The following is a 576,716-nucleotide window of genomic DNA, read 5'->3' as shown; positions in this document are numbered from 1 at the left end:
ACGTGGGTAGGGCCCAATACCAATTGAGACAGGCCCATGGTTGCCATGGAGGCCATGAAATCCTGAGCAGCACCCACTAGGGGGGCCTCAGTGTGGACATTGAAATCCCCCAAAACAAGAAGCCTGGGGGAACCCAAGGCCACCTCTGAGACCACCCCTGCCAGCTCAGGTAGGGAGACTGAAGTGCAGCGGGGTGGTCGGTACACCAACAGAATCCCCAGCCTATCTCGGAGGCCCACCCTCAAGGACAAACACTCAAAATTCTGAGATTGCCTGACCGTGCACCTGGAAACAGGGAGAGTCTCTCGAAAGATGACTGCAACGCCTCCTCCCCGACCCTCAAGGCAGGGCTGTTGCACGATCTGGAAACCTGGAGGGCAGAGCTGAGAGAGACCAGCCCCGCCCAACGCATCCAACCAGGTCTCTGTCACACATACCAGGTCAGCACGCTCATCCACAATCAAATCTGGATGAGAGAAGTTTTTGCATTAACTGACCTGGCATTCAGCAGCAGCGCCCTAATCCTTGAGGGAGTGCCCCCAGAGCTCCCTGGGGTCAGAGGGTTGGGAGAAGGGCCAGAAAAAGGAACAGGCCTCAATTGCCTGGACCAGTTTCCCCTGTAACGGCCTGCCTAACTCCCACCACCATACCTCCCTCTGCCTGCTACCCGTGATATTACTGCCTCCACTCCATACCCACTTTTTCGCTCTCCCAGACACATCTCCCCAGACTAACCCACCACAGCTTCTTGGCTTAATAAAAACCAGAACCAGACTTGTGCAACTCTTGCTGGCTTCTTGATTGCAGGAAGAAGGATCTTCAGGGCAGAAGGAGAAAGATCTTGTAGGCCCCAGGCAGCTCACCCCATGGCTGAGAGCCACAAGGACTAGAGCCATTGGGCCAGCCTTCCCTATATAGCAGCAGAAAAGCCACAGCCACAGCAACAGCCCAAGGAGATCTTACACACCTGAGGAAAGGTGGGGCAGAGACAAAGACAGCACAGTCAGTCAGTGCCCCACCCAAGCTGTCCCTTCTGTCTTCTTCCCCCAGGCTCTTGGGCCAGCCTGCCCTATATAGCAGCAGAAAAGCCCCAGCAAAAGCCCAAGGAGATCTTACACACCTGAGGAAAGGTGGGACAGAGGCAAAGACAGCACAGTCAGTCAGTGTCCCAGCCAAGCTGTTCCCTCTGTCTTCTTCCCCCAGGCCCTTGGGCCAGCCTGCCCTATATAGCAGCAGAAAAGCCCCAGACACAGCAACAGCCCAAAGAGATCTTACACACCTGAGGAAAGGTGGGGCAGAGGCAAAGACAGCACAGTCAGTCAGTGCCCCACCCAAGCAGAAGCAGATTTGCCACCGGAAATAAGACCTTCTCCAACATTCCATTTGGGGAGAACATCTGATGTTATGATGAGGAAGCAACCAGAATGGCAAGGCTCTATGTGGGGCCTGAGCATGGGGCCAATCTCAACATAACTAACAGCTGCCAGGAATGTATGGCCTGAGGGCCTCCAATGTCTTCTCTGCAGCGGCCCTCAGTTCCAGTACCATCACCTTTTCCTTGAGCATATTTACCCTTCAGCTGTTGAAATCCTCGCTGTGTGAGAGAGAGGCAGCCAGAGTAACTATATGGATTGCAATTTGCAATGTAAATACAGCATAATCTGTATTTCAGTCTTCAGGAAAATTATCCCATGTCCTATTGTTTTATACATACATAAAAGCAAAACGTTGGTGGTCTTTTTAAAATCTTTAATCACAATGGTTCCCAAGAGAAAAATAATTCTGATTCAAACTGTGAATAAAAGCAATCTAAGGACATAGCGCCAAACTCTTTCTGCGTATAAAACTCCATTAGTGTCAATGGAATTTTACAATCAAAATGAATTTGTCCCACTGGCCCTCTGGTTCCTTTGTATATTTCTGCAGCAGAAAATAGAAAGGAAGAAGCTTAGCACAGACTAGTGGACTAAAAGAACAGGCATATCATGCAAACACAGTCATGATGGAGATATTGTGTAACATTTTAGTATTAAAAAATTAATGTCTCTTGCTGATTTGGCAACTGGTACACATGCTGGGCATGGAGATGGTGCTCCTTACTCAGGAGCTTTCTCACAATTGCCTTGGTCATAAAGCTGCTTGGAAAGCAGATTTTTGGCCTGTGCAATCAAATCCTTCCTGACAGTGATTAGATACTCAAGGTAGCTCTTGCTTTGGCACCACGTATCCTGAAGCTTTGCACTTATCCTTACTGTAATGTTTAGGAGTCCACTTCAATTGTCTTGCACCTATGTTTTGGAGCAAGTTAAATGTATGAGAATTGGAGTACTTCCAGCCCAGAGTTTATTGGTACATTTCTCTACCAGGAGCCCCTGGTGGCGCAGTGGTAAAACTGCCGCCCTGTAACCAGAAGGCTACAAGTTTGATCCTGACCAGGGGCTCAAGGTTGACTCAGCCTTCCATCCCTCTGCGGTCGGTAAAATGAGTACCCAGAATGTTGGGGGCAATATGCTAAAAATCATTGTAAACCACTTAGAGAGCTCCGGCTATAGAGCGGTATATAAATGTAAGTGTATTGCTATTGCTATTGCTACCTTCTCACAGCTGGACCTGGCCATGTAGCCATGAAATATTTTTCTGATAGGTCTAAGTCTACATTTCTATTTGCATTAGAGTTCTTTAAATAATAATCAAACAGACTTTATTTTCTTGACACACTCATTTACATCTTGTGCTCATGAATGCTAGAGCGACCCCCTTGATCTATTCTTATGGTCCAACCACACCATTTCTTTTGGCATATAAAAGAATTATAGCAGTCCTATAATGAGTAATGAATGGTTGATTAATTCCTCATCATTCTAGGCTCAATCATTGGGTAAGCATTTTTCAACCTGACCGAGCCATTTGGCCACCTTCAGGGAGATTGGCAAGTGTGTGTTATGGTTGCTAAGCAGAGTATGTGCACATCTGTAGATGGGCTTTCCCAGAACAAATTCTCCATATGCCCAATAAACTGAACAGCTCATTAAAACGTAGTCTTGGGAATGTGAATATATACAGAATGGGCAATAACCAATAGTAACACTGTTCAGACACTGCCATTCTGAACTTCTTTCATTGGCTATGGAAAACATGGGTGCTGTACTCAGGCACACTGTCCACAAGAGTGTGCCAGCACACCCTGCCCCTACACTGATGTGCTCTCTGTGCCACTGTTCCCAATAATAGGGAAGATTGCCCTTGCTGTTGCTTGATGGAGATGTGGCTCTCTAATAAGAACAGAGTTCTGTTCAGCCTACTCCACTTCTGCAGCTGATTCTATAATAGCTATTGTATTACAAACACACCCATCTTCAAAAGTCCTGGAGAAGAAACTGCTTGCCTGACATATAGTTCTATAGACTACAGTTGGGAATAGGATGGAATATAATTTGCCTAGCAACCCTTCTAACTGAGCAAGAGACACCTTTTAAAGTGGTGGCTTTCTTAATAGGCGGAGAGCAACCGTCCCTGTTCATCTGAGCATAGTGTCTATTTGGTGCCTCTTTTATGGTGACATCATAAAGTGTCTCTTGCTGGTGTCCTTTATGGTGTCTCCTCTTTAAAACATTGTGACCCTTTTGGGACAGAAATCAATTTTTAAAAAACACTGTTGTTGAAAAGTGGAATAATAACAATACAGCTATTGACACATCATGTTCAGTAGAACACTCCCTAGTAAAGGCCCCTGCATTTCAAGGGACCTGTACCCTTGTAAAATGAACGCATGTACCATCATTCACACAAAACCATGTACATGGGCGAAGAAACCTATACACACCTGCATTGTAATGTATGGGTAGGTCTGATGTGAAGGACTGGTCTGTGATGATTCATCTGTGATGGTCTCGTTTTCAACATGCAAGACATCCAGGGGAATTGCACTAATCAACCAATAAAACTAAGAGGCTCTTCTCAAAAGCAGCCAAGCCAAGGCTTAAGCAGCCATGCCTGGGCTTGGTTGCCTGTGAGAACCGCAGGGATCCACACAGTTCCTGGCGGTGTTGCACTGCCAAACCCAGTGCTGCAGTCCGGCTCTTTCCCGAGGTTAAGGGCGCAAATGCATCCTTAACCCAGGCTCCAGGATCATGTGTTAGCGCAAGCTGCTTGCACAGAGATGGGCATCTAGAGCACCTATCCCCTGGAAGAATCCCCCAGTGTACTGTGCTCGGCAGGGGCAGTGCACTGTGGGATTCATGGAGGCTGGGACAATGGGTCCTGGCCTCTGTTTACCAGGGCAGCTGGGAGCAGCACAGAGAGCCATCCGCACCGCTCCCGGCAGCACTGGTTATGTGGGCATGCAGCTTGCATGCTGCCCAGGCTGCAGAGAGTCATCAGAGGGAAGGTAGGTTGAACCCTGCCTTCCCACCCGACTCTGCATGTGCGCAGTCATGTGAACAGCCCCTAAATGTTTCAACAACTTCAAAAAAGATTTCAGTCAGTTTGGAATGCATAGAGAGGTCCCAAATGAAAGCAAAACAATTGATGGGGTCCCTTTCGTTAGGTGTTCTGGAATCAATCATCTGTCAAGCAGACTACATTCTGTTGAATCATCTTCCTCTCCGAGACTGACGAAGGCTGGAAGTTGGTGCAATAGCTTTGAGCTGCAGAAGTAATGTAGGTTTAACCTAAATGCTTTCTTACTGGATCCGACGATGACGACTATAATATTTATATACCACTCATCAACCAAAGAAAAATGAATACATTAAGAAGATGGTCCCCCGTTCACAATCTAAAAGGGCTCACAATCTAAAAAGAAACATAAGGCAGATACCAGCAACAGCCACTGGAGGGATGCTGTGCAGGGGTTGGATAGGGCCAGTTGCTCTCCCCCCACCACTGCTACATATAAGAGAATCACCACTTTTGAAAGATGCCCATATCTCTATTAACCAACAACCCTTTATGAGTTAAGTTTGAGATCAAACCTTAGAACAAAGCTTGAGATTAGACCTGAGATCAAACTAAACTTTTTATAAAGCAAATTACTGGGGCTTATCTGGTTTTTATTCAATAAATAGCAACTGGATTGAGCTACATGGATTGGAACCATGACCTGAGAGGGAGGAAGTTGTAATTCTTTGTGCATGCCATAGCCCCAGTCAGGATTGGGTATCCAGTAGCTGCCATTTGCCCTAGGATGGGGTTACCAGCAGAAATCCCCTTCATCACAAATAGCAGCACTGGGGGAGGAGAATTCACATCTGGACCGTGACGTGGGGCAGATGGTTAAACCCCCTTTCTCACCCACCACCCACCCCATCATGGTCCTGATCAATAGGTGGCCCAGCCAGTTCAGCTCTATTGACTGGATAACAGCATAATCATATGCTTAAAGTAATATCTAGTTTGACCCTAATTGTCCTTAATTAAAGATGCGTAAGTAAGCTCTGCAGAGTTAGGCAAGAGAAATACTGACACAAGATATGTGGACCAGTAAATGGCAATGCACTTTCTTCTGATCCTCCGAGCATCAGTAAACCAACAGCTTGACTCCCTGAAGGGATTCTTTGCTGAAACATTGAGCTTCATCGGAGTGATTCAGAATAATATTGTCAGTAGCAGTGGTTAAAACAAATCCTGGAGCAGGATGCAAATGACAAGTGAAACATATGGGGCCGAGTAGCAGAATCCATCACAGGCTGTTCTGGGTTTGGTGGTATGGTTATGGAAGCAGATGGGAATGCTGCAGTAAAGTCTTCATTTTAACAGAAAACCAACTGCTGTGCTGACATTTCAGCGGGATTTCTTCCTATTTTTCTGGAATAAGCACAACTGCAGTTGCGAGCTCAGTGTCACTGTGTGGTATTGATTCCATTTCTTTGAAATGACCCAATTGATATCCAAGACTTGATGGATCACCGTATTTGGCACAATGAAAGCATTTCCCTCCTAGCTTGCCTGGCAATGGATCATGGAGTGGTTCCCTTGCAGCATGTGACATGGTATACTCTCTAGAGTTGTTACCACGTAATAGGGGTATTGCTAGGTACTTAAACGATTTGGGGCCTGGGCCCACAACCTGCCTTTTGATAAACTCAATCATATCCCCTCAAGAAGAATTATGTATACTTTTTTAGGTCTCTAATATTTTAACAAAAGAAAAGAAAGCCCTATATGGATTCAGCAATATGTCAACGCATCAAGAGGGAATCCAAATATTGTGTGCAGCATCTATGATGGTGGAAGCAGCAGAGAGCTACAGTAGGTGATGCTAGGAGCTCTCTTCCATGCTCTGTGGAGGTGCTTCCACTGTTGCACTTCCTGTCTAGAAGAGGTCATAGAGGTGGATGATACAAGGCTAGCATGGCATATTTTTCCTTAGCATGTCAGATTTTCTTACCCTATGCAATTGACTATGCTCAACTGAAGTGGAACATAATGAGTATGATTAAAGGAAGTGGCTTTCTTTTTTCCCCTGCCCCAAATTCCTGCCAGATTTTATTATCTTCTTCAAAATGGGAACAAAACAAATCCAAATTCTACAGAAAAGCATCATATTTTGTTCCTTGTGTTATTTGGCATATGAATAACTCTGAAATACAAAGAGGGAAAGACTACAATGGTGTTTCAGGCAAATTTGAGGTGCTGTGAAATGCCTTGAGAGCTAGCAATAAAAGAGCATACTCAGTCTCTCTATTTGTAGCCAGTGCCCTTATCCTGACAGAGCAATGAAAAATTATGGTCTAGTGCATCAGAAAACATTACTGGAAAATACTGGAATTTACAAAGTAATGATAAATTATGTTCCAGTCCATCAGAAAACACCATCATCAAAAAAGCTTAACCCAGTATTGAAATCTGATGGGGTAATGCAAAGTTATGGTCTAGTCCATTAAAAAAAAAAAAAAAAACCATCAGAAAAGCTTATCTCCATACTGGAATCTGGCAGAGTAATGAAAATTTACGATAGAGTATATCCTAAAGCATAACCATCAGAAAAGCTTACCTCAGTAATGAAATTTGAATGTAATGAAAAATTTCAGTCTTGTCCATCACAAAACATTACATAAAAGTATTATGGTATTAAAATGTGAATGGGTATTGGAAAAACCTCAAATATGACAGTATAATTAAAAATTAAGATCCAGTCTATCAGAAAATCTTACTGAAAAATACTGAAATCTAATAGGGTAATGAGAAATTATAGTCCAGTACCTCAGAAAACATTACCCATAAGAAAAGCTTACTCCAATATTGAAATGTGCATGGGTACATTTCAACCGATGCTGAAATTTTTTTAATCTAGTCCACAGTGGTGTAGGGAGGGCATAGGTGGCCCATGTTATCATGGGCAGCCCCACCCCCCACCACAGTGGTGGCGTACTCCCTACCCTGGTGATGATTGGAGGTGGTAGCCTCCCCTCAACAACAGTGTGCTCCTACCAGCCATACATTGTGCCACAGGGGATGAGCAAGAAGCAGTACTGGGAATTTTGTGGAAGTGGTGGTGGGCTGCAGGAGTATATATAATATTATATAATCTATAATTTATAGGGTTGTATTTATTTGGGCTGTATACTTTTTCAAGTACAATTACAAAATGAATGGGTCTGCTAAAGTTTTTTTCTTCTTCCTTCTGCTGTTGTTTGGACAGCCCATTAGAATGTAGTCCAATACACATTTTCAAGGTCAGATTAGCAATTTTTAGGTCTTGGTTTCTGAGGTCAAGACACTATACTATGCCTAGCTCCTTGACTTGGAGACGGAGATTGATTTACAGTCGTCAGGAATTGTTGTTTTTTAGAAGTAGAAGGAAGAACTGTGGGAGCTGTGTTGTGTGGGAGCGTCTGCGGGCTTGTAAGATTCCAGAAATCATAAATTACCGGAGTTGGAGGAGGAGGAGGAGGAGGAGGAGGAGACGGAGAGAGCGAAAGCAGAAAAGAGGCTGCAGAGGACGGGGTCCAATGAGAGTGAGGACAAAGTTAAGGAAACAACGACATAAATTATTACTCCCAAGTATCTTTTACTCTAACATGATGTCCTTAGTAAACAAATTGGACGAGTGGAGGCTGCGTGTTGGAGTTGAAGGTGATATCCAAGACTGCTGTTTGTTGCTGCTCACAGAGACATGGCTTCACTCATATATTCCGAATACAGCTATTGAATTACATGGCTACACGGTATACCGGTGCAATAGAACAGAGAATTCCAACAAGAAACAAGGTGGGTGGGTGTGTATCTATGTAAATCACAAATGGTGCACAAACTCTGTTAGGTTGGATAGCCACTGCTCCCCGGATGTGGAGTTTTTAATGATTAAATGTAGACCTTTTTATCTCCCCCGGGAATTTACAGCAGTTGTATTGACAGTGGTGTATGTGGCACCAACTGCAAACGCACATGAGGCCATGAGTATTTTGTATGAGAACATTAATAGTAAGCTGAGCAAATACCCAGAGGTGGTGCAGATTATTGTGGGGGATTTCAACCACACAGATTTGAAGGCAGTATTCCCGAAATTTCATCAGCACATCAAGTGTGCAACGAGGGAGGGAAATACGCTTGACAAGGTGTATACGAACATTAAACAGGCATTTGAGGTTAAGCCCTTGGCTCACCTTGGCAGGTCAGATCATGTGTCCCTGCTTTTGACACCAGCGTACATACCTCTCAGAAAGCAAGCCCCGATATCAACAAGTACTGTTATAGTGTGGCCTGAGGGAGCCTCTCAACAGCTGCAGGACTGTTTTCAGGAGACTGATTGGAATGTGTTTGACCATCATGATCCGGAGATCCACACATCAACGGTCCTGGATTATATTAAATTTTGTACAGCCAATGTCACCAGGGAAAAGTATGTGAAGATGTATCCAAATAGGAAGCCCTGGATGACGGGGGAAGTTCGGAGGCTGTTGAAGGCCAGAAACTTTGCTTTTAGAACTGGAGATCGAGCATTGTATAGCATAGAAAGGGCGAATTTGAAGAGGGGTATTAAGAAGGCAAAAGCTGAGTATAAAGGGAAAATTGAGAATTATATGAGCAGCCATGACACTAGACAAATGTGGCAGGGGGTTCAGCAACTTATTGGCTATAAATCTAACAATCCATCAACTTTAGAGAGTAGTGCCTCCCTGGTGGGGGAGCCGAATAACTTTTTTGCCCGGTTTGAGGCGACACCGGCAGTGGTTCCAGGAGTGCTGCCGGAGACACTGTTCTTACTCCCCGAGGAAAATGTTGTTAGAGTGGAAAATGCTGTTAAAGTGGAAGAGGGGGAAGTGAGGCGGGTACTAAAGGAAATAAATGTGAGGAAGGCTATGGGCCCTGATGGAGTGGCTGGTAGGGTGCTGAGAGATTGCTCGGAACAACTGGCAGAAGTTTTTACGAAGATTTTCAATCGATCTCTGGCCCAAGCCACTGTTCCATCTTGTCTGAAATCCTCTACTATCGTACCTCTGCCAAAAAAATCTAATATAGAAAGCCTGAATGACTTTCGACCTGTGGCGCTTACACCCATCATAATGAAATGCTTTGAGAAATTGGTGCGGAATCGTATTATGGCTTGTTTGCCAGATGGATTTGATTCTTATCAATTTGCATATAAGAAGAAGAGATCCACGGAGGATGCTGTGGCTATGGCCTTACACACTGTCCTGACCCATTTGGAGAAACAAGGGAATTATGCAAGACTGCTTTTTGTAGACTTTAGCTCTGCATTTAATACTATTCTCCCACATAGATTGGTGCCAAAATATTGGACCTGGGGCTTCCACCGTGCTTATGCAGGTGGATACTGAATTTTCTATCAGATCGTTCTCAACGGGTCAGGATGGGCTCTCATGTCTCGACGGATCTCAGTATAAATACAGGGACGCCACAGGGGTGCGTGTTGAGTCCACTTTTGTACACGCTTTACACATACAATTGTGTTCCCAATTACCTCAGCAATAGGATTATTAAGTTTGCAGACGACACAACTGTGGTTGGTCTGATTACTGCTGGAGAAGGGGAGTCGGCCTATAGGAAGGAGGTGGAGAGGCTGACAGAGTGGTGTAGGGAGAATAACTTATTCCTCAATTTAAAGAAAACAAAGGAGATCATTGTGGATTTCAGGAAATGCAAATTGGATTTCCAGCCACTCATTATTGGAGGGATTTGTGTGGAACGGGTTTCGGTGTTTAGATTTCTGGGAATAGAGCTGAGAGATGACCTGACATGGGGAGCAAACACCAAAGATCTGGTGAAGAGAGCACAGCAGAGATTATACTTCTTGAGAGTTCTCCGGAGGACTAATCTCTCAAGTAATCTATTGTTGGTGTTTTATCTCTGTGCTATAGAGAGTGTGTTGACTTATGGGATCTGTGTGTGGTTTGGGAGTTGTACAGCCAGAGAAATAACACTGCTGTCCAAGGTTGTTAAGACTGCGGAGAAAATAATTGGGTGTACTCTTCCTACCTTAGATCAAATCTATGCCATTAGGTGTTATAATAAAGCTGTAGAGATAGCGCAGGATCCCACGCACCCTGGAAATGATCTCTTTCAGCTTCTGCCTTCGAAAAGGAGGTATAGGGTCTTAAAGACCAGGACCAGCCGCTTGAGAAGTAGCTTCTACCCAAAAGCGGTCTCAGCTTTAAACGGAGCAAAACACAGCTTCTGAGGGTTTTTTTGTATTTAGTTTTTAGAGTTTTTTTAGTGGGTTTTTAGTGGGTTGATGGGAGGGGGGCGTATGGGTATATGTTTAGATTATTCTTGTTAGGTCCTGTAGTAGTGGTTGTAGATTCTTTTCAATCTCGTTGTTCTGCACAGGACAATGACAATAAAGATTTATCTATCTAGACAATGCATATCTTTTGGAAAGAAATTGGCTGGCACACTGCACAAGAGTATGTCCACCTAGTAAAATGTGTTTTCACAATTTGCATAGGTTGTGAAAACACAAAATTTGCACAGTGTTACACAAGAGTAAGCCCATGATCATTTCCAGTATATTACTCTTCTATAGGTGTATATTGTATACCCTAACACAGTATGTCAGCCATCATTTTCAAGTCCTTTAAAATCTGGTCTGCATCTATATGCATTTAAAATAGAAATGTCTCACTAGATTTATTACATGGTACATACAACTATTAATTCTCAGGACCCAGTGTGGTCAGACATAAGCATCAATGCTTAGGTCCAGAATTTGACCAATGTCTGCTGGGGAACTTGGTGGACTGATTGCCAGTCTGAGAAGAAGCCAGGGACAAGTAGCATGGCCCTGGAAAGTCTTGGATCAAGGTACAGAAACAGCAGGGAAGGGGCCAGAGGCAGGGAAAAGAGGCCAAGACAGGCAAGAGGTCACATTTTAAAGGTAGCAACTGCAGTTGCAAAAGGCCAGAGGTAGATGACATAGGTCATTGCAAGCAGGTGACCAGGTTCCGAAAGGCAGCAGTATTAGCAAAATGAGGCTTCAGGTGTCTGTGGAGCAGCTTCTCTGCTGGACAAGTGTCTTGGGCAAAAACGATATAGGAAGATGCTGAAAGGCATCATCTCATACTACACGGGAGGACCCCTCCTGGATTCTACCAAAGACAACCACAGGGCTCTGTGGTCGCCAGGAGTCGACACCGACTTGATGGCACACTTTACCTTTAATCCTGTCTTTGATCTAGAATTAGGCAGGATTACTACAGGTATAAATGATTAAATTAAATACACTAAATATATATCTGGTGCCATCAATGACAGACGATAAATGGAATACGTTAGTGTCTAAAAATTTCAGTCAAGCTTTGAAGCATAAACAAGACTAGTTTAAGGATAAAAACTGAGGTGTCCATCTCTGTCTGTAACCGACCAATTACATTATGCTGAGGTGTCTTCAGATCCCTATAATATAAATCCTACCATATGATAAAGTACTTTTAAAATTGTTTTGTCAATATGCTATGAAATAATATTTTATCTCTTCTTTTTTGCCACATTCAGGAAACATCGGCTTTACCTGTCTTCTCTTTTGCGAGTGTTCGTATTCAGAGACAATGTTTGCAAATTTAACATCTGACTTTATATCTCTCTCCAAGCAGCTATCAGTGGTAAAACTCCAACTAGGGCTTTTAAAGAGCTGGAAAAATATGCTCCTAAACAGCTCTTGTGTGCCATTAGATGAGTGACTATGCAAATGGCCAGACAAATTTAGCATTGACAAAGTGTGATATGCTTGAGACAGATTGTGTAAATGTCAGTATATCATTAGTGCAATTTACTGGAGAGCTTTGCTAAATATAGAAATGATGCAGTAGGGCATTCTTCTCCCTCACCTGGGTTGTAGCATTAAATAATCAAAAAAGAAGGCCAACTCTTCAGCTAGCGAGAATCAGCCAGGCTTCATTGTGGACAGAATCTTTAATAGACTTCTTATCTTTTAGCTATTAAAGATAATAGGTTTTTATCATATGTTTAATAATTAAATTCCCTAAAGAGTTTCTTCTTGTTTTGTAATTCCACCAGCGGATTAGAGCTCAGTTTTTACTGACAGTTAGTTTTAACTATATTAACTGCTGACAGACTTCATGTTGACTTAGACAGATGACATTTATCCCAGATTCATATGTAATGAACATTACTGCCCCAAAACATCTCTCTCTCTCTCTCTCTCTCTCTCTCTCTCTCTCTCTCTCTCCCTCCACACACACATGTGTGTGTATCAAATTTAATGAAGAATAACGGAACTGGAATATACTGGAAGATTTGTTTTAGCTAGAGTGATCAGAAGCAAACAAAGACTAACACTGCTCACCCAGTGCATGCTGGATGCAGTGATGTTGTCCCACTCAGTCTTTGAGAAAGCACAAGACTAGTGGAGTTACTTAATTGGTGGAGAGTTTTGGTGGGTGGAGCCAGAGAGCCAACTGAGCTTTCTCTCCTGTTCAAACCAAAAGTCAGCATTTGAGAGGCATCGCTCCCTTGCTTTCTGGAGAACAGTTAGGGTCTGGGCTGATCATCCTTTTTGGATCCAGGTAGGAATCAAATTGGCCAAAGATGGTGGTGGAGAAATGTTTTTTGCCTCCCTCATATTGTTCTCCAGAATCAGCTAGGATCATTGGTATTGGCAGATGTATCTCCACAATGGCAGATACAGAAACTGTTCTGATGATCACTTGAAACCGGGCTAGAAGAGCCCAGCCCAGTTTTTGGTGATCGTCAGAACCACCGGGCTCACTGGCGAGCCAGGTGGTTCCATGGAGGCTAGCTGCCTAACAACCCCTCCTCTTAAATGAGGTTAACGGAGATAGTGCTCTATTAACCTTGTTTTTCTGCTCGTGTGTCAGCCGTGGCTGCTTGTAGCCGTGGCTGGCACACTCAGGGTGGTGGGGGAGAGGCCTGGGGGGACCCTAGGAAGGCACTGCGCACTTGTGCGGCACCTTCCTGGGGTTCAAGGGGCCTGGGGGCCATGCGGCAGCACTCCCCTTCCCCTGATCCCCCGGAGCTCCCAATGGAACTGCGCCCGACTGGAGCAGCTGCTCGTCTGGGCGGCCAATCCAGCCACCCAGCAACTGCTACTCTCCTGGTGCTTCACACTAATTCTGTGAAGTGCCTCACAGTGTGAGTTGGAAGGTGATTAGGTGCAGCTTATTAATGAGCACCTGAGGCACATGGTTTTGCATGAACGGGAGTTCCAGCTATTCTCTAGAAGCTTTATGGCTCATGGTAATTGGCTTGAGGCTTCTCTTGGCACTGAGGCATCATCAACCTTACAGGCTGCTTGTTGACACCTTGACCTTACATGGGTTGGCTAAGAAGAGCAGTGCTCAGCCTTAGGGCCATGAGGCTGCTTTGAGCCAAACCATAATCACCCACAAGAAGCAATTAGTGCCCACACCGTAGGAGGGTGGAGAGTCCATTCCCACAGCAGTACTGATTGGATTTTAATTAATATTTGTGGCCCTTATCTCTAAGAAATCTTGCCTTCTGCCTTTATTGGTGTGGAGGCAAAATGTTGTAGCTGTAATCCTTGTGTACAAGGGAATTTTGGCAGGTGCAAATAATTTTTCAGGAAAGAGGAAACAGCACCTTCTGAATTTTTTTAAAATCGCAACATAATGTTGCCCTCCTTCAAGCATGCCTCATACCCATATCTTCCATCATGCTCTAGCAGATCCAATGTCAACGTATAGATCTAACTGTGGTTCTGTGCGACATCAGTATTAGGTCTTATTACAATGAAATATTGAGACGTACCCCGCCACCTCTATTTACAGATATAGGCAAAGCAGGGAAACCCTGGCAATAGGAAAGTTATCTGAGCTCTCAGGATTTGAGAGGTGAGCTTGGCCATAATGATAGTTTTACACATTTACCTGTCTTCAGTGGGAAGGTGAAACTGAGGTCTACCATTTGCTGGTCCCTACAATTTCCTTATCTGAGTTGGTGGAACTAGGCCTGTGCTTCGCTTTGAACTCTAGCTGCTACAAAGCACATGCTATTTCTTGGGATTTCTTGGGACTATTTCTTACTCCTGGGATGAAAGAGAGTTTAGCCAAGATGTCTTAGTCCAGTCAGGAATTGTTTCAAGTCACTTCAGCTTCTGCTTCATCTATTCATCTCTGCACATTTCAACAAGTCAGAGGTTGAAGTTTGCTGACCAGAGATGTATTATTGTCCAGTTATACCCACTTGTGTGTGTACAGCAGCAAGCAGACTGGCCTGGGGAAAAGAGGGGGCCCGAGTTCATCTCTGGTGGCCCCCCCAGAGTGATGGAGATAATGAAGAAAATAGGGAGGGGTGGAGCTGGAGGGCCCTCAGGAGCTGGGGGCCTGTGTTCTTTGAACCCTTTCGCTCAGTTATAGCTATGCCCCTGTAATGTACAGCATTTCATGGGCGGTTTTCACAGTACCCACACTGCTGCAGGCATTCAAGACAACATCAGTGTGGTTGCACAAGAGTGCTCCTGTGCAAATGCAGTTGAGCGACACTAGTGCCATTATTTACAATGCACAAATGCTGCATGGTATATGCGTCAATATGTCTAAATCATGCATACATGCAGGAGCGGCCAGTGTGGGTGCTGCTGGGGGGGGGGCAGCAGGAGGCACCTTTAAGCACAAATTAATAGGTCCTTAATCTCCACTCCGGTGGCAGCTGCAAACTACTCCAAGCAGCAGCGGGCTGCCTGGCACTCCCTGCACCGGTGGATCGGCTCCACTATTCACCTGGCCACTGTTGGGGGATAGGCTCCACGGAAGCCAGGTAAGGGATGGAGCCAATCCATGGTGCAGGGAGTGCCGGGCAGCCTGCTGCTGCTCAGAGTAGTTTGTAGCTGCAGCCAGAGCAGAGGTTAAGGACATATTAATTTGTGCTTATAAGTGCCTCTCACTAGCCCACCCCTGACGGTGCCCGCACCAGCCACACCTGCATACACACTGTGTCCCAGCACGCCCACCAGTGGTGCGGTTGATCTAACAGTTGCTTGAAACTCTCTATTTTTGCAGTTCTAGCTTATCAAGCCTTTGATAGGCCTCCATATATGACTGATGGGTGACGTTTATCTTGGGAGACCACAAGTTGTATAGTCTGTGTGAAATCCATGTAAAATTTGCTCCTTTAAAGAGATGTATCACCAAGTTCTTGGCAGGGTTGGGGGGAGAGAATGCCATATTCAAAACTTAGAAATCTGGCAGAATGAATATATGCACACATATTAGACTCAAGACCCATCTTTCACATGTGGAGCTACTTTGTACAATATGAATAGCAGCAATTGGTCTCCCAAGAGCACAAATAGTGCCATAAAACAAAACATCTGGGGTGTACAGTTGAAAGCTTTGTCAAGGCATCAGACAGAGCAATTCCTCTTTCCCTGGTTTGCTCTTTAACATCCTGCTGACCTGCTCAGTGGAATACATTAGTCAGATTCATCCATTTGTTCTCTGTAAAGACCATTGAGTCCTGTGGTTGTCTTTGGTAGAATACAGAAGGGGTTTACCATTGCCTTTCAGCATCCTCCTATATCACTGCTGCACGATATAGGTGTTTCCCATAGTCTGGGAAACATACCAGCAGGGATTCGAACTGGCAACCTCTGGCTTTCTAGTCAAGCCATTTCCCCACTGCGCCATTCTCTGTAGCATTGTCATTATTCTAGGAACAGTACCATTTAAGAAGAAATTCATTCTTATTTACCTTACCAGAAATGGTAGAATTTAGCATATCATCAAAAACTATTTTAAAGAAAGTTTATTTTAACACTGGCATCCACACAAATTCAAACAGCTGTTATATAGCCAAGAATGAATGAAGTGGCATTTCCCCAAATTCTATCATTGAAAGGAAAATGTATCGACACACACTCATTGCTCTCTCTCAGTCTGCAATAGATGCTGTTCCAGATGTTAAAATAACATGACTTGAAGGGAGAAGATGTGTTGCTGTTCTCCTGAGCCCAATTGTGACATGCATGTCTTGCAGCTAAGCATCAAAAAGACCCAAAGGCAAAGCGTGAAGGCTTGCATCCAGCTGTTCTCGATTATTTCCCATGATTTCTCATACGTCCACATGAATTCTCTAAGGTAGGGAAGGCTGCTTCTAGCTCAATCTTCTCTTGATTGGTCACAGATGGGTTTTTCCCCTATATGGCCGGGAATCAAAAGGTTTTGTTAACTGTTAGGAACAAATCTATGTTTAGCACAGAATTGAAGGCTTGTCTCAAAATGCTACTGTAGCTTTGACTGGACTGGAAAGAAGCTTCAGGTAGTTATAGCTGATTTTCTACCTAGATTTGTGTTATATAGTCTTTGACATTAGTTATCAAGTGTTATCTAATGCTTCAATACATGGTTTCAATACTAGTATACAAGAGCTGCTATTGCATAAATTAGGGATGTGCACGGAACAGATTTTATGTTCGTTTTGAGCTCAAAATGAAATGCAAAATGGCCGGAATGTTTTGTCAAAACAGCAGTCCAATGGGCTGTTTTGACAAAACAACTCAAAATGTATTGAATGTTTCAGCCATAAGGAACAATGGGGTAACTTGCAACAGCCTATTGTTCCATGGGTAGCTCCTAGGAACACCAAAGTGGGTTGTATTACCATACAACATGGGCATGATGTGTGCTACCTACCACTCAATCCACAAAATAAATGGGCAAGTGGATAATTTTTAACACATTTTCAAACTTTAAAAACTTAACGTTAAAAATTGCCCACTTTCCCATTTCTTTTGTGGGTTGGGTGGTAGCACCCATCATGCCCTACCGCACAACCCACTTTGGTGTCCTGAAAAACTATCCATGGGGAACAATGGGGTGTTGCAAGATACCCCACTCTTCCCTATGGCCAGAACAAGTATACTCACAGAGTTCCCACAAGTTTTGCATTGCAATTTGCAATGCATTTTGCAACTCTATTTGAAAAACACCACAGAAACACACAGTAAAAGGGAATCTGTCCTCCCAATACAGAACATACATTTCAAACACACTCCAAAAATGAATCACCTACCAAAATCCACTGCCAGCCACAGTGCCTGCACTGCAGTAACATAATTAGCACAAGTTGCTTTCACACACAATCATGACTCCTTATGTTCTTAGTATTGCAACAGCTGCCACAGCAACACCCTTAGCAGCAAGAATAGCCATAAGCTCAACAAAGCAACTTCAGCCATTTTTTGAGTGACTACAGCTTGCAACACAGATTGCAGAGCAGACCAGAGCAGTGAATGAAGTGCAAGTTAGTCTCAAAGCCAGACATGGAGCTCATCACAGCAATCACCAAGAAATATTACACACGTGCAGAGAGAGCTGCTACTGTCTATTTTTCACCACAACACTATTTCACAAACAAAACAACCCACAGCTCAAGGAAGGAAGGCACCCAAGTTCTGTCTTTGTCAATCTGAGATCCAGCAAAACAAGATAGTTATAGCAGCAATCACACAGTATATTATACTCAGTGCTGAGAAAAGAAAACCACAAAATCAAAACTACCTTCCTTCTCTTCTGATATATCCTCTTCAAGAGAGGCATAAGGGCTCCCTCTGCCTCCCAGTCCCTTTGAATACATTTTGAAATTCCTTCCTTTTGTGTTCCCTCCAGAGGCGTAACTATAGGGGGGGCAGGGGGGCACGTGCCCCGGGCGCCATCTTTTCTGGTCACATGGGGGGCGCCACCATGACAAAAAAAATTTCTAAAATTTTTTTTAAAAAATTTTTTGTTAATACAAATGTTTCCTGCTCAGTGCAGCAGCGCTGCAGCAGTCAAAGGAGCACGTCAGCGCCCCCTCCCCCACGAGCAGTCCCTTCCGCGCCGTCCACGCCCCTCCCCATTGCTTTGCTGGCGCCTGGCGGCCAGTCAGTGGCCTGGCATGGCGGCGGCAGCGGGCGCTTGTGAGGAAAAACCTAAGTATAATGTAGTATGTTGGGGGCGCGGGGGGGCGCCATTTCAGTGCTTGCCCCGGGCGCCGTTTTCCTTAGTTACACCTCTGGTTCCCTCCTCCAGCCAATGGGGGCACAGTTGCCTAAGACAAGACTTGATTTCTATGATAACAAACCAACCAAGAAGTAAGGAGATTGCATATATCTGGATAAATTCACTTGTAAACAGTTTTGTATGAACAAATCTGTACAAGAGGCGTGGAGAGCCAGTCTTGTGGTAATGAACATGAGTTGTCCCCTTTGTTAAGCAGAGTGTACCTTGGTTTGCTTTTGGATAGGTGACTACATGTTACCCCAGTTTGCTTCAAGATATTTTCCTTAGGGGATGGGATCAAAGCTCACTTGTAGAGCATCTGCTTTGCTTGCAGGTCCCAGTTCCTATTCCTGGCATCTCCAGGTAAGGCTGGGAAAGACTCCTGCCTGAAATCTTGGAGAGCCACTACTAGTCAGTGTAGACAATACTGAGCTAGATGGACCAATGGCCTGACTCACTAGAAGGCAGCATCCTATGTTCCTATTAATTTGACAGCATGCGGAGATAAGAGGGCTTGAGTACAGCTCCCTTCACCTGCATACACTTTTTGATTTTAAAACTAGACCCTACTTTCAGGCCTGTTGGCACTTGCAGTACTGATAAATTATGTTGGTTAATGGTAGGGCACCACATGATCATACACTACTCTTTTGTTGGTAGTTCACCAAGCACAATTATGAAATACTGAGGAGATTCACACAAGCAGCAGAAACTGGGCTAAGGGAGCCCAGCTCAGTTTCTGCTGCTTGTGTGCCACAACAGGAGCTGTGTACCTCCCAGCGGCAAGCCTGCCTAAATGCTCCCCCTTAAATGAGGTTAGTGGAGCGAGCGCTCTGCTAACCCCATTTTTTTGGTCGTGTATCTGCTGCAGCTGCTTGTAGCTGCAGCGGACACATTCAGAGGGTGTGAGAGGGGAGGAGGGACCCCAGGAATGCACTGCCACTTGGGGCTCCGGGGGACAGGGCACCAGACCGTGGTGCTTCCCCACGCTCAACACCAGAGCTGTCAGAGGAGCAAAGCCGTCGCTCATCTGGGTGGGCAATCTGCCCACCCAGGGAGTTACATCTGCTCATCTGCAGAGAGGCAAGCACTTTCGGGCTTCCTACTTGATTGTGGGAAGAGCTTCACTAAGTCATGTTTTATCCATGGGTGAAGATGTTGCGTAAATCTGGTTCCCTTAGCTCTCCAAGAATGAAAACGGCTCTCTACTATTGATATGTGAGCAAGTCAGACAAATGAGCAACAAATATGGCCTTGAATCATCACAAGTGTTCACATCTAGTATGAGCCTTGCTTTTTGTGCATGCTTGGAGTTGGCAAGAAGACTGACTACCTATCTAGTCCACATTATATAGTCCCCCATGGGACTGATCAGCACTTCTGCATATCACTGGGTCAATTCTGTTTTTCATAGCCAATTTGGTTCACTGTGATCCATACTTCAAAAACCATAAGACCCAGGCACAACCTAACCTATTCTGAAGGCAGAAAATTCAATTTATGTAAATATTGTTCAAAGTTATTATGACCTATCTCTCAGAGGGGTTTCCAAAGATACAAAGAGCATCCTGTTCCATGGTAATTAAAAATAGAGCACACTAAATAATGGACAGCTTCCTCCTTTCAATGATATTACAAAAGCTGCTGTCTGCCCCTGATCCAAGCATATGCACACTTATACTTCAAAATAAATCTTACTGAACTCAGCAGGACTTACATCCATGCATTGGCATCAGTGTACTATCCTGGATCCATTCCCTTTCTTTTTATTCTGTCTGTCTCCAGCTCTTTGAGAGATACAGGCAATCAGTTGAGTTGTCAAAATATATTAATTATACCTTTTGGAGCAAGTAGGTGTTCATCAATTATCCTCCTGATTTAGGGAGGCCTGCCGTGGGATAAGTTGTTAATTCCTGCATTAGGCATTAATACTTGTACTCAGGAGCATGGGGACAATGGAGCAGAAGGGATGAGTGTTCCAGAGTCTGGGGGAGCTGCCAAGGCATCCCTTCACCCAGGCATCCCCCTGCTCCCAACCTTCCCACATCCAGCTGACAAGTTTACCGGTTGCGAGTGCGAGGCATGCCCCTCTCCTTCCCAGCCTGCATTTCATTGAAATGCTGGCCGGCTTGGGGCTTTCCCCACCTGCCTCACTCCCAGTGATGCAGAGGGGGAGGATTGAGCTAGCCATCATTTCAATGAAACACTTGCTGGGAAGGATCCCTAGTGGTTACTCCCCCTGCATCCACACTGAATGCAGGGGGCATGGTCAGTGCCTGGATGGACCCATTCAGCCCCACTGCTGAGTCTCTGCACCCCAGTCAGTGGTTCATTGAATTGCCGACTGAGGAGAGGAAACTGTAGGGATGTGCAAAACATGTTGACCTCAAAACATTTCAGCTCAAAAGAAACTCAAAAAAGATCCCCTTTTACTGTGTGCTTCTGTGGGTTTTTTCAAGGTAGCATTGCAAAATGCATTGCAAACTGCAGTGCAAAACTTGTGTACACTCTGTGAGGGCAGCTTGCTCAGGCCAAAGGGAACAATGAGGGCTTGGGAGAAAAGGTTAAAAAATTGATTAAAATTGCCTGCCTGACCATTTCTTTTGTGGGTTGGGTAGTAGGTAGCACTCATCATACCCTACCACCCAACCCACTTTAGTGTCCCAAGGAGCTACCCATGGGGCAGAGGAGGCTCCTCATTTGGTGCAGAGGGGGCATTGCCCTTCTCCTTGCCAACTCCAGATTCTTGCCAGGCCCCCATTATCTCACCAAACATGCCATCTCTTCCCCTCTGTCTTTGTCTCTGTGTGTCTATCTCTTACTTGAATGTTGCATTTTCATTTTCATTGTCTGCCAATAGATGACACTGGCCTTTTTTTCTAAAAAATTTTGTAAAGCCATTTCCTCCCTCTTAGGGTATTCAGTGGAATCTGTTGCCCCCAAATGATGTAATTAACATACTCAGTCTACACAAATTGCATATTTAGTGCCTCCGCACCAATCAGGATGTGCCTTTCTTTTGTCCTCCCCCCACCCGCCCTCCACAAGGATAGGCAGGGGCTACCTCAGCCGCTAACCAATCAGAATAGCTTACTAGCACCTATTCTGACCAATAGCCAGCAAACAAGGCCAGCCTAATCATCTTATTTCCCTTCTAGGTAGGCTGAGCCGAGACTCTGTGGAGATCCGTATACAAAATGGGAGCACTCAGTCTGCAAGCAAATGGAGTTCAGAACAGATAGGAGGCCTTGCTATCTTTCTCCAGCCTCCCCTTCTCCAGAGGGAAGCCAGCTGGTTTCTCTTCACTCAGCACCCTGACCAAGCCCTCAGGAGCCATTGGATTTCTCCAGCTTTTGCTGGTAGCTCTTTACTTTTCCTTTCCTTTAAAAAAAATTCCACTAGCAAATCTTGGCAAAATTCAGAGATCTTTCTAGAGAAGGAGCAGGAAAGTGGGGGATATGGTGGACTGGCACTTCCTCTGGGTAGCTCTTTTACTAACAAACAAGCAAGCAAGCAGCCATCTGCCTTCCCTCTCCTTCTGGGACTTTAAGCAAAGTCTCGTGCCAGTTGCCTTCTCTTACTCTCTCACCTCTTTTGAGGGTGAAAGGGGGGGGGTTATACCTTCCAAATAAAAGAAGGCATTTTAACGGAAATTATTAATTAGATAACTTCAGATTTATCCTCTTTGAAAAGTGTGTGTCTTTAACGTAGAAATAGGTTTTATTTTTTAAGAATTCTGAGATTATTGGCTTCTTTCCATGGGCAACCTAACAGGCACAGCTTGGAAATGAGGCCAGTCCAACATAGTCAAGTAGCTGGTGTGACCTGCCTACTATGAGCTCCGCCTATTATTACCCTGCCTCCATTCCTTCCATCTGCCCCACAGCCCCAAGAAGCAGCCACTGCCACTGCCGTGGTGTTTTGAATTCCCCCATTGTTCCCTATGCCCCAAACACATGAAATGTTTTGAATTTGTTTTGTCGAAAACAAATTTGTTTTTGTCGTGGTCAACCACTGTTTCAATGAAATGTTTCAGTTGTCTGCATTTTGTTTTGAGCTTGAAACAAAAGGCAAAATCCATTTTGTGCACATCCCTAGGAAACTTTGCAATGGGGCTGAATAGCCCCATCCTGGCACAGACCACGCCCCCTGAATTTGACATGGACTAGACACCGAGAGTGTGGCTCGGGCGCACATGCTAACATGTACACAGAAATCAGTGAAGAAGGGAGCCACCGGCAGGCCCTGGTCCCACAGCTGCTGGTGAGCTCCCTATGCACCTGACTGGACTGTATTGATATTCCAGGACTGGTTCAATTGGAACTAACTTTTCTGGGTTGAAAAGAAAGGGATAGGGACAGGTACAAAGGGAGAATCAGGGCTTTGATATAAGAAAGGAATGTGAACATCATGGACATATATATTATAAGCAGATGACCTTGTAGAATCTGGTTCCAGAAAAAATATTTCTGTTATGATGTGTTAAAGAACATCAAGTAAGTTTAGGTTCCTTCAGTTTAAATTGATTTCTGGGAACTCTTGAAGAAATAGCCTTGGAAAGGGAAATGTTTCTGGTGGAACTGTTACTTCAATCTGTCTGAGACCAATTCAATATCTTCATCCAATAAACCAAGCCCACAATAGGAGGTTAATCTAACTCAAAATTCTCTGATCAAATAATTTATAATTCAAACATAACAGCATAATAGGCAGCAAAAGTGGCATGAATTATATACTAGAAAATAAAGCAGAGCAATACTAGAATAGTATTATAGCACTGTGTTAACAAATTGCCATATTCAACATTTCTAAAAGTCTACTACATTTCTTCCAGCTTTCCAGTTTTGTTTGGTTTGATTGCTGTGTTTTCATTCAGCGTGATCCAGTCAAAGTTACGCATTTTACAGTCGTATTGGTTTCACTTGAAGAGAACTTCTTTCATTGAAATAAAAATAACTTTAAAATGTTTCACTTTGGCTGGGTTGTGCCTAATTACTTAACCTGCAGAACAATAGCTGATGCTGTGAAAATTATTAGATGAACATTGCAGTAACAGTTTAAGAGTTAAGTTGTGCTAATTATTTTATCGAGTATCCAACAACATGTTTCATGCTTGATGAATCATGAAGAATATGTTTCATGGTTGATAAGACTGTTACAAAATATTATATGGCCATCTCTAAGGGTGAAAGACACAGAGTCCTTTCTCACAAGCAGTGCAAAAGGGCTACCAGGTTTGCCGGGAGGGAGCCCTAAAGAGCTTACCTCCCCACAAACAAGCATTCTGCTGTCCCTGGGTGGACAGATCACCCACCCACACAAGCACCGGCTGCTACCGGCAGCTCCAAGGGTTGGGGTGTCGGGATGCATCACCTCACCCCGGGAGCTCCAATAATGCACCGCATGAGTGCACAGTGCATTATGGGGTCCCCCCTCCCCGAGTCTGCTAGTCATGGCTGCTTGCAGCCTCAGCTGAGAGACAAAAAAATTCTCTTAGCCTAGTTTTCAAGGGTGGCTACATAGGTTGGTTTGCTGCCGTGGTGCTGCCAGGATCAGACCCAATCCTAGTGGTTCACAACACACATGCAAAACCAGACTGGACTCCCTTAGTCCGGTTTTGCACTCGAGTGTGAATAGCCTCACATGCTATTGAAAACAATGTCCAATTCTCTTCTCAATTTTACTAAATATGGCTTTCACCCTAAATTAAGATTCTGTTTGTGCTTTTGCTTGCAGTAAATTTTCAGTGTAGTATGAGGAAGGAAGGAAAGACAGGAGGGAGGGAGGGATGGAGGAAACTAGGAGTGTCATTACATGTTTAGAATATTGCTAATCTAAGTGAATAAAATCCATCAGCTCTAGTGAGAAATCATCTTAATGATAACATTTTATCATGGAATTGTGTATATTCATGTCACCAATGAAATCAACCCTCATGTCACCAATGAAATCATGATATCAATTATGTACAATGTATAGAGCAAATCTGCACATTTTGTGTCCTGCCAAGACAAACGTGGCATGCCAGCTATATATTGTTGTCTGCCAAGTGCTTGAAATCCCAGCCTGTTTTTGCAGTCCCAGGCAGAGAAATAAAGTCATTATATAAAAAAAGATATCATTGTGATGATTCTGCCATGTGGTTAACAGCATACTTTTGGATTAATCTTTCTAGCAAAAAATATAGACTTGAGACTGCCCATTGAAACAACCAAATGTATTGATTTATTTTATCATAAAATCTTCATCCAAGATTTTAAGATACTGTATTTTATGATATCCATCCAAGATTTAAGATATCCATCCAAGATATTCATCCACTGTTCACCCAAGATTTTACAGTGGTTCACAAATCAATATTGTGTTGAACAAAATGAAGAATAAAATAAAATAGTGCAACCAATTTAAACCAAACAAGCAAATAACTGAAGTAGCAGCAATCTCCAGATTGCCAATAATATAACAGTGAACAGCAGTAGTCAGTCAAACATATCTCAGTCAATGACCTCCAAAGGCTTTCTATTTAAAAATGAGTTATTTGGAAAAAGGAGGGTGTAGTGACCAGTCTTCCCTCCCCCTAAAGAGTTAACCAGAAGTGAACCCTGTCTTGACTGATAGGTTGGTGAACGCTCGGGCTCATCCAATCAACACTCCAGGTGGGATCTGTTGAGATCTGTTGCCAGGAAGGGAAGTCTTTGTTAGAAGAAGCTAGGCTGGAGGTGCAGAGGAGGACATGTAGCCATGGAGGTTCGCTGCAGGAAAATAACTCTGCAGATCCTTGAAAGACAGGAGGTCAGGAAGCTTGAAGTCTTATCAGGAGTTTGGTGAGTTCAAGGAAAAGTGAAGTTTAGTCTAGGGTAGGTCTGTTTAGTCAGACTTTGCGTTAGAGAAGTTATATTTCTTTGGGGTGTGTGCTCTGCATATTCTGCATACTGTTCTATTATAGTTTACCTGTAATGCAATTAAAATAAGAAACACTAGCCTACACCCATTCTAACTACAGTGTTGCAAAAGACACTATAAACATTTAAGCATGCATTAAGACAAACTATTTTTGTAATCCTACTAAGTATTCTTAACTGTATCTAAAAAAGCTGAGAAAGCCTCATATGGAAGCAGTCTGTGGTAATTGAATAAAACTGTTTTTAAGTTCTTTTCTTTTTACAAGCCTCTCCGAGTTGTTTTTTAACTCAGGAAAAAGGAGCAGGGGCGAAGGGGGATTTCTCTGGTGCAAATTCGTCCTCAAACATTCAGCAGCTATCAGTCTTCTCACCACATGTAGGCTTGCACGTGGAAGATTTTTGTACTTGTCCAAGAGCCAAATTAAGAGAGTTTTTTTCTGGGTTATCCCACCCCAAGCCCAGAGAGTTTCAGTAACAAAGGGGGTGGTGGTGGCAGCATTCTGAACCTACCAATAATACAGAATAGTTTTAGGAGAAGCCAAGCCTGGCAGCTCAGCAGGGATGATTCAGCATTTCTTTCCCTCATGCAAGCTTGTTCTGAGACAAAGACTTTAATCCACTACAGAGACTATATGGATCTCTCCCAAAACAGAGTTCCAGAGTTGCTAAAGAGAAAGTCCTGCCTCTTTTGGTGTTAATTGAAGCCCTCTTCAGACATTATAGAGTGTAGCAGTGTTCATAGTTACAGCTGAGAAAGTGAGGAGGAAGTTCTGCCCAAAGGTGTCACTCATCCCCTCCTGCCTAGTACTCATGGTTATGGTTATGTTTGACTGAAGGGGAAGGTGTTGTTACAGTGATTGCTGGCTCTTCCATGAGCAGTAATCTTGGGTGATCCAGGTAGCTGCTCATGGAGGCACTCACACTTAAGGAGCTTCCCCCTTCAGACAAAGGGGGCCATGACTGTGAGTACCCAGCAGAAGGGAGGAAGTGACAGCTCTAGGCAGGATCTCCTCCCTGTTTTCCCAGCTATAACTGTGAGCACTGCTGTACTCTAATGTCTGAAGTGAGCTTGTGCCTTCATATAATATGGATTCTGGAGCAGTACATCATCAGAACAGCTCATGTTAGGGATAGAAGGGCATTGTCTTCTGTACTAGTTGAAGTTTCTGAACCCTTTTCAAAGCCAGCCCTGCACACAGTGCTTTACACTAGTTTAATTTAGAAGACAGTAACGCATGAATGACCGTGATGACAGGGTTTTCTGCCTTCCAGCAGTGGCATAACAGTTGATAACAGCTTCAACAAAGAGCAAAGCGGGCTCCAGCAGCAGCAGCCTCAACTTGCGAAACTGATCCTTACAGAGGAGGTGGGTAACCCCATCCTCAGCAGGCATACCAGCCAATTGGGCCAATTAGTCCCCCACTATAATCAGCTCTGTCATTTGGATTTACTTCATGTTTATGCATTCTTAGCCAGTCCATCACTGATTACAGATATGAATTCAAGGCCTCACTTAGATTTAATGGACAAGAGAAATAGAACTGGGTGTCATCAATATACACACTGACCACTGCTGCAGAGGTTTCATGCAGATGTTAAATAGCATGGGATACAATATTTCAGCTGAAGAACCTCATAGGTTACTTCCATGAAAAGAAACAATAATCTTCCCATTTGAAACTACCCTTCTAGGAGGAGCAGAAGCACAACACAGCAGCAGTACCAATGACCACCAATCCCACAGAGCAGCCCAGAAGGATGCATGGTCATGATATTGAAACCTTCTGAGCTGTCCAGGGAAATCACTCCTTCTGTCTTTATCTGCTGAAGGACATCAACCAGAGTGACCAAAGCAGCCTCAGTCCCAAAGGAGGGCCTTAAACCCGAATGAAATGGATCCAGATGCTACGTACTTCAAAGTTGCTGACTTCTCAAGTGTCGGGATGCCATGTTACCTGGTTGCTTGGGTGGCCCTGTGGAGGCTGGAGAAGGGTGTGGCATTCCTCCTCTGAGGCTTTTGTTCCCTTTAGGGGGCAGTGGAGATGAGAAGGGCCCAGGCTGGTTGGATCCCAGTGGGGTTGAGAGGTCAAGGCAGGGAGAGCTGCAGGAAACAGCTCTAGGGAGACAGCTAGGTTGGGTGTGGCAGGAAACAGGAAGCAATGTCGGGAAGGGGGCGGGGCTGGAAGTAGGCTTGAAGCCCTGTCAGCGCTGCACTGGGGTATTTAAAGACAAGGCAGCTAATGATGAGGGGCTGCTTTCAATTATAGGAGCCAGGAGTTCTCCGGGAGAGGGACCTGGCTGAATGCCAGGAGGAGGACTCAGGTGACAAGCTAAACTCACCCCCTGGCTGTTCTTGAGGCTGACCTTTTTGGGGTTGCTCCAGTCATTCTGGGGTTCAAGAAGGGCTAGGAGCCCACCTCGTCCCCAGGGATCCTGACATCAAACATTTTGGCAATAGAAAAAAGGCAGTTTATTTTATGAATTTATTAAAAGATGAGGAAGTAGCCAGTAATTTCCCAAGGCAGAAGGTGTTTAAAGAGAGATCTAGGACTGCCTTCTTTAAGGCAGCCAGGTATACATCTCCATGAACATGCATTAACTACCATGCTGACAAGGCTGACCAGTGAGTTCTGACTGATGAAGGCCGGACAGAATAGGCAAAAATCAACAGGCCACATTGTGGCATGGACCTTCCCAAGTACTTCATCTGCATCTTCAGGTGAAACTAATCTAAGAAAACTCATCCAAAAGAGAGCTCATATCAATCTTGCAAAACATGTAGTGCACAAAAAAGCTCCCTAGTAAGAAGGAAGTACCTTTGCGGACATGGTGGGAGAAAGGGTCTGATGGTAGTGTACTCAAGTCTTCTGTGGGCTACTGCTTAATCTCCAGATTATTAGCATGTGGTGGTTGATACACTATAACAGTTACTCAATTGATGAAAGTTGAGTAAGGTGTCAGAAATATTTTGATTCGTGGAGGCAAGCAGCTAATAATGAGCTAATAATGAACCCACATGTTCTAGAATCTAGGTCAGCCATCTTTATCCAGATCAAATTCATGATTAAGGAATGGTGACACTCAGAGCCAAAGAGTGGGAGAAGATTCAGCTAGACTGGGCTTGCAGCAACAATTCCAGGAGTAAAGTTTGGAAATTGTGCAGGCAACAGAAACTATTTCTGAGAGGTGGACAGCATTCAAGTCTTTGCCTTTGAAACCTAGTGACATAGTAAATCATGTTCCTGTTAAATTCTCTTCCCTTGCTCCTTCACACCTACAGTTCAGTTCCAATGGAAACCAACGTGCTACATATTGCAACCTTCTAGACAACTGATGAAAAAATTAGAATTCAAGGAGACATTTTTAAATTACGCAGCTAATTCTATAAGTTTCTATGTTCTATATTGTTTGGTCTCCATGCTATAAAAATGCCTCTAGGATGTTGAACAACAACAACAAAAATCTATCTTTACTTACTTTTGCTTTAGCAAATTTTTAGCTGGTTCAGCTAGAACTCCTCTGGAATATCTGTTGAGTTTAATATGATTTCAAAGACTGAGAGCTGCATAAAGTGCACAAGGCAGAGATAGTCAACTTCTTCAGCTGGCCATATTTTAGCACCCGGTTCAGGGGCTGGTTCACTATAAGCAATACTGAAGTATTTCTTATTGTATCAGATGAACATTAGCAATGGATGTGACTTAAAAAAAAGTGATAAAAGCATTGTCAACACCTTGATTAATGCCACTAATAAATTAAAAATTGAAATTAAAAATCAAGAAAAGAACAGCTTGGGCCCAGGATATTTAAAAGAGTGCCTTCTTCTTCACAAACCCTGCTGCCTATTTAGATCATCAGGAGAGTTCTGCTTATGGTTGCCACTGGCTCACTTGGTGGCAGCCCAAAACCAGGCCTTCCCGAGGCTCTGGAACACATTCCCAAATGAAATCAGAATCTTCCCACCTCTGGTTGTTTTAAAATGACTTCTGAAAACACACCTGTTTCATAAAGCTTTTAGTTTATGATGTTTTAAAGTTTTATTTATTTTAATCTGTTTATATGATTTTTAAATTTTGGTGTGACTGGATTGTAAACTGCCCTGATATTTTATATAGGGCAGTATATAAATGTGAAAAATAAAATAAAATAAAATAAAATAAAATAAAATAAAATAAAATAAAATAAATCATGCATCCTGTTTAGGTAGGTTCATGTAAATATATTGTGGGCTGGATGCTGCCCACATACTGTATTTACTTGAATCCTAGACTAGGTTTTTTCCATTTTTTTTTAATATTAGAAATCAGGAGGTCATCTTAAATTCAAAGTCCTGTTTCTTTTGAGTAAATGAAGTTATAAGTGTATTTAATTTCTACTTTTTAAGGAGGTCATCTTAAATTCAGATTCATCTTCTATTCAGGTAAATATGGTATTATCAGTTCATTCGAAACACTTTCTCCCATTAAATGGTATGTATTAGTACAATGCTCTCAGAACTGGGATACTTTTGCTGTATATGTTGGCTACTCGATGCCTGCTCCTAGTGAGCAAATGTCCATCATACAAATTATATTTTTGTCAATAGTCTCTGCTTAAATATCAAGTACTGCTCATACATGGTGACTGGACAATTATTTCACCCACAGACTGGATTACTTGCTCACTCTGCAGAATAAAGGATGAGCCAAACTGATGAAAGTGGCTATAATACATCTGATGAAACCTTCGCTTATTATATTGCTAAGTAGTAGAGTGAACCCCAAATCAAAAACTCATATCTGAACTTTATAGATTTCCATATCTTTCCATATTATTCCAGTGTAAATCAGAAACAGTTACACTGACGTAAATGCAGCACACACATTATATAAAATCAAGATTTCATTTTTTCTTCATAAGTTATGGAGTCATTTTGATTTATTTTTAAAAGCACTTATTCCCAGCTCTAAGTTCTTATACAAAATAAAATACACAGCACTAAAACTCAATATTGTATTAAATAAACTTATTCTACTTTCATCCTCCTACTAAATCACCTATAAAATCTACTAGCGATTAGGGGCATAGGCTTCTCAATTTCCCAGAAGAGGCATGGGGCAGATGGGAGGAGAGGTCTTGTGGTAGGAAGCATGAATCGTTCCCTTTGCTAAGCAAAGTCCATCCTGGTTTGCATTTGAATTGGAGACTACATGTGAGGACTGTAAGATATTCCCCTTAGGGGGCACTGCCTGGGCAGATTACCTACATACATAGAGCACCGTTAGCTTTTCTCCTTGTTATACTACTTCTAATAAGAGAATCATACAGTGAAAGAGCCTGGAGAGGCAGCCGTGCCTCCTAAGAACCTGCTGAGCTGCTACAAAGATAACACAGGACTGACTGTGTTGTTCAACTGACTGATGGGCCAGAGCATGGGAGCTTGCTGATGCTACCTGGCAGCTGGGGGGAGGGGACTGCCTCCCCTAGGAAATCCAGAGGAGGGCTTGAGCCCCACCGCCCCCACCTGGCAGCCCTGAAGGGGCATTATTCCCTCTGGGAAATTCCAGAGGGGACCTGAGTCCCGCTGCCCCCATGAAGTTTAGTCCTCTGCCAACTCTAAAAATAATCTCCTGGAATCCATCATTCTATCGGGGGTGTACCCTCAACAAGGAATTTGTTCTCTGTACTGTCCAAATCCAGGCTGTGACATAGAGCTTTTCAGTGGGCTATATTCCCAAATAAGGACAGAAAGGGATGTAGCTTGGTCATAATTTATACATTAAGTGGTGTGGGTAGAAGGAATGCACAAGAGAGAAGTGCTGAACACACACACCCTCATGCACCTTACCTCCTCTTAGTCTGTTGCTTTAGGTACTTTTCTCCATTCCCAGCTTATTTCTGGTACTGTGGAGCTCAGATGGAGGAAAAATGCCTGAAGCAAGGGATTGCAGAGAGGTGGAAGGAGAGAAGGTTCAGCACTCTTTCGCTGTACACTCCTTTTACGGTAAATACTTCCTCCCACTGGTCATTTTGCATTTGGAAAGAAACATATCTCTGCCACCAATGGTGCATCTGCTGGAGGAAAGGCTTTGGAGAACATGGCTTATAATTCAAGGCCAAGAAGATTCTGCTACCCAAATGCATGGAATATCTCTATATTTATTTCTCCGAGGTGTACCCGTCGCTAATCCCAAGTGTGGCAGCTCTCGCAAGAGTTCACAAGCAGTTGCCGATTAGCAACGGGACGGGGAGAAAATAGAGATGCTGGCCAGTGGGAGCAGGCTCAGACTGGCATACAGGGCAACAGGGCATATTGCCAGTGCGCCTCACCTGCAGGGTGCCCTGCGCCCTGCCGCACTCGGCAGCAGTGAATACTCCCACCCTTAAGTACCCATTCTGCTCAAAACCTGGTGCCCTCCCCACATACATCCCACCGCCCTCTCAGTGCCCCCAGTCCGGCCCTGGGCGGCAGCAGGTGGCTACAGGCTGGCCCGACCGCCAGGAATTGGCTAGCGGGAGGGTGGGAGGGAGGAGGTGGCAGGCTGGCTTTCCAGACAGCCCGCCAGCCTGAAAGCGCGGGTGGAATGAACCGGGCTCTTCCCACCAGTGGGTGGCTGGCAGGAGCAGGCGGCGGGCCTGCCCAACTGCCGGGAGCAGCAGGTGGCAGCGGCGGGCTGGGCCGGCCACCAGGAATTGGCGGGTGGGCGGGAGGTGGTGGAACCAGAAAGCGAGTGAGCCAGAAACTGTGGGCATGGGGGAGAAGCGGGCCAGGGGGCGAGAAGCGGGCCGGCAGAGGTGCAGATGCTCTGCGCCTGGCCCAGCTAGTAACTGTTATTCCCCTTGCCTGCCTGCCTGTTCTGGTTGTCTTCTTTCTAATCTCCCACCCAAGCCGTGCAAGCAGATAACTAGTGCAACCACTGCCTCTCTTCTCTTGGAGCCAGAAGCACATAGTTATTTATTACATTTTAAAGTTTTGGATCCCACCTTACAGCACATATGTCCATGGAAGCACTGACAACTAACTTTCAATTAAAACAAACAAACAAAAAATTAGAAAATCACAACACAAGAAAACAGCAGCAAAATACAAGAAAAGAAACTGCAAAAATAAAATCAATCATCCATGAAAGCTCAAGAGAATGAAATCCTCTTCACTTGGAACCAGAAACTAATAAAGCAGTCACAGCTGAGTGCCTCTAGGGAGATACAGCCAAGATGCCACTATCCAAAAGACCCTCTCTTGCGTTACTGCCTCATCTCTGAAGTGGGGACAAGTGGGCCTCTGACACAGATCTTCAAGAGTGAGCCGGTTCATATGGCAACAACCAACAAGTAACTTCACATGTTATTCTAGGCCAGTCTGGGCAATATGTCCAAGGTGACCCTAACCAGCTTGGAATGACCATTCGGACTTTATTGTAGTCAAATACAGCATCTCAAATGGGACTGGAAGTCTTACCCCGTCCTCGTCACTCGCCTCCTTAGTCTGCCGGTCATGATTATAGAGGTGTTTGTCTGAAGAGGGAGGGGTGTCTGGGGAGCCACAATCGTGGAAGTGGCACAGAGGTGTAACTAGGGAAAACGGCGCCTAGGGCAAGCACTGAAATTGCGCCCGCCCCCCAACAAAAGAGATCACACACACACACCTATTGTTTGTCCTCCTTGCTATGCTTGGGATGGTGCTCTCTCCCCTCTCTCCATCCTCCCTGGCAAAGAGTTTTATGTAACTCAAAAGCCTGCATGCCCGCTCCTACGCCCACAGCAGTTGGCCTTATTGAGGGCACATCTGGGGATCAGCCCCGAAAGAGCTGTCCATGAATGCACCCAACTTCGAATACATCCAAAGAAAGAGAGAGGTGGGTGAGAAGGCGCCCCATTTCGAACAGGGAGGGGGGCACAGCAGAGGCACACAGGCCGCATGTACAGCGGCACCCCTGGATGGCTGGCTGGGGAAAAGAGGGGTGTGGCGGGGGGACAGCTTTGCGCGGCCTCCCGGCTCCTCTCCCCCGCCCCGGCTCCATTGACACACTGCAGTGAAGCTCCGCGCAAGCCTCCCCCCAGTAGCAACAACCGCAGCAGCTGAGGCTGCAGTGGCGCCCACTTCCTCCTGCTGCCGCCGCCAGGGTCTCTCTCCCGCCTCCCTTCCTCCCCTCGGCCGGCCGCAGGTGCTGCTGAAGCCGCCTGGGTGATGCAGCCCAACCCAAACCTGCATGGAGGGGAGGGGGCGTGGGGGGGGGGCAAAGGCGCGGGGGGGAGGGACCATGGCTGCCCCTTACCGGGCAAGTTTGAAGCCTTTCATCAGAACAGTCACGAGAAGCTGGTGCCGGTGTCCTTGGCTGCCCACTGGCGACTCTGGAGTGGCGGCGGCGGCTCCCAGGACATATTGGAAGAGGCCAGGCAGGTGGCGGAGGCTGGCGGGCAGGCGCACGGTCCCACCATGGAAGGTGGCCGACAGGCAGTGGCGGGCGGGCAGCGCTGCTTGGGCCCAGGGGGCCCCCTCGCCGCCATTGCCGATCTGGCCGCCACGGCTCTTGCTGCTGCTCCTCCGGAGGTAAGGGGCAGGCTCTGCTGTGGAGGAGCGCGGGCAGCCCAGGCATGTCAGCGAGGCGGAGATCATGCCATGGCCTACGTGCACCCGCCCGCCTGCCTGCCTGCCTGCCTCCCCAGCCTGCCTCCCCGGCCCTGGCAGCTGCTACTTTTGCTGCAGCGCCCCAGATGCTGGGGTGGCGGCGGCGGGTGGCCAAGCCCCGCCGGTGGGCTCCGGGCGGCTCCTCCAGCTAATCCTCCCCACCCTCCAGCCTTTGCATCGACGCGGCGGCAACCCCGGAGCAACGCACCTCGCCTGCCAGACACACATGCGCAGCGTGTCCTCCTCCTGACATGCATGTGGTGGCGGGGCGGAGCAGCAGGGCAGGGAGTGAGCATCAGCGGACTCTCGGAGTGATGTGACGGGAGAGAGAGTCCATTGCCGATGCCGAAGCTGCAAGCAGGCACTGTCTGCAAACTTTAGGCGCCCGCGCCGCAGCGCCCAGTGCCGGAGCTGAGCAAGGGGGGGGGCCTCCGGGACCGGGGGAGGGGACTGCTCTTTGGCGGACTGCTGCGAGTGCGCACACAAAAAAATCACAAATAAATTTTTTTCATCAAAGGCAGGGGATCGGCGGGGGCACTTTTTGGCGCCCCCTACCAAGTGGCGCCCAGGGCACGTGCCCTGCCTGCCCCCCCTATCGTTATGCCCCTGAAGTGGCATTTGCCTCTTCAGACAAATACTTCTATAATCATGAATGGCTGAGGGGGTAATTACTGAGGAGGTAAGTGGCGAGGACAGGGCAGGAGCAGAACTTCTGGTCCCATTTGAGACCCTGCAGTACTGTTTCTCTTCAAGAAATGTATGAATCGGGCTTTTGTCTCATTCACCCTCCTGGTGTGCCATTCTAGTTTTAATAACCATCTGGGGAATGGCTCATTTGAACACCTCCTGTTCACGTGTGACTTAAATACTATGTTAATGTTTTAGCACTCCCCAAGCAATGAGTAAAACCAGAATGAAGAGATGTGTTCATTCATGTGCCTAATTGCATGTGGACAGGACTCGTTCGGGCATATATTCTGAACCAGCCTATTATCTGATATGGAGTTGGCTAAAGGATTAGGAAGACCTTCCTAACTGGGCCATAAGTAGTTAAAAACATGAAGTGCAGAAGCAGCATATCCTAGCAGGATTAGAATTGAGAAGGCCCTTAAGAAGAAATGTATCACAGAGGAGTAGATCTGGAGGCAGAGTTTGCCAAAGGTCATGGTCCAAGCTAAGGAGCCCTTCAAAGAACAGGGATGCAACAGAATAGCAAGCAGAAATTCTAGCAGTAGAAAATGCTGTTAGACTTGGAGAAAACAAGCAGGCATGCGAGGATACCTCGAGCAGTGCTTGAGAACAATACATACAAGACAATTACTGTTGCCTGGCCTGACCTGGATATGTAGCCAAGCCAATTCAGGAAGGCCCAATGGACTCCCTGAGAACTAGAGCCACAATAGAGTGTGAAGGGACAATGTTCCCCCTTTTTCTTCCACATATGAGTAGCAGCAGGGATTGGGCAAATCAAGCACCAGTTGGAGGGTCCATAGCCAGCCTCTGAAGCCCCAAGGCCCATAAGTGTGCAGGCTTCTGAAGGATGCCGCATCTTGCCTCTGGAGAATATTTTTGTTTGTGCATGGGGAGGAGACAGTATGGGATACTTACAACACTGCTGCCTTCTCCCCTTCAGCAAATGGACTTCCTTCCAGAGCTTCCTGCAATGAAGCAGGGATCTCTGGGAGGGAAACCTATTCACTGAGGGAAATGGGAGGAGGAGAAGCCATAGCCACGGGACTCAGCAGCTCCTACCCCTTCCACCCTGTTGCTCAGCAAACAGGAGTGGGATGGTTGCAGTGGAAGCTCTTCCTCCATTCCCATCTCTGAGAGTGAAAAGAAGAAAGAGGTGCTCTGCCGCCACCAAAGCTCCCCAATTGCCAATGCACTTGGTGGGGTGCATTGGGGGATAGGAACAGGACACCTCAAAGCACCTTGGCAGACTTCATGCAGGGCTTTGTCTGCTCAGGACCCCTGACAGTCTAACATGGGTGCTGCTTCCACATGTGAGCAGTAAAAAATACAGTTTCAAAATCAAATCCTTGCTTAGCCATAAAACTCACTGGGTTTCCCCCCCAGATTATGAGATTTGCACCACTTAAAGCGTTGCAAAGTGCAGCGGTATTAGGCAGCAGCTGGAAACTGCAAGCACAGAGTTTTTCGATGTATCGTGACAGGGCCGTGGCCGTTCAAATTGCCCACCACTGCAGTGGGTTTTTCGGGCAGAGGCTGTCTATATTTCACCGGAATAACATCCACTGCCTGCCCCTCCTCTATTTCAGGCCAATGGGGTCTCAGAGTAGGAATGACATGAGGAAGGTTTTTTTAAGATTCTCTGGACACTTGTGCACAAAACTGCCACTAGGGGGAGCATCATGGCGCAAACTGCAATCCCTTGTTTGCCTCTATATTAAGGAAACACAAAGGGATTGTGCATTTGCACAAGAACCCGAGCAAAAAATAAACAAAATCATATATGGAGAGGGGCTTTAGATATTAACAAATCCTTGAATTGCGGAATGAGACCTCCACACCACATGGCACTGAAAACAGTTTGCAGGCTTGCTGGTGAATGATTCACACTGGGCTTCCTTGCAGGAAACAAGGGGTGGGGGGGAGTCCGTTGCCTTGCAGTCAACAAATGGGATTGAACAGAAGTAAATGGTTCAGTTCAATGGGCTTCCTCTTCAGTAAGTGGCCAGATTCATGCTTGCCCCAAAAGCAGAACACAAAAGGAAGCAACAGTGGAAGAAGAGGCACCGCCGCTGCACCATGCAAAAGCCCGGCTGGGACGGGTTGGGAGAGAGTGAGCGAGCAGGGATCAGCCGGCCGGAAGCTCACCCTACTTTTGGAGGGTGTGCACGGGGCCCCTGTCTTGTTCTTCTTTGCCATAAGCTCCAGTGCAAAAGCCCTAGTGCATGCACACACACGCACACACACGCACACACACACACACACACACACACACACCGCCACCAAGCCCATCTAAGAGACCTCTAAGAAGAGAGGTTGGTTTTCTGGCCCCCTCTCTGAATGTGTGGGTTGGGGAAGAGGAAGGCAGGCATGGAGGAAGCTGGGCTTTTTCCAGAGGCTGAGCATACACACCCACATTCTGTGGCTCCCCTCTGCCCCAAGCTTGTCCCCCTCCCTCCTTCCTTCTGTCTCTGCCCACCCACCCGCTTGCTCCACTGTCCACACTACACTACATTGCAATGCATCAACTACGGAACAAGCCTTCTAAAAATGGGGAAATACAGCTACTTCCCTGCAACACATTTACCATGTCATAGGGCTGAAAGGCATCAATAAAATTTGAAACAATGCATCAGGAATACGGACAGCACCCTGCTGACAGTACAGCGACTGTGATGTCGAAACACGGGCAATTTGGAAGGAGCATTGCGAACCTGTTGCAGGGAGTAATCTGAAAACCACCTGCGTGAGTTTGGGTTGGTCAGTCTCAGTCTAAACTACCTCACAAAATTGTTGTAAGGATAAAAAGGCATCGGACAAAGAATAATGAATGCCATCCTGAACTCTTTGGTGGGGGCAGCAGGATAGAAATGTAGTAAATAAAATAAGTCTCTGTTCAGTTCAAAGATTTGCAATGCTTATCCATGAAGCCCCTTAACAGAAAGATAAAATGAAGAAGAAAATGGATATTCAATTTTGTTTTGGTTATGGAAATAGCTCCTCTCCATAACACAAGCCTAATGCACATTCCACTGTATGTATTTCAAATGCAACATCCATCTGGCTGTTCCCTGAAGCAAGATAGCAATACCCCTGAAAAACTCTCATATATTCAATGTAAGCACACTGAGCTCCATTTTTGCAGATTTGTTTTTTATTTGCTTTTTAAAAAATCTGTCTAGTGGGCCTAAAGTCCTAGGACCAGATGCTCAGCTTGTGGCAATAAACAAAACCATCTGAGGAAGTGACCATCAGCTTTTCAAAATAATCATTTAAAAAAAAAAGATTTTCCTCCTCTTTGGCATAATACAATTTCACATTTGCTCCAGGGTTAACATTATCCATGATCAAATTGCTGCTGAACCAGACATCTAGTATGACACCATATTTTAATACTAATACAGGAAAGGCATCATGAAACATATTTCAAGAGGAGATATTTCAATCTTTGCTGTATTACTAGTGATAACACAGTAGGGTAAATTGCCATAGATCATAATCTCTATGCAAGCTGACCAGCATGCAAATAATGCACATCCAAAATGCTAACTGTCTGGCTTAACAGTAAACTACACACACTGATGGCAATTCCATTATTAGCTCATCAGGTGGTGACTCTGAATCACAGCACATATTGTACCATATGCAAAAGTATTGGCTGTTCCAAGTCCCCTTCTGTACATATGAATTCATCAAGGATACAGCAGCAAATCTAACAAAATGTATTTTGTTACATGCAAATGCATGTTAATGAAAAGCAGCTTCATGAGGCTGTGATTTTGAGTGGAGGAGCAGTGGGAGGAAAAGGGTGCCTTAATGTTTCCTCGCTGATCATTATACTGTTCAGAACGGCCACCCAGTGTTTATCCCTGCAGGTTAAGGAGTCATGACTGAGGGGGCACTAGTTTGGTCAGCAGATTGGGCTTCCCCAATTTTAAGGATAACTCTAGATGAGGGTGGGGATTCCGTTCGGGTCCATAGCACTGAGGGAGAGTTTCCCCCAGAAGCTGAATTGCCCTGCTGGCAGCCCTGCTATTTCTGTTCACAGGACAAATAGCAACTGCCGGGGAGGATTCATATTGGGAAAATAGCACAGAAAGAAAGAGTTTTTAAAATATCCTCCTGGGGCACAAATACAGTTGAACAAGGAGGGACCAATCTCCCTGGACCTCTGAGGGAGGAGAGGGGGCGAATGGCTGGGAAACGGGTTGCTCCTTGTACATCTCTGAAGAAGAAGGCGGGTAGGCAGGGGCTCAATCTTATCCCAAGGCACACACCAACCTGGCTGTATCCTTGTCTTCTCCCCTAACACTGCAGCCTCAATCCAAGCCAGGGGTCTCACAGCTATACTAGAGCCTCAGTGTCAGGAGGCTCAGTGTCAGTATGTATACATACATACATACATACATACATACATACATACATACAATAAATACGATATAAATAAATAAATACATTATAAACAAACAAACATACTACTATGAATGTTTATATATTTCTATATCACTTTTCCAACAAAAGTTCTCTAAGTGGTTTACATAGAAAAATACATACATACACATGTGAGCTAGATTTACTTTTGTAAATTTTGTGGAGATTAATCATAGATCTCCCACCATCTTGTCTGGCTTGGCCGTGAGTCATCCTTTCACCAGTTGATAGACCACAAAGGGAAAGAGGAAGCTAATGTAGTCAGCTTTCATAACTAAGTAGAGATGCTTTAATTGTTCATTGCCTTGCTCCAGAAAGTCTGTGCAATTCAGTGAAGGAAAAGGAAAGATGGTGCCGTCGAGTCGGTGTTGACTCCTGGCAACCACAGAGCCCTGTGGTTTTCTTGGTAGAATACAGGAGTGGTTTACCATTGCCATCTCCCGCGCAGTGTGAGGTGATGCTGCACAGTGCAAGGTGATGTCACTGAAGTGAGCATCCGCCTCCAGCACCTTCCTATACCGCTGCTGCCCGATATAAGTGACCTACAAATATATGTTTCCTAGGCACAATCTGGGAAGCACACTGGCGGGGATTGCAACAGCCTCTTGCTCCCTAGGCAAGCTGCTTCCAAGGGAAGTTTAAGCACCATCTACATTTACTTTTGTAAACCGTTAATAGCGATATTAAATGAGAGATCCTTTACAAAAGTCCCTATGATGACCCACATATTGCTCTGTGAAATGTATGTGGTTGAGCACTCACTTACACTGCTGCATGTGTGTAACCACCACCAGTTGTGTTGCAGAACAGGGCATTTCCCCTCCAACATAAAGTTGCACAAATGCAGTTGGGTCACACACACACACACACACACACACCACAGTCAGACTGCTTTCTTCCCACCTTCCACCTTTTTCATCTCAAAAGGACACACAATGTAGTCATTTTGTATCACGTGTCAACTCAGTTATTGTATTTTAAAATCACCCTCATCTGAGGACACGGCATCTATTTCCTTGTAATGTAGTGAGAAGATAGCAATTGCCTTTGGAGAACAGAAGGATGTATGGCAACCTACTGCAGTATTAGCTAGAGTTTCACTGACTGCATAACAGCACGAGAAAAACCTTCACCATGTGGTCAGCATGATGTTAAAATCATTATTATCCAGCCCATATATTTTCAGGGTCTACACATCAGCATGACATCTGACTGGGCCAAAGATTACTTGAGTATCAAATATCTGCATGTATACACTTTTAGAACATTTAAAGAATGTAAATATTATGCCAGCTGTGTGGCAATCTCACATGGCCAAGGAATCTTTGGTGGCCAATCAGCCCTAAAGGCAAGGGTATATATTACACTAGAGAACCGTAATTTCCTACTTCCATCATTCACAGGCATTTCACTACATTAAATTACTGCTGGCTGCAATAACTTAACATGCTTCTGTGCTCCTTACTTCAACCTTTTTGCTAAGAGTACAAAAGGATTGTGTTATTTAGTCCAAAGTTAGCTGGGCAAGGACATAGTTTCCCCCCACTCATAAAGCACAAATACGGACCATGGTTGAACTTCATGAGTTATTATGGAATATGGAGATTATAAACAGAGGCTTTGATACAGCAGGTCCCTAGGGGTTAAGCATATTGTCTCTAGGCACCTGGGACTTCGTAATTTTCACTCCAACTCCACACATAACATTCCCCAACGGAACCCAAAATCATGTTTTCCAGATGAATGGCTCCAGTTCATGCATTTAGGGCGTAGGGAAGTCCTAGAAAATTGATCTCATTCTCTATTAAAAAATACAAAACAGCTGCCTAGAGACAAAATTATGAGTTGAAAGGCTTTAGTTTGATGAACATTAAAACAGCTGATTCAACTCTTCAAATCTAGGATTTATAGAATATGTAACACTGTCATTTTCTTGCAAAATCTGATATACATTTAGCATAATTAGGATGTATCTGTTTTCATAACTAGAGACCAGCTGTGATTCTACTCAAGTTGATAAGAGAAGCATTTAAGAGCAATCACATGCACCAGTCACTATAGTATTTCAACTTGTTTTGCTATGCTCATGCCTATAAACATGGTAATACCACATTTGCTTAAAATGGAGGCAACCACAGTTATTTTCAATGCTCTAAGTGGGATGGGATAGACCTAAAACCATCCCACCTCTTTTCCATGGCTAATTTTATGTGAAACCACCCCATTTCTTTTTTGCCTCTCCTACTTCAACCACTGATTAATTATTATATAATATAGCAGGATGAGCAATTCCCATAATTTCATTACCGTTCAGTCCCATTCACTTCAGCTCTCAAGGGTTATGTTTATAGTTCAGGGATACCAAGTTTATTCCCAAGGTTGTTGATTTGGGATCATTTTCATGAATCAACAACTCTTATTTAAACAGGTAAGAAATGTCAAGGTTTATTCTCTTACTAGTTTGCCATGCTGAGCCACCATCAGATTGCTATAGGCTTGCAATAAATCTATGTACCTGAAATGATTGCAGTATCATTGTTTACCCAGTTACTTATTCCAAGATATAATAGAGGTGACTGAAGAGGCCAATTATCCAGGGACTTATTTCTCAACAAAGTTAAACATTTGATCATATATACAAATCAGAGTCTGACACGAATTAATGAATTGTTATCTCAGGATAATTAACCATGTCAATAAACCAGGAGGCCATGGGTTAAATAGGATTAAAGTAAAATAATCCTTAATTGGTTTGTAGATTACAACCTTAGTCCTATAGCCAAAGTTGAAAACACAGATCTATATCATGGTTAGCTTTTTCTTTAGTGTATATATTAAAAAAAATAAGTAAACTGTACAGCCTGCAGGGGCGGAATGGTTGTGGGGTCGAGAGGAGGCAGCACAGTTAGGTTGCCTCACGAGAGGCAGTGGAACGTCATCTAGCAGCATGAGAGGTCAGGTGAGAAGCAGGAAACGGGGGTTATAACTTCACAGCTTCACAGACGGGGAACTTTTGTAAGGTACCCAAGAAGGTTATATCACTATCCAGTAACGGGCAGGGCAGCATTGCAGGGCTGTCCTGGGATGGAGAGATGGAGGTATCACTCAGCAGAGATGGCCGGCTCCTGTGGCAGGGGCGTACCAAGGTTGGAGTGAGCCCAGAGATGAGATTTTAAAATGAGCCCCATACTGACTTGGTGTGTGGGGGCCAAGGTCAATCTTTAGGGTGCTGATTATTAAAGTAACACTTAAATAAATATTAATTAATTAAATCAAATTAAAAAGGGGATGATTCAGGCTTGAGGGGGGAGGGAATGAGAGAAAGAAAGAGTGAGGAAAAAGTTTTTAAAAAGAGATGGGAAGAGGATGGGTAGATTTGGCTAGAGGTGGGGCAGGCGCAGCAAACACACGCTGGCTGCATGTGGAGAGCCTCTGTGAGCCCTGATGAGGAAGAAGGAGCCTAGGAGGCAAAAAAGAGATGGGGAAAGGAGGGAGGGAGGGAGAGGGAGAGAGAGAAGGAATACTGGAGGGAACTTGGAAGGAATATCGAAGGAAGCCCGGGCAGTGGGCTGCAATCGGGCGGGCGCTGGGGAGTCGGGATGGATCATGTGACTTGCCTTGGGGAGGGGGCACTTTGAGGCAGCGAGCCAGGAGAAAACTGTCTCCCCTTGCCTAATGGACGGTACACCCATGTCCTATGGTGTATCTGCTATTTCTCAACTCACTGGTAAAACATTAGGATTTTATATGGGTGGTTCAGTTTTGGGTCAAAGTTGCCTCTAGGAACACTTATGGCTTGACAGTCAAGCCAGTTTCCCTAGGCTAGGTTAAGTTAGAGTACAGTCTCTGTTCTACAGTGGACCTTTGTTCTTTGTATTATTTATTTATTACATTTATATCCCACTCTTCCTCCGAAGAGCTCAGAGTGATATACATGGTTATTTTTATTCTCACAACAGCCCTGAGAGGTAGGTTAGGCTGAGATACATGACTGGCCCAGAGTAACCCAGTGAGTTTCATGGTTGAATGGGGATTTGAACTTGGGTCTTCCTGGTCCTAGTCCAACACTTCAACCACTATGCTATGCTGGCTCATTATTAACTGTATATAGTCACAGCCTACTTAATGTGTCCATCTCCCTATTCCTCTGCAACTTGGAGTTATCAAGCAGAGTTTGCCACACTTATGGTCCTTTCATGTACTAAAATCTTGAGCCATTTCAAACTGGCTTTCGGGCTGGCTATGGGGTGGAGACTGCCTTGGTCGGCCTGATGGATGATCTCCAATTGGCAATTGACAGAGGAAGTGTGACTCTGTTGGTCCTTCTGGACCTCTCAGCGGCTTTCGATACTATCGACCATAGTATCCTTCTGGAGCGTCTGAAGGGGTTGGGAGTTGGAGGCACTGCTTTGCAGTGGTTCCGCACCTACCTCTCGGGCAGGTTCCAGATGGTGTCCCTTGGAGACTGCTGTTCTTCAAAATCTGAACTTTTGTATGGTGTTCCCCAGGGCTCCATATTGTCTCCAACGTTGTTTAATATCTACATGAAACCACTGGGAGAGATCATCAGGAGATTTGGTCCAGGGTGCTACCAGTATGCTGATGACCCCCAAATCTATTTCTCCATGTCAGCATCATTGGTAGAGGGCATAACCTCCCTAAATGCCTGCCCGGAGTCGGTGATGGGCTTGATGAGGGATAACAAACTGAGACTGAATCCGGCTAAGATGGAGGTACTCATTGTCCGGGGTCGGAACTCGAGAGATTATTTTGATCTGCCTGTTCTGGATGGGGTCACACTTCCTCAGAAGGAAGAGGTACACAGTCTAGGGGTGCTTCTGGATCCAAGCCTCTCCCTAGTATCCCAGGTTGAGGCGGTGGCCAGAAGTGCCTTCTATCAGCTTCGGCTGATACTCCAGCTGCGTCCGTTTCTTGAGGTGAATGACCTCAAAACAGTGGTACATCTGCTGGTAACTTCCAGACTGGATTACTGTGATGCGCTCTATGTGGGGCTGCCCTTGTACGTAGTCCAGAAATTTCAGCTGGTCCAGAATGCGGCAGCCAGGCTGGTCTCTGGGTCATCTCCAAGAGACCATATTACTCCTGTATTGAAGGAGCTACACTGGCTGCTGATATGTTTCCAGGAAAAATACAAGGTGCTGGTTATAACCTATAAAGCCCTAAACAGTTTGGGCCCTGGGTATTTAAGGGAATGCCTTCTTCTGCATGAACCCCACCGCCCACTGAGATCTGCTGGAGAGGTCCGTCTGCAGCTGCCACTGGCTTGTCTGGTGGCCACTCAGGGACGGGCCTTCTCCGCTGCTGCCCCAAGGCTTTGGAATGCATTTCCTAGTGAAATAAGAGCCTTCCCATCTCTGACAGCTTTTAAAAAGTCTTTAAAGACACTTCTTCACCCAGGCTTTTAATTAATGTTGTTTTAATGGTTTTAATGCTGTTTTAAAATATTATTTTAAAATTTTTAAATTGTTGTAACGTGCGTGCTCTCCCCCCCCCCCATTTTGTCTTTATGAATGTTTTACTTTGTTTTTATTCTGTTGTAAACCACCCAGAGACGTAAGTTTTGGGCAATATAAAAATGTTTTAATACATACATACATACATACATACATAAATTAGCTCCCAGACTGCTGCTATTTTGTCTCATGAGTGCACCACAGCATTAAAAACAAGTTATAATAAGAACTAATCTGCCTACTTTCCCTACACTATCCCTAAATTTGGTCCAGATCAGATAGGCAGTTCACAAGTTAGCCCACTTGCGCCTCAAAAGTTCATGCATCTGTCATCTTGAATTTGGGTGGATGACATCATCACAAATTATGTGTTTGAGGTGTCCCTATGTCAATCAATCAATCAATCTTTATTACGGTCATAGACCAGCACAGGTGTCCCTATGTGTTCCTACTACTGTATCAAATTTGGTTCAAATTGGTTCCCACTTGCACCTCAAATGTTCAAGTGTCCACTATCTTGGATCGGGGTGGAAGATATCATTACAAAGTATATCATTGAGATGGCCTCATGTGGCACTCACTACAACTGTATCAAATTGGGTTCAAATCGATTATATGGTCGCCCACTTGCACCTCAAATGTTCAAGTGTCTGCCATCTTGAATTGAGGTGGATGATATCATCACAAACTACACCATTGAGGTGACCCTACAGCTGTACCTGATTTGGTTCATATTGTTCCAGACATTGTGAAGTTGATTGGGACACACACATGCACATGTGCGCACACACGGAATGCCACACACGGAATGGCAGGTGATTTCATAAACTTACTGGAAAGTAGACTAAAATTGGTTGGTCTTTCCTGTTCTTCCTTCAGCCCCAATAGACTCATGGACAGGTTCATTAGACTTTTACCATTCTTCACATTTCTAGACTGTCAAATGAACCTGCCATATTTACAAGTCTTCTAATAAATATAGAACTAAGTCTAACTTCATAGCGGTTAGAGCTGGGAAGCTCTGGTATGAAATGGTGGTATGAAATATTGAGGTTGGAGAACAGCCTCAATATTACTGGAATGAGGGAGGGAAGCCTGTAACAACCACCAGGGCTAATTGGATAATGCCATTGGAATGCCACAAGGTGATTTACCATCCCTTTACTGAGAAGAAGCCAGTAGGCTGCAGTAGCGTCTTGTGCATGATGTCAAGTTATTAATTAAACCCTAAGAACCATTAGAAAATCTGGCACAGCTGTTCCTATAATGCATGTTTTGTTTTAATTATTTGGTAGATCTCAAAAGAGTTAAGAGGGATTAAGAATATGCACCCTAATTAAGGAGTTTGTTAAAATTTGACCACACATTAGCCTTCTCTCCTAAGTAGTCTTCATCTGCTTTAATCTTCACCATGCTCCTAAGTGCCTGCCATTTCATTCTTAGCCTCAGACACCTTAGATTTTAATAATTTTAGCCAGGGAATATATCACATGTCTTTAGACCAGGGATTCTCAATGTTGGGTCCCCAGATATTAATGGACTTCACCTCCCATGATCCCAAAAGCAAAGGCCACTAGGGCTGGGAATTATGGGAGTTGACGTCCAATAACATCTGGGGACCCAACGCTGAGAATCTCTGTTTTAGACCATGCCTTAGAATGCTGGGAGCTAACTGCATGGAATTGTTGGGCACACAGAGAGGCTATTCACATGACTGTAGAAAATTGGGCTAGCCTCCGCTAGCCTGATTTTCTACAGTTGTGAGAACCACCGGGCTTGGCTGCGAGCCCAGTGGTTCTTGAGCGGGTAACCCGCTCAAGTAGCCTGCCCCTTAAACCAGGTTTGCGGAGCAAGAGCTCCGCAAGCCCGGTTTTTAAAATAATGAGTAGCCATGGTGCGGCTCCGTGCAGTGGTTATTCATGAGTAGACCCCTGGCAGGAGGCTGAAAATCAACCTCCCAGCTCAGGGGTCTCCCCAGTATGCCCTGCATGCTCACACAGGGCATACTGGAGCTTCCAGGGGCCGTGCGGCCCCCGAACTCCCCAGCCCCTGCTGGCTCCGACATGGAGCTGGCAGTCGTGTGGGTGGCCAATCTGGCCACCCAGGGCTACCGCCCTGCTCATGTGCGGGGAGAGCGGGCTTAGCCCGCTCTCCCTGCTGAGCATCCCAAACCGGGTCTCACTGATCGTGAGACCCAGCTCACAGTTTTGAGGATACTCCCTGATATTTGTAAGGAAAGCCAGATATAAGGAAAGCTAGACAATATAATATTTTGCTCTCTCATCCTAAATATATACTGTTGTCATATATATTTAAATTTTGATATAGGATATGCAACGTATTATTGCATAGCCTATATCATTGGTAAATATGGGCTTTTACAACCAGTAAACCAGTGACCAAGTATGGGTCAACTTTTACATCGGCCTCCTTAACGCCTGTGCTTAGAAGGCTGTGTTTCACACCCTTGTGGGAGGAAGTCGGGGGCGGAGCTTTGGGGATTTTATCAAGGGCCATCTCCCTTTCCCCCACCATTCAGGCACAACAATAAACATTAGAAAGAAACCCTATTGGTACATTATGTTCAACACACTGAGGCTATTCACACGCATGTGCAAAGCCGGGCTAAGGGAGCCCTGCCTGGTTTTGCACATTCGTATGAACTGCCGAGATTGTGCCTGATCCCTGTGGCACCATGGCAGCGAACCCACCTAAGTAGCCTCCCCTCAAAATGGGGTTAGGAGAGTAAGCACTCTCCTAACCCCGTTTTGCTGTTCATCTGTCAGCCACAGCAAGCCTTGGGAGGGGGGGACCCCCTTGATGAACTACTCACTCCCCATGATGCATCGTGTGTTATGGTATTTCCGGGAGCCGGGACAACACATCCCAGCCCCCAACCCTCCCTGCTGCCTGGGCACTTGGGAATCATCTGGGCACACAGGGAGCATGCCCAGCACAGGAGGAGCGGTCATCTGCGGGGAAGGTAAGTATAACCCGCCTTCCTCACAGACCACTCTGGAGCCCTTCTCACTGGTACAGTTCTTCACATGTTATGTTGAAAGCAGTACACTTCCTATCTGTACCATGCATTTGAGGGCCCTGTACCCAGGTTCACTTTTAAAATGAATGCAGGCACAGTCATTCACACAAAAACACATGTGAGTGGACAGATATCTGTGCACTCACATGACATAATGAGGTGATTCACACAATCAAAAATTGTGTTCATCTTGGGTTTGGGAGCTGTGTGTGCTCCCAATTTTCAGTTGTGTGGAAGCAAGGTCGGAGAAAAATCTAGATAGAAGTGATTGTGTGGAAGCAACATAGGAGAGAAACCTGGGTAGCTTTTCTTCCTACGTTGCTTCCACACAATCAATTCTACCCAGGTTTTCCTCTGACCTTGCTTTCATACAACCGAAAATTGGGAGCACACACCATTTCCAAATCTGGGTTGAACACAGTTTTTGATTGTGTGAATGACCTCATTGTCTGGATAGGACTAGTCTGAAGCTTTGATATAATAAAACTAGATGAGAGAGTTTGGTTTTTGTCCCCCAGTAATCAAAAGCCTCAGGCATCATCTATTGGGAATGCACCACCATTGCAGTTTTGTTTCATGCCAATGGTACTTGCAAGGAGACCCCTGCTAACTTGGCAAAGAGGCACCTTTTAACGTGGTGATTCTCTTTATTTAGCAGGGGGAGAGTAATTGGCCCTATCCACCCCCAGCAAACTACCTCCAGTGACTGTTGCTGGTGTCTATCTTATGGTTCTTTTTAGAGTGTGAGCCCTTTGGGGACAGGGATACATCTTCTTATTTATTTATTATTTCTCTGTTTAAACCACCCTGAGCCATTTTTGGAAGGGTGGTATAGAAATCAAATGAATTAATGAATTAATGAACTTTCCAGGAGACTCTGCCTTTTCCTTTTATTTAGTGAAAAGGTTCTATGGAAAGAGACAAAACAATTCCCTTGGATAGCAGACAAACTTTAGCAAAAAATATTGTATATGCCATATGTTAAAAAGTAAGATTAAAGATGCCTAGGGCCAGGCACAAGGACACACAAAAACATTAAATAAAGTAAAAAATGAATTATAGGGACACAATCTGTCATTTCTCTAGAACACTCTTGAGAGCAAACACAGATTATACACAGATTATATTTTCACATTGCAGCATCAGCCCAGTAACTCTTAGCATCAAATGACAAGATACAGATCATGTAGAACATCTCTACAATCCAGCTATTTCTTTAAAAGAGCGATCTTGTGTAAATACTGTGCCATTGTAAATTTAACAGTTATTGAGACAGCGCCAGATGTAGATTTATCCTAGAGGATTTTATGTGTTTTGCAGTAGCACATCTCATAAAAACGGCAATAAATATGCTAATTTTAATGTCTTTATAGTTTAGTTTCATATTTTATCAACTTATAAAACAAAGATTAAATGTATATAGATATTGTACTCCTGGATATTGCTTGCAAAAGTGATATGATAAGCGGACTATCAAGATTAATATTTCAATAAAGGGGGCACAACTATTTTTCATTTGGAATTTGGCATGCATGAATCTTGGCCTCTAGATGCTATTATCAAGAGCCATTAATGAAATTGGCCTGATATGAGGTTTTCACCTTCACTTTCATTTTTTGGCATCATTTGGTCTACTTCTTTGGGGGGGTAGGTTTGTGCCCAGGCATTTGATACTTGTGTTAATTTTTAAAAATTTTAAAGAAGAAAAGAATTAAGATGTGGTGTCACATTTAATCAGAAGGAAGGAAGGAAGGAAGGAAGGAAGATGGGTAGTCAAATCATTAGGCTGAGTATGTTAAAGAGTGAGGTTCCTATTGGGGTGCTACATGTATATTATATGCGTGAAGGTTAGTTAGGCTTCCTGCCTTTGCACAGGCTTCTTTGAAATTCCTCATAAATCACTATTCATCTAGCAGGAAGAAGGTGGTGGTAGGGCAACACAGATTATGTATGACTTTGAAAATACTGGTTGACTAGAAAGCATGGTGCCATGGGGGAGAAGAGAGAGAGATAATTTTTAAAGCTGCAAACAAAACAGTGCAAATGACCAGGATGTTTAACACTGGTGAATGCACACTGAGGCTATTCACACGTGCATGCAAAAATGGGCTAAGGGAGCCCAGCCAGGTTTTGCACATGCATGTGAATCGCCAGGATTGGGCCAATCCCGGCAGCTACACAGCAGCAAACCCACCTATTTAGCCACCCTTCTAAATAAAGTTAAGGGAGCGAGCAGAGTTCTGCAGCTCTGGGGTTTGGGGTGCTGGGATGCACCACCCCACCTCACCCCTCTGGAGCTCCAATAATGCAAAGGCAGGAGGCCTAACTAACCTTCACATATATACTGTACATATAGCAGCCCAACAGGAACCTCACTCTTTAACATACTCAGCCTAATGATTGGACCATCCATCTTCCTTCCTTCCATATTTTTGATTAATGTGACACCACATCTTAATTCTGTGCCAATGTGTCATTTTCGTGCTCATGTGTGCAACCGCGGGTGGCACTCTTGGGATGGGGAGGGGGGGAATTCCCATTATTTATTTATTTAACATATTTCTATCCCACTGAAGACTTTCAACACCCGCTTGACTCCAGTATAGTATCCCAATGGTCCCTAGGAAAAACATGCTCTGGATATAATGGGGCCTTTCCACAAAAACCAATCCACAAAACAAAGATTTATAGTATTTCTTATCTACTATTCCACGTGGCCAGAAGTTTCATTTGCTGACCACATTACTGCAAACAAGTTGAGCCAGTTGGATCATGGCAGCAGTTTCTGAGAGAGAGAAAGGCTGTTCACATGAGCAGCCCTTCCCAGGCTTGGGCAGCCTTGCTCGTGCTTGGGTAGGGCTGCTCATGTGAAGTGCTGGGATAGAGACCAATCCCAGCACAGTCTCTTATCACAGGCACAGAAGTCCGAGTTTTTCAACCTGGGATTTTACCTGATTTTGATGCAAGTGTGCCCTTTACCCCAGGTCTGGGGTCATGTGAATGCTTGGACTGCTAGGGGATTCCCTCAGTGCCCCATGCTGCTCTCATGTGGTGCATTCCTGGAGGCTGAGACTCATTTTCCAAGCCTTCTGAGATCTGCGCTGCACAGAGCCTCATGGATCGTGTGGGTGCACGAGTTGTGCACCCAATGGCAATCAAAAGATCATCACTGCCTGCCCTCCCCTCCCCAATAATTGTTGTGAGAATGATCTTAAGGTCTTCCTAAAGAATCCATGACTGACAACAGGACACAGCTTACCTCCTTTGAAATGGAGCAATATTTGCATAACCATGGGATACAAGGCTATTTCCTTGTATCATCCTTGAGGAAATGGCTTAGTGGAAAGAATCAACAGGGTAGTGAAAGGAAGTTTACAACTGTCTACTATGCAACAACTACCCTGGAAGGAGGCAATCCGTGAAACTCTAATTGCTTATAGAACTACTCCTCATTCTTCTACCAGGAAATCACCTTTTGAGCTACTGAGAGCTACCACCAAACGTAACCAATGGCAACAACTGATAGGGCTCTCCATGCCATCTCACCCCTAGGATTCAGAAATTTGTGACTGAGTAAGGAAGGAGGAGCAACAAAAATACAAATTTTAGGTGGATCAGAAATGGGGTGCAAAACAACAAATGTTTCAGGTGGGGAACTTTGTTCGAGTATGGCTGCCTCATAAAGTGAGAAAAGGATGCTCCCGATAATCTGGACCAAAACAAATAATCAAACTCTGAGAAGATTCTGTCCTTTGGATGATGAAAAGAAATGGAACAGTTCAAGACTTTCAAGCATGCATGCTATGAAGAAAGAGGGAAAGGAGTCTGATCTCAGGAGAGGAACTTTAGAGGAATCTGATCTTGCCTCCAGCTTTGACCTCACAATGAGGCTGATGAAAGTGATGGACAATCCTCTGAAGCATAAAACATATCACTAACAGATTCTGTGCCACAGACCCCAAGAATTAGAAGTGTGGGTGACAGGCAACCACCTCAAAGACTTCAAGACTTTGTAACCAAATTTTAAATGAATTCAATTCTGGTTGTTATAAAGAGGAGGGGTGTGTTGTATTCTTTCTAGTAATCTTTTATGTTTTGTTGTTGAGAAGTTTGTCCCAGTGGAGATCCTGTATAGAGCGTGGAGGATGAAGTCAAAACAGGAAGGGAAGAAGAAGAAGTTTCTGAATAAAGCTTAGATAAATGAACATATGATTGTTTTGTGTTTATGAGGGAAACAGCTACAAAACACTGCATAAAAACAAATTATCTTGAAATTTGCCCCAAAGCATGCAACTGAACTGGGAGTTCTGAGATCAAGACATTCTAACCACCACACCAAAGTGGCTTTTGGACCTAGATCAGTGACTTATAGCCGATTCCTTTGCAACCTGTATTCCTTGACCAACACTTAGTGACAGATATCCTATTTATATATACCTTTCACTTTGTGTGTGGCTGCTCTTCAAATTTCTGATTTGGCTTTTAAAAACAGATGTTGGGAACTGGTGAGAAAAATGGCCACAGACACCTTTGTAATGTGTAAAACGGATGTTGGGAACTGGTGAGAAAAATGGCCACAGACACCTTTGTAATGTTCAAGGCATGACACAAGAATAAGATTCAAATAAAGCCCTTCCATAGAATTGCTAGACTTGTGTCTGCTGCTTTCTTCCACTCCTTATGACTTCTAAAACATTCATCTTTAGCTATTTTCTAGCAGCTATATTGCATGTATTTGTAAAATATGAGTCAGGAAAATGTACATTGGATGCAACCCTGTGGATCACAGTTACCATATTCATGGGAGTGCTATACTTAGAAAGGATGGCACAGACTGGGCTTCTGCATGAACGGACACTATAAGTGGAGTTCCCATTTCCCACTAGGAGCTATCTGCATGGTGGAGGGGAGGGCTTGCACCACACCTCCACTACACGATTTCAGCAACTCCCCCAGAGGAGCAGACTAACTAGGGCAAACGATTTGATTCTGGCTGCCAAACAGAAGAGATGCAAGCATTATGATTTGCTACAGAGGAATCATTATATGTCCAGGTACCTCTAAGTAATCACTGAATTCCACTTAAAAGGAAACAGCAATGTATGAACAGAAACTTGACATGCTGTGAAGTGCTTCACATTGATTATGATAGAACCCTTTGATAGAACAGAATCTAAATGCAGATGAGAGCTCTGGCAGGGATTTAAAGGGTACTTCGACTTGGGAATGGCATCATAGGGCCCCTTGTTATTTTCTCTCAGCAGTACCAAGTATTTCCCCCCCTTTTCGTGTTAAACTCTAAAGATGCTGCCCTTCCTAGCTACTTGGTATGCCAGCTCAAATCTGTGGTTATAAAGGGGGTGCATTTTTCAGGTTGTTTGCTGTGCTCCGCCCGGCATCCGGTGCAGCCACGGCGTGACCCTAGCCTCGGCACATGCGTGGAGCCTCTGCACACATGCAGAAACCAGGGGCATGCCACGGCCACAGTGGATGCCGGGCAGAGTGCAGCTGCCCCAAGCAGGATTGCAAGTGGAGAGCGGCAGCTTGCAGATACTGCTTGCACTCTGGTAAGCACATGCTTAGTATTCCGTAAAGGTGCCTCTTGCCACCCCACCCACCCCTGGCACTGCCCTCACTGGCCACTCCTGGTCTAATTGCTGAAAAGTGTGACACATTTAAAAATGTTGTATACAAAAGTCAGTGCCATTACATGCAGCCATGCTTACAGTGGCGCTTAACAGAACCCCAGGCCTTGTTTAATGGAAAACCAGCTTGGAAGAGGCCATTTTGTTCCAGAGAGGCAGTGGTATGAAGTGCTTATCCTTTTGCTTATCCCACTGCTTTCTTTGCTCTCAAATAAAATGTTGAACTCCTTGCGGGGGAAAGCAGCTTAGTAGGCTATTTGGATGTGGAGAAGCAGGGGACAGGGAAGGGTTAAGCACAATCTGTAACCGAGCCACTTAGCTCCAAATTGCTGACCTTCTGAAGCTACTTTTCATTCTAAAAATGGATTCAGAGATTCTGTTATATCTGTTTTCATGAAATAATACAGTTAGAACCTCAGTGCTTAGGTAGCTTGGGGCAGGGGCATAGCAAGATTGGAGTGGTCTCAGAGACAAGATTTTAAAATGCCCCCCCCCCGCCGAAGCTCAGCTCATGAAGTAAAGAAATCTTAAATGAGGCTGAATAGTGGTAACAAAAAGCATAGTAAAATTTGTATGTGTGTATGTGTATACACACACACACACACCCCTATGTGCCACAATAGAACATCATCCTAAATTATTTAAAAGTTTTTGTAAATTGTGGACGATGCAAGTCATTTAATGGTCCCAGAGAAAGACATGCTGTTCTGGTAGCGCCAGGTCTTAACACTCACATCAGTTTCGGAGGATGAATACAACTGAAGGAAGCCCAGGTGGGTGCGCAGCTGGGGGAGTCAGTCATGTGACTTGCCTCTGGGGGGCCCCCCAAGGTAGTGGTTCCCCAGACAACTGTCTCCCCTTGCCCTATTATAGTTACGCTGCTGGTTTGGGGGAAGGGACAGGCACAAACCTGTTTTGAAATTTAGGATTTAGAGCCAACTGGGTGGATCTATGGTATATTCATTTCCTTTGACAAGGAAGTTATATCTCTTGTGTGTCGGTGGGCTATCCATTTATCTTGTCTCTCCACATCCACATGAAGCAGCTCCAGCAACAACAAAAAAGCTTTATTCATGGCAGACACTGCCATGCAAGCATATTTGGCTTGTTATGTTAAACATTTATCTGGATGCCAGTGACAATGTTCACGTACTTAGTACACTGGTACCTCAGTAATTTATTTCCTTCCATTTTTTTAAATTCACTTTGTCACTACCTATGGCATTCTGTTAGGGTTGTTGTAGGAGTTTTAACAAAAGCTTTGGTAGAATAATAGGAACATGGGCAGCTGCCTTATACCGAGTCAGATCACTGGTCCACATAGCTCAGTATTACCTACACTGATTGGCAGCAGCTCTCCAAGGTTTTAGGCAGGAGTCTCTCCTGCCCTACCTGGAGATGCCAAAGTGAGCCTGGGACCTTATTCATGTAAGCAGATATTCTGCCACTGAGCTGTGGACCCAGCCCCTAAAGGGAACATCTTACATGTTGTCACCCATCCACATGCAAACTAGGGTGGACACTGCTTAGCAAATGGGACAGTACATGCTCACTACCACAAGACCCAGCTCTCCTCCCTTTTCAAGTATTTAAAGAATCAAGTACTTGCGTATAGCAGGCCTTAATTAGCAGAATTTTAAAACAATCGCTACCTTTTAATGTTGGCACCATATCTTGATATCTACCTAGGAACTCTTCTGCAACAGCTTGATAGCATTTTGAAAACTAGCTTTTCCCTCTTAATATTCATATTTATTGTGAACTCATGTGGTGAAATTTTGTATCCGTTCTTCTAGAGTTTCTTCAGTGATTTCCCAACATTTGATTTCTACTGCTGACTGCTCCAGTATACCAAGGTAGCTTGGTTTTACATTCTGGAGGGAATGTGTGTGGTGCATTAAAACCTGGAGATGCAGTAATGAAATGACAGTGTGAAAAGATGCTAGGGAATGTATCTAGCTTTAAATTCTGATGACTTTCTTTTTGAGTGGTTTCCCCCCCTTTAAAAAATCTAGTCTGGATATATAATCAGAAAGCATTTTGCTGTCATAGTTACAGACTGTGGGCGAGTACTCACACTGAATTTTAAAGACACAGATGTACTCTTGAGAATCACTCTCATGTCACAAAATACATGCAAATGCAACACAAGAATGACAATATGCAAACTAACCCAGAGAAAAGGCCCAAGAGGTGTCGCTCAGCAGTTCACATCTCTTCTCTTACAGCACTGTCAGAAATGACGCCAAAATTCCTTTGAGTCCAGAGTGTACCATTTGTGAATATTGTAAATGCAGGGTATAAAGCAAAAGAAACAAAACAATTGTACATTGAATGTTTTTTCTAGCCAGTTTATTGTTGTTATTCAAATTGTAATGTGGGAAATATAAAGTATAAAGCTTATTGGGGAAAAACAGCTTTAGCCAATTGCTTGTGCATTTGTCTATGCATTACAATTGCATAGACTTTCAAAACACGAGAGTGACTACTTGAGATTACTATGACTAAAATTTTTTGTTTTGAATGAAATGTCTACTTTTGACACATCTTGCTCATCAATAAGTTTCTGGCAAAAGTTTTCAATTTTCCCTGCATTGAACTGCCTAAATGGGAGGGTAAATAACCAAGCCATCTTTCAAAAACAACAGCAAAATTTTATATGCCGCTTTTCAACAAAAGTATACAAAGCATTTTACACAGAGAAATAATAAATAAATAAGATGGATCTCTGTCCCCAAAGGGCTCACAGTCTAAAAAGAAACCATAAGATAGACACCAGCAACAGTCACTGGAGGGGTACTGTGCTGGGGGTGGATAGGGCCAGTTACTCTCCCCCTGCTAAATAAAGAGAATCGCCACTTTTAAAATTGCCACTTCTTTGCCCAGTTAGCAGGGGTTAACTTTCAAGCCTCTTAGCTTTTATTCAACATATCGAAAACATATTCTTATTTTCTATAAAGTAGGGCTACATCTCGGCAACAGCTTCCCATGCCTGACTGATGCGGCATCCAATCAGAAGTACATGAATTGTCTCCAGTACAGAGCTAAATGTTATATGATAGAGTTACATCACAGGGATGCCTGTCAGAACTGCAATTCCATGTTATGTTCTCCTCCTCTCCACCCTCTCTCTCTCTTTCTCTTCACAATGTATAGAAATGGTTAACAATTTGGTGACAACATTATTTGGTGCATTTCCTTGCCACTGTCAGTGAAAGCCCATAGTGGCGCTTGGTCAGAGGAAATGCACAATGTCATTAAGACAATACACAGAGATAAGTATTCCTACATGCTTTTTAGGAACTGGGGGGAAGAATTCAACCCAGGGGCATAGGAAGCTGCCATATCCTGAGGCGCTTCACACGATTGCTGTGAAGTGCCTCAATGAGGTCTGCGAGGGGTCTACTCGTGTATCGCTGTGCATCGCAGTGACACATGAGCAAAGAAATGAGGTTAACGGAGCATTTGGTCTGTTAACCTTATCTAGGGGGAGGGTATTTTAGGTGAGCTAGCTGGCTTGGGAGCACCGAGCTCACCCGGTGCTCCCTTAACCCGCTTTCCAGTGATCGTGGGAATAGCCTCACTTAGTCAGACCATTGGTCTATCTAGTTCAGTTTTGTCTACCCAGACTGGCAGTGGCTTCTCCAAGGTTGCAGGCAGGAATCTCTCTCAGCCATATCTTGGAGATGCTGCCAGGAAGGAACTTGGAACCTAGATGCTCTTCCCAGAGAGGCTCCATCCCCTGAGGAGAATATCTTACAGTGCTCACTCACTTCTAGTTTCACTTTCAAATACAACCAGGGTAGACCCTGCTTAGCTAAGGGGACAAGTCATGCTTGCTACCACAAGACCAGCTCTCCCGATCATTTTGGGCTGCATCCTTGTGTCGTGCATCCTTGTGTTGTGTTCATCTGCAACACCTTGTAATCCAGGGCACTCAGCTGCTCATTTCAGAAAGCTAGCTGTAGACATGGTGCAAGGCTGCAGTTTTCCCCTGTTGCTCCTTGTCAGCCACATGAACCATTAGGATGAAACACTGGCCCGTTTGTACTTTCAGAGTTCTGCAGCATCGAACGGGCCTTCTAATCTCAGAAATGACAATTGTACGGATATGCCATAAATTATACATAAAACACTGCTGTAGATTACAGTGCTGAACATTATATTGCTACAGAGCACAGTCCAACATATATGATCTTGAAACAGTTCCCATCCCCATGTGTATCCCCCATTTATTTCAGTGGGTCTGGCATGGGAAAACTTCCCATTGGATTGTACCCATGATTTGGGCATGTTTGGCCTCATCAAAGGTTAGCCAAACACATATAAGGATTATATAAAGGATGTTTATTTCAAATAGCATTGTTGAGAAAGTGATTGAATTGAGAGCTTGATAAGCATTTTCCAGCAACTAATTAAAAAGCAGCTCCCAACTACAATAACACAAAATCAGTTTGCATTCATATTTCTATTAAAGGCTAATGAATACACAATTAAACTAATTTGGTTAATTGTTGCCTTCCTGTCCTTCTATGGAACTGTTAGTTTTAGCTTGTAGCCCAAAGTCATTTGTAATATTGTATTTACACACCACCACTGTCAGGCCCTAATGAAAAGCTCCACATTTATCATGTTGTGAAGCCTGTTAACTGATATTGTTTCATCCACAGGGATTCAATTATCACTCCATTTAAAACATATGATGTTAGGGGTACTTGGCCTCTGTTGCCTAGAAGCAGAATGGGTTCTAAAAGTTAATCTGCTAATAAGACTATTAAGGCAAATTTTAGAAAAACTGGAGAAGGGGGAAAAATCTCATTACAGTATTTTTGAGGTGTGTGCTTTAAAAAAAAAAACCTCATGAAAATATGAACTGTAATCATATAGAGATGTGAGCTGTGAAACAATATGCAAGATTTCCACTGCCCCCCTTTGGATAACTGACATCTGTTCTTGTTAGAATTAATAACCCCTAGTGATGTGCCTGTTACTTTGACAAACCACATTGAGGGAAATGAGAGAGTAAGACCTTGCCCAGATCATCACTGCAGGAAAAGTGGCAGGAAGGCCCTCCCCATGATCGGCTATTGCTGTTGAAGCAAACGGCAGGGACACGCTGGGACCCACTTTTCACTTTGTCAGGTGCTCAAGTTTAGCGGTGAACAAATAGATTTTTGGGCAAATAGATAGGCAGCAGATGGCAGGCAGACACAAGTCAAGCATGCAGCAGGCAAGATAAAGCCCAGCCGTCTGATGACACAATGTCTGATGGCACACCTGATGGCCTCTGTCAGTGACACGTTGCCCAGACATAGCACAGGCAGCAAATCTGGAAAGTTTAGTAGCACAGGATTGGCCCTCCGCTGTCACCTGACTTTGTGAGTCAAGAAGATTCTAATCTGTTGTACAAGTCTGTGCCTGAAGTTCGCTCCCCTGACAAGTAGCCTCAGTAGCAAAGTGGATACTTGTCAGCTAGTGCCTTACTCACAGAACCCTGCAGGGCCTGAACCCAATTGTTCTATGAAAGCAGCTTGGCAGGGGCCTTTTTGAGGAAAAGGAGGCAAGATCCAATTCACCTTCCGCCACAATGGGACAGATGAGTGACAAACAGTCGTCTCACATGTAGGTCTCACTCCCTCATTTGCAAAGAAAAAGCTGTCACCACACTTGTCAAACCTGTGGAAACAAACTCTGGCAGCACAATCCTATGCATATTTACTCAACTATGTTCATTGGGGCTTACTTCCAAGAAAGTATAGATAGATCGTGGGAACCGCCAGATGGGGTTGAGTGCGGAGAGTGGGCTTAGCCCGCTTTCCCTGCAGATGAGCACCTGCAGAGCCCTGGGTGGCTGGATTGGCTGCCCACATGAGTGCCAGCTCTGTCACGGAGCCGGCAGGGGATGTAGGGATTGGGGGCCAGACAGCCCCCCGAAGTTCCAGCATGCCCTGCATGAGCACACAGGGCATTCTGGAGAGACGAGGCTGCTTTTTAGCCTCCCAGTCAGGGGTCTGTTCGTGAGTTGCCATGGCGTGAAGCCGTGCTGCAGCAACACACGATCCGAAAGCCCGGGTTAGCGGAGCACTCACTCCGCTAACCTGGGCTTAGGGGAGGGTAACTTTAGAGAGTTACCAGCTTTGGTGAGACTGTGCTTGGCTGCGAGCCCAGTGGTTCTCACACGTGGGAGAAATCGGGCTAGGCTCCCTTAGCCCGATTTCGTCCGATCATGAGAATCGCCTCATATAGAATTGGAGACTAAATCTTGTTTATGTTGACAAGCCCCAAGCTTTGCACTACCATGAACATCTCATGCATGCATGCATTGTTGCACTGAGCAGCCCATGCCTAAAGCTGACAGAAAGCTACCTTGATTGGAGGCCTGAGCAAAAAATTCCATGTGTGAGTCCTATTGAAGCTGACAGAACTTCCATTGTCAGCAACTGTGTGAAAGATTGCAGACACTGGCTGACATCCAGATGAAGTTTCTCAGTAATACAACCCAGGAGTTCTTCTCAAAGATTACTAAATTTCAATATGACTTCCTTTTGTAAATGTGGTCAGAATGTCAGTGATAGTTGACATTCTTCTGGCAAAAATGATTCCTTTTGTTAGGCCGTTAGGTCATTCACACGACCAGCTATACTCAGGCTTGGACAGCCCTACCTGGGTCATGCAGAGTGCTGGTATCAGTCCCTCAATCCCAACACTCTGCACTGGGGTAGTCCGGACTTTGTATCCAGGCCAATAGTGAGGTAGAAAGGCGTGAACATGCCCTTCTACACCACTCCCTGTCCCTGGCCGTATGGATGCTCGGGCTGCATGCAACCTGAGTGTCCATAGAGCCAGGTGGCAAGAGCAACCAGCAGCGGGGAAATCACCCAATGCACCACACTTCTCACACAGTGCATTGTGGGATGCCAGAGGACTTCCTCCTCTGGATCCCTGCTCTGCCATTCATTGCCCCGGTGCTTATGTGGGTGTGAGACTGGCAGAAAACAGACAAGCCTCTTGCTTGTGTGAGGGGAGTCAGGTAGGGCCCTGCCTCCCTAACTGCTCTCCCCAGGCCCGGGGCCTGTGAACAACCTTCTAGTTTGTTTTCTAGGGCACCTAGCTGTGTGTGGAGGGGGTGCCACTGTGCCCACCTGTCACTTGCCACATGGTCATCTTTGTCTCCAGCTTTCTGCCCTCTCACTCACCTACTTGCTGTGTCTACCTCATTGGTGCTGCCAGCCTGGGCTTTTGCTAAGTGCCACAGCATGTTGGAATGATATCGCTGAGCATCATGAAGGGCTGCAATGCATTGTAAGGATGTGCCACAGTGGCATCATTATAACGCGTTGTGGCACTTTGAAACCCAGCAAAGGGTGGGTGAGCAGGGAGGAGGCAAGTGCCAGTGACAGAGGCCACAGGCAGGCAAGTGAGTGGGTGTGCAGTGGGGATGGACATCTCCTTGTCTTCTGCCTCCCCAGGGGGCAAGTGTGGCAGGCACCAAAGCCAGGCCTTGCCTTTGGTGCAAAAGATCCTTGGGCTCATCCTGGCATAAACCAATGGCCGAGTTGTTGTAATAACTCTGCTAGTTAATTTAGGGTAGACCATACTGAGCGTATGTTATTCATACCATTGGTTACGTTTGCACATCCTCAGTTAATGTTGCTATGAGGTGGTTCAAATAGTGTTAACAGGGGCTTTGGCAGTGCAGATGTACTCAGCCATCTCTAATTTCTACGACTGAGTTCTGTGTGACTAGACTCAGTAGGCAGAGATTAGATTTAAGCATTGTAATCACAATAATATCAGGTGGAAATGTTTCTTCTGGCAATGGTAGCTTGCACTTTGGACCCATAATTTGTTTAGCCCAGGGTAATTTGTGTTCGGGAAACAAAACACGAGTAATTAACATATCAACATGATTTCCCAAGAGGAGGTTTCCAAAATAATGTGTCGAGAGGAGTCGCTGCTCTTTGCTTCCTTGGAGTGAGGACAATTTGATTGTACAATACAAAATGCAAAAGCAAAAAATCCTCAAAGCACAGTGAAATTGGAAGGCATACTGCAGCTGAAGAGGAGTAAAAGCCTATAAGGCTGTGAGCCTGAGGTATGTGAGAAGAAAGCAGCTATTTTCTTAATTGACATTTTCCCTGGTAGTGGAATCTCTCCTGTTACCACTCAAAGTGGCATATGGCACTATAGCATGTGTGCCCCAGATGAACCATCAATAACGCAGATGTACAGCACATAGGTGTTAGAGTTTGTCTTTGCTAGCTAGTCAGTAGACAGACTAGGATGGGAAGACACCCCACACATTTAATCTCCATTAAAAGCTCAGCATTTCCTTCATTCTGTGCAAGCTATCCCTTCTGGAAACCCTAAAACTTATTTCTTTATTGAAGAGACTGAAGAGGCTGCATTCTTTGACATGTTGAAATGCACTTCCAGCTTCTTTATAAATGGCTGCTCATCATTTCATTTGTGTGTGTGAGAGAGAGAGAGAGAGTGAAAGATATTGGTCTTGATTATTGAACAGTTTGTTTCAATTCAGAACATGGTTTGTTTGTATTTGCTTCAATTCAGAACATGGAAAAATAGGAGTTCTTCATTTACCCCCCTGATCTGTTTGGTAATGTGTGTGTCATTTTTACAGAAGAAGATACACAGAATAGATGACATTTATCACATTTTCATATCCCACCCTTTCCTCTAATGAACGACACAAACAGGAGAGAGAGAGAGAGAGAGAGAGAGAGAGAGAGAGAGAGAGAGAGAGACTTATCCAAGGTGACCCACTGAGTTTCATGGCTAAGCAGAGGTCTCCCACTCTAAATCTAACATTTTTTTGCACTACAGCCTGGTTCAAGCTTCAAAGAGAACAACGTCAAACACACTTACAGGGCTAGAAACAGGTCAGCAAGCCCCAATGCCTGTTACCAGAAGCAGGGCTTCCACACTTTCCCCCAGTCCTGACAGTGAGGAAAATTCTGGATGTGCTGCTTCTGGCACCGCCCATTCAGAGCCGTGTCAGTGCTTGCGCTGAATTCCACAGCAGCCTTGGGGCACAGCAGCTGACATACTGCGCAAGAGGACAAGGGCAGCTTAAGCACTGCCTGCACTGCATGCATGTAAGTAGTTGCAATGGGGCTGTGCCGTAGGAATGAACACCTTTTTGGAATGAAAACATTACATTCATGGATTTCCCACTCTTGTCCTAAAAAACAATAGCCAATGAAATGCAGTAGAAGCAGATAATATTGAGCACACCGATGTCATCACACACATTTGCTTAACTAAAAATTACCAAGAGATCCAGGGGAAGATGTATGGTGCCAGCAGTCACATATTTTAGGAGATGTGTGGTTGGCATGGTTAATATGACTTTAGGTATGACAGCTAATGAGCAAGTATACAATTTACAGGATATGATCTGACAGAGGCCCGAGGCCCATTTAGTCCAGTATCCTGTTTCACACAGTGGCCCACCAGGTGCTGCTGGAAGCCACAGGCAGGAGTAGAGGGCATGCCCTCTCTCCTGCTTTTACTCCCGCAACTGGTACTCAGAGGCATCCTGCCTTGAGGACACAAATATCAACTGAACTCACAAGAACATAAGAATATAACAGGTATATTTATGCAAATATATATTAACAGAAACATTTCAACACGCAACTTAACATATTCCCATCCCTCATATTTCTTTCCCCACTCCCTGTTCTCCCTCTGGGTGCAGCAGAGGTGACAATCACACTCGGCTGCCCAGCACAGTGCCAGCCAGCAGCAACCGCACCACCCAGGATAGACTAAAGAGGATTTGGGGGCCCCGAGGGGGTGTGGAGGCCCTAGACTTTGGTCCCGAATTCCAGGGGTAAAAGCACCACTGCATGTGATTAGATCATCATTTGGATTGCTGATTGGTGTTTCCCCTACCTAACTGCCGAGTTCAAATTGTAAAAGCAACAGAGCCCAGATAGAATCTTTCATTCAACCCACATTGGAATGTTGGTCTGAATTTACTTTCCAAGTAGGTATAAAAAAACCACAGCTATACTAATTTTCTTTTTAAAAAAACATTTTATATCCCGCTCTTCCTCCAAGGAGCCCAGAGCGGTGTACTACATACTTAAGTTTCTCCTCACAACAACCCTGTGAAGTAGGTTAGGCTGAGAGGAAGTGACTGGCCCAGAGTCACCCAGCAAGTCTCGTGGCTGAATCGGGATTTGAACTCGGGTCTCCCCGGTCCTAGTCCAGCACTCTAACCACTACACCACGCTGGCTCTTAAATGCACTAATCAAGCATTTAAAAGTATCATCTGAACTGGCCACTTATATGTTCTGAATTGTTTGGAAGTTGCACTTCTTCATGAAATGTATGTTTTAAAAAATGATCACATTGGAAAACTAGGTACTTCCAAAAGGCTGCAACTCCATATATTTAATATACTTGTCATCTATGGAGAGAATTAGGTTCCATAAGCAATATCAATGAAGCACATTTAATACAAAATGGGATTTTTTTATATATCAGGGAAGGAAGTTATGCTTTGCTACAAATCTCCTGATCCAATGTTGGCCTTTCCATTTTCACAGTCTCATGCATTTATAACTTATGTTCCAGTTGATCTTCATTTCCAAGGGATCTTGCCCAATGCCTTCCAGGCCTGCAGCAATGGATCTAACTGCCCTATTGTTATATTATTATTATTATTATTATTATTAATTCGATTTCTATAACGCCCTTCCAAAAATGGCTCAGGGCGGTTTACAAAGAGAAATAAAACAAATAAGATGGCTCCCTGTCCCCATTATTCATTAAAATTGAATCATGTTTGCACCAGAGTAAAACCCCTTTTCCTGAGTTAAAAATCCACTCAGAGACAGGTAAAACACAAAGAACAAAAAGAGAAAAACTTTATTCAAAATATTACAGGCTGCTTCAGTCTGAGGCTTTCTCAGCTTTGAGTTACAGGTAAAAAGAAACACTCAGTACTTGCAAGAAAACTTTCAAAGAACACTCCAGCTGGTATTTGGAGTGGCACACTTTAAAAATTGGGGTTACCCAGTTGGAAAGATAATTCAAAGAGCACCCCCACTTGCAAGGAACCTTTAAAAGCACCTTTACAGGGTACAAAGTCTTCTACAGAGCCCTGGTTGGATAAAAAGGGCTCAGGCTCAGTTTATCTTAGTTATGTTACAGATAAAAACACTATAGACCAATTGTAAGAATTTGCAAAAGCAGAAAATCAAAAGAAATCTAACACAGGCTACCTAACACACGGTTCCCTGGTTAAACTTTTCCCCGAAGCCAAAGCCCTTGGCTTCCTTTTCCCTTGAACTCATCCCAAACTCCAGGAGATAATTCAAGTTTCCTGCAATCCTGTCTCTCAAGGATCTGCAGATGTCCTTCCATGAGAGAAGTCTCCTGGCTGGCTGTTGGCCATGAGACAGCTAAACTTCATGGCTGGTGCTCACGAAGCCTGCTCCCCAACTTCTTTCATCACCCTCCTGGCTCTTTCTGAGAACAAAGACCCCCTTCACTTCCTGATGCCAGACCCTCTAGGTCCTGGTCACTGTGTGCTGAGTGGCTGATCCCAAGAGGTCACTCCCTGACAGATAGGAGAGGGTTCACTTCCGGTTAACTCTTAAGGGGAGGGGAGGGCTGATCACCACAAGAGCATTATAGCACTAATTTAAATGTGGAGCATTACATCTAATCTAAATATTCAACAAAAAGATAACATGATATCATCTGAATGGGCAAAGAAACACCCAGAGGCGCTCTTACCCCTGGACTTCGGGGCCAAAGTCCAGGGCCCCCAAATATCCTGGGGGGCCCTAAATTCTCTTTAGGCTGTCCTGGATGGTGTGGTTTGTGCCCTCAAGAACCAACATGTTAAAAAATGATGTTTAACTTGCATCGGGGTGTGGGGGCTGCAAAGGCCTTTAGGTCCAGGCTCCAAAATTACCTAGGTGCACCTCTGGGAACATCCATAAGATATGGGTTATTAGATAAGTGGACAAAGTGATTGGTTACCTAAAATTCTACTGCATGAAAGGGAGAGGGTGCTGGACAAAACATGTTATATTTGGATAACCTGGAATTTTTTGACTACTAAGATATGGATGGGGCAGATAATGTAGCTTCCATTGCATTAAAAATGAAGCAATTAAATACCAGGAACATTTTTATAACAACATCACTTAACATTGATGCAGTGCTTTTTAATCTTCAAAGTGCTCCATTAACATTAACTAATTAATGAAGCCTTTTATAAAAGCTTTGATAAAGTCTCCCACATAAAGCTATTAAAGGAATTTAGTAAGTGCCCAACGAAATGCACACCATGTTTCTTGATTGAAGATTAATTCCCAGACAAAAAACAAAGGTTAGTTGAACAGCGCAGTGCAAGAGCTTAGCACAAAAAGATTTCACTTCTAACTACTAGCTGCATATTGCAAGTAGAAGGTTTTTTGTTTGTTTTTGGTTTTGGTTTTTACAAAAACCTTTTCAAATGGATGTCTGTAAATCATCCAGAAGACACATTCTCAAAAAGCCTGGGTAAAAGTCTGCTCAAAAAGCAGCTAAATCCCACTGATGTTGATGGGATTACTCATGGGTCAATTAGCATGGTTGAATCTTTATGGTAAAAAGCCCATCAATCTGGAGATAGTTGTCAACTTTCTGCAAACTATCTGCAAACTTCCACAAAAACCTTGCTGCACTGGCATTGCACCAAGAAACATTCGCTTCAGAGCTTGAAGCAGCTTGGTGAGAAGCAACTGGTCCTATCCAACCCCAGCACAGCATCCCTCCAGTGGCTGTTGCTGGTATCTGCCTTATGTTTCTTATTAGATTGTGAGCTTTGGGGACCATCTTCTTGATGTATTGTTTATTTTTCTATGTAAACCGCTTTGAGAACTTAAATATTGTAGTAGTTGTAGTAGTAGTAGTAGTAGTATTTTCACCAGTACTATAGCACTAGGGAAAGGAACTGACACTAGTTGTCCCCCAACTAGTTATGCTATGTAACATAAATGCTATGTTAATTTAAACAAAGGTGGGAAGAGCAAGAATGCAGTTAGTATCACCATGTGTTAGTATGGCTACTCCTAGTAGCTGTTTGATGGCAGTAGTGATGCATATGAATGAGAGTGTGTGTGTGTGTGTAAAGAGGAAGAAAGATAAACTATATTTTTGGTCCGCCATTGAGTACCGTGCTGAGCCTGTAGGCTTTTATTCTGAGTCCATTCCAGTCTACAGATGTTCACTAGGGGATACATTATTTATTGTTTATTATTATTTATTTAAAATATTTATACCCCACCCCTCCAGTGCACTACACTGGGCAGCTCACAACAATAAGATGGACACAAGATAGAGTGAAAGTAATAAAATTAACTAAATTAAACAAAGTTGTCAGATTAAAAACCACTGTCATTATTAGGTTCAAATTAAAACCAAAAATTATAAAAAGCTACAGAACTTACCAGATATAACAAACAAACAAAAAAGGAGCATTAAAAAGCCTCCTTAAAAAGTTGCGTTTTCAGATGTTTTTAAAAAAACACTGAGGGAGGGAGCATGGTGAAGCCCTTCAGGGAGGGTGTTCCAAAGCCGAGGGGCCACAACTAAAAAGGCCCTGTCTCGAGTCCCCGCCAACCGGATCTCTGTACATTACGTAGCACTGCAGAAGGAACAATTGTTATTACTGGCCTATGTGAGACCAGATCAGATACTTGATTTTTAGTAAGACTCTCCCTAATAGGTATGTGTACAAACCACAGCTCGTGCATTCATTCAAATATGAACTGGTTCGTGGTTTGGAGAACTGGTTCATCCCAGTCTGGCAGTTCAAGTGGGGCACCAGGGGGAGGGTGGGTCAAGTAGGGCACCGAGGTGTGTGGAAAGCTGCAGCTTTAAAAGTGAGTCGCACAGATCCTTACTTGCATTTCCACCACTCCATGCAGCTTCCTGCTGCAGCAGCACTCCCCACAGCAACCCACGCAGGGGATCCTCCCCCCCGCCTGCAGGGGGAGTGCCACAGCAGAAGGGAACTTCATGGAATGGTGGAAATGCAGGTAAGGACCTGCGCTACTCACTTTTAAAGGTGCTGCTTGCCACCACCACCACCCTCCTCAAACCACCACTGCCCTACTCAAACCACCACCACCCTCCTCAAACCACTACCATCCTACTCAAACCACTGAACCAGTTTGTGGGTCAGCCAAACCGGAACAAACTGTTTTACTGAATCATGAACTGGTTCATATTCGAACCAGGGCAGGAACCGCGGTTTGTGCACATACCTACTTCCTAAATAGTAGGTCATTAAATACTCAGAATGGATTCAGTTCCAAGCCAGGCACCACCCACACTAAGTTTTCCACTGCTGTCAGTCAAAATTAGCATTTTCACAAACACAAAATTTGCCAAGGTGGGGGAGGGGGATCTTGTTTTGTATGTGTTATGAAAACAAAACCCTCACTTTGTGTGTCCTTTTCAGATGTTATAATGGCTTCTAAGAACATTTCCATGTCTTGCCCACTGCGCAATGCTGATATCTGTATTTTCCTTTTTTAATCCAGAACCCACTTCCAAACTTCTTCTCAGCAAAGATGGGTAATGCCATTTTGCAGCAACAATTCTGAAATCCAATCACCATTTCGCACAAATGTTTGGTAAAAACATCTAGTATGAGTTATGCAGATGCCCTTGTGATAGTCTCCTGTATTCTACCAAAGACAACCACAGGGCTCTGTGGTCACCAGGAGTCGACACCGACTCAATGGCACAACTTTACTTACAGCATCAAAATAATTGGAACACTTTGTGAAAAAAAGTTTTCTGGTTTGTGGCCAAAGTTTGATATTAATTTGGGGGGAAAAAATCTTTTTTTAATGGTGGTCAACAAAACAAATGGCAAATCTAAACAAAACAAAACCGGAATCCAAGTACTTAGGTTCTGACCCAACCCTAAAAACAGAACTGCACTGAGCAGCATGAGTGGAACATCAGAAAAAATATGAACTGACAACTCTTTCTTATGTCAGACTATTGGTCCATTGAAATTAGTATGTCAGCACTTACTGGCTGCAACTCTCCAGGGTATCTGAGACAGGAGTGTTTTCCAGCCCTAACTGGAGATGTCAGGGATTAAACTTGCAAAGCACATGATCTCCCTCCCAGCTATGGCCACATCCGCAAGCTTCCTCTGCCATTGAGGTCCCATTCCCAGATGTATGTGTGCATCTGTGTGTATCCCAAACTGCTCAAGGAACAGCACATAGGATGGGACCCAAACACATATTCTGCTCTAAAATATGGCCCCATCTTCAAACATGTGTTGAAGATAATTCTGCTGGTGGTAATTGTGTCAGTGATGTGTTGAAGATAAATGTGTTGGTGATAATCTGACCTGTTTGATGAGTGTGTGGTCCAAAAGATGGAGCTTCTGAAAGTCAGTAACTATATGTACATGGGTCATTTGCCTATGTTGCTGCATATGTCGGGCAGCAAGGCAACACAAACAGAGTTCTGAACGCATAGGCATATTTAGGTGGTGTTTATGTGTTTTGATCAACAGTGCTGGGATAAATGGAAAACTATGTAAATAGAAATAATGCAAATGTATGTTTAGTATGTATTATTTGAGAACAAAATAACAGCATTAATTCAGACAGGAAATGTAATGAGCATTAAGAGAAGTCTATTGAAATGTGACTATGAAAATTAGAAAATGAAGAAGTTTGAGATATTTTTTCACTGTTTGTAGTTCTGTTTAATGTGTCAAAAGCCTTCCTTCTTGAAAACAGTTCATTTTCCAGATAGTTTTATATCCATTCATTAACTGTTTCTACTTTTGGAAAATAATCTATTTTACAACATAGCATTATTATGGTGCAATGCAATAAAAATCTAATGTAGATTGAACTGGTAATTTTTTCCTGTAATGTTACAGAGTGTAAAATAATAATTATTGTTGTTCTTGGTAATTACAAATGGTAATTATATTTGAAGTCACAGTAAAAGCTTGAAACTTATAAATCAAAAAGAAAGTCACAAAGCTACTAGCCTGCCACTAAAATAGTTTCCTTACACTGCCAGCCAATTTGAAATCCTTTAACAAGCTTCATATAGACAATATACAATACTTGCCAATGCACAAATGAGATTACATAGCACTCTTTTTATTACACTCAGGAAAAAATTACTCAAGTTTGATGTGCACGTCAATTTTACTGTACCATTTCTGTTCCCCTATGCATTTCAAATGCAATAGAACTAAATCTTGATAAATTAACCCTAAATTAATGTAAAGCTAAATGCTTTCACTGTATACGCAACATATTTATAGATTTAATTTTGGTGATGCTAAAGTTAAAAAAGAAATGGGGTGCTGCATGTTTGAGGCATAATTAAGGGCTCTTTCTCATATCATATAGATAGAAACAGATCCTTGTTTAATAAAGAGGTACAAGATGATGACTAGCCTAAATTATTGGAAGAAAATGTCAGATACAACTATTGGTCATCTACAGACAGTAATGAGCAAGTTGTTCTGGTAAGAATAATCTGCTTACTTTCCTTTCACTATAATCTTAACTGATAATTACCATCCTCACAAGTAAGCCAGGAACATAGGAAACTGCCATATACTGAGTCAGACCATTGGTCTATCTGCTCTTCCAAGAGCAGCTTCATCCACTGAGGGGAATATATTGCAGTGCTCACACATCAAGTCTCCCATTCATATGCAACCAGGGCAGATCCTGCTTAGCTATGGGGACAAGTCATGCTTGCTACCACAAGACCAGCTCTCCTCCCACTTAAGCTTTAAACGTTCACATGTCCACCACCTTGAACTGGGGTGGATGACATTATCACAAACTTTGCCGTTGAAGTGTCCCTACATGTCACTCATTAAAACTGTACCAAATTTGATTCAAATTGGTTAGCTGGTCCACAAGTTAGCCCACTTGCACCTCAAACATTCATGCTTTAACCATCTTGAATGGGCTGGATGACATAATGAGGCAATCAGTGAGATCTCACGATCAGTGAGATCCACTTTTGCCAGGTTTGTGGGGAAAGCGGGCTAAGCCCGCTCTCCCCACACACGAGCAAGGCGGGAGCCCTGGGTGGCCGGATCGGCTGCCCACATGACTGCCGGCTCTGTGACGGAGCCGGTGGGGGCTGGGTGGATCGGGGGCTGTGCAGCCCCTGGAAGCTCCAGTATGCCCTGCGCAAGTGCGCAGGGCATACTGGAGAGACCCCTGGAGCCGGGAGGCAGCTTTTCACCTCCCCTCTGGGGGTCTACTCATGAGTAGCCATGGCGCAAAGCCGCAGCTCAGCTACTCACAATTTTAAAAACCAGGTTTGCAGAGTGCTCGCTCCGCAAACCCAGTTTAAGGAGAGGGGTTGTTTGGCAGGTTAACCACCAGGAGGCAACCGGGCTCGCCTGTGAGCCCGGTGGCTCCCACGATCAGCCGAAATTGGGCTAGGCTCCCCTAGTCCAATTTCGTCTCATTGTGGGAATAGCCTCAATGTCTCTATATATCCCTCCTCTTTTTTAAAGACTGGAAGTCAACAATATCCCTGAAAGGCCAGGCCAAACAGATGGGTTTTAAGTTGGAAACATTGAAAATTAGATGCATCCCTTAGTAATTATTTATGTGCTTGGCAATCCTAGTATCATTTATTAAAAACATATTCTATTTTTTGAAAAACATTTTAGTGGCTGACAGATATATATAGTGCATTATATATATATAATACCACCTTAAGTGGCGCAGAGGGAAAATGCTTGACTAACAAGCAGAGGGTTGCCGGTTCGAATCCCTGCTGTGGGAAACACCTATATCCCAGACTATGGGAAACACCTATATCTGGCAGCAGCGATATAGGAAGATGCTGAAAGACATCATCTCAGACAGTGTGGGAGGAGGCAATGGTAAACCCCTCCTGTATTCTACCAAAAGAAAACCACAGGACTCTGGGCACCAGAAGATGAATTTGACTTGGCAGCACACTTTACCTTTTATATATAATGGCTTCATTATCATGCAACTCCAGTTGCAAAATTTTATGCTTGTGCCACAGCATGCTTTCAAAACTGTGCAAATGTTAAATTCCACCACATGCATAAAATTGCACAGTATGTCACTATCTCTAAGTGATGGGTATTTCATCTATAAGCAATATCTAAGGGTGGTAGCAGATGTGGTAAAGCCTTAAACCACATTTCCTATATAGAAAGCACTTGTGTGAAATATCATGTAAACTACACAGCACATGCATCTATTTTCCTGCAAGAATACATGCTAGCTTCTTTGATCAACTGCTGCCACAGAGTGCAAAACAGATATGTGGATAAATGTGGTTTATCATTGCATAAAACAACCACATTACAGTTTGCTTTATGGAAGCAGTTCTAAGAGTAGACTATCTATAATTTTTAATCATTTTCCTTGCAGTAATGTTTGGAAAGCTCAATTACGTCTCCTAACTTGGATGTTCTAGGCAACAGTTTTCATTTACAGCTACCTCGAGTTATGTGAAGAGGAAGCTCTATCATTGTGAAAGGGTTGAGTAACTTTGACAGACAAGTTAACAAAAGAAAGGCAAATAAAATTGTATTGTAGGTGAAAGATTGATAAGAGTGATTAAGGAAAGCTCTTGTCAGCCTAATGTATTGGTTGAGATAACAAGAACCCATTTCATTACATAATTTGTGTTTAGAAATGAATGTGACCCATTTGGACAATGCCATTCCAGCAAACTCTTTGTGGATGCTAAAGTGTAGTTGCTTATTAATTGTTTACTAGTGATTTATTGTTTTGTACCAAATCTTCTCTTGCTTGTTTGTTTATCATATTTGTACACTGCTCCAACCTTCCGTCTCTGGGCAGTTTACAACAACATAAAACAAGTTAAAACAGAAATAAAAACCTTAAAACACATTTAAAATCATAGTCTAGTTTAAAAGTTTGGATGGAAAATGTGTCTTTAAAGACTTTTAAAATGTTGTCAGAGATGGGGAGGCTCTTATTTTGGCTGAGAGCACATTTCAGAGTTTTGGGACAACAAAAGAGAAGGACCGTCCATGGGTATCTACCAGATGGGCTGGTGACAACTGCAGATGAAATTCTCTGGATCATCTTAATGGGGACGATGGGGCTCATAGTGAAGAAGATGTTCTCTTAAATACTCAGGGCCTTAGCTGTTTAGGGTTTTAAAGGCTATAACTAGTACCCTGTATTTTACCTGGAAACTTATTAGAAGTGAGTGTAGCTCTTTTAATATAGTAGTAATATGGTCTCTTTGAGATGACCCAGAAACCAACCTGGTTGTTGCATTCTGTACCACCTGCAATTTCCAATCTACACTGTATGTACAAAGTCAGCCCACATAGAGCACATTGCAGTAGTCAAGTCTGGAGTTCTGAGGTCATTTATCTCAAGAAATGGACGCAGCTGGCATATCAGATGAAGCTGACTGAAAGCACCTCTGGCCACTGCTTCAACCTGAGATACCAGGGAGAGACTTGGATCCAGAAGCACTCCCAAACTGTATACCTGTTCCTTTTGGGGAAGTGTGACTCCATCCAGAACTGGCAGATCAAAACAGTCTCCTGAGTTCTGACCCAACAGAAGAAGTATCTCTGTCTTATCTGGATTCAGGCTGTTGGGTATCCCTCATCCAGCCCATTACTGCCTCCAGGCAGGCATTTAGGGAGGTTATGACTTCTCCTGATGATGTTGACATTGAGAAATAGATTTGGGTGTCATCAGCATACTGATAACACTCTGCACCAAATCTCCTGATTGTCTCTCCCAGCAGTTTTATTTATGTTAAGAAGCACTGGAGATAGTATAGAGATCCCCGTGGGATGTCATAAAAGTTCATGTTTTGAAGAACAACAGTCTCCAAGTCACACCATTTGGAATCTGCCCGAGAGGTAGGAGCAGAGCCACTGCAAAGCAGTGCCTCCCACTCCCAACCACCTCAGATAGTCCAGAAGGATATTATGGTTGATAGTATCAAAAGCTGCTGAGAGATCCAGAAGGACCAGAGTCACACTCGCCCTTTCAATTGCAAATCATCCATCATCCATCAGGCTTTCCCCCCACCCCAACAGCCTGCCTGAAAGCCAGTTCAAAATGGTCTAGATAATCAGTTCCCTTCAAGACTTTCTGGAGCTGGGAGGCCACCACCCTCTCAATTACTTTGTCCAACCATGGAGGTTTGGAGACAGGCCTATAGTTGCTTAGCTCTGAGGGATCCAATGCAGGCTTCTTCAGGAGTGGTGTAATGATTTCCCCCTTAAAACAAGAAGACATCCTGCCCTTCATCAAAGAAGCATTTATAATATCTACAACAACCCTCCTGTCGGATAGTATAAGAGATGTCAAAGAAGGGTCAAGAGAACAGGTCGTAGGCTGCAGCATTCCAAGCAGCTTGTACACATCCTCAGGAGTCACAAACTGAAACTGATCCAGCATAACCACATGAGAGGAGTTGTTGAACACCTCTGCATTAGACTCTGCAATAATTGTGGGGTCTGACTGTTGGCCAGAATGCAACAGATTTTATTCACAAAAAACTCATTAAACACATCACAGCGGGAAATTGATAGTTCCAGATTCTGATTCAAGAGAGGAGGGGCATGTACAAGCCCCCTCACAACCCTAAACAACTCAGCAGGATGTGAGCTTGTGGATGCAATATGGGCAGAAAAGAATTGCTTTGCTGCATGTACTGCCTGAGCCTAGATCTTCAAATGCACTCTATGATGCAATCTGTCAGATTCAAGTCTTTCTCCACTTACATTCCAGTTGTCTAGCTTGCTGCTTCAGTTGCCATAGTTCTTCTGTATACCAAGGAGCCAATTTCGAAGCAGGTCAGAGAAGATGCTTAGAAGTGGTCATGTCTCTGGCCCTGGTGAGTTTGCTATTCCTGTCCACCAGGATCACCAGCAGAGCCAACAATAAATCCAAGAAGGATCCCAAAAAGCCTTGGAAGGATTCAACCAATAACCTTCTCATGATTTAACCAATAACCTTCTCAGGAGGACAATAACCTTTCTCATCCTAATAGTCCCCTCACCCCTACGTTGATTGTGAGTCCAACCTTTACCAGATAGAGTTCCATCCATGACAATGGGAAATCACAGATGTCCCCACCTATGGAACACCACCCTGACCAGAATAAAACATACATTTGATATGGTCAGATACTTTGACAGGGATCCTGGTAAGTGAGATGTTATTCTTATAGACCACAGCCACTCCACCTCCCTGCCCATGTCCCCTCACCTGCTCCTCAGCAGAGTACCTTGGATAGAGAAGCTGGCACCAAACTGGGCCACCAGCCTCCCCCAACTAAGTCTATGTGATATATACTAGGTTGACCCCTTCATCCATAATGAGATCATGGATGATTTCTGATTTATTCTGGACTGGACTGGCAATGTGGGTAGTTCGCACTCCTCACCAAGGTCAAAGAGATGGCAGGACAGCCAGAAGGAGAAACAGCTATTCTATTTATTTGTTTGTTTGTTTGTTTGTGTGTTTGATTTGATTTGATTTGATTTGATTTGATTTGATTTGTATCAAATAACCCTTCCAAAATGGCTCAGGGCAGTTTACAATTAAAACACACCACTAAAACAGTAAAGAGCTAAAACAAATTAAAAAACAATATAAAAATTAACAATTTAAAAACATTTTAAAACAACAATTAAACAATGACAGTGATTAAAACCCCCGAAATCAGGTTTTGAATTTTAAAATAAACCAGAAATTAAAACCCCCACAATTTAGGAAGCTGAGAAAGCTTGGGTGAAAAGAAGGGTTTTCAGGTGTTTTTTGAAAATTGCCAAAGATGGAGAGGATCGTATCTCAGCAGGGAGCGCATTCCACAATCTCGGGGCAGCGACCCAGAAGGCCCGTCTCTGTGTAGCCACCAAACGAATAGGCGGTAACTGGAGATGGACCTCCTCAGATGACCTCAGTGGGCGGTGGGGCTCATAACAAAGAAGACGCTCTCTTAGGTACCTAGGGCCTAAGCCATTTAGCGCTTTATAAGTTATAACTAGCACTTTGTATTTTGTCCGGAAACCCATTGGCAGCCAGCGTAACTCCCTCAGTAAAGGAGTAATGTGGTCTCTCCGAGATAACCCAGAGACCAACCTGGCTGCCACGTTCTGAACCAACTGAAGTTTCCGGACTACGTACAAAGGCAGCCCCACGTAGAGCACATTACAAAAGTCAAGTCTGGAGGTTACCAGCAGAAGTACCATAGTTTTGAGGTCATTGATCTCGAGAAATGGGCGCAGCTGGCGTATCAGCCGGAGCTGATAGAAAGCACCCCTGGCCACCACCTCAACCTGAGAAACCAGGGAGAGGTGTGAATCCAGAAGTATGGATGGAGTCACACTTCCCCAGAAGGAACAGGTACGCAGTCTGGGGGTGCTTCTGGGTCCAAGTCTCTCTGGTTTCCCAGGTTGTCAGTGGCCAGGGGTGCTTTCTATCAGCTTCAGCTGATACGCCAGCTGCGTCTGTTTCTTGAGATAGACGACCTCAAAACAGTGGTACATCTGCTGGTAACCTCCAGACTGGATTACTGCAACATGCTCTATGTGGGACTGCCCTTGTATGTAATCAGGAAACTACAGTTTGTCCTGAATGCAGCAGCTAGGTTGGTCTCTGGATCATCTAAGAGAGACCATATAACTCCTGTATTGAAGGAGTTACACTGGCTGCCAATATGTTTTCAGGCAAAGTACAAGGTATTGGTCATATCCTATAAAGCTCTAAACAGTTTGGGTCCTGGGTATTTAAGAAAATGTCTTCTTCGTCATGAACCCCACCGCCCACTGAGATCATCAGGAGAGGTCCATCTCAATTTGCCACCAGCTCGTCTGGTGGCTACTCAGGGACGGGCCTTCGGTGTTGCTGCCCTGAGCCTTTGGAATGCACTCCCTAGTAAAATAAGAGCCTCCCCATCTCTGACAACTTTTAAAGATGCACCTGTTCACCCAGGCTTTTAACTGATATTGTTTTGATTGTTTTAATGTTGTTTTTAGAATTTTGTTTAAAAAATTTTTAATTGTTGTGTTTTATATTTCTTGTTTTTGTTTTTAACTAATGTTTTACTTTTGTTTTTATCTTGTTGTAAACCTCCCAGAGATGTGATTTTTGGGCGGTATAAAAATATGTTAAATGGATGAATGAATAAATAAATAAGATGGAGATTTATTAGTAGAATGTGTGCAAAGGGAACAATTGGATAAACTCCTACAGTTGTCCTCTTTAGGGAAGATTAAGATTTCTAGTCAAATTCCCCGCTTCCTGGTGTCAAAGAAAGGAATTATTACAGGGGTCCCTTTATGTATGTCAGACAGAGATATGAGAAACATCTGGGGGAAGATCTGGTATCTGGAGTTAAACTATTATCTTCCAGAAGAAATGGAAAGTTGTTTCTGTCCTTTACTGTAAGTGCTTTGTTTAATGGACAGGGGCTCCCTGAACAAGTAGTTATTGGGTATCAAGCTTTTCAGTGTCATTGTTTTATTCCACTTCCATAAGTGTCAGCTGTTTGGACATGTTGCTGCAGTATGTTGGGGTCGGAATCTTTGTGGAAAATATGGGGGTGCTCATCTCTTTGGTCAATGTGATAGTACTCAATCTCCAAAATGTTGTAATTGTAATTGTAGTTATATTCCGGGGCATGGGACTGTTTAGTGGCAAAACAGGCCTGGGATATACAAGCTATGCAAGTGGAACTCTCATATTTGATGGCAGCAAAAAGACCTGAGAGGGGAAGAAGGGAGGAGGGAGTGTTGGAGGGATGGCCCCTTGCCCCTCTTCCTCTCAAGATACTGTGGCGAGGGAAAGGGATGGGCCTTTATCTGACCTCGCCAGGATCCCTAAGAAGAGATTTCTCGCTTTTGTGGTGGAGGTGATAAATTGTACTGCTCATGCGCTGTTATGAAAAACTAGCCATAATTTTGAAAGCAGCAGAAAAATATTTGAGGATGAGTTTGGTAACAGCTGAACAAATCTGTGAAATCTTAAGTCTTTCTGAGGCCCAATAAAAAGGTCTCCGTTGTTCTCAGTTAGAATGCTTACAGTTTGATCATGCATGTCCAGGAGCTAAAGAATATTTTATCTAAGGCCCCAAATCTGCCTGCCATCATCTGTATTCAAGAGACTTGGTTGACCATTGACTTAGTATTTAGGTTGCCAGGATATATTTTATTGTGGAAGGGTAAGAAGGGAGAGGTGGAGGGGTTGCTATTTTTATTTTGGAAGGTTTGAATTTTGTAGAAGTTGATTTCATAATTGAGGATATTGAGGTTTTGGGGATGGTTTGAATTGTTCACATATATAATCTGTGTTGCCCCTTGATTAAGAGAAAACTGGATTCATTAATTGGGGGTTTTCTGAGTCTGGTTATTGTTTGTTGGAGATTTTGACATTCATAACCCTATTTGAGGGAATTCCAGGCTTGATATAAATGGGAAAATCTTGGAAACCTTTTGTGACAATCATAATTTGTTGCTATTAAATGATGACCTTCTGACTTGAGTTGATACTTACACTGGGTCAATGTCTTTGTTTCAGGATTTATTGCGAGTAAATGTGAATGAGAGGTTTTATCAGATTTGAATATGGGGAGTGATCACTTTCTGACTCTTCTTTCCTTCGGGGAGAGGGGGTGTTTTGAGTTGGGATGGATTTATTCAAAAGTGAATTGGGATTTGTTCCAGTTTGACTGTGGGAGGACATTGAGTTTTGCTCAGGAACTAGAACTGGTTGAAGAGTTTTCTGATAAGTTAACACAGGGGATCTGGAAGGCGCTACTTTAGCAATCCTGAAATCTAAAATGTGGAAAAGATCAAGGTATTCTGTGGTCAGAACCATGTAGTATGATATCAAGGCGAGGAACTGGGTCTTCAGGAGATGGGAAGTACTTTATCTGTGGTAAACCTAATGGCATACAAACGTTGCAGGGCTGTGTTGCAAAAATTACTATTAGGAAGGCCAAGAGAGAAATCTGGAGGACTTACTGCAGGAAGTTGTCTGCTGATACTCCAGTTGTCTTAGTTTTTAAACCAATAAAGAAGATGAATGGAATGCAAATAAAGCATAGAGGTATCCCTGCCTTGGTATCCGGAAATGGACCTGTTGCGATCCCAAATGAGGAGAAAGTGGAGAAATTGCCAAGAGCCTTTCAACAAGTTAGTAATACGGACAATTGGTCTGCAGATTTTTTGAAAATATCGGGAGGATTTTATAGATTTGAATGGGGAGGTTTATATAAAAGCAGATCCTAGATTGGTGGATGACCTTAATGTGTTTTTTTTCTTGTTGAGAGGTACAGCAATCTTGGGCAAATAAGTTTTCACCTGGTGAAGATGAGCCTAGCTATGAGATTCGGAGGCATTTATCTGAGGAATATTTGGAGGTTTTGGTTAGATTTTACAACCTGATATGAGAGAAGGATATTCTACCTAGTTCTTGGAAAGGTTCTGTTGTTATCCCAGTTGGTAAACCAGGGAAGAATTTATCTGACCCTACATCATACCGGCTGATAGCTTTGACTTATTGCTTGTGTAAAGTTATGGAAAGGATGCTTAATGAACACTTGATGGCCTTTCTTGAGAAACATCCATTAATTACTAATTTGTTAAGTGGTTTCTGGAGGGGATGTAGTATGTTAGATCAATTCGGTTAGAAACAGATGTAATTCGATTAGAAATGGATTTTTGGAAAACTTTCTCTATGAGGGTTTTTTTAGTTGTGGTATTTCTGGTATTTGGAAATAGTGTATGATATGGTTTGGAGGGAGGGCTTACTATATAAATTGTAGCAACTTATATTGCTACACGGAATCCAAGGAAGGTTTTTATGGTGGCATTTAGTGTTTTTTAGTGGAAGATGGATTATGTTTAGGGTTCAGAATTCAGTTTCTAATCCACAAAGTTTGGTGAATGTAATGGTAAATGACCTGCCTTCAGTCCTGCTGAGTGGGGTGAATTGCAGTATGTATGTGGATGATTGTGTGATTTGGGTTAGGAGCAGGAATCTGGGATGGGCTGAAGATAAACTTAAAGAAATTTAAAGAAGTGGGGAAATAAGTGGGACTTTCGGTTTTCTTCTTCCAAATCTATGGGTATGTTTTTTTCTCACCTGAGAATTTTGGTTACCTCTAGGTTATCTTTGTATGATTCTCCAATTGTTTTTGTGCCCTAGTTGAAGTTCTTAGGTGTTGTTTTTGATTGCAGACATAATTGGATGCTCATATTAGATATGTTGAGGAATAATGTAAGCCACAACTTAATTTGATGCGAAATTCTAGAAATCAGTGAGAGGCAGATCAGGAATCTCTTCTGTTGTTGTTTCAAGCTCTGATTAGGCCCTTACTAGAATATGGATGTCAAACATTTTTGTCAGCTTCTAAATCAGTTCTGTGAAAGCTTGATGTGATTCCAGCTAAAGCTCTTCAAATGCAGAGCATTTATAACTGCTCCTCATAATGTCCTTTGTGGGTGTCTGGGGAATTGCTAGGTGAGCTATGGTGTCAGCTTCTTGATGTTCTACATTGGAAAAGGTTGAGAAATGTGTCTTTTGGAACTTGGGGTTAGATCTGTGAAGCTTGTTGGGAGTTTAGAGATTATAGGAGATTTCCCAATCAATGGCGCACCCATGTAGTTAAGAATTGCTTCTTGTCTAAGATTGATAACCTTAGGGAACTAGTGACTGCAGGACCCAATATGTCCTTTTACTCAGCATGGTTTTGTCATCTTCCTGTGGTTTTATTGGAGGGTCCTGGGGAAAAATCTCCTCTGCGAAATGAGTTTATGATAAAATCTATGGCCCTTGTTATGTTGCTACTTGGTTTAGAATCTTGTAAGGTTTTTACTGATGGGTCAAAAATACTCACAATTATAAGGCTTCTGCAGCATGTGTAGTGCCTAGCCTGGGGATTGAGAGGGATTTTAGGCTAACGGAAACAGCATTATGTCAGCAGAGTTGTTAGCCATGTATTTGGCTTTCAAGTGCATACAGGACACGTGTCCTAGGAAATTTCTGATTTTATCTGATTCTTTAGCAGGTCTATAGACTATTCAAGTTGGTGGTTTTGAGGGAAGAACACCAGTGGTAAATGAGATTTGGAAACTAAATAGCATTCTACATTTTGGGGGTCATAGTATTAAATTTCGATGGATCCCAGCTCATGTGGGGATTTTTGGGAAATTTGTACCTGGCTTGCCTGTTTTGAAAATTCCTTTTGTATCTGACAATTTTGTTTGACAATGTCAGATAACATTACATAAATATGACATTAAGACCAATGTGGTGGTTCAGACAGCTAAGATGTTGAAACAACAACTGGTGAGGTTATACGATAGGAGATGTGATAAGACAGATTGCCCAGTATGTGAAATGGGGAAGGGAGTTGTTGATTAAAAGGAACAGTGTACAGAATAACTTGTAAAGAGTGTGGGGAGTTTTATACTGGAAAAACAGAAGAGAGTTAATCACTAGATATAAAGAAAACTTGGCAGATACAATGTACGTTAAGAGGGAGAGAGGCCATGGTCAGTACATATGACTAAATATCATGAGGGAATAACAATGCCTATTATGGTGGATGTATTGGAGGTGGAGCATTGCTTAGTACGAAGCAAGATTAGAGAGGCATTATATAGAGATAAAGTCAAACCCAGTGTAAATGGCAAGGAAGAGTTAAAGGAGACCTTGAAGTATATTAGCTACTAAGGAGTGTGTAATGCAGGAACACAGACACACAGCTGTATGACCTTGGTTCCCTTTATCTCTTGTCTTCTCCCCCGCCACACCTTTTTACCTCATTTGTTGACTGAAATTACTGCCAGAATGTGTGTAATTAAAGTTGTGAACAATATAAGCAGGTGATCCACAGAAGATGGAAGAACAACATTGAGGCAGGAATTTGACGCCAAAACATTTGTTTTTACTATGCATTTAACAACGTTTTAAACAACATTTTTACAAGGTATTGTCATCTGTTTTTAATGTAATAAATCTGAAGGTCGTAAAGGAGTACTTAGTGGTTACAGTTGCCAAATAGGCACTGGATCATGTGACTGTGGATTGAGAGGTGTCTTTTAACAATAATGAAGTTCAGTGTTGGATTAAGCATGAAATGAAGACTAAATGGCAAGAAGAATGGGACAATGGTCTTACCAGTCAAAGGGTATATTCCCTTTGCTGAAGGAAGAAGATTTTGGCTTCTGGCAGGACATGTCAAGTTGCACTTCTAAGGACATTAACGGGCCACTGACCTCTTAGGGAAAAACTTCACCTTATTGGGAAATCAGAAAATAATGTGTCCTACTTGTGAAGGTCCTGGAATGGATAGATCACATTGTCTGGGACTGTGTCCAGTACCATAATGGAGTTTTGTTCATCTATCTATCTGTTTTATTGGTCCCTCTATTTTGTCAGTGAAGGAACTGTTTAAGGACTCTGACCTATGGACTATGGTAGGGATGTGTGAACTGGCTCGACCTCGAGCCGGTCTGATATCGAACCAGCACGGATTGAGGGCTCACCCTCAAGCTGCACAAGGTCTGGTGTGACTTAAGATTGAGTCAAACTTACCACCTCGGTGATCCCAGGGAGTGCTTCTGCAGCTGTGTGAGGGCTCCGGTGGCTTCCCCTCCCACACTGGCCTCTACCCTGATCTCTGAAGGACTGGCTCAACCTGTTTGGGAGCCGTTTTGGGCCTCTCTGAGCTTGTGACAGCCATTCTGGAGTCTGCTGAGCATACGCCCTGGCCATTTGCGTGGCCAGGCCATGACCCAGCCACACAAATGATCAGGATGCATGCACAGTGGCCTCCATAATGTCTGCCATGTACACTCAAAGGGCCCAAACAGCCCTGAAAATGGGCTGAACCAGGCCTTCTGAGATTGAGGGGAGGCTGGTCAGGGAAGGGGAAGCTGCCAGAGACCCCCCATGGCATCAGAAGCACCCTCCAGGGTCACTGAGGCAGTAAGTAAAATAGATTTCAAACCACCTCACTCCCACCCCACCCCCGCTGCCCTTGAGCCAGGCCCAAACTGGTTCGGACTCGAGCCAGACCGGGGCCTGACAATTAAATATTACAGTAAGGGCAGATAATAGTAGCAAACAAAAGAAGATTCAATACTCCAAAAGCCTTGGGTTTAAGGTGAGAGTTAAGATGCTTTACATTTTCACTCATGTTCTAAATGGAAGGGGAATTGCAAGTTAAGGTGCCCATCTTAACCTCCGCATCATAGAAGCTGTAAAGACTTTTTACAGTCTGGTATATGATGATGGCTTTAGAAATGAGGCTCCATGCACTCACACTTTGCCTTGGTCTTTCATTTGGACATTGGGCTGGGGAAGGATGTATCCAGGCAGACATTTCAGCTTCTCTAATCATTTCCAAGAGATGCCTCTGATGAATTTCTGCCTGATGCATCTCTGACCAAGGCAAAGTGTGGGTGCATGGAGCCCCATTTCTAAAGCCATCACCAGACTGTACAAACATACCAGACTGTACAAATTCTTTACAGCTTATATGATATGGAAGTTAAGATGAGCACCTTAACTTGCAATTTCCATTCCTTTTAGAGCATGTGCATGTGCAGAGGTCCAAACAGGGCTGCAGCCAGCCTGGACTATCAGTTGGGAGGGGGGGCAGGGCAGTTGGAGGAGCACTCGCTGCCACCTTCTCCTGACTCCTGAGCAACCGCCGCTGCAGCATCCCCCCCACCCCATCCCTATCCCCAGCGGGGCTTCATTCCAAGCTAACATCTAGCTTACACATCCCTGCTATTGAGTCTATGTTGATGCAAAGTTGGCAACAGTTTACCTACATGACACATGAACCAAAAGTCCTTGGTTAGCGAAGGACAAAATGTGAATGAAAATGAATGAAAATATTTCAGTGCACATCAATGAAAAGACATAGCTGTCAACATTTTGCTATTCTTCAAGAATGGACATTATTAACATTCTCTAGTAGTTGTGAGGCTGTGTGACATATTCCAAAATACAACCATAATAGCAGCATAGATGATACAGCGGATGCATACACGATACTGGGGAGAAAGAGTTTACAAAAAAGATTATGATGAGATCTCAGCTTCAAGCCAAATTGTTTTCAAAACAAAAAGCAACTTGACTTGAAACAAAAAGCAACAGGAAGTATGGCAGACAAAAAAAATCAAGACAAATGGGTTTTTCCACATATGTAACAAATACAGAATTATACCTGGCCACCATTCATACCATTTCTAATGGCATTGGAATTTGGACAATTGACTGCTCTTTCTGTTTGCATATGTTTTTGACACATTTTCTCTACTTTCAGAAATCTTAGTCTTATGGTTTCAAGGTATACGCAGCATTTCTTTTGGGCTTTAGTATGATTATATGCAGTTTTATTTTAACCATTATATATTCTCAGGATGAGAATAGGGTTCTGGGTTTTCTGTCCTATTTGAATGCTGGTTAACCTCAGTGATTTAACTGGGATAGCCTGGTTCTTACAACACACTTTGTGGGAGAGTGCTGGGATCATTGATTGTGGTTATCTCTTCTAAACATGATCATTCTCATCATGAGAATTTTGCCTACTTATGACAAATGGGAGGCACTTCTTTTCTCCCTCCCCCAATCTCTTCAGAAATAAAAGATGATTGCTCCAATTAGTTTGGGTCTTTTAAAAAGCTACTTAAGCTGGGTAGTAGGTCACCAGTTTCTGAGTGACATCAGTGCTCCACTTCTCTCTCCAGCCACATAAGATTACTCAGAAAGAATCTGATTCAGTAATCTGAATTAGTGGCTATCAGTGACAGACAGTATTTGCTCAACCTCATTTAGAGGCACTTTGAGCTTTAGTACTGCTATTTTTCCAATAGTAATCCAAAGCATTGTTGCATAAGAAATAAAACATTAATATAATACAAAGTTCAGTCAGTAGTAAGTACAGATGTACAATCATGTTGCCATAGAAAATAAATATAAAAATGTCACTACTACACTAATCCTGCTTAAATACAACATTAAGTAAATAAAATCTTCTTATGTTTTACTTCCATTTGCTCCTTTGTTGCAAGCTTGTCCCTATGTCTCCAGTCTTGCATGATACAGGTGGTAATTCCCTATGTTTCCGGGCTTGCATGATATTTCCTCTTTTAAAATTAGTCTACCTCCAGTCTTTCAGTGACTTCTGCCTCTTGCACCTAGATACATAAATTCTTCATAATGAATACATATAGCAGTGCAGACAAAGCAGTCCTTCTCATCACACATCTGTAATATAGGAGGACCAAACATGGAGGGCAAATGTCAAATCTATAGAATTCCTTCTTTATATAATTTTAAATTGCTTCCATTTCCTCCTAACTTGTGAACTCCATATTCACCATCACTGTATTTTTTATTTGATCTGCCAGCTTCTATGAATACACATTCTCTCAATTGTGAAACATGGTTTCAGCTCTGGCCTTCATTACTGACTTCCTTTTATCTTGTGTCCAGATCATTCATATGACCTCAGGCTTATCTTCCTCAGCACATTTTTTCTCCCTAACAGACATGCATTATATTGCTAGTGGATCAACTGTAATAGAAATTTTAATTATAAAGTGACCCTTAGTTAAGTCCTTGAGAAATCTGACATAATAAAAAATAATTGAAATACAGTAAAAAAAAAAACCAAAAAGAAAAAAACTATAATGCAATTTGAAAACTTGTTGATGTTTCATCTTAAAACATCCTTTTAGCACCTTATGAATCATGCCAATCATATATAATGCATTTTAAATTATGCCTCACTTGACAGTCTTCAAATCAGTGCCTGTTCATGTTTCTCTGTGTTGATGGTACACTCTGTTAGAAACCTAGAAATCTGTGCTGTTTAGTTCAGCATTATATATTTTACACTATACACAGATCCCCACCACAATAAGTAAAAGTAATCATATTTACCAGAGGCATACGTTTGGGCGGGGTATAAATTTAATAAATAAATAAATAAAATGTTTTGAGCAAAACATCAGAAATGTCAGCAGACATCAGAGAATGTATGGAGAATTAGCTTTCAGTTTTGTTCAGATCATAAATGATAAGAGCTTTTCTTCTTCTGTTGCCTTTTACAACATGCCATATGTTTATTCCATCCCATGGATTGTCAAGGTTTAGAGAACGTGGGCAGAATTTGAGGATGCAATGAACTAGTCATTGGATTATTTCACCACACATTCTAAATTCCATATTTCCAGATTGGGCATGCCACACACAGACAATAATATGTCATCCCACATATCAGTCTTTTTTAGAGTCACGTGATTCAGACCTTGACCCCAGTTTCACTATTATTTCTGCATTGCACCTAGTTCCTATTGTGGCATAGTGTGGTCTGTGTCACAAGATGGCAGCCAAAATAACGGGAAGAGAAGATATTCAATCAGCAGATAAGAAAAGAGAAGAGATGATTTGGTTTCACTGGCAGCTCTTTTACTTGCACTCACTCCCTTTCATCATCTCTCATTTGTTGTCAGAATTCTCTTCTCTTCTCTTCCCTTCTCTTCTCTTCTCTTCTCTTCTCTTCTCTTCTCTTCTCTTCTCTTCTCTTCTCGACTCCCATTGCTCATACAATGGACTTTTACAATGAATAATAATAATAATAATAATAATAATAATAATAATAATATAATAATATACATCAGGTATTGTTGATTGAACATAAGTAGAATTGGATGCGCTGGATCAGAAAACCAGGAAAATAATGACCATCAATCATGCCCTGCACCCAAGAAATGATGTTGATAGGCTGTAAGTAAAGTGTGCCATCAGGTTTGTGTTGACTCCTGGCGACCACAGAGCCCTGTGGTTGTCTTTGGTAGAGTACAGGAGGGATTTACCATTGCTTCCTCCCACACAGTATGAGATGATGCCTTTCAGCATTTTCCTATATCACTGCTGCCCGATATAGGTGTTTCTCATAGTCTGGGAAACATACCCACGGAGACTCGAACCAGTAACCTTTGGCTTGTACCTGCCAAGAAATGCAGGTGGATGTGGAATGTTGCAAGTCAGACAGTCTGTTGAAGAAGAAAAAATGAGCATTGGCAGAATACATCAAAGAAAGCCAAGAAAAAATGCTATAGGAAGTGAGTAAGACAGGACTGTTGAAAATAAAGGAATCAAAGGATGAATACAAAAAACAGCAGATAATGAATCGATGAGAAAAATAGCACAACAAACCATTGCATGATCAGTTCTTTAAAGACATACAACTGAAATTCAACAATAACACAAGATGGCAGTGGTTAAAGAAGGGGACATTGAAGAAAGAAATGGAAGGTCTCATTTTTGCAGCCCAGGAACAATCACTATGAACAAATGTTATAAATGCAAAAATTAATAAGACGCAGAAAGACAGTAAGTATAGATTATGCAAGGAAGTGGATGAGATGGTTAAGCACCTTGTATGTTGTTTTAAGAAAATTGTGCAGACTGATTATAAGGAAAGACACAACAATGTTGCTGCAATGATCCTCTGGAACTTTTGCAAGAATTACAAATTGCCTGCAAGCAACAATTGGGGGGACCATCCAATTGTAGTGGTGTGCATGGAACTGCACCTCCATGGTCTGGCACTGGGGAGGGGGGCTATTTAAGGGCGGGAGAGGGTGTACTTACCCCCCCCCCACCGCCACTTTTCCCCTTCCAGTTATTGAAAGCATTTGGGGAGGCAGGGTACCTCCCCACTGCCCCTTCCCCCGTTCCTCATCAAAAGGCTTCAAAAGCCTGACTGCGTGTGTACACGTTGCGCACATCACATCTGTGCCTCATATTGAGTCAACATTTTCAACAAGCTGTCCACTAGGGATGAGCAAACTGGTTTGAGGGTTATAGGAGTTTGGTTCAGGGATTTGGGGTTGAATCAAACCCCCTTCGGTTCCATCTGGACCGGAACCAAACTCTCACACCATTCCGTGAATTTTTTTAATTTAAAATTTTTTTAGTACCTCCTAGCCCCTTTGGGGGGCTTCCTAAAGGCTGCAGGGGGGTGGTTCATGAAGGTTCCCCCTCACCCCGCTGGCCTCATTTATCACCGCCATGGCCCATAAAATAATCCTTTTGGACCCATTCGGGCCTCTGTTATTTGGCGCAGTGGCCATTTTGCCTGCCGCTGCACATGCTCAAATGACCTCCGCAAGGCCTGGCATGGCCCAGAGCCTCGCAGAGGTCATTTGAGCATGTGCAGCGGCAGGCAAAATGGCCACTGTGTCAAATAACAGAGGCCCGAATGGGTCCAAAAGGATTATTTTATGGGCCATGGCGGTGATAAACGTTAAGAGAATGTCTTCTTCACCATGAGCCCCGCCACCTGTTAAAATCATCTGGAGAGGTTCGTCTGCGGTTGCTGCCAACTCGTTTGGTGGCTACTCGGTGACAGGCCTTCTCCGTTGCTGCCCCTGGACTCTGGAATGCTCTCCCTGTTGAAATAAGAGCCTCCCCATCTCTGGCTACTTTTATAATGGCATTGAAGACACATTTATTCACCCAGTCTTTTAATTAGATTTATGCTTTTAATTTTTAATGTTGGTTTTAAATAGTTTTAATGTTAATGATTTTAATGTTTAAAACCACCCAGAGATGCAAGTTTTGGGCAGTGTAAAATATGTTAAATAAATAAATAAATACTTTATCACATAATTAACCTATGGGATTCTCTGCCACAAGATGTGGTGACTGCCACTAGCTTGGGTGGCTTTAAAAGGGGCTTCGACAAATTCATGGAGAACAAGCCTATCAATGGCTACTAGTCTGGTGACTGTAGGCCATCTCTAGCCTGAGGCAAGAATGCCTTTAAATACCAGTTCCAAGGGAGCAACAGCAGGAAACAGGGCGTGCCCTCAGCTTTTGCCTGAGGGTTTCCCAGAAGCATCTGGTGGTCCACCATGTGTAATAGGATGCTGGACTAGATAGGCCTTGGATCCAGCAGGGCTGTTCTTATGTTCTTATTCTCCATTTCTTAGCATAAATATATGAACTATTAAATAAACAGTCAATTCTTACATATGTAAACTCAATATATACACAATACTGAAATAATCATCCAATGATCTCTAAAGGTTTTATGACTCAATAAATAATTTACTTATTATTTATATAGTATCTTTAGTATTCCCTCCACTTTTTTTCTGAGGTTCCTCTCCACATATATTATATCCAATACACTAACATAAGGACATGTTACTGTAAGATCTGTCAAGAGACTTGGGCTTATGTGTCCCATAGTGTTACATGGCTGGTGCCAGAACCGCCTATAGGGTTTCTTAACCTTGGGCCCCCAGATGTTGTTGGACTATAATCATCCCCAGACATGGCCTTTGTGGCTGAGGATGATGGGAGTTGTAGTCCAACAATATCTGGGGGCCCAAAGTTAAGAAACCCTGGCCTATACCACTGGGCACGGGGCTCTAAAACATGCAGTGACACAGCTGCACAAGAAAGCAATACCAGGATTGCTGGTGTTGCGCACAACTTCCATTAGGAATAATGGAAATTGTGTGCATTCACACAAGCTTCAGCAGCAGTTCTGTTACTGCCTTCTTGTGAAAAAGTGTCACTGCATGGTTTAAAGCTGCGAAGGCAGGGCTGGTACCATCTGCATTAAAGTGCAGCACATGTAAGCCACCATGTTCTTGTCCCCTCATTGTAGTTTCGTTTTTGTGCTAGTCTAGAATACTGTTAATTTGCATCTCACTTAAACAGCAACTGCTAAGTGAATCTGAGAATATCAATTAATTACATTTGAAGGGCAGATTTTAACTCCAGAAAGACTATATTGCTATCAAATATAAAGAAACACTCAATACTGTAATTAGACGTGATAGGCTTCTGTCACAACTACAGCATGAAATAAAGTTCTGAAGTGACTGACATATTAACATTTTGTTCAAGCAAGATACCATATGAGCTGAAATGCCAACATTTCAAGCATTTGCCCCCCCCAAACAATTACTTTTATTTAAATTTATATACTTTTTTGACATTTGCCCCAAAGTTCCCAACATAATAAAACCCAATAAAATACAGAGAAAAGTTTGGGTTTAAAAGCATTGCTGTATTACAGCCCAAGGGAGGCAAACAAGGTCTGATTTTCAGGTTGAAGTCTAGGCAGTGCTTGGGATTCATTCATTCATTCATTTTCTATACTGCCCTTCCAAAAATGGCTTAGAGCGATTTACACAGAAAAATAACAAATAAATAAGATGGATCCCTGTCCCCAAAGGGCTCACAGTCTAAAAGAAACATCAGATAGACACCAGCAACAGTCACTGGAGGTGACTGGATAGGGCCAGTTACTCTCCCCCTGCTAAATAAAGAGAGTCATGTGATTCCTAATTAATTGGGTCAGGACTGCACACATATTGTTGATCAGAAGGAGAAAGTGAGGTCTGGATGTGGGGTTCCTCTCACCCCAGAGGCGTAACTAGGGAAAACGGCGCCCGGGGCAAGCACTGAAATGGCGCCCCCCCCCCACCGCCCCCCACCGCCATACTACATTATACTTAGGTTTTTCCTCACAAGCGCCCGCTGCCGCTGCCAAGCCAGGCCACTGACTGGCCGCCAGGCGCCAGCAAAGCAATGCGGGGGGGGGCGCAGGCGGCGCGGAAGGGACCGCTCGTGGGGAAGGGGGCACCGACGCGCTCCCTTGACTGCTGCAGCACTGCTGCACTGAGCAGGAAACATTTGTATTAACAAAAAATTTAAAAAATAATAATAAAAATTTGGTCATGACGGCGCCCCCCATGTGACCAGAAAAGATGGCGCCCGGGGCACGTGCCCCCCCTGCCCCCCCTATAGTTACGCCTCTGTCTCACCCCAAACAGGACCGAGCTGATAACTCCTACCAACAGTTAAGTTGCCACGTAATGTACAGAAACATGCCCTGATCTTTGGATCAGGGCCAAATATATTTAAATATGTTGATAATGATACCATTTCTCAATTTCTACTTTTCATTTTAGCTCTTCAAACACAGTAATTCGGAGATTAACTGAATCACCTGCTATTTTGTGCATGCTTGCAAAAAAATCTTGTTCAGATATGACAAACCCTGATTACATATTAGAAGTTCCAAAGAGACTGACATGGATTGAGTTTTTCTTCCTATTTATGCCATTTTGGGAGGGTGGTATAGAAACGGAATGAATGATGCTAAGATTCCAAGCAACAATTCATTATCTTTCTTCCTCTCCATAGTAGATTCAACAGAGAATTATCTGAGTGCACCTGCTCCAAATCATACCATATTTGATTACTAAGAGGATCAGATCAGCCTAACCAAGTTTTAAATGGTTGCTACATCATGCAATGTTAGATTAGACTCTGGAATGCTCTCCCAGTGGCTATTCGCTCCTTGGTCTCCATCACAGCTTTTAGAAAAAGTGTAAAATCTTGGCTTTTTGCCCAGGCATTTATTTGATTCTCTGCTGCTGCTCTTTATAGTCTGTATTGCTTTTCTGCTTTTGTTTTTAAATTTTTAAATCAGATTTGTTTAATGTTTTTTCCACCTAATATTTTAATTGTGTCTTTTTTTACCATCTTGTGTTTAAAAATTTTTTTATTTTATTTTAATTTTTTTTTGCTGTAAACCACCTTGAGATTGCTTTAATGAAAGGCGGTATATAAATTTAACAATGAAATAAATAATTAAATAAAATTAGGAAGTGCCATTCCATCTGTACCTTGCAGTCAGGCAAATTTTACCCTGGATCTTTTGATTTTACAAAGAACTTTGATACCATTAGGGACTTTCTATGGAAATTAATCAAATAGAACTAAAATGAGGCAATATATGTAAGAAAAAGGAAATATGACTTGTAAGATGATGCCTGCTAGATCCCCACCCCCAAGTATTTTGCCTGAATGCAAATTTGTGGATATTTAATTGGTTAATTAATGGATAAATTGACAAGAACTCACACATGTTGTAATCATGTGACAGCCCTAACATATACGTGTTTTCCCCCCATTTATTGATCTATCATCTATTCTATCGGGAATACAGATATATTAGGGTTGTCACATGATTAAAACTCACCTTCATTTTTGTCAAATAAGAGCAGTTAAATTTAGCAACAAAAAAATTAAATACCTGATTATGATTGATGACTGGAATGTGAGTAAGACTGAAATTGACTATAGGCAAGCCTCGTGATCGGCAGGTTATTATTTATGAAGCTGATAGATGAGGGGCACTATGTCATTTATTTAATCCAGCCTCCTCTTCTCATACAAATTCACCTCCTTGGGATACTTCTTTATGGAACTCCATGCCCAGAAGGCCTTGTACAGTGCTTCCCCTACAAAAACAACAAACAAACCAAAAAAACCTCACTTTCCATTTGACCTGATGCTGGTTTGTGAGGACCTTCGGCCAAGAGCTTTGTCAGTTCCCCTTAGAAGCACTACATCTCTGGATGCAATGGAGGAGGAACTGTATTATCAGAAATGAAATATGCTGGCCACCAGTTCAGCTATCAGAGGACTCCAGGCCACTACCACTGCTAAGATAAGCTTCCACAAGGGAGTCTTACCCTGCAGCAAAAGCAGCTTGGAGCATTTCTATTTTGACAGTCCGATACAAACCACAACACTTGGAAGCGGGTCCTGGAGGTCCCTGATGGAAGATCAAAATTTTTGCCATATTTGTTCAAGGTGGCAGTCACAGTATAGAAAACATATTTTTGGAACCCAGGTACTGACAATTCCATGCAAACCAAATTCACAGCATATGGGAGGTAAAAGTCACCATGTTCGAAGTGGAAAGTAGCAAGTGGCTTCTTTAATTCTTCCTAGAAATACGTGCTTTTGTTTTTTGTTTTTGAGATTGTAAGCCTTTTTGGGACTGGGACATTTTCTTAAGTCATTAGCTATGTAAATCACGTTTTGCTGAAAAGCAATACAGTATAACACAACACAACAAAACAAAACAAAACCCACAACAACAACAATAATAATGAGTGCTATATGAGGCTGTTCTCTATGTCAGTTTGAAACCTTAAGTTGGTATCCATGCAGAATGAACCCAAGGCCAGATCATTTGGAGTATATTATTACATCAGTGTTTTAATGTTTGTAGTGATTTTCTTGTGGTGGATTTATTTATTATTATTTTATTTATTTAACATATTTTTATACCACCCAAAACTTATGTCTCTGGGCAGTTTACAACAAAGCAAAATGAATGACAACAGAAAAAGTTAGAACATTACAACAATTTTAAAAATTTTAAACTATGTTAAAACTATTAAAACTATCTTTATATATATTTCTCCTAAGCGTCCCCATCGCTAATCCCATGCGTGGCAGCTCTTGAGAGATTTCAGAATAGCGACAGGACAGCCGGGAGGGGGGAAATGGTGGTGAGCGGCGGCAGTAGCTGGCCGATTGACTGGTGGGGAAACAAAACGCCAGCAAGCAACAGCACGGCCGGTAGGTGGGGGGAAGAGGCCGGCCAGCTGGGAAGGAAACGGTGGCAATAGTGGTGGGCAGGCAGGCAAAGCAGGGGGGAAGAGTGGTGGAGGCTGGCAGGGAAGAAGATGGTGGCGGCGGCAAACTAGAGGCCAGGCTGGCTGGCTGCCGGGAGGGGAGGAGAAGCGTGGCTGCCGAGGGAGAACGAACTGGCGGGGGGGGGGAGTGAACTGGGGCTGAAAGCGGGGAAAGACATGGAGAACTAGGGGGACAGATGCTCTGCGCCAAGTCAGCTAGTATTTAATTAAAAGCCTGGGTGAACAGATGCATCTTTAAATACTTTTAAAAGGTTGTCAGAGATGGAGAGGCTCTTATTTCAGCAGGGAGTGCGTTCCAAAGCTCTGGGGCAGCAGTGGAGAAAGCTCATCCCTGAGTAGCCATCAGATGAGCCAGTGGCAACTGCAGGCAGACCTCTCCTGATGATCTCAATGGGAGGTGGGGTTCATGACGAAGAAGACATTCTCTTAAATACACTTAAATATTTAATACTGTTTATGCCATTTGAGATTATAGATGACTTGTGCATGTGTACAACGGCTTTAGAGACTACATCCTCCTCTATATAATCTCAATATTTAAGATTCACCGAGAGTCATGTATTAAGTTTACCATCTATGTACTGGGCTATAACTGCATGGGCATATAGCAAAGCAATTTCACTGTCTGTTTTTCTGTTTGTGACATTCCCGCCTTTTGCCAAAGCCCCAAAATAAGAACTTGTGCAAGCTTTTATTTGGGGTAGATTTTAGAAGCTAGGAAAAGAGTATCACACTTTAGTATTCTTACAGCCCTAGTCCAGCATCCACCATGCACCTTCTTTCAATATGAGATTGGTCTGCTACAATCAATCAATTAGTCAGTCAGTCAATCAATAAAATAGATGTGGGGGGGTGGTGGAGAGATAAACGTAGTGAAGATTTCACAATGTTTTCAGACATTGGTTCAGACCTGGAGCCGAACTGCAGTATGCAAGGAATCTACATTAGCAATTCTTTTCAAAAAGAGGTTTAAAAAGTAATGAGTCATTCTATATATCTGGATGCAAAATTATCCTTTTGCTATAAAAATGCTAAATCAATAAAACTACTAACCCATCAAATAAAGTGTGCATTCGCCAACGGTGCCTGACGCTAATCCATACAATGGCGCCATAATGCACAAACCTAAGGCATGATTCAGTCAACATTTAGCCCTTTAAAGCTGATTGATTGCAGTGAGAGAGATCTGAGCATGTAGAAAAAATTGCCATAGAATTCAGAGGAATTTTCCAGTGCTTCACTATAGCTAGATAAAAGGCTTGGTGTCCGTCCGTGGACGGACACCAAGCGTGTGTCCGTGCCTCCGATGGTCGCTCTGGGCATGCGCGAAGCAGGGAGGGCAGGGAGACACAACCGCCGGCACCCGGCGGCCATGTTGGGCGGCCAAGCGGCCGCCCAGAAGAAGCCGGGAAGGTGCGGCGGAGAAAATTGGCCGAGGCAGCGGCAGAGCCGCCGCCACGGCCAGAAGAGACAGAGACTGGGCCGGCGGGGGGCCGGAGCGGAGGCCGGCGGTAGCGGGCAGCCCTGGCCCGGCCGGGGAGACCGGCGGTGGCACGGAGGCCAAAAGCGAAGGGCCCGCGCTGGCCAAAAACTCCAAAGACGGCGGCGCCTGGCCCCGGGGTCCTTGCCGGGGCATGGAGGCAGGCGGGGGCGGGAGGGAGAATGGTGGCGGCGGGCCCGGAGCCCAGAGGGAAACTGGACGGGGGAAAAAAAATAGAAGGGGCAAGGGAGAGGAAAGAGGCAAGGGGGGGGAAGGGGGGGAGGGAAGGGAAGGCTAGCGCCCGTTATTATAACGGGCTAAAAAATACTAGTAGCTAGATAATGCTGATACATTGTTGAAATATGCTGAATTTAAAATGTTTGTTGTTGGTGCTGCAAATGAAATTTTAGGGCAGAAGGACCCATTGAAGTAGACTGAAACAAAAATATTAGAACTGTAAGCCACCAGTATCATTCTAAACTATTACTATTCAGCTCTGTCTAGGAAATTCGTGATTAAAAAATTGACCCTCTTGTTGTGAAGGCGGTGAGGGGGAAGTTTGCAGGGAGTCAATGGAGGACCAGTTTGGTTATTGAGGAGGGAGGGACTTGTCCTAGTGAGATTTTGCAAGAAGCTGGACAATAGGGAAGGTATAAATAGGGTTTTATGCATGTGTGCACTCCTTCTGTGTGGAACGGGTGCATGCACCTTCCTGCCCCACCCTCAATTCTGATTGTCCCATTTGCAGAGCCATGGGGGAATTTTACCCCCTGTTCTGACTGGCCATTGGATAGGGGGTTGCCCTCATCAGAAATAGCTTTCATTCAGCTGATTCACTAGTGCGGACAGTGGGAGCCGGAAGGCAGATCAGTTGTGCTGTTTTAAGCATAACAAAATCGGCCCCATTCAGCAGATCCTTATAGTGGGTAGCCTTCCCCTATTGGATTGCTATTAGAGCTGAATAAAAAGTGGGCTAAATTTTCTCCGCTTTTGGTAAATGGCAGAACAAGGGCAACTAGCAGGCACAGGTGGTGTAGTGCCTTGTCCCAGTCCTAGCTTCAGCTGATATGTAGCTACTCTCTTTCTGCAGTGCACTGAGTTGCCTTTCAGCTGCCCATTTCTCTTCTCTGATGCCTATGCTGTTATCATTCAATTCTGTTATTTAATAAAGCTTGGCTAGGCAGATTGCCTGTGCCCATTTACCCACATGAGCTAGTCTGACATCGTCATTGTTCTCAGAGCAAAGGAACCAAAGGAATACATTTCATTTTTTATTTGAAACTCTGGATTTATGAGCTATACATGTGTCTCATCTCCTCTGCAAGCTATCAGAGTTATACTTATATAAGATATCAAGGCACTTTAATTATTCTTTATTCTACTATTAAAGTTCAAGGTTAAGGATTCATTTTGATCTTCCCACTTGCAAGTTTCCCATAAATAAGTGTATTACTTAATAAGGAGAGAGAGAAACCTCCTTCCAGTGTTATAATTATATCTTCTGTGGTTTCAAGTCATTTGGTTTTAAGATGAGGAGGAATACATAACAAATACATTACTGGAAGAAGATCTTTTCATTTTTAGAGCAAATGGTGATCATCTACTTTGGTCCATTTGAAACGGGACAGCTTTCACACCGGCCCTTTGTCTTGTCTTGAAATGATCACTATCCATTTCTGGAAGCTGCCCCAACTCTTGCAAAGGAAGGTGGCCTATCAGGAGGGAACGACATACAATAAAAGAGCAGTTAGAGCAATTATAGTGTGCTGTTTATTTATTTATAATCATATTTCTATACTGCCTGTTATAGACATCTCTAGGCAACTGTTGCCTCATCCTTTTAGCAAATCAACCCCATGATCATCATCCAGAGAATTAAGGCTACCTTCCAAATGACATCCAGTTCAGTACCACAATCCAATTAATCTGTCAGATATGAAAGCTTTTATTTTATTATATTTGTTTGTCTGTATATTAGACTTTTATGCCGCCTCACTCATATGGCCCAGGGCAGTTCACACATATAAAAACAGATTTATTTATTTTTTAAAAAATGACTCATTAAAACAAAAAAAATCATGTCAGTACTCATTGAAGGCTAAAAAGAAGTCAATATTATTATTATTATTATTATTTTATATTTATATCCCGCTCTTCCTCCAAGGAGCCCAGAGCGGTGTACTACATACTTGAGTTTCTCTTTCACAACAACCCTGTGAAGTAGGTTAGGCTGAGAGAGAAGTGACTGGCCCAGAGTCACCCAGCTAGTTTCATGGCTGAATGGGGATTTGAACTCTGGTCTCCCCGGTCCTAGTCCAGCACTCTAACCACTACACCACGCTGGCTCTATGTGCTTTATTGACTACAGAAAAGCCTTTGATTGGGTTAACCATGTAAGTTGTGGAATATCCTTAGGAAAATGGGTGTCCCAGAACACCGCATTGTTCTCATAAGAAACCTAGACACAGGGCAGGAAGCCACAGTCCAGACAAAACATGGTGAAACAGACTGGTTCCAGATCGGCAAAGGAGTAAGACAAGGCTGTATACTTTCTCCATATTTATTCAATTTATATGCTGAACATATACCGAGAGAAGCTGGATTGGAAGAAGGTGAGTGTGGTTTTAAAGCTGGAGGAAGAAACATCAATAAGGCTGATGACACCACTCAGCTGAGAATGTGGATGATCTGCAAGCTCTAGTAATGAAAGTCAAGGAACACAGTGAAAAAATGGGACTACAACTAAATGTAAAGAAAACTAAAGTAATGGCAATGGGTACAGCAACCAGCCTCAGAATTGACAAGACACTGAAGTGGTGGATAGCTTCTGCCTTTTAGGATCGACCATCAACAGTAAAGGATCCAGCAGTCAAGAAATATGCCACAGACTAGCACTTGGTAGGGTTGCGATGAAGGCCTTGGAAAGGATATTTAGATGCTGTGACATATCTACACCTACAACTATTAGAATCATTCGGACACTGGTTTTCCCCGTGGCACTCTATGGATGCGAAAGCTGGACTTTGAAGAAGCAAGATAGAAAAAGCATTGATGCTTTTGAACTTTGGTGCTGGAGAAGCCTTTTGAGGATACCATGGACAGCCAGGAAAACAAAAAGATGGATCATAGAACAAATCAATCCAGAATTTTCACTCAAGGCAAAAATGACCAGGCTCAAACTATCATACTCCGGACACATTATGCGAAGATCCAGCTCCTTTGAGGAGTCCATAATGCAGGGAAAAGTTGAAGGAGAGAGAAGAAGAAGATGACCAGCAGCAAGGTGGATGGACTCAATTATGACAGCAATGAATGCACCACTGAGAGACCTTAGAGGCCAAGTTGAGGACAGATCATCCTGGAGACAATCTATCTATGTGGTTGCTAAGAGTCGACACCAACTTGATGGCACTTAATCAATCAATCAATCAGGAGAGGAGAGCTGGTCTTGTGGTAGCAAGCATGACTTGTCCCCATAGCTAAGCAGGGTCTGCCCTAGTTGCATATGAATGGGAGACTTGATGTGTGAGCACTGCAAGATATTCCCCTCAGGGGATGAAGCTGCTCTGGGAAGAGCAGAAGGTTTCAAGTTCCCTCCCTGGCTTCTCCAAGATAGGCCTGAGAGAGATTCCTGCCTGCAACCTTGGAGAAGCCGCTGCCAGTCTGTGAAGACAATACTGAGCTAGATAGACCAATGGTCTAACTCCGTATATGGTAGTTTCCTATGTTTCTATGTTCCTAATCAATCAATCAATCATTCAAAAAGATATGTTTTTAGGGCTTTTTAAAAGGCTGCTAAAGCTCTTGAGCCTCTAATACCCATATGAGCACATTCCAGAGCCCAGGAGCAGCTACAGAGAAGGCCCAATCCCAAGTTGCCGCCAGGCGCCTTTTAATATTATGGCAAATAGTGATGGGGGCAAACATTCTCATTTCAATAACCTTTCAGAGGAACCACTGGATATTCACCCCAGCTTCCATTCATGTTGATTTATCAGTTCCAACAGGAATGGCCAGTGAGGGCAGCACCAGGGGTGGGCGGCAGGAAGCATCTCTAAGGAGTAATAAACAAGTGCCTACCAGTGCATAAGCAGCACCTGCAAGCTGCCACACTCCGCCCGCAATCCTGTGAGGGGCGGCAGCACTCTACCAGGCATCCAGAGGGGCTGCGGTGTGGCCCTAGCCTCTGAGCAAGTGTGGAGCTTCCATGCACACACAGAGACCAGGGCCACACTGCGGCCCTTCTGGGCAGAGCATGGCAGCTTGCAGGTGCTGCTTACATGCTGGTAAGCACCTGCTTATTACTTCTCCTGCTGCTGCCCCCAGCGCTGCCCTCACCAGCCACTCCTGAGTCAATATAAGAACCAAACTACACATGCTTGGAAACATGTGCTCTGGAGAGAAGTGTTTCTTTTATGTCAAACAGAGCTGAACTCTCAGAATGTGGAGACTTGGCCAACAGGAAGAATGCTCTTGGTGATTGCTGGGTAGATCTCACCCGAGCAGACCTTGGATAATTCTGGCTGGGGATGATGGGAGTTGTATTTACTTACTTACTTACTTATTTGATTTTTATACCACCCATCCAAAATGGTTCAGGGCGGTTTACAATTAAAACAAAACCATTAAAATCAATTAATAATTAAAACAAAAATTATAAAACTGTATAGAACAATTGACAATTAAAACATCATAAAACAGTAATTAAACAATCATAACAATTAAAAAACCCTGAAAAACAGCTTACAACATTAAAACCAATTGCAACTATTTAAAAACCCTGGAAGACCAGGCCACACAGATAGATTTTAAGAGCAACATCTGAAGACCCAAACTGGAAACCCCTGCTCTAGAGCTGATTTTTGTGTGCATGTGTCATTTGGCCCTAAGGCAACTTTACATGAGAAACAAATCACACTTCTGCTTCACTGTAATCTGTGAATCAACTTCAGCAGACATATCAATAATTGTAGGGCTGGTGCTATAATGATATTCAATATGCAATAAGGGTTGCCATATCTGATCAGACCGAGAATCTATCTTATTCAACACTGTCTCTAACAGTTGTCAGTCATTAGCCCTTGCAAAGATGGACGTTTATTTTAGATATTATAGCTAATAATGGGCCAATGCTCTATGAGGCTGCTTGATTTTTCTTATAAATGTCATGATAATGTCCTTTGGCATTTCACACACACACACACACCCCTAATTATTAGTGTTGTATGAAGGTTGGAGAACAAATACACGAAGAGCCTGATACTGAATGAAAGATGCTGAGAACATTAAACACTATACACTTTGGAATAATACTGTTATCTATACATTCCATGCATCATCATTCAGGGGCATAGTGAAGGGAGAGTGGGCTCACATATTGAACATGGGCAGCCTCCCCCACTCACTTTCCCCCATGTTCACATCCCCCCTTTCAGCCAGCTGGTCAGCCGCCTGGGTGTTGCCCCCACCATCACAGATGCTACTGTTGCCTCCACTTCCTGCCGCCCGACTCCCAGGTTGGCATTCCTTGCATCAGCCCATCAGGAGTGCATGCTCGCCCTCCTTCCATTGGCCAGGATGGAAGGAGCCTGGCCAATAGAAGGAGCAAAGGCCTGGGAGCTGGGCAAGCAGCCAAAAGAGGCAACTGATGGCAGTGGCAGCAGCAGGTGGTTGGCAGTGACAGCCCTAGCCAGGGGGAGTGAGGAGCTTCCAGTTTGGCCATATGCTCAGCAGTTACTGGATATAAGGTGCCTTGGGATCTTTGAACCCATCCGCCCTATTTTAGCTCTGCCCTGTCATCATTTGTCCTACTCAGACAGAAACATTACATCTTTATTTCTACAATTCTTTCAGATTTCTGTAAGTCAAAAAAACCCCTCTCCATTCTGAGTCAAGAATAAATATTTGGAGAGGCAGCGGTGGGGGTGGAACCTGTAGATCAGTGTTTCTCAAACTTTTTGGAGTCAAGGACCGCTAAATTCTTCGTGCAGAGTTTCAAGGACCGCTACATTCTTCATGCGCAGTTTCCTGGACCAGCAGTTAGTAAAGGGGTTTCAAGTCTGTCTATCTATCTATCTATCTATCTATCTATCTATCTATCTATCTATCTATCAGACTTCTATACTGCCCAAAACTTGCATCTCTGGGCAGTTTAGAATGAAAATAATATAAGCATTGAAATAATTAAATTTGGAATCTTTTGCAAACATGGAATATTAGGGGTTCTTAACCTTGGGTCCCTCAGTTAAACTCCCATAACCCCCAACAACAATGGCATTTGGCCATTATGGCTGGGGATTATGGGAGTAGAAGTCCACCAACGTCTGGGTACCCAAGGTTGAGAACCCCTGAATTTAAAAGCCTGGGTGAACAAATTTGTCTCCAGTATGTCTGGAGTGGAGGTGCTTGTGATTACTCAATGGAGAGGGGATGTTGGGCCATTAGAAAAATTCAAAAGCTACATGGGGCCAATGAAAACAACATACAAGCAAGCCCCACTGATGCAAGAGGGAAACAGCGTTCCCTCTCAAGGCGCCTCAACCACAACAGGCAGCTGGGTTTCAATCAACCAACCTTTGGCTGCAAACAATGAGCATGCAAGAACCAGTAGCCCTTGAAGTGGCGCCCACTGCCATACTTTTTCCTCCATGCCCCCGCACCGCATACAGTTTGAAGCTGTAAAGATAGGGAATAAGATAGCTGTAGGAAGATCTCAGCAGCACGTGGAGGCAAGGCACAAGAAGGGTCCCATGCCTCTGTGATACTCTTCCTCTTCCATGCCATGTGCAAAATTGAGGAAGTGAGTGCCTTGATTTCAGTTGGGGGGGGTTGACTCCCAGTCAGGGACCGGCACTCAACCCTTCGGGGACCGGCAGCGGTCCAGGGACCGGTGGTTGAGAAACACTGCTGTAGATCATTCCTGCCAATGTAGACTCACTTGCACTTACCACTTCGCTACACTCAGTGATCAACAGCAGCATACTTGTTCCTGGAACTTTGCTGTCAGACTGTATTTTCACTTATGGAACAAGCATTTTCCAGAACCATTCAAATTTGGCTCTCTGCTGTCTTACAGAGCTTATGATTAACAAACTTTGGCGGAAGTTTCCCATTAAATGTAAATGCCAGCAACACAGCAGCAATAAAATTATCTCAACCTCTTTTCTCTCTAGGCTAAGTAAATATAATCAAAAATAGATAGATTTCATCCTTACTGTAGTGGCAGGTGAAAGTCCTGCACAGCAAGAGAACAATGTTTATCACAGAACTCAGTTACATGGATGGCTGATTTAAGATGGCCTTATTATTTAAAGTTTTATAAGCGGCTGTGTTGATGTTCTTAACATCATTAGGCAACCAAAGATGATGGTGACTTAGCTGGCCAGGGAAGAAAAGGAGAAATCTAATGTTGGGGTTTATGTAAGCAGAAGTTTATGTACCCAAGCGCAATACACAGATTCCCAAAGAGTTGAAAATGTAATAATTGAGCATCAGCTTCCAGTTTGGCCAATTCAGTTTGAAGCTGGACTGGATTCAAACCGACCTAGCCAGGTCTGGCTGCGGTCTCAGCTGAACTGGGTCCGGTCCAGTTTGGTCATCAAACCGGGCCAAACTGGTTCACGGGCCAGTTTGGGGACAGGGCCATTTCAACCCTATATCCTGGGGCGGGGGGGCAGTCTGGTTGAACCTCAGGCCAGCCAAACCGAGCCAATTCAATTTGAACAACTGTTCTAATTGAGTCAGCTTGCACACCCCTACTTCCAGTATTTCATTTCTAAGATTTTGGGTCTCAAATTTGCTTGACAGGCATACTCCATGACTTTCACCTACAATTGTGTGTAGGAAGATTGGCTTGTGTTGATTACTCGGATATTCTCAAAGGCATTCTCATATTTGTTATTACTTCATATGAGTAGGGGATGACCCTGTCTGCCCTGGTTAAAGTGGTGCTTCAGCCAAAGTGTCAGCATGCAATAATTCTATCTAGCTTACAATTCCAATTTGCAGCAATGCTAATTGTCTTCCTTTCCCAGCAGTAGAAGAAACTCCTGATGGATATCCAGTGCAGTGGATAGGTTTAAATATGTGAAGACTCAGAATTAAACATTCCTGCTTAACCATGAGGTTCCTAGAGAGTCTTCAGCACTTGAAAGAGAGGAGACTGGCAGGAGAGCTGGTCTTGTGGTGGGAAGCATCAATTGTCCCCTTTGCTAAGCAGGGTCCACCCTGGTTGCATTTGAATGGGACACATGTGAGCACTCTTATCACATCTCACCCTACCCTATTTCATGAGGTTGCTGTGAGCATAAATGACCTTCGAACAGAAAAGCATGCTGTCTATGAAAAACCTATATTTAGCAGGGGTGTAGCTGGTGTCCCTGTTCACAGCATTCCTTCCAGTGGCTGTTGCTGGTGTCTCCTTTGTGTTTCTTTTCATGAGCCCCTTGAGACATGGAATCATCTTCTCTCCGTCCTTCTGAAGAGAGGCAGAGGGGGAGAGCAAAGAACAAGTTGTCACCAAGCTGTCAGGCCTCCCTCCTTCAGGGGCCCAGGGACATTTGTGTCCCCTCCCCACCTTATTCAATTGTAGCACTAGCTACATCCCTGCTTGCATTGAGCAGTCTATTTAAGTGGCCTACATCCAGCCTAAATTTGCACTTTCAGAATAACATTTTGTGTATGCCATGGGGGGAGGGGTGATTTTTGCCAATCCCCCACTTCCCCTACAGTCACTTGTGGCTCCTGAATATATGGCCCTGAGGGAGGCACAGAGGACTACAGTGGTGTGGTAAATTAGTGACAATGACCATGCCCTGTTGTACACACAAAATGTCACTCTACATGTGCAACGTCTATCTAGCTATCATATTTATATACCACCTGATTTCTCTCTCTCTCGATCTCTCTCATTAGTCTGAATGTCAACCAATAATAACATTATTTATTTAGTCTGAATGTCAGCCAATAATAAAATATTGATTAGACACTATCAGTCAAAGCTCAGCAGTTGTATATCATATCAGATTAACAAAGAAAGACTCAAACAAGTGTCTTATTTTCCCATTGGAATCAGTGGGTATGTGTTTAATTTTGGCTGGATTATGTCCTATATGTATAGACAAGGACTAATCCTTTTTTCACACTCTTTCAGAAATAATTGAAATGGTATTGGAAAAAGGTTTGCTATCCAGACGGTTAGGGCAGGTGCACCTGTAGTAGTCACTGCCAACCAGAGGTAATATAGCGCTTGTAATGGAAACAAGGCACACATGGACCATCACAAAAATAGCATCTTTTTTAAAAAAAAGTTCATTTCAAACCAGCAAAAATTGTTTTTTGAAGAGCTATAGAGCCCTATTGTGTTGTAAATGTGATTAAACACTGCCAGCTCATGCGAATCAGCCGTTAATGGGGTTATTGTCCGTTTTGCAAAGTACTGTAGAGCAATACAGGCAGTTATCCCAAGCATCATCAAAGCTATTTACAAACCCATTCATCAGCATTAACTCCTATTGTGGAAATACATGGTTTCCTGGTTTTTAGAAGCAGTAGTTAAAGCTACATACAAAAGGCAGGAATTGCAAGCTCTGATCAGTTCAGATGTTTGCTGTATACCCTCTTGCCATGACTGTATTGTTTGCTCTGGAATTAAACAGCCATAATGGCTTGAAAGTGGCACAAGGCTATAATGATAGTGCAACTGAAATGGAGGGCTTTCTAGAGGGCTAGACTAATGGTACCGTAAAGCAAAAAGTTGTAGCAGTCTCACACAAGGTGGCCACTTGAAATATTTGCATAACAGCAGAGGCCAAAGCCAAGGCTATCCTACTTGAGTTTGCACAATGGCTGTCATGGAGAGACCAGAAAATGCTGGGCAGGGAGAGCCTCTTGTGACTGTGTCTCATTGTTAGCAAGGAGATGGGTTCAATGGGCTGCCACGGTTTGTGGCTAGAGCTAAAATATTTGCTGAAATCTGCCTACAACTTGATTTGAACAGCATTGCAAATGCCAGCTTCTGTACCTATTCTGAATAATTCTTACTAATCACTGAAATATGCTTTTTGGAACATTTTATTCCAAGAAGGTAAAAAGTCCATCATCTCTATACCTAGGCTTAGGCAATACCGAAAAACATTATCACATATTTAGTATCCAGTCCACTGTATACTCATGGCTCTAATTAAATTCCTTTCCATGTCAGTTATGAACTTGGGGTATATATAACACAGAATTACAAGTGTAATTTTAGAATTAGGATTAAGAATTTCCTTTTTGCTCCAGTAAACCACCTGGCTGGGTGATACTAGGGAGATATCAGCACTCCTTAGTCCCAATGAAATCAACAAGGCTGAAGCATTTAACCAGGCACATCTTTTGTTTGATTTATTTGAACTGGATTTCAGCAGATCGAGTTTTAATTGCACCCAGAGACTCTCCATAAACTATGTCACACCTTGTCAGCATTTTTAAAACCCCATACCTTTTTCATTTTAACTCACTTTAAAGCAATACTAAGTCCCTCTTTTGCCACAACATTGCTATTCCTAACCCCACCCTACCCCCACTGATGCATGGCACATGAACACTACTTCCTTCTTTGTAGTGGCTGAGTATTAACATTATCTAGCATTCAGATGAAATGTGCTGCATGCATATTTGCTTATTCTGCATTTATGACACCTTCACAGACAAAATAGACTAACAGGATCCCAGAAGCCATCCAAGAAGCCACTATACTTCATTGAGCCAGTAAATAGCCTTCTAAGTAGACTGTGATTCAAGGAAAAATACAAAAGCAATGATTGCATTTTTACTTCTTCAGCTTTTTGATACCTCACTATGTTCTCTATCCAGCTCATGATTATTTCTGTATGTATTTGTGTCCAGTTATCTGGCCTTGGTGCTAGTACTGACATCTTGCTGCCTGAAGCAAAGCACCAAACAGCACTCATTCCCTTGCTCCTTTCCCCCTATTAAAATCAGACATTCCAATTCTGTTCTTTTCAAATATCTCCTTTTCATCCTTTTTTTGTTATGAAGGGAGAAAGCACCATTACACTTTCCTTCCTCCACAAGCCTTCTATGGAATTGACTGCCATGCTGCCTCTGAAAACTGGCCCACCATCTCATAGCTGGACCACTTCACCCTGCTGTGTGCAGGCCAGCCCTGGTGGCAACTGGATGGGGATCCACATTAAAAGACTTATTCAACCAGTTAAGAGAGCCTGATGAACTGTGTTATATACACATGTTGTATGCATATACAATATACAACAAAGATAGTTTCTCTGTATGGAACATACAGTTATTCACACACCATGTTCAACATGTATAGAGAAGTACGCTATATCAGTCCCTGGACTCAGTTATGAAGTGAACCTATTCATTTATCATGAATATATCATTTATCATTAATCATACACACATTTATTTATTTATTTATTTATTTATTTATTTATTTATTTATTTATTTAACATATTTTTATACTGCACAAAACTCCCGTCTCTGGGCGGTTTACAACAAAGCAAACAGACAGACAGAAGAAGTTAAAACATTAGTTAAAACAAATGACAACAGAAAACTTAAAACATTAGTTAAAACAAAATAAATGATACAGTAAAAGTTACAACATTACAACAATTTAACTTTTAAAATATTGTAAAACGATGTTAAAACTGTTAAAACAATATTTAATTAAAAAGCCTGGGTGAATAGATACGTCTTTAAAGACTTTTAAAAAGTTGTCAGAGATGGGGAGGCTCTTATTTCAGCAGGGCTTTGGGGCAGCAGCAGAGAAGGCCCATCCCCGAGTAGCTACTAGACAGGCCGGTGGCAAATGCAGACGGACCTCTCTGGATGATCTCAGTGGGTGGTGGGGTTCATGATGAAGAATACATTTTCTTAAATACCCAGGGCCCAAGCCTTATTTGGCCCTGGGTATGCATTTACAGACAGCTGTACACACATACAGCATAACTTACTACTAATAGTAACCATATTGTGATGTCATATAGCCATATTGTGGCACACACATTAGCTGCATATGCATTAGCTCCATGTTACGACATGTGTTTGGAGGGAAATGTATCTACGGAATCTTTTGAACAAAATAAAAACCTAGGCATGCATAGTGAAGTGATACTACAAAGGGAGGCAAAACAGACTAACAAATAGTGCATTTTATTAATGAATATTTTTATTGGTTCACAGGAAGCAAAAAATGCTGATAATGCATTGAAATTCCTGTCAACTAATATAGAAATACGGTAAAAGTGTAGAGGGAGAAATTCTAGAGCAGTATGAAATGGCAGCTGGATCTGCTAGGGAAGAAAGGAGATGGGGGCAGGGGAATCTTAAACTAGGCTAAGAGAAGGTTGGGAGGAAAATGAGGTAGGACCATTTAGAACTAAACTGGGCTAGCAGGAGGGAACTTGGCAAACAGCATAAGATTGTAGTTAGCTGGGATGGGTCACTTGAGCTATAGAGAAATGGATGGGGTTTAGAAGCAGGAGAGAAAGGAGTGGAGAGGGGAAGGGAGACTGAAGAAAAGCTTTTCCCCTATTCCCATGGGAAGGTCCAGAGACCTTTGATTAAACTGCTCAAGGGATAGCTGCCAAACCAGTTTTTCCTTGTCCATGGATGTGAGCCTTGGCTGGAGGGTTGTGAGCCTCCTGGGATAATTAATTTAAATCAATCAACACCAACATCCCAAACACAAGCATACCTAATAGTCTAGTCAAGCTGCAGAAATCAAGGATGCTCAGAGTTATGGCAAAAAATAACAAGTTCTTCTAGTAAGAACTAATTTGCCTACTTTCCTTTCACTAGCCCTACAACTAGACTAAATTTGGTCCAAATCAGTTAGGCAGTTTACAAGTTAGCCCACTTGTACCTCAAATGTTAATGTGTCCACCATCTTGAATTGGGGTAGATGACATCATCACAAATTATGCATTCGAGGTGTCCCTATACGTCCCTACAACTGTACCAAATTTGGTCTAAATTAATTCCCACTTTCACCTCAAATATTCATATGTCTGCCATTTTGAATCAGGGTGGATGACATTATTACATATGCCACTGAAGTGTCCCTATATGTCCCTAAAGCTGTAGAAAATTTGGTTCAATTGGTTAAGTGGTTCACAGGTTAGCCCACTTGTGCCTCAAACATTTACACATCCACCATCTTGAATCAGGGTGGATGACATCATCACAAACTATGCTGTTGAGGTGTGTTCCTGTGTGTCACTCACTACAACTGTACAACTGTATCCTTCGGGGAGGATGGACATACTATTAATGGAACTGCTCTGGGGTGATTGGCAAGGATACTCCTAAATGTGTTTGGGCTTGTGTGAGGGAATTAGCAAGCTAGAATGGTACAATCCCACATCAGAATAAATTTGTACAAGGTTCTGGTCTCGGAGAAATGAACTGACAGATAGTAAGTTGAGGTTCATGAATACAATCAGTTTATTGAAGGATTAGGGGTACAGCAGAGGAAAGAGTTGATCAAGGCAATATTATTACTAAAATACCTTACAAAGATTAACTAGGTAATCTTCAAAGAAGCAATTTGAGCTTGGTATCTGAATTAAATGAACTCCAGGCTGGCTAGAGGAAGAATGCTTCAGACAAACAGGTTTGTGGATTTAAGAAAAAGCAGAGATAGGGAGAAGCCCAGAGGGGTGCAGTGATTATTATACTACCTCACTCCTTATGGCTCCGATGCAACCTAAGGACCTCTTTCCTCTAGAATGGACCAGGAGTTGGGAGGCAGCAGCAGGGAACCAAACACCGTTCCGGGGGTTAGACAGCAAGAATAAATCCAAAAGCGATCTGGTCTCATTTAGCCAACTTCTCGTAGCAGCAAAGCATGCTGGGCAGATCAAGCCAGTGAGGAAGGCTGATCTGGAGGCTGAGAGCAGGAATGGTGCAATGGGCAAGACACAACCAGATGCTGTGGTGGGTGTCAGGTCAATTGCTCAAACAGCAGGTGACTCCAAGGTGTAGAGACCAAATGAAGCACACTGGTTCATGAAACCAGGGCCAATTATAGCCCAAAATGTATCCTGAGGCAAAATGCTGATTCCTCCTTCCTGAGGTGGGGAATTCCTGTGGATCGCAAAAGAATCCATTGTCTTTGTTAGGTGTGCAAGAGTAAGCACAATTGGTGTAGAAAAGTCAAGAACCACCTGTATGTAAATTGACTGAATGGGAGTGCAAGGACTTATCTGTCAGGTGGGAAGGACCTAGTAAACCAATCCGTGTTTTTAATGAGTGCATCTCTTGAGTTTCTATGGCCCATCGGCCTCTTTTCTTGGGGAGAGTAACATTCACAGTGCCTTATCTGCTTTCCTGCTGAGATGATTACTTTCTCTCCTTTGAGGCAACCAAGGAGGGATGGTAAAGGGACCAGTCTCTGGACAGAGAAACCTTGACATTAACTCAGAAGTTAACTCGGGTCTGCTTAGAAATTCCCAATAGAGGGAAAGGCATGTGGCTAATCCCCTTTCACTTCACTTGATAGCTGGTGAACCTGGGGGTGATTGTCCCACTGCCTGCTAAGTGACCTGTCCCCATATAACAACAAGCAGTGAGCCCATGATCCCGTGAGGCTCTGAGCATGTTAAGAGTAGGAACTACAAGCCTGTAGTCCTGTCAGAGGCATAGCAAGGTTGGAGTGGGCCCAGAGACAATATTTTAAAATGCCCCCCCCCACTGAAGTTCAGCTCATGAAGTAAAGAAACTTTAAATGAGGCTGAATAGTGGTAACAAAAAGTGTGTGTGTGTGTGTGTGTGTGTGTGTGTGTGTGTGTGTGTGTACACCTATGTGCCACAATAGAATATCATCCTAAATTATTTTTTAAAAGGTTTTGTAAATTGTGGACGATGCAAGTCATTTAATGGTACTAGAGAAAGACATGTTGTTCTGGTAGCTCCAGGTCTTAACACTCACATCAATTTCGGAGGATGAATACAACTGTAGGAAGTCCGAGGGGGTGCACGACTGGGGGAGTCAGTCATGTGACTTGCCTCGGGGGGGGCAAGGCAGTGGGCCTCCAGACAACTGTCTCCCCTTGCCCTATTATAGTTGCACCCCTGAGTCCCAGACATGCGTAGAGAGGCTTCTGGGAGCCCGTGGAATGGCAGTGCTGGCAACAATACAGACATACGGATGTATGGAAACCCAGACCTTATTCATTATTTCCCATTAAATGCTGAAGTACTACTAACTGGAGATTGCTTAATTATTCCAAAGGTTTTCCCCACAATGGCATTGTCCATATCTGTAGATCACATTATGTTTTTTCAAATGGACATCTTCAGCTTAGATCTTTATTACAGCCTCCATTTCTTCTGTCACTGAAGTACTTTTGCTTCCCACTGTCTTTTCAAGCTGCATTTTGAATTTAATGCCCAACAGCTTTAATGATGGCATTCCTTAAAATAACCTTTCATCACAGCTTGACATTTCAAAGTTATGAGGAGGAAACCCTAATGAACAAATCTGTAGTCCAGCCTGTACGACTGGTACAGATAAAACCAAAGCTTTTGGTTATCAAAAACTAAAGTAACAAGCTCATGACACTTAAGAGAATTGCACTGAAATGTGCAGGCCGTGTGCTTTAAGGCAAAAGCTAAAATAGGGATGGGCAGTTTCAATTTTCATTTAGTTATTTACAAGGAACTGATGGAACGAGCCATGTAGAAAATTGAATTGATCTTAGATATAAACTTGGTAGCTATTAGATATGAACTTGGAAGACTCCCTCACCAGAGTTAAACTGATTATCCTAGCCTATAACAGAAGAAACTTGTTCCATTAGGTAATCAAGGAAATTGCAACATATTCACAGTTTAATCAGCTCAGAACATAAGGTAGTTCTGGTGACCAGAAAATTATCACCTATTAGAATATATGTAATTAGAATTTGAAAAGAATTTGAATTAGCATTTGAAAATAATTGACATATGGCTTATTGTGGGACAATGTTGTGTGATTTATATATTATTATTATTTATTCGATTTCTATACTGCCCTTCCAAAAATGGCTCAGGGCAGTTTACACAGAGAAGCAATAAATAAATAAGATGGAACGCTGTCCCCAAAGGGCTCACAATCTAAAAAGAAACATGATAGACACCAGCAACAGTCACTGGAGGTACTGTGCTGGGGTGGATAGGGCCAGTTACTCTCCCCCTGCTAAGTAAAGAGAATCACCACATTAAAAGGTGCTTCTTTACCAAGTTAGCAGGGGCATGATATATAGGCATGATCCAAATAACTGCACAACTAGCAAAGTAAGCCCAAGCCAATGGAAAGGGCTCCTCAGAATTTAAGAGGGACCAGACCACTACAGAAAATCTGCAAGAGGAACCACAAATACAGCTCCCAGAAGCTCTGGACAACAGGGTCACAGCATGGGGAAGGTATGCCTGAAGACCTACAGGGAAGAAACTGAAAACGAAGAGTTAATATGGTTGCATTGCAATGTGTATTATCATGTTCCGGTTGCTAGGAAGGTTGTTACTAAGGGGGCATGGCTATACACTGGATAGGTTGCTGTGAAGAGAGAAAGCAGTTTGCAGTCAGCAGTTGGAAATGACAGTTGGAGAGGATCTTGTGAGAGGATAGGAAAAAAGAAGTAGTTAAGAGACCAAGCTGAGTAAGAAAAGAAAAGAAGCTGAAGGGCTAGGCAAATTAAAATGAAGACAGAACTATTCTCAGGTGGAAAGTAGGATGGAAGGAAGTAACTTCCAGTGAGTGATACAATTACTTCAGAGGACCTGAGCTTGCTTCAAGATTGCACAACAATATAGCACTAAGTAACTAACTTTTTCATAAGGAGCCTGTTTAACAGCCAAGCCTACAACTGAAAGTGGAGAAAGAATTCCACAAGTGAAAAGTCTATTGCCCTATTCAGATATTATGTTGTATACATGTACATATTTATACATATAGGTGTTTGTACACATGTACATATTTTTTGTCAATTATTGTATTGTGTAATTTTAAAAGTGACCCTGGGTACATATCCCTCAAATGCACAGTACAGATAAGAAATGTACTATTGCATGTGTGCTGCAATAGTATATGTGTATATAGATCTGTATGTATATTCACTGTACACAAATTGTACACGCATTGAACGTAACATGTCAATAGGGCTATGTTTAAAGTCGAAGAAGGGAAGTAACTAAGTTCAGAGTACTAGCCACTAGCCATAACTGACATGAGAATAACAATAAGTCATCTAAATAGATATGTTGATTTTGGGTCTATAAACAAATGTTTGTTTTTACAATTAAACTTGTGAACGTCTTTTCTCATGATTTGGTTCATCTTTATACCTAATGCCTTAACTAGCTACTGAGTGAGAATGGGGAAAAGAAAGATGCAGTTGGTTAAAAGGCAAAAAGAAACTTGTATAACTGTAACCAAATGAGGATTATCCACAGTGTCCTACAACCATACTCACAATTTTCCCAATGGCAGTTCCATTTCTTCATTCCATTCACATGGGCAGAAAGGGAAAGTGGAGTGTGAGGAATGAGGGTGGGGCAAGCCTTCTCCATGTAGAGGGATGATTCTGATGAACACCCCACACAAGCAATTAAAGGGTGTGCTGAGAATGCATCAGCAAATCCTTTATTGACACTGGGGTAGGCATGTTCTTGCAGCCCCGGCATTATCCCATTTAGAGGGCTATGTTCATCTGAACTGGCCCACTTTGTTCCTTCTGCTCTGAAACACATTGTTACCTCTCTAAACTGAGAGAGCCAACCCCCAATCTCCCTTCCTCTGTCTATTATATGTGGCTTTTCATCCACACCCACTTCCTGTCTCCCTTGCCATCCTCATGAGCAGGCAATTTATCCAAAGAAGGCTATTGTTTGTGATTAAGTGTCTCTCTTGCCAAAGCGAGTGATTCACCTAGGGAATACTGCTGCTTCCCACATGTCTATTTTGCTCCCCACCTTATCCTTGCCTCTTAATCTGCTACTGTTGTCAGGTACCCTGTTCCCATAAATGGGCTTTGTGATGTCTTCTGAACTGCTACAGGCTGCAAATAGAAAAAAACAGAAGGACTATAATTAATTTGTCCAAATACAAGAAGTTCCCAGCTATAGAGGCAACAGCATTTTAATGTGGGAATGCAGTACAGTTGGAGTAGGCCCGGTAAACTTACTCCAGTTCTGCACCCACATGGGGGCATTGGATTTATGTTTCTCAAACAATACTTGCCACATTTTTTGAAACTGGGGTGACTTTCAAAAGTGATTTGTGATATCATCTACTATTTTAAAAAGTAAATAATTCCACTGGACATTCCTCCCACCACAAGCTCCTAACTTAGTTCACGATTATTGTTGATGTTCAGCCATGAATCCAATAAATGCTGAACCCAGACACCCAAGTGACAGGAAAGGATGAGCACATGTGGCATTTATTTATTTACAATATTTATAGCCCACCCCTCCAGTACACTACTACTCAGGACGGTTCACAACCTTAATAAAACAGATACAACTAGCTGGCCCGCAGAGCATCTGCACTCTAGTTCTACCTGTCTTCCCCCACCCCCACCAATCCAGCTCCTTGTGCTGCCTTCCACCCGCCCCAGCCACCGGGATGGCAGCACAGGTGGCAAAACCTCCTTCCTGGCCCCCCGCCGGCCGATTTGGCCCCCTGCCCTGCCTCCCCCCTGCCTTAATCTGCCCCATGGTGGCAGAGAGGATGGTTGACAACGGGGTACTGGTGGCAGAGATGGCGGTGAAAACTCCTTCCGTGGTGCTGCTGCCCAAATAACAGGTTGGGCAGTTTATGGCCCATTTTGGGGCTTACAGCCTATTTCAGAGAGCCCCGAAATGCAGGCCCACAGAAGGAACTTCCGCAGTCCCCACCACCACCAATGCCGCGCCCTGCCGTCTCCGTCTCCACTGCCATTCTCACTGCCATTCTCACCTTCAAGATGAAGGTTGTATGTGCAAGCCCCGCCCCCGCATTTTCATTGAACACAGTTGTGGCAGGGGCAGGGCTTGCTACATACGACCTTAGTGTAATTGAGAGAGAGAGAGAGAGAGAGAGAGAGAGAGAGAGAGAGAGAGAGATGAAAAATAAGAGATTACTAAAGTGAAGCAAGTTAAAAGACCAGGCTAAAACCACATTTAAAATTACAATTTTTTAAATGTTCAAGTTAAAAATTATTAATAAAAAGCTAAAAAATGAGGAGTATAATATTGCACATGGTTTGCATGTACAGGATTCAAAGGCTAATCCCATGTATCTCCAGTTATCAGGATATCAGCGAGTAGGACAGGAAAAGACCATTGGGATTAATTTTCTCAAAAAAGGGTGTTGTCAGAAACAGTACTGAGAGCCAAATAATTTCATATGTTGAAACATATTAATAGCTTCTCAATGAAAAAAATTATTCTCAACATTTGTGTGATGTATGGATTATGGTGAAAGACAAAAATCCCCAAGAAAATCCTTGGCTCTGAAATAATGTATGATTAAATAGTGCTGACATCTAGACTAACACTGCAGTAGTGCAACAAACAAAGATGCACACAGGCAAGAAAGTCTCATAGCTGAACAAATGCTCAAAGTTGCTCAATCTCAAGGACAATGGATAGCTTTGCATCATTCCCTGCAACATACATGGACTGAGGAAGAGTTTTATAGCTGGAGGTAAATGCACAGCCTGTTGCACCACCACAACACTAGTCTGGAATGCAAAGTCCCGGCTTAATAGAACCAGCTAGAGCAACATGTTTGCATTAGTGCACTGTTAGTCTGGATGTCTCCCACTGAGATTATAAAATCTTAAAAATATGAGGGAACATGCAAAACTCTGCCTATGACAAATACTGAGATAGCTCTGTCCCATCAACCAATACATGAAATAAATATTCCTTTTCAAAGCCTATACTGTTCTAGATTTTTTCATATAGTATCTCCAGAATATTCCTCCTCTCTGTTAGAAATACTGCACAGAAAATATGAAACAGCAACAGCCCTGAAAGAAGAGCATTCACTCCAGACCTGTTGGGCTATTTTGATAGTTGGATCCTTTATTACAGAATTGTTGTTAGGATGCTTTATACTGGACAGAGCATGCTCTCAGTTTTATGTAAGGTGTGCCAACTTCTTCGCAATTCCCAAAAATATTGTCTTGTTTTGTTTATCAAATTTGTATACTGCCCCAAACTACTGTCTCTGGGCAGTTTACAACAACATAAAACAAGTTAAAACACAAAAGTAAAAACTTGAAACAGTTTAAAGCCACAGCTAAATTAAAAGCTTTGGGTGAAAAGATAAGTCTTTAGGGATGTAAAGGTTGTCAGAGATGAAGAGGCTCTTATCTCAACAGTGAGTACATTCCAGAATCTCGGGGCAGCAACAGAGAAGGCCCATCCCTACGTGGCCACCAGACGAGCTGGTGGCAGCTGTAGACAGCTGCCACCAGCCATCTGACTGATCTCAATGGGCGATGGGGCTCATGGCGAAGAAGACATTTTCTTAAATACTCAGGGTCTAAGCCATTTAGGGCTTTATAGGTTATAACCAGCACCTTGTATTTTGCACAGAAACGAATTGGTAGCCAATGTAGCTTTTTTAGTATAGGAATAATATGGTCTTTTCAAAATGACCCAGAGAGCAACCTGGCTGCTGCATTCTGTACTAACTTCAGTTTCCAGACTATGCACAAAGGCAGCCCCACATAGAGCACATTATGGTAGTCATAGGAACATAGGGAGCTGCCATATACTGAGTCAGTCAGACCATTGGTCTATCTAGCTCAGTATTGTCTACACAGACTGGCAGAGGCTTCTCCAAGGTTGCAGGCAGGAATCTCTCTCAGCCCTATCTTGGAGAAGCCAGGGAGGGAACTTGGAACCTTCTGCTCTTCCCAGAGCAGCTCCATCCCCTGAGGGGGATATCTTACAGTGCTCATACATGTAGTCTCCCATTCATATGCAACCAGGGTGGACCTTACTTAGCTAAGGAGACAGGTCACGCTTAATACCACAAGACCAGCTCTCCTCTCTGCTATTGTTACCCTAACTCTTTCTTCTGTACATAAATGACTGCAATTTTACCCTAATCTTTTGTGGGGTAGGGATAAAGAAGGAGTGAGGACACAGAGAAAGCTACAAGTGCAACAATACTGTCGCCTCCCCTCCATATCCGGGGGGAATACATAGACCAAGGATTCTCAACGTTGGGTCCCCAGATGTTATTGGGCTTCAACTCCCATGATCCCCAACTAAAGGCCACTGGGGCTGGGGATTGTGGGAGTTGAAGTCCAATAACATCTGGGGACCCAACGTTGAGAATCCCTGACATAGACAATGCCAAAAATCACAATGAGCATCCATTCTCTGAGATAGCACTGATGGCCAAGATCTGTGGGCCTGGCTCATAGACTAAGATGTTGTTGGACTACAACTCTGTCTGGAGGTTACCAGCATATGTACCACTGTTCTGAGAACATTTAGCTCAAGAAACAGATGCAGCTAGTGTATAAGCCGAAGCTGATAGAAAGCACCTCTGGTCATTGGCTCAACCTGGTATACCAGGGAGAGGTGTGGATCCAGAAGCATGCCTGTTCCTTCTAGAGAAGTGTGACCCCATCCAGAACTGGTAGATCAGAATCATCTCCCAGGTTCCAACCCCACACAATATGTACCTCCATCTTATCTGCATTTAGTCTCAGTTTGTTATCCCTCATCCAGCACATTACCACCTCCAGGCAGGCATTTCGGGAGGTTCATCCTTCTCCTGATGATGTTGACATGGAGAAATAGATTTGGGTGTCATCAGGATACTAATAACACCCTGCAGAGAATCTCCTGATGATCTCTCCCAGCAGTTTCATGTAGATGTTAAAAAGTATTGAATAAATGAATGTTAAATAATGTTAAATAAAATAACATTAATCAAAATATTAATTTTAGATTGAAATCTTTACCTGTCTGTTATATTAGGGGTTGATTAAAATGGTGGTGCAAACATTTAACAAAACATAACATGCAAAACGTTACAGAGAGTCAAATGAGGGCCAGTGGATGCCTCACCAGACTTAGATTTGGAAGACTTGCGTTCAGATCTTATGCAGGCATGCTTTTCCTGGTTGCAAGCATGTCTCTCAGCTTCATTTCTCTACCTATGGAATGTGAACCAGTGAATGATCTAACCAGGAGTATAAATACAAGGAAACAGTAAACATGTATTTTATATTCATGCAATGTTCAAGCACATCCAAATTCATTTACATATGATTTTAGGTTAAATATGTGTGGGGAACAAAAACAAAAGAAGTTTCTAGACTTCATACTGTATTCAGGGCAATATAATAAATTCACCACGAAATCTGGGCATAAATCAAGAAGAACCTACAAAGCTGCATTCCAAATTTGGCTTCATATCATTACCATAACTCTCACTGATAGACACACATGAATATGATAACCTACTTCTAAAAATACAAAAATATGAACCAGAAAAATCTCGGAGACCTTAAACGACATGTCAACCTATTTATCGTAGTCAAGAGATTGAAAGCTTGCAGATAATATTTCACTTAATCAAAAAAATGACTAAACCTAGGAATCCATAGCACAGATCTATTAGTTTTACATGGGCAGGGAAGGAGGAGGGCTATTTTAATAAGGGACTTGGCAGAACACCTGCAGAAGCCAATTTCAATTAAGGGCAGCTCACACGAATTCTGGGAATGGATACCCATGCTTACCTAGAATGTCAGAGTTCTTTGAAGAAGTCCCTGCTATGTGAGATAAGAGAGTTCAGTAGATGTAATATACTCTGATTTTTCTAAAGAAGCTTGGCGAGGATCCACCACAACAGGGACATATGGTTTGGCTAAAGGACAATGGAATAGGGGGTGAAATGGGATTCTTAGCATGAGATAAATGGTTTAAGAGTTAGAAAAGGAATGCTGCAGAAGAAACATTTATAAGCTTAGAAGGGACTGGGAATCTGTCCTATTCGCTTGTAGTAGTTTTCGTTGCTCAAGTTGTAGAATCATATAGCATCCCAACCCTAAGGGAGAGCTGTTTGACTTTGCATCTTGCTTAGAATGCACCTCCACTCCCCAGCTTTTCTAAAGCAGGGTGCCACTCTAACCCTCCTAGCACTCCTCATTTATTTTCTCTGAAACATTCCTACTTCAGATGTGTTTAGCCCCAAAATGAGTGGTTTGGATACTCTTGTCACAGACAATCAGTCCAGCATTTGAATAAAAATTACTGTGCTTTCTCTCCTATAAATCAGCATCTGTCAGAAGATGCTGCAATTAGATGCAGCTGATGATGCATGTGCCAGGCGACACAAAGTCCAACTCATTTTCTGTCACTTCACTGGGTAATGAAACAGCTTCAATTCACAGATTCACTAAGATCAATATGCCCAGTAATGATGTGGCATTTCTGCTTACTCTGGATCATAATTTTGATTCTCAAATATTGACACTGAATTTTCATCAACATTTTGAAAGTCAGATAATACAAAATTCCACAGGATTGCAGTGTTGATACCCAATCAGTTCTAGAGAGTCAAGCTTGAATCCGTTTAATTGGTGAACTAATCAGCTGCATCAGAATCATCAGAGGTCAAATGTAATCAGTGAGATTTTGCATAAGAGCACACTTGTTCATTTTTCAAGGCTATTTTGAGTCTGGTATGTTACTGTAATAGGAAAATTTAAAAAAAAACGCTAAAATGGCCTTTCCTTCTAAAAACAAATAGTAGCCTTTGTTTATTAAATTGTGAGTACTCACAGGTCCTAGGGGTCTCCGTCATGAAAGTTGCTGTATGGTACTGATAAAGAGAAGGTGCATAAGCCAGGAAGTCCAGTTCAAATCCAACCTCAGCCACTAACACACTCCTTTGCAATAGACAACTTAGTATCTCTCACCCTGATCATTGGTAATATGGGGGTTAATTCTAGCCTTCTGAGTTTGTGATAATATAGAGGTTTGTGCACCTCTAAGATATTGTGTGTAAAGCACTTTGCACATTTAGGAAAGGTGTCATATAAATATTGACTACCATGATGTGCAGTGTTACAGAGACGTGATACTGAGCCCTGGGGCTGTTGTGGAGTTTGAAAGCAGCCCCGATGCTGTTGAGAATGGGCAAACGCATGTGAAGGATTCTGTTTTCCCCACTGTTGCAAATAGGGAATCCTGTGGAAACATTGCTAGAATAACTGCCTATTCAGAACAGTGTCAGGATTGCCTTCAGACTTGGGGCACAGTTCTCAGTAACCTCACTGTGTGTTGATATTTATTTATTAGATTTAGAAGCTGTTTTCTCACTCTAAGTGCCAAAGTTTAAAAAGACACAGAACAATGGGCTGGATCCAGATTCTGAGTGAGGAGAAGGAATCTCACATAAGGAAGCATTTCTGCCAGCCTTTCCACAGCACTGCCCAGTAATCCCTTGTAGACATCAGGTGAAGACCTTCCTGTTCACCTAGGCCTTTTAAAAGAGGGTTTTTTAAAATATAAAATAAAAATGTTGTATATATTGTTATAATTCTTTTGTTTTGTTTTATGTGTTTTAATTGTATTTTTTACTCAATTGTTGTTTTACTTTGTGAGCTGCCCAGAGAACAATTCATTTGGGACAGCCAAGGAATGAAGTTGTTGTTGTTCCGCGAGAAGCTGCTCCTGAAGGCCAGAGAAGTTCCCATACACACATTCTACACAATTCTGGAAGGTCACTGACCTTCAGGAATGACTTTTGTGCAGGGTGTGCAGGAAGATGGGGTAGGAAATTTCCTTGCATAAGCTTCCTTCCACTCACACATGGTCTGGATTCAAGCCAAAAAACACAATATAATTTGACTACAAATATAAAACAGCAAACTAAAGATTCTCAATGAAAAAAGAAGCATGATCAAAATATTAAAATGGGCACCTTAATCACAAATGAAATATAACAAGTTGGTACTTGCACAGAGGACTTCATGTTGTGCACACTCACAGTGTATCCTCTGCCTAATAATCTGAAGTTTTGTCCAAACCAGCCTCATGTTAGTCTCATGTTACAGCAAACACAAAAAAGTCTTGTGCCATCTAAGAGTTATCTTAATAGTAACAACAACAAACAATCATTTTAAACAATTGACTTTAAACAATATAAAATAAATTTAAAAACAGTTAAAAACCATTTAAGACCAGTTTAAAACATTTTAAAACAAGAACCTGGGAAGGCCAGACCAAACAAATATGTTTTTAGGGCTGTCTTGATGGCCAACAATGAGCATAAGCTACGGATTTCTGCTGGGAGTGTTTTTCACAGCCCAGGAGCAACTACAGAGAAGGCCTGGTCACGAGTCACCACCAGACATACCGGTGGTAACGGGAAATTGGCCTCTCCAAACAACCTCAACATGCGGTGGGGATCATACAGAAGAAGATGTTCTCTAAGGTAACATGGACATAAGCCATTCAGGGCTTTAAAAGTTTTTAAAATTATTACTTTGTATTTCGTCCAAAAACGTATTGGCAGCCAGTGCAACTCTTTAAGGACAGGCATAAGAACAGCCCTGCTGGATCAGGCACAAGGGCCATCTAGTCCAGCATCCTGTTTCACACACTGGCCCACCAGATGCCTCTGGGGAGCCCACAGGCAAGAGGTATGTGCATGCCCTCTCTCTTGCTGTTGCTCCCCTGCAACTGGTATTGAGAGGCATCATGCCTCTGAGGCTGGAGATGGCCCACAGCCACCAGACTAGTAGTCATTGACAGACCTGTCCACCATGAATCTGTCTAGGCCCCTTTTAAAGCCATCCAAGCTGGTGGCCATCACCACATCCCATGGCAAGGAATTCCATAGATTAATTATGTGCTGTGTGAAAAAGTTCTTCCTCTTGTCGGTCCTAAATTTCCTGACCTTCAGTTTCATGGGGTGTCTCGTGGTTCTAGTGTTGTGAGGGACAGAGAAAAATTTCTCTCTGTCTACCCTCTCCATCCCTTGCATAATTTTATACACATCGATCATGTCTCACCTTAGTCACCTCTTTTCCAATGTAAAGAGCCCCAGATCTGTAGACTAGCCTCATAAGGAAGGTGGTCCAGGCCCCTGATCATTTTGGTTGCCCTCTTCTGCAGCTTTTCAATTTCTACAATATCCTTCTTAGGATATGGTGGCCAAAGCTGTACGCAGTACTCCAGATGTGGCCGTACCATAGATTTGTATAAGGGCATTATAATATTAGCATTTTTATTTACATATTTACTGATAACACCCTTCACCAAATCTCCTGATGACTTCACCCAGGGTTATATTATAGAACCCATATTAAAAAGCATTGGTGACAGAATGGAGCCCTGAAGGGCTCCATATAATAGCTCCCATTTTGAAGAGCAACCTTCACCAAGCTCCACCATCTGAAATCTACCTGAGAGATAGGAGTGGAACCACTGTAAAGCAGTGCCTCCTATCCCCAACTCCTCCAGGCGATCCAGAAGGATATCATGGTCAATGGTATTAAATGCTGCTGAAAGATCCAAAAGATCCAACAGAGTCACACTGCCTCTCTCAATTCACTGAAAAAGATCATCCACCAGGCCGACCAAGACTGTCTTAACCCCATAGCCTGCTCTAAAGCCAGTTTGAAATGGGTCTAGATAATCAGTTTCCTCCAAAACTGCCTGGAACTGGATAGCCACCACTATCTCAATCACTTTGCCCAGCCATGAGAGATTGGAGACTGGCCATCACTGAGGGATCAAGGGAAGGCTTCTGAAAAAGTGATCTAATCATTGCTTCCTTCAAACAAGGAGGCATCCTACCCTATCTCAGCGATGTGTTAATGATATTAACAGTTTCCTGCTAGATAGAAGCAGCCAAGTTGGGCAAGGATCCAGAAAACAAGTGGTAGGCCACACCATCCCAAGTAGCTGATCCAACCTAATACTGCAAGGGGGATTGCCGGACACCCCCTTCAAAGACCCTGCAGAAATAGTGGAGTCCAAGTCAGCCTGAATACAGGATATTTTATCTGCACAGAACCCATTACAAGCATTACAACAGAACATAGTCTCCGGGGGTTGATTCAAAACAAAACAAGCTTGAACTAAACGCCTCATGACTTGTAATAACTCTGCTGAACACAGCGGCCACTATCCCTCTGCCATGGCCTCACAGAGGGCATTTGTGCATGCGTGGCAGCCAAAATGGCGGCCACTCGCTTTTACCGAGGCCTGAAAGGGCCCAAAAAGGCTATGGTTTCCCGGCTGCAGCGATGATGACCAAGGCCGGTGGGGGGGGAGAGGGAACCTGCACAGACACACACACACCTGCGGCTACAGCAAGCCACCCGAAGGGGCTACAGGTACTTGATTTTTATATTTTAAATTTTTTTTAAAAAAAAAGTTTGCGGACCGGTCCGCGGACCAGACCGGGGGTTCGAGGGGGCTGGACCGAACTGGCCCGGTTCCGTTCGAGGCCACTCCGGCCTCGAACCGAACCGGGCCAGATGATTCTGTGCACACCCCTACCTGCATTACCCTTCCTAAGAGAGCCCAAATATATATCAGCAAAAGGCCTGGCACAATCCAATAAAAAGGAGGACCAACAAACTCTAACCCAGACCTCCAGTCCCACCCTAATATAACCTTCCTCACCAGACCTCAGTCCCACACTGAAGGCCAGGTACCAAAGGCTGACCCCCTTTGGCAGCCGCCTAGAGGTATTCTGCCAACTATGCCTTCCTCCTTTTATGCCCCCCCCCACTAATCTCCAGAGCCTCTCCTCTCATGAGAGATTTCTGGGCCTAGGGAAAGGTGGAAGCTAATGTAGCAAGCAGGAAGAAGGCACAGGTGGAACAAGCAAAAAACAAGCAGCAAGCAGGCTGCTCTTCAGAAGGTTTGGAGCTGCAGAACATCTCCCTCATCCGGCAGGGAAACAGCTGGAATGTCCAAAGAAAGGAAAAGTAAGGTCTGGGGAGATGGCAATGTCCAAGCCTCCTTATCTCACCCCCCCTACATCCTCCCTAAACAGAGGTGTGTGAGCAGGCTCAATATGAAGCATGGTTCGAATTGAACTGGCCTGGATCAGCCAGTCTGAGTTCAAACTGGACCAACCCCTCAAAGGGGGTGCTGGTCTGATTTCAAAGCAGACAGGCCGCAGTTCAAATCAGACCAGTTTGGGGGTCTACTGGTAAAGGGGATTTCAGTGAGAATTTCAGTAAAGGGGCAGGGGGGATTCCCTAAGCCTAGGGAGGGGGTGGGATGGCAGTCAGGGGTAATTAACTCAATTTTTAGTGGCAGTATGGCAGTGGTGGAGCTGGCTCCACCCCACCCCTGCCAGCCTCCCCCAGAGTAACCTGGGCCACACGGCTTGATTCAGGCCTTCTCTGGCCCATTCTAGTAACTAGAATGGGCCAGAGAAGGCCCAGAATGGGCTGGAGAAGGCCAGAACTGGACCACTGCTGGCCCGGGCCACTCGGTGGGAGGCCGGAGGGAGTAGGGGGAGCTGCTGTCTCCCCCTCTGCCCCCACTGAAAATTGAGTTAAATACCCCTGACTCCCCTCCTACACCCTCTGCCACTTTACCTGTAGCCCCCAGCTACTTTGACAGTAGATCCCTGAACCAGTTCACAAACTGGTTTGAACTGGTCCAGCAGTTGAACCAGACTGGGTCCGGTTCGACTGGGACAGGGCCGGTCCAAATTTGGTTTGGATTCAAACCAAACAGGCAAAATTGGTTCTGTGCACACCCTATAGGTAAGCAATTTTTTTTGCAGTCAGAGGGCTCATTGTAATAACTACACAGCTAGTGGTATAACTTCTAGGATACCTGGTAGGAGCTGAGATAGAACCTGAGGTGATATTTTTTAGCCCCTGCTCTCTTCATAGGTTGGCACAACATTTTATTCTCAGTCTCTTTTGGGGTCAGGTCATCTCAGTTGCAACTATTATACTAGCAACAGCTGTGATGATATCAGTCTCAAAATGGCCACAGCAGTAGCTGACATAATTTCTGCAAAGAACAGGAACTGTGTGACTGTTGAAAAGCTGAACTATTGTGGATCATTCTGGGTTCACTTTCAAGTTTCTTTGGTAATTCGGTCACATATATTTCATAACTAAAATTGTCAAGAAAACATACTCCTTTTCTTTTCCATGCCATCAATTAAGCCTTCTAATGAGGCTAAATTGAGAACATTTGTAACCCAAGCTATAAAAGCTAGAGGGTTTGACAGGCTTCCAGTATTCCGTGACATTCCTCTTGGTTGCCAATAAAGCCAGATGTATAAATTTCCTGAAGTGTGTGTGTGTTGAGTGCGAGTTAATTTACATGCTGAAAGAGACAGATGCCAGGGGAAGGAGATGATGGTAGAACTCCTAATCTTACTGACAGCATGGCTACACTGTTCCAACATCTCAATATGAGCCTTATTCTGCTTCTATTAAAGTCAATATAAATTTGGCTCTTGATTGTAATAGGAACACAGGAACAGAGTATGGATAAAGCCAGACCACACCTTGCTGAGAGACAAGCACCATTTTATATCTTGAACCCTTGAGGGGAACTCTTCAGTGTGAAAAGCTGTTTTCCATAGGTTATAGCTGATAATAGGTAAATTTATTTCAGCCACCATGCTGAATGTGGATAGACATAAGCATATTCCGGCACTAAGTACATTAACGCGGGCCTAGAAGCCATGTTCTCCCCCACTCCCCTGCTTGGTACAGGTGCCAGTGCCATAAGATTCTTACACCCAAGAGAAGTCAGAAAAGTATTTAAAATAAGGCATGATTTTATTGAGACAACTTGGTCTGGCGATCCAATAACCCTAAATCTACCCTTACCCACTCCTTGTCCTTACAGCACATGACACTCATCAATCTTCTCCCAAGTTTCTGTTGGAGATGAACTTCCAATGCATCGACCTTTTGCACCAACTGTCCTAATGACCACTGGGGCATTGGGAGTAGAGACAGTGAGTCAGGGTCTCCCTGTCTGTCCCTACTCTATGACCCCTGAAATGACTCTGCAGCACTTCCTGTGCTGAGTCACAATCCTTCCTTTCCTCCTAGAGAGCAGATGGAAACATCTCTCTCTCTCCTTACCTATCCATTATGTAGTCCTTTAGAATGGATATAGGTCTTTCCTATCTAAGTGTATTTAACCAATAAATATGTAGTGTTTAGTCATACAAGGATCTCCGTGTGTTTTCTCTAAATAGCTGCAATATCCAAACCATCCTCTGCTACCTACTCTGTAACTGGAGTGTGTGCTCATTCCTTAGCGCTCTGCTGTTTTACCTATTGTGGGTAAAAATCAACAACCTCTAACAGTTTCCCAAATACCCATTGTGGCACGCACCCATCTTCCTCCACCCTCACTCAATCTGCCTCCCTAGAAAATCCCATTGCTGATTCTCTCCAATAACACGTTGGAAAAACATTGTTCAGTAGAAACCAGCTGCAATTAATGAGGATTTCAAAATTTCAAAATGAGGATTTCAAAATTCCATGATAAGATGTACTTTACTAAGATTTATATATCATCACATCCAACCCTGGGGTGTGGATTTCATATAGCAATTATTCAGTAGGATGGTCTTAGTGAGGGTGAAAAGGGGCAGGCATTTTACCTTTGCAGCAGAAAATAGTGCCACTACCTACAGCATTTTAATATGAAAGGTGGCAATATTAGGCAACCTCAGTGGAGTATTTCTTTGCCAGGCATATCAGCAGCCCATTTTGACTATGCTTCCCCTTTTCTACAGTGATCTGAGATCAGCCCCTTCAATTGCATTGCAGTCACTCTATTTCACAATGTAACACCGCATGATGTAATGGAGCTTAAACAATTCTAGTCTGTGCTGGCATACAAAGAAGTTCTATGGTCATTTTCAAAGTGCGACTGTATTTCTTCCCACAGATCCTATCTATCTTGGTTTTGTTTCTTTCTTTCTAAATGCCATCTATCTGAGAGATCTACTCCCTATCTCCAGAAGGGGAGGACAAGACCCTCTTCTCCTGATCTAACCAGCTGTAGTGGCAGGGAGAAATGATAACTAGTTTTCCACCGGACTGAATTATTTAGTCATCCGTATCTAAACAAAGAGTTTTTACAGAGATACACAATATGTGGGCTGAATGACCAAGTGCTATTTACTGAATGCATTTTTAAAATTGTTTTTCCTAAACCTAAGAGAAAAAAAGATTGGATTTTGTTTGTTTGTTTAAAAAAAACATTCCTGGAATAAGAAAAGCAAAGATAACATAGCTTTCTAAACAACTATCTATAATAAAAATGAAATGTTAGAACACATAATTATTTAATTTGCTGGATTCAAATTAAGCTCTCATGGAAATGGACAAAATAAAATCTCTGATGGTTTATACTGTATCACAACCTCTGAATTTGGCCTACTGTTTCCACTATGCCATTGGAGTTAGAATTAAGAATGTCATCATTGTGCTGAATGTAAATGTGTGGAGAGTATTTTGGATGAAACAACCCACGGGAGTCAATAGACTTATTCAGAGTATACAGTAATCAATCATGTCTGACTGACGCAACTTGAATGTCCAGTGTGGTTACCACTTGAGAGTCAGTGAGAGGTAATATGAATATGCAACTCTTATTTCCAGGAACTGATTCTTTCCTCTCTCACTCTCTCCCCCACTTTCTTTAAAAAATCTTAATCTTTTCCCTGTGTGTTCAAACCTTAACTGTGAAACCTTAATAGCTGCATGACACCTTAGAGCCATTACACAAGTTCTTTGCTGCTTCAAATACACTCTAGAATTTTATACCATTACTTTTTCTCCTTGGAGCTGAGGCAGTGCAGTTGTTGGTTAGCTCTGCCTCAGCCTACATACAGCGCACTTCAAATTCATAGACGTGACACAGGAACAATTTCATGTTAAAGAAAAAGGGTTCCTTGGAGAATGGAAATGTGTGAAACCCACATAAATTAGAAGGGTTTTTAAAAGTATGTGGTGCCCAAAGTGATTTGTGAATCAAATCCCACTTCATCAAGTCTCCGTGGTAGTCCTGTTAAAGCAGAATTAATGGTTGACCGGTTTAAGCAGCTAATTTTTAAAATATGTATTGCAGAGTCTGTACTCTTCCTTATGCTGACATTGGCTGTTTCTGTACTATATGCCATTGTTAATTTTTATTTGGCTACACTGCAAGTGTTTTACTTTTAATAGCCCAGTTTTAGCATTCAATTTCACATTAGTGGAATGCTAAAAAAAAATGTAATGGAACTTAGCAAAACACTCTTGTAATCCTTTGAATTAAGCCTTGATCACTCCACTTAAAAATCAAGAAAAACCGTTGATGTAAACTTGAAGTGGTTAATTTAAAATCCAAGCATTTTATATCCCATTTTATAGGAGTAACAATATTTATGTATGAAATGTTTTACATGAGGAGAGACTATTCAAACACACGTGCATAAAAATGTTTGCATAAAGCCAGAGCCTAAAAAATGAATAATAAAATACAGCATTCTTAATTCCAGAGCAAAATAACTGGATTCTGTATGCACGTGCTCTCTCTCTTTCACTGATAAGGAAAGCTCAGCTGTCCTACCTCAAGGTCTGATGAAATAGCAGCTCATCCATATTCTCCCAGCAGCCTTTGGTGAAGATGCCAAAAGTCACTATGGGCATGGGTTTCTTGCCACATCCCAACAGTGAGATCTGGTATGAGTAGCTGCTTGTCTGCATGTTTCCTAGCAGTTTCTGCTGGAAATCATTGTGAGCTTCTTGCCATCCTGTGCTGGGTGTTTTTTGTTGGGTTTTTGTTGTTGTTGTTGGGGGTGTATTTTACAGTTTCATTTGACTATTGTAAGCCATTTTTTGATCTTTCAGACAACACAGCTAAAATGAGTTATAACCTAGGAAAATCCCAGGGTGTGGTCTGAGGGTATAGAGAGCCAGTGTGATGTAGTGGTTAGAGTGCTGGATTAGGACCGGGGAGACACGAGTTCAAATCCCCATTCAACCATGATACTTGCTGGGTGACTCTGGGCCAGTCACTTCTCTCTCGGCCTAACCTACTTCACAGAGTTGTTGTGAGGAGAAACCTAAGTATGTAGTACACTGCTCTGGGCTCCTTGGAGGAAGAGCAGGATATAAAATGTAATTTTAAAAAATTAAAAATATGCTATGACAATCTATCTGAAGGTTGTTTAGGTGTGTAAGTTTAGGTAAACTCAATACGTAGATGGGTTCCCATGTGAGAACCCCATCTAGGCTACCTTGATCTCCATGACAGAAAAAATTGGGATATAAATATAATAAAAATAAATCAGATGGGAGATTATTTTACTCATATGGAATAGATTCTTCCGGATGAAAGACATAATATTGAAGTATGATTGGTGTATGTGTGGGATATTTTGTTTGTTTGTTCCCCTTTTAAGATTGATTGTGGCATTTTAACCTTGATATTTTACACGATATACTTTAGGGTACAATCCAAAGAAAAGCATCATGCATAAATCCCATTGATATCATTTGGACAGAACTTCTCTGAACTGCACCCTTAGAACTTGTGCTTTATATATAGAATATTGTAACCCACCCTGAATTGAGACACCAGCTTTATAGTCCTGAGGGAGTTCAGAGGCATCACTTTGATAGCTCTACACTCAGTGCTGTGCAGCTGAATGTATGGACAGCTGCCATTACACAGCTTGCATGAATATTCAGTCTGTGCAGTTGGGTCTGTGATGTTCAAGTCCCCTGTGATGTTGCAGCCATTGTATACTATGCATGTGTGCCATCCAAATACTGCAAGCATTCATTATATAAGACATAAACGAATAGATTATCTAATTATTTGCAGGGTCCTTATCAGTTTTCAAGGGTATGTTGAACAATAAAAGATGCCTGTGTGGAATAAATATTAACTAAATGCTCACAGTATCATTTGTCTGTCTCTCATGAAAAACGCTGTATTTTGATTACAAATACTCCATCCTTCCTAAGGGAGACCTGATGTCTTATGGACACCTGAATCATTTGTATCTATGATGTCCAATCAATGCTTAATGGTTTGTTTGTTCCTCATTTTTCATCATGCTTTTGCGTATGGCAGTTCTGTCTAACCTTGAAGTCATATCCAGTGAATCATATTCCCCCAATATGACTAACAAGGGCGGCATTAGTAATTTATCTCCTTAAACAGGTGAACCACTAATCATTTGGTATTTCATGTATCTCAGGCTACCTTGAAGAATAAAATCAACACCTATTTTAATATAACATGAAAACCTGCTTGGTCAATTTAACCAGCCTGTTGCATGTGTGGAGGGATATGGCTGTGTGTCTGGAATGTAATCTCTGACCTTGAATAAAGGAGCTTTCCACAACAACACTGTCAAGCAAATTATTTTCAGATGAGGCAAAGTCTTTTAAGAATTTTAAAATATAGCAAATTGCCACTGGAAATTATATATTCTAAACAACTCAGTCACCAAAGAGAGGAGAGCAAACTGGACTAGGATTTCAAAATTATACATACCTGTATATAAATCCAGAAGAAACAGCATTCCCCTGTATCATCCAGAGTGCCATACATTCAACTCTTCCAGTGTGTGTGTGTGTGTGTGTGTGTGTGTGTGTGTGTGTGTGTGTATCGATATCGAAATCGATAAAAATCTCACAGCACAGTGGCTGTCCAACTAATGGAGCAGCTAGGGAGCCTCTAGTCAAGGCATATGTCAGAGTCCAGCTGTGGCCATAGCTGAATCTAGATGTCAGTGGTTTGTTCACTGATTCACGGTCCTTCCAACCAATTACTCAAGCAGGAAATACTGGAGACTGAAGGACAGCAGTCAGAAAATATTACTCTGTTGGCTAAGCAAGGACACAAGGCCTGGCTCCTAATATTTATATTCGGAATGGTCAGGCCAATACCAAAGCTTCACACTCCTTCCAGTCACAGGGGCTAATGCTACATGCTCCTAGGAGCCTGCATAACCTCTGGTAGTAGATGGGAGTCCCATTTACATGTTATGTTCAGTGCATGTACAATCTGTGTACAAGGTATGCATGTACATTGTTAACATATTTTATTGAAGGTAAGTACAGCAGTACACTTCCTATCTGTACTATGCATTTAAGGGACCGGTACCCAGGTTCATTTTAACAATTAATGCATGTACAGTCATTCAAACAAAAACATGTACATGTTTACAGGAACTTGTATATACAATGTAATGCCTGAATAGGGCTTAGGGCATAGCTCAGACCATGAAGTTCCACTTTCAAAAGCTGGAGTCTTTAATAACATGAATGCAGTACATTGTGTTGAATCACGTTCAGGTTCTATCTCTTACTTAAGAAGGTGTGTGTGTGGTGGGGGGGTTGTTTTTGTTTTTTAGATGGAATGAAAAGCCAAGAATATAAAATCTTAAGGCCAGAGTACCTTGAGTTTTAATCATGGTTTTCTAAGCTATTAACTTGACTTCTGGTCAGAAACCTATAATCTATGGTGAAGTAGTCATCAAGTTCTTGAGTTCATACAAGATATATTTTCTTTGAAACGGGCAAAAAAAAAAAGATACAAACCTTATTGCATTTCCCAAGTGCTCACCTGCAACAATTACAGAAAAAGAATATCAACATTTTATAGCTGGCTGTATCAGCCAGAAGATTTGAAAATATATTTTCCAGACAATGGCTGACATCCTGACTAAGTTTGCTCAAGGAAATCTCTTTGAAATTAAAAGAGCAAGATAGGCATTCAGAATAAGAAAAGCTGAATGTATGTCATGTCAAGTGATTTGAGAGTCCTGGATGGAATCTTCTGCCGATCGTGGGTCAGGAGTTCAAAAGCTGGTCTTTTTGAGAGAGGAGGCCCACTCAGACTTTACAGCTTAGCATTCCAGATCCGAACATCGGGCTACTGGGATGGGCCAATGTTCAGTGATAGGCACATTCTTTGCCTGCACAGGTTCAATCCCTGCCATCTCCAGTTGAAGCTGATCATCTGGCATAGTGTTCTTTATTGCAAGGCTTGTGAGCCAGTGGCAGCTCCCAGCAAGTGTAAGTGTGCCTTCCTGTCATTAATTGTTTATGAGACATGTGTGAAGCTTCTGCTGAAGCCAAAGCACAGTCCCACTTACACCATACAGAGTTGACTATTCGTACCACGCACTGCTGTGCTTTAACCAGCACCAGTGATATGGCTGCTTTATGGGGAATAGAGCGGCCCTCTCAGTCCCCATCTTACTTGTCAATCCTCTCCCCACAGAGCTCAATAGGGAAAGCACTGAGAAGGACTAAATTTCCCAGGACTCTATGCACACCTTCCCAGACGTTGCTGGGACTCAACAGGGCTCCCTTTCATTTAAAGCCCTCTCCTCCCATGCTTGGAAAAGCACAGCACTGCTTGGAAGTCAGAGAGATGGAAAATGCCATTCACAATGACCATTCTTTTTCCTTAAAGTGGCCCTCTTTAAAAAATAGTGAAGATTACTGTGCTAGCAGATGACTGAAAAGATATCTATCTAAGCTGCTGCCAGTCAGAATAGACAATACTAAGATGGACCTATTATTTGACTCAGTAAAAAGAAGCTATATATGAGGCTGTTCTCACATGCAGCCTAACCCATAAGAACTGCCGGGATCAGACCCGGTCCTGGTGGGGCAGTGCCACCTAGCCCGGCTTTTTAATCTGGCCATTAGCTGAGGTTAAGGGAGAGAGTGGTCCCTTAAACCAGGCTTGCTGCTCGTGTGCGAGCTCGGGCTGCTTCCAGCACAGCCTCACACAGAGAAGGGCACCTACAGTGCCCATCTCCTGGAGAAATCCTCCAATGCACTGTGCTCAGTGCACGGTTCATTGTTGGATTCCTGGAGATGCGGGCACATCGTTCCAGCTCTCTGGACGTGGAGCATGTGGGAGCGCGGACAGCGCTCGCACCAACATTCTGAACATCATCGGGGAGGGGGGAAGAATTGAATGAAGCCTTTCCCCCAACCACCTCAGTTAACAGAAAAGGTTGCGTATGTATGAAGTTCTTTAACATTAGGGACACTGATGTATTGGGCGATGATCAAATTCATTTTATAATTCAAATTACCATAATGATTTCCACAATTAGATTACAAAACTCAGATACTAGAAAATTAGAAAATGCTTCATTAATGTGACATGCAGATTTAATTCAGTCCTACATCTACCTATAGTTCCTCTGTATTTCCTCTGAGGAGGTAAAGTTCATAGTGTAAGGGCATATATCTCTGTAACATTTCCCTTTTTTTTTTGTCGTCCAAACAAGGCACTGAATTATTAACATTCTCCTGGGCTTTATTACAGTATTTACCATTGCAGCACATGAGTACTTCATACACATTATACATTTATCTTTCAAGTGCCTATGTGAGTTGAGGGATCTAGAGTACATTAATTAAGGCTAAAAGTGTAATTTTGGGTACTTTACTTGAAATGCCTGGGGCCAGGCATATTTCCCGTAGTATATTTCATTTTTGTTGCATGCAGTAGGTTCAGATATGGGTCTCATTACAAATATTTACAACTCTAGAAAGGTCAGCACAGGTTCAGGATACTGACATATCTAAAAGTGACAAGTCTGATCTTAGGGACTTTGCTCGCATCATATTGTGATTGAAATGGCAACAAGGAAAGCTCTCAGGAGCAAGACCAAGTTGCAGAAACCATGAATAAAACAGGCCAGAACCTCTGTTGTTATCAAAAGCTAACAGTGGAGGTTCTGGCCTGTTCTATTTATGGCCTTGTCTTATCTTACCTTATCTTATCTTATCTTTTTCTATCTATTTATTCATTTAACATATTTATACATTGCCCAAACCACACGTCTCTTGGCAGTTTACAATAAAACACACATATACGGAGATGCATCTATGCCATAAAATGTATTCCTGACGCCAAGACCATAACAAAGGAAAAATTGGACTTATTTACTAACATTCTAGTACTAAAAGGAGGCATTGGGCAGAAAGTAACTGTCTTCTGTTGTTGTCTTTTATGTGCACATCTTTGATAAAATATTGTAGTCTCATTTAGAAAGGCATCTTAATTAGTTTCTCCTGTAACAAAAGTCCCATTAAATGTGTATACAATGAAAAACAACTCATTAGGTATATTTGAATTTCAAATATATCAAAACTATACAATTACTCATTGCACTACTTGGATTCTTAACACAACGTTTCAGATAAGAATAGAGGTTCTTGCATCTTTTATTCATGCAAACGGAGACCCTGTATTAAGAATCCAAGTGCTTTTTGGAAGCACTAGTATTTGTCTTCCAGCCTAGAAATACCAACATGCAGCTTAGCATTGCCCTTTTATTAAGCCCATTCCCTGTGTGCAGGAAACATTCTAGATCAGCTCAAGGAAGAATTAATAAGATAACAGGTCTAATGTACTGCATGGGAGCTAGCTAGATAACTGGTGCACGGATCCTTTAATAAAATCAGTTATGACCCAGGAAGCTGTTTCCTAGTGAGCTGGTCTGGTCAACTCATGCAGCATGATGCAGCATGTAGAATCCAGAGGAAAGAGCTGTGGTATGCAAGGACAAGACAATAGAGTTGAATCAGGAATATTAATAGTTTCAATGAGACAGATATTATTTACAGAGAGGCAAGTGCAGTCTACCTTTAGTGCTCTTGATGCTGAGGGCTGTTTGTTAGCCCCGCCTCTACTCGATGACTGGAATGAAAGTAACTAAAGCATCATTCAAAAGCTGGCCTGGATCAATCAATGGATTAACCAAGGACATCACACAGCAGAATGTAATAAAATCCAGAAATCCAGATGGAGGATACTTCCTCACATAAAAACTTCCTACAAGTTTAAAACTTAAAAAGAAACCCATAGCATATCAAGAAGAAAAGTTATATTTCAGCCAGATGCATGCTGTGCTGTTTTCTTGTTTTCATGGAGGGCTTATTTCATTTCATTTTATTTTACCTAGGAAGAACACTGAAATTGGATCCCTTACCTGTAGGCTGAAGGGCCATAATTTTATTGTGGACTATTGCTCTTAGAATATAAAGCAGCAGCAGCAGCAGCAGCAACAACAACGAGCTTAACCCACGCAGAGCACTGCAGGCTAGTACTTGATTGCTCCCTTCATTCCCTGCCACTGCTCCCTCACCTTAGAGATCTCTCCGCCCCGACCTGAGCTGAGCTCCTGCTCCTCCTCCTCGATTCCATTGCTTCCATCACCCTCAGCCCTCTTGGTCATGGCTGTGGCTTTGCCGGTGCCTATTGGCCAGGCCACAGCTCCCTATCCCCAGAGACCTCCCCACCCACACCTAAGCCCGACTCCTGCTCCCCCCTGCAGGAGCAGCAGCAGCGGCAGCAGTTGACTGGCTCCTTCCTTGCTGCCACCGCCGCCATGGCTACTCATTGCCCTCAAGACACTGACAGGCCCAGGCCCATCCCTCGTCTGCTTGCCTGCCTCTATCAATGGCCTTGGTAACCCCAAGCAGCAGCAGCGGTTGCTGACCGGACCCTTCCTCGCTGCCATCGCCATGGCCACTCTTTCCCCTCAGGCTGCTGACAGGCCTGGGCCTGTCCCACGCCCTCCCTTCTTTCTCTCTTCCCTTCCCTTCTTTTTCTCTCTTTCTCTCTCCTCCACTTGCTCTTCTCCTCTGTCTTTCTTCCCCTCCCTCTCCCTTCCTGAGTTAACAGATCTTTTTCATCTTGTTTCCTCATCTAATCTGCACAGTGGCAGCCTCCTTCTCCTGAAGGGACTCTTTTCTCCCTCACTTCGCAGACCCCTGCCCACTATCCTTTTATAGAAATAAAAGGATATATATATCCCAAAATAAATACTAAAGTCCTCCACCCCCAACAACCTGGGTGACTCCATTGCCAACTCAGCAACCAGGTCCGTCAACTCAGTTAGGGGCTTCACTGGGCAGCAGGGTGATCGGTACACCAGCAGAAGTTCCAGTCTATCCCTGGTCCCTAGGCTTAGGTACACACATTCAGTTTCGGCCAAATCCCTGATAGAGATTCTGGAGATAGATAGATAGATAGATAGATAGATAGATAGATAGATAGATAGATCACCTGATTCGATCACCCCGCTGCCCAGTGAAGTCCCTAATTGAGCTGACAGACCTGGTTGCTGAGTTGGCAATGGAGTCACCCAGGTTGTTGGGGGTGGGGAACTTTAGTGTTTATTTTGGGACCAGGTTGTCTAGTTCATAGCGAACATGATGACTGTGGACCTATCCCAATTGGTCTCTGATCTGATACATGATGCTGGACACATGCTCGGTTTGGTCTTTTACTCTGATCAGGGAGGTGTTCCATGGGTGGGGATTCCTGTCATCTCCCCATTGCCATGGATGGATCACCATCTGGTTACGGTAGAACTTACAGCCATGACCCACCTTTGTAGGGGTAAAGGACCTATTAGTTTGGCCCGAAGAGGTTATTGGATCTAATAGGATTCCAAGAAGCCTGAGGGAAGGGTTAGGGTTGGCTCTGCTGTGGTACAAAGGTGGAATAATGAACCTACCAGAGTAGTAGATACAATCGCTCCTAAGCAACCTCTCTGACTTGCTTTAAAGACAGCCGCATGGTATTCAGATGAGTTACAGGAGCTGAAACGGCAAGGTAGACAATTAGAGTGCAAGTGGAAGAAGACTCGGTGTGAGTCTGATTGGGCACAACATAGAGCACATTTGAAGACCGATGCCCTGGCAGTATGGGTGGCAAAAAAGCAGTTCTTTTCTGCCTGCATTGCTTCCATCCATTCAAGTCCAGCTGAGTTGTCTAGGGTTGTGAAGGGGCTTGTATGTACCCCCTCCCCCTTGAATTTAAATTTGGAACCATTTGTCACTCGCTGTGACATCTAACTCTTTTTTGTGGATAAAAACTCTCAGATTCATGCTGAGCTGAAATCCACAGATACTGCAGAGTCTACTGTGAAGGTGTCCAGCAACTCATCTTATGGGATTAGACTGGATCATTTTCAGTTTGTGACTCCTGAGGAAGTGGACAAACTGCTTTGGACTGTGCATCCTACAACCTGTTCTCTCGAACCTTGCCCAACTTGGCTTATTTATTTATTTCTTACACTTACACCTATACCACCCCAACTTGTGTCTCTGGGCGGTTCACAATGATAAAACAGTTTAAAAGACATATAAAAACACATAAAAACAATTAAAAACTAACAATTTAAAAGTCAATAACAGAATTAAAAGCCTATTAAAAAGCTGAAAAAGCCTGAGTAAAAAGATGGGTTTTTAAGTATTTTTTTAAAATGGTCAGAGATGGGGAGGATCGTATCTCAATAGGAGCACATTCCATAGTCCCGGGGCAGCAACCAAGAAGGCCCGTCTCCGTGTGGCCACTAGACGAACTGGCGGCAACTGGAGACGGACCTCCACGGACGACTGCAATGGACGGTGGGGCTCATAATGAAGAAGACATTCTCTCAAATACCCAGGGCCTATGCCGTTTAGGGCTTTATAACTAGCACTTTGTATTTTGCCTGGAAACCTATAGGCAGCCAGTGTAACTCCATCAGCAGAGGTGTAACGTGGTCTATCCGAGATGACCCGGAGACCAACCTGGCTGCCGCATTCTGAACCAACTGAAGTTTCCAGACTACGTACAAAGGCAGCCCCACGTAGAGCGCATTACAGAAGTTAAGTCTGGAGGTTACCAACAAATGTACCACTGTTTTGAGGTCGTTCATCTCAAGAAACAGGCGCAACTGGCATATCAGCTGAAGCTGATAGAAAGCACCCCTGGCCACCGCCTCAACCTGAGAAACCAGGGAGAGGTGTGAATCCAGAAGTACTCCCAGACTGCGAACCTGTTCCTTTTGGGGAAGTGTGACCCCCATCTAGAACAGGTAGATCAAAATTGTCTCTGGAGTTCTGACCCCGCACAATAAGTACCTCCATCTTATCTGGATTCAGCTTCAGTTTATTCTCCCTCATACAGCCCATTACTGCTTCCAAGTAATGGGATGGACATCTGATAATCATATTATCAGAGACATCTGATAATCATATTATCAGACATCTGATAATCATTATGACATCTGATAATCATATTATCAGAGAGGGTCTGGTTAATATTATAAATGCTTCTTGGAGCGCAGGATGCCTCTTTGTCTTATGGAGGCTATTATTAGACCACTTTTGAAGAAAACTATGCTGGATCCCTCAGAGTTAGCTAATTACTGAGCTGTTTCTAATCTTCCATGGTTGGGCAAGGTGGTTGAGCGGGTGGTGGCCTCTCAGATCCAGGCAGTTTTGGATTATGCTAATTATCTAGACCCATTTCCAACTGGCTTTCATGTGGGCTATGAGGTTGAGACTGCCTTGGTTGGCCTGATAGATGATCTCCAACTGGCTATTGGCAGAGGGAGTGTGACTCTGCTGATCTTTTTGGATCTCTCTGCAGATTTCAATACCATCAACCATGGTATCCTTCTGGACTGCCTGAAGGAGGTGGGATTGGATGGCACTGTTTTACATTGGTGCTGTTCCTACCTCTTTGGCAGATTCCAGATGGTGTCTCTTGGAGACTGTTGTTCCGCTAAGTGAGAACTGAAGTGTGGAGTCCCACAAGGCTCCATACTGTCTTCAATGCTTTTTAACATCTACATGAAACCGCTGGGAGGATCATCACGAGGTTTGGTGCTGGGTGTTATCAATATACTGATGACACCCAGATTTTCTTCTCCATGCCAACCTCATCGGCAAATGGCATATCTTCCCTAAATGCCTGCCTGGAGGCAGTAATGGGCTGGATGAGGGATGACAAACTGTAATGGGCTGGATGAGGGATGACAAACTGAAGTTGAATCCAAATAAGATGGAGGTACTGACAGGGGGAGCAGGACCCAAGAGATGTTTTTAAATGTTTTAAACTGGTCTTAAAAGGTTTTAAACTGTTTTACAATTGGTTTTATATTGTTTTAAGTCAATTGTTTTAAATGGTTGCTTGTTTTTGTTACTCTTAAGATAACTCTTAGATAGCACAATAATTTTTTGTTTGCTGTAACAGACTAACATGAGGCTGGTTTGTACAATACTTCAGATTATTAGGAAGGGTATGCACCGCATGTGTGTGCAACATGAAGTTCTCTGTGCAAGGCCCAACTAGAGATGTGAAGGCCCAGAAAAAAACCGGAAAATTTCAGGGGGTGGGGGCGCACAGTTTTTTCTAACAAATTGTAGTTGATTCTAAATAAGACAGAGGTACTAACTGTGGCCGGGGGGCAGGGGGGCAGGACCCAATATATGGTTTAGATCTGCCTGTCCTGGATGAGGTTACACTCACCATGAAAGAGCAGGTACGTAGCTTGGGAGTGCTCCTGGACCCAAAGCTTTCCCTGGTTTCTCAGGTTGAGGCAGTGGCCAGGAGCACTTTTTATCAGCTTCGGTTGATATGTCAGCTATGTCCATTTCTAGAGGTGAATGACCTTAAAACAGTGGTAAATATGCTGGTAACCTCCAGGTTTGACTTCTGTAATACACTCTATCTATGTGGGACTGCCTTTGTACATAGTCTGGAAACTACAATTGGTACAGAATGTGGCAGCCAGATTGGTCTCTGGGACAACACAAAGGGGCCACATAACACTGGTTCTAAAAGGACTGCACTGGCTGCTGCTGTTTCCAGGTGAAACACAAAGTGCTGGTTATTACCTATAAAGCCCTTAATGGCTTAGCTCCAGGCTATTTGAGAGAGCGCCTCCTTTGTCATAATCCCTGCCGCCTGTTACGCCTGTTACAATCTTCTGGAAAGGTCCTGTTACAGTTACCACCGGCTCATTTGGAGATGACCCAGGACCAGGCTTTCTCTGTGGCTGCCCCAGGGCTTGGGAATAAGCTTCCTGCAGAAATAAAAGCATCGCCTTCTCTGTTTGTTTTCAGGAAGAAGCTCAATACCCTCCTGTTATCTCAGGCTTTTAACTGGAACTAATTTTAATAATTTAAAAAACTGGTTTTAATAATTTTATTCTATTGTTTTTATTGTCATGTATTTTAATTTGTGACTCTTAAATATTTTAAATTTTGTACACTGCCTAGAGATATACATATCAGGCAGTATAAAAATATGATAAATAAATAATAAATATATAGATTCTTCTCTTCTCTACAATCAAGCACATCTTCTGATTAGTAACAGTTGCATTCCTACTGACCTTAACAATCACAGGCTTCTCCTCCCTGTCTGCTTATGGAATCCCCACTGCCCAATCACCATGGTGCTTCTGTTATGTTGCCTCCGATTGGTAAAGCACTGTGTGGGTGGGACATGCCATGTACAGCCATAGCTATATGTGTGTGTATGCTTAACCAGCACAGAGCATCTGCGCACTAGTACTTGATTGCTTCCCTCACCCCCTGACACAGCCCCCCTCACCTCAGAGATCTCTCCCCCCTTACCTGAGCTATGTTCCTGCTCCTCCTCTTCTTCCTCCTCCTCCATTCCGTTGCTTCCATCCCCTCCAACCCTCTTGGTCACTCCTCCATCCCTGTACTCCATCCCCCTCACCCCTCTTGGTTGTGGCTATAGCGTTGCTGGCACCTATTGGCCAAGCTGCAGCCCCCTATCTCCAGAGACCTCCCCACCCTCGCCCAAGCCCCACTCCTGCTCTTCCCCATAGGAGCAGCAGCAGCAGCAGTTGACTGGGCCCTTCCTCACTGCCGCCACTGCCATGATGATTGCTCAGTCCCCTCAGGCTGCTGACAGGCCCGGGCCTGTCCCTTGCTTGCTTGCCTCCCTCTGTCAAGGTAGCCCAAACAGCAGCAGTGGTTGACTGAGCCCTTCCTTGCTGCCTCTACCACCATGGAACACCCTTTAAATAAAGGGCCTGTTTCAAGCTCAGAGTGGAACAACCTCATTTTGATCAAAATGTTTTAACATTCCAAGTGCCATTTTGGATTTCTGCTTTCCTATTGCTGATTGGTTTTCTGGTACTGGCTTCTGATTGGCTTACAAACTCCTTGCTTCTCAGCTGGCTTGTTATACAAATCAAGTGTTGTCATGGACAACTGTGTTTCTATTGGCTGGGGGGAAGGGGGAACACAAATTGAGGGGATTTCAAAATGTATTCAAAGGGACTGGGAGGCAGAGAAAGCTCTTATCATCTCTTTCTTGAAGAGGATATATCAGGAGAGGAGGAAGGAATCTAGGAAGGTTTGATTTTATGGTTTTCTTTTCTCAGCACTGAGTATAATATGCTGTGCTATTGCTGCTATAACTATATGGTTTTGCTGGATCTCAGATTGACAAAGGCAGAACTTGGGTGCCTGCTTTCCTTGTGTTGTGGTTTGTTTTGTTTGTCAAATAGTGATGTGGTGAGAAATGGACAGTGGCAGTTGTGTGTGTATGTTTGTGTGTATGCAATATTGTTGTGATAGTTCCATGTCTGGCCTTGAGACTAACTTGCACTTCATTCACTGCTGTGATCTACTCTGCAATCTGCATTCAAGATATACTCAGTCATAGAGCCAGGTCTCACGATCAGTGAGACCTAGTTTTGGAGAGTGAGTGGGGAGAGCAGGCTAAGCCTGCTCTCCCCGCACATGAGCAGGGTAGGAGCCCTGGGTGGCTGGATCGGCCACCCACACGATTTCCGGCTCCGTGACAGAGCTGGCAGGGGCTGGGGGGAGCACGCAGGGCATGCTGGTGAGACCCCCGGAGCCAGGAGGCGGATTTTCACCTTCCCTCCATGGGGGGTCTCCTCGTGAGTACCCACGGTGTGGAGCCACACTGCGGCTACTCACGATAAAAAAGGCTGGGTTTGCGGAGCGCTCGTTCCACAAACCCGGTTTTAGGGGAGGGGTACTTAGGCGGGTTAACCGCCTGGGAGCCACCAGGCTCACCTGCAAGCCCAGTGGCTCCCACGATACGGCAAAATCGAGCTAGGCTCCCCTAGCCCGATTTTGCCTGATCATGGGAATAGCCCCAAAATGTGGCTGAAGCTGCTCTAGTTGAGCTCATGGCTATGCTATTTGCTGCTAAGGGTGCTGCTGTGGCAGGTGCTGCAATGCTTGGAACATAATTGTCTGTGAGAGAGCAACTTGTGCCAATGAAGTTACTACAGCTCAGGCACTCTGGCTGTCAGTGGATTCTGGGTCAGTGATTCATTTTTGGCCATTTTTGGAGTCTGTTTGAAATGTGTGTTCTGTGTTGGAGGGTCAGATTCCCTTTTATTGTGTGCTTCTGCAGTGTTTTTCAAGGCTTTTCTGCAGTGTTTTCTGCAGTGTTTTTCAAGTTGCAGAATGCATTGCACTCTGTGAGTGCAACTTGTTCCGGCCTTAGGGTACAATGGGGAAAATCAAAACACCCCATTGTTCCCCCATGGGTCTCTCCTAGGGACACCAAAGTGGGCTGGGTGGTAGGGCATGAAGGGTGCAACCTACCACCCAACCCACAAAAGAAATGGGCAAGCGGGTGATTTTTAACCAATTGTTAACCTTTCCCCCAAACCCCCATGGGATACTGGAAAGGTTTAAAGTGAGTTTAAAATTGCCTGCTTTCCCTTTGGTGGGGGGAGGGTTGGGTGGTAACACTCATCATTCCCTACCATCCAGCCCATTTTGGTGTCCCTAGGGGAACAATGGGGTGTATCGAGTTTCCCCCATTGTTTCCTATGGCCAAAACACTCAAAACATTCCAGATGTTTTGACAGAATGTTTTGGCCATTTGTGTTTTGTTTCGAGCTCAAACCACAATGCAAAATCCATTTTGTGCACATGCCTAATCCCCAGCCTGATGATCTTGGCAATAAGCAGGTGTTGATACTCCAAGGAAGGTTGTAACTAAAGGCTGTGTTGCCTAAGAAAGGGGAGAAGTTTACAATGGTGTCAATATGTCCATATGGCATAAATCTATGCATATGTCTTTCCAAATCCAGTCTGGATTTGAACTGAACCCAAGAGCTGAACCCAAAGGCCAACATTTTGTTACCTAACCTCAACCTCATCAAAGGCCAACATTTGTTACCTTAGGAAGTGGCTTCAATTATCTTTTGATAGAAAATGTATTAAATGTCTTCTCAGAGGGGTAGTGTGATGAGCACTTTAAGGAAAATGTCACTTTCCCTGAAAAGATACAAAGAGTGGGAAACTGCCAAGCGCAAAAATTATTTAATGCCAAGCTGATTCCTAATGTGCAATATACTAGTCTGTTCTCAAGAGAAACTGTTCGGCAGTTAAATAGATATGAAAGTAGCATTCTGCTTACGTCTGCTGTTCATAAAGAGCTGCTATCTAAGCTTGGCTAAGGCTAGCTGCAAGTAAATTCCCTTTAGTGAAGCTCTAAGGATGCTACGTCTTGTGTTTAGCTACATGAATATCAGTTCTGAGAAGAATTATTTCTGTGACCCAGAAGGTAAATGGAATATATGATGGTGGGGGTGGGCTGCTGAACATCCCTACAGCAGCAAAGAGTGAAAAGATATGAAAATTATGATAAGAAACATGTTTTTCCTTTTACCAAGAAGGATCAGAAGGAATTCCTAAGTGACTCAATCAATATATCTCAGAATGTAAATGAAGGCCCTACTGAGACCAATGGGACCTTCTGTCTAATCTTAACAGTAATCGCTTCTAGAAGAATAGGGATCTGTTCAACAAGTTGGCATTATAAGTATAATACCGATAAAACCATTGATAATTCAACTAAACTAATAACCATTTGTGGATAATGGTCAGTTATTTAAAAGGAACATTTAACAGGAAGTAAATATCCTTCTCAAAGCTGTGAATTATGCACATTTTCACTAGTTAAATAAACCTAATGAAAATTAATTCTTCCCATGTTAAGACATCAATTATTTTACCTCCAGTCATGTTACCTTTTCTATATGGTCTTTAATTAAAAGGTAGGTGTATGCAAAGGAAATAAGAAAAATGTCAATTGAGCTGTCTTGAGTATTTTTGTGTATTAAAGGGCAAAGTGTATCTCCTCTTCTGGGTTGGCTCAAGGCAACAAGCAGCTCACAGCACTAACGCGTCGTCTGGTATCTGCTGCTGCATCATATTTATTCATAGGATGTTGAAATATTCTGAATAATTTCACACATAGTGGTGTCCATAATTGTGACAGGCAGCCCAATAGCACATGCTTCATTAGCTGGTGCTAATTCCAGTATTTTTGTCAACAGATCCACAGCAAACAATAGCAACCACTGTTGATTCACATTCTGCTTTCCTGTCCACTTACTTCCATGTGGGACAGAGGGGGGGAAACATCCATTTCAAACCATCTCACACACACAGAAACACAGATGCGCATGCGCGCGCACACACACACACACACATCACCCCATAAGCAGCTTGCTTTCATTTGCACAATCCCCCTGAATTACCCTTCAAATCCACAGACTCATCCTCCATGCCATATTTCCCATATCTAGACACACACTGCAAAATAGCCTCCAACTTGTCCTCTTAGAAATACATATACCATTTGACAGCCTGTTTGAGTATCTCATACAGTTGTCCCTTTGATTAGAATAGGGTATCACTTCTGTTCTCACATCTAACAACTCTGTTAATACCTTCTGAGGTGTGAAATAATGAAAATAATACTATTTGGGATGGGAACTATTGTTATGGCATACTGAGGAAGAGTAGACAGATTTGTCATATTTAAATGCACCAGATGACTGACTGGGTTAGTAGTAGCAGTAGTAGTAGTAGTAATAATAATAATAATAATAATATTTACATTTGCATTTAGAGAAGCTGCTTTTTTTAAATGGTCAATGTAAATACTCGGATCCCTGCCATCCTGCTTTTTGAAAAGACAGAGCAGGAGGGAGAGGAAGAGAAGTAGCAGCAGCTGCTGTCACCCCCATTGCTACATGCCCTCCACTCCAGCAAGAAAAGAGAGATGGTGGGAAGATAAGGTGGTGGTGTGGAAATTGGGGGAAAATCAGTGGAGGCTTGAGGGGGAAATTGAGGGAAATTGACAGAGCATAAAGTGGGAGATTGGCTAGAGAATGATTTCCTCAACACATGATGGGGGCAGAGATTGGCTGGAATTGTGGAGATTGGGGGTGAGTGGGGATTAGGCGGAAATTGGTGCATTGAATGTTGTGGAGGTGGAGGTGGAGTGGCAGCTCACCATGCCACCACAGGTGGAGTGGCTTTGACCAGGCATGGTAATGAAGATAAGCCAGCTCTTAGGAATACATTGGCAACATGCTATTCACATCCTTATCTGTAAACATGGGGGCCATTCACAAGACCTATTGGGCGGGCGGGTGAGGGGAAGGCTTCCCAAACCTTACCTCCCCCCCCCCCCGATGATCGTTTGGTCCTCAGTGGGAGTGTGGAGAGTGCTCCCACACAATCAGCCCAGCTCCGTGCAGCATGGAGCAGGGCGGATTGATCTGAGGCCAGGACTTGTTGTCCCGGCCTCTGTGAAGCCCAACATGCACCGTGCTATATGCATGAGGCACTGGGGGATTCCCCCAGGAGATGGGCACTCTAGGCGCCTGTCTCTGAGTCTTTGGGGGCTAAGCATAGCCCCAGTGAACACATGAGCAGTTAGCTCAGGTTAAGGGAGTGCTCGCTCCCTTAACCTTGGCTAACAGCTGAGTTTGAAAATGGAGCTAAGCCATGCTGCCCTCCTGGGATTGGGCCTGATCCTGTTGGTTCTCACACGCAGCCTAACCCAGGCTGGGCATCCCTATCCCAGGTTAGGCTGTGCACGGTGTCTACTTACAAAGGAGAGCAAGGCTCCTGTTTCGTTATGATTTGTGTAGAAATTTAGCACACATATTTTTCTTCACTCTGGCAAGCTTCACCTGCCCAAATTATTTTGTTAACAAAGCTATGAAAGGTAAAGGAACCTTGTTCTCTATTATAACGCATATAGAGTTGTCATGTCTTGACTAAAAGTTATTTATGGGGCTTGGGGTGGAGTCCAGTAGTTTGGAGTATGACCAGACAATACTGTCTATTATAACATTTAAAAAGGAAAGCTGGAACCATGTCCTTTGCTTTTCTGGTAACTGGCCTAAAAACAAAACCATCTAGATCTTTTTGCTGGTCAGATTGCAACTTTCTATCCACATGCTTTAGGATATCTGCTAAAATGAAATGTGTGTCCTAACCTATAGGCTAAGAAGCTATAGGCCACCCCCAGCCTCAGAAGTGGGATGCCTCTAAATACCAGTTGCAGCGGAATAACACAAAAGAGAGGGCATTGCCTCACCTCTTGCCTGTGGGCTTCTCAGAGGCATCTGGTGGGCCATTGCGTGACACAGGATGCTGGACTAGATAGGTCTTGGGCCTGATGCAGCAGGGCTGTTCTTATGTATCTAAGCAGAATTCTTCTCCAATCTCAAGTTACTGAAACGTGAAGGCCTAATGTGTATGCAAAGGGATTGGGGCTGCTAGCTATATATTGCATAAATGTGGAGATTTAAAACCATATAATTTTAGTGCACATGCATCAGCAAGAACAAGTTATTAAATGAATCATTGTTTGCCATGTGAAGTACTGATAAATTGTTATTAGTTTTAGCTCGGTGCCTATAGCTTATGGTGGGAAATCTTAGTTAAGCAGAAACCATTTTCCTAACCGTAAATACCACTGGTGTGCCATAAATGTTTCCATAATTGTTTCAAATCATTTAAAAATCTTTAAGGAGATGATGAGTAGAGTGTAATTACATTTTATCCCAAGCATTTTTCTCCAAAAGAAAAAAAAAACTAACCCTTGAGCTGTTTCTTTATTGAAAGGTGTGCCCACTCAGAGAGGCGTCAAGCATAAACTTCATCGGTATTACATCATTTATATAATGAATTGGTAACGGTTAATATTCCAAACCACAAGCATCTTTCTAGTTCAGTGGAAGTCAACAATTTTGTGATAATTTTCTTCTAACCAGTAGCCCCTTTGAAATCCCTGAGTAAAGTTGTGCACTCCACTGTCAGGAATGCATAGGCCTTTTGAGGTATTGCTCCTTTATTCACACGAATCTGACCATGTATGTCCATCTATTCCATCATTGTTCCATCTGACCAGCAGCACTTCTCCCAAGCAGGGGTCCTTCCCTGCCCTGCTGCCAACTGGAGATGTTGGGGATTGAACCAGAGTGCAGAGCATGTCCTTTACCATTGAGGAGTGAACCTACCAAAGATGCCTTCTTGACTCCCCAGGCAGAGGGTGCATCAGGATTCAAACTGGCAACCGCAGCACTAGAGAGTAGCAAGCGATTGTCCAAGCACCACTCAGGATGCTCTTTTTCTTCCACTATTTTCTGTTTGCAAGGATTCTACACGGTTTGTGGATATACAGCCTCCCTTATCATCCCAGGCAGAGGATGCAGAAGGATTCTGATTCATGATTAGGTTGCTGATCACAGCACTAGGAAGCTATTGCTCAATGACTCACCAAGCTGTTTTCCCCCACCCTTCTACTTGATTGTCTGTCTTGAATACTCCATCTCTGTAAAAGGAAGAACTTTACTTCCTGAAGAAACATTTCACTGTCTGTCACCTCTTTGAACCATGTTTGTCCCTGTGGGACAAACATGCACCATCAGAAAGCTGATGGAGAGATGGGAAAATAACAGGCCATGGCTGTCATCCAGATGAACAAAGTATTGGTGCTTCTGAAGAGTTTAATTAACTCCACTGCTCATGCAGTGGGGGAGAGGGTCAACAACCTCCCCTTCTCCCAGAAGCACTCTGTGCCACCCAAAAATATGACCCTGGAAGTTGTGCAGCCCTCAGGTACATATTTTCAAGTCTCACAGAGTACTTCTGGGAGATTGTCAAAATTCTCTTCTCACATAAGCACCAATGCCGTGGAAATCAGGAACTGATGCTATGCCAGTGCTTCTCCTGTAGCAGTGGTGCATCATTAGTCTGGATGTCAACTTATCTTTACTACATTCTGCAACATTCCCTCAGGAAAGAACACCCCCAGATGCCAGAGGGAGAGTGAGTATATGGTGACTCCTGCTGCTGCTCCTGCCATGCTGCTATGGCCAAAGGAGCATATGATGGATTAAAGGGATTTCTCCCAGTTGTGAGCATCCAGATGGAGAAGAGAACAACTTCTTCCTCTGAGTGTCCACCCATTGGGAAAATGAGATTGTCAGTGGACCTTGCATCATTGGGAACTTCCATTTTCCTATGGAAGGAGCATCTGGTAATATGACAGAGCAAAGGAGAACAGAAGGAGCAAAGCACAACTCTTCTGACACATTGGGAAATGGAAGATCAGCCCAGAGTTTCTGTCTGGAAGTGGCTCCCTGCCAGTCTGTGGGCCTCTGCAGATGCCTGACCATGCCGATATGAAGACACCAGGCCTGTGTTTGTGCATGTTTGTGTGTGAATGAATTGTTATGCCTTTTGGGCAATTTGCCCACCCCCCCTTTAGAACAAGGGTGTGCAAGTTTATTTATGCCACATCAGGCCACAATGTAATTGAAGTACATGGCTTTCATTCAAAGCAAAGTAGAAAAGTCTGCTTTCTTATTGAAAGAGTTTTCATTTCTAACATAAAACACATACTGTGGGTTTGAAATAAACTATATTCAAGTGTTGCAATATATCTGTTTTATGTTTGTGCACAGACAGTATGCATTTCATGGATCTGAACAAAAGGACATTTTTTAATCGTACCTGTTCTAAAGAAATCCATGTTCAGATTATGGCATGCCACAATAAATATACCCCATCAATAGAAGGAAGCAAAGCAGATAAGGGACACACAAAATGTGTGTATTTTATTATTGCCTTAACACAATAATTTAGCACTGATATCAAGATGGTCAGACTGAGGATGCTTCCCCACCCCATAGAGCATTTGTACTTTGACAGCTGCATCTTTGCAGGAATTCAGCAGCTGAACCATTTCCTGGAGATGCAGTGATTGGAATTCATGCCCATCTTGTGGCCAAGAACAGCACAGATATTTACCAAGAGAGAAAAAAAGGGGGGGGCCTTAGGGTTATCAATATATTTTGACGTGGTTCCTGTATGTTTAATACAATAATAATAAATGATAATTATAATAATATAATATAGATAGATAGACAACTTGTGGAAAATGTCTTCATCCAGTTTCTGGGAATTTACCCTTCCTCTGCAGTTGCTCATGCTACATCCTATTGTGTTTCTGAAGGACACTCAGTCCTTGAAATGGTTTTTTTTTTTTTTTTTTTTTGACAACTCTGGGGACTGCAGTGAAAAAAAGGGCCAAGGGGGCAGGGCAAATGACTTGTGCTCTTACATTGGAGATGCTAATCACAACAAGGTGGTCTGATTTTGTAGAGGAGACCTTTGAAACTCAGAAATGCAACAGTAATATTGAAAATATTGAAGTAATGGTGAGGTTAGCACTACATGCAGCAGGGCCAGGCAAAATAAGCTAGTAATCCCACACACCCCCTGTGATCCTGAAAACATGTAACTAAGAGCAGTTAGTTTTCTGCTTCTTTTTCAGCAGAACAAATTCTTGCTTGACACATAGCAAGCTACCTTTGAAACATAGAGCTTCTGGCAAAGAGAGAGAAAGGAAATGCAATTTAGCCGCATGGCATGCACACAGTCTTTTGCATGCACATAAGTGAACATTATGAATGTCAGACATCAGCTAACTTGATTTTCTACACTTCTGAAAGTTTGACTTTTAAACTATAGCAGCTTTATGGCTGGTGTGTAAGCTGTGAAGTTATCTGATCCAATCTTGCCATCCCTCCCAAAATCATTAGCTGGCCCTAGGCAAGTCACAGATCTACTGTACCTGGTTAGGATTTGCCCAAAATGTTCACTATTTTGTGTCCTTTTTGTAGGTTCTAATAAAAGTATTATGTTATTGTTGGGCCCCCAATAAACTAACAGCCCAGGTATCCAACTGAGGCCGGGGGCAGTCCTATTAGAGGACCCACAAACAACCCTTGAAGCATGCCTATCCAGTGCCCACAGTTTCAGTGGTGGTACAACTCTGCTGCCATCTCCCACCTTTCCCAGCCACAAATGAGCTTCCTCCAGAGGCCGCTGTGGTTATGCAGAGGGCTCTCAAAGAAACCTGTTCATGGATGGGGGTGCAGACAGGAGATGACAGCAAAGTAACTTGCTTACACATTGCTCTGTCATCACCTAATGGCATGCTGCTCCACCCATGAGCAGCATGGCTAAAGGAGAAGCATCTGCTACTGCCCTCCAGTGCTTGGTAAGAGTTGGCATGGCTGCACTCGGGATACGTTCTGGGCTGGACATCATCATGGTGGTGGTGGGCCAGGCCCAATTGGTTTGCTCAGGCATCCTCCAGAAGCTGGCACGTCCTGTAGACCAACTTGGTGCCTGAGTTTCTGTCTGAAGTTATGTACACGAAGCATTTTGAAATGGTGAACTGCCACATAAACTGTCTGGAGACTGATATTTGGATGGTATAGAGCTGTAATACCTACATATATACATGTGCACTTGAAACACATGACATACACTACTCAGATGCCATGAAATTCAGTGGGTGTCATTGGGCAGCAATCACGATCTCGCAGTCTCATCAACCTCCCAGTGTTGCTATTAGGGTAAAATCAGGCTGACCCAAACTCCTTGCAAGAAAGCCAGAATAAAAATAAAATGCATAACACACAGTTCAAGATTCATAGTTGATAACAAATTATTATTATTTATAAAGCACCATCTGTGTGCATGGTGTTTTACAAAGAATGATAAATTACTTTGTAATTAGTGCATTGTGCTAATTTTATATAATAAAAACTGAAAAAACAAACCTTTAGAAAAATAAATCAAACAGCTTCAACATCTTTCATCTAAAAGTAAAATTTTAATTATTACGAATCTGAAAACTTTAAAACGTCCAGATTCTAAGCACATAAATACATGAATAGGTTAAATGACATTGGTTTATTTCAACAGATAACTTGCTATTGAATGTTAGAAATGCAAACATTGAATAATCCTCTTTGTGACTGATGCTTATGTTTGTTAGAGTCCTCTGGTTTGAAATTCAGTGATATCAGCATCTCATAGTTCCTCTTTTAGCTTGCATTAGATTCTCCTCAGGCTATAGTCCTACTGCAGGCATATGTCACAGAGGCAACACAAGTTAGTGGTACCTGGGCTGGTTCTCATACTGGATCTCCCTGCTGTGCAAGTTTTGAAAATCTTAACACACAATATAAATGTCAGCTCAGTACAGAAACAGTGGAGGTAAGCAACATAGTTCCTACAAAAATACACTCTGCAGAGAAGCCATCAGTACACAGTTGGCAGGATTGTACCTTCATGTTTGACAAAATCCTCATATGATTTTAAAGGATATGGATTGCACTCTTAAGACATTTTCCTGCATGAGTTTTGCCTGTATTAGCAGCTTGTCCACATGAAGACCAGGCAAAAGATAAAGGGATCAAAGCAGGCCCGGTCCCTGACATCCACAGATTCATTAGTTCTCCTGGACAGAGCCTGTGCTTGTGTCTCCTAGGCTCCCTCTGTATGATCAGTAACCCTGCAAAGAACAGGGTGCCTGCTTACATAGAGAGAGCCTATGAATGTACAACTCTTATATAGCTCTGTGCAGAACAGCCTATGAACATGTGAAGGTTTGAGTAAAAGTGTGTAGTGTTCAGTGGTCCCTCTAATTTTTTTCATCTCTGTGCGGAATGAGTATTGTTCTGGGCGCAGTACCAAGGCACTGTGTGCACACATGCATTCAGAGTGGGGCCTTCCTAATTCAACCTGAACAGGATCTAAACTTGTGAGCGTGTACACGACTTAGAGGGGACAGTGGTGGTGTTCCCTTCCTCCACCCATTCATGTGTTCTGTAATCATGTACAGTGTACATTATTACAATGCCAACTAGAAAGCCGTGCCACCATTGGGACATACTTTATAGCCAACCACAGCCCCTACCCCCACCTGCTGACTGTGAGTACAGCACATGCCAAGAGATGAATGCTATAACCAGGGAGAGATCCTCCCTGGGATCTAGAATGGTGGTCATCCCAGGATTCCCAATCATTTGTGGATCTTCAATATAAAATATACATTGGCCAGGATGTTATTTAAATTACTAATGCCTCACATCTGTTTTCTAATCCATATTAGAGAAATCAAGCATTCCCATAAAGACTGACAGAAATATCCAAAGAAAGATTTAAGTCCCTTATGTGAAAACACCCTGTCTGACTTCTTAAGTGTGTCTTCACACTTTGTTAAGCAGTTGTACTTGTGTCAGCTGTAGTAGCATTCCCTCAGTAAAAAGTGAGGGGCAGAGGCATGCCCTGAAACATATGGGATCACATTCCAGGGAGTATTGATTGTCTACAGCTCCCAAGTGCAACTCCCCTTCACATTATAGCCATTTTCTGCCCTTCATGCATTTTATGTTTTCTCAGGGGAACAGCCAATGTAACGCTGTCTAGCCATAGCAAACATGATTGCCACCTAAAGTGAAAAGTTTAGGGAAAGCTTTAAGGACTGTTGCTATCTAAACAGACTTCAGTAAATATATTTCAAAGAAACATGTATGTTTCAAACAGAAGAGCGTGATCGGTAACCACATGATCTGGGAACCACCACCCCTAGCTTCTCAAAATACTCTGCATCTGTGATTATTTCCATTAAAATGTCAAATTAAGCATATGTTGTAAATTCTAGGTATTAAATGAGGGTGGGGGAGGCCAGGTTAAATTGAGTAGAACCAGTCAAGCATTCTCCACCTGTAACCAACAGGTGACAAAAGTGATGTGGATTCATGCTAAATACACTTATTTCTGATATGATAATAGCAATCATCACAGTGTTTCCACTGTGATTGGGTTATCTTGGCAGATGTCCACTAACACAGGGTCTGAATTAAGACTAGCATGAAACCGGAGGTTGGCGAACCTGCAGTTTCAATTCTAAACTGTAAACCACACTGCAGACATTTGCCCAACGCCTGTCCCACTGTGACCTAGGATGGAGTTGCAAGGGATCACCCCATGAAATCAGTCCATGCAGACCAAACTCAACTCTTGTTCTGCTAACAGCTTGCTGCCAGTGGGCTCACCCTCTCATGAAAGGGCCAGTCTACTGGGGAGAACCAAGGGGTGTGAGCCCTAGGTCTACCATTGGATTGCACACTCATAAGTTGAGCTAACTCAACAAAGGGGCTCCACTTGTGTGGGGGCCCCCCAACTCTCCATGGCAAAAAAATAGAACAGAATCACTGCAAACCACCACCACCCTTCCCTATGAAGCCTTGCATGCACCCCAAGGAGATTTTGACGCTCCATGTGTCAGAGCCTGGTTGCATGCATGGATGGGGGGGTAAGAACATGGAGTGTGTGGATGGATCTTTAAACCCATTCAAAATTCCCGGGTTCAGTCCAGCATTGCGCCATATGCAGACCTGCCAGTGTGGGGAATCATGGGAGAGGGGAGCCCCAACTTCCAGTGACCCCAGGAGAGCTGTGTCATCATTTTGGCGCACAAGCAAGGGTGCACATGTCCACATGGGCAGGTAGCCTGGGTGTGCACACTTTGACAACTATTTGGTGGCAGTTGCCAGGACAGGGAGAGCAGTTGGCAGGGTACCCATCCCTGCAGCTTTCTACCATAGAGCTACCTGGCTTTAAATAGAGCCCCAATGGCGTGGCACTCTTGTGAGAGAGCAATGCGGATGTTTTGTTGTCACACATTATTAGAGATTTTGCATAGCAATTATCTCCCCTCCCCTCTGATGGCTCTTCTCATGAGTTGTGAGGGGAGGTCCCCATAGCCTGGCACTCTCTCGAGCTAGTGCGGTCTGCCTTGGGTCAGCATCTGTTGTCACACATGTCGAATCACTGCTTTGACTGGAGCAATGCTGACCCTGGTGACCGGCTCATCTCATGAGGAAGCCTAGAGATCCCAAACCCCCAAAGGGGAAGGGGCTGGGCCCCTCTCCCCCAACTTTTCTGTGCAAAAGTAGAACTTGGCTGCTCGAGAATCCCTGGTTGGGGCTGCCTTTTAAAGCCGACCCCAGATATCCCCCCCCCCCGAGTCATTTGTTCCCCCAACATCCCCCTATGGTGAGGGTTCCCTGCTTATGTTGTCATGTGGAGTATTTGTGCTTGCGAACATACATCATTGCCACTTCCTTCTCAAGGAGCAAAGCAATTAGTGCTCCTCCTGTCATCGCATCCCCTTTCCCTCCTGCTTGCCAGGTGGGGGGAACAAGGGACAGAGTGGGAAGAGGGAAGCCTCTGTGTGACTGTGCCACTTGAGAGGCTGACAAGTCTGGGGTGGGACGCGGCGGCATCCCAGTTGCCGGGCAACTCCATAGCTGGATAGCTGACAGGAGTGGCAGGGCGGGGCTACTGCTCAGAGAAGCAGCCAGCAAGAATTGCCACAGCCATGGAGTGCTCACAATCCCAGGTGCATCTGTGCTGCCGCCTCTATGACTGTGGATTGATAATCAGTATGAAACTGCAGTTATGGAGGTGTCTGGGATCGGATATAATGCTTCGGTGTCAAATTAGAGTTCTTGGTGGCGAACCTTTATGCAAACCAAAGCTTCAATTTGGAGTTTGGCGAGGCAAATTGCAGGTCAGTTTTGCGAATTGGGACATACTGGAGTTCCAACCTCTGCCATGTTTAACTCCAGCTTCATGCTGCATCTGAATTCGGCCAGGGGGGTTGAAACTTGGGTCCCCAGATGTTGTTGGTCTAGAATTCCCATTATCCCCACCCACAGTGTTCAAAACCAAAGGTCATTGTGACTGGAAATGATGGGAGGTGTAGTCCAACAACATCTGAGGACCCAAGTTTCAGAACCCATGTAGCACTAACAGCACATAAAACAAGCATGTCCAAAAATACAATAGTCTTGTGTTTTGTGAAAACAAAGCTCTGCAGTTTAATGCTGAGAATCTGACTATAAGTAATGTTGAAATGAAAAGTGATACATGCAAGGACCCTGTTCCTAAACATATGTAAACTGGGGTAAGCCCCATTAACTTCAGTAGGATGCAAAGGGTTAGAAAAAAGACCCATGCTTTCATGAAAATAGACATGAGTGCACACTCCACTGAACTTTCTGCATACATAATTTCAGACTCTTGCAGATAAACAAAAAGTGTTGCATGAAGACCACTTTTACTGCACTCTCTACTACCTTATTATAGTTATGTTGGTTCAAACAAAGGAAGAATGCCATATGACTAAAATAATGACTCATGCATTAATGAAACAATGGATTACATTGTGAACACAACTTGCATGCAAGCTAATATTGGGATTCTGTGCCCACTGAACACTCAAAGAATCACAACTTCCAAACAAATCAGTCCTAGTCAAAATGTTCTATAAACAGAAAACAAGGTCATATTATTCAAATAAAATACTTGTTATAAACTGTGTGTACCTCAGTAATTATTTTGGTCTTTAAAACCATAACATGGAAATCCTCTCCTGTGGAGGGAGAAAGGTTCTGTGCTCACTAATTCCTGTGGATAGGCTAGTAAGTAGACATCTATATGAATGATAAGTGGGATACAATCTCAAGTAAGTGAACATGAGTTTCCACAAAAGCAACAGGCTAAGGTGAACAAACATTCTGAACCATGTTTTCCAGTGCTCCTGGCACCTGGCTTGCAGCCATAGCTGTAAACCAAGTGCCAGCAATGGCGAAAGAGAGACATCCCTTCTTTCTTCTTTTCTATTGCTACAACTGGAGCAGCAAGAAAGGTGCTCCAGAGGTTGCAATAGAAAGAGGGTCATAGGAATATAGGAAGCTGCCATATACTGAGTCAGACCATAGGTCCATCTAGCTCAGTATTGTCTACACAGACTGGCAGTGGCTTTTCCAAGGTTGCAGGCAGGAATCTCTCTCAGCCCTATCTTGGAGAAGCCAGGGAGGGAACTCAAAACCTTCAGCTCTTCCCAGAGTGGCTCCATCCCCTGAGGGGAATATCTTATAGTGCTCACACATCAAGTCTCCCATTCATCTGCAATCAGGGTGGACCCTGCTTAGCTAAGGGGACAAGTCATGCTTGCTACCGCAAGACCAGCTCTCCTCTCTGGGAGGGAGAGAGGCATGGAGAGGGGTCTTGACATTTTCTTTGATTAAAATGTATGGGAATGTAACACTCAACTTGTATTTGAGGTGAGCATTATGAGCTGCTGAGATAATATTTTAGATCCAGGAAGTAACAAAACTGGTTGTAAGATAAATGATGAGTAAATAAGTGATGAGTAAAGTAAGATAAGTGATGAGTATTTTTTTAATTTTTTTATAAATGGTAAATGGTGACTAAAGCTTCATTTGCTTAAATTCAGGCTGCTCTTAAAGGCAGAGATGCAGATCCAGTACCAAGAGGCGGGGGGGGGGGGCATTCCAATTCAAATTTAATTAGGCTTGTGCATTTCAATTCAGGTACAAAACATTTTGTGCCCGAAAATGGCAATTTCGGAGGTTTTGTAACCAAAACAAAATCAAGAATTAAAAAACAGAGATTTTTGTTTCCAAATCAAAATGACTGTGTTTCTGACAGAATGCTTTGTTCTTCGGGAAAGCATTGCAATTCAAATTGACTTCTTTGACTCTCTCCACTCCAGCTGAGGCACTGAGTGATTAGCAGAAGATAAGATATGCAAAAAGCTGTTGAATGGTTTAGTTAAGTATGTGTTGTATTCAGTGTGATTGAAATGCAAACTGACCTTGCAAAGGGATTCGGAAGACAGTGTTTTGAGACAGAAATACCCAAATATCTTTGGGAGCTCAATGCAATTCCAAAGCTCTTGCTAAAAGCCATGGTATAAATTGTGTGGAGAAGCTTTTCGAGAAGCTGGTTAGGAAGTTCTGAAATTACACAGATTTTTCTTTCCAAAGGTTTAGAGAGAATCTCTTGACTTGTTCAGGGGTCTTTTGAAGAGCTATTTTGTTTTTCTTCTGATTTTTATGAGTTATAGTAGTGTCTAAGTTTTGTTGCCCAAGTTGAGCAGTCTAATGTAATTTAGGCCACAATGTAATTTGGTTGGACATGGTGTCTAAGCCAGTGGTTCACAACCTTTGCCATTGCAGGGACATGTCATCCACATGGGACTACAGGAGACAAAAGGAGGGGGTGGGGAATACCCCTGTCAATCTGTTGACATCCCCAAGAATCTTAGTTGCTTCTCTCTTTCTTGTAACCATGATCCATGGTTTTGCACTTTCTTAAATGCATGATGATAAATCTCAACAATTCTGAACAGTAGGCTGATTTCTTTGGGCTACAGTTCACTCCACTTCAGTTAAATGAACATTTGAAGCTGTTCCATAGTACCAAGGCAGTTCATTGGTCTATCTTGCTATCTCAAATGACCTGTGGTCACTGTTCCATGGGGAGGGAGTGTTTTTATTCAAAGATTGCTTAAATCCACAAATGGGTTGTGCTGCTGTGCTAGTGCCACAGGGACAGGCTCACAACCGCTGCAAAATTCCCAAATAACTGTGCCAAAAAATTACGTGCCATTGTTGTTCATCATTTTCTTCACTCTTTCAACTTGTTTATGTGGAGCTTCAGGGGCAAAACAGTGGGTTGGGTGGCAGTGCCCCAAGGGTGGTGCACCCAGATTCCAAATAGGGCAAAGGGCTGGTTTCTTTGGAATTTTTGAGGTTTATGCGTCTTTAAGATTTTTCCCAATAGGGAATAATGGAGGTTTCAGCAGCCCCATAACTCCACCTGGGGGGCACTGGAATGGCCTGAAGTGAGTGGTGTTGTAGTGCACAGAGGGTGCCAACCACACCCCTGGATTGCTAACCTATTGGGGTATGGGGCTTTGTTGTTTCTGAGGTGTCGAGTTTAGATTCTCTGGTAGCAAATGAGATTTTTAATGACAAACCATGAATCCACTCTCATATGCTACAAGAGAATCTACTCTCGGAACACCTCTAGAATAACGAAACCCTGTACTTCATGGGTTGGCAACCCATGTGGGTGGTTGGCATCCTATGTGCACTATACCACCACTTGCTCTGGGCCACCCCAGTGCCCTTCAAGTGGAGTTATGGGACTGCAGAAACCTCCATTATACCCTACGAGGAAAATCTGAAAGACACGTAACTTCATTAATTCTTTAAAAATCAGCCCTTTGCCAAATTCCTCTGAAGAAATTGTGGTAGGTTCCTTGTACCAACTGGGCACTACCACCAACCACACTTCACTCTGCCCCCACCCCCCACGTGAAGCTATACTTTTCCTGAAATCTCCATCATACCCTGTGGGGAAAATCTGAAAGATGTGCAAACTTCAAAAATTCACCAGAAATCAGCAGTTTGCCCAATTCTTTTGAAATTTTTGTGGTAGCTTCCACTCATTGGGCACTATAATCCCAACCCACTCTTTTGACCATGTGACCCATTTTTAAATCTGAATTAATTCAGATTCAGATTCGGATTAATTCGGATACAAAACAAAACTGGGATGATTTGGAAGGCTTAATTTCGGACAAAATACAAAATGAGGTTGATTCGGATTTGATACAAATAAAAACAGAAAAAATAGAAAATGCACAACCCTAAATTTAATTAATAATTATAATCTAGTTTTTCTAGGGTGCCAAGGCAAAGAGAGGGAATAAAATTCTCTAAAACAATGTCACACAAATGCTCTATTGTGGACATACTTTTACTTTGGTATCCCTAGTATTATGTGTGAAAGACCCAAGCATTTTTGCATATATTTTTATACTAAATGCAAAAACAAAACAAAAACAAAACAAAAAAACAAAAAAACAAAAACCAACCATGTCACGTTTTCTCTAGGGTACCAAACTGTCTAAGGACAGTCAGAGAGAGAGAGAGATTTTAAAGAGTGACAAGTGAAAAAAAATTCCACTTAAATGGAAGTTGTGCTTGACTTATTAAACTGAGTTGTGCTTGACATATTCATAGTGGGGCTTAGTTGTTTTGCTAATGTTCAAGTTTGGCAAGGTTCACGGGAGGAATTACTGTGAGATTGCCTGGTGAGGTGCAAGAGCACTGATAAGAGCAAGAATCAAGATAGGCCATTTCCGACACCATGGTGCCTTTGAGTTTATTTGGGCTGCGTAAGAAGCAACAAGCGATACACTTGAGATAAGGGAGACTGGCACTATCTCCAGTGCATGTAAGTGAAGTGGAGCAGGACACAGGAGGCAAGGCTAATGACTGCAACTTCTGCAAGCTATTATTGTGGTGAGAATTGCTTGGCTAAGCTCTGTCATTTATATGATGGTTTGGCTTTAGTCCTTCCTCAGAAGAAGAAAAAGAGAGGGTGTGTGTGTGCACTGCTTGTAACACAGAAGAAAAGAGATCCCAACTGCTATTCAGGCAACAAAGCAGCCACATCAAGCAACGGAAAATCTAAGTAAACCAGCATTACTACATCTCCTGTGAAGATGCCTAGAAACCCATACATTTCTAAGCTACAGTTGAATTTAAAGGAAAGAATGAGTGGGAAGCGCTAGTTAGATGCCCTATAACGATATAGATTTTTAAATTCACTGGTGCAGATGTTGTGCACTCTGATGTGGGTGATAGTGATCCAGCTGCACTGCTGAAGGCTTCCAGTGAGGTGCTGGCAGTGTTTGGCATTTGCACAAGAGGGCAAATATTACAAGTAGACTATGCTCCGGAAAAGCCACCTAATGGCACAGCATGGACATAACTTGCCTAGGGAGCAAGAGGTTGCTGGATTGAATCCCTGCTGGTATGTTTGCCAGATTATGGGAAACATTGGGCAGCAGCGATATAGGAAGGTGCTGAAAGGCATCTGAAAGGGAGATGGCAATGGTAACCCCCTCCTGTATTCTACCAAAGACAACCACAGGGCTCGGTGGTCGACAGGAGTCAACACTGACCCAACGGCACAACCTTATGTTCCAGAAGCTCTAGTTCATTTGGAAACATGCCAAGTGATATGGATCATCACTGTCTGTGTTAGACTGCACAGCATGTGGGCCAGTATCACTTATCACATGGTCCCCGCCCATCATTGCTTATAATGAGGTCAGTGGGTCTCCGTTTGGATTAGTTGTTGCTCAATGAGTCAGGAGGGGTATTCACAAGCTTCTGTAAAGGGAAGCAGTTTATTAGGTCAGTTGTGACAATGTCAATCACTTGTTCGGGAAAGGGATAGGGAAATTTATTCCAGTCCTCCCCCCACCAGCAGGCTCACAGGCCAGGTCAGTTCTCAGCTGGGATTCAAAGAGAAGTTATTACATGTGCCTTTTTTTCTCCTGACAACAGCTCCTGGTGCGCTGCATTGGAAGATGTTTGTGAAACTGCTTCAGGAGGTGCTTTGTTAGGTCACAAGAAGACAGTGAATAGAAGAAGGGAAAACAGGAGAACCTCTGGAGGCAAAGTCCTGGGCAAACAGTTAAACAAACAACTTTTTTTGTTAGCCACCCCATAACAAGTTGTACTCTGGGCAGCTTGCTATTCAACATTAAAACATGAGATAAAAACACACATTAAATCATAACAGACCAAAAAAAGGGTGTGAATGAAAATACAAAATAGAATACAGAACAATTTAAAAAACATCTATATATTTATTTCTCCTAGGCGTACCCATCACTAATCCCATGTGTGGCCGCTCTCGCGAGAGCAAGTGTCTGGGGGATAGCGACGGGGATGGGGAGACAATGGTGGTGGCGGGCCGGGCTGGGTCAGCTGCCAGAAACAGGAGGTGGTGGTGGTCCAGGCAGCGCTGGGAGCACGAGGTGGAGGTGGGCCGGCTGCTGAGAGCAGGTGGTGGCGGCGGGCTGTGGTGCCGCTGGTGGGCAAGGAGGAGATGGTAGGCTGGCCTTCCAGCCAGCCCGCCAGCCAGAAAGCACCGGGCAGGGGTGGGGAGAAGAAGCGGGCTGCTCCCGCCAGTGGGTGGCCAGCCGGCCGGTGGGAGCAGGTGGTGGGGCCCGGCTGCCAGGAATTTGTGGGTGGGTGGGAGGAGGTGGCGGGCTAGCCTGCTGGCCTGCCAGCCAAAAAGCACTGGGTGGCGGGGGGAGAAGTGGGGGGGGGGAGCAGCCAGAGGAGGCACAGATGCTCTGTGCCCGGCCCAGCTAGTTTTTTAAAAAAATCAGTTACAATCAGATTGAAAACAAGTAAATTTAAATTTTAAATTTAAAAGGCCTGAGTGAACAAAAAGGTCTTTACCTTGTGTCTAAAAGAACAAAGTGATGAAGCCAGGTGAACCTCACTGGGGAGGCTATTCCATAAATGGGAATAGATGTCAGTCCTTGCACACAGGTCTTTGCAAGGAACTTTTGAGGCTAAATGAATTAAACTTGAGATCTTAAGTACACAGCAGCTCTATACAGGGCATGTCCCTTTAGGAATTAATGTGAAACCACGTGTTTCATAATGTATGAAAACTGTGCTCACAAGTTGTTATTGTTTTGCTTCTGGCACATGTGCCTGTTAGCTGAACTGGTCACTGATCTGGTGATGTGCGTATTGTACATGCATCCTAAGCAATTGTGTGATGTTTTAATAATAACTAGCTTAACCCGCGCAGAGCATCTGTGTGCTTGTACTTGATTGCTCCCCTCGCCCCCTGCCACAGCCACCCTCACCTCAGAGATCTCTCCGCCCTCACCTGAGCTGCACTCCTGCTCCTCCTCCTCCATCCAGTTGCTTCCATCCCCCTCAACCCTCTTGGTCATTTATCCATCCCTTTACTGCATCCCCCCCACCCCTCTTGGTCACAGCAGCAACATTGCTGGTGTTTATTGGCCACGCTGCAGCCCCCTATCCCCAAAGATCTCCCCACCCTCACTTGGGCCCAGGCTCCTGCTCCTCCCTACAGGAGCAGCAGCAGTTGACCGGGCCTTTCCTTGCCGCCGCCACAACCATGGCTGCTCATTCCTCTCAGGCTGCTGAGAGGCCCAGGCCCTTCCCTTGCCTGCCTGCCTCCCTCCGCCAATGGCCTCAGTAGCCCCAAACAGCAGCAGTGGTTGACTGGGCTTTTCCTTGCTGCCGATAGGCACCGCCATGGCTTCTTCTTCCCCTCAGGTCACTGAAAGGTTAGGGCCCATCCCTCGCCCTCTCTTCCCCTCCCTTCTTTTTCTTTCTTTCTCTCTCCTCTGCTCACTCTTCCCCTCTGTCTTTCTTCCCCTCCTTCCTTCCTTCCTTCCTTCCTTCCTTTCTTTCTTTCTTTCTTTCTTTCTTTCTTTCTTTCTGAGTTAACAGATCTTGTTCATATTGTTTCCTCATCTAATTCACACAATAAGAACATAAGAACATAAGAACAGCCCTGCTGGATCAGGCCCAAGGCCCATCTAGTCCAGCATCCTGTTTCGCACAGTGGCCCACCAGATGCTGCTGGAAGCCACAGACAGGAGTTGAGGGTGTGCCCTCTCTCCTGCCATTTACTCCCCCGCAACTGGTACTCAGAGGCACCCTGCCTTTGAGGCTGGAGGTGGCCCACAGCCCTCTGACTAGTAGCCATTGATAGACCTCTCCTCCATGAAGTCATCCAAACCCCTCTTAAAGCCATCCAGGTTGTTGGCTGTCACCACATCCTGTGGCAGAGAGTTCCACAAGTGGATCACGCGTTGTGTGAAAAAGTACTTCCATTTGTTGGTCCTAGACCTGCTGACAATCAATTTCATGACCCCTGGTTCTAGTGTTGTGTGAGAGGGTAAAGAATCTCTCTCTCCACTTTCTCCACACCATGCATGATTTTATAGACCTCTATCATGTCTCCCCGCAGTCGTCTTTTTTCTAAACTAAAAAGCCCCAGGTGTTGTAGTCTTGCCTCATAAGAAAGGTGCTCTAGGCCCCTGATCATCTTGGTTGCCCTCTTCTGTACCTTCTCCAGTTCTACAATGTCCTTTTTAAGATGTGGTGACCAGAATTGTATGCAGTACTCCAAGTGTGGTCGCACCATAGTTTTGTATAAGGGCATTATAATGTTAGCCGTTTTATTTTCAATCCCCTTTCTAATGATCCCTAGCATGGATCTCCCTCTACATTCAAGAATATCTTCTGACCAGTAATAATTGCATTCCAACTGTTCTTAACCATCATAGGCTCCTTCTCCCTATCTGTATATGCAATCCCTACTGCCCAATCACCACAGCACCACAGGCTCCTCCCATCTATCTGCATATGGAATCCCACTGCCCAATCACCATGGTGCTTCTGGTCTCACAGGCTCCTCCCTATCTGCATATGGAATTGCCACTTTCCAATATTCTGCTTGCAGACTCTCGCAAGAGCTGCCACACACAAAAGTAGTCATGGGTATGCCTTAGGGAATTATATATATAGATACTTAATGGCCAACATTCTGCTTTGTGGAATGCCAGCATTAGTGACCCACCGGAGCTGATGCACATGTGAAAGGCAGCCCCAGGGAATATTGCAGAGACGGGAATTTGCATAATGGCTTAAAACAACACATGGGCTCTTCTGCAGAGCTACTTCCCTTGGAAACAATGGAAGTAGAATAGTACAAGTGCTTGCACACTGTTTTAGGTCATTGTGCAATTTCCTGCCTCCACAACACCTCCATGCTGCCTTTCATATGCACAGCAGCTCAGGAGAGTCCCCTCCCTAACAGTGGTGTTCCCTGGTGTAGAGTATCAACCTACATTTTTATAGCACTTTTCATATTCTATCTCAGTAATTTCTTCCACCCCCCTCATAAAGTCTGTATTATTTCTATAATTTAGCTAGGAATCAGAGGGCTGAGGGAAAAGAGTGGCTTGCCTAATGCTTCCTAGTGAGTTTGCGATGCCAACAATAACTTCCTTTTACACAGCTCAGTCTCTTAACGGCTATTTATTTCTGTAAGCTTAGATCAAGAGGGGGGACTTCAATTATTCCCTTGTCAATGCAAGCTCACCATCCTGCTTAAGCAGTACAATCAGCATCGCTGGGGCACCATCTCTGCTATTAAAAAGTCTCTAGCTCAGCTATTGGCTTTTGAGGAGGAAACAGTGGATCTAAAGGCTTTTAAGAAGCAGTCTTCAGGAGACCCATATGTTCTGAGACTGCTGTTAATTTTTTAACATAAACTTCACTGCTTAGAATGAGGCGCCTTTTGAGCAGGTGGAGTATTTATCCTAAGAGGGTCTTCTCTGGTTACTCAGCTGAATCTCCGGCGGATAGATATCTGCAACAGATTAAGAGGGGCATGAGTCTCTGGAGGGCTAAGTCTATGAAATCTCCCCCATGCAGTGGCTGTTGCCCTTATTCTTCTATCAAAGATGAGTCTCTTGGTGAGGAGGTTGGAAGTCTCTTGCAGCGCCAGATACCCTGGACCGATTCTACCTGGGTCACTCGGTCACTGGCTGAGTGTTCGCAGGCGAGTGTGATACTCTCTTCTACAGGGCGGAGGGTCGAACCTGATCATGGAGAAAGTTCTTCTCGATTTAGCTTAGATTCCAGCTTGTTGTGCAGAGGAGGGGCTACGGTCTGCCAACCCCTTGGGGACTCAGGGCAGTCACCTGCGATGTCAGAGGACCCCCTGTGGATCACTCGATCCTACGTTGAGTGTGCCTCAGTGTGTTCAGTGGTCTCGGATGATGCTGGGATGCACACTCGCTCTCCTGCCTCTACTTGCTTCCCGGGAATCCCTTGCTCAGTGGTCTCAGATGATGCTGGGATTTAAAATATTTATATCCCACTCCTCCAGCACACTACTCTGCTTGGGGTAGCTTGCAATAAAAGAATAAAAACATAAAATTCACAATACATACAACAAAATGAGGCTGTTCACACGACAAGAACTGCTTGGGGTCAGCCAGGCAGCTCGTGTAATCTGGAGCCCTCTGGTCCTGGCTGCTCCAGATCTCGGGAGCCCAGCTCCCATCGCTAAATCCTAGTGGTGGCGGAACGAAGCTACCATTTGTTCTACCTCGGCAAGTGATTGTGTGCACGATCGCCCTGGGTAGCTGGGCTCCCAAATGGCCCGTTGCCATTTTACACAGCGACTGCACAGAGTGGAGTGGCTGCTATACTGAGAGCAATCACTCTGCAGCTTTTGCACTTCATTCTGGGTCCATGGAGAACTCAGACAGAGCTTTCTTTCCCCCTCATGCTGGTGCTCTGCCACTGCCACCTGGTGCTTGTATAGGCACATAAATGGTGGAGTTTTAAGGAGTCTGCTGCTCGCCTGCAGGGATGCAGGCAGGAGCCTGCCTCCCTGCCAAGCCCTCCTGATACTCAGGTAGACTGGTCATGTGAACGACCTTATTAAATCGTGATAGAACACAATAAATCATGTAGCTGTGGTGCATTAATGCTCAGACTGAGCCTTGCTCTGTGAGTGAACACAAAACCTTCAGATAATGAGAATGACATACTACCTGCATGCTAAGAAGTCTCCACCTGCATGCTAAGAAATCTCCTGATCTCAGGGTTTTTACAAACATTATACCCTCTTCACAGAGCCAGGCCAGCATCCCTGTGGAACAATATCTCCTGGAAACATTTCACACTAGCATTCTCTACAAGATCCAGAAGAAATATAGCAGAGCTCACCATGTAGGCAGGAATGGTAGAATGAAGAAACCACAAACTTTTGTTACATGGTGTTGTGTTACATGCTGGCTGGGTCACTCCAAAGGGTAAGTGCCACCGTGTAAGTCAACCTTTGGAATTTTGCAAAGCTACAATCACCTGATGGCACAGCAGGGAAATGACTTGATTAGCAAGCCAGAGGTTGCTGGTTCAAATGCCCGCTGGTATGTTTCCCATATCGGGCAGCAGCGATATAGGAAGATGCTGAAAGGCATCATCTCATACTATGTGGGAGATGGCAATGGTAAACCCCTCCTATATGCTACCAAAGACAACCACGAGGCTCTGTGGTTGCCAGGAGTCGAAACCAACTTTACTTTACCTTTACAATCAAACTATAAAAGAGATTTCTAGCCATCTCTCATTCACCTTGTACCTTTCTACAAGGTACATTCTACATTCACCTTTGTACCTTTCATGTACCTTTCTACAACTCATATTAAAATAAAGAATACAAGCTACAGAAGCAAACTTGACTTGGAAATGTTTTGCCGTAGTGGATAAACAATACCCTTTTGGTTTTTTAAGAGAGAGACAGTGTATTTAGCTCCAAGAACCCACAGATCACTTAGATTCTTCCTGTCATTTTCAGAAGAGGCATTAAAAGCCATGGGAACAAGATCACTGGGAAGAATGACAGCTGATTCTGAATGACAGCCACTCAGTTTGGCGCACTGCTGTTGTTGCCATGAACAGTGTGATAGCTTCATAATCATGGGCAATAGAGATGTTGGATATTTTCTGAGGAAGTTGCATTGTCCCTACATAATAACACTGATTTAGGATTCTTCTCACAATTTCCGTAACAGTAGCATCTGCAGAGAGGAGTTTTGTTTCAATTGCTTGATACTCTCGTCACAACAGAGAGCACTTGGAGATCAACGACAAGTCAAGTATGTCTGTCAGGTTTGGCCAAAACATTTCAAAAAGGGAATAAAATGGTTGAACAGGGACGGAATAAATTAGCTGGTCCCTCTCAAAAGGGGGGAAACATGTTTAAATATTAAAAAAAATATTTTCACTTTAGTTATGAAAGGTATTTACGTTAAACATGCAACAGGCATTACTTTTTTATTCCATGCATTACAGAAGTGTGTGTGTGTGTGTGTGTGTGTGTGTGTGTGAGAGAGAGAGAGAGAGAGAGAGAGAGAGAGAGAGAGAGAGAGAGAGAGAGAGAATGTGTGTGTGTGTCCTTGGAAACTTATTGTGCAAGCCAAAGGAGCATTCTGCCTACACAAAAGAAGTGAGTCAGACCATTGGTCCATCTAGCTCATTATGGTCTCATACAGTCTTGCAGTGCCCCTCCAGGAATTCAAAGGAGTCTTCTCCAACCTGGAGTTGCCAGGGACTGAATCTGGGACCTTATACATACAGAGTATGTGTTCCAGCACTGAGCTACAGAGACATCTCTGTGACACAACTGTCAATATGTAACTCAAAGGTCTTGGTGCTAAAGAGATTTCAGGAGCCAAGTTAATACCAAGCTCTGTCCATTGCTGGGCTGCAGCACAGGGCTCCATGACTGCAAGGCGCCAGGGTGGTCCCCTCCTTGCATCCCCTTCATCCCGCCCTGCTCTCAGGTATATATTGATCAATATTATTATTATTATTATTATTATTATTATTATTATTATTACATTTGTATCCCGCTCTTCCTCCAAGGAGCCCAGAGTGGTGTACTACATACTTGAGTTTCTCTTTCACAACAACCCTGTGAAGTAGGTTAGGCTGAGAGAGAAGTGACTGGCCCAGAGTCACCCAGCTAGTTTCATGGCTGAATAGGGATTTGAACACGGGTCTCCCTGGACCTAGTCCAGCACTCTAACCACTACACCACGCTGGCTCATATCATAGCATAACAGTCTTATTGCTTTTTGTGCAGATGTTTTCGGAGAAGCAGTCTCTGCATTGTTCTAGGCATTGTTTGTGGCTATGGTCTGTTCTTCCTCTCCAATAATAGGGCTCTCTCACTTTATCCCTTCCCTTTCTACAGGGCATTGCCTTTTATCAGTTTTTTTTAAAATTGTTTAAATCACAACCATGGGCTGGGAATCAGGATCAGTGTTCTCTCTAACAGGGATTCCTAGATGTTCTTGTAGGGAAAGAAAGGCAGTTCAGTCTCCAAATAGCAAAGCAAAACCAGTTGGGTGAGAAAGCAGCAAAGTAAGAAGTCTTGAGAAGAACTACAAGGATTTATTTAAAGAAAAGGTTACAAACAAATATGAAAAAGCCTGCAGCTTAATTTCAGCTGTAGCTCATGGCTAAAGAGAGAGGCCAAAACAAACAGTCATCTCTGGAGAGACAAAATGGAGACTAACACCAGAACAAATTGGGGAGGAGTCCAGCACTTTTATGACCCTAACCTGCTGCCCCCACCACCACCCAGTGGTCACTATGAGACATTGCAGCTGAGAGCTGATGCTGCCAGGTTCCTAGCTCCAACAGTTGTTGACTACAACTTCCAGAATCCCCAGCTGCAATGCCATTTGCTTGGAGATTATGGGATTTGTAGTTAACAACATTTGGGAATCCCTGTTAGAAGGAACACTGATCAGGATTCAGGAGTGGAGGTGTGGTGAGGAGGGAGGAGGAGGAGGACAGAATGTTTAGCCTTTACAAAGAGTGGTCTCAACAATTGCCTTCTCACACACATTTGGGGCAGGGAAAGAGGGAAATAGCATATCCAGCTGCGTGTGGAAGCAGAGTTGTGATTCCACTTGCAGCTTACAGCAGAAAAGCAAAGACTGAGTGCATTAAAATGGCCAAGTCCAGAAGTGGTAATGTACAAACTTCAGTCACTTAAGAAGACATGGGCTTACTCAGAGGCATATCTAGGGAAAATAGTGCCTAGGGCAAGCACTGAAATTGCGCCCCCTGTCCAAACATCTGACACCCATCTTTCAGATAACTTTACCATAATATCAGCTCAAAAATACAAGTCAAGCTCGTTAATGTTGTTTTCATATTTTAAAAACTATTTAGCAATGGAAGTAGCCAGACCAAAAAATGCTGGAAAACTACAAATTTCAGTATGCTGGGGCTCATGAAATACCCAAATACTATGTGGAGGTGTACTTGGAAAACTAAACAGAAGTGCCTATCTAATTCTCTACTATGCATTGTAGCATCACTATTCTGTAAGTTTTAAAAATAAATGGAAATTTTGGCTTTTCGCAGCTACTCTGAAAATAATTAAAGGATATGCAGAGTAAATTGTGTCACTGCTTGGAATATATTCTAGTATTTCAGAAAGACAGTTAAAATGAGAGAAAGAGAGCAAGAAACTCCCAGTGGGCCTTAATACTAAGGATTTCACACTGATTCAAAGACAAACTCACCATTAATAGCCATATAATTAAGACATCAAATTTAACTCACTTATCACAAGAAGCAAAGTAAGAACAAATGAATACAATCCTAGCTCATAAGCTTCAGCTCAGTATTCACAAGCCCTGATTCTCTGTACATAGTTCCAAACTAAATATGTGTACAGAGTCTTACATTATATTTTTATTTTTTACCTGTAGCCGCTTCGGGGTGCTTCCTAAAGGCTGTGGAGGGGGTCTGCCAAGGTTCCCCCTCCCTGCGCTGGCCTCACAGGGACCATTTGAGCATGTGTCGTGGCCATTGTTTAAAATATTTTTTTTAAAATGGCTGCTAAAAACAGAGGCCATTTGAGCATGTGCAGTGGCCATTTTGTTTTCAGTGACCATTTTAATTTTTTTTTTAATTTTAGAGAATGGCGCCCCCCTTCAAGTGGCGCCCGGGGCACGTGCCCTGCCTGCCCTACCCTAGATACGCCCCTGGGCTTACTTCTGAGTAAACAAGCATAGGATTAGGCTGCTATTCTTTTTTCACCCTACCAGCAGTCACTTAACAAACCCATCCCTATAACCTATGGGAGTTTCAAAAGCCATTTCTGATGCAGCAGAAAGCCCTGCTGTTAGAGGAAACAAACCAAGAAACCAAGTCCTGATGCACATGGGCAAGCCCTTTGGACGTGTATGAAGAGGCTCTTGGCACAGTGCCACAGAGTAGTTCTTTAATATGATGAGCCTGCATAGTAATCAAACGTTCAGACTAGAAAGTCTTAAAAGACAGTCGCAATTTTAATGAGAGCAGGATTATTTTGGGTGCTGTTAAATAATTAATTGAAGCTCCTAATATTGTTTGAGTAGTGAAAGGGAAACATTTTCAGAAAATTGCTGAAAAGCCTCATTACACCAAATAATAGCTTACAAAATTTTCCTAGTAAATTGCTTTTGGTAGCGGTCATTAAGGTTTCTATTAGACCTTTTTTAAAGCAAACTTTTTTTTATTGGAGTGGAATACCCTTTCAAGCTTGTCCAATACCCCAAATTCCCAATTTCAACCTACTTGATATTTAAACTACTGTATGTGCTAATTGTAAAAGCTAGTAAAAATATGCTGATACTCTCACAGCTGATTGTCTGCAAAAGATTGTTACATACTGTAGCAAAAGAAAGTTGATATCAGATTGGCTTGTGCCCCCACCCCCAAAAAGGTAGATGGATATTCACTTTAAGTAGCCACAACACTTATATTATGCTTATCTTTCATTTGACACCAAGGCATCAGTAAATTTTTAAGCTTTCATATCAAATTCGACATGTAGGAACCACTTGTCCAGGTATGATGAAAATGTGCACCATTGCCACCTGTAAACCACCAGAAAGCAACCCTATGAATAAAGTTAGAAGCTTTAATTGTTTCTCAGGCCTTTGTCTACAATGCTGTGCACATTTGTTTGTTTTACATTTAAAAATATATACTTTAATAGTTACTCTCTAACTTAGAGGGGATTTCACATTAGTCAATAACCTCAGAAATTAACCAAATTATTAATATTTTTTAAGAACAGGTTGCTTTAAACTGCAAATGACTGCATTTTAGTATCAACAAAAAACCTAGAAGGCGTATCCATGCGGTGCAATATGTGAATTTTCCACGTGAGGGCAGTTCCAAATGTGTAATCTGCATATGGAAACATGTTTCAAAACATCTGAAAACCCATCTTTTCAACCAGAGACTAAAGTTTGGGTGGTATATACATTTGATAAATAAATAAATAATAAATAACATGCATTTCCCTTGCTGGATTGGGTCACTAACCAGGGATGGAAGTTACATTGGAATTAACCCATGGTAGGGCCACCATGGCACTGGTCTGTATCCCATCTGTTACGAAGAATTGTTTGGTGGAGACTTAAAGTAGGCTTCTTCTTTTTTTTGCTGGTGGTGCTACCAATAGAAGAAAAGGTCCACCATGTGACATAACCCTGAAATGATTTACACAGCCCTATTCCACTGAATTCTAGATCCTGCTGCCCACTGCCACTTTCTAGGTCCAGCTGCTGACCTGGCTGGAGGGCAGGGCTGGAGTCCAGACATGCCTCTGCCACCACTGGGGGCGGGGGGTGCATTGGGGAAACAAAGCAGTCAGTGAGGGGGCAGCGGGGGGGAGCAAAGCAACATGTGAAGGGCAGCAGGGTACTCCAGAGTTTGCAATCAGGCTGCCTTCAACCTTACTATGCCACTGTAAGAAAGAAATTCTGCTTCTCTTGGGCATATTTTTTGTGAATTACTGAGATTTATTTTTTTAAACAACCCTGTTGAGAACCATACCAGTTAAAATGAGATTATCTCCAGCATTTCTGCTAAAACAAACAAAACCAAAATTATTTAAACTTTCACTGAGTATATATTGCAATGTGAACAATAGTGCATTCAGCTAATTTCAGTGGCAGGATTGTGTATGCAAAATTTGGAATCTGTAGGTCATCGAAAAGTATGACTTAATTTGCACAAACAGTGCCAACAACAAAGAAGATCTTCATTAGATAATAGATTAAGGACTGGAAAACATTAATTTAGAGTTGTGACAGACTAGAAGATGAGAGGGTTTATTTCCCTGGGCTCTGCCCCACGTAAATATATTTCTCTGATCCCACTTTAAGAGCAAGTCTCTCATTCAGGGTAGGCTGTTATCAGGATCATTTTCAGACAGCAGGCTTTACTGCAGGTTTACTGCAAGGGTTTACTGCAAGTTCAAATTTGCCAAAAAAAACCCAATACAAAAAAATGGAATTTTTTTTACCCCAGATATAAATCGGGCAATGCTCTAACATGCAATGAAAAGCCTGAATTGTCTGCAGTGCTCCCCAATAGCTTGCAGGGACTTCAGGGTAAATCTGGCCAATATGTGAATGCACACCCTCCATTCTGGAGGAGAATCAAGCTAAAAGCACTGTCTGGAAATGATCCAGTTGAAGAATGATCTAGACTGAAGCCACTGACCAGGCTCAGACACAACTTCAACAAACCTAGAACTGTCTGCCTTGGAATTTATTGGAACTTTCTTGGAACTTACTGCACAGCCAGAGTCCATAGAACCCAACTCTAGACAAACAGATATTATTCACTCATCCAAAACACTTTTGCTTATGATGAGAGTTTAAGATTGCATTCCATTTATACTTGTGCTTAAAAAGCATGGAAATTGCAAGTTAGGGTATCCACCTTATAGGTGCCTATCTAAAAAGCATGGAAATGGAAAGCTAAGGTGCCCATCTTCAGCACCATTTAAGCTGTAAAGACTTTGTACAGTCTCCTATATTATGCTGCTTTCGAAATGAAGCTCCATGGACTCACATAGCTAAAGCTGAGTCTGGTTTGGGCTGGTTTTCCTATGGTGAGAAAGAGGCAAATATTGTACTCATTCAACAACAAAAGTGAGGAATGTTCCCCCATTCATAGACCACAGTTGGGAGTGGAAATCTTAGACACTTTTGAGCTAAGAGGGAAATATGGATTTCATCACAAGAGTGTATGAATTATAACGTAATACTGGTATACCTATTAATATATTCATTTTTGTTGTCTTCTTCAACAATTAACTATGTTAAGTGAAATATATTTTTAATAAAAGTTTTTAAAAAGAAACACTTTGTGGAGAGACAATGTACAAACCATGAACATAAGTGTAAAGTAATAATATGCCATGCCTAGAAGCCTGATGGCACAGTGGGGAAGCAACTTGCCTAGCGAGCAAGAGGTTGCCAGTTTGAATCCCCACTGGTATGTTTCCCAGACTATGGGAAACACCTATATCGGGCAGCAGCGATAAAGGAAGATGCTGAAAGGCATCATTTCATACTGCACGGAAGATGGCAATGGAAAACTCCTCCTGTATTCTACCAAAGAAAACCACATGGCTCTGTGGTCACCAAGAGTCAACACTGAATCAATGGCACAACTTTAACTTTAGAACAAAATAGTTTCTTTTTCTTGTCCCATAACTGCCAAGGTTTTATTTGCATTTTTACAAAAATTTCCCCACCCACCATCAAACAGGTTTATATTTCTTGTAGAATGGCACAAAAAGGAGACTGAACCTCCCCCTCCACCCCGGCCCGGTCTTCTTCTTCTACAATAGAGAGGAATCATGCTAGCATCTAGCTCAAAATATCCTTACAAGCTTATTGCCAAGAATACAGGCAGGCTGCCCAGAAGGAGTGGGCAGCAGCTGGTGGATTGCTTTCCAGTTTGCACACACTGAAGTGTTTAAAGGAAAGCTGTACTTCCTTTTATGACAAAGAAGGGTGAATCAGTGCTAATTTTAAATTGTCTTATACATAATACAGAATAATGAAAAGGGAAATTGCCATTTTGCTAGTCAGATGGAGGCATTGCATGGAGAAGTTGCTGCTGTTGGTTTTATAAGTGCTGTCCTCAACATTTACACTTTGGTACTAAACGCACCTAATTAGGAGTCCACTGGTTTTCTATGAAACTTACGTTCAAGTATATGGGCTTAGCCACCTTAAGTGGCACAGCAGGGAAATGCTTGACTAACAAGCAGAAGGTTGCCTGTCTGAATCCCTGCTGGTACTATACAGGGTAGAAACCCTGCTTCTGTGATTGTCTGCCAGCCATGGCTTCTTGCAGCCATGGCTGGCAGACTGAGGAGATCCTGGGCAGCTTGGGGGAGGGGGGGATCCTCATAATGTGCTTCACACTCACAGTCTACAATACGAGGACTGAAAGGAAATGTCTTACTAGGGATGTGCTATCACCCTCCAGATCAAACTGCTGCGAATGACCTGGAGTTAGAGAAGCAAATCAGAAAAAAGAGGAACAGAGCAGTAATAATGGACATAGGAAGCTGCCATATACTGAGTCAGACCATTGGTCTGTCTAGCTCAGTATTGTCTTTACAGACTGGCAGCGGCTTCTCCAAGGTTGCAAGCAAGTGAAGTGCGAGCAAGTGCTCACTGCGGCTGCGGTGGAGGCAGGAGTCAACAGAGCCCACTTCTCAGCATGCTCTTCCCCATGCACCAAGTAGAGAGAACAGAAGGGGCAGTTGGAAGCTGGGTGTGTGGGGCCCTCGAAAATGTGGGGCCCGTAGCAATTGCTACATTTGCTACTACATTAATCCACCATAGCTTATAAGTAAAATCCCACATAGCTCCAGTATAATTAGGGATATATTTGTATGTTGGCATCAGTCTCTTCTGGCCCCTGGTGGCTGGTAATAACAGTCCAGATTCTGAAATCTTCTCTCTGGTGGGAAGGGGCAGATGAAACTTTAGATAGACTCAGGCTGGTTGATGGTAATGTTGCCAACCCACAGAAGCAAGTCCTTTAACGGATATGCAGAGCCTTCTGTCAGGAAGGAACAGAAGTACTTAATTCTCCTGTTGAAATAACTTAAGTGCTTCCCCGTGGCTGGATTGTATCTTTTAATAAATGTGGCTAGCAGTGAAAAGAGGTTTCAAGAAATGCCTGGCTAGAGCATTGGGCAATATGATAGTGCTGTTTTCAGATCCCTACGTATCTAACCCCAAACACTGTTCTTGTCACATTATGAAAACTGCCCATATCTGAAGTTAGTTTTTCATAATATTAATTTATTCTGGTACTTTGTCATTTTCCTTAAAACCTGAAAGTGCAAAAAGAAAGTTAACTTCTAACAATTCAGAGCAGGTGGCAGCTTCCTTATACCACTAACACCCCATTTCTAACACACAACTGAAATTTTAGCTTTGCAAACAGATATGCTTCTACAAATGTTTAGGGTCAGAATACAAAAAAGCTCTATAGGAAGATACTAAAGTCATTTGAAATGTGGATTTCTGTGGTCTAAATCCAAAGGAGATTTTTACCATTTCAGAAATATGGCATGTATTTTAGAATCAAATAGGTATTGAAAAATGCATATTGTTCATTCATATATTAACCCATATCCTCTGGGGGATTAACAGAGTAGCAAATGTAGCATTTGCTATGCCCCCCCATGTTTTCGAGGGCCCCACCTGCCTGGCTTCCAACTGCCCCTTCATAAAATTTCCAGTCACATTGTTAGTTTTGGCCAAGCGAGTTGTAGCTGGGAGGATGAACAGAGAGTCTTGCAAAGCTCATACCAGACCTTGCTGGTTACTTTTCTACACAAGTCCCCCAGTCCTAGAATTTAGCACTCTAATCACTACACGGTTCCACACTGGTTCTCAACTATGTGGGTATTAATTGCAGGATAAAAATCTGATGCAGGAGAAAAAACTTCTGACTGTAATGGCTTTAGTTTTGCTTGATAAGCTGCTAGTCTTGTAATAGCAGTCATGCATTGTCCCTACCCTTTTGCAAAGCAAATGAAGTGCTTCTGCATTTGAAGCACTGTATGTAATGTATTTCCCTTGGGGCATAGCTGAAAGATTCCTGTAAACAGTAGACTTTCAGGGTGTGTGGGGCAGGGAGAAACTTCTGGCCTCCTGAGTCCTGTATGGTATGTGGCACTTTTAAGGTTCAGGTGCATAGGTTTCCAGCTATACTATTTCTAAATGCTAGATTGTAGGTTTAAATGATAGCAGAACTAACAGATTATATGGTTTATGCCTTTTTCCAATCTTGCCCTTCACTTTTCTTTGGCATGTTTGTTTTCATTCCTATATCAGCAACTCTGAGAATTAAAGTTAAAACTTTACCTGTTTTATTTGGTCAATTAATTAAAAAATATCCCTTTTCTGCTAAATGTACCTTTTAAGAGAAGGCCCAGCACAGCATCTGTCCAGTGGCTGTTGCTGGTGCCTACCACATTTTTCTTTTTAGAAGTGTGAGCCCTTTGGAGACAGAGAATCCTCTATCCATTCTTTATTTTTCTATGTAAACCACTTTGAGAATTTTGATTGAAAAATTGTATATAAATGTTCACTGTTGTTGTAGTAAGTGTGAGTTTGTGGCTTGGTCACCCACACTCCAAAATATAGCAAATGAAAAAATTGAATTACTTTACTAAGCAAGTAAATAATTTATATTTTAATATTTATGTGCATGGTTTTAAATTTAGGGCCCCTTTATAACATATGCTACAGGACCCACACTAGCTTAATCCGGCCCTGCTTATAAGCCAGTTCAGTAACCTCTCTTGCCTCAAAAGCAGTATATAAATTTAAATAAATCTGTCTGGATTATGCCTAGCATTAATTCTGCCTAGCATAAACACATTTGCTACAAAATAAAGACAAAACCATAGGGAAAAATAAGAGAGAGAGATGAAAATTAAATTTTATTATTATTATTTATTTACACAGTCAGACAGGTGTTATTGACTGGTTGTTTTATCCAGACATCGAGTCCTTCCCAAGGACCTCGGATGGCTGAATTTTATTGTCAGTTGTTATAGATATCTTCGCAGAATATAGGCTGTTCCCAGTAAAGCTGCTTTTTGTAATTGGCTGATGGTGATTTCTGTGGCCCCTATGGTGTTGAGGTGCTCTTCAAGGTCTTTTGGGACTGCACCCAAGGCGCCAATTACCACTGGGATTATTTTGGTCTTTTTCTGCCACAGCCTTTCAATTTCAATTTGTAGATCTTTGTATTTGGTGATTTTTTTCTGTTTCTTTTTCTTCTATTCTGCTATCCCCTGGTATTGCTATGTTGATTATTTTCACTTGTTTTTCTTTCTTCTCGACTACAGTGATATCTGGTATATTGTGAGGCAGATGTTTGTCTGTTTGCAGTTGGAAGTCCCATAATATTTTTACATCTTCATTTTCTTCAACTTTTTCAATTTTATGGTCCCACCAATTTTTGGCTACAGGTAGCTTGTATTTTTTGCAGATGTTCCAGTGTATCATCCCTGCTACCTTGTCATGCCTTTGTTTGTAGTCAGTCTATGTGATCTTTTTACAGCAGCTGATTAGGTGGTCCACAGTTTCATCTGCTTCTTTACAAAGGCGGCAGGGGCGTAACTACCATTAGGCAAGGAGCGGCAGTCGTCTTGGGGCCTCACTGCCTTGAGGGGCCACCCAGAGACACCTCACATGACTCCTCATTGCCCCCTGCCCAGCGCCAAGGCCCCTAAGCCACTTGCGCTGTTTGCCCTCTCTCCTGCTTGTCGTCCTGGCCGGCAATCAAAGCAGCAGGCAAGCTGCTTTTCTCCCCGCCTCTCAGCTGATCGGCGGGTGGGCGGGGCTTCCAGGGAGGCCTCCATGTAGGCCTCAGTGAAGCCTGAACTCGAGTAGGCCGGCAAGCCCCAGGAAGGAGGATGGCAGTCAGAGTGGCCACTGGCCACCACAGTTCTCTGCAGCAGACCCTCTGCCCCGGCCAGACAGCTCAGCCTTTGCCAGGTAGAATGTGAATTCCTTTTTGTGGTTACACCCCACCCCCACCCCCTGTATAGGGATCTGTTTGCCATAGGGCTTAGATGGGGGGGGGAGAGACTGAGAAGTCTCTGAATATTTAATTTAAAACTGATTGGAAAATTTGCTGGCTTAAAAAAAACTATCTAAAAAGTCCTATAAGTGGCTTGTTTCATGGCAGAAAATTACAAAAACTTCTGGAACAAATTTATTTATGTATTCATTCATTCATAAATACACTTATGTTCAAGTTGTTTTGCAACCCAGAAGGTCTGAATGAGAACTGTGACATGAGTGAGAACTGTGATGCATGTGTTGTGCTTTTATTCCCCCCCCCCCGCCTTAGGGTAAATCTGGCCAACATGTGAATGCAGCACCTCCATTCCAGAGGAGATGTGTGTTAAAGGTCTTTAAAAGCCTTGTGTGAAAAACCTCCTGGAATCACACTTTACTGAATTTGTTCAGAATTCTGAGAAGACATACATAGGCTCACACTGCATGGTTGAAAGTCTCCTTTGCTAATCTGCAGCGAGGGGCCCATTTTAATAGTGTTTCTAGTGTGTTCTAGGCATTAAAAGTAGCACAAACATATAGTATTCAATGTATATCACTATATATTGTGAAGTGTGTGTGTGTATTCAGTTAAATGTATTTCCAGGCAACATACTTATTTTGAAATATCAGACTTAAATCCTTGGGAGCCTGGGGTGTGTGGAGGCCCTGGACTTGGGGGGGGGCATTTTAAAATCTCATCTCTGGGCCCACTCCAACCTTGCTACGTCCCTGAAAGGTGGCACTTGCTGTTTGTTGTTGACTTTTCTACTTTTGCTCTTATTGCATTTGTTCTTAGTGCCTGTTCTTGTGCAGCCAGTATTAAACCCTCTGTTTCTTTCTTCAGGTTGCCATTCTTAAGCAATTGCCAGGTCTTGGTGATGTCTGATTTTCCACTTATATTGTGCAAATATTGACCATGCAGTGGCTTATTTTTCCATTTTTCTGCTCGGTTCTTGACTTGTTCTTTCTTGTAGGCCTGCTTTGTTTCATTGGTGTTGAATAGTTTCTCGTTATTGACCATTTTAAGTGCATATTCTTTACTGTCCTTGATATATTCTTCAAGGCCTCTTTTCTCCTCCTCTACTGTTTGATGGACTTGCAGCATTCCTCTTCCACCTGAGCTGCGAGGGAGGTATAGCCTATCTACATCACTGCGGGGGTGCAGAGCATGATTGATGGTCATTATTTTCCTGGTCTTACGAACTAGCGTCTCTAGCTCTGCCTGGGTCCAGTCTATTATTCCTGCAGTGTATCTGATAACAGGTATAGCCCAGGTGTTTATGGCTTGTATGGTGTTCCTGCCATTGAGTTTGGACTTGAGGATTTTTCTAACTCACCTGATGTACTCACTTCCAATTTTTCTTTTAACTTCAGTGTGTGCAATGTTATCCGCCTGGAGAATATCCAAGTATTTGTAATGTTCTTTCTCTTCCAGGTTCTTGATCTTGCTTCCATTGGGCAGTTCTATTCCTTCTGTTTTTGTTATTTTTCCTCTGTTCATTATTAATGCAGCACACTTGTCTAGTCCAAACTCCATTGCTATATCGCCACTGAATGTACGGACAGTGTTTATCAGTGATTTGATTTCTGACTGGGACTTTCCATACAACTTCAGATCGTCCATGTACAGTAGATGGTTTATTTTACTGGATGTTTTTAGATGTTGTCCGAGGCCTGTTTTGTTTAGTATTTGTGAAAGTGGGGTCATGGCGATTACAAACAACAGAGGATTACAAACAACAACAGAGGATTACAACAGAGATTACAAACAACAAACAACAGATATTATAACAACAGATATTTTATTATTTCTTGTTTACACAGTCAGACAGGTGTTATTGACTGGTTTGTTTTATCCAGACATCGAGTCCTTCCCAAGGACCTGGGATGCCAGAATTTTATTGTCAATGGTTATAGATATTGTCGCAGAATATAGGCTGTTCCCAGTAAAGCTGCTTTTTGTAATTGGCTGATGGTGATTTCTGTGGCCCCTATGGTGTTGAGGTGCTCTTCAAGGTCTTTTGGAATTGCACCTAGGGCGGCAATTACCACTGGGATTATTTTGGTTTTCTTCTGCCATAGCCTTTCAATTTCAATTGGTAGATCTTTGTATTTTGTGATTTTTTTCTATTTCTTTTTCTTCTATTCTGCTATCCCCTGGTATTGCTATGTCGATTATTTTAACTTGTTTTTCTTTCTTCTTGATTACAGTTATATCTGGTGTATTATTATTATTATCATCATCATCATCATCATCATCATCATCAAACAGGTAATAATCAAACAGGTATTCAGACATATAGTTTCTGGATTCATTGCCCATATGAACATGCCAAGGTCCTCTGCTCAGCATCTTAGGCCCTGCTCATGGCCCTGCCACTAACAGATATCTGGTTGGCAAGGACTAGACAGGACCTTTTTTGCTTTGGAATACCGTCCCTGAAGAGCTTTGCCATGCTCCCTCCCTCACTGTTTTTAGAAACCAATTGAAAGCACATCTTTTAGATTTTATTAGATTTGTTTTTATTTTATTAAAAATAGATTTAGATTTTAATAAAATCTATTAAAAACAAATGAAAGCACATCTTTTAAAATAGGCTTTTAAACAGTGGCGGCCCGTGAACACGCCGCTGGGGGGCAGGAGCAGGAAGCACCTTTAAGAGTAAATTAATTTGGTGCTTACCTCTGCTCCTGCCGTGCCTGAATCCTGTTTGGTGAAGCAGCGTGTCACCCAGAAGCCCCTGTGGTGGGGAATCGCCTCCGCCACTCACCTGGCCACTGGCGGGGGCTCAGCTCCATGGAAGCCAGGTGAGTGGCAGAGGCGATCCCCCCGCCACAGGGGCTGCTGGGTTCAGGTGCGGTGGAAGCGGAGGTAAGCACCAAATTCATTTACGCTTAAAGGTGCCTCCAGCCACGGCCCCTCCCCCCCCAGTGGCACGTTCACGGGCTGCCACTGCTTTTAAATATTTCATCTCTGTTTATATTGGGTAGGTTCTTTAGTTTTTATAGTTCTCCGTTTTTAGCTTTTAAAAATAACTTTTAATTTGAAACTTTTTAAAAATAATTTAATTTTGAATGTGCTTTTAGCTTGGTCTTTTAACTTGTTTAACTTAAATTTGTTTAACTTGATTAGTCTTATTTTACATTGTATCTTTTTATTATGTTGTGAGCTGCTCCAAGCAGTAGTGCACTGGAGGGGTGTGGTATAAATAAATAAATAAATAAATAAATAAATAAATTCTTTCATTGTGATCAACATAACAGAAGTATAGATGATGTAAAACAATTGTATTGGCTTCTGCCATCCCCAGTTGCTCTGATAAGAATGGGGAGTACTGGGCTTAACTGACAGCTTTAGAATAGAGGATAGAATGTATATGCTGTGGCTAGGTGATATCAAGTATTATCCCCCAGGTTTAAGTTAGAATAGCTTAACCCATGCAGAGCATCTGCGTGCTAGTACTTGATTGCTCCCATCACCCCCTGCCACAGCCCCCCTCACCTCAGAGATCTCTCCACCCTCACCTGAGCTATGTTCCTGTTGCTGCTGCTCCTCCTCCATCCAGTTGCTTCCATCCCCTTACCCCTCTTGGTCACTCCTCCATCCCTGTACTCCATCCCCCTCACTGTGCTTGGTCGTGGCTGCAGTGTTGCTGGCACCTATTGGCCAAGCTGCAGCCCCTATCCCCAGAGACCTCTCCACCCTCACCCAAGCCCCGCTCCTGCTCCTCTCCACAGAAGCAGCAGCAGTGGTTGACCAGGCCCTTCCTCGCTGCCACCACCACCATGGTCGTTTGTTCCCTTCTGGCTGCTGACAGGTCCGGGCCCATGCCTTGACTGCCTCCCTCCCTCTGCCAATGGCCTTGGTAGCTCCAAACAGCAGCAGTGGTTGACTGGGCCCTTCCTTGCTGCCAATAGGTGCTGCCATGGCTAGTTCCCTTCACGCTGCTGACAGGCTCGGGCCCGTCCCTCACCCTTTCTCCTTTTTCTCCACCCCTTCTTTTTCTCCCCCCCTTCTTTTTCTCTCTTTCTCTCTCCTCCACTCACTCTTCCCCTCTGTCTTTCTTCCCTTCTTCTCCCCCTACCCGGAGTTAACAGATCTTGTTCATCTTGTTTCCTCATCTAATTCACACAACAACAGCCTCCTTCTCCCAAAGGGGGTCTTTCCTCCCTCACAACCCTTCTCTTCGCAGACCCCTGCCATATATATATATATATATATATATATATATTCTCCTCTCCTCTACAGTCAAGAACATCTTCCGAGCAGTAACAGTTGCATTCCAGCTGACCTTAACCAACACAGGTTCCTACCTGCATATGGATCACCCACTTCCCAATCACCATGGTGCCTCAGGATCCTCCCCTCTATCTGCATATGGAATCCCCACTGCCCAATCACCATGGTTCATCTGCTCTCACAGGCTCCTCTCCATATCTACATATGGAATCCCCACTGCCCAATCACCACGGTGCCACAGACTCCTCCTCCCTATCTGCATATGGCATCCCCACTGCCCAATTACTATGGTGCTTCTACTCGCAAACTCTTGTGGGAGCTGCCACACACAGGATTAGCCATGGGTATGCCTTAGAGAATTATCTACATAGATGGTGTTTATGTATCATGTGCACATATCCAGTTTTTCCTCTCATTTCAAGTTCTTTTTATTTAGATGGCATTTCTAGGGCAATTATGGTTCAATCAGAAGGTCGGGACTATCAGAATTAAAACATTCTGCAACTGATTATTCTAATTTTTGTGTCAACGTAAAAGAATGGAAAACATTAAGAAATTCTAGAATACTTGATCTGGCGGGATTTGACAGAAGGTGCGAATGGCCAGGGGCGTATCTATCGGGGGGGCAGGGGGGGCACGTGCCCCGGGCGCCACTTGAAGGGGGGGCGCAATTTCTTAAAATTAAATAATTTTTAAAAATGGCCACCAAAAACAAAATGGCCACTGGGCATGCTCAAATGGCCTCTGTGAGGCCCTAGGGCATGCCACGCCTCACAGAGGCCATTTGAGCATGCACAGTGGCCATTTTGTTTTCAGCAGCCATTTAAAAAAAATTTTTTTTTTAAATGACCACCGCACATGCTCAAATGGTGCCTGTGAGGCCCTAGAGGCCAGTGGGAGGGGGGGAAACTTTGCAGACCCCCCACAGCTTTTAAGATGTCCCCCGAAGGGGCTACAGGTAATTTTTTTTAAAAAAAAATTAATATAATATGTCACTGTACACATATTCAGATTGGCACTATGTACAGAGAATAAGGGCTTGTGAATACTGAGCTGAAGTTTATGAGCTAAGATTGTATCCATTTGCTCTTACTTTGCTTCTTGTGATAAGTGAGTTAAATGTGATGTCTTAATAATATGGCTATTAATGGTGAGTTTGTCTTTGAATCAATGTGAAATCCTTAGTATTAAGGCCCACTGGGAGTTTCTTGCTCTTTCTCTCATTTTTACTGTCTTTCTGAAATACTAGAATATATTCCAAGCAGTGACACAATTTACTCTGCATATCATTTAATTATTTTCAGAGTATCTGGGAAAAGTCAAATTCTCCATTTATTTTTAAAACTTATGTAATCGTGATGCTACAATGCATAGCAGAGAATTAGACAGGCACTTCTTTTAGTTTTTCCAAGTACAATTCCGCATAATATTTGGGGATTTCATGAGCCCCAGCATACTGAAATTTGTCGTTTTCCAGCATTTTAACCTGAGCTATCCAAACAAATTAATGATAGCCCCACAATTTGGATAGTTTTAAAAAATAAATCTGAAGTGGTAGATAGGAGCTTGACCACATGTATGATATTGGTAATTTATGTAATTTTTTAAATTTTTAAAATAAAAGTTTTCTGAAACATATGTGTCAGTCAGATGTATGTGGGTGGGGGTGGGGGGGTGGCGCGGTGGGGGGGGGCAATTTCAGTGATTGCCCTGGGCGCTGTTTTCCCTAGTTACACCACTGCGAACGGCACTCTTATTTGTGGTATGACAAAAGCAAAGTACATAAAGATTTTCTTAACCACTATATAAGAAGGAGTTTAATGAGAGTTTGGGTAAAATATAAAAAATGGTTGGAACCTAAAACTCCGTTATGGTTATCCCCGATTGAAGCTCTAGTACGTAAAGAGGTAAATGTGCAATTGCAATGGGGTACCTATAGGGATTTGTTATGTTTTCAAGAAAAGGACTGTAAGTTAAAAAGTTTAATTGAAGTACAAAATTTGGTTAGTAATTGGTTTCAGTACCATCAGTTAAATGAAGTGTATAAGAAGGATCTTAAAGTTGGATTTGAGGATCAGATGTCGAGATTTGAGAAGGAGATGTGTGAAAATGATGAAAAATTAGTTTCTAAAATGTATAAGCTCTTGCTTTTGGAGGAGACAAGAGATGAAGTGGTTAAAACGACTATGGTAAAATGGGCTCAAGATGTGGGGTATAATATAGAAATGGCAGCCTGGGAAAAATTATGGAAAACTGATTTAAAGATCACTGCATGTTATGTTTTAAACGAAAATTATTATAAAATGATGTATAGGTGGTATTTGACACCTAAAAAACTGGCATTAATGTATAAAAATGTTTCAAACAAATGTTGGAAATGTGGACACTCTGAAGGAAATTTTTTTCATATGTGGTGGTCTTGTAGGAGGGCTAAGGCCTTTTGGAACATGATATATAATTAGTTAAAGAAAATTTTCAAAATGACATTTCCTAAGAAGCCAGAATCCTTCCTGCTGGGAATAACGCAAGGAGTGTTTTCTACAACCAACTTAACATTCTTTATGTACGCTACCACGGCGGCCAGAATAATATATGCGCAGAAATGGAAGAGTAATGAGCTGCCCTCAAAAGAAGATTGGCTGATAAAAATTTTGGAATATGCGGAGATGGCAAAACGTACAGTACTGATAAGAGAACAAAATTTGGAATGCTTTAAAGAAGATTGGAAACCATTCTTATTATACTTAAAGAACTATTTTCCTAATATTGATTTTACAACAGGGTTTGAAATTTAGTAATATTAGCAGGTTGGGTAGATCAAAATCGAGTTTGTAAGGTTTAAGATATATGTTTTGAATTATTATTATAGCAATGGTTAATTCTATAGTTGGTGATTCACGAGGAGGTGTGAGCGGGAAGTCAATATTTGTTTAATGTGATGTGAATGTTAAGATATTGTTAAAATCAATAAAAATTTAAACAAACAAACAAAAAAATTTTGTGTCAACGTTGCAGATTTGTGGTTTCTAAAGCAAGGTCAGTGGTAGTTTTGCCCACATATTGGATAAGACATTCTGGGCATTCACGTTCTGCCGCATGATGTTGGAAATAGTAAATAAAGGAGATGTTAAACGATAATGATGATGACTATGATAAAAACAACTTTATTTGTTAGCCACCCCATAATAAATTGTTCTCTGGGTGGCTCACAACACAGCATTAAAACATCAAGTACAAATACATAAATTCACAACATCCCCTCCCCCTCAAAAATACAAAATACAGTACAAAACAATTTAGATAAAAAATTCAAGTCAGATTTATAAATCGTATTTAAAAATCAAATTTGAAAAGTCTGAATGAACAGAAAGATTTTTACCTGGCATCTAAAAAAATATATAAAGTGATGATGCCAGTCAAACCTCACAGGGAAGGGTGTTCTATAAATGGGGTGCAACCACAGAAACCACTACTCTCCCTAGTAGCCACCTGCCTTACCTCGTTTGGCAGGGCCACTTGGAGCAGGGCCTCTGAAGATTTTAAGGTCCAAGTCAGGACATATGGAGCAAGGTGCTCTCTCAGGTAAACTGGTCCCAAGCCATTTAGGGCTTTATAAGTTGAAACCAGCACTTTAGCAATAGCAATAGCAATAGCACTTACATTTATATACCGCTCTATAGCCGGAGCTCTCTAAGCGGTTTACAATGATTTAGCATATTGCCCCCAACATTCTGGGTACTCATTTTACCGACCTCGGAAGGATGGAAGGCTGAGCCAACCTTGAGCCCCTGGTCAGGATCGAACTTGTAACCTTCTGGTTACAGGGCGGCAGTTTTACCACTGCGCCACCAGGGGCTCTTTGAATTGCGCCCGGAAATGGACTGGGAGCCAGTGAAGCTGACAAACACAAGCCACTGTGAGGGCTCTTCTTGTCTGAGACAGAAATGATTTTGATGTGTCTAAGGTACTTTGTACTTCTATTAGATAGGTACAAAATAACCGAAGAAATGTACCACCAGAGGTTCCGGAGTTTATGTTTTAAGTGAGGAGATTGACCCTGGATGTTGATAGCAGAATGGAAGGAAGCAGCCTTGAAGTGGCTAAAACCTCAGATGGAAGGAGAAACTAAGCTATAAAATAATGTGGTTTTGGAGCAGGTTCTTTATATTATCCCTGCAAATGCTTGGGCATGGGTGTCCCAAAATAAACTCTCCACCCTAAAAGGAACTACCCAGATGACGTACAATATTTTTGCGGTGGAGGCTTCTGAAGTATAGAGAGAAAAGGGGTGTGGGGATCATGGTGGCATGGGAGAAAGTTCCAATACATTACTGTCCCCAGTATGGAAGGGGAGCTTTCCCCAAGGGTCCCGTCCTGGAACAGGTTCCTTGGATGGGGGAGGCCATGTGCACTCTGGTTTTGAGGGCATGGTATTTGGGCCACACACCTATCATACTGATAGAGGAAGATGGAGACCATGTTGGGAATGTGGTTGGGACACGCCTACACAAAGAGGTTGGTCCTAAAACCGCTGTGGGGCAAGCAGTGTCTGGGATTCAAGGACAAAGAGCCCTTGCTATACATGTGGCAAGATGGGACATTTTCAGAGAGAATGTCCCCATATATAGTGTGATTGGCAGGAGTAGACTGCACTGGTGAATGTGGAGGACAATGTGGATAAAGAACCACTATGGTAACAATAAAAGTGGGACACGTTCAGACACAAGCTCTGTTAGATTCAGGGAGTTCTGTGTCCATGATACGAGCTGAGATGGTATCCCCGGAAGTTCCTCAGAAAAGGACTGGAAAAGTGGTGTATTTACATCTACATAAAAGGCATTTACAAGTAATGCAGATGCCAGTGACAGTAGCAGGTAAAGAGTATGTTGTGGAATTGATGGTGGTGCCGGATCTTTGTTGTGTGCTGTTATTAGGCTGAGATATACCTGGCTCCTTATTACATGCTGCCATGGTGCCCCGGGTTCAGGTGAACTTGGAACTGGATCAAACAAATTATAATCGGGATGTTGGGAATCAGATAGGACCCACACCTGTTACAGAAGGTGCTCTGGTAGTCATATCCCCCAGACTTTTTAGGTGATCTTTCATTTAGAGTTGAACAAGAATGAGATCCCACTCTGCAAAACCTGCAGATTCGGGTGGCAGTGATTGACCGCCAAATGCAAGATTGGTAGTTGGCTGACTGTCTGCTCAGGACTGAACAGAAACAACAGCTTTGGTGGAGAATAACAAGAAGAGTAAAACAAGGACAGGAGGAGATGCAGTTGTTGGTTCCTTTGAAGTACCAGCTGCAATTTTTGCCTTATGGCCATGATTCCCCATGGGGTGGACATCAAAGTCTGTGGGCACCTTGGCTCAAGTTTTACAACATTTCTTTTGGCCTTCAGTTTGTGAGGAAATTCAGGGCTATTGTCAGACCTGTCCAGATTATCAAAGGGTGACTAATAAACCCCCTACCATGGGCCCCCTTCAACCATTACCAGTGGGGGAGATACCATTTGAAAAACTTGCCATGGATTTTATCGGATCTTTGCCCTGAACCTCTCATGGTTTTCACTGAAGCTCTTCTCACAATCTGTGAAAAGAGCTTCCGGCAGGTCTACGGGGAGAGTGGGTTTACTTATCCCTCCCCACAGACTATTGCCAAGCTGTCCCGGGGCAGCTGATCGGCTGCCCACACTATTAGCGGTATGGTAATCTGCGGCTGGGTAAAAAAGCAGTTCGGCCCTTGAAACTGTGCGCGCGGCCATTTTGGCCGCTGCCGTGCATGCGCAAATGACCTCTGTGAGGCCATGGGCCATTTACGCATGCGTGGGGGCAGCCAAAATGGCCACTGCGTGCAGCTATGAGGCCTGAACTGGCCAAAAAGAGGCCTTTTTACCTGGCCACAGTGGTGATTTCAGAGGCCAGCGCGGGAAGGGGGAACCTTCGTGGACCCTCCTGTGGCCTACAGGGAGCCCTCCGAAGGGGCTACAGGTATTTTAATTTTAATTTTAATTTTTTTAAAAAAACAACTGTGGACTTTTCTGGAGGTTCGGTTTTGGTCCGGACGGAACTGGGGGTGTGTGTCGGTTTGATCCTGAACCCCTGAACCTCTGGACTGGTCCGCACATCCCTACCACAGAGGCAGTGACAGGTGACATTACTGTGAGTACCAAGAACAGATTCACAACCCTGGTGATGGAAACCCCCTTCACCCAAATCCAAGCTGGCACCCCAGAAGGCAGAAATGAAACAAAACACCCTGAAGCAGCCTCGCTGGAGGGCAGAGCAGGGGAATTCCCTGAAAAGGGGGGAATGGAAGTTTTATAGCACCTGACCAAATGCCTCACTATAAATGTTCTATAAATCTTGTCACCCAGCAATTAAGTGACATCTGCCTTAGCGCTGCTGAGAACCTGCTATATACAGGTGAAACTCGGAAAATTAGAATATCGTGCAAAAGTCCATTAATTTCAGTAATGCAAATTAAAAGGTGAAACTGATATATGAGACAGACGCATTACATGCAAAGCGAGATAAGTCAAGCCTTAATTTGTTATAATTGCGATGATCATGGTGTACAGCTCATGAAAACCCCAAATCCACAATCTCAGAAAATTAGAATATTACATGGAACCAAGAAGACAAGGATTGAAGAATAGAACAATATCGGACCTCTGAAAAGTATACAGTGTACTGTGCTTGATTGGCCAGCAAACTTGCCTGACCTGACCCCATAGAGAATCTATGGGGCATTGCCAAGAGAAGGATGAGAGACATGAGACCAAACAATGCAGAATTGCTGAAGGCCACTAATGAAGCATCCTGGTCTTCCATAATACCTCATCAGTGCCACAGGCTGATAGCATCCATGCCACGCCGCATTGAGGCAGTAATTGCTGCAAAAGGGGCCCAAACAAAGTACTGAATACATATGCATGCTTATACTTTTCAGAGGTCCGATATTGTTCTATTCTTCAATCCTTGTCTTCTTGGTTCCATGTAATATTCTAATTTTCTGAGATTGTGGATTTGGGGTTTTCATGAGCTGTACGCCATGATCATCACAATTCTAACAAATTAAGGCTTGACTTATCTCGCTTTGCATGTAATGCGTCTGTCTCATATATCAGTTTCACCTTTTAATTTGCATTACTGAAATTAATGGACTTTTGCACGATATTCTAATTTTCCGAGTTTCACCTGTATTATCAGGCATTTGAATGACATGTGGAGGGAGTTAGAAAAGTTAACACAAGCTTTTGTCCACTTCGCAGCTAGGACTCAACAAGGGGTTAAAAGCTCAGCTGACATCAACAGCTCCCGGCCAGAACCCCCCTCCGCACCTGACTCATCGTACAGGGCACAACCAGAAGTAGCCAGAAATAACAGGAATATGAAACTGCAAATAATTTTGCAGACCCACCAAATTCTGATCCACTTCCCTAGGAAGGATTCTAATTTTGGGGGAACCAAAAGGGAAATTCTCCCTTCCCTTTCAGAACTCCTAAAGCAGCAACTCAGTCCTACAGAACTGGTGCACTTTCCTTTTTTGCCAACACAGGAAGACTACAAAAGGCTATTTATTACCTTTAAATCAGATTACATGATGTCACAATTATTCTGCTCAGTCCAGTAACTAAAACAATTCAACATCCTCCCACCAAGTCTTTAAAGATCTCGGCATTAGACCATTAATCACAGGCTTGCTAAATACCTGTGGCAATAAAGTTGACAACTATGCTGCTTACAAATTACCCTCCAGAGCCATATCAGGACCTCACAACCCTAGCCACTGAAGGCCAATCCAAGGCTGGAAGCACAAAACAAGCCTCCAAGCAGCCAAGTCTCACCACAATCAAATCCCTCTGCAGAGCTTATGAAATCCCAGACTCTTAGATAAGAGGATGATCTCCTAAGCTTAAGGAATAAGCTTGCTGAGCTTACACGGAGACTCAATCCAAAGAAGAAGGCAAGCAGTGCTGGGAGTCTAGTCACACACACTGAAAACGAGATAGAGGTTGAGCAGCTCATGGAGCAGCTCAATCATGGAAAAGATTGTTAAAAATACATCCAGCTGATTTTGAAATTGAATCAGGTACTGAAATAGATTTGGAAAGTGAATATGGCAGTGATCGAGATCAAGCTCCCATGCATTCCCCTGCCTCCACAGGATGTCTTAGGACAAACAGTATAAAGATTCCAGAAACAGTTGACATGCGTCCAGGAGTGATACTAGCCACAGACCCACATTTTGATAGTATCACTGCTCTCCTCACCCCAGATAGACTACCTGCACCACAGACTTCCCAGGCTCTTTCTGCAACACCTTGTACCGGAAGGGACGCCCTCCGAGAAGGAAAATATGAAACACACAAATGCCCAAGCAACCACTGAGAGTGAAGGTCAGAGCCTTCCATCAGCGTCCCAACTCACAGGACCCACATATTACCCCGCTGCTAACTCAAGGGACGCACCACCCATGCTGCAAGAGCTGGCAACCAAGGTGCCCTTAGCTACTGAGCCCAGCTCAAGACTATGGATGAGACAGATGAGATAGTCAACCTGCAAGGGACAATGGATACCCAGGTCCCTCCTGATGCCCTCCCTGACATAAGAACTCACACTCCCTTGAAAGCCCCAAAGGACATCGTTCTGCAGGATACAGGGCCGGGAACCCCCACTGACAGGGTTGAGCTGGGTTCCCAAGATAGTCTACCAGAGAATGGGAATACTCAGGACTCCCCTACCATCCTTTCTGGACAGATTCCAGGTCACTTGACTGATGGGATAGAAGTGATAGATCAACTAAGGGCAACATTAGGATCTCCGGAAACAGAAGGACAGTGCATGGAGGCTACCACTCCTTCCTCACAAAGCCCCTCTGCACAGTTTACATCACTGTGACATTCAGAGGACCAGCATAAGATAAAACTCCTCAGCTGGAATGTGGCTGGCTGGGCTCCATCTGTAAGGGATGCCCCATTCATTGACTTCTTGGCCCGCCATGACATTATATTAATACAGGAATCATGGTCATCAGAAGAAATGTTACTTCCTCTCATTCTCACTCAGGGCAGCACCAGGGAAGGGACGAGGTAGACCAAAAGGCGGTCTGGGGATACTAGTCTTCACTCTCTTCCCCCACGCAGGAATTATGCTATGTCAGTGTTAATCCAACTCAACCATTGCCCCCTGAAGATAATTAATACTTATCTTCTGACACAACAGTAGAAAACTCAGCAAAGAACCCTCTGGGCTGAAATGGAAAGCTACGTTACGGATCTCAGTCTCTCTCTTCCCGACACATTAGTGGTCCTGGCTGGTAACTTCAATGCCAGATTGGGGCCTGATGATCACACTCTGTATCTGAAACATCAATGCCACCCTCCTAATCCCGAGGATGATGGACTCCCAGTCAAATTGCAAAGGCTCAGAAGTCAAACTTTGCAGGACTCTGTCTGGCACAAACGGCAACAAAACTTAATCCCTACATACTAAATGGCACTGTCAATGGAGATCAGCCAGGAGAATTCACTTATCTATCAGGTTCAAGAAGCACCATTGACTATATAATTGTCTCCAGGGATCTGCTGCCATTTGTGGCAGAGCCTAGAGGTCTTCAGAGGTTTCAGGCTTCAAGTGAGCAATCTCAGGAGGCTCCAGTTCTGGTGCTTTTTTAGGCTCTGGTCAGAGACCATAACTTGAGTATAGTGCTGGTTCTCAGGGATGTGCACGAGCTAGATTGGCAGCACCTCTTGGAAACACCAAACCAGCTTGGGCACCAGAATTTGAGCTAGCTTAACGGGGCAGGAAGTAGTTCCCTTAAGGAGCTCCTTGCCTGCTCCTCCCCATCCCAATGCATTTCTGGGTGCAGCACCGGTTTCCCATCCAGCTGTGTGCAGCTGCAGCGCTGTTCCCTGCAACCTCTGCATGGTGTCAGCACACACATGACCGGCACGCACACTGGAGGCTGCAGGAAACAGCGCCATAGGCCAACGCAGCCTGGATTGGGCGCCATGCCCAGAAAAGCGGTGGGGTAGGGAGGAGCCAGTAACGAGCTCCTTACTGGCTCCTTAAGGGAACCGCTCCCCACCCCGCCAGCCCATGCACGAGCTGTTCATGCACATCTCTGCTGGTCCTGTTGCTTCAGGAGCAGACTCAGTCACTACTTAGAGTGTGGCGGGGACAAAATTCTGATATCTTTTCCTCTTGACCCTTGCCCCATATGGCTTGTTCGATCTAGCAGGGAGGTTGTTGTAGAAGGCCTGGTAGAGATCATAAATGCATCTCTGAGGGAAGGTAGGATGCTTCCTAGCCTTAAGGAGGCAATTATTAGACCACTTCTAAAGAAGCCTACCTTGGATCCCTCGGACTTGAACAACTACAGGCCTGTCTCCAACCTTCAGTGGTTGGGCAAGGTAATTGAGAGGGTGGTGGCCTCCCAGCTCCAGACAGTCTTGGAGGAAATGGATTATCTAGACCCATTTCAAACTGGCTTCCCGGCTGGCTATGGGGTGGAGGCTGCCTTGGTCGGTGTGATGGGTGAGCTCCAACTGGGAATTGACAGAGGAAGTGTGACTCTGTAGGTCCTTTTGGACCTCTCGGCTTTCGATACTAACGGCCATAGTATCCTTCTGGAGCGTCTGAGGGGGTTGGGGGTGGGAGGCACTGCTTTGCAGTGGTTCTGCTCCTACCTCTCAGGCAGGTTCCAGATGGTGTCCCTTGGAGACTGCTGTTCTTCAAAATCTGAACTCTTGTATGGTGTGCCCCAGGGCTCCATATTGTCTCCAGTGTTGTTTAACAACTACATGAAACCACTGGGAGAGATCATCAGGAGATCTGGTGCAGGGTGCTGTCAGTATGCTGATGACACCCAAATCTATTTCTCCATGTCAGCATCATCGGGAGAGGGCATAACCTCCCTAAATGCCTGCCTGGAGTTGGTGATGGGCTGGATGAGGGATAACAAACTGAGACTAAATCCAGCTAAGACAGAGGTACTCATTGTGCGGGGTCGGAACTCAAGATATTATTTTGATCTGCCTGTTCTGGATGGGGTCATACTTCCCCAGAATGAACAAGTACGCAGTCTAGGGGTCCTTCTGGATCCGAGCCTCTCCCTGGTCTCCCAGGTTGAGAAGGTGGCCAGAGGTGCCTTCTATCAGCTTCGGCTGATACGCCAGCTGCGTCCGTTTCTTGAGGTGAACGACCTCAAAACAGTGGTACATTTGCTGGTAATCTCCAGACTGGATTACTGTAATGCGCTCTATGTGGGGTTCCCCTTGTACGTAGTCTGGAAACTACAGTTGGTCCAGAATGCGGCAGCCAGGCTGGTCTCTGGGTCATCTCGGAGAGACCATATTACTCTTGTATTGAAGGAGCTACACTGGCTGCCGATATGTTTCCGGGCAAAATACAAGGTGCTGGTTATAACCAATAAAGCCCTAAACAGTTTGGGCCCTGGGTATTTAAGGGAACGCCTTCTTCATCATGAACCCCACCACCCACTGAGATCTCCTGCAGCTGCCACCAGCTCGTCTGGTGGCCACTCAGGGACGGGCCTTCTCCACTGCTGCCCCAAGGCTTTGGAATGTGTTCCCTAGTGTAACAAGAGCCTCCCCATCTCTGACAGCTTCTAAAAAGTCTTTTAAAACAGATCTCTTCACCCAGGCTTTTAATTAATGTTGTTTTAATGGTTTTAATGCTGTTTTAAAATATTATTTTAACATTTTTAAATTGTTGTTATGTCCCCCTCCTCCCATTTTTGTCTTAATGAATGTTTTACTTTGTTTTTATTCAAACTGCCCAGAGACGTAAGTTTTGGGTGGTATAAAAAATGTTTAAATAAGTAAATAAATAATAAACAGTTTCCCTGTTTCAATTATCTGGAGATAGTCCTTCACTGGTTCCAGGAAGACACATGGGGACTATGCAGCATTAAATGCACCGAGGAATTACTCAGCTATCCTCAAGTTTCTCCGAACAAGAGGTGGCCATTATATACCTGCAGCGCTTAAACTGCTTGAAGCTAAACCTCTGGCACAGCTGCTCTACGGTGCCCAGTTGGGCCCTTTCCCCACCCAACATTGACAACCGGAACATGTACAAGCAAAGTTCCTAAGAGCAGCCCTTCGAGTTCCAAGATGTGTCTCAACACATCTTTGACTAGAGACAGGTCTCATGAAAGTGGAGGGAAGGGTCTGGATGACTATACTTAACTATTGGCTATCTCTCCATCCCTCAGGCCTCGTCCCCTAACTCTGAGTGATAACTTTCAATCCAAATGGAAACAGTCAACTATAAATAAAATAGTGTCTCCTGGCCTATCCCCACCTCTCTTAATAGCCATATTAAGAATAGCCATATTAAGAACCAATAGCCATATTAATAGCCATATTAAGAACCAAGGCACTCATCATACAGCGTATTACAGATATAGAGTGTCAATCGGATACAGCCAAGACCCGAACTTTCTGGCTAAGGAAGGACATAGGTATGTCACCTCTCCTATGCCATATCTAACACAATTGGAAATCCCAAAGCATAGGAAGGCTGTTGCATTGGCACGATGCCATGCCCTCTTCTCAGCCGTGCTAGAAGGACACGATAGGAAAAGTCCACTATCATAACGCCAATGCTCTTGCAGCACAGGGCAAACAGAAACAACAGGGCATGTCCCACTGCAGTGCTCGTATTACAGGGACATTCATGACACTTTCATACTACCATTACTACAAGATTACCCTGATTGTATGGACCAATTTTACACCTCCTTGCTGCTTTCTGATAGCAACTCTGCTACCACTTACAGAGTGGCCAGATTCTGCATGGCAGCGATTAAAATGCGGCGGACAATGACCTCACCTTTGTGCCTAGTGCCCAGCTTTATGAACTAGTCTCACATGGTGCCACAGAGCTCTTCAGGACAGTCCTACATCCATTGGCTCCATAACTCCTGGGTCTTTGCTTTGATGACTTATAGTTCCCCTGAATTATTAAATATGGTGCCTCTGGAATTTAAATCTAACCCCATGCACTCTTTATGTCTTCATGTGGTATGGCCATTATCTGGTTATTTATCTGGTTTTAATCTATGTTTCCATATACTTTTTATGTCTTTATTTTATACTTATATGACTATCATTTTGTAACTTTCATTTTATAATTCTTCTTAATGATGCATTTTATTATTATTATTATTTTTTAAAGGAAATTTTCGAATACATTCTGTTCCTGGCTCTCAAAATGTAAGAGACAGGTTTTAATAGCAACTGCCATTTTGGTTTTAGATATTGTATCATCCTGGATACTTTTAGCTACTCTTTTAAAAATTATTTTTAAGGAAATTTTCAAATACATACTGTTACTAGCAAATAATAGAAATTGTATAGAAATCATTATATATCCTGGCTTTTAAAATGTAAATCAGGTTTTAATAGCAACTGTCATTTTGGTTTTAGATATTCTATCCTGGATACTTTTAGCTACTCTCTCTTTTAACATGTAATCAACCTATGTTTCATGCTGGTCCATGACCGTAATAAAGATTGATTTGATGTGAGCACATCTTGCTTGCATGTTCTGTCAATTTCAGAACTAATTTGAGCATAAACCCCATCAATTTCCTCTTCTGCATCAATCGTTGGGCATAGACCTGAAAAACTATCATGTTAAAGGGTTGTCTACAAAATCCAATTGATATTAGTCCGTCACTGACTGCATTGTACCCAAGTACTGTCATTGCTTTATCCTTGTTGACTATGAAAGCAACACTGTTGCTTCTGTTTTTTGTATCCTGAGTAGTAAACAGTGTGTTTTTCTGACTGAAAGTGTCCTATACCAGTCCATTTTAATTCACTGGTGCCCAAGATGTCAATCAGTAGTCAATTCATTTCATCTTTCACTGTATTGAGCTTACCCATATTCATGCTTCTTACATTCCACATTCCCACTGTAATTCTGTCTTTGCAGTTTTGGATTTTCTTTTCCTGCATGGCAACATCAGCTGCTAGACATCCAAAATGCTTTAATCTAACCACATCATAAACACCATCGGTACTCTGAGAGATCCTCAGCTCTTTCTCAGTAGCATGTTGAGTACCATCTGACCTGAGGGGCCCATCATCCGTCCTGACTTGGGGAGGATGGCATTTTAGATGGGGGCATGTTGGGGCTGAACTGGCCCAGATAGAGAGAGACGCCCAGATGTGTAGCTGGAGTTGAGGCTTTGTGTGATCTGTGGGGACTCTCAAAAGATCTCAGGATGAGATCTGGTTTGGGCCCGAGATCTTGAGAGATTTGTCAGGATTGTCAAGAGCTACATAAAGATAGACTGGCTGATGATGAGAGGCCAGTCACTGACAAAGGTTCATACTGGCAAGAGCCCTGTGAGTCGGAGAGAGCAGAGGCGTATCTAGGGAAAATCGCGCCTAGGGCAAACACTGAAATTGCGCCCCCTGTCCAAGGATCTGACACCCATCTTTCAGATAACTTTACCATAATATCAGCTCAAAAATACAAGTCAAGCTCGTTAATCTTTTAATATTTCAAAAACTATTTAGCAGTGGACTTAGCCAGACCAAAAAATGCTGGAAAACTACAAATTTCAGTATGTGGGGGCTCATGAAATACCCAAATACTATGTGGAGATGTATTTGGAAAACTAAACAGAAGTGCCTGTCTAATTCTCTACTATGCATTGTAGCATCACCATTACATAAGTTTCAAAAATCAATGGAGAATTTGACTTTTCCCAGATACTCTGTAAATAATTAAAGGATATGCAGAGTAAATTGTGTCACTGTTTGGAATATATTCTAGTCTTTCAGAAAGACAGTTAAAATGAGAGAAAGAGAGCAAGAAACTCCCAGTGGGCCTTAATATTAAGGGTTTCACACTGATTCAAAGACAAACTCACCATTAATAGCCATATTAGCAAGACATCACATTTAACTCACTTATCACAAGAAGCAAAGTAAGAGCAAATGAATACAATCCTAGCTCTTAAGCGTCAGCTCAGTATTCACAAGCCCTGATTCTCTGTACATAGTGCCAATCTGAATATGTGTACAGTGTCTTATATTATATTATATTATTATTTTTACCCGTAGCCCCTTTGGGGGGCTTCCTAAAGGCTGGGGTTTTTTTTGGGCAAAGATTCCCCCTCACCCCGCTGGCCTCTAGGGCCTCGCAGGGACATTTGAGCATGTGCAGTGGCTGTTTCTAAAAATAATCTTTTTTTTTTTTAAAGGCCACTGAAAACAAAATGGCCACCGCGCATGCTCAAGTGGCCTCTGCAAAGCCTGGCATGACCTAGAGCCTCACAGAGGCCATTTGAGCATGCACGGTGGCCATTTTGTTTTTGGCAGCCATTTTTTTTTTAAAAAAATTAATTTTACAAAATGGCACCCCCTTCAAGTGGCGCCCGGGGCACGTGCCCTGCCTGCCCTACCCCTAGATACGCCCCTGGGAGAGAGCAAGCACTTTGCAAATTCTGTGAATGAACTTAGCCTCCATATAAGTGCTACTCTTTAAAACCTCTGAGGCTGAACCAGATCAGGAGTGAGGATAGGTGGCAGGAGGTGACCTGGGGACTATAAGTTTTGACACCCTATTTTGCACCAACTGGAGTTTCCGGACCGTTTTCAAAGAAAGCCCCACGTACAACACATTGCAGTAATCTAAACAAGAGGTCACCAGAACATAAGTAATGGTGGCCAAGCTATCTCTATCCAGGTAAGCCTGCAGTTGGCATATCAGTTGAAGCTGATAATAGGTGTTCCAAGCCACAGAGACCACTTGAGCCTCTAGCGACTATGCTGGATTTATGAGCACGGAGCACCCCCAGACTGAGAACTTGGTCCAAGATTCCAAGCAATGCAACATTTGAAATTACAGCATTGCAATCTTGGATTGCTGATGGATGTTTTAAGTACTGATTGATTGATTAATTGATTAGATTAAATACCGTCAAGTCAGTGTCGACTCAGCGACCGCATTGATAGATTCTCTCCAGGATGATTTGTCTTCAGCTTGGCCTTTAAGGTCTCTAAACTTGCAATGATCGGAAGGTTGAAAAAATGCTATCATAGAAAATGCTTAGCTTTAGATCTGAATTGGCTAGTATTGGGTAGCTTTCCCCAATTCCGTGGTGAAAATAAGGGGATCTGGGATGGAAATCAATTACAGATGAGATATACTGTGTTTTGTAATTAGACATATTTCTGTTTTGGAGGTTAAGAACAAGCGATATACAAGGTTATATAGATGTTCAGTGGATGTTGTAGTCAATGATTTTGGGAGAGGGAAAAATCCTTGCTCTAGATGTGTTTTTAGTTAATTGGTTCATTTAAAGCTTTTATCTTTAGTGTTGCAGATGCACTTAATTTTCAGCACTAAGCTGTAGATAATGTTGCTCTTAATATGTTTCTGATGACAGGATTTCCAATCCAGATAGCTGTAGACACCTCTAGGCTTGATGTAAATATCTGTAACTATTTTGTTGTTCTCAGTGCTGGGCAGGAAACATATTACATATACACTAAAGTCACACATGTGTTTTATATTGTACAAATAAAACTGGAATGTGGCACAACTGAAAGATATCAAACAGCAGCACTCCATCTCACTAAACTCTGGACATTTTAATCTAAATAGACATAATCCATTTTTTAAAAAGCTTGTGTATTGGCTTTATCTGACTGCTTTACTCTGCTCACCACAATTGCCCGTCACTCACACTTTTCTTTTGGCTGCAGTTTCCATTCTATTCTGTTTTGGACAGTAGCCTGCCTGTGACACAGGAGAATGTCAGATCCACTATCATACAGACAGATAAGAGAAACTTAAAAAAGTTGTGAGGAATGGTTTCAATGTATATAAAATTCATCAAAAGAACTTGGGCAGAAAGAAAAGTGTCATGCTAAACTAGGCTGGAATGTGGCAAGATCTAGAAACACAACAGTGTTCTTTCCTTTCCACAATTAGACTTAAAAGCGACAACTTAAGCAGCAAAGAACAAGCTTTCAATTCTCTGTTGAATGTGGTGAAGTTCTTTAACTACAGCGTTAGCATACATATTATGTTCAACTTTAATGTCATAAGAAAAGGAACTCTCAAAAGTGTAACTGAGAATATGTTGAGAATTTGAGGTCCAAACATACCAGGCCAAAAGGAAACATGCTGTTCCTCTATTACAGACTGTGCTAAAGTTCTGCAGGTCTGTACTGCCTCCTACGGGCAGCTGTCATTTTACTCCATAGGCAAAATTTTTTTTTAAAGGCATTTAAAAACTAGTAAGACCATTCTCAAGATAACCGAGTTGTCAGTCTAGTATATTAAAAAGTCTATGGTCAATTCCTAAGATACTCCTGGAAACGAAACAGAAAGTCAGATTTCTCCAGAGGGGGAAAGGCAGAGGTGTAGCGCTCCAAAGCAGGAAAGACTTGTTTATTCAGCACTTGCTGAACTCAAGGACCTGAGGATTCCACAGAGAAGCAGCCCCGCAAGCAGGCAGCCAGTGGAAGAAGGGAAACACAAGAGAGGAAACTGCAAATGGCTTGCTGGAAAGAGTAAGCCAAAGGCTTCCAAGTGGGAGAAAGCAAGCGTGCATGGTGGCAACAGAGGTAGGTGGGACAGTCCCAGACAACGTCTCCTTCCCGACTGAAAAGGCCTTAGCTTTGAGAAGCCCAATCCTCTGCATCTCTGTTGACAGATCTGGCTTTTTAAAAGCCAAATTTCTGCATGCTTTGTGCAGAAGTAAGCACCTCCGAGCTCAGTTATGCTCATTCGCATCGCTCGCTGCTGAAAAGAGAGTTTCAAACCTCCTCCGTGTCAGTATGCCGGGCAACTTTCCTTTCCCTCTCTGTTTTCCAGCCAGATCTTATGCACGTTTCCTCCCGTAGAATCCCCACTAAGTTTAATGCTTTCTTTCAAGTAAGTATGCACAGGAGTGCAGACAAATGTTTACTTGAAAACAAGATCCACTGATTTCCACGGCACATTTAGCAATGTACCAACTGTAGGGACAGCCTCATTTTAATTGAGATTCACAAGCAACTTTTTTTTTAAGTTGTCAGGGCTCAAACAAGTATACATTACAAGAAGAATGAGCAAGGCGACAGTGCTTTAAAGTGCGCAGAACAAAAGTCCGCTCTCCCTCCCCGCCCCCTTCCATCTCCATGAAGAGAGACTTCGGTTTAATCTTTCCATGGCTGCTGCAATTGTTTCGGAACGTTGTGAAAATACTGTGGTGCCCTATATTAATGTCATTAACTCTATAATTTGAAATCATATTGCTCAACTTGAAAAACAGCTACACGGAATGAGAATGCTCAGTATTTAATCCGCCAACCTTAGAAAACAAAAACAACTTCCATAGCGAGAAAAACTAGCTTCGTCGTTCACTATAAACTGCTGTGTCTCTATACACCTAGAAACCACGGTTTCCTGGACCCCAGGCTGCTCCACTACTTTTTGTTACAGAACAAACAGAAGCAGAGCACAGATTCCAATTTATTCCCTTTGACCAGCTATTTGCATACCCCCAGCATATGGGCAAATTAGAGTTCTAACCATCCCTCTTCCGTACACGCCAATAACCACTCTCGCTTTAAGTAGCACCGATATGCGTGACGGCTTGTCAGACGGAGTCTCGCGAGGCATCCGGGCTCTTGAGCAGCTGGGCTGGTCGGCTGTTGCTCCTCCCATTCATTGCGTGTCACGGCCGCGCGGTTTCTGTATCTGTGTTCTGTGCTGCAGCAGCTGAGTGGGAGGCGGCTGCTGCTGCTGCTGCTGCTGCTGCTGCTGCTGCTGCTGCTGCTGCTAGAGGTGGTGGTGACACGGCATACCGGAAGAGGCTGGCAGAAGACCGGCCGGTGTGCACTGCAGCGTGGGTTCCGCCCGTCACCTCGCGGCCCTCCCCACCTCAGGCGGGCCTCGGTGGCTAGCACTGTAGAGCTCGTTTTAAAATAATATACATCTCGCCACCCGGCTCTGAAAAGCTTCTAAATCACTCGCAGTTTCATTTTGGTTTTGTTTTTCTTTTTAGGAGTTAGCAGGTTGGAGAGGAATTTAATGTCTCATCATATGGATCACTGAATGGGTAATAAATGGCCCTTCCTCGCCTAACAGGAGCCTTGCGCTCCTTTTCAAATGTCACTAAACAGGATGATTATAGTGAAGAATCGGCTGACTTAACGGTAATTATTTGTTTGACACATAAATATTGGGAGGAATTTCAGTACTTTGGTTTATTTGCTTAAAGTGCAGGCTCATTTTAGTACTCTGATTTATTTGTGTGAAGTGCAAGCTCATTTTGTCCCATCAATGCCACAGACTATACACTTCCTACTACATTGATTCCCTGCCGTCTCCTTACGTAGGATGCTCTAGTGGTCTATAGAGTGTTATAAATTCTTCTAACTTAAAATGCCATTTGGGGAATTAATGTAAGAACTATTGATGTAATACTTGATGTAAGAATTATCTACCAGTGTAAGGTAGGTTGTCCATTGTAGGTTCCTGTAAGCAGGACAGCTTCGTTTTCATTTTGTATTAGAGGATGATGTTCTCTGGGTTGTTTCTGGCCTACAGCCCTCCACTGGGCAAGCTGTGGGCATTTGTTATCTGCTGTGGGTTATGTTAATCAAGGTTGTGTAAACTATGTTGGTTGATCCACCACAAATTGTTTATACAGACTGGCATGTTCGTAGAGAAAACCTTTACTGTGTATGATTTACTGTGCATTGTCTAGAGATTGGGGTATATGTAGTATAGTGAATCCCCTCTTGCTGGGATTTTTTTGGGTGGGTGGGGGGTGTCTTATTTTTAATGAGATTGAGCAATTAATATCCCTAGAAAATGAATAGCAAGAACTTTTAGTTAAGAGCATCCTCTACTGAAACAAAGGAGCACAAATAGTGTAGATTTTTAATTTTTTTTAAAAAAGCTCCTTTGCCATCTGTTTGCTGTTTATTAATTTATTTTGCACATTTATACACTAACCCATACAGAAGTTTCTGGGCAGTTCAGAAGCTTAAAAACAACCATTAAAACAATCAACATGATTAAAGCAATTTAAAATACAAATAACAACTCTAAAACCTGAATCTTTAATTTCATTAGGAAGTATGTTCCAGAGTCCCGGGGCAACTCTTGAAAAGGCCCAATTTCAAGTTACCACCAACTGAGCCATTGGTTACCGTAACCAGACCTCCCCAGATCTTAATAGGTGGTGGGGTTGATGAAGAAGATGGTGTTCTCTTAAATATCTCAGACCCAAGCTGTTCAGGGCTTTATAGATAATAACCAGCAATTTGTATTTTGCCTGGAAACCCAGCATAGTTCTTTTAAAACTGATGTAATGTGATCTCTGGGCAGCTCTGGAGACCAACCTGGCTGCTGCATTTTGTAATAGCTTCAGTTTTTGAACAATATATAAAGGCAGCCCAACATAGAATGCATTGCAGTAGTCAAGTCTGGATGTTACTAGCATATGCACCACTGTTTTAAGTTCGCTCTAGTCATTCATTTGAATATTTTTTCAAACTGAAACAACAAACTGGCATCTGACAATTTGCTACCGATATGTCATCTACGTGTACACCTGCCTGAGCACTTCAGGTCTGATGCTTATATCTGCCATGTCTGTAAGGCCAGAGTAACTTTACTGAGTTTACTTTTATTCTAGTTTTTTCACCCTTATAACTAGAAGAGCAGTTTGGCCCTCCTTCCTCGTGTCATTTGAAATAGTGCACTTACACAACTAAATGAACCATTAAAAGAGAATCTATTCACTGAAATGAGCATCGGTAACAACTAATACAGTATAAATGGAAGGAAAATGCTGTACAGCACTTTGATGCATTTTTCTTAAATAACCTCTTCTGATAGGTCTCAAAGAAGGCTCAGAATACTAGTTATATTTAATAATAATCTGGACACACTATTCTTCTAGCTTTCGTTGCTGCTTTCTTTATTCTTACAAGTACAAAAGATAGCCTTAGACAGCAAGGCCCATAAAGAAATTGGAATCAAGTTAAGAGATTTGTATGAGTTATTGTCCTATTTCTTTTGGTTTCTTCATCTTTCTGGAAATGGAAAGAATCCCAAGAAGGATTGAGTGTCTAGTAGAATGAAGGGTGTTACTGGTGACAGAGATTGCTATTATAGAATTTTTTTTAAAAATGAGAATACTATTGGAGTATTGTGTTGGGGGTAGATGGCATAGGGTGTGTTCATTTCATAAACAGAGTAGGCTTTGGTGGGGAGCAGGAAAGGAATAAGATTTTTTTTAAAAAGTCTATACTGTAAAATATAGTATACTAGCTGGGCCGGACGCAGAGCATCTGCATCTCCACCTGGCCGGCCGGCCTGCTTCTCCCCCCTGCCTGGGGCCAGCTGGAAAACCGGCCTGCTACCTCCTCCCGCCTGCTTGTCCACCAATTCTCGGCGGCCAGGTTGGCCTGCCGCTGCTTGCTGCTCCTGGTGGCCTGGCCAGGCTGGCCGTTGCCACCTGCTCACACCAGCTGGCTGCCTGCTTGCAGGAGCAGCCTACTTCTTGCTTCCCACCCATGTTTTCTGGCTGGTGGGCCGGCTGGAAAGCCAGCCCACCACCACCTCCTGCCCACTCACTCACCCACCCACTAATTCTCGGCGGCCATGCTGGCTTGCCACTGGCTGCTGCTCCCGGTGGCCGGGCTGGCCGCTGCCACCTGCTCACGCCAGCCGCCCGCTGGCAGGAGCAGCCCGCTTCTTCCTCCTCGCCTGCCCGCAGTTTAAAACCGGCCCGCCACCTGCTCCTGCCCAGTGACTGGCCCGACCCGCCACTGCCTGCTCCCGGCAGCCAGCCGCCCACTGGGGCCAGCACCCCTATTTTCTCCTGTCCCGGTCGCTAATTGGTCAATGTTCGCAAACTCTCGCGAGAGCTGCCACATATGAGATTAGCGATGGGTATATGTAGGAGTAATAAATACATAGATTTTACACCTCATGGCACTCATTGCCATGTATTGTCATAGATCAATTTGTAGATTCTGTTTTTGAACGCAACTCTAAATGTCTTAATTATGGTAGTATTGATATATAAGCAGGTCAACCATAGTATAAGTCAAATAATATTGTGCTGTTTTTGTCTTTTGGAGTATTTGCAAATACTCCGGAAGTGACCAGAAGTACCCGACGCACATGTCCCATGTGTGCCCGAAGTGTGCATGAGCAAATGTGATGTGTGCACATGTGTAGGGTACTTCCCATCCGAGACAACGGGGCAGCAGGGAGGTGCCCTGCCGCCCCCCCGGACCCTTTTAAGGTGCCGTGCTGCCAGGGGGAACGTGGTGGGAGGTGCAGGAGCACCTTCCCCTGCCTTTAAAGGTACCCCGCCTTTGAACCAGCTGAACCACAGGTTCATGCACATCCCTAGTTGTAGTAGGCAACATAAATGCCCTCAACTCATTTATTTTCTTATTTCCTACTTTGCATAGTTTATCATCAGTGATATTTAATACCTGTTACTGCACACATTTTCATGAACATTTTGTAACAGTAAAGAATGCAGAGTGCAATCCTTTGTTACATCACATAGTTTGCCTGATCTGGGAACTCCAGTGTGCACATAGACTCCTTGCATGAGGAGAGGCTTTTCTGTATACTACTACTGCTATGAATATTTGTATACTGTTTTTCAACAAAAGTTCTCAAAACAGTTTACATTTAAAAACAAACCATATCCTAAAGGGGTTCATAATCTGAAAAGAAACACAAGGGGCACTAGCAACAGATGGGGGAGATGTTGTATTAAAGTGAACATGGACTGTTGCTCTCGCCCTGCTAAATATAAGAGAATCTCCACATTAAAAGGTGCCTCTTCAAAATTAGTAGTTCTCTGTCAGCTTCATCTGCTGTTCAATTGATGTCGAATATTCTACCAAAAGAAAACCACAGGGCACCATGAGTCTGTGGGCGCCATGAGTTGAAATTGACTTGATGGTACACTTTACCTTTATGACTTATTTTGCATCTCTGTATGTGTATTGAAGCTTTGGATTGGAGCTAACATGCTTTTTAAAGTGTAAATGAAGTCTGTTGCTAGACTTCTAGGTGGCATGTTATAAGTATTCTGAAAAGTGGCTATTCTTAGTATGTGAATAGATACATGAGAGTTTGAGGTTAGCATTGGGAATTTTCAGTTTTAATAAGGCAACAGGTGATAGCTTCTGAAAACTGAAGAATATATGCAGAAGAGCTGTTAAAAGAAAACATGTTTATATAATGCTTTTATTTTATTTGATTTGTATCCTGTTCTAACCCATGGATCCAGAGTAGCTTTCAGCATTTTTTCTAAAAGTTAATAAGTTTATGTTTGTGTCTAGAATAAAAGATCAAAATTACAAGAGCAGTTGTCAAACTCTGGCCTTATCTGGAAGAAAATAGTTAAATTTATTGAGGAAAATTCAACGAAAGAAAACCAGAGCACACTACATGAAGATTTAAGGACAATACTGCAAGCTGCTAAACAGATAGGTAAGTCTCATTGAAGTTAGTGAGCCTTAGTTCCAAGTCCACAAAATTTTAAAAGTTCGCAGAATGTACATGTATAAGGCTTTTCGCCCACACATGTGGTTACCCATTTGCTGCATATCAATAGCATGATGAAGTTAGGTCAGGCTTGCAAATCTGTTGATGAAAATTTCTAATCTAGCATAATATTTGTAATCTGCCATTGTGAATTTTTTTTTAAAAACCCACTTTTTTTGAGAAAGATCTCTCGAAGTCTTTGAAAAGCCTTAAATTAAAGCCTTTTAATTTAAAAACTCAGTTGTTCTGAGAGTACATTCCCTAAAATATCTCCTCCCAGCCTTAATTTTTTTTAACCATAATGTAATTTTAAAGTAACCCTTGGAACAAAATCATGGCTTCTTGGCTGGTTTGAGACAAATAAACAAACTGAATCTAATGGCACAGTTGTAGGGGAAACTTATCACTGGTTCCACTTAATAGATTTTAAATGGCTAAAGACAAACTCTTCCTAACTGGCACCTAATTACAACAAAACTGTGACTTGCACTGCAAGTGATTATTCATATCTCATCTTCTTCTCCCACTCCCACTCCCGCATTTATGTTGCCTGGGATTGGATATAAATGCCAGAACTTCAATTTAGTTGTGGGCTTAGCTCAAGGACATATGAAATAATAGTTGGTCCTTGAAGATTAATGAAATGCTAGTTTATATTATGCGGGATTCAAAAGGTCCTATGCACACAGCCAAGTTCTGTTGCAACTGAGCCTCGGTTTTCCCACTTCCTTCTTGTAGTTGCAGAATATCAGATATTGCTTGAGGTTTCCCAAGTTTTTGGGACAGCATTTTGAGTGCCGAGGGCCGTGGGGACTTGGAAGCTTTTGTGAGCATAGGAAAAATTTTCTGTTTGCATTCTGGCCTTTTTGGAAGAGTCTAAGAGACAACCTGAACTATTTTCGTTGGAGGCCTTCAGGAGAGCCTTAAAAGCCAGACTAAAAAGACGGGTCTCTCATGATATCTAGTTTTAGTTTTAATTTTAATGAGTTTTAATCTGGTTTAAATATATTTTTAAATTGTTTTCTGTGTTTGATTTTAATGTAAATTGCCCTGAGCGACTTTAGGAAGGGTGGTGTATAAATTGATTGAATGAATGAATACTTGTACATTATACAGAACAAGATGGTAAACCTGAGATGGTAGAAATTTGGGATGATTCAGACTGTAGATTGGGAAGCTCTAGTCCCTCCCACCACCACCCTGCCGTGATCAGATGCTTACCTGGACTTGGCTGATGTCTGGATCAGTGGCAGCATGATAGGGCCTAACCACAGGCCTTTACATCTGTCATTTAGAAAAGGTTTCAGCAGGCAGATACAGAACAGGCCCACCATAGCAAACTACATGCTCATTTAAAATGTTCCCTATATATAGTAATCTAGTGCAATAGCAAAAAGCTGATGCTTAGACCACTTGCTTTGCTATCCTAGTATATTACATCTGAGGAGGGTTTTTCATTTAAATGAAGGAAGCATTCAAAAGTATGCACTCTGCATACTGAAATAGTACAGTCCAGCTTTCTGCCACCACTCTTTGCAGGTTATGTAATGTGTACAGTAGATCAGCTCCAAAAAGGTGGCATCACTTTGCTCTTTCCTATTATTATAGGAATTCAGATCTTGGAAACAGTTTATTGCTAACTCTGCGTTTCTTGTAATGACTTAACTGGTGGTTATTACAAAGGCCTCACCAAATATAGTTGTAGTATAGGTAGTTGATTAAAATATAGACAGTTACAACCTTGTCTGGTTTTGTTTCTGTAAACAGTGGGATCTGAGAATGGACAAGAAGCTATTGAGAGTGGTGCTGTTTTCCTTTTTAAGACCTTCTACATGAAGGAATGTGTTGGTCATGATGAGACAAAAGCCATCAAGCAGATGTTTGGGCCTTTTCCGTCATCGTCTGCTACTTCAGCCTGCAGTGCCACATATAGGATTGCTTCTCACTTTACTGAAGGACAGCTCACTGTCCTTTTGCAGATGGCAGATGAGCAAACTGGTAACAAAAGACTATGTTTTGGTAAAAATATAGTATTTTCATTTGATATGCATGATTTGGATCACTTTGAAGAACTGCCAGTAAATGGTGAAATTGATGAACAAAAAGTCATAAGTTTGGATTACAATAAATTTCTTAATAACCATCTGGATCATTTCACAAACTGCTATGATGAAGGCTCTGGCATGAAGTCATTGGAGAAAGTGGATGATTCTTTTCTGTGGTGTGAGATTGGGAAGTATTTGAATGAATCGCTAAAGGGAACAACTGGAGGCCCAACAATGGAGCACCTTTGCTGCACTGTGTACGAGATGCTTGCTTCACCTAAAAGTGGTGATGAGCTTCAGAATGAGGTAAGAGTACACTTTTTGTTTGAAACACTAATATGCTTAGGTGCCAATTTTGTGTGTGTTAAAAAAATTAACTTGGAAAATAGCAAGAAAGTATTTTTTAAGTACAAGTCTACATTAATTATTGTGAGACAGCAGTTTCAGCTTCTTGTCAGAGCAATAATAATATCATAGATTTTGCTTGCTTCATTTTTAATGCAAATTAAATGACATGGTGAACCAATACAAAATGCTAATGTGATGCATAAATATGGGTAGAGTGGTCCCATACCGCACATGATCTTGACTTTGTTATTCCTGTCACATGTTCAGTTTTTCCAATTTCCCAAGAGAGAATGATCTGGGGTATAGTTATGGTAAGGTCATTCTTCAGAAGTATACCATTCCATGAACTGCTGCCACAGCTAGAAACAAATCAGAAATTTAAAGAAGCTTGCAGGGTGAGAAGGAAAGCAGGGATTGCTTGTTCAGAGGGATGTGATTACAGATGGAGATTTATGGAGGAGCAGGGAGGGACAGAGTCCTCTTCTCTCAAGACAATGCAAAAGAGAATAGACATTAAAATGAAAGATGCGTGTGCGTGCGTGTGTGTGTGTACACACACACATGTGCACGCACGCACATGGTTAAGTTCTAGTGGTTCCTTGCTACTTCCATATTCTCCAAAAGCCCAAAGAGAATGCAGAGATCCTGCTTCTTCTTTCCCTCATGAATAACCTGAGGGAAGAAAGGAAAGGTAACTTACTCCCTACTGAGCTTTTGATGGAGGTAGTAGCTGCTTGTGTATTCTACCAAAGCCTAGCACAAAGGCAAACTCTGCTACCACAGGACTGGGACATGTGAGGAGTTGGCGGTAGCTGCAAGTGGCTATTAAGCCAAGCCGAAACCAGTGGGCCCTTGTGAGGATAACAAGAGCTGTGGCTCTTTTATTTATTTTATTATATTTTAACCTGCCATCAACCCATGGTGTTGGCAACTGGTGTATTTGGAATTCAGGATTGTGTAGTATTGCCATTCAGTGTTTATGGACATATGGATCTGGATGTTTTATGAGAGGTGGTGATCTACCACATTCAACAGCGGACAAGAATTTGGTTCATGTACACCTGTTGCATTGTGTTAGCTTATAGACCCACCATTCTATTTCTCATCTACAGCAATGTTACTATAGCTCCCTCTGCTGATATTCTTTAGTAATCTACTGAAAGAATTCTGCTTTCCCGAGACATGTTGGCTTCAAATCCCTCTTTCATCTCATATTCCCCTAGACCTCAGCACCCAACTACATGCAACACACAAGTTGCTAGGAGTTGTTGTTGTTGTTGTTGTTTTTAAAGAAAATGCAGTCTGTCCAGCTGCATTCTGTCTTGGAAGATAGAAGGGGCTTTTTAACGCTTTCCCTCCCAGCATGATATTCTGTGGAAAATCCAACCCCCAGCTGCTTTTTTCCATGTGGAGAAAAGAGTAAAAAAGCCCCTTCTTCCCAATACTTGCATGTCTTCTGATGCAGACTGCAGAGTCTTTCGCTGTGCTAGGATCCCCCCCCCTTTATCTTGGGAAAGGCTTCATGTAACTCAGCATCACATGTAGCTTGGCCCCTGCTTTTCATTGTAAGAAACAACTATGTTCAACAGTTATTTTAAAAAGGGAAAAAAGCAGCAAGAGGGCAGTATTTATGTGAAGATGGGAGTGACTTAACTATGATGATAGGTGCTTCTACGATTGGCAGTCTGGATTACCCCCAGGCTGCTGCCAATCACAGAAGTGCCTGCCATCACCATTAAGGTGCTTTTCTCTTCATACAAATGCGGCCCTTTCCTGGAGCAGTGAGAGGAGGGAAATAATTGGCATTTGGGAGCGGGACTTCCGACCCCCTGTAGGCAGCTGTAATCATGTTCGGCAGCATTCTTTTGAATGCCTTAACAGGGCTTAAGAGTCTCACAGATCTATTATTCTGAGTCTCAGGTGGCTCAGTGCCATTTATCTCTCCAAGAAGTTCGACACTGACCACTTGTACAATTTAATTAGTATGTCATATAATTCTTCATCTGTTCTACTAAGACCATGTACACATGTGATTTCAGCCAGCAGATCAGCAGGATACTTACAGGTGGAACTGGTATGCTTCCCATTCAACACTTGGAAGGTGATAGAGAAGCAATATTCCTTGCCTCCCCTTTTTTGGGAAGGCTTGTGAGCCACCTGCCAGGATGGAGGGAGGAGGATGCCAGGTACCTGCTTCAACAGGAGGTCGTCTAGCAGTTGACAGGAGGGAAAGCCAGCATATGGCTCCGCGGCTCAGTGAGGATGTGTCTTAACACAAGGAATGAGGCGAGAACAAATCACGGGCTGTGAAAGAACTTGCTTTGGATGGGGGACCTGAAGGGCAGAGGAGTGTGGCTAACTGCTGCTCTGCCTTGTGCAAGGAATTGAGCTCTGCCTTAATTTGAGTAAAAATGTTACCAGTTAACCTCTGTCTCCTGTGTTATCCATGGATCCAGGTAGAGCACAAGGATTATTTGACATGAACCTACTACTCTCCCGTGGAGACGAGGGCTCAACACCATGCAGAGTTTGGAAAGAGCTATCTGTCTGACTTCTCTGTATCTGGATTGAGTACTGATCATATTAAGGCAGAGCTGAATTCCTGTCGATGCCCTTCCACTTGTTAGTTTTCTGAGTTTCAGCATTTCATTGGTTCTCATTCTCTCTCTCTCTCTCTCTCTCTCTCCTCCCCCCCCCCCAAAAAAAACCTTTGGTTTCCCTCAACAGTGTTTCATTATCGTTGGAATAAAAGCACCTGATAACTTTCAAACCTCTGCCTGTCTTCTAGTTAAGACAGTTCTTGGCAAATGCTTTCACTGACTTGAGCTGCTCCAAGAACTTCACTTCTAAGTAGCACAAAATGAATATTCTTGTCTGTCACTCTTAATCATGGGCCCAGTTCCAAAAGCCAGCAAAATGGAGCTGATGTCCTGTGGCAGTATCCTGGCAAATTGTCCTCTTTGAACACTCTAACATGTTCCATACCCCTCCAGAAATTCACTTAAGAATATGAAGGGAGGGTTGGGAGAAATTGGCTTGTGTCAGACGGCAAGCTTGATCTGATGGCCACATTCAGACGTAACACAGAACCGGGACTCCCAGTTACACTCCCCTGCCCCCCTCACGCACTTCCCTGTCTAAATTCAAACATAAGCGTTGGCCTCCTCTTATTAAATATCTCTTCTGCTGCCCAGCTCAAGCCTTCCTCTCTAGAGTCAGCTGAGGGGGAAAGGTTGGTGCTTATTTAAACAGTAGAAGTGCTTCTTAGAGCACCCATGCTGCCCACTGTTCAAATGGAGGTCTCCAGCTAAGGAACTAGTGAGGTGTGCAAAGATCTTCTCCATTGCTGATCTTTGAAACAATTTGCAGCTAGCAAGAAACTTTCCACTGAATCCCAAACATTAAGCTGCAAAGGAGAATGTCGCTTTGTTTGTCATTCTTGCCAGAAGGCTTTGAAACGCTTGCCATTGTGAACTGTCGAAGGTTGTATAGTGGCTGATAATCTCTAAATAAAAGGGAAGAACGAGCTTTCCAAACTGATATCATTAGTTCCATTTATGTAAAAGTCATCCCTTTTTTTGATAGTATACATAGCATTTGGTTTTTTTTTTTTTTAACATTTAATATTGCTGTGTTAAAGTAATATATTGCTAGGATTTTTTTTCCGGCTAAAACTGGAAGAAAAAAATAGTGGTGGATGGAAATTCCTTTATTAAACTAATATAAATATGAACCATATGACTAATTTTAGTAAACTTGAACTTTGGGAAGGAATATTGCTGAACTGTGTTAATAAAAATGAAATTGTCATATCAATAAGCTCTCCATTTACAAAGCCAAATGTAAATCTCTTTCCCCTTCCATTTTATAACTGTAGTTTATAAATTGTAATAATAAAATAGAAGTAGGGATGTGCGAACCAGTTCGAATCCGAACCAGGGTGGTTCAGAGGTTCGAATTCGAACCGAACCAGCCATCAGGTTCGGGCTGCAGGTTCAAATTCGAACTGAACCGGGTGTGGTTTGATTCGGACCGGTTCGGACACCCAAAAATTGGTAGGATGGTAGCTGGCACCCAGGGGTACCTGTCACCCACACCCCAAAGCAATGGGACACTCGAATCCATATTAGAGTGGATTCATGGTGTCTCATTGAAAATATCATTTGTTATCATAGAATCCACACTCAATACCTCAGAAAGAACAGAGCCCTGTACCCCATGGGTTAGAAACCCATGGGGGTGGTTGGCACCCTATGTGCACTACATCACCACTCGCTCTGGGCCACCCCAGCACCCCCCAAGTGCACTTATGGGGCTGCTGAAAGCTCCATATACCTTATGAGGAAAAACCTTAAAGACGCGTAAACTTCAACAATTCACCAAAAATCAGCTCTCTGCCCAAATCCTTTGAAAAAATTCAGGTAGCTTTCTTGCCCCTACCTGGCACTACCACCAACCCCACACCACTCTAGGCCACCCCTTTGCCCCCGACGCGAAGCTATACATTTGCTGACACCTCCATGCTTCTTTATGGAGAAAAACCTTAGACGCGTAAACTTCAAAAATCACTTAAAAATCAGCCCTTTGCCCAATTCTTTTCAAATAATTCTGATAGCTTCCTTGCCCACCCTAGGAACTACCACCCACCACACTCCACTCTACGACACCCCTTTCCCCCCGACGTGAAGCTATACATTTGCTGCAATCCTAATTATTCTCTATGAGGAATTCAAAAATACTTTAACAATTCACCAATAATCAGAGGAGTGTCCAATTGCCTTGGGATTTTTTGGGTGGTAGGCACCCCTGTCTGTCTACCATCCAACCCGCTTTTGTGCCCCTAGGTGCTCCACAATAGGGGATATGGACTGGTTCAGGTCCCATTATACTCTATGAGAAAAATAATTTAAAATATTTCAAATATTCATAAAAAATCATAGGGGTGTCTGATTGCTTCAGGGTTTGCATGGTTGCTGGCACCCATGGGTGCTCCACAATAAGGAATAATGGCCTGGTTCGAGTCCCATTATATCCTATGAGAAACAAATAGAAATAATTTTCAAAAATTCATAAAAAATCGTACGAGTGTCCGATTGCTTTGGGGTTTGGGTGACAGGTACCCCGGATGCCAGCTACCATCCTACCAATTTTTGGGTGTCCGAACTGAATCAGGGGGTGGTTCGAACAAAACCAAAACCGAACCACCACCTCTTGGTTCGGACCCGGTTCGAATCCGAACCGAACCGGTTTTGTGCACATCCCTAAATAGAAGTAGGATTATTTATAAATTATTTCTGTTGTAAATATGTTAGAGCATGACACATTTAGTCACTTGCTTTAGCTCCAAATAATGGTCAGAGACGTTAAAGTCCTTTTCTGATGTTACCTTTGTTAGTGTGGAGCCATTGCTGTGAGTATCCTCCACTCACTGCTTCAGGTTATATGGGAGAAGCTCACTGCATGGTTCTTTCTCACAGCAGCATTGTCCCAGTTCCCAGACTACTTAAAACAAATACCTTTCTAATTTTTTAAAAACTTAAATAGGTTTTTCTAACTTAAGATCAGTTGTGATTGATCTTAATGTTGGGAATAATACTGAGAACAAAATCTTTTTGTATTTCTGGGTTGGGAAGTTTACTAGATGAATTGTTCTGTTTGAAAGAAATAGACAACACTCTGCCCCCATTGTTCCAGATAATCTGGAATGCTTTCACCTCAAAGTTTCTGAGTATTGCAAACGAGTCAGTTGGAGAACATTTCTTTATGTAGGTGACTTAAATGTACCATAAGCACTAAATCTGAGACATGTATTTCCCTATTTAGTGCTCTTTATAAAAAAAGATGTGATTGTTCAAATAATGAGATTTTGTTGAAGCTATGTATTAGTTGCACTCAAGTGGTCATTTTGGTTTTTTAGTTCCTCCTATGCTGCTATAGTTTAGTAGGGGTATTGTTCTTTTTTAAACTCTTGCTCTCCTTTTCACGTTCCCCTTAAATCACAGGCATGCACTTTAAAGTGACGCACCTGTGGCTAAAGGTAAATATGATGTGATAATATCTCAGACATTTTTTGTGTGTGGGACGATCTTTCTTAGAGACAAGATTATTTAATATGGCTTAGTAATGAACATCTTCATTCAAAGTATTGTGGATGTACTATAACCACACGTGTACTCTTGCTTGAGTGTCCATGACCCCAACTTGCTTTGGAAACACTTTCATTGAATCTTGGGATATTATTCAACTTGCCTCAGCCAATTTTAACCAGTTTGAGAATCCAGTGATAGGAACCCAGATTTAGTAGCACCAAAACTGGAAGTCTAGGTAATTTGGATCAAGTTTGGACAAAGACTGTTTTTTTTTACTAAGCACTATGCAATAGGCAGAATTTGTGTATGGGTTGCAATAGTGAAATTGAAGGCTGTGCTGAGAGAGAGAAAGGAGGGGGAGGCTGGCCAGCAAGGATTTTTTGGCTTCTGGTGTCTGACTTCATAGGGTAAACTTGCATTGGGTTAGGACTCTGGGTGGGGAGAGAACTCCAGTCCATACTTGGCAGATCTTTTAAGTATAAGAATACGGTTGAGTAGCTTATAGCAAAGAAAAATAGCTAAATTATCAAACTAATGCATAGTAAAGTTGGAAGCTGATGAATTCCTTGGGTATCCCAAGAAGAGGATGCAACAGTATGGATTCGGATCTTCCTCTATTTGCATTCTACAGGAAACTAGCATAACCAGTAAGATGCATTTTGTCTGTTAACCAGGCCAGAGTGGTAGAGGGTTTGTTTGTTTCCAATTGGATGGTTTGGTGTATCCCTTGTTACACAGGCGGTTGGTTTCTATTTTGACTTAGGAAGAAGCCACACTTCCATATGAGAAGGCAGACTTAATACTGGAGGAAATTTGGTTTCTGATGGAGTGGGGGATGGATTCCTTGGGAGAGTAGGGAGATGTGGTACATTGGAAAAGCATTTTAATGCTTTGTATCTTTATCTAATTTTAATATTATGTTCTTGTAATTTACACTGGAATTGGGCATCTGCTATAATTAACATGGATGGATACCCTCCAGCAAAGAAATACTGCATCAAGACAGGAATATACCTTTTACTTAATGTACAACAAGTAGCGTTACAAAATAACATAAAAACAGCCCTGCTGGATCAGGCCCAAGGCCTATCTAGTCCAGCATCGTGTTTCACATAGTGGCCCACTGGATGCTTCTGGGAAGCCCACAGGCAAGAACTGAGGGCATGCCCTCTCTCCAGCTGTTGCTCCCCTGTTTTTAAAAGGAACTTGCACCAGCTCTTCACAGCTATTTTATATTGCAGAATAAAAATGTATGAATATGTATCATGTGCTGTTTACAGTAGTGGGAAAACTGGATTTTAATTGTCACAAACCAGATGCTTCCAAAGCTTATTCTCAAGCCCACCCCTGCTGGCAGGTTGCTCTCCAACAACATCCAAGGCTAACTTTCTCAGTATTAGCTGTTGCCCTTTTTCTCTCCATAAATGAATCAACTTCCAAGACTCCCAGATGCCTTCCAGCTGCTGCTTTTCTTTCTAGTTGAAACAGAACCAGAGATTCCTCTCGGAGCACTTGGGTCACAGCTGCCTTCTGTTCTACCATGGGCAAAGCCTCTGATCCGCTAAATAATCAATTGGTTTCTTCTGAAATGAGGGGGAAAGATGACAATATGAAGACTAAAATTAGGTCTTGAAAATGTGTTCAAGCGGATTTTTATGATTTTTTTTCAGCTAAGCAAACTTGTTTTGCTTTTAATCTTAATTTGTAGCACTGAAAATGTACAACTATTCAGTTATTATTATTACAAAAATGTAATAGCTAAACTGAGTGCATGTGTTGGAGTAAAAATTCAAGTCATAATCTAAGTAATGAAAGCTAAATTGATTGTGATCAACTTTAGGCTCCTCTGTGTGCATTATGTTCAGTATTACAATGTTGGTAACAATTTGTATAGTTGTAATCATCTTAGTAATAAACTCCTATCAATATATACATATTGAAGGCTGCTGGTAGAGCCAGAGCCGGGACAAAGGGTAGGCAAGCAAGGCAGCCACCTTGGGCTCACACACATAGGAGCACAACAAATGACCACTTTATTAAGTATTATATTTTATCATATTTTTAATTCCAGAAAATTCCTTTCTCTGAGGAATGACTAAGGGCCTTAAAATGAAGGCCCAAAGCCTTTCGGTGGGCAATATTGCATAGATATTTTACTGTTTGTGGTGTGGGGATTACTTGAACTGTTACAGAAAGTGGGTGGACATAACTACAGTGCAAAACAAGAATCTCACTCTCCTTTCAACAATCACTTGCGAATCCTGCAGCTTGAAATACATGTACAATTTGACTGCTTCTCAATAAAGCTATAAATACCTTGTTGATGACAGGAAGGAATAGTAGAATCTTGTTATATATAAGATGGGAGCCACAAGTTCCTGGGGAGTATACAATCCTAGAAGGTGTGTTGTCTGAACCAGCCAACCTCCAGTTTCCATACCAGTTCCAAGTTTCTGCCTGAAATTCTCTGCCCAACTTCAAATATTGGTGACAAACAGTGTTCCTTAGAACAGGGATTCCCAGATGCTGCAGACTAGAACTCCCATAATTCCTAGCTGCAGTGGCCTTTAGTTGGGCATTATGGGAATTGTAGTCAACAAAATCTGGGAATCCCTGTTAAAGGGAACACTGGTGAGAAGTTGTATGGGAATTGGGAACCAGTGTGGGAACCAGTTTTGAGAGGTAAAACTGTGTACTTCATATTTTTATTGAGGGCATAATTTTCAGCTGGGGTACACAAATGCCTTGTCCTAGCTCTAGATAAAGCTAATAGTTTTAAATTGTTTAGTGCTAAATGGTGCCACAAGTGCAACTTTTTTGCCATATTCATTTGAAAGCCAGGTTGGCATGACTCCAAACCTTCCATGCTCTTTAGAAAGACTTGAGCAGGGGGCCATCTTGAAGTTCCAACTACCTTGCATAATGTGGTTGGAAAGTTAAATTGTGTATGTAAGCAGGTACTTTTCCCTAGACCCCAGCTGCTTAATATAGGTTGAAAGCAATCAATAGATAAATCAGCTCTATCAACACAGCCATCCCATGTCATTAAAAGGCTCTGACAAGATATACTTTTAACAGCTGCTGTGCTAACAAATATACCTTGGAATTTTCTCATGAGTTTAGGCAGCTAGCATTAGGAACATATTGCCTAGCACAGGCATGCTCCACTTTGCGTCTTTCGCCTACAGCCTCTCTGTTGTACCTTGCCTGCTGAAATGTGGGTGTGTAGACATGCAGCTTAACAGGTGGATTTCAGCTAGCACTTGCTAAATATTGGATTTGGGAATTTCGGTCTTTGCAGTAACCTGACATTTTCCTTAGATGTCTTAACGATGAGCATAGCAGCACTGGCTAGGATCCAAAGATCTATTCTGGGCATATTTTTGTCTTAACTTTTTCAACTGACTGTGAGAAACTGCTTTTAACAGTCCCCTTAGTTTCATTAAGTGAGTTGTTATGGCATAGTGGAATTGAATTTGAGGGTATACGGTATGAGTCCAAAGCAGCCTTGTTATGTTCCCAAATATCCACCTGCAAAATTGTTATCCGCCTGCAAAATTGTTGCACTTGTTAGCTTCAGGGGTGTTGAAAGAGATTATTTGGGGGGGGGGATTTATTTTCACTGTACCTCTGTGGGCAGTGGCAGCTTTGGCAACCGTTGAACCACTGATGCTTATCCTGATAGCCAACTCGTGTTGGTTACCGCCCCCCGCAATTTATCCAGAAAAGAGCTCTGAAGGAGGCTTATGATTTCAGTGAACGTTGATTGTTTTGTCATGCAACTTGGCAGGATTCTGTATAGTGGACTTAAAGCCACAACTCACAAGGAAAATACCTCACAAACAGCAGCATAGAGTTGTGTTCTGTTCGATAGTCATTCTGGATTTCTCAGAGGGCAGAATAGGAAGAGTTTTATATATAATAGAAATTTATATCAAACTCAGTTGACTTGCAAGGAAGAGAGAGAGATAAATCCCTTTACTTCTCCACTGAAGCTTTTAAAAGTACCAACAACAGTAGCAATGACTGGATTCTAAACTTTATTTTTTGGAATCAAAATCCTTCAGATTAGTCCAATATTGCTCCAAAAAATTATAAATAAGTGAAGAACTCTGGCTCAAACATCTGTCCATTCTCCCTCTTTGCCTGGGAGAACCTGCCAGAAGATTTAAATATATGTGGTGCCATAGCTAATCTTCCAGAATATCTAAGTATATGTGGTGCCATAGCTAATCTCTTCTCAATTGACCTTTTCTGTTACTTCAAAACACTTTTCACCTGTTCTCATTAGGTGAGAGGGCTTGAGGTTGAATGGCAGGGAAGGCAGCAGAAGTTTGCCTTTCCCACAGACTCTCTGGAGGTGGGGTGAGGGTCTGGGTATGCGGATCACGTGCCCAGACATTCTGTGGCTGCCTTAGGCAGTGCGGGGGTTGGAACACATCATCCTGCTCTTCCCCCAAATCCCATAATATACTGCACAAGTTCATGGTGGATTGTGAAGATCTCCCCATGGACAGGAAGCCAGCGCTGACAAACAGTCAGGTAAACGGGGTTAAAGGAGTGCTTCACTCTCTTAATCTCATCTAAGAGCCTGGCTTCTTACCTGCACTAGCTGCCCTGGCAGTTCCCACAGACAGCCAAGCCTGAGCTTAGCTGCCCTAGCCCAGTCTTGGCAGCTTGTGAGAACAGCCTTCATACCTCCATTTTGTTGGAGATAAATCTTGAGTGAGTAAGTTTTATTGTTGTCACCACAGGTCATAATACACACATTAAAGCATAATAAAAAACATAATGGCTAATCAAGCCTAAAGAAAAACAGATGACATAAGACAGTAAAAAACATAGCAACAATATGCATGAAAATAAAAAGAAATATAATCCTAACTGTAGGATATAACTACCTAACTGTAGTTACAACTCTGATGGGTACAACTCAAATAAGAGAGCTAGTCTTGGAACTACAACTTAGACAGATGTGTAGCAGGGCTAGCAGATCCTTCTAATTTTTCCTTCTAATTTTAAAAGACAATAAAGCAAAAATGGCCAGTGGATAACTAACATAAGGAAACATCCACCAACAACTAATTAAAACATTCTGTTTCAGAATCCGTGAATTGATCAATAATCTGACCCATTGTTTTCTCTCCCTTAGTGTTCCATAAAAGGAGCAGTATAGGACAATGTTTAATGTTCTCCACTTGCCCTGGCCACAGGTCAGAGCCACTGTTTCACAGGAACTTTGTGAAATCTACCCTCAAGATATGTCGAGGGCATGGTTTGAAACCTGGTAAATTCCTTCTTTAGTGGTGCGCTGGTGAGGTTGAGTAGCGATTGTGAAGTGGATCTGTTTTTCTTGAAGTGAGGATACCATACAGAGAACTTTGAATGTTGGACCACATGAACATGTAATAAATGTGGTACATGTAACTACCTTTGTTCACACTCATCTTCTGTTAGCTTTGCCTCTAACCTCCTTAGGTTGTCTTCCTATCTATCAGTTCTTCTCCATAGTCTAAATATAGATTGCTCCCTGTGGTGAAGACCTGTGTATTGATGTACTGTATATAATAAAAAACTAGCTCATCCCCCGCAGAGCATCTGCATTCTAGGACTTTATTGCTCACTCATCCCCTCAACCGGTCTTCCCCACCCCACCAGCCAGCCTCCCCTCCCTCAGCAAGGTCCTACCACTGGCCTCTTTTGTGCTGCCCTGTCAAGTCTTGTCACAAGGAGGATAGTCAATTGGGGCAGGAGAGCATACCTCGGACTGGCCTGCATCAACCCCGCCAAGTGTCTTCGCGAGGAGAACGGCTCAGGCAGGGCTTCCCTTCCGGCCTGCACGGATGGCCCTCAGTGTGCTCTTCTGCCCCGGCTCGGCCATCCTCCTCACGAGGAGACTCAGTGTGGCAATGGATGCCTGCTCAGTCTTTGCTGCTGCCCCTGTCTCCTCAGCCCTCCCTCCTCAGCAGCAGTTGCCCCATCTGACCACTGCTCAGCCCTACTCCATGGCTTCTTTCTCATCTGGACAAGTCTTTCTCAACTCTTGCGAGATGTGCCACGTACCACGGGATTTGCTACATATGTCCTAAGATATATACTGTAGATAGTGTAGGACAGCAATATACTGTAGATAGTGTAGGACATCATGGGGGTCGATAGCTCCCTCTTTGCCTGGTCCAAAAGGAGATCAAGCTCAGTGCACTATGCAGCTGGCCATTATGTGGGATGGAAGGCCCATGTGCATTTCCCCTACAGCTGTCCAGCCAGGACATGTGGATTTCTTGTTTTCTGAACACAATACTTGTGGAAAGGGATTGCTAGTTCACTCTATCCATGTGCACATGGACCTCCAGTTTATATGTAGGCATGGAGTAGTGTGCTTGCGTAGGTAGGATCTGCCTAAGATGATGCTTTTAACTATAACTATCCCTTGCTAACAGGGCAAAGAGGCACTTTTTAAAAGTTGGTGATTCCCTTTATCAGGAAGAGAGCAACTGGCCCTATCTACCCACAGCACAGTATCTCTCTGATGATAGTTGCTGGTGTCTATCTTATGTTCCTTCTTAGAATGTGGGCACTTTGGGGACAGGGATTCATCTTATTTTCTTGCTTTCTCTATGTAAACTGCTTTGGAAACTTTTGTTGAAAAGTGGTATATAAATATTTGTACTAACTTATAATGAGGGAAATAAGTATTTGATCCCCTGCTGATTTTGTCCGTTTGCCCTCTGACACAGAAATGACCAGGCTATAATTGGAATGGTAGGTTTATTGTAGCTGTGAGAGACAGAATAACAACAAACAAACCCTCAAAAGCCCAGTGCCCAAAAGTCACCAATGGATTTGCATTGTAGTGAGGGAAATAAGTATTCGATCCCTTCACAAAAGATGCCTTAGTACTTGGTGGCAAAACCCTTGTTGGAAATCACAGAGGTCAGACGTTTCTTGTAGTTGGCCACCAGGTTTGCACACAACCCAGGAGGGATGTTGTCCCACTCCTCTTTGCAGATCCTCTCCAAGTCAGAAAGGTTTCGAGGCTGATGTTTGGCAACCCGAACCTTCAGCTCCCTCCACAGATTTTCTATGGGATTAAGGTCTGGAGACTGGCTGGGCCACTCCAGGACCTTCATGTGCTTCTTCTTGAGCCACTCCTTTGTTGCCTTGGCTGTGTGTTTTGGGTCATTGTCATGCTGGAATACCCAACCACGACCCATTCTCAATGCCCTGGCTGAGGGAAGGAGGTGCTCACCCAAGATCTGACGGTACATGGTCCTGTCCATCATCTCTTCGATGCGGTGAAGGTGTCCTGTCCCCTTAGCAGAAAAACACCCCCAAAGCATAATGTGTCCACCTCCATGTTTGACGGTGGGGATGGTGTTCTTGGGCTCATAGGCAGCATTCCTCCTCCTCCACACACGGCGAGTTGAGTTGATGCCAAAGAGCTTGATTTTGGTCTCATCTGACCACAACACTTTCGCCCAGTTCTTCTCTGGATCATTCAGATGTGCATTGGCAAACTGCAGACGGGCCTGTACATGTGCTGCCTTGAGCAGGGGGACCTTGCGGGCACTGCAGGATTTCAGTCCTTCACGGCGTAGTGTGTTACCAATTGTTTTCTTGGTGACTATGGTTCCAGCTGCCCTGAGATCATTGACAAGTCCCCCCCCCCCCCGCCGTGTAGTTCTGGGCTGCTTTGTCACCATTCTCATGATCATTGCAACTCCACGAGGTGAGATCTTGCATGGAGCCCCAGACCGAGGGAGATTGACAGTTGTTTTGTGTTTCTTCCATTTGCGAGTTATCGTGCCAACTGTAGTCACCTTCTCACCAAGCTGCTTGGCGATAGTCTTGTAGCCCAGTCCAGCCTTGTGCAGGTCTACAACCTTGTCCCTGACATCCTTCGACAGCTCTTTGGTCTTGGGCATGGTGGTGAGTTTGGAAGCTGAGTGATTGCTTGCTTCTATGGACAGGTGTCTTTTATACAGGTACTGTAACAAGCTGGGATTAGGAGCACTCCCTTACAGAGGGTGTTTCTCATCTCAGCTCGTTACCTGCATATAGTGAAAAGACACCTGGGAGCCAGAAATCTTGCTGGTTGATAGGGGATTGAATACTTATTTCCCTCACTACAATGCAAATCCACCGCTGACTTTTGGGCACTGGGCTTTTGAGGGTTTGTTTGTTGTTATTCTGTCTCTCACAGCTACAATAAACCTACCATTCCAATTATAGCTTGGTCATTTCTGTGTCAGAGGGCAAACGGACAAAATCAGCAGGGGATCAAATACTTATTTCCCTCACCGTAACTACACTTTAAAGGAAGAGATGATTTTTAAGCATTCAGTTCAATATTAAGTTGCTTAATATTGAACTCTTCAGAAAATAGCTCTGATATTACTATTGTATTGTCAGAAAATTTAAAACAAACAAAAAAAAACCTGATCCTGGACCAGTCTGTCAGTACTTATCAAAAACCTGGTGTTAACCCAGGATTCTAAATATGGATTGTGTTCTGAATTGCATTCTGCATGCATATAGTCCACCAGACAAATCAGTTTTATCAGTGCTGATGGCTTCGGCCATCTGCTCAGTGCTTGATAGAGAAGTGAGTTGGTTTGTGTAAATGAATGAATTTGTTGATAGACCAGAAATATTAGTTCTTGAGCCACTGCAGGACATAATATGCAGGCCAGATATGGAAGCATATGGTAATGTGGATACGGTGAACAGGAAGCAGTAATCCCAAATGTTCATAGCCAAGACTTGAACAAGTAAACTTTGCTAAAGGCAGAAGAAACATATTAAAACAATGATTATGGATGATGCATGGACCAATACTTGTGTTTTTTCCTCTTTTAGTTGTTTGAGCTGTTGGGACCAGAGGGGCTTGAACTCATAGAGAAGCTTCTTCAAAACAGATCTACAATTGTGGAGAGATCATTTTCGGGGCCAAATGATAAGCTGCAATATCTGCAAGGTAAATTGGTTTTACATGGCATATGGCTAGAATTTGGCTGTTTAAACAATTTCTTACAGCTCTTTTGACCTTGAACTGGGGGAACAGGGGAAGTGTCACTGATCTGGTGTAGGGGTCATAGAAGCAACCGCTTGAGTGTGACACTAGCTACAAAGGAACAAGAATTAAACCTTAAGTATTTCCCTTTGGCAATACAGATCAGCAGAAAAGGCATAAGGTTGATTATACCTGTATGTTAATCACCTCAACAGTAACGCAACACTGTTGGGATCTAATTGATTTCATCCATTTTTATAGAGTGCCAGCACAATGTAGAATTAAGAATTTTCCAAAAATATAACCATATATAATGCTTATGAATTATGAATACATTAAGGAAACTCACATGCCTAGCTCACTTAAGGATGCTTTGAAATGTAAATCACCCAGTACTAAAACAATGCATAATTAGCACTTTGAGACACAGAAGGGTTGTATACTGTTAAGAATACTGCAGACTATTGGTACCTGCTTCTTTATCTGCAGAACAGTGCAAGAAGTTCACAGGAGAAAACACAAAACCCAATTATGGTTGCCAAGTCACAATACAGTCTGAACAGGAGAAGCAGTTAATGAAACAATATCGTCGTGAAGAGAAACGAAATGCCAGGCGGGAAAAACGAACAGGCGAAGATGGTGAGGCTTTTGTAGATGGTCTAATGTGCTTTGATCCCAAGGAGCTCCGGATGCAAAGGTAATAGATGCCATCAGTTGCCATCTACTGTTCTTGTCAACTTATATAATAAGCACCAATTTTCTTAGATGCTTTAGGGATAGTTCTACTTCAGCTCATGGTTTATTACTGTCTTAGAAAATGGTTGGTATGAAAACACATCTTTCTAGGATAACAAAACACTTGTCTGTTTAACTTTGTGTGGCCTAACCCATATGGGAATGGTATCCTATTATTCTTAAATGCTGGGCATGCACCGCTACTTATGGATATACTAAATGTATTTATAAAGTAGTTGTTTCTACTACTTTAGCTTATATTTTTATTATGTAGTTGGATAGAGGGAAAAGAGAGAAAGTTGAATTCACCAGTTTTTAAAGTGGGATGTATGTATACAGGTATCTGTAGCCTAAAAGTGCGTAAGGCCTAAGTAGTATACTAAGTAATAATTTTAAGTAACTTTATGATTTATTTATCATCTCCATCCTTTTCCACAATAAAGGTAGTATTGTCACAATCCCCTTCACCCATTCTTATTGTTCTTGTTGGGAATACTAGGAATAATAATGGGAACAGCGTCATCGTTGTGATGACACTGTTTTAGGAGCTACAGAGACTCTATATGTTTACAAGCAGCAGTGGTGCCTTTTTGGAGTGGAATGCAGTAGCATGTGGGCATTTCACTTAGAATGACGGTCGACTGCACAATATGGAAGTCACTATATTTGGTTTGCATGATCTGAGCTTTGACCCGCCATTCGTTTTATTTTGTGGCTACAGAGAACAGGCACTTCTGAATGCTCGGACAATGCCAGTCCTAGGCAGACAAAGAGAGACTGAATTTGAAAAAGTTCATTACCCACATGTTTATGATTCACAAGCTGAAGCACGAAAAACCTCAGCATTTATTGGGGGATCAAAGGTATGCTTTTGGTGTTTGTTTCTGAATAATGTATTTGGGTGAGCATGGTCTAGTAGTTTTCAAATACTCCATTCACTCTGAAGAGGTAATAATGTTCTCATTGATTTAACAATATAATTTCCCAATCAGTGAACACGAATGTTTGATGATCTTGATGCCAATCAGTCACTTACTACAGAGAGATCTCAGTGGATTCATTGCCACTTGTTCCAGTGATGTGCTTCAGGACCTTGCTATTCATGGAATATTGAAAGTGAAACAATTCTCTGAGCAATTAGTGAAATTTAGCATTAAGAGGTTTTGAACCAGTATGTATTCCATTCATTATTTTAACCTGTTTCCCCCTTTTTCATCCTGTTTAATTTTTACAGATGCTTCTGCCAGAAGCTATTGAAAGAGAAAATAATAAAATGTATGAAGAAGTCAAGATCCCTCATAGTGAACCAATGCCTATTGGTATCGAGGAAAAACCAGTTTATATTAAGGATTTAGATGAGGTGAGGAAAGCTTATATTTTTTAAAATTGTTCTACAGGCAGACATTGAAACTTTTGCCATTTGTTTCTATTTTGTGTTGGTAATTGGATGACAAGATTTTATATCTTTTATAGTTTGCTAAAGTGCAAACTTTTAGCAAACATGCCCAGTGCATGCCCATCATTTATTTGGCAGTTCAAAATACCGGGTGCAAATGTCTTTCTGTAAGTCTGGGTTGATGTGACAAACTTGAGCTTCTCCTGGTTTATCGACCTCCTCGTTGTCCATCTGCTGCCCTTTCCGAGCTCCTTGATTTGGTATCAGGCCTGGTGATTACGACCCCTAGGCTTATGGTTCTGGGGGATTTCAATCTTCCAGCTCCTGATGGGGGTTTGATGGTTCGGGAGTTCATGAGCTCAATGGCTACCATGGGCTTGTCTCAGATCATTTTGGGCCCAACTCATGTGAATGGACATACCTTGGACTTGGTTTATCTTTTGGGGCAATAGTGTCAGTATCTGGCCACCTGGCAGGGAAGTTCACAGTACCAAACGGAGCTGCAGAAACAAGATATGGCTCAGAACAGTTCTTCTTTATTGGGCTTGGTTGTAAGCTGTTGACACGAAAGTTGAGAAACGTTGCTTTCCAGCAGTGAATAGAAGGCTGGTGACATAATTTATAGTACAAGCCGAGAGCTCCCAGCTGGCAGGAATTCAAGGCTTATCAGCCCTCTGCAAGAGGCGTTTACTCCTCCTGATAGTTTCTAGCTGAGTTCTTTGTCTTGTAATATGCCTCTGTTGTGGAGTCAGTGGAGGTTGCTTGCATAGCTCCTCTTCTGATTGGTCCGTCACGGTTTCTGCTGTCTCAGGTTGTTGTGCCTGCTCTGAATCATCAGCCGGATCTGCCTCAGCCGTTTCTTGGAAACTGACAGCCGGGCTCTGCCCCTCAGACATCCCTGCATCGGCTGAAAAGTTGACAGCTGCCCCTTCCTCCTTGCTGTCTGAGATCGAGGGCGTGACAAATAGCAGGCAGATCTGGTCATGGAAAATATTGTCATCTCTCCCCTGCCATGGTCCGATAATTTTCTGATTAATATGCAGATTGCAGCAGCCCCCTGTCTACTGGGACAGCACTACAACACAGATGGTCCGCCCCAGGCGCTTCATGGATCCTGTCAGATTCCAGGAGGCTCTTGGGGACATTCCTTGCAATCTGGTAGGCGTTTCTCCATCATAGCTCATGGAACCTTGGAACATCAAGGCTACGCGGGCATTAGATGAAATTGCTCCCAAGCGTCCTCTTATGGTTTGTGGATCCTGGCTCCCTTGGTTCTCTGAGGAGCGTAGGGAGATGAAACAGACCAAAAGACGCTTGGATCGCTGTTGGAGGAAAACTGGTGCCAAAGATGACCTAATGCAACTACTTGCCTATATTCGGGAATATTCTAGGACGATAAGAGTGGCGAAATCCCACTATTTCGCCGCTCTTATCGCATCAGCTGACTCTCGTCCAGCGGCCTTATTTCGGATTACCTGCTCCCTCCTTAGGAGAGAGGAGCTGGTAGATTTTCAATCTGGCCGCTGTGATCAATTTGCTCAATTCTTTGCTGATAAAGTCACCCACCTTCGGCTAGAGTTGGACTCTACTTCTATAGGATCTGATCAGATAGAGGAGATTCTGCCCTGTGATGTTCTATGGGACACCTTTGAGTTGGTCGAGGATATGGACATGATTCTCTCAGGTATGGGTGCGGCAACATGTTGCTTGGGCCCTTGTCCCTCCTGGCTGGTTGGAACAGCTGGTGGGAATGTTAATTCTTGGCTACGGGAGTTGGTTAACTCTTCACTATGTGAGGGTTTCTTACCAGCAGCCCTTAAAGAGGCGATAGTTCTCCCTCACTTGAAGAAACCCTCCCTGAACCCTGAGGTCCTTGACAACTAGTCCGATCTCCAACCTCCCTTTTTGTAGTGAAGGTGTTAGAGAGGGTTGTATGTGCCCAGCTTGAGAGGGTCTTAGAGGAAACTGGCTGTCTTAATTCTTATCAGTTGGGTTTCAGGCCTCGGCATAGCACAGAGACAGCATTGCTCACTCTGGTAGATGATCTTCCTCGAGACCGTGATGAGGGTAGTGTCCCTCTCCTGGTCCTTCTAGATCTCTCAGAGGCTTTTGACACCATCGATCATGCTATCCTCCTTGACCGCCTGCATGGGTTGGGTATCGGGGGCACTGTCTTATAGTGGTTCCGTTCTTACCTTAGCGGGTGTGTCCAGTCGGTATGCATTGAGGACAGATGCTCTGAGCCATGGCCACTCCTTTATGGAGTTCCCCAGGGTTCAGTTCTTGCCCCTGTCCTTTTTAACATCTATATGGAGCCACTGAGTCCAGGTCATTTCCCAGTTTGGGGTGAGATTTCATCAATACGCTGAAGATACTCAGCTGTATATTGCCATCCCAGACCATTCTGGAGATGCTGTTTCTGTGCTTACTTGTTGTTTGGAAGCTGTTAAGGTCTGGATCAAATAAGCTCAGACTGAATCACACCAAGACTGAACTACTCTTACTTAGCCCTCGTTCTGGCCAACAGCTGGATGTGAACCTTGTTTTAGAAGGGGTGGTGCTGCCCCCGAAGGAGCTTGCACGTGACTTGGGGGTCCTTTTGGATTTGCACCTCCTGCTTGAACAGCAGGTGTAGGCTGCAGCCAGAAGTGCCTCTGCCCAGCCCCATCTGATTTGTCAATTACGCCCTAACCTTGATCGGCAAGCATTAATGACAGTGACCCATGCCCTTGTTATCTCCCACCTAGATTATTGTAACGCCCTCTATCTAGGTATACCTTTGAGGACAATCGGAACGCTACAACGGGTCCAGAATGCAGTGGCTCGTTTACTTATGGGTGCCAGAAAATATGACAGGGTAACACCTCTTCTGCAGTCATTGCACTGGTTGCCTATTCGCTACCAAGTTGAATTTAAGGTCCTGGTTTTGACCTTCAAAGCCTTGCAGGGTTTGGCACCTGTTTACCTACAGACCCTCCTCTCCCATCCAGTCAGATCTGCTCAGATGGCCCTTTTGTCGGTCCCCGATTTCCGAGAGTTTCGGGGCACTAGGACCCATGAAAGGGGCTTCTCGGTTGCCGCCCCAATTCTCTGGAATTCCCTTCTCCCGCAGATTCATTTAGCTCCTTCCTTGTTGATTTTAAAATCTTTATTATTGAAGACTTTTCTTTTTCACCAGGCGTTTACCTTGTAGTTTATCTATCCCCCCCCACGTTATTTACTTTAGTTTTATTTAGAATGTAATTTTAATGCTGTCTTGCTTTGCATGTTTTTGTACACCGCCCAGAGTCTTCGGAGTGGGCGGTATATCAAATGTTTCAAATAAATAAAATGACACAAGCGAAGACCAAAAACCCATGAAATCAAGAAAAGGATGCTCTTCTGTGTTCTTTTAAATAACATATGCCTTCTTGCTCAATTTAACCTGATTCTTATGTAGATTTTCAATGCATATACTTGCAGTTTACACAATATCCAGTAGGTCATCAGGTATACAGGACAACTACTAGCTGAACGTATTTAATGAAGAACTGGTACACAGTTCATCATCATCCTTGTGCTCTTGTTCCTTGGTCATCTTTTACTCCATTATAATGCAGCACTGTAAGTAGCTAGAGCAGTTGTGTTGGAATTGTCATGACTGCCCAAGTTAGTATTGTATGCAACTAGTGTTGGGTAGAACCTTGGTGTAGCTGACAGATCAAAAGACAATGTGTTGGTTCTTAATAGTACCCTGAGTGATGCATTACAAATGTGCATAGGTCTCTATATACGCTTTGGCCTGGCTCACCCAATCATTTGAATCTAGGTTTAAAGTCTAACCAACATTAGTCATTGTGTGAACTCACACCAATGTAGGAAACTTGGATTTATCTTTGAATATAAACTGCCACCGGTGATATTGGTGTGGGTTCACACAATAATGCTAATGTTGGTTACTGATTTTAAAACTAGATTTGAACATTTGTGTACACCAGGCCTATGAGGTTGTGAACAAGAAGGTAAAGGTACAAAGTGCTGGTTATTATCTTTAAAGCCCTGAAAGGCTTATGTCCACATTACCTGAGAGATCGCTTTTCTCTTCAGGATCCCCACTGCTCATTAAGATCATTGGGAAGGGTCTGTTTTTGGGTACCACCTGTTCATCTGGTGGCGACTTGGGATCGGGTCTTCTCAGTTGTTGCCCCTAGGTTGTGGAACACCCTCCCCGGGCATATAAGAGGATTATCTTCTTTGGAGGCCTTCAGTTTCCTTGAACTATCTTTTTAGCCTGGCTTTTAATGATATCTAGTTCTAATTTTAATGAGTTTTAATCTGGTTTAAATGTATGTTTGTTTTAAATATGTGTGTTTGATTTTAATGTAAACTGCCCTCAGCCACTTTAGGAAGGGTGGTATATAAATAAAAGAAAACAAATGAAGGCTTCTTGATAGAAGGGTGAATCAGAACTAAAGTGCAGAATAACTTTTTTCTGTGTGGTAGCTCAAGTGCGTGGCAATATTGGCAGTAGCACTGATGATAGTTGCACACTTGTGTAGAAGTAAAGCCATTTTAGACCAATGGCAAGCATATGTGCAGTTGTCCAGCACAGTCTTCAATGGGTATAATTACGCAAGATATCTTTTCAATGTAAAAAAACCCCTCCTCATGTTGGCTGATCATTTGTCAGCACTTTGGCTGAGAGTATCGCTTCATAGTTCATTTCTCGGTATAGATATCATATTCAGGTAAAAAGGACAGACTGCATGCAGTTTCCTCAAAACTGAGAAGTGCTGGTTTTGTAGTCTCTTAGGCTCTGTTCTGAAGGCAGTAACATGAATATTGGAATCTGTGGTGTGAGAACAGTTCTTCTAAAAAACAAAATAAAGCACTATGCCAATGGTAATGTGTGCACCATGGGAAAATTACTGCACATAACTGTCTATATACTTTGAAACTTAGTTTTGTTCAACAAATGTATCTTTGATCTTACTCTTCACAATGTTTAGTCCTTCTACAAAAAGTTCAAAATGTAAAGCAATGTTTTTATTCTGTGCCTCTGAAAATAGATTTTCCTTGACTTCAAAAGTTGCGCTGAAAACTGACATTAAAATGATATACAACTTGTGAGTGCTGTGGCTCAATTTTTCCATCTACTTGAGCTGTCAGATGTTTCATAAATATGGCAAAAGGTATTCTCAGGCAAGATTATTTTAAAAAAAGCTTGGGTTCTAATTTTAGCTGTTGTTCTCTTGAAAGAAGACTTTGAAAACAAACTAGTATTAGCCTGTTTTGAATGCAGGTGGCAATGTATTTTATACCTACTGCCTGTGTGTTTAGTTAGTGGTTTGTCTGTGGGCTGCTTAATACAACATTTTCCCTACACAGAAATACTCTGTTAAAGTGAGGAAACTATATAATAAGGTCATACACACAAGCAGCAGAAAGAGGCTGGAAGGCATGGAGCCCAGGTTTGCAGGCCTGTATGAACCCACACAACTCCTTCAAGCCCTGCTGGCTCAAAACAAGGTACTCTTACTCTTCTACCAAGGTCCTAACTCAAGTTTGAGAGGAAGAGGAGCCCTCACACCTTTGGCAATTGTGTGTGGAGTTAGCTGGGAAAAACGAGTCTTGGGCAGATGGCAGCCATCTTTATCATAGAGTACCATGGCTAGGGGGACCAGGCAAAGGAGATCTGCTGCTTTACTGAGGTACAGCAGCGTATCTCCTCTGCCTAGCTCTTCTAGCCTTGGACACAACATTAAGATGGCTGCCATGGACATATAGCTTGATTTTCCCTTCCTGGAGCGCTGGGGTCTTTGGGTGTCTGTGGGGTGAGTTAGCAGACACACGAAGCCTCTGCCTGTCTGTGCGGGTTGTGCTAGGGCCTCTTCCCTCCCCCAAACCACCCCCAGATGATCATATGAAAAGGCTTACTATTTTATGGAGAGTTCTTCATGAATGCATGTACATGGGTTATGAAAGCATTACAGAAATTATGTGCGAAGCAGTCCTGTCTATTTGGAAGCCAAATTACCCAAACAAAGAGAAGCACAATTAGTGGTGTTACTTTAAACTCACACACATTGATCCAAGTTCTGGGTCTCATAGCCTCCTACCATTGTAACTGTATGAATGGCTGAGTTGGTATAAACCTGTCCTAAAGTAGATTGGAATTACCAGTTGCATGTCATGCACAATGTGTAGAGTCCCAGCAGCAGAATGCAGGCTCTGTCACCAGAAGTCAGAGTGTTGTACCTCTTTGTGCATGCTGTTCTTGAGAAGACAGGAGATGTGGAATCCTGCTTTCATGCATAGACACACTGTTGGATTCTGCCATTGCTGGATTGCACTTGTGTTAGTTTTAGGGAAATTCTAGAATTTATGGGCATAATCCAGTCAAATGTTAAGTACATTAAGTACCACTGATTGTAGTCAATGGGACTTAAATCCTTAATTTGGGCTGGTTTGTGCACTACAAACTCAACTGGCTAAATAAAATCATTCAATTCTTATTATGATTTTTCTAGGTCTACTAGGGTTACTGCTAATGTGCTACTTTTAGTGTAGCGTTCTTTGCCAGGAAAAGAAAATTCTACAAGGCTGGTGTGGGTTTCTTCCCACAGCAGAAAGGTAGGAGACAAAGCAGCTTGGACTGAAGGAGAACACCAAATCAAGTATTGTACTACTCTTTCCTGGTCTGGAAAGTCAACTTTGGAGCTATTGTACCTTCTTCTGCCAAGTCAGACTGACTATGCGCTTCCTTGCTGGAACACAGAATGCTGTAGCAATACATGTTAGGAGGCTGACAGGTGGATAGTAAAGCAGCAGGAAGAGCTGGGGTGTAGTGGCAAGCAGGATGGCCAGGGGCCAGTGAGAAGACTGAGGGACTACTTACAAGGTGGAACCAAAAGCACATTCTTCATAAAATAAATGAAAGGCTTATCTAATATCAGTGTTTCTGATAAGTAGTTCTAGCTTTTTACCTAAAGTGGATAGTTACGATAAGTTTTTATTTTTTATTTCCTGCCACTTCCATTTTATGGAAGGCCAACATCTGCAGAAGGGCCAAAGTTGAGCGGCCCTGTATCTAGGTTCATTTTAGGGTGACAGTTTAATATTTAATTTTTTTAGGTGTTTTATAAAAGCCAGATAAAATCTTTATTTAAATAATAATATATTTACTGCATGTGTGGCCATAGCAACATCTTGCAATAAAAGGAGGAGAAATATGTACTTCTCATTTCATAAATTACCTAATAAACTGGAAATCTGTCCTATGTTATCCCAGAGGCAGAAAGGGCCTGTTCAGAAGTTTAGTGTATAGTGTAGTGGAAGAATCTCAGAGGTAAATGAGAGTGATTGCTGCTTGGCATGGTTGTATTTTATATAGTTACTTGAATGTTCATAATGTTATAAAGACGGGAAAATTTAAAATATTGGGCAACATCCTGCTTGTTCTGCTTGTGGCAGCAGTTCTGCTTGTGGCAGCAGTTACAGTCATACAGAATGGGGGAGCTTATTTTTTTACCTACCCTTTCCCCTTTGCTTCTCCCTGAATCCCCTGGAAATATGTTTCTGAGGGTTGGAAAACACTCAAACATATTTTCGGGACACAGGGCTGCCAAGGGTGAAAATCACCCTCCCCCTTGTATGAGTGGCGTGTTCTCCCATTTGTGCAAGTAATTGTTTGGATGCTGCCTGTTTTGCACATCCAATGGCAGGAAGGGTCTTGTTAGGAACATAGGAAGCTGCCATATACTGAGTCAGACCATTGGTCTATCTAGCTCAGTATTGTCTTCACAGACTGGCAGCGGCTTCTCCAAGGTTGCAGGCAGGAATCTCTCTCAGCCCTGTCTTGGAGAAGCCAGGGAGGGAGCTTGAAACCTTCTGCTCTTTCCAGAGCGGCTTCATCCCCTGAGGGGAATATCTTGCAGTGCTCACACATCAAGTCTCCCATTCATATGCAACCAGGGCAGACCCTGCTTAGCTATGGGGACAAGTCATGCTTGCTACCACAAGACCAGCTCTCCTCTCCCTTCAAAACCTCTCCCTTTTGAACTTTGTTCAAAAGTTTTGTTTGTGATGTAGTGTTTACCTGTTGGGACAAGACAAAATAATAATGTTGCTTTGATATCCTGATGTAATGCAATACATTAGGAGATCTAATTTTTTTTATTTTTTTATTTGTTTGATTTCTATACCACCCTTCCAAAAATGGCTCAAGGCGGATTACATTAATACGGTAGACATCCTCATATAATACAGTAATTCAACTTTCTGTTTTGAAACTGCAATATTTTTTCTGACAAGGCATATTTGGACTACTTACCTGAATTGTTTACAAACTCTCTTTTCATTTTTATATTATTTAGTTTTGCTAGTATTGTAAGTCGCCCCAAGCAATACTGCACTGAAGGGGCAGGCTATACATATTTTAAATAAATACATAACCTGACAATAGTGCTTGCAATGTTACCTTCTAAATTAATGACAGATGGATAGTCAAGTAGCAGGAAAGTAGCTTAGGAGAAAATTTCCTAAGCATCTGGTTGCTGTTTTGCTTTCCTCCCCCCCCCCCCCGCCCGCTGCTGGCAGCTGGAATTACTGGTTGTTGATCCCCAAGCACAATCCAATTTGCAGTGGGCATGACCACTCTCCATGTGGTAGCTCAGACGACATGGAGTCTTCAGGCACTTAATGAGTGAAACTTGTCTCCTGCATTTGCTCGGAAACCTGTGAGGCTCAGGGCAATCTCTTAATGCTTGGCTCATCATATGACCACAAGCGAAATGATTGTCTCTTCCCACTTTTAGAGCTACTTAGTAGAAGTTTCAAAGTGGCTAACATGAGGTAAGGGGTTGTGTGATTTTTCTTTCGAGTTCAAATACTGTTTGATGAATCATTAGTAATTTAATTGCTTTCCATGGGATTACTTAAAATATGCCCACATCCAAGACAGAGTAGGCATACTTAATTCAACTTAATTAAGTTGAACTTAATCACTGCAAATATGGTTGTGGCCGACCCCCGACCTGTGGATATTCAAGTCTCCCCGCCCCACATGTATGCCAAGGTCGGGTGCCTATTTTCTGACTGTGGATACGCAAAAGTTTGCCTCTACTTCAACTTTTGAATGTTTTATTTCTTACGAGAGAGAAGATTGAGACAATTTTTTCTTTAGAGAAAAGTCTTTTGTGTAATGCTTTAATAGAACAATTTTAGCAAAATAGTTGATTAGGTTTGACAGTTGAATCATTTGATTCTCTTCTAAATGTGCAATAGTGGGTTTTCAAGCGGGTTCTGATTTGTGAAATTATTGCTCATGTTTATTTTCCAGCTTTCCACTTGAATTTTGAAAGCATTGTACAGGAGGTCCTCTATTATTGTTCAGACTACCACCAAAAATTCTGAAAACTTGATAATTGAAACCTTATACCTATGAAAATGATGGGGTTAGATTCCTTATTATATGGGGAAAGTACTAAATTTAAAAAAACCCATCACTACCCTGGGGGGAAACCAGAAATAAGAGTTGGAGTGGCCTGTACCTTGGCCGTTCCAACTCTTCAGCTTCTCCTCTAATGCCCGCCAAATCAAAAATATTCTCCAAATTCCACACAAACATGTCCTAACATGGCTCCACACTGCCTCCAGAAGTGTTCCAAGCTGGAAATACCATTGGAAATGCTACTAGAAGTGTGAAATGCACACATAAGAACTGCAAATGGCAGAAATTCACCACTGCAATAATTTAAACTGGGTATAATATTGCTGAACTTCAAATACCTGAAACTGTGAATAGTGAACTTGAGATAATAGAGGGCCTCCTGTATCTTTTAATCGTTCAAGGTACGTTGTTGATGGGATAAACCTAAAATATTGCATCTAAAAGTGGGAAGAGACAATCATTTCGCTTGTGGTCATATGATGATGAGCCAAGCATTAAGAGATTGCCCTGAGCCTCACAGGTTTCCGAGCAAATACAGGAGACAAGTTTCACTCATTAAGTGCCTGAAGACTCCATGTCGTCTGAGCTACCACATAGAGAGTAGTCATTCCCACTGCAAATTGGATTGTGCTTGGGGATCAACAACCAGTAATTCCAGCTGGGGGGGGGGATGCTATTTTTAAGCAAAACAGCAACCAGATGCTTAGGAAATTTTCTCCTAAGCTACTTTCCTGCTACTTGACTATCCATCTGTCATTAATTTAGAAGGTAACATTGCAAGCACTATTGTCAGGTTATGTATTTATTTAAAATATGTATAGCCTGCCCCTTCAGTGCAGTATTGCTTGGGGCGACTTACAATACTAGCAAAACTAAATAATATAAAAATGAAAAGAGAGTTTGTAAACAATTCAGGTAAGTAGTCCAAATATGCCTAGTCAGAAAAAAATATTGCAGTGGTCAAGATAATATTACTTACTTAGAATAATGGGTGAATTAAAAATATTTAATGTAAATGTTAATGGCTTGAATAACCAGTTTGAAAGGGAAAAAGAACTTTTTGAAATTGAAAAAAAGAAAAAGCAGACATAATTTGCCTCCAAGGAACTTACATTTAGACGAGTAATGCCAATTTACTGGACTGTAAATTTCTTGGCCAAAGTTATGTAGCCACCGGAAATAAGAAAAAACCGGAGTGGTGATTTATGTCAAGAATTTGTCATGGATCTTGGAGGAACAAACTCAAGATTAAGCTGGCAGATATATTACATTGAAGTTCCAAACCCAACAACAACAAAAAGTTGTTGTTGTTAAATTGTGAGCCCTTGGGGGACAAGGATCCTTCTTATTTATTTATTATTTCTCTGAGCCATTGTTTGGAAGGGTGGTATAGAAAACGAACAAACAAACAAAAAATCACGATTGCTTCAATTTATGCTCCAAATGACAACAAAACTGGATTTTATGGGCAATTTTTTCAGTCACTTCTTGAGATAGCTGAAGAAGAAATTTTAGTGATTGGAGATTGGTGTTCAGTTTTCTCGCCAGTTCTTGATAAAACAGGAGGACACAAGAAGAATTCCAGCAAATTGTCAAGAAATGTGCTTGACTATATGGCGCTCCTGTCTTTAGAAGATGTATGGCGATATAAACATCCCTTGGAGAAGGGCTATACCTTTTTTCCAACAACATCAAACATATTCGAGGATTTATGTGTTTGACTTCAAAATCTGCATTATCGAGACTGATTGAAGTGGAGGTTGCATCGTTAACTTATGCGGACCACAATCCATTGATCATTAGGTTTAATAGGGAACCTACTGGTCCAAGAAGATGGAGACTGAATAATCTTCTGTTACTGCAGGAAGAGGTTAAGCTTAAATGTCAATATATGAACTAAAGAGCTTCTTCTAGAGAAATATGACACCTGGTGTTTCATTATTCTCAGTATGGGAATCCAGTAAAGCCTTCATGAGAGGATTGCTCATTTCAATGGCTTCAGGGCGGAAGAAAGTTCAGCAGCAACAGAAGGAGTCCTTATTGAATGAGTTTAATAGATTAGAAGTGGCTCATCAGGTGAATCCCTCGACAGACATATGGCAAAGCATAAAGGAGCTCTGTAAACAAATGGATCTCTTAGAGACAAAAGAGACATACGAGAACATAACTTTTGCAAGGCAAAAATACTTTGAGAAAGGTAATAAGCCTGACAAATTATTGGCATACCAATTGCAGGAGAAAAGAACAATCTTTTGATTGAAAGAACAAAAGAACAATCTTGCAGGAGAAAAGAACAATCACTCCAAAATGGAATGGGGAAGAATTTGTCTCAAATACAGATAAGATGATAGACCAATTCACGGAATACTATACCAGATTATACAGAAAGGAAACGCCGGCTCTTGAGAAGGTTTTACAGTATTTAGAGGATTTACAAATATCAGAGTTCACCGATCGGCAGAAAGAGCTGCTGAATAACCCAATTTCAGATGAAGAAACAAAAGAGGTAATACAGCAGCTGAGGCCTAACGCACCAGGCCTGGATGGATTTTCAGTGGTTTATTACGAGTCTCTTCAGTGACCCAAATGATGAATGAAATACTGCATTGTCATATGCTGCCCTCTTCTTGGCAGGAAGCATTCATTTATCTTATTCATAAGAAGGGTGAAGATCCAACTAGACCAGAATCATACAGACCAATTTCTCTGCTGAATGTGGATTACAAACAAAAAACAAATGTTTTTTAATTGATAGAATACATCTGGATCAGACAGGATATGTACCAAAGAGATACATGAAAGACAATCTGAGATATATATTGAATGCAATAGATGATATTTCAAAGAATAAAGCAGCGATGATTTTCTTGGTCGCGGAGAAAGCTTTTGACAATCTTGACTGGTCCTTCTTATTTAAACTATTAGAAAAAATGAACTGCGTTCTAATCTTCTTTCATGGATTCAGTCAGCAAAGATAATAGTGAATGGGACAATATAAAAAAAATGCACTATTACAAAGGGCACTAGACAAGGGCGTCCCCTTTCAACATTGTTGTTTATCCTATTTCTTGAACCATTGGCGATGAAGATATGGCAGGAACAAAAAGTCTCTGGAATTTAAAATGGCAGATCAAGAACATAAAATAAAATTGTATGCAGATGATGTAGTTCTTACAATTACTCAACCAAAGCACTCTTTGAACTCAATAATGGAGCATATAAATAATTATGGCATGGTTTCAGGATATAAGATTAATAAAAACAAAATGCAGATCCTTACATGGAACCTGTTAGATACAGAACTACTATATTTGAAAGACAAGACTGGATTTCAACTGGGATTAATTTAACAGTGAATAACAAAGACCTGTTCAAGAATAATTATTGACTGCCATGGAGCCTTATTATGTCAGATGTAACCAGGTGGAAAAAATTAAATCTTTCTTGGCTGGGAAGGATAGCATTGGTCAAAATGAATATTATACCAAAGATGAGCTTTTAATTCCAAATGATCCCTGTTAAAATCGAGGATAAGACATTGAACGTATGGTAGAGGAATATAAATTCTTTTATCTGGGCCAATAAAAAAACAAGAATTTAAGTTTAGGGTCATGCAAGATGTAAAAGATTGGGAAGGATTGGCTGTTCCTAATTTGAAATTATATCATCATGCCAGTTGCTTGACATGGATTTCAGACTGGATCAAAGAACCATATGGTTCAATGATATCTATGGAAGGGTTTGACCTTCTAGAAGGGTTACATAAGTATTTATGGACTTATATAAAAAGGAAAGATCATAACATAAAATCCCATACAATTAGAAGTCGTTTATTGCATGTTTGGAACAAATATAGGAACAAGATAAGTCCGGAGCTATTGCCTTTGGCATCTATCATGGAGAAGAAAACTCTAGAAATTTTGCCCACTGGGGAGAGAAGGCATACAATCTGCAAAGTTTAACTACAGGATAAACAAAAATAAAATCCATCCAGACTCTTGCTTCAAAATGGTCCAATGAGCCCTCATAGTTTCTGTATCTACAAATTAGTACTGTAGTGCAGAAAGAAATACAGAGACAAGGTGGCAAACTTAGAGACTTAACAGAATTCGAAGTATTAATTACTAAAAATACCGATCATTTACTGGGATTGATATATAAGTTGCTATTTAAATACGATTTCAGAAACAGAACAGGTAAAAGACTATATGATTAAGTTGATGCAAAATTTAAACAGAACAATTGATATGCAATAATGGGAATACCAATGGATGGTGAACATTAAATTTACAGCAAATAGCATTTTAAGGGAAAATTGGTACAAAATGTATTTTAGATGGTATATTACTCCCACGATGATTGCAAAGATGGATAGTAATTACTCTGGAGATTGTTGGAAGTGTAAGAGCCATGCAGGGACATTTTATCATATGTGGTGGATATGTAGCAAAGTGCAACAATTCTGGAAAAAAATTCATTGTAAGATGCAAGAAATTTTAAACATTTCCCTTACTCTCCAGACGGGTTTTTTTTTTTAAATTTAATTAAACATGACTAAATCGTATATTCCTACTAAGTATTCAGAGATGTCTTTGTATATGATTACTGCAGCCAGGATCTTATATGCTGCTAAATGGAGACAACAAATAATCCCGACGGTAGATGAGTGGTTATTAAAATTTTGGGAATATGCCTCTATGGCTAAGGTTTACTGTTTACTTATGGAATACTTCAGATGAAACATTTATTTCTATTTGGGAGTCTTTCATAACTTACAATTTAGCATGGGGTCAACATCCTCATCTCATCCAAGATTTGGTTTTTCTTTCTAGAATACACGGCTAACTAAAGTGGTATTTCTGTGTTGTGGTTTTCTGTTTGTTTTTACAATTCTTGGCAAGGGTGGATTTGTGTGGGTGGGTGTTTTTTGGAAGGCAGAGAAAAGAGGGCTGCTGATCCTCCCGATTGATGTATGTAATTATGAGATGTCTAAAGAACTGCTAATTGTAAAGTTACTTTTATCTTTCTTTCCCCCCTTTCTTCTATGTCTCTTTTCTATTTCTCCTATTTTGTTGAAAAACAATAAAAAATATATTAAAGAAAAAAGAAACCGCTTATTGGTAGGATTTCAGCTTTTAAACAAGGGCTTGACTCAGGCAGCCCAAATGCCACCCCATGTGCTTCTCACTGTCTTTCTATGTGTCACTTGTAATACAAAATAGGTTAAAATGCCTGAGCGAGTACACATTTAAGAATAGAACAATGAGTACAGAGCTCATATTGAGCACCAATATATTCTCAGCAGCTGTATGGTAACATATTCTACATCAATGCCGTAGTCCATAATATTGTGGAGTACTTGCTTTTCTGTGTGTGTTTTTATTTAAGAAATGTATTGGTTCAGCAGAGGTCTCGTTTAAAAAATTGCCTACAGTAGTTTGGATTTGGTGACCCAGGTGATAAGAATCGGCTACATTGATTTAATCACAATATTAATTACCCAAGTAGAAATTGTCAATTTAAATTATTGATTTCATTCAGTCATTTCCATTTGTAGTTACATTCCATGGTCCTGGTGATTGGCTGAATAAGACTTCTGTTCTCTGTTTGCTATTTCTGTGTTAGTGTTACAAAGACTACAATTTCAAAAGTAGCACTAATCACTTATTCAAAAACAGTTCACTTTAGAATGTGAAAATAGATGGTTAAAAGTCATAATTGGATTCAGGACAAGTAGCATGTGGGGATTTGTGGACCCAGCTGAGATGTCTGAAACTGTGTTGCCAAAGTTTTGGTAGTTGGGGACAGCCCTGGGATGAAGTGATGATGAGTTGTAGCTGGGGGTTTGGTAGTGTCAGGCAAGTAAAATGTGGAACCTACTTGGTTCTGTGTTACCTGACAGATCATTCCTGCCCCACTCCTTTACAAGAGCAGATAGTCCATGGTGTGAATTTGAAATGCGTACGAGTGAGTTGCTACTGGACATATTACCCATGCATTTCCCCATAATTTCCTTATTGATGTTTTGAAATAAAAATAGGTGTACATTCAGAATGTAATTTTCAGAGCTCCAGTGTAGATGTAAAGCAAACCATTTTGAAATCACCAGCATGATCCCAATAAAAGATTCTTTTTTGTTATATCAAGTTCCTAAAGTGTCTGTCAGTTTCTTGCTCCTTAGTTTTTTCCCCTTAGAATAAAATATTTGATATGGGCCTTATTCATATGACCGGAGAAATGGGTATATGGAATTGTGTAGAAAAGCCTTTTTTACTCAGTGGGCCAGAGTGGACTATACATCTACCAGCCCTCTCAAACTCATAGGGAAGGAGTGTGGAGACTACTAATTGCCTGGAATGGTGGTTTGGATACATTTCCTACCCAATATAGGCAGCAGAAGTCTAGCAGATCAGATGTAGGGAGAGGTGTGTGCATCCACACTCATTTATGTTATGAAATTAAGATTTGCGGAGTTCTTGTTTGCTTAACTAAAGGGAAGTGTCATGTAACTTAGGGGAGCATCTGCATGCTTATGTACAGAAGTTCTATGTTCCCTCCCTGGCATCTCCAAGACAGGGCTAAGATTCCTGCTTGTAACCTTGGAGAAGCCTCTGCCAGTCTGTGTAGACAATACTGAGCTGTATGGACCAATGGTCTGATTCAGTAAAGGCAGCTTGAGGAAACTCGATTCTGCTCCCCCCCCCAAATAATTACTATGATTAACTGTGTTAAAGTTTTTGTGTGGTATAAATATGATAGTTAAACATTAAAGATATTCTAATTTATATTAAAGGTTTTGCATATTAAGTATATTGTGGATAAGAATAATGAATTGGTATCCTTTTATTATTAGTCTTGGTTGTTAAGTGCATAATATACTATGTGGCATAGACATTTTCGACAATAATTGCTAGGAAAAAGGGTTTTTTGTAACGTTGTTGGTAATATGTTTGGGAATTTAGAGAATATATCTATTGGAATATTACAAAGCATTAACATACAAATTTTACATGGAACTAGATTTATTAAACTACAGAGTCTGAGACTTGTGTGACTGCCATAAAATCTAGCAATGCACCCCCACCCTGAAATACATGACATGTCACTGTGCTCAAAATTTCCCTAGCTAAATTCCTGTTCCTAATAAAGTGGAACAGGGAAACTTTGACCATGGTGGCATCATTTCACAAGTCATGAGTTAATTCTAGGGAAGACAGCAGGGAATGTGGAGTTGCTGTTTTCAGTAAGGGATCATTTCAACTAGTGCCACTTTTCAGATTTCATTAGAATGCTGCACATCTAATATTTCACCTATTCCTGCTTTTACTGTAACTTGTGAGTTGCCTGTGTCGCTCCTACTAGACTAATGCACTCCATAAATATGTTATACAATGTATTGCAGGTATTTGTGGAATGGCATGTTTCTGTAATGTTTGGAGTATCCGTAAGTGTGTCTTCCTTAAGTGAAGCATGCTTTTGTGCTATATTTCTGGAATGCCTGAAAGTCCTTAAGAAAAAGCAAGGCAGCAAAGGACACCAGCTGCTGTGAAAAGCACTTCCTCCGTCACAAAGGGAGGAGCTGTAGCTGCCTTAGGAGTAGGCTGATAAGAATATCTTTTTAACCTTCCAGAAGTTAATCCCCTGCTAACTTGGCAAAGAGGCACCTTTTACCTTGGTGATTCTGTTTATTTAGCAGGGGTAGAGTAACTGGCCCTATCCACCCCCAGCACAGTACTTCCAGTGACTTTTGCTGGTGTCTATCTTACTTTTCTTTTTAGACTGTGAGCCCTTTGCAGACAGGGATCCATCTTATTTATTTGTTATTTCTCTGTGTAAGCCACCTTGAACCATTTTTGGAAGGGCGGTATAGAAATATTAATAATATTAATAACTAGCTGATCCCGCACAGAGCATCTGTGCAGCAGTCGACTCCCCCTACCTTCTGCCCTACTCCCCTCCCCCCAAGCCCTCTGCCCCATTCCCTTCCTTTCCAAGCCTTCTGCCCCAGCTTGCTCCCTCCTCCATTTCCCCCTCTTTCTTTCTTTTTCTCTCTCTCATTCGTGCTCCCCCACCCCCTGCCTCCGCTTTTTAGCCTGCTTGTGTTTACCCTGCTGGCCTTTGCCACCGCCTCCTTCCTCCAGTCCCTGGTGTTGGGCGGCCAAGCGTTCAGCCGGCTCCTTCCTGCACGGCCCTCCCTCTAGCGAGCATCTTCTGAAGCGGCCAGCCGTTTGTCTCTGCCCAGCCAGGCTCCCCCGCTTTCTCTCCCCTCAGCTTCCCCACTCCCTTCTGCCCCAGTCCCTTCAGTTCTCCTCTCCACTTGCCCGCTTTCCTTCCTTTCCTCCCCTCCCCAAGCGGCCACTTCCCTACGCAGCCAACCGCTGCCCAGCCAATCCGGCGCCTCCACCGCCCAGCCAATCCGCTGGGTTGCCGGGACGCATCCCCACAAAGGCACGTCTACAAAAATTAATATAATAATAATAATAATAATTTGATTTTCTGTAATGATCACGTGGTTATTAAACATAAAATTATCAATAGATTGAAACTGTAGAATGCTAAATGTATAACTTTAGAAGTTTATAAACCAGAAATTATGTTAATAGTTGGTACCTTGCAGCCTGAACATGCTTACTCACATTTCTCAGTGAGTTAACTATGACTTATTTCCAATACATATATGTAGGTTTGCAGTCTTAATATTTCTATGAAGCTTTCAGTGTTATTAATGAATGGGATTTAGACCTTCTCTGATGGTGTAGGAGGTCACCCATCATGGGTTATCTTATCTACATGCTCCAGAAGGCAGGAAATATGCAAATGAAGAAAGCCTTGGTTAGCCCACAGAGAGCAGTGTCTTCCAGTCTTATTTCCTGCCTTCACTCCAGTTGCTCCTAGTTTTCTTGTCGCTCTGTTTCTGAGGCCTAACTTACTGTCCCAGTACAGGGCAATGTTCTAGTGCAGTGGTTCCCAACCTGGGAGGCCTCCAGATGTTGCCAAACTACAACTTGCATCAGCCCCAGCGAGGTTTTTTGTAGCTGGGGCTGATGGGAATTTAGCAATATCTGGAGGCCCCCAGGTTGGGAACTGCTGACCTAGCGTTTAGGAAAGCCTAGATTGTGGAAGATCATATAGCTGCTCTTGTGGCTTCCAGTATGGACCAGATCTCTACAATATGTGAATGTCATTGAATAAACTCAGATATGGAGTTGCCAGCTTTTTGCTGTGGCTGGAATAATTCATTGCTGCACTTATAGCATGCATTTGGAACCATCTATTACCCGCTGTGATGTGTTTAATGAATTCTTTGTAGAAAAAATCTCTCGTATTCGGGCCGACTTGGATTTCGTCTCCACACTTACTTCAGTATCTGTTGTGGAGGTATCCAGTGACTCCTCTTATGTGGTTAGGTTGGATCAGTTCCAATGACTCCTGAGGATGTGGACAAGCTGATTGGAACGGTGCGGCCCACCACCTGTCCTCTTGACCCTTGCCTGACATGGCTTATACTATCTGGCGGGGGGTGGGGGGTTGTAGAAGGCCTGGTAGAGATTATAAATGCATCTCTGAGGGAAGGTAGGATGCTTCCTAGTCTTGAGGCAATTATTAGACCACTTCTAAAGAAGCCTACCTTGGATCCCTCGGACTTGAACAACTACAGGCCTGTCTCCAACCTTCTGTGGTTGGGCAAGATAATTGAGAGGGTGATGGCCTCCCAGCTCCAGAGTCTTGGAGGAAACGGATTATCTAGACCCATTTCAAACTGGCTTCCAGGCTGGCTATGGGGTGGAGACTGCCTTGGTCGGTGTGATGGGTGAGCTCCAACTGGGAATTGACAGAGGAAGTGTGACTCTGTAGGTCCTTTTGGACCTCTCGGCTTTCGATACTAATGACCATAGTATCCTTCTGGAGCGTCTGAGGGGGTTGGGGGTGGGAGGCACTGCTTTGGAGTGGTTCTGCTCCTACCTCTCAGGTAGGTTCCAGATAGTGTCCCTTGGAAACTGCTGTTCTTCAAAATCTGAACTTTTGTATGGTGTCCCTCAGGGCTCCGTATTGTCTCCAATGTTGTTTAACATCTGCATGAAACTGCTGGGAGAGATCATCAGGAGATTTGGTTCAGGGTGCTATCAGTATGCTGATGACCTCCCTAAATGTCTGCCTGGAGTCGGTAATGGGCTGGATGAGGGATAACAAACTGAGACTGAATCCAGATAAGATGGAGGTACTCATTGTCCGGGGTCGGAACTCGAGAGACAATTTTGATCTGCCTGTTCTGGATGGGGTCACACTTCCCCAGAAGGAACAGGTATGGGGGTGCTTCTGGATCCAAGTCTCTCCTTGGTGTACCAGGTTGAGTCCCAGAAGTGCCTTCTAACAGCTTCGGCTGATACGCCAGCTACGTCCGTTTCTTGAGTTAGACGACCTCAAAACAGTGGTACATCTGCTGGTAACCTCCAGACTGGATTACTGCAATGCGCTGTATGTGGGGCTGCCCTTGTACGTAGTCTGGAATATGTACAGTTAGTACGTACAGTTGGTCCAGAATGCGGCAGCCAGGCTGGTCTCTGGGTCATCCAGGAGAGACCATATTATTCCCGTATTGAAGGAGTTACACTGGCTGCTGATATGTTTCCGGGCAAAATACAAGGTATTGGTCATAACCTATAAAGCCCTAAACAGCTTGGGCCCTTGGTTTTTAATAGAACGTCTTCTTCATTATGAACCCCACCTCCCATTGAGATCATCAGGAGAGGTCCGTCTGCATTTGCCACCAGCTTCTCTGGTGTCTACTCAGGGATGGGCGTTCTCCGTTGCTGCCTTGAGGCTTTGGAATGTTCTCCCTAGTGAAATAAGAGCCTCCCTATCTCTGACATCTTTTAAAAGGTCTCTAAAGATGCATTTTTTCACCCAGACTTTTAACTGATAGTGTTTTGATTGGTTTTATGTTGTTTTTAGAATATTGTTTTAAAATTTTAAGTTGTTTTAAATTTCTTGCTTTTAAATTTTTTGTTTTTGTTTTTAAGTAATGTTTTACTTTTAAACTTGTAAACAGCCCAGAGACGTAAGTTTTGGGCAGTGTAAAAATATGATAAATAAATTAAAATGTGGTACAAGTTCATTGTTCAGCAACTTGAACATTTTGAGCTTTCAGATGTGGAATTAACTAGATTGGGGATCACATGGCCCCTCTTGTTAAGTTCTGTTTGTTGCTTGAGAACCTTGGTGAATGTACTGTAATTGCAGTGTTATGGAAACAGCTTGTCTTGGGGCTGAAGACTGCCTGAAGATGTGATTTGGAGTTGTAGGCTTGCAACCTCCATCTTGGCTACTTGATCGCATGGGATTGTAAACTCTGCACGTGCCCGTGTTTGGTAAACTATGCAGTTTGGTCACCTGGCACAAGCAAACATGGGGCAGCACTGCTCAAAGTCAGGTTAACAAATGGCTCTTGGGAGACCACCATGACCTCACTTGCAAAAAGGAAGGAAGCTAGCAAGCAGATTCTGTTCAAAGAGACCTTCACAGGAAAAATAGCTAACTCTCTTTGCAATGTGATTTGCTTTGCTAATTGCTTTCACAACTACTCAGATAGGCATGGAACACACCCAGCCTTTTATCACAGTGTTAATGAGCTGGCAAGGACCCAAAGGTAGGATGTTAACAGAAAGGGACACCCCGCCCCCCAAGACATGTCTTGGTCTCCAATAGGCCTTTGAGTTCACCATAGAGTACCAATCTAATCTACAGTTCTAATCTAATCTATAGGACCAGCCATTCCATCTTTTGTTTCTTAAAAAACACACCCCCTTGACTGGTTCATGTAAACATGAACTTCTTTGTTACACAAAGTTTCAGCCCTTGCAATCAGGGCGCTTGACTTGCGCATTGCATCAGAATATGTTTCTGATTACAAATACTCCAGGCCCAACCACGTAGCCTTGGGATCAGACTAGGGATCAGATTTGGAATCAGACTCCACATGGATCTTTTCCCTGCTGGTTCTCAAGTTTTCAAGTAGTAGCTCTCTGTTCCTTACCCTTTCTTCTTCCCACTTTTCTGCTGCCTTCCCCCTGCAAGGAAGTCTATCTACGCACCCTAGCCTGCAAGTGTATCTAACACACCAATGGATCAGGACCTGTAATGACAACTGCTTATCCCTTTTAAATCTCCTTACTCCCTTCTCTCTCCTCTTCAAGTTTACATCTTGGTTGTTTCTCAATTAAAGCATTAAGCTAATTCATTGACAATTCAAACCTTAAGCTAAAATGCCTGTACATGAGACTCTAGTTAATACTGTTAGTTAAACTTTTATTGCCTCCTCACTTTGCCTAATCAATCTTTTCTTTTCTTGTACCCATAATCCCTAAATAAATCTGATTGAGATTTAGTCTCCTCCTTATTTTCCAGACCAAAATCTTGCACAAATTTATTCTGTAATGAACTGTTCCTTATAGAAACACAGATTCCCAATGTTGGCCCAAAAGCCCAATTTGATTGTTTAGCCAGCACTCTGAAATAGTCTCATTAAGAGCAGTAGGACATTAGCAGGCCTCATGGCCAGAGTCTCCTGAGAATTCTGAGAATGTCTGTGGAACACATGCAATTTAGGTGAAAGACCAATTCAATCCGATTGTGAAGATGTAGCAGGAGTAGATTACATTCTTCTAATAGTTTTTATAAACAAAACTTTATAATTAGTGTCTCATTCAGATTAGCCACATCTAAAAAACTAGATGTGAAATAAAAAACTAGACAAAAATAAGCTGCACTAAAAAGTAGCTCACAGTACTAGTGTTTGTTCCCAGAAGAATGTTCTTTACATTTGCAGTTGTCTCACTCCTACTTGATGGGTTAACATTTATTACCTCTGTCAGCTATAATTACCCTTTAAAGTAGTCTCTGTGTGTTCTTCCCCCTTTTTGTTAAATAGATATTGTAGCAAGCTTGCAGGAGGAGGTGGTTTATCTCCCATCATAGGAGCAAAGGCAAGTTAAATATGTACTCTGAAAATCATTATTGGGTGCATGCAGAGATCTCTAAAGTGATAAGCTTGTTAAAAGCTTTAATCGTGACTCATGCATGAACAGCTGGAAGTTCTTTACCATTTGTTAGTGCCAGCAGAAAAGGAAATTTTACTTAGGCCCTTCTACACAGCCTTTTTATTGTGCAATAAATGTACATTTGAGCATATTTTGCCTCTGTTGATAAGGAATCATGTTTCCCAAGCACTCAAAACACAGTACTTTGTACCTTGGATAATCAGGTGTTCTCAAAGACAGCACAGTTGCTTAGGTAGAGATGTGCAAATAGATTTGAGTTCAGATGGTTTCGAACTTGAAACAGGCTATTTTGAGTAGTTCAGACTTGAAATGAAACACCCTTAAACAAAGGGCCTATTTTGAGTTTGAATCGAAATGACCCTGTTTCAAGCTTGAACCGATTAGTGTTTCAAGTGCCATTTTGGCGGGCTTCCCCCCATTGCTGATTTGTTTTCTGGCACTGGCTTCCAATTGGCTTGTGATCTCTTTGCTTCTTGGTTGCCTTGTTATCATACAGATCACATGGGCAGCTGTGCCCCCATTGGCTGGGAGAGGGAGGGGGAACAATAAAAGGAGGGAATTTCAAAATATTTTCAAAAGGCCTGGAGAGGGGAGGCATAGAGAACCGTTAGTGTGCCTTTGAATATAATACATCAGGAGAGGAGGAAGGAAGGAATCAAGGAAGGTTTGATTTTGTGGTTTTCTTTTCTCAGCACTGAGTGTATAATATGTGGTGCTATTGCTGCTATATTAACTAATTTTACTGGATTTCATATTGACAAAGGCAGAACTTGGGTGCTTGCCTTCTTTCCTTGAGCTGTGATTTGTTTTGTTTGTGAGATAGTGTTGAAGTGAGAAATGGACAGTGGCAACTCATGTCTCTCTCTCTCTCTCTCTCTCTCTCTCTCTCTCCCCCCCCCCCCCCCGTAATATTTTCTTGGTGATTACTGTGGATTGAGCTCCATGTCTGGCCTTGAGACTAACTTGTGCTTCACTAACTGCTCTGGTCTGCTTTGCAATCTGCATTGCAAGGTGTACTCAGTAAAAATGTGACTGATGTTCCCCTAGTTGAGCTTATGGCTATGCTTGCTGCTAAGAGTACTGCTGTGGCAAATGTTGCAATGGAGTCATACTTGTGTGTGAGTGACGTGTGCCAGTGATGTTGCTGCAGTGCAGGCACTGTGGCTGGCAGTGGATTCTGGGCCAGTGATTCATTTTTGGCAGTTTTTGGACTGTTTGAGAAAATATTTATTGTTTTGTGTTGGGAGAGACAGATTCCCTTTTATTGTGTGCTAATCTGCAGTGTTTTTCAAGGCAGGGTTGCAAAATGCATTGCAAGTTGCAATGCAAAACTTGTGTGCACTCTGAGTGCAGCTTGATCTGGCCATAGGGAACTTGAAACACCCCCATTGTTCCCCATGGGTAACTCCTAGGGACACCAAAGTGGGTTGTGTCATAGGGCATCATGGGTACTACCTACCATCCAACCCACAAAAGAAATGGGCAAGCAGGTGATTTTAAACAACTTTTCAAAGTTTTCAAAAAAAAACCCATAGTAACCTATGGGGTTTTGGGGAAATGGTTTAAAACATATTTTAAAATTACCCACTTGCCCATTTATTTTGTGGATTGGGTGGTAGGTAGTACCATTCATGCCCTATGACACAACCCACTTTGGTGTCCCTAGGACACTAGCTATCCATGGGAAACAATGAGGTGTTTCAAGATCCCCATTCTTACCTATGGCTGAAACACTCATCGTTTTGAGGCTGATTTGTCAAACCAGCTGATTTGGCTACTGTTTTGATTAATCAATTCAAGGATTTTCCCATTTGTTTTGAGCTCAAAACGAATAGTAAAATCCATTGTGAGGACATTCCTATGCTTAGGTGACTACAGAGCTGGGAGAAATGTGTTTGGATGAGTGTCATGGGCACTTAGTGGATATTTTTGTGGTTATATATGATTGGATGGCATAATGATTCTTGTTTTCCCCCATACCCTGGAGAACTCACCTCTGCAGTATTTTGTGAGCTGTTTTAAAGATGGCTTCCTAAAAAAAAAAAAAAAAAAAAGTTTGGGAATAATTTACTAGTAGGGAATACAACACTACCTCCTTCCTCTCCTGCACCAGTGACTGGATATTTTGTGACCCTTTTTCTGAGATCCCCCCCCCAAGAGATCTCATTTTGAACAGTGTTTGAAGACTGTGTTTCACCTTGTGTAACAGCCTTCTCCAGCCATGTGTAGTGTACCTGTAAAATCTTTACTTGATGCATTAGTTGTGTCTTGCCTATGGAAGCTCATGTTACAATAATTAGTCTTTTTAGGATGTCACAGAGTAAAAACTAAGTAGTAAAATTAGTATTAAAATTATTAAAAATAAAATATTAGTGAAATGTAGTTTTACTGGTATGTGTTTGTATAGTGGTGAAACTTGTTAGGATGGAATATAAAACTAAAACCTGCTAGAACTTTTAGGGAGCAAAGTGTTGTGCCTGCTTCTTGGTGATGCAAGCATATATGAGGAGCTGCGCTTGTTCAAGTTCTATCCTTTCTCACTAGGACTGAAATTCTTCTATCCAGGGTGAAGTTATGGTGTTAATGTGGGACAGAGCCAATGCTGAGGCAACAAATTCCATAATTTAATGATATATTAAGTACTCTCATCTATCCCAAATATATTGTCAATCCTGCCAAACGTAGGGAAGGAGACAGAAGTGTGAGGCATGTGTTAATGAGGGTGAGCTTATTCTTCTTTGCAAGGCCAAATTAAATGCAACTTTTCATTAGCTTTATTTTGTAGCTTAAATTTTAACTCTTTCCACTGTTTTCTATTGAAGATTTCAAATAATTGAATTATTTATTTACTGTATATAAGGAATGGGTTTGATGTTAACACAGTGTTTTCATCCGGAATAATGGAACCTGACATATTGGCTGTGGGCACAAGATTACCTGCAGGGTGGCTAATTGGCTTTCCCTGAGTTCTGTAAAGATCCAGAAGTGCCACTGATCACCAGTCAATCCTTATCACTGAACATGTGATGTTCTGTAGTTGCCAGAATCAACAGTGGAATAAAGCCAGCAGCTGTATTTCTGTTAGGCATTATTTGGCTGACATGAAAACCAATTACAATGTTGTTTGTGTTTCTTTCCCATTTATTATATTCTAATTTCATATTTTTAGAGTTATATTAGAAGTATTGATTGTCATCCTGCATTATTGCTGGCCCCGAGTAGAAAGCACTATATATGATCAGAGCTTCAGATGGTCATCTTCTTGGAGGTCCTTGGAGTACGTTGCTTTGTATTGTGGATTCTGAGGTTGGAATTAGTGATCTAACTTTGGTGAATAAAGCTTTTTATTTCCTTTTGAGCTTGCCAGGTTTTCTTACAGAACCTCTGTATGGCTTGGAAACCAAGATTTGGCATCTTATCAGAATAGTCAAGAGGAAATCATTGTGAGAGTGGGCATTGTCTTGTATGAACAATCTTCAAGGTTCTAGGTGAAAGTTTTCTTTGCGGATATTAAGCTTAAACCACAGTTTCAAAAAAACCCAGTATTGTTTCACATTCTTGCCTGGAGCCTCATTCAAGGTCTTCTTGGCTACCTCAAGCTCACATAATTCACCATGGCAAGGCTGGTGATGACCACTAGCTTGGATGGCTTTAAAAGAGGCTTAGATAAATTCATGGAAGACAGGTCTATCAATGGCTACTAACCTCCAGCCTAAGAGGCAGGATGCCTCTAAATACCAGTTGCAGGGGAGTAACAGCAAGAGAGAGGGCATGCCCTCACCTCTTGCCTATGAGATTCAGGGGCATCTGGTGGGCCACTGTGTGAAACAGGATGCTGGAATAGATAGGCCTTGGGTCTGATCCAGTAGGGCTGTTTTTATGTTCTTATGGTTAAGTTGGATTACTTGTCAGTCTCAACGAATGGTCTAAACCTATTTCACACTGATTCTATATTCCACAACTCTTGTACTACATACAACTCTTGCTTTGATAAGTACTACTTTGTTCTGAATAGTATTTTTTGCCTAATAATTAATAAACCTCAAAATATAGACTATAATGGCACCTTATATGGATTTCATTTTCTTTGAAAATTGTTATGCATGTTTCTTCTTTCAGAAACGTGTGTGCTTGGTTGAGCCTTTATGACTGCGGAAAACCTTTTGTGACAGAGTTTAATTGTGTATTGATTAATGAGCATGATACTGCTAGTTGTTATCCTCCGATTTTTTTTAAAATGGTAGTTCAGCAGTAGAATCATAGACAGTCAATTCTGTGTAACATTCACTCTTAAAATACTTTGGAGAAGATGGTTTAATGACCATAAGGTGTTTAATCCCAAGCTACATCCTTACCAGTCATAGTTGATTCTAAATCTGAAATGAAACAATATCTTATTGATGCATAGTTGCCAGATAGTATTGTTGGGTTTTTGAGAGCAATGACTTCAAGATGCTTGTGTTTGGTTGAAGAAAGACAATTTTTGGTCTTAAAAAGCAAGAAGCTTGTGGTCTGTGTTTAGTTGAATTTACTTTACCATCAACTGTTAAACTGTACATGTTCTGGAAACATTTGCAATCCAAGCTGTATTTGTACTGCAGTGCTTAAATTGCATTGCCTTAAACTGTAGCATAGTATGAAAATGTATGCAAAGTCCTGCCCTGGCTCTGTCACTCCCTGCAGCCAGCTGCTCATGGTTGTTGCACTCCTTGTGTGAAGAGGGAAGGACTGTAACCATGGTGAGTAGCAGCCTTGGGTGATCCAAGCTGACGCTCGTGGAAGTGCTGGCCATCACGGTTACAGCGCGTCTCTCTTCACACAAATGATGCTGTAACCATGGGAGGGAGTGACAGTGCCAGAGCAGGACTTCCTCCCCATGTTTTGACATGGGGCTCTGTGGTCGCCCGGAGTCGACACCGACTCGACGGCTCACTTTACTTTAACTGTGAGTGCCACTGCTGAAAATAACATCTGAATGGGGCTAAAGACACACACTGATCTTAAGATCACTTGAGATGGGCTTTCCCAGCTTTCAAGCTTTCTGAGAGTTATATTACCGTACCTTTTAAAATCCTTTAAAGGGAACATTTCAAAGTTGCTAAAACATAAATAATGTGTCAGCATTATAACTAAGCCCAAAGAAGTTACTAGCCTGCAAAAAAATGTCTAGCCTGAGGTAGCCCGGTTTCCAGGCTGAGGCAGGCAGATCCAGCTTTTTCTTATTGTCCTCATTCAAGCCTCTTTTGCTGCTGAGGTGTTTGACCCTTTCCCTGCACACATCTTCCCTCTGAATTCCCTTTTCCCCCAGTCAATTTTCAGTACATACTTGTGGCATTGTGGGAGAAAGTGGCAGGTGGGGGAACCATTGCTCTCCATTGCCCCTCTGCTGGAAATCAAGTCATCTAGTAGCTGTTCAGATCCCCTCAGTTCCCTGGCCTTGCTCAAGATGTGGTTGCTCAAATATACTATGCTGTAAGTTGTTCAAATGAATTATGGCTCCTTTTTCTTCTTTGTGCTACTATTGAGGGAGGTGTTTGGAGTGGTCGCCGATATCTCCTCATTCTGCCTTAGCTTTTTATTCTTGTTCTTGTCATCTTTTAGTAGTAATGATTTGACTGTCAGCCCTTCTTGAAATATCTGCCATTGCTCACTGCTGTGACTTTCTCCTTCTATCCCTGATGTAACCATTCTTTGTTGTAGTTGTTCAAAGCATGCTAACACCAGTTGCTCTGCGCTTGAAAAACTGTTTGTTTTACACTTATGAATTGATCATGCTGGAGTGGAAATACTTTAGCTTGCTTTGACTGTGTTTCTGATAACTGAACTAAAAACAAAAGGAGTGCTTCCTGAGTCCCACTATCTAGTAGGTGTGTGTAAACTACTGTTCATCTTGTAAATAATCTTAGATGACATGCATGCACTTGCATAAATCAAGTCTTTCCATGCTGAGCTCAGTCAGCATGGCAGTGACTGAGTCGTTATGACCTGGCAAGTACAGCATTCTGTCTTCTATCAGTGGATAGCCAGATGTCCTAGAGAAGCTCAGAGGCAGGACATGGTTAATACCCGTTAGGTAGTTCAGAGATGTAGTACTTCAAATCTGTATCTTCCAAGGATTTATGCTAACAATAAAATTGATACTAGTGACATCTCAATAGCTGGTAGCAGTATCTTCCACGGAATTGTTCATTCACCCTTCTGGATTGGGAGAGACACTCTGACTGTGTTTTCTTTACTCTTATCCTTTGGCTGCTATCTGTTGTGTTTGCTCACTTTAAATTCCTGTAACATCTTGCACCTGAGCCAGGTTTGCCTGGTAGAGTGGGTGAGAGCCACACCTTCTGGGCTTTTAAACTTTTGGCCCTTTATAAAGGGGAGCAATGCCGGGGGTGCAGCCACTGCTGTGACGCACTGCCAAAGGGGGACAACTTTTGGGGACGGAGGGCTGGGGCCAAACATATTGTTTGGGATTCCTGCTGATCACAGTATTATTGTCTAGTAATTGGTTGGGCCTGGTACAGGTATGTGTCTTGGGTTGTGCGGAGATGGTGAGGCAGGGAATGACTCAGCTCTTCCAGTGGTGGTTGTGAATTGATAAAGATATGGCCCTGATAGTTCAGCAGGCTGTTATTGCTGTTTCAGTAGGCCTACCAGCTCTTTAACTTTGGAGAGCAGTGCCAATTACCCACAGAATCTCACTTTATTACTCTGTAATAAAGTCAGTCCAAAAATAAGTCTCAGATAATCCGTGACTTGATTATGGATGAAGGAGCCGACTTGGTGTGCATTACCGAGACCTAGTAGGGAGAAGCCAGTGGTCCGGTTTGGTCCCAGCTTCTCCTGGTGGGATACTCTGCGGGGGAGCAGGTAAGAGGCAGTGTTCCCTGTAAAAGGGATTCCCAGATATTGTTGACCACAATTCCTAGCATCCTCAGCTGCAGTGGCTGGGGATGATGGGAGTTGTTGTTAACAAAATTATTATTTATTTCCTACATTTTAATACCACCTCTCTGCCTTGACAAAGGTACCCAAAGCAGTTTACAATATTAAAAGAAGTAAACTACAGAATGTTCATAAAACGTTTTCTCAGGCTGTTGGTTGACAAGTGCTCCCTGGCCTGGGTGCATCTTTTTTTGCCTTCCCCTCAGGGCACACTGGTTTTTCCGTACTCCTGGGAAGGTTGGGGGAGGGACGCCTCAACAGTCCTCACAGGTCAGAGCTGGTCTCTATGGGGGCTGATGTTATACTCTCCCCTGGCCCATGTGCCTACTTTCATGGCTTCCGCTTAGGGCGTATGGGAATCCCTGTTACAGGGAACACTGGTAAGAGGATGTGGGCAGGGAGGTGGGGTGCCTGTGGTCTATAAGAATACCATCTCACTTACCAGGATCGTTATCAGGGAATAGGCCTATATGGCATGTGTATACCCAAGTCTATGGACCAAGAATAGACTGGGATTTTCTTTTGATATACCGATCACTCCACTGCCCAACAGAGTCCCTAACTGAGCTGACAGATCTGGTTGCGGAATTGGCATTGGAGCAGTGGTCCTTATAATTTTTTTAATCTCTGTTCGGAATGAGTTTTGTTCTGGGCAGCAGTATCAAGGCTCTTTGTGCACACTTGCATTCAGAATGGGACCTTCCTAATTCAACCTGAGTGGGATCTAAAATTATCTGAGCGGACATCAGAAAACTTGTGAGCACGTGCACACGCCTTAGAGGGAACAGTATACTGGGGTTGCCCATGGTGGAGGACTTCAATGTTCATTTTGGGACCGGGTTGTAATGAGCAGCTTAGGAGTTCATAGCAACGATAACAACTATGGGCCTATCCCAGCTGCTCTCTGGGCTGATTTGGTCTTTTGCTTTCAGGGTGGTGTTCCATGGGTAGGAACCCCTGTCATCTTGCTATTCTCATTGATGGACCACCATCTGGTTAAGGTGGGACTTGCAACCACAACCCATCTCTGCAGAGGTGAAGGACCTTTTAGGTTGTTTTGCTAGAGAACTTTATTGGATCCAGTAAGATTCCAAGAAGACTTGGAAGGGTTTAGAGTTGGTTCTGCTAGTGATTCTGTTGATGCTCTGGTGCAAACATGGAATAATGAACTCACTAGAGCTGTAGGCACAATTGCTCCTAAGTGTGTTCTCTGACCTGCTTCAAAATTAGCCCATGGTATTCGGAAGAACTACGAGAGATGAAGTGGCGATGTAGAACACAAGTGGAGGAACACTCAGCACGAATTCGGCAGATCATAACACAGAGTACATTTGAACATGTATGCTCTGGCAGTGTAGGCAGCAAAGAAGTGGTTGTCTGATTTATCCATCAGAATGGGCTGTGTTCAGGATCATGCCCCAGGAAGACAGGAAATGCAGCTCAGTTTTGTAGGCAATATCCTGTAGGAAGGTAGGCAGAGCTCCCCTCCACTCCAGTTTCATTCCTGTCTCGCCCCAGGCAGCACACACTTGGAAAGGCTCTGCAATTCGCTATTCTTCAGGCTTGTTTGCTCTTTTCTTCTTGTTTTCTCCTCTTACGTGCAAGGGCGGAAAGGGAGATTTTGGTTTATTTTAAAATTCCAACCACTCTTTGTGTTCATTGATTCGGCATTCAGGCTCTTTATTTTCAGTTGAGTTTTTTCTTGGCTTATTCCCCACCCTCCAATCTTCATGGATCCCCCTCATGCCGGGGACCTTCTAGGCGCCTCCTTTTCAGAGGGTATGCCCTCTGAAGCCAACCAAGCCACCCCAGTCCAAAACCCCGCGAATCAGGCTCCTACAGTTCTAAGCAGGCTCTTCTCCCACTGACTGCCGGTCAGCTGAGCGCCTCTGCTGAGACTTCCATTGCTCAAGGGATCACTTCCTTACCTATCGGGGCAGAGGCTCCCCCACGTAAGGCTTGTAAGAAGAGCAAGCACAGCAAAGTGGAGGGCAGAAAAGCTTTAAATAAGCCTAAAGACTCCTCAGACAAGCAGAGACACCATAAACGAAAAACGAAACTGCCAGTGGCACTCCTTAGTGAACGCCTATTTTTACAGGTGGTTTGCCAGCAGCGTCTGCCCAGGAGACTTCCGCCTGTCCTTGTCCAAGCCCAAGGGGCCTCCTTGGAGGCACAAATTGGGACGGGCGACTGGTGTATGCCTGCAAATTCTGGCATTGGAAACTGGGGGAGGGGGATCCCAGCTTGCCGGCTAACCCCACTGTATCCCACTCTACAAACTCCACCTTTACCAGCCTGAGTTCTGCACAGACTGCAGTTAACCCTGCACCACAACTACAACTGCCACTGAACCCTTGTTCCCTCAATGGAGACTCAGTTTAAGCAACCAGCACCAGAATTTGAGTCTTGGCTCAAAAAATTTATCAGATCTGGAATGGCCTGCATACCTCCAGCTCCCCCCCAAGAATGTGAGCTGAATAATAAGCCTATATTTTTTTCATCTTTGCCGGGCTCTAGCCCCACTAGCGGGGTTATTTCTCCCAATGAAAAAGGCCAATTCCAGCCTAGGCCCCCAGGTCACGCAAGATCAAACGGCCCATTGACCCTATGCCTTTATCCTCTTCCTCAGAGGAAGTGCTCACAATGCCACCTGTCAAGAAGAAACGGGTTCTTCCAGCCCCCAAGAGCCTCCACCCCCACCCAATATTCTCCCTCCCATCCCACTGCCCCCTGGCCCTTCTGCCCCATCCCATTCACTGCCGTCTCAATCTGAAAATTCCTCTTCTTCCTCCTCCACTGAAGAAGGTGAATTGTCCCAAGAGGATGAACTGGCCACTCAGGTGAGCTCTTTCAGCAGGCAGACTTTGATGTGCTCTTAGCCAAGGCACCCTGGGTTATTAAAGATACTGCACCCGAAGCCATCCCTACTCCCATTCCCAGCCTCGACCATGCAGTCTTTCCCTCTACTTCTTCCTCCTCTTCCTCAGTCCCCTTCCTTCCCACTCTTTAAAGAAACCATGATGGTGGAATGGAAGGTGCCTTTCGCAGCCAAACCAACCATTCCATGCCCAAGGAAATTATACGCTCTACCAGATGTCCTGTCTCTTTTGGTCTCCCCTTTAGTTAGATGCCCCAGAGGAACAACTTGTCTTGGGAACCCTGATGAACAAGGACGGCAACTAGCTATTGAAGGTGCCGAAAGATTTAAAAAAATGCGATTTTCTACTCCCAAGGGTCCACAACAGTGCGGCAACAGTAATTAGGGCAGCCTTGGCCAATTCCATTTTTTCCAGGGCCACTGTCCTGTGGGCCAAGCAGTTAATTCAGCTGGTGCCCCCAGAAAACAAACAACTTAGGCTGGGCATCAACAAACTTGCCAAGGCTGCCGCCTTTGCTGTAGACTCAAGCCTTGACTGCATACAGCATGCTTCTCGGTCCTTGGCAGCCGGAGCGGTGGTTAGGAGATGCTTGTGGTTAAAAAATTGGAGGGTGGATTACAAGTCAAAACTTAACCTGGCATCCTCGCCCTTCTCGGGGGCAAGCTGTTTGGGGAGTCGCTAGACCAAGTCCTGGTTGATACCAGGGATAAAAAGAAGACAATGCCTACCCCCGCCCCCCCCAGGGAGTTCTCCCAGCCAGGTCGCTCTTTCCAGAACTATTTTTGTCCCTACCAGTTTGGCTTCTGCTCTTCCTTCAACTCCACCAGGGACTATCGCCCATTCAATAGTGCATACAGAGGCACCTGGAGACCACAGAGCCAACAGCGATTCCGAGGAAACAGCAGATTCCAGTCAAATAGACAGCCCTTCAGGCCAGGTCCCAACAGATCCACAAACAATTACTCCTTACCCGTCGGAGGCTTAGCTCTGTTTCTTTTCAACAGCTTGGAGCCAGTCATCTTCAGTTATGTGGGTGCTAAGCACCATAGTAGAAGGCCTCTGCTTGTAGTTCACGGTTCAACCATTGGACTGGTTTACCCTTACTCCCACTCCCAAGGACCCGATGAAGAAGAGGCGGATGTCTCAAGCTCTACTACATCTGGAACAGATTCACGCAATCAAACTGGTGCCCCTGGACGAACGTGGGCAGGGGGTCTACTCCCTCATTTTTCTGGATGGGTCATGGAGAGCGGTACTTGACCTCAAGTGCCTGAACTGCTTCTTCAGGAAATGATCCTTCCGGATGGAGTTCCTCCACTCCATCAAGGAAGCCATTCGTAAAGGGGAATCCTTGGTCTCCTTAGACCTCTTGGAGGCCTACCTCCATGTACCCATCTACCCACCACATCACAAGTTCCTTCGCTTTCAAATCTTAGACAGATACTACCAGTACACGGCTATGCCCTTGGGCCTCTCATCGGCCCCCAGGGCCTTCACCAAGATCATGGTGGCCCTTATAGCCAGGATGCGGGAAGAGGCCCTTCATATGCATCACTCTCTTCATGACTTACTCATAAGAGCTCCGTCCCTTGTTCAAGCCCAAAGAGACGTGCAGAGGTCCCTGAACCTTCTGGACCAGCACGGGTTCATTGTCAACAAGCGGAAGAGTCATCTAGAGCCCTCGCAAGTCCCTTCAACACCTCGGAGCCATCTTAAACACAGCCCAGTGCACAATTTCGTTGTCACTGGAATGCATCGCCAAGTTGGCGAACCTGATCAGGCCCCTGCTGGCGGAACCACAGACGAACCTCAGCACTCTAGCACGACTCATGGGATCCATGGTCTCTTGCATGGAGTGCACCCCGTGGGCACTCGGGCACTCATGACCTCTCCAGTGGCTAGTACAACCCTTCCAGGAGTTCATCACTTCCAGGATGCACAGAGTACTCTCTCTTCCCACGGAAGTCCTCCATTCACTCTTCTGGTGGATATTTCTGGCCGTGCACAGGGGTTTCCCATTGGTTCCCCCTCAAAGGATCACTGTCACATCAGACACGAGCCTGTCCAGCTGGGGAGCCCATTGCTCTCTTCATCCAGCACAGGGCACCTGGTTGCCCAACGAATCCTCAAAAACATCAATATCCTGGAGTTGCGAGCCATTCGCCTGGCACTCATCTACTTTCTCCCTCATCTTTGGGACCAGCACGTTTTAGACCAGACAGACAACGTGGCTGCAAAGCCTACATCACAAATCAAGGAGGCACAAGATCCAAATGATGTGGGAAGCAGTCCTCCTGTTCAACTGGGCCCAAGTTCACCTGGCTTCCATCACCGCCGAGCATCTCAGTGGAGCAACAAACCTCACAGCGGACTCGCTCAGTCATCAGACCTCTTCCGACAGATTACCAAGGTGTTTGGGATGCCCTCCGTGGACCTCTTTGCATCGTAGTCGAATCACCACCTTCCGTGCTTTTTCACCAGGTTTCACTGCCACCTTGTCGAGAACACGGATGCTCTCGCAGCCCCCCGGCCCTCTGGTCTTCCATATGCCTCCCCCCCCCCCAACGGCCATCATCACCAAAGTAATACAGAAGTTGATACTCAAGCGAGCGGACATAATTCTTGTAGCTCCATGATGGCCCAGGCGCCCATGGTTTGCTGACTTGATCTCCCTGTCCATCCATGATTCTTGGCCTCTTCCTCTCCGACGAGATCTGCTCAGTCAGGGCCCCCTTCAGCATCCTGATCCGGAATGGCTCCAGCTTCATGCTTGGAAATTGAGCGTGCCAAACGAATACAAGCGGGTTACTCTACTGCAGTCCAGAATACCATCTTAGCCTTGAGATGTCCCTCCACCAGCCGCATTTACCAGAACACCTGGGCGGCCTTCTCTAGATGGGCTCACAGGAAACAACTCTCCACTACTTAAGCGGGGATTCCAGAGGTTCTCTTCTTCCTACAAGAAGGCTTTGATTTAGGACCGTGCCCCACTACCCTGTGCAGACAGCTTTCAGCACTGGCATCGGTTCTGTCACTCAACTCCCGGTGCTCCCCCATGCTTCATCCACACCTCATTTGGTTCCTCAAGGGAGCCAACAACCTAACCCCCCCCACCTGTCCACAGATTCCCGTCATGGGACCTGAATAAAGTCTTCAATGTCCCCACACACGCTCCATTCGAACGACTCAACACAACTCCGTTGAAGATTCTTTCATACAAGGTTTTGTTCCTAGTGACCATTACCTCAGCAAGACGGGTATCTGAACTACCAGCGCTCTCGGCTCACAGGGATCTCTGTACCTTCTCAGAGGAAGCTGTCATTTTATGCCTTGACCTGACATTCATTCCCAAAATCAATTCCACCTTCCACAGATCCCAGGAGGTGGTCCTGCCTTCCTTTTGTCCTAGGCCCACGCACCATAAGGAAAAAGCATGGCATACGCTAGACGTGCACAGGGCTATCAAGATATACCTGAAGCGTACTCAACCTCATCGCAAGTCAGATGCCTTTTTCATCTCTTTCCACCCCAGCTCCTTGGGCCTGAAGGCATCTAGGGTCACCTTAGCCAAGTGGATTAGGGCCACTATCTGTCTGGTCTACCAGACACTCAACCTTCCCATTCCAGAAGGCATCACAGCACACTCTACGTGCAGCGCCAGCACCTCCGCAGCCTTCTTGGCCAACGCCCCTCTCCACGTCATATGCAAGGCAGCCACTTGGGCATCCATCTCTCCTTTCATCAAGCATTATAAAATCTCATCCTTTCACGCGGACCAGGCAGCCATGGCTCGTATGGTCCTTCAGCAAGTGGTCTAGTGTCCACTCTCTCCTGCCCCAGTGCCATTGTCTCTAGCTTGGGTATGTCCCATTCTGATGGATAAAATCAGACAACTGCAGAAAAAGAAACATTGGTGCTACCTGTGAAGGGTTATTTTTCACAGTGTCTGATTTTATCCGGCCCGCCCACGGACGAACTGCTTCTACCATCTTAAATCCCCTTCCACTGGGTAAGGGCCCAGTAGAGGGAGGCGGCAACTCCCAGGGTTACAGATCACCTTATCCTGTCCAACTTGACTAAAACCTGTTAATGTTTTTTCTCTACACATTACTCTGTCCCTGCCTTGTTATTGTCAGTTTGTCACTGCTTTCTAGTGTATGCTATTGCAGGACTTGACAGTCTGAAACTGGAGTGGAGGGGAGCTCCACCTACCTTCCTACAGGATATTGCCTACAAAATTGAGCTGCATTTCCTGTCTTCCTGGGGTATGATCCGGAACACAACCCATTCTGATGGATAAAATCAGACATTGCGAAAAAGAACCCTTCACAGGTAGGACCAATGTTTCTTTCTGCCTGCAATTCTTCAACAACTTCATGTCCAGCAGAGTGTCTAGGGTTGTGAGAGGGGCTAGTATGTGCCTCTCCTCCTTGAATTTGAACTTAGAACCCTCAGTCACTCACTGTGACATCTTCAGTGACTTCTTTTGCAGATAAAATCTCTATTTGGTCCGAACTGGATTCCACGGTTATTGCAGAGTCTGCTGTAGGGGTGTCCAACAACAACTCTTCTAAGATTAGATTGGTTCACTTTCAGTTTGTCACTTTGAGGAAGTGGACAAACTGCTTCAGACTTTACATCTGGTAAATATTATTAATGCTTCTCTGAGGGAGGGCAGAATGCTCCCTTGTCCTAAGGAGGCTATTATTAGACCACACTTGAAGATACCTGCATTGGATCCCTCAGTGTGAGCTAAGTACAGACCAATTTCCAATCTTTCATGATTGGGCAAGGTGATTGAGCGACCTTTTAGCTCCAGGCAGTTTTGTCTAGATATTGCAGAACCGGCTTTCATGTGGGTTGTGGAGTTCAGACTTGGTCAGTCTAATCTCATGATCACCAACTAGGTCTTGATAGAGGGAGTGTGACTCTGCTGATCCTTTTGGATCTCTTGGTGGCTTTCGATACCATTGACCATGGTATCCTTCTTGGGTGCCTGAGCGAGATAGGATTTTGTGGCACTGTTTTACAGTGGTTTCATTCCTACCTCTCTAGTAGACTCCAGATAGTGTCACTGGAGACTGTTGCTCTGCAAAGCGAGAACTAAAGTATAGAATTCCACAAGATGCCATACTGTCTCCAATGCTCTTTAACCTTTATATGAAACTGCTGGGAGAGATCATCAGAAGGTTTGCTATAGGTTGTTATCAATATGCTGATGACACCCACATCTATTTCTCTATATCTACCTCATCAGGAAATGGCATAACCGCTTAAATGTCTAGAGGCTGTAATGGGTTGGATGCGGGATAACAAGCTGAAGTTGAATCCAAATAAGCTGTAGGTACTGACTGTGGGGGAGTTGGGACCAAGGATATGCATGAATCAATTTTTGCAATTTGAGCTCAAATTGAAACACAAACTTTTTAATTGATTCATCGAAAAAAACTGATTTGCCTGGGTGCCTCGATGAATCAACCTCGAATGACTCAAATCAATTCAAGTGATTTGAGTGCCATTTTGAGGTCATTTTTTCTGGGGAGAGCTATAAAAATGAGCCTCAAAATGGTGCTGTTCTTCTGAGGAGAGCTGATCTACCAGTTGGGGTTGGCAGGTAGACCAGCCCTCCGTTCTGGATTTAGCTCATCATCAGCCTTCCTTGGAGGACTGGCATACCTAGGTAGAGCAGTCATTTGAGGCAGGCAGACGCACTAAGTCCAGAGTGGAGGACTGATCTACCCACCAACCCCAATAGGTAGACCAGCTCTCCCCGGAAAAATTGTGCATGAATCACCCAAATTGATTTGGGTAGAATCGGGGGTGATTTTCCTTGACCCCAAATCTGGCCCTCTATTTTGAGGGTGATTCAGTGTCTCAACGCCCAAATCACCCCTGATTTGACTTGAATCTGTTCATGGTTGAATCGAATTGCACATCCCTAATCAGGACCAAAGAGATGGTTTAGATCTGCTTGTTCTGGATGGGGTTATACTCTCTCCCCCAAAGGATAAGGATGTAGCTTGGGAGTGCTCCTTGATCCAAAACTCTCTGGTTTCTCAGGTTGAGGCAGTGGCCAGAAGCACTTTTTATTAGCGCTTTCTAGAGGTAAATTACCTTAAAGCAGTAATGAATATGCTGGTAACCTCCAGGCTTGACTACTGTAATGCATTCTACATGAGGCTGCCTTTGTATATGGTCGGGAAACTACAATTGGTACATAATAACCAGAGACCAGTTTGGCTGCCAAATTATCTAAAAAGTGCTGGTTATTATCTAAAAAGTGCTGGTTATTATCTATAAAGCCCTCAACAGTTTGGGTCCAGGGTACGTCTTTGTCATGAACCTTGCTGCCTGTTAAGATCATTTGGGGAGGTCCAGTTATGGTTGCCACCGGCTCATTTGGTGACTTAAGATTAGGCCTTTTCTAATTAGGCCTTTTCTGTGGCTGCCCCAGGGCTTTGGAATATGCTTCCTGTCAAGAAAAGAGCATCTCCATCTGATTGATTTTTAAAAGTCCCTTAAGACACACCTGTTTTCTCAGATTCTTAACTGAAATTAATTTTAACTGTTTGATTATTTTTATTTTGTGAAATTGTTTTTATTTTAAATTTTACTTTGTTTATATTTGTGTTTTAAACCGCCTAGAGATACACAGATCAGGTGTATATGCTACTTTCTATTCTCCATGCTATTCTACACTTTTATTTACCCACATGATAGCTCTATGCACTAGAGGACGAAGTCCCTGTGATCATTTTTGTTACCTATATCTGCTGCATGCCATTATGATATTGGGTGACCAGAACTGCATGTAGTATTCTCCTAACAAAAGTTATATCTTTGGATTCTAGTCAAGGAGTTGGAAGGGCAAGGAAGAAACATGAAGATAGCAGCATGAAATGTGTACCCCATGCAAGGTGGAGGGAGTAGCCAGTAGGGAATTGATTGACTTGATTAGATTGACTTGAATAGACAATGATCTTTGCAACTGAAATTAATAAGAATGGTCTCAAGTGTGGTAAGAGGATATTAGAAAGAAGTATATGTTCTAGTAGTGAAATGGAACGAGAATTGGCAGATAATGAAATCAAGGAACAAGAAAATGAGAGAGGTATTGAATAAATGTGAAATTACTATTTTCACCTAGAAATTCCTAATTGCACATTCATCTGATTCCTCTCTTATTGATGTACATGTAGATGATGTAGATGTTCTAGAAAGGAGAAATATTTTCCATGAAGAAAGTCAGACTGAATAGAAAAGGAAGGATAATGATTATTTATAACAGTGAAAGTTAATATTATTCAAGATGTTCTTAAACTAATGGTTTAAAATTTTTTAAACATGTTACTCAATTACAAACTCTACCTTCACTTACAATGTTGTATCATATATTCTTTTGATTGTCAGCAGTAACTGTTCTGATCAGTTATTTCAGTGCTGCTTTTCTGGACTTTTCTTGCAGATTGGACAAATTGCCTTTAAAGGAATGAAAAGGTTAAATCGAATCCAGTCAATAGTTTTTGAAACTGCCTACAACACAAATGAGAATATGCTAATCTGCGCACCCACTGGGGCTGGAAAGACTAACATTGCTATGCTAACTGTCTTACATGAAGTTCGTCAGCATGTTCAGCAAGGAGTTATCAAAAAGGATGAGTTTAAGGTAGGAATTTAATGAACACTGGACAGCTTTATAACTTGCAAGAAAAAACCCATTATAATGTTATAGACATTTATGTGGATTCAAGAAGTTTTCAAGGACAATGCTTTTTCCACCAAGTCACAGAAAGAGAGAGAGAGAGAGAGCCTGTTGATTTACTTCATTGCTAGTATGTAATTCCTTTTTCTGTTCTGAAAATCTTATTACCCAAGTGAAAAGCTTTGGAAATATATTTAGCTTTGATGCAGAACCAATTTTCAAAATGATAAGCCTGTATAAACAAAATCTATTGTCTTTTAAATGGCTGCACACTTACCAAGCATAGATAACTATTTTCCATATACCACTATTAGGACTTTTTTTCTGTTGTAACTGCTAGGGATCATATTTCACAATAAATTGTGATTTGTATCAGCTGCTGTGAAACCAACAATGTTGTATGCTCATTTATCAAACTGGTGTCCTTTTGGTGCAGATTGTTTATGTTGCTCCTATGAAGGCATTGGCAGCTGAAATGACAAATTACTTCAGCAAGCGGCTGGAGCCACTAGGCATCACAGTGAAAGAGCTGACTGGCGATATGCAGTTGTCGAAAAGTGAAATTCTACGAACGCAGGTATGTGCAAGAGGATGTACTTATATAAGAACAGTGGATCTGAAAATACCAAAAGCATTCTTAACATTTTAAGCACTAGCTTGAAAACATGCTACTTCAGATCTGTGATTCTGTCCTCAGTTGGTTCTCTTTCTAATAATTCTTTCAGTGTTTGCATATGGAGAAGCTCATCCTCGCTTTTCCCTATTTCTGTTGGCATCCTTCAGATTCTGTTTTTGGCTCTCCACTATTTTCTTTATACATGCTGTCCCTAGGTAACCATCATATCCCATGGCTTTCAGTTACACCTGTATGTAGACACAATATCCAGTTCTATCTCTCCATCCCAGAATTTTCTCACTCCATTCAATCACACATTTCCAAGTGCCTGTATATTTCCATTTGACTGTATTGTCGTCATCACAAACTAAATAAGTCCAAGGCTGAATTTCTCTTTCCTCCAAAGCCCTCCTTTCCTTGTCAACTGATAAAGAAAATGAACAAATGACGATCTACCCTGTTGAACAGGCGGGAAGCCTTTTGACTCCTTTCTCTCTTTGACTTGCTTATTCAGTCCATTGCCAACTTGTGTTGCTCCTCCCTTGACAAATTATGCTATTTAGCTATTATCTATATTATCTATATTAATAGATCTATATTAATAGAGCCATCTTTGTCTTCTCCTTAGCAAAAGCTCTAAAACATAAAATCTATGTGTTAGTAATTTAGTACTTACCTTGAGTACTAAACCACCTACTTTCTGCTCCGTTCATCATGTATCTATATTTTATATATTATACTACATTAAATATTATCATTAGATTAATATCTAAGATGATAGATATTAATACAATGAAAATGCTCTCAAAATGTGATACATAGGAAACATAATAATTCGACTTCCAGCTCTAAAAACAGTTGCCAAAAAACAACTTGCTCAGGCATTAAAAGATGTCAATGCTGCACTTGCAGAAATAACAACCAATAATTTGCAAGAAACAAACCAACTAATGTACAGTGCAGCAACAATAACAACACAAGAGCTCGGATATAAGATCAGTGGACCTGTCAAAAAAGAAAGCAGTACATCACCTAAATGGAAGATTAGATTAGATTAGAAAATAAAATCTCCAGGCTTAGATCAGATGCTAGTAAATTGAAAGATATGAAAGACAAGAAGCTGAAGAATGAAAACACCAAACAGTATCTGATCCAAAAATACCACCTAGATTCAAGGAAAATTAGAGAAGTGCTGGACAGTGTCAAAGAAGATTAGCAGATATGAAGCCAGAATTACACAACACAGGCAGAATCTCCAATTCCAGTCGAATCGGAGACGTTTCTACCAAAGTATAGAAGGAGAAACTGCAAGAAACGTAGAAACACCAAATAAAGAAGAAACAGTGCAATTCTGGGGGAAATTATGGGACAATCCAATAGATTATAATAAAAAAGCAGGCTGGATGAAAGAGGTCAAAAAATGTAACCAACAAATGCAAGATCTAATAACACCAGAATTAATAAGTGAAAGAGCAAAGAAAATTAAAAATTGGACTGCGCCAGGCGATGATGAACTGCATGGCTTTTGGCTTAAACACCTAACAAGCCTTCATAAACAACTATCAAAACAGTTCAATCACATTTTGCAAGGAGGTGATATTGAACAATGGCTAACAACTGGGAAAACTCCTCATCATGAAAGACCCAGCAAAAGGTGCAGTTCCAAGTAATTATAGACCGATAACCTGCCTGCCAATCATATTCAAATTATTAACTGGAATAATAGATGAAGTGATGCAACACTTATTAACTAACAAACAGCTTCCAGTTGAACAGAAAGGAAATTGTCTGAAAACCAGAGGCACATAAGACCAGCTGCTGATTGACAAAATGATTTTAGAAAACTGCAAGAGAAGAAAAACAAATCTAAGTGTTGCATGGATTGACTACAAGAAAGCCTTTGATTCATTGCCTCACATATGGATACTAAAATGCTTAGAAACAACTGGTGTCAGCAAAAACATTCAGATATTTATATTAAAAAAGCAATGAGCATGTGGAGCACACAGTTAACAATCAATGGTGAGACACTTGAACAGGTTAGCATTAGAAGAGGTATTTTCCAAGGGGACTCACTATCCCCTCTGTTGTTTATAATTGCCATGACCCCACTTTCACAAATACTAAACAAAACAGGCCTCGGATACCAAACATCTAAAACATCAAGTCAAATCAACCATCTGCTGTACATGGACGATCTGAAGTTGTATAGAAAGTCCCAGTCAGAAATCGAATCACTGTTAAACACTGTCCGTATATTCAGTAGCGATATAGCAATGGAGTTTGGACTAGACAAGTGTTCTGCATTAATAATGAACAGAGGGAAAATAAGAAAAACAGAAGGAATAGAACTGCCCAATGGAAGCAAGATCAAGAACCTGGAAGAGAAAGAACCTTACAAATACTTGGGCATTCTCCAGGCTGATAACATCTCACACACTGAAGTTAAAAGAAAAATTGGAAGTGAATACATCAGGAGAGTTAGAAAAATCCTCAAGTCCAAACTCAATGGTGGGAACACCATACAAGCCATCAACACCTGGGCTATACCTGTTATCAGATACACTGCAGGAATAATAGACTGGACGCAGGCAGAGCTAGAGACGCTAGATCGTAAGACCAGGAAAAGAATGACCGTCAATCATGCTCTGCACCCCCGCAGTGATGTCGATAGGCTCTACCTCCCTCGCAGCTCAGGTGGAAGAGGAATACTGCAAGTCCATCAAACAGTAGAGGAGGAGAAAAGAGGCCTTGAAGAATATATCAAGGACAGTGAAGAAGATGCACTTAAAATGGCTAATAACGCAAAACTATTCAACACAAAGCAGGCCTACAAGAAAGAACAAGTCAAGAACCGAGCAGAAAAATGGAAAAATAAGTCCCTGCATGGTCAATATTTGCACAATATAAGTGGAAAATCAGACATCACCAAGACCTGGCAATGGCTTAAGAATGGTTGCTTGAAGAAAGAAACAGAGGGTTTAATACTGGCTGCGCAAGAACAGGCACTAAAAACAAATGCAATAAGAGCAAAAGTCGAAAAATCCACAACAAACAGCAAGTGCCGCCTTTGTAAAGAAGCAGATGAACCAGTGATCAGCTGTTGTAAAAAGATCACACAGACTGACTACAAACCAAGGCATGACAAGGTAGTAGGGATGATACACTGGAACATCTGCAAAAAATACAAGCTACCTGTAGCCAAGAATTGGTGGGACCATAAAATTGAAAAAGTTGAAGAAAATGAAGATGTAAAAATATTATGGGACTTCCAACTACAAACAGACAAACATCTGCCACACAATACACCATATATAACTGTAGTCGAGAAGAAAGAAAAACAAGTTAAAATAATCGACATAGCAATACCAGGGGATATCAGAATAGAAGAAAAAGAAATAGAAAAAATCACCAAATACAAAGATCTACAAATTGAAATTGAAAGGCTGTGGCAGAAGAAGACCAAAATATTCCCAGTGGTAATTGGCGCCCTGGGTGCAGTTCCAAAAGACCTTGAAGAGCACCTCAACACCATAGGGGCCACAGAAATCACCATCAGCCAATTACAAAAAGCAGGTTTACTGGGAACAGCCTATATTTTGCAACAATATCTATAATAACCAACAGTCATCCCAGGTCCTTGGGAAGGACTCGATGTCTGGATAAAACAAACCAGTCAATAACACCTGTCTGACTGTGTAAACAAGAAATAATAATAATAATAATAAGCTGGTCGATGGTGGCCAGCCAGATGTCATATGAAATCTTACATGAGAGAGAGAGCTATCCCTTTGATTGTCCCAGCTTCTAGTAATCAGAGGATTGCACATACAGTGAGGGAAATAAGTATTTGATCCCCTGCTGATTTTGTCCGTTTGCCCTCTGACACAGAAATGACCAGGCTATAATTGGAATGGTAGGTTTATTGTAGCTGTGAGAGACAGAATAACAACAAGCAAACCCTCAAAAGCCCAGTGCCCAAAAGTCAGCAATGGATTTGCATTGTAGTGAGGGAAATAAGTATTCGATCCCTTCACAAAAGATGCTTTAGTACTTGGTGGCAAAACCCTTGTTGGCAATCACAGAGGTCAGACGTTTCTTGTAGTTGGCCACCAGGTTTGCACACAACCCAGGAGGGATGTTGTCCCACTCCTCTTTGCAGATCCTCTCCAAGTGAGAAAGGTTTCGAGGCTGATGTTTGGCAACCCGAACCTTCAGCTCCCTCCACAGATTTTCTGTGGGATTAAGGTCTGGAGACTAGCTGGGCCACTCCAGGACCTTCATGTGCTTCTTCTTGAGCCACTCCTTTGTTGCCTTGGCTGTGTGTTTTGGGTCATTGTGATGCTGGAATACCCATCCACGACCCATTCTCAATGCCCTGGCTGAGGGAAGGAGGTGCTCACCCAAGATCTGACGGTACACGGTCCCGTCCATCGTCCCTTCGATGCGGTGAAGGTGTCCTGTCCCCTTAGCAGAAAAACACCCCCAAAGCATAATGTGTCCACCTCCATGTTTGACGGTGGGGATGGTGTTCTTGGGCTCATAGGCAGCATTCCTCCTCCTCCACACACGGCGAGTTGAGTTGATGCCAAAGAGCTGGATTTTGGTCTCATCTGACCACAACACTTTCGCCCAGTTCTCCTCTGGATCATTCAGATGTGCACTGGCAAACTGCAGACGGGCCTGTACATGTGCTGCCTTGAGCAGGGGGACCTTGCGGGCACTGCAAGATTTCAGTCCTTCACGGCGTAGTGTGTTACCAATTGTTTTCTTGGTGACTATGGTTCCAGCTGCCCTGAGATCATTGACAAGTTCCCCCCCGTGTAGTTCTGGGCTGCTTTGTCACCATTCTCATGATCATTGCAACTCCACGAGGTGAGATCTTGCATGGAGCCCCAGACCGAGGGAGATTGACAGTTATTTTGTGTTTCTTCCATTTGCGAGTTATCGTGCCAACTGTAGTCACCTTCTCACCAAGCTACTTGGCGATAGTCTTGTAGCCCAGTCCAGCCTTGTGCAGGTCTACAACCTTGTCCCTGACATCCTTCGACAGCTCTTTGGTCTTGGGCATGGTGGTGAGTTTGGAAGCTGAGTGATTGCTTGCTTCTATGGACAGGTGTCTTTTATACAGGTGCTGTAACAAGCTGGGATTAGGAGCACTCCCTTACAGATGGTGTTCCTCATCTCAGCTCGTTACCTGCATATAGTGAAAAGACACCTGGGAGCCAGAAATCTTGCTGGTTGATAGGGGGTCGAATACTTATTTCCTTCACTACAATGCAAATCCATTGCTGACTTTTGGGCACTGGGCTTTTGAGGGTTTGTTTGTTGTTATTCTGTCTCTCACAGCTACAATAAACCTACCATTCCAATTATAGCCTGGTCATTTCTGTGTCAGAGGACAAACGGACAAAATCAGCAGGGGATCAAATACTTATTTCCCTCACTGTACATAATTGCCTTTGAGTATGCAGATTTCCATCATAGCCATCATAGTTAACGATTGTTGAAAAATTTAGTTTGGCTGAATTTGACTAATCCTTTTTTGAAAGTCGTCTCAGCTAGTTCCATGTCCACATCTTGAGAAAGTGTATTCTTGAAGTTAATTATTAACTTCTTGTGTGCATTATGTGATGAAACATGTTTCCTTTTCTTTATTCTGAGCCTATTGGCAATCTATTTAATTGAATGACCCTGAGTTCTTTTGCTTGAGAAAGTAATTTCTTTGCACTGTATCTAGATAGTTAATAATTTTATAAACCTTTATTCTGTTACCTCTTAGTTGTCTGCCTTTTAAATAAAACCAAAAAGTCTTGGCCTTGTATGTCTGTCTAAAGTAAATGTGTTTCAGTTACTGAGACCTGTATATCTTATCTCATAGTACACCTATTTTCTGTGTCGGGGCACACAGAACCACACCAAATCAATTTTGATAAAATTACTTTTTGAAGCTAGAATTGAAATTACTTGGAATTTAAATTATTCAAATGCTAGGGCACCCTTCCCTTCTGCAGCTGACCGGCCAGTCGGGGAACAGCTAGTCATTTATCTGGAAGAGTTGTCTCAGATTAACTTAATTTGTAACTTTGGATCAGGTCTAGATAGTGAAATGTCACTATAAAGTATACCAAGAAGTTGGGAAATGGAGATTTTCAAAATCACAAGTTCTATTTGTAGTCTTGGGCAGGCGGATCATGGATGAACTCTTTGTTCTCAGGTGGATCAGGCCCAGCTGTACCTGGCATTGTGGTGGATGCAAATTAGCTTCTGCAGGGAACTCTGGGATAGGGCACCTAGGGATTAAGGTGATTCCTGGCTAGCCAGGTGAGCATCGTCAGCAAAATAGAGTGGGGAGGGCTTGTGTTAGGGAAAGACAAGGCTCTTAATGGGGTGCTTAAAATTTGGGTCTGTGGCGTCCACCAGGACCGAGATGGATGTTACTGAGAGACCCATCTCCGGGGCTTGGATGGAATTTTCAACCGGGCTGGTCGGTAAGACCTCACACCTGCATATGTGCTTCTCAAGGCCAAGTACTTTCATGACGGAGTGTTCCACTTGTAAGCAGGATTAGCCATCGTTATCACATAGGCAGGTGCGGATCCAGGATGTGAGCAGCTCACGCCTAGCCGCGATGCGGCAGCCCCTCTCACCCCGCTCCTGCGTCTGATGTCAGCTGCAGGGGGCGTGGTCAGGCTCCTGAATGGAGCTGTGTGGCTCAGTTTGGCAGTTAGAGCCTGGCTGGTGCTGCATTCGCAGCACAGGCAGGAGCGGCTCTTCTCTGCCTTAAAGTCAGGGGAGAGCTGCTTCTGGCCATGCTGCGAACACAAGCCAATGCAGCGTTGGCAATCCAATGCAGCGTTGGCGTGGCTCTGTTCAGAGCAAGGCCAGAAGCAGCTCTTCCCATGCAGCCGCTAAACCAGCACACCCCGTGTCTGACGTCAGATGCGGGGGGCATGTCGGGGCCATGAGGTGCGGCCCCTGATTGGCGGCAGCCCGGATTCTTTGAACCTGTTCGCCCAATGCTTGCCCTGCCCCTGCATATAGAAAGAATCCTGTGCTTTTGAATCCTGCTCTGCATGGACAGTTCTGCTCGTGAGTTTTGGAGGAGCCCGAACATGCTTTCACCGCAGGGGAAGGGGCTGCCCCTCCTCCCCCAACAAACTGGTTAAAAAATAGAACAAAGACCAGCAAATCAAAGGGGACAAATCCTACGTCATTCTAACCTATACCTAGTTGTCTAGTGCTATACATTCACACACGGGATAGGAATGAGGTCTGGGGAAGAAAAATAATAAAAAATCCCCAAAGACATGAGAAGGGTGGGTCAATGAGTCTCCTGACATACCTGGTGAAGAGTTGGCATGAATCTGGGGTCAGGTCTGGAAAGTGAGAGAGCAAGGGGCAAAATGGGCAAAAACCATGTTCCTGGAGAATTCTTGTCCACTGGAGGTCAGCACAAAGGGATATGGAGTTGGGTAAAGAATATGTTAATGTCCCAGCCTTGATGCCAGACAGGGGATGGTCTTTCCTGCTCGAACAATTGCCAGATGGATTGTGAGATGGCCTTTTTGTTTGCCCAGGAACTGAGTGATCCTGAGGGATCAGGATAGTTAATGTGTGTCCTGAGGAATGTGGTAAGGAAGGAATGCAATCAAACATGTTAGCAAACAGAGACAGGCGATGGTGATGCTGATTTATCAATCTTAGTAAGGCTAAGGAGATTGGATACAGAAAGTTAATCTCGGAACATCAGCATGACTCTGCAAAAACATGAGAGCTTTTTCCAGGTTTCTCATATATGTCACATTTCTGATCTTTCCTGGTCTTCAAAATACAGGTTCTCCCTGCCAGCACCACATAAAGGGGTGCACGGTAGGGTGCCCCAAATGGCCATTTCCTGTAATAAATCCAAAGTAGGTGCTTTTCTGGTAACATATCCTTCATGAATTTCTCGATTTAGCAAAACTGAACAGTTATTTTCAGGAACCAGTTTGTCCCCCACACCTGCACTGCTTTCTGAGGTTCAGAAAACCTTTCTTAACTTAAACTTAAAATGTGCTGTACGTAACTCTCTTTGTAGGCCAGGTCTTCCTGGTGAACATATTGCTTACCAAGTAACCCAGCAACTTGTTCTCTTATTTAGCTTATTTCCCTCCTTAAAAACAAAAACAAAACTAAGATCCATGATGATAATATAGTTCTAGAAATATTTGGCTGCTCTTAAAAGCTGCAATTAATACTAGTTAAACCTAGAATTTATACCCTCAAACTATACGTTTTTAAGTTGGGAAATCTGAATTGATGATTAGTTCCTTTTTGTTTCCACTCTTGGCATCCAGCCACAGACCTTGCATGCCTTATTTCTAAGCTCTGCCTATCTTGGGAAATGGTGCAACCCAAAGGCAATTTTATTTCAAGCTTCAGTAGACATATGAGGAATGAGTGAGGGGGTGGAGAGAATCTTTGTTCAGTAGGTAGGGAAGTAGGAGTGGGAGGAGGATTTCATATTTCATTTCTCTGGACAATGGTACTGTATAGTGAACTAAAAGCAAAGTCTTCTTTAGCATGAGAGCAATTATACAAAGAATGTGAAATATGGCATCAACCAAAAGAGCAAAAAAGCAGTTTGATTGATTGATTGATTGATTGATTTCTATACTGCCCTTCTAAAAATGGCTCAGGGTATTTGTGCATATTTGCCTTACATCACCTTCTGCACCCACGTTTTTTGTTTGCCTTCTCAGCAACTGTCTGCATACAATTCCCAGATCACTTTGTAAACTGCCAGTTTGGGGCTGGGGGTGGGGAGGAGAGGTTTTTTTGGACAAGCTTGTCCTGTGAACAACTTAAGTAGAAGAAGGTGGCATTTATGTGCAGTATTATTTTCCTGAGGCTTCATTTTCAAGAGCTCTTATACCAAATTTCTAAACATGGGAAAATGTAATGGCCTTCGGAACTCATCTGTGAACAGCAGCTGACAGGAAACACCTTAGGGGAAGACATTTTTTCTAAAAGTGTGTGCATTTCTTAGCTGCAGTCCTTATTCCCTTTTGTAAATACAATACAATGCCTGACATCCTGACTAATGAAATGTGCACGTTAGCAGAGTCAGTCAGGACACAGCAGAAGCCTTTGCACAAGCCCCCCACTCCTCTTCCACTCGCAAGAGTGCTACTACTTCTGAGTGCTGCCTGTGCTCTGGAAGCACTCTGGCTAGCTCATATATTTAATATTATTTATTTGATTTCTATACTGCCTTTCCAAAAATGGCTCAGGGCGGTTTACACATAGAAATAATAAATAAATAAATAAAATGGATCCCTGTCCTCAAAGGGCTCATAATCTAAAAAGAAACATAAAATAGATACCAGCAACAGTCACTGGAAGTACTGTACTGGGGGTGGATAGGGCCAGTTACTCTCCCCCTGCTAAATAAAAAGAATCACCACGTTAAAAGGTGCCTCTTTGCCAAGTTTGCAGGGGTTAATTGTTATCAAAGGAGTTTTGCATGGAATTTAGCAGACAAATATGCAGGGAGGCACACCAGTGGTCTCCCTTTATCACAAAAGGAGTCACCCAGCATGAGAAGATGTGTGCTACTCCACCTTTATAATTTTCTTGGAGGACAAAGCTTGTCCTCCAAGAAAATTATATGAGCCTGTTCCCTTATGAAGGAAGAATGCTAGGGAAGGGGTCCTTTGCAGTGCATTGCACGTTTGACTGTCTGTCTGAGAAGCAGAAGTAGTGGGTGTTCGCTCTGTGCAAAGATCTCCTGAAGGACAAAGAGCATGGCTTCTGCAAGGGCAAGCATTGCCTCACTAACCTTTTGGAGTTCTTTAAGAGTGTCAACAGATGTGGATAAAGGTGATCTGGTTGACACTGTATACTTGGGCTTCCAAAAAGCTTTTGACAAATTTATCCCCAAAAGCCTCTTGAGTAAAATTTGTAGTGATAAGGTAAGGGGACAAGTTCATATGTAAATGGTTGAAGGACAGGAAACAGCGTAGGAATAAATGGAGGGAAGTGAGAAGTGGGGTTTCTAAGGGATCTGTACTGGGACCAGTGCTCTTTAACTTGTTCATAAATGATCTAGAAGTTGGGGTAAGCAGCATTGTGGCCAAATTTGCAGATGACACTAAACTATTTAGATAGTGAAATCCACAACAGATTGTGAGGAGCTCCAAAAGGATCTCTCCAAATTGGATGAGTGGATGACAAAATGGCAAACATGGTTCATTGTGTAATGTGATGCATATTGGGACAAAAAACCCTAACATCACATATAAGCTGATGGGATCTGAGCTGTCAGTGACTGACCAGGAGAAAGATCTTGGGGTTGCAATGGACAGCTCATTGAAAGTGTTGACAGTGTACGGCAGCTGTGAAGAAAGCCAAATTCCATGCTAAGGATCATTAGGAAGGGGACTGAAAATAAAACAAATATTATTATGCCTTTTACAAATATATGGGGTGGCCATATTTGGAGTGCTGCATACAGTTCTGGTCACCGTATCTTAAGAAGGACATTGTATAACTGGAAAAGGTGCCAAAGAGGGCAACCAAGATGATCATGTCCTGGAGCACCTTCCTTATGAGACAAGGCTATAGCATCTGGGGTTTTTAAGTTTGGAAAACAAGCAACTACTGGGAGACATGATAGAGGTGTATAAAATTGCTCATGGAGTAGAGAGAGTGGATAGAGATAAATGTTTCTCCCTCTCTCACAACACCAGAGTCATCCTGTGAATCTAAAGGCTAGGATATTTGGGACCAGTAAAAAGAAGTACTTTTTCACACAGTGCGTAATTAACCTATGAAGTTCTCTGCCATGTGATGTTGTGATGGCTACTATCTTGGATGGCTTTAAAAGGGGCTTGGACAAATTCATGGAGGACAGGTCTATTATAATGGCTACTAGTCTGATGGTTATAGGCCACCTCCAGCCTCAGAGGCAAGATGCCTCTAAATACCAGTTGCTGGGGAGCAACAGGAGGAGAGAGGGCATGCACATACATGCATCTGGTGGGCCCCTGTGTGAAATAGGATGCTGGCCTGGATGGGCCTTGGGCTTCATCCAGCAGGGCTGTTTTAATGTTCTTATGTTGTTGAATGCTGGGAGCTAGCTGCACATGCATGTGCTATGGCTGAGCTTCAGTATATCTTTTACTGCAGACCTGAGCCATGAAAGTTAGTTTAATGTCTTGCACCCTCATCCCTTTCCGTTTTGCTACCAGCAGCAAAGTGCTGACTTTTAAAAAATGTTGGGTGGAGGTAGAGAGAGCCAGAGCTATCGTGTGCAGCCCTTGAGGCTAGGCTGTGTGTTAACATGGAATATGTGGAAGCTTCGGGAATCTTCTTCTAGTATTCTTTTGCTCAGAGCTGGGGAGATTAATGCCGTGTACACATTCAACACCCCACCCCCCAACTGCTTAGTTGAGCACTGTGACAATTGGATGCACTGCTGTATTGACAACAGTTTGCCATTCATGTGCCCATTCTGTTAATGTTCATTTTTTATTGCTAGCTGCTTTTTCAGACTGCTAGGCTTTTTGAAATAATGTCTTTTGGACACAAATGGGAGCAGCTGGAAGTAAGATAGAGTGCTGTAATGACCTGATGAGCAGGTCCTCTGAAGACGAGTTGGGTTACAGTGAATGCAAATCCCAAAATTAGAGAGAAAAGTACCACATTAAAAGTGTTACATTTTGAAGAGAAAAAGCCATTGCAACAATACGTGTATTTTCTTCCATCATAACTAGATGGGGGGAAATTTAATGCAGAGCGCTCTGCACACCCACAGAGCTTCAGGATTAAAATATTTGCTTTTGAGTGACATTCAGGCAGGGATGTGTAAGAGTGCCAAAAAGACATCAAGAGTCTATTGGTAATAAAGAGTAAGGCTTTTTCCTTTTCTTTGCCGAGAAATCTATTCCGATGTTTCTCAGTGGCACAGCTATGCTGGAAGTAATTTCTTTTATTCACAAGGCATAAAGGTATGCCCTATTTAAAACTAGATTCTCCCCCCACCCCCGCCGCCCCAAATGAAGTACAAATGGAAGAATAAAACTGTCTGTCTTTTTCAAATGTAGATCAATGTATTCAAAGGTTGCTAGTGGTGTTCAGGGTTGAAGATACTTAGAAAAATGTACAGCTCTCTTTAGGGAGTGGAACATCCTATTCCTATGCAATCATTTCTATAAGTCTTCCTTGTCTCATACTGTGTTATCCCCTTATGGATTTTTCTTTGTAGCTAAGTGGTTTATATTCCCCAGAACAAAATGTTACTTCCCACTTGATTGTAAATTTTGTCTTCAGGTCAGCACAGCTTGTTGGGAAAACTACTCCCTTTGCCCACCTTCTGTATAAGACACTTCTATATCACTCTTCAACATTTATAAATTTTATGTAGAGCAAAACACTGCATATTAATATATCCTGCTTCCTAGCACAAAGGGCGCTCTCTGTATAAAGGTGAAGTGTGCCGTCGAGTTGGTTTCGACTCCCGGTGCCAACAGAGCCCTGTGGGTTTTTTTAGTAGAATACAGAAGGGGTTTACCATTGCCGCCTCCTGCGCAGTATGAGGTGATGTCTTTCAGTGTCTTACTTTATAGCTGCTGCCCAATATAGTACCAGCAGGGATTCAGACTGGCAACCTTCTGCTTGTTAGTCAAACAGGAAAGAATGTAATTTGAACCTTGCTTTGTCATATAGAATACTGTTGTAGTTAATGTGTGCTAGCATTGGGTTAAGAAACACATTGAGGAAGAAACATCAATAACCTGTGCTATGCTGATGAGATCACTCTGATAGCTGAGAATGCGGATGATTTGCAAGCTCTATTAATGAAAGTCAAGGAACACAGTGAAAAAATGGGACTACAACTAAATGTAAAGAAGACTAAACTAATGACACTGAGCATAGCAACCAGCTTCAGAAATAATAATGAAGACATTGAAGTGGTGGATAGCTTCTGCCTTTTAGGATCGACTATCAACAGTAAAGGATCCAGCGGTCAAGAAATATGCCACAGACTAGCACTTGGTAGGGCTGCAATGAAGACCCTAGAAAGGATATTTAGATGCTGCGACATGTCTATACTGATAAAGATTAGAATCGTTCGGACAAAAAGCTGGACTTTGAAGCAGCAAGACAGAAAAAGCATTGATGCTTTTGAGGATACCATGGACAGCCAGGAAAAGAAACAAATGGATCACAGAACAAATCAGTTTAGAATTTTCACTCGAGGCACAAATGACCAGGCTCAAACTATCATACTTCGGACACATTATGCAAAAACCTAGCTCCCTCGAGAAGTCCATTATGCTGGGAAAAGTTGAATGAAAGAGAAAATGAGGACAACCAGCAGCAAGGTGGATGAACTCGATTACGACAGCAATGAATGCACCACTGAGAGACCGTAAAGGCCAAGTTGAAGACAGATCATCCTGGAGAGAATCTATCTATGTGGTTGCTGAGAGTCGACACCAACTTGACGGCACTTAATCAATCAATCAATCAACCAATCAACATTGGGTTAATACAGCCAAACTGACAGGGCCCACTACAGATGTAGGTTCTTGACTTGCCTAGCAGGATTGGGCCTGACATAATTTTCCTAGTAACCATGGTTCTTTTACCATAGGGTTCCAAATGCTTATATTGGGGGACTGCCGTGTAAAAATGATGGATGCCAGTTAGCGTCCTCTTGAGCATAGCAATGATGACAGAAGCCTTGCTTCTGCCACCCTGGTAAGCTTATGAACCGGAGATGGTCCATGGTAGGATATTGTGCTGAGCGTCAGTTGAAACTTTGGAATCAATTTGGCTATTCTTTCTCTGGATTTGTATGAACTTTCTGTTAGCTCTCGTTGAATATATTCAGTATGGTAATCCCTCATTTTGACTGTTGAATTCTAGGGATGTGCATGGAACAGATTCTGTGCACTCCTGGAAGGGCAGGGTGAGATTGCCTTAAGGGGCAGTGAAGGCATTGCCTACCTTCCAGTCCCCGCCCAGCCATTTTCCCTCGCTGGTGCTCTTCCAGAAAGCAGGTACATGGGGCTGCAGTGTGCCTTTTTACAGCTAGGATCAGCATCACCACGTAAATTTGCATGGCAACTTTTTTGCAAATTTGTGTGGCGACACTGATCCCGGCTGCAAGCAGGCACGTTGCAGCCCTGCACACCCTCTTTTTGGAAGAGCACCGGCAGGCATATTCCGTTATAGTCTTACCTGTGACCTTTGCTCCTCTAGATCTATTACTTCAAACTGTCTGAAGATCTCGTTTCTTCACATGACTACTCTCCTGCTCTCTTGTTGCCCTTATGTTTGACACTGCCTCCTGAATGCCCTGTGATGCCACCTCTCTTCCTTCAGACCCTTGTTAAAACTTACCTTTTCCATGAAACCTCTGGAACTCCACCTTAGTAAGGATGTGAATTAAGCATTCTGTGCACTTCCCAAGGGGTGGAGAGGTAGTGCTTTTAAGAGGAGGAAAGAAGTTTTTACCTGCTTCTCCAGGGCTCTTCCACCACCCCAGTGTGGTGCTGTCAGGATTAAATGCCCTGCCTCTCAGATGCAGGGCTACTCCCAGCACTGTGCGGGGGTGTCATTGGCATGGAAATAGCATTTCAGCATGTGCAGATACCATCTTGAGTGATCAGCATGGTGTTGCTAACCACTCAAGATTGTGCGCTCACATGTTCAGATGCCGTTTCCATGCTGATGCTGCCCTGCATGCTGATGGGATAAGTCCTGCAGTTGAGTGGACGGACATTTAATCCCAGCAGTGCTGCATGGGGGTGGTTAGGGTGGGGCCATGGAGGAGCAGGTAAGGCCTGCTTTCCTCCTCTTAAATCGCTCACTCACCCCCTGCTGAAACGATTTGGCAGGGGAAGCTAGAAGCGTTTCAGTGCTGACATGCTTCATGCAAATCCCTACACCTTAGTCACCAATCAGCTAGACTTCTGTTTGTCTCCATTCCCTTCCTTCTCTTCTGTCTCCGGGACCTGTCTATTCATTCCTTGTTAAGCCCCATGTACATGGATGGTGCTAAATGTAAACAGTAATATTGATTATTTTGAACACAACAAACATGGCTGCATTTTGAAAACAACAAAAATAACTGCACCTGAGCCATTTTTGGAAGGGCGGTATAGAAATCGAATAAATAAATAAATAATTTTTCTTGACACAGTCTAGAAATGATTGATTATAACTCTTCTATATTAAGCATCATAAATGATACTTGTAAGAACTGGTATGCATGTGTTTGAATTCAGTGCTGGCAAAGAAAAATCACTCCTGCATCTCTAAGCACAAAGAAAACATCTTCCACTCTCAGAAGTACTAGTTGGAATACTGTCTATCTCTAGACTATAATTCACTTTGAGTTTTTGAAAATGTGGGGTAAAACTTCCTAAAACAAGGTCTTTTAACCTTGGGCCCCCAGATGATGTTGGACTACAACTCCCATCATCTTCAGCCCCAATGGCCATGTCTGGGGGTGATGGGAGTCCAACAACATCTGGGGGCCCAAGGTTAAGAAACCCTGCCCTGAAACATTAGCAGACGTGAAACCTGAACATTTCTTTCTTTCAGACTGTTAAGGTGTTCTTGTTGAGTTTAGTAGAAGTTATCATTGTCTCGCAAAATAAGCACTTTATTAAAGCTGTGCAAAAGTTATAATTGAACAAATGGTAGAGGAGTTGGTTTCTCATCCCATACATTGTAGAGTCCTAGTTAGAAGTATTCTGGTTTGTCCTGCCTCTTTCCTTTGCAAAACAAACAAAGGTAGAGATATGTAGAATAAATATGGAATACGTTATTTATTTATTTATTTCGGATTTCAAACTTTACCTAAGCTATAGTTAATTGAAGGAGCCTTTCTGCTGAGAACACTTTAAAATATGCACAACATTTCATTTTCTTTTGTTTACCATCTGAATAAATTCAGTACACTTAAACATGAAAGAGTTACATTAATCACAATGCTGAGGTTTGCTATCGCAGTGCAACTTTAAAGGGCTAACATAGAAACATAAGGAAAATAATTGAGTTTTGGATCCATCATTGATCCAAAACAATTGAACATGCTGAGAAGAAATATTTGTAGCTTGTTGCCTTGGACTGGTCCAACAGTGTCACCTGCAGGTGAACAAGATGAGTTTCTTAATCCTTGCAGTTAATTCAAGAGACAATGTATAGTATAGAAGAAAGATTGTTTGCTTGATTTCTCCTCCCTGAAATGTTTTATTGTGAATACAGTGTGGGCTAAGCAAAGCTTTCTTCCACTTTTTGCTTCCTGCCCCCATTATGTACATTAATTCCTGAAGTAGTTCTTGTTTGCCAGATTTATACTCAACTTCTGGATAAATTTAACTCAACATATAGCACAAAACTGTGTAATTAATTTAATTTTTCTTATGCTGAAAGACTGCCCCTGTAACAGTGGGAGTATAGAAACAACAACACATGTACTGCCATATTGTAATTATTATAGGGACATTTGTGATTACTATAATTTCCGATAATTTTTCTCTAAATTTGCTTTTAGCTGATACATCTGATGAAATTTCTTTAAATGTTGCCAAGTTTTTCTCAATAGCTTGGAAAGTTTGTCGGAAGCTGGTAGCTTCATCAGTTTAAATGTATAGTTTGAGTGGTGGTGTTTTTATTAAACATTTAAATGTATTATAAATTTAAAGTGATTCCTTTTTCTTTTTTGTTTTTGTTTTTTGTATAATTTTGTTTTATGTTTGATTTTCTGTTTTTTTTATCAGTGATCAAAATAATCAATTCATTCATTCAACTCAACATAAAGCACAAAGCTTGTAATTAATTTAAATAGCATTATTTTTGCATTATTTCCTAAAAGTTTATCTAGCATGGTTTGTATTCATACAAAATTAGTTTGGTAGAATGTTTGTAAAAAGGGATTACAGAACGTTAGCACTGTTTACAAATTCCAGTGAGTAAACAAAGTCAGTATAGAATATGGGTTGAGAATGAATTTGAGAAAAACTAAGTATATGGTCATCGTCAAAAGACCTCCCATTGCAACAAACCTAACAATCAACAACTGAATTGAAAGAGTTTCACATTACAAATACTTGGAGACATGGTTAAATAAACACAGTTCACAAGAAATAAACACCAGGACTGAAATGGCAAGAGCGGCTTTTGTAAAAATGAAATATCTGCTCTGTAATGTTTTGTTTATTTATTTAACATATTTTTATACCCCTCAAAACTTGTGTCCCTGGCCTGTTTACAATAAAACAAAATAAATGTCAACAGAAAAAGTTAAAACGTTTACAACTGTATAAAATTTTAAAACAATGTTAAAACTATTGAAACAGAATTTAATTAAAAGCCTGGGTGAACAGAAGCGTTTTAAAGACTTTTAAAAAGCTGTAAGTTGGCAGAGATGGGTAGTCTCTTATTTCAGTAGGGAGTGCATTCCAAAGCTTCGGAGCAGCATCAGAAAAGGCTTGTCCCCGAGTAGCTATCAGATGAGCTGGTGACAACTGCAGAATGACCAGGGATTTCAGTATAGAACTGAAAATTCATATGGTGAGGTGTTACATCCATTCAGTCTTGCTTTATAGAATGTAAGCTTGGACATTTTTTTTAAAAAACCAGAACATGAACAAACCAGAAGCTTTTGAGCTCTGGATATATTGACGTATATTAAGAATATGATGGGTAGATAGAATTACCAACGAGGACGTTTTAAGAAGAATGGCAAAAGAGAAAGAGCTAATTAACATCATTAAGAGAAGAAAATTTGAATATCTTGGCCAGTTATTAGGGTGAGGGGGGGAATACTCCTTTTTACAGTTAATCATGTAGGGAAAGATTAAAGGAAGTAGTAGTATTGGAAGACGAAGAACATCCTGGCTGAAAATTTTGCGGGAATGGTTTGGATGCATATCCTTACTACTTTTTAGAGCAGTGGCATCCAAAGTCAGAATAGCCTTAATAATAGCTAATGTCCAGCAGGAGATAGCACCTGAATAATAATAATGAATAAACAACATTTTGGGGTACATTTTGGTCATTCGTTAAACATTTATTTTTCAGATTTGTGTGTTTAATACAGTGCCTCTTGAGTGCATGTATTCTACACATGTATGTTACTTTTCTCTTAGATTTTCTTGGAGAAGTTTTTACCTCAAAAGTGAAATTGCAGGCATGCATAACAAATGGTCGAACCCTGTATGCAGGTAAATCCCAGTGCTGGCTTACCCTGGAGAAGCAACAGACTCTGAAACAAAGAAATAAAGTTTGTTTATAAAGCAAAAGCACAATTTGATCACCTTGACACCATTGCCGTTTCACAGAAAGTGAAGGCAACTCCCATGAAGTAGATAATGTCTCCAGAGTAAAGACTCTAATAAATAGCTTAACAGCTGGAGGATCTTGGAATGTGAGCAGGAGGAAGGGGAGAGAGAATAAAGAATGTGGTGGGGGAGAAACCTATTACTTGACCTAGTAACTATTTCAAGTGCAATGACAAAAAGGAAGGAATTCCATCTTGAAAAGATTTAGGATCGCTTGCAAAGATTATGTCAAGACGGGGCATGGAAAGCCAGAGACACACCTGAGTGGCATCAAAGTGTTTGGCAGCACTACTGCTACTACCACCACCACCACCACTACTATCACTTATATACTGCTTTTTAAAAAAAAGTTCTCAAAGTGGTTTTTAAAAAAATATAGGGTTCCCTGTTCCCAAAGGGCTCACAATTGAAAAAGAAACCCAAAGTAGACACAAGCATCAGCCACTGGAGGGAAGCTGTGTTGGAGTTGAATAGGACCATTTGCTCTCCCCTGCTTAGTATAAAGAGAATCACGACTCTGAAAATTGTCTCTTTGCCCAGTTAGTGGGGGTTAGCATGCTGACAGCAAGGGGGAGCACTGAGGTTCCATGGCAGTTGGGTGCAGGGGATAGCCTGTGGTAAGTGCAGATAGGAAATGACCTAACCTTACCTCTCCAGCTGCTGTGGATTTATTGTGGCTGGGGTGGTATTGTTTCTGGTGATGATGGGAGTTGTGGTTGAACAACAGCTAGAGAACCAAGGTTATCTACCCCTGATCTAGGATTCTGCTAAGGATCCTAAGGTAGTCAGGCACAGGTATGGTCCTGTGGAGAACCAACGTATAGAGAGTTACCCAAGAACTTTGGTTTCCAAGAATGTCCAGTGCATCCCCCCTGCAACCAACAGCTTAGGATGTAGTACACTAGCTTCTGTGTTAGTGATATGGATGGATGTAACATTAGGCCAAAACTGCAGTGCTGTGTTAATTGCTGTGGCAGGCAAGCATTTGGCAAAATGTTTAGTATCAAAAGTGCTTAATAGTAAAATGTTAAGCTTTGCTTAAAAGCAGATGACTTGTTTATACAATGAGATTTACAGTATGTAAATTTGTATGGCACTGTGCAATGAAATCAAGTTCCTTTTATTTAATTTTGCTAAAGGACTTTTTTAAAAAACAACAGTATAATACTGACAACAAACCACTAATAAAACAAACAGGATTCCTCTTATGAGAAATGTTTCCATTACTAGTATTAATAACTGGAACATTGAAGAATCCCCAGAATTGGTTATTGATTTTCTTTTACTTTTGTGAGATTTAATGGGTGGTTTTTTTCATAAAATGCTTTGTGCAAAGAAATCCACACATCTGTAACACTACTATATAATTCTTTTGTGCCTCCCCAACTGAAAAAGCACTATAAATTTAAAAAGATAAAAAAGCAGTCTTTATAGTTCATGCAAATGATGCATTAAGCTAGACTCTTTTCCTCGACTACAATTTAAAGGTACTCTGAAGTCCAATTATCTTTGATTTAGCTGTAAAAATGTCAGAATAACAGCTGTGCTTGCTGAGTGAATATTCCTCTGCAGAGAAATGGATTTGAATGGATTTGGGAGAGTGGAGGAGGGATAGTGCAATGGAAGCAAAGAGGAATAACTTTAATGTTTGCCTTTTTAAAAAGTTTTCTCTTAAAAAAGAAACCACTCTATAGATCTAGAATAAGAAATAAAATTGAACCTAGAAGAATACTTTGATTTAAAAGCAACCATCAAGAACAAAATGCAAATCTTAAATGTGACTGTAGTACCAGTACATAAAAAATAATGTTATAATTATCTTGCCTAGTAAGACTTATTTATAGAATTATCTTGCATGAATTTCAAATTCAGCAGTTAACAGATTAATTTAATATACATAAATACCTTTTGGCATTATAACATAAAAACATTTCTCAGAGTGATTTTTGTTCAACTGCTTGCAGTTATTCCTTGTTTGTCAATCATAGTTTTGATTTTAAATTGACATCTGCATTTGTGTGTGAAATATTGGATGAGGAAAATCTAAAAGCAGAAGCATCTAAAGTAAAGCATTCTAAGCACATTTTGTGGCATTCTATTTCATTACATAAAATTAAGTTTAGGTACATTTGTTTTTTGTTGAATAAGAAACCATATATAGAGATATGAAAATTATGTTTTACTTTTTCCTGGATTTGTGATCTATTCATTCTGGGAATGGTAGAACATAGATCATTGATGTGATTATAGGTATGAGCTTTCACTTTTATTATGATTCCAGCTTCCATGCATGCTGGCAATCTGACTTAGAAGGCTCTAATACCCTGTTTTATAATGAAAACCAGCAGCTGGGAGGAAGGAGTGCTTAACTCTTTGTGTGCCTGCTAAATTTTGATGCCTTTTCTCTCCCCAGTTGGGTGTATTTTTGTTTTCCGCAGCCAGCTGCAAAGGGGTAAAAGAGCTAAAAGCACACACACAAACACACCTGTCTATTTCTTTCTTTAGTGTTATAAAGAAAATGAGGGTTTGGAACCTCATGTTTATCTTGTTGATTGATGAAGATGAATATTTATATACCGCTTTTCAACAAAAGTTCCCAAAGTGGTTTACATAGAGAAAAATAAATAATTAAATAAAGATGGATCCCTGTCCCCAAAGGGCTCACAATCTAAAAAAGAAACATGATAGACACTAGCAACAGCCACTGGAAGGATGCTGTGCTGAGGATGGATAGGGCCAGTTACTTTCCACCTGCTAAATAAAGAGAATCGCCACTTTAAAAAGTGTCTCTTTGCTCGGTTAGCAGGGGACAACTATGTCCTCTTATGTTTACCTTGTGACGTGTGTTCTGGCTCTGTGTACTAGCACTTAGTGACAACATGAGACAACCACTAAGTGACAACCACTTAGTGGCATTCATTAGTTTGCCCTAATGTGCTAGTCTTTCTAATAAATTTGCTAGTCTTGCCAGTCTTTCTAATAAAATGATCACCCACTATCTCAATTTTATTAATTGCAGTATTACAAATGACGGTTTACATCTAGCACTTGTGCACATTTAGATAAAGATTGGGAACATCAGAAGGAGAAAAAAAAGATAAATATGGGCAGGATTGTTATGTGCTGTGTGACACACTAGTTTAAAGTTGTCATATCTGATTAAAAAGCTGATTGGAATCAATCATAGCTGACCGTGGAATATCAGAGGTTAGTAGAACTATGATTAGAGGAATGAATAAGAGCAAAAAGGCAAAGAAAGCAGTTCAATAATGAGTTGCTTTCCTGTTTAAAACATTTAGATCATTATTTAAACTTGCAGCCTGAGAAGCTAATTATGTATTTTGAAACTTAAAAGAGCTGAATTTCACAAAGCACACACGCTGGGCTGCTTTTATCATGTTAGATGTTAAAATTAGTTTTATATGGACTCTTGGCATATTTTCTTGTCCTATAAAGGAAACTTTGACACTGCTTTGACACTGTTGCTTTTCAGTATGGCCAATATAAACCTAAAGAGCAGCAGCCAGACTTCTGCTGTACTAGCGTTAAAGCTTTTCATGTGCACAGTGTTCTTTCCCAGGCTCCCTTCTGCTTCCAGTGTCTGTTCCTGAGGGTCCCCAGCCCTCAGGGACATATCTTTGAAGGTGGAAAAGGAAAGAGAGGAATTGATGAAAATCATTTCTCTCACAAAATGTTCTAATCCTGGGGCAGCTTTGGTTAGAGTTTCTGGCTGCTGCTCTGAAGACTTGCTTTGTTGATCTTCCCCTTGTTTAGGATTTTATCACTTTACTGCATGGTCTCTTCAACCTTTTTTTTGTCGGTTGCCTCTGAATATTTTTGCTTAAATGTACTAATAATCTGGAATAAAGCTACATGCTTTGAATGAGTAGATTAATCAACAGCAGTTTATGTCCACTTAGACAGTTATGCATCCAATGGGAGCTTTTGCCCTAAGGCAAATAGTAGTTCTTAGGGGATTCACTATCGTTTTGCTGTGTTAAATTGAGTGTGAACAGGAAGCTCTTGTCTTAAAAATGGGGGAAACACTTGGCCCATTCACGTTATGTTTAACACTCGTACAACAAGTGTACTGTGTATGCAGGTATAGAGCTATACACAGTCATTCACATGTTATGCTGAATGCATTAGAGAAATACACTTGCCATCTGTACTCTACATTTGAAGGGCCTGTATATAGGTTTACTTTTAAAATGAACACAGGTACAATCATTCACACAAACACAAGTACGAATGTACAGACATCTGTACATTCGTACAGCATGAAATCAGAATTGGGCTCCTGCCTGCTTCCTATCTCATCTGCCTAGGTTCTTTATGCTTTCCAGAGCACCTGAAGACAAATCTTCCATCCGTCACTGCTAGAGGGAGAGGAGTAAAGGAGCTCCACCCATCTTGCAGTATCGAGACTAATTCCAGCATTCTTCTGTCAAGGAATACATGTGGGAAAGGTTATTTTGGCATGTACTGGGGATGCTTCTAAACTCTTCAGAGAGAATTCTTTCCCAGCTGCTGAGTGTTGGTATGTGCTATGATCAGAGAGCAATCAGAATTTCAGTTTCCAATGTTGAACATCTGGATTAAGATGATGGCAGAATGGTTCCTTCCCCTTCACTACAGGGCTGTCTTTAGAGTAGGGATGTGCATGGTGGGGGAAGATGCACTTTGCCCCACCCCCACCCCCCCGCCGGTGCTCGATTTCCTAAAAGTCTGTTGGTGTGGCAGTGTACCTCCCTGCTGCCCTGTTTACCAAATGTAATCAGAAGTACTTGACACGCCTGCACACGCGCCCAACGCATGCAGGTGTGTTGAGTACTTCTGGTGACATCCGGTAAAGGGGGCAGCAGGGAGGTATGCAGCTGCACCGATGGACTTCTAGGAAATGGCGTGGCAGCAGGGGAAATGTGGGGGCAGGCGGTATGTGCATCCTCCCCCACCCTTAAAGGCGCGCACACACAAACACGCCGTTAAACCTTCGAGCTGGCCAGTGTTCAAACCTGTTTGGAGGCCCGTAAGAGGTTAGTGCACATTCCTACCTTAGAGAGCCCTGGTGGGGTGCAGGGCCTGGGCCCTTTTCCACTTGATTTTAATGTAGGTTGAAAGAGTGGGGCTGGAGTGGTCACACTGCTTGCCCTATCTGGCTGCTTACTGAATTAAAGAACAAAGAAACACACTACTCCCACTCATGCTTAAAGTAACATAGGGTTTAACTTTAAGAAGGGTTCGATCTAAGATTTCTTTCCTTGCTCTTGCATTTCATCTTTACTTTCGAACTTCACTCTTTTCTGCTGCAGCCTTTTTCTTAGATCAGTGGTACGAATTCCCTCATTCCATAAGAAAATAACAGTAGATTATTTGGGAACAGTAGATTATCTGGGAAGAGAGCTGGTCTTGTGGTAGCAAGCATGACTTGTCCCTATAGTTAAGCAGGGTCTGCTCTGGTTGCATATGAATGGGAGACTTGATGTGTGAGCACTGCAAGATATTTCCCTCAGGATGAAGCCACTCTGGGAAGAGCATCTAGCCTCCAAGTTCCTTCCCTGGCTTCTCCAAGATAGGGCTGAGAGAGATTCCTGCCTGCAACCTTGGAGAAGCCACTGCCAGTCTGTGTAGACAATACTGAGCGAGATGGACCTATGGTCTGACTCAGTATATGGCAGCTTCCTATGTTCCTATTAGCTTTTAAAGAGCAAAGGTAATCTCATTGCTACAAGTTCTGTCAAACGCAAAAAACAGCTTTGCCCAGGTTGAGCATGTTCCTAGAAGCCTTGAAATGTTGAGGTGTCATTTGATTGGAGGGGGGGCAGCAGTATAGCATCGGAGGGAGCAGGGAGAAGGAACTGAATTGGTTGAGGTGATGCAACATTTTGCTGTATGTCCCATTTGTTGCCTGAAATAATGACCTTATATGATTAAATGCCTTTTAGTTGGGAATCAAAATTGGTTCACTCAAAAACAAGGTACCAGTTTGTACATAGTCTCCAAGAAATGAGACTTTCTCTTTCCCATTCCCCAGCAACCCGCACCCTACCCAAAATATAGCAATAAATTAGTTTGCTATACACCACGCTGGGAGAGCCAGCGTGGTGTAGTGGTTAGAGTGCTGGACTAGGACCGGGGAGACCCGAGTTCAAATCCCCATTCAGCCATGATACTAGCTGGGTGACTCTGGGCCAGTCACTTCTCTCTCAGCCTAACCTACTTCACAGGGTTGTTGTGAAAGAGAAACTTAAGCATGTAGTACACCGCTCTGGGCTCCTTGGAGGAAGAGCGGGATATAAATAAATAATAAATAAATAAATAATAAATTAGTGTTCAGGAACACTCATCTTAGGGTCAGGGATGTGCCACATTTTGTTGCATTTCCATAGCCCTATTCAGACCTTTTTAAAGCCCCCTGTAAGTGTGAATGGAAATCCTGCCCTCAGCAAATCTCCAAAGTGTCAGTCATTCTTCCACCAGCTCTCTTCATGCTTAGGGCATTCATCTGAAGAGGCAAATGCCCTAAGCATGATGGCTGGCATTTTTGTGATCTGTAGGCTGAGGCACTAGAGACATGCTGAGGCAGACAGAATTTTGTTTCACTTTAAATCTGGAGTCATCTTATTGGCTGGATTTTGACTACTTTGTTTTAAGGTTTAAGACACAGTTTATCTTCCTAGCAATACAACCCTGTTGCTGTTCTTAATCTCTCTGAAAGCCTTAAATGCTGTATTTGTCTGTATTAATTTCAGATGTATAATTTGTTTTAAACTTGGCAAGCAACGATCTTCTGCACACATTTGGTCTCAGCTTTCTCAGTGATTAAACTAATCTTGGAGCAGTTCCTAACAATCTGGGTACTGTTGAAAGGGGGAAATTATAGGCAAAGAAAAATGTAAGTTGACAGTCAAAATATTGACAGTTAACCCATTTTTATTTGGCCGTGCCCTAATATGAAATCCAGATTGAAATGTCTTGCATGAGTTCCAATTCATTAACCAAATGTGACACTTTATTTTCTGGCCATTTTTCCGCTGAAAGCCTAACATGGTGTAATAATATAAATGAATACACTTTGTAGGTTGCTAACTGGAGTAAAAGAAAACAAGATTCCAGAAAGTTAATACTTTTTCCAAAAAACCCCATGAAATAGTTCCCAGTGTCATAAAAGAAAGAGATGATGAGGCTATTCCCATGATCACTGGAAAGCAGGCTAAGAAAGCTTAGCCCGCTTTCCAAGGATCATGGGAACCACTGGGCTCGCAGGCAAGCCTGGTGCTCCCAAGGGGACTAGCCCTCCTAATGTCTCCTCCCCTTAAATGAACCCTTAAATTCCTCCTCCCCTCATTTTTTTGCTGCAAGTAGCCTCCTGGGCTTGGGGGTCTCTCCAGGATGCCCCGTGTACTTGCACGGGGCATCCTGGAACTTTCGGGGGCCCCATGGCCCCTGATCCCCTCAGCCCCTGCTGGTTCTGTGATGGAGCCAGCAGCTGTGTGGGCGGCCGATCAGGCTGCCCAGCTACGAGAGGCTGCTTGTCTGCGAGGAGAGCGGGCTAAACCTGCTCTCCCCATGGAACCCCTTCAGGTGCTTCACATGTGTCATGTGATGTGCCTCTATGGCTGTGTGAAACTTGACTTGGTTTATGGAAAGGTGACTTATAAAGCTGTGACTGTCTCAGTCAAGCAAGGGAGATCACATGTGAAAACAGGCTTCTGTGTATACATAAGAACAGAGCACAAAATAAGGTATTTTAATGATCCAAAAGATAAATCTAAATGCCTAAAAGGACCAGGTAAGAAAGCTTATACTGTAATGGACTACTAAAAATTATGAGTATAGCTAGAAGTGGCTATTTTAATAACAAAAATTAGAAGTCCTACATAGAACAGCTAAGCGCAGTTAAAATCATTCCATAAAGATAAAATATAAAACATTCTGAGACAAATAGCAATATGGTAACATAGAAAATACAGAAATGTCCTAAGTGGTAAAAATATATCCTTGCAGGTGAGCCAAAGTCCTCTTGAAAACAATGCTGTACCACCAAATAGAGAGAAATCCTCCCAAAATATAAACGTCCTGTTCAATGGGTCAGACATGTTTTGACATATGAGTCTTCTTCAGTGACCATGTTAGACACTATCATGAAGGTATCACTTCTACAGACTTCTGTAAATACAAACTCAATTACCTGAAAATTACTACCATCCTCGCCATGTCCCTATCCCCATCACCATATGGGGATAGGGACCATAAGAACAGCCCTGCTGGATTGGGCCCAAGGACTTTCTAGTCTTATTTCCCATAGTGGCCCACCAGATGCCTCTGAGAAACCCACAGGCTAGAGGTAAGGGCATGCCTTCTCTCCTGCTCTTGTTCCTCTGCAACTGGTATTCAGTTGCATCTTGCCTCTGAGGCTGGAGGTGGCCCATAGTCAAACCAATAGCCATTGACAGAACCATCCTCCATGAATTTTTCTAAACTCCTTTTTAAGCCACACAAGCTAGTGGCCATCCCATGGCAGAGAATTCCATAGATTAGTTAAGTGCTGTTTGAAAAAGTATTTCCTTTTGTTTGTCTTAAATGTCCTGGCATTTAGTTTCATGGGATGTCCCCTGGTTCTAGAGTTGTGAGAGAGGGAGAAAAATGTCTCCACTCCCTCTATTCCATGCATAATTTTATAAACCTCTAACATGTCTTCCCATAGTTGCCTCTTTTTCAGACTAAAATGCATCAAATACTGTAGGCTTGCCTCATGAAATTGTTCCAGGCCCCAATCATCTTGGATGTTCTCTTCTGCATCTTTTCCAGTTCTACAATTATATTTTCCAGTTCTTAAGATACAGTGTCCAGAACTGTATGCAGTACTCCAAATGTGGTCACATCATCCATTTGTATAATGGCATTATGATATTAGCATTTTAATTTTCAATCCCCTTCCTAATACTTCCCAGCATGGAATTAGCCTTTTTCACAGCTGCCGCAGACTGAGTAGACATTTTCAATGAGCTGTCCACCATGACCCCAAGATCTCTCTCCTGGTCAGTCACTGACAGCTCAGATCTCATCAGTGTATATTTGAAGTTGGGTTTTGTTTTTTGTATTTGCCCCAATGTGCATCACTTTATAGTGCTGAGAAAAAGTTTGTGAACCCGTAGGATGGTCTGTATGTTATCACATTTCTTATTCAAAGCATGATTAGATCCTACACTAGGCCCTGATAAGAGAGAAAGGCATAAGTAACTTGGTCAAGAAGGATATATTTTGAATATTCATCCAACAGAAAGAGACAACATCATATATCCATGTGTGTAAAAGTATGTGAACCCTTCATTCAGTAACTGGTGCCACCATCTTGATCATCAATAACTGCAGCTAAAAATTTCCTTTAACTGGTGATCAGTCTCTCACTTCAACTTGGAGAAACCTTGTCCCATTGTCCCATAAAAATCTGTTTCGGCTCTGTGACAGTTGAGGGTTTCCTTGCATGAACAGCTTGCTCCAGGTCCTGCCACATTTCAATAGGGTTTAGGTTGGGACTTGACTTGGCCACTCCAAAACAAAATATCTTCTTCAGCCATTCTGTGGTAGACTTACTTGAATATTAAGTGTCGTTTTCTTGCTGTATGACCCACTTTTGGCTCAGTTTTGTCTCCCAGACAGATGGCCTGATATTGTCCTCTAGAATTTTCTGAGATGCAACTAAATTCATGGTTCCATCAATGATAATAAGCCATCCAGGTTCTGATGCAGCAAAGCAGCCCAAACCATGATGCTGCCTCCACCACCATGCTTGACATTTGGGATGAGGCTCTTAATTTTAGAAGGCAGTGTTTGGTTTTTGCCAAATAAAACATTTGTGATTGTGTCTGCAATGTTCAGTATTTTATTCATCTGTCCAGAAGCCTTGTGGGTCATCCAGATGCTCTTTGACAAACCTAAAACAGGCAGCTTTGTTCTTTTTAGAGAGCAGTGGTTTCTTCATAGCTATTCTCCATGAACATAATTCCCATTCATTTTTTTCCTGATGTTTGGCGCATGAACACTCACATCAGCTATGTCAAGAGTGGCCTGCAGATCTTAATCTGAGGTCCTTTGTGACTTTGTGGATCATTATCCAGGTTGTTCTTGGGGTGAGCTTGACAGGATGATTGCTCTTGGGAGAGTTACTGTAGTCTTCAACCTTTTCTATTTGCAGACTATCTGACAGTGGATGGATGCAGCCCCAAATGCTTAGAAATGGCCTTGTAACCCTGTCCAACAGAAGACCATCAAACACTCTCTTTTATAGGTTCTCTGAAATGTCTTTTGATCATGGCATATTGAGTTCCCACTAACTGTTGTGGTTCAGGGCCTTTATATAGGATAGGATGCCCACACTCAGTCATGTAGTTCTCCTCTGCAGGGTTATGGTTACACAGTTAGGCACCTGATTGTGATTAGCGCATTAATTGTGTTAAGGGCATTAGGGGTTCACATAAGTTTTCACACAAGGATGTTTGTTTTTGAATCCTTTTGTTAGGTGAATATTCAAAATATATCATTTTTGTCTGAGTTAGCTCCAGAATAGCTACAAGAATAGCTACAGAAATGTGGCAGGCAACAGAAGAAGAAACACTCAAGGCTCTAACCAAACTATGCCAGCAAATATGGAGAGTGACACAGTGGCCAACAGATTGGAAGAGGTCAGTCTACATACCCATACCAAAGAAAGGAGACTGAACAGATTACACAAACCATCGCACAATATCCTTAATTTCACATGCTGGTAAAATAATGCTCAGGATCATCCAACGCAGATTAGAGCCCTATGTGGAAAGGGAAATACCGGATGTTCAAGATGGTTTCAGAAAAGACCGAGGAACAAGAGACATCATTGCTGATGCATGCTGAATAATTGAGAATGCCAAAAAAGTCAATATGTGCTTTATTGACTACAGAAAAGCCTTCAATTGCATCAACCATGTAAAGCTGTGGAATATTCCTAGGGGAATTGACATCCCAGAACATCTAATTGTTCTCATGAGAAACCTATACACAGGACAGGAAGCCACAATCCAGACAAAACATGATGAAACAGACCGGTTCCAGATAGGCAAAGGAGTAAGACAAGGTTGTATACTTTCTCCTCCTTTATTCAATTTATATGCTGAACATATACTGAGACAAGTTGGATTGGAAGAAGATGGAGTGTGGTTTTAAAGTTGGAGGAAGAAACATCAATGACTTGCGCTACGCTGATGACATCATTCAGCTGAGAATACAGATGATCTGCAAGCTCTAGTAATGAAAGTCAAGGAGCACAGTGAAAAAATGGGACTACGATTAAATGTAAAGAAGACTAAAGTTATGACAACGGGTACAGCAACCAGCCTCAGAATTGATAATGAAGACATTGAAGTGGTGGATAGCTTCTGCCTTTTAGGATCGACCGTCAACAATAAAGGATCCAGCAGTCAAGAAATATGCCACAGACTAGCACTTGGTAGGGTAGCAATGAAGGCCTTGGAAAGGATATTTAGTTGCTATGACATGTCTGTTCCTATAAAGATTAGAATAGTTCAGACTATGGTTTTTCCCATGACACTCGATGGATGCAAAAGCTGGATTTTGAAGAAGCAAGATAGAAAAAGTATTGACGCGTTTGAACTTTGGTTCTGGAAAAGACTTTTTGAGTCTTCTCAAAAAGAATGTGGACAACCAGGAAAACAAAAAGATGGATCATAAAACGAATCTATCCAGAATTTTCACTCGATGCGCAAATGACCAGGCTCAAACTATGGGCACCCATATGCGAAGACCCAGCTCCCTCGAGAAGTCCATAATGCTGGGAAAAGTTGAATGAAAGAGAAAATGAGGACAACCAGCAGCAAGGTGGATGGACTCGATTATGACAGCAATGAATTCACCACTGAGAGATCTTTAAAGGCCAAGTTGAAGACAGGTAATCCTGGAGAGAATCTATCTATGTAGTCTCTAAGAGCTGACACTGACTTGACAGCACTTAGTCAGTCAGTCAGTCAAAGAGTGCTGGTCCAACTACAGATCCCTGGGGCACCCCACTTCTCACTTCTCTCCATTGTGAAAACTGTCCATTTATTCCTACCCTCTGTTTCCTTTCTTCCAACCAGTCACCAGTCCACACATGACCCTGTCCCTTATCCCATGAGTGCTAAGTTTATTCAAGAGTCTTTGATGGAGGACTTTGTCAAAAGCTTTGTGCAATTCCAAGTACATGATAGCAACTGAATCGCCTTTATCTACATGCCTACTGACTCTCTCAAAGAACTCCAAGTGGTTAGTGAGGCAAGACTTGCCCTTGCAGAAGCCATGCTGGTTCTCCTTCAGCAAAGTCTGTTCACCTATATGCTTAAAAATCTTGTCTTTAAGTATTGTTTCAATCAGTTTATCCAGCACAGACATTAAACTAACTGACCTATAATTTCCCAGATGCCTTTTTAAAAATGGCATTACATTAGCTACTTTACAGTCCTCTGGTACAGAGCCTGATTGTAGGGACGAATTATATATTTTTGCTAGGAGCTCAGCAATTTTACATTTGAATTCTTTCAGAACTTTTGGGTGGATGCTATCGGGCCCTGGCAATCTGTTAACCTTCAAAGTTTCAAAACAGTCCCATTCTCTCTTATCATCTCAGATTGGCACAGCTCTTCAGCCTGCAAGCCTGAAGAGAAGCTCAGTACAGGCACTGATATATGCTCAGTATCCTCTGCTGTGAAAACAGATGCAAAGAACTCATTCAGCTTCTCTGCAATCTCCTCCCCAGGAATCCCTTTCATGCTGTCTGTGGTTCATGCAGATGCAGTTGTATATCCCCATCTGCACTGCAGTGCTTGCCTAGTTCATATTGAACCTAGCTAAAAATTAAGAAAAAAACTGGATGGATGTGGCTGGAGATGTATTCCCATCTTGGATCAATTGTTAGGTGTGCTCCTTGCTTGTAGTTGGTTTGGGATGATGATTTTGTCTCCAAAATGTTTGTGACAGTTATAGTATTCTTTCTAAGAGTGAACTAATAGTCCTGTGCCGATCAACTGTGCTATGATATTTCTTTATACTTCAGAATATCCCAGTTATATGTATTTTTAAAAGTATTTATAAATCACCACTACCAAATTAGGATAAAAACCTAATCTCCTTGTAAGGACAAAATGTGCTTATTGAGTGCCAAGAGCTATGCAAGAAGGGCTGCTGAGAGTTGGTTGGAAATTATACAAGATTATAAATGCCTATACAGCTAAAGTGAGAGTTTAAAAATAGTTCTATTGGTCATTGGTCAAACCCAAACCATCTGTCCAGCCCATTTGAAATTTGGCGCAAAGCAAGTAGGAGATGCGCACCATCACTTGTCCAAATTTGGTATACAAATCTATTGAGGAATGAGAGAAAGAGAGCCTTTTCACTATTGACCCCTGAATAGGAGATTTTCACAATTTGGCAACTTTGCGGGGGGGTAACTAAGTTACTTTTCTTCTTTTGTGTTCTTCTCCTTAAACTGTGTCCAGAAACCCGTCAGCAGTGGAATGCTTTGAAAGGGAAAAATGAGTGTTACTTAAGTCCTCACTATATCAGTCCTCACTATAATAAGGAAATTGTTGAGGTACACATCCAGCATATGGCAGAAGGGAGATGTGATGCCGGAGGGAGGGAGAAGTATTGGTGCCAGTGACTTCCATGGTCTGAAATGAATTGCAGGACAATGATTCTGTACAAGCACTCAGACTCCTGTATAATTAACAAGTCTTTCTTTGCCTTTTATGGGCTCCTTCCTCTGCTTTCTACTCCCCCTCATGAAGGAAAGACCTTCCATATTTGGATGCAGCCCTTGTTCTGCTTGGCTTCTCTCTTATACCAGTAAGTCTTGTGAAGCCTAGCAGACATTAGCCAAATCAGAATATGTGCTTTCTTTTCTCCCTCTCCCAGCAAACCATGGAAGTATGGTTTGCTCAGCAAAGCACGGAAGTAGTATAGAGAAGTAAGTCTATTCTGTTTAGTGACCTTTACTTTGAGTAAAATAATGTAGGCCAAGAGCTTTATATTTCCTTTGTTCCTGCCTCTTCTCTTCCTCCCCCTCCCCATTCACCCTTAAGCAAAACAAGGAAGAAAGTAGTGAGAAGTTTGTATTGATTTCACTGGGATTGTTTTATTGACATGTCTTTTGCTTTTTGTATAAAGGAAATATTTTGAGTGCAGAAGAATAATTGGAGGGAGACAGTTCGGCAACAGAGAAGATGACCTCTCCTGTGTGACAGCCCTTCAGATATTTGAAGATGGCTTTTCTATCTCTCCTTAGTCTTCTCTGTTCCAAGCTAGCATACCTTTAATCATTATAATATCCTTTAACCATTCCTATAGAACTTGGTTCTTCTGCATGGTCTCTGTGTAGTCACATTTAATGTCTCACCTGAGAAGTACCCTCATTCAAAATCTTCTAGAGTTTTCCTCAGAGCATTTTGGCATCCCCCCTTCCTTTGGTTTTTCAGGTTAATATTGGGTTAGAGATCTATGCTTCTAGGCAGAATTCCAACAGGTGTAACTTCCCCAGTTACTTGCTAGAGATGCACCTTGTGAATGTCTGTCTTATGGATTTCTCTACAAGGCACAGTGCTGCTTGTAAGTTCATGCAACTTTCTAAAAAAAATCCATGAAAAGCATTTTTTGTATGCTAGCATCTTTCATAGAAAAACATTTTATTGTATGACAAAATGTTTTGCTGTTTTTCTGATTTTTGACTCAATTAATGAAGCACTGGTGCAGTCTGACCTCTGTTCATTTAAAAGGTATTTGTGTTGGACTCATATTTAAATTCAAGACTGGAGATGGCACAACAGCTGTGTTAAATGTTCACTGAGTTCACCCTGTCTTCAGTATAACAATCTACAGAATTCCAGATTTAATTCATGTCATTTATTTAGAGTGCCATCAGCAACTTTTTAATTACAATATTCAGCCATAAAAGAGCACTATACTTAACACAGAATGTGTCTAAACAATTTGAAAACCAAGGGGAAAAGACATGCATCTGTTTATATTTTAAATTGTGACAGCATGACTATGACACAAGGAGGAGTGTGATCACAGCAGTACCAGTTTAGCTTTGGCAAATTAGCTAAGTAGCTTGCATTTGTAGCATTTCACACCTTTAAATTCTTAATATGCATTGCTAAATATATTTCATCACAGTTTGCTAATTAATGTTCTATGGAAATTACAGCTGTTAATTTGTGTGGTTGACATGGCTCATTTCAAAGTTGTAATAAGTTGCATCTGTAATGGTGCGGCGACAGTTTATAAATTCTGCTGTACATGCACTGCTTAGACTTGCAGTGGGTTCATTTAAAGATCAGAACACATCCACTAAAAGAAGAAGGGGCCCCTTGAGCACATTTGGACTATTGGCTCTGAGGGCTTCTTTTGCCTCATTGTATAGGATGTTATGGATCCTTGAGCTTACGTCTGTGCCTGGTGTTGTCTGCATTATAGTGGGAGGGAATATATCTGTACTTATTTTCTAAATATCGGATGCGTTGCATCTATAAACAATGTGTAAAGGTAGGCTGTGATATATGACCAAGATCTCAGCCTTCATATGTTTGGGGTAGTGGGTATGAATGCAAGGGTCAGAAATCTTGTGTTTAATGCCACCCTGTGCAAATTTATAGGTGAATATTGAAACATCTGAGGAGGGCTCGATTAAGATATTTTCTAAATGACTCTTGTAAAACATACTTTGTCCTCTACCATATATTCCATTGAGTTGAGCCTAAGTACGTAAAACAGAATGTAAGGCTGCTCTTTTTATAAAAATCACACTGAATTGATTATTTAGCCAGTGTGAATTATGTTCATGTGTGTCAAAGAGTTCCATTCTTAATCAGCTATTAATGAATAGAAATCTGATTATATTTCCACAAACAAACCCCAAGTTAAGCGAAAAGCTGCCTGAATGTTTAGAATCTAAACATGCAGCTTTTGTAAAGTACTGAATTTTGATTAAAATTGTTCGCATCATTCTGTTTACAAGGTAGTTCTTGAATTTGGAGTTATACAGTAAGCTCTATTTTAATGGATATTAGTTGCATTTTCCATTTACCGAAAGAGGAAGGTAATGTTTTCGCATGTCCTTGAAACCTCAGATTTATTGCTTCCAGGGCAGTGATTTATCACTTCTACTATAGGGATGCAAATATACAATAAATAACATCTCTTAAATCTCAGCAGTGTGCCAGGCAATAAACACCTAGGAAGATACTCTGAATTTCTGGTGGATGAGATTAAATTCCATAGGGTTAATATAGAAAGGTTGGCATTTTTAAAAGTGGTCACTATCAGCCTTTTTGCACGTGATTATGCACATGGGCCAAGAAATATCCAGTAGTGGTCACTTCCTGATTGAGTGCTGAAGGATTGATGATCTTGCTATTTAGGGACTTGGAAAGTCATATCTTGTATGTAGCCTTGGCTGCTGGATGCTCTGCAGGGAGGTACAAAGTCACTTAACATAAGAAGAGCCCTACTGGATCAGAAAGATGACTGTCTAGCTGAGCAACCTTACTTACCATCTTCTTATGGTCAAGCAGATGCTTTTAGGAACCCCACAAGCAGCAAATGGAAGGCAAAAAGCTCTCTCCTGCTGTTGCTTGCCAGCAAAGGATATTCAGAGGCATATTGTCTCTGAATTTGGAGGTAGCTTATTGTGATCAGTAGCCATTGATAAATTCATAGAGGATATGATCTGTATAAGTCCCCTTAAAACATCTAGGCTAGTTGCTGTCACCATATTTTGTAGTACTGAATTTCATAATTGACTACTTTTTGAATGTGCAGTTTGAAGTGCTTCCTTTTGTCTATCCTGCACATCCTATTTCATTGAATGGTCCCAGATTCTAGTGTAAAGGAAGAGATCTGTCCCCCTTTTCCCACATCATATGTACTTTAGTGTCCTGCCTCCCCAAATCCCTTTTGTAAACTAAAAAAGTCAAATGTTTTAGCCTTTCCTTGTAGGGAAAGTTCTCCAGCCTCTAATACTGTCTCTTGCCATTTCAAATCTACAATATTGTTACTGAGATATAGTAACCAGAATTCTACATATTATTCCAAATGTGACTGTGCCATAGGTTCGTATAAGGGGGTGGAAATATCTGCAGTTTTATTTTTGCTCTTCTTCCTAATTGCTGCCATTGCTAGCTTTGGAACATGCTGAAATAAGAGCCTCCCCATCTCTTACAACTTTTTTAAAAAAGGCACTCAAGTCACATTTGTTCATCCAGGCTTTTAATTAGATGCTGTTTTAATAGTTTGATGGTTTTTAATAGTTTTAACATATTAAATTTTAAATTGTTATGATGTTTAACCTTTTTACTTGTTTTTATTGTTTTGTTTTAAACCGCTCAGAGACTTGTGTTTTGGGCAGTATACAAATATGTTAAATAAAATAAATAATAAAATAAAAATAATTATCCCTAGCATGGAAAATGATGTTTTCACAGCTGTCACACAGTGGGTTAATTTTTTCATTAAGCTATTCACCACAATCCCAAGTGCTCTTCCCTTTGTTATCAGCAGCTCAGTTGCCATCACATTTTGCTGTGTGAAATTAGGAACAAATTTGCTCCTATGTACATCACTTTACACTTAGATGGGACATTTGTTCACAATTCACCCATTGGTTGTTATGTTATGGCTGATCAGATTTGTGTCTGATTAGATCTGACACAAGATCTGGCATGCGAGAAGCTTCAGGTGCACAATGGTGCTTCAGATACTGATGGTGCTGAAATAAGACATAGCTCATAGACCAGGGCTTCTTAACCTTGGACCCTCAGATGTTGTTGGACTACAAATCCCAGACTCCCAGCCACAAAGGCCATGTCTGGGGATTCTGGGTGTTGTAGTCCAACAATATCTGGGGGCCCAAGGTTAAGAAACCCTGTCATAGACAAATACTATACAACACTAGAATGAAAGTGAACTTGCCAACTGAAAGATTTCAGAGAGGCAGGTTTAACTCTCATGCCTTCAATTTGTGATAAATGATACTTAATATAAGGCTCTAGTCCATCATATAAATGCTAAGTATTTTAATATATTTTTTTTGGAAAATGATACAACCACAAGTCTTGACTCTTTCTTTCTTAATCTTGTCAGATGCTTGTGACTACTCCAGAAAAGTGGGATGTAGTGACCAGGAAGAGTGTTGGAGATGTAGCCCTCTCCCAACTTGTGAAGCTTCTTATCCTTGATGAAGTACACCTGCTGCATGAAGACAGAGGACCTGTGCTAGAAAGTTTAGTGGCTCGTACCTTGCGCCAGGTATGTACAAAGCCCTTTTTGGAGCAAATGCATTAAGAAACAATAATAGAGTTTCCAGAGAGAAATCAGTTTAATTCCTTCATTGTGCCTGTGGTGCTTCCAAATCAACTAATTGTCAATAAAGGCTGCCAGAATAAGTTAACATGCTTTTTAACTGTCTTTTGTAAGGGGGGATTGATGAAGGGGATCTACCATGCTTTATGAATGGAAAAGAATGCAAAAGTATTATGGCTTTTGACTAATAATCTAATTAAAGTCACTTTGTATATCATATGAATTTGATCATATTGAGTGGTGATGAGGATGAATGCTGTCTTTATTTTTTTGCTTTGATTAGAAATGATAGAAGATTGTGAAGTTGCTCAAAACTGGCAATAGTGTCAAGTTTTCTCTTTACTCTGGCTTTTTCTTTAAGCTGCACTATTTGTGTTAATTTAAATACGTTGAAGACCTCTTAAACATGGCATTTACACTGGAGAGTGAAAGATTACATTTTATAAAAACAGACTTGTCATGCAGTACTACTACTGTTATTTATATACTGCTTTTCAATGACATTTCCAATGCAGTTTACATAGATAGATAGATAAAGATGGTTCCCTGTCCCCAAAAGGCTCACAATCTTAAAAAAAGAAAAGAAACATATGACAGACACCAGCAACAGCCACTGGAGGGATGCTTTGCTGGGGAAGGATTGAGAGCCAGTTGCTTTCCCCCTGTTCAATAAGAGAATAATCATTTTGAAAGGTGCCTCTTTACTCAGTTAGCAGGAGTAACATGCAGTAGTGTGTAGATCCAAATCCTTTCCCTTTTTGACATAAATAAGAAATAATTCTGAAATGTGGCATGCAATTTCTGGACCACCTAAAATAACATTTCCAGGAACAATTTTTGTGTCCCTTGGTAAATCCTTTTGACAATCTGAACTAGCTACTTGATTCCCATTTTGGAATTATAAAAATAGAAGTGGGCATTTCTGCAGTACAAGGCAGGAACCTCAAAGTGTATGTGTAATTTTAGATCCAAAACATGCAACCATAGTAAGTCATGAGAAAAGAATTTGGATTTACTGTTCAGAACAAACTGGGATTTCCATGTAAATAAAGCAGAGTGCCCTCAGATTTGAGTATATCTTGTGTGCTGAACACTAAATATTCTCTTAATTTACCTTTTCTTAATCTGTGTCCAAAATGGTATATTGTAGGGATGTGCAAAATGTTTCAAGCTAGAAACAGGCTGTTACAATTATTTCAAACTTGAAATGGAACACCTTTTAAATAAAGGGCCTGTTTCGAGCTTGTAACAGAATGACCCCATTTCAGTTACAACATTTTGAGTGTTTTGAGCGACATTTTGGAGGCCTGTTTTTCCTTAGTTTTATGGCACTGGCTTCCGATTTGTTTGCCATCTCCTTGCTTCTTGGTTGATTTGTCATATAAATCAAGTGTTGTCATGGGAAACTGTGCCCCCATTGGCTGAGAGGGAGGGAGGGGGGAACAATTCTGGAGGGAAATTCAAATTCCAAATGGATTTAAAGGGCCTGGGAGGCAGAGAGGGAGCGCCCCTATACTGTGTCTCTCTTGAAGAAGAGAAGGAAGAAAGGTTTGATTTTGTAATTTTCTTTTCTCAGCACTGAGTATAATATGCTGTTCTATTGCTGCAATAACTATCTGGTTTTGCTGGATGTCAGATTGAGAAAGGCAGAACTTGAGTGCCTGCTTTCCTTGTGTTGTGGTTTGTTTTGTTTGTCAGATAGTGTTGTGGTTAGAAATAGTGGCAGAAGTGTAAGTGTGTGTTTGTGTGTCTGTGATATTTCTTGATGATTGCTATGATGAGCTCCATGTCTGCCCTTGAGACTAATTTGTGTGTATATGCTCTGCAATCTGCATTGCAAGGTACACTAAGTCAAAATACGGCTGAAGTTGCTATAGTTGAGCATATGGTTATGATTGCTGCTAAGTAAGGGTGCTGCTGTGACAGTTGTTGCTATGTTAGGAAATAACGTAAGGAATCATAATTGCGTGTGAGAGAGGAACTTGTGCCAGTGATGTTACTGCAGTGCAGGCACTGTGGCTGTCAGTGGTTTCTAAGTCAGTGATCCTTTTTTGGCCATCCTTGGTCTGTGTGTTTGGCAAAATGTAGTATTCTGTGTTGGGAGGGGCTGTTTCCCCCTATTCTGCAGTGTTTTTCAAGGCAGGATTGTAAAATGTGTGTACTCTGCTTGTTCTGTCTATAGGGAACAATGGGGAACTTACAACACCCCATTGTTTGCCATGGGTAGCTCCAAGGGACACCAAAGTGGGTTGTGTGGTAGGGCATGATGGGTGCTACCCAGGGCCAGCTCTGGGGGATCTGGTGCCCTGATGCAACATTCTTTTGAGCGCCCCCCTTAGTTATAGTAAAAAATAAAAAATTGAAATAAATACAATTAGTGTGTATTCAAAATTTAATACACATGATTTTACTTAATTATGTACAGAACATTGTATATAATATAGAAGGGAGTGGAGGAGGGGGGACTTTCCCTTTTACCTCTAGCACAACGTGAGAAGATCAAAAACATTAAAAAGCTTCACAATAAAAACAGAGCCGCAACTAGAGAGAATTACAGACAAAACCCATAACTAACAGCCTTCTACATGTTTAAAAGCAGCAAAATTGGGAATCTGTGAGCGAGTGAGTTGAGGCATTTATTTATTTATTTATTTATTTATTTATTTATTTATTTATTTTTACATTTATATCCCACTCTTCCTCCAAGGAGCCCAGAGCGTTGTACTACATACTTAAGTTTCTTTTTTCACAACAACCCTGTGAAGTAGGTTAGGCTGAGAGAGAAGTGACTGGCCCAGAGTGACCCAGCTAGTATCATGGCTGAATGGGGATTTGAACTCGGTTCTCCCTGGTTCTAGTGCAGCACTCTAACCATTACACCATGCTGGCTTTTTGTTGTTGTTACGGCTGTTTTTTGTTGTTGTTGTTACCAAACATCTGACACCCAACTTTAAGAAACTTTGCTATAATTTCAGCTCAAAAATACAAGTCAAGCTCTTTAATCTTTTAATTAACAAATTAAGGAGGAGGGCGAGAAGCTGCCATGTCTCTTGCCAGTGCTGAAGATATCTGGCAACACATGTGTGCTCTTAACCACAGATTCTTGGCATGAGAATAGGGGTGTTCATGAATAGCCAGATGCCCTGTTCTCATCTTTGAGACATTGGCATATATGATGTTCTAATGAAAGATCAGAAACTTGGACAATCCAGCACATCAGTTTGACAAAATGAGTAGTTCATCAAGAAGATTCATAAGTATCAGAGTTCTGCATTCTCATCATTTTAAATTTGGAGATCTCTGAAACCTAGGCTGCTGACCACTATAAGCAATTTTATTTTTCCATAGTGGGTTCAACCAGCATAACAACAGAGTGAACATTTTTGCACTGAAATATTATGCACACTTTCCTGGGAGTAAGCACCACTGACGAGTGGGAAACATAAATATACACAGGATTCCTCAGTTCTAGTTCTAGCCAAACTAATCTTAATATATTTTTAAAATTATTTCTTTTTATTTTTATTTACATTTTTATATCCCGCTCTTCCTCCAAGGAGGAGGAACTCACATCAAATGAAAAGCTCCAGATCCAGGTCATTACTATTGTATCCTCTCCACTGGCACAACAGCACAGAGAGGCCATCCCCGACAGGCTGAAGAAGAGGAAATGCGGGAGACTCTCCTCTGAAGCTGCTGCTACTGCCTACAATGGATGGGAGTGGGGGAGTCTTCCTCCTCATTCGTTTTACCTTTTCACCTCTTTCCCCCACCCCATGTAAAGATATAGGTTTAAAAATACTTACTATTCAAAACGTGCACCCCTGGGAAGGTTTGAGCTGGTTGGGCAACTTCCTCTGTAAGACCGTCTTCTCCATCCCGTTCAAGCCTCCCAGGCAGCCCAAACGGTGTGAGTGTGACAATCTAAGTGTGACTCATCGTGGTCCCTGTCCCTGTCCCTGTCTAGGCAGCCAAAAAAGGCCAGTAAAAGGTGTGTGAGGGTCGGGATATGGGAGGAGAGCAAACTCTCTTAGATTCTCCTCCTTTTTCTTCCTTTTCCTGTGCTCCCCCCAGGCCCCTGCCCCCACTCCTCCTCCAGTATTATCGCAATTCGCAATGCAACTTACACAAGAGGTACAGTCCCTAGTCCTGCCTGCCTGACTCGCTGTCTCTTCTCATGCCTGCATCCCACACGCCAGCTGCACATGCAGTTGGGGACTCGGGAGCCATACTGTGCTTGCGCTTGCGTAACTCGCTCATGTGGGAGTGATTAGGGCATTTTATCTTGTGAGTGAGCTGAGCAAAATATCTGTTTGTGAAATGTTGTCAAGTCAAGGGCATCATTGGCTCGATGCCTCCTGCAGACTGCGCCTCGATGTGGCACATCTTCTGCTTACTGGGAAGAGTTGGCCCTGGTGCTACCTACTTCCAAACAACAAAAGAAATGGGCAAGCAGATTTTTAACTTTCTCCCCAAACCAATTTTAACTTTCTCCCCAAACCACCATAGGTTGAATCATATGCACAATCTATCCAATTTTGTGCGTATACCTAGTATAGCAGCATCAGGCCTGCTAGACCTACTACTACAAATATTTACACACGTGGACAGATTTGATGGTACCCTTACAGCGCATTGAAAAAGTGTTTTATGCCTCCTGAAAAGCGATTAAATGAAAAGCAATTGTCCCATGTATACCTGCATGCCTTTGATATGTCATAGAGTAAAGTAAAGCAAGTGTGAAAAGAGATAAAGTATTGCTTATCCTACAAAGATATTCTAAAGTGGCCTGGACACATTTGTTGGTACCCCTAGAAAAGATAATAAATAATTGTATTAGAGTGATGTTTCAAATTACCTTTTTTCTATAATGAGTATCGCACATGTCTCCAATCGTGCAATCAGTCATTCAGCCTATTGAAATGGAGAAAAGTAGTCACTCTGCTGTTTGGTATCATCGTGTGTCCCACAATGAACATAGACAAGAGAAAGCAAAGGAGAGAGTTGTCTGAGGAGGTTAGAAAGAAAATTATAGACAAGCATGTTAAAGGCTAAGGCTATAAGACCATCTCCAAACAGTTTGATGTTCCCATGACAACAGTTGCAAATATCATTAAGAAGTTCAAGGTCCATGGGACTGTAGCCAACCTCCCTGGACACGGCCACAAGAGGAAAATCGACCCCAGAATGGGCAGAAGGATAGTGAGCATGGTAGACAAAAAGCCAAAGACAACTTCCAAAGAGATACAAGCTGGACTCCAAGGTCAAAGTCCATCAGTTTCTGATCTCACCATACGTCGCTTTTTGAGTGACAGTGGGCTCAATGGAAGAAGACCCAGGAGGACTTCACTGCTGAAAGAAAAATATTAAAAAGCCAGACTGGAATTTGCTCAAATGCATATTGAAAAGCCGCAATGCTTCTGGGAGAATGTCCTTTGGACAGATGAGACAAAACTGGAGCTTTTTGGCAAGTCACATCAGCTCTATGTCCACAGGTGAAAAAATGAAGCTTTACCTACTGTGAAACATGGAGGAGGCTCGGTTATGTTTTGGGGCTGCTTTGCGGCATCTGGCATGGGGTGCCTTGAGTCTGTGCAGGGAACAATGAAATCTCAAGACTATCAAGACATTCTGGAGCGAAATGTACTGCCCAGTGTCAGAAAGCTCTGTCTCAGTCACAGGTCATGGATCCTCTAACAGGATAATGACCCAAAACACACAGCTAAAAGCACCCAAGAATGGCTAAGGACAAAACACTGGACTATTCTGAAGTGGCCTTCTATGAGCCCTTATTTGAATCCTATCAAACATCTATGGAAAGAACTGAAACATACAGTCTGGAGAAGGCACCCTTCAAACCTGACACAGCTGGAGCAGTTTGCTCAGGAAGAGTGGGCCAAACATTGAGAGCTACAGGAATCACTTGTTTGCAGTGATTGTCTCTAAAGGTTGTGCAGCAAAATATTAGGTTAATATTTTTGTCCATGCCATTTTCATTTGTGTTATTATTTGAAATATTCTGTTGCATCAAAACTCTAAAGCAAAGTCTGATTTTTGTTCAATGCAGAATAAACAAAGATGGGTGCCAATTACGTTTGTCAGTTTCAAGTTATTTCAGAGACAATTGTGGGTTCTTCTTTTTTGTGGAGGGGTACCAACACATTTGTCCACGTGTGTATATACTGGTTTTCAACAAAGGTTCTCAAAGCAGTTCATGCAGAAAAATAAGTAAGCTGGTTCCCTGTCCCCAAAGGGCTTACAATCTAAAAAGAAACATAAGGTAGGTACCAGCAACAGCCACTGAAGGAATTCTGTGCTGGAGATTGATATGGCTAGTTGCTGCCCTTCTGCTAAATATGAAAATAACTACTTTGAAAGGTGCCTCTTTGCTTAGTTCGCTTGGGCAAGGTCCTTCTCAAGTAATAGGACCCATTTAATATGCAATTTCAGTGAGTTGGAATGTGAAATGGAATGTTTTTCCAAGTATTCCTGGAAAATGTATTCCCAGTATATAGAGCTTTCAGAATTTTTCAAAATAGGCTAAAAGATTGTCATTACACATTAGACACAATGTAAGAGAGAAAATAAGTTGAGGGAACTATTACCAAAATAAAGCTAACTAAAATGGTGTTAATTTGAGCAGTAGTAGATAATCCTAATTAAAAGGTTGAAAGAACAGTTTGTTCAAATATTGGAAGGGCTGCTTTGCTATACAGTTTTCAAGAGATGCACTGTGAGTTAGAGAAATGGGTGGGATGGGATAGCAAAGCCCACTGCCGAGTCTGTTCTCATTTCCGTTTCTGGGGTTTGTGTGTCAGATAGCACATTCAAAAACGGCTTCCTAAAGCTCAGGTTTTAGTCCATTTCAGCCCAAGGACCGAGTTATAAATAGCACGCAGGCCAAAAGCTTTGTATTGAAATTGCTGATCTTACCTTAACTAAAAGAGTGTGAAAGCACGAATGCACATTATGCACTTTGTGAATTTTAAAGGTTGCTTTTACAAGTTATTTAAATTGAAATGACAAAAATTTTTAGTGGAAAAAGGCTTTGAGCTTTGCTCGTATATTGAGGATACAACATCAAAAGCCTTCTCGGGAACTAATTTGCAGCTTTGATGTTAAAAGTTGTGCATTCCTGAAAATAACACAATGTAATACAAAAATGCTTAAACCTTTAAAATAAAATAGATCCAGACATACAGCTCAGTAATATCCACTTACCAATTTAGCACAGTGGGATTTTTTGTTGGTTTTTCCCCCCTCCTTTAAGAAATATTGCCAAGTCTCTGGTCATCATTTTGTTGGTGCATTGATGGCTGCCTTCTGATGTGGAGAATTCTGAAATAAGTGATAGAAGATTTGTATCTGATCTGTCAGGGGAAAATCTTGCATCACCTGTTGGATTTTCAAGCAGCAGAATCTGCTCCCTCTTCTCAGCATCACTCTGGGAGTTCTATTCAGTTAGTTTTGCAGTGCTGAAAAGAGAAGAGAATGTATGTATATTTTAAAAGGTTTTGCCGGTTTATTTAAAAAGACTTCTGCATGAAGGCTCTTGGTTTCATCATAACTGCAATACAATAGGCAGATTCTTTAGTTTCCATAAAGAAATTGGTATCCAGTCTTCTCATTCTGATTAGCACAGCTACAGAAAGCTCACATGATTTTCTTGTGGCCAGAGGCATTGCTGATGCCAAGCATTGCCTGTTGGCCTGTTGTCTGCTGCAAGGTTGTAAGGGCATCCACCTAGTGACTAGAGGAGCCTGGCCTCCTAGTCAACATATGTTAGAGCTGTGTAAGTGCAGCCCTGAAATCGTCTGGAGATCATGCTGGGCTCTCTTTGGGCTGGGTAATTCTGGTGACTAAATGCTGCCAAGCTGGAGCTTTATCTATCGTGCCCCACTGCCATGAGACAGACCCAGTGGATATTGCTCATCCTTTAGGGTACTCCTCTGAGGATGTCTTCAGGATGCTGTGGGTGAGATTCGACACCCAGCCCCTCAAGAGGCTACGCCATCCTTTTCAACTATGCATAATAGTTCAGGCTCAGGTGCACATTCCCACTTCCAAGAGACTGAAGCATGAAGAAATACAGTTGAAACTGAGCAGATTATCTGAGCACATGCTTCAGGAAACCACAAGCAATCCTTATTATGACAGATGTGAGCCCCCTTTTCATCCAGGATGGGCATATTCAAGCTGGAGTTTAGGATAATCATGCCAGGCTACAGTCTAATTGGACTGAATCTTTGTGGTTCCAGGAGATTGTAAACAGTTCGAAAATGCAGTGGTAATTAAAGCCAGCCATAAAAGGGTGCAGTAGTGGGTGGGGGTGGGGTGGGGTGAGGCTAGTTTACACAGAAGTTGTGGGGAGAGAGTATACACCAGCCGGTGGCATGCTTCTGATCTCTTAACTAGGGTTATGAGATTAAGAATGTTTTCTCTGCACTGGGCCAGTGTATGAGAATATGATTGCAGACTCCCATGGAGTCTACATATTATGCTTCAAAGGTTCTTTTAATAAGTGTGGGGTGGGGATATGAAAGACTAGTAGGTGAGACCCTTTGTTGACCGGGCAAAGTCATTTTGTGTAGCTTACACTTACAGTAAAGTTCAAGAAATTAAATATATGTAATAGAGTTTTTTAGTAATGTGCTTGCAAAAGGGAAGTAAAAACAGGTTGAAATTTTTAGGATTTCAACTTCAAACATTACTCATTTTACAATAATTGCCACATATAGTAAATTTGAATCATAATGAATTTGAATCTAAGAAATATCTTCTGCTTCTCTTGGGCATGATGTCATGTTTGAATTATTGATCTGATTATTGAGTGCTAATCTGTTGAGAACAATAACACTTTAAAATATTCAGAATTTCTTCTAAAAATAAGATACTTTTAGTCTTGACCTGTTTTTACTGGACTTTATTTAGTCTTAAGTCTGATTCAGATTAAACCTATTACAGTTTGAGACCAGAAAAGAAACAGAAACAAGGGGGGTGGGATTGCAGAGTTGTAGAAAAACGAATTCAGCTTACATCACATCTATCTACAATATTATAGATACGCTAAATCAGTACTCAGAAACCATCAGTTCCCCATGGTATCAAATTACAGATTTAACCATCCTAATGGAGCAGGCCCTGGAGCAAAAGTTTGCAACATTAAGAGTAATGTGTAAACCGCCCTGAGCCATTTTTGGAAGGGCAGTATAGAAATTGAATTGATGATGATGATGATGATGTTGGAGTCTGAAAGTAGAAAGGTATAAATAGTCAAGTATTATTCCTATATTTAGTGCCTTTTGTTCTTAGATATAGTGCCTTTATTAATTTATGCTTATGTCAGGAAATACATTGAGAGTGTTACACTTGTATTCAGGTGGCGTCATTTCAGATTCCCACATGAAGATGCAAGTCAAGCGAATCTACCTCATAGGGCTAAGACCAGTTGTACTATTGCAAATAATTCAGGGAAGGGAGGGAGACAAAAGCATCAGATACTACCTTCTAGTGGACTTTGCTTGTTTTGTTTAAAGTGTGTGGTCACATTTAAATTGGTCACGTTGTTGTTGTTGTTGTTGTTGTTGTTGTTAATTCGATTTCTATACCGCCCTTCCAAAAATGGCTCAGGGCGGTTTACACAGAGAAATAACAAACAAATAAGATGGAACTCTGCCCCCAAAGGGCTCACATTCTAAAAATAAACATAAGATAGACACCAGCAACAGTCACTGGAAGTACTGTGCTGGGAGTGGATAGGACCAGTTATTCTCCCCCCCGTTAAATAACGAGAATCACCACGGCAAAAGGTGCCTCTTTGCCCAGTTAGCAGGGGTTAGACTGTGTCCAACGTGGATTGCTGCTTTGGGGGCTCAAGCTGAAAAGCAACATATAAATATAATTAAAATAGTTTGTGGTCTCCTATTTAAGTATGTACTACTATTGCTCTGTTGCACTGCTTCTCTTTTTGACTTGTCCCTCATCCTGGTTCAGTTATTCGTTTGAAGTATGTATGCAATTTTCTTTCTTGAGAAATTGTGGGCTTGGGAAATTGCAAGGCATGTGTCGACAGGTAGTCTGCAGTTGTCACAGAAAGTTAGTGTTGTATTTGAGTTCTTCACCCTAAGGAAAATAGAAGTGGAAGGGTGACAGAAACAGGGCATGCAGTTAATTTAGGAGCGAATCATGCAAAATTTGCTCTCTTAAGAAATCCTTATGCTTCCATCTTTTGTGATGTAATTACCTTTGATTCATCCCTCCCTTCTGATGTTTATCTTATTACCCCACTATTGGGCAGTAATGCAGGTTTATATGAGTGTGGAAGGTTCATTTTAAGGAAGCTTGGGCGACTGAGACTAGCTCTCAAGTTGTTCTGAGGTCACATTTCTGTTGTGTCTGCCATTTTCACTGAAGATGAAAGGAGGGAAAGTGCTCTGACTGATAACTGACTGATGAGATTTCTGCTTCATCTGATACTAAAGTACATGGACAGCATCCGACCTTCAGCAGATTGGTGCTCTGTCAGCAGAAGCTCCTTCCATACACAGAAGGAACAGTGGGCTCATGCAAAGGGTCCTTGTGTGGCCACAGTGTTCCTCCTGTGAATGGAAGAAGCTTCTGTTGTAGGCCTACTCTGCTAAAGATCTAGATGCCACCCATCAGATCTTGAACTATGTCCTTGAAGCTTGAGAAGTTTAAACTGCTTTGTGCTTAAATTGGTCTTTAATGCAAATATTAAACCTTTTGTTGATACTATGTGCATTTGGATTTTATTTTGTGTTCTGTCCTGCATTAACGTTTACATGTGCAACGCATATCATGGGATTTAATTTGCATTATTAGTTGTCAGGTGTGAAAACAATCTCAGAAAAATTATATGGATGTTTAATCACTGAATAATAATTCAGAATAAACAGGCTTTAACATTGTGTATAATCTGCTGTTTTGTTTCAGTTTTTTTGTTGCTTGACTTAAGAGTACTGTTAATGGAGACTGTACTTTAAACACAGGGTACATTTGTGCCAGAATAATAACATTACTCAGTTGGGTAGTTGCCTAGTAACAAATGCATTTTGTTCTGAATAGTTAAGCTTGTCACTTTGCATAGGTTCTGTGCTAATTATGCTTTTTGGGGTGCCTTTCCATTTTTATACTTAATATATGTGTAAATAATTGAACGCTAAAGATTTGAGTCTTGATGGTAAGAAATGACTACCTGAATAATCTCATGGAAGTCTGTGTGCTGGTGTTCTCATACATATTCTCAGATGCTGTCCCTGACTTTCACTGCATTGTCAAGTAGAGCTATTAAACAGGCATCTACTGGTCTACTGCAAAGAATCTTTCTGCTTCAAGATAGTGCACCAGAGTCCCTTAAATCTGCCAGCTATGCAGATAGCCTTAGATTCACTTCCAGTTTGAAAAATCTCACACTGAATCTGCATTCGCTTTCTGAGGGGTGGTGAATCTCCCATGTATCCTTGCAAATCACCTTTCTGGGGAAGGTGATTTGAAAGGTGGAAAAAACCACCTTTCTGGCTTTTTCTTGGGGGGAAAGCAGTGTGTTAGCACATACTGTGTTTTTCTCACCTCTCCGCAGCTAATAGCACCCTCCCAGTGTTGCTTTACTGTGGAGAAGCTGCAGTGAGGGCTTGGAAAACCCAATTTGAGCACTCAAATGTAGTGCAGGTCTGAGTCAGTGTTCTCTCTAATTTTTTTCATCTGTGTGCAGAATCAGTTTTGTTCTGGGCAGCAGTATCAAGGCAGTGTGCGCACACGTGCATTCAGATTGGGGCCTTCTTGATTCAACCTGAGCAGGATCTAAAATTAACTGAGTGGACATCAAAAAGCACGTGAGTGCACAAACATGTGCACGCCTTAGAGGGAACACTGGTCTGAGTGTGTACTGTTATTCATCCAGTTTCTGTGTGCCCTCAATTTCATTTAACTTGCTTATCATATCAAACAGTAAGTAGAAAATAAATACCTCCTTTTTAATTTGGATGAGTTGAATGTCTGGGCCAGTGCTCCTTCTTAAATGCACTGTAGGAAAATGACTAAAACCAGCTTCAGTGGTCCAAAATCCAGCAACTTCATAGCCCTAATTTTAGAAAGTGAAATTTTGTTGTGCACACTGATTTCAGATAATTTCTGAAGGCAGGTGGGGTTGGGGGAGGTATTATTTAGGTGTTTACTATATTGGTTATACAGTAATCCAAAAATAGTTGGATTAGTTTGATTTTGTAGTGATAGGATATGGATCATCACCATCATCATCGTATTTGTAATTTCAGCATATAACTGAGTCACTTGCAATAAAAGTTGCTGTTTTTCTTCACATACTTCCCCCAAAAGTGTCATCTTGGAGCTAAAAGCTATTGGCCATAGTTTCAAAACTATTTTGCTATTGTAGATGTTTTTGTACAATGTGGTTGTGTAGGTGTGTTTGTTTTGTGTTTTCATTTTAGTTACCAGTTGTATAGATATTTCCTGCAATTAGCAAGTATAATACTGATTGTGCATTCTAGGATCTGTTCCTTTAAAAAATGATTTAACACTATTTTTGTACCAATAAAGAGAAAATAACCTGTTTGTGTTGTTAGTTGCATCTTGGAATGTGCTCTCCAGAATGCTTGCATTTCCCCAAAACACCACAATAAAATCAGCATGGCTGCCAATAATAATCGTACATGGTTATGTACGATTTGTACATATAATCATACATATATTTCATTGTGTAGGTTATTAAATATCACTGAAATTGAACTTCATGGAAGTGCTTGCATTTTGAACTGATCATTAATACCTTTCTCAGTTTTTTGAAACCTTGTAGTTTATAAGCATAGGTTATAAACACATTAGCAGTTCATAATATGGGAACTACCTGTATCTGATCTCCACCCCCCCCCCCGCCGCCCATAACTTTTTGTAGTAAGAGTACCTCTCTGGAAAAGTACTCGGGTCAGTACCCTAAAAACTGCCTATCTCCTTTCTTTTTTTATGCACTAGTTTCAGTAATTGCAGAAATTATATGGTATCCACATTTCCTCAGAGTTGCCTGTCAATTAGACACCCCTATAAATCATGACAGGATTACTCTTTGACTCAAATCCGTTTCAGTGTTACCATCCTAATGTGGAACATTTTGCCTTCAGACAACTTGTTGTACAAATTAAATTGCTCTTTAAAAAAAAGAAATCAAAAGCAAGTCTTATCCGTGTTGAATGTTTAAGGCAGAACTGCTCCCATGAGGCTATATCCAACTAGGTTTCTTGAAGCAATTCTTTGTCTTGGTGTCAGAGTGTTAGCAAGAGTCCATAGAATCACTATGGTGCTCAGATTAATATCTAATGGCCCTGATGAAAAACACTTTTACCCTGCTTCATCAAGACAGTGCGGTTAGTTCCTTCTGACATCAGCTTTGCTTCTTTATCTGTCCCTGAGAACATTATTCTTCAACAGTTTGAAGGCTTTGCTATGGAGAGTGTGTGTGTGTATGTCTATCTATCTATCTATCTATCTATCTGTCTATCTATCTATCTATCTATCTATCTATCTATCTATCTATCTGCCCTCCAGCAATAACTGGTAAAGTGTAGATTTGTAGCAAACGAGTGGGATCAAAATACAAATATGTACACACATCTCAATTACTCGTCAGCAGAGATACAGAGAAATATGGAAAACATCAGTTGCTTTATAGTGCTTAACAGGAGTACAGTAGTGTGTAGATTTGTAGCCATCACGGCAGGATGTACAAGTTAAAAGTAAAGCACAGACCAGTTGTTAACAGACCAGTTACAAAAAGCTGTAACTCTTCTGTGGAGAGTAAATGCATTCTGAAGTCACCAGGGCAACTCTTTCTGCCTGATTGTTTCAAAAATGAATACTACTAATTAAAAATAACAAGAAAGAACACTGAGGCAGAGTGGGACAGTGGTTAGTGTGCTGGACTAGACTGGGAAAATCGAAGTTCAAATTCCCATTCAGCCATGAAACTCATTGGGTGACTTTGGCATAGTCACATATCTCTCAGCATAACCTTCTTCATAGGGTTGTTGGGAGGATACATGTAACCACGTGCACCACCCTGGGTTTCTTGGAGGAAGCTCAGGCTATTCATGTAAAAGTAAATAAATCTCTACAAGCCACAGATAAAGCAGAGACCAGCGACAAAAGTGGAGAACAAATGCAAGGGAAACTGCCTGCCTATTTAAAGAATGCATACATAAATAATAGAAAAATCACAAATTTTCAGTGATGCTTGCAGCAGCTATGAACCATCTCCTGTAACTTAGAGGACACCATGGGAAGCAAAGATGCATGGGGACACCCTCTCCCTACTCCATGCCTGCTGACCAGCTGGGTGCCCCTCTACCCACCTTGGGTTCCCACCACTTAGCCTGGGTGTCCATCCTAGCAAGCAACAAATGTGTGTTTTGTTTTGTTTTTTAAAAATAGAGATCACTTTCTTAGTCTTTGCCCAATAAACACAACCCGCAGTGGACATATTAATGTTACAGATATTGGCCACAATCCCCAGAAAAATTTGGTTAGCTTTCTGCATAGCAAGATTTTTAAAATTACTTTCCTTTCAACATAATCCATTCCTTATTTATACAACATGGAAGGCCACTTCTACAATTCTTTGAACAGCAGTTCGGATTCAGAAATCCATGCATATGTCCTAACAGAACTTTTCAGATCTAATTTAGATCTAAACAGATCTAAATGTTTTGATCTTTTGTGCCCCATTTGTGGGGACTGTTTTACCCATGCTGATTGGTTTTCTGGCACTGGCTTCTGATTTGGCTTGCGATCTCCTTGGTTTGTTTTTTTATACAAATCAAGTTTAGTCATGGGCAGCCCATTGGCGAGGAGGAGGGGGAACACAAAAGGAGGGAATTTCAAAATGTATTCAAAGGGGCTGGGAGGGAGAGGAAGCCTCTCTTGAAGAAGAGGTTCTTATACTGTACTGTGCCTCTCTTGAAGAAGAGGATAAATCAGGAGAGGGGGGAAGTAAGGTTTGGTTTTGTGGTTTTCTTTAGGGATGTGCACAGAACCAGTGATTGCTAGTTTGACGGTGGTGGGCAGGGGGGTTAGCTTTAAGGACTGTGGAGGATGCTCTCCCCCCCACACACACACTTCTTCCACTGGCACTGTGTACAAAATTGGTGCCGCGGGATGGCAGTGTACCTCCTTGCCGCCCCAGTGTGAGTCAGACCAGAAGTGAATGGAAGTGCCTGGAGTGCACTTCACAATGTGCACGTGCATGTTGCACTCACTTGCACGTCACAACATGTGCACGTGCACTGAGTACTTTCAGCCCGACGTGCACCGGGCAGCAAGGAGGTATGCAAGGACCGATTTTGCATATAGCGCTGGTGGGGGAAATTCAGTATGGGGGTAAGAGCAACCTCCCCATTCCTTAAAACTATTTCCCCCACCATTGAACCGGCCGAATCACCAGACTTTCTAACTGATTTGGAGATCTGTAAAAGAGCCTATGAACCAGTTCATTCACATCCCTGGTTTTCTTTTCTCAGCACTGAATATAATATGCTGTGCTATTGCTGCTATAACTATGATTTGTTTTGTTTGTAAGATAGTGTTGTGACAAGAAATTGATAGTGGCAGAGGTGTGTGTGTGTTTCTTGGTTTTTGCTGTGATGAGCTCCATGTCTGGCCTTGAGATTAACTTGTTCTTCACTCATTGTTCTGGTCTGCTCTGCAATCTGTATTGCAAGGTGTACTGAGCTCCATGTCTGGCCTTGAGACTAACTTGTGCTTCACTCATAGGAACAGCCCTGCTGGATCAGGCCCAAGGCCCATCTAGTCCAGCATTCTGTTTCACACAGTGGCCCACCAGATGCCACTGGAAGCTTATAGGCAGGAGTTGAGGGCATGCCCTCTCTCCTGCTGTTACTCCCCTGCAACTGGAACTCAGAGGCATCCAGCCTTTGAAGCTGGAGGTGGCCTATAGCCCACCATCTAGTAGCCATTGATAGACCTCTCCTCCATAAAGTTATCCAAACCCCTCTTCAAGCCATCCAGGTTGTTGGTTGTCACCACATCCTGTGGCAGAAAATTCCACAAGTTGATGATGCATTGTATGAAAAAATACTTCAGTTTGGTCCTAAATTTCCCAGCAATCAATTTCATGGGATGACCCCTGGTTCTACTGTTATGGGAGAGGGAGAAGAATTTCTCTCTCACTCCACTTTCTCCACACCATGCATGATTTTATAGACCTCTATCATATCTCCCCACAGTCGTCTTTTTTCTAAACTAAATAGCCCCAGGTGTTGTAGCCTTGCCTCATAAGAAAGGTGCTCCAGGCCCCTGATCATCTTGGTTGCCCTCTTCTGCACCTTTTCCAGTACTACAATGTCCTTTTTTGGATGTGGTGACCAGAATTGTACTCAGTACTCCAGGTGTGGCTGCACCATAGTTTTGTATAAGGGCGTTATAATATTAGCCATTTTATTTTCAGTTCCCTTCCTAATGATCCCTAGCATGGAATTGGCCTTTTTCACAGCTGCTTCACATTGAGGACACTTTCAACGAGCTGTCCACCATGACCCCAAGATCCCTCTCCTGTTCAGTCACTGACAGCTCAGATCCCATCAGCGTATTCTTGAAGTTGGAGTTTTTCGTCCCAATGTGCATCACCTTACACTTGCCAATATTGAACCGCATTTGCCATTTTGTCGCCCACTCCCCCAGTTTGGAGAGATCCTTTTGGAGCTCCTCACAATCCATTTTGGATTTCACTACCCGAAAGAGCTTAGTATCATCTGCAAATTTGGCCACCTCGCTGCTTACCCCTACTTCTAGATCATTTATGAACAAATTAAAAAGCACAGGTCCCAGTACAGATCCCTGGGGGACCCCACTTCTTACTTCCCTCCATTGTGAAAACTCTCCATTTATCCCTGCACTCTGTTTCCTATCTTTAAACCAGTTAGCAATCCAGACATGTACTTGTCCCCTTATCCCATGACAGCTAAGTTTCCTCAGGAGTCTTTGATGAGGAACTTTGTCAAAAGCTTTTTGACAAAGTTATATGGGTATATAACTTTGGGTATATACGGGTATATAACCAGGTATACTATGTGAGCTGGATCACCTTGATCCACATACTTGTTGACACTCTCAAAGAACTCCCAAAGGTTGGTGAGGCAAGATTTCCCTTTGCAGAAGCCATGCTGGTTCACTCCCAGCAGGGCCTGTTCTATGTGCTTTAAAATTTTATCCTTGAGGATGCTTTCCATCAATTTGCCTGGAACAGATGTTAAGCTAACCGGCCTGTAATTCCCCAGATTGCCCCTGGATCCCTTTTTGAAAATCATTGTTACATTTGCTACTCTCCAGTCCTCTGGTACAGAGCCTGATTGCAGGGATAAGTTATATATTTTAGCAAGTTGGTTGGCAATTTCACATTTGAGTTCTTTGAGGACTCTTGGATGGATTGCAAAGTGTACTCAGTCAAAATGTGGCTGAAGTTGCTCTAGTTCAGCTCAAGCTATTCTACCTGCTGCTAAGTGTGCTGCGGTGGCAGTTGTTGCAATGCAAGGTAGTAAGGAGTCATAAATGTGTATGAGAGAACAACTTGTGCCAATTATGTTACTGTAGTGCAAGCATTGTGGCTGGCAGTAGATTCTGGGTCAGTGATTTTTGGCCAATTTTGGAATGTGTTTGAAATGTATGTTCTCTCTTTTACTGTGTGGTTCTGCAGTGTTGTTCAAGGCAGGGTTTCAAAATGCATTACAAATTGCAATGCAAAATGTGTGTGCACTGCACTCTATGAGTGCAGATTGTTCCAGCCATAGGGAACAATGGGGAAACTCGATACACACCATTATTTCCCATGGGTAATTCCTAGGGTCACCAAAGTTGGTTGTGTGGTAGGGCATAATGGGTGCTATCCCCTTATCACAAAATAAATGGGCAAGTGGGTAATTTTTAACTTTTTTTTAACATTTTCCCCAATCCCCCATAGGTAGCACCCATCATGTTCTACTACTCCGCCAATGTTCTCTCTAATTTTTTTTCATTTGTGTGCAGAAAGAGTTTTGTTCTGAGCTGTATTATCAAGGTAGTGTGTGCACACATGCATTCAGAGTGAGGCCTTCCTGATTCAACCTGAATAGGATTTTAAATTAACTGAGCATCAAAAAACATGCACCTGTGTACACATCTTAGAGGGAACACGCACACCACCCACTTTGGTGTCCCTTTGAGCTACCCATGGGGAACAATGGGATGTATCAAATTTCCCCATTATTCCCTATGGCCAAAACACTCAAAACGAGTTGTTGCAGCAAAACAGCCAGTTCGACTGCTGTTTCTACTAAACGTTTCATCTGTTTTGAATTTCATTTCATGTTTGAAATGAAATGCAAAATGCATTTCATGCCCATCCCTATAGTCCAGTCTTACAGTTTGCTGTTCCTTCCAATGTTTTATGGCATGTCATTTTGGGAATAGGCCATAATGCTTTGCATTAAAGAGTTAGGGAGAGAAAGCAGAGGTTGTATTCCTCCCCTCCAAACAAACAAACAAAAAAGCCAGTAAAAGATCGGACTTACCGCCAGCCAGCCTATCTGCTCTCTAACCAAAATGGTGGTTGGATTATTCTGAATAACTAAAAAAACCCTACTTCCTCACCTTCTGGGCTCTCTGGCTGCCTGAGAGTCAATCACTCTAGTCCTCCTCTGATTGGTTTATAGGGCGGTCCTAGGACTGCCCACTTTGCAAATAAAAAAGTGAGTGTGCTTATTGACGCCTGTCTTATTAATATTAATATTTTAAAAGATGTGGGAATTTTTGTTTGTGAGGTATTACTCACAAAATGCCAGCAGCAGGCTGCAGGCAAGAGCATCAGGGAACAGCAGAGGGAGGTAGTAGGCACACAAAATGGAGGCAGAGACAACATGGCTGAGAAATTTAAGGTGAGCACCACCCGCTTTCCCCATAGATAAGATCCGCCCCTGCCCCTTAAGTACCCATTTCAGAACAGTTTTCTGTGCCCGCACTTTGAACACCTGTGGTGATGCTGTGACAAAGCATTAGTAAGATTTGCCAGATATTTCCTGTTGTTAAATGTGGACATCATTCTTTTTTTAAATTATCTCAATTTAAACTTTTTACTTTTATAGTCTCTGATACAGCTGAAAACTTAACAGTAGTTGTCTCTTTACAGGTTGAGTCTACACAGAGCATGATTAGGATCTTGGGACTTTCAGCTACACTACCCAATTACCTTGATGTTGCTACATTTCTTCATGTTAATCCCTATATTGGACTATTTTACTTTGATGGCCATTTTCGACCTGTTCCACTTGGGCAGACGTTTATAGGGATCAAGACAGTCAATAAGGTAAATCTTTTCTAAAAGAGTTGGGAGAACTACTTCCATGAATATGTTCAGCAGACTCTCCTACTAGTTTGAAGACGTTACCATTTCTATAGTATCTTTAGCTCTAACTGTAATCATGCTGAAGTACATACAGCTTTGCCTACCTTCATTGCTTTCTATCCTTTCTTGCCTTTACTTCGGTTGTCTTCACTAATAATTCTACAATAGTAATTTGAGGCCTATCTTATTTGTTTTTATTACAGTTTTCAAAATTCTAGAAAGTGCTAGGTGCATTGGTCGTGCTGTATAAATCAGTACTATCCTATAGCATTCACATGATTTGCCCCAAGCAGGGAAGTTGGGAGAATGTTGGGAACTGGCAGCATCCATTCCTGGCAGATGAGAATTTCAATTTTAACATATAGTTAAAATGAAAGCCTTTTATCATTCAGAACCACCCAAATCTGGTTCCCGAGGCTTCTATCTGACATTCTCTGCCCAACTTCCAAATCATGGTTCTGGAATTTGGGCAGAAGTCAGGAGAATGTTGTGTGCGGGGGACTTGGTAACTGGACTTGGGTGGGTTCAGACATCCTGCCCAATGGGAGTGTGGAATGGAATGGAATCTTTAGTTCAGTCATTGACCAGATAAAAATACAACACAATAAATAAGTAGTAGCCTCCAGCAATCATGATTCTGCCAGTACTTTCTTACAAAACACCATTTACAATATAACAATATATAGTAAAATTGATACTCATGATTTTACCAATTGCTTCCTTACACAGCCTGCAACGTAGCAAAACTTTGCCACCTTGGTGGAAACATTAATATTACTGTCGGACACAAGGAGACACACAAATGGCCAATAGGAGTGTTTGCTGCCGGTTCTCAACACTTCCCCAGAATCCTTACTTGCAGCAGACTGCAGATTGTGTGAACCTGTCCATTGTGTTCACAGTGATTCACATACACGATCTCAATAATCCTTACAACAACTAGGAGATAATGTAATCCAGTTTAGGTCAAGATTGTTCCCATATTCCAGAGGGAAAGCTGTGATTTGCCTTAAGCCATCTAGGGGATTAATATTTGTGTACGGCTTCTCAACAAAGAAGTTCGCAAAGTGATTTACACAGCAAAAAGAATGAGAAAATCTAAACAGTCTAGGGGGAAACAGTCTAAAAAGAACCACAAGGGACATAGAAGCAACAGGGGTGCTATGATGGGTCGAGTAGGGACAGTTGTATTCACCTGCTTGATATAAGAAAGCCTCCACTTGGGGGGAAAGGTGCCTCTTTGCCCAGTTAGCAGGAGAGTTGTCACTTCTGGCATTACCCAGAAACGTGTAAATGAGATTTGAGAATCTTGTGCTTTTTCTCTTAGCTGTTTCTGTTTAACTTCCAGACCCTCCTACTTGTATGCAATTGCAACATAAAATTGTATGTGTAGGTGGAAATATTTAGCTTCTCCTGCTCCAGGTTGATTATCCTGTTGAAAGTTATTTTCTCCAAGTATGAATTTGAGAGGGTTTTTATTTCTAGATTTAATTTCCTTTCCCCATCATTATTACATCTTTTGCCATGATAATAGACAGGACAGTTGTTTTTAATTTTTGTTTTTGGTAGTGAGTTAATTATTCACTGCTGTTAACTACCCATTTTAATAATGATGTGCCATGGACAGTTCTGATTTTGAATTTTCTGGTTTCCTTTTAAGCTGTTGCTGCTTTAATTTTTGATTCACCCCTCCCCCCAATTTTGCAATACAAAAAGGAATTAAGTTACTTTATAGCTGTTATATGAATGCAGAGTTGATGGCAGATTACTTTTCTGAACCTCTCATTTATCAGTGTTAATATAAGTTTCAAGAGATAGTTAAAGATTGTACAAAAATATTCTGTTCTGCAAAATGCTTGTAATTTAAAGTTGTAATTTCTCCAGGTAAGTTGGTTGCTGGACACACCAAGTGCCAAAACCAGCACCAGTGCATATAAAGTAGCAGCAGTTTTCTCTTCTGGAAAGGATAAGAAGGTAGAGATACTAGCTAATGAGGTGGCACCAAGTATGTTGACACACAATATTCTGCCCTCAATTTGTAGGTTTCATCCCTTTGTTTTAATCTCTGAAACTATAAGTTTCAGCACAAAAATAGCTTGGCATCAGCTGCTTGTTTAATGGCAACTAGAGAGATAAGGCAATCTTAGGAATGGTTTACAGAGCTGGGAGATTCGTTACATTTTGCTGAAGGGTGTCTGCTCCATATGGCTGCTTGCAGTTGGTTAAACTGGTTTTGTTCTTACATAAAACTGCAATCAGTCTAGCTCAATTTGATTACCTGAGGACAAATGTTGAGGGTCATTTGTCAGTCCTACCTGTAGAATTCCCAGATGGGGTTGAGGCCTACTTTGCCAGTTTGTATGGTGCTGCTGATGGCATTAAAATGGGGCTCGTTTGGCACTGGTGACATGCTTGGGGTGTCGCTGATGACTTAGATCTGCTCAAGCCTGGAGAATGCAACCTCTGTGTGTCAAATTGTATATGTAAGTTGGTATGTATATTCTAAATGAAAGAAAAATCCATAATTTTTTAAAGTTTATTTGCATTTATCAAGCATTAGTAATGCTTCATGAAATTTTAAATTTGTAAGCCATACTAAAGATTCTGGTGCAGTAATGAAGAGCAAGTTTTACATTTAGATATTACAATAAAGCATCTGTATCTCATTGCTCAGGTGCAGCAGCTGAATAATATGGATGAAGTGTGTTATGAAAATGTCTTGAAGCAAGTAACAGCTGGACATCAGGTATGTTTAGTTATCGGCTTTCAGTTAGTCCCTGTTTGTGAATAATATCAAGGAGGATTTATTCTTTGCACGCACAGACACTTTGATTTCCCTCTGTTCCATTCAGAAAACAAGCTGACTCAGCCTTTTGAGGTTTCAGAAGCAGTGAAAAGCTTTTAAAATGAAAGTTTCATGTAAGGCAGCCTGCAGAGTCAAAAACTGTGGAATGCAAGTGGAGGAGCATGTAAAATTCCCTTCCACTTGTCATTTGCAATTTCCCCTTTACCATTCTAACATGAACAAGAATGCCCTGCTCTAATGAAATAATATACCAGGGATTCTCAAACTTGGGTCCTCAGGTGTTATTGGACTTCAACTCCCATAATCCCCAGCCTCAGTGGCCTTTGGTTGGGGATTATGGGAGTTGAAGTCCAATAACACCTGAGGACCCAAGTTTGAGAATCACGGTAATATACCATTCCTTGTGTGAAGGCAGCAGGTAAGGCAGGTTAGTTACACAAGGCAAAGTAACCCTGTGCCTTCTTTTTCTGAGATACAACTTAACAAGCTAACTTGCAAACATTCGAATGAAAAACATAGTCTTAGTGATCTCCAGACACCTATAAGATTCTGAACTATACAATGAAGTCATAGGAACGTAGGCATAGAAAGCTGCCTTATACATCAGAAGCTGCCTTCTGTGCCACTGGATGAGGACACCTCACATGGGATATCCTTCCCATGTGCTCCAGGAGGCAGACTAATTAGATAAAAATTGTTTAAACAGTCTGGGGAGAAACCTCCCAGTTCTTATAGTCCTCACATCTAGCTCCAGAGGCAGCTTCTCTTCTACAGCCAAGCTTTCTCTTTGGTTTTTCCTGCATTGCTACTAGCTTCTCTTGCTTTTTTCCTTTCCTCCTTTCTTGCTTTTACCTTTTTCTCCTTTTAAAAAACAAAAACAAAAAACCCTTTATTCCTTTTCTGCTCTCCTTTCTCTCTGCCCTTCCTCCTCATGGAGCACCAAATGAGCAAGATTTGCCACATTCTACTCCCCAAGGAGAAGAAGAGGACTTTGGCATTCCTCCCCCCTCCCCCAACATCCAGCAGCAAGTGGTTGTGAGACGCACTTCTCTTGCTGGCTCACCAACAACCACTGGTACCTGACCAAGAGGAAGGAGGCACGGACTCTCTAGAAGGCTCCTCCGGCCCTGTGATGCTTCAAAAATCTACCAGGTGCTGGCATTCTCATTCAGTTCCCACGCCAGCAGCACTGCTGCCCTCTTTGCTGCTGCTGTAGCCTTGGACTGTCCTGGCAGGAGTGCAAGGCCTCACCCTGCGCTCCACACGGCCCCACTTCACCTGCAACCGGCGCCCCCTTACCAGCCACTCCACCACCTGCAGGTCAGATGTTGGAGTGTCCCAGCCCCGGGCCAGACATGCAACAGAGGCCCCACACAGATGGTGTCTCCCTGCTGCTGGCACCGCCACTGCCTCACGGAGCCCCGGGAGAGGCCAAATGGGCCAGCCAGATACCAGCAAGGATGGAAGCCCAGCCAGCCCTCAACCACCTTTGTGCCCATGGTGAGACCAGGATGACCAATAGCCTCCAGAACCCGTGAGACCTGGGCCTTCCTCCTGCCCTCCCCAACCAGCCTGCTTCCCCATTCAATCCAATGCTTGCTTTGCCCTCTGAAGTACAAGCTACATGGCAAGACTGGTTTAACAGCATCTGGAGCAGTCCCTGGCACAGTGTAATCCACTGAAGCTGGCCAAAAAGCGGGGCAGGTGCAGGGACTCCCCATCGTCGTCCTCTTCATCTTCATCTGACTCCTCTAAAAAGAGGAAGAAAAAGCCTAAGCAAAAGAAATCCCAAAAACCTCAAAAAAAATCTAAAAGCCATAAGAAAGGGGGAACAGGTAATCACCATTCCACCCATCGGCAATCTTGGGGTTTGAGCCCTCAGATCTCTATCCAAAAGGGCCTGATCTCATAACCCACCAGACCCATGGCCAATCAATGTATTGGGCACCCCACATGCTGTCCTATCAGATGCTTGTCTCCATCAAGGCTATGGAAGTGGCTCTTATTCATCAAAGGGGCAAGAGGGTTTACTCAAGTTTGTTCACCATGCCAAAAATTCAGCCGTGATTCAGCCATGAAACTAGCTGGATGACTCTGGGCCAGTCACTTCTCTCTCAGCCTAACCTACTTCACAGGGTTGTTGTGAGGAGAAACTTAAGTATGTAGTACACTGCTCTGGGCTCCTTGGAGGAAGAGCGGGATATAAATGTAAAAATAAAATAAAATTTTTTTAAAAGGGACTGATTGCTTCAGGCAGTACTGGACGAATTTCCTCAAGAAATTTGTTCAGCACAGAAAATTCTGGATGGAGACCCTGAGATCCATCGCAGAGGCTTTACAGCACTTCGACTTCCTGACCTCCATGGACCTGACAGAAGCGTATTTGCTTGTACCAATCCATCCAACAACCCAGGCTTTTCCATGCTTCAGATTTGACGACCTTCATTACCAGTACAAGGCTCTGCCTATCCTTAGTGCCCAGAATCTTCATGAAGATCCTGGGCCCTCTTCTGGCCCACTTTTGGCTGAAGGGCATTTGAGTCCTTCTTGGATGAACTCCTGATTCAGTCCCCATCCAATCAAGTCACGAGGTCAGATGTGAACAACACACTGCAGATGCTATCTGACCATGGATTCTTAGTCAACCAGACCAAGAGTCAACTTGATTCCTCCACCCAGATTTGCCATCTAGGAGTAATAATAGACACTTTATGGGACCTTCTCATTCTCCTGATTGTATCCAAGACGTTGATCAGCCTTACCTACAGTACCGGTCCTTACTCTGGCCAGACCTCTGGGCCTGATGGTGGCATCCCTAGCAGCAGTTCAATGGGCCCTTTTCCACCTGCACCCATGTCAGTGGTTTCTCCTACCATATCAGAATGACATTGCAGTTTGGAGACCCACCAAGGTCAAGCTTCCACCACATGCAGTTCACTCTTTCCACTGATGGATTCAACCATCACTTCATTCCCACAGTCAGACCTTCCTGGCCCACCCCAAGGTGATATTCATGACAGAATGGAGCATCAGCCCCCACGCCTTTACCCTGAGGACCCAAGCCCTGGACACTCCACAAGTGAACCTCTTCACCTCGTCAGTCAATGCAAAACTCCCCTGGTTCTCCCACTTTCCATGCGAGGGTGAAGAAGTGGTGAACAATTCAAAAACAATTAAAACACCTTTAAAAACCAACAACACTTTACAAGCCTTGGAAGGCATTTCTATCTCTACTAGTCCTCAGCCAACTGCTCTGAAGGATTTGGATCCTCCAGGCTCAAGTACTGCTTGTGGCACCACATCAGCCTTGAACACAGTGTTTCGCAGAAATCCTACACCTGGCAGTGGGGGCCCCATGGTTCCTTCCAGGAACTCAGGAGTTGCTTCAACAAAGCCCTGTCCTTCACCACAACCCAACATGGTTCAAGCTTGCCGCCTGGAGACTGAACGGAACATTCTGAGTCACCATGAAATTACTCTCACTGTTTTGGACACTATTCTAGCTTCCAGGAGGGCATCTACTAACCACATTTGTCAATCCACATGGTGGACTTTTCTTCAGTGGTCTAGACACAATGCCTTCTCAGGGAACGACTGTGGCCTGCCAGAACTCCTCCATTTTCTTCAAGAGCGCCTTGAGAAGAGTTTCAGAGTGAACACACTCAAACGACAAGTAGCTTCGTTGGCTAATCTCCTGTCTATCTCCTCTGAAAAAGGACTACATTCACACCCGCATCTCATACTGGTCTCTATGGGTGCCAATGTTATGCTCTCCCCTGGCCTGGGTTCCTCCTTTCATGCCATATTGCATCATCTCGTACTTTGCGGGAGATGGCAATGGTAAACCCCTCCTGTATTCTATCAAAGAAAACCACAGGTCACTAGGAGTCCACACCGACTTGACGGCACAACTTTAAGACTGAAGATAAAATAAATGCCCAATTATAAGCTTTAAAATGCAGGAAATTAAATCTGCCTTCTTCAATACGTAGTTGAAGTTTACAGTGAAAAGTCTGGGCTGGTGTCCTTGCCATAAGAAGTCATTGCCTAATTTATAAACTTATTTAAAATATAATGAAGGTATAAGAATGGGAAGACCTCTTAATATATATATATGAGCCTCGGCATTAGATTAATCTTAACCACATTTTGCCCCAGATACTCAACAGAATTGCTAACTGGGCAAAGAGGCACCTTTTTAACGTGGTGATTCTCTTTATTTAGCAGGGGGAGAGTAACTGGTCCTATCTAACCCCAGCGCAGTACCTCCAGTGACTGTTGCTGGTATCTATCTTATGTTTCCTTTTAGATTGTAAGCTCTTTGGGGACAGGGATCCATCTTATTTATTTATTATTTCTCTATGTAAACCACTTTGAAATCTTTTGTTGAAAAGCGGTATGTAAATTTTGTTGTTGTTGTTGTTGTATACTGTAGCGCCCACCCATCTAAGTTATGTTTATTTTGAACCAAAAATTTTGAAAAATATAAATTTACTAATTGAGAGAGTTTCCTAGATATTAGTATACCTAAACAGACAAAGAGTATTTGTCTCTTTGAGACAAGTATTTGACACAAAGAGTATTTGAGTAAAAAGTATACCTAAATAGACAAATGATGCAGCGGGGAAATGACTTGATTAGCAAACCAGAGGTTGCTGGTATGTTTCCCATATCGGGCAGCAGCGATACAGGAAGATACTGAAAGGCATCATCTCATACTGCACAGGAGATGGCAATGGTAAACCCCTCCTGTATTCTACCAAAGGCAACCACAGGGCTCTGTTGTCGCCAGGAGTTGACACCGACTCAAGTGCACACTTTATTTTATTTTAAATAGACAAAAGACTCTGGACACTACTTAAAACCCCAAACCCTACACTCATCGGGAAAACCTGTAGAACCTAAAGGTATCAAATCCGATTTGCCCCAATTTATGAAGTAACCAGATAACTTACCAAACTTTTGAACCAAGGAAATAAGACTGCGAATTGAGATCTTTGGTTGATCAATAAAAGATAAAATGTCATTTGCATATAAAATCAACTTGTGCTCCATCCCACCTAGTATAATACCCTTAATAGTGTTCGAGTCTCTAATAGCACAAGCCAGAGGTTCTAACACCATACTGAAAAAACAGGTGGTAGAGGGCGGTTTCCAACAAAATAAAACAAAAAGAAATTTTAAAAGAAATTATAACCTTAAAACAATTTAAAACCAGAAATCTAATTAAAAGCTTGGGTGAATAAATGTGTCTTTAAAAACTTTTTAAAGGTTGTCAGAGATGGGGAGGCTCTTACTTTACTTGGGAGCACATTCCAGATTATCGGGCTAGAACCAGAGAGGGCCCAGGGCCTAAGCTGCTTAGGGCTTTATAGGTTATAACCAGCATCTTGAATTCATCCTGGAAACTTATTGGTACTGAAACCTTTGGTAGAAACGCCACAGCGGGTACGTTTTTAAAAGTTTTTTTCCGCCAATGTGGTGTTTACGTGAGAATTTGAGTGCAAGCCAGAAAAGTGCTCCCATCGATGCGGCATTACATGAGATTTCTGGGCGGGATTTCTGACAGCGTTTTCATGGTGAGAAATGGTGCCCAAATGGCATAAGAACTACACTGCTAATTTCAAGCTGACAGTTGCTCTAAGAGCAGAAGAGATTGGAAATAGAGCTGCAGCCCGTGAATTTGAAGTGGATGAATGCTGCATTTGTAGGTGGAAATCAGAAAAAGATGACCTGGCAAGTATGCCAAAATCAAAACATGCAAGGAGAAGTGGTGTTGCAGCCTGGCCTGATTTGGAGAATAACCTCGAGGAGTAGATTAAAGAGCAGAGAGAAAAAAGACTGCCAGTCTCTACTGTGAAAATCCGCCTACACGCAAAATTAATGGCACAACAAATGGGAATAACTGCCTTTAAAGGTAGTCCATCCTGGTGCTATAGATTTGAGGTGAAAGCATTTATCTATGCACACTAAAACAACAATGGAACAGCAGCTGCCGACAGACTGGTGGGGAAGCAGTGTTTTAAAGTTTGTTGCAAATGCTACTGAGCGGGAAAAATTTGTGTAATCACAAATAATAAATATGGATGAAGTTCCACTGATATTTGACTGTCCCCCGAATAGGACTGTGAATGGAAAAGAAGAAGAAACAGTTTCCATAGTGACAACCGGAAATGTGAAGGCATCTTTCACGTGCATATTAGCTTGCACCGCAAATGGCGACAAACTAAAATCAATGCTAATTTTTAAACGGAAAGCAATCCCAAAAGGCAATTTCTCTTTGGATGTTGTTATTTGTGCTAATGACAAAGGGTGGATGTGTGAAGACATAATGTTAGAATGGCTTAATGAAATTTGGTGGAAAAGAAAAGGAGCTTTTTTCCAACCATGTGGCATTTTAATAATGGACTCGATGCATGCAACTTACTGGATTCAGTTAAAAATGAATGCAAAAAGGTATCAGCTACGCTAGCTGTGATTCCTGGCCGTTTAACCAAAATCTTACAGCCCTTAGACTTACCCATGAACAAGGCATTTAAATGTGAAATGCAAAAGCGTTGGGAAAACTAGATGAGGAAAGGCCTGCATACATTCACAAAAGACAGGAAAATGCACAAAGCAACCAGTGGCGAGGCCGCAAAATGGGTTTTGGAAGCATGGAAAGCAGTTAAAACCTCTTCAGTGATTTCTGGTTTCACAGAAGCTGGAATTATACAATCTGAAAATGCTGAAAGCGATGCAACTGATTTTTCACAAGAGGATGAAAATGACGAGGATGCAGACTATCCTGAAAAATTAGATGAGACCTTGTTAAAACTTTTTATTTCAGAGAGTGATAATTTGGACTTCAAAGATTTCCTTCAAGTGCCATTTGAAGTTTATAATTTTTGGAATGTGATGTGTTGAGGGAGCAACCAATGTTTCCTTAGAAATACAATTTGAAATTTTTAATTTTTGGAATGTGATGTGGTGGGGAAAGCAACCAATGTTTCCTTTGAAGTACAATTTTATAAAGTGATATGCTTAAAATAAATAAAAGAAGGTTTCTTATGAAGTCTAATGGGAAATTACTTCTGCAATGTGATGTGTTAAATTTTTTACAAAAATCTTCAGCATTTATGTCTTAATTTCCTTTTATTGCATTCATTTCCTTTCATTGTGTTGAGACTGATGAGTATATGGGTTACAATACTTAGCTGTAATAAAATTTTAAACTTAGCTGTACAGTAGTAAAATGTTAAGCGTCCAACACAACCAACACACACACAAAAGCATGATGTCCCCCTCTAACTGCAGTATTCACACCAATACAGCATTTCTGGTGGCTTTCTGCAAGTTTTCAGCCTTCCCCCCCACTTCCTGCAGCATTTATGCCAATGTGGCATTTCTACTGAAAATTATGGTATGTACATTTATATGGTATATAGGTTTATACCATGAGATATGTCTCTTCATTTAAATGACTGTCTAGAGATCTAGTTGTAGAGGTGGGTACAGAACACTGGTGCATTTGTGATTCAGATAAATTGATCTGCTGTTACCAGGTAGATCTGCTGTTACCAGGGGATACAAAGTCAATCCACTTCATGACATTGAGTGTTCAGCAGTTGCTGTGCAATGAAAAAAGCATTCATAATCTGTATTTAGCCCAAATCAAATCTTAACAATTCGGTAGTATGCATTAATCCAGCCAGCAATTTCATATGCTAGCATTTCTGTTAACTCTTCTGTAATGACTGTTTTCAGTTTTCACTAATTAATGTTAGTATTATCTTTTCCAGCTAATATATGTTGAGGAGTTAGCTGGATCTTCAGTTATTTGAGGGTCAGAAATATCTATCTTATATAAAATGGTAGTGGCATGGGAAGCCAGAATATGTCAATCTAGTTCTACTGGTTTCCACTTCATATGGACCACAAAAGTAATATGATGTGGGGGAAATCATTGTTACTTGAAGATCCCCAAGGTGGTGAGATTACTAACTTGCTGGAGGAACCAGTTTCCTGTATTTTATTTATTTGTTTGTTTGTTTGTTTGTTTGTTTGATTTCTAGACCACCCTTACAGAATAGCTCAGGGCAGTTCACAAATAGTATCCACTTGCTAGTACATCAGAGGCACAGAATATCAATGCTGTTTTAAATTGACAATTTGAGAACTGGGTATTATCAGTTAGAGTTCAGTGGATCTTTCTGTACTGAAACCTGGGAAAGGAATTATTATTGCCTACTATTATCTACCTTCCTGTGGCTTCACCACTTCATAAATAGTTGCTTCTAAGATGGTTGTGAAATAATCTTGAAACCTCAATAGATGAGATATGTAGGCTACTAATTTATCCACTTTATAAAGTGAATTTAAGATCCTAACAAGGTGTCATTTACCCTTATACTATTCGTGCTGGCTAAAGCCAGTCCCATAGTAATACAGGTTGTAGTGTGATATTCAGCTGAAGATGTATGTTGCTGGGTTTTAATAGATATTATATGCATTGTTGTTGTTGTTGTTAAAGAATAAGGATAGTGGGAGATATCACTAAGCATATCACTTTCCATTCTATGGAGGCATGTGTTACAGCAGATGGAGGGAAATCTTTTCATGTTGATTTTTCAACTGTCCTTCTCTGCAAGACTTCGAGCTCTTCTTGGCTACTGGGAAATTAAAAGTTGGCAAATCAGCCTTTAATTTTTATCCATCTGTTCAAACTAATGAGACATCCCGTTTGTAGGCTTCACTTTGAATTAGTCAACACAAGTGTGATGATAACATTCTTTTCTGAACCACCGCCTCCTGTGTTACTTGCCAAAAGGGATAATAATAGATGTCTCAGTCTCACTATGCGTTTTCCTCTTTTTTGGGAACCTTGTCAGAATCAGTAAGAAAAGCTTTCTGTTGTAGTTAAAGGTGCTTTTCTTGTAGTATTTACTAAAGAGGTAGATTTCTAAGCAAGCTTTGTACTAGAGAGCACCCTATTCCATTATGATTTTCATTCAAAATTTTCTTGAAACTGAGACATCAAAATTCACATGTGGTCTTGAGTATGACATCAGGCACGATTCTTTGTTCTCACCCCTTCCCAGGTGGTTAACTGTTTTATCTTATTGGCATGATAAAGAGAAGAAGCAATCTCTCTTTATCATTTAGGAAGAATGGAAGAAGACACCTTTTGCCTGTTATCAGCCAAACACATTAATGTTGGGAACCTGTTGTTTCCAAGTAGAAGTTCTAGGGTTACAGTATGTTAAGGTGCTCTAACCCTGTGACGATCATGATCAACATGTGCAGAAGATGATCTGTGTGATGGCTTAGGGGATTTTTGGAAAACTGGGAATACACTTGGAAAAGTTTCTTATTTTTTAAGTATATAGAGAATAGGGAAGGGGGAAAGTGAGCTTGGAGAAAAATGTGGCAGTCCCTCCTTCCAAATTCTAGTTTCCAGTATGCTATTAGTTTTCCAGCTAGTAATGAAAGCCAGCCTCACCCTAGCTCTGCAGTTGTGTAGGATAGAAATGCATGTTATGCACAACTCGGGAAAGACACTGAAAATGGTACCCCTCCCTGGTCAATAATCAGGACCGAAAGTGGAAAATTAATGTGGTGATGTCGTCATGGAGTGAAAGAAATGCACATATGGGAAGCATTTGTCATTGAGGTGCCATTTTTGCTGTCACCCCTGGGTCACATGTAATGCTGCCCTTTTGAAGCAGACAAAACTTATTGTGCAGCATTTTGACCTTTTTATTTACTACTACAAATATTTTAAGTCACCTTAAGTGGCACAGCGGGGAAATGCTTGACTAACAAGCAGAAGGTTGCCAGTTTGAATCCCTGCTGGTATGTTTCCCAAAATATGGGAAACACCTATATCAGACAGCAGCAATATAAGAAGATGTTGAAAGGCATCTTACTGCATGGGAGGAGGCAATGGTAAATCCCTCCTGTATTCTACCAAAAGAAAACCACAGGGCTCTGTGGGCGCCAGCTGTGGGTGCCAGGAGTCAAAATTGACTTGACTGCACTTTCGCTTTCACTTTCACAAATATATATACACCACTTTTCAACAAAAGTTCCCAAAGTGGTTTACATAGAAAAATAAAAATAAATAATGATGGATCCCTGTCCCCAAAGGTTTCTCATTCTTAAAAAGAAACATTGTTTTTTGCAACAGACACTGGAGGGATGCTGTGCTGGGGTTGGATAGGGCCAATTGCTTCCCCCCTGATAAATAAAGAGAATCACCACTTTAAAAAGGTGCCTCTTTGCTCAGTTAGCAGGGGACAACCATGTCTTCTCTTATGTTAATCTTGTGGTGTTTTTTGGCTCTTTGTACTAGCATGAGCAGCACTATCCTGTTCACAGAAAGAGCTTTTGCCCATGGTGCACCACTGGGCTTGAACATTTGGATGCTACCCATTTAGACTGGACTTTTGTGGATTCACTGAGAGTCATTTTGTGGATTCACTGAGAGTCATTTTTGCTGATGTTTGTGTTTGGCATGTGTCTTTTAACTAATACAGGAGAACCTTGATATTTGCGCGGGGCTTCCGTTTGGCTCTGCAACCGCAGATATAGATTAAGCTAATATCGATGCAATGGGGATTGTGGGGTTAGGTTCCCGGTCGTGGTGGAAATGATTGCAGTGGGGGTTCCATGTATTTTTTTAAATCGCTGCTGTGTGGCAGGGATGGTGGCAGCAGTGGCCAGAATGGCAGGGATGGAGCCGGCAGCGGGGACTCATTCTCCCTCCCCACCTGCCTCCCAGAAGACCATGTGGGATGATTTGCAGCCCACTTCAGGCCTTTCTGTGCATGTGTGCACAGAGACCTGAAATGGGCTTTAGACCAGCCTGCATGATCATTTGGGAGGAAGAAGGAGTCCTCTTTGCTGCCTCCGCCACCATCCCCGCTGCACAACAGTGGTTTTAAAAGGTAGGAACCCCTGTCACTGCCTACATCCCTGCTGCTGCGGCTGCCTCCTCCCCCACCCAGCCCTTTACTTGTGAAGAGGAATCCTTGCTGGATTATCCTTTAGAAGTATGGCCGAGGCTGACCTGACTGAGCCCTCAACCCAAGGATACACGAGTTCCACGGGGTCCCCCCCCCTTCGGTGTATGCCGGGGTCGGATGCCTATTCCCCAACTGTGAATACGTGAAACTACGAGTGTTGTAACCACGGATAATGAGGTTTGCCTGTGATGTGTATACCTCGGTTATCTGCCATTTGCTTGACAAGGGTAGCTATCCTTAGCACATAAAATAATAAATTTCTTTTCTGTTTGATGCTTTTGCAGTGAGACTGAAGCAAGAACTGCTGTTTAGAATGTCTTACATTGGCTTCTCTGCATAGTACTGCCCTCCCCCCTCCCAATGCAATTTGGCATAAATTGCAGGAATTGATAGCAGTGGCAATGCTGAGTAGCGTTTTTTATACTAATGATTACATTTTAGTTTTGACCTGCTTGCAACTTCCTCTAATTTCACACATGGATGTTTCCTGATTTATAAACTGCAGTCCATGCACTCCGTGTGTTTCTGTGTGTGATGGGGTCTCTTTAGGGATACTTTTTTAATGTAAGAGGCTAGAATTGCTTTTTGTCAACAAGACAGCTCAGGTTTTTAAATGACTTCTCTGTTTTGCGTCTGGTATAGTTCCAAGAAGTGAAGACACACAAGAAAAATTTCAATATGGTTTTGTTTGTAGTACCTTTGTTGATACCAGTTACACATTCTCACAATCTGTTTTCTTTTTTTGTCATGCATGTGATTTATACTCTGCATACATACTGGTTACCCACCTTCTATAACATTCAGCCTTAGAGTTAACCATCATCTGGATTTTGGGGTAGATTTCCATCCTCAGCAAATCAACAATCAATCAATCAATTGATTGAATCAATCAATCAAATGTGAATAAATAAGCAAACCACTGCCCTTCCAGCTATGCTCTTGTTATCAAACTCTTACCTGCACTCTGCTGCATGATATATCCACAACCCCCTCAACAATTATGAAATTTATGATATTAATAAAAATATGACACAGGGTAGAAAGCTACCTCAAAATAAATGGCTTCCCTATGGTGGAATGAAATATCTCCCATCCCCATGTTAGTTAGTTAGTTAGTTAGTTATTCGATTTCTATACCGCCCTTCCAAAAATGGCTCAGGGTGGTTTACACAGAGAAATAATAAATAAAAATAAGATGGAACCCTGTCCCCAAAGGGCTCACAATCTAAAAGAAACATAAGAAAATGTTAAGTCAATTAGGAGAAAAACTACCCCAGAAATGAATTGGCTTTCTGTGGTGGGGTGGTTTCTATCACGCCTATGCTAAGCTATTTGAAAAAGGAGAGAACACCCTGTTTCTCTTTGGAAACTTCAATTTCCAAATTTTCAATTTTGCTTCCTCTTGCAAGCTCAGTTGACCTTGAGATGATAATATCTGAAAAATAGTCGGAGGGATTGCATAGTTCTGTGATCCTGAGTTTAAAAGATGAAACCAGCCCTTCTCACAATATAAGACTTAGTATGTGGAACAAGTAAATTATTCAGAAGCATCTGACCTCTCAAAGCAGGGATTTAAGCCAGCAGAATAAAGCCAAAGGAATCACAACAGTAACATGTCAACTTCACTAAGCCTGGTATTGGTGAGTCAACCATCCACACTACATCTCTGGCCTTTTCCATTTGTCTTAGTGGGATACAGACCAGAAGGGGGGATTGGTTCCAGGTGGAGAGAGTGAGAAGATGTAGAGGTGGGATGTGTGGCACTGAGCAGTCTGCTGAACCTCACTCACCTGCCAGTGTAGGTACTGAGATAATGGGTTACATGACAATCAGAAATAGCAAACAGTAGTCTAAAACCAGTCCATCACTGGCCCAATCCATTCATTATACATGAGCTCACAGGGCTAGAGTGTGGAACAATAGGAGACGTCGTCAGTTCCTCACACCACGTGCTGTGCTTTACTTGCCTAGAAAGGGGGAAATAACATTGGGAGACAGTGTGGTGTGGGGTCATGACATGGGAGGCCTGGCCAGAGTGAATGGTGCTGGTAAAGTGATGGGAGGAATACAGGCAAAAGTAGGGGCCAGCAGACACTGGTGTAGCAGCCAGCATGCACAATGACAATGAGGCAGGGCTTCTGACACCTGGGATATGAGGAGCTAGGCTTGGTGAACAGCAAAAGGAGGTGGGCAAGGTGGTTTATCAGGGAATGAGGAATGGAGACAGGAAATTGAGGGGAAAGTGGAAGGCCTTTGAAGGGATGTATGCATGAAATAGAAGTGTTTAGGGATGCACAGATCAGTGATGAGATGAACAGTGCTGAGGAGGGTTATGGGTCCTCCAGTGAGAGGCCAAACCAAGAGGAGTTTAGTCCGGTAGGAGGAGGTAATGAGTGAACCAACTTCTTTTGAAACCTTGAGAGAGAGGGGCAAGGGCCATCATGAAACCTGAGGGAGGAATCAAAATGTTGCCTGACTTCCTTTAGAGACACTGCCTGTCAAAGTAAACAGTGCTGCTGTCGATGGGCCAACAGTCTGACCCATTAGGCACAGCTTCCTGTCTTCCAATGGAAGCAATTTGACCTAACAGAACTGAAACTGCATCTTGACCTGCTAGTCCTGACTTGTGTGTTTCATGCCAATTGTGAAGAGTGCTGTGGGGGCCTTCCTACTTCTGTGCCATGATGCAGCTTACATGGTTTGACTTGAGGACATCACAAGTAATTTAAGATTCAATGACAAAGCCACACAACAGACAAGAAGACTGATTGCCAAGCTGGCACCATTGGAGATATCTGGACCTGGCAATACATGCCAAACAAGCCAAAGTAGTACAACTTGTGTCTTGATGCACTAGTATCTTGAATTTAACTCTGAAACAAATTGACAACCAGTGAAGCTAACATAAGTGGAGTTATGTCCATGTGGCATACACCAGATATTAGGAGCATAGGAAGCTGCCATATACTGAGTCAAACCATAGGTCCATCTTGCTCAGTATTATCTACACAGACAATACAGTAGCTACACAGACAATACAGTGGCAGTAGCTTCAAGGTTGCAGGCAGGAATCTCTCTTAGCCCTATCTTGGAGATTCCAGGGAAGGAACTTGGAACCTTGATGCTCTTCCCAGAGCAGCTCCATCCCCTAAGGGAAATACTTTGCAGTCTTCACAATTCTAGTCTCCCTTTCATATGCAACCAGGCAGGACCCTGCGTAGATAAGGGGACAAGTCATGCTTGCTACCACAAGACCAGCTCTCTGACTGGCTGCCATATCCTGGACCATTTAGCTTTCCAAAGTCACTTCAGGAAGAGTCTTGTAGAACGTATTAGTCAAGTTGAAAGTTTACCAGGGTTCTCTTCACAATCTTTAGATTCCCTCTTTCCAGAAAAGACATAGGTGGTGAATCACTCAAAGCTATTAAAATATGGCCCAGGGTACAGGTGAATGAATTGAACAGATACTGATTATCATTTGTAAAGAAAATGGATTTAAATCTATCTTGTCCCTAACTGCTCGCCCAGTCACCATTGACAACCTAGAATTTGGGAGGTGGGGTGAGTGGCTGAGAGAGTCATTTATAAACAATGTTTTTGCTGCTTTAGCAGCTTGAAAAGGTGTCTAGAAGTGCTGAGAATGATTACAACAACCAGAACTTGTTTTTTAAAATCTATAACAAAACAGGAAATAACCAGAATTACTTCCTGCTTCCATTATAATGATTATTTTTAAGCCACCCTCTGCTAGTTTTGTTGTTCTGTAATGAATCAGGAAGTGACTGGTTATTTCCTGCCTTGCTTTTAAAAAAAATACAAATAGTGATTATTCATATAAATAAATTCAAATTTATTCAAACATCATATGAATATGAACTTATATGTAGTAGCTCCTCAGTTATTCGGGCTTGCTTCTCCTTCCCTTCCCTTCTAGTCAACACTGCAAATCTGTTTGGCTGGCTGAGAGGGGGCAAGGCTGTGTTATTTTAATCTCTTTTTTTCTTTGGGTGCTCAAGGTTGCTTTTACCTTCCCATTAATTTATCCTCTGTTCCACAGAAGGAGTCTCTTTTGCTCACCTGCAGGAGCAGCAAAATTATTCTGAATTCAGAGGTTTTGATGTTAAATACCGTTTTCTTTTGATAAGGTATCTGCAAGCTGTAGGTATCTGCAATTGGTCCCCCACCTCCATTTTTGTGACTGACATCCTATCTCTGCAAACCACTATTTCACTGGTAGCTTCTAAGGCTCTGCCCCCCCCCCCGCCGCCCCAAACAAGTAAGAACTAATCAGCCTACTTTCCTTTCACTATCTCTACACCTGGACTAAATTTGGTGCAAATCGAGGTCCACAAGTTAGATCTCTTGCACCTCAATTGTTCATATGTCCACCATCTTGGATCGGGGTGGATGTTATCATTAAAAACGGCACAACTGAGGTGTCCTTGTGTGTCATTCACTACAGCTGTTCCAAATTTGATTCAAATCAGTTAGACAGTCCTCAAGTTAGTGCACTTGTGCCTCAAAGGTTTATGCATCCGCCATCTTGGATTGGGGTAGGTGACATCATCACAAACTACACCATTGGGGCATCCCTATATGTCCATCCAGCTGTAGCAAATTTGGTTCAAATCGGTTAGACTGTCCACAAGTTAGTGCACTTGCGCCTCAAGAGTTTGCTTTTAGGACCAACAAAAGTATGTACTTTTTCACACAGCACATAATTATTAATCTATGTAATTCTCTGCCATGGGATATGGTGATGACCACTAACTTGGTTGGCTTTAAAAGGGGCTTAGACAAATTCATGGAGAACAGGTCTATCAGTGGCTACTAGTCTGAGGAATATAGGCCACCTCCAGCCTCAAAGGCAAGATGCCTCTAAATACCGGTTGCAGTGGAGGAACAAGAAGAGAGAGGGCATTCCCTCACCTCTTGCCTGTGGACTTCTCAGAGGTATCTGGTGTCCATTGTCTGAAACATGATGTTGGACTAGATAGGCCTTGGTCCTGATCCGGCAGCGCTGTTTTTATGTTCTTATGACTTTGGAGGACAAAGGAAAAACATTAAATGGCTGGCCACTTAAACCATCACATCAGAGCCACCTCTGAGGTACTGAAGCAGCCTTCATAGTACACGTTGCTTTGCACAGCCCTATTCTGGATGTATTATTTCTATATTGCAGAAGTTTAAAGGATATTTAGTGCATTTATATAACTTAAAATAGTCCAGGTTGTAAAATATTTTGAAGGATGAAAAAATCTGTATTTTAGTCTATATATAATTTAATTAGATTAAGTAAGTAACTACATCCCACTTTTTAGTTAGGGATTTTATTCTCAAATATGTTTTTAGTAGTCTTGCGTGTTGACAGGTAACTTATTAATTCTTTTACAAGAAGTGCAGCACACAAACGCAAATTTAAGGACATGATTTTGAGCTTCATAAGTTGCTTTAAAAGTTCAAATGCTTTGACATTTTGTTTTCTAGCATTTTCTCCTATCAATTGATTTATAGGTCCTGCCAGTCTCTCAAATTAAGTAGAAAGTGAATAATAAGAATTAAATTCAAGAGCTATAAACATTTACGTTCTAGCACAAATAACAGATGACATGGGAAATTTGTTTCTGTCCCTTTCACACATGTGCGAGTTTTTAATCAGCTTTCATGATTTATTTTAACTTGAAAACTTGTTTCAATTCTAAAGTAAATTTAGAAAGAATGCAGATGTAATGCTTGCGTACCATATGCTCGCCTTCCTTATTTTGTTTTCTCTCTTAGGCTGATGGAGTCATTTCGTAGTTAATTAGTTGGCTTGGTCAAATCAGTCACTCTGAGTTTGAGACAGGCATCCTTATAGAGGATACAGACTGTGTTGCTGCTGCTGCTTGACCACTCTTACTGCACTTGCTGATCAGCAGAAGATGCTTGAATGGAATTTTGCTCACCCAACAGAGGTTTCCAACCCACTATATATCCAGAACATAAGAACAGCCCTGCTGGTTTAGGCCCAAGGCCTATCTAGTCCAGCATCCTGTTTCACACAGTTGCCCACCAGATGCCTCTGAGAAGCCCACAGGCAAGAGCTGAGGGAATGCCCTCTCCTCTGCTTTTACTCCCCTGCAACTGGTATTTAGAGGAATCTTGCCTCCGAGGCTGGAGGTTACAAAGAAAGGTTCATTGGTTGTTGTTTTTTAAATGGGACCCCTTCAGTCTTTGTTGTTATGACTTTGGGGTAGTGTTGTTCCATGTCTTGCTCTTATGCTAAGCGACCAATTGGAAGTCTTGCCACATATGGTTTGTGGTTATGATCCCACAAACTCAATTATCCAAAATGGAAGCTGTGGTCCCACAGTTCCAAGAATATGATGGGGTGCTATCTGTAACCCCCAAATAAAGATGTTTTGGAAACAAAGTGGCCTGTAGCCCTCACAGTAGAAACCATTGATAGACTTTCTTACTTCCTTCCATTTAGAGAGCTGTCCATTTATACCTGTCCTCCGTTTCCTGTCCTTTAACCAGTTACCAATCCACACACGAACCTGTCCCCTTAGCACAAGACTGTTAAATTTGCTCAAGAACGTTGTTGAAAGTTATTTGAAATTCCATGTATACTATGTCAACTGGATCAGCTTTATCCTCATGCTTGTTGACACTCTCAAAAAACTTCAAAAGGTTGGTGAGTCAAGATTTACCTTTGTAGAAGCCATGCTGGTTCTTTTTCAGCAGGGCCTGTTCTTCATATGCTTAACAATTTTATCCTTGGGAATGTTTTCCATTAATTTTCCTGGAACAGATGTTAAGCTAACTGGACTGTAATTTCCTGGATCCCCCCTGGATCCATTTTTGAAAATTGGTGTTACATTGGCTATTTTCCAGCCCTCTGGTACATAGCCTGATTATAGGGATAAGTTACATATTTTTTGCAAGGAGGTTGACAGTCTCACATTTGAGTTCTTTAAGGATACTTGGGTGGATGCCACCTGGTCCTCGCGATTTGTTAATTTTTAATTTTTCCAGACAGTTTAGAATGTCATCTCTCTTCACCTCAAATTGGCCAGTTCTTCAGCCTCCAAGCCTGAGAAGCTCAGTTCAGGCTCAGGTATACGCTCAGTGTCCTTTGCCGTGAAGACAGATGCAAAGAACTCATTTCGCTTCACTGCAATCTCCATATCCTCTTTAATAATCCCTTTCACTCTCTCATCATCTAACGGACTAACCTCCTCCCTGGTAGGTTTCCTGCTTCTTAGTACAGGAGCATGCACAATGCCATGGGATTTTTTGTGAAGAAAGCAAACCACTTACACAGTTCTCTTCAAAATAGCTCAAAGAAAAAGAAAAAATGTTGGCAATCTGAGAATCTGTTCTGTCGTGTTGATCTGTAAAAGTTGTTAATGAATAATTTAACGATAGATAAACTTTTTGCATAAGTTACTCTTACTACAAGTTTTGCATGTTTTTTGACAAAAAAATGAACTACCTTGTAGCTAATAATATTACAGCATATGAAAAATGTTCATAATTAATTTTTTTAAGGGTTTTTTTGCCCTTTGGCACATCACATTATGTGATTATGTAATTTGCTTCTTCCTAGAGATCCTCGTTGTCTTCTTCCTCTAGCTCCTCGTTCTCTGGATCTTCATTCTCCATCATGTTGTCACAAGCATTCTCTTGGTTCTGTGTATTTTGAGATGCACAGGAACACAAGTTGCAGCAGATCAGCCCTGCTTTACGACAGCTGCATCTTCCTCCCTGGCACCTGGAGGTAGTGAGATGTGTGAGGCAAATAAACCTGACATAAATTCCTCAAGGGCAGCAAATGTACCATCACTGGGGAGTAAATCCTTCCCCAGGCTTGCAGGTGCACTTATAATATGAACATTGGCATTCTTGAAAGCTTTCCAGAAACTTAGTTTGCCTTTCCCTGCAAAACCTCCAGTATTGTCTGCACCACTGATAGCATGTAAGCCAGGCAAAGCAGAAACCTTGCTGGGTCCAAGAATTCCATATACAGTGGTCCCTTGACTTACGAAGATAATCCGTTCCGAACGCACGTTCGTAGGTCGGAATTTTCGTAAGTCGAAAAGCGCATCCACGGAGGTCCGGAAACACTCGTAAGTCGAGGAAACCGCATCTAAAAATTCGTAGGTCGAGGAAGCCGCATCTAAACCGGCAACGACTTCCGGTATTTTTTGTCGTTCGTATGTCGAAATCTTCGGATGTCGAGTACTTCGTGAGTCGAGGGACCACTGTATAGGCAGTAGAGGAATAGTGTGGTGTACAACTCTTCTTTTCCAGTAACAAGATTTGTGTCAGCACATGATTCTGGGTGCTGTTGAAGAGCTAGCCCAAAAACATCTGTCTGGTGAATGAATGTTGATTCTGGAAGCCCCCTTGTTTGTTGCATCAGCAACATGAAGCAAAAGCTTTGTATCCACTTCTTCCTGATTACTTTGAAGATGGCTCATATCTCTGTGTGTAGCTCTGCATTAAGTGGTGCAGTGGGGAAATGCTTGACTAACAAGCAGAAGGCTGCCAGTTCGAATCCCCGCTGGTACTATATCAGTCAGCAGTGATATAGGAAGATGCTGAAAGGCATCATCTCATACTGTGCGGGAGGAGGCAATGGTATAAACCCCTCCTGTGTTCTACCAAAGAAAAACACAGGGCTCTGTGGGCGCCAGGAGTCGAAATGGACTTGATGGCACACTTTACCTTACCTTTAGCTCTGCATTCACATCCCCATGCCACTACCACATTTTTACCACTTATATGTGCTTTTTCAAGTATCTTCTTTTAGTAATGTGTTCGCTCCATCTTTGTTTTCAGTGTGAAAGAAGCCGCTTCATGGTTAATTTTGCTATGTTTGTTGAATCTGTGATGTGGTAAGCTATCACCGGTTGTTGCCCTTGTCTTCTTTCATATGTTGCTGTCTTGAGTGACATATCAATGTCATAGCGATCAAATAACACATGAAGCTTATCATAGTTTCTGTATTTTGATAGAAAATAATCTGTAAAAGTTTTATCAAGCTGACCACAGTTTTTATGCTGTCTAGCTTATGAAGTGACGAGTTCTGCCACCCCATCTACAAGTCTCACATCAGCATTCTTTCTACAACAGTTGTAGCTGTCTGTGCCTCAAATCTTAAAATCTTGTTAAAGTCAACACACAAACCAAACTGATGCAACGTTGACAAGCTTCTTGCGCTGAAAAGCTTGACAAACTGCTGTTGCAATTCCCAGTTGTTGAGGCATTTCATGGGTGGTCCTTAGAGTCTGTGATTTCTTGTTTTGGACCTGGTCTTGGGACGGAAACACAGACACTGTAATCTGAGCTAAACTCATGGCATGCTGCTTGACTTCACAGTCTTTTTTTCTGTAGATAGGCTTGTGTTTGGTCCCTTGAGAACCCAATGGAAGAAGCATTTTTTGTAGCAACTAACTGCAAAGGGTTCTTGTAACCCAGTCCATTCTCACAAAAGAAACACAATTCCCTTTTGTAAGGTGATGATCAAGATCAAGTGAAGGTACTGCTTGACGGTATTGGGTCTTCCTCAGTATTCAGTTTTATCATTCTTAGCCGACTTTCCAGTAGGCTTATGAGATGACCCGACGTTCTGTGTGTGTGTCCATGTATCCCCCGCTCCCCCGCCATCAACTTTGCAATGCCTGGATCAATATGAACCAAATCAGGTACAGTTGTAGGGACACATTGGGACACCTCAACAGTTTTGTAGTGAGTGACAGACAGGGACACCTCAGTGATGTAGTTTGTGATTATGTCATCCACCCTGATTCAAGATGTCGGAACCATTAACTTTTGAGGCTCAGGTGGGCTACCTGAACCAAATTTGCTACAGTTTGTTTGTTTGTTTGTTTAACATATTTTTATACCACTCAAAACTTACATCTCTGGACGATTTACAACAAATAAAAAGAGAAAGTAAAACATTAGTTAAAACAAAAACAAAAAGTTTAAAACAGCAATTTAAAATTTTTAAAACTATTTTAAAACAGCATTAAAACCATTAAAACAATATTAATTAAAAGCCTGGGTGAAGAGATGTGTCTTTAATGTGTCAGAGATGGGGAGGCTGTAGGGACACATAGGGGCACCTCAATGGTGAAGATTGTGATTATGTAATCCACCCCAATTCAAGATGGCAGGCACTTTAACTTTTGAGGCACAAATGCTAACTTATGTACAGTCTAACTGATTTTATTCAAATTTGCTACAGCTATATGAACAAATAGGGATGCCCCAATGGTGTAGTTTGTGATGATGTCACCCACCCTGATCCAAGATGGCGGACGTGTGAACTTTTGCGTTGCAAGTGCACTAACTTGAGGACTGTTTAACTGATTTGAACCAAATTAGGTACAGTTGTAGTGAGTGGCACACAGGGACACCTCAATGGTGCAGTTTGTAATTATGTCATCCACCCCAATCCTAGATAGCAAATGCAGGAACATTTGAGGTGCAGGAGATCTAACTTGTGGACCTTGATTTGAACCAAATTTAGTCCAGTTGTAGAGACAGTGAAAGGAAAATAGCGGACTAGTTCTAACTAGAACAACTTGTTCATATCGTTCTTTGGCACGTTTGAGCATTTTGGTATGAACAGTCTCTTGATAATATATTTTATGCTACGAACATCCTTTTCCTTGAAGATCTTGCCATGTGACATGACTGAGGCACCTACTAATCTCAGGAAAACTTTTGTTTCCATAGTGAGCACGCTCCTTGATAAAGCTCAGTAATTTTTCATAGGATATAGCAACAGGCTTCTTCACCAATGCCTCATTTGTGTCTCTCTGACAGATGATACAAAGTGAGTAGTTATTGTCATATCTTGATACTTTAGCTCCCTGAACTTCAGGATGGGAAACACCTTCCATTGTTAATCAATGAGCAGTAGTCTCAACAATATTTAACTGGCTCTGAGGATTTGAAACGCACAAAAAACCCCACAAATCGAAAACTATACTAAAACAAACTTGTACACGTCAAAAACAACCTTAAACTCTTAACTAGGGAAATCTCACGATAAGCTGAGGCTCAGCTGGTTTCCACAACACCACCACCCCCCTCCCACCACAAACCTCTGATAATGTTGAATTACATTTTTATGTTATAAAGGGAGTTAAATTGTTGTGGTTAGGCAACAAACCTTGTTTGTTGGTTTAACAGACATGAATATTGCTTTTACATTATGAAATATCTTTTAAAAAAACTTTGTACTTTAATGAAGGATTATTTAAAAAACAACAGAGCAGGTTCTCAGACTGCCAATGTGTTTTTTCATGTTTTTAGAGATAATTACATAAGTGGTTTGCTTTCATCACAAAAATTCCATGGGTTTCCAAATCATTGTATCTGATGTATTTAAAGAAGTTTTTGTTGCTTGATGCTTTTAGATAGATAGATAGATACTTAATTTACAGCCAATGGCCACAAAAAACAACAACACAAAGAATAAATTCCAGCATTCATCATTAACTCAGTCATTAACTTTAGCATCAATCAATGAACTATGAATTCTAATTGCGATGTAACAAAATTTTGCTACAACATGAGAGATGCAAAGTACATTATCTTCAAGTAAAAATTTCACCAGAAAATGATCTGATTGATGTTGAAACCTAGAAAGAAGTGGCAGAATCAAATGACATCTAATGTTACTGTAGAATCTACAGCATAATAAAATGTGAGCGATTGATTGATTGATTGCTTTTAGCTAAATGTTCCTCAAACTCTCTTTTTGCTTCCCTTATTGTCTCATATTTCTTCTGCCAGTGTTTGTGTTCCTTTCTGTTCTCTTCATTTGGGCAGGCATTCCCATTTCTGAAGGAATTTTTCTTCCCCTTTGGTTTCCTTGACTTTATTTGTTACCCATGCTGGCACCCTCCTGGACTTGGTGGTACCTTTCTCTTCCTTTCTGGTATACATTCTAACTGGGCTTCTATTATTGTGGTTTAAATAAACTCTATGCATTCTGGTGCGAAGTGACTCTCCTGATTTTCGCTTTCAGTTTTCTTTTCAGCAAACTCCTCATTTTAGAAAAGTTTCATCTTCTGAAATTCAAATTGTTTGTGTTAGATTTGCTTGGCAATTCTTTTCTCGCATATATGCTGAATTTGATCACACTGTTGTCACTGTTCTCTAAATGTTCCATGACACTGACATCTCGAACCACATTTTTGGCAGGCACCACTCAGGATTAAGGTTGCCTTTTCTGGTTGGTTCCATAACCAACTGCTTTAGGGCACAGTCATTCAGCGTATTTAGAAATTTGGCCCCTTTGTCAATACCTGACTGTGAATTTATCCAGTCTGTGTGTGGATAATTGAAATCACCTATTATTACAGTTCTGTCTCTCTTTGACCTTTTCCTGATTTCCTTCTGCAACTCTTAGTCACTGTCTGCATTTTGATCAGGAGGGAGATAGCACATCCCTAGTACCACATTTCCCTCCACGCCTTCTGTCTTTACCCACAGTGTTTCTGTGGATGACTCTGGTTGTCTTAGTTTTTCTAGCTTGTAAGATTATATCCCTTCTTTAACATACAATGCTACTGCATCCCAATTCTCCCCTCCCTGTCCCTTCTCTATCAACATTTTATACCACCTGATATGTACATCTCTAGGCGGTGTACGAATTTTAATATTAATTCTAATTAAAAGCTGGCTAGAACAGGAGTGTTGAGGGTCTTCCTGAAAACAAACAGAGAAGCAGATGTTCTTATTTCAGCAGGGAGCCCTGGGGCAGCCACTGAGAAAGCCCAGTCCTGAGTCGCCACCATGGCAACCATAACCAGACCTCTCCAGAAGGTCGTAAAAGGTGGCAGTGTTCATGACAAAGGAGACACTTTCTTTAAAAGCTTGGACTCAAGCCATTAAGGGCTTTATGGGTAATAACCAGCACTTTGTATTTCACCCAGAAACTTGCTATCGGCAGCCAGTGCAGTTCTTTCAAAACCAGTGTTATATGGTCCCTCCGTGTTGTCCCAGAGACCAATCTGGCTGCCGCATTCTCTACCAATTGTAGTTTCTGGACTACGTACAAAGGCAGCCCCATGTAGAGAGCATTACAGTAATTAAGTCCGGAAGTTACCAGCATATGTACCACTGTTTTAAGGTCAATCATGTCTAGAAATGGATGTAGCTGACATATCTGCTGAAGCTGATAAAAAGCACTCCTGGCCACTGCTTCAGCCTGAAAAACCAGGGAGAATTTTGGGTCCAGGAGCACTCCCAAGTTATGTACCTGATCTTTCAGGGAGAGTGTAATATAGAGTTTATATCCAGGAATAACAGTGTCTCACTGGTTCTCACTGTTCCACAATGTTTCCATTATGCCCACTATGTCTAGGTTTTCATTAGCAACCAAGCACTCCAGCTCACCCATCTTGGCTCAGAGGCTTCTGGCACTGGCATATTGGCACATAAACATCCTTCTGTCTGCTCGTTATGTGGTTCTACTCTGTCCCCTTCTGATTTATCTGAAGATATACACCATCACACATTAAGGGATGGCATTTGCCAAACTGGATACTGTCCAGCTCCTGTCGGCCATCCCCCAGGTGTAACTTTAAAAGCTGCTTTGTGGCCTTTTTAAAATTAAGTACCAGCAGTCTGGTTCCATCTTAGTTCAAGGGGAGACCATCCCTTTTTTACAGGTTTGCCTTGTCCCAAAATGTATCCCAGTGCCTAACAAATCTAAACCCCTCCTACTGGCACCACCGTCTCATCCATGCATTGAGACCCTTCAGCTCTGCCTGTCTCCCTGGCCCTGCATGTGGAACAAGTAGCTTTTCTGAGAATGCTACCTTGGGCATCCTGGAATTTAATATGCTACCTAACCTCCCAACTACATTTCCCAACATTGTTGGTGCTGACATGCACCTTGACAGCTGACTCCTCCCCAGCACTGTCTAATAGTCTTTCTAGACATTGTGTGATATCCACAACCTTCACACCAGGCAGGCAAGTCACCATGTCTACATGGGGATCACAGACCCGTCTCTCTATACCCCTAATGATCTAATCACACAATACTACGAGGCCCCCACACTCCAGAGTATCCCCTGTTCGAGAGGATATGGACTCATCATTCATGGAAAGGGTCTCTTTTAAGGGAGCCTTTCCCTTTTGCTCAGAATGTTGTCCTCCTTCCCTGAGGCCTTCATTCCCCATTACAGCAGAGAAGACAGCAGCCTGAGAGTGAGACGCTTCTACCATGTCCCTGAAGGTCTCATCCACATACCTCTCTGACTCTCTGAGCTTCTCCAGATCAGCCACCTTGGCTTCAAGAGAAAGAACCTTTTTCTTGAGAGCCAGAAGCTCTTCCACCGAGTGTACACCCATGATTTCTGCCCATCAAGCAGATAGTCATACATGCCAAAACTCTGTGCAATACACTGGGTAGAACCTTCTCCTCTGCTGGCTTTTTATCTTAATGACTGTTTTATTGGTTGTTTAGTGTATTTGGAGAATTTCCCTGGCCATCTCCTCTTATGTAGAGAGTAGGCTTCAAAATTCAAATCCCTTGAAAGCTACTCAGGTGTGGCAGTTTTGAGGGAGAATAACAGAATTTAGCGGGGCTTGAGGATAAGTGTCTTTGGACACAAAGCCACTATAGAAGGTACTGCTTTAATGTAGCTTTCAATCTACATTAAATTCTTAGGACTTCAGGAGGGGATGGGTAATGGTGCGGAAGCTTTGGTAATTGTCTGTAGCTGAAATGAAAGCGGGGGTGGAAATGCTATCATTTCATCATCAAGTAGTGCAGGCCTGCTCGATTTAGTCCCCCTAACTGTTTTTGGACTACAACACCCATAATCCCCAGCCATAGTGGCCAATAGCCAGCGATTAGGGGAGTTGTAGGCCAGCATCTGCAGGAGGGGCCAAAGTTGAGCAGCTCTGAAGTAGTGATTTGCACATGCGAATGAGCCATTACAGATCAAATGCTGCAGGGATAATTTTTATATTATATTGCATCATTTAAACACAGGGAGCAGCATCCAGACTAAGTTACTCAATAGTACTACTTAGGAGTTACTCCATAGGACTATTTAATGTCAATAGGTCTACTCAGGAACAACTTAGTCTAGATGCTACCCAGTGTTTTGGTTTTTTTGATCAGAGTATGCATTCAGCTGTAAAGTAAGTGTTCTATGTTCAAGTAATGATGAATCATGCGATGTATGTGTATTTTTTAGTCTGCCCTTTTTCTTGTCTGCAAGTCCTCCATCCTATATTACTTTCACCACCTTAATGGGTATTGACAGGAAAGAAAATGTACTATAATCCCAGTAGTGTCACAATTTGCAGCCATTCCAGTTATTTTACTGTATGCTAAAGGTAAACTCAAAATGGCTTGTTTTGCTGATTATAACTTCCAGTTGATCTGCAGATGACACCTTGCAAAGCATACCTTGTCACAAGATTAGCTCTCTGAAGGTGTTGCTGTAAATCACTATTTGGTAATGTGTTCTAGTAAGTTTGCGCTTGCAAGCTTTTCTAATTAACAAGTTATCTTTTTTTTTAAAAAAAAAAGTGTAATGTTGCTATAAAGACTGATTAAGTTTTAAGTGAAACTGGCCAGAACAAAAGCCAATTTGAATGTGGTTAATTAGTTTCAAAAGCAGTAGGCCTTTGTTGGTAGTTTGCTTCTCAAGGAAGGCTGGTAGGCAGATTAACCAATTGTACAATAGATGTGTAGCTGATAATAGTGCTTACTGCAGGCTCTTGATAAATGTGGAAGAGGCAAGAACAGCTCTATAAATCTAGACTGCCAAAAAAAAAAATAGTTTGTACAGAGCAGAATATAAAGTAGCATTGAGGCTGGTCAGCAATGTTCTGAGAACATTTCCAAATAACTTGGAAAACTACTATGGTGGTCTGCCACTCCATCAGAGAGATTAGGATTAGTGCTATCAAAAGGGAATTGTCTATACTTGAGGCATCAGTAAGTCACTGTTGTCACTGCTGTTCCGACACCATCCAAAACATTGTGTACATAACAATCAAATCCTCTGTTGTGTTTATGACAAATACTGGGCGGCGGGGGGGGGATGGTTAATCACTTTAGTTAAAATCTTTTCTCTTAAGGAGTTACCACAGCACAAGTTCCTTGCAGCTTCTGATATAAACTGAGTAGTGTTTTTTTAAAGTCTCTTCAGCAAGAAATTGTTAAAAAAAATTATCAGATATTCATAAAATTATGTAGCGCTAACCTGGAGACATTTGCTTTGTGCTTTGCTTGCATATTTTGTCATTTGAAAGCTTAGTTTTCCTGTGAAAAGCTACACAAGCTCTCAGCTCTTGAGACACCAGAGCTAGCTTTGAACTTCAGAGTACAGATCTAATTACACAGCTTGTAGCTGTGGAACCACTTTTCTCTATTCCAAATTACTTTTCCCAACTTATTTGCATAATGTAATGCATAGAGGTTAGCCACTGAAATAAAAATTCTCTTGACATACTTAGGACAGGCTAAGTTAACCCTATTTGGTCTGTTTTAGTGTTCTATATGCTCATACAGTAGATTTTTAGGAAAGGGTATGTTTTATAAACTCTGTGTGTTGTGGTTTTCGATCAATGCTACTTAAAAAATTGCATTTATGAAATAATAGTAAATAAAGTTTGCGTTCTGCAAATGCAGATAAATTTTCTTTGCTGCAACTAACTCTGATAGCCCAGTGTTATGCCCCACTTAACTTTAGTTTAGCAAAAATGACAACTATGACAAGATAAAAGGCTTACAATATTGTTGTTACTATTGTGACTGTTTATACTGATTTTGATCAAAAAGTTCAAAACATAGAAAAAGGGAAAAAAAGAAAAAGTTCCCTGTTCCCAAAGAGTTCACAGAAAAAGAAGCTCAAGGTAGACACCAGCATCAGCCACTGGAGGGATGCTGTGCTGGGGTTGAATTGGGCCAGTTATAAAAGCATGCAAAGTGTAGAGAAAGTGGATAGAAAAACTCCACCGTCTCTCAAGTCAGACTTGCTCACTACAACCGACTGACAGCAGGTCAATCACACCAGGTTTCTATAAGTTTGTGCTTTGTACCTATTATGCATAAGCCACTCTTGCTCAGTCTTTTGAGTTAAATTGCTATTTAAATTTAGTTCAACAGTATATGAGGTTGGTAATCTGTTTTTGGATTTAAGACTAACACAACTGAAAGTAACTTCATATATATCTTTTAAAATGGGTTCTAATACAGCCTAGATCTTTTTTTTTATTGTGTATAATTTATTGTAAATAGCCTTGGGATCTTTTAGACCAAAAGTCAAAGCATAAATCTATAGATAATAGCTTCTTTCTGAGATGCAAGTCTTCTGTGTGCAGGACTCTCTCTCACGAAGGAGCATGCCATTAAGTGATTACTCGTTTGCGGTCTAAAGTAGTACAGTTCATGCAAAGATATGCCACCTATTTTGCTGTTTGTGACAGTTAGGCTTCAGTTGATGCTAGATTACTTCTATGAAGGTGAGTGCAGAGGGTTCACTACAGAATAAGGTAAATTGCTTATCCATTTATTGATCATATATCTATACCAAATCATGGTAACTGACAAATAATTGTCAATTATAGAGCAATTAAACTAGCTAAACATTAATTACTAGTGAAATTAATTATTCTCAGTGGAATTTTAAGTCCCTACATTTTGGACTGAGTTAGAGTACCAGCCACAGTGATTTGCAGTGTCCATGCACTCTGATAAATACATAGTTACCCCACCCACAACCTTGACCTTAGTCATTTCAGAGGAGGCTGCAGCAGTGCATGTTTTGAAGCTAGTGGATAAATTCACACGCAAGGCGGGTCTGTGGGCTCATTGGATCGGGATTAGAATAAAGGCATGCTTTCAGCCAAAAAACATTTTTTTTCCCTGGGTAGAAAGGAGTGCTTTGTTAAACCATTTGCTTCTACTGAACAGACTTCTCTATGTTTGTTTCAAGGTGATGGTGTTTGTCCATGCTCGAAATGCCACTGTCCGGACTGCTATGGCTCTTCGTGAAAAAGCTAAAAATAATGGTCATATTTGCTATTTTTTGCCATCTCAAGGCCCTGATTATGGACAATCTGAAAAACAAGTAAGTGACGAACTCTATTGCTAACTTTATTTAAAAGATGTTTGTCCCCCCGCCCACACACACACAGAACACCTACTGAAATAAAATAAAAAGGTCTTCAGAATCAGATTCAAGCCTAAGATCTCAGGGGGCAGGGAATTTCAAAGAGCCAGGATCGCCACCAAGAAAGCTTTCCTACGTGTCACCAGCAACTATGCTTTAGAACAGGGATCCTCAATGTTGGGCCCCCAGATGTTCTTGGACTTCAACTCCCATAATCCCCAGCCAAAGGCCACTGGGCCTGGGGATTATGGGAGTTGAAGTCCAAGAACATCTGGGGGCCCAACATTGAGGATCCCTGCTTTAGAAGACAATGGGGTGCACAGGAGAACGTCCCTACATAATCTCTTGGAAAGGCACAGCTATATGTGGGAGTTCATGACCCTTCAGATAACTTGGCCCTAGGCCTTAAGGGTATTAAATGTCAAATGCAGCAGCTTGAATTTGGCCTGGAAAAACCCTGGCAACCAGCAAAGCTGGCACAGTTATATCGACCAAGCATTTGTCTCTTGCCAGAACCTTTGCCTCAAAGTTATGTACCAGCTGTAATTTTCGAGGAGTCTTCAAAATCAGCCCCATGTAGACCATGTTGCAGTAGTCCTGTCTCTGAAATGACAAGGATGTGGATTACAGTGGCATGCTCTTTCTGATGCAGGAATGGGCGCAGGTGCTACATCAGTTGAAGCTGGGAAAAGCACCTTTGTCCATGGCTGCAACCTGGGCAACTAAGAGCAAAGCTGGGTTCAGGAATACTTCCAAGCTATGAAACCTCTCTTTCAGGGGGGGTGCAACCTATTAAGTTAGGCTTAATAGCCCACAATCTCCTAAACAGAGATCCCCTGGAAATAATTTCAACTCGTTAGTCCTCATACGTCTAAAAATAACTGTCCAGTGATTCACGGCCACCACAGCCATTCCAGCTGGGACGGCAGTGAATATAAGCATACTAATGAAACCCCACAGATCTCTGGACAACCTTTGCCAGTGGTTTCATGCAGATATTAAAAAGTGTGGGGGACAAGAATGAACCCTTCAGGATACTGAAGCCAAACGCCATGGCATCAAGCAGGTCCTTCAGCACCACCATAATGATCATGGAATATCGTTACCATTAAAAAGATAATATGATTTGTATTTCTGTTAGTTTGTTGCTTAGGAAAAGCATGTGCCTTGCCATTTAATTTCAAACCCTAGGATAGAGTAACTTGAGACAAGTTACTCTGTACCTTGAAGACAATGCCATCTATACCTCTTTTCCTGTTTCAGCTGGGAGTTGCCCCTTTTGCTACTCCCTTAAAACTGGTTCAGATGAATTAACATACTTACACAAATATTTTTCTTCAACTAAAAGAAAAAAAATCTCTGTATAGTATGTTTGTTTCTTTTGTGGGTATGTGCACATCTGTTTATATGTAATTTATTCTCTGCAAATTATTTTATTTTCTACACTTTAAAAAGAACTAGACAAAAAGAACTATTGCTGTTCTGTGTCCCCTTCCAACAGAATTCCCTTTCAGCTCAGGAAGTGTAGTGTGAGAAAGGAGTGCTTAGAGGCAAACTAAACAGGCATGCACGTGTGCTTTTAAGAGGTATGCTTCCAGCTGAAATGGTCTGCTCTTTCCCCAAAAACAGTTATGGGAAGAGGACATGGTCATGATCTGGACTTCGGGGGGGGGGGATCAACTCTTCCTCTTTGTGCTTTTTTCCTGCTGAAAATCATCCCCTACCCCAAGTTGCTTTTGACTCTGAAGCAATTATTTGATGGAAACAACTACTTGGGAGGCTGTTTTCAGCAGGAAATTGGTGCACAATAAAAGAGTTGACTTTACTCTTTTCACAGTCCTGATCATAATTGGGGGACCCTGTCCCCCCCCTTTTTTGAAAGAAGAATTACTTCTGGTTTGAAACACCAGAGGAGCATTTGCACATGCATCTAGCTTAGCGAGCTGCTGCTTATCTTTATATATTATTCTCAATCCTCAAGATGCTTTTGACAAAAAGAACGGATGAGTTTCCCAGGGCTTCATTCAGAATGGCTCAACGTACACAAATTAATTTGGGCTCGGTTTGCATGAAGCCTCAATTAACTTGTTTAAACTCAGTCCAATTCAAATTGGGCCTTAACAATACTCTCATCCCAACTGCCAACTGCTACCCCTCCACTCCCTTCCAAACGTACCTACCGTGTTTCCCCAAAAATAAGACAGTGTCTTATATTAATTTTAGCCACCCCAAATGCACTAGGGCATATTAGCGGTACATCAGAAATTACTGCTAGGTCTTACTTTCGGGGTAGGTCTTACTTTCGGGGAAACAGAGTAATTGAGGAGGAGAGGACAGCTGATCTTGTGCTAGCAAGCATGATTTGTCCCCTTAGCTAAGCAGGGTTCACTCTGGTTGCATATGAAAGGGAGACTAGAAGTGTGAGAACCGTAAAATATTACCCTCAGGGAATGGCGCCACTCTGGGAGAGCAAAAGGTTCCAAGTTGCCATCTCCAAGATAGGGCTGAGAGAGATTACTGCCTGCAACCTTGGAGAAGCCGCTGCCAGTCTGTGAAGACAATACTGAGCTAAAAAGACCAATGGGCTGACTCGGTATACAGCAGCTTCCTATGTTCCTGAGGTGGCCCTCTGAAATTTCCCTGCCACCTTGAACTTGAAATTGAATTGCCATGAGTTCAATTTGGGCTTGAAGCTGGCATGCAACATTCCAAACAGAAAGACCACAGAGAAGGCATCCTCCTTCCAGTCTGCTTTATGTCTACTTACAGGTCTAAGACCTATTCTTGGCTTCCCATTGAACCTTCTTGCTCTGCTCCGCTCCACTCCACATTGTAACTTGTTTCAGTGTTATACAGTGGGTATTGAAAAGAATCACCCCCTTTGATAGACCTTAAATTCTGGTTCCCTTACATCCTGAAATGAAAACACAAAGAAAATTCCCTTCACCAGCTGTACTTATCCAATGCAACCTATAACATCCTACTGAAAAACATCACAATTACAGTCCAGAAAAAGTGTCAGAAACAAAAAACAAGAAATACTGAGATTGAAAAAGGATCAACCCCCCCCCCCAATGTCAATTTTCTGTTGAACCACCTTTTGCTTTAATAACAGCCTTGAGTCTGTTGGGATACTTCTCTATCAACCTTGCACATCTAGACGGAGCAATATTTGCCCACTCCTCCATACAGAACTGTTCAAGTTCGGTCACATTGGATGGTAGGTGTTGGTGGACTGCTATCTTCAAATCTCTCCACAGATTTTCTATGGGATTTAGGTGTGGGCTCTGACTGGGCCACATGAGGACGTTCACTTTTTTCTCCTTCAGCCACTGTGTGGTCAATTTTGCTGTGTGCTTCAGATCGTTGTCATGTTGAAAGGTGAATCTTCTACCCATCCTCAACTGTCTGGCAGAGGGTAGCAGGTTTTCTTCCAGAATCTGATGGTATTTTGCCCCATCCATTTTTCCTTCTACCCTAACGAGAGCCCCAGTCCCTGAGGCAGAGAAACACCCCCACAACAGGATGCTGCCACCTCCATGCTTCACTGTAGGTATGGTGTGTTGTGGAAAAAATGTGGCTTGTTCGGGAGGGTCGCAAGGAGAAAGCCACTTCTCAAGAAAGGCCACATTAAAGCTCATTTGAGCTTTGCCAGAAGGCACCTTGAAGATTCTGATGCCAAATGGAAAAAGGTCTTATGTTCAGATGAGACCAAGATTGAACTATTTGGCCTCAACACCAAACAGTACACCTGGCGTAAATCCAACGCAACTCACCATCCACAACACACCATACCTACAGTGAAGCATGGAGGTGGCAGCATCCTGTTGTGGGGGTGTTTCTCTGCCTCAGGGACTGGGGCTCTTGTTAGGGTAGAAGGAAAAATGGATGGGGCAAAATACCGTCAGATTCTGGAAGAAACCTTTGTTTGCTTGTTTTCTAAACTGATATACTACTCTTCTGCTAATGTTGCCTCCCAAAGTGGCTCACTCAACTTCAGTTGCTCACCGGTTTCATGATCAGGAAGAAATGTTTGTTGGGGACAGATTCGCACAGAGTGGCCTGGCTTTATTCCCATTCCCCATAATTATGTAATCTTGTTTTCCCTATATTTGTTTGGGGGGTGTTGCTTTTCACTGAATTTGGCTGTCACAATTGCTTCTTTGTTTTGGTCAGTGACTTGATGTTTGTGGTAGCAGCTTAAGCTTCCATGTAATAATTGTTCAGAGGGTGTTTAAGAGGCCTCAGAAGCTTTGGCCACCCTAATCCAGTCCAGCACCTGGAATGAGTATCAGCTTTTGCAATAGGCCAAGGAAATACTCACATGCGTCAGGCCTCTGGCCAGTGCCCTTCATTCTGTCAGGCTTACCCTGAAGTTGAACTGGGCTGGTGTAGAAGCTGCCTCCCAGCAGTTTATCTGGACAACTTAAAGCCCAAGTGTTCTGTGTTCAGGTGCTAAAATTCCTGTAAGCATAGGGAGCTATTTTATGGACTGCTTACTTTGTGTGTTGGCTCCCTTATTTCTGCCTTACTTGCACTGTGGGAACAAAGCTTGTCTTTGGTTAATTTATGGTAGTAGAATATGCAGTGTCTAATAGTGATATTCCAACAGGGGATTTGTGTATATTCACTGTTATCTTTTTGTTGGTACTTCATGGCATGTCATGCTAATTAAAACCCATCTGTTAAGAACATTTATACATTACTAAAACATTAATATTATTTTCTATAAGTGACAGTTTGCTGCTAAAACCCATAGGTTGCTCTCATTAGTGATAATTAATGGAGCTATTTCACTGCCCTATGAGACAAGAACAAAAAAGAAATTTTCATCTGCTGATGTTTGCAGGAATGAGTCATTTGTAGTTCCTATCAAAATTGTGGCTCACTTATGCAAAACATTTATCATAACAAAACTTATGCACAGCAGAGTACATCAAAGACTTGGTTCAGATATAACCTTGCTTAAAAGTTCAGCAGCTTATTGCTTTTAGTTCTGCATTTTTTCCCTTCTCTGATTTTGGTGTGTTAAATGCTAAGCCTCAGTAAATTGCAATCTTGTAATGAATTTCTTTGCTTCATATTTATTTTTAAAAGTTCTGAATGAGATTTTTTTTAAAAAAGGGATTATCTGGTTTGCTTATTGCTAAGAGATAGCGGTCCAGATGTGAACTGAGCCAGCCGAATGGCTGGCTCACTCACCCCTAATTATAACTTAAGGAATTAGTGATATTATCAAAGAGAAAAGGGGTTTAATGGATGCATGTTTAAGAGAATGAATGGAGGAATTATAAAGTAACAAACTAGTCCCTCTTCTAGTTTGGTAATGCTTTTGGCATTATTAGGGAAAATCACTTGTATAGGAAAGTTGTTAAGCTAGAGATGGGGGAAATAGCCCATGATGGCCAACTTCAAACAATGATTAAATGTGCATGATATCAATATGAAAATACCTATGAGAATAGCTTTCTATAGAAAAGTTGTTCCCTGGATGGCTACTGTATATAGTGATTTTGAATAGTTATTGGAAATAACTGCCTTTGGCTTTAAACTAAATAAGAAAGCTATAGAGTAGAGGTTTTTGAGGTGTGGAAGTAGCACATCTTATGGACTAACTTGGCAATGAATATCTGTGAAGAACCAGTGGTCATTGTTCGCATCAATAAAGATGTTTCGGAAATATCTTTTAGACTACAGTGGATCTTGTAGTAAGATGAAGTACTCTGCACCATTTATACAGAAGTTTTCAAAGACAGTGCTGCATAGAAGTGATGTTTGTGAATAAAAGAGAGATTTAGGATCTCTGGGAAAGAATTGTGCTTTAACCACTAAAGAGTTACAAAAACTACTAGTAAGGAAAGAGATCCTCTGAATAGTGATGGTACTTCAGCATCCATGCTTCTGCCACTTTCAAGGTTCTGGCCTTGAGAAATTATCCAAAAACAGTAGCTATTGAATCAACAGCTCAAAATCTTAAGTTAATGGAGAGGTTTGGTATACAAGATAACAAGTATAATTGAAATTAATATTCAATTTCACTAATATTAATGAGAATTAATAATCTAATTAAAATTAAGAGATTACTTGCAAAATGTAGGGGCACATAATGTTCTTAATAACCATGTAATTGCAGCTTTTTAAATTATTCTCATAAAATATACTGCAAATACTGAAATCATTGTTGTGAGATCATGTGAAGCCAGGTACCCCTCACCTGGCCAATATTACTGAATACACCAAAAATCCTGAATTCAGAGATTGTAGGACAACTTAGGGCCAGATGATATAACCACGTCTGGTACGGTTCTTTCCTTTATTGAAGCATTTGGAGGTATGGCACCTGAATCATCTGAACAGTTTGTCATGAGCAGAAACTGAAATTGTGTGCAGCTCTGCAACCCTTCCAAAGCATATCGGTGAAAGCAATGACTCAACATTTTTACAACTAGTTTTCCTCAAGCATGTTTTGACAGTGAGACCTTGAGAAAATAAATTGCTCCAAATTTCTTAATCATGATTAAGAATATGGGAGCAGACCACAGGATCACATGCTGGCTTCCCTAATCCCTAATGGATCATGATCTTGAAGGCTCCTGTTTAATGTTGTGAAAAAAAGTGTGACTTGCAAATCAAAGAAATAACAATAAACATTTGTATCCACAGAGATATAAACCACATTTGAGCTCCTGGTCAACAAGGATTTGAATTTAGTTTGAAACCCTAACACATTCTGATTAGGCAAGAATCTTCATTATTCTTAGTATTCTAAATAACATAACCAACAGCACTTATGTTTTAAGGTGGGTGGTAGGATTTCACAGCAGCAGCTGTGAAAAAAGCGAATTGCATGCTTGGAATCATTAGGAATGGGTTTGAAAATGAAACTGCTAATATTACAATACCATTATATAGAATGATGCTGCAGCCACATTTGGATTACTGCGTACAATTCTGGTCACCACATCTAAAGAAGGACATTGTAGAGCTGGAAAAGGTGCAGAAGAGGGCAACCGATCAGGGGCCTAGAGCACAGGGCAAGGGCAAGGCTGCAACACCTGGGGCTTTTTAGTTTAGAAAAAATATGACTGAGGGGGAGACATGATAGAGGTCTATAAAATCATGCATGGTGGAGAAAGTTGGTAGAAAGAAATTTTTCTCCCTCTCTCACAACACTAGAACCAGGGGTCATCCCATGAAACTGATTGCCAAGAAATTTAGGACCAACAAAAGGAAGTACTTTTTCACACAACATGTAATCAACCTATGGAATTCTCTGCCACAAAGTGTAGTGACAGCCAACAACCTTTAAGCTGGCTTTAAGAGGCATTTAGATAAATTCATTGAGGACAGGTCTATCAGTGGCTACAAGTCTGAGGGCTGTAGGCCACCTCCAGCTTAGAGATGCCTAGATGGGCCTTGGGCCTGATCCAGCAGGACATTTCTTATGTTCTTAGGCTGAGAAGGCAAGAAGTTGGAGAATGGAGTGTGCAATCCTGTAGCCTGCTCCTAATTAACCTTCGCTCAGTAATTAGATGTGTGTCTACATCAGACATTAGTAACAGAAAACTAAACCTATAGTGCAAACAGTATTACTGTGGAAAAACAGCTCTCATGGTGTCTCTGCATAATTAAATTGCTTCCACACAGACTGGAAACAGTATCTGAGAGCACTGATCCTTGCATATTCAAATATGTGGACTGTTCAAAACTCCCTTTGTGTCTCCCCCCCCCCGCTTTTTAATATATATATTCTAGTTGTTTATGATCAATAGGCGAGGCATTCCAGTGATCACATTGGACTTTTATTTGAGGATTGTTTTTGTCATCTTAGATTAGTTACTTCAAATAGTTTTTTCAGTATAGGACACTTCTCCCAGATCCTGAGGCTTTTTTTTTTTTTTTTTTTTTTTTTGGTCATACTCTGACAACCTTTTCCATTTCTTAATGTTTCTAAATTTGATTGACATCATCCATAATATCTGAAAGCCTTAATCAAGAATAAATCCCTAAGAGTGATTCTTAATTACTTACAGAAGTCTGTTAATTTCTATGAGAGAATTTATTTCAAAATTGAAAGGGCAGGTTGTCTTCCGTCAGACTCTTAAAAATCCACTAGATCTTCATTTTGTTAAAATGTTGTTTTATGTGGTATGGAAGCTGTTGAAATGAAGAGTCTGTTTTCAACGTTGTCTTTCCTAGCAGAAAAATAAAAATAATGTTCTTTTAAAAGCATGCACTTTTACAAAACAATAACATTTTGCTCTGGAGCAGTATTCTTATCCAATGATGATCATTCAAAGTGAATGGGATGGGAATGGGATCTTTCTCTCTCTCTCTCTCTCTCTCTCTCTCTCTCTCTCTCTCTCTCTCTCTCACTCGTCTTTCTTATTTGTGGGATCTACCATGTATCAACATAACAAACAAATCAGAAGGATAAGAAAAGGATAAGAAAACTCACTTACTACAATTGAACATTTTGCTCTAAACTTTGGTTTCTTAGCCTTATACCAAGTCAGACCATTGGTCCATCTAGCCTAGGGATGTGCACGGAACCACGGAGGCGCAGTCCGGCACTGGGGGAAGTGTGGCTTTAAGGGCGGGTAGGTAGTACTTACCCCTCCCGCCGCTTTTCCTCCTCCGGCACTGCACTTTGGTGCAAAGTTTTGGGGGCGGTAGAGTTCCTCCCTGCTGCCCCTGCCCCCATCGTCGTCTGGAATAAGAAGTTGCTGCCACGCATGTGCCCGTCGCGGCGACAGCGATGGGCAGGCGCGCACCATGACGGGTGCATGCAGGGCGGCAACTTCTTATTCCAGACAACGATGGGGGCAGGGGCAGCAGGGAGGAACTCTGCCGCCCCCAAAACTTTGCACCAAAGTGCAGCGCCGGAGGGGGGGAAGCGGCAGGAGGGGTAAGTACTACCCCACCGCCCTTAAAGCCACACTCCCCCCACCGCCAGACCATGCCAATTCCGAACCAGTCCAGAGGCCTCTTACATGGCCCCAGACCGGTTCCGTGCACACTCCTAATCTAGCCCATACTGTCCAGTGCTGGTGGGGCTCCTTTAAGGGCAGAGCCCTTTCAAACCTTAGCACCATGTTGGAATGTACTCACAGAGTACTGGAATTTGTAGACCTTCCCAGTGCTTTCTCTATACAGCTCTGTAGGGGAAGTGCTGGAAAGGACTACACTTCCCAGCACTTCATGCATACCTTCCAATATGGTACTGGGGCTTGACAGCGCGCCTTTTCTCTTAAAGCCCTTCCCCCAGTGCTGGGGAAAACATAGCACTGTCTGAGGGTCAGCATGGTGGAAAATAGCTATCATCTTGAAGGTTCTTTGCCAAAGTGGCCTCTGCTTGAAAAATTGTGAAGAGCACTGAGCTAGTATGTAGGATTGTGCTTCTGGGTGAATATATCTTTAATAAATGTGCTTCTCAATCTAGAACTGTTCATATCCCTTCCAAACAAAATGTTTGATAATTAGATCTTTAAAAGCATATGTTAAAGACAAAAATGTCCTGCTAAAATAGATGAATTTGTAGTTTTTTAGGTAATTGCCCAGAAAAATGTCTAATAACTCTTGAATATAGAGCTATACAAGATTAGCTGAATCAGCTTTGATTGTTGCTCTCAACTTGAATTTCCACAATCTATATTTGGCCTCCTACAGCTACCAGTTAAGATAACAATTACACTAAGATTTTTTAATTCAATATATTTATTAATTATATTTTTATACTGCTTGATTTCTGCATCTCTGGACAGTGTATAGAATTAAAACACAACAAATGTAAAACAAAGTAAAAACTATTTTTAAAAATTTCAGTATGACTAGAACTGTATCCCCAAATTTAATTTAAATCTTTTTATCAATTTGTTAGATCCATGTCTAACAACGGATTTATGAGACATGATTATGTATAATGTAAACTTCACTTTTCCTTTTTACATGCGTCCTTCATTCATGGGGGTTCAGTTCTCACCTATAGGTGCAAATACGGAAACTGTGAATAACCAAACCTTACCCCAATGGGAATCTAAGGATTAGGTTCATAACAAAAAAAGGCCAAAAAAAGAAAAGAAGGAAGGAAGGAAGGGAGACAGAAATAAGATGAGAAAAGCACTCTACTTTATTTTTCAGGTCTCCAGCAATGCCCTCCAAACCCTGAAAACAGTTGAATATTTTTTTAAGAGCCACAAAATGTCTCTCCACTGTAAACTGGCAGCCAAAAATGACTCACAAGTCATTTCCAGCCAATCAAAACCACAGATAGAAGAATTTCACATATTTTTCTACCTGCACATAAAGGAACTAGGCTTCTTAAGACCCAACTGCAGATACACAAAACAGCGATCCGCGAGTCCATGGATAACGAGCACCCACCTGTATTTTGTTTTCTCTACCAACCATCTATTTACTTATGTAGACTTTATTAGTTCCGTCAAACATTTATTGGCTGAAAACCATAGGCTCCCCATTGCTGAAAGAGGACATCTCATGGTTATGCTTCCCCATTTAATAGCCCTACGATGGACACCCTGCCCAGTTTTGCTGGTCCTGCCTCTGCTCCAGAGACAACCTTTTCTCCTCTATCCAAAAGCCTTCTCTATATTCATTCTCCTAGTATTTTCCTACTTTCTTTAACTCTCAGCTCTCTTAATTCCTTACTGATTCTTTGCCTTCCTCCTTATTGGGGCGGGGGGGGAATCCTGTCCTTCTCATTACTTTCTGTACTGCAACTCCTCTTTAGCCATCTCTCTGAGCCAGCAGTTTAAGGATTCAGAGTGGTCCTGCAGTTTGGGACGTCCTTCTCCTTGAAGGAAAATAGAAAGATTCAAGCTTTCCATGAAAACACCCCAACAGCACGCCAGGTGCCACAAAGCCCTCGTCATCACCTTTCGCCCCAGCCACTGCTACTTCGGGCAATCTTGGGGATGGTCCATCGGGCCTCCCACCACTAGGCTGTGGAAGTCCAGTCATGCCCAGGGAGGTAGGAAACCTGATTCTCTCTTCAACTGCTCTGGGACCCAAGGAGTTCGAGCCCCTCCCATGGGCAGTGCCGCGGGAGCAGAGGCCCCTGACCAAACTCTGCCATCATGGCCAGCTCTCTCCAGGCCTTCTTGGCCAGCCCCAAACTTATCAGCCCCAGCTGGAGCCCTAGATCGTAAGTGCAGGCACTGCCAAGACCAAGAGCAATCCTCCGACACCATGAGGGAAACCAGGGCCTTGTTAGCACATTAGTGGGAGAATGGGCGGACAAAATGTGCTACAATGGAGCAGGCAAACCTGAAGACACAGTGGTGTGTGTGTGTGTGTGTGTGTGTGTGAATTTTCCTTCAAGCATAAGGAAAAGTCTTCAGGACATAAGCATAGTTTCCCCTATTCCTCTCAAGTCTCAGTCTATGAATCACCCAATCCTCATGTTCCTCTAAATCCAAGGCCACAAGCCCAAGATTCTGTGTCACTATCTCCTGATAATGTTGGGGCAGCCCCTTACCCAGAGCAACCTCCCCCAGGACCCCATCATTCCCGGGGACTAGGATCCTGACAATGACACAAGCGAGGTGGGGGAATGGTCTGCTGAGCAAATTACTGAATCTTTCTCTACATCTCAGAGATTATCTATCCAATATGACTTTGCCCCTCTACTGAGTAAGGCAATTTATGCACTGGGTTTGAAGTTGGGTACCCTCCAGGAGGAACAATCCAATTCTAAAGGGGCCCTTGTGTTTCCTAAAATATGACCAGAATTCCCAGAATTTTTCTGTGACACAGTGAAACAGGAGTGGGTATCATCTGAAAGCCTAGTATGGTGGCCAATAGGTTTTACAGTTTATTTGAGGAAAGCCTTGAGTTCCTTAAAATGCCTCCCATGGATGGGCCTGTAGTGGCCCTTCTTTCACACTCAGTGCTCCTCAAGGATGGAGACACCTCTCTCAGGTATCCTTCTGAAAAAAAGTTAGAGGCTTCCCTTAGAAGGGCACATGAAGCCTGAACTGCAGCATCCATTATCTCCAGGGCTTCACTACTATGGGTGGATGATTTACTTCAAAACCCACCAGAGGACCCTATTCGCCTAAAACAAACATTATTAAAGATCCAAAAGGCACAGGCCTTCACATCTGACACCACTATGGACTCCATCCGCTTCACAGCAAGGTCCACCGTTCCACCATGGTGGCCAGGCAAACCCTATGGCTGAAACACTGGCAGGTAGATGTGACCTTCCGCTCCAACCTGGCGCCTGTCCCTTACGTAGATTCCAAGCTGTTTGGGTAAGAGGCATTTAATGAACTACTCGTTGACACCAAGGATAAGAAAAAAGCCCTTCCTCCAACACATTAGATTTCCACAGGCAGAATAAAAGGTCCTTTCGTCCCTTCAGGGCCCCCTTCAGACCCAGGTAACAGAACCCATTGTCCTTTCTGGAACAGGTTCAGATCCAGTAACAAGTCAACAGTATAACCACATCAGCCCTTCACGGGACAGACTAAAACAACTAGACAGCAATCTTAACTTGCGGCTTCTTATGGGAGATTCTTAATACTATTCTTTCATGCTTGTGAACTCTCCACCGACGACATGTGGGTCCTTCAAGCTATTCAGCACAGGTACAGAATAGAGTACACCACTCTGCCCACAAGCAGATTTTTGCCCACCCCGCATTTGCACTCGCATACCAAGCACTCAGGCCTTTGCAGGCCATTTGCCATCTGGAACATATAGGGGCAATAAAACCCATTCCTATTCAACATCAGGAATTGCCAAAGGAGTTTGCTCTGTTCTGTTCAGCGTGCCAAAAAAATGACAGCTCTCTCAGAGCAGTATTGGATCTCAGGTTTCTCAATAGATTTGTCAAATGGGGGGTGGGGGGATTAAGATGGAGGTCAGTTGCTGAATCACCTAGATCACCTTAGGCTGGTATTTCTCCCTTCTTTCTACCTTGGCCCACTCATAAATTCCTAAGGGGACAAGTCATGCTTGCTACCACAAAACCAGTTCTCCTCTCCTCGCTTCCATAGCACTAAAGGAAGCCTATTTGCATGTCCCAATTCATCTAGACAGCCAGCCATTCCTCCGCTTCAGCCATTATCAGTACAAAGCCCTACTGTTTGGTCTTTTCTCAGCGCCCATTGCCTTCACAAAGGTCATGGTACCACTAATAGATATCTTCATGGAGTCAGGATCTTTGCCTCTCCAGATGATTTGCTGCTCAGAGCACCAAATCTGTCCTTAGCCCACTCAGACCTCAGGCTTTCACTCCAAGTATTGTCCAATCATGTGTTCCTAATCAGTCAAAGTTACATCACCTTGGAGTAATAATAGACCCCATGCTGGACAAGTTAATCGTACCTCCGGAATGCATCCAAATAATCCTGGCCACAATTTTGTTGATTCATCTGGGCAATAGGGTACCGTTACTCATTCTAGCTTGCCTATTGGGACTAATGGTGGTAACCCTGGATGCAGTAGACTGGGCCAGGTTCCACCTGCACCCACTCCAGTGAGACTTACTTCCTTACCAGAATGCAATAGCTCAAAGATCCCAGAAGAGAATCTTAGTGTCCCTCAATCTCAGTCAGTCCCTGAGTTGGTGGATGACTCAGAACAATGTTTCCCAGGGAAAACAATTTTTAGACCCACCCAGACCCATCATCATGACCAATACCAGTCTCTGGGGATGGGAAGCCAAATGTCTACAAGATTTGGTCCAGGGGGAGTGGTCCACAGAAGAATGGGGCCACAGCATCAGTTGTTTATTGCTGAGGGCCATCCACCTGGCATTGATAGCCTTTCAGCACCAGTTGAGAGGCAAATACATCCTAGTGTGCACTGAAAACATCACAGTGAAACATCACAGCGAGAGCCCATGAAAAGACCAGGTTGCGCTGCCTACACCAAGAAGCAACACTTCTACACCAGTGGGCGGAAACACATCTTGCTTTCCTGTTGGCACATCACATGAATAGCAGATTGGTTCATCTGGCTCACATCAACACCACAGCAGATTGGCTGAACTGGACAGAAATTCACCCAGCAGAATGAAGCCTCAACCAACTGGTATTCAGGCTACTCACGGCGCAGTTCAGATGTACAGTCGACCTGGTCTTGTGTTAGCAAGCACGACTTGTTCCCTTAGCTAAGCAGGGTCCGCCCTGGTTGCATATGAATAGGAGACCGCAAATGAGCACTGTAAGATATTTTCCTCGGGATGGAGCGGCACTGGGAAGAGCAGAAGGTTTCAAGTTCCCTCCCTGGCTTCTCCAAGATAGGGCTGAGAGAGATTCCTGCCTGCAGCCTTGGAGAAGCCGCTGCCAGTCTGTGAAGACAATGCTGAGCTAGATAGACCAATGGTCTGACTCAGTATATGGAAGCTTCCTATGTTCCTCATGGCACCCAACAATGCCAAGCTTTTCTTGCCCGCTTCCCATGTGACAGAGTGGAAGTGATAGATGCCCTGTCAACACCATGACCTCAGGAGTTGCTGTATGTCTCTTCTCCAGTGTCTCTGATCAGCCGATTTCTTCACAAAGTTCAGCTGCAGTAGGTGGAAGTCATCCTAGTAGCACCATGCTGGCAGAGGAGACATTGGTTTCTAGAGATCCTCCATCTTGCCATATCACATCTGTTGTTCCTCCCAGTCTCAACAGACCTTCCAGCCTCTAGCCGCCTGGGAATTGAAAGGAGGATTCTATTCTAACATGGTCTTAGATACTTCCAGAAAAGCTTCCACCAACAACATTTACCAATTTATCTGGTGGGCCTTTTTTGTGTTGGTGCACTAGACACCAGAAATATAAGGAATCTTGTGATCTCAAAGACCTCCTCAGTTTCTTACAGGAGGATTTAAACAGGAGTCTAAAAGCGAACATGCTAAAAAGGCAAGCAGTGGCACTCTCGGGTCTTCTGGCCTCTAACACCCAACAGCAACATCTTCTACAATCCCATCTCAAATGTTTCCTCAGATGAGCTACCCTACTTTCACCGCCAACCGTACACAATTTTCTGACATGGAGTCTACACGCAGTGCTCCAGGCGCTACAAGACCCCCATTCAAGCCCTTCTTCTCGATTCCATTCCACCTCCTGTCTTGCAAACTGGCCTTCCTCATAACTATTATCTCTTCCAGAATGTCTGAGCATCTCTGCCTGATGTCTGAGCATCAGGCTCTGTTGGTTAATAAACATCTCTGCATAATTTCTCCAGACTCAGTTAGACTGATCTTTGAGCCATCGTTTGTCCCTAAGGTGTCATCTGTATTTCACAGATCCCAGGATGTTAGTTTACCTTCCTTTTTCCCCAAACCTTCACATTCATCAGAATGGGCATGGCGCAAGTTTGATGTTTGGTGATGCTTAAAGGTTTACATCTGACATACTGAGCCATGCCGGAATTCAGATGCGGCGTTTGTGGTGTTTCTCCCCACTTCCATGGGCCAAAAGGTCTATAGTGGACTTTTCCACCATATCCAGGTGGATAAAAGCCCCAAAGTCACGGGCTTGCGACACTCTTTTCTAACTGCGCAGGCACACTGGAGCGCCTCGCAGTTCTCAAGGGCTGCTGGGCCAAAACCACTCCCACTCCACCCGCCACCACCAGCATGCGGGTGGGAGAGGCCTGCTTGATTCACCCCCCACCCACTCCAGCCCTGCACATGGCGGCTAGAATTATTGATGTTTTCTGTGTCGTGGGGCAGCAGAGGGGTGGGTGGCAGCAGGAGTTTCCCCCCTGGCATTTGGAGGCCCCACTGGACCTTGGAGGACATGAACCGGGGCCCAAGGTCCGGGGGTAAGAGCACCTCTGTTGCTGAACACAAAGTGCAAGAACTTCTCTCTAGGGCGGGTCACAACCAACTGTTCCTGGGAAATGCATTTCAGATAGGCTGGACTCAAGAACTTCTGTAACATGCATCCTCATAACCCTGTGGTGGTCAAGGCAGTCTTAGTTTCCACTGCTTCTCAGACTGTCAAGGCATACTTACAGAAGACTTCCTCAGTTCCCAGATCTCCTAACTCAAGAAGACGGCCAAGTGCTACATCCAGCCACTCTGAAGCTAACAGCCTGAAGGATAGGCTACTAGACGACATCATGTTAAACCAGAGAAAGCCTTTCACTAGAAAAAACTGCTCTAGCAAGTGGAAGCGTTATAGCTGTTATGCTTCTTTGAAGGGGTTCCAGCCTCTGAAAGCATCAGTCAGACAATTCCTGTTATACCTAACTTCTCAAGTCAGCAGGCTTGTCCAATGTTTCAGTCAAAGTACACTTGCCCGCTATCTCACCTGGACATCCGCGGTGGAATGGAAACTCTGTCTTCTCCCATCCCAGCTGTAAGATCTTCCTAAAGGGTCTGGGCAATCTAAACCCTCCTATATGACAGCCAATCAAGCCATGGAGCATTTCACTAGAGCTTTCTGCCCTATTGGAGGCCCCCTTCAAGCCAATGGCCTCTGCAGACATAAAACCGGTCTCCCTTAAGACAGCATTCTTAATGGCAATCTTGACTGCCCGCAGGGTCAGTGAACTGATGGCACTACATGTGGATCAGCCCTACACGAGATTCTACCCAAACAAGTTACTGCTGCGTACAGATAAGTCCTTCCTGCCTACAGTGGTAATGGACTTTCACCTGAACCAAGATATCGTGCTGCCAACCTTCTTCAGGTCTCCATCCTCGCCACATGATAAAGTTCTGCATTCACTGGATGTCAGAAGAGCTCTCTTGTACTATTTGGAAAGTTCCAAGCACATAAGCAAATCTAAAAGACTGTTCATTTCATATAAAGGGCAGTCTCAGGGCCGCTGCATATCCAGGCAATGTTTGTCTCACTGGCTGGTGAAACTGATCCTTATGATGTATAAACAACAGAAGGTGGACCCACCTAAGTCCATCAGGGCACATTCTACAAGAGCATATGCAACACTGGTTGCCCATCTGACTGGCGTTTCCTTCAAGGACATCTGCAAGGCTGCATCCTGGTCCTCAGAGTTGCCCTTTGTTAGGCACTGTGCTATTGATTTGCACTCTGTAGTGGCGGCTGAGTTTGAGAGAGGTGTTCTAAAAAGGGTGTTACAATAACAGCTACTGCTTCCTCCTCCTCCTGAATGAGCTACCTAAACATCAATTTTAATGGCACTCAACGGATCACACCCCAGATAAACAGGTTGCTCACCTGTAACCGATGATCTGGTAGTGATCCACTGACATCCATTAGACCCTCCCAAATCACTCCACTGCAGTAGTTTCAGGACTCCATTATAGAACTCACCTGTACTTTGCTGCAAAGATGCTCGACTGTTTTGGCGGTCGTCCAGGAACTGGAATGCTAGCATTCTTCCTGCCTTAAATAGCAACCACGTGGTCACCTGAGGCGGGGCAGAAACGCCATGAAGAGCTGTGGCTTTCCGCACTGAGAGGCTTCCGTGCAGGCGCAGAACCCGTTTTAAATTGTAGAGATTTGTGGTTTTAGCCACCATCTGGCACTGAACTATCAATAATCTATGAAATCTTCTGAGTTTCCTCTTTATGATCAGCATGAAGCATAGATAAAATACAAGTATTTGTGTTCTATTGCCACAGAGGTGTCCATGTGTAAGAAAGACCTCAGATCTGTTACAGATAAGGACTTGGAACTAGGGATGTGCACAAAACGGATTTTGTGTTTCGTGCTCAAAATGAAACGTAAAATCCTCAAATTTTTTGTTAAAACAGCTGACAGGCCAGCTGTTTTGACAAAACAAACTCAGAACATTTTGAGTGCCATTTTGGAGGGCTGTTTTTTCCAGGGAGAGCTGGTCTACTGATTGGGGTTAGCGGGTAGACCAGGCCTCCACACTGCATTTAGCATGTTGGCCCACCTTGGTGGACTGGTCTAACCAGTAGACCAGTGCTCCAAGTACTAAGTCCAGAGCAGAGGCCTGGTCTACCTGCCAACCCCAATCAGTAGACCAGAGCTCCCCAGAAAAGCAGTCCTCCAAAATGGAATTTGAAACATTTCAACTAGAAACGGGGTCATTTTGTTTCTAGCTTGAAACAGGAGCTTTATTTTAAGGGTGTTTTGTTTTGAACTCGGAACACTCAAAACAGCCTGTTTCAAGCTCAGAACATTCTGTACATCCCTACTTATAACTTCAGAAATTGAGTTAAAGGTTCCTTGATTGGAAAAAATGCTGTGCTTGGATACTGGATGTAAAGAATTTTCTGTCTCAGACCTAGGTCTTCTCCCACCAACATTTCCCACCCTCCAAGCACAGCTTCAAATGTGAACCCTGTTGCATACTGATAAAGCCAAAGCACTTTGCTGCAGTTTCACTCTCATGTCTCACTGAAATTTTATAGATTTTTTTGTTGCCTGAGTTGAGTATCAAAGATGGAGAACCTTAAAGAATCACACCACACAGTTAATATACCTGTAAATACGGGAGCAAGACATTTTAATAAACTAGCCCAGCTGTAGCAAGTTCCTCAAGTTCTTCCTTCCCTTCCTCTATAGATTTCACCATATTTTCCATCCTAAAGCCTTGTGATGGTAATAAGGCAAAATAAAGTAAAAGGAAGTCAGTGAGTGCCTCTCCTCATGCCTTTTTCTTTTCTGAACCAGATTAATGGATATTATATTATAAGTGAGAGGATACATTTGGTAGAGCTCAGATACAATACTAAAACATATTAGAGGACATTTCCTTATTGTCGTGTGTGTGTGTGTGTGTGTGTGTGTGTGTGTGTGTATCTATATCTATATCTATCTATATATATCCTCTCTAATAAAACGCTTGGTGTCCATCCGTGGATGGACACCAAGCGTGCGTTCGTGCCTCACCTGTTCTGGGCATGCGCAGTGCGCGTGCCCAGAACAGAGCAAGGCAGGCACGACAGGCAGGACCCGGCGGCCATCTTGGGCAGCCAGAAACGGCCGCCCGGAAGAAGCCAGGACTGTGGAGGAGGGGGACACTGGCCGAGGCGGCGGCGAAGCCAGAGGATGCGGCGCGGCCAAGGCGCAGCGGAGCCATGGCCGCGGCCTGGCCGCGCCGCCGAAGCTGGACGGGGGGAGGAGGCAGCGGGGGAAGCCGGCCGAGGTGGTGGTGGAGCCGCCGCCGAGGCCTGGTGCCGCCGCCGGGCAGCTGGGAGTCCTTGGGGCCCTTGCCCGGCCGGGGAGACCAGCCGGGAATGTGAGGCGGGGGCGGACCGGACCGGACCGGCAGTGGCGCCCCCAGAGTCCGTCCGGCTGCCGCCGCCCGCTCTCCCGCCCTCCCAGCTGCTCAGATTCTCCTTCCCCGCTCCCTCCCTCCAATGATTAAGGGCCAAAATGGCCCAGGAGAATGTCTCCGCGGCCGTCGCCACGGCTGTCAACCGCCCTCCCAGCTGCCCAAGACCTCCTTACCCGAAGCAGCCCGCGACAGTCGGGCGAATTAAAAGCAGTTTTTGCGAAGAAGAGAGGAGCTCCCGAACAGAGCTCCTCTCTGTGCTAAGTCTCTTCCCGAACTGGTGCTTTGGGCGCAAAGGATGCCTATTGCGTCCTTTGCGTCGATAGCAGCAGTTTGGGCATTGGCTTAGCACAAGGAGGAGCTCTGTTCAGGAGCTCCTCTCTTCTTTGCAAAAATTGCTTTTAGTTCACCCGACTGTCGCGGGCTGCTTCAGGTAAGGAGGTCTCAGGCAGCTGGGAGGGCGGGGGGGGGCAAGGCCAGAGGGAGTGGGGCGGGGGGGAACTCTCCCCCACTAGTGCCCGTTATTACAACGGGCCTGAAAACACTAGTATATATACAGTGGTCCCTCTACTTACGAAATTAATCCGTTCCGAATGCACATTTGTAAGTCGAAAAGTTCGTAAGTCGAAAAGCGGTTTCCCATAGGAATGCATTGGGAACGGATTAATGCATTCCGGAGCCTAGAAAAAAGACCCAGACCCCCAGTAAGGCTTGCAAACTGCACAGGAACATTTCTTTTCAAGAATAAACAGGCAGTAAACAGGCAGGCAAGTCAAGGAAACCGCATGTAAAATTCGTAAGTCGAGGAAACCCCATCTAGAAATTTGTAAGTCGAAAAAACCGCATCTAAAACCGGATCTAAAACTGCAGTTTGTAACTTGAAAAATACTTATGTCGAGTAGTTCGTAAGTCGAGGGACCACTGTATATACACACACACATACACACACACAGTACCTAAGCTAGGAGGTAAGGGTTAGGTCACACTGCCTTAGTTTGAACATCCCCTTCTTCATGTTCTACTGACCAGGTGATTGACACTGTCACAGGTCCCATTCTTCCCAGCCTGATTGATTCTGTGCGAACACATCATAGCTCCTATAATGCCAATGTGTTGCTTGGGTGCAGTGTGGCAGGTCCACCCTGCATAACTTGGCCTAGTTCAGGAACACGACTTTGCTTGCGCTGCATCCATACCCAGCATCTGGTATTTACAAATCTGATAGTCATCTGTATGTAGAAACTTATTTTTGTATTTTGACTTCATTCTTTGTGCTGTTGAGGTTCTAGAGTTTGACCTGGAAATCTATGGCAAGTTGCAGATTTTCAGAGTAAAGATAAGGCAATCTGGTGGTGCACTGAAGTTTCTGCCCCACTTGCCCCATCCCCGGTACATAGACTCACTGATGTTTTTCCAAAAAGATAGAAAGCAATTTTCAAAAGCTCCATCTGCAGGTTAATAAAAATGTGGTGGTGGTGGTGGTGGTGGTGGTGGTGCCGATCTCTAGATACTCTTCTGCAATGTGAGTCTGATTTGAATATATGGGGCTGGGATGAGACAACTCTTAAATATATACTTTTACTTCACTTGCCGTATGCATTTTAGTTCAATTACTAACAAGTTTTGAATACTTAACAACTTCAAATTGGAAACAGTGTTGTTGTAGCTTTGTAAAATGTGGATATATTTATATTTAATGCTGAGTATTGAGAGCCACCTTGTGGATTTTTTGTTATTGCACCTTACTGCCTGGACGTATGGATGTGTGTGTGTGTGGTCCCCCTCCCCCCGCCCCAGTATATAAGCCAGGTTGCTGCTGTTTTGCAATATCTTCTATGTAGACTATTAGCACCTTAATTATATTTAATTTTATTTTGCAAGGTGCTTTTTACTTTCAATACCTTCCAAGTAATGTTTTTCCCTACTCTCAGTTTATACTAAGTGAAGAGGGGAAAGTGCAAAATGGAGAACTAATTCAGTCTGCAAAAATTCCATTCTAATATGTAGAAATCTGCTAAATGATAACAGGTGTTTCAAGTAATATTCATAATGTCTTCCTGTAGATAATCTACTAGCTTCTTACTGTGTTCTGTTCTTATTAATGTTGCTTTATTACAGAAACTTGCAGACACACTATGAGGCTTAATGAATGTATCCTTTGTAACAATTCTGTAATTTGGCAATCTCAGGTGCTATAATTGGCTGAATACTTGTGAGAACAATTCAACAAGAACCAAAGGATGTGTATGATGTTCTAGTACTCTACTGTTTTAGAACAACATAAATCTGAAGACAGTATAGTACATGAGAATTACATGGCTATTTTTAATGTAACACAAGCATGCTGGTGTGTCTAAATACCACAATTAGTGTCTCTGACTATCATGTATGTTGCACTTTTCATGAGTAAAGCTCTTTGCTGTCTTTTCTCCCGCTTCACTTTGTGATTATTACAATATTATAGACGTGCAGACTGAGTCTGACAACTTGCACAAAAAATACACAATTTGAAAGACATATTTTACAAATAAGTGAGGAAAACAGAAATGCTTGCACTGATGTAGCAAAGTAGGGCATCTATGTAGGACAGAGATTGTAGGACTGGGCATCTAATCCTAATAAGACCCGTGAGCTACAAATGACTAAAGGTTAATTGTTTTCATCTTGCTTTGCAAATTACAGAAAGCAAGACGAAGGAACAAAGAAAGCAAAAAATGCAAGTCACTTGATCTGTGCTTCCAAACTCTATCCTTTCTAACTACTAAAACTAGCTTTTAGGGTGTGATAGAGGTTGGCTTGTAAACCTAGCTCTCAAAGATCATCTCCTCTACTCTTATCTAGGAGATATTATTAGCATGTTTCCTCATATTAGGGTCTATTAAGGATCAAAATGTTCTTGGAAAAAATAACTTATCTTGAAACTATTGCTAGTCATTGTAATAAACTCAGCTGTAAGATGGGTGTATCAGAAGCAGATAGTTGGGGGGACATAGCTAATACCTTTAAAGGCTGAATCTAGGATTGGGCCAATCTGGACAGGCTTGGCTATTAGGCCAAAACCAGCAAGTTGGAGTTAAATGAAAGCCAATGTGAAGTCCCGCATTTCGGTAAGGTAAAGTCATATGCATAACTATAGGATGAGGGAGACCTGGTTTGGCAGCAATACATGTGAAAGTGACAATAAGTTGAAGATGAGCCAGCAGTGTGATGAAACTGTTTCTTTTTAAGACTAATTACTGTTCTGAGCTGCATTAACAGAGGCATGGCACACAGATCACTACTCTACTTTGTGCTGATCAGACCTTCCTTGGAATATTGTGCCAATTTCTGGACCCTGCATTTAAGAAAAGTGTTGATACACTTGAGTGGATTCAGAGAAGGGCAGCAAAGATGACAAGAGTAAGGATGTGCACGGAACTGGTCATTTTCTGGAGCACCAAACTGGTTCTGTGGCCTGACGTTCAAGCTGGTTCAAATGTGGGGGGAGGGTCCCTTAAGAGGCAGGGAGGCATATTTAGACTAGACATTAGGAAGGATTTCCTGATTGTAAGAGCTGTTCAGCAGTGGAACAGTTGTGCAGTGGTGATCTCTCCAGTAGAGGTTTTCAAAATGGTAGCTGGACAGTCATCTTTTAGGGATGCTGACGCAGTTTCCTGAACCGAGGAGGAATAGCAATAGCAATAGCAATAGCACTTACATTTATATACCGCTTTATAGCCAGAGCTCTCTAAGCGGTTTACAATGATTTAGCATATTGCCCCCAACATTCTGGGTACTCATTTTACCGACCTCGGAAGGATGGAAGGCTGAGTCAACCTTGAGCCCCTGGTCAGGATCAAACTCCAAGGTCCCTTCTAACTCTAAAATTCTGTATTTTTAGGGTTTTTTATTGTGCATGCTGCTTTTAGTTTTCTATGCATCCTAGTAGATTTCCAGTAGTATTACATATGATTGAACTTAATATATATAAAAGCATTCAGCCTGTTTCATTCCCACTTCATATAAGTACAGCATTTCGTCTCATTGAAGTAAATTGGCAAAAGCAGCTTAAACTCCAATACTTAAAGGCCTTCAGACTACCTTCAGACTACTTCAACACATTGAGTACTGTGCTATCCATCCACTACATTCTGAAATCAAATGCCCTATATTGCTGCCCTTTGTATGAGTGCTGTTTTCCTGTGATCACATCTCCAGCAGAAACCTTGAGGGATGCATTTAAAAAAACACACCAAAATGTTACTGGAGCTAGGTATTTGGAGGAAAAAGGTTGTTAGTAAAATAGTTTCTCTCATGTACTGTTCGAGAATATATTTATCATTATGACAATGATTTGTTCTCAGAATTGTCTAGAATGTTTTGCTCTGTGTGAAAAGTAGCTTCAGTATTTTGTTTTTAAATCCAATACTAGACATAAAAGTTCAAAAATTTTAGTGGCGATTAATTCCTCAAAAACCAATATAATATCTAGAGAGTGTGTGTGTGTGTGTGTGTGTGTGTATATAATTTCCACCGTGAAATTATACAAAGATAAGATTAATAAAATGTGAATTTAGAACTTTATACCAGATAGAGACCAACTGTATGGCATCAAGCATGTGTCTGAGGACTTCTATTCAGGAAATTATTTGTCTTGACTTTGGCTTCTCTTACGTTCTATTTCTCTTTTTCCTCAGAACAAATATTCTTCCAGTCTTTAATACTAATTGTCACAGGACGCCTATGTACTACTCATAGTTGAACTTTTCATGAGAACATATTTTTGTTCGCCTTGTCAGAATTTTGATAACTTTAGGCAGCTGTGTATTCATGGTCAGCTACGCAGATATGCCAGCACAAACTATGCAGAGATCTAGAGCCTACTGATTTATATACTGACATTCTTACCTTCACCTATCTAATAACCTTGCACAACAGCACTGTTGTTAGAATGTAAGATGAATTAACATCCCCTGTGTGGCAATGCAGGTCAGTTTGCTTTAGAACCTTAAAAAATCAACCTCTTAGAAGAGGAACTCCATCATGAGCCACTTTGGGTTATTTATCTTTGGCCTCCAAAACTTAAGCACTCCTTCTATCCTAGCCCAATTAGTAAAGCAAACTAATAGTTTTGGGGTATTAGTACTTGTATTGTACTGTATTATAGCATTCCTTGTTTGGAAATGTATTATGTCCTCTTAAGGGGGAAACCATCTATATTGAAGAAAAAAACCTGTATGTTGTATTGAAAACAGTTTGTAATCTAAAAATGCTTCAAGTATTTATCAACTGTTAGTGTAGAAGTGGTTTAACAAATGCATTACCTCATGATCTGATGCAACAACTCTTACTGTTTACTGTTTGCTACTTTGTAATTTAAAAACACGGTTTGTCTAATCTGCACTTTCCCCCATCTGTTTTATTTGGGAGTCAGTGAAATTATAGAAATTATCAGGAGCACTTGAAAGTAATGTTGTTTTACAGGAGAGCCCTGTATCCATGGGGATCCTGTTCCACGGGGGGCGTGGATAGTGAAACTGCAGATAATAGGACATTAGGAACCTAATCCCCCAATTCCCATAGCCCCGAGGAAGCGTACGGAAATGGTGCAAAAGGGCTGGCAATAACGGTGCCAGCTGGTGAAAATGGGACAAAATGGGCTGGTGAAAATGGGACAAAATGGGCTGGTGAAAATGGGACAAAAATGGACTGAAGGTGGGGGAAATTGAGTGGAGTATCCTACTCTGCTTTGTGTGTGCCCAGCTGTCCAGCAATGCCCCAAATGTTTTTTTTAAAAATAGGTGGGGGGTTTTGTGAAAAAATGGGTTTTCTCCTTTTTTTATTTTAACAAAAAGGAGACACAAAATGGCTCCTGTCCACAAAATGGTGGGCAGAAATGACCTTGGAGGTCATTTCCGCCTACCCCCTACACGCAGATATGCAAGTCTTAACTCCCTTAATAACAGTTGCTCTAGTTGGTGATGCCCTCTGATCAGTACTTTCAATGTATTCTTCAGCAAATATAATTCTGCCATTTTTAATCCAGTGGCCTAACAAGTCTTAGCTTTCCTGAGAAACCTCTAAGTGTCTGGCCTTTATTTTACCTAATAGTAATGTCAAGTCTGCTACTGCCACCTTTCCTTTCTGGCATTTTACTATGCACCTTTAATTTCTGTAAATGGATATCTTATGGGAAAATGCTTAGAATCTAGAACCTAAGCTAGAAACTGCTTTTACCAATGGGGCACTTTAGGGAGATTGTTGAAAATAGGGGTGTAGGAGACCCTCCCTTGCAAAGTGGGTTACTGAAAAGGACTTTCTTGCTATAACTGTTGCTAAAATTGTGCTTTCTTTTCATTCCTTGCCTTTCTTCTTATCTTCACTTCAGGGTCAGGAAATTTTGAATGGGCTAATTATATGGAAATATATTTTGATTAAGTAACTTATTAATTTAGATATGTTTGATTGATTGATTGATTTGTATACCACCCTTCCAAAATGGCTCAGGGCAGTTTACAATTAAAACAAACCACTAAAACAGTAAAGAGCTAAAACAAATTAAAAAACAACATAACAATTAACAATTTAAAAACATTTTAAAACAGCAATTAAACAATTGCAGTGATCAAAAACCCCAAAATTGGGTTTTGAATTTTAAAATAAACCAGATATTAAAAACCCCCAAATTTAGGAAGCTGAGAAAGCTTGGGTGAAAAGTTGATTTTTCAGGTGTGTTTTGAAAATTGCCAGATATGGGGAGGATCATATCTCAGCAGGGAGCGCATTCCACAATCTCAAGGCAGCGACACAGAAGGCCCGTCTCTGTGTAGCCACCAAACGAGTTGGTGGTAACTGGAGACGGACCTCCTTAGATGACCTCAATGGGCGGTGAGGCTCATAATGAAGAAAACGCTCTCTTAGATACCCAGGGCTTAAGCCATTTAGGGCTTTATAAGTTATAACTAGCACTTTGTATTTTGTCCAGAAAACTTTTGGCAGCCAGTGTAACTCCATCAGTAAAGGAGTAACATGGTCTCTCTGAGATGACCCAGAGACCAACCTGGCTGCCGCATTCTGAACCAACTGAAGTTTACGGACTATGTACAAAGGCAGCCCCACGTAGAGCGCATTACAAAAGTCAAGTCTAGAGGTTACCAACAGATGTACCACTGTTTTGAGGTCATTGATGTTGAGAAACGGGCGCAGCTGGCATATCAGCTGGAGCTGATAAAAAGCACCCCTGGCCACCGCCTCAACCTGAGAAACCAGGGAGAGGTGTGAATCCAGAAGTACTCCCAGACTGTGAACCTGTTCCTTTTGGGGAAGTGTGACCCCGTCTAGAACAGGCAGATCAAAATCATCTCTAGAGTTCTGACCCCGCATAATAAGTACCTCCGTCATATCTGGATTCAGCTTCAGTTTATTCTCCCTTATCCAGCCCATTACTGCTTCCAGGCAGGCATTTAGGCAGGATATGCCAGCTCCTGAAGAAGTTGACATGGAGAAGTAGATCTGGGTGTCATCAGCGTGGGTCTAGATAATGGGTCTAGATAATCAGTTTCCTCCAAGACCACCTGGAGCTGAGAGGCCACCACCTTCTCAATTACCTTGCCCAGCCATGGGAGGTTGGAAACAGGCCTATAATTGCTCAACTCTGAGGGATCTAATGCAGGCTTCTTTAGAAGAGGTCTAATGATTGCCTCCTTAAGACAAGGAGGCGTCCTGCCCTCCCTCAGAGAAGCATTTATGATTTCCACCAGGCTGTTTACAACAACCTCCCTGCTAGATCGAACAAGCCATGTTGGACAAGGGTCAAGAGAACAAGTGGTAGGCCTCACCGATCCAAGCAGCTTGTCCACATCCTCAGGAGTCACAAACTGAAACCGATCCATTCGAATCACATAAGAGGAGTCGTTGGGCACCTCCAGCTCAGACATCAAATTAATTGTGGAGTCTCCATCTATGTTGGCCTGAATCCGAGAGATTTTATCTGCGAAAAACTCTTTAAACACATCACAGCAGGTAACTGATGACTCCAAATTCTGGTTCAAGGGAGGGGGGTCAGATACTAATCTCCTCATAACCCTGAACAACTCCGCTGGACATGAACTCGCAGAGGCAATACGGGCAGAAAAGAACCGCCTCTTTGCTGCACGTATCGCCTGAGCATAGATCTTTAGATGTGCTCTATGTCACAATCTGTCAGATTAGAGTTGAGTCTTTCTCCACTTGAGCTCCAGTCGCCTACCTTGCCGCTTCAGCCCCCGTAGATCTTCTGTATACCAAGGAGCCAAATTTGAAGTGGGTCGGAGGGGATGCTTGGGAGCAATCGTGTCTACTGCCCTGGTGAACAGCCATGATGCTGCCATTTATGCTTTTAACTATTGCTGAGAGCTGTTTTGAAGGTCCATTTGTTATATAAGTGGCATATACACATAAATATAAATAATCTGTAGATGAATGAAACCTTTTATTTATTTATTATTTAACATATTTTTATACTGCCCAAAACTTATGTCTCCGAGCAGTTTACAACAAAACAAAATAAATGACAACAGAAAGAATTAAAACATAAGTTAAAATAAATGGCAGCAAAAAAGTTAAAATATTACAACAATTTAAAATGTTAAAACAATGGTTTTTTAAAAATGTTAAAACTATTATAACAGTATTTAATTAAAAGCCTGGGTGAACAGATGCGTCGTTAAAGATTTTTTTAATATTGATAAAGATGGGAAGGCTCTTATTGCAGCAGGGAGCACATTCCAAAGCTTCAGGGCAGCAGTGTAGAAGGCCCGTCCCTGAGTAGCCACCAGACGAGCCGGTGGCAAATGCAGATGGACCTCTCCAGATTATCTCAATGGGTGATGGGATTCATGACAAATATGTTCTCTTACATACCCAGGGCCCAAGCCATTTAGGGCTTTATAAGTTATAACCAGCACCTTGTATTTTGCCTGGAAACTTATCGGCAGCCAGTGTAGCTCTTTCATTACAGGAGTAATATGGAAGGTAGCCCCACATAGAGCGCATTGCAGTAATCCAGTCTGGAGGTTACCAGAGTATGTAGCACTGTTCTGAGCTCATTTATCTCAAGAAATTGACCCAGGTGGTGTATCAGCCAAAGCTGATAGAAGGCACCCCTGGCCACTGCCTCAACCTGGGACACCAGGGAGAAGCTTGGATCTAGCAACACTCCCAGACTGTGTACTTGTTCTTTCTGTGGAAGTGTGACCCCATCCAGAACAGGCAGATCAAACTCAACTCCCAAATTTGAACCCCGTACAGTTAGTACCTCTGTCTTATCTGGATTCAGTCTCAGTTTGTTATCCCTCATCCAGCCCATCACCGTCTCCAGGCAGGAATTTAGGGGTTTATGCCTTCTCCCGATGATGTTGAAATAGATGGAGAAATAGATTTGGGTGTCGTTAGCATACTGATAACATCCCACACCAAATCTCCTGATGATCTCTCCAAGCGGTTTCATGTAAATGTTAAACAGCATCGGAGACAATACGGAGCCCTGAGGAACACCATACAAAAGTTCAGATTTTGAAGAACAACATTTTTGAAGTCTCCAAGGGACACCATCTGGAACCTGCCCAAAAAGTAAGAATGGAACCACTGCAAAGCAGTACCCCCCACTCCCAACCCTCTCAGATGCTCCAGAAGGATACTATGGTTGATAGTATCAAAAGCCACCAATAGGTCCGAAAGGACCAACAGAGTCACACTTCCTCTCTCAATTCCCAATTGGAGATCATCCATCAGGCTGACCAAGGCAGTCTCTACCCCATAGCCTGCCTGAACACCAGTCTGAATTGGGTCTAGATAATCAGTTTCCTCCAAGACTGTCTGGAGCTGGGAGGCCACCATCCTCTCAATTACCTTGCCCAACCATGGAAGGTTGGAGACAGGCCTGTAGTTACTCGACTCTGAGGGATCCAAGGCAAGCTTCTTCAGAAGTGGTCTAATAATTGCCTCTTTAAGACAAGGAGGCATCCTGCCCTCCCTCAGAAAAGCATTTATGATCTCTACCAGGCCTTCTACAACAACCTCCCTGCTAGATCGAACAAGCCATGTCGAGCAAGGGTCAAGAGAACAGGTGGTAGACCGCATCTTTCCAAGCAGCTTGTCCACATCCTCAGGAGTCACAAACTGGAACTGATCCAACTGAACCACACAAGAGGAGTCGCTGGACACCTCCACATCAGTCACTGAAGTAACTGTGGAGACTGAGTCTGTCAGCCCAAATACAAGAGGTTTCCCCCACAAATAATTCATTAAACAGATCATAGCGGGTAATTGATGGTTCCAGATTCTGATTCAAGGGAGTAGGGGCACATACTAGCCCTCTCACAACTCTGATCAAATTCACTGGACGTGAATTTGCAGATACAATACAGGCAGAAAAGAATGGTTTCTTTGCCGTATGCATTGCTTGAGCATAGATCTTGAAATGTGCTCTATGTTGCAATCTGTTGAATTCGAGTGAATTCTTTCTCCACTTGCGCCTCTGTCATCTACCTCGCTGCTTCAGCCCCTGTAGTTCTTCCATATACCAAGGGGCCAATTTTGAAGTGGGTCGGAGAGGACACTTAGGAGCAATCCTGTCTACTGCCCCGATGAGATTGCTGTTCCAGTTCTCCACCAAAGCATCAACAAGGATCACTGGCAAAGCCAACACTAAATCCTTCCAAGGCTTCTTGGAATCCTATTGGATCCAATAACCTTCTTGGGCGGACCATCCTAATAGGCCCCTCAGCCCTGCGAAAGTGGGAAGTGATTGTAAGTCCAACCTTAACTAGATGGTGGTTCGTCCTTTACAATGCGGAAGTCACTGGAGTCCCCACCCACAGAACAATACTAGAAAGAGCATAGCCCAGAAACAACAAGTTTATGTGATATGTCATTGCCTAGAAGGACTCTATTTCTTGTGCTTGTCAGGAGCAGAAGTGCTAGCAGTGGAGGGTCTCAAAATAGTATTGTATATGTGCATGCATGAGAGAGAAAACAGTCCAGCAAGGTAATGAGCCTCCACATGTCACTCTGTTGGTCTCTAGTTCTTGTCCTCCATACCATTCTTTTTTCTATCTTCTGTTGCCAGAAATATGTGTTCCCTTTGGAGGTACTTGTTTTGGCAACATCTGACATTTCTCAGAAGTTAAGCTATAGCATTCAGTCTACTAGTTGTTGATGCTTTTTATTGGATTTTCATTATAGAAATTTATAGCCTCCTTTATTTGCACTAAGTTGAACAAATATAATCAGAAATGCTCATAGTATAATATGATTTAGACCTAAAGATTATACACAATAATATTGACATCCCAGTAGTATTACTGCACTACAAGCAACAATAAATCAAGGCAGAAGGAAGTCCAATATGTGTTGCTCTCATTTTTCAAACTTTTGCAGGCTTACATCTTAGAAACAACTCTGAAATAGCATTAAACATAATTTGAGAATAAACTGAATTATGGTTTGGCTATTCCAGGATCTTTGAACTCTAGAAACTCAACATGTTTGTCCTGGAAAATAGGCTTCCTCTACTGCCCTCAGGAAAGTAGGGAACTCCATATAATAGGTCAGTTCTTAATAAGTTTAATCTTCAGACATGCTTCTAGAAATGAATATATTGTTTGGTACCTGGCATTACTTCAGTGTTTAGACAGAATACTGCCTTACTGAAGGCAAATATATTTCTGTCTTGGAATGTTACCTGTAGGGGTGCTTATTCCAAAACATGCTTCTCTGAAATAAGTAATATCTTGTACTGAAAACACTGATGAAGTTCAGCATAAGATATTACTATTTCATATGATGTATTTTGATTGTGAGGTTAGGAACATAGGAAACTGCCATATACTGAGTCAGACCATTGGTCTATCTAGCTCAGTATTGTCTTCAGAGACTGGCAGCGGCTTCCCCAAGGTTGCAGGTTATGGTCTCTTACATGCATTGAGAACAGTCCACCAAGTGTAGCGTTCATATGGCTTTTTTTTTTTTTTACAAGCAATGCAGATTCACAGTGTCAGGTTTATAATTGTGATCTCATTGGCTGATGTCTTGACTAACCCTGTGCCAACCCACCAGAGGTTTCCATTGTGTCGGGGAGGAGGGGCTATTTTTATGGTCTTCACTTCCTCATGCAGCCCCTTGTGCTCCCTGAAGCTGTTTCCCTGAGGTTTGAGGGACCACCTCCTACCTCGCACAACAGAAATGCTGGCACATCGGCATAGCATTAGTCTGGATGTCAGCCATTTTCTTTACCAAAGATTATCTTTGTTGATACTCAGCTTTTCCCCTCCCATCCCTTTCAACCTAACAAAATTCATACTATCTAACATGTACATTAAAATCTGCTAGCTAACACCAACTGAAGATTTGCAGTGGGGTGTCATCCCTTTCTGTTTATAGTCATGAATAGGAAGTAACAACTGAAGTTCTATATTGAGTAAAATTCTACACAAATAAGGCCTGCCATAGGAAATACTGATTATCTGTTGACCAAGGGCATTTTGTTGGAAATCTCCAGCAGCAATTGATCTCTGATACTATTTTGAGTTACAATGTCTGTTTTAAATAATGTCTTTGATAATGGTAAGGTAATGTGTGCCGTCGAGTCGGTGTTGATTCCTGGTGACCACAGAGCCCTGTGGTTTTCTTGGTAGAATACAGGAGGGGTTGACCATTGCCATCTCCAGCGCAGTATGAGATGATACCTTTCAGCATCTTCCTATATCACTGCTGCCTAATATAGCAATAGCAATAGCACTTACATTTATATACCGCTCTATAGCCGGAGCTCTCTAAGCGGTTTACAATGATTTAGTATATTGCCCCCAACATTCTGGGTACTCATTTTACCAACCTCGGAAGGATGGAAGGCTGAGTCAACCTTGAGCCCCTGGTCAGGATCGAACTTGTAACCTTCTGGTTACAGGGCGGCAGTTTTACCACTGCGCCACCAGGGGCTCTTCCCTTAGGGAAGATATAGGTCTTTCCCTTAGTCTGGGAAATGGGTGCGTAAATAACTCTTTTCATTTGCATCTTATTTATATGTGTCCTGAAATATGCAATTTTATATGTGCAAAGATTATTGTATTTTAATGTGAATATTCTGTTAATTTTACTTTTTGATTCCCTTGTTCATCAAAAGGTGCAAAAGTCCAGAAACAAGCAGTTACGTGAAATGTTTCCAGATGGATTCAGTATTCATCATGCAGGAATGCTCCGGCAAGACAGAAATTTGGTGGAGAATTTGTTTTCTCGTGGATATATCAAGGTCTTGGTTTGTACAGCTACCTTAGCCTGGGGTGTCAATCTTCCAGCTCATGCTGTCATCATTAAGGTAAGAGCATGTTCTCTCTTTGTCTGGGCCGTTAAAAATCTATAAAATGTCATATAACAAGATATTTATCATAGTTTGTAAAAAGGAAGTGGGGGTGCAAAGCAGAGGGTTTGCTGCTAATTATCTAGAAATTGAGGGGTTTTTTGCTTGTTAAACTGACTCTCACCTTTGGGAATCCAGTTGGATAGTAAAGATTTAAATATATCAAAGATTATGAAGGGATTACCTAAAGTACACTTTTGAAATCCTGCTGTATTTGCCTAATTTTCGTCTTCAGCTCATCTGGATTACAGTCATGTGTGTTTATGTTAATTTTTATTAACTTTTCGTCAACCAGGGAACACAGATCTATGCTGCAAAAAGAGGCTCCTTTGTTGACCTTGGCATTTTAGATGTCATGCAGATATTTGGACGAGCTGGACGGCCTCAGTTTGACAAATTTGGAGAAGGTGTCATTATTACAACACATGACAAGCTCAGCCATTATCTGACACTGCTTACTCAGCAGAACCCAATTGAGAGCCAGTTCCTTGAAAGCCTTGCAGACAACTTGAATGCAGAGGTACTGTTTAAGTGATTCAGCACCACTAATATATACAAGCCTTTAGGTCCTAATATGAATAAAAGTGGGTGGGGGCAGGAATTCAGTACTGTATGTATTCAGATATATAAATTATAGCAGTTTCACCAAATAGATTCTGAGGATTATGCTTTGGTAACTGGTAAGTATGCATACTTCAAATTTAAGAACCTTAGATTATTATTGTTAAAAGTGACTAGCTATTTTTATGAGTAAAATTAAAACAAAGTTGCATGTAACTGCTTTCAGATAGTTTTTAAAAAGCTGCTCAACACCTCAGAAGATTGAGAGGATTTTCGTATGCATCATATTTTGTATAAGAAATTGGCTCTATAGATCAATTAGAACATAATTATATATTACCTGAAAGTACTATCCTTTCCCTCATTAATCTGCTTGTAAAACCTTTCAAGTAGATCCCAACCTCTAGCTCCACACACACACAAATGAAATGCATTGTAGAAAGTTTGGTGAGTGCTAAGGAAGAGAGTGATGGGGTAGCTCATTTTGTAGAATTCCTCAAGCAATCTGCAATAGCCTGTCCCACCTGTCCACACATCATAAAGAAACTGAGGACGGAAGGACAGTACCAGGTGATAAGCACTGCTTAGGCTGCTGCTGGGTTCCTCCATGTTTTGGTCAGGAGTGAACATGACAGTTTATGAATCTCATTTCAAGCTGGATTTAATATGAATTAAAATTGCAGCCTTGGTCAACATGTTGTGTTGATGTACAAGAATGTGTATGCATGTCTAATAGCTGTGTTTACTTCAATTACAGTGCAATAAATTGGACTAGTAGCTCAAGAGGTGCACAAGAATCCCATTGAAAACAAAAATACTTAACTAAGAATTAGTATCACTGGTTCAGATCCAAGATTACTGAGGTGGGTGTGTAGCATCAGCTATGTGCCCACTTCAGAATTTGTTGAGTGTTGTCTAGTGCACAAGCTAATTCCAGGGTTCCTACCTTCCCCTCGGATCACCACAGACCACACTGGTAGAAATAGGTCCCTGAGGGTCACATTGCCCATCAAGGACATAAATCTGTGTGCCACAGAGCATTTCCAGGGGAAGAGTAATGGACGACTTTCAACCCCCTCATCACTCTTTCCCCCAGAAGCACTCTGCATCACACCATTCTGTATTCACTTCAGTAGTCTGGATCTGAGCCACTGACTTCAACATAAATCACCGTAACCTGTACTGTAACCAGCTTTGATAAAGCTGATCAAAGTGAGCCTTTTGCTTTGCAGAAACTGTCCTAATACAGATTTATAGTATTACACATGATTTTCATCATAAATTTGTACACTTGTAGCAATTTGTGAATTGTCCATCTGTTTTGTAACTCTACGTCTGCCTGATTTCTTTGGATAAAGGGTGATATAGAAATATGTTCAATAAATTCTTCAAAAAGTTCCTCCAAAGGAAGTTACAAGACGATTACTTAGCATAGGCTATAGCAGACTAGCTACTAATGCAAATAATACACTTTATTTTTATATCAACATGCATGAATAACATTTTAAGAGCAGTGTTGTGTTGTTAAAATACTGTACATGCCATAGAGCTCACGTTCTTAGCCTCTGTCTTGAATTTCTCTTATTGTGCTGGTTTTTTCTTTTGTAGTGAAATTGCTTGTTTAGATTGCCTTTAGTCATGATTGCAGGCCATCAAAAATAGTGAATCTGTGGGTAATGAAACTATTCTTTCCTTACTTTGAACAAAAGCCATTAGAGCCAAAGAAGTGCATCAGAATGCTTAGTGAGAGGAGCACTTGTACTTTCACATTTACTTCATTTTGCCATTGTAAAAGTGAACTAATAATACATTACTTATGATGTATCATAATTTCAATTAACAAAATAAAATAATAGCTTTAGCATCTCATAGTATTTGTCAGGTGATGTAGCCAAATGAAATATTTGTAGCCAAATAGCTAAAGAAGAATCTCATAGAAAAATTTACATAATCAGAGGAGCACAACGTAGATGCAATAAAAAATAAGACAGGCGCTGATGCTTGAAAATCATAGATCTTCCCGGACACGATACAGCAGATTAAAAAGTTGGCAAAACACTTTCAGAAGAAGTATTAATCTGGTATAAATTCCACAGTATCAGACTAAAGTAAATGTAGGTGTATTTTGATGATGTTTGCCTCACTACCAATTCATCACAGTGACTGCTAGATGAGAATAGTAGATCATACCCACTTTTCTGCTACTAGCCCCATTACTAGTCTGAAAGTTGTAGGCCACCTGCATCATCAGAGGCAAGATGCCTCTAAATACCAATTGCAGGGGAGCAACAGCAAGGGAGAGGGCATGCCCTCAGCTCTTGCTTGTGGACCTCCCAGAGGCATCTGGTGGACCATAGGAATATGCACGGAACTGGTTCAGAGGCTCTGAACTGGTTCGCAAGACAGGCGGTTTGGCCAGTTTGAAGGTGGGGTATAACTTAAAGGACTGGGGAGGAGGTTACTCTCTGCCTCCCCCCATGGACAGGTTTCTCCCACTGGAGCTATTCTTAAAATCGGTCCTCTTGGGGCAGCAATGTACCTCCTTGCTGCCCCGGTATGTCACGGGCCGGAAGTGTCCACTGCACATGCACATGCCGCTGGCGGGGGGAAGAACACCCTCCCCAGTCCTTAAAGTTACCCCCCGCCAAACACACACAAACGTTCAGATTGGCAGTCGCCGGTTCCGATACTGGACTAGGTAGGCCTTGGGCCTGATCCGGTAGGGCTGTTCTTATCCAGCAGGGCTATCTGTATGTTCTTATGAATGAATCTTGTATTGATCATTTCTGCCAGTTATGAGCAAAAGGCCCCTAGTGGCAGGAATAGGGCTTTGTCAGGAAACAGGAATCTGGATCTAGGAGAGTAACTTCCTAACAGAACTGTTGCACCAGCACTGAACAGACACTGGGTTTTATAAAGAACTTGATAAATCCACTTCTTCTTGGATCCTCTCAAGGCTCTGATCTGGTTAATAGGTAAGGCTTGCCTCCTGCTTCCAAAAAGCCATATGGATGGGAGGTCTTTCTGCCAAATGGGCTGAACCAGATTTTTGGCATGGGCCCATCTCACCATGGCTCCTAAAGTTCCAGAGATGAGGAGAGAGGGTACAAAATAAAGACAGGGGTCCCAATGAAGAGTGCTGGCTTTTCTACTAATGGAGTCCCCTCAGGTGGTTTATCATCTGATGGGGAGCCTTTTGCTTTACTGTGGGTACTGGACTCTGGGCCAGTCACTTCTCTCTCAGCCTAACCTACTTCACAGGGTTGTTGTGAGGAAAAAACTTAAGTATGTAGTAGACCACTCTGGGCTCCTTGGAGGAAGAGCGGGATATAAAATGTAAAATAATAATAAATAATAATATATTGAATCGCTAGAATTTGCATCTGTATTGGGGGCCACCACAGGATCCTGCTCCTTCCCATGGAAGAGCTTTCAGAAATTGAAGACTGAGCACTTGCTGATCTTCACAATACTGATTATGAGAATACAGTCACTCTTGTATTGCTTGGTCTTTGAGACTTTTCAGTTTGTAACTGTGCATTCCATTTTCTCTCTTTATTCTTGTGATATATGCACCTACTCATTTAGGGTAGGTATATATGATGAAGTGGGCTCTAGACTATGAAGGTTTATAGCACTATAGTTGTATGTCTTGCCGTATCTTGAAGATTGTTGTTCTACAAGAGATTAACCTCTCTAGAATACATAATGAGTCAGAAAACAGTAGCTGATGTGTATGTGTTTGACTTTATTTAATGTCCCATATATATGTTGAGGATAATGTGAGCGGAACAGCTAATGTGCATAACTAGGCTTTGTGAACTTTTACCAAGCCTCATGGAGAATGTGCACATAATCCCTGCATGAAAATAGGGTTCTGCACATTGTCAGGATGTCTTCAGTATTCACTTCGGGACCAATTTGTCCTGGGCAGCTCAGGCGTTCATAGTGGCCATGACAACTATGGGCCTCTCCCAAGCAGTCACCGACACACATTACTTTGATCAGAGTAGAGTTCCATGGGTGGAGACTCCTGTGATGTTCCTGACTCCCCATTGTCATGGACAGACCACCATCTGGGTAAGGTTGGACTCACAACCACACCCCACCTCCGCAGGGCTGAGGGTCCTATTAGAATGGTCAACCCAAGAAGGTTGAATTCCATAGGATACCAAGAAGCCTTGGAAGGATTTAGTGTTAGCTTTGCCAGCGATCCTATTGATGCCCTGGTGGAGAATTGGAACAGCAAACTCATGAGGGCAGTAGACATAATCGCTCCTAAGCATGCTCTCCAACTCACTTGAAAACTGGTCCCTTGGGATATGGAAGAACTACAGGGGCTGAAGGGGCAAGGTAAATGACTGGAGTGCAAATGGAGAAAGACTTGACTTGAATCCGACAGATTACAACATAGAGTGCATTTGAAGATCTATGCCCGGTCAATATGTGTGCCAAATGCCCATGTTGCATCTTTTCTGTCCATATTGTATCTGCAAGCTCACATCCAGCAGGGTTGTGAGGGGGCTAGTATGTGCCCTTCCTCCCTTGAATCAGAATTTGGAACCATCAATTACCTGCTGTGACATTTTTAATGAGTTCTTTGTGAATAAAAGTCTCTCGTATTTGGGCCAACTTAAACTCAGACCCCACAATTACTGCAGTGTCTGATGTGGAGATGTCCAGCAATTCCTTTTATGTGTTTAGGCTGCATCCGTTGCAGTTTGTGACTCCTAAGGATGTGGACAAGCAGCTTGGACTAGTGCAGCCTACCACCTGTTCTCTTGACCCTTGTCTGACATTTCATACTATCAGGCAGGGGGATTGATGTAGAAGGCCTTGTAGATATTATTCATGCTTCTCTGAGAGAGGGAGGGATGCCTCCTTGCTTTAAGGAGGCAATTATTATACCACTTCTGAAGACACTTGCATTGGATCCATCAGAGTCAAGCAACTATAGGCCTGTCTGCAGCCTTCCATGGCTGGGCAAGGTAATTGAGAGGGTGGTGGCATCCCGGCTCCAGGCAGTCTTGGAGGAAACTTAGACCCATTTCTTTGGGCATGCTTTAATTAGGAATTGACAGGTGGAGTGTGACTCTGTTGGTCCTTTTGGATTTCTTGGCAACTTTCAATACTATTGACCATAGTATCATTCTGGAGCATCTGAGAGGGTTGAGAGTGGGAGGTACTGTTCTGCAGTGGTTACATTCTTACCTCTCAGGCAGATTCCAGATGGTATCGCTTGGAGACTGTTCTTCAAAATGTGTATGGATCCCTCGGGGCTCCATACTGTCTACATTGCTTTTTAATATCTACATGAAAGTGCTGGGAGAGTTCATCAGGAGATTTGGTGCAGGGTGTTATTAGTATCAGTGTTCCCTCTAAGGCGTGCGCATGTACGTGCGCTCACAAGTTTTTTTATGTCCGCTCAGTTAATTTTAGATCCCACTCAGATTGAATCAGGAATGCCCCACTCTGAATGCATGTGTGTGCACACTATCTTGATACTGCCACCCAGAACAAAATTCATTCCATACACAGATGAAAAAAATTAGAGAGAACACTGATTAGTATGCTTATGACACCCAAATCTATTTCTCCATGTCAGCATCATCAGGAGAAGATATAAACTCCCTAAATGCCTGCCTGAAGCAGTGGTTTTATTTTTTATTTATTGTTAAATTTATACCCCTTCATTAAGAAAATCCCAAGGTAGCTCACAATAAAATTTAAAAACAAGATTATAAAAATGTCACATTAAAATATTGAGCTTAAAAATAGAAAAACAAATCAGATTGTTTAAAAAATTAATTAAAACACAAGCATAAAAACAGTACAAAATACAAGAAGCAGCAGTGGAGACAATCATATAAAAGCCTGGGTAAAAAGCCACGATTTGACATGCTTTCTAAAAACTGTGATGGAGACTGAGGACCGGATACCCACTGGGAGAGCATTCCAGAGTCTGAGGGCAGCGACAGAGAAGGCCCTGTCCCGAGTACATGACAACCCAGCCTCCCTCATTGTCGGCACCCGGAGCAGAGTCCCCTCAGATGACCTCATCAAGCAGGCAGCAACCCTTGGGAGCAGGTGGTCCCTCAAGTATCCTGGGCCCAAACCGTTAAGGGCTTTGAAGGTCAAAACCAGCACCTTGAATTGGACCCAGAAATGAACTGGCAGCCAGTGCAGCTCTTTCAGAATGGGTGTGATGTGTTCCCACTGGGCAGCTCCAGATAAAACCCTAGCTGCCGCGTTTTGCACTAGCTGTTCTTTCCGGATATTCTTCAAGGGCAGCCCACGTAGAGCGTGTTACAGTAATCCAGCCGTGACATGACTAAGGCATGGGTAACTGTGGCCAGATCTGCCTTCTCAAGAAAGAGACACAGCTGGCTCACTAGCCAAAGCCATGCAAAGGCACCCCTGGCCACCGCCCGAGCTTCCAAAAGCAGAGTCAGGCCCAGTAGTACCCCCAAGCTTCGTACTTGTGAGGGGCTGGATGAGGGATAATAAACTGAATCCAAATAAGACGGAGGTACTTATTGTGTGGGGTTGGAACTCAGGAGACTATTTTGATCTGCCGGTTCTAGATGGGGTCACATTCCCCCAGAAGGAACAGGAACTCAGTCTGGGAGCGCTTTTGTACCCAAACCTCTCCCTGGTGTATCAGGTTTAGACAGTAGTCAGAGGTATTTTCTGTCAGCTTCGGTTAATATGATATGCCAGTTGCATCTGTTTCTTGAGCTAAATGGAACAGTGGTACATATGCTGGTAACCTCCAGGCTTGACTACTGCAATGCGCACTATGTGGGGCTGCCTTTATACATAGTCCGGAAACAGCAGTTGGTTCAGAATGTGGCAGCCAGGTTGGTCTCTCGGTCATCTAGGAGAGACCATATTAGTCCTGTGTTGAAAGAACTACACTGGCTGCCAATATGTTTCCGGGCAAAATACAAGGTGCTGATTATGACCTATAAAGCCCTAAACAACTTAGGCTCTCTATATTTAGTAGAACATATTCTTCACTATTGCCTATTGCCCATTGCCCATTGAGATCATCCAGAGAGGTTTGCGTGCCGTTGCCACCGTCTCATCTGGTGGCTACACAAGGATGGACCTTCTCTGTTGCTGCCTCGAGACTCTGGAATGCTCTCTCTGCTAAAATAAGAGCTTCCCCATCTCTGATAACTTTTTAAAAGCCTTTAAAGACACATATATTCATCCAAGCTTTTTTGACTAGGTGAGGTTTTAAATTGTTTTAAGGTTTTAATTTCTTTTAAAATTGCTTTTATTTTGCTATAAACTGCTCAGAGACGGAAGTTTGGGATGGTGTACAAATATAATAAATAAATACATTAAAATAGGTCAAATGACATGCTAAATCTATTTAGGGCAGCAGAAAAATTGCATAGTTTTTAAGAGAGAACATTAGTGCAAATTTTATGCACTAATAAAATTTAGTATATCCTTTTTTTTCTTTAATGCACTAGGAAATGTAGTGCATAGGGGGAAATTTGCATGGTTGCTTTTTTTTCAGAAAAATATCTGGAAATAAAAGAAATTTAGAGTCTTTCTGCGCATCATCTATTGTTTCAGTGTTGTATCCATAAAATGAACCTGCTACATAGAAAGCTCAAGTCATAAGGTATTGATGCCATGGCCTGCTGAAACATGTCATTGACATACTCAGATGAAGAAGATACATTTGGGGTAGAAATGGAAGGCGTTTTGTTTGTTTTATGACACAAAATATACCATATTTGTGGCATATTTGTATGCTTTAAATATGTTGTCATTCTGTGGAGTCCTGCAGGTACCCATAAATAATGCTTTTGACCTGAAGATATAAGTTGTCCCCAAGTCTGAAACAATTGTAGGTAAGTACAAATTAATGAAGTTCAGCAGCCAGATGTGTCATGGCATCATTAGGGACAACATTCCTTGTAACCTTTAAGTTTTTTTCTTTTTATTTTGAATAGTGGGCATGCATGTATTCATTTAATTTTTGCCCACAAGAGGCAGTAGAGCTTCATAATAGGCGGAAACTTTGCAGATTTTTAGACTGCTTATTTTTCTTTGCCCTCACCCCCATGCTAAAATGAAATGCAACCGTTTTTGTAAAAGTGTAATTATGCTTTAAAAGATGTAGTGCACAGTAAGCATAGAATTAATCTTCAGTGGTCAGGAGCTGTGCCAGATTCCGACAACTGAGGGTCAATGTTGAAGTGTCTTAATGATTTCTAATAAACTTATGTTAGTGAAAATAGCAACGCATCTATGCTGGTGTAACTGAAAATGCTGAAAAGCAAAAGCACTGACATGGCCATGAAACCATCATTTTTAATGTACTCTGCAACACTGGTCATGATGTTTCCTGCTGACATGACAAGCCAGGAAAGATCTGTACTTGCTTGATTTCAGAAAATCAATTGCAAGTCAGGCCAGTTTCAAAAGTCTTTCATTTTTCTTGATTGTAACTCAGTCATTTATCTCTTTCAGTTCAGATGACCATATAAATATCTTTCCTCTTTGTAGCTTGCTTTTGCAATAATCCAAGAAAACAAGGCTTTGGAGTCACTGTAGAAAACTCCAAGATGTTTTATGTGTGGTGATGTTTGAGAAAACAGGAGCAGAAGTGACACACAGAAGAATCAGTTACACCATTTTTGGAGCGCTAAGTTCAGTAGAAAGTATATTTATATAAACAGTGATTGGATTCTACATAGCATAATAAGAGTTCTTCTTTCAGAATGAAGATAGTAGTAGTAGTAGTAATAATAAACAACTTTATTTGTTAGCCACCCTATAGCAAATTGTTGATTTTAATTTCTCCTTCCTATGCAGTTCCCTTTACATCCTGAAGGATGTCCTGTACATAATGAAGAGTTGCAGGGAGCCTCCACATTGTCCATTTGTATTGTCACTTCTAATCAGATCATAAAATTTGTGTTCAGATTTGCAAAAATTCTGAAGGTGTATGATGATAAGTTTTGTAAAGGTGGATAGGCTGATTAGAAGATTGTGCACGCTTAGTTGATGCATGGTGAGGAACATAGGAAGCTGCCTTAAACCAAGTCAGACCATTGGTTCATCTAGCTCAGTATTGCCTGCACTGACTGGCAGTGGCTCTCCAGAGTTTCAGACAGGAGTGTTTCTAGACTACCCAGAGATCACTCAGATAGAAGCTGGGACCATCTTCATGCAAGATCACTGAGCTACAGCCCCATCCCCTAAGGGGAATATCTTATAGCTGGCAGTTCTGACATATAGTGTCATATCCAATGCAAACAAAGGTGAACCCTGCTAGCAGAGGGAACAGCTCATGTTCACCATCACAAGACCGGCTTCCCCCCCATTCAGGCTCCTCAGCACACAAAATAATTCTATGAGGGTGGAACTTTGGACTCTATGAGTGTAAAGAAAATCATGCGAGAAGGGGCACACTTATGATGACCAATCCTGCATGTCATAAGATGGAATGCTGAATGTCTTGGATATGTTACTTTTTCTAAAACAGGGCTGCTCACCTTCGGCCATCCTGCAGATATTGGCCTACAGCTCCCATAATCCCTAGCTATTGGTCACTGTGGCTGGGGATAATGAGAGTTGTCCAGAAACAGCTGGGGGGCCCTAAGTTGAGCAGGCCTGTTCTAGAAAATTGGTGGTCTGTGACCCACAGATAGTAGTGAGTCAGCATTAGGTGGATTATGCTACATTGGCGGGTTACATACCATACCTTTTCCTTTTGAGGAGGTGGAGAAGAGGAATATGCATGGGGTGGGAGGAAGACACAGAAAGCAAGGACACATGGGAATACAGTATATGCTTTACTTGAAAAGTGAGTCCTGTGTTCCTCATTGTGGTTAAAATTGAGTCCCAGATCTAACAAGTTTGGACTAGTTCTGTAGAGTAAAATAAAGGTGGTGATGGAGGGAAATACAGATATAAATATTCATTATTTTATTCTGGGTTTTTTGGTAAGCAGTCTTGAAACTATGAAAAGCAGGGTAGAAATTTTTAAATGAAATAAATCATGTCATAATGAAAAGGACAGAGAAGAAATTGGTTTAAGTTAAAGGAATGTATATTTAGTTAAAACATGGAGAAAATCGTTCTGGGGGGTAAAACAGATTATTCAGTGGAAACAGCAGCTAGGAAGGGTTAGAGATTCTGAAATCTTCATAAAGGTTGAATAGAAATCTGTTTGGTTGAGGGAGTTACCTGTTTACCAAACCAGTTTTGAAGTTCAGTGCAGATGGGCTTCCACCACATTGTTGAGAGATTCCAAGTGCTAGGAGCAAAGAAACTGCAACTTGAAATGCTTGATATTAACCCGCCCCGCCCCCCCAAAAAGTGAAATACTACACATAGAAAAGTTCCCAATATTTTGTTGGAAGCAAAGGAAATGACAAAGAGAAGCAGCACATTATTCATCTCAAGCAAAGGAATCTACCAGTCAACTCTTGGCCAGGTGCAGGTGTACACAGGGTTCTCCGAAGCAGAGCCATGCCTGGGACTCCAGAGAAGTGTAGGCTGCTGGGTGCAGTAAACTGAAGCAGTGTCAGTAGTCGGCTGTGGTACAGCAGGGAGGTGGCTGGCTGGAACAAGTAAGTTTTTCTGACCTTTGGAAATGCTCCATAATGTGCACAAGATGCAGAATTTCTGCCTACATGTTGAATTGGGGGGTGGGGGGGTATATAAATGGGTAAAGGGGAAAATTTATGATGAAAGTGGGTTGGGAAAGCAGATAATTAATCCTACAGTTTATTCAAGATTTAAAATGCTATGGAGGATGTACCGAGCTGTTCAGTATGGTAAATAGTTTCAAAGATGTTGCTTTAAAATAAGTGAATAGGAAGATGTTCAGTCAAGACATAAAATGTTAAGCAGTTGGCATATGTGTGTTGTAGAAAATAGATGGCTATTCAGAATATGCTAGCGTTTCCAAAACAAGCAAACTGGGAAGACTAAAAATGCTGATGAGACACTTGAGAAAAGAGTTCATGCTGTGCCAGTTTAAAAGCAAATATTATACCTTCTGCACACACAGGATCCCACCCCACCCACCCCCACCCCTGAAAAATTTGATTTCATTATGGAGTTAAATACTTCAACTACCTAGTAACTTTTATATAGGAACATAGTAATTCATTAAAAGTGTGTTACAGCTTTCTTTGTAGATCTTTCTTTTCATTACAGTGTCCTCTAAGCTTATCTTAGGCAAGGTCATTCTTAATGATGTATAATTTACTGATGATGTGCAAATAGTTGGTTGGCTGGGGTGAATACAGACAAAACTATAATCCATATTACATTTTTAAAAGATCTTTGTATGGTATCTTCAACAACTAAAATAAATACATGAAATATAAAACGTTCACAATTTATGTATTATTTCTTCCGGAATCAGTGGACTGCATCGAGATGCCCAATGAAAAGGCAGAAGCTCTTTGTATGGTGTCAGGGCTCCTTGTTTGTGCAGAGGGGCCCCTTTCATGAGCACATTTCTCCTTTGTGAATGGAGCTATTCCTGACAAAAAACCCACTCTGTTAAAGGTCTGGATGCTGCCCAGCGTTGCTAGTTAACTTACTATGGTTTAGATTTCAAGAGATAGTGATACATGAACAACTTTCAGTGAGGATTATACATTGTAGCAGTTGGCATGCAGTGTAATGTGCATTCCTTTGTTAATAGGGTTGTGCCCCTCTCCTATTTGACAGTACACAGGCAAATAACTTTGTAAAGAGATAAAGCAGAAAAAAAGTTGACAGTTTCTTTTCCTTATTCATAAGAACATAAGAACAGCCCTGCTGGATCGGGCCCAAGGCCCATCTAGTCCAGCATTATGTTTCACACAGTGGCCCACCAGATACCACTGGAACCCTACAGGCAGGAGTTGAGGGCATGCCTTCTCTTCTGCTGTTACTCCCCTGCAATTGGTACTCAGAGGCATCCTGCCTTTGAGGCTGGAGGTAGCCCTCCTACTAGTAGCCGTTGATAGACCTCTCCTCCATGAAGTTATCCAAACCCTTCTTAAAGCCATCCAGGTTGTTGGCTGTAACCACATCTTGTGGCAGAATTCCACAAGTTGATTATGCATTGTGTGAAAAAATACTTCCATTTGCTGGTCCTAAATTTCCCGGCAATCAATTTCATGGGATGACCCCTAGTTCTAGTGTTATGTGAGAGGGAGAAGAATTTCTCTCCACTCGCTCCACTCCATGCATGATTTTATAGACCTCTTATCATGTCTCCCCACAGTCGTCTTTTTTCTAAACTAAAAAGCCCCAGGTGTTGTGGCCTTGCCTCATAAGAAAGGTGCTCTAGGCCCCTGATCATCTTGGTTGCCCTCTTCTGCACCTTTTCCAGTTCTACAATGTCCTTTTTTAGATGTGTTGACCAGAATTGTACACAGTACTCCAGGTGTGGCCGCACAATATTTTTGTATAAGGGCATTATAATATTAGCCGTTTTATTTGCAATCCCCTTCCTAAGGATCCCTAGCATGGAATTGGCCTTTTTTACAGCTGCCACACATTGAGTTGACACTTTCAACGAGCTGTCCACCACGACCCCAAGATCCCTCTCTTGATCAGTCACCGACAGCTCAGATCCCATCAACGTATACTTGAAGTTGGAGTTTTTCATCCCAATGTGCATCACTTTACACTTGCCAACACTGAAGCGCATTTGCCAATTTGTTGCCCACTCATCCAGTTTGGAGAGATCCTTTTGGAGCTCCTCACAATCCGTTTTGGATTTCACTACCCGAAAGAGTTTGTTATCATCTGCAAATTTGGCCACCTCGCTGCTTACCCCAACTTCTAGATCATTTATGAATAAATTAAAAAGCACCAGTTCCAGTAGAGATCCCTGGGGGACCCCCACTTCTTACTTCCCTCCATTGTAAAAACTCTCTATTTATCCCTTCCCTTTGTTTCCTGTCCTTCAAACAGTTAGCACATATGTACTTGTCCCCTTATCCCATAACTGCTAAGTTTCCTCAGGAGGAACTTTGTCAAAAGCTTTTTGGAAGTTCAGGTATACTGTGTCAACTGGATCACCCTTCTCCAAACACTTGTTCACTCTCTCAAAGAACTCCAAAAGGTTCGTGAGGCAAGATTTACATTTGAAGAAGTCATGCTGGTTCTGTACCAGCAGGGCCTGTTGTTCTATGTGCTTTACAAATTTATCCTTGGGAATGCTTTCCATCAATTTGCCTGGGATGGACGTTAAGCTAATCAGCCTGTAATTTCCCAGATCATCCCTGGATCCCGTTTTGAAAATCGGTGTTACATTTGTTACTTTCCAGTCCTCCGGTACAGAGCCTGATTGCAGGGATAAGATATATATTTTCGCAAGGAGGTCAGCAATTTCACATTTGAGTTCATTGAGGGCTCTTGGATGGATGCCGTCCGGCCCTGGTGATTTGCTAGTTTTCAGTTTTTCCAGACAGTTTAGAACATCATCTCTTGTCACTGCTATCTGACTCAGTTCTTTAGCCTCCATCCCTAAAAAGCGTGGTTCAGGAACAGGGATATCCTCTGCCATGAAGACAGACACAAAGAATTCATTTAGCTTTTATGCAACCTCCATATTCTCCTTAATAATCCCTTTCACTCCCTCATTATCCAAAGGTCCAACCGCCTCCCTGGCAGATATCCTGCATCTTATGTATTTAAAGAAGTTTTTGTTGTTCACCTTGATGCTTTTGGCTAAATGTTCCTCATACTCTTTTTTTTTTTTTTTTTGCCTCTCTTATTGTCACCTTGCATTTCTTTTGCTAGAGTTTGTGTTCCTTTCTGTTCTCTTTATTTGGGCAGGCCTTCCACTTTCAGAAGGAAGTCTTCTTCCCTTTTATGGCTTCCTTGACTTTACCTGTTATCCATGCTGGCATCCTCTTGGACTTAGTGGTACCGTTCCTCCTTTTGGGTATACAATCTAACTGGGCTTCTAGTATTGTGGTTTTGAGTAAACTCCATGCATTCTGGAGTGAAGTGACTCTCCTGATTTTCCCTTTCAGCTTTCTTTTCACCATACTCCTCATTATGGAGAAGTTTCCTCTTCTGAAATTCAAAGTGTCTGTGTTAGACTTCATTGGTGATTCTCTCCCCATATGTGTGACCAATTATTAAGGGGTCACCTTTAATTATGAGTATTGCTTCAGATAGGCTAATACAAGTCCCAAAAAGAAAACAGATCCCAGACACCAGCTGGATTTAGTTCATCAGTTTATTGTTACACCCTAAGTATTAGCTAAACTATAGTTCATTCACTCACACATGCATACTTACCAGCCCCAATTAAAGGTGATCAGTCTTTAATGGGGAGTTGGGAGAAGCTGGAGGCCCCACGATCTTCTGTGCTTCTCAGAGAAAACCTCTGTTGATGCCTGACTTTAAAAGGGTTGCCTGCCTTTGAAGCTGTTTGCTGTTCTGTGTTTACATCCATCTGATCCCAGGATCGACCTTAGTCCTTGTTTTCAAGCAATTCCGTTCTGCTGTCTCCGGCATCTTCTTAATCTGGTTTTCCCTGGTCTTCTGGGGCATTTCCTTCCCAACTTTTATCATGTTTTGGGGGGTTGGTATATCCTTTGCTTACTCATGCACTCTTTCAGACACACACACAGAGTTCCTTTTATCATTTGTTTAACCAGAAGTAAATCTTTCTATTAGGTTTGCTGACAATCCTTGAAGTAGGAGCAATTCCCCTTATCAACATCAATACTTCATTCAGTTATACACGTAGGCTATAGAACTATGATATAAACAATCACTTTTAATCAAATAATTATATTAGCTATATTATATGTCACATGTATGCTGAATTTGATTGCACTACAGTCACTGTTCCCTAAAGGGTTGATGACACTGACATCACACACCTGGTCCTGGGTGCCACTCAGGATTAAGTCCAAGGCCGCCTTCTCTCTGGTTGTTTCCAAGACCAACTGTTCTAGGGCACAGTCATTCAGCGTATCTAGAAATTTGACCTCTCTGTCATTACCTGACTGTGATTTATCCATTCTATGCATGGGTAATTGAAGTCATCCATCCTTACAGCCCTGCCTCTCCTTGAAGCCTCTCTGATTTCCTCCTGCAACTCCCAGTCACTGTCAGCATTTTGATCCGGAGGGCGATAGCACGTCCCCAGTAGCAGATTTCCTTTCAGGCCTTGTATTGTCGCCCACAGGGTTTCTGTGGAGGACTCCGATCCACCTAGGTTTTCTACTTTGTTAGATTCTATCCCTTCTTTAATATACAGTGCTGCTCCACCTCCAAGCTGCCCCTCCCTGTCCTTTCTATAGAATTTTATATCCAGAGATAACAATGTCCCACTAGTTCTCACTGTTCCACCATGTTTCTGTCATGCCTACTATATCTATTTCTGTGTTAGCAACCAAGCACTCCAACTCACTCATCTTGGCTTGGAGGCTTCTGGCATTGGCATATGAGAGCCAGCGTGGTGTAGTGGTTAGAGTGCTGAACTAGGACCGGGGAGACCCAAGTTCAAATCCCCATTCAGCCATGATACTAGCTGGGTGACTCTGGGCCAGTCACTTCTCTCTCAGCCTAGCCTACTTCACAGGGTTGTTGTGAAAGAGAAACTTAAGTATGTTGTACACCGCTGTGGGCTCCTTGGAGGAACAGCGGGATATAAATGTAATAATAATAATAATATAATATAAGCACCTATACGCTGAATCTCTTCCCTGGTGTCTGCTGTCTTTCTTTTGACTCTTAAACCAGCTGGCACAGCATTCTGTCTGCTCTTTATGTGGTTCTGCTCTGTCCCCTTCTGTTTTATCTGTATCCTCGGCACCCTCGCACTTTAAGAATTGGCATTTGCCGAACCAGATACAATCCAGCTCCTGTTGGCTATTCCCCAGGCATCATTTTAAAAGCTGCTCTGCAACCTTTTTGATTTTAAGTGCCAGCAGTCTGGTTCCATCTTGGTTCAAGTGCCGCCCATCTCTTTTGTAAAGGCCTTGCTTGCCCCAAAATGTGTCCCAGTGTCTAACAAATCTAAATCCCTCCTTTTGGCACCAACATCTCATCCACACATTGAAACCCCTCAGCTCTGCCTGTCTCACTGTACCTGCATGTGGAACAGGTAGCATTTTTAAGAATGATATCTTGGTGGTCCTGGACTTCACAACGCTACCTATCAGCCTAAATTTGGCTTCCAGGAATTTCCAACGACATTTCCCCACATCGTTGGTGCCGACGTGCACCACGACGGCTGTCTACTCCCCAACACTGCCTAAGAGCCTATCTAGACACTGTGTGATGTCCGCAACTTTTGCACCAGGCAGAGAAGTCACCGTGCAGTCAACACGCGGTCACAAACCCATCTCTCTATACCTCTAATGATCTAATCACCCACTACAAGGAGGCCTCCCCCCGAGGAGTATCCCCTGTGGGAGGGGATATAGGCTCATCGTCCATGGAAGGGGTCCCTTCTAAAGGAGCATGCTGCATTTGTGGGGGCGGGGCTTGGATGCCTCAACAAGCTACGGCATGGCTACCACGTGGTCTCCGCGCAGGCCCCATTCTTATGGATCTTGACGGATCTCAATACAGATCGAACTTGTTCCCTGAAAGCCAGGAGCTCCTTTCACCAAGCACACACCAATGACTTCTGCCCATGGCTTCTGCAAATAGTCATTCATGTGGCACTCTGTGCAATACACTAGGAAGTGCCCCCTCTCTTGCTGGCTTTCTAGCTTCATATTGGTTTTGTTGGCTGTTTACAGTATTTAGAGATAGTTTATTTGAAGGATAGGTCTCAGCTGTAATGGTCAACTATTTAACTGTCCAAACAGCCTTTCTCTGGAATATGAGGGAGGGATTTGTACTTACCTTCTCTTCTCCACTGGGCTCCTTGTGATCACAAGGGCCTGTTCCAGGCTCCCCCACACTCTTCCTACTAAACTCCAATGACCTGTTTGCTATCCCTGTTCACTATGTTCTTGGGCCTAAACCTCTTATGTAGAGAGTAGGCTTCCAACTGAGACACAGGATGTGGGTCAAAGGAATCTGGAGCCTCCCCCAGCCCTAGCTGACTCCACCCCTTCCAGGCAGAGACAAACTAAAAAACAGGAGTTTGCTAGCCCTGGCAGATAACACACAGACAGACTAGGACTTGCCCCTTAAAGAGAAACCAGCCCCTCCTCCTACCTACTATTTTTGGTTTTTCATGATAATCCGGAGTAGCAGCTGACCTCCTGACTAAAGTTGCACATATGAGAGAGATGCACTAGCATCTCTGCTCCTCAAGATGCTTGTATGGGGAGCAATTTTTTTATGGTCTCCCCTTTGCCTGGAAGTGTTCTGAGCAAAGTGCGATCCTTTGCACTTAAAAGGTGTTTTGTAATGCAAATTGGTAGCTTTCTAAGAGCTGAGCTATAGTTTCTGTTATTCTTCTGGAATTTGCATGGTTGGATGAAAACCTTTCAAGCCACTAAGCCAGTGGAATGAACATTGAAAGTATTTTCTTATACTTGTCCAAACTGGACACTTGTATAAACCTCCCAAAGTCCGATTTCCAATAGACTGCCGTTTTTTAGGTAGCCCATAGGATTACTGTTCCCTTGGTGGTGCAGGGTGAGCAAGACAATCTCTAAGTCTGTTTGATCCAGGATTAAGGGAGCTCCCCAATCTGGGCTAAGCAGAATCCCTTTTTATATACCCTTTGTAAGCATTCCTACAGCCTATTTGACTGATCAGCTTTGTCCAAGCCTTGCCTATGGTCACATTAGCTGGAGGAGTGCTTACGGAAGGTAAAGTATGGAGACTCTCCCTAAGCTGTAGCCTAGTTAAGTCAGATAATTTCCCCAAGTTTGGTCATAGAAATTCAGGGGTTGCACAGCTTCCTTGCTCCCAAAGCTTGAGAGCAACCCCATCCAGCTCTAAGGGCACATAAGGCTTGGAAGATCCTGAGCCATATGTGCAATTCTTCAGTGTGCAGTTTGCCATAGAGCCTTTGGGGCCCTTTGCACAGCACTGTTGGAACTCGATGGACTCTTTCACCTTGAATGTACTGTTTCTTGCTCTCTACCATTTTTTTTTAAAAAAAAATTAAAATCTACAGGACATTGAAGTGGACACCAGGTGGCAGCAAATCTTTAAAAAGTAATGTCTGTTTTGTCTTTCCATCAGCATTCAATAGGGACTATAATACCATGAAGAGATGTCAGGCATTTACGATTGCATCTTCCAAACCATTTTTTTCCTGTTGTAACCTTAGAGTAGTCCTGTTGCCTTTTAATGGGTGTCAAATTTTAGTTAAGTTGTTGGAGAGTTATGAATATTTGTATATTTTGCATAGCCCACTTGTACCAGTAATGTTGCCATTTCCTTCTGATTTTGCAGTTTTGAACAATAAAAAGAAAAGGTGTAAAAAGCATTAGTTTGGATGAAAGAGGGCTTTTTGGCAGCTCAATTTTGTTTTAACATGCATAGATTAGGGAGAAGTGTCACAAAAGTGCATGTTGTCCTTCTAAAGAGGGATAATATTGTGTAATATGATGAGTTGCCATCACTTCTATTTCAGGATGGAACTAGTAAGTCCTTCACTGAATTACAGGAGAAAATCAAAAGCACAAATGAGTTCAGGTAGCAAATTGTGTAATACACTTGTGGCCTAGCTAAGGTGTCTCTTTCCCCTTTTGATTGAGTTGCACTCATTTAATGTAGATCTGCATTTTTAACCTCTATGTGGCCCCATTCAGACATCAAAACAGCATTTATTGGACCTTACATGTTCCTACTTGTTGAGACAAGCTGTTTGGTTGAAAGAAAAATAATGATGCTATTACTTTGTTATTGTAATAGGGCAATTTCAGGTTTGCATTGGCTCAATTAACATCTTAACTACTTTCGTGTGGAACCAGTCTTATCTGGGTTAGGCATAGGGGCAGTTCTTATTTGAGATAAACTGGACACTTGGGATGTAGGAATAAAATTGCTATGTTTTATAAGGTAATTTTGGATAGAGAAGTGGGTTAGTGATCATAGGATGGTGGGTGGTAAGTCTCATAGTAGACTCATGGGAGTTAATGTTGGGGTGAATTAATTTGTGAGCTTTGGAGACATTATTGACAAATGCTGTAATCCCACCATATCTTGAAGACTCATGGTGCCTGTATATAAAAGCCTTAATAAATATGTCTGTTCTGTTGAAGTTGGTGGCAGTTGCTTCCAAGTAAATGGGAATTTACCTGCCATTCTAAATACACTCTCTTTGAAAGTAGATTCCATAGAAATCATGAAACTGAATTCCGAATAAATGTTGGGGGAGGTGTGGAACATCAGAATGTACATTATGAACTCTTTTATTTATTGTTGCTGTGTGGCTCTTTATTTTCCTGTGTCCCCGCAGAACCTGCCCAGGATATTTCATGTTTATTTCTATGTAACTATATATTTCTGGAAACCCCCAAAGTTCTTGTACATTGAATATTGTTTGGTGTTTAAAATTATCCTGTATATGTCTAGGGCTTACCTTAAGTCCCCAACCACAGTCTGTTTGTGTAATAAGCCAGTGTGGTGTAGTGGTTAGAGTGCTGGACTAGGACCAGGGAGATCCAAGTTCAAATCCCCATTCAGCCATGAAACTAGCTGGGTGACTCTGGGCCAGTCACTTCTCTCTCAGCCTAACCTACTTCACAGAGTTGTTGTGAGGAGAAACTTCAGTATGTAGTACACTGCTCTGGGCTCCTTGGGGGAGGAGCAGGATATAAAATGTAAATAATAATAATAATACTTCAACAAGTCCTCTTCCACAATCAGTGATACTATTCCACACCAATATGTAATAATGTGGTGAGTGGGCAATAGTGTTATTCTGAGAATGCTATTCACCTTTTAAAAAACAAAACTCCATGCTTTATGTGCATTCTATGCCAAAGGGAAGTTCACAGTCTCCAAGAATAATAATATGAAGAAAGAAGAGAAAACTGAGCAAAGGGTTAAAAAAAAAATGAAGCATTGCAGTAAGGGTTAAATGGGGCATTGCAGTGAGGATTATTGATTTTCCAAAAATAAATAAATAAAAGTGCAGTCGAGTGCTTTTGCATTGAAGTTATACAATTAGGGAAATGCCAAATGTCTCCAATGAATTGAATTAATCCTTTAAAAAGTCAAAATAGTATGGGTGTCTGCAATACAAAGCGTTACCCTATGTGTGCTCAGGACACTTGAGAACGCATTCCTCAGCAATCACAGTCATAATGAAATGCATAGTCTTCTTTCCCAAGTGCAAAATACTCTTCTTTGAGGTCTGACAAAACATGATATCCCAAACAGCAATTCAATCATGAGGGAAGACTTGAAGAAGATAGAATGAAAATATTTGAAATAAGTAAATAGGGTAGTGGGCTATTCTTGAATTGTGTTTTTAAAGTAAAATATAATTGCGATCACATAATGATTTGTCAATTTCTGAGTACTTTGTCAGTTTCTGCAGTGATTCTTATTAAGTATTCAAGCCCTGCCCATCTAAAACTCTGTGTGATGAGCTTTATACTATTCTAATGCTCAACATGTAAATCTTGTTTTATTTCTTCCTACTTGCAGATTGCTCTTGGAACAATAACAAATGTCGAGGAAGCAGTAAAGTGGATAAGTTATACTTACCTTTATGTACGGATGAGAGCAAACCCATTAGTATATGGCATCAGTCACAAGGCTTATCAGGTAGAAAATGCATGAAACAACGAACCTACTTTCTGACTCTGTAATCCTTTCCTGATGGGAGATTAAATATTTGCCATTGCTGCCCTTCATGACATCAGCAACCCTTCTTAAGTGCTTTAAAACATGGAAAATATTCCAAAGTACAAAATATAAAAGTAAAGCAACCTAAATTATCTTCCCTGAGTCATTCTGAATGTTGCAAATGTCATCTGTCAAGCAAGACTCATGGAACAGAGTCAAATTAGTCATTGGCACACATGTATGCAAATCATTTTTGTTCTGTACATCAGTTTGTGTCAGCAAATGTAGCCTTTGCATGGTGAATGAGTGATATAGTCAAATGCTTTGGTATGGGGCATGTGTGTGAGAGAGTGCAATAGTGTATGGTAATGGCTAAAAGACTTAGTTATGAACAGTGAAAAGATAAAAGAATAATGAAAAGATTAGTTATGAAATTATGAATGACTTTGTTATGAAAAGTCTTCGTTATGAATAGTTATGGAACTATTTCATAACTTAGTTATGAAATTCAAACCGTCCCAGTTTGAATTTCACCTCTGCCATGAATTTGCTAGGTGACCTTATGTAGGCCACTCTCTTAGCTGCTCAACTGCAATATGGGGATAATTATACTGACCTATCTTATAATATTGTTGCAAGGATTACAGCAACATAATTTAATGTACCACTTTGTGGTACATCAAAGTACTACATTATATAATCAAAGCATTATATAAATGCTGAGTGTTTATTAATTGTGTGCATGTTTACTCAGACGTAAAGCCCATTTTGTTCCTTGGTGCTTACTTGCAGGTAAGTGTGCAGCCTTAATTATTTAACTTGGAGTATTTCCAGGTGGCAGTTTATTCTAACATAAATGCAAATTGCAGCAAGAGATTTTCCAGGCATCCAGATCACGTCAAAGGGTGTTGTGCTCTTACTTAGCACCATCTGCTGGCTGTTTGCTAACAATCCGTGAAAGGACAACAATCCTTTTAGACACTACTTTAAAAGTACTATTTAAAAGGGATGGGTTTTTCATTAATCTTTCACGGATTGTCAGAAGTTGAAGTCTTTTGAAGTCATCTGAATGTGCCAGAAAATCTTGCATCACAATTTTGTGTTCATGTTAGAAAAAATTGCTATCTGCAAATGCCCTTAGCAATACAATTGGGTTTCTATTGGGAAGAGGGGGCAGATCTTTTATGGTTTCTTTTTTTAAGTGGGTTAGATATTAGGAGCAGATATTCAAAGTGTTACTACTTTGAAGTTTTCTCTTGGAAGACAAGTGCAACATTATAGCTCTTGCTAGAGCCTTTTTTGGGTCTAATTGTTCTTCTTCAAGGTATGGTCTGAACAAACTCTAGGCAAAGGTAGAGGGGCACGAGTGTTTGTGTGTCATTTATTCCTGTTTTTTATTGTTACTTTTCAATTAGAGTTGAACTTATGGGTTCCAGATGTCATCTGGACCTTCAACACAACCATGCACTGTCAGCAGAAAATTCTAATCATGCAGGGTAGCCGTTCATGGAAGGAGCTTCTGCCAACAGTGCCTCACTGTTCCAAAGATCTGGATTCCACACCATGAATACATGTTTTTCTTGAGTACTGATGTGTACACTTTGCTCAGTCTTTGTGCTAAAAACCCTGATAGCATCTGTCAGAAATACAGAATTCTAATCTGTATTTAGAATTTACTCAGAGCTACTGTTGCTTAAAGTACTCTTGTAAAAATAAATAAAGCCCCCTTACCTCTTTTGAGGGGTCAGGAGGGTATAGATTTACTTTCTTCTAAAGTATTTATTTTTCAAAAAATAATGTTTAAAGCTGTGATAGAGAGATAATGGTACTTTTAGAAGCTCAGGCAAATATGCCTTTGCTATTGTATATTTAGCAAGCACACTTGTTGATTCTTGCTATATGTTTTTGAGTACACACATGTGCACACATGCACTTCTAGCTCAAAATCTTTGCGGTCCCGCCCTCCTAAAAAATAAAATTGGTGTTGCTACCTAATTTCCAGATTCTAAGGTATGTCCTTGGTTAACCGTAGTTAACCATGGGTTAATCAATTTTCATATATTTCATGGTTGTCTCCATAAATTACAGAGGAAATATTTGCTGAGTTCTGTGTTTTCCTTAGGGTAGGAAGAAGAAAACACTAAGATATATTTTAATTTAATATTTTAATTTACCAACTTATAAAGAGTTTTAAAGTTATTTTAAATATTCCTAATCAACCATTTATCCAAGTGATTTGTATCAAATAAAACAGCTATATATGCTCACCTGTTAATCTGAAGCCATAAAAAATGGCAGAAAAATATTCAAGAGAATATAGGGAATAATTTTTTGAATGATGCATCACTTTCCACTATTTTGTAAACTACCTGTAGATGGATCCAACTTTAGAGAAGCACAGAGAGCAGCTAGTGATTGAAGCTGGCCGAAAGTTGGATAAAGCCCGGATGATTCGTTTTGAAGAAAGAACTGGATTTTTTTCCTCAACAGATTTAGGCAGAATTGCCAGCCACTATTACATTAAATGTAATACTATTGAGGTAATCTCTGCTTTTCTGTAAATTTTCTCTTGTTAGAAATAAAGTCATTATTTAATATTTAACAGTATTAAATAAGTATCTAATACTTTACCTGGAAATAAGTCCCATTGAAATCAGTGGAACTTAGTTTTGAGTAAATATGCACAGGATTGTGCTGTAAATGTCATAATAAAATTAGTAGCAATCCTATACTGTGCTATGTGCTTTTAGATCCGTGGGGAAAGGGATGAAATTTTAGTTCTATATTAAATTCACAAATTATAATTCTGTAAAGGAGGGTAATGAAAAACTATGATTGGTTGTGGGATGACCTTATGAAACACCTCATCTTGTTTAGTATATTGGAAATGCGTGTATTCTGAAGAGAGGTATTCAAGTACTTACACATCTTATACAGATGTGTATACCATATTTGCAGAAGTTTGGAGTTAAATATTTTGATGTCTGCTGTTCTGTATTACAGAAATGTATTCTGATGATCTTATTTGTTCTGTGTTGCTTTTAAAATTAAATTAGTGTTGTCTTCATAAATATATTTCTATCTCTGTGTTTGGTACCTACTTTTTGTTCTTTTAAAAAAATACAGCACAAGCTTACTATCATCTTTCACAATGTTACCGTCTGCATCCCAGGATCCTTTAAGAGGTCTTAAGCTAATGCTTTAGATTATAGCATGTAAAAACTTGATGCCATTTTTTCCATTTTCCATTTTATGCCATCCATTTTTCTGGATGCCATTTCTTCTGACAGTTGCTGATGATGATAGGGGTTATGCTTTCTCTTGCTTGGTATCTGGATTGGAACTAAATATTCTAAACAGCAAACCATAGCCTCTTCTCTTTCCAGACTTTCAATGAACTATTTGACGCTCACAACACAGAAGGTGATATTCTTGCTGTAGTGTCTAAAGCAGAGGAATTTGAACAGATCAAGGTAAGAATGCTATGTAAGCCTCATAAATAATGTTTTGAAGCACAAATACAAATATTGTGGCAAAACATTTTGGCATGTTTAATAAATTATCATGGGATCTGCTTGGGATTTTACATATAGAAGGCATTATTAAGATGCTATCTAAGCAGTGCTTTACAAAAATGGAAATTTCATTGTGTATGCATGTCTGTATGTTTATATGCATTGTGAATGGTTGTATGTGTTTACATACACGTGCACACATACAAGTAATTTCTAGGCACAATGACGTTTTTATTCACTTCTATATGATGAACAGCTCCACACACCTCTCTTCTTTACACATGATACTGCTTCTTAAATGGTAGCTGATACCAATGATACCATGCTAGCCAGAGTGTTGCAAACATGTTAGACTGGATTGCTGATTCAAGGTATAGTTTCCAGTGAAACTATACACTGCTAATTCTTTCAATCCATAATACATTTTATAACCATGTGTTACCCAGTCATCTCCATTCAACTTGTTTTGACCTGAAAGTTCTTAACAATGGACATACCCAATATATTTGTAAACACACAGCATGTTCTGGCAGCAAGAAGTGGGTTTTGGGTTTTTGCTCTTTAAGACGAATTGGAATTTCATGGTGAAAAAGAATTAATCATCCTTTGCTTAATTATTTTACTTAGAAAGCTATCACTGCAGTTCCTTGAAGAAACCTTACTGATACTGGACAAATGCAGCCAAAACAGTAACCAGAGCAATTCGTTCTCATAGTAGGAAAAATGGTTTGGGAATTTAGATGCTGTCCACAGCCACTGGTGCCTTTTTGTTTGCAGAAGACCTGTGTTACAAGTGCTAGTGTAGCAAGAGGTCCTATACTAACCCACTATTCAGTAGTTAATAGAGATGGGTCCTCTTGAAATGAGATGATTGGGGAGTGCTTAAAAAGTCCCTCAAATGGTTCAAGTGATAGTTGTGACTTTTCAGCTCCGCTTTCATATTGAATAAGTTGGCCGGAGCTTGATGGAAATGGCCTCCATGTGGTTCCCTGCAGGTGCCAAACATTTACCCTCTTTAAATAAGTTTTAGACTAATAGACTTTCAGAAAATCAAAGAATATGTAGATTTATGCTCTGTTTTGCAAGTACGAATGAGAATTTAAAATACTATGCATTATTCAAACTGTAGATATGAATATTTCTTTACTTGTATTAAGACTTAATCTTATTAACAGTGAAAACCTTAATACCATGAATCATAGTACTTCAGAGTTTTGAGCTAAGAACATAATATGCCACACGCAAACTATATGACTTTAATGAATACATTTAATGTTAATTCAAGTTTGTCCTAATCCAGAAGGACAGAGGTTATACTCTGGTCAAATAAAAAGGGAAATCTCATCAGGTGGAGGATGGTACAGTCAGAAGACTTAATTTTTGAGGCATATCACATTTTTGTGTGTCAATGGCAACTTTAATATAAGGTGATGAATAATGAAATGCAATTGTGTCATTATTAAGATAGTTTCAATTAGGTTCTAATAAGTACAGTGTTGGGAGACTTGTTTTTCAGAAACTATAGACTGTTTAAAAACATTGTTATTGGGAGATAATTGACATTTAATTTTCATGTGGAAGATTTAACAAGTTGCATCAGCCTTTTCAAAGTCTATTAATTTGTGTTTCAGGTGAGAGAAGAAGAAATAGAGGAGCTGGAAGTCTTGCTGAGCGATTTCTGTGAACTTCCTGCTCCTGGTGGAGTGGAGAACAGTTATGGGAAAATAAATATTCTCCTGCAAACTTATGTTAGCCGAGGAGAAATTGATAGTTTTTCCCTTATTTCAGACTCTGCTTATGTTGCACAGGTAAATAAAAACTATAACTCCAATAATGATTTATCGAGATACACGGAAAACAGTAACTTTATCCTTTTTTCTTTTTTTTTTAAGACACTGATTATGAGTGGAGTGTCCAAAGTGGGTCTGGAAATCCCACCAGTGTTCTCTAATTTTTTTCATCTGGGTGTGAGATGAGTTTTGTTCTGGGCAGACGTATCAAGGCAGTGTGTAAACATGCATGTTCAGAGTGAGACCTTCCTGATTCAATTTCATCAGGATCTAAAATTAACTGAGCAGAAATTGAAATACTTGTGTGCCCGCACACATGTGCATGCTTTCAAGGGAACACTGGATCCCTATCCCACCCCTGGTGCGTCACTCACCTCCCCCACCACAAGCGCTGTTGAGTACAATAGCATTCATCTGAAGAAGCAAATGCTTTAAGTGTGATTGTATCTATTTCCGTGATCAGCAGACTGGGCTCATAACTTGATGTGTTCAAGCCCATATGCAGTTGTCAAATAGTTTGGAAACTGTGAGCCAAACTATAGTGAATTAATGGTTTTCCAACCCTTTTTTTGTGATACTCCTTTATGTTGCAGAAGACTATGGGGTAGGCTCTAGGGTGTACTTTTGATTTAGGAAGCCTGATGGGCCTAACCATTGTGTTTTGTGAAATATGAGTCAATCTCCTCTGTTGCTGCCCACACAAGGAAACACAAGAAATGGTAGATGGCTGTCATCCAGAGTTCCATAATACTGTTTTTGAAAAACCTTTGCTGGAAAGATTTTTTTTTTAAAAAAAAACATTATACTTTGTTTAGTGGAAAGGCAATGTGTAAATACTTTTAACAAAACATACATGAGTACTCAAGGCAATATACAATAATGTTCAAAACAAATGTATTAACAAATTAAAAGATACAATAATATGGTGGTAAAAACAGTATATTATTATTATGTCTTGTTTACACAGTCAGGCAGGTGTTATTGGCTGTTTTGTTTTATCCATACGTCCTTCCCAAGGACCTGGGATGGCTGGATTTTGATATCAATATTGTTCTTGTTGTTGTTACAGATATCGTCGCAGAATATAAGCTGTTCCCAGTAAAGCTGTTTTTTTTAATTGGCTGATGGTGATTTCTGTGGCCCCTGTGGTGTTGAGGTGCTCTTCGAGGTCTTTTGGAACTGCACCCAGGGCGACAATTACCACTGGGATTATTTGGGTCTTTTTCTGCCACAGCCTTTCCATTTCAATTTGTAGATCTTTGTATTTGGTGATTTTTTCTATTTCTTTTTCTTCTATTCTGCTATCCCCTGGTATTGCTATGTTGATTATTTTAACTTGTTTTTCTTTCTTCTCGACTACAGTTATATCTGGTGTATTGTGTGGCAGATGTTTGTCTGTTTGTAGTTGGAAGTCCCATAATATTTTTGCATCTTCATTTTCTTTAACTTTTTCAGTTTTATGGTCCCACCAATGTTTGGATACAGGTAGCTTGTATTTTTTGCAGATGTTCCAGTGTATCATCCCTGCTACCTTGTCATGCCTTTGTTTGTAGTCAGTCTGTGCGATCTTTTTACAGCAGCTGATTAGGTGGTCCACGGTTTCATCTGCTTCTTTACAAAGGCGGGCACTTGCTGTTTGTTGTGGATTTGTCGACTTTTGCTCTTATTGCATTTGTTCTTAGTGCCTGTTCTTGTGCAGCCAGTATTAAACCTTCTGTTTCTTTCTTCAAGTTGCCCTTCTTAAGCCATTGCTAGGTCTTGGTGATGTCTGATTTTCCACTTATATTGTGCAAATATTGACCATGCAGGGGCTTGTTTTTCCATTTTTCTGCTCGGTTCTTGACTTGTTCTTTCTTGTAGGCCTGCTTTGTTTCATTGGTGCTTAATAGTTTCGCATTATTGACCATTTGAAGTGCATCTTCTTCACTGTCCTTGAAATATCCTTCAAGGCCTCTTTTCTCATCCTCAACTGTTTGATGGACTTGCAGTATTCCTCTTCCACCTGAGCTGCGAGGGAGGTAGAGCCTATCGACATCACTGCGGGGGTGCAGAGCATGATTGATGGTCATGGTTTTCCTGGTCTTACGATCTAGCGTCTCTAGCTCTGCCTGGGTCCAGTCTATTATCCCTGCAGTGTATCTGATAACAGGTATAGCCCAGGTGTTGATGGCTTGTATGGTGTTCCCGCCATTGAGTTTGGACTTGAGGATTTTTCTAACTCTCCTGATGTATTCACTTCCAATTTTTCTTTTAACTTCAGTGTGTGTCATGTTATCCGCCTGGAGAATACCCAAGTATTTGTAATGTTCTTTCTCTTCCAGGTTCTTGATCTTGCTTCCATTGGGCAGTTCTATTCCTTCTGTTTTTGTTATTTTCCCTCTGTTCATTATTAATGCAGCACACTTGTCTAGTCCAAACTCCATTGCTATATCGCTACTGAAGATACGGACAGTGTTTAGCAGTGATCCGATTTCTGACTGGGACTTTCCATACAACTTCAGATCGTCCATGTACAGCAGATGGTTGATTTGACTTGATGTTTTAGATGTTTGGTATCCGAGGCCTGTTTTGTTGAGTATTTGTGAAAGTGGGGTCATGGTGATTACAAACAACAGAGGGGATAGTGAGTCCCCTTGGAAAATACCTCTTCTAATGCTAACCTGTCCAAGTGTCTCGCCATTGATTGTTAACTGTGTACTCCACATGCTCATTGCTTTTTAAAAATATATCTGAATGTTTTTGCTGACACCAGTTGTTTCTAAATATTTTAGTATCCATGTGTGAGGCAATGAGTCGAAGGCTTTCTTGTAGTCAATCCATGCAACACTTAGATTTGTTTTTCTTCTCTTGCAATTTTCTAAAATCATTTTGTCAATCAGCAGCTGGTCTTTTGTGCCTCTGGTGTTCAGGCAATTTCCTTTCTGTTCAACTGGAAGCTGCTTATTAGTTAATAAGTGTTGCATTACTTCATCTGCTATTATTATTCCAGTTAATAATTTGAACATGGTTGGCAGGCAGGTTATCGGTCTATAATTACTTGGAACTGCACCTTTTGCTGGATCTTTCATAATGAGATGAGTTTTCCCAGTTGTTAGCCATTGTTCTATTATTATTATTATTATTATTATTATTATTATTATTATTTTACATTTATATCCTGCTCTTCTTCCATGGAGCCCAAAGCGCTGTACTACATACTTAGGTTATAGTATAGCATGGTTTTTTTTAAAAAAAACTTTTAAAGCCACCCAGTTCTTGCAGAACAAAATCGTTTTCAGCTGCTTATGTTTTCTTCATTATGAGCCCCAACGACCATTGAGGTCATCTGGAGAGGTCCATCTCCAGTTGCTGCCAGCTCGGCTGGCGGCCAAATGGGGACGGGCCTTCTCGTTTGCTGCACCGAGACTGTGGAATGCACCCCTACTGAAATACGATCCTCCCCATCTCTGGCAATTTCAAAAAGCACTTGAAAAATCACTTGGAAAATCACCTCTTCACCCATGCTTTTTCAGTTTTTTAAGTTTGAATCTGTTTTTGATTCTTAGATTATCTACATTGTTTTAAGATCTTTATGTATGTTTTAACTTGTTTTATGTTATTGTTAACCACCCAGAAATGAAGGTTTGGGGTGGTGTACAAGGTAGGTAGGTAGGTAGATAGATAGATAGATAGATAGATAGATAGATAGATAGATAGAGGAAACTGTAAAGCAAAGGGACCAACTGTAGCTCTTGAAGCAGGAAACTCCATCATGTTGGCACCCAAAAGACATCCTAAATGCTAATCATAATTGTGCCATTCTGTGCAAGTACGTGTGTATTGTAATAGATTAGAAACTCAACTAATCAAATTTTGTTCTACAGAACGCAGCACGTATTGTTCGAGCCCTTTTTGAAATAGCCCTTCGTAAACGCTGGCCTGCAATGACGTACCGGCTGCTGAACCTCAGCAAAGTGATCGACAAGCGATTGTGGGGCTGGGTCAGTCCTTTGCGACAGTTCTCAGTCCTTCCTCCATCAGTCCTTACTAAACTGGAACAAAAAAATCTTACAGTTGATAAGCTGAAGGACATGAGGAAAGATGAAATAGGTGAGATGCAGAAAAAGGCTAAATGGATCAATCTCAATATTTGATCTCTATTTCTATGTCTTTGTTCTTAATTTTATGTAGATTCTGCCCTGTCCCAAAGACTGGTGTGGCATTAGGGTTGATTTTATGCAATTAAAAATACTTCTCTGTCACAAAGGCTCACAGTCTAAATTACATTAATTCCCTCCTCCGTGGCATGCACACACCCTTCTTTATTTGCTTTTCCCTCTTGTGCAAATGTACAAAATTCCTAGCCATATTTTCAGTGTGTTTTAATCTGAAAGTTGCTATTCATCCCAAGTCCAGAATGTTCCAAAACATCTCACTAGTATAGTACATGGGCTTCATGCAGCAGGTCCCAGGTTCAATCCTTTCATCTCCAGTTTAAGGGACCTCTCTTAGCGGGACATCTGCCTGAGATCTTGAGAGCTGCTGAAAGAATAGACATTACTAGACTAAATGAATCAGTGGTGTGGCTCAGTCATGTTTTAGTCTGGCAACTTCCTGCAGAGTTGCAGCCCACAAAGACTAGGTCATGTGCTGCCTGGTATAAAAAGTCAACGTTCTGACATAAACTGGTTTCCTTCTCTGTTTCCATATATGAATTGTTGAACCACTCCTCCAAGAAGATTCTGTTCTGTCCACTATGGGTTGCTATTTACCTTAGGATTGTCAAAGTGCAGAATCTGTCCTCCATTAAATAAGATCAGGCTTCATGTTTTGTGAAAGTAGGCTGGGGTTTTTAAGTGCCAGGTAAAAAAGTCATAGGGAGAAAAAGAGATTTGGGTTTGAAGCAATAGTAAGTACAGTTGTATGAATTCTTAATAGTGACAATTCATTACCAACTGTGAGAAGTATTAATGGTGGTTTTCTGAGCTGTAAAGCACTAATTCAAGTTAAATATTACTTTATATTCAAACATGCTAGGTCAAGAGAGTTAGCTCATTTACCATGAAACAAGCAAGCAATAATATTCCTCTCCAAAGGCCAATTTAAAAGTCTGATGTGTTCCCAGTTCTTCTTCTTACCCCCACTTCCCGCAGGTCTCCAATAAATGTAGATTTCTTTCAAGTTATGTTTACCTTGCAGGTCACATGCTCCATCATGTGAATATTGGATTAAAGGTCAAACAGTGCGTCCAACAAATTCCCTCTATTACAATGGAAGCAACCATTCAACCAATTACACGTACTGTGCTCAGAGTTAGGTTGAACATCACTTCAGATTTCAAGTGGAATGACCAGGTAAAAATTCCTAGCATGCAAAGATGGGAAAATGTGCTGAATCATTTAAAGATCTTATTAAAGATCTTGTCTGAATCATTTAAGTCTTTGGATCAGGGACTCTTGCCCTGAATTCTGGTCTGAACATACCTAACAGCCATGCTGACTAGGGCCAATGTAGGGCTTCTTTGTTAACCAGGATTAATGACAGTGCAGTATAATGTAAAGCCAGGGTCAGAAAACTTGTGGAGATGGCAAAAGCATGTGGTCCCACAGTTCACTCCCAGTCTTTTAATCCTAGTTAAGAGCTACCATTATGTTACAGATGCACTGACCCTTACAGAAACTAGTCCAAAATATTAACTTAAGCTGGATAAAATCATTTTAAATAACATTTTAATATATTTTAACTCTTGTTGCCTATTTATTTATTTTCTAGACCACTTCTGTCTTTGTGTAATTAATGCAGTATTCAAGTCTGCCACAAGTCTAAATAAAATATATGAATTCTAAATATATCTGTTAACTTTACTAAAAAGAGAAGTATACTACAGATGAATTTAAGCCTTAATATATTGGCATTGATTCTACTCAACAGACCAGCTTGGATGACCATTTAAACCATAGGTTAGATTCTCATGAACAAGCCATGATGAGCTCACATATTCCTCTTTTATCCCTCACATGTGCTCAAGGAGGAAACCACAGTTCCCTGTTATGTATGAACTCAGCAATTGTTGTCTCTGAATCGTGATCCATTGCCATCCATAAGAATGGGTTCTGTGCCTGTCCAGGAACCTCCAGGTGGAATGCTCTAGCCCCTCATGGCGCCTGCATTCTGCCTCATGCGCTTGGCTCGGCTGTTATTAAAGGTGACTGGGGCACCATTTTCTTCAGTTCCTTTCTGACCGTGGTAGCAAGAGGACCTTCGTTGCTATTGCTTCTCATTCAGATCAGTTCTTGACTAGAGTTTTCCTCCTGAAACATAAAATAATAAGTTTGTTTCTTTGGACTGACTCAGACTGTTTATTTGACCATTCTTACTCAAAATGGACTGTAAAAATGAAAAGAAAACTTTTAAAAGATATTCAGAGTGCAGGTCGAAATTGCCATCCCATGATCGTCACATCTCCAGACACACACCTCAGCTTGTAAAATCTGTTTGTCATTCTTGAATCAGATGAAAAAATATCAGGCTCTCAGACTACAATTACTGCATGGGCTTCCAGTAGGAGTGGCATCGTCATGACATCTCCTGAGTTGCCCTATGACTACAAAGATTATAAAATATAGAAGGCTCAATAATCAAGACCACGAACACAGTCTACCTTTTCACTCTCATCAACTCCAATGCAGGTAGTACCTGTAAAAGACTTTGGTAGCAGGTGACGTGCTTACTCTTCCAGTGAAGGTGTTGCCATCCACTGCAGTGTCAGCAACACAGACCTCTATACCTCCTGGAGCCACACCTCAAATTCCTTACAAGCAAGTTGTGAAACCCATGTTGTTGTCCACCACCACTCAGACTTCAGTTCCCATAACTGAAGTCCCTATAACTAGATCTGTGGAAATAGAGAGTCCTAATGCTCTTTCATCTCCTCCATCTTCTTCAGATGAACATAATGGCTCTTCTGATTTCAAATCTGATTGCGAGAGCACAGATAATCTTAATGACTCTTCTCCAGATGTTCCTCCAGGTACTCATATTTCCCCAATGGAGGAGTTAAAAGCCTATCACTTGCAAGTCAAGGAAATGGCAGAGGCACTGGGGCTGGACCTTAAGACACAGTCAGCTACTATTGATGACCCAGTTTATAATTCTATGACACAATCTCAGTCTGCTCATGCAGTAGCACTGCCAATACTGCCTGTTATTTCCCATGTAGCACAATTGACATGGGAAGTCATACACACATCCACACCAACATCAAGTGGCTAGAAGGCCTTTATCAGGTACAAGAGGAGGACAGTGCTTACCTTTTGAAAGTATTCTGTCCCAAATTCTTTGGGGATAGATTGTGCCACATCTTCAAAGTCAGGTAGACAACACACTACACCTGCACAAAAAGAGGGCAGAAAATGGGATGTTATGAGTCAGGAAGTATACTCCATTGCATGCCATTCTGCCAAAATTCCAAACTACTCTGCATGTGTGGCTAAATATAACCATTCATTATGGAAAAATCTACAACAGGATTTTGACAAGTTGTCTCCAGAGGACTTTAAGAAACATTTCACAGAGAACATAGTGAAGCCTACTGCGGTAACTAAACAACAATTAAGTACTGCCAAACATCTGGTAGAAATTGAGTCTAGAACTCACTGAGTCCTGCGTCAGTGACCACTACAGTATCTATTCTGCCTGGCTCCATTCTGCCTCTATGCAGTCTGATATGAAAGATAAGATAGTGGGTTTACCCTTTGAGGGCAAAGGCCTTTTCAGCGAAGAAACAGATGCCACCATGGAGAAGCTGACAAAGTCCAGAGTCACTGCTAAGTCATTTACTGCACCATCAACATCATTGTACCCTTCATGATATAAGACCTTCTCTAAGCAATGATCCTCCTATAAACAACAGGATCACAGAGATAATAAGAAACCATTCCAGCTGTATCAAAAGTGTAGCTATGCTCACAAGAACAAAAACAACCAGAGCCCGCGCAGTAAAGAATTCAAGGAGCATTCCAGGTGGACTGGACTTCAGACCTCCTGTACATCTTTCCTCCTCAACCTCGAACAAGTTGAGTGGTTGCCAAATTACTTACCAACCATGTGTCATACATTGTGATAACGCTTTGGTGGCACCACCAGTCCTGATTCTGTTGGTACTCAGACTATCTCAACACAAGCACAGGAGTTTGGAGATTGCCTCAACTTCCAAATCTCCTGTCTTGAGACAGTGGCCAGGTATTACATCCAGATATAAGCACGCTAAGACTGTGTGGAGAATAGGTTACTAGATAAGATCTTATTGAACCAGCGAAAACTTTCCACAAGCCTGAACTACGTGAGAAAACGGAAAAGGTTCGCCTCCTAAGTGAAATTGGAAAGATTCAGACATATGCAAGCCTCTATCAGGGAAGTACTCTTGTATTTAATTTCTCTTAAGACAGCTGGTTTGGCTAATGTGTCCATTAAAGTTCATCTGGCTGCTGTTTTTGCTACGTATCACAGCTGAGATGGGAAGTCTGTTTTTACACATTCTGACTGCAAATGGTTTCTGAAAGGACTTACAAAGTTGTACCTGCCCATTAGGTTACCAGTAGCATATCCTTGGTGCTTTCTATAGACTCTTTAGAAAGTAGCATATCCTTGGTGCTGACTATAGACTCTTTTGAACCCTTGGTTACAGCCTCACTAAAGTTGGTAGCATTAAAAACTGCATTCCTTATAGCCATTACCTCTGCCTGCACGGTAAGCGAGCAAACATCTCTGGAAATAGATGCACCATTTACAAGGTTCTGCCCTGATAAGGTGCTGATGCTCATGGACCACTCATTCTTACAAAAAATCTTGTATAATTTTCACCTAAACCAAGCTATTGTGCTGGCAACTTTCTACAGAGATCCTGTGACTCCTCTAGAGAAGGCAGTGCACTCGCTTGATGTACACAAGTCCCTGTTGTATTACCTGGATCGCATGGAATCCTTCCAAATGACAAACATCACTTTGTTTCCTTCAAAAGGAATTTGAAGGGACATTGTGTTTCTAGACAACACTGTCATATTGGCTTGTGAAGCTGATTTTAGTGGCATATAAACTACAGAAGGTAGAGCCAACTAAATCAATCAGAGCACACTTTTAACGTGCTTAGGCTGCCTCTGCTGCACATTTATCTGGCATAACTGTCAAAGATGTCTGCAAAGATGCAACCTGATCAACAGAATTGCCTTTTATTAAACACTATGCTATCAACCTATGCTCGGCAGCAGAAGCAAATTTTGGGAGAAGTGTGCTGAAAAGGGTGTTGCAATAACTACTGCACCCTCCGCCTAAGGGAGCTAGCTAAACACCCATTGTTATGGATGGCAACAGATCACAATCCAGATAAACAGGTTGCTTACCTGTAACTGATGCTCTCATAATGATCTGTTGACATCCATAAACCCTCCCAATCCTCCCCGCTGCAGTAGTTGTACAGTGTGCCTAATTAAAAAATTTCAAAGAACTTTTCAAATTTTTCAAAGGAGAAATTTTTCAAAGGAGAACCACTGTCAGCTATGGATAATTGTCTACTCGGGTGGTCGTCCAGGAACCGAAGAAAATGGTGCCCCAGCTGCCTTTAAATAACAGCCACACTGAGCGTTTTGAGGTGGAACATGGACACCACAGGGAGCTATAGCATTCCAGCCAAAGGTTCCTGTGCAGGTGCAGAACCCATTCTTATGGATGTTGACAGATGACTACCAGATAATCAATTACAGGTAAGCAACCTGTTTTTATTCTAACTCTAGTTTATTAAAACAAACCAGGATCTAAACCATGGTTTAAATTATCATCTGAATTGGATCCGTGTGTTGCCAGCTGCAATTGTACATTTAAGCAATGTATTTTGAACAATACATTTTAACAAAATGCAACGTTTCATCTGTAGTTAGAATTCATAACAGATTTTCTAAGAACTAGCCAAAGAGAAATTTATTGATCCTATACTTGCTTGCATATGGGTATGTCAGTAATAGACTGAGTCTTTGGTTTTACAATAAATAAATTTAAGTATCCCTTGTTAATTATGTACATAGTGATATTATGTCTGCAATATCTGAACTGATCCAGTGTTGCAGCAATGGGAAGATGATAGGCAAGTGAGGTGAAATAAAATGTCTTATTTGAAACAGTGGCTTATTGCTGAGAACAAGCAGTATAAGACTCAGATTCAACTATTCCCTCATTCCACACGTGTAAGGAGAGGAGTTTGGCAGGTTCCATTTGCAGTTGGTTAAAAACTGCAATTTCCCATTACATCAGAAATTCAAAACTTGAGTTTGTACATGCCACATTTCCTTAACAAGCCTGGGAGAGGAAGCCCACAATCCTAGAGCTTCTGCCTTCTCGTTATAATAAACTATGGCTTGTTGCAACAAATGAACAAGGCTATTGTATCAGTCAACTCACTTAATATACAAATTGAATCTTTTAATAATCTAAATTTCTTTTTTAATGAGTGTTCATTATCTTCATCCTAGGTGCATGGCACAGGTGGAGAGCCTTGGTGGATCTGGGTGGAAGACCCAACTAATGATCACATTTACCATTCAGAATATTTTATTATTCAAAAAAAGCAGGTAAGCATATCCTGCATAACAGTGTAAAGAGTATATCCTGTGTAAACTGGGTTTTTTCCCCATAAACATCAATTTAATCTAAATACTATAGCACAATATTAGATATACAGTATCTGTCTGAATTTCATTTTCAGATTCATATGCTAAAATTGGCTTTCTGTGTGATCATTCACTGGCATCACTTCAAAAATAAAATCTAATAAAGGATTTGCCTTTCTTCTGTGTATGAAGGAACAATTACTTGCAGATGAAAAATCAAATGTGTAATACTTCCTTCTATTATATTTCTCTAAACAGATTATTACTAGCTACAGTTTCATCTAAAGAAATCACTTAATAAGCAGAAGCCAAATCGTAGTGTTTAAACTACTTAGGACAGGATCCATTTTTGAAACACAAAAAACTGGAAAAAATGAATTTAATATTATATCTTGTTTTCTGTTGTATAAATATACAGGATGTAACATACTTCTTTGCTCACATAGATTTATTTGTTGCATTTGCATGAGAGAATAGCGCAATCTAAATATTAGCTATGAAATGATAAATAATAATTCTGCGTATTTTATTTGTTAGATCATTGCAAAAGAAACTCAACTCCTGGTATTCACAATACCAATATTTGAACCTCTACCATCTCAGTATTACATCCGGGCTGTGTCTGATAGATGGTTAGGAGCTGAGGCTGTATGTGTTATCAATTTTCAGCATCTGATTCTACCAGAGAGACATCCACCTCATACAGGTAACAATCTAAAAATAGCTGCCGCCCTGTGGAATTACATGTGCAATGTATTTTATGCAATATATTGGTGTTGATTCCCTCCTGCATGTTGCTCATCTCGATATTAAATAGACTGCAACAATGTGAGAATGATTAACCAGTGTTTAAAGAACTTCTCTTGTGATCCTAGCAAGTTGTCTCATGCCTTATTGTGTTCTTCCCAAGTGATTCTGTACTGAACATTAAGCTGAGTAAAAATTTTCCTGTAAGCAGGGGTGGAAATTTGTTAGGTTGAGGCGGTTTTTCTTATCAGCTATATTATTCACTTGTTTTATCTATGATCCCTTAAGACAAGGGATTCCAGCAAGGGTACTAGTACCTTTAAGAATCCTTTATAGGCTTCCAGGGACTACTCAGATTCCGCCATGCCTCCCCTTATCCTGCATCCACGCTATTTGCTCCCCATCTGAGGATTGCCAGCATGAAGTTGATGCATCCTTAGCAATGTGTCTACTGCCGAAGAGGAGGCTGGCTACATGCTGAAGCTCAGCATCTCCCTCCCCTGATTAATAGACCCCTCCCCTGACTGACAGGCTTCAGAAAATTAGCACTGATTATTCCATTGAAATTAATGGGACAAGTAAACTTGTCCCATCGGCTTCAATAAGGCTGCTTAAGAGTGACTGCGTGTGGATGTGAGCTCAGTCAGCCAGGGAAACAGTTAAGTAGTCTGTCTCCCTAACTGTAACTCTTAAGTCTGTATTTGTGTGTGTGTGTGCGTGTGTGTGCGTGTGTGTGTGTGCGCGCGCACAGACACACAAACATAAATTTAATGTTACAGTTATAAGACTATCTACTCCCATTAATTTTAATGAGACTACTCATGACAAATTTAGTCTGGATGTAAGCCAGTGACTGGAGTAGCCTGTCTCATAACGGTAACATTTGAGTGTGAGTGAATGAGTGTGTATACTTGGGTTATACAAGTATACAGTGCACTATTGTCATAAAACTCTCTTCAGTCTCCATATTACTAAGTCATGAAGATGAAATCAGTTGGCACATGACCTTTTTTTATTCCCTTGATGCACCAGTGACTTATACATCATTGTGCCTTGTATCTTGTAGACTTCTATTGTAATTGTGCTTCATCTTATTTAAAATTCAGCATATTCATAATATACATGTCTGGAACTGTGCATCCCTTCTTTACATGTATAAATGTGCATATGATATGTTTAAGCATTGTTGTGCTGCACCTAAACTGTCTGGTTAAACATGTGTACCTTATTTATCTAATTGACTGATCAATGAGTACTATTCAAAAGAAATCAAAAGGATATTTACACATCACCAGATATAGGATTGCCAGGATTTATGGTAATTGACTGCCATGCCCATCTGGTTCCTCTGAAACAATGAAGTGTACAGAGGTCCTGCTAGACAAAGATCAAGAAAAGGCCCTTTCTTCCTTTGACAGATCCCAAGAAATCACAGCATTAGTGAAGATGATGAAAGAGTTCTGAAATATCTATGAAAAGTATGTTAAGAATATTAAGCCTTGCAGCCTCAGCAAATTTTATGGCTCTACAGGCATACCTTACTATGAAGCATCTTAGAAAGGGCACTAAGATTTTGAGCCAAACAGGACTTCAAAGAAAGCATCTGTGTAACAGAATCAGCGCACATCCCCACTAATTTGATAGAGGTTTAGTCCATTCTAGTTATTCATATATCCTTTCTGCATTCCACTCTTTCTCATTGTTTGGCAGTCATACACTGAAGAACTATTTTCTTAATTTTTAATCGTATCTCAAAAATACATTACACAGCTATAGACCATTGTTTTTCTGGTTCAAGCCATATAATTTCCTTTGATGTGTCTTTTAACTGCAATAAAATTAACAAGCTCTCTCTATCAGATTATATTGTAGTCCTAGATTGGCCACTGCTTGTTCATTCATAGTCCAAGTCCATCCTTTTGAAGCTATTCCCCCACCCCTTTGGATCTCAAGATCTAATTAGAGTTGTGAGAATAAGAGCTTTTGCTTTCATTGTGAAAAAGAAAAAGTAAGGTTTTCACTATGACAGCACAGCACCCCTTTTTATCACTGCAACAGCATAAACACTGGTCTACATATGCAACTGAGTTTTCGATGTGGAAAAGTCTTCAAATGGAGATAATTCAAGCCTGAATATGTGAATCAGATTTCTGACTATCTAAGTATTGGAGACTCAGCTTTGTTCTGTTGGTATCATTTTCATCACTAGCCCACCTAGTTGCCCATGAGCCTGTGCTTGGGTCTGGTGTGGAATGAGTTGGATGCACTCTCATCCTGGTTGGTGAAAGGTAGTGTATGGAAGCTGGGTGTTTTGCTGGCTATGCTAATAAGTGTCTTGGGATTGATCCAGACCTGAACTGTGAAAGCATTTGGTGAGAATTACCATTTGATGCTGCCAAGTACCACCCTGTGTTCAGCCTCTGTATTCTGGGAGAAGATGCTTGCTCCTTAAGATCCAGGGATGTACCTTGTTAACAGTGATCTACCTATAATTTTTTTTAATGTGTTGCTATTGAGATCTGTAGTACAGCATTTTTAACTCCCTAGTCCCTCCACTCTTGTTTCATAGGCAATAAATTCCTAACAATGTGCTTTTTGTTTAAAGTGAGAATGGTTCTCGGCCAGTATTCAAAAACTTGCATATTTAATCGATTTGCATTCTGGATAATTCAACATTATCAAAAGTGATAATGAAGATACTAACTGTGTATTATTTCTGACCCAATAATTTCTTGTTATTTTGGCTAGGATTCAAAGGTGCTTGGTACCAGCAGAAAGGAATTTCTACTTATGCAGTGCAGTGGTGCTGGGCTGTGCGATCTCTGTTGTTCCCTCTGTGCAGTTTTAAGCACAGTTCTGAAGCCTTCAGGATTATCATTTCATGGACACTCTGCATACAATTTGTTGACAAAAAAGAAATATAGAGCTAGAACCATTAAAAACTTTGGAAGCTGTGTCCATGGAGCTGGCTCTCACACATTCCTACTAGTAGATAGCTGTGGGTAGAGTTAGGATGGGAAGCCTTCTCCCTATTACATAATAGCAGCAATTATACTCAATGTTGAACATGCTTTTTGTTTTGGTTGTAATATACCAATTTAGTATATTGTCCTTATAAACTATGAATTCTGTTATAAAAATACTTAATTAGCTATCAGCTTATATAATGTAAACTGGATTATTTTTGACTGGTCTAATGTGAGGTTGAAAATTGTATCACTCAATTTTTAAGAGATTGGTAGAGGTGAGGGACAAAGGAAAGAAGCACATGGTTGGGGGAATTAATGCATATATGTGTCCCTGATGGGGACTGCAAAAATGTGATCTTATACAAAACCTCTAAAGTGTGAAATCTGATTTCTGTGACTTCACTGATACTTTTTTCCTGCAAATCTTAAATCTCAGCTAAACTTTTGCAAGTCTAACATTAAAATTTGGTGGGACTAGAAAATCGGGTTAAGTCTGTGTGCTGCTTAGTGTTCAGTATGCCTATTTCTGATCTCATCACAACTTTATTTTCAGCTTTCCTTCTGCAAGATTACTGTTGCAAATTCGGGCCCTTGTTTTTCAAGCTTCTTGTCTATCCTTGCCTGAGGCCATGATGATCTGTGTTGTTTTATTTATCTTTGTCATCATAAACAAGGCTTTGATATGGTACATTTAGATTTAACTACAGTAGATTTGAAAAGACAATGGTCTATTAAGGAAGATTTATCTGTGCAAACTTTAAACAGTGGAACAACTTAGTATGCCCAACAGTGCTGCTTTTAAAAACTAGACCTATACAATCAGGGTTTTTGTTTTCATTTCAGTTCAGGTTAATATATACTTGGATAAAAATTCATTGGAGAAATTAAATCCCTTTTTGAATATTATTTCAATTTATTTAATAAATTATTTAATAGTAATTTAAATTACTATAGTAGGTATTTAATAGTAATTATTATTTTTGTCAGTATTCTGTGTTGACCTTAGAAGCAACCTGTTGTACATATAAGCATTTATTCCTCCATTTTTTAGAACTACTGGATCTCCAGCCTTTACCTATCAAAGCTTTGGGACATCCTGCTTACGAAGCCCTGTACAAATTCACTCATTTCAACCCGATTCAGACCCAGATATTCCATACATTGTATCACACAGATTGTAATGTTCTTCTTGGAGCTCCTACTGGATCTGGAAAGACGGTTGCAGCAGAATTGGCTATCTTCAGAGTTTTTAACAACTATCCCACAGCAAAGGTTTGCATAACTGATCTACCTGAGAAATGTTTCCTTTTTGTACACTTCTTTTCATCAGGCTTGAACTGATCAAAAGAATTGATAGTCATATTGTGATAGGGGGTTGATGTGGAGTTTTTATCACTTGCTAAATGATGTCTTATCAAATCTGAGGCTACAAATATATTGATTTTCTTGCTGGTAAAAAAAATTGGAACTGTTTTGCAAGCAGTCATAACTGTATTTCATGAAGCAAATAGAAATTGCTTTGAAACATTTCAAACTAATGTCACTTGGGGGAAAGAATCACTTTTAGGAGTTCGCTGGGATTTATTATTATTATTTCTTGTTTACACAGTCAGACAGGTGTTATTGACTGGTTTGTTTTATCCAGACATCGAGTCCTTCCCCAGGACCTGGGATGCCAGAATTTTATTGTCAGTTACAGATATTGTCGCAGAATATAGGCTGTTCTCAGTAAAGCTGCTTTTTGTAATTGGCTGATGGTGATTTCTGTGGCCCCTATGGTGTTGAGGTGCTCTTCGAGGTCTTTTGGAACTGCACCCAGGGCGACAATTACCACTGGGATTATTTGGGTCTTTTTCTGCCACAGCCTTTCCATTTCAATTTGTAGATCTTTGTATTTGGTGATTTTTTTCTATTTCTTTTTCTTCTATTCTGCTATCCCCTGGTATTGCTATGTCGATTATTTTAACTTGTTTTTCTTTCTTCTCGACTACAGTTATATCTGGTGTATTGTGTGGCAGATGTTTGTCTGTTTGTAGTCGGAAGTCCCAGAATATTTTTACATCTTCATTTTCTTCAACTTTTTCAATTTTATGGTCCCACCAATTCTTGGCTACAGGTAGCTTGTATTTTTTGCAGATGTTCCAGTGTATCATCCCTGCTACCTTGTCATGCCTTTGTTTGTAGTCAGTCTGTGCGATCTTTTTACAACATCTGATTAGGTGGTCCACGGTTTCATCTGCTTCTTTACAAAGGCGGGCACTTGCTGTTTGTTGTGGATTTGTCGACTTTTGCTCTTATTGCATTTGTTTTTAGTGCCTGTTCTTGCGCAGCCAGTATTAAACCTTCTGTTTCTTTCTTCAAGCAACCATTCTTAAGCCATTGCCAGTCTTGGTGATGTCTGATTTTCCACTTATATTGTGCAAATATTGACCATGCAGGTGCTTGTTTTTCCATTTTTCTGCTCGATTCTTGACTTGTTCTTTCTTGTAGGCCTGCTTTCTTTCATTGGTGTTGAATAGTTTCGCATTATTGACCATTTTAAGTGCATCTTCTTCACTGTCCTTGATATATTCTTCAAGGCCTCTTTTCTCCTCCTCTACTGTTTGATGGACTTGCAGCATTCCTCTTCCACCTGAGCTGCGATGGAGGTATAGCCTATTGACATCACTGCAGGGGTGCAGAGCATGATTGATGGTCATGATTTTCTTGGTCTTATGATCTAGCGTCTCTAGCTCTGCCTGGGTCCAGTCTGTTATTCCTGCAGTGTATCTGATAACAGGTATAGCCCAGGTGTTGATGGCTTGTATGGTGTTCCTGCCATTGAGTTTGGACTTGAGAATTTTTCTAACTCTCCTGATGTATTCACTTCCAATTTTTCTTTTAACTTCAGTGTGTGAGATGTTATCAGCCTGGAGAATGCCCAAGTATTTGTAATGTTCTTTCTCTTCCAGGTTCTTGATCTTGCTTCCATTGGGCAGTTCTATTCCTTCTGTTTTTCTTATTTTCCCTCTGTTCATTATTAATGCAGCACACTTGTCTAGTCCAAACTCCATTGCTATATCGCTACTGAATATACGGACAGTGTTTAGCAGTGATTCGATTTCTGACAGGGACTTTCCATACAACTTCAGATCGTCCATGTACAGCAGATGGTTGATTTGACTTGATGTTTTAGATGTTTGGTATCCAAGGCCTGTTTTGTTTAGTATTTGTGAAAGTGGGGTCCTGGCGATTACAAACAACAGAGGGGATAGTGAGTCCCCTTGGAAAATGCCTCTTCTAATGCTAACCTGTCCAGGTGTCTCGCCATTGATTGTTAATTGTGTACTCCACATGCTCATTGCTTTTTTAATAAATATCTGACTGTTTTTGCTGACACCAGTTGTTTCTAAACATTTTAGTATCCATGTGTGAGGCAATGAATCAAAGGCTTTCTTGTAGTCAATCCATGCAACACTTAGAAAAAACACACTTTTTCTTCTCTTGCAGTTTTCTAAAATCATTTTGTCTATCAGCAGCTGGTCTTTTGTGCCTCTGGTGTTCGGGCAATTTCCTTTCTGTTCAACTGGAAGCTGTATGTTAGTTAATAAGTGTTGCATGACTTCATCTGCTATTATTCCAGTTAATAATTTGAACATGGTTGGCAGGCAGGTTATCGGTCTATAATTACTTGGAACTGCACCTTTTGCTGGGTCTTTCATTATGAGATGAGTTTTCCCAGTTGTTAGCCATTGTTCAACATCACCGCCTTGCAAAATGTGATTGAACTGTTTTGATAGTTGTTTGTGAAGGCTTGTTAGGTGTTTAAGCCAAAAGCCATGCAGTTCATCGTTGCCTTGCGCAGTCCAATTTTTAATTTTCTTTGCTCTTTCACTTATTAATTCTGGTGTTATTATTAGATCTTGCATTTGTTGGTTACATTTTTTGACCTCTTTCATCCAGCCTGCTTTTTTATTATAATCTATTGGATTGTCCCATAATTTCCCCCAGAATTGCACTGTTTCTTCTTTATTTGGTGTTTCTAGGTTTCTTGCAGTTTCTCCTTCTATACTTTGGTAGAAACGTCTCTGATTTGACTAGAATTGGAGATTCTGCCTGTGTTGTGTAATTCTGGCTTCATATCTGCTAATCTTCTTTGACACTGCTGTTATTTGCTGCTTTATTATTTCCAGGACTTCTCTAATTTTCCTTGAATCTAGGTGGTATTTTTGGATCAAATACTGTTTGGTGTTTTCATTCCTCAGCTTCTTGTCTTTCATATCTTTCAATTTACTAGCATCTGATCTAAGCCTGGAGATTTTATTTTCTAATCTGATCTTCCATTTAGGTGATGTACTGCTTTCTTTTTTGACAGGTCCACTGATCTTATATCCGAGCTCTTGTGTTGTTGTTGTTGCTGCACTGTACATTAGTTGGTTTGTTTCTTGCAAATTATTGGTTGTTATTTCTGCAAGTGCATCATTGACATCTTTTAATGCCTGAGCAAGTTGTTTTTTGACAACTGTTTTTAGAGCTGGAAGTCGGACCCTGGTGGTTGTCTGGTTCATGTGCTCAGTTATTTTTTGCTTTAGTTCTTGTTGCTTTTCTGTTAAACGGCATTTGGGTTTTTGAGGTGAAGGCAAAGGGGGGTTGCCTGGTTTTGATTTTGAAACAGTTCGGTAACAGTGGCATCCTCAATTTCCAACACCTCCTCCACCTGCGCCTGAGCAACTTCTTCAATTGGTGGTAATTCTTCTTCCATATCTTGAGCCTGTGTTGCTCTTTGCAGTTCTTCCAGCTCAACTCCTGTGAATACGTTATTTCTTATTATGAATCTTCTCTGGTCTGCTAGCCTTTGTTCTGTTATTTCTGTATCTGAATGCTTCTCTTTCCAAATTTGGTACATTCTTTTTAAATAACCTCTTCTAGTTGGACTAGACTTGTAATAGCAGATCATTATTTCCTTGTTGGCATTTTTTGTATTTTTTTTCGGTTAAGCGACGTTTCTTCCAGTAACCTTGCAGTCTCCAGCCCTGGTTGCTCAACTCAAGATCCTGAGCCCTGTTGCCCACTTGCCACCAGATGTCCAGGGACTATAGCACCTGGCGTGGTCCTTGTTGACCCGGGCGACGACCGATCCGGTATAGATTTATTAAAGTTACATCTCACCATATTGTTGATGGGAGAGGCACTCTTTGTCTGGCTCCTCTGGTGAGACCTGTCCAGTATGGTTGGACCTCTGGCATAGCTCTCACCTTTCTCAGAGCACACAAGCCCCACAACCATGCCAAGTTAGTGCCTCACTGGGGGTGGTTGTTGTTGTTGTTGTTATTATTGTTATTATTACTGCTGTCTCCATGCTTTCTACAGGTTGGTTTGTTTAAAATATTTATACCCCACTCCTCCAGTACACTCCTGCTCATAGCAGCTTACAGCATTAACAAAATAGGTAGAATATAGAACAATAAAAAAATAATAAAATTTAAAAAGTTTAGACCCAGGCTAAAGCCACATTTAAAGTTACAGATTTCAAATTAAAAGTTATAAATAAAAAGCTATGAACTACAAAAACTACCAGATATAAGCTTTAAGTTTATCTTACTGTGTTTATATTGTTTTCCTTCTGAAGTTCATCTATTCAGGCGTTAGTTCTGCTCTTCCAGGGAGGCACTATCCCAAAGGCTTTAGAATACTATCCAGAAGTCATGAGATTGGATCCTAACTTGTGCAAAAGGAAATAAGCTTGTGCAAGAGATCTTGCCTGCCTCCTCCCCACAGCAGCACTCTCACCCCCTGAAAAACCTCTTCTGGGGGTTGGGGGGCCCTCAGAAGGAGGGTACAATGGGATGTGGTGGTGTGCAGAATAAGGGACAAATCCTTATAACTGGGCACAGGCACCTTCTGTTACTGAATACAATTCCTTTCCTCCCTCACACTTTCACTAAGACATAGAAAGAGGCTTGTTTTCCAAACAGGGCTTAGGTTTGGGACATTTGTCCCTATAGGCCCATTCACATGTTATGTTCAGCACTCGTGTGTACAGATACAGTATACAGATACAAGTACAGTCATTCATATGTTGTGTTGAATGCAGGTACAGAAGTACATTTCCTATCTCTACCATGCATTGGAAGAGCCTGTATCCAGGTTCAATTTTAAAATGAATGCAGGTACAGTCATTCATACAAACACATGTAAGAGTGTACATATATCTGTACACTCATACAGCATAATGTCCGATCAGGCTTATGTTGGCTCCTACATTTTTCATGCCTACCTATAAGTGATTGTACTCAGTACAGGTCATTATAATGATATTAATTTGCCTTAGTGGTGTTCTAGAATAGTGTTCTAGTTTATATACATTATTTCTTAGATTTTAAATTCATGTCATTGGCTCAAAGACGTTTTGGATATGCAAACAGTCTTTCTCAATTTGAAGCCTCCTGCAAGCAACTAAGCTAATGGTCTGGTTCAGGTGATAATCTAAACTTTGGTTCAGAAGTTCATGAATGCACATGGCAAGCCTCAGGCTCGGCCACTCCCCTCCTTCTGTTTTCCCTGTGGGCAAGAGGAATGAATGCTTTCCTTTTTTCCTGAAGAATAAATAACAGCTCCTCATTACATTGTAACTCTGAGCAATGTAGTTTGTTAATGGGAGAAGAGCCCTGTTCAGGTGTGTTATGAAGTAGACACACTATACTTGAGTGCTGAGAATCCTCCCCCACCATTACCCACCTTAAAACACCACTCTCCCTGCTTTCCATGCCTACAGCATTTGTGACTGAGGAGGAGGAGAAGGAAGGGTAGCACTTGAGTCCAAGACTCAGGAGAAATCATTCACAGTCATCTAAGCCATAATTTAGAGAATACTCTGAACATCACCATTATGCCGAAGTATGTCTTAACTGATGGCCTTAAAAAGACCCTACAAAAATGATTATGTGGTTATTAAATTGGTTCTTTTTTTCTGATTCCTGTGGCCTGTATCCTCCAGGCAGTTTATATTGCTCCGCTAAAGGCACTGGTGCGGGAAAGAATAGAAGACTGGAAAATTAGAATTGAAGAAAAGCTTGGCAAAAAGTAAGTTTTCTTGCTGATCTATCAAAAATCAAAGCACATTTTTTAGAGCCCTGAGATACTCAAGATGCACATTAAGGTTCATGTTCATTATTTGTTTATAAGCTCATCAGATGACTGTATAATTTTACTGTGCTGTATAAAGTATAAACATTACTGTATAAAGTGAATAGAGTACTTGCTATATTTGCAAGTAAAATATTCTTCAGAATGAATATTTGAACATTTTGAAATTTTTCTTATTCATAAGTTAAACTGCAGTTGTCTCTGAAAGGACTGCGATATAATGCAGATATTCATTGGTCTCCTTTACTGTAAGGGACATAAGCAGGAAGTGAAACTATTGTCTAGAATGCTGCTGTTGATCCACCCTTGCACTGAGACAGGATATTTTATTATGTTTAAGCTAAGGGTTAATATTCCGGACTTACTGTCTGTTCCGAAACAGTGAAGAATGAGTGTTTATATCACTTCACAATGACCATTTGACTCCTTTTACAGGGTCGTGGAGTTGACAGGGGATGTGACTCCTGATATGAGGTCCATTGCCCAAGCTGACCTTATTGTTACTACACCAGAGAAGTGGGATGGGGTTAGCAGAAGCTGGCAGAACAGAAGCTATGTTCAAAAAGTTTCTATTCTCATCATAGATGAAATCCACCTTCTAGGTGAGCATCATTTTTATCATTATTACTGCTGGAATTGAAGTGTGCTCTGGCATTCCTAGCTGAACTTTGAAAATATTGATGTGCATTCTTCTTCTTTTCTAGGGGATGAGAGAGGCCCTGTACTGGAAGTTATTGTGTCTCGTACCAACTTCATCTCATCTCACACCGAAAAGTCTGTCAGAGTGGTTGGTCTATCCACTGCATTAGCTAATGCGAGAGATCTTGCTGATTGGCTGAATATCAATCAGGTATGGTAAAGACATGAAGATGCATTGTATTTGAGAGTAACAATCTGAAATAAAAGCTCCTTTGAGCATGAGCAAATGATCATTTATATTTTCTCTTTAGATGGGACTTTTCAACTTCAGGCCATCAGTACGTCCAGTCCCATTGGAAGTACACATTCAGGGCTTCCCTGGCCAGCACTACTGTCCTCGTATGGCTAGCATGAACAAGCCGGCATTTCAGGGTATGCTGCGATATCTATAACTTTATTTTTAAAGGTGTAGTAGACAAATTTATATCATGTGGTGGTGTGTATTTTCTTGGGTTATTTTTTAAAAAATGTCTTTTAATAGCATGACCTGGCTTCATGCCTCATACATTTGGATAGTAGCATGAAACATGTCAATAGAACTAGATGTATTTCAAACAAATAAATGATTGAAATTATTGTTGGCATTTGCAATAGTGAAAACATTTTCCTATTAATGTACTAAGATTTACAAACCTCTCCTGGTATATTAATTAGGTTCTGTAAGAGATTTCCTCCTCATGGAAGCTTTAAAAAATTGTAAACAGAAGTTGCACATCAAGCGCTTGCATGATTCTGATTTCAAGGCAATAACCATAAACTTCAGAATTTTCTGTGTGTCCAGATATGCCTCTGTTTTCAATTTTTTATTCTTAAACTAGCAAGCAGGATAGATTTAAGAACCACTTTCATATTTTATTGAAACATGTTTTGTGTGAGTTCCATAAGAAATATTTATTATATCAATTAAAAAGAAATCCCCAAATAAATTTTGTGATGCGAACTGCTGTTGATTGTAAGGTGACAGTTGTGAGGTGACTTTTTAGCTGATCTAATTAGCCTTACGACAGAAGTGAAGTATTGATTGGGGACTAGAGACCAATCTTGGCAGTTCAGATTATTTACACCTCAAGGAGGAGCATTGTAGAAAAACACTAATGAACAATAAATCTGTCTAGAGCTGTTCAGCCACACCTGTTCCTGAAGCAACAAAAATTCATTAGCTGCCAAGTTTTCTTCAGGAAGTAGATATATTGATAACTCAATGAGGATGCAATATTAGTATTGTCTTCTCTCATAATCACATGTACCTGCAATAGTTCTATTTTAGAGAAATGTATTGTGATACGCTTGTGTCTAGTAGAAAGTAGAAATTCATCAGGCTATATACATATTTAAAGTTATTTTAGATTGAGCTTTGAAAAATAGAGTATGTTGTAATAAATGTGTTGTCTTTTTTCTTTATTATTTCCATTTCTCAGTTGATAAAATTTAGTGGCAAGCTGAAACTTTTCATGCTTGGCAAGAAACCCTTTTTAAAAATATAAAACTGAAGCTTGGTTGGCTATATTCCTTTATTTATAGGTGCAAAACAATAAGTTAATTTTCTATACCCAGTATTGCTGTCAGAGATGGGCAAAATACTTCTAAAAAGATTTTAGATACAAAATACCTAAGCAGATATATTTTAGATACAAAATACTTGGTAAACAACCGATAAAAATACCAAATAGTATTTTAGAATGCATCTTAAAATACAAAATAAAATGCCTGAAAAAAGGAAACCATTTTGAGATGTTTGTTACTTATCCAAACTTGTTTTGATTTCCTTTAAGCAATACAACTTTTTCAAAGATTAAATCATTCAAGTTATGCCTTCTAGGTCTGTGAATCATCACAGCAAAGGAAAATAACTGTTATATGGGACCACTTGATGTTAGACTAGTATTATATCTTTAAAAATAGCCATCAGACAATGGGATATCCATCCAACATAGTAATGTGCTTGGATTTGTCCTGCAATAACTGGAGTATTTCCAGCTTTTTAAACATGCTCAGTCAGCTCAATGACTCCAAAACAACTGGAAAATTACTTTCTCTTGCTATGTTTCTCCATTCTCATCACCCTCCATGGGCGTCTGCAGGCTTTTTGGCGTAGAGGGGGATATACACAACGTATGTCAATAGAAATCAAAACACAACAAGCTGTATCAAATGTTCATCCTGCTTAGAGCAGACCCATTGGAATAATTGAAAGTTAGTCATGACAAAGGCAGCAACCATATAGCTGCGGCATAGTCAAATGAACAGCAAGTTGTATTTATGGTGAAGCAATCATATGGTCAAATCATGTGGGGAGGGGGAAAATTCCTTTTACCCCAATTAATTCCCTCCCCCCTTTCCACTCTCCTTATGCTATTCTTGAAGCATTTGAGAGCAGTTGGGGCAGGGGTGTTATACATTAGTTACTCCGAAGGATTCTTCTAGTTTATATATAGATCACAAGGATTTATTTGTATATCCTCCTACAAATCAGAAAATACAGAAGACTCTGCCCCATAAGTCAATGTGGTGTAGTGATTAAGTTTTTGGATGAGGACTGGGAGACCCAGGTTGAAGCCCTCACTCAGTCAGATCACTGGGTGATCTTGGCCACTCAGTATTTCTCAGTGTAGCCTACCTCAAAGGATTCTTGTGAGGATAAAATGGGGGGAAACAAACTTGGGACACTGTATATGGAGTCATCTGCTTTTGTGAGCCAATCTCTCTGCCCCTCTCTCTCCCTCTACCTGCTGTGGGATCCATGAGTCCAGAATGACCCCCAAATCTCAAGCCTGCTCTTGCAAGGGGAGCACAACCCCATCAAGGGAGACACTCTAAACCAGAACCTGGCACCACTGCTTCTTTCAAAGCTAGGGGAACTTCTCCCTCCCTGAGTGATGAATTCACAAGCTCCTGGACCCAGGACCTCACACACCTCTGCCAGCTGAACAAATCACAGGAGGGGCAAGGATCAAGCGAACAAGACGCCAAACTCATGGTACAGAGAACCCTATCCACATCATCAACCTCCACAAGCTCCAACGTATCCTGAATGTATTTTAGATACAAAATGCAAAAGTATTGAAAATTCATATTTTAAATACTTATATTTTAGATACTGCTCATCTCTGCTATACACTGGTCTCTTGAGAATTCCATTATGTTAAATAACTTATCTATTGAAATCACTGAAAAATTTTGTTCAAGTTCTAGCTTAAGAAGTTTGCACATAAAAGTCCTGGCTTGAGGAGTTGCATAATTCTGAATTCTTGTTTTTTTCAACAGCTATTAGGAGCCATTCCCCAGCCAAACCAGTCCTTATATTTGTATCCTCCAGACGTCAAACTAGATTCACGGCTCTGGAACTGATTGCGTTTTTGGCAACTGAGGATGATCCAAAACAATGGCTGAACATGGATGAAAGAGAGGTAAATACATCCATTTGTGTATTTTTTATAAATAAGAAAATTTATGTACCACTCTTCAACCAAAGTTTTCAAAGTGGTTTACATAGAAAAAATAAATAATACATAAATAAGGTGGTCGCTTGTCCCCAAATGGCTCACAATATAAAAAGAAACATAAAGCAGATACCAGCAACAGCCGCTGGAGGGATGCTGTGCTGGGGGTGCATAGGACCAGTTGCTCTCCCCCTGTTAAATCATGAGAATCACCACTTTAAAAGGTGTCTCTTTGCTCAGTTAGCAGAGAACAATGTTTTCTGTCATTATTGTTAATTTTTTAGATTAATTTGATTGTTCCTCGTCAAATATAGAGAGAGTCAGGGAGATGTAGTATTAAAAGCAAGTCTTACAAGGAAATTCTAAGACAAGATTTGGCAGCCTTTTCTCCTTTTTCTTCTTCGCCCAGGGACATAGTACATGCCTAATATTTCCAATTGCTTAACTGTAATTGTGCAGTTGTGAGCATACTGCAAGATCACATGCTCCCTTTTGGCCAGTCTCTTCCTTCTGAATACAAATTCCCCATTCCTTCCCAACAATCCTTAACTGTAGAGGAATATTAAGTATGGTTAACCTAAGGAGTTGCCTCTTCCCAAGGACTCGAAAGCAACTTGTTAGTGTTAAGACTGACAGGGGAGAACAGCGGGAAGAGGTTATAGGGATATTCTTGGAGAGAGGGAACATGTAGGAAAGAGCATGCAGCCAGCTCTTGATTCTTAACCAGGAATACATGTGTAATGACCCACAGTGCTGCCCATAGTTCAGCACATACATAGTTTAAGACTAATTGTTCTGTAGGTAGGACTGATTATCATGTGCATGTGCGTACGCACATGCATGTTTGTGTATTCAAGAATCTTACATGCACCAGGTTTGTACAAAAATAGAAAAATAAGTTCCTGCCTGAAAGCGCTGAATTCATTTTTATATATTTATATACATACGCACACCACACGCTGCAACATAAGTTGTGCTGTCGAGTCGATGTTGACTCCTGGCAACCACAGAGCCATGTGGTTTTCTTGGTAGAATACAGCAGGGGTTTATCATTGCCATCTCCTGCCCAATATAGAATTTCCCATATTCTGGGAAACACAGCAGTGGAGATTCAAACCAACAACCTCCTGTTCTCTAGGCAGGTAGCTTCCCCACTGCACCATTAGGCTGCAACATAAGTAGTAGGAGGAAATTATCTTCTCTGTGTGCCTTATAAGATCACGGCTTGGCACCATGATCCTAAAATCTGTCCACTTGTCTGGCTGTAGCACTGAAGCAACATAGTTGCAGTGACAGGATACTGTCGGCACTGCACTACTGTTTGTTAGTTTTACCATAAACATTCCAGATGGCAGAAATAATATGGACACGCATACTTCGTCTGGAGCCAGTTTTACAGACGTTTCTTGAAAAATCAAGGAAGACAATTCTGTTCAAAAATACATTTTGTCTGGGTATCCCCTTATTCTAGGATCTTGATATATATCTATTTGCATGTGTAAATATGAATTTTAGGCCTAAATATACACATAGGCTTCTAAACATAGAATTCTAACCAATCCCCAAACCCTGTTCCTGCATTATGCTGGTGAAATGTTCTGCGTACAACATTATGAATAGTTTGCTGGTGCAGCAAGAGTTAAACTGGGGTATTAGGCAACTGATGTGGTATACTCTGAACCAAACAAATCTATTTAATTTTTTAAACAATTTCTGTCCCGCATTCACTATAGCATTCAAAGCAGCTTACAGTAAGTAAAAGCATTCAGATAATCTTAATACAATAAGACAAAAAGAGTACTAAAACAGACTGTAATCACAAAAACCTAGGATCAAGATTAAAAACAGCCCCTAAACACATGTGTGTTCATTGGATAATGGAACTAAACTAGAAAATAGTGACAAGCTATCAGATTAAATGTTCAGTGTATTCGTACATAAAACTACAGGCAAACCTCATTACTCGGGCTCCAGGCCTCGCCTACTACCACGAGTAATGAAACTGCAAGTAATGAGGCATTATGCCTATGGGGAAAGGGAGGCTAGGTTCCAGAATGGGGAAAAATGTTTTAAAACTGCTAAAAACAGCCCAAAAAAAGACACCCCAACCCTGAAAATAATGTAAACTGTTTACTGTTATGTGCTTAGGAATGTCCCCCAGATCAACAAAATGCCTCCTCAAATGGTGAAAAATCATCATGGTTTTATTTTTATTTTTTTAAGACATGAGTCACAAGATGGATCCTCCTCACAAAATGGTGGCCAGATGTGACCTCTACAATCACTTCCAGCTCTTTAGGAACTGTGGATACACGGGTCTTAACCCTTTAGTATTTGCGGATAATGAAAATAGTTGCCAATTAGACACGAATATGCGGAACCGCGAATAGCAAAGTTCTACTGTACACTAATTGACAATGTTTACTTAGCAGATTAAATTTTGTCTTGAGCAAGTGTCCTTCTGTGTCTTAGCAATCTGGTTTTAATTCAAACATTTATGTAGACAAAAAAGTTCCAAGAGGCAAATTAGATATTGCTTTAAGCACATGAAATGCTTTTTCCCCCTTTTTTTCTTTTCTTTTCTTTCTTTCTTCTTTTTTGGTCAAATAGCAACTTCAAGTGGTGCAATCTGGATGAGAAACATGGTGGGGGTGGAGGGTGTTAAACTTCTGCCTCAACTACAGTCCCAATTTTGATTTGGCAAATAAGAAACAATAAGATTGCCACTATGTTGTGTACAAGCCATATAATAAAGAGTATTAGTATAGTTTTATCATCAAAGATTCTCTCAACCTGAAATAGAGCTAAATGTATTGTGATGGAGAAATAGTGAAGTCCATGCTATGGAAAGTAATATAGTCTATTTCAAACAAGTCCAAAAAGGTGATCCAGTGACCTCCATTTCGACCTTGGTCTTTGTCAAGTGGAGAATAATCTTAGAAAAGTTCCATAAACTTGACAGCACTGGTCCAGATGCTACAGTATCTAATAATGCTACAGTAATGCTACAGTATCTAATAATAATAATAATAATAATAATAATATTAACAAAAACAACAATAACTGACTGTGTAAAATAATAATGAGGAGGAGGAGGAGGAGGAGGGATGATACACTGGAACATCTGCAAAAAATACAAACTACCTGTAGCCAAACATAGGTGGGACCATAAAATTGAAAAAGTTATAGAAAATGAAGATGCAAAAATATTATGGGACTTCCGACTACAAACAGACAAACATCTGCCACACAATACACCAGATATAACTGTAGTCGAGAAGAAAGAAAAACAAGTCAAAATAATCAACATAGCAATACCAGGGGATAGCAGAATAGAAGAAAAAGAAATAGAAAAAAATCACCAAATACAAAGATCTACAAATTGAAATTGAAAGGCTGTGGCAGAAAAAGACCAAAATAATCCCAGTGGTAATTGGCGCCCTAGGTGCAATTCCAAAACAACTTGAAGAGCACCTCCACACCATAGGGGCCACAGAAATCACCATCAGCCAATTACAAAAAGCAACTGTACTGGCAACAGCCTATATTCTGCGACGATATCTATAATAGCAGCAACAACATTGATAATAAAATTCTAGCATCCCAGGTCCTTGGGAAGGACTCGGTGTCTGGATAAAACAAACCAGTCAATAACACCTGTCTGACTGTGTAAATAAATAATAATAATAAATTGCAAATTGCCAGCAAGCAAGAACTGGTAGAATCATCCAAATGAGAAGGTCACAGAAAATGAGGAGGCAAAAATCCTTTGGGATTTTAGAATACAAACTGATAGGCATTTAGCACACAATACGCCAGATCTGACAGTCATCAAGAAGAGTTGGGTTCTGATAATTGATATTGCAATCCCAGGAGATAGACGAGTAGGTGTAAAACAACTGGAGAAAATAACTAAATACAAGGACTTGCAGGTTGAAATTGAGTGGCTCTGGAAAAAGAAAACAGTAGTGGTGCCCTTTGTGCAGTACCAAAAGAACTTGAACACCATCTTGACACCTTGGGCATCAATAAACTTACAACACATCAGCTACAGAAGGCCACACTACTCAGAACAGCACAAATACTACGATGCTATCTTTAATTTTTCTTTAGTTGTCCTAGACCCTTGGGAAGGGCCCGATAATTAAAGTACCAAATCCAGTCAATCACATCTGGTAGACTGTGTGTAAATAGATGATGATGATGATGATGATGATGATGATACTTAGTAAAAGTTTTTAGAATTTTAGAATCAATTTGACAAAGACCAAGATGTGATATTATTTGCATAGAAAAGAAGAAGTGTCCTGAGATGGTTTTGTGTTCCACCATGTTCTTACACTTCTTATGCAGCAAAGACACAGAGGGCTGGGAGAAGAAGAAAGTGAGGAAGGGAGCAGAGGCCCATCTTCACTTTTGTTCCAGGGCCCATCCCAATGTTACTACACCCCTAATTATTTAAATAATGTTTATTAAGAGCCTTAATAATCTTGGAGTGTACAGTTTTTGTACTCTTGTAATATTCAAAATTCTCTATGCGCACACACACTTAGGAAAACAAATTAGGTAGCAAAAGAACGTATGTATAGTTACTTATTTAAAGCATAGGTTTTTGAATTTCTGACCATAGAAAATAGGATTTTAAAAGCATAGAATCTAGATGCCCATGACTCTTCACTCACTGTATCACTTTGAATTTCATCACAATTTTTCCTTTATTTAATAGCAGCACTAATATTCCATATAATCAGCCAGGGCTTGAATTACTGGATTTCTAGCTTGCCTTTGATTCCTGTTCACAAAACAGGGAAGAAAGCAGTCAAATTTAAAGTCTTCCTCAGCATTGATACTTGGCTATACTCTTTGGAAATTTGAAGTGACTCCAGTTAGGTTAAAAGAGATAGAAAAACAAAATCTCACTCAGATGTAGATGGTTTGAGATTCACAGTGGTTATTACTATTTTGTCACCTGAAGTATTTTTTTTTCTATATCACCAGAATTGCCGGTAGTATAAAATTGAGCTATTTCTTATGCTCAAACGTACAATTCTATTGCTGTTATTACAAACAGGACCAGTATTTTGATATGGTGCTTCATACATTGAAGTAGGTCCAAATAAAACTATTGGTAGGGCCAACCCAGACATTTTGTTGCCTAAAACATAGATGCCACTGCCCCGCCCCCTGCACATTTGGTACCCTAGATGGATGGGGGGGGGGATGGGGACAGCTCAGATTAACTAAGTAGCAGTTGCTGTCCCACTATCCAGTTTAGGTGTGGTCTGCTATATATTTTGTTGGTTGGTGCAAAATAAAGTCATACTTCACAATTACCTATCAATACCTAATTTTACATACCTGGATGGACTACTTTTTACTTGGGAATGTGCTGGAGAAAAGGTTGGGTTTTAAAAAAAAAAAAATAAAGCAAAAATTCTAAATATTACCATCTGATTAACACTCAATAATCAGATCAATACAGTTGGCCCTGGTCATTCTCAGGGGTTCTGTTCTAACCTATAGGCACAAAGATGGAAACCACAAATAATGAAACCTTACCACATGGGAATCCAGGGGTTAGGTTCCTTAAACTAAGAAAAGCGCCCAAAAGCAGAAATAAGCACATTTACCTTGCTCTTCAGCAAGCCGCCCCCCCCCCCCACCCAGTAAATCCTCCAAAATTTTACCAAAAATTTTGGGGGATGCTTTTTTTGAAAAAGAGCCACAGAATGGCTCCATGCTGCAAAATGGCAGCTGGAAGGGACCTCCACGGTCACTTCTAGTCCTCTAGGAACCATGGATATGTGGGTTTTAACCCATTCATATCTGCGGATACTGGAAACGAGTGTCTATTGGACACCCCTTGGATGCGCAAAATCACAAATAGCAGTTCCATGAATAACAAGGTTCTCCTGTATATCCTTTTTTGTACACTAAAGAAGAAAGAATTTCTGTTCCCTATGTTGAAATATCTTGAAATTCCCTATCTTGAAATATCTAGGAAAGGTTATTTGCAACTTTCCTGTTTATTCATATTTGAGAAACAAAAGTGCAACAGTCTTACAAAGATTCAAGTAATATGTCAACAAGTCTGTTTGCTGTTAAAATATTTAAGCACAGGTTGAGCTCTTCCAGTTGATCAGTGTGGATGAAATAAACTTAAGGAGATAATAGGCTGTGTGCATCTCCTAAACAACATATGGTAAATTATTGACTCAGCCCTTTCTAATAGCAGTTGTACCCAATATATTTAGGAAGCATGCTGTTGAAAATGGAAGCAAGATGCTGTAAGAAGTATAAAATCCGCAACACAGCAAATTAATATTATTTGAATTGGCTTTCTGTTTTCCCTGTTGTCTAAAATTTCCATTGCTTTTAACATTCTGAATAGATGAGAGTTATGGGGAGAAGAAAAATCCTAGTCCTGATATGTGACTTTTTAAGTGCAATTACATTAACTTAACCACAGGATATTCAGCTGTTTTTTAAAACATATACAACTTGTTAAAGTTGTAACAGCTAATTCAATAAAACTAATATAGTGTCTTAAAACTGTAATGGTTCTAAACATCACTTATAAAGGCCTCATCCAATTCCTACTGAGGTCATTGGTAAGACGTATCCCACATGTTGGGGAAGTGGATGAATCTCTTTATGACTTCTGAACAGGAAACCACATGTAAGACTGAGAATGTATGAAGTAAATCTGTGTGCGTGTATAAAGAGGAGTGCTTTCTATATAGATCTAAAATCTAAAAATAGAAGTAAATAAAACTTCATCTTGACCTTTCTGCTGACTGTAGAGCATATTCTTCTATTCCTGATATTTGCGTGAATTTCTGTGTGATGTTTTTCCTGAACCATAAGGCATTATGAAACAGAAATAATTGAGACAGATTGTAACCAAAATTTCTCTGCCTTTTAAAGAAAACTTTAGGATGAAAACTACTTGCCATTTTTTCCTTTAATCTCTGATTCTGAGTAAACCATTATTAGTTTATGCTAATTTATATTTCAGTTATTTGGAGGATGCACTGGCTCCTATTTGAAGGAGATAAAAGTTTTCATCCACAACAACAAACTTTGTTTTGGTCACTGACCAAAGGGGGGGGAAAGGAAAACCATACATATAAATAATATATATACATAGTACCATAATTTTGGGCAAAAACGCTACATCGGCATAAAAGCCGCAGTAAGGAGAAAAGGCTGAAAAATGCAGAAACGCCACCTCGGCGTTTTACTGAAGTTTGATCCTGAATTCTATTATAAACATCGCAGATGGAAATAAACAGCTTTTAATCATGTATCTGCCATGGCCTTTCTACCCCAAATTACAGTACATAATATACAAAGTAACTAAATACATAAAATGAGTATACGAATATAAAAACCCGGGGCAGGGGGGACCTATCACAATTTATGATGACAAAGATATTTGAAGCATATATGTTTCCTGTGACTGTGTTAGAAAGTTTACTATGATTTGATTAAATAGGTATTAGAAGTAGCCAAGACTATTCTATATAACATCATTGTCACACTGTCTGCAGCAGAATTGACGTATGTTTAATATTTTGTGTATTTAAATTAAGTTTATTTTATTTTCAATCATTTATATTCTGCTTTTGCTTTCTAAAAGATAATCCAAGCAATTTTTTTTAAAAACCATGGATAAATGCAATCACAAATATTAAAATAAGGCAGAAGTATGACATATACCCCCCAGTAATCTTGAAAAGCACATAGAACAATTCATTAAAATAGTCAAATGCCCACTAGAATGAAATAATTTTCACTGCTCACTAGAAGGCAAACAAAGATGAAGCCAGGCAAACCTGCTCTAAGAAGGCATTTTGTTGCCTTGGTGCCATGACAGAAAGGTCCCTGACCTTCTTGCCACGCCTCTGACACTGGCAGAGCAGGACTTTTATGTTGATTTCAGTGTTTGGGCACGTTCATAAAGAAGCCTTAAGATTTTTCTTCAGATATTCTTGTCACAGTTTAGGGAACATGAAGGATTTTTTTTTAATTGCCAATTAATTATAAGTTTATCCTGTCTTTCCTTGATGGAATTCAAGGAAAGGATTCAATTGAGTCCTGTAGGATTCATCGAGTCCTATAGCTCAGGGCAGCAGAAATGGTCTCCCTTCTCCTATTATCAGCTCTGTGATAAATGGATACCACAACAGCTCTTTGCGATGACATGGTAAATTACACTGAGAAACAGTGACTGATCCAAAGTTGCCCAGTGAGCTTAGCAAAATGAGGACATACAGTATCTTCCCTGCCTATGTCCCACATTTAATCCAGTGCCCCACTGACTCTTAATACCTTATAATGAGGCATACCAATAGCTATGCTATATGGGGGATAAATTTGAGTTTGGAATCTTTATCTGGATTTACAGTACAACTTCCTTCTCGAGTGTTGGAGTTTTCTTGTTTTGTGTTTGGGTATTTTGCTCATAAAAGATACCATTTCTCCTTAACACAGCAGCACTTTAACTTCACTTAACATCTGTGCCAGATGTGAAATGTGTAATTATATTTTGTTTTAAGACTTCATAACTTGCATGATTCTTTTGTTCAGCACATCTTTCTTTACCGGGCATTTCAGACAATCGATAAGCGTTATGCAGTGGCATATGGTCTGAGTCTGATGTGCTTTGAAAAGGGTACAGAGTACTAATAATGAGTATTTTGTGAAAATGGGAAAACCAGTGCAGCAGATATGCCTTGAGAAAGTATGGGGTTTTAGCATCTTGAAACAATATATCACACTCAAAGGGACAGAATTGGGCTGCACAATCTGTTAGCTCATTCTTGTCCAATCTGGTCTCCTCCTTTCTTTTGGAGCCAGCGTTGTCATCAACTTGCTGAATTATACTCTGACTGGAATGAATTTCAGACACAGGGTAATGTATCTACTTAAATTGAATTCTATCTTTCTATGAAAGCTTTTTAGGTATAATAAATTCTTAAAATAAAACAAAACTGTTAACATTAAATTGTTCAGAATTTTGCATGTCTGCAAGAACAGAAAAATGACTACTTATTAGTTTGAAAAAAATCTGGCCACTGTTGTCATGAGTTTTTCTACACCTTGCGGGTGCGTGTGTAAGATATTTTTTATGTTGCTAAAGAACTCTTAGAGACTCCGCTCTCAGTTATGAGAAGACATGCTCATTATTAAGCTACGCAAAACAGAGATAATGCTGCTATTGCAGTTTAAACATCAACATGTTATATCAATTTACTTAGGATGGGTCAAATCCCTCTATTCTAGAATAAATATCCCATTAATATCATATAGCATAATCAGCTCACTTCAATTGCCTTACAAAATTTAGCTAGCTGAAAAACAGATTTCCTTACAGCTGTATTTAATATTAATTTTAATATCAGATGTGTCAAGCAAATTTAAAATAGTTTTTCATGGCAATATTTGATCATGTTTTATCACTTATACTAACTATGCTTTTTCAATACCTATAATGCATTTCCTTGGGAAGTCTTTTTTTGATGGTGGGAGGGGTAGAATCAATGAATTGTGTTTTTGCTTGATACAGCCAGTTCACAAACAGTTGCTATATAAATAATAATAATTTCCGTATACGTTCAATGGGATTAACTCTGTATATTTGGTTTTCCAATTGCCCTTGGAAATATGAGTGTTCCTTTATTTCGATCTCATTATATTAGGTGTGTATAATATTGTTCAAAAATTTTCTCAAGGAAAGAGACTTTCTTCAAAATCAATTGTCTTAAGAACTTTGAAGCTCTGCAGTGTTCTTTTGGGTGAAAGGGGTGTGTATTTTGTTTTGTTTTTGTTGCACTGATTTATGTGAAAGTAAGGGAGATCTACTAGAAAGGACTAAGATTCCCTGCTGTTAGAATGACAGGTAATCAGTGCATAGTCCAGTACTTCTGCTAAAGATCCTTAGATCTGGATTGAGATTTGTCAAGATCCATAAGTATGGGGATTCTGCGCCTGCTCAGGAACCACGCGGTAGGAATGTCACAACTTGTCAAGGCATCCAAGCCCCACCTCCATGCCCACAGTGTGCTATATAAAGCTGGGCTGGGCACCATGTTCCTCAGTTCTTTTCCGACTGCCATCGCGTTTGGACCTTGGTCTGCCGCTTTTCTTCGGATAGTTCTTCAGAGTTGTTTTTCTGTGAGGTCATCTACTTATTTTTTTAAAGGACGGATGTTAATTTTTCGACCTATTTCTGGCTGACGGAATACATTTGGTGATAAATTGGACTGGCTTTCGCTGACAGAAAACAACTGGCATTTGACCCCAGAACAGACCTGACTAATTTTCTTGGATTTGCAAAATGGCTGAGGAGAAAAAGTCTTTTAAGAGGTGTGAGGGCTGTAAAGCAAACTCCCCTCTAATGACCTTCACGCTGTGTGCCTCATTTGCCTGGGTGAGGAGCACAACGTGTCCACTTGCAAGATCTGTGTGTCTTTTTCTAAGCAGGCTCACAAGAACCAGGCACTTTGCCTTCATGTTGCCATCTTTGACAAAGTCCTGAGCCCTTCGATGCCAGGTGAATGACACCCATCTTCCTCGGCGTCAAAGACACCACCAAAGACAGCCTCAACGTCGTAGTCACTGCCAAGTCAACAAAAATCTAAGATGTCGAAATTGACATCGACATCTCCTTTGGCGGAGAGTCAACAGAAACCAAGAGCATCAACATCAACGTTGTTGCCGAGCCAGCATAAATCTAGGATGTTGATGTCGACATCTCCTTCAACGTCGAAAGCTTCCAAACCTGTGTCATTGACAGTCAGGAGCCAACACCCACATGGTGAGGGATCTGACTCAACGCTAGGGGCCTCGAAGTCATCAGTGACACGCTGGACTACCGAGTCTCCCATAACGCCTCCAAGGAAGAAGTCAAAGACAATTGACCTAATGCGGGAATGCACTCCATCGCTTTCAGCACTTCAACATTTTCTGCCAGCACCAACCTCGAGGTCGAAGTTTTCTCTCGACATCGTACTTTTGGCACCGATACAGGCGGAACCGCTCGACATCAACCACCCATCAACACCGACATGATTGACGTCAAGGGTACATTCCATGTCTCCAGCTCTGACACCAATCTCATTGTCAGTCCCTTTGACACCAAAGGTTTAACAGGATGCTCCTTCAACATTGACCTTGCACACTTCAGTGTTATCGACATCGAGACAAGTTTTGCCACGATGCCAGCTACTGATGCCGACGTTTGATGTTGATGAAGAAAGAGAAGATGCAAATGGCAATACCGGCGTGGACCCGACCACCACAAACACTCTCCTTTCGATACTGGATTCCTCTTCAAGTACCCCTTCCACATCCATCTTCAAAGGTTTTCTTCCTTCAGGTACTGAAGGTCAGTTGGGCACAGCACCATCACCAGCCCTGGCATCTACCTTGGCTGCATAACACTTGCAAAGCCCTTCTACCTGGCACGCTTGTGGCTTTTTGCATACGCCAGTCTCAAATATCGTCCTCTCGGTGACTGTCATGGGTACCTGTTCCCCTGGGGCACCGTATGATTACCAAATGGAGAAATCCTGGAAGCCTTTTGCTCCTAGAACATATACTCTGATTACTTCTTCTCTGGCAGTTTCCACCTTGGCTAACACTGCCACTCGGAGTGAGTCTATTACTTATGTTTTCAAGGCATCACAAAGCTCTCCTCCACCTACGATGCCACAGGCCACACAGACCACATCTCCACTCTTCAGGACAATAAGCACCTAGATATGGTTCTACCTTCCCCACAAAACACCACTGTGGAGACCCAAACATGTGTTCCATCTTCTCGAACTGGATCTGCTTCAGAACACTATGGATCCTCTGATTTTGAGTTGGATCCAGAGGATGCAGACAGTTTAGTAGATCCCGCCACAGGTTCGGGACTGCCCACCGACACTGGACTTCTCCCCAATCCCATCTGCAGGGGCTTTAACATATTGGCAAATGAATTCCATCAACAATCTGTCAATCCCAGTGCTTCCACAGAGTTCCATCAAGCTGGCACACCATGCCCCTGCATGGCATCACATAACATAGGACCGCTGGGTCCTGAAGATCATATCCTCAGGATACGCCATAGAATTCAAACCAACCCCTCACTTTATGGGAATGAAGTTCACTCCGCCATCCCTGTCCTTATGGGAAGAGGTGGAGGAGTTGTTGGACAAGGGTGCAATCACCCTGGTGCTGTGGGCGCACAGGCGGGAAGGGTTTTACTCCCGTTACTTTCAGATCCCAAAGCGGTATGGGGGCATCCCCCCATCATGGACCTGCACCATTTAAACAAGTTGATCCATATTAGGAAATTTCATATGATGGCGTTGCAAGAGATCCTAACAGTTCTCTACCAAGATAAGTGGCTTGCAATAGTAAGTAGATACCTACTTTCATATCAACATAAGGGAACATCACAGGAAGTACCTACGTTTCACTGTAGGCCACCAAGTATACCAATACAGTGTCTGACCTTTCGGACTTTCCACCACCCCAAGGGTTTTTACCAAATGTATGGCAGTAGTGATTACCCATCTAAGGACAAGGGGTGTTGCCATTTACCCACACTTAGACAACTGGCTCCTGACATCCAGAGACCAAGAAAAGTTACTTTCTCAGATCCAGTATGTTCTGACTCTTCTCCAAGACTTGGGAATCCAAGTCAATTGGAAAAAGTCCCACCTGGAGCCCATGCGCGTGATCAACTATATAGGAGCAGTGTTAAACGCAATAACCCAAAGGACATACTTACTAGAAGAAAGGTACAACTACATCAGGGATCTTGTGCAAGTATTCCAAAAGCATCCTTCAAAGCCAGCCAGCCAGCTGATACAGTGACTGCTCGGCCTTATGGCATCCCACAACACAGTGATACGTTCCGCATGACTAAAAATGCGGAAGGTACAACTATGGTTTCTGTCAGTTTTCCATCTCAACAGAGACAATCAATGGAAACATCTGGAACTACCACCACAAATTCTACAATCACTGTTGTGGTGGTCAGACAGCCGGAATCTCCTAGAGGGGGTTCCGTTCCAGATGGCATCTCCATCAATCTGGCTGACGGATGCATCACTGCTAGGGTAGGGCGCCCATTGAGAGAACCATCAGATACAAGGCAAGTGGACTCCACACCAAGCCCAGTTGCATATCAACTTTCTGGAACTGCTAGCTGTCTTCCAGGCACTACAGGCCTTCTTGCCACTAATACAAAGCAGAGTTGTGCAAGTACAGTTGGACAATACATGATCAACGGTCACTAGGGGACGCTTTCCAGCTCGATTGGTCTCAAGAAACACCTTACATGTTTCCTCCATGACCACTAATAAAAGTTGAATGGTGGCTCATCTCCTGACCACTCCAATGTCTTGCATCTTGGTGACCCCATAGTGGCCCAGACAACCATGGTTTCCACAGCTGCTCAGACTGTCGGAGAATCGTTATCATCGTCTGCCTCAAGTTCTATATCTCCTGTCCCAGGATGACAGACACGTCCTCCATCCGGACGTGCTCACACTCCGTCTGACCACTTGACGAATCAGGTTCTGAAGCATATCTTGCTTTAACTAGAGAAAGGCCTCTACTCAGGGTAATTACATGAGGAAATGGTGCAGGTTCAAGATCTATGCCAGGGCACATGGCTTTCTGCCAAAATATGCAACCATCTGGGATGTTCTGCTCTATCTAACTATGTTGAAGACACGAGGTTTGGCTAATGTGTCCTTGAAAGTCCACTTGGCCGCACACTCATCAAAACAACCCGGATGTGATGGCAAGACTCTCACCCGGAAAGTAAAGCCTTCCTAAAGGGACTTACGAATGTGTACCCTCCTATTCATGCCCCAGTGGAGCCCAAGAGCATTTCATTGGTGCTCTCTTCATTAACTCAAGCTCCATTTGAATCAATGGCTACTGCATCCATCAGACTTGTGACTTTAAAGACAGCCTTCTTACTCGCTATTACCAGCACGAGGTGTGTGAGTGAGCTAACAGCCTTAAGGATAGATTCTTACTATACAAGAATTTATCTGGACAAGGTGCTGATGCGTTTGGACCCCAATTTTCTTTCAAAGATAGTGTCTACCTTCCACCTAAATCAGGACATTGTGTTTGTAGCTTTCTTCAGGGACCCTTCCACCCCTCTAGAACGTACTATGCAATCTCTGGATGTGCGCAGAGCGCTACTATTCTACCTAGCTCAAACAAAAGACTTCAGATCCTCTAATCACTTGTTCATAGCCTACAAAGGAGCTGCCAGAGGCTCCTGCATATCCAGGCAAAGACTATCAAACTGACTGGTCGAGCTCATCTTGCTCACCTACAAGTTGCAAAAGAATCCACCAGAGTCAATCAAGGCCCACTCCACTTGGGCCTACGCTTCATCAGCTGCACACTTTTCAGGAGTTGCTTTCACTGACATCTGCAAGGCAGCTACATGGTCCACAGAGTTGCCCTTTATAAAACATTACTCCATAGACGTGCGCTCTGCTGCTGAGGTGAACTTCGGGAGAGGCATTCTGAAATGGGTGTTGCAATAATCACTACTACACCCTCCTCCAAGCAGAGCTTGCTAAGCACCCATACTTCTAGAGATCGATCTAGATAAACAAGTTGCTCACCTGTAACTCATGATCTGGAAGAGATCTGTCGACGTCCATAAGACCCTCCCAGACCACCCCTCTGCAGTAGTGCTCTGCTATGTGTGTGCTTGTGTGCATGCCCTTGTTTTCTCCATTGATACTGATGAACTCACCTGCTTGTCTGGATAGTTATCCTTCGTGGCGGTCATCCAAGAACTGAGAAACATGGCACCCAGCCCGCCTTTAAATAGCACGCTGTGGGCATGGAGGCAGGGCCTGGACACCTCGACAAGCTGCAGCATTACTACCACAGAGTTCCTGTGCAGGTGCAGAATCCCCACTTATGGAAGTGGATGTTTTATGCTTGAAATCTGATAACAAAGAGAGTGATTAATATTAGAATCCTGGCTGTGCTGAATAAACATTCTGACAGATATAAACACTATAGGCACCCAATGTAATCCTTTTTATTTTGTAGAAGAAAACAAGTGCATGTTTATAACTGTCACTATAATTGCTGAACTGTGCATTGTTGCCTACTTAAAAATATAATGGACAAAATACAATATGTGTACTTAAACCTATCATTGTTAATTATAGTTTTATTTCATTGAACAGCTATGTGGTTTATTCATCCTCAAACCCAAATCTGTAGAAGTGGGTACTTTAATGCATTTTTTAAATGATGGAATGTTTCTTGCTCAAAAGACTGAGAATCAAAGCTTCTACTGCTACTACAAATATTTATACAGTGTACCACTTTTCAACAGTAATTCTCAAAGCAATTGACATAAAAACATAAATAATAAAAGGGTTCCCTGTCCCCAAAGAGCTCATAATCTAAAAACAAAAATAAGTTGGATACCAGCAGTAAGGGTGTGCACAAAACTGGCTGGTTTGGTTTGAGGCTGAACTGGCCTTGAACTGGAGAAGGCCAGTTTGGTTTTGTCCCCCTTGAACCTCGCCCCCCCCCCTCCGCATTTCACCTCGGGCGGGGGCATTCTGAATTATCTTTTTAAAATAATTTTTTCTACTTATTCCTTCCAGAGGGTTTCTCTGAAGCCACGGAGTGGGGGCGCAGATGTTGCCCCCGACGGCCTCCATTTTTGCTAAAAGGTGCCAGGTCACACAGGGGCCCATTGTGCATGTGTGATGCCTCCAAAATGGCCACCATGATGGGGGAAAGGCCTGGAAAGGACCAAAGATGACCCAAACCAGGCACTTTTTAGCAAAACTGAGGCCGGTGGGGAAATATCTGCAGACCCCTCCTCTCTGGAGGAGGTAAGTTTTTTAAAAAGTGTGTGTGTATGTGTGTGCGTGTGTGTATATATATTATATATATGCGCACATAAATATATCTATCTATATATTATGTGTGTGTGTGTGTGTTTGTATATATATGTGTGTGTGTGTGTGTATGTGTGTATGTATACATATATATATACATATATATATACATATATATATATATATATATATATATATATATATATATATATATATATATATATATTCTCACACAAAAAACCCAAACCCAAATGGCTGGGGGGTTCAGTCAGATGTCGAGCCGAACCAGGGAGTTTGGCTTGATACTGATCCATCTAACCAAACCGGTTCAACTTCGAACAAGTTGGGATTTGAACCTGTTCACATATCCCTAACCAGCAGCAACCACTGCAGGAATGGTTTGGTGGGCTTAAATAGGGACCTCTTCCCACCCCCCGGCTAAATATAAAAGAACTGATATAGGACAATCACCCTTTTTAAAAGTTCCTCTTGGCCTAAAGCTTATTATTATGAAACTATTCTGTTACTAGCATGTTCTTTAAACACAGTCACTGATAATACTTCCATGAGCAGTCGGCATAAAATTAAGTTGAAAAGAATTTCATTTTAAAAAAATATTCTGATACAGCTGTTTTTCCTTCAAAGTTCTCCACCTGAAGGACTGATAGAGAATTATGAATACTCCATTATGAATATCCTATAAGAAGAAATAAATTGTGTTATTACATATTTTAAAGTGATTTTAAGAAACTCAGTTTTATTCTTCTCCTTTTGCTTTTTAGTCTTTTTGCTTGCATTCCGTTTTTCACTATTTTACTCCAGCCATCCACGTGGGCTTCTGTAGAATACCATTTCCTTATGCTTCCAACAGATACTCTGGTGTACATAGCACACTTTCATTTTCCTGCTTAATTTATGATACCTGTCAGAAACATTTGGGTAGCAGCATCTGTCTTTGTCCAGAGGACAAAAAGCTAAGAGTCTCCTTTAGATCATGTAAACTGATAAGCACCAGAAATCCAACAGCATTTTAGCAAACTGTGTTCCCTTTTGTACATGTGTAAATGGCATTACTGTCAAGTAATTGCTGTGGAATTTCAATCATATTGAGTTCTGTCTGCTTGACAAATCAGTCTAAATTTGAGTAGATAAGATATGAACAGATTATATTAATTTCTGGAAGTTTGTTTATTTAAGAAACTATTTTCGCTGTCAATAAATATAGCAATGCTCAGCAAATAATTCAGTGTTTCTAATGTATTTGTAATGGTTTGATTTCCCCATCCCCTCCACACGCAAAAAAGCCCACAAAGATGCACACAGTCTCTCTGATTTTCCTGAAAGCAACTTCTTCTGCTGTACCGAACAATGTTTCTGAAGCTTTCACAAGTTTCAGAAGGCATTTAGTTTCAGAAGTGGCTAGAGTGCTGGACTAGGACTGGGGAGACCCGAGTTCAAATCCCCATTCAGCCATGATCCTTGCTGAGTGACTCTGGGCCAGTCACTTCTCTCCCAGCCTAACCTACTTCAGAGGGTTGTTGTGAGGAGAAACCTAAGTATGTAGTACACCACTCTGGGCTCCTTGGAGGAAGAGCAGGATATAAAATGTAAATAATAATAATAATTTGTCAGATAGCATTGGTGGGAGGGAATTCAGATGCTCCATAGCATGCATACATATTCACATACTGTATGTACCTTTGGATTGAGCCTATAGTTTGCAAGTGCTTATAGTCTGAAAATATAAAATGTAAATAATAATAATAATAATTTGTCAGATAGCATTGGTGGGAGGGAATTCAGATGCTCCATAGCATGCATACATATTCACATATGTACCTTTGGATTGAGACGATAGTTTGCAAGTCCATATAGTCTGAAAATGCTTTCATAATTTCAAAGTGAAATATTAAAATGTAACATTAGGAATTAAGACAAGCAGTCACAAGGTTTATTTTGGTTATACTGTTCTTAACTGTAATACATTATAAAAATAAAAATGTATTTGTAAGGATTTTACTGTTTTGTTCATATAAATTTGCTTCTCAGTTTTCTTGTATATCCTGTGAATGCCTTAGAAAAGGAGCTTTTCTTTTCTTCTGTTTATAAGAAATATTGCATAACACTAAGGATATGATAGGGTTTGCTTTTTTAATCATTGGCAACACATGAACAAAATACACAAAATGGTTCTGAAAGATTAAATTAATCCTCTTGTACATTTTTTGTGTGTATTGCAGATGGATGACATCATAGCAACAATAAGGGAGTCTAACCTCAAACTGACACTTGCCTTTGGAATAGGCATCCACCATGCTGGTCTGCATGAACGAGACAGAAAAACTGTTGAAGAGTTATTTGTGAATTGCAAAATCCAAGTATGCTTGTTCTGTTCGTAATACCATTATGAGATTATTTACTTTTTCTATTTGTACCTCGTACTATTTCTCTCACTCTTTTCATTTTTTAGGTTCTTATTGCCACAAGTACATTAGCCTGGGGTGTCAATTTTCCAGCACATTTAGTCATTGTTAAAGGGACAGAATTTTATGATGGAAAGACAAGGCGTTATGTGGACTACCCAATTACAGGTATTGTCACAAAATGGAAATGTGTTTTAGAGGAATATGAATTGTGTCTAAGCAATTGTGTAACTTGAAACTAAAATTTTAATTACTTTTGAATCCAAATAGAGATAAAATTCTTTTTGGTATGTCCTTTTTTGGTCAGATTTTTAAATGAATCTAAATCATAGTCCATATTGAATTTTTAAAACTTGTATTAGTGGAAAACTACACAGCTGGGATTGCTGACGTATTATAGGTAAAGGTAGGTATTTTTACCATGGGAGCACCACAGAAATCTGCATTGGAGCCAGCTTGTGGACTACAATATGACCTACTTGGGATTAAGGCCATATCTCAGTGTAGAATATATACAGAAGGGCCAAAAGATAGCTTAAGATAGCTGGAACTTATTTGTATAAAGCTGTTTCATATATTCTTATGTCCTATTTTATTTCCTATCAAAGCGGCTTTTGAGCGGGCTATGGGGTTGGAACTACCTTGGTCGGCCTAATGGATGATCTCCAATTAGCTATCAACAGAAGGAGTGTGACTGCTGATCCTTTTGGATCTCCCAGCAACTTTCGATAACATCGGCCAATCGCCTGAGGGAGGTGGGCATGGGTGGCACTGTTTAACAGTGGTTCCAGATGGTGTCACTTGGAAACTGTCCTGCAAAGCAAGGATAGAGTTCCACAAGGCTCCATACTGTCTCTAGTGCTCTTTAACATCTACATGAAACCGCTGGCAGAGATCATCAGGTGGTTTGGTGCAGGTGTTATCAATATACTGATGACACCCAGATCTATTTCTCCATATCAGCCTAATCAGGAAATGGCATAATTTCCCTAAATGCTTGTCTTGGAGGCAATAATGGTCAGGATGAGGGATAACACACTGAAGTTGAATCCAAATAAAATGGAGGTACTGTGTGTTCAGGATGGGGTTACACTCCCCCTGAAAGATCAGGTACGTAGCTTGGGAGTGCTCCTGCATCCAAAACTTTCTGCTTTTTCAGATTGAGGCAGTAGCCAGGAGCACTTTTTATCAGCTTCGGTTGATAACATCAGCTACATCCATTTCTGGGGGTAAAACAGTGGTGCATATGCTGGTAATCTCCAGGCTTGATTACTGTAACACACTCTACATGGGGCTGCCTTTGTACATAGTCCAGAAACTACAATTGATAGAGAATGTAGCAGCCAGACTGGTCTCTGGGACAACCGAAAGGAACCGCATAACACCAATTTTAAAAGAACTACACTGGCTGCCAATATGTTTATGAGTAAAATACAAAAATGTTGGTTATTACCTATAAAGCCCTCAACAGCTTGAGTCCAGGGTACTTAAGTGAGCTCTTCCTTTGTCATGAACCATGTCGCCTATTGAGATCATCTGGAGAGGGCTGGTTACAGTTGCGACTGGCTCGTTTGGTGGCAACTCGGGCCTTCTCTGTGGCTACCCCCACGATTTTGGAATATGCTCCCTGTCAAAATAAGAACATCTCCATCTCTATTTGCTTTTAGGGAGACCCTCAAGACACACTTGTTCACTCAGGCTTTTAACAGAAATTAATTTTAAACTGTTTGTTTTTATTCTATGAAATTGTTTCTAAATTTTTATCCTATGAAATTGCTTTTACTCTGTTTTATATTTGTTGTTTTAGAGATACACATATCAGGAGGTATATAAATATTATAAATAAATAATGAACTGTATTGAATGAAAAATAGAATAAAGCACTCTGCTGAAGCATGTCTGGACTGTAGAGTTCAGGAGCCTTGAAACAGCACTCTGAACATTTCATCTAAAGCTCTTACAATATAGGATATGGCTGGAACTTGAAAATCTGCATTATTATTATTATTGTTGTTGTTGTTGTTGTTGTTGTTGTTGTTATTATTTCGATTTCTACACCGCCCTGCCAAAAATAGCTCAGGGCGGTTTACAAAGAGAAATAACAAATAAATAAGATGGCTCCCTGTCCCCAAAGGGCTCACATTCTAAAACGAAACATAAGATAGACACCAGCAACAGTCACTGGAAGTACTGTGCTGTGGGTGGATAGGGCCAGTTACTCTCCCCCTGCTAAATAAAGAGAATCACCATGGTAAAAGGTGCCTCTTTGCCCAGTTAGCAGGGGTTGGTTTAGAAATTGGTTTTAACTTGAAATACTTTTGTTCATTCAATTGGGTGATATTTTCTTTTTCAGTTCAAAAGTTTTAAAACTTGTTTTGATCAATGTCAGTAAAAAATACTGTGTCTTGATGTTTGCTAGTTTAAGAACAATAGAATCTACAGTGTGGGAAAACGTAACATTGTAATCATTCTACTTCAATAATGGAGAATGTTGGGACAAATGTGAGATGGGTGCCTAATTTAGACAGATTATAGTGGAAGCATATTAACATAATTGATATTGTAATCAATTGACTTTTGTAGATGTTCTTCAGATGATGGGACGTGCTGGTAGACCTCAATTTGATGACCAAGGCAAAGCAGTTATTCTGGTTCATGACATCAAGAAAGATTTCTACAAAAAATTTCTTTACGAGCCTTTTCCAGTAGAATCAAGGTAGTGGAAAAGAACTATTTTAATGAAAAATGATTAACTAAAGTCCTGTGTTTTCCACACATGCTAAAACTGAACTTCACACAATCTTCAGATAGTAAAAATTCATTCAGATGGATTTATTTCCTTGGTTTTACACTTACATTCCCGTTTTTAAATAAATTCTCCATTTAAAGACCACAAATGTGCATCTGTAATGTGGATATCTGTAGTTTGGGCTGTGGTGAGACCAGGCCTAGTTCGCATCCAGAAACATCTTTGGTAGTGTCAAGATAGTATCCAAAAGCTCTGACAAATTAAATGTAGATGGAACAAGAGAAACGGAGAGAGATGAGGCAGAGTGATGTTGCATCTGTAAGAACAATAGCTGGTAATAAGTAGCGGAATACAGTGGTCCCTCGACTTACAAACTACTCGACATAAGTATTTTTCGAGTTACAAACGGCAGTTTTAGATCCGGTTTTAGATGCGGTTTTTTCGACTTACAAATTTTTAGATAGGGTTTCCTCGACTTACAAATATTTAGATGGGGTTTCCTCGACTTACGAATTTTACATGCGGTTTCCTTGACTTGCCTGCCTGTTTACTGCCTGTTTATTCTTGAAAAGAAATGTTCCTGTGCAGTTTGCAAGCCTTACTGGGGGTCTGGGTCTTTTTTCTAGGCTCCGGAACGCATTAATCCGTTCCCAATGCATTCCTATGGGAAACTGCTTTTTGACTTACAAATTTTTCGACTTACAAATGTGCATTCGGAACGGATTAATTTCGTAAGTAGAGGGACCACTGTAGTAGCAGTGGTAGTGTCTCTTCCAAATTCTTTTCTCCATTTTAGATTCTTACACACAGTGGAATAAATTTTAATAATTGAAGCAGCTTTTAAAGATGTATTAATGGTAGCTAGGTGTTAAGAGTATTTTTTAAAATACATATCAGGTTGGAAGTTTTGAGTTACATCATGCCATTACAACTTAATGTACTTTCTTTTATGATATGGTGCAATTTTCTTCTTCTTCTTCAGTTTGCTGGAAGTTCTGTCTGATCATTTAAATGCTGAAATTGCAGCTGGAACGATAACTTCAAAGCAGGATGCCATGGATTATATCACCTGGACTTACTTCTTCCGTCGCCTTATCATGAATCCTAGGTGAGCTATTGAAAGCAAGTGTGATCCATGAACAGAATAGGAAACAATGTAAGCCTTGGTTAAAACCCTGTCCAGCTAGGAGCTTGCTATCCAAATCATGTGATCTTGATATTTCAGTCCCATCTGTAAATGAAAATATAGATGTGATTGGTAGTATTATAAATAACTTTGCATACAAAGTACTATAGAAATAATAATAGTGGAATGCTGCCACCCCGAAGATTTTGCTGAAAACTGGAGCGCCGGAGGGGAGAAAGCGGCGGGAGGGGTAAGTACAACCCCCCCACCCTTAAAGCAACACCCCCCGCCGACGGTTCATCAGACCGCCAGACAAGCGAACCGGTTCGCAGGCTTCCAACATGGCCTGCGAACCGGTTCGTGCACATCCCTGCCCAACAGTCATGTCCCATAGCCATGCCCTGAATTGTCACACCTCCAATATAAAACACCACGAAACAACTATCCTCTTTATAGAACTTTTAATCCAGTTTTATGCAAAGTATTTTGTCTGCAAGCATTCAGGCTGTAAGAAACCCTTTGTAAAAGAATCATTGGGTGTTGACCACTCAGATGGCCTCCGCACATGTACAGATGGCAGCTGAGAGCTGGAGGCAAGACAGTCTCCCAGCAGAATGCCAGGTGAGCCTCTGCCAGTTCCAAGAAACTCCAGGTGTCAGAGGGTGAGGCAGTGCGAAGAGTGGCACTTTTTGAGGAATCACGCCCCACCCCCGGTCACTAGTCCATCTAAGGTGAGCAGCTGCTACGTGCCCATGCAGAAAATTGTTTTAAAAAACAAACCGGCCCATCTGATTCTAGTCCCACAACTTCCTGTTAATCTGAATGAAGATTGGCAGGAGCGAGATCATCATCAGCAGTTTAAACAAAGGGTCAATTTGCCTTTGTGGTGCTAGTCCCACCCTCTCCCCAGCAGCCTAACTGGTTCAGCTGCATTCCTGAGTTGCTTCCTAGTTGCTCTGCATTGAATATAATTGCAAGGAGTTGGAGAGAGGAATGAAGCTGGATGGGATGAGAAGTGGAAGACTGGTTGAACTTCTCTCTCTCAAGGACAATAAAAACAAACAAACACCAATCCATATCTGTTTGTTTTATTTGTTCCCCTTCCCACTATGCTTCTCTCCACCCCCCCCCCGTATGAACCGTGTGTTTGTGTGGGTGTACACATGTATGTGTTTCTTCCATCCCAGTTTGAAAAACTTGTATGTTCCTGTGTGCATTTGAAAGCCAGTTTACTTGTGTTTATTTATTTATTTATTTATTTATTCCATTTTTAGACCACCCTTACAAAATAGCTCAGGGTGGTTCACAAACATCAAAGACCCTTTAAAACAATTTAAGAGCACTGGAAAGCTAGGCCGAACAGGTAGGTCTTTAGGGCTCTCCTAAATTGTAATAAAGAATTCAAATTACGGATGTCTGCAGGGAGCACATTCCACAGTCCAGGAGCGGCTACAGAGAAGGCCCGCCTCTGGGTCGCCACCAGACGAGCTGGTGGCAACTGGAGCTGGACCTCCTCAGATGATCTTAGCGTGCTGTGTTTCTTCTCCCCACCCCCAACTTCCCTCCCTGGTTTAGTTCTCTCTCTCTCCCTCTCTCTCTCTCTTTCTTACAAACTTGTAAGAAAAATCCTCCCCAGCCCAACAATATACCTTCTTGTGAGGAAAATAGTCTAGTGTTAAGGTGTTAAAAGCTTTAAAAAGAATAAGAAAGAAGAAAAAATGCTCTAACAAAATGGATTTGTTTCCTTTTGGTTTAGCAACAAAGTTCTCAAAATTACTTAAAAAGCAAAATATATGAGAAAATGGTTCTTTCACAATATGTTTTTCCTTATAGTAAATATTATTTTATTTTGCTCTGTGCTTGTAACAGTAGTTCATATATAAATAACTTAGAAATTATCTTTTTAATAAGCTTGTAATGGACTCAAATACCGCAACTTATTGAAAATGGCTTCACAAATTGCTAAAATGAACATTAAGCATTTACCACTCCTCCAGCAAAAGTCTTATTTTTATACACTTGCTCCTTCATAGGAAACTCATTTTAAAAACCCTTTAAATGCTGGCTTGTTTTTTAATCCTAAAATATTGGGGTAACTCCATATATGACATTCTGTAGGCCTGTTTGAAATAAAATTGGTGGCCTTTTCTTCAGTAGTGGATAGACATACACTATAGTCAGGGGCATATCTAGGGGTAGGGCAGGCAGGGCACGTGCCCCGGGCGCCACTTGAAGGGGGCGCCATTTTAAAAAAAATTATTTTTTAAAAAAAATGGCCACTGGGAAAAAAAAGGCCACTCTGCATGCTCAAATGGCCTCTGTGAGGCCCTAGGCCGTGCCAGGCCTCGCAGAGGCCATTTGAGCATGCACGGCAGCCATTTTGTTTTCAGCAGCCAATTTTAAATATATATATTTTTTAAAAATGGCCACCGCACATGCTCAAATGGTCCCTGCAAAGCTCTAGAGGCCAGCGAGGGGAGGGGGAACCTTTGCAGAGCCACCCCACAGCCTTTAGGAAGCCCCCAAAGGGGCTACAGGTATTTTTTTAAAAAATTTAAGTCACTGTACACATATTCAGTTTGGCACTATGTACAGAGAATCAGGGCTTGTGAATATTGAGCTGAAACTTATGAGCTAGGATTGTATTCATTTGTTCTTACTTTACTTCTTGTGATAAGTGAGTTAGATGTGATGTCTTCATAATATGGCTATTAATGCTGAGTTTGTCTTTGAATCAGTGTGAAATCCTTAATATTAAGGCCCACTGGGAGTTTCTTGCTCTCTTTCTCTCATTTTAACTGTCTTTCTGAAATACTAGAATATATTCCAAGCAGTGACACAGTTTACTCTGCATATCCTTTAATTATTTTCAGAGTATCTGGGAAATGCCAAATTCTCCATTTATTTTTAAAACGTATGTAATAGTGATGCTACAATGCATAGTAGAGAATTAGACAGGCACTTCTGTTTAGTTTTCCAAGTACACCTCCACATAGTATTTGGGTATTTCATGAGCCCCAGCATACTGAAATTTGTAGTTTTCCAGCATTTTTTGGTCTGGCTACGTCCACTGCGAAATAGTTTTTGAAATATTAAAAGATTAACGAGATTACATTGACTTGTATTTTTCAGCTGATATTATGGTAAAGTTATCTGAAAGATGGGTGTCAGATGTTTGGACAGAGTGTGCAATTTCAGTGCTTGCCCTAGGCGCTATTTTCCCTAGATACGCCTCTGACTATAGTTGCATACACATATGCTTTTTGTGTAAATGTAGATTTAAGAGATCTTCTATGAGGATCAATCTATCTCTTTTTCCTAAATGTACCTGTTGCTAATCCCATGCATGGCAGCTCTTGTGAGAGTTTGTGAGCAGCTGCCTGGGGCATAACAACCGGGATGGGGAGACAAAGGTGGTGGCAGCCAGTTGGCTGGAGGAGGCAGTGGCCACTAACAGGAGTGGGTGGGAGGAGGTGGCAGGCTGGCTCTCTGGCCAGCCGCCAGCTAGAAAGCGTGGGGATAGAGTGGAGAAGAACTGGGCCAACCAGTTGGCCAGCCCAACAGCCAGAAACCGCAAGGTGGGGGTGAGAAGTGGGCGGGGGGGAGGAACTGGGCTGACCAGTGGACCAGCCTGATAGAAAGCACGGGAGGCAAGGAAGTGGGGGGGAAGTGGGTGGTCGGCCAGAAAGCCAGGCGTGTGGCGGGAGGAGCAGTGGGGGGTGGTCCGGCCTGAGGTACAGATGCTCTGCGCCTGGCCCTGCTAGTTCTCTTTATTTAGCAGGGGGAGAGCAACTGGCCCTATCCACCCCCAGCACAGTACCCTCCAGTGACTGTTACTGGTGTCTGATGTTTATTTTTAGATTGTGGGCCCTTTGGGGACAGGGATCCATATTTATTATTTTTCTGAACTGCTTTGAAACTTTTTGTTGAAAAGCAGTATAAAAATATTTGTTGTTCTTGTAGATCAGCACCTTAAGTGGCGCAGCGGGGAAATGCTTGCCTAACAAGCAGAAGGTTGCCGGTTTGAATCCCCACTGGTACTATATCGGGCAGCAGCAATACAGGAAGATGCTGAAAGGCATCCTCTCATACTGTGTGGGAGAAGGCAATGGCAAACCCCTCCTGTATTCTACCAAAGAAAGCCACAGGGGTGGGTGGGTGGGTGTGTGTACGTACCAGGCAGAACCAAATTGGGTACAGTTGTAGAGACACATTGGTGTAGTGTGTGATGATGTCATCCACACTGATTCAAGATGGCAGACAAGAGGCTTAAGAGGCTAGCTGTGAACCGCCTAACCAATTTGAACCAAATTTGCTACAGCTGTAGGGGCACATAGGCACGCCTCAACTATTTAGTTCATGGTGATGTCATCCAACCCAATTCAAGATGGTGGACACATGGACATTTGAGGCACAAGGGGGTTAACATGTGGGCCATCTTACCAATTTGAACCAAATTTGGTACATCTGTAGGGACACATAGGGACACCTCAATGGTGCAGTTCATGATGATGCCATCCACCCCAATTCAAGATGGAACAGGTGGAATAACTTGTGAATTTGAACCACATTTGCTTCCGCTGTAGAGACATATAGAGACATCTCAAGGACAGTAATGATATCATCCACCCAATTCAAGATGGCGGACACATGAACGTTTTAAGTGTAAGTGGACTAACTTGTAAACTGCCTAACCAATTTGCACCAAATTTGCACAGGAGTAGGGACAAATAGATATAGTTTGTGGTGATGTCGTCCAGCCCAGTTCAAGATGGCAGATGTGTGAACGTTTAAGGCTGAAGTGGGTAAACCTTTGAGGAAGGTAATCATCAATTAAGGTTATAATGAATGGAAAGTAGGCAGATTAGTTCTTACCAGAACAACTTACGTAAATTAGCTAGGTAACCTTAAGGATGAAAAACATCTGGAGATATACTTTCCAGAATCAGAGCCCAAACACCACAGGATGCTCATCAGAGTATATACATTTAATTGCAAATGATGTACTGTGGATTGACCGCATCCAAACTTGAGCATGCGTATCCAGGTTACCCCACAGTCCTTTAAATTGCAAGGTTGTATACTCCCTTGCAGTTTATGGGATCCTATACTGCAGTGGTTCTTAAGGTGGGGTCTGCCAGATGTTGCTGAACTACAACTCCCAGCATCCCTAGCCACAATTGACAGAGCCATTTATTGTGACTGGAGATTCTGGGAGTTGTAGTTCAGCAACATCTGGCAGACCCCACATTAAGTACAAGGAGGTTCAGTTCAAAAAGAACTCATGAGGACTAATGTTCTCCAAGGCTGCTTATTCTCCCCACACATACACCCTTGCTTCATTTCAGGTTAAATCCCAGTTCTGGTGGCATAAGCGGTTATGCTTGCATGGTACCCGTTGTTTCCTGTATTTGCTGGCAACAGGAGCATATATGCATAGTCCTCCATGCCTGCCAGTGAATGGGGAAATGACAAGTTATTGCCCTTCATAACTTCACCCTTCTCAGTTCATAGGGACCACTTTCATCCCAGTCTTCCTTTTCTGGCATTCTCTATCTTCACAATGCCATTTTAGGTGAGTAGTAATCGGATGGCCATTGTTCACAGCCCAAATGTGCATAGTGTTGCCATTGCCATCTTTGACAGAGTTCCATGATATAGTGTTCTTTTTGTTAAAACTCTTCTTCACTAAACAAACTCTGCTTCTCTTTGTGGACAACAGCCCATTTGCTAAATAGTCCAGATAAAGATCCCCTGTGGGCTCTAGGGCCCCTGTTCTTGTGTTTTTTTCTTGCAATGCCTAGATCCACCCAACTATTCCAGTGTTACATGAAGCTGTCCTGTTGCAGACGCAAAGGAGGTCTGGTCTTATAAGCTGTCTAGATGGGGGACTGCCTGGAGGCCATATGTAAGCTGTTCTGAACTCAGAAGAAGAAGAACAGTATATAAGTGTAAATAAACAAACAGAGTAAAGTGTGCCGTCAAGTCAATTTCAACTACTGGCGCCCACAGGGCCCTGTGGTTTTCTTTGGTAGAATACAGGAGGGGTTTACCATTACTTCCTCTCACGCAGTATGAGATGATGCCTTTCAGCATCCTCCTATATTGCTGCTGCCCGATATAGGTGTTTCCCATTGTCTGGGAAACATACCAGCAGGGATTCGAACTAGCAACCTTCTGCTTGTTAGTCAAGCATTTCCCCACTGCACCATTAGGTGGCTTAATCACACTTTTAATATATTTCAGTACAAATGTATTCAACCGCAGCTTTTCCTTTTTCCAAGTTCTATTGCAACTTGGATTTAACCGCCCAGCCAGGCAATTCCCTTGGGTGCGCCTTACCCAATCAGGCGCCCCTGCAGCCCAGCCAATCAGCTGGGCTGCCGGGACGCACGTTCGAAAGGCACACCCAAGAGAATTAAATATATAGATAACTTCTGTGAGCATGATTTGTAAAATGCTTTTAGTACTTTAGTTATAGCTACTGGTGTACAAGTGCATAGTAATGCATGTTCCCAAGTGAAAATATACTAATCGTTGAAGTTGATACTTTTTTACAGTACAGCTATTTTGTAGTTAATCATGTTATAACTGGCAAACCAACCCATACACATTGATTCAAATCAAAATGCTCTAATTAGCTTAGCTTGTTAATTAAGCTGCTCAATTATTCTACCTCTCAGCTAGGATCAAAAGAGCTCCTTAGGCTCATACAACAGGTTTGTGCTAGCCCAATGGAATTTCAAATTTACAAATGAGTTCTCCGAGCCATATCACAAACTGTTTTTAAAACTCAATTAGGTTTCAGAAGACGCTTGCCATGTAACATGGGGAGGCTACTGTTAGAAAAACAAGTCTAACTCCTTTTGGAAACAGTGTATAGTGTAAACAAACAAACAAACAGAAGCTTGAGCTTGATCATACTTTTAATATATTCCAGTATAAGTTTATTCATCAGCAGCTTTTCCTATTCCAAGTTCTATTAGATCTTGCTCAGCTCTGCTGATTTTTATTGTACAGATGTATTTCAAAAAATAAGTTTTATAACAACTAAAATCATGATTTATAAAATGCTTTGAAAACATAGATCCAAATCCTTTAATAGATCCAAATCCTTTGGTTCCTGGAACTAGTGACATGATATTTAGATTGTGGTCATCTTTCATTAGATGTAAATTATCACAAGTATGAATTATTTCATAAAGGACTGAATTTTGATTTTACCCTGACCACAACCTGGGTTGCATGTTATGGTCAGGGTAAGATATTTGACAATAGGTAGACTACACCACCCCCCACAATGGGGGTTTCCCTCCATCGATCCACTGCAACCCTCTGTGACCCTCTCCAGATTTGATCTTGAGGGTCAAGAAACCCTCGAGGTTTGGATAGGGTGCTGGATCCAGCAGCGGGCTGCCTTGCATGAGCAAAAGTGCCTTTTACTTACACAAGGCTTCTTTGGATACAGCCCAATAGGTGTGTGTAACAAAACAAGCAGCATGCACAGCAAGATTTAAAGCACAGCTTCTAAGTTCTATTTAACCAGTGGAACTACTCCATCATAGGGATGTGCAGAACATACTGATTTTGGAACATTCTGTGCTCGAAACAGAACACCCTTCAAATGAAGGGCCTGTTTCGATCTAGGAACAATCCTGTTCGCTATTTTGGAGGTTTGTTTTTCCCCTGTTGACTGTTTTTTGCACTGGTTGCAATTTGCACAGCTAAAACAGTTAAAAACAGTTAAAACCTGTTTGTGGATGTTGGAAGAGAAAACATTATGGCTCCTTACAAGTATATTGTCTGGTATAATTCACACATTAAGGAAAATCTGCTGCATAGGCATAAATAAATTTGAAAACACTATGGTTTTATTCTTGGTGATATCCAAAATATTGATTAAATAAATAAGATGGCTCCCTGTCCCCAAAGGGCTCACATTCTAAAAAGAAACATAAGACACACACCAGCGACAGTCAATGGAAGTACTGTGCTGGGGGTGGATAGGGCCAGTTACTCTTCCCCTGCTAAATAAAGAGAATCATCACATTAAAAGGTGCCTCTTTGCCAAGTTAGCAGGGTAATATTGAACAAATAATGAACTTGGATTTTTTATTTTTCACATTGGTATGTGTCTGGTATTTTACATTTTCTGGTATTTTCAGATATATGTGTCTATTGTTTTATATTTGTATTCTGTTCTGATGCATTATTGCGAAGTGTCTTTTGGGGGGGGGGTTGCAGGGCGGAAGCTAAACATAGATATATATTTAAAAATATTTACTAGAAAATCTAAAATCAATGGCCCTGATCCAGAGAAATTTAGTTCCAACTAATTCCTTTATATCAATGCAGTTTAAATTAGCTGCCACTTTTGAGCCTCTGGATCACAATGTTTAAGAGCCCCAATCCTTCAGTTCCACTTTAGTGCTATTGATTACTTTATAAATATAGATATATAACAGGAAAGGGAACTGGCAACAGATACTCAATTCATCTGTTTGATCCATGGAAATACAAGTGAACCTCAACACATGCAGTCCTGACAACCGTGGCATCGCATATCCACAGTCAGGCAATTGACGCCCGATCTCGGAATATGGGTATTGAAAACGTGGTTAAGAAACATGTGTGCGCAGTTCCTAGGTGGCCAGAAATTACCTCCAAGATAATTTCCAACTGACATTTTGACAAAAGTAGCCATTTTTGTGACTAATTTCTGTGATTTTTTTAAAAAGGGTTTTCCTTGCGATTTTTCACAGAAAATTGACTAAATTTGGGGTTTTGGAGTGCATTACAGCGCAGCTGGAGAGCATGGTACATTCCTTTTTTTGCTTGTATTTCTGCCAATTTATTTTAGCTTTTTGCTGTTCTTTTGCCTCCAGGAACCTAAACTACCCCCGCCCCCGATTCCCATTGGCTCAATGCCTCATTATCCACGGTTTCACCCAAAACCACAACCCCATGGATAAAGAGGTTTGCCAGTACATGTATTCTTAAAATGTTGTTAAACCTCTACACTAGTATTGCTGGCCAGCAGCTGGCATTGTTAAAAGGAATGTTGAATGGTTGCTTGAATAGAGATGATAAATAGATATTGAAAGACATTAAACAGGCAGTACTGATGAAGTGCCCAGATGTCTTGGGCACAGCTGTGACCACTGTCAGGGCTGTCCTTAGGGCATGGCAAGCAGGGTGACCGCCGCAGGCCCCGCTGTTTTAACCCCCATTAGAATTAACTGGAAAGGGGCCCCGCACTGGCTGATTTGCCCTGGGACCTGCACCCCGCCAGGGCACTCTAAGGACGGCCCTGACCACTGCTGATTTACAAAGAGGGATAAGAGTGTGTGTGTTTTCCTAAGTCTTACTAAAGCACTAGTTATATTTCAAAATGTATTGGTTCTATCAGTGGCTTTTTGGTCTGTCACAACTCACTTAAAGTCAAGTATGTGTTAATTGACACATGGCATTATAGATAATCTGCTTCTATCTTAATATTGTGGATACAGTTGAAGACAGAAAATGTATTTATCTGAGGAATAGCCTCAAGGCTAAATACAAATGCAGTAGTATTCAATACTAAATCAACAAAGCAATGGAAATTTAAAAAACAGAGCCAGCAGACTAGGAAAAAAATATAGAATCATAAAAACAGCTAAAGGGCCATTAAAAGATCCCAAAACACAGATTATCTGTCACTGAGTGAGAAGGATAGCCATTCCATCCTTCCACAATTTGATTCCATGTTTGTTATGGGGTGCTATTGGTCCATAGTGTTGCAGGATTGCTGCTTGGAATAAAATCACATTCTCCCTCAGAACATCATTGACAGATATTAGTAGCTAGTTTTAAAAATGAACTTAGGGTGCAGTCTGTAACCACAGAAGTCTATGACTAATCTCATTGTTTCTAATGAGTCTAAGACATCTCATCAGTTTATTACCAGCCTTATCACTTTTAGGGTTGCATAAGGTAAATGGTCTTCTTTTTTTTCCTTTTTTTTTTAAAGAGGCTTTTATTTTTATTAGGGATAAACAGAATGTTCCAAAGGCAGAACGTTCTGACTCAGAACCAGCAGTTCTGAGTTTGGAACAGAATAGCCCTCAAATAGGGGGCCTGTTCCAAGCTCAGAATGGAACAGAACTGTTTAGTCTCAGAACTTTCTGCCATTCTGAACGCCATTTTAAAATGCCTGTGGAGGGAAAGGGGATGAGAGTTTTCTTTGAACATTTCTTTTAAAATATAAGCGGAGATAGTTATCTTTAAAAAAAAAACACCCGCTTATCAGTGGTACTGCCACTGCTGTAAGTCCCTGTGTTTATCAGCGGTAAGAGCACCGGCAGCTTACAGCAATGGAAGTACCTCTGATAAGCAGTTTTTAAAGGTAACTATCACTGCCTGTATTTCTAAAGAAATGCTTAAAGGAAACTCTTGTCCCTTCCCCCCTCCCCCAGGCTTTTAAAAGAAGCACTTAGAACAGCAGTTCCAAGATGGAATGATTCTGTTCTTACGGGCTAGCTGTCGGGCCAGCTGGTGTCCTGATGGAACCTTCCGTCCATTTCTGAACAGAACATAAAATCTGTTCCTTGCATACCTCTAGTTTTTATCGTTTACCAAAATATTGAGAGCATACATGCATATAATGTACACACACATACACTTAGAGCTAAATGATATTAATTGTGACTGATGTAAGGGAGGGGGAGATGCATGGAGGGATCAAACATAAGTCACATTAGCCCTTTCTGTGCAATTTGTTAATATGTGGTGATTATACTGTGTTTTTTATTTTCAGAGCATGATTCTAGATTCATGTCTTTTGGTTTGTTCCTTAATTTGTTTTCTCTGAAATTCATGTTAGGTTTAACATACTTTTGTGAGCTTTGTTTTTTAAGATAGCTGCAAGTTCAAATGTATATTCCTTCTGTTAACTGTATATGTTGGTGGACAATTCATTCAAACGTGCCATTTTTTTAAAAAATGCCTTTTTAGGTTTGATTTTTGTTAGAAAATTTCTCTTTGCAATTGAGACACAGACTTGATCCACCCATTTTGATGTTCATCTTCTTTCTCACTTTAGTTGTCAACTCCATCCTTAAATGTATTTTTCTCTATATTTTATTGCTAAGACTTCTGATCAGGTCTAAACCTCAGCACCACTAGCTGCTCAAAATGGGCCAAGGGCCTTGCTTGAAGCAAACTACCCAGTTGCCGCATTACTACACACACTCACGCTCTCTCTCTCACGCTCTCTCTTTCACTTTCACTTCTAATGTTCCCTTTAAAGTGCCTTCTGCAGCTTTGACTGGCTTAAAGAAAGCAGCACTGCATCCAGGCCTCAGACCTGCAACACATTTGGTTCCTGAAAACTGTGCCTTAAGTCCAAATGTCTTCAAATGTTCTTCAAATAATGTAGAGGAGGATCTCTTTTTTGAATTATTTGCAGAAGCTTGTTAAAATGGAGCAGAAAGAATAAAAATGTAGCACCTATTTTTATAACTAGAAAAGCATCAAAGTTTTTAACCTATATGATTGTCGTCTTCTACTTTCTAAGTCTTGATGTATGCCTGAGATCCTCACATACACCCTAATACTATACCTATTTGTCGTGATCCAGAGAATGAAATCTGCACATAGAGCTATCTTGCTAGACGGTCCAGAGTCAATTTGACCAAGGTGGTGAATTCATCTAGTAAACAGTTCTGCAACTAGGCACTGCTATTCAGGGAACAGTCTTGCTCAGTCTCTAAGATCAGACTGGCAATCTGATCTCAGAAATAAGAAGCCAACAGTTTAAAAGTGAAACTTCTTACAGTACAAATTATACTATGAAAATTGCTGTGTTGTTTCTTTCTTTTTTTGTTTACTCCATTCTCTTGCAACTCCTGTCGATGGCTTGTTTCTCTCTGAAGCACCACTCAGAGGACCAAAATAGGAGCAGCATAAGCCACTTAGATGGAAAAACACTCCATGCACATTCTGTCACATTGAAATATTTCCATGTGTCATGCTTTCAACTTTCTTGTCATCATTCAGTGAGATGCTAACAGCACTCACACTTGCAAATGGGCTGTGTGACTAGCAAGTACATTTGACCAGAATGGAGTGGTGTATGAAACAGTTAAGCAGTTTACCTGCAGCCCTTGCTGCATCTGTTTCAGCCCTAATGTTGGGGAGTGGGGAAGGCAGGAAAAGGAACAATAGAAAGAACAGAAAGACAAGAATGAGCCTGGGTATCCTCTTCACTCCTCTACCATCTATCAGTTAATGAGATCTGGGTAAACAGTCTGGCCTTCAGTTGCAAATAATGTTATAAGGTGGTAAATACAACAGCGTATCTCCCATTGCTCTCTGTATTCTGACTCCATATTATTAATTTCAGTGGTACTGACTTCCTTTTTAAAAAAAAAATACTTTGAATCCTAATACTCAATAAAACAGTGGTATAAAAGGTCATACTTCTTTTCTTTCTTTCTTTCTTTCTTTTTTTTTTTTTTTTTTTTTTGCTAGTTGACTATTTTGGAAAAATTCCATGACTTGCTTAAACATTCCTCTGATAGAATCAAATATTGACAGCAAGTACCTCAATCACATGGAGAAGAGTGAAGCAAGAGATAGAACAAAATAATGTTAATATGTCGTATTGTCCAAGACTATCGCAGTTTGCTGTTCTTGGGAAATTGAACACTAATAAGGATTGGTGGGGTGGGTGGAATGCATATGCTAACTGAGCAAAGAGGCACCTTTTAAAAGTGGCGGTCCTCTTTATTTAGCAGGGGGGATGCAACTGGCCCTATCCATCCCCAGTTCAGCATCCCTCCAGTGGCTGTTGCTGGTGTCTATGTTTCTTTTTTAGATTGTGAGCCTTTGGGGACAGGGAGCCTATTTATTAATGTATTTATATCTATGTAAACCGCTTTGGGTTCTTTTGTTGAAAAGTGGTATATAAATATGCATCATTTTATTTATTTTTATTTTTAATATATAAATATATATATAGTGACACCATCACATTCCAGATTAGCCACACTCACAAGTGGCAACAAGCCTCAGCCATATTTTGCTGTGACAACACACTGCACAAAATCAAAAGAATTGTAGTCAGTGTAGAGTAGATTTGGATATAGAAACTCCCCTGCTATTTGTTTGGCTTGGGAAATATGGGAAGGAAAAACTGAAGCTTTAAAAGATCTGCTCACAGAATGCTTTTTGCCACTCATGAGTAGCTTACAGCATTATTAAATGTTGTTAATAACAAATGTAATACTCTTCCATTGTGCTTTCAGTCGTTTTCCTACCATTTACTTCCTCTAGCAATACAGCTTTGTACTAGTCTTGTTTCTTTTCTTATGCACCTCCTCCTCTGCTTCCAGTGGCCATGAATATGTTTATGTCAGACCATTTTAATAATAAATTTGGTTTGCTTTGATTACCAGTCAAAACTGATGATGGTCTTTCCATTTTGTCTGAATAACGGAAATCTCCTTTCTCTTGCAAATGAGCTGGCTCCCATGGGATTGTCTCATTTCCCTTCCCTAGGCATGCTGAGCCACAACTGTTGGAATAGAACCAGAAAAGATGTTTCATCCATCGGGGCATGCCTAGAGTAATAGATTTCACCTAAGCCTTATAGCCATAGTTAGAGAATTTAACCTCAAGAAAAATCACCTCAATTACTGTGTGTCAGAACACGAATAAATGAAACATCCTTTGAGGGGATAACTGTTTAACTACCCTGTGTTTTAAAATGAAACTCTTTGACAAAATGGTAAATCTCAAAAAATCATGAGCTGTGCTCTTGCGGTTTTCCCAAGAAATCCTTTGAATATAAGCAAGAGTTTCTCTTACGGTGTTTTTCAGCTGTCCCTGGAACCCGCTATCATTATCTGTATCATTACTACCACCGTATAATCTGAACATAAAAAACATGGTGTTTGTAACAAATGACTTCACAGACCTGACAGTTATAGCTGCACCATTTCAAGGTTGATGAAAAATTTCCCAGGGAGATCTTGGGTCGGGTTTACATAAACTAAACAGGAAGCAATTGCCACCTCCATCCACATTAAACCCAAAACGGGCTGTGTAACTTCATCTACATTTTATGTCTCTGCACGTCTCTCTCTTTCTCAGCTGGTGAAATTCCACACTTGCTTAGATGAGAAAAAAAGAAGTTCATGTTTCTTATTGTGGTGTTGATCTTGATATATTCTGCAGGCTTAGTGGTAGGCATGTGTGTTTTTGTATTATATATTATTTAAAGGCTAGTTTTAAAAAGTTAGTTCCTTCAGTGCTTTGATTGTTTAAATTTTATGGACTTTGTAAATTTTTATGGTACCTAGGGGTTTGTTATTGCTTTTTTCCCAATGGGCTACTAATGGAAGTTAGCCTGTCTACCCCATGTGCTAGATGCTGTTAGTATAAAACTGCCTTTGACTTTCACACCTCTCAGGGGACGAGTAATTGTTGTGTTCAAACAGCCTGTAATTGTGATCCCGCTGGCTTTCTCAGTACGCTTCTGGCTATTAGAATCATTAAACAACTCAGCACCTGTTAACGGCATTGTAAATATTCAACCTTGCTTGTGTGCAGGTTGAGCTGAATATAGGAGAAGGCTTACAGAGCCCAGCCTCATAAATTAGAGCTCCTGACAAGTCAATTATTGTGAAACTGGGTTTCACTGTGAAATAAATGAAATGGTGTGCTGACAAAAAGGTGGGTTGTCTGTTTGCAGCTGAGGGGAAATAATGACTAGATGATTCAATGCACTGACCATGAAACTACACTGTTTTTATTCTTTATCTGCAATTAAATAGTTAGATAATACAGTTACCAGAAAGGGGGGAGGGGTGATATATAGTGTGATATTGTGTGTTTTTAACATACGAGCCTTCAAACGTCCATCTCTGATTTTTCTCCTTCACATTTTTTAAAGTAATACACTGATAAAATAACTAAGTGTGCATAATATTTCTAGGTTAATGCATTCGTTGCCTGATAGCTAGAAGTATCCTATGACCTGGTCTGATAGGATACTGTTCTCAAGATTGCATATAGATAATGTTGAAATCCTACTTATGGGGATGTTTACATTGGGCATTTATCAAAAGTATTCATAAAATGGAAATCCGACATGTACAACCGTTGTCCTAGAAAAAGTATTACTATCTTTAATTTCATTACACTTTTCAAATGTTTGGCATTTCTTTTCAAGCTGGAAAGACAGTAGTTTTGATCAAGGGTGCTTTGTGTAATAATAGGTGTGCTAAAAGTATTTTGCAGTAGCATTCTGTTCCATCAGGATAAATAATGGCTATGGTGCTATTTTCTAGGAGTTTTTAAAATTTATTTGTATTGTTAAACATTTATAATAATGCCTGCAACTAAGTGCTTTACAAAAAATTAAAATACAAGGCCTGTCTACTGCCTCACAATCTAATAAACTGCATTCTTACTGTATTAGCCATTGTGTTGTTTTGCTAATACTGTAGTTCTGAAATGTATGTGCTATTGCCTGAAGCTCAAAAATACTACTAAACCCAAAGTGTTGATCTAAACCACTCTAAACTGAGATAGATTTTCAGCATTTCCTTATATTGGTAGAACTACATTGAATTATACCATTAATTATCTAATTCTGTATACATTTACTTCAGAGTAAGCGCCATTAAGCAGAATGGGACTTATTTTCATGTTTTAAAAAAGCATAGGATTGCTTTGCAATAGTCATTTTGTTAACATGTGTATAGTTTTTATGGACATGGTAATTTAGGGGAGTTGGTAAAATGCAGACTGGGTGGATGATAGTAGCGCATTTACAAGGCAACCATACTCAGTGACCTCTCATTAATGGCTCCATGTCTGCCTGGATGGAAAGTATTGTGAGTGGACTTCTATGGGGCTATCCCCTGGTTCCTGTTGCTGTTCAGCAGTTTTATATATGACTTGAATGGGGGAATAAAGGCCACACAAAGCTAGGGGGCATAACTCTAAGACAGAATCAAGATTCAATATTATCTGGACGAACTTGAACTTTGGGCCAATGAACATAAGCCAGCAGTGTGACACAGCTGCTAAGAGGCCTAATTCAGTCCTGTCCAGGTCATGAGAATATACAGTCAGTCCTCACTTGGAATGCTGTGTCCATTTCTGGGCACTACATTTTAAGAAGGACTGGGTCCAGAGGAGGACAACAAAGATGATGAGCTTCTGCAAACTGAATCCTGTGAGGAAGAGTTAAAGAATCTGGGTATGTTTAGCCTGAAGAAGAGAAGACTAAGGGCAAATATGGTGGCATCTTCAAATGTCTGAAGGGCAAGAAGGAGCAGATTGGTTCTCTGTTGCTCTTGAGGGCAGGACTAGAACCAATGGGATTTGAATTTACAAGAAAGCAGATTCAGGCTAGAGGTTAGGAGTTGACTAATGTAGAGAGCTATTCAACAGTGGAACGGCTTCACAAATCTTTTTCGCTAGTTGTGTTCAAATAGACTGAATGGCCATCACTAGGTTGCTGTTTCCTGAACTGAGCAGGGAATTGGGCTAGAAAATTTCCAAGGACCTTCAATGCTGACTTCTCTGATAAATTATTTCATGACAGTAGCTAGAAATAAAATTATATAGAAAGGAACAGTTCTTTTCAACATGAAACCAGGATAAAATAACAGTAAAAATAATACCCAGGATCTCACAAATTATGCAGCTAGTTTTGTGTACTCAAAGAAGGTTTGGACTTGTGTCATTCAAACATTGCCCCTCCCTGCCACTCTCTTGAAATTCAAAGAAGTTTCAAAACCAGCTTGTGAAACCAAAAAAGTAAAACAGATCCTACTTTTACAGCATGCCCAAGCCCTTCCATGAACCAAACATATCATTTTGAGTCCTGACTAATATTATCCAGCTACAGTTAAGCACTGTTACATTCAATTAAGAGTTATTTAAGTACACTCACAACTCACAATTCTCTCATTGAGAAATACAGTTTTTAAAAATGTCCACTGAATTTGCATCATTGACTGCCTTTAATTGTTTTTCATTTAGCAAGTTTAATTATATCATGATCCTACCCTTGTATTTTATAACCCCATGTCTAGCTTTTAACTATGCTACCTTTTGGGGCACTTTGTATCATATTAATTAGTAGCATATGGATGTGCAGTAGAGATGGGCACGAATCAATTTTTGCTATTTGATTCTACCTTAAAACAAATTAAAAAACTTAAATTGATTCTTCAAACATAGCTGGCTTGGCTGTCTGTCTCAACGAATCACCCAGAAATCATTCAACTCAAATTGATTAGAGTGCCATTTTGAGGCCCATTTTTCCAGAAGAGCTGGGAAAATGAACTGCAAAATTTATTTGTTTGTTTGTTTGATTGATTGATTGATTGATTGATTGATTGATTGATTTCTATACCGCCCTTCCAAAAATGGCTCAGGGTGGTTTACACAGAGAAATAATAAATAAATATGGATCCCTATCCCCAAAGGGCTTACAATTTAAAAAGAAACATAAGATAGACACCAGCAACAGTCACTGGAGGTACAGTGCTGGGGGTGGATAGGGCCAGTTACTCTCCCACTGCTAAATAAAGAGAATCGCCATGTTAAAAGGTGCCTCTTTGACAAGTTAGCAGGGGATTACAGCTAACAGGAAATGGAGCTGCTGTTCCGAGTAGACCAGCCCTCTGCTCCGGACTTAGCGCATCTGCCCATCTTGGAGGACTGGTCTACCAGCCCTCTGAGGCAACAGACACACTAAATCCAGAGCAGAGGGCTAGTCTACCCGTTGATCCCATTGGTAGCAGCTCTCCCCCGAAAAACAGGCCTCAAAATGGCACTCAAATTGAGTCAAGTTAGGGGTGATTCTACTCGACCTCTAATCAGGCCCTTAAGAGTGATTCTGTTCAAGGTTGAATCACTCAAATCGCCCCAATTTGACCCGGATCAATTTGAAGTCAAATCGATTTGCACATCTCTAGTGTGCAGAAATTGTAGGTTGTTCTAAGAGTTTTCAATTCATGGAGGAGGAAATTGTGTATGGAAAATGTACAAGGATTAGTAGCAGAAAAAAATCAAATGCAACAATAATGTTGGTCTACATACACACTTGTTATACATTAATCTTAACAATTAGATGTTTAAGCTAGTTAAACTTAAACCTCTTTAAAGTATTTGTAAGATTTTTGTCATGACCAGTTTCTTTTTTTACTTTCAAATGCTTCTATATGAGATGCATTTCATAAAGTATATTAAAATTACTTATTCTTTCAAACAGTTCCTCTTGCATAGTAAAGTATAAAAATAAATATGTCTTAATGTCTTCAGTTTGATAATATTTAGACTAGCTTCTCCTGTGATAGTTTTACTAACAATTTTCATGGATGCAATATCTGTTCAAGAATAATCAAAAAGGCAAATGAATTTTGCTCTATGACTAGGAAACTAGCCTATGTTTTTCAACAAGACAGGGCAGTGCACTTAATTTGTACGTTTATTTAGTTAATTTGGGATTTTAACAGTATATCTGAGGAAGCAGTCAGAAAATATTCAATTACTGATACCTTTGTAATGTTAGGTGAAACCTGGCTATGAACTAACATCTTGCAAAGGTTATGGGACTTCATTGCAGGGGTGCAGATGTCACACTTCTTATAAATCCTTATAAATCAGGGAAATATTCATGTTTTAACTTTGATGCTGGGTAAATTGATGGAAAGCATACTTAAGGACAAAATTGTTAAACATATAGAAGAAAAGGCCTTGCTAAAGGAGAACCAGCATGGCTTCTGCAAGGGAAAGTCTTGCCTCACTAACCTTTTTGAGTTCTGTGAGAGTGTCAACAGGCATATGGATAAAGGTGATCCAGTTAACACAGTATACTTGGACTTCTAAAAAGCTTTTGATAAAGTTCCCCACCAAAGGCTCTTGAGTTAACTTAGCAATCATGGAATAAGGGGGTAGGTTCATGTGTGGATAGGTAACTGGTTGAAGGACAGAAAACAGAGAGTAGGAATGAATGGACAGTTTTCACAATGGAGGGAGGTAGGTAGGTAAGAAGGAAGTGGGGTCCACCAGGGATCTGTTCTGGGACCAGTGCTCTTTAACTTGCTCATAAATTATCTAGAAGTTGGGGTGAGCAGCAAAGTGCCCAAATTGGCAGATGACACTGAATTATTTAAGGTAGTGAAACCCACAACAGATTGTGAGGAGCCGTAAAAAGATATCTCCAAACTGGGGGAATGGGTGACAAAATGGCAAGTGTGGTTCAATGTAAGCAAGTGTAAAGTGATGCACATTGGGGCAAAAAACAGCAACTTCACATATACGCTGATGGGATCTGAGCTGTCAGTGACTGACCAGGAGAGAGATTTTGGGGTCGTGGTGGACAGCTCATTGAAAGTGTCAACTCAGTGCATGGCAGTGTGAAAAAGGCTATGTCCATGCTAGGAATCATTAGGAAAGGGATTGGAAATAAAAATGCTAAAAAAAAATTAAAACATTTATAGTACATTCTTCCTCCAAGGAGCCCAGAGCAGTGTACCTATTTATGTTTCTCCTCACAACAACCTTTTGAAGTAGGCTGAGAGAGAAGTGACTGGCCCAGAGTCACCCAGCAAGTATCATGGCTGAATGGGGATTTGAACTCAGGTCTCTCCAGTCCTAGTCCAGCACTCTAATCACTATACAGATCTATGGCGACGCCACATCTGGAGTACTGTGTACAGCTTTGGTCACCGTATCTTAAGAAGGCTATTGTAGAACTGGAAAAGGTACAGTAGAGGGCAACCAAAATGATCAGGAGCCTGGAACACCTTCCTGATAAGGCTAGGCTACAGCATCTGGGGCTTTTTACATTGGAAAAGAGGCAACTAAGGAGAGACATGATCGAGGTGTATAAAATTATGCATGGAGTGGAGAGGGTGAACAGAGAGAAGTTTTTCTCCCTTTCTCACAACACTAGAACCAGAAGTCACCGCATGAACTGAAGGTCGAGAAATTTATGACCAACAAGAGCAAGTACTTTTTCACACAGCACATAATTAATCTATGGAATTATTTGCCATGGGATGTGGTCATGGCCACCAGCTTGGATGGATTTAAAAGGAGCTTAGACAAATTCATGGTGAACAGATCTATCAGTGGCTACTAATCTGGTGGCTGTGGTCCACCTCCAGCCTCAGAGGCACAATACCTCTCAATACCAGTTGCAGGAGAGCAGCAGCAGGAGAGAGGGCATGCACGTTCCTCTTTCCTGTGGGCTCCCCAGAGGCATCTGGTGGGCCACTGTGTGAAACAGGATGCTGGACTAGATGGGCCTTGTGCCTGATCCAGCAGTGCTGTTCATGTGTTTAAGAACATGACCATTGGGTTGGATCCAGATAACCTCAAGCAGTGTTCCGTTTGTGGAACATGGTTTTTCTGCATCTTTCTCTGAGGCACAATGTCCCCCTATCCGAAAGCTGATCCTGAGGATGATGACTCTCAAATAGTGTTGTATATGGTATGAAAGCTGCCAGTTCAGGAGTGGGCTGAAATAAGACAGATGCATGCAACAGTGTCTTTATGCTCACATCCAGTTCATTACTTTTCAATTAAACTATGGCTTAAGTTTTATGGTATTCATGTTTTGAACTGTGATACAAGATATCCTTCTTTCATGTGTCGTCAGCATTTAAGTACTTACCTGTATTAATTTTTCACTTCTGCAGCTACTATAATTTAGATGATGTGAGCCATGATAACATGAACAAGTTCCTTTCAAACCTTGTTGAGAAATCACTCATTGATCTGGAGTACTCGTACTGCATCAAAATAGGGGAGGTAAGAATAATTTATACTTTATTTAAAAGTCTAAAAAGAAGAACAGGGTAGCAGTAATCTTTATTAGAGATTACCCTTTATCCTAATGTTTCTTGAATGATTAAATACTCGTAGTCTGCTATGGGACCTCCTGTTGCAACTATGGAATTTTTTTTGGTCAGGTCAGCATTTGAACCAGTATCATGCTGTTAACTTTATTTGTGATGCATATCTCACTATTGTACAATTTTATAATATAATTATAATTTCTCCATTACAACACTGTATAAAATATGTTTAACTCCAGTAGTATGAACCTTGCATATTTATAAAATTTTCTTGTTTATAACAGGACGACCGTAGTATTGAACCTCTGACTCATGGCCGCATTGCTTCATATTACTATTTGAAGCATCCAACGGTCAGGATGTTCAAAGATCGTTTAAAACCTGAAAGTAGTGTTGAAGAACTGCTTTCAATTCTGACAGTAAGTTGTATATTTTATTAATTTTATCATCAAGGAATTGTTATTGTAGCTCCCAACACTATGGACAAGGAGGACTCTGTTGTGCTCTGAAGTAGAGATGTCATCTCCAGTAATTCTGCCCAAGAACTAGACTTTCCTAAGTAATCAATAGTGGCCCAGGAAAAATGCCACAGACTGGAGGTTTCTCAGGGCAGCCATATTTTATCTGGGTTTCTCCACTTTCTGTTTAAGAAACAGAAATCCAAAAGATCCTTTTGAAGGGATCCATTGTGCAATTCTTTCTTTTCTCCTTCCTTCCTTCCTTCCTTCCTTCCTTCCTTCGGTATCTAAGTCACTAATGAGAGAATTACTGTGTGTCAACATAAGATTCTCAGCCTTTCCCTCATAGTAACTGACTCCTTGCAGGGCTGGCCCGTCCACTAGGCAAACTAGGCTGTTGCCAGTTACCAGCAGTCCTTGGACTGGTCCTGACTCCTTGGTTTAGCCATCTGAAGTATACCTGTTCTTTGCTTGTGTCACACTGTGGTTTAGATTGTGTGACTTGATTTTTGGCAAGCTAATAGGCAAATGATGTAAAGTGTTAAAATAAGTAGTGTTTAGTTCTGTGCAGCTGTGCAATTCTGTTCCTCTTGTGTAGCTTAAGATTCTACAGGGCAATCCACCATCCTGTAAGTATTGTGTATGTAGATGACACTGTATAAATAATATGTAGCAACCTATATTAGCCTGCAAAGGATGTTAATGCTTACTGCATTTGTGGATGAGCATCATGTGAGAAACTCCTATTGAGTTTACACAAATGGCACTTTACACAGATGGAGATGAGATCTGTCTCCTCTGTACATGCCATAGAACTTGGAGATTGGGGGTGAGGGCTAAAGACTGAACACAGATACTAGCTTACTGCCAAGACCACCAAAATGTTTGAACCCCTTTTTAAATCAGTCAGTCATATGTATTATTTACCCTTAGACCATATAATAAACAACAAAAAGAACCTGGATATATTGTTACATTTCTGAAACTCTCTGTAATTCTCCTAACAAATCTAATAAAATTAGCAACTTTAATTTTAACCAACTTAGCTCTCATTTTTACCACAGTTATGTAACTATATTGTCCTGCCAGTTAAAAAGATATTCAAGTTTCTGTAAGATGGACCTGTAAGATATTGTTCTTAAATATCTTCAAAGCTCTGCCTGTTGGTTGACTGGTCTCAAGGCTGCAGCCAAATACATTAGACATAGTTGGTATATAAATACTGATGGGGTGTGTGTGTTTGCATGTTAAGTTTGCCATGTTTTAGACATAATGTCCATCTCCTCAGACTTATTTATCTTGAGCAATATCTATTTGCTCTTCCCAAACTTAGATTACCTTAAGTGTAAAGTTAGAGTTACTATAAATAGAATCCTAAATAATATAATGGAAATGTGGAAAATGTTTATGCTAATGATTTATCTTTCAACCTGAAGTGTTTCTTTGTTGTATGCAGATATTGGCTCCCATAATTATTAGTTAAAATAAATCCCAGCTTCTCTTATTAAAGGTGTAAATTGAAAGTTTTTCTGCAATCATGTGCTGTTATTGAAGGTATTAGGCATTTTAACAGAATTATAAGTAAGGGTTTTCTCTCTCTCTCTAAACACTGCATTAATGAGCTTTATAATTAAGGGAGTCACTTCACACCTCTGTTGTTAACCAATGGCATTGCATCTGCCTTGTTCCATTGATGCTCTTCTCACTTACTTATTGAAGCATTTAACAGTTTTGGCAACAGGGAATTACATGGCATGGGGTAAGTAGTCTAATTAGATGCAAGTGAAAACCCTTGGGGAGAGGAATATTTAAAAAGTAATTTGAAGAATCTCTTAATGATTCTGGCACTGAAAACTGAAGGCCACAGTGAAAAAATGTGTGTCAACATTGCAAAGCATGCTGCCAGTAATCGCCATGCTGCTCTTAATTTACTTATAAGGTTTGTATCGATTTTGAATACATTAATGTGAAGATGTTCTTTTAAAACATTTTTGCGTGTTTTAGCTTTGAGGTGTGATTGATTTTTTTAATATTATGATCTTTCAAAACAGAAACAACTTGTAAAAGATTATCTCCTTCCTATTAGCAACACTCATGTCACAGAATGTAGAATGTAGATCCAGGTGAAGTGAGGATCTTTGCCAATATTCGTGTTATTCCAGCTTTACTCCCAAAATAGTGAGGGCCAGCTGAGCCCTTCACACCTTCTCATAAACCCTTCCCAAGTGGTTGTAGCTAGTATGTCTGTACTAGCCTCAAACCACCAGCATTCTCCAGACTAGCCACTGGGCCTGGGTTAAGATGAAAGATGGCAAATGAGGCTGAGGAAAAGTGAGAGTTTTGATCTTTGTGGTGTCTTCCTGTATGGAGAGGAGAAGGCACTGGGAAATATAGGGTCCTTGCCACTTTAGCTTGGGATCTTCCAGTGCTAAGCAGTCTTCAAGTGACTTAAGGTGACTTCTTGTCTCTCCAGAAGAGAGAGTAGAAAGACTTCCTGTCACAAACTATGAACTACAAATATTTATAAGTTCCCAAAGTGATTTACATAGTGGGATGTTTTATGAAAGGTGGTATAAAATTGAACATAAATAAATAAATAAAGATGGATCCCTGTCCTCAACAGCCTCACAATCTAAAAGGAAACATAATTTAGACACCAGCAAAAGCCACAGGAGGGATACTGTGCTGGGGCTGATAGACCTTGTAGGAGATCTACTCTGTATCAGCAATGATGTAAAAGTTTTTACACCTGCCAGCTCCTAGAGCCAGTGGGGAGAAGTTTTTACTCCTGCCAGCTCCTAGAGCCAGTGGGGAGAACGATTTTGCACTGTCACAAGGACACTGCACCTCAGGTCTCCATCGGGTATCTGGATTTGCTGCAGCAATATAGCAGAAAATGCTGTGTTCTGGTTCCTGTTTTCACCCTTTCTGAAAACATAATCATGAGGAATTACATGAAGTTTTTCCAGCAGGGGAGATGTACATACCTTGAAACTAGGAATTGCAAAGAAGTGCAAAACTGGAAGCATTAATAATTTGTTTTGTCCTACTCTTTTGCCCTGCAACTTTGAACATCCAGAGCTGCTCATAGCAATGAGAAGAGCTTTGTATAGATTTAAGTACAAGTAGTCCACCTAACGGCGCAGCAGGGAAGTAACTTGCCTAGCGAGCATCATGTTGCCGGTTCAAATCTCCGCTGACTATTCCCAGACTATGGAAAACACCTATATCGGGCAGCAGCAATATAGGAAGATGCTGAAAAGCATCATCTCATACAGTGCGGGAGGACACAATGGTAAACCCCTCCTGTATTCTACTAAAGACAACCACAGGGCTCTGTGGTCGCCAGGAGTCGACACCAACTCAACTGCACAATTTTCCTTTTACAGGTAGTCTTATCACAGGAATAATCTTAGCCTCACTCCACTTCCTAATTTAGGTATCAGTGATCAAAGAACTGAAGTTAGCTTAGATTCAAGAAGATTTTATTTAAAATGGAAGTAGAAGATGCACATGTGAAAGCAATTTTTGGTTACACCAAAAAAAAATTTCACAAGAGAATAAATGAAAAGAAAAAGAAAAATCCATGAAAATGGTATACTATAAGTTTTTCAATACAGCTGACTAAATCCAAGAGTAAAGAAGCACATGCTGAATATATTGTATATTTTAATTTAAGATTAACAGATTAAAATGCCTATATCATTCCTAAATTTGGTTCAGCTCAGGAAATTCTATTTAGTTCTAGTGCCTTTCCTTATTTTCACTTTTTATCTGTTGTCAACTAGAATTTAACGCCAAGCCTGTTGATGTTGTATAGGTCTGCTATTTAATTATTTGATAGGTACATTGAAATGAGAGAGAACTGAATAATCAGTACTAAATGTATTAAATGTAGCATTTGTTGATGATGTTGGCCTCATTTTCAGAAATGGTTCCTCCTATTTAACTTATACCAGTGTTTCTCAAACTTTAAATTTACTCTACCCTCCAAGCTCTCCAACTCATTATATAACATGATATTGACTGTTCTGGATACCACACTATAAAAAGTGTATAATATAACCGACATTATATTTTCAGTTCTGGGTACCACACTATAAAAAGATGGTAGACAAATTTAGAACAGGTTCAAAGAAGGGCAGTGGAAATGGTTATGGGTCTAAATGGTGGGGGAGGAGAAGCTCTGTGGGGAAAGGTTGATGTTATAGAGTTGGTTTAGCTGAAGAAAGGAAAACTGAGGAGTAATGTGACAGCACTTTTCAGATACCTAAAGGACTGCCACATAGGAGAGGCCAAGGGCTTGTTATCTGCTGCTCCAAAGGACAAGCATAGATCTCATAGGCTGAAGCTACAGGATGGTAGATTCAGTTGAACATGGAAATAAACTTCTTAATAGTAAGCAGTTTGACCATGGAAGCAATTACCTAGGGAGGGGTGGTCTCTCCCTCACTGGAGGTCTTCAAGCAGAGGCTGGGTTATCATCTATTGAGGATGCTCTAGCTCTGGATTTCTTGCATTTCTTGTTGAATTAGACGGCTTCGTAATTTCCGTCGAGTTTTTGTTATAACTGAGGCTTCTTTCTACTGAATGCAATGGTCCATCTACTCAGTGTTGTCTGTGCTCCCTGCTAACTGGGCAAAGAGGCATATTTTAAAGTTGTGGCTCTCTTATATTTAGCAAGTAAAAGGCCATTGTCCCCATCCAACTCCAGCACAGCATCCCTCTAGTGACCATAGCTGGTGACTAACTTGTGTTTGTGAACCCTTTGGGGATATGGAACCATTTTCTTATAACTTTACTATGTAAATGGTTTTGAGAACTTTTTTTGGTGAAAAGCAGTATATAATATTCTTAATAATAAGACTCACTGGTAGCTCACTCCCCAGAGTTTCAGACACAAGTCTTTCCCAGCCCTATTCAGACATTAAATTATTTATTATTTTTATTTACTTTATTTAGAAATAGATATTGCCTTCCTAAAGTGGCTCAGGATAATTGACATTAAATGCTCTCCTGAAGGGTCTCCATGGAAAATAATCCTCTTATATCCACGGGGAGCACACTTCACAACCTAGGGGCAACAACTGAGAAGGCCAGATTGCAGGTCGCCACCATATGAACTTGTGACACCCAAAGATAGATCCCTCCTGATGATCTTAATGAGCAGTGGGGATCTTGTAGAAAAAGGTGCTCCCTCAAGTAACCCGGACCTAAGCCATTCAGGGCTTTAAATAACCAGCACTTTGTACTTTGACCAGAAACATATCAGCAGTCAGTGCAACTGTTTAATAACAGGCATAATGTGGTCTCTCCGGGATACCCTAGAGACCAATCTGGCTGCCGAATTTTGAACTAACTGAAGTTTCTGAACTACATACAAAGGCAGCCCTACATAGAGTACATTGCAGCAGTCCAACCTGGAGGTTACCAGCTGGTATACCACAGTTTTCAGGTCATTCTCCTCAAGGAATGGGTGGAGTTGTTGAATAAATCACAGCTGGTAAAAAGCGCCCTTGGCCACAGCTACAGCCTGAGGCACTAGGGTGAGACTCAGGTCCAGGCAATGAACCTGTTCTTTTGGTGGGAGTGTAACCTCGTCCAGTTCTAGCCCATCTTGCAGATTACGACCCCCAACAATGAGCACCTTCATCTTGCTTTGATTCAGCTTCAGTTTTTTATCCCTCATCCAGCCCATTACTGCCTGTAGGCAGGCATTTAAGGGGCTAGTGCCATTAGCCCTTTATATACATTATGCATATGAACAATCTGTCTATGCAGATTGTTGGTCTGTAGGCACATAGTTATTCATGCATTATGTTCAGCAGATGTACACCGGTATGTATAATCTATAATCTATGACTGAAGGCTCCAGTACCCAGGTTTGCTGTTAAAATGAATATATGTACAGTCATTCACACAGAAGTATGTATATGTGTACAGTCACCTGTAACATGCACAATGTAGCTAGTGTGGTGTAGTGGTTAGAGTGCTGAACTAGGACCGGGGAGACCTGAGTTCAAATCCCCATTCAGCCATGGTACTAGCTGGGTGACTTTGGGCCAGTCACTTCTCTCTCAGCCTAACCTACTTCACAGGATTGTTGTGAGGAGAAATGCAAGTATGTAGTACACCTCTCTGGGCTCCTTGGAGGAAGAGTGGGATATAAATGTAATCCTTACCCATAAAAGCCTTGGGCGTGCGTCCGTGCCGCCCGTGTCTTTTTCGCCCGTTCTGGGCATGCGCGGAGATGGGCGGCCATGTTGGACCCGGCCGCCGGTGGGCGACTGGCCCCGATGGCGGCGGCCGCCGCCACGGGAGACCAGAAGGAGCAGAAGCGGTGGGCGGAGAGTGCGGCCGAGGCGGCGGCGGAGCCGCGGCCTCGGCCAAAGGAGTGCGGGCCAAGGAGGCGGTGGCCGTGGCGGGGCGACTGGCTCCGATGGCGGCGGCCGCCGCCACAAGAAACGGCGGGCGGAGAGAGCGCCCGAGGCGGCGGCGGAGGTGTCGGCCCAAGGAGTGCGCCCGAGGCGGGTGAGGCGGCAGCGGGAACCCCCCCCCCCACACTAGAGCCCGTTATTACAACGGGCTTACACATACTAGTAAATAAATAAATATATGTAATGCATGAATAGCTGTAGAGATGCCAGGGAATGAATCTATCTGAAAAGCAAGTGATCTACTGAGCTCTGGCTTCTCCCTTTCAGCAGCCATCTCTCTGGCAGGCAAGCAATAGAACCCTTGCACAGAGTTGTAGGTATGCAGCCTGATGTGTGCATAAAGATCTATGGACCGGGACACTAAACTATTACTAACATTAGAAGAATACTAAAGCATGACATCGACTTCTATAAAAGCAGTTAAGAAAAGTGACAGCAGAAGAAGAAACTGCTTTGACCAGAAGTTGCCTCTGCAACTTCTGCACTTTGCATAGCAACTTTGGAGGCTGCTAAACATCTGCCCCTGGCAGATCCTCTTCATCCCTTTAATTTTTTTTAAAGTCATGTTTCCCCCTCCCAAGGGTCTTGTGCCCTGCCAGAGTGGCTGTCTCCACAGTTTGATGACTGCTATCTTACATTCTTCGTCTTCTAGCCTGTCAGTATCTCATTTCCTCTGTGCCAGTTCTTCAGTATTTTTTCCCCACAAGAGGGAGCTCATAAGGTCCTCACTGTGCTTTCTCAGCACCTATTCACATTTTATGTAGGACTTTTTTTCCCCTTCACCACCTACTTCCCAGAGGCTTGTGACCCAGGAAGCAGTGAATCCAGCTCCACTGATATATTTCTTCACTATTTAAGCAAGTCGTGGAGATTGGGCTGTCCCATGGGCCTATGTATCCTTTTTTCTTCCCTTTCACATGCTTCTTCCCATGGTTCATTTTCAAATTTAAAACCAGTTACTGGTTTGAAACTGGTTATGAATAGATTTACATCTGTGCAGATGGAAGCTGCACTATGGTTAGTTGTGAAAAGGGAAGGGGGAACTCACACAACAGAGTGGAAAACTGAGCAGGGAGGCTCCTGCAGGTCTCTCTCGATCACCTATCTCTGTTTGTTAGATCTGGAGATGTACATCTGCAGCAGGACACTACTCAGGCGGCCATTACCGCTGCTTTGTCATTTGAACTGTGATCCCTATCTCTTAATTAGGTCCTGACTCTTGTTTGCTTCACTAACTTTTAACATGGCTAGTTCACTCTGTCTATCTAGTTCATCCCCCCGCACAGTGCAGGGAGTCCAGAGGCAGAGCTTTCCCAACAGATGACTGACCAGCCTCTAACTGGCAAGGGAGTATCCACACACATCTTCCATTGATTGGGTCAAATGTTGAATTGTTCTTACCATTACAAAGCTTCTTAATGCTCTCCTGTAATATAAGCCCATTGGGTCTAGTCCTGGCCTCTGAAGCAGCAGAGAACAAGTATTTGCCCTCCTTCGGGTATTTGAAGAGTGCTATCATCCTGTTCCCCCCACCCCACCGCCCACCTTCTCTTTTCCAGCCTAAGCATACCGAGTTGCTTTAATCTTTCCTCATAGGGCTTGTCTTCTAGACCCCTGACAATCTTCATTGCCATACTCTGAACTGGTTCCAATTTGCCGATGTTCTTCACAAAGCAAAGCAGCCAAAACTGGACACCATCTTCCAGATGAAGTCTGGCTCATTCTAAATAAAGTGGAACTATTACTTTTTGAGACTTGGAAACTTTGGTTCTGCTAATGCAGCCTAAAATCGCATTAGCTTTTTGCGGGGAGTTGGGGGGGGCGGCGGCAGATGCATCACATTGCTGATACATGCTTGTGATTGGCTGCAATCTCAAGATCCTTTTCACATATACTATTGCCCAGCCAGTATTTGCCATCCTATACCTGTGTGTTTGGCATGTGTGTATCTCAGCAGAACTCTGCTTGCTTCTGCTGAATTTCATTTTGTTAGTTTCAGCACAGTTTTACATTCTATTAAAATTGTTGCTCCTAACTCAGCATATTTCTGGTAGGAGAGTTCAGCTGAGGGAGAAATCACAGATGGAACAGTCTACAGGGAGAGGATGTGTTCTGCACTCCTTTCCTCTGTGTCCAATTTGCTGTTAAAAATGTCCACAACCTCTCTCTTCTCCCCATGATTAGAAAAAGGCTACAATCCAGATAAAGCAACAAAGCAATTTTTTAATTAATTAGTTTTCTCCAATTAATGTATTAATTACTTCTCTATGTAAACCACTTTGGAAACTTTTGGTGAAAAGCGGTAGATAAATATTTGTTGTTAAAAATGGTGTAGCACCAAAACTGAAAATAAAGCAAAAAGAGGTGACCCCCAAGCTGATGCCAATTTGAGAATTTACTGAAATGAATAACAGTTCCATGCTCAATTTGGGGGACCAAAACTTTGTTGAAATAAGCCATACAGGATTCTTCCCTCTTGAAGCAGATACATTGGCTCTTTTTATTCAATAACTTTGTCAGTAGCTTGAGTTTCACCTCTTGTTTCCATAGCCTACCCTTTCCAAAGGAACGTATGTATACAATCCATGCATGCCCCATTTTCTCCCCAGAGTTTCCTGCACAGAAGCTGGCCAGAATAAGCCTTAAATAGCTCTTTAAATTATCCTGAGTTGAAAAAAACAGTCCAAGGATTTAACTTGGGAGCAATTTAATAGGGAAATAGTTTAGTTTCCTTTCCATATATCAAGACTAGATTGAACCTAGCATGTGGCAACAATAATCCAAACCACCATTCTTTGGCCCATCTAGCTAAGTGAATATGGAATCATCTCTTAGTCTTTGTTCTGCTGACCACCCTATCAAAATAAATAGGATCTCTTTGATCAACAGTTGCATTAGCAACTTAAAATAAAAAATCTTAACTTCAGTCATTTTATTTGATTTTAATGGAGTGCAGTTTCATAAGTCTGCTAGCTGTCCCTATACTGTCCCTGAGCCATTTTGGAAGGGTGGTATATAAATCAAATAAATAAATAGACATTTCAGTTAATTCTGCAAAACTGGTACCCATTTATGTGTTGCTTTCCTGAGAGTGTTCTCAACTTGATCCCTGTTTGGACTGTTAAAAAAATAAATAAAAGTACAAGGTAAACAAGTACACTGTCCAAAGCACATCTGGAAGTCCTGACCTGGACAGTGACATGCCAGGAAGTCTCACACAGACCTTGCTCTGGGCACACACACTCTTTAAGGCTATAGTGTTTTTCTTAAGTGGCAACTGCCATAACCAAGATGGCTGACATTTCCATGGTTGGCGGGCTGGGACATCCCACGCTGCTAAGCATGGGAACACCTGCCCTCACAGTTTTGGCATTTGCCTCTTCATACTAATGCTGAAACCATGAAGAGCACGCAAGGGGAATAGTAGGACTTCCGGACACGCTTTGGGCAGTGTACTTATATACACTTCCTTTTTTTCCTTTTTAAAAAATTATTTATTTATTTATTTATTTATTTATTTATTTATTTATTTTTATTTTTATTTTTATTTTTAATAGTCTAAGCATGACTTTGCTATGAGTCTCTTTCATGTGCTTTCCCTGTCTTCACAGCTGGAAAGAAGTAATGAATTACTTGTCTGTACAATGTTTATTAGAGATGTGTACAGAACAAGTTTGGTTCTAATCTGGACCAGATTCAAACCGGCCCAGTCGGCTTTGGGCTTGGCCAAACTGAGCCAGTCCGTGGACTGACTCAGGTATACTTGTAAAGGGGAATCCTTGAGGAATCCTTAATGGTAAAGGTGCTGGGGATGGGGAGTGAGAAAAAGTGTCCTCTGTTTCTTTAGAGGATGCTATGGCAGAAAAGCATTGGATGCGGCAGGGACTCCTCCAAGCCCCCTGCCGACCTCCCAAATGACAGCTCGGGCCTTAGCACTGCTTTTTCTTGCTCTCCCCCGCTCCCAGCGTCATTACCATTAAGATTAGGGATGCCCCCTTTACTTGTAAAAGGGAATCCTCAAGGATTCCCCTTTACAAGTATATCGGAGCCAGTCCGCGAACCACTACTTATAACCGGAGTCGGGGCCGGTTCAAACTTGGATTGACACCACCACCCCTTTGAGAGGCTGGTCCAATTTTAACTAGGACTGCCCGAACCAGGCCGGCTCGATGTCAAGCCCGGCTCTAAGCGGGCCAGCTCACATATCCCTAACTTTTATATGAACATTGCTTCTGCCTAGCCATTTGATTTGGAATTTCTGTTCTTTGTGGGGACAGATAGAACGTCTGTGGAGATACCGCAGTCAATTAAATGCAGTACAGCCTAGTTCATTTTTCGTTTTTTATTGGCAGTAGAATATGCAAGAGCTCAAGAGTCAAATTGGGCTAATGGTTCTCTCTGAAATATAATGCCTCAACGGACCCTTCAGAGCCGTCTACAGCCTGATCCTATGAGCCACATAATTATCAAGTATAGATGGTGCTGTGAGGACTTGTCCCAGCAGGTGTATTTGACCACAGTCACCAGATATAGCTCAACTGCAATAGACACTCATTACAGGGCATTACAGACTATGGGAAAGACCTATATCAGGCAGCAGCAAAATAGGAAGATACTGAAAGGCATCATCTCATACTGTGCGGGAGGACACAATGGTAAACCCCTCCTGTATTCTACCAAAGACAACCACAGGGTTCTGTGATTGTCAGGAGTCGACACCGACTCGACGGCGCACACTTAACCTTTAATCTGCTTTAAAATAATTACCATTGTTCCATTTGCCTCACTATTTGTCCACTAAAGCTGCATCAGAAGAAATCACTGTCCCACTTCTTTGGTTTTAATGTATAACTGGTATTAGAACAATCTAGAATGCGGAATTCAGTTTAAGTACTCCAGCTTAACCGATTTGTGGCTCAGACTTTAGAAATGGTTTGCAATAGCACTGATGTTTTGGTTTTCTGTAATCCAAGTAGGTGGAGTAGTTTTGGAAACTGTGTAGTCATTTTTATAGAATATGATGGCATAGTGTATTTTTCACAGCATGCATTTCATGGTCCTGTGACCTTAATTCTGAGTGTCTCCCCAGATACAAGTAATTCCATCATTTGATTCCCCCCCACCCCCCGTTTTAGTTCTAAAGCTGACTTTAAACTAAAAACATCTGGTGCTCTCTGCCTTCCTAGCAAAGCACAATCAGTAGGTAAATCAAGATGACAATGCCCACCACTCATTGCTGACTGGATGTGGCAAATCGTATTTTTCATGCAGTGTGGAGTTGGGGGATGGAGAAGAGAGCCAAGTTCAAAAGCGCAAAAACCTAGCATTTGGGATGTATCACCCCTTTTATGTGCTTTTTCAGTTACGGTAAACAAATGTTTATCTTTTCATTCAGTTGCAGTGGTCTAAACTCTACTTCTCCTTAAACTTGCTAGTTTAAAAATAAAGGTAAAGGATTCTGATGTGTAGTTAGAAGTAAATCATAGTATAAAAGGTTTACAGTGAAAAGTTTGGACCATCTGTTTCATAATTGATGGAGGTCTAGAAAGCATATTAACACCTATATCTTTTGATATTTTTAAAATGCCTACCATTACATGATTCAATGTAACTTTTAGTACCATGTGTTCTGGGAAGAAACATGCATTATCAAAAGGAACAACCATTGCCAACATCCAGATTAGCACTGCCTGTTTGCTGCAGTACTAAATTCCAGATTACTGCTACACTATCGCAGGGGAAGGGGCAATTTCCCCCCATCTCTCCTTCCTTCTAAAGCCTATGATGCATCAAAGAAATATTTTTGTGACACACAGAGAGCTTCAGAGAGAAGGGAAGAAGATCAGCAAAAAACTCTGCTTGTTGCAGAAGTGGCAGTCTGGAGCTCAGCTGTGTGTACCCACACAGTGCTAGTCTGGATGTCAGCCAATGACTTTATTGTTCTTAATAGTGTAATGTTCTTCATATCTTACAGTTTTCCATTTAGCCAGACTCACCACTCAAATCATTCTGTGACTGATTTATGTACAAATGGGAAAGCAGGTTGAATTTGAGGATTGGGGGGAGTTGGAAGGCTGACCAATTTTTCATTTTTATATTGGAATAAGACAACTTTGTATATAAGAAATGATGTGTTTAGTACTACAGGAACTTCTGGATTTCTGCACTTTGGTCTGTCCTGATCTCTTCTCATATTACACTACAGCATGGCTTCATCATTGCCTGTGCATTTGTTAAGGTTTAGAGTTTAACTGCAGGGTTGCATAGTGGCTGTAAAAGGACTAAATTAATATAAACAGATGCTTGAGTGTGGTGGATTTGTTCCTCCATACAGGAGGACAGGCTAGCTGGCCTATCAGATTTATATATCTATCTACTTTCAGCTCTTCCATTTAAACTAATGGAAGTTAGTTACAGTGTTATATCACCAAGAATTAATTCAATTTAAGTCAGGCATTAGGCTACTGACATTGTATACTTTGCCTGCTCCCTTATCCCCCAATGATTCTGTGGGAACCATTTTCCCCTAATGGTTTCTTTTCCCCAGTGGTTTCCTCCCACCATGGTTCTGTGGCCAAGATAGCCAGTGCCTGATAACAAAAGATACTACAATGCTTCTGATACCTCTCCCTTACCACTGTTTACTGTTCACTAACCGTCCTTGCTATCTGCCACTGGGTTTTCCCCCAAGCTTTCCCTTCCTATGTCTCTTTAAGATGGCTAGGGTTCCGAATCTGTCCGCCTATCGCTTTACCTATCTACCTAGTTGTATATGTGAAAGAAGCAATTAGCCTTCTGTCATAGACAAATACATCAGAGTTTCTTTAACTTCAGAAACCATTATGCTAAACTCACTGTTGAAACTAAGCATGTTGTGAGACTCAAAGTAAAAGCTAAGTATTACTTTAAAGTGTATTATAAATCAGTCTTCTCAGATCACCTGTGTAGATGTGTCTCTTTAAGAGTTAAACAGATGAGATCTATAAATTAGAAAAATATTTATTAGACAAGTAGTAACAGATGTATAAATAAACATTCCTGCTGGCAGCATGTGACCTTCATGAACAATCATAGTTCAGGTGCTGACCTCTCCATTTTTGTGCCAGAAGATTGACAGACCACCTGGTCATTATGTCATTTCATTATGTAAGAATTGGTACCTGGATTGGCTTATTTTTCTCCCGTTTTACCATCCATTCTTCATTTTGTGTCATATTAGATTGTAAGGCAGGGGCCCACTTTTCTACTCTTCGTACAGTGCTCAGATGTCTTTTAAGTGCTAAATAAATAGTAATTCCCGTTTGGGATGGAAAGAGCATAACATGGGGTAGAAATAGTTTTAAAATGTATAGGCTATTGACAGTCTTAGAAATATGAAGGATAAAAATTGAAATATATTATTGAATATTTTCAGAGAGTGGATAAGGATCAAATTTTGATGCCTTACTTCTTGGTAGAAAAGAGCACGGCTCTGAACACATTTATTTGAACTTATCCCTACTGCTGTTTGTTAAAATGTACTCCCAAATAAGTGTGCTTAGGATCATGCTTTCGAATAATAATAATTTTAAAAATCTGATATATTTTAAATGTCATTGACTTATTTGCTCCCTCCCATCTTTTGATGTGTGATGGAAAAATTTTCTAAAACCTTTCTAAAACAAAATTGTTTAATAACATTGGATGAGTGGATGGATAGCAATACAATATTAGTCAAACTTGGGAAGTTTCAAAGTTGTAATTAACTTTTTCAGATTATAGTTCCTAGGAAGTAGGCGTGTGTACACACAGGTGTGCATGTATCTTGCATAGTTCTTTCACCATGCTAAAATTAGAATGTTGATAGTTTACCTTCATTATTTTAAAGGTAATGCCTTCATTATTTTGAAAGAATGCCTTCATTATTTTGAAAGAATGCCTTCATTATTTTTCCTTAAAATGTAAGCAGTGTAAGGGAAGTGCATGCTATTTAACTGTCATTTCTTAAAATAATTAAAACTACTCCAATAAAAATAATTTCCAAGTAAAGCTTTGAATATGTCTGAATATAGCATTTATACCACAATTACATGTGCTTTATTATATTCCTTTTCCTAAGCAAATACTTCATTTTGAATATTTTGGATTATTAGAAAAGTTTTTTTGATATTTGTACAGCATGTAAAATTAACATGGCCTATTTGTTTAGTTTTGTTCACTAAATGCCAAACATACCATAAAAGATCCCAGTCTATTTAAAGAATGAAGAACCGTTCCAGAAATTTGTCTGATCCAACATTGCCCATAAGATCCACATTACTGTATGTTCATCTCTGTTTCTGATAATTACTATAGACTGTGCCACAGCAAAACTATGTTCAATACTTTTATAGTATAGGAAATTAAAGTTCTTTAATTCTTTGTTAAAAGGTTCTTTTAATATCTAGCTAAGTATAGTTCTAAAAGATGTTAGTGGTGACTGCTATGTAAGCTGTAAGAATGCATGCTTGCCTTGTCTTGATTCGCACAGAGCAGATGGATGCTTGACTGCCTGCTAATCCACAGCTGGAATGGTTTCAGCATTTTCCACGTTGCTGGGTTAGAGTGGCTTTTCTAGTGGACTGAGAGGGCAGCAAGAGAGGGATATCATTATTCATCAGTATCCCAGTGGAATCGCTGCCAGCAGAGATTAATTTTTTCTCTTATGCTTGTAAAACAAGCTCAGGTGGAGTCTCTAATCCTCAGGGCACGGGTGGCAGATCAAGGAAGATGCTACAAAGCTAGTTAATTTTCAGATTCTAGGGGAAACAGAAGCTCTGTTAGATGTATAAATACATGATTGCAAATTTAAGTAGCTCAAATCCAAATGGGATCTTCTCAGACATCTGGTACTGAAAATCTTTTTTTTCCCCTTTGTTGTTTTTAATAGAAGTTCTTGCAAGTTTGAATCTCAGCAGAAGTAGCTCTCATCCATTATCTTTCTGTATCATTCTAGGCAGATCATGTCTTAATAGTCATGTTTTTACAAGTGGCTAATAGAAATACAAGCTCAGTGGAAATACAGAGTGTACAAGTGTTTTCCGGTGTAGGTATATGAGGCTCATAACAAAAATTGGCAAGTTTTCCATGTTCTTCAGTTGGTAAAGTGATCCCTCCCGCCATTCAAGGTCATATGCAACACACTGCTTTTAGAAATCAGGGCTTTCGGGGAAATAACTGAACCAAGTTAAACATTTAGGGCTGCCTGCAAACTTGCTGCTGCCCTTGCAGAAGAAACAGAAGGAGAGTTACGCTGACAGAAGGGGTTCTTCTATGAGCAGGAGGAGTCACTATATGAGTACAAATCTTCTTCCATTTACAGAAGGAGCTTCCTCAAGCACAGTGATAAATTTGGGCTCAGCTATAAGAGATTTGTCTACTTCCAGGGATTTTTTGTCTTTCTATAGGCTTTCCTCTGTCAAATACTCAACATTCCAATATTGCCCATTTACAGTATAAAATTAGCTTGCTTTCTGCTCACCAAAATAATGGTTTACACTGGTGTGTTTTGGTACAGTTAGAAGTGAAAATCAATTCTTACCAGTTGCTCTGCTAAAATCTAGACAATTAATTCCTGAAAAAGTTACTTTCAGTTCTATTTCTACTTTGCACTGGATACTTGTGCAGAGTGAAAATACGGAGGAGAGCTGCTCTTATGGTAGCAAGCATGATGTGTCCCCTTAGCTAAGCAGGGTCTTCCCTGGTTGCTGGTAGACTAAATGTGTCAGCACTGCAAGATATTGCCTTTAGGGGATGGAGCCGCTCTGGGAAGAGCAGAAGGTTCCAAGTTCTCTCCCTAGCATCTCCAAGATAGGGCTGAGAGAGATTCCTGCCTGCAACCTTGGAGAAGCCACTGCCAGTCTGTGTAGAGAATACTGAGATAGGTCTATCTAGCTCAGTATTGTCTACACAGACAGGCAGCAGCTTCTCCAAGGTTGCAGCCAGGAATCTCTCTCAGCCCTATCTTGGAGATGCTAGGGAGGAGACATGGAACCTTCTGCTCTTCCCAGAGTGGATCCATCCCCTAAGGCGAATATCACACATCAAGAATCCCATTTATATGCAACCAGGGTGGACCCTGCTTAGCTAAGGGGACAAGTCATGCTTGCCACCATAAGACTAGCTCTCCTCTCAGTAAGGCAGTTGTTGCTGCTTCCATTCCCAATCCCATATTGTCTTGAATCAGAGAGAGAGAGATTGCTAGAATGCTGTATCTGTGACTGCACTACAAAGGGTTTCCATGAGACTTGTAGTTCTAGAATAATTTTTCAGTAGACAGAACCTGTAATCTTAACCTGTGTTTAAATAAAATCTGTTGAAATGAGATTTTAGTGTTATGATAATGGTGGAGAAACTAAATAATATATTAGGTGTAATGCCAATTTGCAGTATTGGGAGTCGGTTTCCATCCTGCATCTGAATAGCTTTTGAAGCATATATCTGGCAACGTACAGGGGCCTAACAACTTTACTTGAACCAGGCATATGCTCTAGTTCACTCCATTGCATCTTAAGACATTTAGTTCAAAAAGTTGACCAATTATTTCCTTCTGGGCATCTGCTAAGCAAATCTGCTGGTACTGCTTTATTACTGCCATCAGCTCATACAAACTGTGCCAAAACAGTCTATTAATCTTTAAAAAAACAGACAGAGGTCCTGATGGAACTGCAATAAGTAAAACTTATTTTTCTCATGACAACTCGAGTCAAACCATGAGGTTATTTATAAGTGCCCCTTAACACTTGGTCAGTGTGTAATAATGTTGAAGTTGTTTGAAATAAAATATTGGCAAAGGTTCTCACTGTCTCTTTCATACAGTGGCCTGATGCCCATGTTATATCAGCGAAGTCTCTGGAGTACTACTTAGATTCAAGGAGGAAGTCTATGTAGATTTCATGCCTACAGGATGTTTATATTGTCTGTATCTATATTGTTCCCTCCATGTTGGGAATCTGTGCAAAGGATTACATTCCATGCTGTTTGTTCTTAACACCGGTACTCCAGAGTATACCGTCTATGAACATGGAGGTTCCACTTAGCGATCTTAGGTAATAACAACTCAGCTGCCTTGTAAGCATGAGGTATCATTTGTCATTCAGAAACTTTCATCCAACTATGTATAATTCTTTTCATTGATAATTATATGTTTAGAAAAGAAATAATAATAAAATTAAACTGTAACAAATTGTCCTCTGGGCGGAAAACAGCACAATGTTTAAAAAATAAATAAAAATACATAAAACACAACAAACAAATTACAACACAAAACAAAAATAATACAAAACATTTTTAAAACTTTTTAAAATTTGAAGTCAGTTTTTAAAAGCCTAAGTGAACAGAAAGGTCTCCACCTGGTGTCTAAAAGAACAAAGTGACAGTGCCAGGCAAGCCTCATTGTGGAGGCTGTTCCATAAACAGGGTGCTACCACCAAAAAGGCTTTCTCCCTTGTAGCCACCCGCCTCACCTTCTTTGGCAGGGGAACTTGGAACAGGGCCTCTAAAGAAGATCTGCAGGTCCTGGTCAGGACATATGGGGCAAGGCACTTGCTCAGTTAACCTGGTCCCAAACTGTTTAGAGACTGAAAAAATTCTGTATAATGCCTAAAGTTGTCCTAAACTTATAACAGGTTTGTGTCCTAAGCTTATGGACAATGATGTACTAATATCACTGCAGAACCTTACTTTTAATTCAGAATATTAGCTTACACATAGTAGCTTGAAGGACTTTAGATGCATTTTTACCTTCTTGCAAGTACAAAGAATTAATACTGTTACAAAGTACATTGTTAAAGTTTTCAAGGACCTGCCAAGAGATTCTAATTGAAACTGCAATTAATTACTTTGTCCTTTCTTTCCACAGGCTTCATTCTCATAAGACTTACTTATACCCTATTTTATAAATAACCATTTTGGCTTATTCCTTTGTCTCTAAAATAAGGGTAGTGTTACCTATTCAGTATGCTTGATTTATGGCAGTTAAAACAAGTTGTGTGACATACCTTATGAAAAGGTATACCCTAATTGTAGATTGTGTTGTGGATTCTCTTTTAAATGTTAGTCATCAGTTCCCTCTTCTAATTCCATCCTCAATCAATCAAATCAAAGCTGCTTTCCATTGCTTTTGTACTGTATGCTAGTTTTGGTTTGTTAGATTGTGCCAATTTACATTCACAGTCCAGAAGAACCCGGAGCTTTTGGTCTGTGTGCTTCCTTTTTAACGAAGTCTGACCTTCCAGTGTTCTTTCATAGTGGGAAAGGTCATTTAGATTCCTGATCCCTTGATAATTACAAATGCCATCCATATTTTCAGAGTGCACATCTAGGTAAGGAGTAAGTTGGAAGCTAAACAAACCCTCAGGGCTTTTAGACAGCCATTGAGTTGTCTTACTATGTGTACTTCTCTTTTTCTTTCTTTGTATGCTGCCATGATATTAAACATGCATCTAATGTGCTAAATTAAGTGCGTTTTTGTGTGTGTAGTGTTTCTGACCATACAGGCAAATGTCTGAAGCAGCCATTTCTGGTAACATACATAGCAATTCCATGCAACTAACAAGCAGTTCTGCAGCTGCCTTTTTGTGCAGTGGTAACATTATTCATTTTTTTAGAAAATATATCTTCAGATAGGCATTTGTATACTTATGGAAAAGCTGCCACAATACAAACAGACACAAAATAATTGTGGCAGCGTAGAAGAATCAGATTACTAATTTGTTAGTTATTCTGCTGCTAAACTATTAAAGTTGTTAGTTATTCTGCTGCTAAACTATGAAAGTGTCGACTCAATGTGCGGCAGCTGTGAAAAAGGCAAATTCCATGCTAGGGATCATTAGAAAGGGGATTGAAAATAAAACGGCTAACATTATAATGCCCTTATACAAAACTATGGTGCGACCACACTTGGAGTACTGCGTACAGTTCTGGTCACCACATCTTAAAAAGGACATTGTTGAACTGGAGAAGGTACAGAAGAGGGCAACCAAGATTATCAGGGGCCTAGAGCACCTTTCTTATGAGGCAAGACTACAACACCTGGGGCTTTTTAGTTTAGAAAAAAGACGACTGCGGGGAGACATGATAGAGGTCTATAAGGTCATGCATGGTGTGGAGAGAGAGAGAAATTCTTTTCCCTCTCACACAACACTAGAACCAGGGGTCACTCCATGAAATTGGTTGCCAGGAGGTCTAGGACCAACAAACGGAAGTACTTTTTCACACAACGCGTGATCCACTTGTGGAACTCTCTGCCACAGGACATGGTGACAGCCAACAACCTGGATGGCTTTAAGAGGGGTTTGGATGACTTCATGGAGGAGAGGTCTATCAATGGCTACTAGTTGGAGGGCTGTGGGCCACCTCCAGCATCAAGGGCAGGGTGCCTCTGAGTACCAGTTGCAGGGGAGTAATGGCAGGAGAGAGGGCATGCCCTCAACTCCTGTCTGTGGCTTCCAGCGGCATCTGGTGGGCCACTGTGCGAAACAGAATGCTGGACTAGATGGGCCTTGAGCCTGATCCAGCAGGGCTGTTCTTATGTTCTTATGTTATGTTCTTAAAGGCCATAAACCACTAGCAGAATTATACCAAATAATTTTTGCATCTGTTGATACAATAAGCGAGGTGGACATTGGTGGTGGTTGATCTGCCCCTTATCCTGTCACATGCAGCCAGCAAGCTGCCTCAGTGTTCGTTTTCTGAGGTTCATGGGTGATTCTTGAGAAGGAAATATGACAGACACACACTCACAACTGTGAGTTTTAATTGACTTTATTAAGGCTAATGATTACAAGTGTAGGTGATTAGGCATATAGGCAAGGGGTTATCAATTTCATTTTTCTATGATTGTAGTGTAGTATTCAGTAACAGCTAAAAGCATTCCTAAAATCATTTTCCCCTTTGCCAAAATGAAGAGCTGCTAACTAGGAATCAGTTTAGCCTCACCAAAAGCAGGTAGCTTAGGAATTCAGTTCTGTGTGAGAAATATCTTATCTCTCTAGTTGCCTAGGCGACAAACCACAACAGTTTTCAAGGAGGGAGGGAGACCAACAAGAGGAGTGTCCATTAGGCAGCTTAGGAAGAGGGGAAGAGGAGGAGAGACCGGAAGGAGGAGAGAGGGAGACAGAACCGTTTCCTGCCACCTGGCAAGGATGACTGCAGCAGGGACTTCACTGGTGCTCAGGATAGGTAAGAGAGAAGATCAAGGGACAGAGGAGGAAAGAGTGGGGGAAGGGAGGAAGCAGGTGTGTTAGTCAGAAGTGGCTGATTTGTGAAGGCATGGCTCTGGGCAATATTTACCAGTTTCCAGGTGAGCTGGAATGAAATCTCCACTGGCTTCTCCGGTGGGAGGCTGACTGGCTCTGAAGATACAGGAAGAGGCTACATGGTGCCTCTTCCATGAAGAAGCCCATGCCTACCCTTCCCGCATGAATGACTGTCTGCAGCTTTTTATACCTTTTTGGCTGGATTTCAAAGTCAAAACAATCACCCCATCTCCTCAGAGTGTCTCATCTTTGATAAACAAACTTCGGCCTGGCTCCCCGAATTCCTCTCTCACCCTTCAGGGAGGAGCCAATCAGCAGCCCGGCCTAGCAATTTGTTTGACTAAATTCAATATAGAGATACTTTTTTATGTCCAGCTTGTTGGAAATTCTCTGTGGTGAGAGAATCCCTTTCTCATTATAGCAGAGTGCACAGAGGCACAACACAGCGGATTAGTTAAGCATGCGTGTGTGCTGAGAGTAAAGTAACTTGGAGCCAATTCATAGTTTCAAATCAATATATAAGGCATTTATTAAGGAACTCCATTCTAGATAGGAAAGTGAGGAGTTAGGATCTCTAATCTATCTATCTGGCTGGATGCAGATGGATTCTGCATCCTCTCTGCACATATGGTGCAGGGAGAGAAGCTTGCCATGTTGCAAGGTAGGCGGGCAGGTAGGAAGAGAGAGAGAAGGAAGGAAGTTGAATCCCCTAAGAGTAGCAATCTACATTTCAAAGGGATAGCATCAGAGCAGTGATGACAATTGTCTTGACCCTCTAGCCCTCTGACTTACTAGTCTTTCCTCCACTGTCTGAGAGAAAGAGACAGCGCAAAGTCCTTTAACTTCCAACACAGCTGGCCCTGGCTTGTAGCCATTTCAGATCTTTGTTGATGTTCTTCAGCCCAGGGAAATATGTTTAATATGAAATTTGAAGGAAATATGAAGGACAGAGAATATTACATAAGCAAAGGGGGGGGGTCTCATATGAATATAATATCCCCCATAGCACGGCGTAGGCAGTCTTATCTGTAAGTGGTTTCTTATAATTTCCTAAATCAGCTAGAAATGATTGTGCTTGACATGTCAAAACTAGTTCTCATGATTAGTTTTAGCAAGTCACGAGCAGCCCAAGGCTTTTAGCAAGGCAGTAAACAGCTTCAAGGCTGGAAAGGTAAGGGAAAATTTCCCTCCTCTCCCAGACCTCAAGAATAAGCATTTCTATTCACTGGCCTGGCTTCAAGAAAAATCAAAGTCAGGCTTCAGCTTCCTGCCAGAACAACAATCCAGACACAGGCCTCAATCTAGCCTTTTGGCTTTTGGGGGTCTCAGAACAGACCCTGGTTCTAAAAAGGGGTCCACCCACCTGTTCGTATCACTGTTCTTCCCCAAATTTGCTTAAGATGGAAAAAATAGTTGTTTTATTCCTCAGGCAGAAGGCAATGCTTCGTTTAGGCAATTACAAAGCAGGGCCAAGATTGAAAAGAGACCAGGAGCTTTTCAAGACAGCAGACTTTACCGCGGATTTACTTCAAGGATTTACTGCGGGCTTGAAGTTGCCCCCCAAAACCCATGCAAAAAGTAGATTTTTTTACCCCAGCTATAAATTAGGCTACACTTTAATGCTCAATTTAAAAAACCACAAATTTTGTCTGAAGTGCTCCCCAATTGCTCACAGGGACTTTGGGGTAAATTTGGCCAATATGTGAACACACCCCCTCCATTCTGGAGGAGATGCCAGCCAATGGCAGATTAAGGCATAGGCAGAAAATTCATCTGCCTACGGCGGCAAAATTTGAGGTGTGACAGTAGCTGCAGGGAGTGGGGGCAAGAGGAGCATTCCCCTCTTTTACTTGAAGGGGGGGAGCCACGGTGGCGGCAGCAGCTGAGGGGAGAGGGGCGACCAGGTGAGGGGAAAGTTTCCCCTTTTGCCCCCTAAAGTTCGGCGGTAGCGGCTGGCTGCAGAGAGGGTGGGGGCAAGGAGGGGAGAGTGCCCATTTATTACCTTGTGAAAAGCCCACTGACGCTATGCTGGCGGCGCAACCTCCTCGCCAGTGACTGCTTTCCTGAAGGAAAGCTGGAAACGGGCTATGGATAGCAGAGCCCATGTGCAGTCAGTCACTGGGGAGGAGGGAGGGCCTCACCACTGCCCACATAGTGTAAGTTGACTTTTCACAAGGTAAAAAACAGGCACTCTCCCCTCCTTGCCCCCCACCGTCTCTGCAGCCAGCCACCACAGCCGAACTTTAGGGAGCGAAAGGGGAAATTTTTCCCTCGCCCGGGTGCACACCCTCCCCTCAGCTACGGCTGTCGCCACGGCATTTTTCTCCTTCTTCAAATAAAATGGGGGGATGCTCCTCTCGCCCTCCCCTTCCTCAGCTACTGCCACTGCTGCAGCTCTCTTCATATTCTTCTTCAAGTAAAAGGGGGAATGCTCCTTTGCCCCCCTCCCCATCTGCTGCCAACGCACCTTTTTTTTTAGGGACCGCTAAAACCTTTTTGCCTATGGGTGGCAAAAAGGTTAATCCACTCCTGATGCCAGCTAAAAGCCAGGTGTGAAAAACTTCCTGCCCTCATCCTTTGCTCCATATGAGCAGTGCTTCTGGGATAGATAGATGGAACTATCTGCCCTTCTTCTCCCATTAAACTTGACAGGCCTCTGGCTAGTGTATAGTAAGTGTTTCATAGATCTGCTGCCTGCTAACTGGGCAAATGATAAATTCTAAAGTCATGAGTCCTTTTATTCCCGAGCAGGGAAGAACAGCTGTTCCTGTTCAGCCCAGCATAGACTCTCTCCAGTGTTGATCCTGTCGTGTGTGTGTGTGTGTGAGAGAGAGAGAGAGAGAGCACCCTTTTTGGACAGGAAACCTTTCTCTCATACCCTATAATTGGTACACAAGCCAATCTGAGTACTTTTTAAATTAAAAGGTGATATATAAGTATTTTAATAGGCTGCATTCTTACAATCACGGTGGTCCTGATTAAGGAGTTAACCAGGATTGCTGAGCCCTTCGGAACTGGTTGTGAGAGTGCAGATTTCCTGAGCAATCCTGGTCAAACATATATGGTTAAACCACACATAGCCAGAATAGATAACCAGATAACCAAAAGTTAGATAACCAGATAACCAAAGGACACAAAATACAATCTAGATTAGGGGCCATCACCACATCCAACAGCAGCACATTCCGTCATTTAACTACACGCTGTGTATAGAAGTACTTCCTTTTGTCTATCCTGAACCTCCAGCATTTTGCTTCAACAGATGGCTCCCAGATTCTAATATTATGAGAAGAACTCTATCCCACTATATGCATAATTTGTCATGTCCCCTGCCTTCTTTCTAAACTAAACAGGCCCTAACCTTACAGTCTTGTAGGTGCGAATCCCTACTGGTATGTTTCCCAGCATATGGGAAACACCTATATCAGGCAGCAGCAATATAAGAAGGTGCTGAAAGGCATCACCTCACACTGTGCAGGAGGAGGCAGTGGTAAATCCTTCCTGTATTCTACCAAAGAAAACGACATGGCTATGTAATCGCCAGGAGTCGACGCTGACTCGAGGGCACAACTTTACCTTTACTTTATTGGTCTTGCAGGGGGGCTACAGATCAAATACCTGCTCAAACAGAAGTTCCTTCAGTCCTTTATCAAACATGAACTTCCTTGATGCCCTTAAAGTAGGTTTAAGGGTGTGGAAGTTCAGCATAGACTGCTTAGTAGAGGACAGTGTTTGAGTACAGCCATCCTGCTTCCATTTTCTCAGCACTCAAAATACAATACTTTGCACCTGAGGAAAGGAAATGGGGAAAGCTGGCATTAGTTGTGTGATGGGGAGGGGAAAGAATGCAGAGTTCCTGACCTTTCCCCAACCTCACCGATTTCTCATTCATTGCTGTTGTGTTTGTCAAATGCAGATGGTTGAGTGACACAGATCACATGACACAGATGCATCATGTTAAAACTCTGTTATTTTTATTAAGCCTTATTTTATTTGTAAAGCATTTATTTGGAGACTCTGTGCTTCTCCACTGTGCAGTCACTGTCAACAGGAGCACCTCTCCACCAATGTTTGTTTTAGAATTAGCGAACAATAGCAAGGAAAACTTATTGCCTTGTTTTCTTTTAGCCCCTTGAAGATTTTTGTCCTCCTTAACTATGCTGAAACAGTTGTCTAGTCTGCTTAAAAAACAAAAAAGGAAAAGCAAGTTGCAGTAGGGCTCTACCTCATGGTCCCTCCCAACATAAAAGAGTGGTAGCATGCAAGTGGTGGAGGTATCTATTCAATAAGTATCTGTTCAGATATGAAGTTGATAACTGTTCTCTTGCTTTCCTGTGCCTCTTCCCCTCGTAGGAATAAAGTAGCAAGTGAACTACACTGCATTTATTTAAATATGGGAATCTCCCTGACCATTTGATGTGTTCCTGGAAATAATTACATGAGGATACATGAATGAACCGGAGACTTAAGTGGGATTGTGATGTCTCAAATGAGTTGGTTCATGCTTTGAGACTGTTCACGCAAAATACCCTAAATAACCCTGAAAGTATGGCACGAGCAGTATGTTGCCTCATATTCAAATAAAAGAAAGCACATGACAATAACATTTGTTCATTACAGCCCTTCTTAATGGTATGGCACACTCCCTGTTTGTACTCAGTTGGAGGGCTTTCCTACCAGTGGTTGTACATCTGTCAGAACAAACAAAACAGAACAATCACATCATTTAGATGTTTCTAAAACTTTAAAAACCATGTATGCTATAAAGCTGGGGCCAGAAAACAGTCCTTTTTAATGGAGTATAAACTCCTACAAGCAGAAAACCATAAGAAGAATAACTAATACAGATCTAATTTTAACTAGAGCAGTATTGGTAGGCGCCACTGGAATAGAAGCATTTCCTTGTGCTTCATTTGTTTTCTGCTCATAAATCTGTGCTTGACTTAATTCCATAAGCTTGCTAATACACGTGTGTAGGCTTATAAATCATACTTCATATGGTATCCAGAACTTCGATGATAAAATATTGCTTGGTAATGTGACTGTATTAAACTTTGTCAGATGTTTAAATAATATGAGGACAGCAAAATCAAAAATATGTGCTGCTTAATATTGTTTAATCCCACAAATAGTAAAACTCTTACTTAATTTCTAAAAAAAGCCAAAAAACATTCACTCTGTGTTCTGGTGGGTAGGCTGTGCCCTTCATCTGGACTGGAGGATGAACTTTGCATATACTTCCATTATGCCTTTCTCGGCCTTAGTCGAGAAACATCTGTTCTTCATTGTGGTCTTCTGTGCTTTACACCGATGGGCTTGCGCCTGCACAGAGACCCCAATTCAGAATGTTCCAAGCTTCTTAGAATCTGGCAGCAGCCCCATCCCCTCTTCTCTATATGGCTGCGTCAGCCTCTCCTTCCTTTTAGTCTTTCTTCATCTGTGGACAGATAGACACCTCTTCAAAGCACTCTGAGCTTCTCTTAAAAGACAAACAAAAAATCATTCAGTTAGTTTCTCAGTTTATTCCTTTTAATTTTCTTTTGCATCCAGTTCTTTCGCTTGTCATTTTTTGGCATGTTTATTTTCCTTCACGTCCCCCAACTCCTTCCCTGTCGGTGGGAGGGATCCTCTTTCAAGCCTACCCTCTTATATGACCTTGAAAGTAGTCAAAGTTACTTTTTGCACCCGCTGTGGAACTAAATTACCATCCACAGACGGTGCCTTTTTTGCCTGGGTGAAGAGCAGGTGGCAGAGACATGCCCCCACTGCTCTAATTTCACTAAATAAAAATTATTTATTTATTATAAATTAAAAAGCTCACACTCGGCTGATCCCCCTGCCTCAGCTGAACAAGCTGTTTCCGCCTCAGATTCAACGCTTCAAGCAGGGCAGGGCTCACTACACTTGGTAGACTCCCATACGGTCCTGGAATACCCGGATCCGTTGTTTGGCCCTATCGAGTTCAGAGCAGAGCTCAAACATGAGGCACAAGGGGAGCTGGAAGATAAAGCCAAAGAGGTCTACCCGGACCAGGCTCGATCCCTAACTTCAGCACTACAGACCAAATTTGACAACCTATATCCCCACTTGCCAGACAGCGATCCTAGAGATGCCTACCGTTCTTGGTACCAAGGATAATCGGACTGGGATGACGATTGCTACACCTTGAGGTATCAGAGCCACAACACTTACTACGATCTCGAACCCAAATATGTTCGGGAAGCCTACGACTACCAGCGCTATGAAAGATTCAGAGAAGAGCCATACCTGCCCAGATGTCATAGATCCTTCGCTCATTCCTATGAAGAACCTTGGGAAGAGCATTATTGCACCCATCCTTGATCCTGCTCTCGATCCCCTCAGGCTCACTATACTAGACATCTAATTGATTCCAGGGGTCAAAGACAGAAGACCTCTAGACATCCCCTTCCTACAAGACAGCCTCCTCCTACACATAAACCATCACAATCTTCAGCTTCACCGGCCACCACTTCCTCTCCTGCTGAACCAGAGGACAAGCTCTACATACCCAACCCAGGCCTCAACTCACCTACACAAAGAACCTGACCCGGTTGACCCGTGCCTGGGGAGGATGAAGAGGAGGATGCTGAGGATGAAGCAGTGGCAGAAGACACCCTCTCTACAGAGACTCTTTCCCTAGGTTCCTCTTCCACTGCCCAGCTAGTAGATCCAAAACCAGTCTCTCTCTCAGAAGATTACAAGCTATTTTCCCACTACTTATCCCACATGGCATCCTCCCTGGGCATACAACTTAACCAGCAGAATAAAGCAGACCTGGACCCCTTCCTTGGACTCATAGATGCAGACACACTTACACATATATCATTGCCACTTAATCCCTCTTGGATTTTGCAAAATCGTGCTGGCATAAACCATCCCCTCTGCCACAACCAACAAAGTGTCTGGCAAGTTTTTACTGGGTTCACACAGAGGATGAATTGGCAGGGAAATTTCTCCAAAAACACACAACACCAAATTCTGTAGTGGTGAAAGCCACTCAATCATATAACAGGACACGTGTAGCCTCCGCTCAGTCAGATAAGGAGGGGCGCAAACTAGACTCATTGGGTCGAAAGCTGTGTTCAGTCTCTGCTTTACACTTGAAAATAGCTAACTATCAAGCATATATTGCCAAGTACAACCATTTCCTCTGAGAACAGATGGGGCCTTTCCTTGAAAACCTTCCTGTGGATAAGAAGGATCCTGCCAAGGTCTTCCTTAAAGAAGCGGCACTCCTGGCTAAACAGGAGCTGAATGTGTGGCTAAGTGATGGCTACTTCGATCGCCCTCCGCAGGCACACCTGGTATGGTCCTCTGGTCTCACGTATGAGACACACACTCCTATTTGATAGAGATGCACTGTTTGAAGGAAGAATAGACAAGATATTACAGAAAGTACAAAAGTTACGTGACACCGCCTGATCCATTAATTAAAAGTTTGGGTGAAGGGATGTGTTTTTAAAGACTTTTTTTAAGCTGTCAGAGATGGGGAGGCTCTTATTTCACTAGGGAGCGTATTCCAAAGCCTCGGGGAAGCAGCGGAAAAGGCCCATCCTTGAGTGGCCACCAGACGAGCCGGTGGCAGCTGCAGACGGACCTCTCCAGCAGATTTCAGTGGGTGGTGGGGTTCATGACGAAGAAGGCGTTCTCTTAAATACCCAGGGCCCAAACTGTTTAGGGCTTTATGGGTTATAAAGAGCACCTTGTATTTTGCCCGGAAACATATCGGCAGCCACTGTAGCTCCTTCAATATAGAAGTTATATGGTCTCTTCGAGATGACCCAGCCTGGCCGCCGCATTCTGGACCAATTGTAGTTTCCGGACTACGTACAAAGGCAGCCCCACATAGAGCGCATTACAGTAATCCAGTCTGGAGGTTACCAGCAGATGTACCACTGTTTTGAGGTCGTTCACCTCAAGAAACGGACGCAGCTGGTGTATCAGCCGAAGCTGATAGAAGGCACTTCTGGCCACCACCTCAACCTGGGAGACCAGGGAGAGGCTCGGATCCAGAAGCACCCCTAGACTGCGTACCTGTTCCTTCTGGGGAAGTGTGACCCCATCGAGACCAGGCAGATCAAAATAATCTCTCGAGATCCGACCCCGCACAATGAGTACCTCCGTCTTAGCCGGATTTAGTCTCAGTCTGTTATCCCTCATCCAGCCCATCACCGACTCCAGGCAGGCATTTAGGGAGCTTATGCCCTCTCCCGATGATGCTGACATGGAGAAATAGATTTGGGTGTCATCAGCATACTGATAGAGCACCCTGGATCAAATCTCCTGATGATCTCTCCCAGCGGTTTCATGTAGGTGTTAAACAACATTGGAGACAATATGGAGCCCTGGGGAACACCATACAAGATTTCAGATTTTGAAGAACAGCAGTCTCCAAGGGACACCATCTGGAACCTGTCCGAGAGGTAGGAGCAAACCACCGCAAAGCAGTGCTTCCAACTCCGAACCCCCTCAGACACTCCAGAAGGATACTATGGTCGATAGTATCGAAAGCCGCCGAGAGGTCCAGAAGGACCAACACACTTCCTCTGTCAATTGCCAATTGGAGATCATCCATCAAGCCGACCAAGGCAGTCTCCACCCCATAGCCAGCCCGAAAGCCAGTTTGAAATGGGTCAAGATAATCAGTTTCATCCAAGACTGTCTGGAGCTGGGAGGCCCCCACCCTCTCAATTACCTTGCCCAACCATGGAAGGTTGGAGACAGGCCTGTAGTTGTTCAAGTCCGAAGGGATCCAGGGTAGGCTTCTTCAGAAGTGGTCTAATAATTGCCTCCTTAAGACAAGGAGGCATCCTACTTTCTCTCAGAGATGCATTTATAATCTCTACCAGGCCTTCTGCAACAACTCCCCTGCCAGATAATATAAGCCATGTTGGGCAAGGGTCAAGAGAACAGGTGGTAGGCCGCACCATTCCAATCAGCTTGTCCACATCCTCAGGAGTCACAAACTGGAACTGATCCAACCTAATCACACAAGAGCAGTCGCTGGACACCTCCACATCAGACACTGAAGTAATTGTGGAGACGGAGTCTAAGTCAGCCCGAATATGAGATATTTCCCCCCACAAAGTATTCATTAAACACATCACAGTGGGTAATCGATGGTTTGAGATTCTGATATAAGGGAGGAGGGGCACTCACTAGCCCTCTCACAACCCTGAACAACTCCGCCAGACGTGAACTTGTGGATGCAATACGGGCAGAAAAGAATCGCTTCTTTGCCGCACGCATCGCTTGAGCATAGGTCTTCAAATGAGCTCTATGTTGCAATATGTCAGATTCAAGCTGAGTCTTTCTCCACTTGCGCTCCAGTTGTCTACCTCACCGCTTCAGCCCCTGTAGTTCTTCCGTATACCACGGGGCTGATTTTGAAGCGGGTTGGAGAGGACGCTTAGGAGCAATCATGTCTACTGCCCCAGTGAGTTTGCTGTTCGAATTCTCCACCAGGGCATCCACAGGATCACCAGCAGAGCCAACACTAAATCCCTCCAAGGATTCTTGAAATTCTGTTGGATCCAATAACCTTCTTGGGCGGATCATCGTAATAGGTCCCTCACCCCTGTGAAGGTGGGAAGTGATTGTCAGTCCAACCTTAACCAGATGGTGGTCCGTCCATGACAATGGGGAAATCACAGGATTCCCCACCCATGGAACACCACCCTGATCAGAGTGAAAGACCAAATCAAGCGTGTGACCAGCAATGTGCATCAGCCCCAAGACCACTTGGGATAGGCCCATAGTCGTCATGGCCGCTATGAACTCCTGAGCTGCCCCGGACAAATTGGTCCCAAAATGAACATTGAAGTCCCCCAGCACCACAAGCCTGGGGGACTCCAACACCAAGTCCGAGACCAAGTCCGTCAGCTCAGTTAGGGACTCCATTGAGCAACGGAGTGATCAGTACACCAACAGAAGTCCCAGTCTCTCCCTGGTCCCCAGACTTAAGTACAAACATTCGATATGGTCCGACACTCTAACAGGGATCCTGGTAAGGGAAAGGTTATTCTTATAGACCACAGCCACTCCACCTCCCCGCCCATGGTCTCTCACCCACTCCTCAACAGAGTAGCCTGGAGGAAGAAGCTGGGACCACACTCGGCCCCCAGCCTCCCCCAGCCAGGTCTCTGTAATACATACCAGGTCAGCACCTTCCTCCAGAATCAAATCATGGATGGTTTCTGATTTGTTCTGGACCAACCTGGCATTACAAAGGAGCAAGGTGAGGTTCCAAGGATGATTGGCACTGCTCCCCAAAGTCAAAGAGCTGGCAGGACAGCCGGAAGGGGAAACAGCCATTATTTTTCCAAGTCCCCTTTCCCTGTAAAGGCCCGCTGACCTGCCAACATCCCATTTCCAGTTGTCACGCCCCCTGTCTCCCTATTTCCATAATGGAAATGCACAATGGAAGAGAAGCTACATGCTTATGGGTTTGTCCCCGAGATATAAATATTGATAGGCTATGGGCATGCCAGATTGACTCTTAGACAAAGGGTTTCTGATGCTGAGCAACAAAATGACAAAAATTTTATCCCCAAGGAAGTTACTTTGGGTAATCAATCTCTAAGTACAAACCCGACCCAGATATCTTAATATTCTTATGGTTCCAAATTACCATAGGGGGTTATGCTGGCACACATCAACATTTTGCACATGGCAGTTTTGAAATGAAGATTCAAGAAAGTTCCAGAGGCTGAGCATCTTCACCCCTCTGGAGCTGGAACTATTGAGACTATTATGCATATATTATTACACTGTGGATTCTATAGGGATATCCATAACAATTACAAAATGCCATTTTAAACCAATATTCCAGGCCGATTGAATGAATTTTATGTGTATTATCTCCTATCAGATCAAGATGATGAAATTTCATATACAGTAGCTACCTTCTGTCTGATAGCAGTCGAATTTGTTATCTTAAAAAGGCATCCATACACCATTGACTATTCTATGCATGTAGTTTCTGCTGCGTTTTGCTCATACTACCAGGAATGTGGAAGCAATCTACTTAGACTAGCAATAAATTGTTTTTTCCCCAAAGAGCTTCTTTGATGTGCTGGACAAATTTGATTACACAACATTCTTCACAAAACTATTATTGTAATGAATGATCTTCCTATCTGTCCTGCTGAACAAGAATATCTAGGTTTCTTCTTGCAACCTTTTCCCTCCCAATTTTAATTTCTCCCATGTTCTTTAAGCCCCATTTGACTTTCCAGTTCCCTGATTACTTATTCTAGCTCTGCTTGCCATTCTCTCCCCCAGCACCTTGCAGGTTGTACCACAATCCTCCACTGTGCTAGCCCCAGACACAATTCCAGAAGATAATCTGGTTCCCTGAACCCTACAGCACCCTGCAGCTTCTTAACATTTTCTTTTTCAGGGCTGCTGTCAACAGAGATTGCAGAAATGCATGGGGGAAAGGTGGGTGTTGGCTGTACATCATAAGGTAGAGGGATGAATGCATAAACAGCCCTTATGGGTTTTGAGCTGTGGAACAGAAAGTGAAATAAGAAGTAAATGAAAGTGCTCCAGCCAGTTCCTTGGTTAAGCAATTGATGCATGCTCATCCTTATTTTAATCAACAGCACCAAGATCTGCACTGCTTGTCCAGTACATTGAAAGAAATCAGATATCAGTGTTACTTAACGACTGATATTCATCTAGGTATAGTGGCAGACTGGTGGGAAGTGTTATGGATTTGAAGGGACAATGGGTATGAGACTGTAGATAAGAGTTATCAACTAATGTAGAATATGATAGGCCTAGACTTATGTTTAGCGCAATTAATGACAATGGATGTACAAAATATATTATTTCTATCTTCCTCTCAGGCCCCTGTGTAGGAAAAAAAATTCTTTTGGGTTACATCCCAGCTAACTATAAATCAAAACCAAGGTACCAGGGAAGTATGCTAGATGAATCACATTCCAGGAAACAGCAAAGTTTAGCTCTGTCCCACTTTTGAGGCCTGAAGCACTTCTACTGTCATCCCCAAGGGATTAATTACTCTGAACTTGGTTCTCCACAGCTCCTGTTGATTTTTTCCTTTAGAAGTCAGCTTAAAATCTGCTCTGCTGGATATTAAGTTCCCTCATTCTGGCTCCATCTCAGTAAGTGGAACCACCACCTTTTTGTATAGGTTTGGCTAGTCCCAAAATATTTCCCAGTTACCTAGCTAAACTCTTCCTGACACCAACTTCCAAGCCATGCATCGTGACCTTGCGGCTCACTCTGACTGGCTTGGCATGTAATAAAAGTAACTTTTCTGAAAATCCTACCTTAGGAGTCCTGAACTTTAAAATTCTACTCAGCAACCAATTTTTTTCCTTCCAACTCACAGTTTCCTAATATCATTGATGCCAATGTGTGCACAACCAATCTCATTCTCTACCTCCATATACTTGTCTGTCTGTACAGCCTATGATGCCTTCAACCTTTTAAGCAGGCAGGCAATTCATGTTGTCAAAACTCCTATTACAAACCCATCTATGCTCCTGGTCATCTAGTCTCCCAGTCCCAGGCACTTATTCTTGGCATTAAGAGGATATTGGTTTGTCACCCTAGAAACATGGCCCTCTTCCTCAGAGTAGCAGCCTCCTGCCTAGAACCTGCACAGAGGAACTGTCAGTATGGAAGTGGAACATTTCTGCCACATTCCTGAAGATACCTTTTGCATATCTCTGTCTCTTACGCTTTCTCCAGATCAGCCACCTTGGCCTTGAGTTAATGAACTAAAAGCTAGAAGTTCATTGCACCAAGCACACATAATGTCTTCTGCCCAACAAGCTGATTGTTATACATGTAGCACTTGGGACAAAACACTAGATAGGCCCCACAACCCTGCTGACATTCTAGCCTCATAATAGTTTGCTATTTCTAAGTTTTTCAGTTGTTGGAGTGGACAGGTTGTGCTAAGCCTTTTGCTGTGATGTGAGATTTAGGTTTACTGTAATTGTGGGTGTTTCTTCACTACTTTCCTTGCCTTATTGCAGGACTCACAAGGTGCTTAAGTTTCCTGGCTCCTTATTGTTTTCTCAATTTCTGGACCACCCTTCTGCTTGCAAAGTTGTGACTCCCACATATTCACTATCTCTAAGTGTATAGCTGTGGTGAGTTCCTCCCAATTGTGGTAGTCAGCTAGGCTACAAAAGATTGTAGCTTCAAAGAAGGGACGTAGTTAGCTTGCAGTCCCAAAGCGAATGCAATAAGCCAGCTGTTTTAGCTGCTGTGGACTGCGTCTAGAAGTGCATACATTAGCATCAGAGAACTGAGAAAGTGTAATTTGCTGCAGAATTGCCTCTTCAGTACAGGATTCAACATGCTGTCTCTCTGATTCAACTTTATATATAGTAAGCACTTACCTTCTCCTCTCTCAGGTGCTTTCCTCACTTGGTCCCTTTCCTTTTTCTTGTGTCTGGGATATGATATATCAGTTGTCAAATCAAAACCCTAAAAATAAAGAAAACTTTAACTATAGTACAGTTCTGTGGGGTGCTTGAAACTGTACCGTTCTATAGCAAGGGAATTCTTTATATTCTGTTGGCCTGTCATTCATTCCGTTTTTGTTTTTGTTTTTTAAGGAGGGGGTAATCTCTTAAAACATCATGGACAATAACATACTATCTTCATGAATAACAATGCACCTTTCAATGTGCATAGGCTCCTTTTCTACACTTGCAGAACTCTGAAGGAAAACACTGATCCTAAAGTGTGCATAGAGCTATTGGCAGTTCTGCCCTCAGATTCCATTCTAAACATTTCTGAGTGTATGTTGAAATCTGTCTATGCAGCACTCTGCTCTTGATAAACAGAACATTTGCTCCATCAGTAGTGAAAATGAGCTCCAGGGATGAGAGACTAATTTGGTTTGGCTTAAGACCCTTACTGTTACAAATTAATCAACTTGCCACTACAAGTCTAGAACTCATTAACTTTAAAGGTTTTGCTGGTTCTCATGAGTGAACTTTAAGTTTTAACATAAATAAGGCTTCCTTTTGTCACTCATGTTGTTCATGCTTCCCCATATCTCTTAGTTGCAACCAGTCCCACTATGTTCAAAGGGATTTACTCCTCAATTAGTTACATAACATTGGACCTTTAGTCTGCTAAACATGGTTATTAAAAGTTGTGTGTGTTAGATTTAGTATTTAGGAGACAAGGATACAGTGTAAATCCACACTGGATGCTTCATTTTACTTTAAATTAATTTGGAGTGTTCTGCACCCCAAAAAATCCCTTAAATGGAAGAATAATCTTGCTAAAATAAGAGCCTACACATGATACTAATCAGTTTATGGACAGCAAAGAGTTTTGTAGCATTTGAAAGGCTAGCTGATTTGTTGAGGCATGAACTTCTGTGGATTTATGCTACTTCATATGATGTGTGAAAGGTTATCCTGGGTGGGTGTATTTTTTAAAAAAAAAGATATTTTAGCCAATCAGTTAATGGGATAGTAAGCTATCTATCTTCAGTTCTTCAAACATTATACCTCAAGTTTGTTTTAATGAACACACAAGTGAACAAGTGTGTTTGCATAGTCAAGTAGAATACCTTTAAGATATTTCAGGGTTGGCCTTTGAATTTTATCACTGATTGGTTTGGGTATGCCTTTTGATCAGGCTTTTAAAAATTGAGAACATCTAATGAACAAAACAAAAACAATTCATTTTTCAACTTTGCTTATTTCAAATAATAGTACTGTGAGAATACTTTGACCTATGCCTTTGCATCCAGCAAGTGGATGATAGTTGTTGGAGGCAGTAGCTTAGAGATGATGGAGAGAAGCTGAAACAAGGAGGGCTTTCTGGAACACTAGAAAAACCTGTAATAGAGGGAGAAAAAATGTTGTGTAAACTTGGGGGTTTTTTTGTTTGAACACTGAAGAAATGAGCAGTGTTGTGCAGATTGTGCAGTAAATAGATGTGTAGGGAAAGCATGTCGTGGTTGCCTAGTAATCAACAGGTACCCTCCTCAATGACTTTGAGATGAACATGGAAGTGTCTGAATAAATGCATCTTGCGGCTTCCATTCCATTTTTCTGGCATTTCACCTGGTGACAGCAGAGGAAGAAGTGAGAGAACGCAACACAACCCAGCTCGGCTTCAACCAATTGCATTTGGCTCTTTCCTCCCAGATCTGTCTCATCAGTTTCACTTCATTATTTAGCTTGAAATTTCTGGTATCTGACTTGGCTTGTTTTTCTCCTCCCTCCCCATCCTTTTTTTCTTTTGTATGGTGTCTATTAGATTGTAAGGCTGCAGGCAGGGTGAGTGTCATTATTTAACCTATGCACAGTGCCTAGAAAAATGTACGTGCTTTATAAATGAATAAGAATAAGAACTGTGGAGCACTTCAGATGTATCACTACCTGTCAACAAACCAGCCATCTCAGGAATAAATATTGGAAGATAGAATTGGACAGCTATTAACAAAGTATAGTAGCTTAAACATACAGAGCGGGAACTCATCTGTACTTTCTAGCTGCATAAGTGTCACTGTAGTCCTGCAATCACTTGAATATCTAAGCAAGGCAGTGTTGAATTGTGCTTGCTACAGATGATGATATTTCCATATGGTTGGAACCACAGTTCCGCACACTGCCACCCTTTTTTTCTGTCCACTACATTCAGCTTGTCAAAAAAAAGAAGGCAGGATTCCAGAAGGAGACATTAACTTAGACCATGGCAACCAAGAACAGTGTATGGATTCTTAAAACTACTTGCCTGTTTTTTCCCAGCTGCTTAATTTTCTTGCACAACACTATTGACCAGATGAAGAAACTGCAGGGAGAGTGTATTATTTTCCAAGAGGAGTGTAACAAAGCTTCCAAATATGTGTCACTTTGCTTGGCACCGTACATAGCAGTAAATTACATTTTTCAGCTAGCTGCTGTGTAATGTTGAGGCTTTTTTTGTTGTTGCAGGTTTGTATAAAGTGAAACAACACAAAGCACTTACAGCAAAATTGGCAAAAATAGAGAAGGGGTGATCTTCTTGTACCATCAAAACTGTAAATTTTGTGCTACACGTTTGTGTTAAAAGTGATGATGGAATAATGTTATGCAATTTCTTGCTGAAATAAATACAGTAGACAAACAAAAATAATGTTTTTGGTAATACACTGGCATTACGGAGTCCACGGCATTTGCAGAACAGATTGGGGTTTGTACTGAAAAGGGAAACGAAAATGGAAAATATTGAGTGAACAGCAGGGCCTATTTGATTTGATTATGAAGGATGTTTCTTTATTCTGTCTTTCCTTGTGCAATCTGAAAACAGTAGCAGGGGGTTACAAGCAGAGTTCATCATAGGGTTGTCAATCACTGTCATTTAACATTTGCAATGGAAGATGTCTTTATTCAAGGACAGCTGGGCAAATCAGAGGCACAGATTTGCAGTTAGTAGTCTGTCCTGCCTACACTAAACAAACAGGGACAGGGCAGACAGACCAGCCTCTCACATAAAAATATAATGGACTCTGCTGACCTTGGTGCCCCCCATTCAGCTTCATTCCCAGTTGCATAAAAGCTTCAGTGCCCATTCTCAATTTCCTTTAATTACTTACATGATGCAGATAAGAAAATGAACTTCACTTACAATCATCCATCACACACAGGAAATGAAGTAGGGTAGTTGTTTGAAACAAGAGCAGTGTTTTGGAAGTAAATAAAACAGGTTGTGTTTGGAGGAGGGGAGAAAAAAGTATGGCTGGGTTTTTTTTCTTTTTTCTGAAATGCCAGTTAAGCTTCAGCCACTCATCACACACACACACCAGTCTGTCTACTGATTGTAGCGCCTAGGCTGCATTCAGTAGCAGGGGGGAAATCTCCTTGGTAAATATTCCTTAAAATATCTTTTAAAAGGATGCAAGTTAAATAAGAGTGAAGCAAACATACAGAATTCTATAGGGCTTAAAATGCGAGTGACCTTTAGGTTCAGAAAATAAATGACCACAGTTTTCACAAGAGGTCTGGCAGAGACATCAAGGATTAGTTAGCAGTTGTCTTCAGTCACTCTTAATTTAAAAAGACAATCTGCTCAAACAGCATGAAAAAAATTTAAGATCCATGGATTTTATTCCTATATTCTCCTAAAAATTGTCATTCAGCAGTTTCCATCCTTTTAACAATGGTATTCCTGTGATCTAAACACACACACACAGAGTGAGAGAGAGAGAAAATATTTGTGTTATGTATTAGTAGAGTTCAGACAAATGATATTTTCCTCCTCTCAAGTTTAAACAATGTCACCAAAGTTGCATTGACTCTTTAAAACAGAGATGTTTGGCCATAAACTTTGTAGTTTTGTTATGGTGTATTCTAAATAACTTGGTTTGCAGCTTTTGTTAAGTAATTTGTATGTGATTTTGTCACACAGACAAAACCACATACATCTCAATAGGGAATACATGAATATGTTTACTTCAATTTGGCAAAATCCAGAATTATGAAGGCATTGTTCTCTGAACATGTATTCCAGAGTTCATTGAATATGTTGGTAGAAGGAGTCTACTTGCTTTGGTAACAAATTCAAATATACTAAAACACCATGGGCATAATCCAGTCTTCTGTAGCCACTGCAATGCTCATGGAGGAACTCATTAATAAGCCATTATCTCCTACATCCCACTCTCAGGAAGAATGGCTTTAGGCATGCACATGGGACATGGACATGTTTTGCTTCCAGCTTCAGTGCTTGCACTAGGAATGTGCACGAACTACAGTTCGAGCACTTTTTGGGCAGAGAGACTGGGAACTTTAAGGAAAAAAGAGATTTTTTCTCTTTACCTGCTCTCCACTGCCCCATGCAGCTTCCTGCTAGGGTGGCACACATCCCTAGAAGCCCCGCACGGCATCAGTGCATACACATGGTATCCTTGCACTCGTGGTTGCCGTGTGTGCTGACACTGCGCAAGGCTTCTAGGGACACATGCTGCCCCAGCAAGAAGCTGCATAGGGTGGTGGAGAGCAGGTAAGGCCCTGATCTCTTTTTCTTAAAGTTCCCGGTCCTTCTGCTCAAAAAGTGCTCAAACCGTGGTTCATGCACATCCCTAGTTTGCACCGTATTGGATGCCACTCCATTGGGTTCTTCAGCTCTGACTGGCTTACCAGAGAATGTGGTGGTAGCTGCATGCATTAAAACCCAAGAAATCTGCAGAAGCAATTCTCTTCATCACAAGCAATTCTCTTAATCTCACAATTCTACTAATCCCAGTCATGTCTTCTGCACTAAAACTATCTCTCTTTGTTTTTCTATTTGTTAAGGATGCAGAAGAATATGCAGAACTCCCAGTGAGGCACAATGAAGATCAGATGAACAGTGAACTAGCCAGATGTGTCCCCATTGAAGTAAATCCTCATTCTTTTGACAGTTCACACACAAAAACACATCTTCTGATACAAGCCCATTTTTCTCGTACCATGCTACCGTGCCCAGATTATGTCACTGATACCAAGACCGTGTTGGACCAGTCCGTGAGAATCTGTCAGGTACAGTTATGCTCTTTGTGATCAATGACTTCTGGTTTGATATTGATGACTGCCATAATTTTGAATCTATGAATATATTTAAAACTAGTAGGTGAGGCCCGGCATTGACCGGACAAAGTCATTTTACATAGATTACAGTGACAGTGGTGCTTTTACCCCTGGACTTCGTTGCCGAAGTCCAGGGCCTCCACACACTCTGGGGGTCCACAAATCTTGTCTAGTCTGGCTTGGGTGGTGTGATCACCACACCACACCGCCGGCCTATACTGCGCCAGACAGCATAGTGTGATTATGACCTCTGCTGGGTGCTTTAGAGATAGAGGGGGATGTGGGGAAAGAAATATGTGGGATGGGAATATTGTAAGCTGCATGTTGAAATGTTTCTGCTAATGAATATTTGCATAAATATACCTGTTTTATATTCTTACGTTCTTGTGAGTTCAGTTGCTGTTTGTGCCTTCAAGAACCCACGTGTTAAAAATACTGTGTGTGTCACAGTGTGTGTGTAGGGAGTGATGCTTCACTTGCAGCGGAGCGGGGTTGGTCCAAAGGCCTTTAGGTCCGGGCTCCAAAATTACCTAGGTGCACCTTTGTACATTGATAGGAAAGTTAAGAAAGTAAATATATGTAATAGAATTTTTAATTAATGTGCTTACAAAAGGGAAGTAAAAGAACAGTTTGACATTTGTCGGATTTCAACTTCAAGCATTATTCGTTTTACTGTATATGGTAAATTTGAATAATAGTAAATTTGAATCTGAGAAAGATCTGCTTCTCCTGGGCATGATGTTGTATTGGAATTTTTGATCTGATTATTGAGGGTTAAACATCTGTGGAGAATAACAGTTAAAATAATAATAATAAACTTTGTTAGCCACCTGATAACAGATTGTTTTCTGTGCGGCTCACAACACAGCATTAAAACATCAAGTAAAATATGATGACTATATAAAGAATTTCTTCTTTAAAATACAAAAAAAATTAAAACCTTTTCTCCAGCATAAATCCTATAAACAGAGAAAATAAAATTCATAGAAATAAAAAACATTATCCTTGAGATATTGAACAGTAACGTGGTTTACCTATGCAGCAGAATGAAGTAGATTCATAAAGCGGTAGAATGGACCCACATACCAAAAAAAAAACCTTCGTTGCAAGCAGAAAACAAGCATATCAAGAACTAAGCTGTGATCAAATATTTTCTCCTGATGTGTTAGTTTTTTTAATTACAAGGATTTTTCTATGAAGAGCAGCATTCAAAAATGACTTCCTGTACCCGCACTCTGAAATGGTGCAGTCTGTTCTGCCACTTTATTATGTTGCATGTCTAAGACTAACCCCCAACTAGGGATGCTAAAGATAGGAGTTTAAGAGCTGGGAATCTGCCTCATTAAGTATTATGTACAGCATTGTGTACATCCAGCAACACAAAGAGGTTCCTAGGCAGTGTCTTCAGTACAAAAACTGTATTTTTTAAAAGGTGTCTGTGTTTCATGTTGCTGTTAGAAGAAAATAGGGATTCTGTTGGTCTTTTGAGCACTGCTTGACACTTAAATTTTTTCAGTATGCTACTGAACTCATTTTTGATAGGATATTAAACATTGTTTAAAAGTTAGATCCAATTATTTTAGGACAGCACAATATGAATATAGTATTAGTAGTATTCCATATTGTTGCTGTTTCTAATTTAAGAATATGTGAAACCAGTCTTTCTGGTTCTCTTTCCAAGATTTATATTTCCTGGCTACAAGTTCAGTTATAATCTTGTACTGCCATTCGAAACTGCTTACTGAATTTGTATTAATTGAAGTAGGTAATTGAAGAAGTAATATCTTCACTCTTCCATTCAGAGGGCAATCACTCCTTCTGAGGAATAATCTGACAGTTGCTGGCTTTGCATTTCGATTGGCCACAAACCTCCACTTGTAGCAGAATTGTTGATAAAATGTTTTAGCATTGCCAAGGAGTAAGACTGCCATGGCTTCAGCCTTAACCTTTGAGGAGTGTTTACCTATGGATGTGTTAAGCACATCTCAGTAGGGCACCTGTACATTGAGAGAAGAGTCAGGCTTTCAATGTTAGAATCATACTTCTTACTGCTTACACTGAGAGAAATGTGTTAATGTGCTGACTTACTAACCATGTGATTTGCACCGTTATAACCCCTTACCTCTTATGTTTCTTATGCTCCTTATCCAAATATTATAAGCATTTTTGTACTCAAAGACAGTTAGATAATCCTCTCACTTGAAGGGAATTCCATTCAGTGTAATGGATGCATGTATATACAAAAAACTTGTTTCCCTTTATAATAAATGGAAGCGGATACTGAGTTTTCAGATCTCCCCTATCACCACTTCCACATATTTTAAAAGGTAATACATCTGTTTAGGCACACTTTGCTTTTCACATTTGAGGTGGTGCATATCTATATCTATATTTATCTATCTTTCTATCTATCTATACTGTGTGAAACAGGATGCTGGACTAGATGGGCCTTGGACCTGATCCAGCAAGGTTGTTCTTATGTACGTTGGTATCCCTTCTTGAATACAGGGTATGAAGATAGAAGCCACTTCTCGGGCCAAGCAATATGGTTCATTAATTGCATTATGTATCATGATGTACTTGTGTTTTTTCTTGATTAAACAAGTACCATCTGGGTCTGGCAATCCAGATTGGGAGCACAATGGAGAAGCACTTTAACCCTTTGCTGCCGTGTTCCTGGTCTGAATTAGGGCCCCACCTGGCTGTTGTTTGCCCCGAGAGAAAAGTTCTTATTGGCCCTGACTTGTTTATTATTTTTTCCTTACTTAAGCAGGAGTGCAGAGAGAACTGAGCTGGATCAGAATTGCAGCAGGAGCAAAGAATTAAAGTGCCTTCCAATATGCCCCCCCAATTGGTTCCCCCCACAGCTCCTCTTTAAGCAAGAATAAAACAAGAATGTCAGGGCCAATAATGCAATTAATAGAATGTGTAGTTGGCTTTCAGATGATATTCGTGCACAGCAGCTTAACACATAATGTAATTTAGGGTTAAATGGCAAGTGTGATAAATGGTATTTGCAGATAACTCTGCAAAAATAACATGGCATTTTATACAACAAAACCTTGTTTGGATTGAGCAGCCTATACTGACCCTACTAATCCCACATTCTGCTATTTGCACTATCAGGAGTTGGCAGAGGGATCAGTACACTCCTTTGTTGTTTACCAGACTCAAGTGCACTGCAACAGTGCATCTGACAACCAAGACCCCTGTCTGAAAGAACGTTTATTTTTGCCACACAAAATTGCCACATAGTTCCTAGAACAAAGCCAAGTTACTCGGGTTAGAGAGTGAGTGGGTGTGTGTTTGTGTGTGTTTCTTAGAATAAAGAATGTTTACTTGCTTGTGGTTTACTGTCTTTCCTCCTCCTGGTAAAACCTCACTTTACTAGCACTGAAATCTCAGTCCCGAGTTACTGGGGCTTTGCAGTTTCCTTCTTCCCAGCATGACTGTTGTAAGCAAAATGCTATAGAGATGTTTTTGGCATTGATGTCAGGGACTCCTGTTGATTGGTTCATATGACATCACAGCACAATGACACAAGCCACATCCAACCTGTACTGGCACAAATGGTAAAGCTCTAATGGTAAACATAAATAATAATAATAATAATAATAATAATAATAATAATAATACCATAAATGTGCAGGTTATTAACAAATAAAAAAAATAAAAAAAAACTGTAGAGCTTTACCATTTACCTGTAGAAACCTGTAGAGCTTTACCATTTAGAAAACCTGTAGAGCTTTACCATTAGAGCTTTACCATTTCAGGTAAACTTTGTGAACTTGCAGCACTGTAAACCTCACCTAGTACAGCGAAATACAGACACCTGACTATTTTGCCCTTAAAACACACGTGTTCACAGCAAATTTACCCTGACCTTTCTGGGTATATAAATGTCTTGCCTGAGGGCAAAAATGTTTGTTTTTTCAATCATCTAGAAGTTCCATTAACACATACATGTGAATCCATTATTTAATACATATTGCATGCAAGTGACATCACCATGATGATAGTCAATGCCACATTTTAAAAATGTGGCATTTTTTGCCACATTTAAAAAAATAATCCCTTTCAGTTAGAAAAGGCAGAAGCAACATAGAGATATGAACTTCTCACTGAAACTCTGATCTTTTTAATGCTGTTGGTTTACTCCATGGGAGGGAAAGCTGCTGAGCACTGAGGGCAACTTTGGAAAAAGATAAACCTGAGCTGGGAGGCTCATGTCATTATTAAGAATATGGTGGTGACATATAATACCTAATGAAGCGTCATTTGTTGCTGTCATATAGCTGTTTGGCTGCTCTAAGATGCAGTACTTTTGCTTTAGTGTAGTTCATCAAAATCATTTTATAGGCTTATCTTGAAAAATAAGTTTGTGTGTCTTGTTACTTCCTTTCTTTTCCTGCTTGAACCATTAACACTTATTCCTATCTAGCATTTCAAACATGTGCACAAATTGCATCCAAAATAGGGCTTTGGGGAGGAAACAAAAGTAGGGATTTTCTTGCCTAGCTAGTTTGAAACCTAGCTAATTTTCTTGCCTGCCTAGTTTGAAACCTAGCTAATAAACATAAATGTGCAGGTTATTAACAAATAAACAAAAAAAACCCTGTAGATTATAGTTCTCCATGTGGACCTACTTGCTGCCTGTCTTCAGAGAAGTAATTTATTTTGGAGACTTGTGATTTCTATGTGTTTGCTTTTGATCATCCCAGGTAGCCACATGAATTGCTGCATAGTAGTATATTTGCTGACAGATGATACGGTGCGCCTTATGTACAATTTCTCCTCCCCCTGCCACTCCAACCCATGACAAACCTTTTCCCAGTTGGCGCTGGAGGAAATGACTAATGCTTAACCCATTTGTGTGATCAATTCACTTAAGCAGCTACTGTGAAATGTTAATCACAACTTTAATTTGTACTGCATTAGCATTTTGATTAACTTGTAGGCTTGCTAGCACACTTGAAGCACTTTTACTCATAGTTACTGCTCGGAAATGACTTTTTGATTAATTAAGTTTGTTAGATAGCAGCTGAGCTTCCTGAATGCTAACCTTCTGGGGCTAAAAGTTCAGGAGAAAGTTACTGTGAACAACTGTTGCTGTTGAGGAGAATTCTTGAAAGTTTGCGTCAAATATTTAATTATTTGCAAAATATTGATTATGAGAAAATTGACCTTAATTCTTTTCAAAGAGTGCAGATTTATTTAGAGAAAATGGCTGTAGTTTTTTCTTGTATTGAGTAAACTGAGGTAAAGTCTTGAAAATGGGTTAATGTTTTTAGATTTTGGAAAGTACATTTTTTCATCCTTTACCTAACCATTTCAGGATTTTGTTGTATTTGTGGAAGGCTCTCTTGAGTTCCAGTACACTTTTAAAAAATAGATGTTGGCTTAAAATGTAGCGCATGGTCCATCCTCATGTGCCACCTAATCATGTAGGACCTGCATCTCAGGACTTCCTAAACTTTCAGTTGCACACTTATATAGCACTTATTTGTCAGCACTTTTAGTTTAATTCTGTCATAGTGCTTGGAGAATGCATATTATTTCTTTTATTACTCCTGAGGAGTGTCCTGCTAGGATCCTTTCTGCATAGGTTCACATAGGCTCTGTAGCTTGGAGTTGGCTCAACAAAATCTAATTCATGGCAGAAAATGTGCAATAATGGGGAAGGAAGTGAGAATAGCCTTTAAAACATAGGGGGATGACGACAGGAGTCAGCCTTACCAAATAGATTGTGGGTTGGTTATATCAGGCCTCATGAGCCATTGACCTGGCTGTGGCAGTGACTGCATACATGGAACCCCGGAGTATTTAGAATAGAGCAGCTCTGTTAAATATGCTTTCCACTTAGTTACTCCAGTATACATGTGGCTGAATGGAGGAGAGCAAGTGCAATGACTCAATTTGTTATACTGAGTATTTGCAGGAATTTCAATTTCCATTGATGTGTCAAACATTTGTTCATTTTTCAGTTAGTTAATGAATAAAAATGTGAGTAGGTTTCCAAGTAGCAAGTGGAATGAGCCAATCTTTCCACGGTTGTGATTTCTTCACAATGTCCCTGTCCTGGATTTCACACCAGGATAGAGATGCTATGAATAAATATTATGGGCGACAGAGCACAAAATGAGGGGGGAAAGAGGATTTGCCATGTGGCCTCTTAGTGCAGTGTGGAACACACCCACACACTCAGGCACGCAGACTTTTGTTATTCCCAATGGGGCAGTAGTAAACTGCTGTCAATTTCTGTGAAGCTCTCTGTGTGGCAGAAGATTCGATAACAAACTTCAGTAGCTGGCAGATTGCAGATTTGCTTGCTTAGGTCCCTACTCCTTTGTCAAAAACTGCTCTAGGAAGGCAAAACTGAAAAAGGGGTAGCAACAGAATACATTATAGAGCCCACACACAACCCCTCCCTTTTGCAGACTGAAGTTATATATTGTGCTACAACAGATTTGTCACTGTGGCCACTTCTGTGCGCACATTTCAATATAAAGAGTTTGGTAGGGTAATAGTTAATTATTCCGCAACAAGCAACATTAGGAACTGAAAGGAAAATGAGAGAAATATATGGGAGAAATATTCAAAAAAGAAACTTAAGTTGGATATTAGCAGTATAGCTAGAGCAAGAATTGTTGGTGGTTTACTATATGCATTTTATCTGATTTAAAATATTTACTACCCCACTTTTTTTTCCATTACAACTCACACCGCCTATAGATGTACATATCAGGCAGTATAAAAATATGATAAATAAAATAAATTAATAATAGCTGGCAACAAAAGACCAATAATACAATTGAAAAGTCAATAAAACATATCTATCCTGCTGGTGCTTCATCAGTTGCACTGGCTCCCAGTCTGTTTCCGGGTACAATTTAAAGTGCTGGTTTATCTAAAGGAGCGCCTTACCCTCTATGTGTCTACCTGAACCTTAAGATCCTCTGCAGAGACCCTGCTCCAAGTGCCCCCCACCAAATGAGGTCAGGCGGTTGAAGGAAGAGGGCCTTTTCAATAGTGGCCAGAGGAGGCTTCTCATTTGGGGCAGAGGGGGTGTTGCCTCCCTTCTTGCCAGCCCCCCATTCTCCCATCAAATATGCCATTTCTTCCCCTCTGTCTTTCCCTGCTTGTGTCTGTCTCTTGCTTGAAAGTTGCTTTTGCATTTTCACTGCTTGCCAATAGATGGCACTGGCTCTTGGTCTTTTTTCTGAATTTCTTTGTAAAGCCATTTCCTCCCTCTTAGGGTGTTCAGTGGGATCTGTTGCCCCAAATGAAGTAATTACCATACTTAGTTACTACTCACATTGCATATTTAGTGCCTTAGTATGAATCAGGATGTACCTTTCTTTTCATTTTTACCATAAAGATTGGCAGGCCCTAACCAATCAGAAATCAGAATAACTTACAGGCACCTATTCTGACCAATAGCCAGTTAAAAAAAGGCTAGCCCGGTCATCTGATTTCCCAGGATCCTTCTAGGCAGGCTGAACCAGCCCCTCTGGAGATCTGTATACAAAATGGGAATACTCAGTCTGCAAGCAAATGGAGTACAGAACAGGGTAGGAGCCCTAGCTACCTTTCTCCAGCCTCCCATTTTCCAGAGGGGTGACATTCAGAGATCTAGAGAATAAGGGGAGAAAGTGGGAGATATGGTGGACTGGCACTTCCTCTGGGCAGAACTTGGCAGTATTATGTTTGATGGTGGGTTCCGCATCAGAGAGAAATAGAGCAGTGTAGAATTGGGTTGAATGTCCAGGAAACTAGAGTAGCAGCGGTAGGATGAGGTTGATGTGAATGTCTCTATATAGCAGGGGTGGGGAACCTTGGCCCTCCAGATGTTTTTGAAGTACAACTCCCACCATTCCCAGCCACAATTAATGATGGGAGTTGTAGTTCAAAAACAGCTGGAGAGCCAAGGTTCCCCACCCCTGCTATACAGCATGGGCTGTAGAGGAGGGCATGCACTGTTGTTTTGTCCTGCCCAGAGTCACAGGGGCACAGATGCTCTGAGAGAGGGGTCTTTCTATATCTGCCCACTAATACGGCTGAGGGCAGGGCAAGGCATTGGGACAGGGTGAAGGCCCTCCTGTAATTTGGCACTTCCAGCTGTGTTAAATATGGAGTGGGGGATGCAGGATATCTGAATCTTTTGTTGGGGTGGAAGTTCAGGACCCTGTCAAGATCGGGATCCTGTTCTATATCTGTTATACGTTGTTTGATAAGTGATTCTGTCTGATCATAACTCATGGCAAGTAGGAAAGACGGGGGGAGGCCCAGGGATTACATTTTTGTATAGACTGTCCATTCCTGATTAGATTGAAAACTGTCCTGTAAGGTTAGGGGAGTTAGACCCAGGGGGCTGAGGGAGAGTTTGAGCCAGTAGTTGAGTATGACCATCCATTCTCTGGCCTCCACCTTCATCATGCCAATCTCGAGGTGCAGGACATTGTTGGAGACTAAAGGTGTACACAAAACCAGCTGGTCCGGTTCAAGTCCAAAGTAGACCCGAACTGGACCGGGCCAGTTCAGTTTTGCCTCCATCAACCCCCACCCCTAGGTTGGGTTGGGGGGGGGATTCATGAGTCATTTTTTTTAAAGTACTTACTCCCTCCAGGGGGCTTCTCTGAGGCCGGGGGGGCGTGTCTGTGGAGGTTCCCCATCCCTCCTGTCAGCCTTCCTTGTGTCAAAAATCACACGGTTCAGGTGTTCTTCGGCCCTTTCCTGGCATTTTCCCCATCGCAGTGGCTGTTTTGGAGGCCGCTGTGCATGTGCAGTGGGCCTCGGCAGGAGAGGGTGCACTTACCCCTCCCTCCACTTTGCCCCGCCGTTAAAGTCAACCACCTCCACTTCAAACTTCCACTGCCCAGTTTCTTGCACATCCCTAGCAACTGGCAATTTTTGCCAGCGGATGTGGGCAGAACCTCCATTCTGTGGGCTTTTCTGATGCCAATGGCATGCAGGAACACCCTAGGTAATTGAAGTAGACAACCTATTCAATCTTGTTTATGTTTATACTCCAGGAGTGGGTTTTTGGCCTTTTGGCAAAGGCCATAATTTTGGTTTTTTGGTAGTTATTTCCAGGCCCTCGAAGGTCATTTTCGCCCACCTCCAACCCATATATACATGAGTCTTAACTCTTTAGTTGCCAGTTTTTCACATGTATACCAGGGTTGGGTGGCAAATACCCAACTGCAGGTACACAAAACCATGGATGACCCACAATTAATAAAATTTGCCTGTATAAATGTTTGTCATATTCATTGTATTGGTGTGAATGATTGAGATGTTGGTTGAGACAAGTAAACAGCTTCACAATTGGAAAAAATGAGAATGGTTCACTTCTTTTTAACTTAGGGTTGGACCTGCAATGTCCTCTCCAATGAAGCTCACCTGGCACCATCACTATGCTCTTTTAATATGCCAGGTGAAGACTCTCTTTTCCCCAGACTTTTTAAATGCTTTTGTCTTTTTAGTCAAATTTGTTGGTACTTTTTTGTTTTGTTAGTTTTAAATGTGTTTTTAAATTGTATCTTTTATTAGTTTAGTTTAGTTGTTTATTTACAATCTTAGATCAAACATCAATATACACAGAATATACACAGTAAAAAGAGAAAACAATAATGGAAACAAAGTCTAAAATGTCATCAAATATATAAAATCAGGAATCTTTGACAGTAACCGATTGCTGTGCTTTAGCTTCTCTTAGCTTGGTCAATGTATAACAAAATTTAGCAACCGCCAGGGATATTGTTGGGTCCCTGTCTTCTAATAAGCATATAAGAATTGTCTCCACTGAGTGGCTTTGGAGATCTTTCAGATACTGAGATAAAAATAAATCTCTTTCATCAGTATAAAGTGGGCAATGTAACAGTGAATGCGACAATGTTTCGGGAGCAGCTCCGCAAAGGCATAGTGTGTTTTTAAATTGTATCTTTTATTTTTTTTTAGTCACCTGGAGAATAATTTGTTATGGACAGCAATTATCTATATATTTATTCCTCCTAGGCGTACCCATTGCTAATCCCATACATGGCAGCTCTCGCGAGAGTTCGCAAGCAGCTGCCAATTAGCAACGGGGACGGGGAGAAAATGGGGTGGCGGGGGCGGGTTGCCTAGCCACCAGGATCAAGCAGCAGGCTGGCCCAGCCGCTGGAAGTAGACAGCAGCAGGCCGCCCAGCCGGCCGGCAGGAGCAGCAACAGGCGGCGGGCCGGCCAGGCTGCCGGGAGCAGCAGGCAGCAGCAGCGAGCTACCCGGCCACCGGGAGCAGGTGGCAGGCTGCCCGGCTGGCAGGAGCATGTGGCGGCGGGCCGGCCTGGCTGCCAGGAGAAGCAGGCCAGCCCAGCTAGTTATTAGTATTATTCCATGTAAACTGTTCAATGTGGCTGACAAAGAACAAACAAACCATGGCTCTCATGCCCATAGGGTAATGTGGGCAGTTCATAACCACGCAGGCCACTCTGGGCCTCTGACACACACACCTCACAGTGCTAGGAAGTGGCTGTTTCAGTCCAACTCACCCTTGCAAGATGACAGGTCACACACTTCTTGCTTTGAGAATAATGCAAGTGGCACACAACCTGCAATCGTGCAATGGTGAGTTGAACTGGAACAGCCCCCTTGCACAGCATCGTGGACAGTTCTTAACCATTTCACTATGGGGCATGCCAGGCAAGTTAAAATTGTTATATTTTCAGTCCCTGACAGTAAAACAGCAGGAGGAAGTCATGATACAAGAAGCACCATGGGGAGCAATCCAAAGTTGAGGGGAGTCTCCATCTGCCACCGCTTAGACAGTAGGATACTCAGAGAAGGGCCTCGTTTCTTTTTCAGAGGCTGTAAAAGATACCTTATGCATTCTTCAAGTACCATGACAGAACTGAAAGTGCTTGCAGATAAATGCTATATGTGTACAACTGCAAGTTTAGGAAGTGCCCCTAGAAAAATAAAATGCATTACAACCCAGGATATCCTAGTAGAAAGATGGAATTCTGACTAGGCAGAACCTCTTAGCCCTGGTGTAGTTCCAACTGTGGAAGAGGAATAGCGTTGTATGTCCACGTAAACTGAGAATACCCGTTTCATCATGTGGGGTGTAGGGGAAAAAATAATCTCTTAAATGTAATCTCTGAATTCCAAAGCCATGTGCTTAAAAGGTTGTAAGGAGGCAGTGCAATGATTATAGAGTGTCACTGTGATGAGCACACAGTGATTCATTTGCTTCTTATTAGATGAATAGTCTTCAGAGGTAGCCTGCACAAGAGAGAGGATGGAAATCATTCAGACAATACGTTAAATGTTACTTTCCTATTCAAATTCCCAGAACCAATTTTGTAGGCTGTTTAAAAAATAATAATACAGAAAATATGGTGGTACAAGTGGACCTCATTATCGGTGGGTGTTCCATTCTCTGCTGAAGCCATGGATAGCATAACCATAGATAACAAGGCATTGAGGCAATGGGAATTGGGGGTTAGGTTCCTGGAAGCTAAAAATGACTAAAAACTGAAGAAATAAGAGAGAGAGATTCCATACCATGCTCTGCAGGTCTCCAACTGCCCAGCAATGCCCCCCAAAGCCAAAATTCTGCCATTTTCCCACAAAATTCATAGTCTTTTTTTTTTTCCTTTCAAAAAAAGGCACAAAATGGTGGCCAGAAATGACCTCAGAGGTCATTTCCACCACCTAGGAACCTTGGATATGTGCTTTTGACCCTTTTAAACCCAAGGTCGGGTGTCAATTGCCCAATCACTGATACGCAGATCCACTGATGATGTCAGGTCCACTGACAGATACGCAGATCCACTGATGATGTGAGGAACATAGGAAGCTGCCATATACTGAGTCAGACCATTGGTAAATCTAGCTCAGTATTGTCTACACAGACTGGCAGCAGCTTCTCCAAGGTAACTAGATAACTTCTCCAAAGTAACTAGGTCCACCTGTATCTAAACTGAAAAAAGCTCATGGAAGGGCACTCTTCAGTGCCCAGCATCTCCCCAAAAGCCATTTATTATTTAAAAATAATAATAATTAGGGGGAAATGGTCTTCATCATTTGTATCCAAATCAACACAAGTGGAAAGAAGCTTGCACAAAGGGGACTTTTCCCCACCCCATTCTCCCACTGCAGCCCTGTTCCCCAAACCTGCTTCCAGGGATCAAGAGATCCTCAAGAACTGGATGACTTGAGGCATGGGAGGTTACGGCGTGGTGGCAGTGTTCCCTGTAATAGAGATTCCCAGATGTTGTTGACTACAGCTCCTATCATCCTTAGCTGCAATGGCTTTTGGCTGAGGATTATGGGGGCTGTAGTTAACATCTGGGAATCTCTGTCACAGGGAACACTGGGGGGGGGGGCATCTGCCAAAATCAGGTGGAAGCACCTTGCATAGGCAGAGCTTCCATTCACAGAAGGTGCCGCCACCTGATTTCCAGGGATTCCCACCTCCTTCTATCAGCATACGTCATCCTGTTCTGCAAGGTCCCTGATCCTCAGGAACAACTTGAGGAGGAACACGGGGGGGGGGGTGCTGCCATGAGAAGGAGAGAGTGGGAAAGTTTCCATCTGTAAAAAGCTTCCTTCCAATTGGCTAGTTTGGCTACAGCCCTGAAGATCATTTTCCCCCGGGTTATTTATTTTTCATAAAAAATGGAACACATTCAGCCTTAAGCAATATTTTTTAAATATTTATGAACATCAGTGTTTAGTTTTCACCTTGTCAGAAACAGCACTTGTTGAAATAGAAGCATTAACTGCCAGTTTAAGCTGTATCTTCTCCCCTGCCACCACCACTCTGACTGAAACCAGCTTTGTGTGCCTTTTAAACTCAACATTTTTCCAGGATCAGTGTAATTTAATTGAAATAGCTCTGCATGTGTAAACAACTCCTTTGTTTAAAGAAGATTCCACTGTTTAGTTTGCCTTAAGTAAATGCTGCCTTTTGTTTGTCTGTAAAACATTTGATTAAATGTACGGGCTAATATAGACAGCTTAGCATTCCTCTAGTGGATTGTAAAAGGAGTCTGAAGTATACATTCTAGCATCAAAATCCAAAACCTAATGCTCTAAATAAAATACACACCATAGTTGTCTTACTTTTTCGAATAAGATTTCTGTTTTCAGTACTCTCAATGTCTTAATAGCTTTCTAGATATATTAATGAAATATCAACATTCCTGATTTTTAAAGTGTTCCATACCTCTTTGAATGCTTCATTTAAAAAACTAGTAATATGTGCAAGCACAATGGTACTCCAGCATAGTTGTTCTTACACGCTAAAAGCTCTCTGTGGTCCAAACTAGATGCACACAATTTCCACTGATAACAATGGTTGCATGTCTGGTTTGCCCCTCCCCCTCGAAAATGTCCACTATATTTTGATTTACCTTTCCTCCCCCATACCTGGAGCAGCCAATTATGCAGAACAGGGATGGGGAACCACAGAAGACAATTATATCAGGCCGTGGATAAATGGTGCTAGATATTGCAGAGGGGGACTGATTCAGAGCTATGAATTTTGATGGAAACTCTACATTTTATACAAAGGCTTAGTTTTAGTTTAGCCCTTCATCTACTGCTAAGGTCAATGTGATTTTCATGATTTCTTGCAGCCCGTGTAAGTCCTTTCTATGCAGCAGTCAATAGGTTTGTAGCAAAAGCAAACATTCTTAGGATATGGGAAGCAGACAGTTCGTGGGATACATCCTAAAATATTATTTCAAAACATTCATGCCAGCCAACATGTGTTGGCTTAATTCATTTCAGTTGCATGGGATGAGTTCAGGATAGAAGCCAAATAGGCAAAACACCAACTTGCCTCCTGATTCCATACAATTGAATTAAATTTGTTTTCCGCATAGCCAACATGTGAGGACACTCTTCCTACACCCTTGTGCCTACACCAGTGGCCGCTGGTGGTTCCTGGGACTGGCGGGACGCAGGGCAGTTGATGGAGCCACAAGTAGTGAGAGGTGGAACCAATTGTGGGCAGCTGTGGAGGTTGAGCCAGGACTAGGAGGGTGCCTTAGCAATAACTGGCAAAGTGTAGATTCGTAGCTAACAAGTGGGATCAAAATACAAACACACGCACACACAAATCTGAATTGCTCATCAGTAGAGATACAGAGAAATAGGGGAAAACATCAGTTGTTTTATAGTGCTTAACAAGACTACAGTAGTGTGTAGATTTGTAGCTGACACGGAAGGATCAAAACACAAGCACGCATGTGCGCGCACACACACAGAAAAAGAACTGCACAAGCCACAAATAAACCACAGACCAGCTACAAAAGGCAGCTTCTGTGAAGAGTAAATGCATTCTGAAGTCACCAGGGCAGCTGTCTGTCTGATTGTTTCAGAAATGAATACTACTAATAATAAATCAAAACGAGAAGAAAGAACACTAAGCCAGAGTGGGACAGCGGTTAGTGTGCTAGACTAGACTGGGAAAATCCAAGTTCAAATAACCATTCAGCCATGAAACTCATTGGGTGACTCTGGGACAGTCACTTAATGCTCAGCTTAACCTTCCTCATAGGGCTGTTGGGAAGGATACATGTAACCACGTGCATCATCCTGGGCTTCTTGGAGGAAGCACAAGCTATATACATGTAAAAGTAAATAAATCTCTATATGCCACAGGTAAAGCAGACACCTGGTACAAAAGTGGAAAACAAATGCATTCTGAAATTACAAGGGCAGCTCTACCTGCCTATTTTAAAAATGCATACTTAAATAATAGAAAAATCACAGGTTTTTCAATGATACTTGCTGCAGCTGTGAACCATCACCTGTAACTTAGAGGACACCATAGGAAGCAAAGATGCATTCCCATCTCTCTTTTTCTACTCCCTGCCTGATGAGCAGCTGGGTGCCCCTCTCTGTCCCACCACTTAGCCTGGGTGTGTCCATCCAAGAGTTTTCTCTATCCGTACAGTGCTTCACATCTAGTGAAAGTGGAGGTGTTAACATCCAAATAAACAAACAGTTGTGTTTTTTTAAAGCCCTATGCTCAAGTTGGTTTGCAATCCAGAAGATCTGAGTGAGAACTGTAAAGCAAGGGGCATGTGTTGTGGTTGTAACATCTGTGCTCAATATCAAAGCCCTATACCAAACCATTCCAGAAGATCTAAACAGTGGGACAGAAAGGGGATTTTATGAAGGCAAATGGCAGATTCCTCCGTTTGGGAGTGGAATGATGGTCTAAGGGGTGGCTTCAGTTCCAAATTTTTTTGTAGTTTTCTGCCATGAAACTAGCCACTTCTAGGGCTGTTTTGATTTTATTTATTTATTTTAATTTTAAAAACTTATTAAAAATACATTGCCCAATCCATTTCAAATTAAAAATTTAGAGCCCTCCCAACCTGCCCAATATCAAAGCCCTATGGCAAGCCGTTCCATAAATATTTGAAGTGGGGGGGATCACCACAAAAAGGAAATCACATACAGTACCTCCATTACTAGGTCTCCGGAGAAGTCCCAGGTAGGCTCAGCACAGCAGGGCGGGCCAGGACATGTGGTGTGTGCAGGCCACCAATCTGCATCCTTTCTTCTCAGCTGCCTGGCAAGCTTTCCAAGGCCCCCCAGCAGAATAGAAAGGTTTCCAGAAGCCCTGCCCACCTGCCGAACAGCTAATGGTAAGCTCAGGGGACCTCAGGAAGGCTGCTTCTGGGAGGAGATCAGGCTGCAGCCGTACTTGCTCCTCACAGTCGTGCTTGGGCTGCAGCAGGAAAATAGGGATTTCGAGGCTCCAGGGGGCATGAGGACCCCCCCCCCCGAGCTGGCATGGGGGATCAGACTTCCACCTGGAAATCTGGTCCAAAGAGTACCACTGCCTCTATCACATGCCTGAGGATCTCATCCACATACCTCTCTGCCTCCCTGAGCTTCTCCAGGTCAGTTCCATTGGCTTCGAGGGGGGGGCTGTTCCCTGAGAGCCTGGAGCTCTTTGCACTCATCCATGTACCCACAACTTCTGCCCCTCAGACAGATAGTCTTACATACATCACTCCCTGCAATACGTAGGGAAGCACCCCTTCCCCTGGTGGCATTCTACCTTCATAACTAGTTCTATTGGCTGTTTAGAATATATAGAGCTTGTTTATTGACTGCTAGGTCTTAGCTTCATTTGTCAGCTAATTAAAGGTTTTAAGTTCTGTTCTCCAAGAAAGTTACAAAAGTGAGGTACTACTCACCTTCTCGTGCTGGCTGTCTTCTTTGTGATAAAGGGGAACTACTTGTGCACCACCCCAACACTTCCCTGCTAAACTAGATGCAAAACTCACTCAGTATCTGTTAGCAAACTCCTGTTCACAAAACTTTGTGTAGCAAAGCTCCCCTGGCTGAGCCTTGTCTTCTCAAGAGCCTTGTTTTCTCATAACCCCCAGTGAACATAATGTTACAGATACTGGCCACAATCCAGAGAAATGGCTAGTTAGCTCTCTGCATGGCAAATGGATTTTTAAAAATTGTTTTCCTTCCAACAGAATCAATTCCTTCTCAATATCACACCCACATGGAAAGCCACTTCTGCAATTATTTGAAAAGCAGTTTGGACTCATGCAAATGCCCCAAAGAGCTTTCTAGCTTCTTATGCCAGTTTCTAATCTAATTAGTCCAGTCTTACAGTTTGCTGTTGCTTCCACGGTTTTATGGCATGTCATTTTGGGAATGGGCCATAATTTGCATACAGATCAGATTAGAGAGCAAGGAAGTAAAGGTTGCATTCCTCCCCTCCAGACAACAAAGCCAGCAAAAGATCAGACTTACCAACAGCCAGACAGCCTGCCTGCTCTCTAAGATGGTGATTAGATTATTCTGAGTAGCCAAAAAAAAATTATTTCCCCATGCTTTGAGCACTTCGATTGGCTGCCTGAGGACTCAATCAGCCTAGTCACTCTATTATTGGTTTATAGATTGGTCCTATGACCACCCACTTTGCAAAAACAAAAGTGAGCATGCTCATTGGCCCCTGCCTTATTAATATAATATTTTAAATGGTCTGGGGCAGGTTTTCTTAACCTTGGGCCCCCAGATGTTGTTGGACTACAACTCCCATCATCCTCAGCCACAAAGGCCATGTCTGGGGATGATGGGAGTTGTAGTCCAACAACATCTGGGGGCCCAAGGTTAAGAAACCCTGGTCTGGGGCTTTTCATTTGTTGTTTGAGGTTGTGTTACCATCACCCACCGCACAACTCTTAAAGCAGCTGCAGGCAAAAGCAGCAGAGAACCACAAGGGGACAGTAGGCACACAAAATGGAGGCAGAGACAACATGGCTGACTGAGAAATTTAACGTGAGCACCATCCACTTTGCCCATAGGTAAGATCTGTCTCTGGTCTATGCTGAAAATCTCTTCAGCAGTGGCCTGATGTAAACGTTGCCAACAGTGGAGTCAATTCCCATGTGATGTCGTATTATTTGATAGCAGAAGGTCATACGGATGGGGCTGGCTGTATGGTTCTTCCACTTCAACATTTTCTGTCCTAGGGGCCAGTAACATTGGTATGGAAAATAACCATGTTGCCAGACCCACCTGCATGATCAATCCTTAATATCTTTGCAAAATTGGCAGAATGGCACAACAGCAGCATGCAACCCACTGTCATGTTCTTCAGATAATAACAAAATGGTCTGTGCATGCCCTAAACAATATTTCTCAAATGCAGCTATATGCAGCTGTCAGAGATAATCCTGCATCCAAATGTTATGCACCATATTAAAACTCCAGTGAAGTTGAGCAGTCAAAAGAAAGATCAGAACAATGTCTAGGAGATGAATTGCTAGATTGGTGCTGGTAGAAGGAAGAAAATAGATTGTTTAGAATAGAGAGGTCTCAGAAGACTGGAGTAAATAGACATAAAAAACAGATGTACATGTTGCATACTTTATTGCTCTTAATAATCAAAAGTCACAAGGCAAAACTTAGCACCTAAAGGCTTAGCTTCCAGAGCTGGCTTTTTTAATTGACTGGATTATGCAAATCCATCAAAATTTGCAGGTAGCCTTATTGGCACATTAGCGGGGGATGGGTGGGGAATCCAAAAGTAGCAAGTGTGTAATACCTTTATTAAGATCAACTTAAATACTATAAAACAGTGAGCAGGACCTGAACTTAGAACAAGAAATCCTGCTCTCTTAGCTTCAGTTTCTCACATAGTAAAATGGGAGTAATGCTGGCCTATCTCTCAGGGTTGTTATGAAAAACAAACGAAAATTAGAAAGGATGTTTTACACTTCAAATATTGTATGGTATTCATGATAATGCTGGTTAAAATGCAACATTTAGGTATTCCGATTTTCTTTTCAGGCATTGCTAAAGTCATATGTAAGCAGGACTTGTGTGTATGTGACCTCATGCCACCAAAGGCAAGAGAATTCATTGATCTAAATCACATTGTGTATACAGACTTTCAGAGGAATTGGAAACACTACAGCAATAATTATCTAAAGGACACTCTCTTGTTGTGAGAGTGTGAGAGACAAAGCTAATTTAACATCATTGTTAAACATCAATGTATGTGGTGGTATTTCCTTGCCACTAATGGTATGTGAGCACCTTTTGGCCAAGGAAATGCCCTCCCTGCATAACAATAGTTTTAACTACTATGATTATTGGGCATGTAAATGTAATATTCCATAAGACTGAAACCTTTATTAGAACTAAAGCAGGCCTCTCTTGATTTCTGCCTTGACATAACTTGACAACTTCTAACAACCAGAATGGAAAATAAAATTTGCCCATAAGGGACCCTGTCATATACATAATCAAATTCATAGTTGGCTGCAACAGCAGTAAACATAGTCAACAAGTGTAACTTTGGTAATATACTACTAGCTATAAGTGCTTTCAAAAATAGTTTTGTATGAGAGCCTTGAGTCTTATATGATGATGCTTAAGAGTTTGAAAAACCACCAGATTCTGTATTCAAGAACAAATACTCAAAATGAACTCTATTATTACCTTAAAATGAAGAATTGCTTAATTGACTGGTTTGGTTTCTAAACCCATAAGAATATAAGAAGAGACTTGTTGGATCAGGCCCAATTCCTTTCTAGTCCAACATCCTGTTTCACACAGTGGCCCACCAGATGCCATTGGGAAGCCCAAAGGCAAAAGTTGAGGGCATGCCGTCTCTCTTGCTATTGCTCCCCTGCAGCTGTTATTGAGAGGCATCGTCTCTCTGAGGCTGGAGGTGGTCTATAGCCACCAGACTAGTAGCCATTGATAGACCTGTCCTCCGTGAATTTGTCTAAACCCCTTTTAAAGCCATCCAAGCTAGTGGCCATCACCACATCTGGTGGCAAAGAATTCCATAGCATAATTATGCGCTTTGTGAAAAAGTACTTCCTTTTGTCGGTCCTAAATTTCCTAGCCTTCAGTTTCATGGGATGACCTCTTGTCCTAGTGTTGTGAGAGGGAGAAAAAAAAATTTTTGTCCACTCTCTCTACTCCATGCATATGTTAATGAAACTGCTCCCAGGGAATTGGCAGATACCCCTGACTAATTTGGGGGCTTGTGTGGGGGAATTAGCAAGCTTGAATGGAGCAGCCCACCTCAGAATGAATTTGTGCAAAGCTTCAGTCATAGAAATAACTGAACAGAGAGGTTAAAGTTCAAAAATAGAATCAGGTTTATTATAGGGTTTGGGGGGCATAGGAAGAGAAATAGACATTAATATTTATTTATTTATTTTTATTTTACATATTTTTATACCGCCCAAAACTTACGTCTCTGGGCGGTTTACAGCAAGATAAAAACAACATTAAAACATTAATTAAAAACAAAAACAAGAAATTTAAAACACAACCATTTAAAATTTCTTTAAAACAATATTATAAAACAACATTAAAAACAATCTAAACATAATAGGCAACAATATTTAACTAATAAAACTAACAAAATCAACAGGTCGACTCAGTTACGGCTCACAAAGATGCAATTTGGCTTTGAGTTCTGAATTAGGTTTACTCAAGGCTGACCAGAGAGACGTCTTTGGAGAGAACAGTTCTTGGATTTTGGAAGAAGCAAGAGGGAAGGGTTTGAGAACGGGTTAGCTACTACCTCAATCTGTCTGGTGAGGTGTTTGGACCCTTGTGGCTTGGTCAATACCAAAGGACCTCTCTTCTCCTGGATAAGCAGGAAGGCGTTAGGCAGGAGCAGGAACCTGGGGGCCAGGCAGGGGGCCAGGATCCAAGAAAAATCCAAGGGGGATCTGATCTTGAAGGACCACGATTTTGCAGCCAAGAGGGTTAGGGGAAAGGGCTGGTCTGGGGGCGAAAAGCAAAGCAGGAGCAAAAGTCCAGGCAAGGCAAGATTGAGGTGCCACTGCCAAGACATAGCAAAAGGGAGCTGGTGCATCTAAGGAAGAAACACCTTGTGAATCTGAGGTAGAGACACATGGCTTGATTTTTCCTAGGCTATTAATAGCAGAAATCTTGCCCATGGGCATTATACTGATCACAGCTTGGAAAGATGGACAACAGATACAAAGCCCAGGGCGCATCATTGTCCTATTCAAATTTGCTTAGTGTACTTCCCTTCAGTACAAAGGGTAAATCTGAGAGACCTATCTGTGTCACTCAAGACTTGAAAAGGTTTCCTAAATGTGATCAAGACAAACAATTCCCATTTTTGTTCAATGAAATCAACGTACCAATATTAAAAGTATGTGAAAGAAATATGAGTTTTCATCCATGTGGGACATTGAAAAGAGAGAATTAAACTGATCATTTTATTTCTTTAGGCAATGCTGGATGTTTCAGCAAACCAAGGCTGGTTGGTGACTGCTCTAAATATAACCAGTCTGATACAAATGTTGATTCAGGGGCGATGGAAACATGAATCCTCTTTACTTACTTTACCAAATGTCGAGAACCACCATCTTCACCTTTTCAGGTATGTATCTTATTTATGTATTTAAAATATTTATACCCCACTCCTCCAGTACATTACTACTCGGGGCGGCTCACATTTATAAAACAGTTACAATATAAAATTTGACTAATAAAATTAACCAAATTAAACAAGTTAAAAATCCAAGGTAAAACCACAATAAAAATTAGCTTTTAAAATTCCAAATTAAAATCTAAATCGTAAATCTTAAAACTAAAGAACCTACCAGATATACACAACAGGTGAAACATTAAAAAGCCTCTTTAAAGAGATGTGTTTTTAGTTGTTTTTAAAAACACTGAGAGAGGGAGCACTGCAAAGCTCTTCAAGGAGGGCATTCCAAAGCCAAAAGTCTGCAAACGAAAAGGCCCTGTCTCTAGTCCCCGCCAGTCAGATCTCTGTTAGTGGTGGGTCCATGAGCAGGGCCTGAAATGAGAAGCAGAGGGCCCTGGCAGGTTCATATGGGCGAATGCGATCCGACAGGTACCCTGGCCCCAAGCCGTGTAGGGCTTTAAAGGTCAATATCAGCACCTTGAATCTAGCCCAGAGGCAGACTAGTAGCCAATGAAGCTGACGCAAGATGGGTGTAATACTCGTGAAGTGACTTGCACCCACGAGCATCCTTGCAGTAGCATTCTGAACCAGCTGGAGCTTCTGAACTGTCTTCAAGGGCGGCCCCACATAGAGCGCATTGCAGTAGTCCAATCTGGGTGTTACCAAAACATGGAGACTGAGGTCAGGTCCAACTTCTCCAAGTAGGGTCGCAGCTGGCGCATCAGCCATAGCTGGTAAAAGGCACTTCTGCACACTGCTGCCACTTGTGCCTCCAAGGACAGTATTGGGTCCAGAAGCACCCCCAAGACCAGATTTACTTCACTACTTGGATAATCAGTTTTACCCATCCAGTCCAGAACAGCCTCCAAACCATGGTTCATAGCATCCACAGCCTCCCTGGTGTCTGCTGACTTAAAAGATAGGTAGAGCTGGGTGGTATCAGTTTACTGATGGCACCACAGCCCACACCTATGGATGACCTCTCCCAAAGGTTTAATGTAGATGTTAAACAGCATGGGGGACAGAATATATTCTTGTGGCACCCCATAGGCCAAAGGCCAAGGCGTGGAACAAGCATCCCTCAGCACCACCTTCTGAGTACAACTCCCAAGGTAGGAAGAGTGGACCCACTGTATAACCATGCCCCCAAGTCCCAACCTAGAGAGACATCCCAGAAGGATACCATCCTCTCTAATAAAACGCTTGGTGTCCATCCGTGGACGGACACCAAGCGTGCGTTCGTGCCTTGCCTGTTCTGGGCATGCGCGGAGTGCATGCCCAGAACGCACCAAGACAGAAATGGAGACAAGGACCAGGCCGCCATCTTGGCCGCTTCGCCCGGCCGCAGCAAGGCCAGAAGCGGCCACCACGAGGCAGGAGAGAAGCCGGCGGGGGGAAATGGCCGAGGCGGCGGCAGAGCCGCCACCTCGCCAAGAGGAGATGGACACCGGGACCGGGGGCCAAGCGGAGGCCGTAAACAGCACTAAAAAGGAAATGCAGCCGCCACCGTTGCCGCCGAACTCCCACCCCCCCTCCCAACTTCCGAGACCACCTTACCCCGGCCGAACTCGCACCCTCCCACCCAACTTCCGAGACCACCTTACCCCGGCCCATGTCAGTTGGGCGAAAAAAGTCCTTAATAGAAGAGGGAGAGAGGAGCTCGCAAACAGAGCTCCTCTCTGAGCAAAGGCTCTGCCCGAACTGACACTATGGACGCGAAGGACCCAATAGGTGTCCTTCGTGCCCAAAGCGCCAGTTCCGGAAGAGGCTTTGCAGAGAGAGGAGCTCTGCTTGCGAGTTCCTCTCTCACTCTTCAATTAAGGACTTTTTCCGCCCAACTGACATGGGCCGGGGTAAGGTGGTCTCGGAAGCTGGGAGGGAGGGTGCGAGTTCGGCCAGAGTTAGGAGGTCTCGGAAGCTGGGAGGGAGGGTGGAAGTTCGGTGGCAGCGGCGGCGGCAGCATTTTCCTTTTAAAAATTTAACCCAATAGAAAGGAAGAATGCTTAAAGGGGGGGGGAACTAGCACCCGTTGTTATAATGGGCTTTAAAATACTAGTGGTCAATAGTATTGAAAGCAGCTGAGAGGTCCAGGAGAATAAACAGAGTCACACTCCCTCTGTCTATCTTCCAGTGTAGGTCATCCACCAGGGCGACCAAGGCAGTTTCCGTCCCATATCCAGGTCGGAAGCTAGACTATTTTTGTATCCAGAATGCTGATTCAGTAGGAATATTGAATAAGTGAAAAGATTTCTTTGCATTGTTTGCTCTTAATTGTAGCTTTTTTAATAACGTTAAGATTTGGCCATCTCTTAAACACGCAAGTGCTCAAAGAAGCCTTATTTTCTACTGAGCAGTATTTCAAAATATTGATTTATAATTCTGGATGAGCCTCATAATCCTGTATAACTGTACATTATAATCAACTGTGGGGTGCAAGTGGATTTTAAAAATTAAGTAAAATGTAGAAGAAGATGTCCAGCAGTACAAAAGTGAGACTGGTGGCAAAGGGATTCTTGCAAATATATGGGGAAGATTATGATGAGATATTTTCTCCCATTGTAAATTACACTAGGGATGTGCATGAACCAGTTTGAAGACCCTTTTATGGACCTCCAAAAAAAGTTTGAAAGTCCAATGGTTCATCCATTATCTGGAAGGGCCCATTGTGCATGCGTTTGCACATGTGCACTGGGTACTTCCGTTCCGCCAAGCACCGGGGTGGAAAGGAGGTACACTGACGCCCCACGGAACTGTTTTAAAGCACAGCACCAGAGGGGGGAACGGGGGGGGGGTAAGAACACCCTCCTCAGTCCTTAAAGGTATCCCCCCGCACCTTCAAACTACCAGTCGCCGGTTCCATGCACATCCCTAAAACACACCTCAGTAAGTACACTCCTAAGCATTGCAGCAGCAAAGAAAATGCAAGTGGATCACATGAATGTGAAAACTGCATTTCTTCATGGAGACATCAAAGAAGATATTTATATGGAGCAGCCTCCAGGATTTATGGAACCTGGTAAAGAAAAACTTGTATGTAAAGTGCAGAAAAGTATTCATGGACTGAAGCAGGCTGCAAGAGCCTGGAATGTCAAATTAAACCAGTTGCTAGTCAATGAGGCTACCAAACTTAGTAGTATTTGTAGGATTAAACAGAGAAAGGAAAATATCCAGAGGTTTTTTTTCAAAATAAGAATTTCTGATGGATAGGGCTGGGTTCACACAACTAACTTCGTACAGGGGGAAAGCAAATGCTCCCACTGTCCACCACCAAATTTGTTGTGAGGCAGTAGCATTACATAAACACCTGGTCATGCAGATGCCCAGTTTCCATGATATTCGTACCTCTTGGTTGAGTTTTCTTGATGGATGGTGATTCTAGCTTGAGTCTCTTCAAATTATTGCACAATTCACATACCACACTGGCTCTGACTGAAAAATGCATTCATACAAACTAGCTGAACTGGGCTCAGAACATCTGTGCCTCTAGTTCACCACCGCCACTGTCCCCCCGCCCCCGCCTTCCTGGCATCACAAAACGGTGGTGTCACACACACACACACACACACACACACACCGGTACTTCCCCTGCCTGCTGGTTGGCCGCTATATCCCCACCTGCCGCCGCCGCCATTTTCTTGCCGCCCAGCCACCAACCGGCCACCCGCCACTGCTGTTCACCGCCATTTTGTGCCCCAGCCGGCTGCCACTGCCATTTTCTTCCTTCCCACCCATGCCCATCGCTATCCGGCAGCTGCTTGAACTCTCACGAGAGCTGCCACACAAGGGATTAGCAACGGGTATGCCTAAGAGAAATATATAAAAAGAAGACCAGCTAGTCTACGTTGCTGTTAGATGTGGTGGTCTGTGCAGCTGGCTGAAATTAATACATTTCTATCATCTTAACTCCATGCCATTAAAAAGTTAGTGTTGGAGAACAATATAATGTCTTCAGATAGAAATTCAGAGCACTTTTATACATCATGTCATTAAAAATGTATCTTTCACCTTCCAGACCAGAAGAAAATGTATGCAAAAATATACTGGCCAACATCTAAACTAACCAAGTATGCATGCAGCTAATGCTGCACATGCCTTACGAGGGTAGGGCAATATGCATCAATTTCCCTTTCCCTCTGAGGCCAACTGTGATTCTTGAAAATATGTCCCTGAGAGTCACATAGCCCTTAGGACATATTTTTGGAAGTCACAGTTGGCTTCAAAGGAAAGGGAAGATGTTAGAAACAACCCTCATCTGTAGTGTGTGTGCAGCATTAACTGTGCACACAGTTTGTTAGTTTGGATGTCAACCATTGTATTTATAGAATATTATGCAAATCAATACTTAAACATGCAGGGATTTATTATTTAAATAAATAAATAAAATAAAGTGAATTCTTTGCCAAATGCATTTTGACCATTTTTAGGTTTTCTTCAGTAGCCTAATATATCAGTTTCAGAAACAAAGTCTGCAAACAAACTTGTACAAATATGTTAATAAGGAAATAAAATGCATACAAATTATATTTGCAATTAGTAAATAGAGTCTTAATAATAATTCACCTCAATTCACTTTTACTGTCACTTTCAAGCAAGTTAATGTCATTGCAGAATACATTGATATACCTGTAACTATGCAAACTGCATTAGATGGTGCCATCCATATAACCAGATAATATATATACACATAAATGTTAAAAAGAAAAAAACCAAAATTATTACTATAGGAGTATTTTTACAAAGTACAAATACTACTAGTAGCTCACTGTTGATTCCATCTTTAAACCATAGAGTCTCCATAAATTTGCAGCATAACAGTTTTAATAAAACGTTCAGTCTTCCACTTAGTTTTGTTAAACCAAAAGGTAATTGATATGAACTGCCAAGGTAACTTTACTTAAGTGGGGCTTGCATTTTAAAATGTCTTTCTACTTTCATCTTTCCGTGTTTTCCTTTCTGCTTCCTTGAATGTCATTCTCCACTTGAATATGTGTTTACTGTTTTACCAGAAAATGGAACCAAAGGAAATGGAAGGGCAGTTACCAAGGGCCCATTGAATGTCTTCCTGAACTGATAGCTGCATGTGATGGAAAAGAGAATATTTTTGCTTCTATTGTAGACCACGAGTTGCATGCTGCACATATTACACAGGTAATGGTTGCAATTATGTTTCCGGTATAAAGTTATTGAGAAGGTAAAGTATGTAGAACAGATCCATTTGACTTCCTTTAATAGAGATATGGGGTGTTTTCCATATATTATTTGATCAATCTCAAAGCTATATACAACTGTTAGAAAAAAGCAATAGTACATTCCAGCCTGTTGCACAGTCTGAATTTCCCCACACCAGTGATGTACTATTGGAACCAAAACTATTTGCCAAAGCAGTCCTTGTTGGACTGAGCAAACACATGCACACACACTGGATTGGCTTGCCCTACCATGACTTCTAGTTGTTTCAGAAATTTCAAATAGCTGTGACTTATTCGTGCACACCATGGCTTTTTTTAATTGTAACCTTCAGTTGCTTCTCTCCACACAGAAAGAATATCTGTGCTTCATGATGCAGCAGAGATGCTTTTCAGAGTGTTGGCATCAGATTGCCAGGGACCTGGGGCAAAGTACTGCACTGGGCTCCTGATGGCACATTGGGGCCCTATGCTTCACCCAAGCTTCCTGGCAGGTGGGGCTCGTCTCCCCATCAGCAAATAGAAGGGAAATCTTCAGTGCCAGCTCTTCCCACTCCTACCCTTGCAGGGTTGGAGAAAAAGGAGCCCCACCACAGCCCGCACCCATTTGTCAAAGGAGACAGAGGATGGGAAGAAAAGATTTCTATTCCCACCAAATAATTGTTTGTTTGCAAGTTTAGTCCATGGTACATAAATGGCTCCCCACAAAAGTGAAATGGTTCCCCTTGGAGGCATCTGTATGTTTGCATATGTCATGGGTCCATCTATTTTACACATGTGTTTGTCTGCATTCAGTAGATATAAGAAGACAGGTAAATAAGATACAGTATGCTATAGTACAAAAGAAAGCTCTCAAATTAGTTAGGAATGGCCACACTAAACAAGTCTAGCAACACTATGAATGTAGTTTGCAGGCTAAAACACCTTTGAGACATCCTGGAGTTCGTTGTATAACCCTTTAACTGTTGCTGTTTTGTTTTGTTTTGTTTTGTTTTGTTTTGTTTTTTAATGACAGGAAAATTATAAATGTTAAAATATTGTGGATGCTTAGGGTGGTTATGAGTTGAATTATTTTCTGGGCCAGGGAATATTAAGTTAAATTGCAGGCGCATCTGCTAAGCAAAAGAAAACTTTCCAGTCCAATGCTCTTGGTGACTTACCTAAAAATAAAATAGTATGTCCTTTGCTTGTCTTTCATTTCTGAAAATCTAAAATTTGGCTTGCAAACAAAAGGTAACTGTTTTAATGTCTATAATGGACACACCTGTGTTTTTAAATAAAATATCAAAATTGTGAGTAATTGTGCTTTTAAATGGAAACAAGACCTTCTTTAACCACAGATTTTTGAACATAATACATGTTGACTTCAGTCAGTTGTAGATGTATTGAAAAATTAGAACATTGTTATAATTAGTTCAGGGAGAACTCGGAAGTAAACTAACTTAATTTATTTGCATAAATTGCTGTTCTGTTATCTTTAAAACCAAATGCAAATTGGCTCCGTCTGATACGATGATGGTTATTTGGCTCAAAAGTGCTTCAATTTGCGTAGCAATCTGGTGTCGTCTCTGCAGTGAGACGATCCCAGGTAACATACAAATCCTGAATTATTCCAGAAATTAGTATGTTTAAAGCATCAATTTAAGTGCTAATTGCAGTAGTAATGAGAAAAAGCAGTACTACTGTGAGATTTGCATCTACTTCCCCATCAGTATGCCTGGAACGGCGGTTGACTGGCAGAGGATTTGGCTGCTAATTAAATAATTGTATGCATGGTAGTGTTCGCGTCTGATTCAATAGATGAAGATTAATCCTCAGATAAATATGTTTGGCTGGTATTGAAATGTCTTAGCAGTTTCTTCAAAAATAGCATTTTATGTATGTGATGCATCCATATCTCTGTGTGTGTGTGTGTGTTTAATATGTCAATAACATAAACTGTGCTTAGAGTTCACATCTAGATGCATGTAAGTGTAAATAAAATGCAGCATGCTTTGACATAGAGGAAAACTCTCCAATGAGTTTGGGACAGCTGCACTAATAATTGAATAGGAAAACTAGGAAGGTGTTTTTCAAGCCCAAATAAAAATAAGCTCATAAATCTTTGGTTGTGTCGCTACATGTTGTATACTTGCCACGTAATTTGTAAAGGAAGACTGTCAGAAAAATATATTGGAGAGATCAGTTGGCCTTATTATTTCTTCCACTTCTTTTGAAACTTATCACTGAACCAATTAAAGAAGAATCCAAAGAAAAACATAGAAATGTAAATAGCCAAACATGATCCTCATCTCATTGAACATGATCAGCACCCCGTCATAGCATCCACTTAGAGAGGGTTCAGACAGAGCTCTCAGTTGAACCCGGTTCACCACCATCACCCCCTGCCTGCTTACAACTTGATGGGATGCTGGGGGAATGGAAGGTCTCTGTGTACCTCCCATATCCCTGTCCAAAATCTGATGAGGTGACGGAGACTTCATCTTGTGATGTCATCTGGGATACTTTTGAGCTTGTTGAGGGCAATGATGTGGAGAGGATTCTCTCTGGTATGGGTGCTGTAGCCTGGACCCTTTCCCCTCCTGGCTTACTAGAGTAGCCGGCGGGAATGTAAGATCCTGTCTCCAGGAGTTGGTGAATTCTTTGTGAGGGCTCTGTGCCATCAGCCTTAAAAGAGGCTGTGGTGCACTCTCTTTTGAAGAAGACCTCTCTCCACCCCGAGGTCCTTGATAACTTTAAACCAATCTCCAACCTCCTTTTTCTTGCAAAGGTTTTGGAGAAGGTTGTATGTGCCCAGCTTCAGAGAGTTCTGGATGAAGGGTTTCAAGCCACGGCATAGCACAGAAATGGCACTGGTCGCTCTGGTTGATTACTTGTATCGTGACCTTGATGAGGGTAGTGCCCCTCTCTTGGTCCTTTTAGATGTCTCAGCAGCTTTCGATACCATCGACCATGGTATCCTTCTGGAGAGGCTGCGCGGGTTGGGTATTGGGAGCACTGTTTTGCAGTGGTTCCGTTCCTTCCTTAGTGGCATTGGTGACAAGTGCTCTGCCCTGTGGCCACTCCTTTGTGGGGTCCTTCAGGGCTCAGTTCTCACACCCATTCTTTTTAACATCTACATGAAACCGCTGGGGCAGGTCATTCATCGGTTTGGGTGAGATTCCATCAATATGCCAATGATACTCAGTTGTATATTGCCACTCTGGAGATGCCGTTTCTGTGCCTGCCCAGTGTCTGGAGGCTGTCAGGGTCTGGATGAGCCGAAACAAGCTTGGACTTAATCCCACCAAGACTGAGTTTCTTTTGCTTACTTCTCAACCCAACCAATTTCCAAGCCTGAGTTTCTCTCTGGACGGGGTTGCCCCTGAAGGAGATGGTCACTTGGAGGTTCTCTTGGACTCGCGGCTCCTGCTCAAGCAGCAGGTGGAGGCTGTGGCCAGAGGTGCCTTTGCCCAGCTTCTGCTGGTCTGCCAGTTGCAGCCCTATCTTGACCGGCAGGCCCTGGTAATGGTAACTCATGCCCTCATCATCTCTCTTTTGTATTACTGTAATGCACTCTACCTGGGGTTGCCTTTGAAGACAACCCAGAAGCTTCAATTTGTCCAGAATGTGGCGGCCCGCCTGCTTATGGGCGCTAGAAGATATGATAGTATTACACCTCTCCTGCGGTTGCTGCACTGGTTACTTATTTGCTTCCGGGTCCAATTCAAAGTGCTGGTTCTTACCTTTAAATCTCTTCAGGGCTTAGCGCCTGTTTACCTTCAGGACAGCCTCTCCCAGCCAGTCCTGCCCCATCCTGTGAGATCTTGTCAGGTTGCCCTTCTTTCGGTCCCTGGTCTTAGAGAGGTGCATGGTACTAGGGCTTTTTCTGTTGTTGCCCCTTCACTTTGGACACCCCCCCCCCATTCAGTCTGTCTCCTCCTTTTCAACCTTTAAAACATTATTGGAGACATTTCTTTTCCGCCAGACATTTGCCCTTTAACAGTTTTGTTTGTTTGTTTTAAGAAAAATCTTGGATGCTATTCTTGTTTTGTATACCACTCTGAGTCTGTGGATTGAGCAGTGTATTAAATCTCTTAATTAATTAATTACTATCTATTGTGTCCTCAGGTTCACGTCCAGCAGAATTGTCAAGGGTGGTGAGGGGACTTATACAGGTCCCTTCTGCTCCAGCGTTGGAGCCATCAGTATGGGGTGGAGTCTGCCTTGGTCAGTTTGATGGATGATCTCCAAAGGAGAATTGACAGGGAGTGTGACTGTGTTGGTCCTTTTGAATCTCTTGGTGGCTTTCAATACCATCAACCATGGAATCCTTCTGGCAGGGGCGTAGCTAGGGGAGAGGGGGCCCGTGTTCATCCCTCTCTCTGGTGGCCCCCCAGAGTGAGGAGGAAGGTTTTCTTTATTGAATAAACAAACTACTAAAATTTTAGACAAGAAAATAGGGAGGGATGGAGCTTGAGGGCCCTCAGGAGCTGGGGGCCCGTGTTCTTTGAACGCTTTCGCTCAATTATGGCTACATCCCTGCCTTCTGGATCACTTGAAGGGACTGGGGTAGGGGGAACTGCTTTGCAGCGGTTCCGCTTATACCTCCCAGGCAGATTTCAGAAGGTGTCACTTGGAGAGTGCTGCTCTATGAAGCAAGAGCTTTTGTATGGTGTCCCTAAGGGCTCCTTCTCCATTGCTTTTTTATATGTACAGGAAACCACTGGGAGATATCATCAGGGGATTTGGTGCAGGGTGTTATCAGTATGCTGCTGACACCCAAATCTATTTCTCCATGTCAGCTTCATCAGGCAATGGCATAACTTCCCTAAATGCCTGTCTTGCAGTAATGGGCTGGACGAGGGATAACAAACTGAAACTGAATCTAAACAAGACAGAGGTGCTTATTGTAGGAAGCCACAGTTCGGGAAATGAGATAGATCTGGATGGGGTTACACTCCCTCAGAAGGAACAGGTTCACAGTTTGGGAGCACTTCTGGACCTAACCCTCTCTCTGATACCTCAGGTGGAGGCGGTGGCCAGGAGTGTTTTCTATCAGCTTTGGCTGGTTCACCAACTGCGCCATTTCCTGGAAGTGAGTAATCTACATGCAGAAGGTTCCAAGTTCCCTCCCTGGCATCTCCAAGATAGGGCTGAGAGAGGCTCCTGCCTGCAACCTTGGAGAAGACACTGCCAATCTGTGTAGACAATACTGAGCTAGATGGACCAATGGTCTGACATTATAAGGCAGCTTCCTGTGTTCCTAATCAGCACCCTAGCTGCTTCATTCTGAACAACTTGATGGAAAAATCCTACATCACATTTGGAAATGAATTCAATGGCATCCTGACTTATGCTGTGCACATGCATCCAAAAGAAGCATGCGTGCAGAGGTTGCATTCCTGCTTTAGGAACATAGGCACTCGCACACAGAGAGTGATTTTCACTGCTCATCTTCCCCCAGAAGCACTCCATCTGCAGATATCTTCCTGAGGATCATGCAACCCTCATGGATGTATTTGTGAGTAGCATAGAGCCCATCCAGGGAAAGGGGAGATCAATGAAAATTGGGGAGGGGGGCTCCAAGCATGAGCATCTGTGCTGCTGAAGTGGGAACACAGCCACTGCATGCACACGCGCACACTAGGATGTTGGTTGCTGTTCCTTGGCAGAGCCCTTTGCACTTTCGCCACTTACATAAGCAAAAGGGCTCTTTAACCCTTTTCCCATTTGTGGGGGCAACGAAACTCTGAAGACATTCTCTCCTACATGTTTCAACTATTCATTTTTGTGCACAAGTCAACATACAAATATATTGTGGTTAAAGAGACCTTTGCCTGTGTTGCATGCATGCATGCTTAAGCTTCTAAGTTGCTAGGTTTTAGCCCTTGCTCAATTCAAAATATAGGTCCAGTTGAAAAATCAGTTGCTGATCAAGAATGTAAAGAAATATTTGGAATGATAATCTTAAGGAATGTCTAAAAACAACAATAGAGTGGAGAAGAGTAGTGGTCGTCGCTAAGTATTTTAGAGATATTACAGATTCAATCACTGGGTTTCAATAAGCAACTTAGAAATGTGGGGAACTTTACACTAGAATTTGAACTTTTGGGTAATTATCTGAACTGATCCTCTGAACTCTCTGTGGTTTGACATCGCTAATTAGCACTTCAGTGACTCACTCATTATGGATTATGTTGGGAAGATTTCGCTCAGAATACAATTATAAGTAGTTTTCAGTGGCTTACAGAAAAAAATACTTTAATCAGTAGAGATAAGGCATTTTTAATTTGGACATAGAGTAATCTTTGTAAAGCATGTGTAGTACCCTTGAGGGGCTTCGTATTTGCTTTATTTATTTAGGAAAAGTCAAATAAGAGGCTAAGTACAATATTTATGGTAACAATTCTAACAATTTTAAACTGTTTAATTGTTTTTATCTCCATGAAGTTGTCAACTTTTTTTTCTGTGAAATTGTTTTGTTTTTACTCCATTTTATATTTGTTTTTTAAATATAAAGAATATTCAAAAAACATTCTTGGTGTACACCACCAAGAGATACACACATCAGGTGGTATAAAAATATGATAAATAAATTACACAGATCCATATATTCTTATGGAAATGTGAAGGAATCCATCTCCTAAACACTGAAAAGCTGTGAATGTGATTCACCAGGGGGGTCACTACAGGAATAATTTATCCTTTGGTATGTCTCGTCCCTTTCTCTCTGTCATGACAGTCATAACCTATGTAGCCTCAGTCCACATGACTGTCTCTAAAAGGACCCAGTGAAGATTTGGGTGGGGATGTCTCTGAAGCACAGAAATGTCTTTTGGGATAGCTTGCCCACAACTTACTTGTTTCTAAATATTATCGATCCTGCCCTCTTCTATGAGCTCTTAAGCAGCCCCAGGTTTTTTACATGGAATGCTGTGTGGTAAGCTGGTTTGGTGAGCATGTGAAAAATATGCATTTGCTTGTTCCATTTAAACCAAGGATGGCCATCTGGCAGACCCTGAGTTTCATCCAGGCCTGCCAGATGAGCTTCTGTGACCCATGCTTCCCACCTTCCTCAGTATTTTATATGGACTCCCACTCCATTCTGTGCAGGAGGTGACTCTTTTCTAGTAGCAGAGATTCTCTCTTAATAAGGAAGAAAAAAACATTGCACAGAGGAGTGTTGCATTTGGAGCACAGGGAGAGGGATAGGAGGCAGAATCCAAGGCAAGTTTTAAGAAGGAGGCCTTTGGAAATCTGGATTCTGGTGAAGGAGGCATAAGGGCTGCGGCAGAGCATCTGAGACTAGAGAAGAAAACAGTGAATCCATTGTGAAGCCACCAAGAGCTCCCTGGGTGATCTAGTGATGAACAGAGAATCCATGAGCTCAGAATAACTCCCTTTGTTGATAATACACCAGGATGGAGCTGAAGGTACTCTGCCAGTCAAAACCAGCACCAAGTTGCTCTTGGCACTGGGGCAAAGCAAGGACCAGGTTTTTCCCAAAGCTGTGCAGACCTCCCCAGTGGGGCATGGCATCCTCCCCATAGTTTATCAGGTGGACGGTGGCAACAACACTAGTCGTCTTTCTCCAAACCTTGCAATGGGGAGGCCTTCAGTCTTGACTCTGTCCTTCACCTCTCACCAGTCAATAGCTTTCTCCCAAATCCCTGAAATCTGAACAGTATAGAAATGATCTGTGAGAACTTGGGGTCCCAAGATGACATCTGCACAGTAAGGGCAGATCAAAACCATGATAAAGTTATTGAAGACATGTTAGTGATCAACAGAAAACAATTACAATATGTCTGATCATACAGAATAATTCCAGAATAAGGTTTGTTTCATTATTATTTAGTACTGTTAAATGTTTGTGCAGAAGATTATTTCATCTTATTTATGTTTGTTCATCTTCCACAGGCTTGGCATTTCTTGTCCCATTTGCCAGTTATAGAAGTTAATATGATTATCAAAGGCTGCTGGGATGATGCAATTCAAGAACAGAAAGAATTGTCTGTTCCAGTGTTGGCAACAGGCATGCGGGATGACAAAAAGTGGATCAAGTTACATGCAGATCAAGAATACGTCCTCCAAGTAAACTTGCGAAGATTGCATGTTAGTTATACCAAGGTAAAACATTTTCAGTTCTTGCTCTCATTTCCTCCCACTGATGCTGGTTTTGAATGCGTTAAAGTCACAATGGAGTAATTGTATCCCATCAGTTTCATATGATGAATGTTTTGCTTCATACCTCACATGGAGAGAGCTGGTATACCATGATGTGAACTCTAGTTTTCATAAGTCAAGTGCAGAAAATCAGTTGTGTGCAGTCAAGAATTAGGCTTGGGATTGCATCCAGTTGGTTCTGTCCTTTCAACACACCTGCAATGCACATAGGCCCTTGTGCAGAGGGGACATCTCATAAGTGAAGATTGGGCACAGAAAAGAGCAAACCCAAACCCTGACCCAGAATGCCCTCAAAGACCTTCTGAACTCATCTATCTTCTATATAATTAATTCTCTAAGCTGGCTGGATGTGCATGGCCAGAAATGCGTGGGGAGGCGGCGGAGGCAGGCCCAGGTGTTGGAGCCGCACGGGCCCGGGTCAGGCCAGACACAATGAGAAGGAGGCAGCAGCAGAAGTGGCAGGTCTGGGCCAGCAGTGGTGAGGTGGCTAGGCTGCCACAAAGAGGGCAGAGGTAAGTGGGCGGCAGAGCCAGGCCCAGGCCTGGTCGCTGGGAGGGGTGGGGGAAAGGGGGAAGAACTGGGCGGTGGGGAAATGGTGGTGGCTCCAGCTGCGGTGAGGAGGAGGTGGCCACCGCTGCCAGGAAGCACCACCAAGAGGAACCCGGCTGGGTGGTTGGCAGAGCCGCCTGGGCCCAGGCTGGACATAGTGAGGTGGCAGTGGCGGATCCAGCCACCCGCAGTGAGGCGGCGGCTGGGCCACCATGAAGAGGTGGGAACCTGGCTGGGCGGGCAGCAGAGCCGTGCCACCAAGAGGAGCCCGGGCAGCCGCCGGAGGCAGAAGGTGGGGGGAGGGGGAACCGCCAGCCCCAAGGAGCGCACAGATGCTCTGTGCGGAGTCAGCTAGTCTGTAGTATTTTTTTTAATGTGATACACACCAGATCTCACCATATGCTGCTTTTCTATAACAGAAGGAAAGAGTAACACTTCAAGGCCAGCATTTTAGTATCTGATTTGAGTTAAAAATATAAAGTTTTATATTGGGCAGGTTTCATACAAAATGCAGAATCATTGGTTTATTTGTCTAACCATGGGTTGGTTTGTATGACTGAACCCATAGAAATTTCTCTCTACCCATAAAAAGGCAGGGGGGGAAATATGGACATAAGTCCAGGAACAAACAGCAGCACAAGAAGTGGTGGTCTGATCCAGGAGCTCCTCTCACTATTCTTAGAGATTGCTCTCCTCATTATCGTGTCATCCTCCCCATCTATATAAGGGCAATGACCAAGTTAGAGGGCCAGGGCTTTCCAAGGGCACTGAGGCTGGTGGCCATCCCACCAAAGCGCACTAGCTCTTCCCGTAAGGTTATGAAGCAGGTAGTGCTACCCACTGATTCACATGAGGAGTCAGATGCTTCAATTCTCTCAGAGCCAAGGAGGCTCTGATGTAGCCTCCCCACCAAAGGAGGGGAAAGGAGGTTTGTGAGGAGGACCTGGATCGCACTGATAATCCTCCTAACATACTCTTTCAGGTGGATCTATTCCCTACACTTCTGGCCAAGGCATGTCATACATTATAGCTCTCAGTTATTGTGTTGTTGGGGGCAGGGCCCCTGAGCAAACCCAAAGAGATCTCAATCTATTTTTCCACAATGGCGCACCACACCATTAACAGGATTTTTTCCAGAGTTTTTTGAGAGGTTCCTCAAGTCAGAGTGGGTCAACCCAACAAGGGCACAGCCAGTGCATCAACTGGCTAATCAACTTTACACCATACCTCACAATGTAATGGAACTCCAAGACTCCTTCTGTGGATGCAGTGGTGGCAGCCTTAACTTCCTCTGCTGTTCCTCCCGCGGATGGACACCCATGCAATAAGAGGGACACTTCAGTTCTACTTTGAGGCTTTGGCAACCACTGTCAGAGCTTCTGTTACCAACTTGATTTTTTTCTAGGGCAGTTTATCTTTCAGCTGAGGAAACAGAATCCAGCTACTCCACTCCCAAGCTGCTTAAAGATGGACTTAAAAATATCACTCTTTCAGCTGCTCTGTTGGCTGATTCCAACTTGAAGGCAGTGCAATTTGAGTTGCACGCAATAGCAGCCAATGCTGTGGCTAGGCACAACATATGGCTCTGCAGTTTGGAAGGCAAATTCTCAGGCTAGATTAGCCAATTCTCCTTATTCAGGTTCTAAGCTGTTTGGGGAACCGTTGGAGGCTGTCCTGGTAGAAACAAAAAAGGATCTAGAACCTAGGTATAGAACCTAGTCTAATAATGCCTCTGGGTCAGCCCCAGATGCTTCCACCACCTCTTCCTCTTTTGCCCAAGGGGGCAAGAAGCACTCCTCCACATGATGCCAGATGTCTCCAGAACCCCCTGCCATTCGGGGGCCATCGCCTTCACTTTTGCCAAGTGACCTTGGACAGGGTGCTGAAGATGATTCCACAGAGCTATGCTCTCAAGTTCACAAACTACCCCAGGAACACATTTTTACCCTCTCAGAGGTCTCGGGACCCTGTGAAACACCAAGCCTTCCTGTCAGCGATCCAGCACCTCCTAGACATTTGGGCAATATGCCTTTAATGGGTTCTTTGCGAATAAGATATCCTGTATTCGGGCTGACTTGGACTCCACTATTTCTGCAAGGTCTATGGAGGAGGTGTCCAGCAATCCCTCTTGCAGTATTAGATTGGATCAGTTTCAATCTGTGACTCCTGAGGATGTGGACAAGCTGCTTGGGGCTGTGCGGCCTACCACCTGTTCTCTAGATCCATGCCCGACTTGGCTGCCTCTATCTAGCAGGGAGATTGTTGGAGGTGGCCTAGTTAATATCGTAAATGCATCACTGAGAGAGGGTAGGGTGTCCCCCTGTCTGAAGGAGGCAGTGGTTAGACCACTCTTAAAGAAGCCTTCCCTGGACCCCTTAGCGATGGACAGCTACAAGCCAATTTCCCTTGGTTGGGCAAGGTGATTGAGAGGGTGGTGGCCGACCAGCTCCAGGCAGTCTTGGAGGAAACTGATTATCTAGACCCATTTCAAACTGGCTTTAGAGCTGGCTATGGAGTTGAGACAGCCTTGGTCGGCCTGATGGATGACCTTTACCGGGGAATCGACAGAGGGAGTGTGACTCTGCTGGTTCTTCTGGATCTTTCGGCGGCGTTGGATACCATCGACCATGGTATCCTTCTGGATCGCCTGGGGGAGTTGGGGATAGGGGCCACTGCTTTGCAGTGGTTCCGTTCCTATCTCTCAGGTAGATACCAGATGGTGGAGCTTGGTGACAGTACCTCTTTAAAACAGGAGCTGTTATATGGAGTCCCTCGGGGCTCCATTCTGTCACCAATGCTTTTTAACATCTACATGAAACTGCCGGGTGAGGTCATCAGGAGGTTTGGTGCTGGGTGTTATCAGTATGCTGATGACACCCAAATCTACCTCTATTTTTCATCTTCAGGAAATGGCACTCATTCTCTAAATGCCTGCCTACAGGCAGTAATGGGCTGGATGAGGGAGAACAAATTGAAGCTGAATCCAAGCAAGACGGAGGTGCTCATTGTGGGGGCTCAGACTCTGAGGGGTGAGTTAGATCTTCCTGTGCTGGATGGGGTTACACTCCCCCAGAAGGAGCAGGTGTGCAGCTTGGGAGTACTCCTGGACCCAGGCCTCACCCTGGTATCTCAGGTGGAGGCCATGGCCAGGAGTGCTTTCTATCAGTTTCGGCTGATTCGACAGCTGCGCCCATTCCTCGAAGAGGATGACCTCAAAACAGTGGTGCATCAGCTGGTAACCTCCCGGCTTGACTATTGCAATGCGCTCTATGTGGGGCTGCCTTTGTACGTAGTCCGGAAACTTCAGTTAATTCAGAATGCAGCAGCCAGATTGGTCTCTGGGGCAACCCAGAGACCAAGCCAGTGTAACTGTTTGAAACAGTTACACTGGCTGCCGATATGTTTCCAGGCAAAATACAAAGTGCTGGTTATTACCTTTAAAGCCCTGAATGGCTTGGGTCCGAGATATCTTAGAGAGCACCTTCATTTACATGATCCCCACCACACGTTAAGGTCATCTGGGGAGGTCATCTCCAGTTACCACGGTTCATTTGGTGGCGACTCAGAGGCGGGCCTTCTCTGTAGCTGCTCCTGGGCTGTGGAATGCACTCCTAGCAGAAATTCGTAATCTTAATTCTTTATTGACTTTTAAGAAAGCCCTTAAAACTCATCTGTTTGGCCTGGCCTTTCCGGGTTTTTAATTAGTAATTGTTTTAATGTTAACCTGGTTTTCGGGGTTTTAATTGTTTTGACAGTTCAATTGTTTTTTAAGATGTTTTTAAATTGGTGTTTATATTTGTATTTCTGTTTTAATTTTTTTTAATGATTTCTGTTTTTTAAATGTAAACTGCCCTGAGCCAGCTCGGAAGGGTGGTATAAAAATCGAATGAATGAATGAATGAATAAAATAGAGCCCATCCCACCCCATGTTATCTACTCTGGGGTTTATTCAATTTTTTTCTTAGTTCCTAAGTGGAATGGAAACTCTAGAGCCATCCTACCACCACCAGTGAGGGGTGGGCAACCCTTTAAGGGAAACAGAACCTTCTTAAGCCCCCTGCACCATCTTGAGACTTGTGCACAGAATGCTGGGAAATGTAGCCCTTTCCTCCTAGAGCTCTTGAGAGAGCTCAGCACTGAGAAAAGCACAGTATACATGGAACATTTTTCCCCCAAAGTGGCCCTCAATTGAAAAATAGTGACGATCACTGGCTTAGACCATGCAAATTATCTCTAAGCTTGTAACATATAATGTATTTTAATATTGACAATATGGTTTCTAGAGGTTAGTTAACTTTTGATTTCTTTTTTCCAGGCAAAGCAGGACAGCAAAGCACTTTCACCTCGATTCCCCAAGATGAAAGATGAAGGGTGGTTCTTGATCCTGGGAGAAGTGGACAAAAGAGAACTTATTGCTCTGAAAAGAATTGGATATGTCCGAAATCAGAGTGCAGTGTCTGTTGCTTTTTACACTCCAGAAGCTCCTGGAAAGTAAGTTGTTACAGATTATACATTTCTTGTGTATCGAAATTAGGCTTATTTGGAAAAACAAACTGACGTCCTCTCTTTTATTTTCTAGGTATATCTACACATTGTATCTTATGAGTGACAGTTACCTGGGAATGGACCAACAATATGACATTTATCTGAACATCCTGCCAGCTACCACCTCAACACAGGCCAATATAGAGCTCTCTGATGCCTTAAATGACCTGACTCTGAAATAACATGACCTGTGTGCCCTCTTGTGCCAGGATGTTCCTGGGAAAGGAAAACTGTGTTTGCCTTAGTACAATCAGCATCCAACCTAGATGCCCAGGAAATTGAAATGACTGCTGTATTGATTCTGATAACAAAGTTAGCCTCAGTGGCCTTTTTATCTGATAAAGGCTTGCATTTTAAAAAATTCATGATTTAGGTTCTTTGTAAACTGACTGGTTTCCTATTAATGTATATGCCATGGTTGTTTTGACAGATCAGACTATGATAGAAATTGGTATTTTAATTTACAGAAATGAAGTTGCCATTAGCATTTATGATATAATTATTTTTAGCCACTATATTCCAAAAGCATCATTTCCATATGAGTAAAAGTGAACTCTTCATGCATAGCTGAAGAGTTCTTGTCTGAAAAGCCAATGTGGTTCAGAAGAAGTCTCCAGCTGCGTGGATGGTTTCTTTACTTGTGCATAAAGATGTTTCTTGAGTAGAGCCACTGTGTGTACAGTTAGTTATATGATCTTTTCTCCCTTTAATTTATGAGAATTTAACTATAGGGAAAATTGGTGCTTAGCTACATTGTAAGGTTTTGTATTTAAGACAAATGCCTGTGACAAATATAAGGATTTTTCTGTGTAAAATGTATTGGACATAGTAATAAATCTGCACTTAAGCATATATGTTTGAAAAGTCATTTTACTCAAGGGCCTTTTAAAGAATTTCAGTATTCACTCACCATTTAATAGATTGTGGCTTTAAAGTTATGTAAAAATTGTCCAATCTGCTCTTTCAAATGTCAGTGAGCAATGTCCATTTGATGTTTGTTCAAGGATTAGCAGTATGCATTATGAAGTTTAATATGTTCCATCTTTTTTTCTAAAATATTGAAATGAAGAGCCACTCTGCTCATTAGAACAACACTAACATTGCAGCTGATAAGTGTATTTAGAAGGGCCTCGTATCTTGCTGGTTCAAAATAAACGTTAAGCAGAACATAGGTATCTGCCATCTACTACTGAGACAGACCATTGGTCCATCTAGCTTGGTAGTCTATGCTGACTGGCCTAACCCTAACCATATCTGGGCCTGAGATAAAGGGAAATTGCAATTAAGCAACATACGATATGACACTTTTAAAAATATAAAATAATGAGATAGATTTTGTCTATTTCAAAGACTGGTTATCTAGAGACAAAAGAAAAAAAAAGATGATCTTATGATGAGAAAGAAAAGGTGTATCGTTCTTGAAAATGACATCATACCCAACTCACTCAGCCAAAAGTCCAGACACCACATGGACAGAACAAGTAGAGATGGAAACCAAAGATAATTGGAAAGTCATTATACAACTGAAATGTGATATCCATGCACTGGGAAATGTCATTAGATAGCATCAATTTTAATGCTATTGAATGAGAGCGATAAAGAATATCAGAAGACAAATCAGTTTCCAAAAGTGTCTCTGGAATAATGAACTGTAGGGAATATCACAAGCTTCTGGTAAGTAGTGATCCTATTGTATATTACTTACGTTATTACCACACATCTCAAGTTTGACATTAGCAACTGTTCTTTAAAATGCATTGCAGTTTTTGATTTCCTTTTGGGGATGTGTCAGTTTATTTAGTCCCATATTCTGAAATGGAAAACATGGTCTACAATAATGCTTTGGACAGAAAACACAGAACTTTTCGTCAAATCATGGACCACAGGAGCCCTATTCACACCTTATGTGCCCTATTCAGTCATTCACCAAAAAAGCTGTTCTACATGAGTAGAACAGTCGAAGAGTGTCCAGCTGTCCTGCCCACAAGGAAAATCCAGCCCATCAGTCACTCTCCCGCTTGCAATCTTCATGCCTATGACATTTGTCTAAAGAGGCGAACCCCATAAGTATGATTGCATCCATTTCCATGATTAACAGGCTGGGACACCCCAGCCTGCTGGTCAGCCTGTTTGCCTTTTCAGATGAACTCTATAAGCGTGAAGTTTGTGGGTAGGAGGGTGACTGAGGGTGAATCCCGTGGATTCTCACCACAGGAGGGACTTCCAGGCCCGCTTGGAATGCACTACACATGTATAGCAGCTTTTAAGGTCAACAGCTGAATATGGCTTCAACAGCTATATACAGTACTCATATGAGTGTACAGTCTACACTGGTAAGTCACAGATTATGTTGAATTCAGATACAGCAGTATACTTCCCATCTGTAGCATACATTTGAAGGACCTATACCAAGATTTAGGTGTTAAATGAACACTGTTACAGTCATTCATAAAAACATGTACAAGTGTATAGACATATGTACACTTGTACAATGTAATGTATGAATAGGGCTTAAGATTGCATGCAACATAAGTAAGAGCACCTCTAATTCAACAAAAGGGATTACCCATTCCATGCATTCGCAAAACACAAGATCACACCTATTTCGTTTGGGCTAGTTAAGCTAGAATAGGTAAAACCATAAGAATTGTGAGCTTCTATCAGACCAAAACTTTATCTAGTCAAGCAATGCCCCACCAGATGCCCCTGGAAATTGCAAACCAATTGATAGCCATTCCCTCTTGTTTGTTGGCCACATCTAGTTGACTATCACTCCTAGTTCTTTCTGTAATTTTAATCACTAAATCCAATTAAAATGCCTAATACTCATTAGCCTGACACAATGTATACTGCTACTCTCTTGATGCACTTTCTTTAAGCATCCTTATAATGATTATGAGGATGATTAAGGTGCATCAAGAGAATAACTGATCCACATTGTGTTTTCAGGTATGTATCCTAAGGACCAAACCAGACAATCAGCTAAAAGCTTTAAGAGGCTTGCTTAAAACTGCAAGTGCCTTTTTTAAAAGCAGAAATCAAGTGCCGGGAGGGGAATCCTGACTGGGATCCTAGTGCATGGGTAGGGAGAAGAATACAACTATTTTTCCACATATCCCTTCCATCACTGTTTGTCCATGAAAATTGCTTCCCCAAAGCAGAGATTTGAAACAAAGAAGTTTTAAGGAGAAAAATTAACTCCCCATGCACTAGGAGCCTGATCAGTCCCACGTGCTAGGAACTGACCCTCCCAGCAGCTGTGTTTCCCTTAATAAGCAGCACACTCCTTTACACATTATTTAGCCAAACATGCAGCTTGATCCTAAGCAGTGTTTTTTAAATGGACATAAGTGTCTCTGTTACAGAATAATGAATGGTTGTCAAAACAATGAATTCCACAAGTAAAAACTTCTTAATGGGTTACAGAAGCATTTTAAGTGTGTCGTCAGGTTTTTTTGTTAAGTTCAGTGTTCAGGGAACCGCTGACCCTAAGAATGACTCTACTTTTAATGACAACGTTGAAAAAGCCCCTCATTTTGCATGGCAAATCTATTTCCTAATATAATGGGGAAAGAGCAGAAGAGCTGCTTACCGAACAAGCTTGGGTTGATTTGCTGTTTAAAATCTGAGTTGCACAGTAGGCTGTATGATCATCTCATTACATTGATCTCAGAAACATGTGACTGGTATTTCTTCCTGTTTGCCATGGCTAATAGAACCAGCATGTGTATTGTTGAGCTGTGACATTGTTCTGCCTTTACTGAAGGAATTTGAGTTGATCATCCACAATTGCTCTGAGGCGTTTTGAATACACAAATCTGATAGGAGTTCTGATGCCAGTATGAGGTTAAACAGCTGTGCTGTTAAGGGAGTAATAATTTCAATGCCAGGAATTATTTTGAGGTGAACTTCTAGCAGATCTACCACTGGCATCAGTACTGCTATCAGATTTGTGTATTCCAAAAATCGGAGCAATTGTGGATGATCAACTCAAATTCCTTGAGTCTCAGTTATTTTACAGAGGATTCCTTACTGGAGAGAGGCAATAATCCCTATACAGGACAGATTATCCACAATGATGACATTGCATAACAATTAAATGTTTGTAAGCAGCTTAGTTCATGTCTTCTAATGAAGCTCCAGACTTCTTGTCGTAATTTGAATCCAACATTCTCCAGGCTGAAGAGGCCTCCTAATGAACCATCTCTGACTTTGTATACCTGGAAAATCACAATCTTCTCTGCTCTTAGGAAAGCTCAAACCTCATATTACAGTTCACGTTGCCTAGTCATTTTCATTTAATACTGTGCTTTTCAAAATACACATGCATAATGAAACAAGTTTTTTTTCAAAGCTCCATTTAATTTCAAATTTCAGACCTAGAAAAATTTTCTAGTTATTTTGAAAGATGCTGAAGAAACTGAAGTCCTCTGTGGATGCTCACAATGGATGTATGAACAAGTTCCAATTTTTGATTACTTCATCCAGTCAGTCCTGTTTAACATAAAAATTAAAATTGGCATGAATTCAGGCTAGGTAGATGTGACAAAATTACAACTGTTGTTATTCAGTTACTGGGTCTTTGACTGTTGCAGCAGATCACAGACCTGGATCACTGGTCAGTCCGTTGTGACATAACCCAGTTCTTATTTTTTTCCAGGATTAGAGGAGTCCTATTCCCATCACATTTTACATATCTTCATCATATTAATGTATATGTATTCTAACTTCTGTTTTCCTTACCAAATTCAAGGTTTTAGTTTTAGGAAAACTAAAATCATCACATACAAGCATAAAAAACCATAGCATCCACAGAATGGCAGCCACAATCAAAAAGGCCATTTCTCGTGTGGATATCAACTTTACCTTTAAAACGGGGGGGGGGGGGGATTCAAGTGCGTGTCTAACATGTTCTCATAGGGTGGGCAGATTGATGTGGGAAGAGCCAGTCTTTTGGATGCTGTGGCCCAAAACCATTTAGGGCAGCAGTCTTCACTATTTTTCAAGCAGGGACCACATTGACCCCAAACAAACCTTGCATGTGAGAGTCATTTTCCCACACAGTGCTGGGCTGTAGATTCCTGGTAACGGGGTTACAGAAGAGCACTCCAGAAGAAGTGCCCGCTTGCTCCCTTGCAGAACAATGCATGCCTAATGGAGAAAGAGTGAGCAGCGGGTGGCAGCCAGTTCCACTGTGCCCCTGTAGCTGTGTGAGTGTTGATGCAGCCACTTCATGATTTAGGATGTCAGCCACTGGCTTGAATTCCAAGCTAATTTTTGAAGGGTCCAGAAGATGCTGTTCAGTGTTATCTAATTTAGACTTGCTCTATGACTATTCTCCAAATAAGTATGACATTTTTTTGCTCCAAATCAGAAAACAAGTGCAGAACAATCATGGAGGAAAATTAATGTTTGAAAGTCAAAACTATTATGGTCATTCATATGTGGCTTTCATTAAAACCCTTTGAAGTTATGCATACAGCAGTATGTTTCCTTTACTGCTTGTAAACATGTTAGAAACTGTTTTGTACCTTGAAACAGAAATGTAGCTCATTAATTGGTGCAAAGCATTGGCCCTGAGAAGTGCTTTCACACTGTTCTTGTCATGGTATCTTCCATCACTAGTTGGTGTTAAACTCTTCCATGTAAAACAGGTTTCTGATGCCAATAACACTTGGACGAAAGTTGCTGAGAGGTATTTCGTTTCGTTTTGTTTTCACCTCACATCATTTGATTTATTTGACAGCAAATCTATCTCATTAGGGTATAATTATTCAATGTAATATTGCTGCCAGGGTCAAGTTTGACAAATGTTAATCTTTGTCTTTTTTGAGGATATTGCAGTGAAGTTTTTCTTTATTTGCTGAACTTCTTGTGTAGGAATTGGAGTGCAAGACTATGCTATTTCATTTAAGAAGATTTGTGAACATAAAAGAGTACTTTTTGATATGTATTTTTAAAAGGTTCCTATTGAATTTTATTCCAAGTAACATCTTATTCCAATGCAACAGAATACATTTTTCAAATTTATTTTTCAGATTTTTCAAGGATTGTTTTATTTTAAAAACCCATGACTCAGAATGATACCTCCTTAGGATACAGTTCAGTGGCAGAACACATGCTTTGCAAGTCCCAAGATCACTCATGGGCATCTCCAGTCTTAATGTTACCTCAGATAAATAGGTCTCTGCCAGAGTCCTTGGCAGGGGCGTAACTATAATAGGGCAAGGGGAGTCAGTTGTCTGGGGGCCCACTAACTTGGGGGGCCCCTCAGAGGCAAGTCACATGACTGACTTCCCCAGCCGCGCAGCCGCCCAGGCTTCCTTCAGTTGTATTCATCCTCCAAAACTGATGTGAGTGTTAACACCTGGAGCTACCAGAACAGCATGTCTTTCTCTGGGACCACTAAATGACTTGCATCGTCTACAATTTACAAAACCTTTTAAAAAATAATTTAGGATGATGTTCTATTGTGGCACATAGGTTATATATATAAATTTTACTATGCTTTTTGTTACTTCATGAGCTGAGTTTCAATGAGGGGGGGTCATTTTAAAATCTTGTCTCTGGGCCCACTACAACCTTGCTACACCCCTGGTCCTTGGGGAACTGATGCTACAACTGGGCTCAGTGGACCAATGGCTTGGTTAAGGTTACATAGGGAGGCTTCACATGACTGCCACCAAATTGGTAAGGCAAGAACCAGAGGTTTCCAGGAAGCACATGCTCCTTTTGGGCATGACATCTGAATCTGCCCAAGACCTGTTCACTGCTGAAGTTACTGACTTCTTATCAACGTTAAGCCCACTTCAGCCCTTGTTTACAAATCTCAGGCTGAAATCAGTAAGAAGTTGACAACTCCAGTCGTAAATTGGACTTAGGCAGGTCCAAAGAGCTGTGGATGGATTCTGCTCATGCTTCTGAATCCCCTTCTACTTCGGGGGGGGGTGAAAGCCTCTTCTGAAAGGTCTCTCGAACAGCCCCCAATGCAGCAGAGGAATCATTAATTGAATGGGGTGACCGTACAATTCTGGTCACCACATCTAAAAAATGACATTGTAGAACTGGAAAAGGTGCAGAAGAGGGCAACCAAGATGATCAGGGGCCTAGAGCACCTTTCTTATGAGGCAAGGTTACAACACCGGGGGGTTTTTAGTTTAGAAAAAAGAGGACTGTGGGGAGACATGATAGAGATCCATAAAATCACACATGGTGTGGAGAAAGTGGATAGAGAGAAATTCTTCTCCCTCTCACATAACACTAGACCCAGGGCTCATCCCATGAAATTGATTGCCAGGAAATTTAGAACCAACAAATGGAGATACTTTTTCACACAACGCAGAATCAACTTATGGAATACTCTGCCACAGATGTGGTGACAGCCAACAAACTGGATGGCTTTAAGAGGGGTTTGGGTAGCTTCATGGAGGAGAGGTCTATCATCAGCTACTAGTTGGAGGCCTCAAGGCCACCTCCAGCCTCAGAGGCAGGATGCCTCAGAGTACCAGTTGCAGGGGAGTAACAGCAGGAGAGAGGGCATGCCCTCAACTCCTGCCTGTGGCTTCCAGCGGCATCTGGTGGGGCACTGTGAGAAACAGGATGCTGGACTAGATGGGCCTTGGGCCTGATCCAGCAGGGCTGTTCTTATGTTCTTTTGGGGAAATGCCAAGCCTTAGGGCTTACATGTAGATGTTTGGAAGCAGCTACAAATATCTCAGCCACCTAATGGTGCAGCAGGGAAATGACTTGATTAACAAGCCAGAGGTTGCCAGTTCGAATCCCTGCTAGTGTGTTTCCCAGTCTATGGGAAACACCTATATGGGGCAGCAGTGATATAGGAAAGATGCTGAAAAGCATCATCTCATACTGTGCAGGAGATGGCAATAGTAAACCTCTCCTGTATCCTACCAAAGACAACCACAGGGCTCTGTGGTTGCCAGGAGTTGACACCGACTCGACAGCACACTTTACCTTTACAAATGTCTGAGGTTTTCTGGATCTTTACATCCACAGCCCACTAGATACATGACAATCATACTATATTTCATGTTAGTTAAAAGGCTGAGAAATGATGGCAACTATTCCAATTGCTCTGCTGGCCCTCACTAGCCAACAGGGCAAATGAACGTGCTTTGCAGAGGCCCAAATGAGAAATCTTAATACTAAAGCAAGTGCAGTTTTCTGCAGGCATTACGGTCACTTTCCACACATACCATTTCACCCTGTCAGATGGTACCAGCACTTTAGAAACTGCCATGTGGACACACTTTTGAGCCACCTGTAACAGATGATTGCCCATCTTCTTCATATGGTTAAGGGTGAGGTGGGGTGGGGGGCTGTTCTACTAAACATTTCAGGGTCACTAAGAATCTGACAGTCCAGGAAAGGTACTCCACTTGGGATCTAGGATCGAAGTCAATGAATCCCTATGGACTAGCCCACAGGGTGGTGAGGCCATCCTTATTTTGTTCTCAATAAAAATAAAAGGCTTGGAGAAAACCAAGTATTTTCATTTTGGATCAGCAAGGGCATAGCTGAGACCATTGCAGGAAGAGAACCTGGTTTTCAGAAGCATGTTCACCTTACAATATGACACCCTCTAGTCTAGCAGTAGTTCAGAATTTTTTAAAACTAGATTGCACTGTATTTATTATACCTCCTCTTACCACCACTATCCTTAACCATGATAAATTTATCTGTAAATAGATACAACTGGATGTAAGTGTTGCTGTTAGAGTTTTGTACAGATTTGGATGTGGAGGTTTGTTTAAGATGTTGTATCCTTCATATTATTTGGTTTGGGTGATGTGGTGCAATATAGTTATTGCATAATCTTTTTCTAATTATTACTAGAAATTTCATATAATCTTTCATCTATTATATAATCTTTTTCTAGTTATGTTGGTTGGTAAAACTGATTATATTTGTTACAATAAAATGTAACAAATCATCAATTGAAACGTTTAATAACAACATAAGCCACACGTGACAACTTCACTTCAAACACGAAAAAGATAATTGTCATGAGATGCAAACCAGAAATGTTTTGCTACTATATTATTAATGAATTATCATAATTTCAGAATCGGCCTTGTATGATGGGAACCACATCAAACTATGCTACTACTAAAGGCTGACAAATAGAAACTAGCTTAACCAGCACAGAGCATCTGCACGCTAGTATTTGATTGCGCCCCTCACCCCCTGCCACTGCTCCATCATCTCAGAGATCTCTCCACCCTCACCTGAGCCGCACTCCTGCTCCTCCTCCTCCTCCATCCAATTGCTTCCATCCCCCTCACCCCTCTTGGTTGCAGCTGCAGCATTGCTGGCACCTATTGGCCAAACTGCAGCCCCCATCCCCAGAGACCTCCCCACCCTCACCCAAGCCCTGCTCCTGCTCCTCCCTACAAGAGCAGCAGTGGTTGACTGGACCCTTCCTTGCTGCTGCCACCTCCATAGCTGCTCATTCCCCTCAGGCCACTGACAGGCCCATGGCTGTCCCTTGCCTACCTGCCTGCCTCCCTCTGCCAATGGCCTTGGTAGCCCCAAACAGCAGCAGTGGTTGCCTGGGCCCTTCCTTGCTGCCAATAGGTGCCACCATGGCCACTTGTTCCCTTCATGCCACTGACAAGCTCAGGCCTGTCCCTTGCCCTTCCTTCTTTCTCTTTTCCCCTCCCTTCTTTTTCTATCTTTCTCTCGCTTGCTCGCTCGCTCTCCCCCTTGAGCTAACAGATCTTGTTCATCTTGTTTCCTCATCTAATTCACACAACAGCAGACTCCTTCTCCTGAAGGGGCTCTTTCCTCCCTCATGACACCTCTCTATCTATCCATCTCCTCTACAATCAAGAACATCTTCCAACCAGTAACAGCTGCATTCTAACTGAACTTAACTATCACAGGCACCTCCTTCCTAACTGCATATGGAATCTCCACTGCCCAATCACCATGGTGCTTCTGCTTGCGAACTCTTGTGAGAGCTGCCACAAACGGGATTAGCCACGGGTATGCCTTAAAGAATTATATATAGAGATAATAATGTATATGTATATATTTGTCTTGACATATACTTACTTAACTTACCTATTTATTTAATTGTGAAAACAAGACAAAGCCAGCTTGGTAATCCATTATGGTGCTTACTATGGTCATAGAAAGACGTAAGAAGTCTCAAGTTAAAGCACAGGATGCCTATATCTGCATAAATTGCAGATTTTGCCCATTTTTATTTATACTCAACAAAAAGAAAATGCTGCAGTCAAGACAGGCTGAAGGCTTTGAAACCTCCATAGTTTTTGGCTGAAAGAGCTCTGGCTTCAGTATACTTAAATAATCCTCACTTTCCTCCCAGCCCTAAGCATTAGCTCAGCTGCTGAATTAGGAAATATATATGTACCTTCCTAATGTTCAGTAGTTTAAAAAACTATGAGCACACTGAGCTTACAGAAAGACAGAGCTCTATGCTGTTGGTGGGAAGAGGTTCAATAGTGAAAGCAGCTTTATCAAGGACTGGTCTATTGTTACACTGTGCGTGAATGTGAAAACACAGCATGTGAATGGTATGTGAACAGTGTGTATGATGGTGGGTGGGTACTGCATAGGGCTAGTAAATGGGCGGTGCATGGAGGGGATGTGAGACAGAGAAAGGTTAACAGACAGGAAAAAAATTTACATGGATTTCCATTTGTATGTTATAATGCCAATAAGCCCCAGCCAAATGAAGAAAATTTAATGGGCTAATAGGAGATAAAGAAGAAAAGGAGGAAGCCAACAACAAGTGCATGGCAAGTAGAAGAGAAAAATGTTAATAGGGCTTAGAATGACACAGGCTCTCTTATGCAATAATTTTGTATCACTGGCTCACACCCAGTTTGTTATCCACTGTCACCCAAGTCCATTTCAGCCCAGGCATATCTGGCTGAATGTCTCTCCCCTCACACATGTGCACCTGCTTCTTTCTGATGTCTAGCATTTTAAATGGGTCATTTCTTAAATTCATCTTGATTTCACTTTCTACCCTTCCAGAAAACTTTACACAAAAGTAGCTGGAAGACACACCTCCCATAGATCAAGCACTGGAGCAGCGAAAGGGTTGAGAAGTGTTTCCTACTGTAATATTACAGCAATGTTGTGATGAGCTTGTGTATATACCTCAGCTGCTGATTATGGGCCATAGCGGTCACTTGAAAGGCACTTGGACCACTTCTTTTCTGAATTATTCTTGATATTAATTTCATTATTGTCACTATTTGGTTATAATTTTACTTTCTTTCTTTACAGTGGTGGAACTAGTATTATAAAGCCAAGTTGGAACATACCTTCATTCATATCTCCCTGTGGAGTGAATGGAACTTGGTCTGAGACTGGTATATTCTGTGTAAGAAGAATGTGTGCTTGCTTCTACATTCCTATAATGCCTTTCTATCTGTAAATAAACCATAACACATTACAAAGACACCAAACACCTCTAACTTCCCCCCAAGCTTACACCACACATGCAACAGAATGGAGAATGAGGTGGTGGAATGGGCTTTAAAAGGATCTCATTTTTAAAAGAAATACTCCTTTCAAGTAGAAATTAGCACAGCAGGGAGTCCATTAGGCCAAAGTCTTTCTCCCTGATGTGACAGAGGGGGATACACCCTTAAAAGGCACTCAAAACTGTGGCACTCCTGCAACTAAAAGTGGTACCTTCCTTTCTAGTGCCTCAGGATTCTACCATCTTATTCTGCTATGTGTTAGAGCGGTCTGAATTTCCAACTTGAGGACAGCGTTGTGTGAAATGATTGCCATTTCAAGTTGTATTCGGATTGTTTATTTCCATAGATCTGGGAGTTTTCTCTGAGTATCTTGTCCTGTGCTAAAGACCATGCTCTGGCTCAGCTTTTCTGTACTCTTGTTTGCTAACCAGATCCAAATGTGAATAGGTGATCCTGTATTCATCTTTGGTAGTCCCCCTCAACTCTTCTGCTTCTTCTGTTTTCTGCTGCTGAGAAACTGCATACATTTATAGAGGTTAAATCTGGGCATTTCTCAGCCTGTAGCAGAGAGTGACATTAAAAATAAATCCAACTCAGACTGATACACATACCTCTAAAGTGGACACACACGCCCACTTGTGCTTATTCATGCACATACAGTGAAATTCTTAGCATCTTTGATTTAAAACAAGGAACCCCCACCACACACACACCAAGACCTGATCTTGGGAGGAAGATAATGCAGGCAATTTCCAGCACAGAGGCTTGTTATTCAGTGTCATGCAGAGTCAGGAGTTGCCATGGAATCCATTTGCCTCCAAACCAGCTCCTCCTGCCGGAATACTTTCTCATTATCATTTCTGCCAATAGCCCCAAAAGAAGCTGAATGGAAGAAATGCTACCGTAAGGCAAATTCAGTTTACATCTGGAATACGAGTCTAGAAATTTAAAATATACATGCAAAACTATCGTTCAGCTCCAGGTCAAAATAATGCAATTGTTGTCAAGGATTCAGTTGTATCTGGCAGGGTTTTTTCTTTTTCTTTTCTTTTCTTTTTTTAAAATGCCAGACTGCTTCTAATAATATAGAGCGCATAATAGCTTATGGTGAATGCAGAGTTCATTTCTCCAAAAAAAAAAAAAAAAAAAACCTTCTTAAAGACCTGGCTTTGGCTTATTCCCATTTTACAGCTGGGGAACTGAGGTTGAAATAGCAATATTTTTCACAAAGTCATACAGTGAATATACAGCTGAGAAGAACCCAGGTTTCTCCCATTATTTTTTGCATATATTCCACTCTTCTTTCAAAGAGTTGACAGACAGAGTGATTGGCCAAGGCCCATCAATCCACTTTACAGCTGAGTAAAAATTTGAAAGTAGGTCTTTCAGCCTAAGTCCAAGTCCTGATTCATTAGACCAGTGTTTCCCCACCAGTGTGCCATGATATCGGCCAGTGTGCTTCATGGACTCACTCTGATCTCCAAAAGTGGGTGCTTTTGAAGCTGACCTATTCCATCATGCACCAGGAAAGGTGGACAACTTTAAGTTATCTGATTTAGGAGATGGCTCACTCCCTTATTCATGGCATGATGCTTCCTTCCTGATGCATTATGGGGTGAATCAGTTCAATAAGAATAGAGCGGAGGAAGGAAGCGAAAAAACACAAAAGGTTGGGAAACAATGCACCAGAGCACACTACATCTCAAAAGCAGCCTGGTGGTCTTCCATCCAGAAAACACACAGCCAGATCTCCGTAGCTTCAGCAAGGAAACTTCATCATGGTCCTTCAGACCGCACTTGCGTCTGAATGGTACACTTAAGTACCATTGAAGCCATTAGGATTTAAACAGTGGATTGAATACCTTTAAAACAGCAGCAGGACTGATTTCTGCTCTGTAAAGGAGATGGGTAGAATCTCTTGATGGCCTAACTTTGGGCTGACCATGTTCTAGACCTGCCATCTCAGTGAAAAAGAAGCACTCACCACTGAAAACCTTATTCCTCAGGGGAAGAGTACAACTGCATCTAGAGCACCAAAACTGCTTCCCTCCAGCTCTGAGCTTGTTTATTTATTTACTTACTACATTAACACCCTGTTAATGTAGGAACTCAGAGTGATGGAACTCAGAGTGATGTACATGGTTATGTTTATCCTGACAACAACCCTATGAGGTAGGTTAGGAGTTGACCCACAATCATCAATTCTGTCTTAGCTAATCTAAGCTTCAAAACTCAACGAAGATTCCCAGCCCTTCTGGTTTGGCAATTCACACTACCCAAAAGGTCCAAGAGCTTTCACCAGGTCTCTAGATCAGGCTTTTCTTTCTCTCTAGCAGGAGGACATCTGTTAACTTTTCTTGGTCTCCCATGCCTGCTGGAACCAAACAATGAGCTTGACAGAATTCTGTTCCAACTCCTTTAATGTTTCCTTCTTGCTACCACCAAGGGGTGTGTGCGCTTTCTTTCCCAGTGTTATATGGTGCTGGATTTTCAGGGAAGTTTCATAGGAATGCTAAAGACTATTCTGATTCTCTTTATCATGTGCTTTCCCCAGGAAACGTTAATCTTGGAGCATGTTCACCATGTGTCATTAAAAAAAAAAAAGACCCTAACCAAAGCTGATACACCTCTGTTAACAGCATTTTGCCTTTTCCAAAGTGAGTTTCAAAAACATCTTTGTTTACCAGTCAGGGTTGTCTGTGTGTACAGGTAAGTTAATTGGTTAACTTCACAATGATACATTTTGGAATAAAGCTGTGGGGAGATGGCTCTTCTTTTCGTCTGGTTTTTTATTAGTGCTTTGATCACGATTTATCTTCTGTTTGGATTTGGTACCAGGCTGGGTTCCTGAGTCTTTGCTACTACTGTTGCTGCTGCCACTGCCACCACTACCACCACCCCCACCACAAAACATTGCACTTAATTTGGAAGTTTTCATTAGCTTGCCCTAATATTTAAGTTTGTAGCTGCCCCTTCACAGATCTCATGGCAGCATTTTATCTTCACAACAGCCATGTGAAATAGCATCACCTGAGACACAACAATTTACCCAAGGCCATCCAATACTTTTCAAAGGTGAGTGAGATCCAAACCTGAGTTTCCCTGGAATCTTCACCCAACGCACTAGCCATTTGAACTGCATGCTGATGTGCAAAAACTCCACAAGTGGAGCTCTTCTCCTTACTGTATTGCCCTGCTGGAGAAAGCCACTCCTGTTCAGTACTGCTTGCCCATATGTGATATGCATAATTAGGAATGGGCAAAAAACATATAGGGCCCTGTTCACAGACCAGACAGACTGGAAGGCCGGATAAAGCCGGACCTGTTGAACGTGGTATAGCAGGCATGTTGTCATTTCTGGTGAGGTGTTTATTTACATACTCTGTTCTTTCATCTTCAAGATCCTCAGGTTTTTGAAACCTATCTAGTCAAAGATGATGGTATCAAAGATTTAAAAAAATAAAGGAATGCCAACATTGGCTAAATCCATCACATGCATACGCAGACACATGTGCCTTCACCCAGATTATGTCTTCCGTTCTTGGTGTGAGGATAGAATGTTATCTGGCTGCAGCTGAAGATAGAGGTTTCTCTCCAAGAGCCTCAGTGTGACGTCCTAGCAAACTGAATACATTCAGCTTTCCGACTGTTTTTTAGGGATTGGTGGGGAACCTGGCTGTGTGCGGAAGGATCCAGGCTTGGACTGGCTCACAAGCCAACAGGGCATATTCCTGGTGCGCCCCCCCCCCCCCCGGTGCCCCTGCGCCACGACTCCCACCCTTAATTCCCTATTCTGCTTGTTGTTTGCCCTTGTGGCGCTGGCCTCCTGGAAACTGTCGCCCATATTTTGCTATATTGTTCTTTGTATCGGGATGCCAGAGAAGAACTTATTTCCCCTCTGTTACTCAAATTTCCTGGAAGGTGTGAGCTCCTTTATACATATTATTGTCTCATGGATTTAAGCTCTGAGATTACAAAAATTGTAGCTATAATTTTTCTATATTGCCATTAGGTTAAGGTCCCAATTAAGCGCTTAATTGCGAGAGCTGTTTATTGTTTTTAAGTAATTTATTATGAGTGATTGTATTTTGTTTTATTGTGTTTTAGCATTGTTTATTGATTGTTGTATGGGACATATTTGTTACTTCTATTTTTGCTGGCCAATGGCTGTGATAAAATTGATGATGATGACCTATTCTGCTCAAAAGACGGAGCCTTCCCCACATACATTCCACCTCCCTCTTAGTGCCCCCAGTCGCCCTGGAAGGATCCGGCAGTAATAGGATCTCCTGCTTCGGGCTATGGTCAGGACTTCATAGAGAGGTAACGACGGACCGACTGACGTCACTGTTCTCAGTTGAGCTATCTTTCCCCCTCCCCAGTTAGGGGAAGATTTCAATGGAACCAAATGCTGACAGTCTAGAGAGCAGCCAATCTTAATAAGCCTAAGAGCCCTTCTTAATTGGAACACATATCCGTATCATATTATATTTCAGTGGAAACAGTTCAGTTCCGTTAGATTCAAGTGTGCTTTAAATCCAGGCAAGAAGTTTCCCTGATGCTCCGCTCCGATCCCGCTCTTGGATGCCAGTCGATTTGTGTCCAATGGTCTTCCTTTCAAGTGATCTGGTTTTAACAGCGGGACGTTAGGAGGAGGATGTGTTTCCAAACTGGGGGGCCCTCTGAGTCTGCAACCTGATCCTTTGCACATTTAAAGGTCGAGCGTGCCCTCCAGTCAGCATAGACTCCTGGCGACCACAGAGCCCCCGCCTGTCTTTGGTAGAATACAGCAGGGGTTTACCATTGCCATCTCCCGGGCAATATGAGATGACGCTTTTCAGCATCAGTAAGTCCCACTCGGGCCAATGAGGCTTGTTCCCAGGTAAGTAAGAGTACTTGGGACTGCGGCCTACAGTCTGGCCTGTAAATATCTGATCAAGCAAGCAAGCGGTTGTCTACCAGTCTCTTGGCCCGATCCTTGACAGTAAATCCCTCTAACTGTGATACAACGTATTTCCATATTTTGGAACTGCCAGCATTGACCGTTTGCTGCAGCAAAACAAAAAACCAAAAACCGAAGACTGGGTTTGATGATTATTTTTATGATGGGTTTTATGATGATTTTTATGAAGATCTTGTTATAGTTCATAGTATGACTGTAGTGTGAGTATGATCCGCTTCTGTCTGGCAACAAAAAGCGGGGAGGGGGGGGAGAAGGCTATACCTGTTAACATAGAATATTAGTAGAAATGGTCCATGAAAGGAGCATCTCTGTATTTCGGAACCGGGATAGGGTAGTATTGAGTTCACGGAGATCAAACCCAGCAAATATTCTGGTTTAACTACCCAGAGCAGTCATACAAAAACAAAACCAACTCGGTGCCCAATAAGAAGCGTTATTGTCAGTCCAAAGCAGAAAAAAGTGAAGGATTTTTATGTCCAAATAAAGTTCCTCGCTGCTAAGACTGTAAATTCCACGAATACATATGCGATGAAGCTCCATCTAGCACAATGGGAGATATTACTGAGTGAATATGAATAGGATTGCTGCACATCCCATTGAAATTAATGGAGATTACGTTAGTCGGAATAAGGGATTTCCATAGTGCTCAATCATGGCCAGTCTTGTTTGAATACAACCCTATATTTTTATCAGTCACTGTGGATTCTGTTACTTTCAGCGCAATCCTATGCACGTTTCCTCTGAAGCAAGTCCTATTCATTTCAATGGGGCTTACTCCCCGGTAAGTGTGTATAAATGAAATCTCGGGGGTGGCTCTTTCCCGAAACAATACACCAACACAGCCCCACACCACCTGGATTCCTTGGTGGAAAGGCCGCTTTCCCTCCTTGACACCACCGCGATCCTATCATTCCAACCCAACCCAGGTTACAATCTTTTCATCACAATCCTTCCGTCACAGCCTAGCAGCAACCTAAGTCCCATGATTGGATACAGTGTGAGTGGGACATAGTGAAAGGGACTCCATTCTAAGCAAGTGTCCGTGGAGGTCAGCCCAATGGGACGGATGCCACTCTTCTTGAGAAAGGTGCTGCTTAAGATTACAGCTGGAGAGAATCTTACCGGGCAGGGAGTGGTGATGAGTTCCACTTTCATCAGGCGGCTGGCCTTAATGCAACATCTGATCAATAATAATTGATCAAAACAGAGTTGCCGCCTGAAACCGAGTCCTTTGCAGGTCCCTAAATCCCAGGTGTGCGCAATCTGGCTGCAGTTGGAGCAGGGACGGAAAGTTACTCTGTGTCTGATCAGAGGCATGCTTTGCTTTCCCCCTCCCGCACACATAAGCGCGCCTGCGCACACACCCTTATTTTAGAACTGCCTTTTGCTAAAACACGGAGCAGTTGCATGCTGCGATAGCCAGAGGTGCTCTTACCCCAGGGCCTCCACACCCCCTGGGGGCCCCCAAATCCTCCCCGGCCTTTAGCTGGGGCAGCCAAGTGCAATTGTGACCTGCGCTGTAGTTATAACTGA

At 42.0% G+C, this 576,716-nt stretch overlaps 1 protein-coding gene across 2 annotated transcripts; it reads left to right on the top strand.

Annotated features, from left to right (window-relative positions):
• Positions 1–197,221: 197,221 nt before the first annotated feature.
• ASCC3 (activating signal cointegrator 1 complex subunit 3) lies at positions 197,222–559,592 on the top strand. Of its 2 annotated transcripts, none has more exons than XM_053266329.1 (42): positions 197,222–197,420; positions 198,845–198,995; positions 203,166–203,316; positions 205,138–205,721; positions 220,712–220,829; positions 221,355–221,562; positions 222,322–222,463; positions 222,835–222,960; positions 262,771–262,971; positions 263,444–263,584; positions 300,136–300,300; positions 319,559–319,735; positions 322,449–322,520; positions 351,559–351,693; positions 384,080–384,271; positions 384,609–384,833; positions 405,449–405,568; positions 407,965–408,129; positions 408,976–409,062; positions 410,736–410,912; positions 414,758–414,983; positions 416,073–416,227; positions 421,394–421,492; positions 422,069–422,237; positions 426,299–426,519; positions 432,224–432,309; positions 432,808–432,974; positions 433,077–433,222; positions 433,323–433,443; positions 436,336–436,478; positions 454,654–454,791; positions 454,884–455,004; positions 457,420–457,552; positions 458,568–458,693; positions 479,420–479,531; positions 479,863–479,997; positions 519,055–519,279; positions 540,089–540,240; positions 545,298–545,439; positions 553,380–553,589; positions 558,511–558,686; positions 558,775–559,592. In XM_053266329.1, the coding sequence occupies exons 2-42, from the start codon at positions 198,906–198,908 to the stop codon at positions 558,920–558,922; spliced, it is 6,627 nt and encodes a 2,208-aa protein (XP_053122304.1). In that variant the 5' UTR covers positions 197,222–197,420; positions 198,845–198,905; the 3' UTR covers positions 558,923–559,592. The 2 variants fall into 2 exon arrangements, with proteins under 2 accessions (XP_053122304.1, XP_053114315.1); XM_053258340.1 differs by lacking the exon at positions 197,222–197,420 and adding an exon at positions 198,517–198,685.
• Positions 559,593–576,716: the final 17,124 nt, after the last annotated feature.

This window comes from Hemicordylus capensis, chromosome 1 (assembly GCF_027244095.1).
Source record: "Hemicordylus capensis ecotype Gifberg chromosome 1, rHemCap1.1.pri, whole genome shotgun sequence".
In the NCBI taxonomy this organism is placed as follows: Eukaryota; Metazoa; Chordata; class Lepidosauria; order Squamata; family Cordylidae; genus Hemicordylus; species Hemicordylus capensis.
The sequence above is the reverse complement of the archived record's forward strand: the minus strand, read 5'-3'. Positions and strand labels throughout refer to the sequence as shown.

Excerpts from the sequence above, each read along its gene's own strand:
- ASCC3 (XM_053266329.1), top strand. The coding sequence starts at position 198,906 with ATGGCCCTTCCTCGCCTAACAGGAGCCTTGCGCTCCTTTTCAAATGTC. Across the intron at positions 222,961-262,770 it reads ATATTAAGGATTTAGATGAG|ATTGGACAAATTGCCTTTAA; the intron begins GTGAGGAAAGCT and ends CTTTTCTTGCAG. Across the intron at positions 479,998-519,054 it reads AACTGCTTTCAATTCTGACA|GATGCAGAAGAATATGCAGA; the intron begins GTAAGTTGTATA and ends CTATTTGTTAAG.